This window comes from Thamnophis sirtalis, unplaced genomic scaffold, assembly GCF_051295495.1.
Source record: "Thamnophis sirtalis isolate CommonGarterSnake01/CBP01778 unplaced genomic scaffold, rThaSir2_p1.2 scaffold_3, whole genome shotgun sequence".
Lineage (NCBI taxonomy): Eukaryota > Metazoa > Chordata > Lepidosauria > Squamata > Natricidae > Thamnophis > Thamnophis sirtalis.
The window spans coordinates 128,138,233-128,714,948 of NW_028261383.1; the positions used below are offsets into that span (position 1 = coordinate 128,138,233).

The 576,716-nt window shown below is 40.7% G+C and overlaps 5 protein-coding genes across 19 annotated transcripts; 3 read left to right on the forward strand and 2 right to left on the reverse strand.

Annotated features, from left to right (window-relative positions):
* Positions 1–115,716: 115,716 nt before the first annotated feature.
* Positions 115,717–364,257, forward strand: CACNA1G (calcium voltage-gated channel subunit alpha1 G). 7 transcript variants are annotated; one of them, XM_087710029.1, is made up of 37 exons: positions 115,717–115,823; positions 117,741–117,874; positions 139,658–139,755; positions 145,352–145,511; positions 148,511–148,802; positions 149,490–149,582; positions 157,463–158,261; positions 170,003–170,364; positions 220,618–220,769; positions 223,668–223,853; positions 225,356–225,470; positions 226,479–226,634; positions 237,783–237,851; positions 242,733–242,826; positions 244,488–244,672; positions 244,849–245,289; positions 257,251–257,351; positions 260,967–261,090; positions 269,099–269,167; positions 270,925–271,109; positions 283,475–283,601; positions 290,317–290,442; positions 291,592–291,681; positions 291,860–292,073; positions 297,304–297,354; positions 305,692–305,843; positions 313,429–313,538; positions 315,930–316,063; positions 323,092–323,162; positions 325,119–325,197; positions 325,298–325,419; positions 326,491–326,835; positions 330,446–330,586; positions 338,551–338,685; positions 341,905–342,097; positions 355,877–356,046; positions 362,622–364,257. In XM_087710029.1, exons 1-37 carry the CDS (start codon positions 115,725–115,727, stop codon positions 363,480–363,482), a joined length of 7,035 nt encoding a protein of 2,344 aa, XP_087566155.1. In that variant the 5' UTR covers positions 115,717–115,724; the 3' UTR covers positions 363,483–364,257. The 7 variants fall into 7 exon arrangements, with proteins under 7 accessions (XP_087566155.1, XP_087566149.1, XP_087566150.1 ...); XM_087710023.1 differs by lacking the exon at positions 297,304–297,354; XM_087710024.1 differs by lacking the exon at positions 297,304–297,354 and having other exon boundaries at positions 291,860–292,052.
* Positions 364,258–410,083: 45,826 nt separating this feature from the next.
* Positions 410,084–491,960, forward strand: ABCC3 (ATP binding cassette subfamily C member 3). Its single transcript, XM_087710030.1, has 31 exons — positions 410,084–410,543; positions 427,319–427,495; positions 431,437–431,562; positions 433,273–433,410; positions 436,272–436,397; positions 438,538–438,599; positions 440,371–440,502; positions 445,856–446,074; positions 447,272–447,449; positions 453,595–453,756; positions 455,041–455,133; positions 456,841–457,044; positions 458,540–458,686; positions 460,529–460,616; positions 462,745–462,811; positions 466,726–466,852; positions 466,950–467,126; positions 470,283–470,450; positions 473,120–473,303; positions 475,265–475,370; positions 475,480–475,624; positions 476,897–477,104; positions 478,555–478,865; positions 479,957–480,156; positions 480,253–480,379; positions 483,108–483,209; positions 486,615–486,761; positions 487,406–487,564; positions 488,523–488,689; positions 490,341–490,535; positions 491,559–491,960. The coding sequence occupies exons 1-31, from the start codon at positions 410,514–410,516 to the stop codon at positions 491,665–491,667; spliced, it is 4,581 nt and encodes a 1,526-aa protein (XP_087566156.1). The 5' UTR covers positions 410,084–410,513; the 3' UTR covers positions 491,668–491,960.
* A 9,691-nt stretch (positions 491,961–501,651) lies between these two features.
* On the reverse strand, positions 501,652–519,654 carry LOC106541336 (ankyrin repeat domain-containing protein 40). Of its 2 annotated transcripts, XR_001312956.2 has the most exons (6): positions 519,236–519,654; positions 513,440–513,588; positions 510,891–511,361; positions 507,054–507,235; positions 503,996–504,133; positions 503,556–503,691 (listed from the first exon to the last, which is right to left on the reverse strand). XR_001312956.2 is itself a non-coding variant. In XM_014056737.2 (5 exons), exons 1-5 carry the CDS (start codon positions 519,367–519,369, stop codon positions 503,545–503,547), a joined length of 1,083 nt encoding a protein of 360 aa, XP_013912212.2. In that variant the 5' UTR covers positions 519,370–519,654; the 3' UTR covers positions 501,652–503,544. The 2 variants fall into 2 exon arrangements, 1 of the variants encoding a protein (XP_013912212.2); XM_014056737.2 differs by lacking the exon at positions 503,996–504,133 and having other exon boundaries at positions 501,652–503,691.
* A 2,889-nt stretch (positions 519,655–522,543) lies between these two features.
* On the forward strand, positions 522,544–540,751 carry LUC7L3 (LUC7 like 3 pre-mRNA splicing factor). 8 transcript variants are annotated; one of them, XM_087710032.1, is made up of 12 exons: positions 522,544–522,776; positions 526,555–526,621; positions 527,702–527,741; positions 527,915–528,080; positions 528,499–528,576; positions 528,664–528,768; positions 530,502–530,663; positions 532,966–533,243; positions 533,438–533,598; positions 538,488–538,628; positions 538,734–538,839; positions 540,262–540,751. In XM_087710032.1, the coding sequence occupies exons 1-12, from the start codon at positions 522,678–522,680 to the stop codon at positions 540,272–540,274; spliced, it is 1,416 nt and encodes a 471-aa protein (XP_087566158.1). In that variant the 5' UTR covers positions 522,544–522,677; the 3' UTR covers positions 540,275–540,751. The 8 variants fall into 8 exon arrangements, with proteins under 8 accessions (XP_087566158.1, XP_013912214.1, XP_013912215.1 ...); XM_014056739.2 differs by having other exon boundaries at positions 538,734–540,751; XM_014056740.2 differs by having other exon boundaries at positions 528,502–528,576; positions 538,734–540,751.
* Positions 540,752–544,803: 4,052 nt separating this feature from the next.
* Positions 544,804–553,417, reverse strand: LOC106541338 (ankyrin repeat domain-containing protein 40). The gene is made up of 5 exons (XM_087710033.1): positions 553,270–553,417; positions 551,223–551,371; positions 549,321–549,839; positions 547,879–548,060; positions 544,804–545,106 (listed from the first exon to the last, which is right to left on the reverse strand). The coding sequence occupies exons 1-5, from the start codon at positions 553,386–553,388 to the stop codon at positions 544,960–544,962; spliced, it is 1,116 nt and encodes a 371-aa protein (XP_087566159.1). The 5' UTR covers positions 553,389–553,417; the 3' UTR covers positions 544,804–544,959.
* Between the last annotated feature and the right edge of the window lie 23,299 nt (positions 553,418–576,716).

The window sequence follows — 576,716 nt, forward strand, 5'->3', positions numbered from 1 at the left end:
TGTGTTAATGTAGGGAAATGAGGGCTCTCTACTCCTAATTATCCTCTGCCCTCTGCTCCCCATCATTAGTTTTCAGTATTTGCTTTGCTGACTTTTCCCTTTAAGAGGAAAGTGCTTGTTTATAATAGGCTGATGTTTTTTATAACCATGAGAGTGGATCTCTGAGACATCCACATGTCTCCAGAGACTCAGAGGTCACATCAGTGCAAAAGGAAATCTCTGACGAGCAGGTTTTATTGAAAATAAATATTATTGCCAGCAATATGTGGTCCCATCAGAAAGAGGGGCTTTTTGACTTCACATACTGGATACATCCTGGGTGTTCTTTAAAATAATCCCCTCTTTAATGAGAGTATGATAGCTCTCCCAGTCTACAGCTTTTCAGATGTGTTGGACTTCACCAGCTGCAACAACAATCCCTATAGATAGGTAGTCTCAATTTAAGATGGCAATTGAGACTAGAATCTCTGTCTCTGTGTGATGTGGTAGTAAAGCGAGGGTGTGCAATGGATTGAGGAAGGTTGGGTTAGGTAATTCATCAGTCATCTTACGTGGAAGTTACATGGTTTTGTATGTAGAGAATTCATATTGTTTCCAATCTTCTCATTTTCTGCTTTGTTGGTTTCCCACTTTGTCAACCATTTTTCTTTTCTTAAAAGGCAATTCGGCACCAGCATGTCCATTGTGGACAGGCAGAGAATACTGGGATAATTTAGCTTATCATGCCTTTAATTATACATTATCTTCTAGTCTGTGTTTCCCAATGTGGTGCCATCTAGATGTTCAGGGACTAAGGTTCTGATGGCCAGCCGACTGGAAATTCTGGTATGTGTAGTCAAAATCCATCAGAATTAGAAGAAAAATAGAATATTATTTCATTATAATTTTATATTACATATAATAAGTCCTCAACTTATGACCACAATTGAGCCCAAAACTTTCATTGCTAAGTGAGATATTTGTTAAGTGAGTTTTTCTCCATTTTACTACCTTTCTTGCCATATTTGTTAAGTGAATCACTCCAGTTGTTCAGTTAGTAACACAGTTGTTAAGTAAACCTGGCTTCCATATTGACTTTGCTTGTCAAAAGATTGCAAAAGTGATCACATGACCCCAGCCTCCCCAGGACATAATTTATTATCTTATTTTAGTGCTTTGTGGCTTCCCTTCCTGACACAACTTCTAGATCTTCATATGTAGGCCCCAATGCTTTAGGAATTGTAAAATCAGATGGCTGAATTGACAAGATAGGTTTATGTTAATCACATGCAGACATGGAACTGTCCTGTGAAATGCAGTTTCAGGCAGGAGGGGGAATATGGGACTGAAGGGAGAATTTTGCCTAAAAAAAAGATGGGAAATGCAAAAGAGACAGGAAAGGTAGAGAGTCATCTTGAGAAGACCCTCTGCCTTTCCTCTCTCTTGATACCATGACTTGAGTAGATACCTTGAGTTAACTGCTGCCTGTTACTGCAGTACAAAAAGGAGTTTCGTGCTCACTGTTCACAGCTACATCCTTCCACCAGACTCCAGGGAGCTCTTTCTGTCATCACTCTTTGCCAACAATGGTGGCCAAAACAGCACTCCATAAATGGCTGTCAGTTCTGAAAGGAACATTGAATTTGGAGGTGAAATGGAAAACTTATGAAGAATAGTCACCTGAAAGGTTGCATCTAAAAATAAAAACCAAATTCCTTGAATCAAAGTCTGACCTACTGCAAAGATAGCTAAATAATGCTTCAGATTCAATTACAGGTACATTTGAGGAAACCAAAGTTCCATCAAATCAGAGTGGAAAATTCCCATTTGCAGGCTTGATTCCAACTTCCTATATTTTTCTTTTTTGATGACACATATAATTTGTGCCATGAGGTAGCTGTACTAAATAGGTTTCTCAGCTAGCATTCCTTCTTCATTTGCTTTGTCTTCCTTATTAAAGCCGACCAAATTTATAATTATTTTGGGGGCAGAGTTCCTAGTGGAATTGGTGGAATCAAATGCTTGATTGACTTTTAAGCCTCCTCCTGCCGGCCAGATTCATTTGAAGCCTTTACATAAGCTTCTTCAACATATTTCATTCCTTGCTTTTCCCTTTCTTGCAATTGTTGGGCTGAGTGAATCATTAATAAAACAACAATTCATGTGGATGATTTATTGACTTGACAAATGATACCTCTTTCTTTCCTACAAAAATGTCTGCAAACAGCTAACATGTTCCTCACATTTGCATAAATTATAAACCAGATAATTTTATTCCTGAGTACTTTTGGGGGCCCATTGATTATTTTTAAATAGTTTGGCTGCAAGCATTTGAATCTCTTCAGTGAGAATCCTGAGCTGGTCAAGCATGTTGGCATTTTCTTCATGCAATTTCTTCTAATCCAGAAGCAGTATGCCTTCAGGATGCACTGAAGATAGATAAATCTTTTTATAGTTAAATTTTTAAGAGAGCGTATTTTTTTCCAGTAAGATGAGAATATGATATCTGCCAGAAGCAAACTGCTGATATTCCAAGTAAGCATAGAAAAATGATAACAGGCATTTTAATTATCCTGATTTTTTTTCCGACACAAACTCAACTAAACCTGTTTTTTTCCCCCAGTTGTTTTTGTCATGATGAAAAATTTTAATGAAGGAAGGACTGTATTGCTATTTTGACTTCATTCTGACCATTACAATAGTAAGTGATGCTGTTGTGTGATGTTAGAGTTGTAATCAAACATGCACCTTAGATGTCAGGAAAACTCATTTTATAAATCCACAACCATAATAAATAGAATTCCACATGAGGAACAAATAACAAAGGAGTTCAAGTTGGGTGGGGTTTTCCTTAAAAAAAATGTCCTAAAGGCATTGTTACAAGCAGTCGTTATGAGGAAAGAAATGGGAGACAGCAAAATTAAGGTGACCAGACATCCCGATTTTTGCGGGACAGACGATTTTGCACAATTTGTCCCGCGTCCCGGGCCATTCTTAAAATGTCCCGATTTTTGTGACGGGACCCGGAAGTAAGCCTGCCCCGCCCCCAGCCCTGTATACCCATCCCGGCCAGCCGGTATTTTGTCCCTTCTGTCTCCCCGTTGCTCTGAAAAGCAACTCTGGGAAGGTCCTTTGCTAGCAGGCAGGTTCTAGGACGCCTGCCGCCACCAAAGGACCTTCCCGGAGTTGCTTTTCTGAGCAACGGGGAGACAGAAGGGACGCAATCTCCTTTCATTCTCCCTCTGCCTCATTCACTCGTTCGGGCAGCAGAGAACGAAAGAAAATGGCATAGCCGAGGACAAAGGAGCCTGCAGCCTCCTTCATTCAAACATTCAGGCAGTGGGGATGGGGGGGGGCTTTCTCGCACACCTTCTTTCTCTGAAGCCACGCCGGATTCAACAAACCGGGCAGCGCGTGTCCTTGGGATTGTGCAGCAGCCAAAGATCGCCTGGTTAAAAAAGAGGAAGAGGAGGCTCTGCTAGTCCGGAGCCCATCCACGGGGGCAGGGATCCACACACACACACACACACACAGAGGGATGGAGGGAGGGAGAAGAGACAGAGAGAGAGACAGAGAGAGACAGACACACACACAGAGAGAATGACAGAGAGAGAGACAGAGGGAGGGAAGGAGATAGAGGCAAAGAGCCACACAGAGAGTGAGAGACAAACTGATACAGAGAGAGAGGGGGGGATTTAAGAAACTTCGGAGTGAATCCAGGAAGAGGGAAGAGATGGAGGACTGGCTTTTCGCTCCGATTTCTGAGCCCCCAGCTGTTAATGATGGAGGAGGAGGAGGACGAAGGAAGGGTTTGCATTTTGTCAGACTGAAAGCTCATTCTGTGGCATTTTTAAAAAGTCCTGTTTTTTTTTTAACCACAAAAGGAAAAATCTGCGAAAAATCACGGGGAGCCCCTGGGATTGTTCCTCGCAAAGCATCATGGTCACAGAGAATGCAAATGAAGGTGCTTATCTCCCCGCCCAGCTCCGTGTCCTTCTATTCAAATCGGAGTCACGCTGAGTCCCATTCAGAGGGTGGAGGGACACTGTGCTTTTTTTTTGTTTTTTGTTTTTACCTATGTTCTCACAACCATGCAAAGGTGGTTTTTGTGCTACAAGGGTCTTTCTTTCTTTCTTTCCCTGTCTGCGGTTCGGATTGCAGTTGCTTCGGATTAAAGTACCGTTTCTCATTCCTTGCAAAACTGGGGAAAGGGCAGGGCTGTCTCCCCCCTTTCCTTGCAGCACCCTCGGCTGCAAAATGTTCCCCTGATTTTGTTTATAAGTTCACAGCAATGCGATCCAACAAATAGGAAAGTTTTAATAAGATTTTCTGACTTTATTAGGTCTCTGTTGCCCCCACTCAATCCCTCCCAAGGAGAGAGTGGGAAGGAGAGGAAGGAAGGAGGGAGGGGGGAAGGAAAAGAAGAAGGGAGGGGGGAGAAGATGGAAGGAGAAAAGATGGAAGGAAGGAGAAAGAATAGGAGGAAGGAGAAGGAGGAAAATGGAAGAAGAAAGGAAGAAAAAGAAGAAGGGAGGGAGAAAAGAGGGAAGGAGGTAGAAAGAAAAGGGAAGAGAGGGAAAGAGCAGAAAGACAAAGAGGATGATAGGCAAGAGGAAGGAGGAAGGGCGGGAGAGGGGAAAGAAGAAAAGATGGAACTAGAAAGGAAAGAAGGGAGGAAGGGAGGAAAGGGGAAGACAGGGAAAGAGCAGAAAGACAGAGAAGGTGAAGGTAGATAGGCAGAAGGAAGGAAGAAGGAAGAAATAGGAAGGAGGGAAGGTGAAAGGATGGAAGGAGGAAGGAACAGAAGCGAAGAGGAAGAGAGAGATGGAAAGAGCAGAAAGACAGAGAAGGTAGATAGGCAAATGAAAGGAAGCTGAAAGAATGGAAGGAGGAAGGAAGAGAAAAGGAGGAAGGGAGTGAGTGAGGAAAGAAGAGAGGATGGAAGGAGAAAGGAAGGGGGGAAAGAGCAGAAGACGGATAAGGTGAAGGTAGATAAGCAAGAGGAATGAAGGAAGAAGTGAGGCGTCTCGAGGAGGGGGAAAACATTTAGTGACCAAAGTTACAATGGCATTGAAAAAAGTGACTGATGACCATTTTTCACACTTAGCGACCATTGCAACCATTTTTCACACTTAGCGACTGTTGCAGCATCCTCATGGTCACATGATCAAAATTTTGATGTTTGGCAACAGATTCGTATTTATGCTGGTTTCAGTGTCCTGGGATGACCTTTTGACAAAATATAAAAATTTTAATCAACCCCCCTCCCCCCCCCCGTCAATGGTGTCCCTCTTTACCAATCTGAAAATCTGGTCACCTTAAGCAAAATAGATCAATAAAAATGTAAAGTCTCCTTGAAATAGAGCTTGATTTATTTAACTACAAGGACCTGATCATATTGTTTTCTTGGCAGCAATACAGATATGTTTTTTCCCCTGCCTTCTTCCAGAAGATTTCATAGACCTCTGCAAATATGAGATTCCCTGGTAGTTTCCTGTTGAAATATCAACCAGTTTCTTTTCTGCTTAGCTTTTTGATATTAGCTAGCTGATCTTTTAGACATAAAGGTAGCTATGTGGTGTTGTTGTTTTTGTAAAGGTCTGGAACTTCTTTCTTCCATGTCCTATGGTTGTCTTTAAAAAAAATAAGATTTTTTTTTTGAAGGGACCAATAATATAGAAAGCAAAGCAAATTATAAGCAGAGAATGAGTCAGGGAAGCTGGAGCATTGAATGAACTTACATTGCCGAAGGATGCTGTGCATAACAAAAAGGCCCCATTTGAGTATATCTCAAGGAAAGGCATGGGAGCAATAGTACTTAGACTTATATACCACTTCACAGTGCTTTTACAGTCCTCTCTAAGTGGTTTACAGAGTCATCATATTCCCCCCAATTATCTGGGTCCTCATAGTTGATAGTCCAACTATTCAGTGAAAATTAAGATGACCATATTTTCAGATTGGTAAAGAGGGACACCTTTGACCGGGGCAGGGGGAGGAATTAATTTTATACGGAGCAACAAAAATGTTCATACAATGCAAAAATAGTATTGTAATATTTTTTTATTTCAACATAACTACAATTTACAAATATAAATTGTAACTGTTGCCAAACATCAAAATTTTGATCACATGACCATGAGGATGCTGCAACGGTCGCTAAATGTGAAAATGGTCACTGTGTGAAAAATGGTCATCAGTCACTTTTTTCAATGCCATTGTAACTTTGGTCACTAAGCCCATTATACCACCTTTCTTGCCACAGTTCTTAAGTGAATAACTGCAGCTGATATTTTGTATTTTGGATAGAATCTTTTTTTAAATAGTCTAAGACAATTTAAAAAAAGAATCCACACAGAATAAATTGAAGTAAAACATTTCAAAGTATTGTGCATAGAATTTATTTTGGATAGAATCTTTTTTTAAATAGTCTAAGACAATTTAAAAAAAGAATCCACACAGAATAAAAATATTTTTTAAAATCCTATGCACAATAAATAAAATATTATTTTAAAATATATTAAAAAAAAAAAAAAAAAAACCAGCTCACTTACCAGCAGGCACAAGTGAGCATTCCAAGTCAATCCAGAATGATGTAGATGTTAATACAAAGAACTGAGCAACTTAAAATGGTGAAATTAGTCAGGGAAATATTTTTCAAAGAAACTTTGCCATCATTTTTTCTGACCTCCAACCTCCGTGCCCCTCCCCTCCGGAAAATCCAGGAAGTAACACTCGCGGCTTCTCTAGCCAAGCATTTCCTGGAGGTCTATGGTACTTGGTCATTTTTTCTTATAAAATGAGGTAAAAGGGGCGGGGGGGGTCCGTTTTCTTGCTTTTATGTTTTAATATCTTCAATGAAAGTACTGAGACAGAGAGAGAGGTTAGTTAGACAGAGTGTCTTTTGTCTTGCCCCGGTTAGGATTTCTTAAGCAAATCCACTGGGCTTTCAACATGAAGCCAGAAACTCAGGACTTTTTAAAAACACAGCGGGACACGGGACAAATTGTTATAAAGCATGACTGTCCCGCTGAAATCGGGATGTCTGGTCACCTTAGTGAAAATGGAAAAAAGCTGACAGTGGCCAGGAAATGCTTCTTTTAGAAGATGACTTTATTCCAAACTTCTTTTAGAAGACAAATTAACAAGCCTACTGTGGGCAGTCGGTTATTACAGAAATGTTCATGTACATTCAAAATACAGACATTGCCAAAGGTCAGACTTGTATTTTAAAAAAAAAAACCACAGTTTAATTATACAAGACTATAATTGTTCATTAGATCTTGTTTCAAATCTGATAATTCAAAAATTGTAGTAGTACTACTACTACTAGTAGTAGTAATACTACTACTACTACTACTACTACTACTAGTAGTAGTAGTAGTAGTAGTAGTAGTAGTAGTAATGAATAATATATATTTTTTTAAAAATGGGAATGTAATGTATTGGTTGGATTCTTTATTTTTTAAAAAAGTGATAGAAATGTAAAGGCCAGCTATACTGGAACATATTTCGTAGAAGAGTGGAATGGATTTTAGAAAGTTATAATTTAGAATGCCTATTCAATTTCACCATTTCCTTCAAAATACACTGAACTCACATTGTATATGTTAATGGTGGCAAGGGTTTCACTGGAAAAGAACTCCTTTGGAAAAATGCCTAATTAAATTGTGGGAGTATGTGTTCAGGTCCGGAATAACTTCCTATATAAAAATACATCTCATGTAGTGTTTAATTCTAATTGGAAGCCATTCTTAGATGGTAACACTATTTACAGACTGTGACACATTTATAAATTGGGTTTCCATATCTACAGAATTATATCTCAATCTAATCATACTGATCTATCGTACTTTTTACAGCTTTGCCAGTGGTTTGTACTGTGTTAAATCAGTAAGTTCAGTTTAAAGTCCAATAGGGCTAATTATCTGTACCTTTTTTTAACATGTTCTGTATTTCCATACTTATACCTTTTTCACTTATATTCTTCAAACTGTTAAGTAAAATAAAGGACTGGAGAAATATAAAAATAGTGGTGTTTCCTATCAAGAAACTAATGGCTAGAATCTTGGAGACCAAGCACCAACAAGAAGGCCCAAATTCCACGTGTGTTGACTTGATCTGTGTCTCCAGCTCCTCTCTATCGGATTGTGTATGTGTGTGTGTGTGTGTGTGTGTGTTCTTGACCTTGGGCGGGCAGAAAAAGCACAATATTTCCTAAGCCCATTGCTATCTGATTTAAAATTCATTGCGATTTCTTTCTCCAGAAAAGAGTAGAGGCAGGAACTTCCGGACCCTCCCCACTCTCTCAGCCTTCCGAAAGTCTGTTAAGACCTGGCTGTTCCGGAAGGCCTGGGGCTGCTGATCTTGATTGACCTTCAGCCCCACTAAGATTGAGTGCATGTTGTGTCCTGTTTTAATTTGTTCTGTCTTATATTTTAAATTTTTAATATCTTCTTTTTTAAACTGTCTTTTATGTAAGCTGCCCGGAGTCCTCCGGGATTGGGCGGCATACAAATCTATTAAAATTGACAAACTGAATTCACCAGAAACCCAAGAAAACCTAACACCATTTGGAGTGCTCCAGACTTTGGAGTCTGGAGTGCTCCAGATTGGAGCGCTCCAGACTTGTGTCTACTGTGACACATTTGGATAGCTCTGTGAATCATACAGAAAATGTTTCATAAAACCTGACTACATTCTGGAAAATGAAAAATCTGAAAAATGATTTTGAGTTGACCCTGGTTTACCAAAATATTTTGGTTGTTCTGGATTTTCCTTGAAACAAAAGCTGGAGGGGTTATACTGGGGCACCAGGGCAATGCTGCTATGTATTGCCCCACCTCTCCCTTCAGCAGTTCTCAGTGCATGACTCTAGCCTGTCCACCCCCAATTTCCCCAAAGCCTTCCCTTCCCTCCATCACCTTCACAACTACTTCTGCCTTAGACCTAGTTTATCTCCTCACTGGAGCTACGTCTACCCAGAACCTGCATTTTTCAGTCATTATCAGAAATAAAACTGCACCTTTTCATCCCATATATATATGGACCAAAACATCAGAAAAGTAACATGTTTTAATTAATGCACAACCACTCAGAACCATCGGGTTATATATGGAATAGTTTGCACATCTCTAATATTGGGTCGGCACTTTAACATTAAGTGGAAATGACAGAAGTAGCTCTGGAAAAAAAATTACCCCTTTAATTGCATTCCTAGTAGAAAGCCAGTATTTCAAGCCAAATGGTGTGTGGTTGGCCTCTACATGGTCTCCATCTTGGCTTCCTTTAGATAAACATCGGATGGATGACCCTTGGCCTTCTAAACCTGTGTGCAGTCGGTTTTCAAAGACTAGTGCAAACCCCAAAATGTGGTACCATCTATGCCTGTCTATTTCATAGTCACTTGATTTAGGAGATGATTTTATCTTCAACTCACTGTAATGGTAGCAGATGTAGCTCTTCTGCAATGCAGGGTTCACATGGCCCTTGGTGAGGCGATGCACATCCTTAAGCTCCAAAGACCTTGGCCAGCAGAATGTGAAAAGTTGAAGACAGACTTTATGAAGCTCACAAGCTTAGTTCTCCCCTGATGGAAGCTGATTTTTGTCCCTATTTTATCCTTCTGCAAAGAACATGATGCTAGCAATCCAGGTAGCCAGATGTCAGTTGAATCTGCACATGCAAGACAGTTTGGAGTTTCGATTTTGGCTGGTAGGATCCCAGGAGGCTTCGTTGGCTTTCTTTTCCCTTGCCCCCTTCTTTCATCTTCAGCACAACAGACGCTGATTCTTCCACAGATGCCAGCAGCACTCAGCAGAAAACAAGTCCTAGCGGACTTGAGGCAGACATGATCTATCACTCTGGCTCTCTTAAACATTATTCCGAAGTAAAATGCTGTAATGTTGCACACATTCCACCACAACTTCATTATGGTGGCTTAGACCTACTTTTCTATATCCACCTGTAGAAAATAATTCTGTACGACTTGGTATATGGGACATGGAAAGGACCAGGACACCTTCACATGAATTGAAACGTAAGACATAGTTTGAGGAGCTGCTGTGGAATTCAGAAGACCCAAGAAAAGAAAAGACATTAGTAAATACCAAATTTGGCCTGTGGTTTTCCTTTTAGAGTCATCTTCTCCATAAAAACCAGCAGCATCTGTCTCTGAGAAAGCAGAAACCTTATGGATATCCCAGTAGATTGAATAGATGTTGATCTGTCTCTTAGCTCAAGGAAATTCCATGTATCCTTGTCAGCGAGCACAACATCATACATGATCAACTTGACAATTCCAAATAGTTTTAGCCATTTGTGTCACTCTGATGAAATTGTAAGGAATGGAGCACCTCCAGCAAGAACAACGATAAATAGACTGCTGGGACTGCATCTCACACTAATAAATAAATAATCTTCAAAAACAAGTCATTTACCATTTGGACCTATATGAGAATTCATAGAAATCTTGTTCTCTCTTTCACACTCTCTTGCAATTCTTTTTCCCCCCAGGAAAAAGCAGCGTCTGTACTTGATATTTAAGGACACATGTCACCCTGTGAACCAACAGGAGGAGTGCAATCTGTCTTCCCAACCTCACCTCCAGTTTCCAAACACTTTGCAAAGCAAGAATACCTCGTTGCTGAAGCAGCAAATAGAATATTGCACTTCCAATTTACCCAGTTATTTTCCAACAGAAAAAAGTAGGGTCTGCTCCTTGGGATGGAACAGCACATTTCTGAAATAGAAAAGGTGTTTGGTTTTGAATTTTGGGCATATTAACCCTACTCACAACACTGCGATCTTTCAAGTTGGCTGTGTTTGAACAAAACAAAACTCTGAATGACTTGAGTGCTTCTCATTGAGATGGAACAATCACCTCGTGTGTTTCAAGTGTCCTGTTATAAGAACAATAGGGACTTGAAATAAATCACTTCATATTTGTGTAGGCATGACAGTCCATGTTGAAAAATTGCTCAAAGGAAAATGTAAAAAAATGAATGAAAATTTTGTCTAAATATTAATATTACAAAAACAAGGATATGAATACAAAGCATCTTTTAGCAAAAGAACAGCCACACTAGCCCAGCAAGATGCTACATCAGTAACCAAATGAATTTACTTCAACATAACCCATGTATAACAACAGCAAAAAAAATATATGCACTTTTCTCTGGCTGTAGGTTTACTTCACTGCACACTGTTTACATTATGGATCAAGGCTGCTTGCAGTAGTTCTCAGAAACCTGCCATAGAAAAAATTGGAAATACTGTGCTTTTTGCAGACTACCCCTGAAGGACGGTTCTTAAGCAGTAACACAGACTCCTTTTCTCAGTTTACAAAACAGCTCATTTAGGGGAGCAAAAGACTGGCAAAGTACACCAGTAAAGTCTTCTAAATTTTACACTTTATATTAGCAGGTAGATGTGAAATATTTTGTGTGTGTCTATAAAATTGCCTATAGCATATATACTGGTAAATGCAAGTTTCTGCCCACGTTATCCAGAGGTGGTATACACTTACCTTCCATACCGGTTCGCAAATGTGAGCGCACGCGCCACCTCTGCACATGCACAGATCTTTCCGCGCATGCGCTTTTGGCGAAAAAAGGACCTAAATAGGATGCCATAGAGCAGGGCATGGATCGGCGGAGCCACCCACGATTTTGGGTGATCCGGTTCGAACCGGTAGAATACTACCTCTGATGTTATCCTAGAGGTGCCATTTTCCTTGATCAATTTTCCTTGATCCTGATAGCATTGCCTTGGTTTGTTGGTTGTTAAGTGGTGACCTTCCTTCCCTCCTTCCCTTAGTTCCTTAGTTTGGACTTTGGGTTGATGATAACTGAAGTATATTTTCTAGATAGAACAACCTTGAAATCTGGCTTTGCTTTCAAAGATAGGATGTCTTGGAGTTTTTTAATCTGATCTTTCTTTTTTAACTGGAAAAAATGCTTTTTGCTGCCTGTATTTCCAGTATAATTTGGAAAGCTAAAGTGCAATTACACACTCTAAGTAAAGAATAGAGAATATTCCACATGAATTGTCAGTGGTTCTCAAAGTGATAGGAAACTCAGTGGGATAGAATAAGCGTGCTTACGTTTATGTTTGCTGAGTCTTGATTTCCATAATTTCTATGCTTGAGACAGTGGATGGATCTTCAGATAGAACACAATTCATTGCAATAAATTACCTTATTTTACAGACTTGTAATTTCATCAAGTCATTAATACAATTAATAATATTTTTTGTTATTAAACAAGTCTTAGAAATCCCCCCCCCCCAATCCTTTCCTGGAGTCTGGTTTCTGGCCATATATAACATGTGAGTAACAGGGATCCATTTGGTTAGTGGGCGGGGGGGGGGATTTCTAGGAATTGTTCCAGGAGAATCGTAAAAGGTAAGATACCTGGATAAGATACAGGATTTTATTTTATTTGTTGGTTTATTTGATTTGATTTGCATTACCCGACTCACAACAGTTCAAAATAATCCAATAAAAAACAAGTTAAAAAACAATATCCCAACATCCTGTATAAAACCTCTGAAAACTGATTTTAAACAAAATAACCATGGTTAGCAGCCAAAGTCCATTTTGTGTCAGACTGTAGAAAGCCAACATAAAAGTTGCCCACTATTATTTGTGTTTATTATTATTTTTTCTGTCCAATCTTTCTAGGGGGTGAGGGAGTTCTTAAATTCAGAATAATTTTCCTTTTGGATAAATTTGTAAAACTAAGATTGCAGAACTAAGGTTGCAGAACTAAGATTGCAGAATAGTGAGTTAAGAGATATAGCTTTGGTTCTGGGGTTAGGCGATAAAGGAAATTAGTTTTCGTGTGATGCCTTGTACGCTCTCTGCAATAAACTATGATCAAACCAACCATGGCATAGCATGTCAGACAAACACAGCCACTGAAACAGATCTATTCATGGTGAAACGTCTTTTTAAGGAAGAGACATTGTAAGAGGGGAAAATGGTATAAAAATCTCAGGCTCACTATTTTAGCCTGCCATTATATTGGCTTCACTTTGGATTGATCCAGAATTTAATAGCGTGTGAGGCACACATCTGAGTATTATATCTTCCTGTTTCTTATTCTTCTGCTCTTACCTTCTCTCTCTTTCTTTTTAGTTATCCCCATTCCTCGCCCTGTAAAACATGAACAGATGTGGGATGGTCAAATCTATACCATCTGCAGATGGATGAAAAAACAGAAGGGTTTGTTAATCTGCTTCCAGGGGAAAAAAAAACACAAACCAGTCCAGCTGCCTACTTCTGTACTTCACTTCGCTTTATCAAAATTAGAATCTCATAAGGTTTAATAGGGTAACCATTTATACAGTAAAAAAAAGTAAAAAATGCATTGTCCTATAAAAGTTGCAGACCTGCATGGAGCTTCCATATGCTAATTTATACAAATATGAAAATTACCATTAATATAATTGGGAAAAGGCTTATTATAGTAAGAGATCTGGGCGGATATTTTGCAGGCTTCCAGCTGCTACTTTTGAATGTTCGCTGTATGGAATTTTGGATACTTGAACCTTAAAAAACCTGGGGATGTCTTGCAAGAGAGGCTTGCCTTCTAAAACCCTTAGATGTGTGATGGTGAACCTATGCCACACGTGTGAAAGGTGGCACAAAGAACCCTCTCTGCTGGCATGCGTGTCGTCGCCCCAGGTCAGATCTCCGTGGTGTTTCTTTCATGAGCTGCTGTTTCCCTGCAAAAGACAAAACAGAAACTCCCGAAAAAAATCGTACTCTTACTGCGCTGCTAGTGTTGGGATGCCCCACCTCCCGTTGGCCAGCCGGTCTTTGGGTCTCTGCTACACATGCACACATGTCTGTGCATGCGTGCACATTTGCACATTTGCGTGCACCTTTCAGTTTGGACACGCTCACACACAGTTTGGGCACTTGGTGGCTAAAAGGTTTGCCATCACTGCCTTAGATAGAGGATTTCCTATACAGGGCACACAGTCATTTTACTAGTAGAGTGACCAGCCACATGCCCATCGGTTGTTTTTGGGTGCAATCAGTGACTGTATTCTTAATCAAAACTAAAGAGCTTTAAATAGTACGAAATGTGGCTGTATCCAAAATTCACATCCTTGTGATCTGCATGTGGCATGGTATGATTCACTTACTTTTTTCTTCCAGAAATTGACTTTTGTCCTTTATAATCATTCTCCATTATTTGTCCTTTTTTGGCCCTCTTCAAAAGGAGAGAGATTTCTTTATCTTCTCTTTTTTTAAAAATGTATTTGATTTGATAAAATTAAGAGCAACCAAATAATTGTGTTGACTTTAGGAAACTCTTGTCATTTTAATTGCTTCCTATACACTACTCTGATTTACCTACTGTGTCAGCCTGCAGTTTCCCCCTTACCGTAACCCTTCCTGACACAGTAATTACTAGAGGCTTTGTAATGGGCTTGTAATGCTTAACTCTTTCAAAAGGAATCAGAATCCAGATTGCACTCCCTGTAATTAATTAAGGTGAAATGGCCTGTAACAAACAGGTTCCTAGACACTCTGAGACTGGTAAGAGTTTGACAGGCAGCCCCACAAAGACTCTATAAACCAGAACATAGCAGAAATAGCTACTCCCCCCCACATAGCAATGTTTTTGTTTTTGTTGTTGTTAGTTGCGAAGTCGTGTCTGACCCATTGTGCCCTGCTGGACAACATTCCTCCAGGCCTTTCTGTCCTTTACCATCCTCTGGAGTCCATTTAAGCTCGCACCTACTGCTTTGGTGACTCCATCCAGCCACCTCATTCTCTGTCGTCCCCTTCTTCTTTTGCCCTCAATCTTTCCCAGCATTAGGCTCTTCTCCAGTGAGTCCTTCCTTCTCATTAGGTGGCAAAGTACTTGAGTCTCATCTTCAGGATCTGGCCTTCTAAAGAGCAGTCAGGGTTGATATCCTCTAGGACTGAGCGGTTTGATTGCCTTGCAGTCCAGGGGACTTGCAGGAGTCTTCTCCATCCCAGGATGTTTTACACTAGGCATATTGCTGGGTTTACTGCCATACCAATACTGTAAAGGGAAACTAACAATCTGCAGCCTAAATGGTCGTGCAGAGAATTTCTCTATTTTGACAATCTGGATATTTTCCAAGGACATAGGTGGGCTTTAGGAAGATGAGAAGGAACACCCTAGCACAATAGTTTCAGGCTTGACATTCTGTTGGTTGGTATCCCCAAAGTTTTAGAGCTACTGTTTGACTTAAAAGTTGTCTGCTTATCTTTGTATTTCTATAAAATGAAACGAGGAACTAATTTTTAAGATCTGAGTTTGGAAGTTATGTTAGTATTAGAAATTCTATCCATCTGTCAGTCTATTTATTTGATATATTTGTATGGTCACCTGTTGTGGCTCAGCAGGAGCCTTTGGAGCTGCTATCAGACTCTGACAGCGAGGGGCCCTGTGAGTCAGGCCTGGAGGAGGCGGAGGGCTGTGGACACGGTTCTGACTCCGAGCAGGGCTCAGAGAGACTAGTTGGTCCCCAGGTAATGACTGAGCCTTGGATCAGTGAGAGAGGCTGACACAGAAACCTTCTGTGAGTTGTTTTGGGATGCACGCAGGAGAAGGGCTGACCGACGTAAGGAACAATTGAAGACTCACAGGAGATGATAACGAGCAGCTGTTGCTTGTTAGGATCTCCTCCTGTGGATAAAAGACTGATGGTGCCACGCCCTGGTTGCAGAAGTCAACGTTCCGTTTCTGTTCTAGTCAAAGTTCTCCGTTCGTGTGCAATCATCGAGAAAAGCACTTGGATAAGTGACTTGATTTATATACTCCTGTTTTGTAGCAGTTTATGAGTTAGGACTTTTGCCAGAGCATTTATCTGTGTTTATTTTGGGGCTCGCAGCCAGCAAGAGCCGGGACTGATAAAAACATTCCTTTGAATGTTCTGTTTGGCTTTTGTTTTTGAATGGACAAGGTGGGGGTCAGAACAGTCACCTATCTTCAAGTATAACTGGGGGTGGTGGTTCACAACAACATTAAAAGTGCAGAACCATAAAAACATAAAATCATAAAACGTCTATGTGTGTGTGTATGAAATAACAATGTTCTCAATTTATAAGTGTCATTTGAAGTTGGACAGTGTCTAAGTCTTATAAATAAATAAAAAGAAGACATAGACTTTTAAGGTTCTGAAAAACGTGGGAACAGAATGCCAGCAATTCTTCTCATTGATACCTATGCCTTTTTAAAAACTCATTGAAATCAGTGGTTTAGTGAATATGAGAAAGTGAGAAAAACCTACCAATGAGGATATTTCCACATGAGTTCTTTCATATGGGGCATTTCCATATTGGACCAGTTCATAATCAGTTCCGTTCAATGCCCCTCTTGGAGTAGATTAGGATCTGAGGTGTTTGATTGCTAGCAAAACTATTGTGGCTCGGCAGGAGCCTTTGGAGCTGCTATCAGACTCTGACAGTGAGGGACCCTATGAGTCAGGCCTGGAGGAGGCGGAGGGCCCTGGACACGGTTCTGACTCCGAGCAGGGCTCAGAGAGACTAGTTGGTCCCCAGGTAATGACTGAGCCTTGGATCAGTGAGAGAGGCTGACACAGAAACCTCCTGTGAGTTGTTTCGGGATGCACGCAGAAGGGCTGACCAAGGTAAGGAACAATTGAAGACTCACAGGAGATGATAATGAGCAGCTGTGGCTCGTTAGGATCTCCTCCTGCGGATAAAAGACTGATGGTGCCACGCCCTGGTTGCAGAAGTCAACATTCTGTTCCGTTTCTGTTCTAGTCAAGCTCTCCATTTGTGTGCAACCATCGAGAAAAAGCACTTGGATAAGTGACTTGATTTATATAATCCTGTTTTGTAGTAGTTTATGAGCGAGGACTTTTGCCGGAGCATTTATCTGTGTTTATTTTGGGCTCGCAGCCAGCAAGAGCCAGGACTGATGAAAACGTTCCTTTGCATGTTCTGTTTGGCTTTACTTTTTTGAACGGACAAGGTGGGGGTCAGAACAGTTTGACTTCTGCCCAGACAAACCTCCATTTATATAATTATGGAGCAGCTTCACGCTGAGAATGCCTGGCTGGCTCACCAAATTGCAGTATTGGCTGATCAAATTTCTCAACTGCAGAGATCTGCAAACCCCCCCCCCCACCTCCCAGCCAAGGAGGAAGTGCCCAGTGGCTATGCCAGATAGGTTTGATGGAAATCAAGCCATGTTTGCAGCATTTCTGGGATAATGCCAGCTGTTCCTGAGTTTGAGAGCAGAGGACTTTCCCACTGACCAGACGAAGATGGGATTTATTATTAGTTTGGTCTCAGGCACAGCTGCTGAGTTGCCGTTGTTAACTCAGCCTAGCCCTTTATTGGATGACTTCCAGGGTTTTTGTCAGTATTTTAGGCATATGTTTGAGGATCCCATTAAGGGGGAAACAGCAACCAGACGTCTTAAGTCACTGCAGCAGGGTAGTGGCTCATTACAAGACTATGTGAGTGAATTCTGGCTGCATAGCCAGGATTCAGCGTGGAACGAACCAGCTCTCATGGACACTTTTCAAGACGGGTTGTCCGATGCCTTACAAGATGAACTGGCGAGGGTGGACAGGCCACCAACGTTCGACGTGTTGGTCCACTTGTGCCCCCGGATAGACGCCCGGCTGCAGAGGCGGAGGCCTCGCCGTGCATTCCAGGAGACCACTAGCGTGCCGGTTCATCAAGTGACTGCAGTTGAATGGGAGGAGCCCATGGAGTTGGGTGCTGTCAGACCCCGAGTGTCACGCACAGAGATGGACAGACGACGTGCTGAGGGGTTGTGTTTTTACTGTGGGGATCCTGGACACCTGGCAGGGAGTTGCCCCAAGAAGAGTAGGAGGGTTGCACGGCCTGCGGCTGTCCCACAGCAACGAACTATCATGTTGGACAACCGGCACATTTGTGCGCTCTGGTACCCCGCTCGCACAAGGTAATGTGCATCCGTGGTGTGTGGAATCAAAGGGCGGATGCCCTGCCTAGGAAATCGAAGAACTCTGACCCTGCGGACTCGCTTCCACCCCAGACTGTTCTACCCGTAGCATCCTGCACTGCAGTTTATCATCCCGTGAGCATACGTCTCTGATACGCAATGCGCAGCGGGGTGACGAATGGGTGGAGCTTCCCTGTGGACTTTGGAGGGGGATCTTTTGAAGTATTGGGACCAGCTCTATGTTCCCGCAGGGCCCATTCGTCGACGGGTACTCTCTCAGTTTCATGACGCTTCCGCAGCGAGACATTGGGGGGGGGGGGTTTCCGGACATTGCGCCTGGTATCCCATACATTTTGGTGTCCCCGCTTAAAAAATGATGTGCGGAAGTGCGTGGTGTCGTGTGTCCAGTGTCAAAGGGCCAGGTCTGTGAGGAGGGCTTCTCCAAGATTACAGCCCTTGCCAACCCCGGTCCCCACAGCACAGGACTTCGTTTCTGGGATCCCGGTGGCCCACCAGTGTCTTGGACCAAGTCCCGTGGAGGCCGCCATCAACCCTTCCAGGCCGCATCCCGAGAGTCAGACCTGGGGGATGGGCCTTGCGGTGAGGGATAGTGTTGGGGCCCGGCAGGAGTTGATAGAGCTGTCGCCAGACTCCGACAGCAAGGGGGCTGATGAGTCGGCCTTGGAGGAGGTGGAGGACCCTGGACAGGGTGTTGACGCCGAGCAAGGCAAGGAGAGACTGGGTGGCCACCAGGTGGCGGGAGAGCATTGGATCAAAGAGAATGTTCCTGAAAGTATTTGGGAGTTATATCAGGAGGCAAACAGGCTGAGGTCTATTCAGCAGAAAGGACAAAGGAGGAAACACAGGAGATGATTGCGAGCCTATCATATGGACAACCCATCCTGACCACATACGGCCCGTCAGATCTGGAGGAAGGGCCCTCCGGTGAGGGATAATGTTGTGGCTCGGCAGGAGCCTTTGGAGCTGCTATCAGACTCTGACAGCGAGGGGCCATATGAGTCAGGCCTGGAGGAGGCGGAGGGCCGTGGACAAGATTCTGACTCCGAGCAGGGCTCAGAGAGACTAGTTGGTCCCCAGGTAATGACTGAGCCTTGGATCAGTGAGAGAGGCTGACACAGAAACCTCCTGTGAGTTGTTTCGGGATGCATGCAGGAGAAGGGCTGACCGACATAAGGAACAATTGAAGATTCACAGGAGATGATAACGAGCAGCTGTGGCTCGTTAGGATCTCCTCCTGCGGATAAAAGATTGATGGTGCCACGCCCTGGTTGCAGAAGTCAACTTTGCGTTCCATTTCTGTTCTAGTCAAGCTCTCCGTTTGTGTGCAACCATCTCGCAACCAGCAAGAGCCGGGACGAATAAAAACATTCCTTTGTTTGGCTTTAGTTTTTTGAACGGACAAGGTGGGGGTCAGAACACAAAACTGTGATGTGTGTGAAATCAAAGCAAAGCTTATATTTTGCTTGATGTAGTAGAAAACGTTTAATCATATTTTGAGTAAGGTTTCTTTCAAGGTGTTATGTCCCCTTCTCAATGCACAGAAAAAGGTTCAAGATTTTTCCTGACATATGGCTTTATTTAGGATTCTTGACTTAGCCTTGAAATAGAATAATGCTTACCCACTGATGCAAATCATTATTAGACTTGGCACTAAGTGACTCAGAAAAAAAACTTTAATGCAAAAGAAGACGAGAGTAATGTGGCCTTTCTCACCAATACTCTAGGGTTTTGTATATCTTTCTATAGTTGTTGTCAATTATTTGAACTGGATCATCAAGGCTGAAAAGTGAAGCAAAATGGCAGCCTTGATCAAGATCGAAAGACTTGGGGGTGACTTTGAGGAATAGGAGGTTATTGGAGTTGGAAGGACATGATCTGAGATTTCTGTGGCACGACTGCCCATGGTAAAACAAGGTTAATATGGATTTCTAAAATCACATTGTTAGATGTGCCACATTGAAGGTTTGGAATAGGTATAGAACAAGATTGATTCCCCAATTCCTCCTTGATTGTCACCCTAAGAAACCTTTTTTTTTAAAGAAAGGAAATAAGAGTTACACAAACTTGGAGACCTACTGACTTTTTCTGAACGAGAACCTAAACTAAAAGCAAGAGAAGAATAGGAAATGGAGGTTCGTACAAGGGGTGGGTTGCTGCCAGTTTTACTATGGGTTCGCCAACCCACCCGTGCACCAGACGTGCATTGTTCAATGTAAATTGTTCTTTGCACATGCACAGAACAATTTACAGTGAACTGCGCACATGCAATCACTAAAAACCAAAATGGTGGCGGCCCAGCGGTAGCGAGGGAACCGGTTTGGGGCGTGGCAAGCCTGGGTCGCTGGTTCTGTGACCCAGGCCTGAATTCCACTACCGGTTCGGCCAAACTGGGAGCAATCCACTCCTGGTTCATACTTGTCAAGGGTTTGCTTATACTCAATTGTTACAAAGATTTAAAATGGACAAGAAGAATTTTGATTTTACCAAGGGCAAAGCTGATTTTGAATTGAATCTATAATGATGAGCATGCTACCAGTAAGATGTATAAACTATTTTTGAAAATAAATATAGATCATGAATATGTTAAATACTGTATAACTAAACAGGTAAAATAGATACAATATAGTGCTTGATCCATGGAAGAATACCTGAAGGATTGAAACTTACATTGAATTATAACTTGAAAGGGAAATTTTATATGATGACGCATCATTGGTATTTAAGACGTGATAAATTGTCACAAGAGTGTATCAAATATATGTGGGAAATCTAATCAGTCTGAAAGTACTTTTTATTAACTTTGGTGTATATGTGAGAAATCTAAGAAATATTGGGATCAGATCAGAGGTGATATTCAGCAAGTTCTGACCAGTTCTGGAGAACTGGTAGCGGAAATTTTGAATAGGTAAGAGAACCAGTAAATACAACCTCAGACTGGCCCCACCCCCATCTATTCTCTGCCTCCCAAGTCCCAGCTGATTGGGAGGGAATGGGGATTTTACAGTAACCTTCCCCTGGAGTGGGGAGGGAATGGGGATTTTATAGTATATCCTTCCCCTGCCACACCCACAAAGCCACATCCACAAAGCCATGTCTACAGAACCGGTAGTAAAAAAAATTGAATCCCACTGGATCAGATATGTACTTTAATTAAGATAATTTTTGGAATAAATGAACAAGTGGAACTAGAGGTTTTTAAAAAGTTTGATGGATTTATGACATTTATAGAGAGAGAGATGGAAGGGCTTATCGATTCCCACAATGAAAGAATGGATGGTATTGACTATTTTGATTAAAGAAAACTTTATCCAGCTTTGCTTCTATCTGGAAAACGCTTTTGTTTTGCTTGAAACAAAAAGAAATGAAATTTTTAATTTTGGGATTTGATCATTAGAACCTGTTTATGATGTATACAAACACTATTGTTAAAGGTTGCTATATTTTTTATTTGTATCTGTACTGAAGAAAGTTGGAAGTTATTCCTTTTCCTCTTCTTTTTTCCTTTTTTGTACTCCTAACCTTGCTATTTTCCCAACTCTACTTTTTCTATTTCTTTATTTTTTTGTTTTCTTATATTATTTTTTTTTGCAGAGATTAATAGTTTTTTTTAATCAAAAGGCTTGTGACTGAGACTTGTGGGATGACAACCTTCCTAGTGATATGATTGCTAGTCTATATTGATAGGCATTGCATGAAGGAATTTCAACAATTCCCACTTTTGAAGAGAAACAGTGCATACACTTTCTTAGAAGCTTTATAATATATCTATTTCTATTCTATAAGGAAGAGCTAGGATGCAGAAAATTTTACATGTCCAATGCTTTAATTTAATTTAGATAATTTCTTTATCTAACTTTTAAAAAACAGTGTGCAAATCAAACTTGAGATTTTCGTAACCTGCGAAGCACCAAGTTATTATCTTTTGTTGTTGTTACAAATTCGCAGCTACTCCATTCTTTCCGATAGGGAACTGCATTTCCCAAGATGCCTCAGGTCCTCAAAGCGCTGAACGCGGTTTTGCAATTGACTCCAGCGAGGCCCGGTAGCCACCGGTGGAGGTGGCTGTCAGGGTGCTGACGGCGGAGCGGACGCGCCCAGTTTGTTATTGCTTCCAGGGATCGAGACGGACGAGGGAAGCGGCGGTGGCGGACATCGGACGTCGGCAGCGACTGTAACGACCGCTCGGGCGAGGTGCGGAGGAAGAACGGAAGGTCCCTCCCGCCCACGACGACGGCTCCAGCCATGGACGAGCAGGCTGGCCCCGGCATCTTCTTCAACAACAACAACAACGCGCTGCTCTTGCTGCCACCTCTGGGTGGGAAGCAACCACGCCTTGCGGACTCACCCACCACAGCACAGGCGCCGCCAGCGGCGGTGTGCTGCGGTGGGAAGTGAGTCCGCGAGGCGTGGTTGCTTCCCACCTGGAGGTGGCGGCAAGAGCAGCGCGTTGTTGTTGGGGCCAGCCTGCTCGTCCATGGCTGGAGCCGTTGTTGCGGGCGGGAGGGAACTTCCATTCTTCCTCCACACCTCACCCGAGCGGTCGTTACAGTTGCTGCCGACGTCCGCCACTGCCGCTTCCCTCGTCCGTCTCGATCCCTGGAAGCAGTAACAAACTGGGCGCGTCCGCTCCGCCATCAGCGCCCTGACAGCCACCTCGGGCTCTGGAAGAGGTGGAGGTAAAGAAGGCGGCGGTGGCGGTGGGGGGACCCACAGCTCACTTCCCACCATAGCACAGGCGCTGCCAGCAGGCTTGCTTTGCTGAACACGGGGGCGACTGACACTAGTTTGAGCGGCCGCGGCCGGCACAAACTACCGTCAGTCGCTCCATGCTCATCAAAACAAGTCTGGGGAGGTCCTTTGCTAAAAGGGCCACAGTTCCCCATTCCTGTTCTAAAAAAGCATCAAGGAGCGAGACCACATGGAGGTACTGCTCAGCACACGCTCAGCCCTGCTAGCTAGTCCCAGTGAGTAACATTAGGCAATGGGGCAGAATAGCCCGATTTTAACTTGCTTCTTTGACAACTCTTCTGTCCCAAAGAACAGGAGAAAAGAGTCTGGAATTTAGCCCGTCCACCTTCCTTCTGCATTACAGACATACGAATCCGCAGGAAAGCGATAATAACGCACTGAGCATTAATCTCGTGGAGCCTCCAGAGAACACCAGGGCTACGGAAGGAGGCAAAAGATGCTTCGAAGCAAATCGCCTTTCTCCTCTCGGCACTCACCATTGCTGCGCTCAATATTAATCAATAAGCCAGGCTGAAGGCACTTGTAAATGTTGGAATCCATACTAAACTGCCAGAGAAATCTCAAGACGCCTGCAAACTAGCCCGCTACTGCACAAGAGCACTCAACCAACTGCCGCCGTTTTGAATGGGGCGCGCCGAAAAGGCTGCCGGGAAACAACGTCCATCCAGAGACTTCAACGTTTGCAGAACTACATCTCCCAGCATGCAGTGGGAGCTCCTCACGTTGTCCACTTTAAAATTACATTTCCGAGAGGCTTGGGAGCAGAAGATGGTAAAATCGATTCAAATCTGATGCAGACAGTTCAGAAAATGGTAGTCCTTCTCAGGGCGGCCCGCCCAACTCCGCAAAGGGGGAGAAGGAGAGGAGGGCCGCCTCCTCCCCCCAGCCGCCCTACTGTGGAGGGACAAAGGCTAGTGGAGGAGGCGGGGTGGGGGGGAAAGCCAGCCCGCGGCGGCTACTGCTAGCCCGCAGCCTCCCTAGGCGAGAGGTCCGTCTCCACGTCCACATGTGGAATTTGCTTTGCCTGGGCAGAGCTGGTGGCTATGCACTGGGCCGGGCGGCAGAACCAGGAGGGGGTGGCAGGGGTTGCCGGCATCGCAGCGCGAGCTGCCGAGTCACTTGGCGCACCCGTTGCGACTGGCAGGGACGGCGATGAAAGCTCGGGCTCCGCTCCTCCGTCTGGGGCTGCGGCTAACGGGGGCGGCCAAGCACTTTCCTCAAAAACGGCACTTCCCACGACCTCCCGTCCCTCCCCGCAACTCCCCAGATTTTGGAAGCTGGGTGTGTGTGGAAGGCAGGGTTGCGGGGGGAGGAAGGAAAATGCAGAGACTGGCAGCGGAGAAACAACATTGCTGTAGCAAACAGAGCTGGCGACTGGGTTTTCGCTAGAGTAATGCCAATGTTTCTCCGCTGCCGGTGTCTGCATTTTCCTTCCTCCCCCCACACCCCCGCCTTCCACACACACCCAGCTTCCAAAATCTGGGGAGTTGCGGGGAGGGATGATCTTCTTCCCCTCTCTCAGGTTGCCCAGTCCCCCCCCCTGAGTTCCTCTCATGAGTAGCTCGCAAGGGAAGATCTTCCCTTCCCTTGCTAAAGGCCGCCGCTGCCCACCCGAAGCGGCGAAGCCTCCTGATTCCCACTGGCACCGCTGGAGTTACTCACCAGGGCAGTGCAGCAAAAGCAAACGGCGAAGGCGAAATGAAATGGAGACTCGTGAGAGTTGCGACTCGCGTGGCGTGCTTAAGCGGACTCCAGCCAATCAGTGAGCTGGCTGGGATGGAAAATTTTAAGCACGCCGCGTGCGTGCTTAAAGTTTTCCATCCCAGCCAGCTCACTGATTGGCTGGAGTCCAGGCCAATCAGTGAGAGGCAGGCTGGGCTGGCTTAGATTTTTAGTGTAGATAGAATAGATGGGGGAACGGAACGAGCGAGCTAGCGGCAGCTGATGATGGGCGGGGGAGCCAGCGAGCGCCAAAATAAAGCGGGGTTTTTTGAGAACGGCCCGGGATGCGGGAAAAATTATGAAAAGGTGTGCCTGTCCCGCCAGATGCGGGATGTCTGGTCACCCTATCTTTAGGTCATTATTCTGTCTCATCTTTTTTATCATCAGGTCAAATAGAATCATGAGGAAATAAACCATGATGTGGATGTTGGGATGGCCCCCACATTCTGTAGCCAAGAATGAGACACTTTAGTCAGGTTGTAGTCCTGTATTTCAATCTGCAATGTTGTATTTTCAGCCTTTTGGGGTAGACGAGACTGGGAAACAAAAATTATGGATGCTAATTTTACTTTGATGATAGGATTACAATAACAGCATCATTCAAGCCTGAATGAGCCCCCCTCCATTTTTTTCTTCCAAGGAGCAATCTGAAGTTTCAGATGTTTTCTCAGATTACATTTCTGCTTTGAACTCAGATTTCTTTTACCATGACCATTGTCTTGGTCCTTCTCCTGTTTCTCATGATTATTCCTTCTGCTCTTTAGACTATTCCTGAGACTGGAGCCATTGTGAAATCTGCATTCATTCTCAGTCTGTTGAGGGTGTTTGCCCTAGGAATGCATTTGGCATTTTTCTGCTGAGAGAGGGAACTCCATTCTTCTGTTTAGATCATTGTTTTTACTGTCTGTTCTGTTTCCAGAGTCAAAATGGGATTCCCATAATGTGTTACTCTTGCGCCAAACTGGCTACCCCCATCATCTTTTCCTAACCCTCCCTCCCCCCCAAAAAAAAGAACTGGAGAGAAACTCCATCTGGAATTGATTGATAAATTGTGTTTAGTGCTCAGATTCTTCCAGTTGCATCCAGTGGGAGGAGGAGGAAAGAAGTCACAGCAGAAAAGAGAGATTTCTCAATACTTGTGCTGTTTTTGTGTGCTGGACTCTGAAGTTACGAATTTATGCCAGAGAAATGCTGTTTTCTCCACCCAGACACCTTGCATGTGAATCTATGCCTATCAATTGTTTCCCCTGTCTCTGGAGAAAAGCCATTGTAAGGAAGAATGATGTAATAAATCAAGAAACCAAAAATAATAAAGACATCTTTTACTGGAAATGATTAGGGGAAGAGGAAGGAAACACGGGCTAGGAATGCACATTAGGCGTAAGAGTCATGTTTAATAGCACGAACAAGTAAGAATACTTTTTATATGATGACACAAATGTTTAGACTTTTCCAGTATCATTCTATACTACAAGGATAGAAATTTTGATGTCATCTAACCATTTTGCAACTTCAACTTCCATTTAGCTCTCAATATGCAGAGAATTTGTTAAAAAAAATGGTGATAAAAACATCTGGAGGCACCAAATTGCCTCTCTCTACTTTGCCACGATTGAGTGCTCACAATTATTTCCTGGGACTTCCTTTCATTCCTAATAAATCTCAGTTTTAGGGACTTACATATTTGGGCGTATTGGAAGATGCTGTATCATAGAAGCTAAGCAAGCAGGTATTTGTTCAGACCCACAAATCAGAGACCAGAATGAGAATTGAAAAAAAAATAGGAAAAAGATTTGGAGTAAATGATGGCTTACCCTGAACACTTAGACTGCTGAGTGTTCTTAGGTGAATGTTGATTTCTCACACAAAATGCAAATGAATAAGAGGACATACAGAGAGAATGCTAATCCTTATGGCAGATCGTGGAGGGCTTGCTAGTTATAGTGCCGTGATGGCGAACCTATGGTACGTGTGCCAGAAGTGGCATGCAGAGCCACCTCTCTGGGCACACAAGTTGTTGCCCATTGCTCTTCTGGATTCCGGCATGCTGGCCAGCTGGTATTCACACACACGGGAGTGCTGGAAACCGGAAGAGCAGCCGTCAAGTGCACATGTGTGCACCGGGAAGATGATCTTCCAGTTTCCGGCATGAACATGTGCACTGGCCAGCTGGCCTTCACACATGCATGCATGCCAGAACCGGAAGACAAGGTGGCTAGCATGCATGCATGTGCCGGAAACCAGAAGATCATCTTCCCGGCATGCGCATGTGCACTGGGCAACTGCTTTTGTTGCCCATACCTGTGTGCGCTCCTGTTTCGGCATGCAGTGCCGAAAAGGCTCACCAACACTGTTATAGTGGAAGGAAGTATAATTTTGAGGGACAAGATTCAAGTCATCTGTGGTGGGAATAAAGCCTGAGAAAAGCTGCTTTAGTGCGATTTGCTTGCCTCCGTTTCATAAAGTGTATAGCAAATGCACCAGTGTGAAATAGTATTTCCCAGCTCAAATCTAGAAAGAAGCATCATTTGCTACAGTAATGAACTGGAATGGATAAGATTTCTTAGGGACAGAAACCAGGAAGTTGTACTTGGGGAGAAACATTACAGATGATGATGATGCACTGATAATGTTACCTAGTTTGGGTAATGAAATGTCTGCAAGAAAAAAACCAAGTTCAGGGAGCGCCAAGGACCCCTCAAAACATTACAGAAATATTCCACTGCAATGTGACTGATGAAAGAATATGACTTTTATGGAACCCTTTTAAGATTGCCTTCTGGCCCTACCATTCTAACAAAAGTGCAGTAGTTCTATGGGCTTCCCTGAGTGCTTTGGGGCTGGGCTGCTTTTTCTCTGCAATCTATGTGTTTCCTTTGATTGTCAGCATATGTTTCTGAAGTGCTCTGAGATCTTTGGGCACAGCGCTACCCAAGTGTTAATTATTATGATTTAGTATGGTGTCTGGCTGCATGTTGGATAGACGGCAGAGCTCTTGCAATTCTGAAAGGGATTAAGCAATGAGGGGATTAAGCAATGGGCACACGTATCTGAAGGAAAGTGTCTTCTTCCATATGTTATTGCCATTCTTTTTTCTTGTTGCTTAGATTATGTCTTTTTACATCATTTTCATATTGATCTTATTACCGCAAATGTAGAGTCTCTTCACCAATATGTATAAATGTACCTTATCTAGCCAATATAACGGCCTGGGATCCAGTCCTGCTGCTTTAGTCTTCATCACTCAACGCATATTATTTCTGATTATTGGCAGGGTAGTGGAGTTGAGGTATTGCTCAGGGATAACTATTTTTGCACTAGCAAGGAAGTTATTTTATTTATTGATTTATTTAAAACGTTTGCATTGCTGTCTGTCTTAGAACCAAACTCTGGTTGATTTATAACCAATAAAAATAATATACACAACCATAAAAGACAAAAAAAACCTTTAAAAACAACAACAAAAACAATAAAACCTGCTGCCACAACCACACTTCTTTGTTGCAAAAGAAACCTTTTGAAAAGGATAACTTGATATCTACATAAGAGCACTGGAGAGAGAGAAAAAGATGGAAGCAGGAGGAGGGAAGAGAAAGTGGGAAGAGAGAGGAGGAGGTGGAGGAGAAGTAGGGGAGGGGGAGGAGGAAGAGGAAGAAGAAGAGAAAGAGGAGGATTGTGGATGTCATAATATGCAAGCACTTGATTGCACCAAACACCATGTGGGACTTATTACATCCTAAAATTTCACTGGAACGTACATTTTCCTTCCAACCTTCCAGTGCACTCTATGTACACACACACACACACACACACACACACACACACACACAAAAACACATTCTACCTGGGGAAAATCGCCTTCAGAAGAAAAAGAAATCCGACACTTGAGGTAAAGAATAACAGTAAGTGTAATTGAAGTATATGAACACTTACTGAGATTTGAAACAAATGATTCTTTAGCATCATGGTTTATGTTATTTCATCCTCTGAACAATGAGCAGTTATTGCAAACTGTGTTGCCCAGACTCAAAAGCATCCTGAAACTAAAGATCTGGAGAGACCAGGGAAGAGGAAAGGTGAAGGGAGAATGCTGAGTTGGCACATTTTGATGGCCCTGTTGTCCATTGTTACTAAAGTGAGGAAATCCTACAGTGAGTGGTAAACAATGCAATTTAGCTGGATTGAGTTTAAATTGCTGAGGGGTTGCTGTATGTCAACTCTTCCGAGAGAAATGGCATAGTAGCTTCCTAGTGGGGTGGATAGGAAATCAGCCCAGAACAAGGAACACAGATCTGAGAACTATGTCTGGGGAAATTACAGAGGAATTTATTGTAGAATGCTGAGTTACGAAGGAGAAAGTGGGAAAGTATTTTTAATGGTAAGCAAGGTTTGCTCTGCTGATTATACCCTTCTGACTAAGGTGACCAGATTTTCAAATTGGTAAAGAGGGACACCATTGACCGGGAGGGGGGGGGGGCTTGATTAAAAATTTTATATTTTGTCAAAAGGTCACAAAAGGCGATTACATGACCCCAGGACACTGAAACCAGCATAAATACGAATCTGTTGCCAAACACCAAAATTTTGATCACGTGACCATTAGGATGGTCGGTCGCCATTAGGATGCAACGGTCACTAAGTGTGAAAATGGTCGCTAAGTGTGAAAAATTGTCATCAGTCACTTTTTTCCATTGTAACTTTGGTCACTAAACCCATTATACCACCTTTCTTGCCACAGTTCTTAAGTGAATAACTGCAGCTGATAAGTTAGTAACATAAGTGAATCTGGTTTCCCCATTTGACTTTGTCAAAAGGTCACAAAAGGCGATTACATGACCCCAGGACACTGAAACCAGCATAAATACGAATCTGTTGCCAAACACCAAAATTTTGATCACGTGACCATTAGGATGGTCGGTCGCCATTAGGATGCAACGGTCACTAAGTGTGAAAATGGTCGCTAAGTGTGAAAAATTGTCATCAGTCACTTTTTTCCATTGTAACTTTGGTCACTAAACCCATTATACCACCTTTCTTGCCACAGTTCTTAAGTGAATAACTGCAGCTGATAAGTTAGTAACATAAGTGAATCTGGTTTCCCCATTTGACTTTGTCAAAAGGTTACAAAAGGCGATTACATGACCCCACGACATTGAAACCATCATAAATACGAATCTGTTGCCAAACATCAAAATTTTGATCACGTGACCATGAGGATGCTGCAACGGTCGCTAAGTGTGAAAAATGGTCATCAGTCACTTTTTTCAATGCCATTGTAACTTTGGTCACTAAACCCGTTATACCACCTTTCTTGCCACAGTTCTTGCCACAGTGGTGGCGGCAGGGGACTCCATCCACCCTCCCGGATGTTATCACATCCCATTTTTGTCACTCTGCGCATGTGCGGAAGGTCCTGCACATGCGTAGAGGTAGCATGTGGGCTCACATTTGCGATCTGGTAGCAAAGGTAGGTTGATTTCACCCCTGAGTCACTGGTCTATATTGTTCACCTATTGTTCTATAACGAAGTCTCATATTGAAGAACTTATGTTTAATTTCCCTCTAGGTAATTATTATATATTCATGATTCATGAAACAACTGCCTTTCTCTAAAAGGTCTTCTAGTTCATGTGACTACAAAATTCTTTAAAAACAAGAAAAGAGGCTGAATGTGTTTTTTTCTACCTCACACAAGTTCCTCACCTTTATTTTCTGAATTTAGGTACTTTCCATCTACTAAGTTTTCCTACATTTTGAGAATCTTTAAGCTATTCGAGTTCTTCAGATGTAAATAAGGAAATTTATCAAAACCTCCTTTCAAAATTCTACAGACTTAAAACTGTAAAAAAAAAAATCATACAGAATGTAATTTTTTGCTTTTTACAAGAAGAATTATTTCATTGAGTGGTTGCATCCCTCCCCTGGTTTCCCCTCTTAGGCATTATGGAAAGAGTCCAATAGACCTCTACTAAAGATGTATGCCTTCTGAATGCAGGACTTTTCAATAAACATTTTAGAATTAATAGAGAACAGTAATTAATCCTTCTCAGGGGCTCTGGTGGTAAGCAAAAGTTTTATGTATTATGGTTCATCAATGTGGTTTCTTTGCTTTGGCTTTGGTGTGATGAAAGAAACAATTGCTTACAATCTGCAATTGATAAAGAGTCTCAATCAAATCACACAAAGCCGAAAACAATCTACATTGTATAGATCAAATTTTGAGGCAAGGCTTACTGCTTTCTAATGGAAAATGCTAGCAGCCTCCCAGGCCCATAAAATTATTTCCTGGAGAGCACAATTTTGATGGGGAGAGGGCAGATGGACATAGTGAAGGCACCTTCTGAATGCTAACATTCATTTAATAAAACCAAAGTATTAAAAGCTGACAAACTGAAAAGGAAGAGTGATCACTTAAATGGACCAGAAGCGCTTTACAGTGCAACATAATTGAAGTCTGGAGGATTGTTCCCTCTGTGCTTCTTTAAAATAGTATATGTTAGAATAGAATAACAGAGTTGAAAGGCACCTTGGAGATCTTCTAGTCCAACCCCCTGCTTAGGAAGGAAACCCTACACCATTTCAGACAAATGGTTATCCAACATCTTTTTAAAAACTTCCAGTGTTGGAACATTCACAACTTCTCTCCTTGATTAGTTTCCACCCATTGCTTCTTGTTCAACCCTCACGTGCCTTGGAGAATAGTTTGACTCCCTCTTCTTTGTGGCAACCCCTGAGATATTGGAACACTGCTATCATGTCTCTCCTAGTCCTTCTTTTCATTAAACTAGACATACCTAGTTCCAGAAACAGTTCCTCATATGTTTTGGCCTCCAGTCCCCTAATCATCTTTGTTTCTCTTCTGACTTGTGACTATTTTTCTCCTTTATGACCACTGCACCATCCTCATGACCACATGGTCAAAATTTGCTTGGCACCTGGCATGTGTTCATGATAGTTGCAGTATCCAGGATTATGCGATCACCATTTGTCACTTTCCCAGCTGGTTTCCAACAAGCAAAGTGACCGGGAAAAGCCAAACTTGCTTAATGACTGCATGGCTCACTTAACAATTGCAGTGACTCACTTAACAACTGTGGAAAGAAAGATCATGAAATGAGGAACCGTCTTGCTTCACAATGGAAATTTTAGGGTCAATTGTGGTTGTAAATCGAGGTCTAGCTGTACAGTATATGGAAATGATCCCAGTCCCTTAAAATTGAAGTGTGCTTGCCTTGCATTCTAAACAACAAAATATCCAACCATTTTTTTCTTAAATATTTTAAGCAAATGTTGTACAAAATCTCCCAATGCAATAAGCTTAACACTGTATCCTGAAGTGTTGGAATATAAAAACTGTCTCGTTCGCATAGTATGTGAAAATAGCAATGAATTTAAATGTATGAATTTAAAACTAAGTTTGGAGCTATTGTTTATTAGCCAATGTTGCACTCTATTTTATACAAAATGCTTCCGTATCAGAAAACACCCATGTTCTTCTATTCCAGACACCTGTAATGACCCCAAAGGACAGCTATTTGTCTATGACCTTCTATAACAAATTCATGGCTTTATACAGAGATACAATAATATCAACACCCAAGTCTGCTTACTGGGTAGTTTCAGATAACTGCTATTTGAGGAGAAGTTTTAGAAGTTACTTGCAATCTTGTGGCGAGTTTGCTGTTTAATCTGCTAGTTTTGCAAAAGGAGAAACTACACAGCCGTTAAAATAATTCCTGTTGCTCAATGCAGCTGTGCTGAGCTGCTTTCCTGGCACGATTTGGAAGATATTTGGTCACAGTAGATCAAATATGGATAAGAGAGCCAGTTTGCCTAGTAGTGATTCAGGCACCAGGCAAGAAATCAGGAGTTTCTGGTCTCATTTTAGGCATGAAAACCTGCTTGGATGAAATGAGGCCAGTCACTCTTTTTTTTTTCCTTCTTTCCTTCCTTCCTCCTTTCCTTCCTTCCTTCCTTCCTTCCTTCCTTCCTTCCTTCCTTCCTTCCTTCCTCCTTTCCTTCCTTTTTTTCCTTCCTTCCTTCCTTCCTTCCCTCTTTCTTTCCTTTCCTTCCTTCTTTCCTTCCCTCTTTCTTTCCTTTCCTTCCTTCTTTCCTTCCTTCCCTAACTTTCTCCCCCCTCCCTTTCTCTGTTGTGGGGAGTCGGAAGGAGCATTAGATCTGCTCACCGCCTTAAAAGTGGGATTTTTTTTAAATGGCTTTTTTTTAAAGTGATTTCAGCCGGGATGCCTTTAGTACTCACCCCATCCATCCTCCCATCCTCCTTCCAAAAAGTTGATTTAAAAAGCCAGAGATCCGCGCCCGCTTCTCCAGCGTTCCTGATTCAGGGGCAGAGTCAAGGCTTCGCGTTAAAGCCAAAAAGGACCTCCACAAAGATGCTCCGGGAAGGCAGGGCAGGGATGGGACACTGGAGAGCAGCTTTCACCTACAGCCTTGGTGGGAGGAGGGTGTTTGCAACCCTGCCCTGCTTGGCAGCCCTCGTTGCTTGAAATGGGGTGCTCTGTTTGAGGGGGGATGCAGGAGGTCCAAATAAGAGGCGGGCTCAGCCTTCGCTGGGATGGAGCAAGCAGAAGGAAAGGCAAGAGTGGTGGGGGGGGGGGATTTCGCTGGCAGTTGCAAAGCAGCCTTCCCCGATTGCCTTCCCCCAATGCCCCCCAACCCTTTCAAAAGCCACCCCCATCGCCACCCTCTCCCAACCGGATCCCCGCCTGCCTCACCTCGGCTCACCCGGCGCCCATCGCTCTCCCTGCAGAAAAACATCACGCGTCGGCGCACGCACGCGCAGGAGGGGAGGGAGCGGAGAGAGAAAAACCACTGCCCTCTAAAGGCCACATTGGGAACGACACCTCAGAAAAATAAAAACTTTTTTTTTAACGGCATTCTTTTTAAAATTGATGATTCAGCGTCATTTCTTTCTTTTGGAAAATCAGGACTTTTTGAACACGCCGTGGGATATGGGACAAATTATTAAAAATCGTGACTGTCCCGCCAAAATCAGGATGTCTGGTCACCTTACTTCTGACAGAATACAATTGTATCATTAGTAAGAAACAGCCTTTTCCTTCTAAGCAAAATCTGCTGTATGGAATGATATGCTCTGCTGAAACTAGTGATAGGTGGGGATGAATCTGTTGGAATGGGGGTGAAGAGATCAAGGCCCAGATCCATATGCAGCCAGAGAAATTCACTGAGTGACTCTAGTCACTCTCTCTCATTGAAATCTGGCTAACAGCAGAGGTGGCATTCAGCAGGTTCTGACCAGTTCTGGAGATCCAGTAGCGAACATTTTGAATACTTCGGAGAACCGGTAAATACCACCTCTGACTGGCTCCGCCCCATCTATTCTCTGTCTCCCGAGTCCCAGCTGATCAGGAGGAAATGGAGATTTTACAGTATCCTTTACCTGCCCGTTCACCAAGCCATACCCACCAAGCCACAGAATTGGTGGCTCACAGGGTTATGCTGCTATGAGGGTTATAAGGAAATCCCCATAGAAGCCACCTTGAATTCCTAATAAACAGAATAAAAAATTATCATAGCTTTCTATTGTAATGGGCTGAAGTGGAATTATTTCATGCCTAGCAATGAGACCATTAAAAGAAATCCTGTAGAAAATTCGACTTTATTAATTTGGTACAGGTATGAGAGATAAATCTCAGCCTTTCCCCTCCTTTCAGTGCCTGATTGTTACAACATGAACATCGCCATGAGCGCGTTTCTGAAGAAGTAGTCTGAATCCTGTGAATTAAGAACTTGTCAAACATTATTTGGCTCATGAGTAGAACATATTTAATAGATCAAAATAGTTTTTTTCTCTGTAGAAAGTAGACTAGCAGGTCAACTTCATGCAGAATAAAAACAGCATGTGTCTTAACTTTATATTAAGGACAGGAAATTGGAATCAGGTTAATGAGGTTCACTCTTGCATTATGTCTGCTTCCAATGTTTTCCCCCTTGAATCAAACAGGGTGGAAGAACACCTTGCTACCCTGACTTACAGATGGAGAAACTTTCTTTAGTTGTGCAGGGCAAGGGGAGGTATAGGAGAAGGACTGGCAGAGCTGGTGGAGTCAAGAGAGGAATCAGCCTGAAATTGTTGTGTTCCCACAAGCAGTTTAAGTAATCCTTCTTGAATTTCATTAACTCCTACCTGGCACCAATTTAGTGCTGATCATTAGTTGACTAATGATCTATTTATAGGCATAAATCAGCTTAACTGGAACCTAACATGGTCCTGCTTCTTCACGCCTGATAGGACAAGTGCTACCGGCCCTCTGCTTTTCCCTAATGAAGCAATGTCAGCCACTTCTAGCTTTTCCCTGTGGAAGATGTGAATTCCAACTGCCTGAAAGGGATTTCACTTGAAAAACCAGTAAGAGGAGCTCTGAAAATCTTGGTCATTGCTGTGACAAAGCCATGAGAGATGCTCCAGAGATATAAAATAGAATTTACGTCAAATCCTGCAGAGTGGAGATTATCCATCTGTGTTACACATGGATGAAGTCTCACATACTGTTTAGATCCACCCACTTCTTAAACAACATATACACAGTTTTAATTACGGTGAGATTCTCTGCTTTTGTTTGTGCTTCCAACAGCTGCTTGTTTGATAAAAATGACTATAGCACACATTTCTAGAAACCTATATTTCATGCAGGCAATTCAGTTTTTCTGGCTGGTTTGAACCAGTGGTATTTTGATTACAATAGCCTTCCTTCTCTCTCTCCCTTCTCGATTAACATCTACTAAGTATTTTATACAAATCCAAAGTTAACAGCAAAAATGTTTTGTTTGTTTGTTTTATATTGCTGCCTACTCGCCCATGGCCATGGGACAGAAGTCCTATTCAGGTAGGGGGGGGAACCACAAATACAGGTTTTTGGTTCCTATATATTACTGTAATCATCTTAATATTAAGTTTAATATTTTTAAAAGCATTGTTTCTGAGACTTCTTATGCATTTGGGGACTGTGTAAAGAATGCTCAGAATAATGAATGGCATTGACCTGGAAACATGCTTAAAAGCTCTGCATTAGTGCCAGGTCAATCTATCATAAAGCTATCCATGATTTGTTCATGGTTGAGAGGCCAAAACTGACATGTATTACTAAGGTTTGGAGTTGATTTCATCTAGTTCTGCTTCCTGGTGGACCAAGAATGGAGAATGTTTTCATTATCTTGCTAGGGAAACCTTGTGTTCTATTGTTGAATGGCAAAGGTAGAATAGGAATGTTGCTGGTGAATCGTTTTATCAAATTCCCTGGAGATTTTATTAAAATGGATTAGGTATGCTTACTCTCAGAGATGGTGTTGGAGGAGAATATGAGGCTGCTAGTCATGATGGATTTCCACATTTGTATTGAGATTTCCCTACACTGCACTAAGTACTTTGTGGTCACTATAACAAATAGAAAATGGTAACTTTGTAACCTTTTGAGCCACGGTGGCACAGTGGTTAGAGTGCAGTACTGCAGGTTCCTGAGCACTTGAGGACTTCTCAGTTAATATAACCGGTGATTCTTTTGAAACCTTCTCCAATTACAGAATAACACAATGGAAAGGACCATCAACATAATTGATTCTTGGGGTGATGAAGTGAACCAGTTACAGCATGGATGGCACAAGTCTAACAATGAGCAGGATAAATTAGAAATGAGATTATGATTGTATGTATCCTGTGCGATGTTGGGGAAGGGGAAAAAATCATTTGGCCTTTTTCATTTCATCTTTAAAGTACCATCTGGCAGAATTGTTTGGATAGTGAAGGCATTAGACAACGGCCTTAGTAGTGTTGTGATCCTGAACTCTCAGTTTGCCTGCTTTGAGGAAATGTGGAAGACGTCCAGCGCACTGATGGGGCATTTGTTTAGATCTATTTCAGTTGCTGAGGTTTGAGGATGTAAAAAGGATGCTTGATTCTGTTGGATCTACTACACGTTGTTTTCATCCTGACTATTCTTGGTTATTAGCATACTGTAGAACATCCGAGGGAATGGGTCCAGAGTGTATTATGATGATGATGGTTGTTCACACAGTCTGCCAGGCCTATTATATAACCAACAATGTGCAGTCACAGCTGCCAGTTCTTTAGCTGGTATTGGCCTTCATATGCACTGAGCTCTTCCCAAGACCTAGGATGTCATAATGGATCTGCATAGCATATGTGAAGATCCAAACAGTGGTGCTTTTGTAACTGACAGATGGACATTTTGTCAATGCACAGACTTTTTAGAATACAGAATAACAGAGTTGGAAGGGATCTTATAGGTCATCTAGTCCAATCCCTTGCTCAAGCAGGAGACCCTATACCATTCCTGACAAGTGGCTGTCCAGTCTCTTCTTGAAAGCCTCCAGTGAAGGAGCACCTACAACCTCTGAAGGCAAGCTGTTCCATTGGTTGATTGTTCTCCCTGTCAGAAAATTTCTCCTTTCTTGTTGTTTCTAAGTTTTTGAGATTTTTTTTTAGCATAGCACCCAGTATGCTGATAACTACTGGGACCACCAAGGCCAGTTTATGCCATAATCTTTCAATTTTGATTTTCAGATCTTAATACTTTGTGATATTCTTCAGTTCTTTGACTTATTTTATAATAACTGCTGATTGTTACAGCAATTATCCATTCATTCCTCTTTTCAATCACGGTTACATCTGGTTTGCTATAAGCCAAAACTTTAGCAATTTGTAATTAGAAATCCAAAATTTTTTTAACTTGCTCATTTTCAATTACTTTTTCTAAATATATATTTCCACCAATTTTGAGAATATTGGCACCTGATAATTTTTATAGATGTTCTAGTAAATCATTTTGGTAACTATATTATATTGTTGTTTATAACCAGTTTGTGCATTTTTCTTGCACAAATTGAGTATTTGATTTTCTGTTTGATGATTTTTCAGTTCTGGCTATTATTGCATTCATTCGAACAGCTTGCTCTTGCACAGCCAAACTCAAGCCTTCAGTTTCTTTTTTTAATGCTTCAGTTGCAAAGAATGGGCAGGTTTTATCTTTGTCTTTCCTTTATTTTTATTAATTATTATGATTATCAATTATCAATCACTGATCAATTATTATTAGTATATTTCATTTTAAAGGCTGCCCAATTTCAGAAGATTTAGTGGTTTATATTAAAAATGCCTCATTTATTTATTTAACAATTTGGGTTTTTTTAAAAAATTGTGTGAGCTGTGTAGTATCACATATGTGAGATAGGCAGCTATATAAATGGAATGAATGAATGAGATCTCCCATCTCTCAAAAATGATTTTGGTCAGTGTACAAAGGTTAAAAACAATGAGAGTGAGTATAAACCAAGTATTCAAGGCCATAAACACAAATCATAAAGAATAAAATTAATGCATATTAACCTGGGAGAAAAACCAGGTCATTTGACCAAATGTGGTCTTTGTACCACACTTTGTACCTTTTTGAAGGAAATGATAATTCTACCCCTCATAAAAAGGGAATCTCTCATGATGGAGGTTCTTGAGAATTAGCATCCTTTCTGGCATGGATCCAAAAATTCTGTATTCACTGATTTAGAGACTACATGTTGAAGTTAATCCGTAATAAGAATTAGAACTCTCAAATCTGAAGCAGTACCTCTCTCAGGATATACTTTAACAGAGACTGATCTACAAGGAGACCCATGCTGGGACTGGAAGAAGTTTGTTATTTGGAGATGCAAAGGACTCTTTCTTTTTAGTATTATTTAGTATCAATTTAGTATTAGTATTATAGGTTAGTATTGGAAGTTATGATTATTTAAATATTTATCTTACTTGTGCTTTATTGTTTGACCTGTTTTTTATTGCAACCTGCCATATTAGTTGATAGTGGTTAGATGACAAATATTTTGGGTAAATAACAGTGCCAAGTTTGGGGGAGTCTATGCAGATTCTTAGGGGCACTGCCACAGTTGTGTATTCTCTCTTACCATCTCCTTATGGGTTCAATTTGCAGGGCACAATAAATTGGGGGGATATTGTTTGCTTTTGAATCCTTTTGTAAGAAGAGCAGCAGATAGAGGCTTCTGACATTGGCTGAAGCTTCCTGCCCCAGTTTGTTTTTGTAGAAGGCTTGATGATATAACTTGATGCTAGCTGTTTTCAAACAACAAATGAGAGTTAAATCCAGCATGATAAATGGATGACTTGCATAAGCTTGGGGATTTACACACATATTTCATATCCCTGCTTATGAGGAAAAGGAAGCGCCCTATGATAATGGGACAGGTGCTGATTGTAGTTGCAGTCTGACTTAGGAGGAATCTGGAAGTATGAAAAGCAAATTATTTCTCTCTTTTTTTCAGCTTCAGAAGCAGGTCCCCCACTTCATTCCAGAAAATAAGCTATCTTTTTCCTCTGATTCTGCAAAGGAGAAATGTTCTGGAATGACTCTTTATGTAAAGTGGTAATAAATAAAGGATATAAACCATAACTGGCAACTCTAAAAAAAAATCTCTAGGGAGAAATGAATGATGAAAAAGGAGGTCAGCGGGCAAGGGGAACACCTTTTGATTTTCCTCTCTGTCTGTTATCACAGAGTTACGCACAAAACCACTCATGCTTCCTAGGGACAAACAGTGACTGGGAAATTCATGAATATGCAGTTTCTCTGCTAAGCTTCTGCCCTTTGCTCCCCATCTGGCAAGCGTCTTTCTCAAAGTGTAACATAAAATCCTTTTCGAATAAGCCCCTCATTTGCCATGTTGTCTACTCCTCCTGCTGCTCTTCCTCCTCCTTCTCCTCCCATATTTAATATCAAGGGCATGATTTGAGTTTCCACAAAAAGAAACTTCACTTTCATTTATTTCTGTGTTTCTAACACCATACTTCTATCCTATGTCTGTATCAGCCGTCCACTTGCATTGCATTAACTCTAAGAAAGTGGTTGTGTGGGGATCAATAAGGGGTAGAAGAATGAAGCCTGGGGAGATGGGAGAAAGAAGGTAAGCAGAAAGGAGGCAAGGTGGAGGAGCAAAGTCTTCTAAGATTGCCATTGGCTTTCTCCTTCCTATTGAGCTATGATAGCTTAGTGGTTAGAATGCAGTATTGCAGGCTACTTCTGCTGATTGCTGACTGACTGCAGTTCGATTCTCACCAGCTAAAGCTAAAACAACTTCCATTCTGAGGTCAGTAAAATGAGGACCTAGAATTGTTGGGGGGAATATGATGATTCTGTAAATGCTTAGAGAGGGATGTAAAGCACTGTGAAGGGGTATATAAGTCTAAGTGTTATTGCTATAGCTATTTCAGTTCTTTGAAAACACACAGAGACACACACAGACACACACACACACACACACATCACCTACCAGTACTTCCATGCTCTAAATGCACAAAGCAATTTTGACTACCTTTAGGCATGCAATATTCTCTCCAGGAAGAAAATATTTTGTGGAAGCAGGGGAGAAAATCTTAGTGAGCATAGAAGGCCCATGTTTGAATGTTGTCACTACAAAAAAGCCATGGACTTGTTGCAATCCCTTTTTTGACTTGGCAAATGAAGGAACTGTTCCTGAAATTGGAGCTGGCTTCAGTTTCCTTTGCTAGAAACTGAAATGTTCTATTTTGGTGATGTCAATCCCTTGTCATGGAGTTGTGAATGAAGAAAACAGGCGAAATTCATGCTATATTGCACTTAACTAATAAAGTCTATTCAGGCATGCTAGTTAGGATGGGTGTGCAAAAACACACACATTTCTGCAGGAAGAAGGAGCCTGGTAGGCACAGTGGAGACAATGAACCTCCCATGTCATGTATAATATTCGTGATCAAATGCCATTAAGGCTGCATGTTATAGGCTGCGCATATGAAGGCTTCTATCCCTACAGAAGTTTACACTACATGAGAAGGTTGGAAGGGACATGATAGGAAAGGCTATTTCAAAGATGGAGCTCCATGGTGTCTCCCAGTCCTTGGCTTGCTAGTTTAAATTCACAGTCAGCATAATGTCTGCATACGGTTTAATAAGTGGGAAAGGTGCCTTTACATTGAGCTGATGTCTACATGATACATATCCATGTAACTTTATTGGCAACAATATGCAATTGACTTGGCATACTTTTCTTGTGGGATTTTATTTTTTTAAAAACTACTAAGTCTGGTCTATAGCTTTGACATTTCACATCCAAGGACTAATCAGATCCAGGCTGCTTAGCTTTTTCAACTGTGTGACTAGAAGTACAGTAACATCATTTCTATGCATCAAATTATAATATTATTTTGCCTTTTGTGGTAAAACTCCGATCAATTGTCTCCTGTTTATTAAACTAAATAGATGAGGGAGCGAATTCTCTAACATATATTTTACAAAATGTTGTGTTTTTCTGCTTTCAGATAGTATCAAACATTGACTGCTGATTTGTTTGTCAGATGCCACTGAATCTGTTGATTCCTGCTACAAAATCTTTAAATTTCAGGTGGTATTAGTTGATCATTTTTGCATATCTTTCTCATTGTTACGGGATGTTAAGTATCAAATGTTACTGAGGATTTTAAAGCAAATATTTTAGGTAAAATAAATTCCAGTGATAAATTGCTACTTTCCCCCACGGTTCCCTTACTCCACATCTCCTTTAGGTGTTCAAAATAATTGTTATCCAACTAAAGAGCTAGATTTACAAGTGTTCCTGAGAAGTCACATGAAACGAGATATTTTGCCTGGTATGGAGTAGCAGTGATCTGAATATTGGATTGCAACAGGGAAGGACAGATTCAAATTCTATTTTAGATCTGAAACTCTCTTTGAAACCTTGGGCCAATTACTGAGTATATGAATGTTCTCTAACACTGAGCCTTCCAGAAGAACACAACTGAAACAAGCTAGAGGTTATTTTATTTAATTGAGTGTTAAGAGCAGAAATTGCAGACAGAAGATAACATAGGTATTCAACATATACATTTCATTTAAATTTGATTTAAAAAGGAAGAATCTCAGTCAGTGGTGGGTTTCCATTTTTTTTACTACTGATTTGCTCGTGCGCTCTCTCTTGCATGCACAACACTTCTGCACATGTGCAGAAGCATCCAAGCAGGTAGGTGGAGCCTCCTGCCACCACTACTAGCGGTTCGCCCGATCCGGGCCAAACCGGGAGCACCCCACCTATGATCTCAGCCCTCATGAATTCCATGGCAGTGAGATGGTTTGGTGATAAAACATAACGTTAAAAATCAAACAGATTGTAATAAATGGAATTCATTTGCATGTATGCAACTTTCAGTTCTTCTTGCTATGTGACCAGCCCATTTTCATTTGAAGTTCTTTTACTCCCTTGATGATATCATACACTTGCATTTGTTCTCTAAATCCATGTGCAAGTCTTTCTATCTTGTCTTGTAATGCCAAGCATGTATCTTTCCATGGCTCTTTGCACCACTCGTAGCTTTTGTATCAATTGTGGGGACCATGGCAGTCATAGAATGGATCCCAATTGATAAAAGGCATCTTTTAAAGACCTAAAACAAGATGGATCGATGACATCAACAAGTATTGTAGGTCCAATTGGCAAAAGGAAGCTCAAGACTGCATTGATTGGAAACATGCGGAATAGGCCTTCATCCTGCAATGAATAGACAACAGCTAAAATGATGATGATAATGATGGTGATGATGATGATGTATGTGACTTTAACATTGACCATGATGGCCAAGGAAAACAAATTAAGTTGGCTACAGTATTATAAGTGGACCCTTCTTTCTATTGAGTTTATATTTATCCTGTACAAATATAAGCTATAAAACCATAGTCAGTAGTTTTAAAGCAAAGGTCAGTTTTTTAAAAAATTGACTTTTAGTCATTAATGGAGAGCAATAATTTTTGGTAACAAAGTGTGTGCAAGCAGTGTATGCTTAAGATGTGCGTGGAAAAGCTGCAACAGTAGACTTTGATTGATTTGCTGACCATGCTAAAATGATATAATTACTACTATTAGAACATCCAAGGGTATAATCCTGCAAGATGCTGTACACCAGAGAAATAATCTGGAACCTGAGCACAGCAGATATTGCAGAAGCAGAATTTGCTGACTCCAGAGCTGGCTGATGGATATCTCGGGCATCACACCCTGGAACACTGATGCTAGTAAGTCAATATTTGCCCACAGGATGAACAAATGGCTGTACCTATGTCCATGTTTATGACATTATATCAAAAACCTTTCAACGTCTGCTGCTGTGCTCTCCATTCAGACAGAGATAATTTATATCTTGCTTATTAGGGGATGTTTTATCTTTTTTTCCCTGTTTGGTTATGAATGTGGCACATTTGTGGTCTGGAAAAATTGACCTTCTTACTCTTACATATTTATTCTTACATCTTATACTTATTTCTTATTTACTTCCCATCCTTTGCTGGGAAATATGTATTGCCAAATTCAGCTTCCAGCTGAGATAAAATGCAGCCATGCCTCTTGCCCAAAGCCTCATTTTGATGGGAAAAATGCCCTGCTTGCTCTCTCACTGTCATGTTTGATTATAATATTCTGAGACACCATCTTTATATGTTGGACCAAAAATGGAAAAGCTTGGTTGGCTTCAACCTTCATAAGCCTTCTGTTAGAATTACGTTTCCAAAACTATTGTGCTCTGGTCACAGTCTGAACACATTCTTTTTCTTCAGATATTTTTTTCTTCAGAGCTTATTTCAGTGCCAATGAAATATTTTACAAAATCAAGCTTTTGAGACTTCCAGGTGGATAGTAAGTCAGAATGGCTGAGTATAGGATCTCAGATGGAAAGCAATTGAAAATAATCCAAGTCTTCATTTTGTAAGTCTTAAAATGGATCGTGGGAGGTATCGGGGAGAAATCATTGAATGTAGTCCATTTAATGCTGAAGATGTTAGTGTTGTCTTTGTACTTTAAAAAAAAAGGCGGGGGAGAACCATTCTTGTTGACCCAGTGGCATTTGAAGCTACTTCACACCTTAACATGGTCTAATCTAATTAAAGGTGCATACATCTGGCACTGATACTTAAGATAGTTAAATATAGTAGTCTCCGGAGCTTTTTCTGGTGGCCTTGTTTTGTCATCTCCCCTCACCTGTAACACTGCTGATTTTACATAAGATGAAAAGAACAGAAAAAGAGCCAGGAGTCCTACTGATTTGGGCGGGTCCAGCATTCTGAATTGCACAGTGGCATCCAGGAAGCTCATAATACTTGTATGTTGACTTCTCAGAAATCACAGTGTAAGGCTTTGTGTGAGTCGAGAGATAATAAACACCCATTGGTATTCCTATAGCCCAGTAGTGGGATTCAGCCAGTTCACACCTATTCGGGAGAACTGGTTGTTAACTTTCTAAGCAGTTCAGAGAACCAGTTGTTGGAAGAAATCTCCTTTTGGTTTTTTTCCCATTTTACAGGGCTAATCCTGTAAGGGAGGTAGGAAGGAAACATTCTGTTGTTTCTAGCCTCATCTTTATTGCCTTTCTTACAGAAACTGCCTTTTCAGTTAACCCTTGTTATATTGTCACAGCTAAGTCGACGCGCCCATCGACCTGAGTGACGTTGGGTTGGCCACGCCCACCTGGTCACATGACCACCGAGCCCCGTGTACCCAGCTGGTCATCAGGGCAGAGAACCGGTTGTTAAATTATTTGAATCCCACCACTGCTATAGCCTGATCCTTCATAAACCTCTTCTGTTTTTAAAACCATCCAGATGGATTGCCATTATCACGTCTACTGGCAGTGAAGTCTACAGTAAGCTATCCATTGAGTGAAAAGCTAACCTTGTGTGAGATGGAGAACTCTCTCAAAATTATTACCTGTGCTAGGCATGATTTTTATGAAACTCTTTTCTTTTTTAATCAGGCAGGCTCTTAAAAACAGTAGATGATGAGAAGATGAGCTGGAAGGTCTCCTCCATTCATTTATTCTATGCCAAACCTCCCTTCTTGTCTGCCTGCCTGCCCAAGGTCAGACACATCAGATTCACATTCAAATACAGCATAAAAGAGGAGATGCTCAAATTAACACCAAGGCCATTATTACTTTAGTGGTAACGACAGTGCTATTAATGTAAGACTTAAAACACTCAATTCCTAATGGAGTTTCTAATAATAGGGCCTTGCTTGCATCTGCCTTGTGAGAATTTCTTACCATTTGGAGCATCACTTGAAAGATCTCACTGAAGATTTAATTTGGCAGGCAGAGGAGATAGGAGGTTGAGTTTCAGAAGATCATTAGAACATATCTACTAACCAAGGGGGTCTTCTGCTTAAGCAAACAGTGTTATGCTGTCAGTAGGGATATCCTACTGCTAATGTTGCACTGTGGCCTATTTTACTCAGTACATTTCTCTATTTGCAGGCATTCTGAGTTCACTAGTGTATTTCATTGCTCATTCAGTTATAATATTCCACCCTATGGTGAAATGGATTTTATGTTTATTTGAGTTACTGTAACTATTTTTGAACTTTAATAAAATAAAAATAAAAAAGAGCTTGGCAGATGCAAAATAGAGGTCCTTCTAAGGACTTTTGTCTCTATTTATTCATTGTATGAGAAGTTCTTTAGCCGTAGTAGAATTCTAAGCAGCAAAACAAAGGAAGGCGCTTTAGGCGGCATACTCATTGTACATGTGTGCCCAGGCGCAAGGCTGCAGATATAAAAAATAAAATTGTCCCTGGAAAACTATACCTCCTTCATGGCCCTTTGTTTTGGCTGTTTACCAAAATACAGTCACAAGCAGACATACTGTATATTAAGCTTAAAAAGATTAAAAATGAAGGTTGCACAAAAGCAAACATGATTGTAACAGTGAAATGCATACTACCATTTCAGATATAATTGCTGTATACCTGCCTCCTTCATTAGATTAATAGCATGTGTGATGCCTGTACAATGCACATACCATAAACTTGGTGGCTGAATATATAATTTGACAGAAAGAAATTTTTAAGGGACCAGGCTGGAAGGAATGTGGATAGTGAGAAATGAGTGGGGTAATGTGAGTGTGTATGAAAAGACTCCTCAAATACATAAGAACCAGTGGTGAGTTCCTACCAGTTCGGACCGGTTCGGCCGAACCAGTAGTGTTTTGGCGGCCTGGGTCGCTGGAACCAGCAATGACCCAGGCCTGCCACACACCCCTAACTGGTTCTCCCGGTGGCGCCATAGGCACCGCCGTCTGGTTTTTCATTTCTGCACATGCACAGAACAATTATTATTGCATTGCGCATGTGCACACAGTGTGCCCAGGAGCAAGCCAGCAGTACTGCCTGTCGGAACCCATCCCTGATAAAACCTCTTGAAATGTATAGGCATAATAAAATTTACGCTTTTCGAAATTTGGTAATGCGAAGCTCAAAACAAATTGTACCAAATGCATAAAGTACCTAAAATATATACAAAATTATATCTACTAAAGAAATGTGTACAACTACGTGCACAGCAGTGTCTCTCTTTTTTCCCCTCCTAGCGAGGTTATAAACAGCATGGCCAAAGAGAATCTGTAGAGGCAAAGTGAGAATTGGAATTGGGATGTTAAAAGCAGAACTCCCTGCTTCTGCCTTCTCTCATTTGCTTGCCTTGACGCCTCCAGACTTTTTGGCCCTGCTGTCTTGGCTGTCTGGAAGTTCAAAAGAAGCTTCTCTCTCTAGCTGGGTCATGGGTTCAGTGGTGAACGCTTAGAGAGGTGCATATTTTAGGAAAACAGTGCAGGGTTCAGAAGCGAGTGCTCAGGAAGAGAGCACATTCCACATGACACATCATCTCGGTGGAGATCATGTGAGAGAAAGACCGGAGAAAATCAATTAGTTCCTAGGAAAGAACCCTTGAGCTGGTCAATAAACTGCAATCCAGCTCACTCCTCCTTATTTATAACTGCAGAGAAGGAAGCATCCTGGCGATCTCATTCCCTCTCAGCTGCTGTGTTCTCACTAATGTATCTGCTGGCAAAGTCCATGCTCCTGAAGGCACAAGCAATGCAGTTCAAGCAGTTCTTTTTGGCCAAAAGGAAGTGGGTCAGTTCAGGGTGGGGGGGAAGGATTGGGATGTTCTGCAGGGTGGTAAAGTAACCTCCAGTTTAAACAAAGAGAAGAAGGCTGAAGGAATTGTGGTGCTGGAGAAGGTGGCAGCTGTAGCAGATGTGGTATTCAGCAGGTTCTGACCAGTTCTGAAGAACCAGTAGTGGAAATTTTGAGTAGTTTGGAGAACCGGTAAATACCATCTCTCACTGGCGTCACCCCCTTCTATTCTCTGCCTCCCAAGTCCCTGCTGATTGGGGGGGGGGGGATTGGAGATTTTACAGTATCCTTCCCCTGGAGTGGGGAGGGAATGGAGATTTTATGGTATCCTTCCCCTGCCATGCCCACCAAGCCACGCCCACCATGACATGCCCACCAAGCCACACCCACAGAACCGGTAATAAAAAAAAGATTGAATTCCACCACTGAGCTGTAGGTTCTGGAAGAATAAGTTTGCAGGAAGGAAGCAGAAGAAAACCCAAGACTCTTGAAGGCCTAGAAACAATGCACAATACCAGTTTTGTGCTGGCTCAGACTTAAAAGGCAGCATTGTCTAGTTTCAGAGGCACCTATTTGGTGAAGGTTGGTTCTTATCTTTTTATTGAAACTAGGCATATCTTGGGTGCTGCTGCTGGAAAATATCTCAGATTGCCTGTTTCCACGTAATGAACAATGGCAAACTAAAGTTTAAGATATGTGTCACTCATCAGATAAGATTGGTCCCCAGTGCAAAGCTGGGTTGAATGAAAATATATTTATTCCAGAGTTGCTGCAGTTTGAAATAGAAGTGAGGCTATGTTATGCATCTGCCAGCAATCTAATTTTAGACTAAGCTGCTGCACACACCTGGAAATAACACTGTCTGTTCTATGCCCCTTCCCCTGCATTTTTGCCTGGTGATGCCATAGCTGTAGCCACTCTGAATTTTACAAATTTCTATGTTTAAAATCACATTAGTCAGGGTTCTTATGCTTGTGTCAGGAGAGAAGTAATATAAATGTAATAGATAAAAAGAGAAGCAGAAACTGAAGTGAAGCCCTATTCTAAGTAATGGGCAATTTGTGTTCACAGTCATACCCAAAATGCAGTGGATGGCAAGGCCAGTTCTGCATTTTGGGAGTGCCATTTCTCAGCTTGTACTGTGAAAACCAAAGCAGCAACTCTTTAGTCTGTTTTAAAGATGACTGTCAACAGATTCTACAAGACTTTATTGCATTTAGTCTGTAGGCTACTACAATAGAACACTAACCCTGCATAATAATGGCAGGAAGTAATTTATTCTACAAGCATCCATGTTCCACGAGGATACGTAACAAGAATAAGTGTATGACAGCACTTGAAAATTCCATGTCACCTTGCATTTCTCTATACAAGGCTTTTGTCTTTGGCTCTGCATTTTATTTCATGTGAGTCTGAATTCCTTTCTGCCTGTGTTCTCTCTACTTGTCTGAAATAATCCAGAAATACACTTGTTTCCCAAATATTCACTGTTTAGAAAACAACCTAGCTTCCAACCATAGCAGTACAGTTTATAACTTTAAGGCCTTGGGCTGCATTATTTTAAGAAAGGGAACTTTTGTAGAATTGGTATGGGTTACCGATTCCAAAATGTGAAAAACCAGATCTTCTACCGTTGAGGATAGACACTTTCTGTTAGGAAGTTTCTGAACTGCCCCCACCCCCCAAAAAAGTGCTGTTCTGAGGACGTTGTTTTTAAAATCCTGAAATGTGTTCTTGGGAATGTAGATGGATCCTTGTTTAGAAACTGCCGTTCACAGTTACCAAAATACAACTTTGCAAGCCATCCTCCCCTTTGCCACCTTCTCGTTTCTGTAAAATAAAGTGAAGTGGAAGTAAGAGCATAAACACAGCCATGGTTTCACTTAGCAACCATTTCACTTAATAAACAGAGTTGCTGATCACTAAATGAGAATTACCTTAAGAACTCAGCTACGTATCCTGCAGATCCCTACAGCAACTGTTTTTAGGGGACAGAAATGGACAATGTCACTGTTTCTTAATCCCCCATGCACTCTCAAAGTATTAGGATGTATTTTTCCTGTTCCACATACAAAATGGCATTTTCCCTGTAAGGGGCTTGCCTGCTTTCGATGGTGCATTTCAGTTTGTTGCTGGCCAATCCCAGCAGTTCATTGGTGACTTTGCAGAGGCAACAATATCTCTTAGCACAGTCTCTAATACCTTTTAGAGCTGCCTTTACACAGCAAATGTTGTAACCCACTGTACTATTACAGGATTAAGGATGAAGGTAGCATTAAATGGCATTAGAAAGCAGCACTGTAGGGCCATAAAATATATTTATGCATGTGGTGCCTGCATGTAAGTGCATTTAGATGCTTTGACTACTGTACATAAATTCAGTTTAATTACACAGAGATGCATACGGGTACGGAGACACACACACGCACGCACACACACATACACACACATGAAAGTATATATGTCTAATAAAATCTACTCACAGGAAAGAAGATGATTGGCTGCTGTTTTCCTGGAACAGAGAGAAGGGAGGCTACAAAGGAAAATGAATTGTCCAATGGGAGGTTGTGGCAGCCTGCAATCTGTACTACATATTTTACAAAGTGTTGCCATACTGTATTGGACCTGCAGGGGTGTCTCAAACTGGCTTGAGCATAGGACAGGACCAATTTAAACATTAATTATGGATAAGCTCTTTTGCTGATCATGTTTTGCTGATTTTCAAGAGGCAACCTCTTCTTTAAAGCTGGCATCTGTATAAACAGACAAAGAAAAGCATCACTGGGGATATGCTTTTAAATAAAAGTTCTATGGTTTTTTTTTTTAAAAAAATCCCCCATGCAATGTGTTGGGATTTTTCTAAATGGAAAAAATACATTTCACTCTCCTTCATTCTCTACTTCAACTGAAGGTCATCTCTCACAAACATTTCAGCCGGTGGCAGTTGCAGCCTACATTTTTTTTTCTAAAGTAGTAGAGTAGACTGGGCTGGTCATGTGGCTGCATCAGTAAAATATTTAGAAAATCAATCAATCTTCAGTGGAGAGTTCTCCTTTCCTTAACCCATCTAATACAACTAAGCAGATCATCCCATTAGTTACCTTCTTCATACAATGGCTTCCATGTTAATAGAGGCAGGACAAATCTGTTCAGACTTTGGTGAATTTGACCCAAATCAGTAGGTTATACCAGTATGTATCCAGTTGAAGATGAGGCAGAGTCAGAGATGTGAAACATGTGACTTTGGATGAGTCTAATGACATAATCCAAATAGAAAGTACAACCAGATGGAATAATTCTACTTTATTGTAAGGTTACGTTTAACAGACGCCCTGCAAGCCTGAAAGTACAGCATTACCCCCATCAACTTTGCTAGGGATGGTTCCTTCTGTGATATTTGCCATGTTCACATACAATACAATACAATACAACAGCAGAGTTGGAAGGGACCTTGGAGGTCTTCTAGTCTAACCCCCTGCCTAGGCAGGAAACCCTATACCATTTCAGACAAATGGCTATCCAACATCTTCTTAAAGACTTCTAGTGTTGGGGCATTCACAACTTCTGGAGACAAGCTGTTCCACTGATTAATTGTTCTCACTGCCAGAAAATTTCTCCTCCGTTCTAAGTTGCTTCTCTCCTTGAAAACATACCTTTTGAGAGCTTAGCTGCTTCTTGTCTGAACACTCCCCTGGCTATGGCTCCCCCCTCCCCCTGTCATTTCACATATTATTACTGTATTAGAGACAAGCTATGCTTCCTTATGCCTTGACTCAATCACCTTGACCGCACCCTGGCTGTTTTATTCTGATAGTACCTTCACAATTAAGCTCTTGCGGGTCAACAGATTATTATGGATTATTTTACATGTATTGTGGCTCCCCCACCCCCCACCCCACAATGAGAAGAATCTAGATGTTCCTGCTGTATTGCTGAGCTGAACTGCCTACCTTGGTGGCCACCAGCTGACTTGATTTAGCTTCACCCTCACCAGTTCAGCTGGTGGCCACCAAGGTAGGCAATTCAGCTCAGCAATACAGCAGGAACAAGGAGCGACAGAGCCATAAAGTACCTTAATGGGGGCTTCTGTGCAGCAGCTTTGAAAAATATGACAGGACTATCACAAATATTAGCATGGCTAGATTTTACAGTCTCTAATCCTTCCTCTCATCTGCAGCACTGCACATGTGACTGAAAGTATTTCGGGACTGGAGGATTCATTACAATCCAATCTCAGGGCTTTTGAGGGAATTTCAGAACAGTTGCTAATGAAGGGATGGCAATCCATAGGCCTCATTTCAGAGCAGTAATGAGATTATAGAAAGAAAACAAGCACATATCAGGCTTAAGGCAGATGATGTCTTTATTTCCAGGTTCTTTGTGTGTCCATGCATGTGTTTTACGTTGCTCGTTAGAATTAAAACAACCGTGTTTTATTAGAAGAAAATTGATGAGATCATACTGGATTAAAAAGAGGGAGTAGTATCTAATTATGAAGGACTATCCTACCCAGTTTCCCCTTGGCAGCAACTGGCCATTTTTTAAAAGCAAACAAGATAAGAAATGCAGATACCATGAATTGAATTTGTTGATGGGAATTGGCTAGCAATTTAATTTCTCTTATTGTGGAGTGGAGATGGGGGGATTTCTGTTCCTCTTGAATCTGTAGTAATCCAGGCAGCAGAAAATTATTGATTGGGTAACTGTTTTTGCCATCTTCTTTGTGTCAATTGTGAAGTGAGTGCTGACTGGTTTATAGTATTTCTGGGAAGTTCTCAGTATCTTAAGGTCTGCAGAAATGAGAACAATGATAGGCCAGATTCAGATTTTTTAAAAAACTTTAACTTTAATAAGATTTGTATGCCGCCCACTCCCTTGGGACTCTGGGCGGCTCACAACAAAAGTAAAAACATATAAAAATTTTAAAATACAGTTGTTAAAATTAATATATCATCCATTCAATCAAGTGGGGCTGGATAGTAATCAACAGCCCCAGGCCTGCCGGAACAGCCAGGTCTTGGTTGCTTTACGGAAGGCCGGGAGAGTGGTGAGGGTCCGGATCTCTGCGGGTAGCTCGTTCCACAAGGCCGGTGCAGCTACAGAGAAGGCCCTCCCTCGGGAAGCTGCCAGCCGGCATTGTCCGGTCAACGGCACCCGGGGGAGGCCCAACCTGTGCGATCTTATTGGTCGTTGGGAGGTGAATGGCAGGAGGCGGTCTCTCAGGTAGCCAGGTCCAATACCATGTAGGGCTTTAAGAGTAACAACTAGCACCTTGAAGCGGGTCCGGAGACCAATGGGGAGCCAGTGCAGCTCGCGGAGGATAGGTGTAACATGGGTGTATCTAGGTACACCCATTATGGCTTGTGCAGCTGCATTCTGGACCAGCTGCAGTCTTTGGACACTCTTCAGGGGCAGCCCCATGTAGAGTGCGTTACAGTAATCCAGTCTTGAGGTGACGAGGGCGTGAGTGACCATTCAAAGTACCTCCCGGTCCAGATAGGGCCGCAACTGGTGCACCAGGTGAACCTGGGCAAAGGCCCTCCTGGTCACAGCTGACAAATGGTGTTCTAACGTCAGCTGTGGATCCAGGAGGACACCCAAATTGTGGGCCCTCTCCGAGGGGTGTATAACTTCACCCCCCAGGCTAAGAGGTGGAATGTCTGGACCATCCTTGGGAGGCAACATCAATAGCCACTCGGTCTTGTCTGGATTGAGCGCAAGCTTGTTTACCCCCATCCAGACCCTGACAGCCTCCAGGCACTGGCACATCACTTCAACTGCTTCTCTGAGTTGGCACGGGGTGGACAGATACAATTGAGTATCATCCGCATATTGATGATATTTAATCCCGTGCCGGTGTATGATCTCACCCAGTGGCTTCATGTAGATGTTAAATAGGAGGTATTTAATAAAGAGTTGGTAGTACAGTTTTTTTAGAATTTGTTCAGCTGCTTTCTCCTGTCACTTTACTTGGTCTTGTGATAGACCATCCTGTATGATTGGCTCCCCTTATTTGACTCTGTCCTACATAGATCTGCTTGCAGAAATCTGGGGCAATTTCAAACTAAACTTCATTTGCTTGTTTCTATGCTTTGGAAAAACTAGGTAAAGTTACTACCATGTGTTACACTTTAATCCCTGCCACTCCTTGTTCTCCCTCCATTTTAAGAATGTACATTTGTAATGAATTTCTACTTTTTGTACCAGGGGTTTAAGAGCCAGCCCTTCACAATCGGCAAAGTGCACTCAACTCTGACAGACAAATGGCCTTTGACAAGATTGATGTAATGAAACCATTTTGCTCTGTTTACCTTTCATTTTGTGTTTATCCTGCCATCATTATATATTTTACCTCCATAAGGCACTTTTAAAATGGTTAAAATTCTGTAGTCTAGCTGCTAGGATAAGAGACAGAAGTGCTCAGCTTCACTTTTACCTTCACAATCGGCTGGCTGTTGTGAATTTCTACTACGACTTCTTCTTGCTTCCTTTTCCTGTTAATTCTTAACAGTTTGGGCTCGGGTTTTTTGCCTTCACTTTTTTGTGTGCAATTTAAAAAGCATGTGGTTAAAACCATGAGTAAATGTTATTTTTTTTTCCTGAAAGCAGTAATGTAACCTTGCCTTAATGAAGTACCTTTTGCAGTTCTTGGCATGGATATACCTAGCATCAAATCCTTTTTCAACGGTGGGCACTAAATTTTTGAACCATTTGCTCTCAGAACTGAAGCCAGCCCTCTCATTGGGGCAGTCCAGGAAGAGGTTCAAAGCATATCACTTTACAAAGGACTATAATATTTTGTTTATAGAGCAGGATTTTGTTATTGAGATAAATTATATTCTTTAAAGTCATTTGGGATTGGGTGACATATACATTGGTTAGAAACAATAAATTCTTTTCTTGAGGAATGTAGAACAGCAGTACCTCTAAAAGGACTTGAGTTTAGAAAATATTTTGGAACATTTTTATCAGAGTGTGATCAAGGACTGTCTCATTTTTAATACATGATTGGATTACTCTTGACTTTTGGGGGCAATGAAAGCGTACATCCTGAATTTGGCAATTTCAATAGATTTAAAAAATATATTTATTTCACTTTTTGTTGACAACTGTTTATTTGATAACAAATAAATCCATCCTGAATTTTAATTGATCTTTTCCTTATAAAAGTCATCTCAGAAACAATAATTGTTTTTTTCTTTTAAGTTGGCCATTAAAGTCATATAGTTTGCTTCTTTTCAACAAATGGCAACATACAAAACTTTAAAAACTCAGTTAATTATGGCCAAATTTGTTGTTAGTAATGTTGGAATTTTTTAAAGAATAGATCATTTGGGGAGCTCTAATTATCTAGGTTTGTTTCATTGCATTAAAATGATGATTGGCTCACTCAGAAAAAGTGCAAATCAAATACAGGTTGATCTACAAGACCTGACTGCAAAGATCTTAGATGGGAGAAAAAAACAACATTTTCTATGTCTCTGTCTAGCAGTTGCATGGATTTTCTGAGGGCAAATCTTGTAGACACTCAAGAAGACAATTTTGAAAAAAAGGTTGGGTCTTCTAAATTGGAAGAAGGGTTAGATTTGGGGAGAACAGAACTCAAAGTGACATAAAACCACAAGCAGCCCTCTCTTTTCAAATACTTTGGCCACCTAATGAGAAGGAAGGACTCACCGGAGAAGAGCATAATGCTGGGAAAGATTGAGGGCAAAAGAAGAAGGTGACAACAGAGAATGTGGTGGCTGGGTGGAATCACCGAAGTAGTGTGAGCTTAAATGGACTCCAGAGGATGGTAGAGGACAGGAAGGCCTTGGGGAACGTTGTCCCTGGTGTTGCGATGGGTCGGAGATGACGTCGCAACTAAGCCCTCTCTCTTGTGTATCAGTGTCTTTAATTTGGCAGATTTCCTTCTGAACTTTTTGCATGATAATCTGGTCTTGAAAACTTTGTAGAACAATTCCAAGTCTTGGTACTGGATGCTTTTTCCTTTAGCTGAAATAAAACTGATTTCTTACTCTCTTTTCCTCCTCCTTATATTTCTTTTACTTTTCAAATCCAGAGATAAAGGCACTTTAATAAAGGCACTTTATCTGGAGATAAAGGCACTTTGACAGTTAATTGCTCCCTTTTGTGTAGCTTGGCATCAAGTTGGAAATGGAGATATGGTGAATTCTAGTTTCCCCTTAGCCAGCCAGGTGACCTCGAGCCAGTCACTCTTTCTGAGCCATAGGAAGCAGGCAATGGCAAAACACTTCTGAAATCTTGTCAAGAAAAGTGCAGAAATCTTCCAGACTTTGCCAGGAGTCAATCTTGAGTCAAAAGTACGTGCGTGCGCACACACACACACACACACACACACACACACACACACTCCTAATAGGTTCTTTCAGCCTATAATAGAGAGAGGGGCTAAATGTGTCTCAGCCTACGAAAGCAAGTAATTTAAATTTTACACAAAATCCATTTTGTGGATTCATCCAACCTATATATGTGGATCCATTCATTGTGTACATCCACTTTGTGGATCGGTATATACATAGCCTATGTAAACTGGGCATAGTGCTATAGTTCCTATAAGCAAAGATTTCATGCCAACAAGTCACTCAAGAAGTACTGACAATTATTGAAAAGGAACTGGCAATCCATAGAGTGGATGGATCCGGGCATTGGGAAAGGCTGTCCCAAAGTGGTCAGCTTGGTGTGAAGGTGAAAAGTTTGCCTGAGGAGAGGCAAGCTTGAACAGAATCAGGGAGTAAAGTTGCTATTATTACTATTACTACAATTATTACTTTTTGCCTTTGCATTTTCAAAGCTGATAGTCAGTCAATTAAAGTATACAATAAGCTGCCTTTCCCCAACCTGTTTTCCTCAAGTTGTATTGGATTTTACCTCCCATCTAACCCTTTGGCTAAGTTGATAAGTAATAATGGGATAAGATGTCCAACACATTGGTTTGGGAAGACTACTATACATGACTGCAGTGCCCTCTAACAGGCAAATACGTGAGAAGTTAACATAAGATTGTATTTAACAGATAAGCATCCACATAGGGTTAACCTCCTTTTTTTATATAGCAAGATGATCTGCAAAATAAAATATGCTCTGGAAAAGTCTTGCTATGGCCTTATATTGCTGTCAACTTGTTGGATTTTTTTTCAATTATGATGAGGTGGTGCATAGCAAGGCTTTTCTCTTGAGGAATGATGATGCCTGAGGCTTCTGATCACTGCTTATTGCTCAAAATCTCTGCAAAGATCTTTTTTTGCCCTCTGCAACTGAAGTGGGTAAAATCATTACCATCTCAACACACGGACTAAGTTTTTTGTTCCCTAACAGACAGTATGCCTAGGTGGACAAAGACACAGCACGAAGATTGCAATCACTGAAAGAAACAGAGGCAATTATTGTGGTTTTTGGAAAAGATGCCAAGGTTATGAGAATGGATGCTGAACTGGTTATATGATTATCTATTTCCTCAGTTCACATTATGGTATAGTTATTCACCTAAGTGAGCATGATTAGGCTTGCTCAGCTGCATTAAGTACATTGGGTATGAGGTGCTGTGCTCCTCAAATTAGGCTGCTAAGAAAGACCAAGTTACTTCAGGAAAACTTCACCGTACCTTCTGGTAAGGGTGACACAGTATAATGGGACACATAAATAAGTAAATTCATTTTCAGTATTAATAGGATGGCTGATCTCCACTGCTATTCCCTTTTTTTTTTCAATTGACGTCAATGGACATGCTTTTTTAAAATACCTATTTCAGGATCTGGGTTGCGCCTCCAGCTGCCGATGTGGGGCTTCCTCCCACTGCTTTCAAGGATGATTTGTTGTCTGCCTGCCGCTGTTTCCTTCTTCTGTTAGTTTATGTCAAGTTTGGATATTAATTAAAGAGATTGTTTGTGTTTAATAGACTAATATGTGAACCCACAGACAGCCCTTCTTTGGGAGGAGAAATTTGTTAATGTGATTAAACCCGAATCTGGTTTGTTGTCAGTCTCTATTAAAATTGAGTGTAAGAGTATGTGTTGTCATTTTTGTCAGGGATAGTAGTGCCAACATGGCAGGACTTTGGGGCTATCCTCCTTCAATAGAATAAGTAGAAGAGCTCTTAATCAGTACAGTCTCTTCAAGAAGTAATGGCCAACATTGCCATCTAAAGAGGAGGTTGCATAAGGCAGTTTTAGATCATTTAACTTCAGGATTGGCTAAGGGAGCTGCTGGGTGTGAAGGATAACATATGCACCTGCAGAGATAATCCCGAAGTGCTTTTTCAAAAGGCAACTTTCTTGTTTTGTTCTTTGAAGATGTTTTGTTTCTTATCCAAGAAGTTTCTTCAGCTCTGATTGAATCTGATGTGATTCTTCAGAGCTGAAGAAGCTTCTTGGATGAGAAGTGAAACGTCTTCAAAGAAAAAGCCCAAAAAGTCCAGTTCCCTCTTGAAAAAGCAGCTTTGGGACAACCAGGACCTGGCTGACTGAGAATCTCCATAGATATCTGCAGAAGATAACATTGCTAACTTGGGTTGCTGATTTGGGACTAGTAGAATCGTCAAGGATTTTCTGGGATCCCCAGGAACTAAAACCATTCTCAACTTCATGCTGCTTCACTCCTGTGTTCATGACTAAAATCAAGAGAAATTCAGACAAAAATTTCCAAAGTAATCCAGATGCATCTGATATGCTTAAGCTTTTACATTCTAGACTCAAGCACCTGCTTCATTGTGGCTTAGCTTGTTGTGAAAATTGTAAATTGAAAGACTCCTAGTTCCTGGAAAGTAAAGTTGGGGAAGGGGGAGAGAGAGATACGTTCTTTTAACTTGTTTCTGTAAAAATGAAGGTGGTGCTAATACTTAAGGTATGGATTTCTTCTTTGGATTATCTCAAAGGGCTGGCATCAATCTTGCAAGTCTAAAAATACTGTATCTCTCCCCTCCCTTACTTTTATCCTTCCCAACATTGGGGGATGGGGTTCCTTTCTGAGAAACTAACCCTGCCCCCATTTCTTATGTGCACTGAGATGTCTGTTATCTGATCGCTGTCCCGGCTGTGGCTCATTCTAACCAGTTCTGGAGAACCAGTAGTGGAAATTTTGAGTAGTTGGGAGAACCGGCAAATACCACCTCTGACTGGCCCTGCCCACATCTACTCTTTGCCTCCTGAGTCCCAGCTGATCGGCATCTCAGCCGATCGGTTGGGTCTTCTTCTGTTGCCCTGCATAGGAGAATGGAGCTGGAAAAGAGGTTAGTGGGGTGGGGAGGAAATGGGGATTTTACAGTATCCTTGCCCTGAAGTGGGGTGGAAATGGAGTTTTATAGTATCCTTCCACTGCCACACCCATCAAGCCAAGACAAGCCACGCCCACCAAGCCACGGTAGTAAAATCATTTGAATCCAACCACTGCCTTACAGCCTCCCTCCATATCTGCTTGTGAAATAACTAAAACGACACCTGCATTTCCTCTTTCTGGGTTGATCATGAGACCTATGAACTGTTGAATGGATTTCAAGACCCACCGGTTGAGTCTTAGGAAGCCGGCATGCCTGATTCCAGTGGGATTTATTCTGCAAGTAAGCCTGCTCAGGGATGCAGCCCCGGCACTTGTGACCTTGATTTAAAGACTTTAGTTTGGAAGCAGCACCTACCTCTTCGGTGCCATGGTGCCATCTGGGGCCCAGAAAAGAGCAGAGCAGGTGTGAAATGACTATCTCTGTAATCTTGCAAGAATACCTGGAGAATAAGAGATAGACCTTCCTGCTTATGAAGCTGCCTTTGTTCTGATCCTACTTTGCTGATGTTGGCAGGGTGTGCGTGTGTTAAGGAGATGGGAACATTCTCTGCCAGTGGCACAATGCGCAAATCCCTGGAAAATTCTTCATGTATTTATGAGCATAAGATGAGACACTTACTCATTTCTACTCTCTTTTTTCTCCCTCTTCTTCTCTCTCTCCACCCCTGGAAGACGTGACACATGCAGGCTAATCCCCATCAACATCTGCATAAACAGTGACAATGAAAAATAATGCAAATGTGTCCAGCAGGGCCTTATATAACGACAGTTATTTAGCTACGAGCAAATAGGGGAGAGAATATGGAAGTTTCCCCTTCGGTTATATAACAGCAGCAAAGCAGGGCTGCTTAAGCAGACAGCCACACAAAGAAGAATAACATGGAACTAATGAGAGGTTTCTGAGGGGGCTTCTGACACTGGCAGTTTTGAACGAACAGCTTCCTCGACTTCCTGCGATTTATAGGATTAATTTTGTTCTTGCAGCAGCTGATGCCCCTTTTTGCTGCTGCAGACTTTTTAAACATTCATACTCCACTGACAAAAAAGAGAGAGATTTTTCCCCAAAGATGGGAGGCATCAGGGGAGAAGGTGAGTGGGGTGGGGAGACATGCAGAGAAGATGCTTTCAATTCAAGAAAGTGGCAAATCCAAAATGCGGGCATCAGATTAAAGCGTGTTTAGGTAGGTATAGATTGAGGCAGAAAAAGACGGAAATTCAAAGTCTCAATTGGTGATCAGGATTAAACCACTTTGAATCCGATGTCTTCGGAGGAAGAATATTTTAAACAGGCAGTCCTCAATTTACAATTATTTGTTTAGCAACTATTCAGATTAACAGATTAACAGAGTTGGAAGGGACTTTATAGGTCATCTAGTCCACCACCACCACCACCACCCCCGCTCAAGCAGGAGACTCTAAACCATGGCAACTTCTGTTCCATTGGTTGATTGTTCTCACTCTCAGAAAATTTCTCCTTATTTCTAGGTTGAATCTCTCCTTGGTCAGTTTCCATCCATTCCTTCTCTGGCCTTCGGGTGCTTTGGAAAATAGCTTGATTCAAAGATTCAAAAATTCAAAGTTACAATGACAATGAAAAAAGTAACTTCTTAAAAAAGAAAAAATAACCTCGCACTTATGAATATCACAGAATCCCTTTGGTCATGTAATCAAAATTTAGGAGGTTGGCCAACCGGCAAGTAGGTAGGTAGTCCTCCACTTATGACCACAATTGAATCCAAAATTTCTGTTGCTAAAGGAAAATTTGTTAAGTGAGTTTGCCCCATTTTATGACTTCTCTTGTCACAGTTGTAAAGCAAATCAATGCAGTTGTTAAATTAGTCACACGGTTGTTAAGTGAATCTGGCTTCCCCCTTGACTTTGTTGGTCAGAAAGTCGCAAAAGGGGATCACTGTGACTGTCCTAAATATGAGTCAATTACCAAGCTTTTGAATTTTGATCACGTGACCATGGGGATGCTGCAGTGGTCATAAGTGTGAAAGCCGGCCATAAGTCACTTTTTTCAGTGCCGTTGTAACTTTGAATGGTCACTAAATGAACTGTTGTAAGTCAAGGACTACCTGTATTTATGACAGTTGCAGCATACAAGAGTCATTGCCATTTACCCCATTCCCAGCCAGTTTTTGACAAGCAAAATCAATAGGGGAAGCCAGGTTTGCTTAACGACTGTATGATTCATTTAACAATGACAGTGATTTACTTAACAGTGGCAAAAAAAAAAAATCAGGCATGACTCACTAACAACGGCCTTGCTTATCAGTGGAAATTCTGGTTGCGGTTGTAAATCAAGGACTACCTCTGGGTGTCAAAGAGAACATGGTACTTTTCGTAGAGTCTTTCTGTAGGTTTCACTTACTCAAGCCAAAAGGTGAGTATCTTAAGATTCTTTGGAAGAAGCAGAGCCAGTCCAGAACATTTTGTTATTTTAGTCAAAAGAACATTGTCCTACTACCCCCCGCCACCTGCTTCCATCTATGAAACTGAGTTGGGCAGGCAGCTGAGTCTTCCTTAAGCCTGATGTTGGATGCATTGAAGGATTCTCTGGCACCTTCCAGATTTTCTCACCCTCCCCCAGGTTGCATGGATCAGAGATAAGGAAGTCTGTCCACAGAGCCATAGTGGTGTTATGTTCATCTCAAGTCTTGCTTGCGTGTATATGACCCTGCTTGAAAGTAGATATCTCAAGATGTACTCAGTTATTGCATACCGACTGCGTTTGTGAGTCTATTTCTGGTCACCCTTAGAAACATTGTTTTTTCTGATATATTTTTTGTACCGTTTCCCCCTGCCGAGAACCCACCACTCAAATATCTCTTAAGTGTCAAAGTGCTACTTTATGGATAAAAGTCAGATAGGAACAGTGTGTATAGTACATCAAAGTATCTTTTTCATTGCTGCTCAAGCTGCGGCACACCTGGACATTCATCAAATGACAAACCCGACGAGGTTGATATAGAAAGTTCTTTTAACAAATGAGTCCATGAAAGTAAGGAGAGGCCGATGTCCTTGGGACAGAGGGGAAAAATCCAGCATCTCGGACCAGTTTTTCATTTGTCCTCTCTTCCAAGTCACTTCACCAAAAGGCAGCCTAGCCCTGACAAGTGGTTTCAGAGTTTTTCTCCCAGAGGGGATGCATGATATCTTGTTAAACCGATCAGCCTCCTCCTGATGTTGACAAGGAACCAATGGGGTAAGTCAGCAAGGAGCACTCCAGGGACGCAACTTGCTTTGACCAAGCAGCCTAGAGATTTTTTTCCCCGCTTTTGCTCAAGCACTCCCCTAACTTGAGCCCTGAAGTTCTTCAACTTTCTCAGAGTTCCCTTCAAGGGAATCGCTCTCCTTTGATGGATCCAGTTGATCTCTCATGGTCCAAGTCGGAATACCTGGGATATTATTCATTGTAATGCAGCGACGATACAGTGGAGAAAAAGTAGGGTATGGAAGAACGGGGACAGTACGCTTCATTTTCATTGAGTAGCAGAAGGTATTTTTCACACCTTGTTGACTAGCTCTGCTTTCCAGCCTGCAATAAGGAGCACATTGGCATAAATGATTGGAACTGTGCTAAGACTGAATGCCATGCTGTCTCCAGGGGGGACTTTGTCTAGCTTGCTGGTGTCTGAAATGTTAATTTTAACATCTTTTTCCTAGCCAACATTGTCTTTTCCTTCACAATGGGAAATCTTACTTGGTTAATGAAGGGGTTTTGCGGTGTACGGTGTCCACATTTCTCAAGTACAGATGCAGTTCTACAACCAACAGACAACCTTCCTCCTTTTCTTCTTCCTCCCCAGTTTGCTAGCTCCTTTCCAACTGTTCTCTTAGCCTTTGGCTTTTCACAGCATAGAATTCCCTTCTGCTGCAACAGATCCAGGTAGTTCCTGTATGTGCTGCTGGCAGCTCAGAATACGTGGCTGACAGCATATGGCTTCATCTTATTCCCATATCATTCATTCATTTTCAGTATGTCAGTAAGGGGGAACAGCTCAGGGGCAGATGAACGCTTGCTGTACCAAAGGTCTCAGAATTGATCTCTAGCGTCTCCAGATAAAAGGATCTGGTATGTCTAGTTTAATGAAAAGAAGGACTAGAGGGTACATGATAGCCCTGTTCCTATATTTGAGAAGAGGGGGTCAAACTATTTTACAAAGCACCCAAAGGCAGGACGAGAAAAAGTGGTTGAAAACTAACCAAGAACAAAAGCAATCTAGAATTAAGGAGAAATTTCCTAATGGTTAGTGCAATTAACCAATGGAAACATCTTCAGAAATTGGGGTGCTCCATCACTGGAAGCTTTCAAGAAGAGATTGGACAATCATTGGTCTGAAATAATATAGGATCTCCTGCTTGAGCAGGGGTGTTGGACTAGAAGACCTCCAATGTACCTTTCAACTATGTTGTTGTTGTTGTTGTTGTTATAGAATTGTATCACAGCGGCCAGTTGTTTCACCGGATTTGGTATTGATTACTAGTCGGGCCCCACCCAGAGGCCTAGGACGTCGTAATGTATTTTCGTAATATGCGTGCAGATCCAAGCAGTGCGGCTTTTTGCATTTGACTGATGGTGATTTTGTCAATTTTTAACCGTTTTAAATGTAATTCCAGTGCTTTTGGAATAGCACCCAGTGTGCCAATTACCACTGGAATTACCACTGCTGGTTTGTGCCATAATCGTTGAATTTCGATTTTTAAGTCCTGATATTTTGTGATTTTTTCGCGTTCCTTCTCATCAACCCTGCTATCTCCTGGTATTGCGATGTCTATGATTGTAACCTTATTTTTCTCAACCAGTGTGATGTCTGGTGTATTATGCACCAGTATTTTGTCTGTTTGTATGCGAAAATCCCACAAGATCTTGACCATCTGATTTTCGGTGACTTTTTCAGGCTTATGTTCCCACCAGTTTGTTGCTGTTTTAATATTATAATTTTTGCACAAATTCCAATGGATCATTTGTGCTACTGAATTGTGCCGCAATTTATAATCAGTCTGTGCGATTTTTTTACAGCAGCTGAGTATGTGATCAATAGTTTCATCAGCTTCTTTGCAAAGTCTGCATTTGGCATCATCAGAGGATTTTTCGATTTTGGCCTTAATGGCATTTGTGCGGATAGCTTGTTCTTGCGCAGCCAGGATTAGTGACTCTGTTTCTTTCTTTAATGTACCTGTTGTTAACCATAACCAAGTTTGTTCACTGTCCACTTTATCTTTTATTTTTTCCAGAAATTGGAATTATTATTATTGTTGTTGTTGTTGTTGTTGTTGTTGTTGTTGTTGTTAATCTTTGATGAGTTTCACAGCATTTGGAGCTGATTGGTAGCTCAACAGCTTGAGTCCTAACCAAGGACCTAGGAACTGTTAAGGTAATGCCGGAGGATATACCTTATTTTTCGGAGTATAAAATGCACTGGAGTATAAGATGCACCAAGATTTTGAAGAGGCAATTTAAAAAAAAAAGTTTTTGCACTCTGCGGACCTCCTAAAAACGGCCCTTTTTGTGAAAATTGGCCTGTTTATTTTTTTAAAGGGCATGCATAGCCTTTAGGAGGCTTGTAGAGTGCTCCTGGGAGCAGGGTCTAAAAATGAGCAAAAAAGGAGCATTCCTAGCTTTTAAAAGGCTTATAGAGTGCTCCTGGGGGCTGGGGAAGGGCAAAATTGAGCAAAAACGGCCCATTTTTTGCTCATTTCTACCCTCTCCAGCCCCCAGGAGCTCCCTGAAAGCCTCCTAAAGGCTATGCATGGCCATTTTGGTGAAGGGGGCATGGTTTCGGGAGGCAAAAATTGCTGTATTCAGTGTATAAGACGCTCCCAGATTTTCAACTTCTTTTTTGAGGGAAAAAGGTGTGTCTAATACTCCGAAAAATACAGTAAGCTGTTCCAAGTAGGGTGGTTTTTTGTAGAATCAGAATGCTCAAGTCAGATACATTTAGAATTTCCAAATAGCGAGGTAGCCCTTTAAGTATTATTCCAAGGGCATTATTATTATATACTTTATTCATTAAACATGAAACTCAGCCAACTGAACGTTCAAAAATGCATTACAAATACCAGTGACTGGTGTTAATGGTTGATACGGTTTGCTGCCAGCGTCCTAGGTATCAATCAAGTACCTTCTTAAAATATAAGATGTTCCGAGTAGCGCAGTTTTTTGCAGTTCCGCTGGTGTTATTGCAGGAAGCTGCAATTTGTTGATGTATCTTGTAAAATTCTTGCACATGGTGCCAAGTGCCCCAACGACAATGGGTATCACTGTTGCATGCTTCATCCATAGCCGTGTAGTTTCAATGGCCAGGTCATGATATTTCATTATTTTTTCTAGTTCTTTTTCTTTGACTGGCATCTCCAGGAACAGCGATATCAATAAACTGTACACTTCAGCCCTCTACCACCATGATATTTGGCGTGTTGTGCTCCAAATGATGATCCGTTTGTATTCAAAAGTCCCACAAGATCTTCACCTTCTCATTTTCGATAACCTTTTCCACTTTATGTTTCCATGACTTTCTGGATATAGGTAAATCATATTTTTTTACATAATGACCAGTGGATTAATTTAGCAACTCAGTCATGTCTAGTTTTGTAATCAGTTTGTGCAATTTTGCTGCATTCACATATTAAATGTGAAATAGTTTCGACTTTGTTATTGTAAAGTTGGCAGTTTGGGTTGTCAGTGGATTTTTGTATCTTCGCTTTCATGGCATTAGTTTGTAGTGCTTGTTCTAGCTGTTAACCATTCTTCGCTTGTTACATGTTGAAGCATTTGATCGAATTGAATGGCCATGTGATGATGGAGGCTGGTCAGGTGTTTTAGCCAGTATCCATGCAGTTCATTCAGGCCAGGTGCACTCCAGTTCTTGACCTTCTTTGCTTGTTTTGTCACCATGTCAGTTTTTATTACAATATTTTCCATCTTGTTTTGTGTTGTTTGTTGTTGAATATCTTTGATCCAGAAGGCAGTGTTGTTGTGTTCCATTGGGTTTTCCCACAGTTCTTTCCAAAAGTTCAAAGTTTTTTTCTTTACATGGGTGAATATTAGTTTGGATTCGATTTTCATCAAGGGACCGGTAGAAGAGGTGTTGGTTTCTCCTGAACTGGACATTTTCACAATATTGTTTTATTTGTCCTTCGTATCTTTCAATTTTCCTTGCTGTTGCTATTGCACGTTGTTTTAGTTCTTCCATAATTTCCGTTATTGTTTTTTCTTCCAGGTTGTATTTTTTGTGTAAATTGTTTTTCAGCTTTTTGTTCTTTAGTTTTCCTTCTTTCAAAAAAATTCAGATTGCTGATATCCCCTTGTAGTTTTTTAATTTTATTTTTAAGTCGAATTTTCCACTTTGTTGTTCCAGTGGGTTTCTTTTGTGGCAGTAGACCTTTTTTCTTTCTGACTCTATTAAATACTTCTCTAGTACGTCATAGAATGAACCTGGAATTGTGCCCGGCATTATCATGTCTCTGAAGGATGAGGATGGGGGAAGGTGGGGAGGAAAGGTAGAAACTAATTCAAACTTGCGAGGGGCGGGGTGCTCTGGGCTTTGGGGGTGGGGTTCTGAACCTGCACCGAAGGACTAGATCATAACCATTCCATCTGGTACTGAGATTTGTAATCCTTTCCCAGCATGAATACAGAGCACTTTCATATCATACGCGACTCTAAACTTTTTATGTACTCAGGTGAAGCAGCCAATAAGATCTGCCTAGGCATGCCAAAGTATATCCGGTATTAATATTTGCTTCGAAAGTTGTGAATGAACAGAATTACTGAAAAAGGCGGCTCCCCATTGAGCAGTTTGCATTTCTCTAATGCTTTTTTTTTTTTTAATCCTTTTGTGTCTACCTAAATTGCTGTTGTTCGGCACCATTTCCTTTCTTCTCTCTTGGCTCACACAGCACTTGGCCTCATCTGCTCATGTAATCCAACTGGCTGCAGACAATGCACAAGGGTCCATGATATTACTGCATTATGACAGTATTCCCCCAGCCGAATCAGTGCTCACAGTCTGTAGGAATCAACAGCCAGATGAATTTGGTTTCCCTGGTGTTTGTTTCAGGTAGCTTAGAGTCATGTCAGTGCAAATGTGGTTCACTGTATATACTGTATGTTCTCCTCCCTTATAGGAGCTGTCTCCCAGCTAAATCCCTCTAGATGCGCGCTCCTATATTTTTTGCAAATCCCCAATTACCAAGGAGGGCAGCTATTTGAGGAAGCTGCCAAATATAGTATGTTCAAGGCAGGTTTTGTTCAGAATTAACAAAATAACATAAAAGCAGTGGAATTCAAATAATCTAACAACCAGTTCTCTGCCCTAATGACCAGCTGGGTAGGTGTTGCTTGGCAATAATGTGACCGCGTGGGCTCAGCTAACTCAACGTCACTCATGTCAATGGGTGATTCGCCTTTGCTGTTACAATGTAACAAGGTTAACTGGAGAGGCACTTTCTGTAATCAGGGCAATAAAGATGAGGCTAGAAAGAACACCAGAATGTTTCCTCCCTGCCTTCCTTACAGGATTAGCCCTGTGAAGTGGGGAAAAACTGCATTAAAGTATAAAAATCAACAGCCCAACCCAAATTCATGGCAGCCTATAGAAAATAACCTATTTCTATCTTTATAGAAATATTCAAGAATCTGAGAAATCAAAATCAAAATGTGACTAAAATGAAAATATGTGAAGTGGACTAGAAGACAAACTAGATCATACATGTGCTCCAGTGAGCATTTTTGGAGTGCATGAAGTAGAGGTCAATAGTTCAGAATGCTTAAAATAGTCTATGGCATTCTTGAATCTCTCTGCTGCAGACACTCACTGTGATATGCTGGCCCGGAAGCATCTTTTTCTTTTATTTGGTTCACAGGACTACTGAGTTACATGGTAGTTATGTAAAAATAATTGCATCATATTCTATGTGACATCAATAAATATTCCAAAGAGTGATTTTGGAATTCCTTGACACAAGAGGAAACTGTTACAAGTTATACCTGGCCATCAAGAGTCCATTGTTCCAGAAACCTCAAATATAGGTTGTTGTTAGTTGCGAAGTCGTGTCTGACCCATTGCGACCCCATGGATCACATTCCTCCAGGCCTTCCTATCTTCTACCGTCCTCTGGAGTCCATTTAAGCTCACACCTACTGCTTTGGTGACTCCATCCATCCACCTCATTCTCTGTCGTCCTCTTCTTCTTTTTCCCTCAATCTTTCCCAGCATTAGGCTCTTCTCCAGTGAGTCCTTCCTTCTCATTAGGTGGCCAAAGTATTTGAGTTTCATCTTTAGGATCTGGTGTTCAAAAGAGCAGTCATGGTTGATCTCCTCTAGGACTAACCGGTTTGATCATCTGGCAGTCCAAGGGACTCGGAGTCTTCTCCACCACCGTAGTTCAAAGGCCTAAATTCTTTGGTGCTTAGCCTTCCTTATGGTCCAACTTTCAAACTCAGGTAGTCCTCGACTTAAAACAATTCATTTAGTGGCCATTTAAAGTTAGAACAGCACAGAAAAACGTGACTTATGACCGTTTTTTTCACACTGACAACCGTTGTAGCTTCCCCATGATCATGTGATCAAAATTCAGATATTTGGCAACTGACTCACATTTATGCAGTGTCCTGGGGTCATGTGACCATGTTTTGCGACAAGCAAAGTCAATGGGAAAAACCAAATTCCCTTAGCAACCGGGTTACTAATTTAACAACTGCAGTGATTTGCTTAACAACTGTGTCAAGAAAGGTTGTAAAATGGGGCAAAATTCACTTTTCAAATATTTCACTTAGCACAAAAATTTGGGGCTCAATTGTGGTCGTAAGTGAAGAACTGTCTGTACTATATGTTTGGCTTTATTTAATAAAGAAGGATTGTTGGCTTCAATAACTCCCCAAATGCTGCAAGTTTAAAACCAATTGGGCAATAAATTAAAATGGCACAATTTCTTTTCAAAGTTCAATGGCTATGATTTCCCCCCCAAATGTCAATTATAATTTCTTAAGTATTCTCAGTGGTTTTGCATATCTTTTGTGTATGTGTGATTATTCAGCTTCTAGCATTTGGTTAGACATGTCAAATGTCACTTCCCTTTTAAATATTGTGGTTTATTGGGGGACCATGATGCTGATAAGAATATGCTACAATTGGCCTAGGAAAGAACACTTGGTTCATCAAATGGCACCCTCCATTTTTATTTCTGACCCCCCCCCCCCTTTTAAAGTCTATGCATTATTGACTGGATCTTTCAGTATTATCCCAGGGCTGTATGTGCAGATTTATGCAGTTATTGGCATGTTATATGTTCAAAGAGAGCAATTGTGAACATTTTGAAAATGATCCTCCAAGGGAGAGGATCAAAGAGAAACATAGGAGCATTGAAGAACGTTTGAAATAACACAATCTCGGTTACATGAGAAGCTGCAAGAGGCAGCATTGCCTTTCCAACCTATCCCATCCCCTGTGTTAAGCAGGACTTAGAAGGGGAAGAAGATACCTCTCTTCCAAGCCTGGTCTTGGGGTTGATGTTCCTACTTGCTTCATTCCAAGGCTTTAAAAAGAAATGCAATTAATGTCATGCAGACATCTGCAATAAGCAAGAAAGGATGAAACTTAACAGACTTAACAGATGAACAGAGTTGGAAGGGACCTTGGAGGTCATCTAATCCAACTTCCACACAAGCAGGAAACCCTACATCATTTCTGAAGGATGGTAGCCCAGTCTCTTTTTGAAAGCTTCCAGTGATGGAAGTTCCCACAACTTCTGAAGGCAACTTCTGTTCCATTGGTTGACTGTTCTCTCTTTCAGAAAATTTCTCCTTATTTCCAGGTTGAATCTCTCCTTGATCAGTTTCCATCCATTATTCCTTGTCTGATTCCCTGAGAGCTGGCACTTCCATCTCCAATAGACTTTCCTTATCTTTCTCCTTCCCATTGGCTTGGGCAGGCTTTGAGAAAAGATTTGGGTTTGTTTGATGCTACCTTCTCACATCACCAGGATTCTTCCAGGCAGATGTTGCTTTTGATCTCTGCCTATACATTATAATATATAATTTGCTCAGAGGCAAAGTCACACTTCTCACTTTTTCTGTTCTGCTCCTTGGAAATGTGTTGGTTTGTTCACGTTATCAACTTTTCCTGGAGGACTTAATTTGGGCTTCTTGCTATCATATGACAGATTGTCACCTCTGTTCCCAATTAGCACCAATTTTGGGGCCATTTTTCCACCAGGCAAAAACCATGTGGACAAGAAATCATCTTCACACAATCTGCTGCCTCATGTTAATGAGTTCCAAGCTCTGGGGAGGTTTTTTTTTTTTAAAATTGCACCCACAAAAATGATTGAAGCAGGTGAGAACAGCCCTACATAACAGGAAGAGGGATAGCATCGCTCCCAGAAAAAAATATCATTGCTCTCAGATCCAATTGCTCATGCTGCCAGAAATTACAAGGCAGTTTTGATTATCTGCTGGCATCCTCGGGGATATTGCCAGTGTACAAAAGAATTGAACCAGCAACCTCCGTGTGTGTTCATTTTGGAGTAAGAAAATAAGACAGTTGGATTTATTTACAAATGATTTTATTTAAATTGAAAATGGTAATTGGCCATGAGCAAGTTCCCTCATTTGCATGTATGTGCTCCCGCACCTTCAAATATCTTGTTGGAAAGCCAGTGTAAATACTTAGCAAGAGTAAAGAAAGTGGAATTTATGAGGAAACTCCACTTGAAATCTCTGTTCACTGTAAAACTTACAAAAAGGACACGAGCCAGTGACTGGCTTCATTCTTTCCACACTTAAGCCAGGAATCTTGGCCTATTCACTGTGCATGAACTGTATGCTAGTGTGCATTGGCTCACTCCTGTTTTGTTTCTGCTGCTTGCACAAGCCAATAAAAAAAGACCAAATGTGATCATTTTAAAATTGTATCTGCATCCAGGATTCCGTTCTGTTTCCCTCATGGGAACTAGGATTTACCAGACTCCAAAAACAATGAAAATGCTCTTTTGAAGCTGGCTGAACTGCTCTTTCAATAGAGCAATGTATAATCTCATGTTTGCACCTCCTGCTATGCTATTTAGGTGTTGGTTTGTTCACCTGCTCACACAAGCGTAGCAGCAAAACAGAAGGTAAGAAAGTCTGCTTGCACTAGCACATAGCACAGGCAGCAAGCTTTAATAAGCTAGGATTCATGGCTTAAATTATGAGGAAAACTTAGTTGTTGGTTTTCAATCTAAGATTCTCATAGGTTTATTTTAATGTGGAATGGCGCTTGTCTAATGCTGTGCTGAGAATGTCTTCTGCATTTTTCTCATTTATCCTTCTTCAGCTCAGTGAAAAAATTAATGACTTATTTTCCTTCGGAAGGTGAAAGTTGGCACAAAATTACCATCTTAGCTGAAATCAGTCAGTGTCCCATTTCTCTTTCCACAGTCCTGTCTCTTAGCTGTCTGTAACCTCCCAAGAGTCTCATACTCCAAGGTGTGGTGGTGATGGTGGAAATCATCAAGTAATTTTGGATTTCACTGGGCTTTTTCAGAGTGGGAAGCACAAGATAAATCGGAGCCACTGATAGGCGGATAACAGAAAATAATAATATTCTCTGCTCAAAAAAAATTGTGAACTAGACTGAAGATGAATTAGAAAAACAAAAGGACCTTCCATATGGAAAGACATCTGGGGCAAATTGGTGGATGATTTCAGCACAGGCTTTCCCTGGATATGAAGGTATGAGATATGGCCAGTCCTTATTTAGGAACTGCCTCATTTAGCAACTGCAAGTACAATGATGACGACAAAGTAACCTTAGACCAATTCTTACATTTACAACCTTGGCGAAAGTTTGTACAGCAAAGGAAGCTGAAATAAGAGTGGAAGCCCAGTTGCAGCTTTCCTTAACAACTGCCTCTGGTTGTTAAGTAAATTGTGGTTTCTAAACAAGGACTAGGTGGAGAGATCGGTAGTTGTGAACACGGCAGTTAAATGGAGCATTCTGTTACAGGGGATAAATCTCTCTCTCTATATAAATGGCTGTGTTTGTGCATGTGCATGTTCCAGCATAACTCTGGAACGCCTTGAGCAATTTCAAACTTGGTACACAGATGACTTACTCTCTGGAAAAAAATACTGTGAGGGTAAGACACTCCCAAACCCCTCGGGGTGTGTGCTCTGTTAAGATACAGCCTATTGTGCCTTAAAATGGCTTCTACTGTACAGTGCAGTGGAGTTGCCATGTTAATGGCTTCACAGTACTTCACAAGGGGGCTTTCTCTAGTAAGAGGGAAAATCCAACATTAGAAATTACGTTTGGTCTGGATATTTCCCGCCTATAAATAAATACCCGGACTATGCCAGGTTATCAGCTAGTAAATATTATAAATAACATTGGCTGGGTGGGGACTTGCTGCAACAACTTGGTTTTCTCCAAGCTGTTGTTTCTTTTGAGTTGCAGTGCCAGGAATGGTCTCTTCTGCCCTTTTCCTATTTACCTTTTTTGTTGTTTGTTTGTCTTATGGGATTGGGAGGAAGTCAGCACAACTGGAATTTAAGACCGGTGAGACTCCACAATTGATTGGCTACCTTTCAGCTGCATTAGGTGTCAAATTTCACCTAATCCAGGGTTAAATAGGATACATGATATTGAAGCATAGGATATAAGCATACATGTTCCAAGTGGTGGTGGGGAATGGGGAAGGGGATAGCATGGAGTAGGAAGGGGGGACAGCTCATAGATTGTTACTTCCATGATTATGAATCTCTTTGCAGGAAAATTATGCAAAATGTGTGCAAAATATCAGGCTTTATAAATTGTAATATAGTTTCTGGACTGTTGCATTTGCTTGAAGGTTAATACTGACTACAGGCAATTCTAGATTCAGCACCACAACTGAGACTGGAATTTCAGTCACAAGTGAAAGCGGTTGTAAGTTGTGACTGGACACTTTTTTGAGTATTTTTATGGAGGTCGTTAAGTGAATCCATTCTCCCAAATAGGCTTTTTTTTTTTTGCCAGAAACTGGCACCAATGATTGCAAATTGCAGCAACATGACAGTGGGACACTGCAACTGGACATAAATATGCTAATTGCCAAACACCTGAAATGCAGTCACGTGACTGAGGAGGATGGTGCAAACTTTTATGATGACCAGAAGTGTTTACATGCCATAAAGGCTGTTGTTATTTCAAATGATCATTAAAAGACTGGTCATAATTTCTAAATGACTAGTAATCTAGTATTTAGGATTAAAAAAAATAACAAGAATTCTGCAATGTTTCTATAGCCTCTCTCCTAAAAGGGACCACAGGCAATAAAAATGTCACCAATATGATCAAGATGACAAGTTAAAGGCAGGCTTCTCTGTATTTAATATTAAGTCCATGTCTGAACAGAAGTAGATAACCAGAAGACTGCTCCTCCTCCTCCTCCTCCATCTATAGGAGCTTTGGAAAACAACCAATGATGTATATCTCCAAACATGTACAGTGCCCAATTATAACTTTTTGGTAACAACAGGAATTTCTGGATTTCCCCCCCCCCCCCCCACACACACATACAAAGCTATGGTAGTTTTCAATTTGTGTATGTATGTATGTATGTATGTATGTATGTATGTGTGTGTGTATATATATATATATATATATATGTATGTATGTATGTATGTATGTATGTATGTATGTATATATATATATATATATATATATATATATATATAAAAATAAATGGCTGTGTGTGTGTGTGTTTGTGTGTGTGTGTGTGTGTGTGTGTGTGTTTGTGTGTGTATGTTCCAGCATAACTCTGGAACGCCTGGAGCAATTTCAACCAAACTTGGTACACAGATGACTTACTCTCTGGAAAAAAAATTTGTGGGAGTAAGACAGCCCTACACGCCTTTGGGGGTGGTGGTCTTCTGTTAAGATACAGCCTCTTGGGCCTTCAAATGGCTTGTACAGTACTGCTGTAAAATGGCTTCTACTGTGCAGCACAATGGAGTTGCCATGGTAATGGCTCCATAGTACTCCACAAGGGGGCTCCCTCTGGTAAGGGGGAAAATCCAACATTAGAAAGTACGTTCGGTCCTGACATTTTCAACACAGTGGTATCATTTTTCTTTACGCTTCTGGGTGCACAGGGAAAACATTTTTAACTAATTTTATTGTTGCCAAAATCAGGGCTCAGGGAGAAGTTGTTCTTGCCAATGCCTCTTCAGGAATTGTGGTGATGTTAATGGAGGGAGGGAGGACAGCCCATTCCACCCTTACATTGCCACTTATAATTCATTCCTTTTCCTGTCTAATACAGGATTGGGATAAATAAATACCCGGGCAATGCTGGGTTATCAGCTAGTGTTTTATAAAAGAAAACACATTTTCTCTCTCATGTGTGCACACAACATTTTACTATGGATGTAATACATCTGGAGGGTGTCATGTGAGGAAAGGCTCCATGAAGCTCTTAGAAGTCAGAAATTCTTGTTCTGCTTTAGCAGTTTTGTTCAAACTTCATGAAGAGATTTATCTTCTGCTCCAAGTTGTGTAGAATTCATCCAAATGCTCAGACCCTGCTCATGTGCAGACAATTTCTAACAATTATTAATGTCAACCATCTGAACAAGATCTTTTCTCCCATTGCTTTATTGTGCCTTGTAATGGTGCATGGACCAAAATGTCATGGGGAGATATATACAGAAAAACTGAAGAATTACCCGTCTCTGTGGCTCGGTTTCAGACAGTGGGCAAGTGGATATGTGAAGAATTTTCAAACTAAACATCACAGACTAGGATGGCTGGAATGTAAGCTTCCTGCCTCCTGATATGAATGTTTTATAAATGCAACCTGGTCCTCTGAGTGTTAACTGTTCCCAAATATTGCAAACAGAAATGCCACATTTGTCTTCAACTTTAACAAAAGGCAGCAGTGTGACTGCATCCCTGATGCCTTCCAAGTCTGGCTTTCTGATGTCTGTTAAAATCAATGGAGGATTGGACAGGATGTGAAATCTTCCTGATAAGTTGAAATGTGTTTTTTTTTTTTTTGCACAGTGACAAAGTAAAAACAGGCACTCTGTGACTGTGGAAATGTCAAAAAGAGAAGGCGGCCTGGGGTGGGTGGGTGTTGAAGTTCTCTAAGAGCAATGCTTTTGGAAGCTGATGGATTGTGGCAGATCGGCACCGCAAACAGTGTATCCTCTTAGCATTTTCCACTGATTCCAATTCCTTAGAATTCTGAAACGTCTCCTCTTTTATGCAGAACAGTCCTGAACAGGAATATTGTTCTGCAAAAGAAAGTCTAGAAAAGAGCAATCCACATCACACACACAGACACACACAGAGAGAGATATAGATATAGATATGCAGCTTTCCTATCTCACAAGCTAAGATCCAGTAATAGTCATAAACTGGGTCTCCTATAAAGGGGAACATACCAAGGATGAGCTTCAAAATTTTTAGCAGGGGGTCTCTGCCCGGTTGCTGGGTGGACGTGGCCATGCTGGATGTGGCTTAGTTGGCCTCCTGCACCATGGCGTGTGTGAGTGTTTGCCCTCCCCGGGCTCTAGAGGCTTTCCTTGAACCTCCAGGAGGGTGAAAACAGCCTCCCCAGGCTCTGGAGCAATGTTCCCTCTAATTTTTTTTCAGTGTGAGCAGAAAAGTATAGTGTTTGAGCGGCATATTTTCATGCCTGAGCACCTGAATTTTTTTCACAGATGTCACCTAAGACAACAACAAAATCAGTATTATTTGAAACTCAAAGTTATGTTTATTCAAGGTACCCGCTTAATTAAAAGTGTTATATAATATCAGTATCACTTAACAACGCTCCTGCTTAGCAACCAAAATGTTGGCTCAGAAAGTCTGGCATTGAAGCATGCAAGTCTTAAAGCTGTCAAGTTACAAGACCCTTGCACCCCTAACCCTTTAGGAAAAAAAAACCCCAGGGGTCTTCAAACATGACAGCTTTAAGACTTGTGGACTTCAACTCCCAGAATTCCTCCCTGAGGGGAATTATATATTTGGACTGTTTCATAGTTACATTAGAGAACTACATTGTTAGAACTTAGCACAAAAGATACTTTTTATCTGAAAATCCAAATAGAGTAAACCTGCTATTATCCCAGAGCACTAATGTCATTTGTCCCAATCTGTTTTACGAGTCTGTATTAAAATAGATAGAAATATTTTCACTAAATTTTATAGATCTATATTTCAGGAACCTATCAGAAGTTAGGGCAAGATAAGAGTGGAAGAATGAATTTTGTTGCAGGTCATGGGGATTTTTTCAGCATCTTAAAAGTGGAGCGCATGTGCATTGAACTAGCAATACCCATTTAATAACAAAAGGAAATGGCTGAAGTAAATTTGGTAAAGTTGCAAGTGAGCTGTAAAAAGCTTGTGGTTTTTAAAATCATAGAATCAGAAGGGATACTGGAGGTCTTCTAGTCCAGTGTTTTTTAACCACTGTGCCGTGGCACACTAGTGTGCCGTGACATAGTGTAAGGTGTGCCGTGGGAAAATTACTTTATATATAGTCAATATAGGCACAGAGTTAATTTTTTTAAACATTTTCTAATGGTGGTGTGCCTCGTGATTTTTTTCATGAAAAAAGTGTGCCTTTGCACAAAAAAGGTTGAAAAACACTGTTCTAGTCCAACCCCTTGTCCAAGGCAGGAGTCTTTATATCATCTGAGACAAATGGCCGTCCAGTCTTTTGAAAACCTGTAGCAAATGAATTAAGATTCCATTGATTTTAATTGTTCTTACTGTCAGAATTCTCCTTATTTCCAGCTTGAGTCTCCTTCTGACAAGTTTCCATTGCTTCTTGTCCTGTCTTCAGGTGCTATTGCTGCCGCCTCCTCCTCCTCCAACAGCACCAACACATTTGCTGCCCAGCGCTGCGGCTGAGGTGAAGCCGCCAAAGCTCCCGCTGGCGCCCCCGCAGCATTGGGCGGAAATCCGGCAGTTCTGTTGGAGGAGGAGGAGGCGGCAGCAGATATAGGAGAATGATTTCTTACTGTTGCTTGATAAACAGTTGGAATCTGAAATTTTTCCTGAAGAAGGGCGCCCCGCCTCTCCTCGCCCGCCCCCTCGCACAGCGCCCCGTCCGCTGGGCTGCACCGGAACACAGGTGCCGGACCCCCCCCCCACGCCCGCTCGCCCCTCTGCGGACCAGGTTCAAGTTAGAAGTGCAGCGGAGGGAGGGGGAGCAGGTCAAAAGCCGCCGCACAGAGGGGGCGGCGGTGGAAAGGTAGCCAACCAGCCTGCCACCACCGGCCACCGCCAGCCCCGCCGCTCTTCCCGCCCCCTTCCCAGCCCCACAGTCCAGCGATCGCAGCAGAAGCAGCCCCGGGTCTCCGCTGCCGCTCCCCGCATTTTCTGGACGGGGTCTCGCAGGAAGGAATCCCCTCTCCAAGGGATCCCCCGAACATGGACTTGAAGAGCCGTGCTCTTCAAAACAAGTCTGGGGAGGTCCTTTGCAGGCGGCCAGTTGTAGCCGCCTGCAAAGGACTTCCCCACGTTTGCTTTACAGAAATCTCTGCGCCGCAGATAGAAACTGTTGTGTGGGGTTTTCTTGCCACGTGCACGGCTGCGCAGCCGTGCACCTTAGAGGGAACAGTGCTCTGGAGGCCCTCTGGAGGCCAGATACAGGCCCGTTTCCAGCCTTCCCAAACTTCCGGTAGGCCCATTTTTCACCCTCCCTGAGCCTCTGCGCGTGCCCTGCACTGGTCTGCATCCAAAACGGGCCACGTGAGGACTCCTGGGAGGGGCGGGGCGGGATGGGCAGGGCCAGCCAGGAGTGGAATTTGGGGGTTCTCTGAACTGCACAGAATCTTAGCTAGAGGTTCTCTCGAACCCCTGCGAACTCCCAGCAGCTGACCCCTGGACCATACCCAATCATAATCATAATACCCAATCATAATGCTGTTAGCTTGCCCAAAACTGGGAATCTGCCCTAGATAATGTAAATGAAGGGGGGGGGGAAGAAAAATTATATTCATGCCTTTCTTATAACCTTTTAATTAGCATTTCATTGGTTATACTCTAATTGGATTCTATCAGGGTGATCAGTGTGAGACTAACTTTGAAAACTATCTTGTCTGTTTATTGGCACAGCATCACATGATGTCAGTGTTGAGAGAAGTGTACTGGATGCCAGCTGCATTCTGGGTACAGCTTTGGGTGTGTCTGAGAAGCTGCATCTCCTGTTCCTTTAAGATAGCTAAGAGAGAGACTATTCAGACAATCCTTCTGTTTTCAGAGGCTGTTTATTAGGCATGTGAGGAATGTGTCATGTGCCACTCTCGGTGCATAAAATGCACCACCCAGAGAGTTCTACTGGGCCCAGTTCTCTGTCCCAATTTAGCCAGAACTTTAGATGATAATGATACTTACATTACTATAAATATATATAATGCTATGTTGCATAATTACTTGGGTTTTTTTTTTGCTATCAACTGCATTTTGTGTTCAGCATGAAGGAAAAAATGGGATATAAATTAGGTAAATAAAAAAAAGATGATGGGACACTACATGGACATCTAATGTAATGATTTATCTGTGTGTGTGTGTGTGTGTGTGTGTGTGTGTGTGTGTGTGTGTGTGTGTGTGTGTCATTTTTTAAAGTCATTTTTCAACTCCTGGTGACTAGACCCTGCAAGTTTTTTGGGTAAGGATTTTCAGAAGTGGTTGGCCATTGCCTTCCTCCTGTAAGTGGGACTATATTAACTCACAATCTCCTGATGACTGAAATGGTATAATGTTTCCTGCTTGAGCAGGGGGTTGGAGTAGAAGACCTCCAAAGCTCCATTCCATCTCTGTTATTCTATGATTCTGATTCCTAAACTAGTACACCAAGCGGATTTGATAGAATAATAATCATTTCTCTGTCAATCATAGATCAACAGATTATTCTTCTGTTGGTAGCACTGCATGGCCACTGCTTGTGATCATGATGTTTTTCTTTTATAGTCCCATAAGCTTAAAGCATTCTTACCTTGCCTTTGTTTTAGAATTTTAGGTATGGTAGAGTTAGCATTTTATATTTTATAGTCTGACTATGACCAGATTCTTTCAATAACCTATTGGTTTATGGTCTAATCTATGAGTAGATTCTTTCTATAACCTATTGGTTTTTCCACATAGAATATTGACTACAAATTATATACAGATAAGCATAACTTGATTCAACTTACTCTGAATGTCAGAGAAAGAAATGACACCAGCCACATTCATTTAAGTGGTGGAAAGGCCAGTAGAATGGGACAGAACTGTGCCAGGCATAGTAATTTACCTGTTTTCACATGGGTGTTAGGAAAATATCATTCTGTGTAGAGACAATAAGCCCATTGTTTGTGATTAGTCATGATGATATATTGTTTCATGCTCCTGGCAGTGTATGACACTTAAATCACAGCACTTAAGGACAAAAATTATATATTTCCATTTCTATCGGCAGAAAACCCAATTACAGTTAATATTGAAGAAAATAGAGTTGAAGAAGAATCCTTGGCATTTGTCATCAATGAATCTACTCTTGGGGGTTTGGGGGAGTTTTAGTTCAATAATATTTGGATGACTACAGATTTGTCAGTTCTTGTTGTATTTGTCATGAATGAGATCCGTTTTTCTTAAAAGCTCAGGGGCTAGTCTTGATCATCATGCTTTTTAGCTATGATAATATTGTGTTAAATGTGGAACAACCTACCAGCCTGATCTCCATGTCAGATTTGAAATGAGCTTCAGATCAGATTTGGAGACTGAATCAGCCTTTGTTAGATATTCCCCCCCACTGACAGAGGTTTCCACCAAGGTCCTCTGTTCCGGCGGGAACAGAGGTTTAACCCCATTGGTCAAGAGGTCTGACAGATCCCTTTAAAAGGGGATGCTGCCTGACCATTCTTCAGCCGGATGTTTACCTGACTTGGAATAAAGAGCTGTTGTTACTGGAGCCTTTGTGTGCCTTCCTTTACCTGATCCAACAGTCTTGATCATTCTTCTGGAAGGGAGTGAGGAGAATATTATCTTATTAGACATGTTTAATTTCTTTGCAGTTTTGGATACCATTGACCATAATAATCATTGGATTACCTTCAGAGCTATATGGAACATTGTGTGGTAGTGATTCTGCTTGCATATGCAATGCTAGTGGGAATAAATAGCATTTGACTAATACTTGTCAGTTTTCTGACAATTTTGTCACAGAGTACCAAGGAACAATTTTGTTCCATACTTTTTGCATTTCTATAAGGATCTGGTGAAAAAATCATTAGGAAGTTTGAAGAATAGCTTCATAAGTAAAGGGTTGACACAATGCCCTGGGTTCTTCGTTACATTGCAATCTGTAAAGCTGTGCAGGTCTGGGGCTAATGTTTGGATGCAAGGAGTGGTTGGACGGGACTCAAGTAAGCTATGTTTGAATTCTACTAGGAAAAAAAAGTGAGTGGATGAATAGTTCCCCAGCACTGGGAAATCAGAATAGTTTACTTGTTCTGAAGGGGATTGCAGTCCCTTAGAAGGAACAGATAGGCAGCCTTACAGTTTTCATAGAACTGTAATTGTTCTATTCATGGACCAATTAACAGGGGCGACCAGGGATGTGTTTTATTGCCTTTAGTTCGTATGATACCTTCAACCATTCCTGCACATGGATAGAGACCTAGGCACAAGTAACTTCATGTTTTCATTGGATGTAACACACTCTGCAGAGGGCTACCAGTATGTATGTATTCAAAATGTGTAGCTAATTGTTGTGTCAAAATCCTAAATAACTGAGGGGCTAGGATATCTGAGAGAAACCCTCCTCATATCTGCCAAATCTATAGAGATTGTTAAAAGTGGTCCAATTGTGCTATATCCTCTGGTCATGGATTTGGCATCCTTTAGAAAATGGAGCTTTTCACTGTGGCATCCACTCAATTGATTATTCCTATGCAGATAAAACACTACTGTATATCTTTATAACCAATGATCAGCAAATTTTCAAAAATATGGGCATCAATAAAGCAATGATTGATTATGTTTACATGATCTGTTGCTTTATTTTTGCTGTGGCTATGCAATATTTCGCTACCATGTAGGTGAGGGATCCATCCTTGCAGTATGCTTTACTTTTTTCCCTTGGAAATTTGGATAGTTTTATGTTTCTGCCATATGTTGACTTAGAAATGAAGTAGGGCAGAGGCCCAATCATCATATCTGAGATCAGACCTTGGGGGTTGCATAGACACCTATCAATATAAAAATTCTTAAGGTCCTTTTTCCATAAGATGTAGAATCAAAGGCAAATTTGAAATTTATAGACCCGTTAATAACTTGAGCAGTATACAAATGTGATCTACAGTTGAATGCCTCACTCTAAATCCTACTTGTTCATCTCCAATTCTAAGCTCCATCTAAATTTGGAGATTTTGCTTACTGCACTCAAAAGGCTGATAAATATATAATTAGCTAGCCTTTTCTTGTAATGTTTTGTTTGGGACCACCATTGCTACCTCTAATCAGAGGTTCCTACAGGAATGGTAGAGAGAATGTGGGACAAATGACAAAAACCATCAATGCTGATATTCTTCTCTACTTCTCATGGCTGTATGTTTATATGTTTTACTTTTTTTATTGGTTTGGACACGTATTGCATTTAAAAATGCACAAAATGGTGTTTAATGTTGTATGCCACATGGCGATTCATGCCATTAAAAGTCAAAGTATCAATATTTTAAACAAACTGTTACAAGAGAGATCAATTGGTTTCTCTGATATTTTCACAAGGATAAAGTGCTTCACGCCTGGTCATGGTTTTTGTTTCAAGATCCTTGAACTGGGTACATAAAATTGGAAAATATTCACATGGAGATCTTACCTTTGCTGTGAAAAGTGTTCTTCCCACTCCTGTTTTAAACTCTGTAGAAAATCATTGATTTTGATCTATTTCAAAGTTTTCCAGTAATAATAGTAGTCATCATCAGAAACATCTATCTGTATTTCACTGCAAAGGTCCACCTTAATTTAAAACTCCAGAGGCAGATTGGATAAATATACATATTAGAAATAGCAATAGCACTTAGACTTATATACCACTTCAGAGTGCTTTTACAGCCCTCTCTAAGAGGTTTACAGAGTCAACATATTGTCTCCAACAATCTGGATCTCTATTTTGCCCACCTCAAAAGAATGGAAGGCTGAGGTCAACCTTGAGCCAGGTGAGATTCAAATGGCCAAATTACAGGGAGCCGGCAGTCAACAGAAGTAGCCTGCGGTAACCACTGTGCCACTGTGGCTTTGTCCTTGCTTTGAAACAACTATGCTGATAGTTTGTGTGACATGCATAACCCTTGTACATGCATAACCCATGTATCTCAAAGTACAGCACATGAGAGCTTTTTGTTGTAACTGGGTATTTTGCTTTTTAAAAAAATCCAGTTGGTCTCTTCAGCTGTGCACCATTAAATCTGATCTTGCAGCTAATAGCTGCTTTAGAAGTAAAGGCAGGACAGTAGGATCCTGTTTGCTTAGCTGGTTTGAATAAGTGACTTTTCCTGAACGCTCTTAAGAGTGTTTTCCCTGGCCTGTATCCTGAGTAGGTTAAAGGAATTCCCTTTTAGCTTTGCCCTAGTCTGGAGGCTGCAAGGATTCTGGTGGAAATGGGTGAAATAAATAGCTGTAAGTGCAGACACTTCGTGGGCTTTCTTTCTCCTTATCACGGTTTTGTCCTCATTGCTTAGTTATTGTGTCCTATTGATTTCCTGACACCCGCTTGTTATAGATATTAAGGAAGCACTGAATTAATCAGTGGTTGCTATTGACTCAGTAGAGCTGTAACGTTTCTTGTGCTCCTGTCTTAGAGCCAGCTCCTGTTCCCTGCCCTGAATTAATCTTTCATAGGTTCGCTTCATGGATTTTTAATAGCTATGAGATTTTTGCCAAATCACGTGCCAGCTTCAGGCTATGGGCTTGGATTCCCCTCCTCCCTTGCCTGGTTGTTCTTTTAAATTTGAACAGGATGGCAGGGGAATCCTTGGGTCTCTGAACCGCTGGCCAAGCAGAGCAGGTCAGATCTTCAGGGATGGAGATAGGGATGGAGATAGGACTTGGAATATTAGAAAATTTGAAAGTGCAATGCTGAACAAAATGATCTGACACACACTTTGCACTCACTAAGATTGCTGCCTGCAGATTAGTTAGACAGACATCATAGTTTTTTTAAAAAAAAAGATATGAAGTTTTTATATTTACATTACCAGTTGGTTTCTCTCTGGGAAAAAAAGGCAGAATCCCAGCAAAGGCTGGATTTGTCAGATTTTCTGGAGTTCAACAGGCATTTGTTTACTCATCCAATTGCTAATTGTCATGGTTTAAAAGTGAATTAGGCAGGCAAAATCAAAGCCAGGATCCCAAAGTACAATTGTTGGATATAAGGTTGCCTAAGTTCAAGTCTACTTTAATCTGTACTTGATTCCTCATGAACGTTGATCAAGGCTTTCTATTTGTTTTGTTTTAAATAAGAATGCAGGAATCACTTGAAATTTTCCTTATTCCACCATGGTAGTTTTTTTTTTAAAAAAAATCTTCCCCTAAGATTTGTACATCATAAATGTTATTGTAATCACTTAAAATGGATCCAGGAAAATGTTTTGTCTTGCATCCGTCCAGGAAAGCTCAGCAGCACTTCAAAGGAGGACTGGTGGTGTAATTACCTTGTCAGATGTTTTTTTCAAAGGACTACCAGTTCAGAAGATTGCAATTCTGACTTTTAGATTCTGATGTAATGACTATCATTCATACTATCATAGCCTCAAGTATATCCTGTTTAATACATTCTATTTCCTTGAAGTTTCAGACGATGTAGATCGTGGCTGATAGCCTCCTGGCATTTTGTAATGTAATGTTGATTTTTATTATCAGATGGTTAGATGCCCTGAGCCATGCACAAATAAGGAGGCAGGGAAACATAGAAAGAAATGATAGGCATTTGACTTCGTGAATATTTCTTCCATGTTGCCATTTCTCTTTGCCTGTAGTAATTTTGTGGCTGACTTGCTTCTCTTCCCTTTGAGCGGAACTTGGAATTTCAAGCACATCCATGCAATGTGCAACATACTGGTTGGTGGTGGTAGACAAAATTTGACCTATGTCTGGGGTTCGGTTGAACTATGGGCAGGGACTTCTTGGGGAGTCTTAACGGGCAAAACCTAAGCCATGGAGGAAGTCATATCAAGCAGAAGGCATCTTTTATTTAGTGGCTTTAGGATCCCCCTGACACACACCCAGAGGTGGGTTCCTACTGGTTTGTACTGGTTCAGCCGAATCGGTAGTGGTTTGGCGGCCTGGATCACTGGAACTACGCCCCAGAACCAGTTCTCCTATGAAGCCACCATCTTGATTTTTGGTTCTGTGCATGTGCAGAACAATTGTACATTTTTGCACGCACTGAACAGGCAGTAATGCCAGGAGCAGCCCACCCCTGTGATTCAGCCAGTTCGCACCACTTCGGGAGAACTGGTTGTTAACTTTCTGAGCAGTTTGGTGAACTGGTTGTTGGAAGAAATCATTAGGGCAGAGAACCAGTTGTTAAATTATTTGAATCCCAGCACTTCACACACCCATTTGCCTTTGCCCTCCAAGCATTAATGGAACAATGTGTAATTGATAAAAGGAGAATAGCTGTAGTTCAGGGTTGAAATGATGTCTCCTAGTTTGGATAATGAAACATCTTCAAGAACATCAAGGGCCATTCATTTCAACCCTGGGCTGCAACTATTCTCCAACCAATCAAGCTCAGAGAACACCAAGGACCCTCCAGAACACTGTGTAAAAATAAGCTTTATGTGCTTATTTTCCTGAATGAGAAATTCATGCATAGGAATTAAGGCACTGGCACAATTGCTGTATTGCTTCCTAGTTAATGTCTGATCCACTCTACAATGATGAATGAGTGCTGTCTATGGGACATGTGATGTCATCTTTTTTTAAAAAAATGCAAGCCAAAAAGAATGTTTAAAATGGATTTGGGGAGTGTTCCCCACTCCATTCTCTTTGCATTTATGGCTGATATAAGATATTGTCTTTCTGCTCTACCTTCTACTTTCGTCTTCTGTGAAATATAAGATGCTGCGTTCCTTGGGGGAATTCCCTCGCTGAAATCCCGAAGTCCTTTGGAAGTAAGAACATTTTTCAAAGCCAAAACTGGGGAACAAACTTTAATGTATCCTATCTTGAAATCTGTTGGAGCACTCTTTGATCTATCCCTGTGATGGAAAACCTATGGCATGCGTGCCAGAGGTGGCAAATAGAGCCATCTCTGTGGGCATGCGCACCGTTGCCAGCTGCTCTTCTGGTTTCCAGCACGCACATGCGCACTGGCCAGCTGGTCTTTGCGGTTGCTGGAAAACAGCCTGAAAACCACCCTAAAACCGGCCAAAAAAGAGGCCGCTTCTGGCCTGGAAGACAGCCTGAAAACGGCTTGAAAAATGGCCAAAAAACAGGCATGTGCATGACGGCCAGCTAGTCCTTGGGTTTCCGGTGCTCCGGCACATGCACATTCATGCGTATGCACACACGTTCCGGTTTGGCCACTCGGTGACAAAAATGTTTGCCATCACTGGTCTACCCTCTGCCAAGCATCAATCTGGTCTCAGGACTTTTCTAAAAACTGCCGAGGGAGAAACCAATGGATTGCATCACCCTCACAGCTGCTTGGTGTTGTGTATAATCATGAAATCTGTCTTGTAAACGTCCATGTTCTGCAAAGTGTTATTTAAGTTTACCCCACACTTTGTAGATAGCACTGGAGCTCTGTCCACCCCCCTGAGCTTTATTGTTTCTTTAATAATTCACATGGTGAAATAATGAAGAAAATGCAGGAGGTGACTAAAAATAAGACCGAGAAAGGAAAGCAAACCAGCCAGTGATGTGAAATATCCCAACAATATATTGCCCTGGAATGTTATAAAGGTTTTATGACTGGCTGTTTTGGATAGTTTGCGTAAGACTCTTTGCTTCTTTTGTAGACATTCATTGTACAGGAGAAGTTTATAAGGTGGCCCTCATAAATGAGAAGCCGCAAATATGTCCTAATAGCCCCGGTTCTTTATAAATATGAGCTTTATTGGGGAGAGATGAATGTACTTAAACAGTATGAATGTGAAGGGCAGTATTGCCAGGTCTCATAAACTTTTGTTGGATGGCAGATCTTAGCCAAATGTTTCCAGTATTGCCCTCTTCAGAATTTTGAAGCATTAATTTTAGAGACACAATATATGTATAATTTATTTGGAATTTTTTTATTTGTTTAAACCAGGTTTAATTGCCATTGTAAGAATCAGAGGATTCTTGTTGTTGCTAGCATTTTCCCACCTTTCATCACAATGTTTCTGTGGGTTCTGGTGCTTTTGGCTGAACACTAAGCTGATTTTAGGCTGCAGGACACCCTTATTGCCCGTTGTCTTAGATTGCCAAAACATTACATTTAGGCATTGCATTTTAGATAATATAAGATGGTGAGCAGCAAGGGAGGGTTGTCGATACCCAGAAGTATTACCAGTTGCAAGATTGGAATGGTTGAGGTGGGTCTATGTCTTACTTGGTATATGATAAATTGGTTAGTTATTAGTTTGTTGTTGTTGTTAATTGCAAAATTGTGTCCAACCCATCATGACCCCGTGGACAATGTTCCTCCAGGCCTTCCTGTCCTCTACCATCCTCTGGAGTCCATTCAAGCTCACGCCAACTGCTTTGGTGACTCCACCCAGCCACCTCATTCTCTGTCATCCTCTTCATCTTTTGCCTTCAATCTTCCCCAGCATTAGGCTCTTCTCCAGTGAGTTTTTCTTTCTCATTAGATGCCCAAAGTTTTTAAGTTTCATCTTCAGGATCTGGCCTTCTATAGAGCAGTCAGGGTTGATCTCCTCTAGGACTGAACGGTTTGATCGCCTTGTAGTCTAAGGGACTCTCAGGAGTCTTCTCCAGCACCATAGTTCAAAGGCCTCAATTCTTTGGCACTCAGCCTTTCTTATGGTCCAACTTTCACAGCCACTGATAAAACCATAACCCTGACTATATGCACTTTTGTTGGCAGGGTGATGTTATTAGTTGCCTTTTCCCACAATTTCTGATTGTATAGCTACTTCTTGAAGATTCTTGTGCAAACGTAAAACCAAATAATATCAAGATTTCACAGATGATTTTCCAAAGGGCTACTGGACTTTCTTTTCTTGAAACTTCATATTTTCAAGGGGAAAAAACCCCAAGAAAGTCAGTTGCTTTTTGTAAAAGCACCTTTGGAACAACCATGATCTGGATGATTGAGAATTTTCTTAGACCAAAAGAATTCAACATTCTGAAATACAAATGATTTCCCACAGTACAGAAGATTCTTGACAGTGTACTGCTATAAAATGATTACCTATTTCCATGCTAAGCTGCTGTAGATAAATTGCTTCCAGATAGAAGTAGAAACTGCGGAGGCTAATTTAAATCTGTCTCTGAACAGTAGCTGTTTGGGTGTAGAGTTACCTGTCCAAGACCCAACAGAAATTACCTTCAGACAGCATAGAATTTTGTTTATTGACTGGAGAGCAAGAATTGTTATTAATCATCTATGGTGAATTCTGGATTGATTGATCCATCCATCAATCAATCCATCCATCCAATGTATTTGCCATCAAATCTTCTAAATTCATGAAGAGCTTCAACATACAAAAAGATAAGAAGAAATGTCTACAATATAATATTTAAAGCACACTACTCAGCTATAGCAATGGTGACCATGCCTAATAATAGAAAGCAAAGGGTACCCAAATAATGATGACCACAGTCATTTCCCAAAGGTTTTGAGAAAAATGTAGTCTTTCAAAACTTCTAGAAAAAGGTATCTGGGAAGGGTCTGGGAAGTTCATTTCAGCTGTCCCAGAATAGAGTGGCCATGATGGAAAAGCAGGACTTTCTGGGATATCACAAACAGATTCTCCTGGGAAGACCTCTTGGTATGGATTATGTCTCTTGCTGGAATAGGCAGTCCTGTAGGTTCTGAGGCATCAAGCAACATAGAGTTTTATTACCCAACACTAGCACTTTGAATTGTATCCAGAAGCCTATTGATAACCAGTCAGTACCTTCAAGATAAGTATAATATTTCATAGTGATTAATGCACTCCAGCAAGTTTGGACCAACAGGAGTTCCAAAGGGTCTTCAAAGGTAAACCCATGTTAGAGTACATTGTAGAAGTGTAATGAAGTTGTGATAAGGGCATGAATCATTCAATCTCTGCTCCTGGCCATCTAGATTAGTATCCCAATATCACCAAAGCTGCAGCACTCCTGATTTATATTTAAGTATGTTACTAGTTTGCAAAAGCTAGCAAGCTACATTTCTCCACTCCCACAATTTTTTAAAAGAGCTTTAAATGGAGGAACATTTTATGTAAACTTGATCTACTTCACAGTTTAAGATCATAGATGTTTTCATAGAAATAGGTTACTCAATTTATTTTTCATCAGTTACTTAAGCAATTCCTCTATAAATGTAGAGCGTATAGAAAAATACATGCATCCTGTTTTACTGTACACGAATGCATTTGGAAGCTACTGCTAGACATACATAAGATCCATTACATATACATTTAAGAATCTGTAATGAAATGTTAAGAGTTCTAAAACAAGTCTAAGGTACATGTGATCTGGCCCACTTTGTGAATTAGATCTGGTCTAGGTTCCAGAGACACATGATGTTTCTCCTGGTCGTTGTTTTGATCTTATTTGTTGCAGCTTTTTGTAACATGAAGGTAGGGAAGAGTAAAAGGAGAAGGCGACTAATATGAAATGGTTTTAGTTTTGGTATCAGTAGTTCAACACTTTTTCCAAATTTCACCCCAAGAAAGCACCCAATGGTTTAAACCCAACTTTTATTCTGTTGAAAAAATAAATAAAATAAAACCTTCTGTTAGAGGAGTTCCAATGTAAAAATTCTTAGTGGTAAAAATGGAAAGTTCAGAAGGGGAAAGTTCATTTTCCCCCTACTGTGGCTCCTGCTTACCTGTCTCATTGATCTGGGATAACTTCCGCCTTCTGCCAATTACCTCCCTTCGTCCCATCAGATCGCATAGAGTAGGCCTCCTTCGAATTCCATCCGCCAGTCAGTGCCGACTGGCGACTACGTGGAGGAGAGCCTTCTCGGTTGCAGCTCCGACGCTTTGGAACGATCTCCCCGTGGAGATTCGCACCCTCACCACCGTCCAGACCTTCCGCACAGCCCTCAAGATCTGGCTATCCCGTCAGGCCTGGGGATAAGATCCTAATCTCGCCCCGCCTGAATGTCGAATGAATGTTGTGTTTTATTGGTTATTTTCCTTTATTCACATTTCTTTTGTGTCCTGTCTTACACTCCCCTCCTATGAAATGTAAGCCGCCCTGAGTCCCCTTAGGGAAAAGGGCGGCCTATAAATGTCAATAAAATGACTAAAAAAAATATATGACTAAACTCACAACTCTAAACATATGAAGAATGTAAGGCTAGTTTAATGAAAAGAAAGACTATGGGTGACATGATAGCAGTGTCCCAATATCTAAGGGTATTAGACAAAGAAGATGGGGGGGGTGTCAACATATTCTCCAAAGCACCTGAGGGCAGGGCAAGAAGCAATGGATGGAAACTAATCAAGAAGAGAAGAAACCTAGAAATAAGGATAAATTTCCTGACAGTAAAGAACAATTAATCAGTGGAACAACTTGCCTTCAGAAGTTGTAAATGCTCCAACACTGGAGGTTTTTAAGAAAAGATTGGACAACCATTTATTTGTCTGAATGGTTTAGGATTTCCTGCCTGAACAGGGGGTTGGACTAAAAGATTTTCAAGGTCCCTTCCAACTCTGTTCTGTTATTCTGTTGAAGTAAAAACAACCCATCAGAGCAGATTCAGAAAGTGGACACTATACAGAGAATTTGGGAGAAAGGGGATTGGTAAGATTGTTTTCTTCTTCCAGCACAGTTTTTCTGTTGGATGAAAAGATTCCCACAGAGTGACATTGTCACTGGAAATTTATCTTAAACACATTCTGTTGATTTGATTCCTCATAATGCATTCAGGGCTGATTTTCAACTGTCAAATTCTGTGGGGTTTGGATATTCCTGTAACCTTTTAATTTTTTTCCAAAAAGAGCAGGGGGAAAAATCCTTTTCTGTAACTTACTGGCAAGGCCTTCCTTGTGGAATCTTGAGTTGTTGACAATTTTATATTGTCAAGGGAAGTGTTTCTCTGTTAAGCTGCATTAAATGAGTTTTGTGGAGCTGTCAGCATAGGAAGGATGAATTATCATCCCCTTTTATGCAATTGAGTTCAAGGTCCCCATGGTGTTTTGGACTCTGGCAGCTACTGGGAACGATATGTGACGTTTCCATCAGCCGATCCATTGTGGAGGAAAGTGCTGAAAACCTTGACACAACCCATGTGCCTCATATGCACATATCTCTTTGTGGCAGATGCTATGGGAAAGAATAAAGGATTGGTTTTGGCTGTGAGAAACCAGCAGGCGAATGACAGTGGTTGGCCAAGCAGGCAACAGGAAGATCCAGGGCCATCTGTTCCACTTAACATTTCATTCAAACAGTCCGATCAGAGGAACCAAAAGAGCGAACTGAAGTAAAGATGTTCAAAGAGCAGGAAAGATGGGCTCAGATAACTCTTGTTCGGTGCACATCATTGTCTATATTCCAAGGCACTATAAAAGGTATTGAAAAGCTGCAGACAGGACCAAAAGACATCATCTACATTATGTAGAATAAACCAAGGAATTTCCCCCAGCTTCCTGGATTACAGGGGAGCATATCAAAACCTATTTTTTTTTAAATGTATATTACATGGATGGTTTTTAACTAAAAGCCATTAAAACCAACACCGCACATAATTGCAAACCCCGAGGGAGATGCATTGGTTGGAAAGGCACTTGGACATAAGACATAAGAAAGATGTGTCAGAAATAAAGGGCAAGCCAGCATATCATGCAGAAATTTGTACTCTTTCACTGGATTATTAGAAAAGAAAGAAAAATGCATTATATAAAAAAATATAGCCCGGCATCCTTCAGCTACATTTGGTCTTGAATTGCTGTGGTTCTCAGCCACTCGGGGATTTGAAAATGTGCTTGACTTCTTGGGGGAAATTCACTGTGGACATTCACCAGCATCTCCCTGGCACAGCAGTAGCTGCAGTTTCAGATTCCTCAAAAGGCACCAGCATTTTTGCCCCAAAGATGAGCTACCCTGGGTGCAGCAGAAGAGTGCAGCTGCCAACAGGTTCCCAATTACACCATGTTTCATCCTGGCTTCAAAGTTGCTCAGCAGGAGGGTGATATGGTGGAGGTCTAAATTGGCCAAATTCCAGACTTGGAGTATTGTCTTAATATTGAGCATCAGGGAAATCAGAGATCCAGGCAGTTCAAATGGTTATAAAAAATTATTGTAAGCTTAACCTCTGTACAAGAATCTGAGCTACTAACGCCCTAAGCAAATTGGCGGTACTTAAGAGTCCCAGGAATTCAAGATGGGCTGGACTTAGATCTCTTGTGGCCATTGATTGCTCATATAATGCCAAAAACCAAGGTGGATTTACCATATCGGTAGAATGCAAAAATATCTTGTACCCCAAGCTCTCTTCAACGATTGATCTATTGGCCAACAGACTTTAGAAAGGAGACCATGCGGGCTGTGCCACTCCTGTTTCAGTTGCATTCGGTAATGTTCTTTGTTTATTCATTGTTCCTAAGATATTAATTGCATTCTCTGTTCAAATATTGCTAAGTGCTAAGCTAAGCAAGTCGGAGATGATTCACTCCAATGCTTCAAAAGGTATTTGTTCCCATGTTGCCATTTTGAAGTTTTGAATTGTTTTTTTTTTTCCCCCGAATTGGTGTTTGCTGGTGTGCTTTGGAAGAAAAGATTGTTTACAAAGTGTTCTCTTTTGGATGAATTATGTAAAACTTGATAGGCCTGCAGCTGTGCTGGAGGGAATTAAGGGGGATCTGCACAGTGAGGGAGAACATTTTATTTGCTTACAGAACTTAATATATTTTGCTTGATAAAAGAGCTATCATTTTATCCAGAAATGCTTCATTCATTGTAAGTATCCTATGCCTCTAATTGTTCAAGGAGACTTTCTGACTCTCCCCCCCCCCCCGTTTCATCTAATTTAAATATGGATTGTGTGACTCTCAATGTACACAAGAATCCTGTTGTTCTTGTGTACAATATTGTGCATGTTTCTCAACAATTGGTGTTCCCTTGAGTTGAATGGGACTTATTCCCGACGTAAGTATCCAAAGATTAAAGAGTCTGTTCTTTATACCAAAGAGTCATACCTCTTTTATGCCTCTATTTGCACTGTGTATGGGGAGGAATAAAATCAATTTAATTTTATGAGCAAAGCTTTGTAAGTATACAGCTGGGAAACAGCAAGAGAGAGATGGAGAGAGGAATGCGCAGGGCATCCCTTTGGCCCATAGATATCTCAATAAAAGGATTTATTGCAAACTAAAGACGTCTCTAGATATGCAGCATTGCTTTCACAGAATATCTCAGACAGGTGCTTTAGGATTTGTTTTCTCAACCTGTAACTTGGAAATTGAATTTTTGATACATGGTCTATTTTTGTAGGATGGCTATGTTTGGACATTGAAAAGTGTATGTATATATATAGTTTCTACCAGCATTTGTGGACTATCTATATCTATATTTATATTTATATTTATATCTATATCTATATCTATATCTATATCTATATCTATATCTATATCTATATCTATATCTATATCTATATCTATATCTATATCTATATCTATATCTATATCTATATCTATATCTATATCTATATCTATATCTATATCTATATCTATATCTATATCTAATCTATATCTATATCTATATCTATATCTATATCTATATCTATATCTATCTATATCTATACCTACCTACCTACCTACCTACCTACCTACCTACCTACCTACCTACCTACCTACCTACCTACCTATCTATCTATCTATCTATCTATCTATCTATCTATCTATCTATCTGTTGAGTCCACAAATGCTGGTAGAAGCTACAAACGTGTACAGATTACCTCTGCAGGGATTAGATTGAGGGCTTCTGTATTCCCTATTTAGATATCATGGCAAACCAAATTTTGCAAAATGTGAGTCTAAAGTAGTAGTAGGAAATGAATCTATTCTTGACTTGGAGGAAGACCATTGAATACCAGCTCCCTGGTTTTCGTGTTGATTCTTTTGGGGAATTGTTTTAGATGGGGAAAGGACCCTAGTTTAGTTTAACATGACCTTTCATTATTCTGACATTTACACCCCAGCTTGAAGAAGGAGGAAGGAACAGTAGTGGATTCCTACTGGTTCGGATCGGTTTGCCCGAGCCAGTAGTGGTTTGGCGGCCTGGGTCGCTGGAACCTGAGTGACCCAGGCCTGCCATGCCCCTGAACTGGTTCTCTAGGCAGTGCCTATCTTGTTTTTTGGTTCTGCACATGCACAGAACAATTCTTATTGTACTGCGCATGCTTGCAAAGTGCCCATGTGTGAACCAGCAGTAGTGGCTGCCGGAACCCACCCCTGGGAAGGAATCATACATGAACCTGTTTGGAGTCCCATCCAAGTTCATTTCATGTGATATTATTTTATATAGAACAAATCTGGATGTAATACTAAAATAATGGAACAAGATGTTATACTAAAGTATGGAACAGGATAATTTTTATGGGCAAGACTTCTTTGTCATACAGTAATTCCTACTGGAATGGGATGAAAGAGCACTGTCCTTAATCATTGTTTTGTTGACTGAAATGCAATGCTAGTGAAAAATAGTGTTGTGGCTCTCAGCTCAGGTCAGCTCTTTCAGTCAGAGTAATTGTAATAACATAGTACAGTACCATTATACGCAAACAACTCCCCTGTGCTTTATACAGAAAACAATATTTAATGAGGAAGAGAGGAAGGAAGGAAGGTAGATAATCTTGGAACCTTATGGCATCCCAAGAAAGTCTCCTTACATGCCTAACATTGTGATAGGATGGAATGGGACAATGTGCCACAGCCAACTCGCTGCAGCCAACTTGCCACGGCCAGTTCGCCATGGCCATCTTGCGGTAGGACAATTTAACAATTCAATTTAATTATTCAAAATAAACAAAACAATATTTTAATTTTTGTCATTCATATTTCATTCTGTCTCTCCTTTCGCATCGTTTCTTTAACGATTTTATTCCACCATTTCTTTGATATTAGTGTAACTCTTGTCTCACAGCGAATTGTCCGGTGGTGAATTGGCCATGGCGAGTTGGCCATGGAGAATTTCCATAGGCCCATGATAGGAATCCCACAGTCCTTTTGATTAAACTGTGCGTCAGGAATCATTTTGGGCTGTAGATTCCCATATTCAAGAACCCAAAAGGAAAATTGGGCTATTTCCTTTTTTTTTCTCCTCTCTCGAATATAAATTTTTATTTTATACACATAAACACATCAACAGAAACAGACGCATAACTTAAAACAACATAGGAACAATAAGTTCCATCATATATCATACAGCAGTTTCGTATTGGTTTCTTTGCAGTTAGTGTTTTCCCTTCTATACATTTCTATCTTGCATTCATAATCTCCTTATTCGTTATCCATCTTTATGTACAATTCTATATTTATTTATACTTAGCTATTTATAACCAAATATTATTTACCTATATTGTGCTTTATATTTTTACTGTCATTTATTCTCTTACATACAATTCTAGGTATACATTCACATAATTATTCTTTTTCTTTGGCATTCTTATACTATTGTTATTCCATTTAAAAGGTTATAAGGTATAGTTTGGATTGCTTTGTTTACCATCCCTAGCACCTGCTGTATCACCACCTTATTTTCTCTTTCTTTTCTTTTCTCCCTCCCTTCCTTCTCTACTTCCTTCCTTCCTCCTCTACTTCCCCTTCTTCCTTTCCTTACCTCTCCCCTACTCCTACCCTCTTTCTTCTCCTTCCTACCCTCTCTCCTTCTCTTTCTCTCCCGCCCACCTCTCCTTACCTCTTTCTTCTTCCCTTACCTCTCCTCCACTCTTCCTCTTCCTTTCCTACTATCTCTCCTCTTTCTCTCCATTCCACCTTCCACTCCTTTCCCTTCCTTCGTCCCTCCTTTCTCTACTTCCTTCCGCCTCTCCTTTCCTTCCTTCTTCGCTCCCTTTTTCTATTGTTATAGGTGTCTTTTTCAAATCCCAGTTTATGTTTTCTTGGGGATGATATTTCCACAGACCCATATAGTTTCATATCATTTCCTTTTTTCTCTTTCGTTCTACAATCTATATGCCAGCTATCGTCCTGAATTGATTTCACCAATCTTGACCCTCTTGTTTTACTTATAACTATTATTTTTGAGTGTTGTTATATTCATTCATTGCTTTTTGTTTCTTTCCTCCATCCATCTATACCATTTATCCCATATCTGGTAGAATTCTGATTCTTCCTTTCCCTGTATTTCTTTCATTAATTTATCCATTTCGGCACAGTCCATAATCTTTCTTATTATTTCATCTTCATTTGGGGTTAGTTTGTTTTTCCACTTCTGGGCAAAAGCGATCCTTGCTGCTGCAAGTATATGTAGTATTAGATATTGTATTGCTTTTTTGAATTTCACCGACATAATTCCTAATAGAAAAACTTCAGGTTTCCAATCTATTTTAACCCTTGTTATTGCCTGCAGCCAATTTTTGATCCTTTTCCAGAATTTTTTTGCCTCTTCACAGGTCCACCATAAATGATAATATGTTCCATGTATTGAATCACATTTCCAGCATTTTGGAGAGGTATTTGTTGAGATTTTAGCCAAACTTGATGGTGCCAGGTGCCATCTGTAAAGCAATTTGGAATGGTTTTCCTTATATGGAATTGATAGTGTCATTTTTAAATTTATTCCCCAAAATTTTTCCCATTTGTCTAATTCAATATTATAGCCAAAGTTCTGTGCCCATTTTATCATTTGTTCTTTCACAATTTCCTCTTCCATTTGATACTTCAGGAGGAATCTGTATATTCTCCCTATCATCTTTCTGTCAGGACTTTGAATAATTTTATCCAATTCGTGTGGTTCTGTTTCAATGCCATATATTTTAGTATCTTTATTGTATTTAGTTTTAATTTGGAGGTGAGTTAGCCAATCAACTTTCATATTCTGATCTGCCAATTCTTCAATTGTTTTTAATTTTCCCTGTCTGTCAATTAAATCTCTGTATTTTAGGATTTTGTTCCAATCTGTAAAATTTGGGTGTGTCGTCCTTTCTGTTGGTGATAGCCAATTTGGGATTTTCACATAGTGGATTTTTTTGATTTTGAACCACTGTTGCAGTAAGGCTCTTCTTATTAAATAATTTTGAAAGTATTTGTGTGTTTTATTTTTGTCATCCCATAGGAAAGTATGTCAGCCTGCCTGCAGGTCATGGACTTCTAAGATCAGAATTCTTTTGTTCTTTAGCTCTATCCAGTCCTTCACCATTGTTATTGTTACTGCTGATGCCCAATTTGGTAATGCTAAGCCTCCCCTCTCCTTGCATTGACTTTAGTTTAATCCTCAGTTTACGTCCCTGCCAAATGAATCTAGTGGCTATTTTCTTTAATTCTTGAAAGAATTTTTTACCTGGATTAATAGGAGCGGCTTGCAACAGGAAAAGGATTCTTAGTAAGATATTCATTTTAATTGTTGCTATACGTCCCATAAGTGATAACTGAATATTCTTCCAATTTTCTAAATCTTTCTTTATTTGTATCACTAATTTATTATAATTATCCTCTTTAATTGTGGAACATTTTGCTGACAACCAGATCCCCAAATATTTTACTTTCTTAGTTAACTGCAATCCGGTTGCTACTTCCAATTCCTCTTGCTTTTTTGTCATGTTCTTAGTTATCATTTTTGTTTTGTCTTTATTGATCTTTAGTCCTGCCACTTCGCCATATTCTACCAATTTTTGAATTAATTTCAGGCTGGATTCTATTGGGTCCTCTAAAGCAAATACTAAGTCATCGGCATAGGCTTGGACCTTATATTCTTCATTTTTGAGTCCTAAACCTTTTATTTCCTGGTCTTTCCAAATTTCATTTAATAAAGTTTCCAAAGTCAATATAAATAGCAGAGGAGAGAGGGGGCATCCCTGTCTCCTCTGCTTTTTTTATTTCAATCTTTTCTGTTAGATCTCCATTCATCAGGACTTTGGCTGTCTGGGTGTTATAAAATCCTTCTATCATTTTTATAAATTTTTCTCCGAATTTCATCTCATCCAATAGTATTGTTATAAATTTCCAAATTATGTTATCGAATGCTTTTTGTGCATCAAGGAAAACCAGTACCATTTGCTTTTCTGGATGCGCCTCGTAATACTCTATTATGTCTAGAATAACTCTCGTATTATTTTTCATGTGTCTGTGGGGTAAAAAACCATTTTGGTCTGGATGTATTCGTTCATTTAACACCTGTTTAATTCTTCCTGCCATAATTGCTGCAAATATTTTGTAATCGGAGTTTAATAATGAAATTGGTCTGTAATTTTGAATTTCTTGTAGATTGGTTTCCTCTTTTGGGATTAGGGATATTATTGCTTCAGTCCATGATTCAGGTATCTTGGCTTTTCCTAAAACCTCATTAAACATTTCCACTCCTAGCTCTTTCAATATTATTTTGTTATATTTGTATAGTTCCACCGGAATTCCATCTGGTCCTGGGGTTTTATTATTTTTCTGGTTTTTCAGGGTTAATTCCACTTCAGCTAACGTTATTGGTCTGTTTATCACCTCCCTTTGTTCTTTTGAGATTGATGTTATCTTTTCTATATTTAAGTATTGTTTTATTTTGATTTCCTCCATACCTTCTTGTGCGAATAGTTTTGTGAAGTATTTATGAATGATATGCTTCTTTTCTTCCGCTTTGAAGTGAGTTCTTCCCTCATCATAAACTGGGTAAGGAAGATGGGGCTTCCAAAAGACTTGGCTTGAATAGGTGCTTAGAAGCCTTTAAGAGTTTCCTTCTCTCACACCAGGACTAGCCTTGAAAACTCTGCTGTCACTGGTATCAAGAGGCTGTATTTCTGAAATGGATGGCATGAAGGGAAGCTTAAGCACTGCCGTTCTATTCATGGTTCTAGTTTTACATGGTACTGTAGGAAGTTAGCACCCACCCCTCTCCTAGAAAAATGAAATATTTTAGGAAATATTACAAGGACAGAATATTCCCACTAAAAGGGAGGAAGAAACTCAGCCCCCCCCCCTTTCTCAATGGGCCATTAAGGCCTGAGCCAGTCTATTTTACATAACAAACATCTACCTCCTTCAGGCAGAGCCATAATAGGAATCCCAAAGTCCTTTCATTACATCATCACCCAGCAACAGCTCAACCAAGCTTGGGCCTCAAAAGACAGACAGCCTACAAAGTTAGCTAAGACCCCCGCCCCCTGGGAGTCTGACTACCAATCAGAATAAATTTCTTACACAGGAACAGGAAGTGCCAAGGTGGGGGCCAAGAGAGAGTATAAAACTCAGGGTCTCTCAGCATCTCTTCCCTTTTTCTTCAAGATCTTCAAGGCATGTGATCCCTTTTCCCCCGGGACCTCAAACCATATGATCCTGTCCACCATTAATAACCATCTTTCCAAGCAGTCTCCATGTTTCCAGCATCTTTCTCCCCATTTGGAACTAAACCCAGAAGGACATTTCTTCCAACAGTACCATTCCTGAACTTCCGGGATATAGTGGCCTTGCAATTGAAGGCTGTTAGAATTCCAGCCTGACATTTCTGCTTCCCTGTTGCTTGTGCATTGTGTGTTCTCTTGCCCCCAGAATGGTTTCAATGTCCTTTTCAGGTTGCAACCACCAATGAAAAGGTCAGGGATATTTTAAAAATAATTTCTAATGGAAACTAAGAAGCTTGAATAATTTTTTTTTAAAAACCCAGATGTTCATCTAAGCATGAAAAGGGATTGAACTCAGTCTGGGGAGAATGCTCCAATAGACAAATACTGCCGTCAGTGGCGCTCCATGTTTGGCCACCTATATCAGTAAGAAGCCTCGGGAAGGGTATTTGAAGTAGAACTTATTAAATTGAGAAGCTCTTCTGAGACAAGTCAATGTTCCCAAAGACTTAAGCAATTTATACATTTGCATTTTGTATTTTGATGGATATGTAAAATCTTTAAAAGACTTCTTTAAAAATATACTGTGTAGAGAACTCTTAATTGGTACTCTACATAAGAATACAAGATATTGCGATCAAAATTAATGGGGAGAGAGGGAAATTTTTTTCCAGTCAGTTACCCCAGTGTTTATCTGACAGTTACTTACAGTCCCCAAGAAACTTCTGCAGCCATGAGGAAACAATGAGAAAAATAATTAGTAGTATTGTTTTCTTCACTTTGCATAATGTTTGTAATTGTTCCACTAGGCAAATCTATTTGTCTAGAATAAAAGAATCAAGGATTCAGTAAATACTTGTTACTTTGAAAGCTGCGATGGGTGATTATATAATGATTATATGATGGGTGATTATATGATGCATGCAAATTTGGATAGTTCAATAGAGGCCTACTTGAAGTAAGAAAATAACTCTTCTCCATCATGTAAAATTTGGTTAATTTTGTTTAGTAGCAGAAGAAAGAAGAAAATGGATTGGACTAAGAATGTTAAGAAAGTTTTATGTTTGTAGCAGTTCAATGGACAAATTCTCTTTCATGATTTGATGCTATATTGTGCTATTTTTTGGATTAAATAGTGTAGGACTCTTCCACCTTAATACATAAACTAAAGTATTGCCCTGTTTTTTTATACCCTATGCTACATCTTGATTTATTATTATTTTTTACAATGTATAAGTATTCCTATCATGGGTTACTTTGATCTATTCTGCTTGTATTTTACTAATACCATATAGACCTTCAGCTTTGGGCTAGACTGATAGGACATGAAACATTTTCATTCTTTCATTCTCATTTTTAAGACCCAGGAAGCTTTGCTCATCAATTTTTTCAATAATAGGTAATCTTTGTTCAGTTGTTACTGTGGACCCTCAGAGATTGCTGAAATGTGGTGGCGCAGTGATTAGAATACAGTACTGCAGGCTATTTCTGCTGACTGCTGCCAGCAGTTCGACAGTTCGATTCTCACCAGCTCAAGGTTGACTCAGTCTTCCATCCTACCAAACTGGGTAAAACGAGGACCCAGATTGTTGGGGAAAATATGCTGATTCTGTAAACCCCTTAAAGAGGGCTGTAAAGCACTGTGAAGCGGTATGCAAGTCTAAGTGCTGTTGCTATTCACATGATTTATTTAACCATGAATAAACTATAACTGTCTTGTATGCTGAGACAAAACCAAGCATATTACATGTGATCCCAGTCATTGCTTATATCAGGGTTTCTTAAACATTTTTTTTCTTTTGAGACCTCTTTCCACTTTTAAAAATTAGGGAGCATCCCAAAATAATTTATCTATCCCCCCCTCTCATCAATTAAATATAACATATATATATATATATAGAGAGAGATAGATAGATAGATAGATAGATGATAGATAGATAGATAGATAGATAGATAGATAGATAGATAGATAGATAGATAGATAGATAGATAGATGCATTTGCTGTTGCTAGTGCTTCTCACAATTGTTTGATGGGATTTTAGTTCCATTATTTTTCAACCTAGGCTGGCAAATAGTTTTGATATTACGGCCCCTTGAGAGAGACTTGGGGGACAGCATGGATCCTAAGACCACATTTTAAGAAACCTTGGTCTAGATAAGGGGTGTCAAACTGGTGGCACATTGGCCAGATGCGTCATGCACAGGCCATGCCCACCTCCGCAAATGGGGAAATGTTGCAAAAATCATGTGACAGCAATGTGACGCAGCAAGTTTGACACCCGTGATCTAGATTGTTTGTCGGCTGGCTTATTTATGAGACTTATAGGTCTGCCTTATCTCTGGGTGGTTTATATCAACAATGATAAAAACATAAAAGAAACATTAATGTTATCTACTGCTGGAGGAAAATTGAAATTGGATCAAGGAAGGAATGGCTATTTTCCCCACTTACAAAGAAGACCTCAGTTTGTCAATGTGCTGGACATTGCAAGGCCTGAACACTCAGATGTGTTATTGGTACTGCTCACCTAGTTGGTCAGCCTTAGACCTCTTAAACTTGCTGGAACTTCTGCTTTTATTCCTTCCATATGTCTTATTTTGTGTTTACTGCTGAAGCTGTGGCAGCAGCTGAAAAATTCAATAAGACTGGTCGTTGTGCCCTTGCTAATTGAAGTATACTCCTTTGTCAGCTGCTCAGCTCAAATAATGTCAAGTGAAAAGTAGTATCCATCAGCATTTTGTGTACCTCCAAAATCCCATTAGTAGTAGAAAGAACTCAAAGTTTCATTTGGCAGGGGGGGAAAAGAATAGAGTGGAAGAATAAAAAGCAAGGGGGAGGGAGAGACTTCCATCATTTGTTCATTAACATATCACATTAAGCACTATCCATCTTGGAATTACTCCTTTCCCACAAAAAAGTTTTTTTTTCCTTAAAAAGAGGAGATATGCTGATTTGGGGATGGGGCGGTGGCAGGTATTTCTCAGTATAATTTAGTGGGAAAATCAGCCAGGGCAATTATTTTCTTTCTTTCTCTCCAGTCCCTTTTGCTGGGCCTAGGACAGGCTATATAGAATTTTAAATAGCAGCAGCAACAATAAAAATTATGTGGTTGTGTTGATACAGAGCAGACAAATTGCTATCGAAATAAGAGTGGTAGGTAGATGGAGTGATGATAAATACTTTCCTTATATTTTCTTATAGCTGTATTATAAGATTTATACACTGAGAACAGAATTGACTGAAGGATTTCTAAAGGGTCTTATGCGCCAGTGTGGTGTAATGGGCAATACTGGTTTTGAATGAGTTGTCCTTACTGTCTGATTTTAGACCTAATCCAGAGAGTTCTGAAATTAGTTTTTTTTAATTTGCCTGAAAAAAGACACCTCAGTAGTCCACTGTAAGGAAATCAAGAAATTGAATGGACACTATCTTTTTAGAGCTTTTAGGCTCTCTATGTGTTGATGTTCCAAATTCTAAGAACATTGGCCAGGCTGAGGTGAATTTGGGGTACTGATGTGGCAACACAGTCAAAGCTACTGGATTGGGATACGCTATGTTAAACCATGAAAAATTGTCTATGCTGATCATACATTTAGGTACATAGAGTAGTGAGTTTATGATACACGTCATTCTACTGAAAAAATATTGATTGGACTTCATTGTTATGATTGACAAAGAGAGACTGAATAATACTTGGGGTGGGTGTGCATGCATGCTTATGCCTGGCTCTGTGTATGTATATATACACAAACACATGCATGTATACAAAAACACCAACACACATACCTTCAAGTCAGTTTTTCACTCCTGGCAACTGCCTGGACAGTCCTTACAATTTTCTTGACAAGGACCTGTTGATATGTTCTTGCCTTCTTCCTAAGGTTGAGAGAGAGCGCAACTGGCCCAAAGTCACTCAGCTGACTTAGTGCCTGAGGAGGCATTAGAATACACAATTTCCCAGTTTTTAGTCAGATGCCTTAACCACTACACCAACTGGCTCTCAAATATATGAGAGAGAGGGAGGGAGGGAGGGAGGGAGGGAGAGGGAGGGAGGGAGGGAGGTATGGATATATAACTATATATATGTTGTCTGAGGTTTTCGCGGGTGTTAGTATGTAGGTCTTTGGTTATTCGGGTTTTCTCCCGTGTAAAATTGGAAGTGTCTTGGCGACGTTTCGACGAAGTCTCATTCGCCATCTTCAGGCTTGTTTGCTCGGCTTCGTGCTTCCAGGAGCAATGTGAGATCTCGGCTGTTTTTTCCTTTTAACTGACAGTGGGGTTTGAGCTGATTGGGTGGGAGCTTGGCTGTGTTCTGATTGGGTGGAGGTGTGTTCTGATTGGTTGGGGGTTTGTGCTTCATGTAAGGATTGGAGGGGTTTAAAGTGGCTAATGGTGCAGTTGTGGTCGGGCTTCTGGTCCTTAGTCGTGCCTCATCATCAGTGTGGGTTTTACTCTGCTTTCGGTGTGGATGTGTGGTGGTGACATCCTGTGTGGTTCTTGTGAGTGTTTGTCTGGTGTCATTCCTCATGTTAGGAACTCGTTTGTCAATAAGGGTGGATTTCCAAATGGCTGGTAGGCGGGAGGTATCGTCTCGTTTGTTCATGCTGTGTGGGCGTTTTTCCATCTCGATGGCTTCTCTGATTATTCTGTTGTTAAAATGTTCAGCTTTGGATTCCAGGGGGGCGTGGCCTGTTGCCGAGGAGGGCTCCACCGAGCTCCTCAGAGATCTGGTCTGTATATCTAAATAAGATCATAGATAGCACCCCTTTTTGGCTAAGAAAGGGGCAGGGAGGATAGCCCCGTAGGTTAGGATCTAATCGTAAGCCACAGCCTTTTTTCTTTTATGGCTGTGGAAAGAGATTAGATCCGGCCGAAGCGGAGCTTTTATCTCCAGCCATTTCTTCTCAGCTGCCTTTTTTTTTTGGCAGCCCCAGACAGGCTACCCCCCCCCCCCAAGACAAGACAAAGTTTTTTCAAGCTAGAATTGATACGGGCGGGTCCCACCCCTGTGAGATTTATGTTTTTATTACTATCGTAAATACCAGCACCATTCGTCTTAGAGACTTCTTTGTCTAAATAGACCTCAAAATGGCGATTTCTCTCCGTGGATGATTGATGTACTTAGCCGGTGTTATCTCCCTGCAGACTGCTCCTTAACAAAATAAATTTTTCTTTTTTGGAAATAGAGGGGAGCGAAGCTCTGCTTACTTGCTTATTTATTATGCCACCCAAGTCAAGGAAGCGTCTTGCTACAAAAGAATTTAAAGAAACACAGCCTTTGTCTCCTGTGCCTTCTGCTGGGGAACTTCTAACACAGGAATATCTCCTTAAAATGCTTAACGCTTTTAAGACAGAAATCAGGGAATTTGTATTGGAATTATATGATGATTTAAAATCTAAAGTTAATCAAATGAAGGCGAATACGTTTGCAGCTGTGTCTGCCCTGTCAGATTATTCTGCTGAAATAGAGAACAAATTGGAAAGTCTGGAGAAGGCTAATTTAAATTTGACTACCAATATTGAAATTTTACAACAGAAAATTAGAGACAATGAGAAACAGCTTATGGTGATAAATTTTAATAGGAAGGCATCTGCGATAAGGGTCAGGGGATTCCGTGAAAAGGAGCAAGAGAATTTGAAACAGACCTTTGCTGAAGCCTTCAGCCATGCGCTGGGAAGCCCGGGACTTAACTTTGATTGGCAGATTCGGAAAATCTATCGCCAGAACTCATTGATAGCGGAACAGCGACAGCTCCCGAGGGACATAATTATACATTTCTCTACAAAAGAATCTAGAAATGCGATCGTGCAAAAATTTCATAATAACAGGCTCCGAGTTGAAGGCCAAGACCTGATTGTCTTCAAAGATATACCTTTCCAGATGTTGAGAGAAAGAAGGGACTACACTTTTTTAACCAAAGAGCTTAGGAGTCAACAGATTCGATACAGATGGGAGGCCCCTGCCAGTATCACAGTTACATTTGAGAATCAAAGATTTCATCTTAACTCTGTTTCGGAGGCTCAAGATTTCTATTGTAGGATTCTGAAGGCGGGACTTCCTGACGCGTTTGGAAGAGTGGAGAGACAAGCGGAAGGAGAAGCCGAGCGGTTGGCCATGTGGTTGCAAGATGGAGGGGGTAGCCCCTCCTCCCTCGGAGAAGTAGAAAAACGGAGATCGAGAATTTAGACATTTCAAAATGCTTGAGGACTGAATGGGGGCTTGAGACCTCTCCCCGGTAGAAAAAGCGGACTAATTTTTATCAGGAGGGAAAGCTGGGTGAAACTACTTTGAGCTAGATTTTAAATTAACGTTAGCATAAATTTGATAGTGGTAAACATCAGATAAGCAAGGGATGAGGGTAAAATTGACGTTGTTTAAAGCTTATCAGAACAGAAAGCCGGTTGGGATCATCTTAAGATAAGTGTAAAAAGAATGCAGAATGACTTAGGGTGTTTAAATTTTGTTAGAAGGGACTACTTTAAAATAGAAGGATAACTGATTCTTGCTGAAAGTATTATTTTATAAATTGCTCTGAATTACATTTTAAACAAATGCTAGTATAAATTTGATAGTGGTAAATATCAGACAAGTAAGGGATGAGGGTAAAATGCATGTGGAATGAACTACGTTATTTGTGGTAAACATCAGACAAGCAAGGGATGAGGGTAAAACTTATGTTGTTTAAAGCTTATTAGAACAGAAAGTCGGTTGGGATTATTTTAAGATAATGTGTAAAAAGAATGCTGAATGATTTATGTTGTTTAAACTTTGTTAGAAGGGACTATTTTAAAATAGAAGGTTAACTGACTTTTGCTGAAAGTATTATTCGAATATGTGGAATGACCCATGCTATTTAACTTTTACTTGAAGGGAAAAATATCAGACAAGTAAGGGAAAAGGGTAAAATGCATGTGGAATGAATTACGTTATTTAAATCCTATTTGAAGAGGAAGTTGGTTGGAATTATCTTAAGATAGAAATTGATTTCTGTGTAAAGTAATATTTGATTTACGCTGCTTTAAAGAAAGATGATTCATGCTGTGTAAATTTTACTAGAAGGGAAAGTTTGATTACTTGTCTGTAAAGTTATATTTGAATATATGGTATGAACCACGCTGCTTAAATTTTATCGGAAGGGATCATGAGGTTAAGGAAGAGGAACGGGAGAACCTACAGAAGGTTGGGGTAAATAGCAAAGAAGTAAGAGACGAGAATAAAATATAGATAGAAGGATTTATACTATTTAAACATAGATAAAGATGGGGGGCTGAGATCAACACAAAGAGTGGTTTCCTTTTTTTTTTCCTTTTCTTTTTTCTTTTTCCCCCCCTTTTTTTTTTCTTTCTCTGTTTTTTCTCTGTTTTTTTTTTCTTTTGATATATTACTTTTATTTTTTAATCCATATGTACACAAGATATTTTAGACAGAAGGTAGCGCCAGGTGTGGGCCCTGGGAAGTCGGGAGGATTAGGGATGGGGATTTGTGGGGGGTGGGGTGGGGGGGTGTTAACATAGCCTTAAAAAGAACAAGAATGTATTTATATACGGTGGTTTTTTTTTGTTTTTGTTTTTTTTTTTGTTTTTTTTATTTCTTTTTTTTTTCCTTGGTTCATTTTACCTTTATCAGATCAAACAACACTCGAATAAAGGCATACACCAAGGAGGGAAGTAGAGGGAAGGAAGAGGGAGGAGTAAGGAAGGAGTAGGGGGAATGTAAGGAGTAAGGGGAATGTAAGGAGGGTGTCTGGGGAGTAAGGGGAGAAGGAAGGTTTGAGGGGAAAGGGAAGTAGGAGGGGAGTGTTAGAGGGAGAAAGGAAAGTTGGAGGGGGTAGATGGGGTGTATGGAGGATGGAAGGGTTAGGTGGGGTTGTGAATGATGAGTTGTGTTTCCTTTTTATCTGTTCGTTTTATTCCCTTTTTCTTTTTTTTTCTCTTTTCTTATAGTGAATACCCTGTATATAAATGATTGCAAATGGAATGTGAAAATTGAATAAAATATATTAAAAAAAAAAAATGTTCAGCTTTGGCAATAGTTCTGGTCTTTTTAAAGTCAATTTTATGTCCTGTAGCTTTAAGGTGTTGGACCAGGGAAGAAGTTAGTTCCTCTTTTCTGATTGCGTTCTTGTGTTCTTCAATGTGTGCTCTTATTCTTCTGTTGGTTTGTCCGATGTATGTGGTGGGGCAAGTGGTGCAGGTGGGATTTCATATCCACCATCCTAAGAAACCCCAGAGACAAAATTGAGTTAGAAAATCAAGGAGTATATGAAATCCCATGCATCCCATTACTCAAATCTCAAGTCTTTCTTCTATGCAGATATTCTCCCCACTTCTACATTTCTTGTCTGACAGCCTCCCCAGTCACTGAATACTGAGTCATCACAACAGACTTGCCTTAGTAGTGTAAGGCTAACTGCTAGTTATATTTATGAAACAGTAATAACCCTCAAGGCATTTAAATTGAAAAAAACATCTCAGATAAAAGAACTCTACGTTCAGGTTTTTATAGAGCTAAGATGGCAAATTATGGCATTGCTTGTGAGACAGTTTAATTGTTCATCTGAGCTTACTCTCTGCTCCTCACGGAGACATTTCAATGAAGGACAATGTGAAATAGGTAATACCTCTCCGTGGGAAGGAAGGTCTACATACTGCTGGGTAGGGTGTTTTTTTTTAATTGCTTGGCTGGAAGCATTTGTTGCTATTCTTTCCTTCAACTTTACTCTCGCCCTCTTTTATGTAATTTTAAAGACATCTCTGCTTCTTACAGCCTATTATTATTTATCATTAATGGAAAGAATATGCAAGAAGAAAGAGAGAAATGTGCATTTGCTTGGGAATCTTGTAATTGAAAATGGATTATACACAGAGAAAAAGGGGGCTGTCTTTGCCACTATGCAATTAGGGAGAAGAAAGAGACTGAGGAATCTCTAACAATTTCTTGAACTCCAAGAGAGATCCCCCCCTCCTTCCCTTCCACAGCTTTGCCCACCTTCCTTTCCACCTGCTTGTCCATCACAAATGTTCCATACAAACCAGTCATGATGAACTCCTGTATTCTAAACTCCTGTTTCAAACTTCAGGCAGCCTTGTTGTACAGCTGTCATATATGTTAAAACACTGAGAATTTTTCCTGGCTCCAGCTGGTTCCTTAGGAACTGGGCCAGGGGCCTCATCAGCATGTAAATATATGCAGATTTGTTTTTGACACTCACACATACACAACTACTCTTTATAGTGGAAGAAGACTAGCAAGCTATAATATGGTACTAGGAAGGATTAGAAAGTGAGAAAGCTTTCCCCTTTTTCCCATTGTCATGTAGTTTCCTATTAGCTGCAGGAAAATATCTTTTGGCTTTTGATCAGCCATCAAATCAACACATCAACAAGGAAAAATGGCTAGAGGTCCTGGTAGGTTTGAGGAGTTGGTAGGAGGCTGACTTCTCTCCTTCGAGTAATTCCTCTGCACATCACTCATTTGTTGTTAAAAACATCAGGGACTGCTGCTCCTGATTGCTCCCCGTGCTGCTTAGTTGACTGATGGAGAAAGTGAATTAAGATCTGGTACATGACAGCTGAAGTCAAAGATCAACTGAGCCATGTAGTTTGCCTCTAAAGAACAGAGAGAATAAGATTTTAGGTTACAGGCTGTTCCACTGCAAGCCAGATTTTCTGAATATGAGAACAAGTGTCTCCCACATGGGATGCTGAATGATCAAATCTTCCACCATTTTCCTGTTTATTCAAGCAGCCATAGAGAGACCTCAGCTTGGCACTGCAGAAATAAGGGGTCCTTGGTGCTCTCGGAACGTGGTTGTTTCCTTGCAGACATTTCATTACCCCATGGATGACTTGGGAATGGGTAATGACTACCCAGTGCTAGTCAACCCCCCCCCCCCAAAAAAAACAACCCCAAGCTCAGAAATCAGCAAGGATACTTCATTTCAACCCTGAGCTACAAATATTCTTCTTTATTGATTCTAGGAATATCTAACCATTTCTCTTTATACTGTTGTCATTTCAAAAATCAGCACCATAAAGCTGCTACAAAAGACAACATACCACCTTCATACAAAAACCTTTGTAGAATTCATTTCTGGAATATTTTGCCTAAACCACACATTCAACCCTGGGAGATGAAGAAAATCCACACTGATGCCACTCAGACTGCATTATGCAAATGATGCCTACAATATAGCAGAGGCCCTAGAGGGAAAAGTGCAGTCATGATCATGAAGGCGCAACACAAATATTGCCCTTCATGGAAGGGTCCCTTTTTGTGATCCTTAGGCTGACAGCTGAGATTCCTATTAGCAGTAGCTCACAGGTTCATTGCTGACCATCATCAGGGAAAATGATCTCCTTTTATTCATCTCTAGAAAATCAAGCTGAAAGCAGTTGTATTGCACAATGCTACCCCGGGCTTCTTTAGCTGTAGCTAAAGACCGTTCTTCAAATGCTTGCATCTGAATAATAATCCACAGTAAATATAAATTGACCAGGTTAACCAAGAGAAAAAATGATGTGGTAGCCACTAAACAGCAAATCCCCAATGAACATTATTATTGCTGCTTATGTTGTAGCCCACACACAAGTTATATGCTAAGCCAAAAAATTAAGTTTGTGCAAGTGTTCATCTGTACATGGACCAAAAGTTCTCATCAATTTTTTACAAAGAAACTTTTGCTCAGCTTCCAATTACTCCCTGAACTACAGAGTTCTGCTATAAGAAATTGGGAATTCATAGACGCCTCTCATGGTGGAACTCTTTGCATGTTTATAAGTGCTTAGAACTGGAAGCTGTGAGGTTGATAGATTATGAAGGTTTTGTGTCTAAAGAATTAGTTGGTTTTTATATATAGACTGCTGTTAAATCATGAGCTGATGCTGATATTTAATGCTTTCATTTTAGTTCAAAGAAATATTTACACATTTTGAGAACATGAATTCTGGCTCCTAGCTTAGATTACAGCTTTCCTGGAAATTCATCTCACATAAAGCAATAGAGGACAGACAGAATGAGCAACAGAGAAAAAGTGATATAATTGCCTTGAAAAGTGTAGTTCCTTTCATTTTGTGTAGTTTGTGTGGTCTCCGTCTTTTGGAGTCATTGGCTTTCAGACCTTTGCCATCAATGAGATGCAAAGACTTTAACAAAATAAAGTCTCATAACATAACCAGTCGGGCAATCCAGCTTGGTGACAGAAGGAATATATCAAAAAAAGCAAGTGAACATGTTAAATGTGTAGCACACATTGAAAAGGATGGAATCAAGACTGTACAAACTTAACTCTGTCTTTCTGCAAAATATAAATCAACATTTATTCCTGTTTGATGAGGATCTTTTTAACAGGTTGAAAACAGGAAGAAATAATTCTACAAAGCAAGAATGGGGACATTTTATAGCCTCAGCTCACAGCTATATCTCTTGGGTTCCAGAGTCTAACATGAAAAAGCCTTCAGTTTGGAGAGTGTTTGCTTTCAGTGTAGCCAACAGAAGTGACAGGCCTAATGCCTCTGGTGTCTTGAGGGACACTTTTGTGGTATGGTGTGACAGAGCCTTGGCCTAGCCTCCTCATCCCCATACAGACTTGCTGTATGCATGACTGGCATCAAGCCTGATGACATCACATGGCAACCTTGAACAACTGCCAAGACCTACTCACCAAGTTTGTTTTTGACAATGTCCAGGATTTCAGTTTCTTCTTCAGCTGGAAGAAAGGAGTGGCCTGCAAAGAGGAGTTCCCAGCATGGTTGGCGTAACACTTCCAATATGAGAACCCCCAAAGCTCAAACCTAGCAGAAACTGCCCAGGCACCCAAACATGATACAGCTAGATCAGAATCTTTCTTACAGACTAGAATGAAGCTATTTGAAGAAGCTATCTGGTTCTCTGTTAACATGGAGCAAACACTCCTTCTTTCTCCTGACTTTCCCCATGATTGAATTGCAATTTGGCCCAATACATTCAGCCTTGGAGCTAGGCAACACAATTGTGTACAGAACCATAGTTTCCAATCTGAGTAGAAGAAATGTTTGAAAATTAATGTTTTGCCCAATGTAATCTCCCCCAATCCAGAAACTGCACTTTGTAGTATCTTGCTGAAAGCCACCCAAAACTTCCTTGGCAAGTATATGTGCAATTTTTTTTCTAGTCCATTAGTATTGGCTGTCCCTACATAATGGTGTTTATGTGCAGCAATAGTCCATAGTTGGAAAGATAAATGAGACTTAAGTATTTGCCTCTGATTGGATTGCTCATAAAATTATCAGAGGTAGTTACAACTAGGTTACTTCCAAATATAGTCCCAATATAAACTATGTTGCAAGACAGTTAATGGCCATTTCTTTGCTATCATCCAAGGTTGTCCTGAGTCTTATGTCCTGGATTATATTCTTGTGGCACTGTTTCTGGTTCAAATCATGGGAACTGGACAGTGGGAATCAAATGAAAATGCTATATACACTTGGAAAAAAATTACGCGTGGGAAAAATATCAACAAACACAGATGTTGGTTAATGCATCAGCCTGTGTTCCATCTGATCAGTATCTCTGTGATCATGTGATTTTGCAAGCTTAGAGACAACATAATATTTAGGTCAGAATTTGAAGGTTGACGTTCTAGTTGCTAATGGGCTCTTTTAGCTCAAGGTTCTTTCAATTTTGGCAATTTCTGTGGCTGAGCTTGCCTATGTAAAGAATAGCATGCTTTATTCCTCTTTCATTATGGAGTGCTTGTTCCTCCATGTTCCTTAGTGGTGGGACTCATAACACACCAAAAGTTAAAGCACTGGCCTCTCACTGACTCCTCATTACCTCAAGCTCTTAAATAATTTCAGAATTCCATTCAACCACTTCTGGTGAAATTGTTCAAAACAAGAGAGGCAGGATGGATTGTAAAAATTCCATCTGTTGTAACATTGATAGGGGTTTGTACTAACAGGCTAGTTTCCAAATTTTCAAATCACAGAACATAGTTTTTATATGAAAACCAGTAGAAATGTAATAGCCCTTGGTATAAACTTGATGATATAACTTCTTTTATAAATAAACTTACAAAGTGTTACGAAGTACAGAAAACTATCAAAAATTATACTAGACCCGTTTTAAAAGGAAGTTCTCCAGCTGGACAGACATGGGGATGTAAGCTCTGAAGAGCCTCACGTGAACCCTGCCTGACAAGCCACTCTGGGGATCCTTTTTTGGATCAGAACCCCCCCTGGAGTGGGGGCAAAGAAGAGGCAGCATCTCATCAGACCCAGGGGGAGGCAATATGTCCCTCGCAGGTCAGAGATTTGCCCTCTAAATCGGAATAGAAGCAGTAGCATGGCAACATGGCTGCACAAGAAGCTGACTTCCAGCCAAAACAACTGAACAGGAGTGTGAGGGTTAGATGAAAGATTCGTAAGAAAATTCATTTAACCCACAGTCATAAATCAAAACTTGGAAAAGGCAAAGAAGAGTACAAATAATATTAATATACAGATCTGGATTTTGGCAAAATGAAAAAAAAGAAAGGAAAATGGAGGGTTGAAACACTAGCCCCCCAAAAAAGCCATTTGTTTGAAACAATTCGGACAGAAAGGGAGAAAGCAGAGAAGTGACAAACCCACTCAAACACAAACTCTAAATTTGGTTTTGGATTTGAAATAGAAACCAAACATTCCAAGGGAATTACTTCGTCTGAACTAATTTATCTTAAGCAATTCCAATTAATAAGAGGTGGAATGCAACAACGGAGAAAGATCAAGAAAAAAGCACTATTTTCTCACTGACAACTGATAACTTAATCTTGCCTGCACTGAAAGTTTTAATTAACCAACTGCCATAAATCAGAACTTGGAAAAGTAGGAGGCGAAAGAAACGTACCCGGGTTTGGCTGTATGCAAGTGTGTTCCAATTGATATATTTTGAGCAACTATGGCCAACGAGAGGTGGAGAGTGGCAAGGGGAAAAATAATAACAGGGTCAAGAGCTGGGAAAATATGAAGTTTTATTCTCTTTTTTTCTGCAAAAGAGCAAGATGGCTCCAGCTTCTCTTCCGTTTTCATATCAGTTGAATTAGCTAAATTTAAAGTGGACCAGAACTTTGAAATAAGATCTGTATAACTAACTGCAATTTTGGAACTGGACATTAAGGAAGAACAAAAGACCAAGATGGCTCCCATCGTTCTTCTCCACTGCAGTTGAATTAGCTAAATTTAAGGTGGACAAGAACCTTGAAATAAGAAATGTATAATTAACTATAACTTCGAAACTAGACATTATGGAAAGATGGGAATTTGAAGAACTATGTGGAAATTATAAAAAATATGCATAAATTATTAAAATCAAACCTAAACAGAATTCTGAATTCAAAGAAGCAGGTATTTAAAGAAGAAGAGAAGGAAGAAATGGTGTGGGGGGAGATAATGAAGAGGTAGAAACAGTTGGAAATAAAAAGCAGACAAAAAACTCTATTGGGTTTGGCAGTGGTATAGGGAAAATTGAAAAGGAGGGATGTGTCCCAACAAAAGGAAATAAAAAGCAGACAAAAGATGTTTCGGAGGTTGACAGTGGCACAAGGAAAATTGAAGAAGAAGGTTACGCCCCAACAAAGGAAAATATAAAAGATTTCTTTGATGGTGGTTTGAGGAAAATTGAAGAGGGTGCACAAGTCAAAACAAAGAAAAGAGAGAAGGCAGGAATAGAGAAGTGGGACAAAAGACTTATTAGGAAAAAAATCAGATAACTAGAAATTGTTATATGGGAAAATACAAAGCTGAGATAAAGGGTTTACTCCTAAATATGACAATAAAATTAAATTTCTAACTGATTGATTATAATAATGCAGATAAATAAATAAATGTTAAATATATGGAATATGGACAATATGAAATTGATATGGGGAGATTGTAAAGCAGAGGTTTGTGATTCACTTTTATACATGATAATTAAACTGAGTTGCTAATTGATTGAATATGGCAATAGAAGGACAATTAAACATGGGTTAAAATATACGAAACATGGACATATATAGGACTTCTAATATGATGAATAAAGTGAGATGTGTACCGCTTGTTATTCTAGATAGTAGATTAAGGGAATTGTAATGATCATTGAACAGTAAGGATTGCCATTTTAGACAATTAAGGGTAATCTAAACCAAAATATGGAAAAATGGTGAGGGAACATGAAATATACGTACAATGGGAAACTATTGAGATTTAAAGACAGAATCACAAGGTTGGAGATGTAAGGATGCATAATTATATAATTATAATGATGAAAATAGCTGGGAATTGTAACCAGGTCTACCTCTCGGCCAAAATGAGGTGGGGTGGTGGTGGTTTAAAAGCACAATGACTATATAGGTATACTTTTTTCCTCTCTTTTTTAAAAAAGGAGGAAAATATATGTTAAAATTAAATATGTATTTTGAAAAGGAATTATAAATACCATCAAAATAAAATGAAGCTCACTCAGAAGCTGAAATACATCAAGTAAATGAGATGAAGAGTGTGAAGTAGAGGGGAGAGGTAAGGGAAGAAGAGAGGGATAGGAGAGAGGGCAGGGAGGGGAAGAGGAAAAGAGAAAGAAAGAGTGGAAAGGGGAGAGAGGAGAAGGGGAGAGGAAGGTGAAGTAGAGAAGAGAAGGGTGACAGAGGGAAGAAAGGGGGTAGGGAGGCAGAGGAGAGAGGGAGAAGAAAGTGATGGATAAGGTATAAATATGGTGTACAGAGAGCAGAAGAACCAATAGTTGTTTTGGGGAGTTGGTGGCAAGACGAAATGATGTTAACATTTAATAATACAATACGATGTTGACTATGTAATAGTATACATTTGGTTTTATGTTATGAAAATGGAAAAATAAAAAACTTTATATATATATATATATATATATATATATATATATATATATATATATATATATATATATATATATATATATATAGACATACATACATACACACACACACATACACACACACACACATATACATATACATACACATACACATATACACACATATATATAAATATACATACATTTAAAGTCACAACCCCTGGTATGCCCAAATATGGGAGGAAGGTTACTACTTCCATTCTCTGTCCATCGGCTCGTCACAAGAGACCATCCAGACAGAAACCCAATATTTTTACTGTTGTCTTTGTTACATTTGTGTTGTATTTGTGCTGATAAATAAATATATCTATACTAGTCTCCCTTTATTTATTTATCAGCACAAATACTAGTAATATATATATTACTAGATCCTAGTTATGTTGAAGCCATTATTATCTATATTACAAAAGAGAGAAGCAGAAATCGCCATTAGCAGAAGCAGCAGTCCATCGTTATGACATATGTGCAAATGCTTTGGTTATGGGCTTGCATCCCCATATTTGATTCATGCATGTAAGTTACATCTGTATGATGACATCCATATGCATTTTGTTGTTCTCCCACCTGCCCACTGAGTGAAGCTTCTTTGGTACAAATGTAGTTGAAATTTACATTGGGTTAAATGAAAGATGATGTCTCCAATAATATAAGTAACCAACAGATTCAGTATTAACGCACTAGAAGCCTTGGCATGTTCTTTTCATTTTTTTTAATTCTCTCATTCAATATTATCTGATACTTGGAGAACTGCCTTGTCAAGTCCCTGGAGTTTTCTTGGCAAGATTTGTCAGAAGTGGTTTGCCATTGCCTCCTTCTTGGAATTGAGAAAAAGTATCGGGCGCAAAGTCATCCAACTGGCCAAAGTGGAACTAGAATTCACAATCTCCTGGTATTTAGCCTGATGCCTTAACCACTGCACAAAACTTGTTCTTGACACGTTCTTTACCATCTGTTATTATACTTCAGGAAGTTGCTCTGAGAATACATTCATGTTATTGTTCATGCAATCAAAGCACTAGGATGAATACTAATCAGCATGGTGTGCCATGATTCAGTTTTTGGCTATTGAAAGTCTGCTTCCAACTGAAAAGTGCCACTCAATGCAGGATGTTTATGGTGATGACTATGTTGATATTAATATTGTGGATCACTGGACCACAAAAATGTCATGATGATAAACCAGGAAGAGCTGATTTTCTATGATCAAGGACAAAATAGGTGACCTATGATATCAACTAATGAGTTTCCTATGAGATAGGTTGATGAACTAATTGAGAACAATCAACTGATTACTCAAAGTGGAATTGCTGTCAAGCTTTGCTTTTCACAAGAATGTGTGGGGTCACTTTATTGATCACATTAATGATCTTCATTATTATTGTTCAATATCAGAAGATCTGTGCAAGAAGAGTTCCTTGAATGCTGAGGGTAGAGAGAAATAGAAAAGTTTTATATTTCAAATAAAACTTTTAAGAGTTGACATTTTGCAGTAATGGTTGTCACACTACAGAAATGAAGGTGAGAAATTTCTTCCACAGATCACAATAGGCAGTGAAACAGGCTCATCATTGTTAAGCATAAATGAAATGTCAGTCTATGAATATTATCTTGAAACCTTGGGGGTGGGGATTAAAATTCAGATCTCTGCAGGAAAATTCTTGATTTCGGAGTTGCAAAAGTTGTTAGTCAAATGGATTTTCTTGAACCTGGCACTACTATCAACTCAGAGCACTACTTTGAAACATCCAAAAGTTTTAAACAATATTTAAGCAGAAACATCACATTGCTTGTCTTCATATGTCATGAGCTACCCAAGAAACTAACCTGAGGTTGATTGTCACCTTTTAACTTCATCTATCATATAGTCCCAACTTGGTGCTTCCACCTTTTCCCAAAATTGAAGAAATACATTTGTGTTTGACTCAAGAAAAAATGGAAAGGATTGTCTTGACATAGTTGAAGAGATAAAGCATGGGGTTCTTTTATGGTGGCATTATTTAGCCTGCCAATTGTCAATTTATTGCAGGAGAGCAGTAAATGATGGCAATATATGGAGAAGTAAATACAAGTAACAAAGGAACTCATTTCAAAGATTAATTTCCTAATTCATGTATTTAAAAATTCCAAATGTAAAGTTATAGAGGTGGAGGCATTATTTTTCATTTAACCCTTATATCTTCCCCAGGATTTGCTGGCCAAAGATAGGAAGCAGGCAAAATGTGTGTTTTACAAAACTGCAGTACGAACTGGGGTGCCTATGGATGTGACTGGTTGGTAGGAGCAAGATACGTGATTATCTTTTATGGAGAAGGTAAATTACAAAGAAGTAGGACTGTTACTGTTAAAGGAAGACACTGGCACTCAAATTCACATATGTTTTGGCTACTCTTTTCTATAGTGCCTTAACTAAAATAGGTATAAAAATGCCTCCATGTCTTAGAATATGTGTTTAATTTTCTAAACTTAGTCTTTTCCTTGACTGACCCCTTTTGCACCTGGTTTGAAAGAATGAGTATGCTGGTAATTCTCCTGAACTGTGTCACTTTGGGCATGTTCCACCCTTGTGAAGACATGGGCTGCGACTCTCCACGCTGCAAGATCCTCCAGGTAAAATTTGTTTTATCTTTATGCCAGTTTGTCAAAATGTAATACAAGAGAGATGCCTTAGCGTAGTGGAAAAAGACGCTCATGTTTTGACTGCATCAGGCTTCAGGTTCAATCTCTAACATCTCAAGCTTTCTTTTTCGTGTGTTTAAAAGACCAACTAGGACTCTATAAGGGTCTGCCTTTGAAAAGTATCTGGAAGCTTCAGTTGGTCCAGAAGACAGTGGCCCACATAGTTTTGTGCAGGCCTAAATGTTCAAGGGACGCAGTGGCTCAATGGCTAAGATGCTGAGCTTGTCGATCACAAAGGTTGGCAGTTTGAATTCCTACCACCGCTTAACTGAGTGAGCTCCCATTACTTGTCCCAGCTTCTGCCAACCTAGCAGTTTGAAAGCATGTAAAAATGCAAGTAGAAAAATAGGACTCCCCCCTCCCTTTGATGGGAAAGTAATAGAGTTCCGAGTGCCTTCAGCATTTAGTCGTTTAGTCACATGACCACAGAGATGTCTTTGGACAGTGCTGGCTCTTCGGCTTTGAAACAGAGATCAGCACTGCCCCCTAGAGTCAGGAATGACTAGCACATATGTGCGAGGGGAACCTTTACCTTTACCTAAATGTGCATATGTGTCATCTCTCCTCCTGGATTTACATTGGCTGCCAATTTGTTTCTGGGTCCAATTCAAGGTGCTGTTTGTCACCTTCAAAGCCCTACATGGCTTGGGACCAGGTTTTTTAAAGGACTGCCTTTCCTGGTCCACATCTACCTGACCCACCAGAGGAGGGAGACAGGAAATGCTACAGGTTCCTTCTCCTAATGATCTAACTAGCACGATGAAGAAGTAAGGCCTTCTCCATGGTGACTCCCTCCCTATGGAACCTCATCCCTGAGGAGATAAAATTGGCCCACACTTTCACACTCTTTTTCAAGGTCCTGAGGGTTTGCTGCAAAGAACCCAGAGTTGGATGGAGCCCATCAAATGGCTTATTTGAGTGGACTGATTGTTGTCATCAGGGGTGGGGATGGGGATTATTGCTTTTTATTGTTTTTTATTAAGCTACCCGGAATCACTGAAAGTGAGTTGGTAGGTCATATAAATGTTCACAAATAAAGAAATAAGGAACATGATATGCAAGTCTGAGTGAGAATAGCTCTCATGGCAAATGTTTTCACCTGATTTAAGACCTTGTATCCTGTATCCTACATTCCATGGATATAGGGAAATTCTGTTAGATGCAATTCTCTCTCTGGTCTCTTTGCCATATGGGTAAAGAATCAAGATGGATTTCTTACCTATCATTCTTGAGCTATCCATATGCATAGTTTTCATGACATATATCCAAGGAAAGCAGTAAATGCTAAATTTACTGCAGAAACTAGCAGGAATTCAAATACATGAGCCAAACATTTATTTGGGATAGGGAATTCACCTCAAATCCAAACATTATTCAGCGTGGGAGATCCACTGAGAACTGAAATTTGGATCTAAAGAGGAAGCAAAACCACCGATTCCCACTGTTAAAATGTAGGGGAGTTGTTTTTGACACAAAGTGGGGCAAACAATCTGTCGCATGAGGGTAATTCATAGTCTAGTTTGTTCAGATCTTGGCTTCCTACCTAAATAAATCTGGTTGTGGTTGGAGACTCATAGCCAACTTGAATAGGCTTTCTTTACTCATTTTGGCACTAGAGATGAGGAAACATCCAGCTCATATAGCTGTGCACTTTCGTCCCACATCTGGGGATGAAATAATTTCCTTGCCCATCATTCTTTTAAACTTAGAAATGTGGGAAGAGTTGTCTTCAGGAGAATATAAGATTGGGATAGAGGATGGCTTTAGAACAGATCAGGTCAGATTTCTTGAAAAATGAACTGCCACCAGCTCAGATTTTTGTCACAGATCCTGCTTTTTATCTTCCAGAGCTTTGATGATTTTATCTTTGCCTTCTTTGCGGTGGAAATGATAATCAAGATGATTGCCTTGGGGATTTTTGGGAAGAAGTGCTACCTGGGAGACACGTGGAATCGTCTGGATTTTTTTATAGTTTTAGCTGGGTAAGTCAGAAATTAATTCTAAAACAAAAAGCAATTTTCTGCTGACAACAACTGAGAAATAGATTATCGTGTTCATATTTCTTAGTTATTACATGTAGCTAAACGGAACAAATGTAGAAAGTTTTAGCATAATATTGTGCCTAGCGCAAATTGTATAGAGTTTCAGTTGCTTAGCTCTACTTTTTAATGTTTCTACCTTTATTCTGGCAACCTTTCTCTCCCAAGGCCCCTCCAGATGTGTTGGGAACTGCAATTCCCAGAGTGCAACCAATGGCAGCCTTGGCTGAAAATTCTCAGCACTGCAATCCTCATGCACGCCAATTATGCCATACATACAAAGAGCAAAAAAATGCAACAGAGGCCTATTATTTATTTTGCCTCATTCAGAATTACATGATAGATTTCAGCGAACATTTCCCCCGCATTTGGAGTACTTTCTTTCAGCTACTGAAAGACATTAAAGACACTATAAATAATCTCATTGGAGATTTATGGAGTGTTTCATAAATCCCAGCCAAGAGTTTCTGTGTTCTGTTATTTCTGGTGTGCAAAGTTGGAATTTTCAGGGTCTCCTGCACAAGTGGCCTCAGAGTCATTCTCCTCTCCTTTTAATGTAAAAAGCTCAGGAGTTGCTGAAAGGACATGGGGAGGTGGAAGATGGAAGATGAGGGCATTGTTGGGGAAATTAGGAAAGCTCTAATTTTGCATCAGATAGTTTCCTTCTATGCTCTACTCATATCCTTCTCCAGAAGTATTTTTTAACCTGCAAAGATTATTAATGAAAAGATAGTGTTTTTATGTACGGCACATGTTCTGTTCCTCCTGTAATGACCCACATATCTATGATAAAATAAAAATATTAAAAACATCCTTGGAAAACTGCAGAGGCGGATGTATTAGGAAACAGAGAGAGTCAGAAGAACTGGGTGTCCAGTTTAGCCCCACTTATTTAAAAGTAAAAGGATCAGGCATGAGTCCATGTTTGCTAGCTCAGGGGCAGACTTTGTGTGCCATATTTGGAGCTGCCTTCCAAAGTGGATGGACCAGACCAGTGGTGGGATCCTGCTGGTGGTGATTGTGCACTTCGCACACTGCATGCATGCATAGTTTTAAGGAAATTTAACTTCCATGTTACTGCTAAGGAGTAACACAACCGGGGTGCCACTCTGCCGTGCGTATTAGCTGAGAAGATATAGGTTAGTAAAGCTCAGGGTTGGGCAGGCGGGCCCACCTGATCATTGGAGCGAACCACTTCGCTCCCAGCTGATTGTTGAAGCTACCGATTCACACCCAACCAGTCTGAACCGGATAGAATCCCACCCCTGGACCAGACCATTCTGACAAGGAATGAAGGGGAGGCTTTAAGCAGCATTTAAGTAGTGTTACCCCTCAAAATGTCCAAACCCTCCAAATGGTGGTGGTGGGGAGAGACTAGAGTTTTGGCCTCACTACTCAGAATGGGGAACAGAGAAGGAGTCCTGGTGGATCTTTTTTTTTTTTTTGTATGCCTGGCACTGGGGATGGGCAGTCTTCCTAGGACAGGATTTTTTAAAATTCTAATCTAATTCAAGGCTCCCCACCCCTGTTCCAGCAACTAGTCTGCCCAAACAAGCGATTCCCCATTGGTGGCATGTGAAACCACATCCCCTTTGGTCCACAGAAAAAACTCTCTCCCTGAAGCCCAAAAGGTTGGGGGGCCACTGATCTAATCAGTTGCAATACATCATTACTGTTCCTTTTAGTTATGGTAGAGGATTTTCCAATGATTTGTGCTCCATGATGTTTACTTGTGAAAGGACATTATTTGATGACTGAGGACTTGATTTACCAACATAAAGCTCCAGATGTCTTTCCAAGTAGCAATGGAAGGGAGATTCCCCCAATCTTGCTGCCGGTCAAAGGATGCTATATGTTACAGGATACAATTATGCTGTAAAGGACAGACCAGAGATCTGTATAATGTTTCTAATGGCCTAGAGCAAGGATCGGCAACCTTAAACACTCAAAGAGTCACAAAGGTCCTAATCAGAAGCTCCCCCATTCAGTTCTGAAGCCGACTGGATGTCTGGTTCCCCCACCATAGAGTCTCCTCCTAAACCGGCGTCCTTTTTCCTCTACCTGTCCTAACCGAAAGCCCTATCAATTGTGGAGCTGACCAGTGACAAAGAGCCACAGCAGAGGGATGAAAGAGCCACATGCGGCTCCAGGGCGCCCTAGCCTAGAGTTAACCTTGAATTTTCTGCAGGAGATCACATGGAGCCAACCTCATTAAAATACAGAACGATGCCAGTGAAAGATAATATTTGTAACTCAGGGTTAAAATGGGGCAGAGGTCCTTGGTGCTGTCTGAGCTTGGTTGTTTTCTTGCAGAAGTTTCCTTACTGTACTGTGCAGTTCTGGTGATGTTACTTAGTTTGGGTAATGAAATATCTGCAAGAAAATAACCAAGCTCAGACCCTTCACAGAGGAATCCGTTTTTATATACAGAGACTACCTTGTGCATTCTTTAAATCTCTAGGACTTTGTATGTAGGGAGCATCACCCCTGGGCAGCCATTCTCTATTAGCCCATTCTAGAAGATGAAGTGAATAAGGATTGTAGGCAAAGATGTGACAGCAGCAACAGACGTCCCCAACACCTCTGTCCCCACTGTGCCTCTATCAGCCAGCAAATGGGCAGTACGAATGGGTGTTCCTTACCATCTTCCATGGGCCTCCTCGCTTCCCATGGCACTCGCAGTGTTAACTTTTGCAGACAGCAGCAACAGAGGAAGGCCACTGTGAAGGCTGACAGCCACAAACCCCACTTTCCTTTGTTCCCTGCCAGCCTGTGTGCTGCTTTCCATACTGTAAGGGTTCTGCAACTTTGGGTGGACATAACTGGCATCCTCTTCAAGCATTTGCTCCGGCTCCAGAAATATGGGTAGTCTCAGTTTCATGCCGATTGTCCAAATGGATGAGGTTTCAGCGAGTTTGTTTAAAGCATGAAGGCTGCATTCCAAAAAGGGGATATTTCAGTCAAAATGTCCGTGATTGCCCTTTTGTTTTGAGGGAACGCGACCAAGTTTTTGCCTTTCATGAAGTGGGGTTTTTTTTTCCCTTCCAGAGGCACCTGGTTTAAATTAAAGGTTCTTTCTAGCACCCGAGAATCTCCTGGCTGAGGTTTCCAATCCACATGAAAAGTTCCTGGCCTTCAGCCAAAGAGGGTTAAATTTCCTTGACACATAAAGGGCTCGGAGGCTCTCTCTCTCCCTCTTTTTCTCTCTCTCTTTCTCTCTCTCTCTCCACCTTCCTAATGACGAAGAATGCCTCGACTCTCTTAAACTTCTGCCCCTACTCCCACACACACCCTTTTGTGTATAATTAACTGGAATTTCCTGAAATGGACTAAAGGGTTTGAGAAAGAAACCGCAATGGCCACATTTTTCGGGTTAGGAAGTCAGCAGCAAAAGCTCATCATACTGGTAGAAGCAATTTTTTAGAGGGGTGATAGCAGGGGTGGGCTCAGGAGAACCTCTAGCTAAGATTCTGTGCAGTTTGGAGAACCCCCAAATCTCACTCCTGGCTGGTTCCACCCACTCCTCCCTGGACTGCCAGGAGTCCCTACACAGCCCATTTTGGATGCAGGTAAGTGCAGGAGGCTCAGGGAGGGCAAAAAACAAACCTACCGGAAGTTCAGGAAGGCCAGAAACGGACTTGTTTCCAGCCCCCAGAGGGCCTCGGAAGCCTGGGGAGGCCGTTTTCATCCTCCCGGAGTCTCAAGGAAAGCCTCTGGAGCCCAGGGAGGGCAAAAATGCCCCCCACCATAGTGCAGGAGGCTGACTAGGCCACGGCCACCATGGCCATGGCCAACGAGCAACTAGGCAGAGAACCTCTTGCTAAAACTTTTGAAGCCCACTTCTGGATCATAGGTTCTTGTAAGATCCTCCTCCTCCTCCTCCTCCTCCTCCTCCTCCTCCTCCTCCTCCTCCTCCTCCTCCTCCTCCTCCTCCCGTTGTTGTTGTTGTTCTCTTCCTCCTCCTTCTCCTCCTTCTTCTGTAGCAGCAGCAGCAATTAACCTTTCTTTAATTTAAGCTATAGAGTTCATAGCAGTGCACACATGTGTAGGAGGCACAACATCATGGTTGCAAGGATTCCTGAGGTGGTGTTCCCAATCCCCTCAACCCCAGTTGTGTTTCATGTGGCAGGGGAAAAAAAAGAAATGCCTGGGGGTGCAGTAATCATATTAGCTGCAAATTGTTTTAATTGAAAGAAAATGTCGGTTTCGTATAAATTAAATGTTTTGTCACTTTTAAAAATGCCCAGCTTGTCTTCAAACAGATCAGCTCTGACCCCAGAGTTGCACATCTTTCCTTTAGGAAGGAAGATTCAGTCAAATGAGACTTGCTTACAGCCACATAGAGTCATGTGTGGGTCTGGGTGCGAAGAAGTCTCTGCTCAAACTTATAATCCATTGTAGTGTATAAGGTCTAGTAGTTGCTTAGCCAGCTTCATTATTCCAGCTCTTCAACATCTGGAAGCTTTCTCTAACTTGATGCTGTCCAGAAGTATTGAAGCTATAGCCAGCCTGGCAGAAATACAGCTGGGATTCTGGGACTTGCTGTCTCCATAACCTGGAGGCTACCAGGTTGGAGAAGACTGGGGTATGATATAAAAATCTGCATTGGCTGCCAATTTGAGGAAGCCCTTGGCAGGCAATTCAATCTCTAATATTTTTACTAGCTACAACAAACTTTTGACAGGATTTGCTAAGAACGGGACTACATCAAGGTCAAGGAATAATCATACTTTAACTTTGAGGTTATATAAATAATTATAGTCATGCAGGTTTCATCAGTGGAGTATCAGAGAAGGTGATCCAGCAGTGATGCTGGTAGCAGTGGTGAATTCTGAGACCTGTTTGAGGGTGCCTCTTTGGGATCTGAAGCCTGCTTCTCAGAGTTTTGCTATATGACTCAGTTAAACAAACAAAGTTTCAGATTTAGGTAAATGTGGATTTTGAACCCAGGACAGTCTTCTTAGCTGCCCAAGGGCTGTTAGTGACTGCAGATAGTCGGATCTTACTTTCTCTAATTCTCTACTCTTCCTAAGGACTCTGGATATTGCCATAAATCACAGAATGGCCAAGTCTAAGTTTAAGGCCTGTGATTCTTCTTGCATTAGTGTGTAATTCACATTTTATTAAATCCTTACAGGAACATAATGTGAATTTGACACCATAATAATTGACTTCCCATACAGCCAGAGGTGGTGTTCAGCAGGTTCTGACCAATTCTGGAGAACCTGTAGTGGACATTTTGAGTAGTTCAGAGAACCAGTAAATATCACCTCTCACTGGCCTGCCCCCATCTATTCTCTGCCTCCCCAGTCCCAGCTGATCGGGAGGAAATGGGGAAATGGGGATTTTGCAGTATCCTTTCCTTGCCACACCCACCAAGTCACGCCCACCCACCCCACGCCCACAGAACCAGTAGTAATTTTTTTTAATCCCACTCCTGCATACAGCTGATTGTCAAAGTAGAAGTATAAGAATAAACCCGTCCCTAAATACATCTTACATTTGTTTATGTATGAGTTTGTGAAGAGGGAATTTATTAGTACTTTTGAAAAATATGATCCTAATGTGATGAACTGTCAGTCCTAAATTACAGAGTTGACTGCTCTGCAAAGTGAAATTCAAGTCTTCAGATGGACACCAGATCAAGGACAGCCATATTCTTGTCTCCTCCCTGTTTTTCAAGAGAGGGAGTTACTCCAACTAACTCCATCTGTCTCATTCTAGAGCAATGTTTTTCACAGTTGCTAACTTTAAGATGTGTGGATTTCAAAAGCCTAGAATCTCCAGCCAGCTGGCTGAGGAATTCTGGGAGTTGAAGTCCAAACATCATAAAATCATCCAGGTTGAGAAACACTAGCATAGATAATGATTTCTCACTCTCCCTCCCTCCTCCCTTCCCACCCTCCCTCTTCATCTCGAAAAAAAAATCACATCTTCATCTACACTGTTTCCCTGAAAATAAGACCTCCCTGGATAATAAGCCCAATTGGGCTTTTGAGCACATGCACTAAAATAAACCCTCCCCCAAAATATTGCAACACAGCAGCAGCCATGAGGTGAGCACGCTCGCCGCCTCTTTTACCTCAAAAGTAATAAGACCTCCCCGAAAATAAGGCCAAGCACTTATTTCAGGGGTCAAAAGAAAATAATACCCTGTCTTATTTTCGGAGAAATACAGTTGTATTAGCTCTTTGAGATAGTCAGACAAGAAGCAAAACTATGAGTACTAACTGTATTATATGGTTAGATTAACAGAATCTTGAAAGACTACAAGTATTTCTCATGTTACTCTCCAGAAAACTAGGGGGGGGTCATTCTGAAACACTTCCCAAACCCCCTTTCCTTTGGTGAGCTCAGTTACCTTTGACACAATGATTGTCTACCCTGTATCTCTTCCTCCTGTCTCCCAAGGTCATTATCACATACCATTACAGTTGGCTAAGAGATGCCCAGAATATCCAGCAACAAATGAAAGTGCATTTTAACATCTCTTTTAAATTGTTTGTTTAGCACGGCAAACATTGATCAGAATTTGGGAAAGAATCTACTTCTGCTGAGCCCAAATTCAATTAAATGGTAATCATTCAGAGACGATTCTGTATTTCAGCTATTGGACACAAATCAAATATGTGCCAGAGAACTATCAATTCAGTCTCACATTATCCCCAAAGGCTCGGTTATTACATCATGGCAACTATGAGAATCCAGTTGAACAATCCTGCATTACCCATGGGGAACTCTGGGGAACGTAGAGCATCATTTTGTGCCTCCTGATTCCTTTCTGCTATCTAGGCTGCCTTGCCCCTTTTCTCACCAGCACATTCTAAGAGTCGCGTGCAAAGAAGACAGCATGTAATTCTGAACATGTGTGAAGCTTGCTGAATTGAAACCTAGCCGAGGCTTCCCTCCTAGGCTTTTGCTTGGCCAATTTAGCACAGTCTAATAACATCTGCAGCGCTTTGTTCATGCCAGGCTTTGGGGGCCTATTCAGATGTGTTGAAACTCCCTTCCGAACATGCCTTTCAGAGACCAGTCTGGAGAAGATCTTCCATGAGCTGATCCTTGGTTTACACAGCAGAGAGAATTTAACTTGCAGTAGGAAAGTATATGCCACTTACTAGCCATAAGTTGAAAATTTCAATGAGTAGCCAGTTGGTTGGGATACAGCAGGGATCAGCAACCTTAAACACTCAAAGAACTACAAAAGCCCTAACCAAAAGCCCCCTGTTTAATTCTGGAGCTGACCAGAAGTCCGGTTCCCTCACAATAGAGTCTCCTCCTAGCACGGCATCCTTTTTCATCCTCCTGTCCTAACCAAAAGCCCTAACCCTATCAATTGTGGAGCCAACTGGCGACAGGGAGCCACAGCAGTGGGCTGAAAGAGCCACATGCAGCTCCTGAGCCATGGGTTGCTGACCCCTGAGACAAAGAGTATGGTGCTCTCTAGATACACGAGCAGTATTGGAAAACAAAGTCAGGAGGGAATTTAGAGCAAGGGAAAAAGTAATGAAGCTTTCAAAGTTGGCTTAAGTGGCTTTCTCCAGAAGTTAGAGACTTTTTTTTCTTTGCTTCCTTCTGCTTCATATTGATTCTGTTTGGAACTATTTCTCTTTTCTGCATATATACGTTTGAAGGACTATTTATTAATTTATTTATTTATTAATTAGACTTATATACCACTTCATAGGGCTTTCAGCCCTCTCTAAGCGGTTTACAGATTTTTAGCAAATTGAGTCAGCAAATTGCCCCCACAGTCTGGGTCCTCATTTCACCTACCTCGGAAGGATGGAAGGCTGAGTCAACCTTGAGCCGGTGAGATTTGAACCGCTGAACTGCAGATAACAGTCAGCTGAAGTGGCCTGCAGTACTGCACCCTAACCACTGCGCCACCTCGGCTCCTAGAAGCAATTAGAAGCATTTCTCCCTGCTCCATTATTAAAACAAAGACACGTTAAGGATAATTAGTCTGGAGTTCACACTCATTCATTCTACTTTTGTTTTGTGCAAAATAAAACTATCTAAGCAGAGTTGTATCATAGATAGGCAATGTATTTTTTCAATACAGTGGCAGACCTGTTTATTTATTATAAGAGCCAAGGTGGCGCAGTGCAGTACTGCAGACTACTTCAGTTGACTGCTAACTGCAGTTTGGCAGTTCAAATCTCACCGGCTCAAGATTGACTCAGCCTCCCATCCTTCCGAGTTCAGTAAAATGAGGACCCAAATTGTTGGGGGCAATATGCTGACTGTAAACTGCTTAGAGAGGGCTGTAAAAGCACTATGAAGCTGTATATAAGTCTAGGTGCTATTGCTATTTATTTTTATTTGTCCAATTTCTATGGCCACCCATCTCAGACAAAGCCATTCTGGGTGGCGTACAATAAAACCAGAAAGTAAAGCACTCTGCAGAACCAATTAAAACAACAAATATAATACAGCAAAAATAAAATGCAGACCTTTCCCTTAGTGCCATTTAGCTCCTTCCCCTACCTAACTTTAATTTAAAAGGGGAAAAAATAAACTCTTAGGAATGTGAGCTTGGAGATGGTAGAGAAGATTCTGTATTGCCAGAAGCTTTTTCAGGGTGGTCCATGTGATTTTTGTGATGGGCTATGCCTCACCGTGGCAATCATTTTAAGACCCAGTAGACATCTTCAACATTCCAAATATTTATTCATTTATCCCCATTTTCCTCTAGGAACTCAAGACAATGAGGATACCACTACTCCTTTCAGTATTTCCCCCATATAACAAGGGGGAAAATTATAAAACATTAATGAGGTAAATTGGCCTAAGAGAATGTGAGTGGCCCAGTGGTGGGATTCAACACTTTTTTACTCCTGGTTTTGTGAGCGTGGCTTGGTGGGCATGGCAGGGGAAGGATACTGTAAAATCTCGATTCCCTCCCCACTCCAGGGGAAGGATACTGCAAAATCCCCTTTCCCTCCCAATCAGCTGGGACTTGGGAAGCAGAGAATAGATGGGGGCGAACTACTCAAAATTTCCACTAGCGGTTCTCCAGAATTGGTCAGAACCTGTTGAATTCCATCTCTGGAGTGGCCCAAAGTCAATCTGTAAGCTTCCGTAACTGAAAATAGGCTAAATTTAGTTCTCCCTGCTGCTAATCCAGCACCTGAACTATCCTGCTGGCTGAAATTCTAAAATGGTTGCTTGCCTCAGGCAAGATATTATGGAAGGCTGGGCTGTTTGAAATTATATATATGATGAAATATTGATGGAGTATTTAACAGATTTGCTCTCGCAACGTGTTGCATGGTGGATCATAATGGTCATGTCTTTTGAAGCATGTGTTTGCCTGCAGAGAATATATTTCTACTATCCTGATGTGCTTTAGATGGTGCTTTGAAAGGGCCAGGCCAAATCTTTGAGAGACAGGGCTACTTCAACACTGGAGAAGGAGGAACATGCTGGGAGAAGCAGAGCCTCTTTAGATTGTTCGAAAAATTTAAAGTGAATTATCTTGATGGAACGGTATAATATTGCCCTAAGCAATGTTATGCTACTTACATAACAATAAGTAATGATTCTTCATGCCTTTGAGCACACGGGCAGTCTCTCTCTTTTAAAAGTCCCACTACTTTGGAATTTAACCAGAAAATTCAGGATAAAAGCCACGTCATCATTTGTTCTGAACCATTTCTCTCTCACTGATGGTCTGCCCTATTCCCCTTGGGACCCAATCTAAAGCAACCCAGCTAGCAAAGATTAACATTTTCAATATGGAATTAAATATCTTTTTCCCCTCTCCTGCTCCCCAAGCTCATCGACTTTCATTGAACTTTCATTGCTGAGGAATATATGTCCCTTTTTTTCCTTCATTACTTTATATAGCTTTCCTTTCTACAGGGAAAGCTGAAAGTTGTTGGAAAAAATAACTTTTGTCTGTTCCTACCTACCTACCTACCTACCTACCTACCTACCTACCTACCTACCTATCTATCTATCTATCTATCTATCTATCTATCATCTATCAATCTTTATCTATCATTATCTGTCTGTCTCTATCCATCTGTCTGTCTATCTATCTATCTATCTATCTATCTATCTATCTATCTATCATCCACCCACCCACCTACCCACCCACCCACCCACCCACCCACCCACCTACCTACTTACTTACTTACCTATCTATCATCTCTATCATTTTGAAACAAGAATATTTAATGCAGTAGTAAATTGTTTTAACATTGGCCTCTAGTACGGCTGGTGTAGGATTAGGGCAGTCCTTTTTAACTATTATGATGTTCTGTTTATCCTTATAAAGGACTTCTGGTTCTTTCAACACAAATCTCCTGGACAAGGCCTTACCTTTACATTTTGCCCTGCTAAATTTTGAGGAAGCCCATGATTCACTGTGATTATATGATCCATGCCTTAACACTGTTCCCCAAGTATTTTTCTACATTTGTTCTCCCACTTAACAGTTGAACTTATTGGAGTTGAAAAGGAACATTAGCATGTTAACACATATTTCTAAAACTGCAGCTCTGCCTAGAACAGGGCTGGACATAGAAATGAGGTGTTTCAATGACTCATGTAATTATTGGTCATTATTTCAATGGTCATTCTTGAAAATTAATATTGAAAGGGTCATTGAAGGTTAACCAGGGATTTGGCAGCATACTTTGTCACCCAAAGGATAATGTAATTGAAGCATTTCAACACATAAGAAGCTGAGATATGTAGGACAAATATGCTTGTCACAGAATGCAAGAATTAAGGAAAGAAAGCTTCATCTTAATTTTGATAAGAGTTGTGATACATTCTGATGAAATGGCTGTCTGCAATGTTAAACATTGCTTCTGCAAGCAATACTGATTTTATGCCTTCTCATGAAAAAAGACCCACTCACAGATACACATAGTTGTAGAAGAAAGGATACGTTCTGGGTAAGTTATTGAATGAAGGCACAAAGCAGTAGTTCCTTTCCAACTACATTCTGGGTAGCAGCTTACTGGAGATCACATTGAAAATCATGCAAATTGAACAAGATACTTTAACAATAATTTGCCCACTATTATCTGGGCAAAGCAATCTTCAGTATATCCTAGAGGAGTCATATGAGGTAATTATCACCCAGTAATCTGAGTGTTTATGTTATACCTTGTTACACATGCACGCGCTCACACACAAATATGCAGAGGAGTTATTTGGCAGACATATTAATGAAGAAAGTGTGTCCAAAAGAAATAGATTTGAAGAACAGCTGGTTCTGTTGCATCAAAAAGAAATCCAACGATAGTTTGCATAAATGAATAAAACTGTCAGTCATGTTGTGATTGCTATGACCATTTCAAACCTCTCTGAACCCAGGATGAAGAAGGTTCTCAGCAAACCATTCATAACATTAGTTGCAATCTCTAGTTCTGTACCAATTTACTCTTTAAAAAAAAGTAAGGCAAACTTTTAAAAGTAAACATGGGTGATCTGTAGCTCTAGAACCTCGTGGGCAATCTGTGGCCCTAGAACCTAGAACCTCCCCCAACATTTTATTCAGTTTTGTTACATTTTGTTAGCATGATGATAGCTGAAAATCTGCAGTCAAGGCATCCTAAAAAGGGCCAATTTCTTTCCTTCCTTTTGATGAAGATGTATGCTGAATCCCAATTATGACCTAAACTTATTGATCAGGTGTAGCCTTTCAAAATAAGAGCAACGTGGTACAAATGTGTGCACTTTCCATGAGCTTTGGACTTATTCATTTTTGTGACAAATCACATGTATTTATTTGAAGTCTTTTTATACCATTTCTCATTGGAAAGAATGTCATAGTGTTTCACAAGTCCAAAAAAAAAACAATTAAAAGCAGTCCTTTAAAAAGGTGGATATTAAAGGGAGTTAATGTCTGGGCAAGTCCAGTGTAAACAGAAGACTTTGGAGAGCCTTTGGACCCTGGAGAGGAAATGAGATGGGCAGGACAGCTTTGACCTCTTTGAGACAAAAAGATGGAGCAGGACATTTCGCAAAGAACATTGGTGCTTGGGAGGCTAATATGATTGGAATAATCTTAATTTGTGTAGTGCTCTGTAGAACAATATTTAAATGAATCATTGTGGCAGAGGTATTCCTGCCTGCAGTTAACATACCAGTCAAAGCTGATAATCGTATCAACCCTATAAGGCAGATCATACTAAGAGCAGACATTATGTAGATCTAAAACTATTTTTCTTAGAATAATAATAAGGTCTTGCAAGTGCCAATGTATTTCCCCTTCCCCCTCTTTTATTGCCAGGTGAATTGGAAGTGGGAGGCCAATCTGTCTGAGTGATTTTTATAAAACACATTCATGATCTGTGTTCATTGACTTTGCTTGTTGGGAGCATGCAAGAAGTTGCAGTCCCAGTCACATGAGGTCCTTGCTTAATGACCTGTGATCCTCACTTAATATTGGCCACAGAGACCACTGAGATTGCCATCACTAAGTTATGCAGTTAATTGATGTCATGCTTTAAGACCACATTGCTTGGTGGTCATAATTGCTGTCATAACCCAAGTACTTTTTGTACTGATGAAAGTTCTTTTTAAATTCCATAATAAACAGACCCAACAGCTTAACACTGCATTGTAGACCAGATGGTACATTGAGTTGTGCAAGATTGTCAGGGAACTAACCGAATGCTATTCTTTAGACTCTATCTTACCAAAAATAATGAAATCACGTAATAGGGCCTCCAATAACAAATCCAGTTCAAAGGAAGCCACAGTCAACAGTATTAAAAATTGCTGAGAGATCAAGTAAGAGTACCAGACTCACATTCTTTCTAGCCTCATTAAGGTAATCCATCATGGTGACCAAGGCTCACCCAGTAACTAGACTGGAATGTACGGTACGAGCATATTTAGCTAATTTCTTTCTTACTGTTGGATCGGGGGTGGTGGTGGTTGTTTGTTTTTAATTATTTTATTTTTGTTGCTTTGCTAATTGAGATGGTCAATACATTGATTAAATATATTTAGAAATAATGGCTATAAGTTTCAGCTCCCTACTGGTACATTGTATTTTAAAATAAAGAAAAAATCCTAATTGTAAGAGTCTATGGAGATTCTCAGTGATCCAGGTCATAGTTGTCCCCAAGGTGCTTTTTCAAGAGGCAACTGGGCTTTCTGGTTTTTCTTTGGAGACCTTTCATTTTTTATCCAAGAAGAGCTGAAGAAGCGAAACGTCTTCAGAGAAAAACGAGAAAGTCCAGTTGCCTCTTGAAAAAGCACCTTTGGGGACCTAATTATAAGATTTGTACAGCAACGGAACAGTCTTTCCCTTGGCACTGTAAGTTCTCTAACTTGGGAGTTTTTTTAAAGAAAGGACTGGACAACCACCTCTTGAGAATGGTTAAATGGGTTTTCCTGGACATTATTGAAGATTTAATAAGATTATTTTTGTAGTCCCTTCCAACTCCTCAACTGTCTGATTCTATGATGACAGTCTCCAAGAACATCTGTAGTTAAGCAACCATCACTATCTCATTTGCCATGCCCCAAAAGCAATAGCAATATTTCTGACCTTCTCCCTGCACCTCCTTGTCCATGTTATCTGTTTCATCTCTTCCTTTTCCTCTCTTTGCTCATCACTCACTCTTTTCAGTGATTGGTGATCTAGTAACGTGGAGATTTAAATGTATTAGCCAAAATAGCAATAGCAATAGCAGTTAGACTTATATACCGCTTCATAGGGCTTTCAGCCCTCTCTAAGCAGTTTACAGAGTCAGCATATTGCCCCCAACAACAATCCGGGTTCTCATTTTACCCACCTCGGAAAGATGGAAGGATGAGTCAACCCTGAGCCAGTGAGATTTGAACAGCCGAACTGCTGAACTGCAGTCAGCTGAAGTAGCCTGCAGTGCTGCATTTAACCACTGCGCCACCTCGGCTCGATTGAAAATAAGGCATTATGGAATGCTGGAATCAGGTAATAAAGTTTTTGGTGCACCATGCTTCATGTGTCTTGTGGCTGGTTAATTGTATGTACGAATATTTATGATCAATGCATACCACTTATCAAGAGTGCAATGGGAGTTGCACCAACTTTGCATGCAAATTGCATAAGTGCATTCATTTTTCCAATATGGAACTCTGTTCTTCAGTACAAGTCAGTGAGTTTGAGGCAGCCAACTGTTTGATGAGGTGTGCAACAACTTGAGAAAAAAAAGTGAGCAAACAAGCATACTGGAAAGCTGTATATATTTCCTGTATGTATAACAATTGTAACTCAGTTTCTCAGACGAGTGTGGGCCCAAATGTAACTGATGCATTACTAATCTGTTCGTGTTATCCATACTGATTCTTAATATGGAGCTATTAATTGTGACAGGTGATTTTGTGGTGTCTGTTCATTTAGCTGTGAATCATCAATTCAGCAGTCCACATGACTCCCGACCTTAGTGCTAGTTAACATTAGAAGCTTCAGTAAAAGACTGGTTAATACTGGATGCTTCAGGAAAAGGAGCAATTGTGCAGAGATTGATGTCCTTTGTTTTCTGCTTTTCAATCCTATCCTGTGCTTCTAATGTCTAACGGTGTGTGCCTGAATAACAGTAGAGTCACGGTTGCATTTTATCTCATACCTGCTGTTCACTAGAACAGTGAGGTGAAGCAGTAGGAGATTATGGAATTTCATTTGTCTTTGGAGATGTATATAATTAGTTTTAAAATATGGTGTTCAAATGATTTTATCCTTTTAAGTTGTGTAGAGGATTGTTCAATGTAACATTGATTCCTAATATATATAAAGCAGAGGTGGAATTCCTACCGGTTTGGACCGGTTCGGCCGAATAGGTAGTAACTTGGCTGCCCACGGCCCCAAACCAGTTCTATTGTCAGTGGCACCATCTTGATTTTTGGTTCTGCGCATCGCAGAAAATTTCCATTGCATAAATGTAATTCCACCCTCACTTTTCTAACATTTTGATGTAAATGCGCACGTACACCCAAAAAAAATTTGCACTGAACCGGCAATGATGCTGGTAGCAACCCACCTTTGATATAAAGATTGTTTATAGAAGAGAAAATCTGAAACACATATTAATTCTAGAAGGGTACATCATAGCCTAGCATAACTAAGTGTTCTCCTGGATTCAGAATTGAGCTGCAAAACAGCCTTGTATGAGCCCCCGAGCAGCCTCTGCCAGTCAGTATAGAGCTAGATAGGTGGGATATAAAACACATGCTGATAGGCTACCTGTGCTTGGAGCTAAAGTCTGGTCTTGTTGTATTCGGGTCTTTTCCCATGTAAGATTGAGATTGTTTTGGCAACATTTTGGTGAGGTCCCACTCGCCATCTTCAGGCTGGTGTTTTTGGCTTGTGCGAGTAAAGTGTGGTCAGAGCTGCCGTCTCTCTATAAATCCGACCACGAAGCCAAAAACACCAGCCTGAAGATGGCGAGTGGGACCTCGCCGAAACATTGCCAAAACAATCTCAATCTTACATAGGAAAAGACCCACATACATACATACATACATACATACATACATACATACATACATACATTTGTTTTTGTAGATTTTGACGGGTGTAGGTATGCTGGTCTTGTTGTATTCAGGTCTTTTCCCATGTAAGATTGAGATTGTCTTGGCAATGTTTCAACGAGGTCTCACTCGCCATCTTCAGGAAGATGCCCCAACCTCTATGGCTTCCCCAAGATAGATACACAGAGAAGGAACACCACTCAGACCCATAGTCAGCTCCATAGGCTCACCTCTACAGAATCTTGCCAAATTCCTCACCAAACAACTCCAACCCTATGCAGAATCCATTACCTCACACATACAAAACTCACTCCACTTCATAGAAACAATAAAGAAACAAAATCTATAACCCAGCGACTTACTCGTGAGTTTCGATGTCATATCTCTCTTCACCCAAGTGCCTATAAAAGAAGCCTTGACAGCTATCCAGAACAAACACAACCCCCCTAAACACATCCTGGACCTGACCAACCACTTCCTAACCAACACATACTTTATCCATAATGGACAAAGATACAAACAGATAGAAGGAGCACCCATGGGATCACCCCTCTCACCCATCATCACAAACTACAGATCAACTCTGTAGCCAAGACCCTCATCTCCAGAACCAAACGCCTAGCCGACAAAGACTACCTGAAAACTGAATTACACACTCTCACAAACGTATTAATCTCCAACAGATTCCAAATAAAAACAATTACCAACCTAATCCAAAGGGAGACTCCCCCCAAGAACTGAGACACAGAACAGGACAACAGCATCGCCCTCCTCCTTTACATCAAAGGTACTACAGATAAAATCAGCGAAACTCTCCACAAACACAATATCAAGACAGCCTTAAACACTGACCAAAAAATAGCCAACATCTTAAGAAACCCCAAAGACAAGATCCAGCTAGGAAACCAAGGAGTCTATGAAATATCATGCAAAATCTGCCCTGCCAAATACATTGGACAAACTAATAGGAGAATAAATGCACGCATCACAGAACACAAGAACGCAGTCAGAAAAAAAGAAAAAACTTCCTCCCTTTTCCAGCACCTTAAAGCTACAGGACATGAAATTAATTTTGAAGGAACCAGGTCAATCTCCAAAACTGAACACTTCAACAAGAGAATAATTATGGAAGCTATCGAAATAGAAGAACACACCCACAACATGAATAAAGGTGACGATACCTCCCGCCTACCAGACATCTGGAAACCAGCCCTAGTAAACAAACGAACCCCACCCACCACCCAGGCGGTTACAATACGAAACAACAATAGACACACAGCCAGCACCAATCAGCACCAATCTACCAATCATGATACAACCACACAACCAATCATTCCACTTACTGAAACAAAGCCAGCACTCCACACACTCCCACCAAGATTTATAGAAAGACGGCAGCTCTGATCACACTTTAAGCCCAAAACCCAGCCTGAAGATGGCGAGTGAGACTTCGCTGAAACATTGCCAAGACAATCTCAATCTTGCACGGGAAAAGACCTGAATGCAACAAGACCAGCATATATATGTGTGCGTGTGTGTGTGTACACACATACATACATACACACACACACACACAGATATATCTATATCTATATCTATATCTATATCTATATCTATATCTATATCTATATCTATATCTATATCTATATCTATATCTATATCTATATCTATATCTATCTATCTATCTATCTATCTATCTATCTATCTATCTATCTATCTATCTATCTATCTATCTATCTATCTATCTATCTATCTATCTATATATATATATATATATATATATATATATATATATATATATATATATATATCTTCCTAAGCTTAGAAAAGAGATTGCCGAGAGCCTGCTGCTTGAAGGAAAGTATCTCATTTCTACTTCATACATAAAGCTCCAGCCTTATGTTCATGATGATTTAAACTGGTCTTTTCCAAGCATCCCCTGCACCGCCATCAAAATAGAAAAAGAGGTCCATGGGCCGGCATCTAAACCCCTTTGAAGGAATAAATCAGGGCTAGGCTTATATTCCAAACCAATTTCTTCCCATTTGATCGCTTACATTCTACCAGAACATACATAATACTTCAGCTCAGGGAGCCATCTTGTGGCTAATTCATACAAAACAAGTCCATGTATACCCCGTAATAACCTCTCCCGCTTTCATCTGTCTAGAGTGACTTCACTGTCTTGGGCAGCAGGGTGAGGACGGGCTGGGGGGGGGGGGGGAAACAACACGATGGTCACGGGAATTCCAGCTGGTGGAGGTGCTCAGTATTAGTTCTTTAAGCTTTGTTACCTTGATGCATCTTCTCATTCTGAAAAATGCATGTATATACTGTTAATAATTGAAAAACAATGTTAAATATAACAGTATAAATAAGTATTGGAATAATCAAGAATGGGGATTGCAAGTAGAGTTTTTAAAAAGTCCCCCGATGCCACTGTTATTTCCAATTCTTTTGCTCTCCTTATAGAGATGTGAGATCTTTTTTGGGCAGGGGGAACATCTTTGCCCATTGCTAGAGGGGCAACCATAGAAAGATTTGGGGGTTTCAGGAGTACAGAATAATGGCAAACTTTTCATCTGTGTAGGTATCAAGCCCTTTTCTGGATTCTCATCTTTCTAAATTCTCCTTACAGCAGTTTTTATTCACATGGCCTAAGTAGCTTCCAATCAGCACAAAGTGAACCGTTCTAATTTGTGTTTGTGTGCAAATTTTTAGTGATGCTTTAAGAGTTTTCTTGGCAAGATTTCGGAAGTAGTTGCCATTGGCTCTTTCCTACGATTGAGAGAGAGAGAGAATGACCCAAGGTCACCCAGTTGGCTTTGTGCCTAAGCGGGGAATAGAACTCAACACTTTCCGGGTTTCTAGCTAGATGCCTTAATCACTACACTGAGCTGGCTCTTCCAAAATCTCGCCGGGGCGGGGGGACCTGCAGGAATTAGTCCAGGCAGCCCCTAGGAGTCAAGGCTAACTCAAAGACACATCCCAATTTAAATCCATCTAGCCATTCCACTGCACTTGATGAAATAAGCTGTACTCACAAGAACATATGCCTTGTAATAAAATTTGGTATTTAGAAAAGATGTTACTAAACTCCTGGCGTTTTGGGGCTGCCATAGAGTAACATGGTTTTCCTCCTATAATGGTATAATGTTTGGCATGCCATGAGTTTTCTTTTATCCTTCCAAATTATGTTGCTGTTCCTCATCAAGCACTGGTATGTGCTTGTTGATATAACACATAGTTCTTTATTTTATTGATTAGCCCTTGGGCCATATCAAAGTGCAGAATTCCAGAAATGGGACCCTGACTATGAATGGTGGCTGTCCTGTGACTCTCTGATGATCTCCTTTCAACCTCCCACTTGCAAGGTCATTTATGGAGATTCTCAGTCTTCCAGGTTATGGTTGCCTCAAAGGTGCTTTTTTTCAAGAGGAACTGGACTTTTCCGGTTTTTCTTTGAAGATGTTTTGCTTCTCATCCAAGAGCTGAAGAAGCTTCTTGGATGAGAAACAAAATGTCTTCAAATAAGTTGCCTCTTGAAGAAAGCACCTATGGGACTTCTGCAAAGTCCTTGTCATGGCAAAAATTCTCCATTTCCTGGAGCTTGACTGAGGTTACAGAACTGTTACAGAAAAGTATAGGATTATTTCAAGACATGCCTTCAGCACTACCTATACACTGACAGGCAGCAGCTCTTCAGGAGCCCTTCTTAGCTCTATGTGGGGAAACTGGAGATTAAACATGGAACTTTTGCAGATACTTTTGCACTAGGTTATGGTAGCTTTAATCTAGTGTCTCTGTCCTAGTTGTATTTGTAGCTGTGCTCTTTAATAGTGCATACATTATTGGTTGAATTTTTAAAGCAGGATTTGGGAACTGTCTATATTAGAAAAATACAGCTTCAGCATTTCAGATATTAGAAGGCTGCAGTTTTCATCAACCTGTTAGCTGCCTCTGTTAGCTGGAAGTGTTAGGAGACCATCAAAGCATCTCAAGGCAGTCCCTGATGGTGAGATCCATTTCTCATTGCAATGATTCAGAACTACTATTACATTTAATTGTACAGCTCTATCTTTAAATAACTCTTAAAATGTGCTTCCCAAATAGCAGGAACTGTGCTTGAGCAAAGGAGACATGGTAAATTACATGGAGTTTTTGAATACATTCCATGATGTAACAGGGAGATTATGTTATGAAGGCAGATAAAGTTGTACTTTGTGGCATCTTCCAGAATCATGGCATGAAAGTGTTTAGCTGTTCACCATAAATTATTTTTTCATTTACATAGCAGTAAGAAAAATTATACACCATCATATCTAAAGGACTGTGATTTCAGAAACCATTTTCCTTACTGGAGCACCAGGAAAAAATACTAGCAATTGCATCTGTACAGCTTTCCCAATTAAAATGTAATCTGATCATAGTTTATCCTTCTTATTATAGAATCTTGAATGTTTGTTGATAATGTAGACAGGCAGGTGGGTGGCTGCTGAATTCAAAGAGGAGAAAGGAAGGAATAGTTTCCCTAAGTATCTTCTTTCTTTGAATCTGGATACTCTTCGCAGTGATGCAGAAGTTCTTGGTTCTTAGCTTTCCAAGAGAGTTGAAAAAGAGTAATGGAACCTGGAAAGTGATCGGAGTTCTAGATTGGTACTGTGAAGATCCAGGTGTAAGTCTACACTTAGTCATGGAATTCATGTCTTTGGATTAGTAACTTCGTTTTGGATAAAATTGGGAAAGACCTCCCTGTGGGTTGCCTGGAACTCTCAGAGCAATTACAAAATATAAATGAGGTTGTTGCTATTTTATTCTGTATTATCAGCCTACTTGAAGCTTTATAGCTTTAGTACATCCTTTTTAGACAGACAGTGGTCCCTATCATGGGAGTGAGCGGGTGGGAGGAAAGAATGGAGGCAAATGAAGGGCTGTAGATTGAACTATTAGATACACGCTTTGAGGGACTATGAGGATGGATTTGAGGAAGGTTTAGGGCAACTCACTGCAACGAATTCGCTATAGCCAACTTGCCACAGCCAAATCCCAGTGGGACAACTCATTATGGTCAACTTGCCACAGGACAATTGAAAGCTGTATTAATAATTTCATTCAGTTACTTTTATTATTGGTGACCATGTTTTCATTGAAATTATTGTAAGTGTTGTATTTCTGAATTGACTTTATTTGTTTTATTATTAGCCATGGTTCTGCTGAAATTAATTTAACTTTTTTATTTGTTGACTTGTCCTGTGACAAGTTGTCCCACGGTGAGTTGGCTGAAGCGAGTTGGCTATGGAGAGTTAGCCATGGTGAGTTGGCCATGGGAAGTTGTCCCATTCTATTTGAGGAAAGGAAGAGAAAGAGTATCTCCTACACATCCAGGTGGAGTGTCTTCTTGCACCAGAAACAAAATGAAAAGTGTGTTGAGTTGAGCAGAGGTTTTTGTTTTGTGGAAAGAAAGGAAGTCACAAAGAAAGAAGTAATAAGCACAAACAAAATCTAAAAGTTGGAAAACTGTGAATCACTTTGTAAAGAAGACAGAACACCAGATGGAGAAGGGAATGAGAAGCCAGGAAAAGGATCTGAAGCAAAGAAATAAACTAAATGGGTTGGACAGTGGAATTTTGAATAGAAGTGCAGATGAATGCAAACCGAGTAATGAAAGAATGTTCCTAAATTATTGCTTTAAGAGGAATCTGCAGGCTGACAGCAAATAGCACTTATGTAAACATGATTCCATGGGATAATTCATATTTCTACGAATACTCTGCTTCAAGATAGGCCATAAAAGGAGACTTCGTTTTATAGATCCTATACCTTGTATCACTTTTGGATAGTTCCCATATGCTGGAAACAAAATTCAAATTTGAAAGCTTTAGTGAGTTTATATTGTTTTCATGTTATGTGGACACATTTCTCCCTTCTGACAAGTACAATAAACTTTGGGGAACTTCACTTATCGCCTAGAAAATAACCAAAATAAAGATGAGGAAACACTTTACAAAATAGCTTTGATTCACAAACTTAAATGTGCAAATGACTCATAATTGAATTCCTCTAGGACTATTCCTTGATGGGGAGAGATCCAATAGTGAGTTGTTGTTGTTTTTAAAAAAATTACCATATATGTATATTCGGTTTGGATGCTTCATCTGGTTTTTTTTCCTGCAGAATTCTGAAATGTTTCCTCTATTTATGAGATATACATATAATATATTTGCATATATACTTCTTTTGCAGCATGCTGGAATACTCTTTGGACTTGCAGAATGTCAGTTTCTCAGCTGTTCGGACAGTCAGGGTACTCCGGCCTTTGAGAGCCATTAACAGAGTTCCTAGTAAGTTGAATCTCTTTTCTCCATTCTCCCCCTCCCTTTGGTAATAGTTCATCATTTCTGATAATGAGGAATCAAAAGAATAAATTGGAGATATTACATATTTTCTGAAATTGCATTGAACATGCTCCCTTCTGTCCCTTCAGCACATCAATTATCGGGCTGTTTTCCATTCATTATGAATGAATAATCCAGTTTGTTCCCTTTTGATGAATTGTCCTTCCATTTCAACCATCCCCTCAGAAAATGAGGGATTTATTTATTTATCAGATTTATACACCGCCCAACTCACTACCTAAAGGACTCTGAGTGGTTATTATGTGATTATGATCAAACACAGAATGAACAGTTCGTACTTTGTTTCCAAAAGTGTTTGCCTTTTTTGTGTTTTGCTTCTCTTTCTGAAGTGTTGTTTTTTGTTAACGTCACACGTGAATCAATTATTCAGCTTGTTTCATTTTTACCATTCATTCCCTTAATTTGGAGACATTAGTGGTTTGTGATGGAAAAGGATGGGTGAGTTATTAGACACAATATTGGCATGAGGACATGTATGGATATAGTTATGGAAGGATGCTTTCTTCCACTAGCATTAAATAACTTGCAGAGGATGATAAACAACAAATCCTCTTCCTTAAGTTGCCAGATGTGCCTTAATTTAAGGCAATATGTCTTTCCAGCATCACAGATTGTTGGTCATTAGATTCTATCCATTTCAGAACCAGTTGTTTTTCTGCAGCACCTGTTTTCTAATTCCTATCTTCAGCTATGCACTGTGTCTTTATACCTCATGCCCACATTGCTTTTGGTATGATCCTTTTCATCTTCAACTTTCTGGGAAGAATGATTTCTCCAGAAATAATGAAACACTTTCCATTTAATCCTATCAAAACAGTATGAAAAATAATGGATACAGTTATTTGTTTTAAAGAATTGGTTCATCAGGAGGAAAAAGAAGAGATTTGCGACTCTTGGCCTTTTTCATTTGGGCTGTAGGTTCAGTGTTCATCTTCAGACCACTTACTAGAATTTGTTCTTTTTCCTCAGTGATGGAAGAGTTTTCTCCCAAACTGGATTAGAGGACTTCCAAGGTCCTTCCCAACTCTGTCATTCTGTTATTCCTAGATTTGAATGGCTATTTTATTTAAGTATGGTAGACACAGAGAGAGAGAGACAAGTTTAAATTAGGAAAGATAGTTTTTCAAGGTCAGATATCCATTTGATAATAAATCATGACAGTAAAGCCAGAAGTATGGGATGGTAGTGGTCTTACTAGGACTGGAGAGACACAGGTGACAGGAGCTCACTGGATGATCATACAGATCATTACCTCAAACTATCTCACAAAGTTGTTAGTTTGGGGAGAAATTGGAGATCTTCCTGAATTGTGGAGAGAAGACAAGAACATCAATATAAACCACAAAGAAATCTGAGTTTATTGTACATCTATAATGCCTATGCCTATAAGGGAGCTCCAGAGGCTTTTGTTTTAATATTTGCATTTTGACAGTTAATACCTTGGACTCCTTTGTATCTCTGAAAGTCAAATGTTGATTGCAGCACCTTGATTGCAAACTATTGGTCAGATGTTTTAGGAAAGTAGTTTTTACTTTCTATTTCAGGGATTCTTAAACCACCACCCATCACTAACTGTGTCTCCCAGTGGGATCTTGAGCAACTTGGATCATACATTTTTTTAAAAACTGATCACAGTGGAAACACTGTCAGAACCTGCTCCTAGTTTGAATGGGCAAACTTGAAGTGAACTCACCTACATAAAGCAGGGAGTAACGCCTGGAGTGATTTTAAAGGATGCCTAACTTGTGGGTCTAGTTGTCTGTCAAAATCACTGCCAAGCACAATATAACAGTGGGTGATAAATGGTCTCTTACCAGCTTGTGGCTACCAAGGTGGCTTGTTACAGTGCTTGCAACTGTATTTGTGTACTTGTGTAGTCCTTCAAATCTCTGCAGAAATGTATATCTTAGTGATGTTCATTTATTATAAATCTCTAGACTTTCAAAATGGAAATGTTATGAAAAATGAAAAAGTTAAGCATGATCAATCTGATAAAAGTCATGTTAAGCCCAAAAAAAGGATGATGGGTGCTACATAACTTCTACTACGCTGTGCGTTTTTTTCTTTCACAACCTTAACCCTAACAAAATCATTACTTCTGAAGGCATACAATAATGTATTTATTGTGCATACAATAATGTATTTATTGTTGTAGTGGAGAACACCTGTTCTTTTTCATATACCTTATGGGTTTCCCCCCTAAACAAACGCAAGAGGTTGTTTGAATAGTTATGTCAAGGCAATCATATTAGTTGAAAGTCCAAAGCATCTGAAATCTGATGCATCTAATTCAGTAGAGTGCCTAAATAAAAGTCAAAATTCCATCCTGCCCCTGCATTTAATAGCATAAGTAGATGCAAAGCTCTGTAGCACAGAAGAAGACCCATCTGGTTGAATGTGTCTGTTACCTTGACAACACGAGAAATTCTGACCTGGATCCATCTGTCAGAACCTGGTAGTTCCTAGGCTATATTTGTTTTTCTAATCTTGTTAAATTAAACTTAATCTACCAGGATGTTCCCTGTTATTGTTGCTTCCACTTTTATCGTTTTATGATACAAGCACCTCCGTTGAAACATCCCCCCCCCCATCAAGCAGAATAGATACATGGCTGGATGTATCTGCCTCAATCTAACTGGGGATATAATTTGCTTCATACATTCGCAAATCCCAGGTAATTTATCTTTGATCCTACACAGCAGAGCTGAGACTGCCCGGGAAGCAAAATGTACAGACTTTAAGGAAGGTCATCAAGTGATGTGCTTGAGAGGCTGCTCTGTTACCCAGAGAAAAACGAGAAAAATCTTATAAATTTTTGAATATTTGCAATTGGAGTAGAGTCAGTATAGGTTGGGAAATGTTAACTATTGAGAAACAAAAACATAAAGAGGTTTTATAAATACACGGGTGGGGGAGCATGGAACTTTTAGGATTTCTTCTTTGCCGGGTGCCTGTAATTCTTACTTACTTATGAGCAATAAGAATACAAAGACTGATAGGCAGTGAGATAGAATCTTTCGCCTCTAAAAGCTTTGCCTGTAAATGGAGCAAAATATTAACAAGAAGTCAAGCAAGTAACAGGGAATGGTAGCTGAGTTAAAAGAATGGACAGAATGCAGAAGGAAAGCCCAGAAGACCCTATTCACATTTAACATGTTTCTGTACACAGACATTGTAGTTTCCTTACTGGATTAAAATATAATATTTGATGTAAATGTGTGCGCCCACCCACCCACAATATATACAACCATAAATAAAAATGTATACATAAATACACATAATTGTGAAGAGTTCAGTCTAATAACATATACCATAGTATTTTGATGCTGTCCTGAAGATGACTGAGGTAGAGTTCAATATTCCATGTCATTGTTATGTAGCTTGAAATCTGACTTTTGGTATGAACTCTGTATAGCCTGCAAAGGCATGAGTGAACTCTGCTGGAGAGCAGGCTGCAGAAGTATCCCTGATGGGCTGAATACAAAGATTAACAGATGCATGCTTTCCCTAGAAAAGCAAATTCTGAAGAGTAATTTGGGGATGGAGGCACTTTTGTTAAATGTATGAAGTGAGGTAGGGATCTTTTCCATTTGTGTTTTATCAACAGAAACCCTTGGAAACTTAACAGCAATGTCGATCCCTTTACAAACCACAAAGTGTTCCCTGAATAACTCTTATGATTAAATGTCATTGATTGTATGATTAATTGGTAATTCCACAAAGTGCTAATGAAGAGAAAAATGGGATCTATAAAAAAAGCTTAGAAGAAAATGCCAGATTAGAATGAAATAGATTATTGAGAATCTATTTACAATCATAAATGAGAGCAAGGCATTTAGACATAAGCATGAGTACAACAACTTTTGTAGGCCTCTAAATTCCTTTTGGAACTAAACAGCAAACTGTAGTCTAATGGGAGAGAGGACATAAAAGAACATTAGGCTTCAATTTTTTAAGAGCAGGGATGAGTATGTCATCTGTTGAGTGTCCAGGATGATCAATGAGCTTTTGGTTACAGATGGGGTCGAATGCCATAAATTCTTATTTTAATAGGAACTTGCCAGGTTTGTATCTCCTGAATGAATATTTGGATCTGAATGCAGTTATCCTTTAATATCTACATTTCTCAGAGCTTTGCATTCATATGAAATGCATATATTAAATGTGCGCAAAAATATGAAGAGTGGGGTTTTAAAGTACATGAAAAAGCATTACATTCAGGAAACCTGCTTACTAAAAATACATTATTAGACATCACATACAAAATGTATAGTTTATGGACAGATCTTCTTTAAAAAGCTGGACATAGATGGAGAAGATAGGATTGATTTATAGCAATAGCAATATCACTTAGATTTGTATATCACTTCATAGTGCTTTTACAACCCTCTCTAAGCAGTTTACAGAGTCAGCATATTACCCCCAACAATCTGTGTGTCCTCATTTTATCGACCTCGGAAGGATGGAAGGCTGAGTCAACCTTGAGCCAGTGAGGTTTGAACTCCAGAACTGCAGCTGGCAGTCAGCTGAAGTAGCCTGCAGTACTGCACTCTAATCACTGTGCCACCTCGGCTCTATTTATAAGAGGAAAAAATTAAAACTGAAGGAAATTAAATTGATTATCTACTCCTAAGTGAAAAATGAATAAGAGGGTAACAATATGTTTTCGATAAGCAAACAGAAAGTCAAAGAACAAATATTATAAAACAAATTTAGCATTACAGCTAGTTAAAGATTTGTGTCAAAGCTCAATATGTTTTAAAGTTAAAGTCAATGGAGTTCTCCGCCAATAAATGTACAGCACTGCAGTCATGCTCCATAAATTTAAGTATGACATTTTATTGGTGGCTTGTTTCTGATACCTTTATTTTATACTGTAGCTGTTAATCAAGTGTGAGAAGGTGTATTTCTTTAAAAAAGAAACAGCAATAAAGTATTTTCACATATAAAAAAGGATACTTCTATCAGGATTCATCCACACTGAGGTGTAACTCTGGATTTCTTTGGATCTGTGAGGGTACTCATGGTGAGCTCCTATGCTTCAGAATTGTCCATCATGCTGACTGTACATTTTCTTTTTTTTAAGAGGTAAAGAAAGTGGGTTACTTTCCTACATATTCTAGGGTGGTATCTTTCCATATGTCTTTGATGATTGCTATGTGTTGCTGAGCCCACAGGACCACACCAACTGTGAACCTTTGACTCTTACCATACCTGGTTAGATTAGCATTGATTAATTGAAATATGTTGTTAGGAAGAAATCTAGCGAGATCACATTGCAAAACAGCCTTTCCATGTTGACGTCTTAAAATTATGTGACAATCCCACCCCACCCCGAATTCCCAGCCTGTTCTGGGAACTGCTGCCCTGACACATTTAAAAGAGTCCAAATTGGGGGGGAAACTTCCTGTAGCATGTATGGTTCTTAACTCTAATATCCTTCTTCTCTTAGTTAGAACAAGGATGTGCTAACTCAGTAGAACTTCTCATCCTAAAATGGGGCTTTTATTTGCTTTCTTAGGTATGCGCATCCTGGTCACCCTGCTTTTGGACACACTTCCTATGTTGGGGAATGTCCTCCTTCTCTGTTTCTTTGTCTTCTTCATCTTTGGTATTGTTGGAGTCCAGCTTTGGGCAGGGCTGCTTAGGAACCGCTGCTTTCTACCTGAAAACTTCAGTCTGTAAGTATGAATGAGGTAGGCTTGCCCAGGTTCTTTGTAAGTGCTGAGGGGTTTCAATACATCAAAATAGTAGTTCCCATATGCACCGCAATATTCATACATAGCGTTTGAGTATCTCTGCTTGGTGTTGTAACAGAAGTGGAAATTTTCTAGCAAAGTCATAAGAAACAACACAAGTATCTAAAATCCTCAGTAACATAACATTTTTTTCAGAATGTGTCCCATTGCCATGGCTGATAGCTGCCCAACAGCGATGATAGAAATGTCTTCTTTCGCTCAAAATATTATAGGACATGGAATAAATTTTATGAATGGATAGAGACAAGAGGTAGAAACGAGAGGGAAGTTGGTGAATGTCAATAACTGTTAGTATGGAAAATAAAGATACTATAGAATTATGGATATAATACAGAAACATTGTAAATAGGCTAATGTAAGTAGAAATTTAGTTAAAACTCATTTTATTTTTTCCCCATTGGTTGTATTATTATAATTACTGTAAATATATTAATATTATAGTTATTAGCTTGTTAAGTATGTTAAGATTTGTTATTGATTTTTCTGTGGCTTTGCTTTATTTGTAATTGTTACCCTAACGTGACACTGTCTTCTCAATAAAGAAAAGGAAATAAAAAGAAATGGAAAAAAGAAAAGAAATGTCCTCTTTCAAGTATGTCCGTCGGCAGTCACAATACTCCAAGAAGGGAGACTCAGCTACTAAATTGCAACTCTTCAGCAACCAAAGCTCTGACGGCCATTACAAATGAAGAGGGAATTTCCAACCTCCGACCAAATGGAAGAGGGAGAGCTGGAGAACAGCAATTGATGAGATTTGGCTCAGGAAAGAATTTGATTCAATTCAGTCAGAGATAACAGGAATGAGGCAGGAAGAAGAATCCAGTCTTATCAAGATTCAGTTCCTCATCTCTGCTAATGGGGTGAAAATAATTCCAGAGAAGTATGGAAGAAGTCATTATTAATAATGCTGGCACCATATAATAAAACCAAGCTTTGAAGGAATACAGACCTCTCTCCTGATGTGATATATTTTCAATGTAGCTAAAACTGTGTATATACAACAAAATGTTTAATACATGTATAGCTATAAATGCAAAATGTGTTTTTGTAGTATTTTTGGAGAATTCTTCATTCTGATTCAGAAAGATATGTTGTGTTGAATTTGGTGCTATTTATGTGTAACCACTAATTGTGCAGTAGGGCTGTTATTGTGCTCATGATTCTTAAGGCTGAATGTGAATTACTTAACATATAGAGTATCTTGTTAATATCTGAACAGTCTAAGCAAGTTTCAGCATAGAAACACTAATTCGAACCTTGTGAAAATTCTTCAGGTGCCCTTTAATTCTTGGGTTATCAATACAGCTGAAACTTATGAGAAACCTTTCATAATTTTTTTTAAAAGTTAAGAGATTTTTTTTTTTGGAAGTTGGATGTTTTTTCTTCCTTTGAGTTTGTTTGCTGGGAATAGAGAACAGTTAAGTTTCAGTAACATAAAATCCCTCTAAATAAATTGGCAACACACCAAAATCATGTTCTGATCAAGTCGACACCCCCTCCCCCCCCCCAATGCAGCTACTGTTCTGAGTGAAAGATCAGGAGTCTGGCAGCACCTTTTCTAATAAATTTTATCAAAAGACGCAAACATTTGCCAGCTGCTGCTCAGATGCGACTAAACAGTGACTAAACAGATGTAAGATTTCAGTTGGGATGAACCAAAGGGAAGGGAGGGGAAGAAAGTTGATTATGCAATTACAGAGGAGTCAAATTACTAGTACGTAATCAATTAACCATTGTGAACATCCATTGTATTTGGTGAGATCTTTTGAGATTGTCTAAAACCTTTTCCTGTGTGTGAGTTCAGAAGTCTCCATTTTAGAAAATCAAGTCTTGATTTTCTAAAATTGACACTTTGAGGTCTTCAGTAGAATGTCCCAATGGATATTATCTGATTGATAATACTTTGTTCTTGTTTCAGTCCTGACATTCATTATTGGTTTGGATAAATATCCTTTGGTTTTTCTTAATTATCTGTTTGGGGCCACAATAAACTAACACAGCTTTCCTTGTATGTGGTCTGAGTGAAGGGTGAAAGGCTGAATGGAGGGTGAGGGATGGATAAGTTTCAAAAGGTATTCAAACCAACAATTCAAGAATGAACCTGCCCAAATCTCTCCTAAATTTTGCTTTAAAAGCTTTTCTATGAACCTGAGTGCATTAGGAAAGTGAAACATGCCTCCCCCACTAAGAAAATTATGTATGAAAGTATCTTCAAGATGAATTAATTTATTATGGAATAAACTTTGGTGGATCATAGCTTGCTTTATATTGGCCATATAGCCCAAGCAGTTTGGTGAATTGCAAGTTGTCCACCAAGCCAGTTTATTTAGAGCTAAGACTCTTTTCCACTTTTTTTCCTTACTGATTAACTTAGTAATTATGCAAATAGCAAGATGGGTGTTTATTAGATTCTGCCCCCCTTTGAAGTGTTTTATGTTTTTCATAATCTATAAAGAAATAACAGCAGATATATGGGACTGAAGCTGTACATGCATCCTATCTAGTATCACATCTTACCTCAGATAACAACCAGCACAAATTATTTGAGTGATGTGATGTGATCTGACATCATTTTTAGCTTCAAAACATCAGTAGTTTAGAGACATTTTTAAAAAATGAATTGCCATTCCTGGCAATCAGAGTGCTCCCACCTACAATTAATTTCTCTGATTGCTTGCTCTGAACTCAATTATCCTATTGGCCCCTGTAACATCTCTGAGCCAGTAGTTCCTTGTATTGCTCTATTGACTGCATGAATATCACTTTTGCTCTGTTCATTTTCATACTGTTGCTTTGTAAGAATAACAGTGTGATTATTTCCCACTTTCTTTTTGCACTGTGAAAAGAACATTCCATCTTTACTTCATCCCCAACTAGTGTGATTTTGGTTCTGTAACCATCCGTGTGTCTCTTTCTTCCAGGCCTTACACACTGGAGCTGGAATCCTACTATCAGACAGAGAATGAAGATGAAAGCCCTTTTATCTGCTCCCAGCCTCGAGAAAATGGGATGCGGGATTGTCGCAGTGTTCCCATACGGAGGGAGGAAGGCCTGGTGTGTACCCTGAACTATTATTCCTACAACGACACCAGCAACACCTCTTGTGTCAACTGGAACCAATATTACACAAATTGTTCTGCCGGGGAGCACAACCCTTTCAAAGGAGCTATCAATTTTGATAACATTGGATATGCATGGATTGCAATATTTCAGGTGAATCAAAAGGACTTAAACCACGATCTTGTGCTGCTGCAGCAACTGGGAAAATGAAGTTTGTGTTTATTTTTGTTCAGAAGTGCATTTATTTTTCAAATTTGAACCAAGTAATTAAATAGCTGAGAATCTACAAGTCCTGCTTTTACTGTAATAAATATAGGTTCTATGGGTACCAAATATGCATGTGGTTTTTTATTTGTTTGTTATTATTCTTTATTAAATTATGTCAATTTATATATTGTGTTATTTTTAATGCAAAGATTGAATAGGGTAATTGGGAGCCCTAGAATCAGTCAGTGCATCCCTTGGTCTTGTTTAAGGTGGTCTTTTACAAGTTACCTGTTTAGACCCCTGGTACGAATTTTCTGACCCTTCCCCATAACTAGTAGTTTGGGAAAGACCTAAAAGAAGTCAGGAAAAAAATGTGAAAGAATATGAAAGAAAGGGATGATAGTTATCACATCCACCTGGCCCACCCTACTACTTGATTTAGCCTTGTCTACCAAGTAGCATCAACCAATTACTCTGAGAGAATGTGACCCTCAATATGGACAAACTGTCTTGTAGGTGACTTAAAAATTTCATAGCTATTTTGTTAGATGTCTACCGTTCCTTGCTCTTCACAGCCCTGCAATCATCAAGATGAGCTAACCAATGACTTCCTTTTCTTTTGCCTTATCACAGGTCATCACCCTGGAGGGCTGGGTAGATATCATGTACTTCGTCATGGATGCTCATTCCTTCTACAACTTCATCTATTTCATTCTCCTGATCATTGTGAGTTTTGTCTCCAGTTGTGTCAATCAGAAGCATTAAACCTAGATTTCCACTGAGGAAAAGTCATACTGGGGTGCATGGAAGGACTGATGATAGGATTTATTATTAGAGCCTCCCAAAACAGGGTAACCAGATAAAAAAGAAAACCAGATCTCATGTGCTTCTTGCATTTGCAAGGTGACATTGAAATCACTTAGAAAAAAAATCTAGTCAGTGATACTGGTTTCCTCACTGTTTACTACTCATGCTTTCTGCTCCACATTTTTATTTTAGTAAGCAAAGGTTGAAAAAAGAGAACTAACCTTAAAAGTTAGCATAGAGGATGCTTGAATTTGATCTATGGTGACAAAGACAAATGCAAATAATTTGATCTTATATTGGCTTTTATTTTAAAGAAACCTGCTGACCATGATATTTTTGTTCTTGTTTTGGTAGCCTCAAATAACCTCTACACTTTCCTTATAATATACATAACAGATTTAATAACAGCTGCTTAGATTTTGTCTCTTTCTGCCTTACCCCAATATTTGTCAAGATTATACAAAGCTTATATGTCAGGGAAAAAATGGAGAACAAAGTTATGACAAATAGCATTCAGACAGGCAAGATATAGGAGTAAACCTCAGATACATTCATATTAACCTACATGGGTAATTATTTAGGATCTGTTTAGAATTGTGTTTTTTTTAATCCGACAATAATCAGTATCATTCTTACTCTGGGCCATTGCAGTTGCAGACAAGATTGTTAGATCATCTGTGATTCTCTAAGACATGGACATAGATTAGAATCTATAGCTGAAGCTGTGGGGCCACAGGTGATCTCTTTCAGCATTTGGAAATCACCAACAATTGTTACTGAGGGTAAAATTATTACATGCATGATTGCATATAAATTGAATGAAATCACATTTAATCCTGCCCCACCAATTTGAAGTAATACCTCAGCAAAGATGCAGATGCTGTGTAAATAATGGTGGGTAAAAATACAAACTGTAAATAAAACAGAAAAAATAATAATTTCTAGAATACTGGCTTGAGGACTTTGAGATAATTATTTACAGAGCATTAAAGAACATTGCAACAATTTGTACACTTTAATGAGGAAGAATAAATGTGAAACAGGTGTCAGGAATGTAGACACTGTTTTGGGCCATTAAGGCCACTTTTCAGAAAGCAGAGTTCAGATAAATCCTCCTAGGGAAGGACTAGATGTACAGGACTAGAGGTAATACTAGATTAAACTTGGAAACCACAAGTTTAACTCTTTCATGCCTATGTTAAATTTAGAGTGAGTGTAATGAGCCACAAGAGCAGAGGTGGGTTGTTCCCAGTTCAGCCCAGATTGGGTAAACCAGTAGTAGCAGCAGTGGGAGGCTCTGCCCACCCACCCGGATGCTTTTACATAGAAGTGGCATGCAAGTGTGCATAAGCAAACCAGTAGTAAAATATATGGAAACCCACCACTGCACAAGAGTAAGCAGAATCTGTAACATGTAGCATAAGCAAACCAAAATCCTAAAGCCTAAAAAATCCTAAATTTTTCAGGGTCTGGATCATATTTATCTATTATTTATAAGAAGTATATTCCCCAGGAACCTTCAATTCTATTCGACAAATAAGACATGCAAGCAAATAAAAAGTAGAAGCAAATAAGATTAAACCCATATTTCAGAAAGCTCAAAAATAAAGAAGACTCTGGCCAGAGACCAAAAGACGGTAATGCTTTTGTATCAGATGAAACATGATGTAGAGCAAGGATGTCAAACTCACATCGTCATGGTGGCATCATGTGATGTATTGGGACTTCCCTCCCCCCTTCGCTAAACCGGGTGTGGGTGTGGCCAGTGCGTGATGCATCCGGCCAAGGGTTTGGCAGCCCTGATGAAGAGAGTACCATAACTATAGCTCTTCCACTGAGACAAGATTTTGTTTTGTGTATTGTTTTATTTTGCTTTTGTGACCATCTTCTAATTCTCATCTGGCAAAAGCTCCATTGGAGGCCTTCAGCTGAAGCTCTTAAAGTATAAGGTTATACATAGGAGATAAATGTTACTTCATGCTTCTAGGTGTTAAATCATGAATGCTATAAGGCCAAAGGCAGTACCTGGAATCTAAGCATAGAAATGGACTGAAGGGCGGGAGCAGTTGGTCTAAGACAGATAATCATAATGTCCTGGTTGAGTAAAAAATGTAGAACTTAGATTCTGCACTGACTGTAGTTTTAATAGCTTCAATACACTTTAAAGATTTAGTGCATTACAGTCATTTTACTAGGGTTTACTAGTGTATGAATAAAAGAAGCTGGTCTTATATATGATAGAGTACCCAACTTCGCAGCTGGCAGGTCTTTGATAGCCGATTGAATTAAAAGTGATTTCCCCCCCCCCCAAATACAAATCTTCCAAAGTTCTCTTTAACAAACTTGATTAAGATGAAAGCAAGAGTGTTCCAAACATTTCAGAAAACTGAACTCTTGAGTTAGGAACCAACACATAGTATTTATGTCTGCATGAAGGTGGAAATATTCTGAATCTTTTTCTCACAGCCTCATAATATACCCAAGAAGAGGTGAGTCTTCCCCTCTGATAAAGAGGAAATCTGCAGTTGTGAATGAGATACACAATGGTTACTTGAACCCTTTTCAACCCCCAAACTAATTTTTATACCAATACTGCCTGACTATGCAGTCCTAGGAAAAGACTGTATGTCAATGATGGCTAACCTTTTTGCCATTGCATGCCAAAAGCAGGGGGAGCGTGGGGTTGAGCGCATATGTGCCCATACCCATAATTCTATGTGCTCTCCCCTTGTGCATGTGTATGTGACACACACACCCCGCTCTCACCCCTCTTTTGGCACGCAGTGGCCCTGTTTTTCATCCTCCCCAGGCTCCAGACCCTTTCTAGGAGCCTGGGGAGGGCGAAAAAGGCCTCCCGCCCTGGAGGGCGAAAACGCTCCGTTTGCCAACTGTTGGACCAGAAAGTGTGTTTTTCGCTGTCCCCAGGCTCCATACCCTTTCTAGGAGCCTGGGGAGGACCAAAACAGCTCTTCCTACCCTCTTGGAGGCTTACCGTAGGCCGAAAACAGCCTGTTTCCCAACTTCTCATGGGCCCAGAAGTCCTGAAAATCAGCTGCCCAGCGCGTGCATGCATGCTGGAGCTGAGCTCGCATGCTTACTGCTATGGCTCCATGTGCCACCTGTGACATGCATCATGGCTCTAGACTCTTGTTCCTTTTTTGCCACCTAAAGATTTTTGCTTGCCAGTAAGTTTCACACAGGTGTGGGATTTTACCAGTTCGGACTGGTTCAAGTGAACCGGTAGCTCCGACTATCAGCTGGGCCTGCCCACCCACCCCTGCACTATACTCACCTATATTCCCTTTTCTGAAGCACAACTGATAGGATTGCTGTGCCTCAGCTATATTCCTCTCCCACAGTAATGTGGAAGGTGATTTCTCTGTAAACTGTGTACATGGGAGAACCGGTTGTTAAACCGGTAGGATCCTGCCCCTGGTTTCACATACCACTCTGTTATGTCCATGAGGGGTCCTTGGTGCTCTATGATCTTGGTTGTTTTCTTGCAGGTGTTTCATTACCCAAACTAAGTAATATCATCAGTTTTAACCCTGGGCTACAAATGTTCTGCTTTATTAATTATGCCCATTTGCATTGCCTCCGTTTACAAATACTCATGCTATAATCACACCAAGGATATTACACCAATAGATTACATCTACCGTGGGAAACGGTGGGTTTTTTGGGGGGAACATTAGATTTTTACAAAAAGTGCTGGGCAAAAAGAACAAGAGCTTCCATGGATGGGGAACCTCCTAGTTAAGTAGACTAGGTAGGGCGGCATCCATACAAGCCCAAGAAGTAATAAATAGCAAAATTAGCATCGTTATGTAAGCTGTGTCCCTTTTTAAAATACATGCATTGTGATTATTCCCCCCCCCCATCCTGACAAAACTGGTGGATTCTGTAGATGCTTCTGAAAAGCCTCCAAAAAGGAGAATGATGCCTTCCCCCCCACCCCCCCACGCACCGGGGTGGAACACCTCTGAGGTTATCCAGAAAGAAGGCCACAGAATGGTAGATGGCTCAGCAATTTCTGCCTTCTGAGATGGCCTGAGTAAATACTCAATTTGTAGAATTGAGGTAGCCCAGAGAAAAGAACCAGTTGTAGGCTGCTTTTTGAGATCTTCAGACTGAATAGCCATCAGGGGCTACATACAATGCAGCCTAATGAAGAGAGCCTGTTTTGGAGTAAAATTCAGACTCTTCAACTGCAGGCAGCTGTTGCCTGTTGAGTGCCAGCTAACAAAGGAAACGATTTCTCCTGAAAACAGCCAGAGACTCCATAAGGGAAGTATCTGCCTTGAAAACACTTCAAGTGAATACGTTTAGGAGAGGGGGGGGAACCCTACTTAATTGTGATAAGTACAAATACAGACTACCAAGACATCTTTTGAAGTCAAAACAATCTTTATTGAGCTGCACTATCATTGGTGGAATGAGAAAGGGGTGGGGAGGGAGCGGGCTGAGATGATGCCTGAATATCTTGATATGAAAGGAAGGAAGAGAAGAAGGGCAGGGAATATCATTGGGTGCCTCTCCCATAAACAATGATGGCTGTCATCTTGGAGTGAGTTTGCAGGAGGTTTTCTCAAGCTGGTTAAAGTCAGTCACTTCTATATGGTGATTTTTTTTTAGGCATGGATGTGCTCCCCACGTGACTCCTGAGCTTGAGAAGTTTATGATACATTTGGAATGTATAAAGCGGAGAAGATTGAGGCATCATTGCAGCAGTTATTAAAAGTCCAGGGGGAAGATGGCTAATTACTGAGTCTCCTCCACTTGCTGTGTCCCCTTCTTGTCACTGCCAGTTCATCTGTAAATTCCATGTGGGAGGTCATTAGGAAAGAAATTGAAAATGACATTAATCCCCGTATTGTTATTGCCCAGCCGCAGTTGGATTACTCTGCCTAGTTCTGTTCCCTGTGTCTCAGAAAGAAGCAGAGAGAGTTAGAGGACTTGCAGATAAGGGCAATCAAAATTATCAAGGGGATGCAGCTAATTCTTTTATGTGGGAGGGTTTTACATCAAGTAGGAGGGGCAGGGTAAGCATATTAAAAAGGCAAATAGATAGAGGCATGTATGAAATATGGCAAGGGTAAATTAGCAGCCAGGTAATTTTTTTTGCGCCCTCAAAATAAAAGAACTGATGGTCATTCAGTTAAATTAAATGGCGAAAGATTTAGGACCATGATGGTGAACCTATGGCATGCAGAGCCATATTTGCTGGCATGCCAGCCGTCAGCTCTGGGCAGCTGATTTTTTGCCTTTCTAGAAGGCCGGGGGGAGGCCATTCCCCCTCCCCCAGGCTTCAGGGAAGCCTACGGAGGCTGGGGAGGGCAAAAAATGGCCTCAATGGGCCAACCGGAAGTTTGCAAATTATCAATTTCTAGCTTCCAGAGAGCCTCCAGGAGAGGCCGTTTTTGCCCTCCCCAGACTTTAGGAAAGCCTCCGGAGCCTGGAGAGGTATTGTGCGTGCATGCGTGGAGGGGTGGGGGTGTCACGCATGCATGCACAGGTGGGCGGGAAGGATTTAATTGGTGTGGGTATGCATGGGTGTGCGATACCGCACATGCGCACAATTTTGGCACACTGTAAAAAAAAGGTTCACCATCACTGATTTAGGAGAACATCATCATGTACCACATGGTTAAACTATGGAACTTGCTCTTAGAGTAAGGAATGTTGTGGTATTGTGTCTCTCAATACTACTTGTTGGAAACAGCCGAGAAAGTGCTGCATGCTCAGGAATCGGCAGTTTGACATCCTTCAGGACACCTGGATTCCAGCTCTCTTTACCAGGAGTAACAATCTGTGGGAATGATAGCCGCAAATATCTGTAGATCACCAAACTGTCTACTAATGAAATAGTCCAGTGGTCCCCTACCTTTCTGACTTGTAGAGTGATGGCAGCAGCGGCAGTGGAGAGGGGATGGTTTTGTGGGAGCACCTCCACTTGTGCAATCGGCATGCATAAATGGATCTTTGCACACAGGCACGAGTGCCCACGGTTTGTGCAAGGGAAGACTTGTGAGCACGCTCGCCTGCTGCTTGAGTGGTGTGGTTCCAAATGGGCTGAGGGTTGGCGGACCCCAGAAATGGCCTAATCCAGCAAGTCCCTTACTACATTCTTGAAGTTTAGGAGAAAATGAGTCTAGCTTGATGTGGCAAAATGAAGGAATTTCACCCAGCGCCATAGAACTATATAGATGTAAACCAGTGCAATTATTTCTGATCAAAGGCTTCTCTGCTGTTATAACAGTAAAATGTCTGTAATATGATATATTTAAGGAGCAAAGTGCTTTTGCCATATGCCTTTTATGGCTTTTTGTTTTCTATCATATAGCCTAAGCGTTTAAAATTCTATAAAAACCCAAGGAATTTTATCATACCCAGCACATTTGTCCTTCTCCTGCTATAACCATCTCTTCTTCGTGCAATATTTTATTCTTTTTAAATTTCCTTAAATTGTAAAGGTAATTTGTCATGTGGCTCAGAGGAACTGCTGCTTAAGAAATATGAACCAAAACAATGTTTGCTTGGAGGCATGCAAAACTATTCACTTCTCCAGGCAGTTTTTGAAAATATAACTTATAGACATCAAAATTGCCGTTTGTTTTATATCGGTTGGGGGTTCTGGAAGCAGAATATACATAATCTGTCTTTATGTTTGCTGCAGTCTCTGGGAGCTTTTTTCAAGCCTAATTGTAGGATCAGTTTAGAGGGGGTGATTCATAGCCTCATCGATACTCCTATAAAGTGTTTCATTTCCCCTCTTCCAGTGTGTAAACCTGTGTGAAAATAGACAATATCGGTCAGGTATCTCCATGCACTTCCAAACATTTGCCAAGAAAACTTCAGGGACTGGTCCAGACCTGAAGCCTCTCCCAGGTCCTTGAGAAGAACTCAATAAGTGGACAGAAAGGCCAAATCTAGTCTTAACATCTGACCGACAGGGCAACCATTCATAATAATATGAAAGCATGTATGGGTATAGAGATTTAGCATTGTGCACAGGGGTGAAATCCAGCAGGTTCTGACTGGTTTTGGAGAACCAACAGCGGAAATTTTGAGTAGTTCGGAGAACCAGCAAATGCCACCTCTGGCTGGCCCCAGAGTGGGGTGGGAATGGGGATTTTTCAGTATCCTTCCCCTGCCACGTCCATCAAGCCACATCATGCTCTCCAAACCATGCCCACAGAATCGGTAGTAAAAAAAATTGAATTTCACCACTGTTTGTGCATCATTAGAAAGAGTGTGCAACACACACATACCCTGCTGCCAGATTTCCCCGGGAAATGCAGCATCTACGATGGAAAAAAGGCTGCTATTCCTTTTTTAATAGATTTACTTATTTATTTCCATTCCATAAAGTAGATTCTGGTGAACTCAGTGTGGCTACCTGGTCATGATGCAAACTTGCATTCATTCTACTAGCCCTCTTGAATTCAAGAGGCGTTCTCAAATAAATGAGTAGAATTGCACCATTCGTTTGGAGTTTCTCCACATTTTTATCTCCAAAGAGTGATATCAGATGATCTCCCACACTCATCCTAACCAGATCCAGGGCAGCTTCAGTGTTTGTTGCATGATAAACCTTCAAACCTTTGTTCCTTGGATGAAATATTAAGGTGTTAGTGCAAGGTTCTTTCCCCTCCTTGAGTTTTAAAATAATAAGATGTTGGTTTGGAGTCCACAGTTGTTTTGAAAAAAAATATGTTTTTTTCCCTCCATCTCTACATACACTCTCAGTTGGGCTTCTCCACATAAATAGGGCTAATCACAAACTATTTCTCTTTTAGGTGGGCTCTTTCTTCATGATAAATCTCTGCCTCGTGGTCATAGCAACCCAGTTCTCAGAGACCAAGCAGCGAGAGAGCCAGCTAATGAAGGAGCAGCGAATCCGCTACCTCTCCAACGCAAGCACGTTGGCTAGCTTTTCGGAGCCAGGAAGCTGTTACGATGAACTTCTCAAATACCTTGTCTATGTCCTTCGGAAGGCCGGCAAGCAAGTGGTAGAAACTTGTTGGACCACAGGGGTAAAGATGGGCTTTCTCTCCAGCCCACGCAGTAAGAACAGCACAGAGAGACAACTGTGCAAACATCATCCGCAGAAAAGGTCATCAGTACATCACCTCATTCACCATCACCATCACCACCATCACCACTATCACCTAGGCAATGGAAGCCTACGGGCCCCACGAGCCAGTCCAGAAATTAGTGATGTGGAAACCAGCTCCATTCACAACGGTGCCAATCGGTTGATGCTTCCTTCAGTAGTCAATCCTTCTCACATGGCACCGGGCAACACGGAATCTGTTCACAGTATCTACCATGCAGACTGCCATTTTGAGCCAATTCATTGCCAATCATCTCTCTCTCAGACTGGTCTCAGTTTGCCGGGACCTGAGGTGCTCCCCAGGACCATGGTTGGCAGCAAGGTTTACCCAACAGTACACCCAAGTAGCTCCCACGAGCTCCTCAAAGATAAAGGTTTTCCAGAGTCCGCATTGAACCCCGGGACTAGCACGCTGATGAATCTTAACATCCCTCCAGGGCCTTATAGTCCGATGCAGAAGATATTGGAAACACAGAGCACTGGTAAGTAGTAAGCTTGGCTGTTGACCATTCAGTCAAGCTTGAATGACAGGCAGAGTAGTAATCTTTGTGTTCCTCTTTTGTCCATTTTGTCCTTAGCATTTCCACCAAGCTACATCTCAGGGACAACAAGTGTGTTTTGTTTGTGGAGCCCCAGAAAAAGGTTGCAAAAATTCCTGCCTGCCATTTTGGAAATCTATTGACAATCAGTGTTCACAGCATGGAATCTGATGGGCAGCATTTTGAAACAAGAGTCTAATCTAGTGACTGAATTCACATTTCACATTACTGTACCCTGTGGTATTTTACTCAGGTTTATAAGAGCCACTGTAATATTTGAAACCAGTGAGAAATCAACGCAGAAAGCATTTAAAATATATACTTCCGGCTTGCCCAAGCCATGAAGAACCGTCTTCTGAGAATGTAGGTTCTCTGAGGATTTGTCTAAAAGCTGAAAGTGTGTGTGCATGTGTGTGTGCACGTGTGCATGTGTGTGTGAAAGAGAGAGAGAGAGAGAGAGAGAGAGAGAGAGAGAGAGAGAGAGAGAAGCTTGTATAACATAAATATACAAGGTGTTATTGTTGGATAGCAATATGTTTCTGTTTGCCACCTTTTTTCCTTCTTACATACATATCATTTCCAAACAATTGGTAAGCATGCCAGTGATAGATCTTTTTGGAGGCTGTGGGCTTCTTTCTGTGCAGGGTTGACTTGGGGGTCACACTAATTCAGTCCTGTGGAATAATATCAGGGAGCAAACAGGCACAGGTCCAGCTAGCATCTTCTGTAATTCATACGAAGCTCCCGTCTGGAAATGGGGAGTTTCTGTCATCATCCAAACTACTGCGAATATTTATTCAGAAGCGTGAATGATCCCCTGTAACAGCACCGTTAATCTAATGTAAGGATGGCCTCTGGAGCGTCCACTTTTCACTTTCCATGATTTCTCTGTGTTTGCAGGGGTTTTTTTGGGGGGGGGATCTCTCTAAGCATGAGAGACTTTCTGGGAATGAGGCAAGGCCAGCTCGCCAAAAATCTAACAGTTTGTCTCCAAGAGAAGGTCAGGCTAAGTGATCCAATGTTTCCTGCAGACTTGAAAGTGAGATAGGAGTTAAAGCTAGATTCAGAGTGGGTTTTGAGGACAAACTCCTCAACTCACTGTAGCCAACTTCATTAGGGACTCTTCTTGCATTGGAAAGCCCATTGTCAGCTGGAATTGATTTCAGAATGGTGAGTTGGAAGAGAAGTTGAAATACCAGCAAGCAGCAGGCATGCATGGGCTATGGTGGTGTCTCTGCAGCTCCTAATACAGATAGTCCTCGATGTATGACCTTAATTGAACCCAACATTAAGTGAAACATTTGTTAAGTGAGCTTTGCCCCATTTTGCAACCTTTCTTGTCACAGTTAAGTGAATCACCCCAGTTGTTAAATTAGTAATGAAGTTGTTAAGTGAATCCGACTTCCCCATTGCATTTGCTTGTCAGAAGGTCATAAAAGGTGATCACATGGCCACGGGATAGTGCAACCATCATAAATATGAACTGGTTGCCAAGCACCTGAATTTTCATTGCATGACCATGGGGATGTTGTGACTGTCGCAAATCTGAAAAACGGTCATAACTCACTTTTTTCAGTGCTGTTCCAACTTTGAACTGTCATTAAATGTCAGTTCAGTGTATGTCATAAGTCGAGGACTTATGTGCCGTATTACATGTGCCATAGACTTGATTGCTTTCTGTTTCACCTTAATGGACAAATGGGTAATGAAGCAGCTGCAAATGCTTGCTTATGGACAGCATTGACTGGTGAGTTCTAAGGGGTGTGTGTATGCACATGTGTTTGGCTCAGCCTTGGATTTGTAAATCTGAATAGATTTCCACAATTCAAGGTAGGGAACTAAGCAACCATCAAGCACTTTCCCCCCTGAAAAAAAGTTGTTGCTGATCTTCTATCTTCTATATATATAAAAGTATATATGTATGTTCCAGCATAACTCTGGAGCCTCAAGATATTTCAACCAAACTTGGTACACAAAATACTGGGGTGGTGGTGGTAAGACACCCCTGGTGTGTGTGTGTGTGTGTTCCAGCATAACTCTGGAATGCCTGGGCTGTTAAGGGGACCGAGTACGTCATCCTACAGCAGCAATTGTTTGTGATGTCATGGGAGGGGGAAGATCCAATGGGGAAGCGCTTAATGGATTTGGGGCAAAGTGCCTGGATTGTAAGAGAGAGCACATGAGAGGGGGAAGGGAGAGGGCAGGGATGATGGGCATGGGAGTAAAGGGAAGAAAGGCCACTCCCAATAGCTCCCTGTCAGACAAATGCTTTGACGTCTATAAATACCTGGGCAGGTATTCAGCTAATATTAAATTTTTAAAAAGAAAACTGTCATTGAGTAACCTCTGGAAGAATTGTTATTTTCTTTAGCCTGGGATGAAAGAGATAGAGTTAAATAGTTATTGGTGGTTATTTCCCCAAATAAATGTTTTGGGTGTGCCCCCCCATCTACTAATTTGTTATGGAAAAGGTAACCTTTAATTGGTATAGCACAAAACACAAAACACTGTGTTGTTTGAAAGTCTTTTACATTTTCTAACCAGGAATATTGATTCTGATCTTGCTCAATGGAAAACTCTTTTGCGTAGCTATATCCCACTGACGCTTCTGCTTGAATAAAAGATGGTGTAAATTAAGCAGTGTATTCTTTTAGGCTTTAATATTTTGCGGAGATATTGCAGCTTACATGCCAGTTCTCTAACAGATGCAAATGTTTCCCAAGAAATGGCTTGAATGAGGTAACTGAAAACCCATGTTTTGTAATATTCACAGTCCCTTAGAAATGTACAGTTTGAACATGGATGATTCACAATTAACACTGTTTCAGCAGTTTTTTCTGATAGTTTTCCAGGGGTGTTCTTGAACATTTCCTGTTATTCCTCTGTAACTTTGCATTTTCCCAGGTAGAATCCAAGGGTGTTTGCTCAAAAAATGGTGCAATCAAAGCTCTCTACCTATTTGTTATTGTCTTATGTTATTGAGGCCACCATCTTGACTTTTTTTTTTTTACACACTCTGTATTTACTCCTGTCACAATAGATGAGAAAGATTCCTACGTCATGCCTTTCCTTTCCCAGACAAGAATCTACTTGACCCACATTTCTTAGAGACAGAGGTGGATTGCTACCGGTTTGGGCGAACTGGTAGTGGAAACTGGGACTGAGTTCAAACCAGTAGAGAGAAAGCAAAGAAGGATCCCATTCAGACATTTGCCAGATCAATTCAATAAATTTGAGTAACCTTAATTGGTTAACTTTTTACTTAGTAAAATCGGAGACCTCAGATTTCGAAATAATGCCTCATTTTCTGAAGGACTTGTACCCTTCGATACTCCTTTCATGCAACTGGGCAGCGCTTTCTGGGAATAGTGTTGCAGAACAAAAAGTATGTTAATGTTTTAAAACAGTCAGCTTTTATAAATCTAATCATGATTCTTGATCTCTTTTGCCTAGCCTTCAGAAACCTTTTGAGTCGGGTTAGGCAGATATTTCTTTTTTTATTATTATTCAAAGATTACATTTATGTAGTTCAAAACAGCCTCTCACTTTCATTTTCAGTGCAGACCTTACAAGCATAAAATATCAGCACTCTTATTTATTGAAGGGTATTTATAAATTTTTGATCTGGCATTTTCACAGCTAAAACTGTTCCAAAGTGTGAAAAACTTTTAGAATAACATTAAAAAAAACACCTTACAAACGTAAAAGCAGCAAAAGAATAATACCAAAGGTAAAATCTACTGAGGTGGAAAGCTCCAAAAGGCAGGATTGCCACTTTCAAAAAAATAAAGAACTGAAAATCAGGGAGGGTAGAATCGCCTTCATGCGGTTCCTGAAAGAATACGGTGGAGATGGCTGATGCTTTCTGGAATTTCAGAGTTTAAATTATGAGCCCATGAACATTATTACAGCCATTGTTGTGCTTGATAACATCATCTCTACCACCAGTACCATGAGTTCCATCACCATCCCCACGATGGTGAAATTCAAAAAATTTCTCTACTTGTTCTGTGGGCGCAGCTTGGTGGGTTTGGCTTGGTGGTCATGTAATTGGGTGGGCATGGTGTGGTGGTCATGTGACTGGGTGGGCATGGATTGATCATGTGAACTTGGTGGGTGGGAGTGGCCAAGTCGACATCACAATGTAAAAGCAGCTGGACTTCACACAAAATGGCACCTGCAACAAGCAGGAACCTCACAATCAGGCACAGCTGATTTTTAAACATTTTTTTACTACCAGTTCGGGCGAATAGGTGGAAAAAATTGCTTTTAAAAAGTTATGACCATCGTGCGGCACAGCTGATTGTCGGAACTTTTTTTAAAAACTTTTTAAAGCATTTTTTTACTACCAGTTCAGGCAAACCGACCCGAACCGGTAGCATTTCACCCCTACATCCTGATCTTCATCACCGCTACCAATGTGCTGCTGCTGTTTCTGCAAAAAAGGGGGCTCAGGGTTACAAGCTAAAGGCCACCCATCCCAGCACTCTATGCAGACAGGGTCCTAGGTTTCAAATGTAGCTCTTGCCAAAATAAAGTATCCATAGTACAAAGTGGTGATGAATAAATCTGATTGGGATGGGAGTAAACAAGCTGGCACTCAATCCCGACAAGACCGAGTGGCTGTTGATGTTGCCCCCACAAGAACGGACCAGATATTCCATCTCTTAGCCTGGGGGGCGAAACCCTTCGCCCCTCAGAGAGGGTCCGCAACTTGGGTGTCCTCCTGAATCCTCAGCTGACATTAGAATACCATCTGTCGGCTGTGACCAAGGGGGCTTTTGCCCAGGCTCGCCTGGTGCACCAGTTGCGGCCCTACCTGGACCAGGAGGCACTTCAAATGGTCACTCATGCTCTCGTCACCTCTAGGCTTGATTACTGTAATGCGCTTTACTTGGGGCTGCCCCTGAAGAGTGTTCGGAGACTACAATTGGTCCAGAATGCAGCCGCGCGAGCGATATCGGGTGTACCTGGGTACACCCATGTTACACCTATCCTCCGCGAGCTGCACTGGCTTCCCATCAGTCTCCGAATGCGCTTCAAGGTGCTGGTCGTTACCTTTAAAGCTCTACATGGCTTAGGACCTGGATACCTACGGGACCGCCTCTTGCCACATACCTCCCAACGACCTATAAGATCCCACAGATTGGGCCTCCTTCGGATACGTCGACCGGGCAAAGCCGGTTGGCGACTACTTGGGGGAGGTCTTTCTCTGTAGCTGCTCTGGCCCTGTGGAATGATCTCCCTGCAGAGATCCAGACCCTTCCCACTCTCTCGGCTTTCCATAAGGCCACTAAAACCTGGCTGTTCCGGCAGGCCTGGGGCTGTTGACCCCAAAATATGGTCCAGCCGCACTTGGAATGGAGTACATGGTGTGTTTTTAAGTCTATCTTTTCTTTTTTTATATGCCTTTTGATTTATTTGTATTGTGAGCCGCCCAGAGTCCTACGGGATTGGGCGGCATACAAGTGTTATTAAACTTTGAAACTTTGAAACTTTGATTTGATCTCACTTGGTTTCTCATGTTGAAACTCTTCCATTCATTTTATCCTGTTTTAATATCTTTTCCCCTGACTTCAAAAAATACCCATGAACATTCATGTTTTCAAGAACATTTCTTCCATATGATTTTGTTTTATACTAATTTAATTTAAATGTTAATAGTTAGATTGATATCCAGGCTTTTCTCTCAAGTTGTCTACATAGCATTGCCCCCACTCTGCTTTCCCCAGAAGAGCAACTTTATGGAATGCTTAAAAAAATAATTGCCCCACAGTTGCCCAAAGAAATTGCAGGGCTTGATCTGGTCTGACACCTTAATCATTATATCACACCAGATCTTGCATTTGGCTCTATTTTTTTTCTGTACTCTCTTTTTTATATGTACAGGTAGTCTTTGACTTATGACAACAACTGAGCTCAAAATTTCTATTGATAAGTGAGACACTTGTTAAGTTAGTTTTGCCCCATTTTATGACCTTTTTTTGACACAGTTGTTCAGCAAATCACTGCACTTGTTAAATTAGTAGCAGTAGCAATAGCCCTTAGACTTATATATCGCTTCACAATGCTGTATAGCCTTCTTTAAGCAGTTTGCAGAGTCAACATATTGCCCCCAACAATCTGGGTGTCAACTCATAAAGTTGCCATGGTGAGGAAAGGGGGGGGGAGAACATCCCACGGATACCTTTGGCTAGAGTCGGATCTCAGATTACTACAGCAGGCTTGTGAAGGATGCACCTCATTGGAGAATGTGATTTATGATACAGACCGAGGGGAGGGGAGGAACAGGGGTAAACTTCAGTTATAATTCAAATGAGGCTTAGATTTGATTGCAATAGGGTATTGCCAAAATGGTGCTAGTAATAAATGTCAGGTGCTTCTTCGTTTAATAATCAAGAAGGAAACCACTCAACTCCATGCTTTAGAATTAAGTGTACTTTTACTAATTACAAACGATAAGTAGCAAAGCAAAGCTGAGTCTGAGTAAAAAGGCGCGAAAGCAATAGATATCATGTATAATTCAATCCCCTCCTCTTGGCACCCCATTTCATAGTCCAATAATAATTCACCCAACCGTCAGGTGGGAGATGTCTTCAAAAAGCATCATCAGGTTGGAATGCTGGACAGTTGGCCTTGGCGGGAAACTCCCTTCTTCCACATGTGCAGATAGATGGTCAGGACAGCTCCTAATAACGATCCTCCAGTACATAATGATTCCCCTCCCAAATACCATGCCCCCCTCCCTGTTTCAATGGCAGCCGAAAAGCAGCAGCGAATCAGAGGCTGACATCCGGCCCTCCTCCAGAAAAGAACAGTCACACCTGCAGAAACGAAAGAACACAGACAAACAAACGAACAACATGACGTAGAAGAGAGAAAGGGGAAGGGGGAAATTAGCAGTCCACATAGAAATCAGGGTTTGTCAGGGTAAGTAGAGTAGAACTTGCGGTGCAGATGAGGAGCTCGAACATGGGACTTGTCAACCCATTCAGTGTGTGATGGGGGAAAATGTTTCCAAGCTACAAGATACTGAATACGGTTCCTCTGTTTATGAGAGTCCAAAATTTCCAGGACTTCAAATTGCTGCTTATTAAAAGTGGGGCGGGCGGAGGCAGAAGAGGAGTCCTCAACAGAGAAGTATGTTACAGTTTCAGGAGATTAACATGAAAAACAGGATAAATCCAGTTGAGATGCTTTGGCAATTGGAGACCGACGGAAACAGGGTTGATGATCTTGACAATTGGAAATGGGCCAACATATTTTGGGCCCAATTTCTTTGACTTTTGAGTTGTTTGAAGAAACTTAGTGGATAAATAAACCCGATCACCAACCTTATAGTCATGACGTTTAGACCTCTTCCTATCTGCCTGTTTCCAGCTTCCAGCGCCCGGTGCGTCAAAGGCCACATCTCCCGAAGTCGATCACTCCACTCAGAGAGTGAGGACACTTGTGGTTTCTCACAAGGAGTCTCCGGGATGGGCACAAAATCTTGCCCATAAACAACACGGAAAGGGGCAAAGCCCGTGCTACTGTGCACGGAATTGTTGTATGCCACTTCAGCATGAGGCAACAATTCCACCCAATCATCCTGCTGGTAGTTGATGAAACAATGAAGATATTGCTCCAGCACAGAATTAATCCTCTTGCAGGCCCCATTAGTCTGAGGATGGTGGGAGGAGCTTAAGCCCTGGGCGGAGCCAATCAGTTTCAGGAATTCTTTCCAAAATAGCGAGGTGAACTGGACATCCCTATCTGAAATGATGCGGTCCGGCACCCCATGCAAACGATAGATATGCGAGATGAACATCTTAGCCAGAGATTTGGCGGATGGGATCTTGGAGCAAGGAATGAAATGAGCTTGCTTGGAGAATAAGTCAGTAACAACCCAGATTACTGTATTTCCTTGACTCTCCGGAAGTTCAACGATGAAATCCATAGAGATCTCTTTCCACGGGACTTCTGGGTGGGCTACCGCCTGGAGCAACCCTTGGGGTTTTCCCAGAGGGTGTTTTGCAGAAGCACAAATGGGACAACTAGCCACATAAGACTCAATGTCTTTTTTCAATGAAGGCCACCAAAATTGTCTCTTAACGAGATCCAAGGTTTTCATGAACCCAAAGTGTCTGGCCATGCGAGAGTCATGAGCCCGTTGGAGGACAGTGGTTCTAATGGATGTAGGGACATATAATTTTGCACCAATCCAAGCCAATCCATCTTTCATGGTGCATTCATTCATATGTTGCTGAAATCATTCATCCTTTGTAAGGGCCCCCTTTAGTTCAGAGATAAAGTCTTGTGTGTCCTCTAACTTAGAGGTTGTCTGACTCCTGGTGACAACAGGAGCAGCCAGACTCCTTGTGGGAATGACAGGTTGGACAACACTGAGCTTTGAACTGTTGTACTGCAGGAGCCTAGACAAAGCATCAGCCATAAAATTCTTCCCTCCCAGAATGTATTTCAAAGTAAAATTGAACCTATTGAAATGTTGTGCCCAGCGCATCTGTTTGGGAGACAGTTTCCTGGGGGTTTTCAACACCTCCAAGTTTTTGTGGTCAGTCCACACCTCAAAAGGGTGTTTAGCGCCCTCTAGAAAATGATGCCAGGTTGTCAAAGCCCAACGAACAGCAAAAGCTTCTTTTTCCCAAATAGCCCAGTGTCTCTCAGTGTCAGTCAGCTTGCGAGAGGTGTAAGCGCAGGGTTGTAATTTTCTTTGTGCATTTGCTTGAAGCAGTACTGCCCCCACTGCCACATCACTGGCATCAGCCTGGACCACAAAAGGTGCATCCATGTCTGGGTGTTTCAGGACCGGTTCCTCTGCAAACAGGCATTTCAACTTCTCGAAAGCAGCCTGACACTCCATAGTCCAGTTCAAATGCATATAAATTTATTAAATTAAAAATTACTAAATTACTTATAATGCAACGTGAGCAACGTGAGCAACCAGAGTCTAAAAGAGCCAGAATTTTCTCTTTTGTGTCAGAAGCTCAACTGGGATAAGCATGGGCCCCGAGCGGGAACTTACCCAGCGGTCTGCGTCCTCATAGTCACTGTCGTCAGATGAACTGGGACTTCTGCTCCCTCCTTCCTCCGGCTCGAAGCGTCAAGAAATCTCCTCCCCCCTCAAAACAGGTTCTCTTTTCTTGCTAGGAGGCTTCTCGGGCTTTTTCTCCAGGAGGGAGGAGCAGTGTGGGTCATCTTGACTCGGCAATTCATAGCACGGTGCCCCTCCTTCCCACAGCGGAAGCAGACGGAAGGCTTGGGCTTGCCTGTGAATCCTCCCCTTCCCCCTTTTTGCACCTTTGGGAGGGGAGATTTGGTGGGGGGAGGGGAATCCTCAGCTTCTCCCTCTTCCTTGTAACGGAGTCTAGCCAAATCAACCTCAACATCTGCAGCAGCCTCGTACCAAGGTTCTAAGCGGCGGGGAAGTCTCCTGTTTACATATTACTGGTAAACGTCTTTGTTCAAACCATCCGTGAAATGATCTAATAAGGCCTCTTCAGACTATCCTCTCATATAAGCTGACAATTCTTGGAATTCCTGTACATATTCAGGCACAGTCTTTTTCCCCTGTCTGAGCGTCGTAAATTTAATTCTAGCCCGGCGCTCGGTGAGAGGGTCATCAAAGCGTCTTCTCATGGCTGCCATAAAACCATCAAAATTCCTCAGGAGAGGGGAGTCACTATTATGTAATCCGACCATCCATTCAGCTGCTTTCTTCTCTAGAGCCATTAACACTATTCTTACTTTAGCTTCATCAGAATCCAGGTCAGGCCCATATATTTGCATATAATTCCAAACCTGAATTATAAACAACCCCAATCCACTGGGTTCTCCATCATATTTTACGCTTAAGGGTGGGACCTTAGCCATCTGACGTTGCCTGCCCCCCCACCCCCCGCTCTCGGAATGTCTCTAGCTGCAGGGGGAGAGGCCAGTGCTAGGTCTTCTTGTGCACATTCCCCTTCACACACACCCCAGTCTCCCTTAAGCTATGCAGCGGGTATCTTCTCTCTAGTTCTTCCGCCGGTCCTCTTTCCACACCATGCTCTTGAGCCCGGCGTTCGTCCCATGCCTCTTCAAGGAGTTTCATGGCTTGGGACATCTTGTAGTCTTCCTCCTTAGATCCACACCAGTCAGCAGCTGGTTTCCTGGGCCTCCTCCTCGTGACTCCAGTTAGTGGTTCATCAGGTTCCTCTTTCTGTCCCACTCCCCAAGTCCACCTGGGTTGAACAGTAGGTTCCTCCACTTTCAGTTCGGCCAGCATTTCCGGTAATGATGGAGCTGCTGTTGCTCCCAAATCTTCCTCCTGGTCACTGCCGTGTAAAGACATTTTTTTTCTTCTTTGAGGGCACCCCCATTGGAAGGTGTTCGCTCTGGGTTGGGTGCGAGGTGAGACTCAGCTTATTGTCGGGTGCTCCTTTGTTTAATAATCAAGAAAGAAACCATTCAACTCCATGTTTTAGAATTAAGTGTACTTTTACTAATTACAAACGATGAGTAGCAAAGCAAAGCTGAGTCTGAGTAAAAAGGCGTGAAAGCAATAGATATCATGTATAATTCAATCCCCTCCTCTTGGCACCCCATTTCATAGTCCAATAATAATTCACCCAACCGTCAGGTGGGAGATGTCTTCAAAAAGCATCATCAGGCTGGAATACTGGACAGTTGCCCTTGGCGGGAAACTCCCTTCTTCCACATGCGCAGATAGAGGGTCAGGACAGCTCCTAATAACAATCCTCCAGTACATAATGATTCCCCTCCCAAATACCATGCCCCCGCTCCCCGTTTCAATGGCAGCTGAAAAGCAGCAGCGAAGCAGAGGCTGACAGATTGGTTTTCTTTTGAAACTTGGCTCAAGGCCCATGAATCAATAAGAACATCTTTTGGAAAGCTGACACTGGGTCCTCATTTTACCCACCTCGGAAGGATGGAAGGATGAGTCAACAACTGTTAAATGAATGTGGCTTCCCCGTTGACTTTGCTTGACAAACGTTCGCAAAAGGGGAATCACATAACACCCATCATAAATATAAGTCAGTTGCCAAGCATCTGAATTCTGATCAGATAACCATGGGGATGCTGCAGCGGTCGTAAGTGTGAAAAACAGTCACAAGTCACTTTTTTCAGTACTATTGTAACTTTGAACAATTACTAAAGAAACTGTTGCAAGTCAAACACTACCTGTACTGTTTTGGTCTCAAAAATATAGCACATATTCTGAAGAAAAGTAAACGTTGATGGTTAATTACATTGAGCCCATGTAGAGTCACCTTCCCATATCTGATAGTCTTTGGATTAGGCCATTGTTTCTCAGCCACAGCAACTTTGGATGTGGGGACTCCTATTCTCATGCTGGCTAAGGAATTCTGGGGGTTAGGGTGCCCACAGTTGCTGAAATTGCAAAGCCTCATATTAGGATTCAGCTACCATAAATTATCAAGAGAAAAATGTGAACCAAAGTAATATTTCCCCATTCTTATCACATGTAGTAAGTCAAGGACTGCCTGTACTGGTTGAAGTCAGCAGTAAAAGGAAAGGACCTAAAATTCTTAGGATTTTCTACAACCCCCCCACCAAAGGGCATATCTGGGTTTGGCACTATCACATTGTTCAGCTGCTCCAAAATGGGACCTCTAAGAAGCCTGATAAATGAATATTTATTGATTGATTTCTCATTTTAGATCCCTGTCAAAGTTCCTGCAAGATTTCCAACAAAGGGGGCAAACCTGATAATATTTGCAGCCCAGAAAGTTGTCCCTATTGCACAAAAACTTTGGCTAACAATCCAGAGCAGAAGGATCATGAGGCAGGAGACTCCGATAGCGATGTGGTATATGAATTCACCCAGGATGCTCACTACAGTGACCAGCGAGACCCTAAGCACCAGAAAGCTCGGGGAAGAAAAACACGAAAATTTCTAGCCTTCTGGAAGGTGGTTTGCGAGACGTTTCGGAAGATTGTGGATAGCAAATACTTTGGCCGTGGCATCATGATTGCTATCTTGATCAATACTCTCAGCATGGGCATTGAATATCACGAGCAGGTAAGCAGAACCTTATCTCTATTTTAGTCCTTTCGGATCGATTTTCCCTACAGCCAAAGAGCCCAAGAGTCGGACTTGTTAAACTCCATCTTGCTTCTGCTCTTAGCCCCTGGAGTGAAAATCCATGCCTTTCAGCATCGATTAATGTTGACCCTTTGCTTTGTGCTTTGCACTGTATAGCTAGGTTAATTCTGCTTGTTATTAGATGAAACTGCAACGCATTTTAAAGGCAGCAACAGTGGCAGTTGCTCTGTGAAACACTTCTTAGTGTTTTTTGACGGATTGGGTGAGCCGCATCTTGAGCAGGAAACTTATTCATTGGTTTGAAAATGAGTAAAGTACAAAAGCTTGACACTTCATAGTTAACAAGGGGGGTTAGTTGATTGTTGGTAAATTGGCTAGAAGTTGGCAGATTGGTTGGAGTTTGGAGGTTGGCTGGCTCTATTGGATCATGACAACAATGTTGAACAGCAGAAACTTGGGGCGGAGGGGGAGAACCCAGTGGAACAGGGAACTACCCAGCCCTCCTGTTATTCTCAGCTACAATAGATGTCTTTTCCCACTGCCAAATGTTGTCAGGATGGCTTTAGGGGTGTGGGAAAGGGGTGGGAGGCATTCTTAATCCACCCCAGGCAGCAAAAAGAGATTGCTTTAATGGCTAATATCTTAAAATAACACAGTTGTAATCAATTGGTGGTTGAAGGCATCAGCCTTTGAGGTGAGAATGAGAATTGCTAATGGCTACACCTTTCTGTACTTTGCAGTAATGGTGAGAGTTCCATGAACTGATCAGTGCTGCAGAAATTATGTGAAATAATGTGGTGTTTGTTTCTGATAACTACTTTACACATAAGTATTTATGTTAAATCATTTGGTAGTTCTTAATAGCTATTTTATAAATCAAATAAGATGAAATCGGTAGCTGTAGGCAAACTGTACAATGAAATAATTGCCGTACATGCATGCTTTTTGCCAAAGCTAATATCATCCTTTTCTCACAATTGGGATCTTGTTGTCACCTTTTACATAGAAATGCTGGCTGCTCAGACTAGCCCTATTACGGATGTAGGATCTGTACCTAGAGTATGTTTTTAAAAGAGTGAATGGGATTAAAAGAACATCACAGCAGGTCCCCGTGTTTAGCTGCCCTTGACAGAACACTTAGATCTGGCTAGGACTGGATGGGAGAACACCAGAAAATCCCAGGACTGTAATATGGATTGAAAAATTGGGAGGGGAGATCTTAGAAGAAGGCTCTGGTCAGTTAATTCTCGATAAGATGAGATAACTTGGCATCACGTTTCAATTCTCGGGACCTATATCATTTCACCTCCTGATGATGAGTCAGTTAAATCAAATCTGACCTTCCCTTCTCTTCCCTTCCCTCCCCCGCCTCTCCTCCCTCCCCTCCCCTTCAAATGTCAAATGTATTGTTTAGATTAGAACCTGCCAATAATTATATTATATTTTGAGAGGCTAATGCAAAAGTGCATGTTCCTATTGGTCCCAGTATAGAAAATATACCAAGGTCTATAAGATGGCTAGAGGTATCACCAAAATGGTAGCCTCTTCCTATAGAACTCCTCTGAGTATGCATTCCATCTGCTCAAACAAGTCAGACACAAGTTATAAAGAGGTTTCAATCATAGAACTGATTAAGGAACAACATGTTAATCAGAATGGCCATCTGTCCCCATACCATGATACGTGCTGATGTCCTCGCTTGACATGCTAAGAAGCATCTTCTGATCTAGGGCTGCCAAGTACTGTACCCTGTTCACTGTTCACAGGAACAACTTGATGAGTCCCCAGATTCCTATGATTTTGTGAGGGAAGAACCTAAAGCAGATTTCAGTGAAAAGTAAGCAATCAGCATTATACTTAATGCTGAGGTTCAGACAATTCTAACTTGTAAAGGAATAAGACTGATTGGGTTAGATATTGGTTGCAAATATGGTCATTTGCCTTTAGAAAGTAAGGCGTACATTTAAACTAAACCTAACCTAAGCAAGCAAGACTGTCAGTTTAATGTAGAGATTAAGACATCAGGCTAGAAATTGGGAGACTGTGAATTCTAATCCTGCCTTAGACAAAATCCAGCTGGGTGACTTTGAGCCAGTTATTCTCTCTCAGCCCTAGGAAGAAGCAGGCAATGGCAACTCACTTCTGAAATCTTGCAGAGGAAACTGTAGGGACTTATCCAGACAGTCACGGTCAGTCCACCCCAACTCAAAAGCTCCCTCCACCAAAGCAAACAAAAATGTATGTAGATATGTTTTGAAGGTATCTGATTGGAAGATCAATCTGGAGGTGGGTCTAACTCTGTGATGGCGAACCTATGGCACGCATGCCGGAAGTGGCACACAGAGCCATCTCTTCGGGCATGCCAGCCATTGTTCATTGCTTTTCTGGGTTCCAGCGCACATATGCGTGTTGGCCAGCTGGTCTTCGCGCACATGGGAGCACAGGAAACCAGAAGAGCAGCTCCCTGACCAGTGGTGGGTTTCAAAAATTGTTCAAACCTACTCTGTGGGTGTGGCCTCCTTTGTGGGAGTGGCTTGCCACCCATGTGACCGGATGGGAGTGGCTTGCCGTCCATGTGACTGGATATGAAGATGCCGACGACACTTGTCAGAACCACCTTAAATTACCTCATACACAGCACTGGCGTGCATAAGAATATGACGTAAACTTGTTTTTTAAAAGGCATCTTTGGTTTGCGTTAAAACAACTTCAACACACGCAATGTTCTGATTGCACCACATTTTACGGTTCTACCGAATAGGTGCGAACTGGTAGGAACCCACCTCTGTCCCTGACGCATATGCATGTGCCAGGAAGCTAAGCTTCCGATTTCCAGCGTGTGCATTCATGCCTGCCAGCTGCTCTTCACATATACATGCATGTCAGAAACTGGAAGACCAGGTGACCAGCGCGAATGCACACACCAGAAACCAGAAGCTCAGCTTCCCAGTGTGCGCGTAGTGGAACTGCTCTTCTGGTTTCCGGCATTCTCACGCACATGCACACTCCCGTTTCGGCACTTGGTGCCGAAAAGGTTCTCCAACAGTGGTCTAACTTTTTTGGAGTTAATCATTTTTTTCCACTCAAAATCTCTCTTCTATCTATCTTCTGTGGGAAATAGAAGAGCTGTTTGAGGAAGGGGAGATTAAATAGGAAAAAGGCTAGTTGTGAAAAGATTATGCATTTTGCCACATGCTCTTCATAGCCAATCTTCCACTCAAATTCACATTTTGTTGGTACTGTGTTCTCTCCATTAAAATATGACTATTGGAGCTTCTGCTTTTTAAATCACTCCCTGCTGTATAATTTTCAGATAATTTTCCAGCTGTAAATCTCTGAGCACCTCTCTTGGAACAAGAAACACTGAAAATGTCTAGACTATTTTGCACTGAACATAAAGTATATTTCTGGCTGCCTTCTCCAACCTGGTGCCCATCAGATATATTGGATGACACCACCTAGCACAAAGTAGAGCAGTTTAGGAAAGGCTGATGTATGGGATCATTGTTGCTGCTTCTACCTTGGCTTTCTTTCTTTTTGCTGTTGAACACAAATCCTTTTCTTTTTCTTTTTAATTCAGCCCTTGGCAGCAGAATAGCAGCTGCAAATTCAATTTTGCAGCTGTTAATGCAGGTGACAATGTCATCCCAGTGTATTAATATAACAGCGGCTATACATTATGGGATCAAGTCCATTTGTATGCTTGATGTGTCTCTTCAAGCCAATGCGCTTCTGGAATCTAAACTCAAGACTGACCAGTTTTTGTTGTTTGTTATGACCTTAAATAGAATGATGCTATTCAACTGATCCCAGTAGGATCTGTGGCATGTTGTTTGACCTCCATTATGTTTCTCTTACTCAAAATATGCCTCCCAAAGAAGAATGAACCTGGTGTTTTTGAAATTCAATACAGTTCTAAGAAAAACACTAAGCAGTTCCCCTTTTTTTGAGAAATGATGGTACTTGAATTAAAGTTCACTTTTGACACCTTTGACCATTTGAGGTGTCAATGTCATTTCTGCATACAGCATGCTAGATTTAAGATGTGCAGTTCCTTTGACTGCCCTTCCAATTATCCATCCTTCCTTGTTAAAAAGCCTTTATAGGGAAGGATATAACAAGGAGAGAATATAGCAACCAATCTCTTTTTCTTAGACTGATCAGAAAATGTATGTACACATCAGTGGTAGGATTCAAAAAGTTTTACTACCACTTCTGTGGGCATGGCTTGGTGGGCATGGCGTGGCTTGGTGAGTGTGGCAGGGGAAGGTTACTGCAAAATCCCCATTTCCTTCCAATCAGCTGGGTCTTGGGAGGCAGAGAATAGATGGGAGGCGGGGCCAGTCAGAGATGATATTTACTAGTTCTCTGAACTACTCAAAATTTCTGCTACTGGTTCTCCAGAACTGGTCGGAACCTGCTGAATACCACCTCTGCTCCACATCCATAGGCTTATCAATATATACTTGGTTTCCTTGGGTCAAGAGTAGGCAGTGGGTTAGTCACTATGAATAATATTTGTAAACTTCATTTGCTCTGTGGTTTGTTTCTTCATGGATTCATGAAGTTTTTGCCACGTTACCCCACCCACAACTAGAAGAGTTTCTTCAGAGTAGGCTCTGAAGTGCAGCTGTTGTCCAGGAGGTACCTGCAGAGTTGTGAGGGAAGCCATGCAGAGCCACATGCAGCTACAGGCTCTGCCGACATCAGAGAGAGGAGGGGAGGGGCTGCGGCTGCAGCCCCAGCAGTGTTAGCAGTGGTGGTGGCGGCATTGACAGTGTGTAAGCATGGCCGAGCAGGTGTGGCACTGGTGACCGACAGCCTCCCCCCTGAATGGCAGCCCGAGGGCTAACAGTTTTGATTTTGAAGTAATATTTTAAGTATGCTTACTTCATGGGAAGAGTTTTTATTTTAGAAGATATTTCATTTACAAAGAGATATTTCCAGTTTGCTCATACAATATACAGTACTTTAGATGTGTTTTAAAGTATATTTTAGGATGAAAAGCACCAAAATATTCTGGAACTTTTAAAAGCTGGTAGATAATTCAATTTGGATCTGCCAGGTAACCAGATCAGCACTAGATAAAGATTTCAGATTGTAGCTCATCTTCTCATTTCTCAAACCAGTTTTCTTTTTGTCAACCAGTCCCACAGACGAGGCTAATTATTTTAAAATGTGAGATTATTACTTATGAGTCCTAGGATTCTATTAGGGAACAGGCAGGGATGCGTAAAAAGTCTAAAACTATTCACAGTCATAGTGAATAATATATGAATGGCAATACAAGGTGAGTGAGGTAGTCCAGGAGATGTTTTGGAAATATTCCAAGTCAAGGGAAATCTAGTGATTTTTGTACCTCAGACCGAATGTAATTGTGACAATAAAAATAGAACAATAAATTGAATGATAGACAAGTTTCCTGGCATTTTACAGTACCCCAAAATCATATTGAGATATCTCTATTGTTCTGGCTAATGGCTGGCCCAATCCTGATATTAATCTTTGTACCCTGAACATCTTGATAGCCAGACTAATTTTTTTTCCAACTTTCCTTCCTGAGAACAAAAAGGAGAATGTTGTACATTTATAAGAGACTCGTTATATCCTCATGACAACCAACCCATTAAATACTTTGGGAAATTTTGCCCATTATTTCTGAATATGTGTCACTAATGAGTCATTCTCATGAACATCATTGTTATAAAAAAATAAAATAAAATGAGGCAATCTCAGCACATTCGTTTTTTAGGAAGATCAGCTATTTCTTCAAAAGAAGAAGCTGTCATAATTATTTAAGGCATCGTATGAGCCCCTTAGCTTGCTTTCCATAATAATGAGCAATTGGAATTTTTGTTATTAATAGAACTCACTGGACTATTCTCCCTATTAATTCAGGTGTGATGCCTTTTGTAAAATAAAAAAAAATGGTGAGTTAATTTGCTGAGCAATTTCAAGAAACCTGTTAGCAGAAGAGATATAAATGCTAAAAACCAAGTATATTGAACCATCATGCCCAGGTCTTCTCTGTGAAGAGTAATGGGGTTCTCCCTTTCACACATCATCTCATAAAGAAAATCAGTCTCAATGCTCTCCCAATACTATCACTTTAGCCTGCAAAATGTTAAACTTCCCTGCTTCCCTCAGAGACAAAGGATCGTGGCTCCACCAATTATTTTGAGTAGAGGGCTTCTTAATGTGCTGAAAATCAATTGATCTGAAGACACAATTATCTCAACTACAGCTAAAATTGGCCTCTAAGAGCAGATGAAACATGAGAGAAGAGGAAGGGTTCCCATGTAGTAATGGAAAGAAATTGTAAAAGTGGCAAATAAACCAAGCTCTTCCAAATACATTTCAGCTAAACAAGCAAAGAAATAATTAGGGCTGTGATGCAGTGGCCTGCTGTGGGGTTCCTGTATAGATGGCCAAGGGGAATAAAAAGAACAGTGATCTGAATTTAGGAGGGGAGTTGGAAAATACAAACGTAGGATCTGAAGAAGGCCGTGGTGTGAGGTGTATCATTGGTTTAATTAAAAAACAAAGTAAATAAAGTCTGATTCATTGATAGCAATAGTAATAGAGACAGAAATAAAGATATTCATTCTGTAGCAACCTGAGCACTAGAAATGATTTTTAAAAATTTCTAGATATATCTTGAAGAAAGTGACTGTTTGCTACAGTTAGAAGCAAGTGCTGGAAGTTAAACCTCCGACGACTCTCGAAAAGAATGCAAATGACCAGCTATCTGCAAGGAATATAAATCCTTCCGTTCCCCACCATGCAGTCAGAGCTGAAGAAGCTTCTTGGATGAGAAGTCAAATGTCTTCAAAGAAGAACAAGGAAGTCCAGTTACCTCCTGAAAAAGCACCTTTGGGACAACCATGACCTGGATGATGACTGAGAATCTCAAAGACATATAGAAGTGAAGGTGGATTCACATTTTCTCATAAAGGAGCATTAGTACCACGCTGTTAATTATATCCAATCCACGCTGGTCCCAGACATGAAGTAGCCATAAATGAACAAGAGAGAACAACATTTGAAAGTGGCAGAAGCCTTCTGTAAGTGGATTGGCCTTTTCTGGTGGAAGCATTGTAAGACAGTTATTGAAAATCTAAAAGACAAAGAAATTCAGTAGGAGAATTAAAGGGGGTGGGGGAGACTATATAGAATGAATCAACTTCCCAAATGGTAGCTAATATGTATACTGTTTCTAAAGTTACAGGTGTAATCTTTCCAGCCCCTTTTTAAACTCATTTATGAATTTCAAAATTTAATCCTTGATGCATTGAAATGTAAAGGTCCTGAGCAAGGGACCATATGGAATTACAATGAAGTTGTGACTAAGTATAGTTAAAATCTAATAACCTTCCAGCAGACAGAAAATGCCAACACCTGTAGCCATAGCTTGTAAAGAAATTATGCTTACAAAATAAATTAGACACAAGAACATTAACAAGAGGATTCAAAAGAACATTTTATAGAGAAGAGCAGAATGTCCTTGTGGATAAAGTACTTCAAAGATGGGAAAGTTGATTATAATATCAGGATTTTTAGACTGTAGCAGGCCAGATACGAGAATTTACTGGGTCCTTTGATCTAATCACTTCCTCTGATTGGTTGCTTTATTTGGAGCTCACATTTAGCTGGAGACGGAAAGGTACTTTGTACCTAAGATGTAATGGGATAATTTATAAGGGAAAGCAGGAAATCGGGGGGGAAAAATCAGAAGTCCCAAAGTTTTATTCTTTCACTTGTTAAGCAAATGACAATGGCTCTGCCCTTTTTTTTTAAAAAAAATAGCTTTTTAAAATCACTGACTCTTTAGAAGGAATGGAAATTACATGGATATGGAGAGTTAACTCTTTCCAATTCACTTTAGAGGCTCATCTGGTTACTGTATTGCTATCCATGGTAGATGCATATTTCAAATAGAAATAACTACAATTCAATTATTGAAAGACATATTGGCTTGGGTTTCTGTGCTAAGTGCAATGGTGGTAGTATAAATATGGAATAAGGCAGTGCTGGGATCCATTTTTTTTTACTACTGGTTCTGAGGGTGTGGCTTGGTGGGCGTGGCAGGAGAAGGATCCTGCAAAATCCCCATTCCCTTCCGATCAGCTGGGACTCAGGAGGCAGAGAATAGATGGGGGTGGGGTCACTCAGAGGTGGTATTTACCGGTTCTCCGAACTATTCAAAATCTCCGCTACTGGTTCTCTAGAATTGGTCAGAACCTGCTGAATACCACCTCTGGAATAAAAAGAGATTACTACCTGATACAGCCTACCTCATGGAACTTAAATAGAGAATAGCTTAATGCACTTTAATGGATGTTGGAAGTTCAGAATGTTTTCCTTATATCTCTTGAGGATTATCTTGTCATTTTGTCTTCTATTAAAGCCTTGTTTGAGTTCAAGGAAGATGATAGAGTATAGACCAGACAATGTGCCTTTATTGATCCTGCGAGCCAACTCGGGCTACATTGAGGCAAACAAATTGTCTGATTTTCAGGTAAGAACCAGTGGAGTCAGCAGAGTGGTAGCTAAAAGCAAACGTGATAGCCAAATACCAGAAGTAGCTGGTATTTAATGGAAGTCAAGAAGTCAGTATATCTGTATAGATAAAGGTAAATGTTCCCCTCGCACATATGTGCTAGCTGTTCCCGACTCTAGGGGGCGGTGCTCATCTCTGTTACAAAGCTCAAGAGTCAGCGCTGTCCGAAGATGTCTCCGTAGTCATATGGCCAGCATGACTAAACACCAAAGGTACACAGAACGGTTCCTTCCCACCAAAGGTGGTTCCTATTTTTCTACTTGCATTTTTATATGCTTTCAAACTGCTAGGTTGTTAGAAGCTGGGACAGTGAAATGTCTACAAGAAAACAAACAAGCTCAGAGAACACCAAGGACCCACACATATGAACACTCTTCCTCCAATGATAATTGTAGTCCCTACTTTGTGCAATTCCACAAGTAAGCCAAGACTGAATTGTTTCAAGGAGTCTTTGGTCCTTTAGTAGTCCTGAATGGGAACATTCCTCCTCTATAATGCTGGGGTTTTAGGATTATGCTTTTTTTTGTGTGTGTGTATGGTTGTGCATCACCTAAAGTCCTCTGGTTGCTGTGGCACAGTGTATAAATTGTGAATAAATGAATAAGTTAACAAACCTGTATCAGGAGACCCAATTTTTAGTATGAAATTTTGTATGGATTTGAGAAAATTGGTTTTAATATAGGCCAATGTTCTTCTGCAAATCAATAAGTTAACAAACCTGGTATCGTTATTGCATCTTTCCTGTCTTCCAAAGCTGATGGTGGAGTTCATGTGAATTAGGTCAAATAGATAGATGAAGCTGATACAAGAGAGAGGGAACATAGAAACCTCACAACATTTAATTTGTTTGTTGTGTAAATAGAGATTATTCTTATTAAAGAGATCCTATTGGAGCCTAACAGAATTAAATCAGTGTTAATGTAGTAGCTATGGTAATGATTGCCCATGATGTTGGCTGACTTTCAAAACCCCACTTCCCATTTTGTTTTGGAAAATTAGTTTATGAATACCAATCTAATGAGGGCATGTCAGCAGCACGTTGCAAAAGCGGTTCATCCAGATTAATGACATTTGAAACTTAAGAGACATAAAGCATGCTTGTAACAGTGAAAGATCAGAGGGGATATCTGTATGGATGACACCAGATTAAGTGAGAGGACTTTTCCATTAAGGAAAACTTGGAATTCATCCTTTGGAAAGGAGAATACATATTCGTAACAAAGAATCTGTGATATCAGTAGATGTGATATTAATGGAATAAAGCCACCGCTATCAAAGATCCTGGAAAATGGTAATGAAAAATGTATATGTTATGTTACGGTGACATGTTTATCCAAAATATATTTTCTAACTTAGCCTTATCAAGCTTTAGTTGAAATGACTATCTTCACATTTAGTGGATGCAGAGGTGGGTACCTACTGGTTCAGACCAGTTTGGCCAAATAGGTAGTAACTTGGCAGGCCATGCCCGCAAACTAGATCTATCAGCGGCACCATAGGCACTACCATCTTGGTTTTTTTTACTACTGCGCATGCGTGCATAGCGCGTCCCTGAGTGAACCAGCAGTAACAGAAGCCAGAACTCACCCCTGGATGGATGTATATCTATAAAAACATACAAAGTGTTTGTACAGAATGATATGCCACAATTCTTGTTACAAATGTGTTAAGATGTATTGTCCTCTTTTCTGTTGTTTTCCTCCCACAGTAGGGAAGGCAATCTCTGGCATTTTGGACTATAATTTCCATCTGCCCCAAGGATCAGATATTATAAAAATTATAATTCGAATCATCTGATTGCTTCCTCCTAAAAGACCAACGAAGAACCATTTATGTAGCATAACTCCTGAAGCAAGCATTCCATCTTGACGGCTGTTTCACAAGTCATGGCTTCTTCTTGGCTTATGATCCTTGCTTGTAGTTTGTAATTTCTTTTGGCTCAGAGCCTTATATTTCCAGTTCCAATCGCCTGCAAAATAAAATATTGGACATATACCTGCTTTTCCAAATCCTCACTCTCATATTTCAGACATTGCATAAAATTAGTCTCCCTTGGCCTCATAACTACTTGTGTTGTTACTTCTCATAGATGAATTGGCAGTTTGAGAGGCTGGTGGTCTGATTCTCTCTTGCAAGCAATTTGTCCTGTCTTCTCTTCCCCGCTGTCTGTCATTTCACATTTTCTATTTTGTTCAACAGTTCCCTGTTGGTCTTTTCTAGATAGAAAAAGCACCACAAAACAGATCTTTAAAAGTCCATAATAACTGCACTTCATAGTTATCTTGATGACTGTAGACATTTCTTGCACTGAAATCAGTCAGCATTTAGAGTAGCTTTATATACATAAGAAGTTCTGTTTTACCAGAATTCACCCAGGAAGGGAAAAGGAAATTGGAAAGGGGGGGGGAAGAATCCTATTTCATCTCAGATATATTTACAACTAATGAGGAGATACGTCTAATATAGTTTAGATTAACTAGATCCAGATGGCATTAAAGATCAAATGACCAAATGGACATGTACCTTTTTGTTCAGCTTAAGTGATTTCCAGATCTAGGAAGAGGAAAAAGGAGTGGTGGGTGAGAGCTGGTGGTGCAGTTTTGTTATTTTACTGGGATATTATTTTCCCTGACATTGTGAGGAAGGCTCTTAAATCCCTGTTGCTGCTTTCAAGAGCTGCTGTGATGGAGAGTGGCACAGCCCTGGAGAGAGAGAACATGTCATCTGCCTTTTAGCAATGGAGATGCCTACAGTACTTGTGCATATTTATCAACTTATTGTGGCCACCCTTAAAAGCAAAACATCACAGGAACTGGACTGATTTTTACTCTCTTTCTGCAGCTTGAGAAGCACACAGATAAGCAGCTACCTGAGCTGATATGCTTAACCCGGGAAGACAATTAGATGCCATGGGCATAAATGAAACTTGAAACAAGATTGAAACATGACCCTGTAAAATACAACAGACTCATTCAAAAGAGAGGAGTGTGAAACTGTACCCCAAAAAAGGATGTGCCTGCACAAAAATTCATGAATTGGAAGATCTTTTGAGGGTGTTTGGCTAAGAATAAAGGAGAATGAAACAAAAATAACTGATAGGCGTTACTATAAACCACCAGGACAGGCAGAAGAGATAGATGAGGCTCATCAGTTTCAGAGGACCAAACTGTCAAAGAGACACACAATTGTAACATCAGAAGATTTTAGTATACTCTGATGGAAATGGAACTCACCCCACCTTCTCTTGCTGACAACTTCATTAGTCTGAACATAGAAGAAGCATTAGGATTGAGTGATGGGATGGGGGTTGTCCACTGTCCCAGACTTAATCCTTTCCAAGAGGGAATGCCTGGTTGAAGAAGCAAAAGTGACTGGAACCACAGGATGAAGTGACTGAGTTGTCCTTTCTGATGTCAAAGGGTAGAGTAGAGAAGAAGATCACATTTCTATATTGGTTTTTGGGAAGAAGTGGTAGTGGTGGTGGTGGGGTTGGATGAACTCAGATGGAAGGTAGAGCAGTTCTAATGGCTTAAAATCATGAAGGGAAAAACAAAAACTCTGGGAAGGATAGGAAATCCTTAAAAAAAAAAAGATTCTGAAGGCATGGAAACACTCATTGACATGGGGCAAAAAGTCAAGATGGAGAGGAAGACTGCAACATCAAAGCCCCTACCCCTTTATACACTGAGGATGTTGCATGCATATATAAAGAGGTGGGACTTTGTGTAATCCCGCCTGCCACCTTGACCTCTTGCCTCTGCTTCTCTGCTCTGCCACCAGACACCCCTATATAGGCACAACTGCAAACAATTCCTACTCAAAGTGAGAAGCATCTGAAGAGATCAATGTGGAAATGGACAGAAATTGCTTAGATATTGAAAAGAAAAGTAAGTGTGCCTATAAGCGATCAAATTAGGTGTGTATAACCAAAGAAGGGTACCAAACAATTGCCAGGATTTTTCAGGATTGCACCAGAAAGCTTAAAGCTCATGCTAAACCTGAGGCTTTCAAGAAATGCCCAAAAGAACAACCAAAGTCTTTTTAAAGAAACATCAGAAGCCAAAGCACAGCAGCTATAATTCTCTTGCAAAGGAAAAGGGGTGAATTGGTAATGACTGACGGGCAAAAAGACAGAAGCTCCTAAATCATATTTCTTTTGCAACCAGTGGTGGAAGGACTGAACAAGGAGAGAGTAAAAGAGCACATAGGTCGTTTAAATGAATTTATCTCCAGGACCAAATAAATTACACCCTAGACTATTGAAGGAGCCACCAGAGGTGATTGCGGAACCCAATAAGAACTTCTGGGGAAGCGGTGTGGTCTCAGAAGACTACAGGAGAGCAAATGTTGTCCCTGTCTTCAAAACGGAAAAGAGGATCTAGATGCTGTCTAGACTGGAAAAAGTCCTCAAGATTATTAAGTTGAATGGGGCAGCACTTCCCTATTCAAGATATTGAATTATGGAGTGACTTAGGGGGTGTTGAATTAGGAGGTGTTCTTAGACTCATAGCTCTTGCTTCAAAAGCAGGCAATTATGTACCAGGATAATCTTTGTACCAATTGTATCTGTTTCTAGATACTAGATCAGTCACTCATGCTTCTGAAACTTTACATATAACTTACTCAATGCACTCTATACAGAGCTGCCCTTTGGATTCCACATTGTAGATGCAACTGGTCTAGAATGCAGTGGTAACAGCAGTTATGGGCATGCCATAGTATGGCCATACAACATTTCTTTTTCATGATCTGTATTTGTGATCCAAATGTCAGGTGCAATAAATCTTTTATTTTATTGCATGCTAAAACTCTCTACATGAATCTGAACTATTAAAAGTCAAAGCAAATTGGCAGTAGAATTCAAAGTGGGCTGAACTTAGGTTTCTTGACCCTTCCCTTGGACTCAGCCTGGTCATCTCCAACAAATACTGGTGCTGGTTCTTACCCGTAAAGTCTTTTGTGCCTGGTTATCTGAGGGACCATCTGTCTTCCATTGTTTTTGCCCATTCTGTACAATCAACCAGAGTTGGCAGGCTTTTAGACCAGCGCAGAGACTCCTATGTAAAAGTGTGGTTTTACTTGCTAAATGTTATGATGAACAGTTAAAGAACTGGGTATGTTTAGCCTTCTGAAGAAAGATTGGTATGAGAACAGCCTCCAGGTATGCTAAAGGTTATCTTCTAAAGGAGGGAGAGGGTTGGTTCTTTGTGGCCCCAGAAGGCAGGACCAGGACCAGTGAGCTGGAAACTACAAGAAAGGTGGTATTAAGAATATTTTTTTTATAGTTAGAGCTCTCAAACAATGGATTAAGTTGCCTCATGTTCCCCTTCATTAGATAGCTTGAGGCTGGATATTCCACTCTCTGAAATGTTCTAGCAGATCTAGCATTGTTTGTTTGATATGTATCTCCAACCCTGGCAAATTAAGTGATGCCATGGACGTATTAACCCAGTGTCCAGAAGGTATGAGGGTCTGAATGGGGAACAACAGCTGAATTCTGGCAAGACTGAGTGGGTCTGGATTTTGGGGCCCACTGATTCCAGGACTAATCCATCCTTGGGGCTGGATGAAGTTATGCTGCCAAAGGAGACCCAGTGTGAAATCTGGAGATCCTCCTAAATTGCACAGTTGGCACTCATGGCTAAGAGGGCCTTCGCCCAGCTTCATCTTGTACACCTGTTCCTGGATCACTTTTGCACCTGTTCCTGGATCAGTAGGCCATGTTTGCAGTCATTTATGTCCTAATCACCTTCACACTGGACTATTGTAATGTGCTCTACATGGGACTGCCCTTGAAGAGTATCTGGATATTTCAGTTGTACAGAATGCAGTGCCTTGGGCAATGATGTGTGTTCCTGGAATGGTGCATGTTATACTTCTGCTCTGCGAGCTGCACTGGTTGACAGCTGATGTTCAAAATGGATGGGATGGAGGCATACAAGAAACCTGTGATAGGGACATTTACCTGTCTTGGCTATGGCTTTTTTTAAAAAAAAAGATGGTAAAAAAGTTAGCCAATTTTGCAAAGGAGAAAAATAGGCATATTTTAAAAATAAGCTGAAATGGCAGATGTACGAAGCACAGTCTTTATCGACACTAGCTGTTGTTAACACAACTCACTGGAAGTGAGTGACATGAGTGTAAGATTCTCTTTCCCTTTCCCATCTGCTCAAGAAGAAACTTGATGGCTCAGTTTAAATGTGGTTGCCTCCTTCGGGGACTTTAAGAGGAGATATCTAGAGCCTAGCTTGGAAATATTTTATTTCACAAAGAGCAGATTATTGTCAAAATACATCCTGTCATTTTTAGAGATTGTATTCTTAAAAAATGAAAGAAATCAGAGGGATCAGTACCAGAGAAAGAAAGAAAATGAAAGAAAAGGCTCTGCTGGAAAACATACCAAATGAATGAATAATTATGATTTTTTTTTTGAATGGTATCTATATACAACTAAAACTCTCATGTCTGTAACCTTTAACTTGGCAAAACGATGCATTATAGGGCAACAATTTTTGAGCCAAGGTACTTCAGATGGACTAATTTACAAAATGTGCCCGAAATCCAGGACCACCCATGGGATTAAAATTTGACAAATGGAGGTTCCTTCAGTGCTGCCACCCTGCCATGCCACCACCAGTCAGAAACTGGAGAGACCGTCTCCTTCTTCAACCACTGGAGGTGTCAGCTTCTGCCTTGCTACTGCTTCAGCTGTCATGAAACGGGGAGGGAAGGTTTGGTATTTGGGAGGGGTTATTTGATGTGCTGGAGGAATGTTCTAGTATTTACTGGATGGTTGGACTACGCATGCGTGGGTGCTTCCCGCCTGGACCAACGGCCCCGACATTCCATCTTCGTGATGCCTTTTGAAGTTATCTCACACCTGACACTTGAAGGACTTATGATTGGCCTGAGGCTATGATCCCAAGGGGTGGGGAATGGACTATTCTATATATCAATTGCTTTCGCGCCTAATTAAACAGACTTCGCTTCGCAACTGCTCGCTAACCATTTGTAATTAGTAAAAGTACTTTTGATTTCCAACACATGGAATCTCTTGGTCTTTCTTTCCTAATTATATAATGGAGGGATGCTGACAAGAAGCGAAGTCTCTCTAAAACCCTTTCCAGGAGACCCACGTCTACCGTGAAGGGAGGAAATGTCTTCACCGGTCAGAGAAGAAGAGGAGGCCGCTTGTGATGTGGATCCCAGCGAGGCCGGCCCTCCCGAACTTTCGCTTCACGAGGCCGGACCTCCCGACCTCTCGCTTCATGAAGATTTGTTTCAACTGCAGATATCAAGCCAGCCTGACCCCCCCCCCCCACGATGGTCCACTTCGGTAGGACAAAGAGAGGAAGGGGCAAGCTGAGATGCAGGGGTTACCCAAAGGCAACCCCGACAAAGACCGCTGGAGACGGGAGCCGTAAGAAAACCCCAGAGGAGAGATTTGCCTGATTATGGGGAACAAAGGTACTTTGGGGAAAGAGGTGGGGAAGATGAGGAAGATTGGAGGGGCTGGGAGCGAGAGTACCCACACGCTGCTTCACCCCCCCCCTCGGCCTGCTTCACCCCCTGCGGCTGGAGGTTTTGCCGGACCGGGGGCCCCACCTCCCCGAAGGCACAGAATGGCCAAAATCCCTCCCCTGCCTGTGAGATACAATGGAGATTCTGCCAGCCTGGCCTCTTTTATTATGCAAGTTTTCAATTACATGGAGATTTATGGCCGTGATTTTGAGACGGACACTATGAGAGTGAGGATGATTCTCCTATCCTTGGACGGTGAAGCGGCTACCTGGTCAACTGCATTGCATATGTCTGCTTCCCCCCTCCTGAGGAATTTCAATCGGTTTATGGAGGCTTTCAGACGGCGCTTTGATGACCCCTTGACTGAGAAGCGAAGCAAATTGAAATTTATAACCCTCGAGCAGGACGATAGGCCTGTAGCCCAATATATCCAGGACTTTCAGCGCCTGTCCAAATACATGAGAGGGTGGGGCGAGGACGCCCTTTTGGACAAATTTGCTTTGGGCTTAGATGAAGACATTTATCAGCAGTGTGTCAACCGAAATCTGCCCAGACGTTTGACCACTTGGTTTGAACACGCAGCTGACGCTGAACTCGACTTAAACAGGCTTCGTTGTGCCAAAGAGGAAAGAAAGAAAAATAAGGAGAAAGCTGCAAAAAGCACCCCCCCTCCAGGCCGCAAAGCCCAGTTCAGAGGGAGGGGTGAGGGGAGAGGGCCCCCCTCAGTGAACTCCAGACCCGTAACATGCTTCCGTTGCGGGAAATTAGGGCATCGCGCCCCCGAGTGCTGTGCTAAATTGCCTATCACCGCCCAACCCCCACCCAAGCAAGAGGAGAAGTCTGGCAGAGCCTCCGACAAAAGGAAGAAAGAAGCTGCCTTCGCTGTGTACTCCAGGCCCCCCCTTTTCGGCCAGGCTTTGGAGGGAGACGCAGACGCAGACGCCCACTCCTCCTCTTCTGAGGACTCCGATGACGAAACATCGCCTCACTGGGTGAGTTCAAACAAAGGGCCCCTGCTAATCCCCATAGAGTTAAAGGTTCCCCGTGAGGGGCAACCAGCAACCTTTCACGCCTTGCTCGATTCGGGTTGCTCCCGATCCATGATCAACCCGGCTATGGTGGAAAAATTGGGTCTCAAATTACGTACTTTGAAAACCCCCATTGTGTTTTGCCAGATAGATGGATCCATTGCGGGGGGGGGCGCCATTTTTTTACGGAGCCCTTGGAGATGAAGATGGGTTCCCACACTGAACTAATTTCTTTTGTCGTTGCGCCTGGCTTGGACAGGCCACTGATTTTAGGCCTCCCTTGGCTCCGGAAGTGGAACCCTCACATAAATTGGCGAACAGGCCGCTTGCGCATTCGCACAAAGGAGCCTCCGGAGGGGGAGGGCACTCCTGGCCAAACTATGACTCACACTCCTGAAGTGGCCGCTAGAGGGCAGGAGAGGATTGATGGAGAGGAAAAAATTCCTAAAGAGTATTGGGACCTTAAGGAGGTTTTCAGCGAAAAATCTTCCGACAAACTGCCACCCCACAGGCCTACTGACTGCTCCATTGACATCTTACCCGGGGTTAAGCTACCAAAACCCCAAATTTATTCCATGTCACCCAGGGAGATGGAGGAAATGCGGACTTTCATTGATAAAAATTTGGAACGTGGATTCATTGAACCTGCTCGCCCCAAAGTGGCTGCCCCTGTGCTTTTCCGTGAAAAGAAAGATGGCTCTCTGAGATTATGTGTGAATTTTAAAAGCTTGAACGCGATATCAGCTCAGAATGTCTACCCACTTCCGTTGATGAAGGACATGTTGGCCCAGCTGGGGAAGGGCCGCATTTTTACTAAACTGGACCTCAGGGAGGCTTATTATAGGGTCCGCATAAAGGAGGGAGACGAATGGAAGACTGCTTTCAACTGCCCTCTTGGTTGCTTCCAGTTCCGGGTCATGCCTTTTGGCCTGCAGGGGGCCCCTGCAGTCTTCATGCAATTAATCAATGAGATCTTGCATGACCATCTCTACAAAGGAGTTATCGTATATTTGGACGATATCCTTATCTATACTCGCACTTATGACCAACACGTCACTCTTGTGCGCACTGTTTTGAAAAAACTCCGTGCCGCTGATCTTTATGCCAAATTGTCTAAGTGTGAATTTCACCAAACTAAAATTGACTACCTTGGATATCGCATCTCTCCTGCCGGCATTGAGATGGACCCTGAGAAGGTGAGGGCAGTCACTGAATGGGACGCGCCCAAAACTCGTAAACAGTTACAAAATTTTTTGGGTTTTGCTAATTTCTACCGTCAGTTCATTCCTTCTTTTGCTAAAATTGCGCTTCCTATAACTAATTTGCTCAAATCCAAGGGGGAGCCGAAACCTAAGCCTAACAAGCCTCTGGACTGGACCATGGAATGCCAGGCAGCTTTCTAAAAGCTTAAACGTCTGTTTGCCGCTGAGCCGGTGCTAAAGCATCCTGACCTGGACAGGCCTTTCGTCGTCCAGGCTGACGCCAGCGACGTCGCCATTGAGGCCATCTTGCTGCAAGCCAACGACCAAGGTAACCTACAGCCTTGCGCGTACACCTCCCGGAAGCTCACAGACACAGAGAGACGTTGGGCAGTTTGGGAGAAAGAGGCTTTCGCGGTCCGTTGGGCCCTGACCACGTGGCGCCATTTCCTGGAGGGCGCTAAGCACCCGTTTGAGGTGTGGACTGACCACAAGAATTTGGAAGCTTTGAGAACGCCTCGCCGTCTCTCCCCCAAACAAATGCGGTGGGCCCAATATTTCAACCGTTTCAATTTCACACTTAAATATATCCCGGGTGGGAAGAATTTCATGGCAGATGCCTTGTCCAGACTGCCTCAATATAATTGCTCTAAACTGAGCATCGTCCAACCGCTCCTAGCGGCTCCAGTGGTCACGCACCAACAGGCCCGCGGCAAAGAGGATGTGCCTCAAGATCTTCTTTCTGACCTCAAGCTAGCGCTTCCTCATGACGACTGGTTCCTGAACCATCGGGACGAGTGCACTATGAGGGATGATCTGCCGTGGATCGGCGCCAAATTGTACATCCCCGCCTCCCTACGCCTGGTGGTCCTTCGTTGCACGCATGACTCCAGATTGGCGGGTCATTTTGGATTCGTGAAAACTTTGCATCTAGTGAAGAGGCAATTCTGGTGGCCCTCTTTAAAGAAGGACATTGAACTTTATGTGGCCAGTTGCCCAGTTTGTGCGACCGCTAAACGGCCACCAGGGAAACCACAAGGGCTGCTCCAGTCTGTCGCTCGCCCGGTTGCCCCTTGGAAGGAGATTTCTATGGATTTTATTGTTGAGCTCCCCGAAAGCCAGGGGCACACTGTCATATGGGTTGTCACGGACTTGTTTTCCAAGCAAGTTCATTTCGTGCCTTGCCACAAAATTCCTTCCGCTAAGGCGCTGGCTAAACTCTTCATTTCCCACATTTACCGCTTGCATGGAGTGCCCGATCGCATCATCTCCGATCGTGGTGTCCAATTCACATCTGTTTTCTGGAAAGAATTTCTCAAACGTATTGGCTCCGCCCAGGGCCTTAGCTCCGCCTACCATCCTCAGACTAATGGCGGCTGTGAACGGACTAATTCTGTTCTTGAACAATATTTACGTTGTTTCATCAATTATCAACAGGATGATTGGGTAGACTTGTTACCACATGCTGAGGTGGCCTACAACAACTCTGTCCATTCCAGCACGGGTTTCACCCCTTTCCGGGTCGTTTATGGTCAAGATTTTGTTCCTATCCCTGAATTGCCTCAGGACCAGCCGCAAGTTCCGTCAGTCGCGGACTGGAGTGAGCGTCTCAGTCGTGTTTGGCCATTGACCCTCTCCACTTTGGACGCTGTGCATCGGGCCCATAAGAAACAGGCGGATAAGAAACGCTCTCAGCCGTATGAATACCGGACTGGTGATTTGGTTTATTTGTCGACAAAGTTCCTGCACACAACGCAGAGGTCAAAGAAGTTGGGGCCCAAATATGTGAAGCCGTTCCCCATAGTGAAGGTCATCAATCCTGTCTCTGTTCGTTTGCAATTGCCCAAACACCTCAACCGGGTCCACCCGGTGTTCCACATTAACCTCATAAAACCTGTTCGTGTTTCCCACTTGCGTCCCCCTGATGACCCTCCGCCTGCTCCTTTGCTCGTCGATGGGGAACATCACTTTGAAGTTCATGAAATTCTTGATTCCCGCAAGCGCCGTAATCGCATTCAATACCTGGTGGCTTGGAAGCATTTTCCTCCCTCCCACTCGGAATGGGTTGATAAATCCCATGTTCGTGCTCCCAGACTGCTTCGGAAGTTTTATGCGGCATACCCTGACAAGCCTTAACTTTTTCTCACCCCTCCCTTCTTCTTTTTCTGTTTTGTTGTTTGTCTGTTCGTTTTTTTTTTTTTCTAGGCCTGACAGCCTTTTTCCGGGGGACGGCCGGATGTCAGCTTCTGCCTTGCTACTGCTTCAGCTGTCATGAAACGGGGAGGGAGGATTTGGTATTTGGGAGGGGTTATTCGATGTGCTGGAGGAATGTTCTAGTATTTACTGGATGGTTGGACTACACATGCATGGGTGCTTCCCGCCTGGACCAACGGCCCCGACATTCCATCTTCGTGATACCTTTTGAAGTTATCTCACACCTGACACTTGAAGGACTTATGATTGGCCTGAGGCTATGATCCCAAGGGGTGGGGAATGGACTATTCTATATATCAATTGCTTTCGCGCCTAATTAAACAGACTTCGCTTCACAACTGCTCGCTAACCATTTGTAATTAGTAAAAGTACTTTTGATTTCCAACACATGGAATCTCTTGGTCTTTCTTTCCTAATTATATAATGGAGGGATGCTGACAGGAGGTCAATTAGACTGATCCCATCCTAGCCCTTCAGATGCTGGGTTCCATCAGCAGCTGCCAGTCAGCCATGGTCAAAGTTGTAGAAAGTTCGAAGCCATTCCCACTCACACTGCTTTTTTATCATTGGTGATTATGTTCTTGTGTTTAGGTAAGGAAACATATCTGAAACGACGGTCCAACGGGTCATGGGTTGTCTAGTCTTTAACTGGTTCTGTTAAAAGGAAAAAAAAACGGAATCAGTAGATTGTCTATGAACTGTAATTATTTAGAGAAATCCTTTAACTCGCTCCAGGTTGATGCCTTTAATTCTTCTAGAGTTGAGATTTCAACTCCCAGAGTTCTCAGCCAAGACATCTTGAGGATACCAGATTAGGGAAGACAGCATGAGCTGTATTAGTAGAAATCCATTATCCCACAGAGAGGGAATTTGGAGAGAGTATGGGAACTGTGGATTTGGTTTCTATTTATAACATGGCAAGACTCATTTTATAGTCTCTACATTGTTCTATATATTGAAGAAAAGACAAGGTTTTCTACAAATGCATGGCCATTTGCCTGTACCTTTTCATAGGAAAGTGAAGAACTCAGTAGAGCTCTCAAATTTTCTGAAGTATAGCAGGAATGACAATACACACAAGTTTCCTGATCATCTGAAGAGAAGGCATATTTAGTAGTTGCTTGGTGGGAGAAAAATAGCTACAGCAAAGGGGTGTGGAATGGCAAATCAAGCAGAATGAAAAAAATAGATGATAGTATTGATAATCATCATTAGGCCTATAGGACCAACACCAGAACTTTACAGAAAACCCTGTATCCATGCGCAGAACATGAAAAAATTACTAAAAAACATGTTGGCAGCAGCAACCGGGGAATCGGTTTGGGGGTATGGCCAGCCTGGGTCACTGCCAGTTCTGTGACCAAGGGCAAAATACCACTACTGGTTCGCCCGAACTGATGCGAACCGGTAGCAACCCTCCTCTGCTTCTAACAGATGTCCAAATATGTACAGTCCAAATAATATGTTTTTTTATTTTGTATGTGTTACACAACAAGAAATAAAACAGAAGTAAAGAATCAATAGCTTCTTGTTTATCCCAGTCAGAGTTGGAAAAAATAATGAAGAAAATAGTTAAAGTTCAGATGTAATACCCTGTTATAAACTGAAACTTGCATAGTGGTGAGTGGTAACTCCTTCTTCCCTCACTCCCAGAGGTGAGATGACTACTCTCTCAGCATGAAACAGCTCCAACAAGCTATAGCCAGGTCTGATAGCTGGAGATGCAGGATTGCTTCCATCCAACGTGATGGCTAGATATGACTTTTTATAGCACAATCTGGATGGGATGATTAAATTAATACAAGCAACCCAACATTAACTGGCATGGCTCTAAGAAGTGACTAAGCAATAGTCTGTCCATCTAGATCCTTCAATGAAAGGAGTGTAGATGAGAACAGCTATAGTGTTACTGCACCCTGGTGCAGCTTTGCAATCAGGTGGGACCATCAACCATGACTAGCATAGTCAGAAGAAGCCAAATGAACAGCTGCAAACACTGAAATTTATTCTTTTTAAACTTACAGCTGTAGTTGATATCTTCATAATAACTTGCCTTTCACATTGCTATAGGCGAAATATTTCTCCCAATCAGTCCATAACAACAGGTATTCCAGGGGTGTCAAACTCACAATGACACATTGTCGTCACATGACATATCACAACTTTTCCCCCTTCCCTAAACCGGGGGTGGGCATAGCCAGGGTGTGACCCATCTGGCCCGTTGGCCGTGAGTTTGACACCCCTGATGTACTCCATCTCCAAGGGCAAATTCATCTAACATCCTGCCCTAACACTGAGGAAACATCCAGATGTTCCAAGTCTTTTTGAAAATTAACATGGTTGGACATTGAATCTTGTGGTATTGGTGGAGGGGGGAGATCATTCCACTGGGCAGCTGCCACAATCAAAAAGGCATGTGTCCTAGGTCCCATTAGATGTCCTTGTTTCAGGAAAGAGAATTGGAGCACGCCCATTCTGTTGGACCATGTTGGATGAGTGCAAACAACTGGGGACAGGGTGTCCCACAAATAGCCTAGTCTTATGCCACAAAAGGCTATATAGGTTATAATCAGCACCTTAAATTACATCTGGAAGCTCATTGGGAACCAGGGCTGCTCATGAAAGTGAAGTGATAGAGGAGCATACTGAGGGGATCCTACATAGCTACCTGTACTGCTACATTTGCAGCATAAGAGTGGTGCAGTGGTGCAGTGGTTAAGATGTAGTACTGCAGGATACTTGGCAGATCAAATCTCACCAGGCTCAGCCTTCTATCCTTCCGAGGTTGGTAAAATGAGGACCCAGATTGTTGGGGGGCAATATGCTGACTGTGTTAACTACTTAGAGAGGGCTGTAAAGCACGGTGAAGTGATATATAAGTCTACATGCTATTGCTAAGTGTAATGCTATCCAGGTGATCTTGAATTTGAATTTTGAATTTTATTAGTATTTATAGGCCGCCCTTTTCCCTGAGGGGACTCAGGGCGGCTTACATAAAATATCTTCCAGGACAACCCCATGTAGAGTGCATGGCAATAGTTCAACTGAGAGGTGATTAAGATATTAGTGACTACAAGAAGGGCCTTCCAATACAGATATGAACACAATTTTCCTAATTACTTGCATAGAGATTATTCTTTATACTATTTATGTTGTTTGTATTTTTGTCATGGATTGCACCAGTGAGGCTAAAACCAATTTTGTTGTATATATGATGTACAAAGACAATAAAAGCTGTACTATACTAATTGGTACTCTAGATGGAGTTGGCCAATTAGAGTATCTTTCCAGTCCTCTTTTTGCAGCCTTGATCTTATAAAGCTGAGCTGGAATTTTTGTAAGGTCTAAAATTTCTGGTTCTAACTGTATTAAAAGATAACTTCTTAATTTATTCCGCTAAAACAAAACAAAGCATGGCAAAATAAAAATAAAACAAAACAGCAACAGCAAATTTCTTGAAGGTCAGGAAGCACTGTTCTCTGCGTGGGAAGAAAATGCTTGAATTATTTCTGTGCTGGGTGTTGTTGTTTTTTAATGTGGGCTTGAATTATGTCTCTAGAAGAATGGGTTTTTACCTTGGCTCACTGTTTAAAAATCAAATCGGGAGTCTCCAGTGTTGTTCTGGACTTGACTCACATACTCCACCAATTCTTCTTGGTGCTCTTACTTAATATTTGCGGGGCCACCTGTCTTCTTTGCTCATCCCACCAGATCCAGCAGAGTGAGGATGCTCCAGAGTTCTTCCATGAAATAATGATGACTACCAGGCTCTCTACAAAGCATGTCTTCTCTGTTGTTGAACCGCCCCTCCCTCCCAGCAAAGATTCAGATGGCCCCAACCTTATTGGCATTCTCTAAGGCAGGGCTGTCAAATTCCCAGCCGGATGTGTCAGATGCTGGCCACGCCCATACCCGGTTTAGCGAAGGGGAAAAAAGTCCCAATAGGTTTCACACCCCTGCTCTAAGGCCTTGAAAAAATGATTTTTGTTTTGGGCATTGGGCAAGAGTATTGGATAAGCTCACCCTGCTTATCCTTTGAATTGGGATATGTTGTGGCTTGGCCTCAGTTGTGCCACTTAGTATATTTGGTTATTGGATTTTCTGTTTTTAGGTAAGTCACCTGCAGTCATTATTTGTGAGGTGGGTGAGTATACAAATAATTTATATTTTTTGTTTCAATTGTTTTACTCTATCTATCCAGAACATTTTCATGGAGTGGCCATGATTTTAGTGGCAGAGAAAGACAAGACTGTTTTTTCTTTTCTTTATTGGTACTGTTAACTTTTTGGAATTCATTTTTAAATTAAATCTTTAATTGATGAGCCAGTAAAAGCTGTTGGTGACTGCTGAGAAATACCTAATGTCACCATTTTGCCTTCCCCATTCCCTCTTTCTATATTTTCCCTGGAATCCTTATTTGCCATGGAAATAGTTTCATATCCAGTTGGGCTTTTTCACTTAAAAAAAATAATTATAACTAGAAAGTTTTGAATGCCAAGAGGGCATTATCATTTGGGTCTCTGGGGCCTTTCAGTCTCATCTCTTTTGGATCATGTTGGGTGTAGTTTTGTTAATGTTAAAGGGATATGAAGCTAAAATATTTGGGATTTTTTCCACTCTTTGTAGAAGCATATTTGTTAAAAAGGAAGATCTGGAGCTGTGTGATGATGACAGTTTAGGCTGCCTGATTCCAGACATTCTCATCTATGTGCTGTGTCAAAGAGAAATATTAAATAGTGAGGGAGTTTATAAATCCTCAGATTTACATTTACTGTGTGACAATTCACTTCTCAAAAGCACTTGGATATTTTTTTTAAAAAAAAAATGCTACCCCAGGTAACATCAGAACGTCAAGAAGGAGATTTTGGTCACCACATTACAAAAAAAAAATGTTGAGACTTTGGAAAGTTTATAAAGTTTATACATCTTTATAAATGTACAAAGTTATCATACTGATGTTTTGCTGTCTTTGTAATAGTATCTGCTTCTGTGTATGTAGAAATAGCAATAGCACTTAGACTTATATACTGCTTTGTAGTGCTTTACAGCCTCTCTAAGGAATTTACAGAGTCAGCAGATATTGCCCCCAACAATCTGAGTCCTTATTTTACCCACTTTGGAAGGATGGAAGGTTGAGTCAACCTTGAGCCAGTCAGTCCTGGCAGTGAGCTGAATTAATCTGCAATACAGCATTCTAACCACTACACCACCAAGGCTCATGATGCATATAATGGGGTATATTGGTTTAAATCAATTCTATATTCTCTAAAATGCTATTGGAGTGAAGAGGCTGTCCCTTTATTATTGTGCAGCCTTTTAAATTTATCTGCCAGATACCTGTGGGGATTTCAGGGAAGGTCTCAGAGATTCCTGCATGCTCAAATAATGAAGGTGCATGAATTAGGTTCTCCTACTCTCCAAAGGGGAAAAAACCCAGTTGTTTCAACTGAGGTGCATTATAGTAGAAGACTGGAATGTAAGTGTTGGTTTGTGTTTATTGTAGAAAACAGCATTCCACCGAGTGTAATGCAATGCAGACAGACATCTGCAATAGAAGGCAAAATCAGATGCTTATTCTCTCTCTACGCCCCCGCTGTCCAGCTTGCACATGAGTTTCTCTGTATAGCTGCCCATTTCTAATTTTCTTTGGAAAGAAAACAAATAGGATAGAATTGGACATAAAGCATGAAATAATAGCTCACATTAACAGCATGGCTGTATCTTCTCTGCATTTGAAATAGAGCCAAGTGGATTACTGCAGCACCTCGACCATGCGCACGTAACAGAATATGAGTGGGAAGAGTCACACTCACTCTCTCTCTTTCTGGTGAGGAATAAATATCTTCTGGCAATCTCAGTTCTCTCTTTTGAAAAGTTCCTTCGTTTGAGTGACTATGCTGACAAAAAAGCCCGACAATCAAATGCAGCAGTTCTTAAAGACATCTGTGTTTTAATCTGTGCCATGAGCCAGAAGCAATGTCTTTATAGATGATCTATGCCATTAGTTTCAATTGAGTGTAATTTAGAAGCCTAGGAGTGGTGGACTTAATTTTATGTTTAATTTAGTCATCTACCGTGTGGCTGCTAAAAGGAGGTTCTTGAAATGGGGTAATGGGTGAGATCACACTGTTGACTGAGATCAGGAAATAAGCGGCACTATTGATCTAATATTATTTCAGGTGACTTCATTGTTCTGTATTAAACCCATGGTAGATTGAAGAGGAATGAATTAAACGAAATAAACTGGATATGGATATTGGGGAAGAGAAAGAATGCTAATTCATTCAGAGTGCCAGTCATAATGAAAAGTCTGTTGAACTAATAAAAATTACAGTACACCCAAAACATTTTTTTAAATGGCCTTGATTCTGTGAGGCTTGGCCAATGTTATGAGTTTCATGTGGTTCGCTGTGTGTTTCAACCAGCAGTTCACCTGCTGTGTGTAAACAGAAGACATCTGAAAATTACTGCAGTGACAATAAGACATTGTGCTCAGATAATTCAGAGTAGTAAGAGTTCTTGGGGGAAGATCAGCTCCAAACTAGAGATCTCTAGATCTCTAGACTGGAATACTGCAATGGGCTCTACATGGGGTTGCCCTTGAAGTGCATCCGGCGACTACAGCTAGTCCAAAATGCAGCCGCGCGAGTGATAGTGGGCGCACCGCGGTTCGCCCATGTTACATCTGTCCTCCGCGAGCTGCACTGGCTACCTGTTGGTCTCCGGGTGCGCTTCAGGATATTGATGACCACCTTTAAAGCACTCCATGGTAGTGGATCTGGGTACTTGAGAGACCGCCTTCTGCCGATTACCTCCCTAAATCGACCAATCAGATCGCACAGACTGGGCCTCCTCCGAATTCCATCTGCCAGTCACTGCCGACTGGCGACCACACGGAGGAGGGCCTTTTCTGTTGCTGCCCCGACCCTGTGGAACGAGCTCCCCATGGAGATCCGTACCCTCACCACTATCCAGACCTTCCGCGCAGCCCTCAAGATCTGGCTCTCCCAGCAGGCCTGGGGATAGGCTTCCAATTACCCGCCCGAGTGTTTGATTGCTGAATGAAAGTTGTGTTTTATTATTTTTTCTTTTGTTCACATATTGTTTTGTTTTGACCTTGCACCCCCCCTCCCCTGTGGTTGTAAGCCGCCCTGAGTCCCCTCAGGGAAAAGGGCGGCATATAAATCCCAATAAACCTTCAAACCTTCAAACCTTCAAACAAGTCAAACAATTTAGAGGTGAATGGATGCCAACAACTTAGCCCTGGTGATGGGAGTGAAAAGATTGACATTTTTGTTCTCTCATTCACAGCTCTATCGGCTTCATAAGTTGTTGCGTTCATACCCTAATGAGTTTTCATTTATGTAATATCAGTGTGTCAGCTGTCCCAACTTGGTCAGCTAGAAAAGAAAGACTCTCGACTCCGTCATTAGCATTACTAAAGCCAAGTGGTTACAGTGTAGCAAAGCCAAATCTGATTTTTCACACTCAAAGCATAATTAACTTTTCCCTTCTCCCCACCTTTTCCCTGGATATCTCCCCTTGTCCAATTACATTCAAACAAATTGTTTTGGTAACAGTCCCTGGCTTGGCGGGCTGGAGAGTTTTGCATTCCATGGTATGACTTTGGACCAACAAGTGGCACTCATGGGAGGGCATGATGAGCAGTTCTGATTCCCCTTATCCAAGCACCCTCTGCCTCCCCTTAGCTCCCCCCCCCCCCCGCTGCGAATGGCAGACTGGCATCTACTGAAGCACGGCTGGAGCTGCAGGTGACGGACTTGACACAGTGATGAGAAGAGATACCATAGGGCAGCCTTCACTCACCCCCCTCCCCGAATACATTAATTGGATTTAAATAAGATACCAATACTAAAAAAAACACCACAAGAAACTTGTTAATCACCACTGCCATCCCCCACTTGAACCGTTAGACAGAATTATACACTTTCGTTTTATGCAGGTTTTACTTACAGCTCTGAAATTGCTCTTCGGTTTCAGTGCCTTAAAGATTGAAACATAGCTTTAATTCTGTTCTACACATTGTTTATGCTCATGGCAGGAGACAGAACAGAGACAGGACAGAGGCTTTATGTGTTCAGAACTGAGATGGGCAACCATTATTTTTTGTCCTAGACAGGTGGCTATAACTGAGATCAGAAATTTGTCAGGGACTTCTGCAATCAGGCTATTATCATCCTTTTGACAATATTGGTAGTTTAAGTGCTTCCCTTATGGCTGAAGATTTAGCCTAGTTTTTGGACTCTGCATATTCATAACATTTTGCTAATGAAATGTTCTGGAAAATGTATGCAAGCTTTTGCTTGATGCTATTAAATGCCTAAAGCAGGATATGCAATTGTAAATAATAAATAAATGCAGCTAGATTCATTTTTGGCACTTAAATTTGAATTACCTGCCAGTGCAGCAGGAACTAGAATCTAATGAATTTTAAGTCAAAGCAAGGCCATATGAGGGACTAAATTTTGACCAAACTGCTTTCAACCCCAAAGGAGACTTCTATAGACGGCTCATTTTCTCACAGGTCATTTTCACAGTAAAAGCAAAAGAGGGTAATAATGAATGACCCAAAGGCTCTTTGGAAATTAGCCTTTCTCTTTTTTGGATTTAAGATGAGCAAGAAAAAAATAAATAAAGGGTTTCTAATTCTTACTTCTCTTTTAACATGATTAAAACCTCTAGCTTGTTTCTGGGTTTGAGTCCGGCAAGCGTCACTGATGTTTCTCATTTTGAATCTTCAGGCAATATTTATGTATGAATTTGAAAATGCCATTCTGTAAATTATAAGGTCCCATTTGTTCACAGAGGGCCCTGGGATCTTCTTTATTCATAAAAAGAGGTGGGTGAATGATACATCCCACTCCCCCATAACTTTTCAGGTTATTTGGTCTAAAGTCCCATAACTCTTCAAGGCAACTTCTCAGAAAGCTGCAAGGTGAAGAGAGAGTTTTTGCTAAGGAATGAATTTTTGATGGCGGTGGGGGGAGGGGAGAACATGGACAATTAAATCAAATTAGATTAAAAATTAGACTATATATTGGTTTGAACTGCTGTTGATATTAATGTTTGATTTTACAATATTTTTTCCTATTGAAGATTGCTCTGAGTAATTGGGAAACTATAGTAGTCTAAAGCCTAGGATATTCAGAAGACCTTCATATTATTCTATGGGGGGGCATGGGAAGAAAAACTATTTACATGCTTGTGATCATTTGATCTTGAAAAGCATCATTTCCTGGCAGAATTAGTGGCTGAAAATAACTTGTTTTGTGGAGGAGACAACTAAGAAGATCTTTCTATACTCAGACATCTAAGTGAAGTATAGATCGCATCTGTGATAAAATGATGCAATATAAATAGCTCCAACTAACTATGATTACTATCAGGTTATTGCATTCTATTTCCCTCTCCCACTCTCCACTTTTTTCTTTCCTGAAGAAGATTTGTGTGTTTTTTTTTAATTTGGTGATCACTGAGTATGTCAGGGTTCCAAACAGCATCCAAAATTAAATCACAGCCCAAGGCAAAGGATTCCTCAAAGTTCCAGTTTATTAAGAGAGCCATGTTGGCACTTCTGGGAAACCCGAATCTGAAAGCTTCATGGTTTTCCCCACCCAGTTGAAAGTTCAAGATCTTGCCCCCATACCCACAAGTCCATCACATTGTCCAGTCTTCCACTGCCATGCTGGCAGTTCCACCTATCCAGTTCCGGTCAGGTACAGAGGTGCAAAGACAAAGGATGACCTTGGCTTTCTAGAAATAATTTTGTTATGGCTACATAGCATCTAACTCCATACAATCCCCCTTCCCATTTTCCCACAATAGAAAATGCATAGTAGAATAACAGAAAGTGTGGCAGGCCAAAGATCCAAAAGAAAAGATGGATGCAGGCCTGACAGAGCAGGTGATTCAGCAATATCCTAAGATATCTAAAAGTATCAAGAGAATATACTACCCCCATTCAGGTTCCAACACAGATCATTCAAGACAATGATCAATGCTGTCTCAGTCCCAAATCCAGACCTGAACCGTCACTGAAAAGAGTACGGATAATTCAAAGGTCGTGCAAGTTGGTCTGACACCAGTGTCTCAACAACCATCCCACCAAATGAAGGTTGGAAACCTGACAATAATTATCTAAAATCACAAGTTCCTGGGATGCTCTTTTAGGAAGACAGTGCACCATAGCCTCTTTCAAGACATTGTTAAACGCTTGTCCCACAAAGAGGCAGTAACAATCTCCCAAAATTCCATGACATCAAAATCACACAAGACAAGAAAATGATTCTTTCATAGCATAGAACATTTTCTGTGTTCTTGTTTATGCAAATATCTCAAGTCTGAATAAGCTATTTATAGAGACTCTTATTAAGTCGAGAATTGAGACTGATACTGATAGGAAAATGCATTGTTCTTTACTATATGGATAGAACATACTTCACAAATATAATTATTGTAGTATTTTCATTTCTATGCTCGGTTGAAATGGAAATTTCTCCAAGCTGCCTCCCTTCCCTTCCCTTCTCCCTCACAGTATCTCATGGTATTGCATTGCCAATGCCTTGATTTCATTTTAAATAAATATATCAGCTTTTCTTGATTAAAAAAAACCCTAATGTTTTTGAAACTTTTTTTGGTTACATTCCTTTTTGGTTTCACTTCAACCCCTCACTTCCTTATAAAAAGTGGTATAAAATATTTTCAAGATAGAAGCTCCACATCTGAATTAAGTCAGCTCAGTGATAAAAGCTCTATTTGGGCCGTGCTGAGCCGTGCTGTATTTATTTATTTGACCACTTCAATCACGAAAACAATTCTAGGCAGCATGCAACAATGCAATAAAAGCAGATTAAAAATGAAATCTGGCAAAAAAGAAGAAGAAACGAATATTAACAAATACGTTGAGGAAAACTCAGCAACAGATTAGCGTAAGGCATGAATGGATAAAGTAGGGCTTAAGGTTTTTAGCAAAACAAACTAGAAATACTGGGCTGACCACAAAGCGACATAGAAAAATAAAGATAATGACGTTCTCAAATGCAGCTTGTTTCCTGGTGTTTTGGGGGACATGGTACCAGTGACAATAAAAGCAGAACCTGAATGAATAAGAGTTTATTGTTGAATATGTGTTTGCATGTGAAATGCTCTGAAGTTATCTTAGTGACTGAAACTGTTTGATAGCAGAGGAGGTCAGAGAACCTTTCTTAAAATAGGGAAGATGAACCAGCAGCAAAAACAATCTGCGGTGGGGCTCATTTTGTTTCCAAGGTCCTGCTGGGCTAATATTTTTCCCCAGATGCAACTGCTGCTTGGTGGGCACAAGTTAATCAGTTCAACATGAGATCTAATGTGTTCACTTGGAAAGTCTGCCCCTGCTTTATTATTTGTGTTGGTAGTGCGAGCATGTCACAAGCCATCTATACAACTGCAGTTGAGGGAGAAATAGAGAGTCACCGCCAATCATTGCAAGCCATTGGGCTTTCGTTTTGTTCTTTTCAAAAAGTGTGTTGTGTTGACTACCCAGCACCGTTAAACAGTTCCGTGGGTCGCTCTGTGCCAGCAGGTCACTGTGCAGTGGATTTCAGTAAGTTTCTAAGTTTTGGATTCCTCTCCATGTGGCCATTTCTGTGGCCATTTCATAATTTAAAAAAGCTACCATCAGTGTTCTTTACATTAGGGAAAACTGTAATATAGAGATGGAAATAACATTAGGCATCTTGATGAGTATGTTCTGTTCTTCCCCTGGCAAAAGAAAATAAAAGAGGAAATTAGAAAGGAAGTGAAAACTTGCCAGCTATCATTCCACTGGCTGGTAGGATTAAAAAAGAAGGTAGATGGATGATTCATTGATTCATCCTGGCTCATGGTTCCTACTCTGCTGGTACACAGCGGAAGCTAGTTGGCTGGGAGAGGGGATCATCCAGCACTGACGTGCAAATGTGGCCTTTGGGAATGCATAGTAGTTACATTATTGTTCTTGTGATATATATTTTTCTTAACTCGTCAGATTGTATTTGTCAACTTCTGAGCATCCCAGTTGGAGAATGTAGGCAACCAGAGAAAGTCCAGAGAAAGGTAATCTCTATGAAAATGAGTTTGGAAACCTAATGGTATGAGTAATGATGGAGTATTTTAAGATGGAAGTGGAGAAAATTATTTTCAAACATCTAAAGAACTATTATGCTGTGTTGTTTCTGAGGGCAGAACTGGAGCTGATGGGTAGAAATTGCATTTCAGCTGATCCCTAGGAAGCCTCCACTAAGAATATGAGGTTTTCAAAAGCAGAACTGGTGGACAGAAGAAATAATGGTTTGTTTTTGAATGGGAAAAAAGTAAAGGCGTCCCCATGGATTTTACTCTGCTAGTCATTACTGATTATAGAAGGTAGTATTCATCTCCATTTCAAGGCCTTTGAGCCAACGCTGTCTGAAGACATTTCCACAGCCATGTGGCCAGCATGACGTCACAGAGTGATGTTACTTTCCCACCAAAGTGGTACCTATTTATCTACTTGCATTTCCATGCTTTTTTTCACTGAAATTATTTAAGAAATAATTACATTGGGAAGCAGGTTAGAATATTGGGACCACTTCCAAGGACTTTTCTAACACGTTAATTCCTTTAGTAGCTGATAGTGTCTAATCTGGAGCCAGAAATCCCTAGATTGCTCAGAGGGGTACAATTATTTAAAATAATTATTAAGTAAGGAGGGTGGGATAAGGAGGATTGGGTGACAGTGGATTTCTAGACACCAAGGGTAATTTCTGTTTGAATAATTAAAAAATGGTCTGATTTCCAGTAATACTAGGGCTCTGTAACTGTAAAACTGTAAAGTTTTAGAGGACTAGAAGAAAATGAATTTGTCACAGGTTGCCAAAAGAATAGCAGTTAACATGGCTTCACTGCTCAAATTTAATTTCCTTGAATTTGAAACTGTCCCAATTAACAAGTTTTGGATTTGACAAAGCGGAAACGATAGTAGACATTTCCAGATGATTACATCTTAAAGATTCAGATTAAAATTGCTATTTTCTAGTGACCTGTCAGATACATAGGCCACTATGCAGATATTCATATTCTTTTTTTCAGAATTATTGAACTGCTCAGCAGGAAGTCTGTTGGTTGGCATGTGTTTCCCAATTTTTGCTGGATATTCCGTTCATTAAGTGTTTAAAATCTCAGATGTGACGTTTTTATTCCTGAGTTTCACCTATTTTTCTTTCCATATTAAAGTAAAGGAATTATTAGCTTTTATCAACATTTCAGCATTTCCTGATGTAAGAGCTGTCAGTCAGTGGGAAAAAGTGCCTTCTGAAGGGCTATGTTCTCTTTCCCTGGAGTTCTTCACAAGAAGCTTAGTAATCAACTGTACTCCTAAATGCTTTTAGGGGATCATGCACTAAGCATATTGTTGGACTGGATGATCTCTGAGGTGCCTTCCAACTCTTTAATTCTTATACTCTGGGAATTGTTACTCAATTCAAATACAAGTTGGGTTTTCATTACCTTTTTGCATTTTAGATTTCTATCAGTGCAAGTTTCTAGAAATATAATCCTACCATGCTTGTCCAGTGCAGATTAGTAGACAGATGTTTTCAACTTCCCAGTCTGAGCTGAGAGTCACTAGACCAAGGTCACTCAATTGGCTTCTGTGCCTAACCCTAGGTCTACCTACCTCTAGTCTAATACCTACACAGGTGTATGTATATGCGTATGGAGGGGTGGCCTTCAAAATTTGCAGCAATGGGTTCGCTGCTCCGTTGTTGGTTGGGTGTGGCCATGGTGGGCGTGACCTAGTGGGCCTCATGCACCACAATGGGAGGGGGGTTTAACACTCCCCAGGCTCCAGAGGCTTTTCTCCAGCCTACGGGAGGATGAAAACTGCTTCCCACTGGCCCCGGAGACTCTCCGGAGGCTGGAAACGACCTGTTTCTGGACTTCCGGAACTTCTGGTATGCCCATTTTCTGCTCTCCCCAAGCTTGGGAGCCTTTCCTCGAGCCTCCAGAAGGGTGAAAACTGCTTCCCCTGGGCTCAGAGGCCTGAAATAGGCCAATTTCCAGACTTCCGGAACCTTTGGTAGGCCTGTTTCCTTCCCCCCCCCCCCACAAGCCTCCACACAAGCCCTGCACTTACCTTGCATCCTAAAAGGGCCGTGTGGAGATTCCTGCAAGGGGAGGGGTGGGGCGGAGTGGGCGTGACCAGCTATGGGTGGCATTTTGGGGTTCGCCAAACTGGGCGGAATCCTAGCTGAAGGATCGCCCGAACCCGTGCCTCCTTGTGTGTATGTGTGTATGTTTGTGTATATGTATATATAAAATATACTGATAACTATGTAGGCAGTCCTCAACTTAAGCTCAATTTTCTGTTGCTATGCAAGTCAGTTAAGTGAATTTTGCCCCATTTAGGACTCTTTTGGCCACAGTTCTTAAGCAAATCACTGCAGTTGTTAAGTGAATTATATAGATGTTAAGCAAATCTGACTTTCCTCCATTGACTTCACTTGTACGTAGCTGTTTTTGCTTGTTAATCATAATTTTGTGTGTGTGTGTGTGTGTGTGTGTGTGTTTTGTATATTTTCTTTGTTTCTATTATCTTTTGATCTTGTTAACCCTTAACTCAAGGTCAACATATGATACATTTCATATGATTATCACAAAATCTAAAACAAAAAACAAAAGAAATTGACTTGGCACAAGAGTTCATTTTGAAAGTGAGTTATTACCAGATATTAATAGAATAACAGAGTTGGAAGAGACCTTGGAGGTCTTCTAGTCCAACCCCTTGCTTTGGCAGGGAACCCTACACCATTTCAGACAAATGGTTATCCAATCCAGTGCTGGAGCATTTACAACTTCTGGAGGCAAGTTGCTCCACTGATTAATTGTTCTAACTGTCAAGAAATTTCCCCTTAGAAAGTTCTAAGTTGCTTCTCTCCTTGATTAGTTTCAACCCATTGCTTCTTGTCCTTCCTCGTGTGCTTTGGAGAATAGTTGACCCCTCTTCTTTGTGGCAGCCCCTGAGATAATGGAACACTGCTTTTAAATTGAATTATAGAGGATTTTCTCCCTGAAGTTGAGTAAGATTGACTCAATCTGCTTTTCCCACTGAACCTTCTCATGTCTACCACATTAATAGCTTTCTGGAGATGCTTGCTCTTTCTTTGTGATCAGTTCCACCAAAATTTGCGTGAAAAAGTGAATGTTTCAGAGGATGGACAGGTTTCCCTTAGTGATTGTTTGTTTACATTACTAGACTATCTCTATAATGTGTGTAGCTGTCTGTAGTTTGGGCTCCATATTTTTCAGATTCCAATCTTGGATTTCAGGCTGAGCTGGAGTGGCACCTTGAATGGTTACTAGGAGCTGGAGAAGTCCATATTCCTGTAGGCTGTTAGCCAAGATTTTGAAGAAGGGAAGAGCTCAGGAATCTGTACTTATTTATCTTATCTGTGTCTCCTTGTTGTTTCATCCTAGGCTTTGGATGTTCCTATCTCAATAAATGGTGGCCTTGCCTCGGGCGTATGTTTCTGTTTTAAAAAGAAGTCGTTTTTAGCAAGTCATCATGTTATCAGGGTTCTGTTTTACTGAGCACATTTGGTGTTTAATTTGCAATAGGAAGGACTCTATAGCTTATTAATACATTTAACACTTTTATAAAAGAGTAACATTATTTATTTGTTTCAAATCTGATCCAGTAGGGTTATCAAAATATATAATCAGACCCGTAGGAAAAGAGCGCCAAAATTCACTCATTAATTGCTCCTGCCTTGGTACAAAGGCTGGCATGTTTTCTCTCAATTGAACTTTAGTAAATTTGGAAATCAAGACAAATTTAGAACCTTAATTCCATCCCAGTGTCTGCTCTTTTGCCTCACCATGGTCAACTGCAGTTTGGGGGAGAGATTGACTGGGGAACTATTATGCAATAAGGGCAAATAAACATTCCCTGCAGTGATTAAGGTCATCCATCTGAATCTTTGCATGACATAGTGTTTTAGTCTCAGTGTCAGATCTCTGATCCCTCTTCTCGGACATGGTATGCATCCATCTTAGTTATTTATTTGAAGTACCACTTGAACACACCTGAGTGTTTTCCACAGTGTTACGAGCAAACCTTTTAGCAGACTGCCGTTGCATTTACTGCAGGCAAATGAGTGGGCTAGAATTACATAAGCTCATTTTCTCAGAGAAACAAATCATTATTTCTTCATTTAAAAAAAACAGAACCCCAAAATTCCACAAGGGGAAATGTGTATGAATAGGAAGAACCCAACACCAAATAATACTGGGCAAAATATAATAAAACCCGATATGCAGATATGGCCTATGGCTACAGCAAAGGTGGACTAACATTTCCATATTATGAACCAGTTCAAGACAAAGAAATCATTGGGGGCAAAACATAAAATCCATTTCCTTTCATTTAAATGTAAATAAACTGAATATGTAGGTACTGTAAGGTTCTTGGGTATTTAATTATTTCCCCATTAATTTATCCCATTAAAAGCTACAGATTAACTGCCACTGTAGAAAATCTTTGGGACTAAGCTTTGTACACGAACATGTGTCTATGCTTTGGGAGTAACAGGTGGAGCAAAAGTCTCAGAAGAAACCCTCCCAAACTTCTTAAGCTGTAAAGGGAATGGCTTGAGATAAAGTAGCAACTGCTCTGTTTCCTGTCTAATTATCTGGGAAGGCTAGCAGATATCTCTATTTTGTGTATAGCCTGTGTCATAAATGAATTAATCTCCAAAATGCATATGATTTCAGCATGAAAATGACTTGACATGATGGTGGGCATTGAAAAGCAGAACAAAAGTGTAGTATAACATTTTACTAGGTTGTGTGTGTGCATTTGTAGATGGTCAAATAGGTATTTTAAAGACTATATCTAATATATTTAACCTACTTTAAACAAACATAGATTAATAAATATCTGTAATACAGATACAGTCACCGAGAACAAGGCGTTTCCACCAACCTAAAGTTTTTTTTCACTTTTTCTTCTAAGCACCTTGAGCTGTCTTCTTTTTCTTCAGCAATCTGTTTGACTTTAAGCACACATTTTCAATTCATGATCACAAAATGAAAATTGAAATGTAAAGATTGTGACAATAAACCAATCATGGCGATCCCAAAGATAATTAGTACTTTGGGAGCTATAACAAAAAATCTTGGATGGCATTTTGAAAATCTGCACATTGACAAAATTCCCAGCTGTCAATTGTAAAAGGCCACATAGCTTGGATCTGCATATATATTATGATGATATGACATCCTAGATTCCTGGGAATCTATGTGTATGAAGGCCAACACCAACTAATATCCACATGGTTGTGAACTAATTATTATTATACAATTGTATCACAGCGGCCAGTTGTTTCGCCGGATTTGGCATTGGTTACTAGTCGGGCCCCACCCAGGGGCCTAGGACGTCGTAACGTATTTTCGTAATATGCGTGCAGATCCAAGCAGTGCGGCTTTTTGCATTTGACTGATGGTGATTTTGTCAATTTTTAACTGTTTTAAATGTAATTACAGTGCTTTTGGAATAGCACCCAGTGTGCCAATTACCACTGGAATTACCACTGCTGGTTTGTGCCATAGTCGTTGAATTTCGATTTTTAAGTCCTGGTATCTTGCGATTTTTTCATGTTCCTTCTCGGCGACCCTGCTATCACCTGGTATTGCAATGTCTATGATTGTGACCTTATTTTTCTCAACCAGTGTGATGTCTGGTGTATTATGCGCCAGTATTTTGTCGGTTTGTATACGGAAATCCCACAAGATCTTGACCATCTGATTTTCTGTGACTTTTTCAGGCTGATGTTCCCACCAGTTTGTTGCTGTTTTAATATTATAATTTTTGCACAAATTCCAATGGATCATTTGTGCTACTGAATTGTGCCGCAATTTATAATCAGTCTGCGCGATTTTTTTACAGCAGCTGAGTATGTGATCAACAGTTTCGTCAGCTTCTTTGCAAAGTCTGCATTTGGTATCATCAGAGGATTTTTCGATTTTGGCCTTAATGGCATTTGTGCGGATAGCTTGTTCTTGCGCAGCCAGGATTAGTGACTCTGTTTCTTTCTTTAATGTACCTGTTTTTAACCATAACCAAGTTTGTTCACTGTCCACTATATCTTTTATTTTTTCCAGAAATTGACCATGCAGTGCTTTGTTCTGCCAACTCTCCATTCTTGATTTTATCACATCTTTTCTGTATTCTTGTTTTGTCTGTTGGGCCTTCAGTAGATTTTTGTTCTTTACTTCGATTAATAGATGTTCTTGACTTTCTTTTATTATTATTATTATTATTATTATTATTATTATTATTATTAATAATAATAATAATAATAATAATAATATCAATATTTAATAATTATTATTAATTAATTAATTATAATTAATTATTATTAATAATATTATAATTATAATTAATAATAATAATAATAATTATTATTATTATTATTATTATTATTATTATTATTATTATTATTATTATTAGCGGATAGCTTGTTCTTGCGCAGCCAGGATTAGTGACTCTGGAAACAGAGTCACTAATCCTGGCTGCGCAAGAACAAGCTATCCGCACAAATGCCATTAAGGCCAAAATCGAAAAATCCTCTGATGATGCCAAATGCAGACTTTGCAAAGAAGCTGATGAAACTGTTGATCACATACTCAGCTGCTGTAAAAAAATCGCGCAGACTGATTATAAATTGCGGCACAATTCAGTAGCACAAATGATCCATTGGAATTTGTGCAAAAATTATAATATTAAAACAGCAACAAACTGGTGGGAACATCAGCTTGAAAAAGTCACCGAAAATCAGATGGTCAAGATCTTGTGGGATTTCCGTATACAAACCGACAAAATACTGGCGCATAATACACCAGACATCACACTGGTTGAGAAAAATAAGGTCACAATCATAGACATCGCAATACCAGGTGATAGCAGGGTCGCCGAGAAGGAACATGAAAAAATCGCAAAATACCAGGACTTAAAAATCGAAATTCAACGACTATGGCACAAACCAGCAGTGGTAATTCCAGTGGTAATTGGCACACTGGGTGCTATTCCAAAAGCATTGGAATTACATTTAAAACAGTTAAAAATTGACAAAATCACCATCAGTCAAATGCAAAAAGCCGCACAGCTTGGATCTGCACGTATATTACGAAAATACGTTACGACGTCCTAGGCCCCTGGGTGGGGCCCGACTAGTAACCAGTGCCAAATCCGGCGAAACAACTGGCCGCTGTGATACAATTGTATAATAATAATAGCAAGTATTAGAAATAACAACTGAGATGGTCAAAAATCGAGTAAAAAAGGTAAAGAATTGGACATCACCTGGAAAGGACCAATTACATGGTTTCTGGCTCAAATATCTGACCAGTTTACATGCAATATTGGCCAGGCAACTGAATGAAATTTTACAAAAGGGCCAAATTGATGAATGGTTGACAACTGGAAAAACATACTTGATTCAGAAAGATGCAACTAAAGGAACAACACCTGAAAACTACAGACCAATAACATGCTTGCCAACAACCTTCAAATTACTCACAGGCATTATTGCAGATAACATGATGGATTATTTGGAAACAAACAACATCTTGCCAGTAGAGCAAAAAGGCAACAAAAGAAGGAGCAGGGGCACAAAAGATCAGCTCCTAATTGATAAAATGATATTAGAAAATTGTAAGAACAGAAAAACGAACTTGAATATGGTCTGGATTGATTACAAAAAGGCATTTGACTCACTGCCACATAGTTGGGTCATAAAATGCTTAGAAACAACTGGCATTAGCAAAAATATTACATCCTTTACTGAAAAGGCGATGAAACAATGGAGAACTGAGTTGGCAGTAGGGAATGAGATCTATGGAATGGTTAATATCAAGTGAGGAATTTTCCAGGGTGATTCACTTTCACCTCTTCTCTTCATCATCGCAATGATCCCACTATCAGTAATCTTAAAAAAAATGAAATTAGGCTACCAAACTGCCAAAGAAGCTGAAAAAATTTCGCATTTACTATATATGGATGATTTGAAACTCTATGGAAAGTCAGAAATAGAAATCCAATCATTTACAAATACAGTCCAAGTATTCAGCACCGATATTTCAATGCAGTTTGGCATGGAAAAATGTGCCACTGTATCCATAAAAAGAGGCAAAATCACTGCATGTGAGGGAATTGAAATGCCCAATGGCCAACTAATTAAATGCAACAAAAATGAAGCCTACAAATACTTAGGCATTCTGCAGTTGGATAATATCAAGCATGGAGAAGTAAAAACTATTGTCAGGCGAGAGTTTACCAACAGAGTTAGGAAAATTTTGAAATCTAAATTGAATGGTGGAAATACAATCAAGGCCATAAATACCTGGGCAATACCAGTTATAAGATACACAGCTGGTATAGTTAACTGGACACAAGCTGATTTGGACATTTTGGACCGAAAAACCAGGAAACGAATGACAATGCACTATAGTTTACAGCCACGTGGTGATACTGATAGACTGTACCTGCCCCGAAAATCAGGTGGCAGAGGATTATTACAAGTGAAGCAAACAGTTGAAGAAGAAAAACATGCACTGGCTGATTATTTAAAAGAAAGTCAAGAACATCTATTAATTGAAGTAAATAACAAAAAACTACTGAAGGCCCAACAGACGAAACAAGAATACAGAAAATATGTGATAAAATCAAGAATGGAGAGTTGGCAGAACAAAGCACTGCATGGCCAATTTCTGGAAAAAATAAAAGATAAAGTGGACAGTGAACAAACTTGGTTATGGTTAACAACAGGTACATTAAAGAAAGAAACAGAGTCACTAATCCTGGCTGTGCAAGAACAAGCTATCCGCACAAATGTCATTAAGGCCAAAATCGAAAAATCCTCTGATGATACCAAATGCAGACTTTGCAAAGAAGCTGATGAAACTGTTGATCACATACTCAGCTGCTGTAAAAAAATCGTGCAGACTGATTATAAATTGCGGCCCAATTCAGTAGCACAAATGATCCATTGGAATTTGTGCAAAAATTATAATATTAAAACAGCAACAAACTGGTGGGAACATCAGCCTGAAAAAGTCACCGAAAATCAGATGGTCAAGATCTTGTGGGACAAACGGACAAAATACTGGCGCATAATACACCAGACATCACACTGGTTGAGAAAAATAAGGTCACAATCATAGACATCGCAATACCAGGTGATAGCAGGGTCGCTGAGAAGGAACATGAAAAAATCGCAAAATACCAGGACTTAAAAATCGAAATTCAACGACTATGGCACAAATCAGCAGTGGTAATTCAAGTGGTAATTGGCACACTGGGTGCTAGTCCAAAAGCACTGGAATTACATTTAAAACAGTTAAAAATTGACAAAATCACCATCAGTTAAATGCAAAAAGCCGCACTGCTTGGATCTGCACACATATTACAAAAATATGTTACGACGTCCTAGGCCCTTGGTGGGGCCCGACTAGTAACCAATGCCAAATCCGGTGAAACAACTGGCCGCTGTGATACAATTGTATAATAATAATAATAATAATGTAGACTACATTGAAATAAGTTTATTAGCTAACTTGTGGGGCAAGAGAAAGAGAGGTGAGATTTTCTGATAATGTTGGCTTAAAATGACAGCCCACAGGCCGAATACGGACCGCACAGGCCACGCCCACCCTGGCTCCGCAAGGGGAAAAACATTGTGATATGTCACAATAAGGCCTGCGATCTGAGTGGGTTTGACACCCTTGGCTTATATCATAATCAAACTGAGGCCAAAATAGAAAAGTGAATGCTTGGAGTACCATTTTTTCAATAGGAAAGGTATAAATGTAATAAATAGAAGTTGTTGAATTATGATCCTTCATAAATCATAAATGTTCAAAGTTTTATCACTGAAAAAAGTGGCTTATAGCCTGTCCTCACACTTACGATCATTGCATTGAGGCATAGTAACATGATCGCCATTTTTAACCTTCCCACAAGCAAAGTCAATGGAGAAGCCACCAGGAAAGGTTGAAAATCCTGGTTATATGACATCTCACTTAATGACTGCACCACTTAAAAATGACTTTTCCAGTTTCAATTGTGGTCATATATCAAGGCCTACCGGTACATGGAATGTTCTCCAGCCATCAGCATGACAGTATTCATAGGGAGGACTGGTTGGTATTAGCTGACTGACAAACACATTTTCTGTCTCACTATTTCCTCAGAAGTCAAATGTTACTCATCTATATAGAAACTATCCCTAGAGAAATAGGTATATAGAGGATTGCAGTCTTTGTTAAGAAACCTGATGTGAAAGCTGTTGAATCTAAGTACTAATAGAAAACTGTCAGTTTCCAGGATGCTGCGAGTGTTTGTAGGCTGTACAATTTATTTCATTAGTGCCAAAGTGGAGGTTGAACATAAGAGATCTGCAATATGAAATGAGACAGAGCCTAAAGGGAGAGGGAGAGAAAGCAAGGCAAGTAGCCATATTATGGAATGAAAATAATGCTAGACCAAATTTTACCTGGCAGTTGTTTCAGGAAAAAAAAGCCACAGTGGCATAATTAGAAGCTCTAAATAGACACGCTCATATTTTTTAAAGTATATTCTGTTTTATTGTTAAATATAATTTTTTCCACGTATCCTCCTCAGAGCATTCTTGATTCATTTCAATAGTTAATTTACATGCATTTTATGAATAGTATAAAACTTAGGCTAAATTCCAGGTGGGAAAGCATATTAATAAAGGTGTATAGCTGTTGGATAGAAGAAAATGTATGTTAAATTTCTCTTGGTCCAGGTAGGCCAAATAAAGTCTGGCTCCCAACAAATCTTGTTGACAGGTTAGATAAAAAATGCTGCTGTTCTTCTCTAGTTTTGATAATGCATACAGACAACCATGGGATTGCAAAACACACTTTTCCTTAAATATGTTCTTATGTAAAGAAGTAAGATGAATGTGGAGCATAGAATTAGATGCAGACCATTGGCAAAATTATTTTTGTCCAAACAGAAAGGAAGCTGTCATATAAAGTTTATTGGATGAAGCTTTGTAGCTCGATTAATTGAGGTCAGAATTTAGGTTTTAAACTTGAAATTACCATACATGACTTCTGAGTGAAAGAGGGCCCTTTCTGCCTTTCACCCTTTTCTGGACACCAATAGCTAGAAATAACATCTAATTTTACTTTCAAATTTACGTTGAAAAAAATATCTTGGTTTCTCAAGCCTAAACTACTATACCATAAATAAAGATGATTTGCCAGTAGACTTTGGGAGGGGAGTAAGTTTTTCTATAAGATTCTTACATACCAAAATAGCTAAAGGAAGAAGAAAAGTCAGAGAATTTCCTTGCATCTGGTTATTTTAATTTCTCAGAAGACGTAAGTAAATCTACAGTATTTCCTTGCAAAAGTGTTAGATTGGGACAGTTGAATTGACCCAACCTGGTAACTCCCAATAAGGTAACCCACATGTTGAATTTTGCTGGTTATAAATCATACTTCTCTCTTTGCTGAAATGAAAAGATTATTATTACCTGGGGATTTTAAATATGTGTGGGTATGCACTTTGAAGTTTTTTCCATTATCCTTTATGGGGTAGAAGAAAAAGGACAAAACAGTAGGATAGCAAATACATTGGCCTAGTTTAGCCTCATTGAATATACTTTTGGATGCAAGTTAGCATAATTTAGTACTTAGAATTACGTAATTACGCAGCTATTCTCTGGTTGCTATAAAGTATTGTTTCATCTAGATGAAGGCAAAGCAAGCACTGCAGTTGTATGTGGCCCTTTAGTTAATTTTGTTGTGCTGTTTCTTCTGAATATTGCGTTCTGAGACATGGTTTCAAAGCACAAGTTGCAGTAAAATAGGGCAATGAGGAGCACGGTGAAGCAGCAGCAACAGCATTATCACAGCAATTGTTGCTATAGTTTATCTCATATCTTTTATAACATTGTACTATTAAATAGAATCACATAATGGAGAAAGAACAGCAGTGATGGAATATTTGGGCATTTAAGAATCAGGGTTTCCAACAAAGTAAGAGTGCAGACATTCCTTTTTTCTTTTGTAAATTACTTTATTTTTTTTATTATTATTCTTTAAAAGCAAGCTAGCCTGCTACATAAATGCATTTCTATGAACCTAATGTCAAAGCTTTCTTTCCCATAATGCTTTTGAGTCCTGGGTACTGTGGCATAAATATTATGGAGGACAGAAAGGTGCAAGAAATGACCAAAGGTGACAGTCAGATAGTCAAAAACCTTTTACCTTTATCTTTCGTTTTGTGTGGTGATGTCATGATATTCTGCCTTTATGCAGATAGTCCTTGACACAACCATAATTGAGCTAATAATTAAGGCCTAAAGTCATGCCAGTCATTAAGCAGGTCATTATGTGACTGTGCCCAATTTTATGACTTTTTTGTGGCCATCATTAAGTGAACACAGCAGTCATAAAGTGAACACCACGTTGATAAGTCAAAAGTTGCAGTTGTTAAATGAATCCCTTATCCTTAATGGGAATTTTTTTGCTGGAAACTGGAAATAAATGCCAGTTTTCTGCAGAAAAAAAAACCTTCATAAATTGTAGTCACCGCAGGAATACTGCAAAGGACCCTAAATGCAGGGCAGTTGTTGAGCACACAAAATGCAACCACATGACTGCAGCCATCAGAACATCAAACCTGGGACTTATGTAGCCCTTGGGCAAGTTTATTGTGACTTCAAATGGTCACTAAGTGACCACTTATAAGTCGAGGACCACCTTTAAACTTGCAGGTGATGCTGTGGCCCAAGTACAAAAGGGCACAGTTCATATTTCATCAGTTTGGCATATTATGGTTAGAAGCAGGTGCTCATGGTCAGAGACGTTGTTAGAAAAACAGCTTAGAGTTTTCTTTAACAGCTAGAAATTAGGCCCACCTGTCTGGAAAAGAATAAGGCAAGCCAAGGTAGTGATAGAGAGAAAAATTGCTTCTTACTATATCAATATTTTATATATATATATACCCAGAATGACTCAGCAAGAACCAGTTTGGTGTAGTAGTTAAGGCATCAGGATAGAAACCAGAAGACTGTGAATTCTAGTCCTGCCTTAGGCACAAAGCTAGTTGGGTGACTTTGGGCCAGTCCCTTTTTCTCAGCCCTAGGAGAGAGATAATGGCAAGCAACTTTTGAAAAATGTTGTCCAGAGAACTGCAGGGACTTGTCCAGATAGTCTTTGAGAACTGGATATGACTGAACAGAATAACACAATATACTTTCCATAACGTGCCCATTGACCCCAGCCATTCGGTTGTTCTGCCTCAGAATACAGTTACTTATTGCAGTGAAGAGTTTCCTAGTGAAGCAAAATAAAAATAATATTTAGCACCACCGTTATTCAGATATTATGTCATTCTTAGCATCAATGTAATCACACAACCAAAGAACATGTAAGCTGACTACATGAATGAAGTTTGACTGGTGCAAAAGTGATTTTAGTCCAAGATTAAAACAACAATAAGACATATACCAGCCTGAGTGGCATGCAGCTTCGAATGCATAATAAATTAGTGGGATACTAAATTAAAAGGAAGATTTGCATTTCTATTGTATGAGCTTTCTGTATTTGCTTCAGAAATAAGATGGTCTCCAGGATGAAAATAGTTACAAGCCAACTCCCTTGGTGCCAGCAAGATTGTAAATAAGATATTTTCTCTTTCAAAGTGCATGTTTTAATAAGGCAATTTGAAATGTTGCTACTGTACAGTTCGCCCGCTATATGAATGTGCAAGAAAAAATAAATATTATGTACTAATAAGGGCTACCTTCCTTCTTACCTCTAAGCCCTAGAGGAGACCATAATCACAGAGAATTGGGCAGAGAGATGCTTAGAGTCTGTTTCCAAATTGCACTGTCTGCAGTTTTGTAGAAAAGCTATGCAAATAACCAGGCCTGTCTTGGCCCTTTTGTTCAGGTTTCTTTCCTAAGCAGCCTTCTGTGTAAAAAAAACAACAACATTCATATAGCTCTCTCCCATATATGCATTTCTACCTAAGATAAAGAGTAAGAATGGTTTGCCAGGAGGCTGAGAAGCCCATGAAGGCATTTGGAGTTGAGAAAAACACGGGAGACAGCCAGGATTGTGGTTCTCAAAAGTGGCCCTCAAAAGGGTTTTAGGGAATTGCCTATCACACACATGATGTTTCCTTTCCAATCTCCCAAGTCCAGGACTGGAACTGGTATTCTGGATGCGAACGAATGAAAAAAAAAAATAGTTGGGCAGCAGAGAACCATGCTTCTCCGGCTCACAAATCACATCCAGCACCACTCACCGTCCCTTGCTGGAATATTTGATGGGGCTCAGAATTTGAGAAAAACTGTTTAAGGCTCTACATCCAACTGCAAACAAGTAGTCAGATTCCAGTATATTGAGATAACTGCTATCTTGATCTTAACTGGAAAAAGGAAAATAAAATAGTAACACTTTTCTCCATGTTGGTATTATATAACTCTGCATATCTTTTGCCCAGACATTTATTAAAGAGCCAAGAAATCCATGTTTTGAGCTGTAGCCTTTTGCCTTGCTCTAGTTCAGTTTTTAAAATGCAAAATAAAACAAGAGTAATTTAGGTTCAATATAGAATTAAAATGAACTCTCTTTTTTTTTCTTTTTTGAGAAATGGGAAATAATCCTGCACTCAGTCTTGTGGTTTAAACTCAACTGATTTGGGTAGCATTTAAGCAACCTGACTTAAAGGCCAGAAAAGGATTGTAGCCCTGACCTGGACTTTTAATGGCTAAGTGCTATTTGTCTCTGCTTTCTGTTCCTGGCATAGGAAGTGGTTGCTCACTGATGTGGCAAGTGCATTTCCAGGAGCAGCAAGAGCTGAAATAGCATTACTAGCTCAGCTCTTCAAGGCATGGCAGCTCTGTAGGGTTACAGCGATCTTGAAGGTTGTCTGCTCTTATACTTCACTTGATGACTAGATTTTCAATATCAAATCATTCCCAAGAGGAAGAATGGAGGTACTTGAAAATGATCCTCCAGAACATAGATAACGTCAGAATATAGATGTAGAAGTGGGGGAGGAGGGCTGCTACAGGTTCGCCCAGGTTCGGGAGAACCCATAGCTAATGTTATGGCTGGTTCGGAGAACCTCTAAATCCCACCCGTGGCTGGCTCCGCCTCACCCCGCCCCTCCAAGGAGTCTCTACGTGGCCCATTTTGGATGTGAGGTAAATGCAGGGCTTCAGGAGCCCAGGGGAGGAAGTTTTTGCCCTCCCAGAGGCTCAAGAAAAGCCTCTGGAGACTGGGGAAGGTGAAACACCACCCCCAGCTATGGTGCAGGAGGCTGACTAGGCCAGGCCACCATGGCCATGCCCAGTGGTGGGATTCAAATAATTTAACAACCGGTTCTCTGCCATAATGACCAGCTGGGTAGGCATAGCTCGGTGGTCATGTGACAATGTGGCCATGGCCAACTCATGTCGATGGGCGCTTCGCCTTAGCTGTTACAATGTAATAAGGGTTAACTTGAGAGGCAGTTTCTGTAAGCAGGGCAATAAAGATGAGGCTAGAAACAACACCAGAATTTTTCCTTCCTGCCTTCCTTACAGGATTAGCCCTGTAAAGTGGGGAAAATATAAAATAAGATTTCTTCCAACAACCGGTTCTCTGAACTACTTCGAAAGTTATGAACTTGTTCTCCCGAATAGGTGCGAACCAGCTGAATCTGATCACTGGCCATGCCCACCCAGTAACTGGGCAGAGAACCCCTTGCTGAAATTTTTGAAACCCACCCCTGTGTAGAAGGAGTCCCACAGTCAGAGTAACCCAGGTTAAAGTGATGCCAGCCCACACAGTAAGGCAACCAAACCCTAGTTAAATGAGCTAAGAGACATAAAGTACTTCAACAAGATCCCAACTGTGTGTGAAGGTGTATCTTTTTCTGATTTTATGTTCCCTTTGCTCCCGTGAATTTTAGGAAGACTTTGTCTCAAAAGCCTCTGGCAAATGCCAACTTAATTCATCATCAGTTACATTCCAGAGATATCCAGAAAGTAGACTGGCTGTCCAGTTTTTTGTGGTGGAGTGTTGCACTGAAGGCAAACAGGTGAAAAGGCACAGTTTATAGATATACTTGAAAACCAACCAAAAGATTTAGATGTGCATAAAAGGTGCTTTAAAGTCGGACTTGGCTGTCTAATACTCCCATTCTCCAAAGCTCTCGGGGGTTGCAGAAATCTAGAGTGCTGAAATGCCATCAATCAAGTTGACCCAGTTCAGCATTATAAATTATGTTCAAATAAATTCAGTTAGACTCAAACACATAATAACATATTTTTCTTTTTTAAAAGTGTGTTGGTAAAAACCTAAATGCAACTGTGAAGCTGCAGATCTGAACCATTTAAACTATAAAATGTCAATTGAACCCAAGTGGGACTGGATAGTTTGGGGTCTGTTAGTGTTTCATATTCTCTCTGTGGAGTTTGGCCTGGGGACCTCAGACCTCAGTACGTTATCAATCAGTAAATTGAGGGCTAGGTTCTTTTGCCTTTTCACACTGAACACTTTTGCCTTTTAACACTGAAGTGTCAATGTGATATTTCTAAAATCCAAAACATCATCTGCATGTTTATAATACTTGTTTTACCTGAACACCTTTCCCTAGAGGTAAGGTAAACAGAGAAACCAAGATGGGCATATAAACTATGTAGATGCACCCCTTTTATCAGAGCAAGTGATAAAACATTGAACAGAATTAGATGTTGTATAGCATAACCCTGCAGTTTGCTTTGCTGCAAAAAAGGAAAGGTGTTTTGGTTGCTCTTGCTGTAGCAGCCATTTTGTGGAACCATTTTGTTCACGAGGTTCCATAAAAATGGACCTCTCTGGGAATGTTTTTTTTTTCCTATGCTGCTTGGGAAAACCACCTTTGATTCATACAAGGGCTGCAGGTCTACGGAGATTCTCAGTCATCCAGGTCATGGTTGTCCCAAAGATGCCTTTTCAGGAGGTAACTGGACTTTCTTGTTTTCTTTGAAGACATTTCGCTTCTCATCCAAGAAGCTTCTTCAGCTCTGACTGGATGGTGGGGAACTGTCTGCAAGGAGTATAAATCCCCACCATCCAGTAAGAAAGACCAGTTGCCTCCTGAAAAAGCACTTTTGGGAAAAGAGCTGTAGGGCTGATAGTTCTGCAGTTTCTCGGTTGTTATTCCTCAGTTGTATGAAGCACAAGAACACCATTGTCTTAGCATAGGGCACTGCATCTTCCAAGCCTTTGTGTGTGCCTTCCCTCTCCTCAGCTAGCACTGATTTTCAGGTAACAGGCTGGTGTAACAGTTTGCCATGATGAGAAATGGCATTGCTTGACTACTGCTGATTTGTCATTAAATTGTTAAGGTGATGGGAAGAAAGAGGATATGATCTAGTAAGCAAATCATATCAACTGTGTCTTGAGTTTTAGGATTAGTTCTGACAATGGTAAAGAAGCTCCCAGCACTGCGAAAACAGGCAACGGATGGCCCAAGAGATTCTTTTTCCGTTCTGTCTGGTTGTCTGATATATTTATGAATGTTACAACTTACATGACTAGACATTTCTTGGTATTTCACAGCACACAGTTTATTAATCTTGACAATTTTATTTATCCTTGATTTTTTTTCCAGCCAGAAGAACTCACCAATGCTCTGGAAATCAGCAATATTGTGTTTACTAGCCTCTTTGCCCTAGAGATGCTTCTGAAGCTTCTTGTGTATGGCCCTTTTGGTTACATCAAAAATCCTTACAATATCTTTGATGGAATCATTGTAGTGATCAGGTAATTAAAACCAAGTTTTCTTAATTACCATAAGTAGTTGCAATCTATAACATTTAATCCATTTATTTATGCTAAGACCACCTTATTTTAAACTGATTTCTTCCAACTGGATTGTGCAATAAAACTGTGGGATTTTTAAAAAATGGGTTGAAATAATATCTGTGTGTTTTTTCCTCATGTGTTGTATATGGTATGTTCTCTGGAACTGCTGACAATTCTAAGAGTTATAATTCATTTGAAGGATGTCTAGTCAAAATAAATTATTTTATGACAATACCTATGGTTATATTTACCTGAAAACACACTAATTGGCTTCTTGTTTTGAGGAGGAGTTATAATGTTTAGTACAAGGGTGCCCAACATCGGTCCACAACATGCCAGAAACTGATCCACGCAAACAAGTGAAGTCCCATCTGCAGGATGTAGGCAGCACATAAAACCACACCCCCTCTGGTCTGTGGAACAAACCCTCTCCACGGAGCCAATCCCTGAAGCCCAAAAGGTTGGGGGCCACTGCTTTAGTACAGAGGGGCTATTCAGTATAATCCACCCACCACTATTGTTTTCTTTTCAGATAACACTCACTATAAATAATAGGCCTGGAGACAGTACTTGTTTACTTTATATATACAATACAATACAAAAGCAGAGTTGGATGGGACCTTGGAGGTCTTCTAGTCCAACCCCCTGCCTAGGCAGGGAACCCTATAACATTCCAGACAAATGGCTATCCAACATGTTCTTAAAGACTTAAAGATATCTAGCTGGCCCCTTGCACATCTCTTTACAAAAGAATGAAAGATAAGATTTGTACCTGCCAGTGTAAGAGAAATCATTCGGCATTGAACAATGATTAGAACGAACTGAAGTAGAAAAAAATATGGTTCTCCGAAATGAAGACTACAATAGCAATAAGCACTTAGACTTATATACCGCTTCACAGTGCTTTACAGCTCTCTCTAAGCGGTTTACAGAGTCAGCCTATTGACCCCAACAATCTGGGTCCTCATTTTACCCACCTCAGAAGGTTGAGTCAACCTTGAGCCGCTCAAAATCGAACTCCTGGAGTGAGCAGTGAGTTAGACTCCAGTACTGTATTCTAACCCCTGTGCTACCACGACTGTTTGCATATCTGCTCAAAGTGTTGCCCAAATGCTAGCTATTGCTGATGGATACTACAAGACAGCAGACCCCAACCTTTTTGATATCAGGAATTGAGTTTCAATTTTTTCACAGACTTGAGGGTGAGGAAGGAGGAACGCTCAAACTAGATCCTGCACATGCACAGTTTCACTTACCCACTGCTACTTCCAGCTGTGTGGGCTGATTCCTAACAGGCCAAGGACCAGTGCCAGGCCACGGACCAGGGATTGGGGACCCCTATTATAAGACTATTGCCTTCTTACAATTCTTTATTTTAAAAGGACATTTGGTTCTCCAAGCACTGCTTCAATAAAGGACTGTACTGTACTCTGTAAATCAAGACATATGGATACCTCATTAACATGAATTCCCTGAAGAAAATGCAGGGCAAATTATATGTAGTTTCTATTTGCAGAATTCCAATCGAAGAAATCCATTAATAATGTTCCCCATGCAACATTTATCCTCAGAGCACCTCTGTATCTGCTTTTCTACTTCGGTGCATTTTTAGGGCACATAACAAAATCTGTTTGAGTGCATGCAGGAATTTAAAAAATAACAACAACTATGAATACCTTTCCCTGGTTGTTGTTGTTTTCAGAAATCCTAAAACCATTCAAAACATTGAAATGTATGCAATTCTTCACTGGGAGTGTTTTTATGGAAACTTCCTTTGGAAGTTCCTCAGCAATCATAAAGATTCAGATCTTTTTCTCAAAGATTTCCAACTCTTCATCTGAATATTCTCAGTTAAAGAAATATGAGCAGAAAAAGCTTTGTCAGTGAATGAATGGCCATATATAACAGGGCTATCAAGCTCGTGGCTCATGGACCAGATGCGTCAGTGGCTGGCCACGCCCACACCCAGTTTAGCAAGGGGGGGAGTCCTGATACATCATGTGACACCATCGTGATATACAACATCTTGCTGGGCTCTGTTTCCTTTCGGAAGCTAATTTATTTTTTAAAAAAATTCTTTATGATTGAAACCAATGTAAGAAAATTAATGAATATCATCCAACTAATTATTGATTTGGGAGATAAGCAGAAAACCAGTCTGATTTCTGAGTTGGAGGATCTACAGCCCTCCCACAATACTGCCAGCTTTATTCTTTTGTGTCTTTCTTCAATGTCAGAGTTTCAATGTAATAAAGAATTGCCTTCAGACGCTGAGAAAGAATTGCTAGGCTAGATTTCTCCCTCCAAGGAGATATTTAAATTCAGAGATAAAATTCTGAATCTGATGAATCCTACGGTCACTAGGACAAACCTCCAAAGACAACAGACGTGTGATAATAATACAGGTAATCCTTGACTTATGGTCACAATTGAGCCCAACATTTCTGTTCTTAAGTGAGATAGTTGTTAAGTGAGTTTTGCCCCATTTTATGACCTTTCTTGCCACAGTTGTTAAATGAATCACTGCAGTTGATAAGTTGGTAAACATGGCTGTTAAGTGAATCTGGCTTCCCCATTGATTTTACTTGTCAGTCATTTGGAAAAGGGGATCATATGACCATGGGACACAGCAAGGGCCATAAGTATGAACCAGTTGCCGAGTGTCTGAATTTTGATCACAGAATCATGGGGCAAAGATCGTAAGTGTGAAAAACGGTCATAAGTACCTTTTTTCAATGTTGTAACTTTGAATGGTCACTAAATGAACTGTTGTAAGTCAAGGACTACCTGTAATTAGCTCTCGAAAGCTAATTTATTACATTAGTATTAAATATATATTCTCTGTTTTCCCCCTAGTGTGTGGGAGATTGTTGGACAGCAAGGTGGAGGCTTATCTGTTTTAAGAACCTTCCGTCTTATGCGAGTTCTAAAACTGGTCCGGTTTATGCCTGCTCTTCAACGCCAATTAGTGGTCCTCATGAAAACAATGGATAATGTGGCCACCTTCTGTATGTTACTGATGCTCTTCATCTTTATCTTCAGGTGAGTTAATAATAATAATAATAATAAAAACCTCCTACCTGAGCATTGGGACTGTTATCAGAGGCTCTGCTCTGAGTGCTTTTCACATGCTGCATTTTAGCAGGTGAGAATAGATGTTTTTAACAATGTTCTCCAATTCTTTAAAATAGTCCACCAATTTCTCTTTTATTTGGATGCCAGACAGAGATATTTATAAACAAATAAAATTAAAAGTATTCAGCCTTTTAATTTTCCTGTACTTCTTAGATTATTTTGTTGAACTTCTTAGTGACTTTCTTTTACAGTATTTTAATTTATTATTGTTTCATTATATTTTGTTTTGGATTTATTAGGTTTCTTGCTTATTTCTGAAAACCTTTTCCTATAGGGCAACTAGTACATTTTAAATATGAGTAGATTAAATAATCATTTGTGATTCTAGGTTTGTTATATTGCAACTTCTGTGTAGCAACTGCCCCAAAAGCCAACACAGTCTAGGCTGCATAAACAGAGGGATAGAATCAAGATCACGTGAAGTGTTAATACCACTTTATAATGCCTTGGTAAGGTCACACTTGGAATACTGCATTCAGTTTTGGTCGCCACGGTGTAGAAAAGATGTGGAGACTCTAGAAAGAGTGCAGAGAAGAGCAACAAAGATGATTAGGGGACTGGAGACTAAAACATATGAAGAACGGTTGCAGGAACTGGGTATGTCTAGTTTAATGAAAAGAAGGACTAGGGGATACATGATAGCAGTGTTCCAATATCTCAGGGGTTGCCACAAAGAAGAGGGAATCAAACTATTCTCCAAGGCACCTGAGGGTAGAACAAGGAGCAATGGGTGGAAACTAATCAAGGAGAGAAGCAACTTAGAACTGGAGAAATTTCCTGACAGTTAGAACAATTAATCAGTGGAACAGCTTGCCTCCAGAAGTTGTGAATGCCCCAACACTGGAAGTCTTTAAGAAGATGTTGGATAGCCATTTGTCTGAAACGGTATAGGGTTTCCTGCCTTAGGCAGGGGGTTGGACTAGAAGATCTCCAAGGTCCCTTCCAACTCTGCTATTGTATTATATTGTATTGTTTTAACATGAAATTATCCGGATTTAAAAGGGGAAGTAATTTCTGCTGCAGCTCTGTAAATGTAAATCTGTAGCTATTCTTTTTTCATCTCTGTAGCTCTATTAGAAGTCATCAGAATTTGAAAAGAGATAAACACTTTTAGAAGCATACAGATCCTGAAGATTCTGATTCTTTTGGATGCCTTTGTAGTGTAGAAAATTTAAAACCCACTGGTTTGGCTTTATTCCCATATCCTGTGTGTTTCCGTATTTTTTATAAGCCATAATACAAGTTGCATAAATTGGCCATATCAAAGTTATTTTCTAACTTATTAAAACTGACCTTCATTTTCTTAAATGAGAGGGAACAGAATAATAAGGAAAGTGCTCCAAATATTCCTTAGTTTCAGAGTCGAATTCTTTAATCTCTCTTTTAACCTATTTTTCCTTGTTATTCAGTATCCTTGGGATGCATCTCTTTGGGTGTAAGTTTGCCTCAGAGAGAGATGGAGACACTCTCCCTGACAGGAAGAATTTTGATTCCTTGCTCTGGGCCATTGTTACTGTTTTCCAGGTAATACATCAGTTATGGTCCATAATTCTTTATTTTTCAATGCCTTTCATTGTAAATTGTTTTACAGCTGACGTTTTTGAAAACAATATAGTGAACATCAGTTGCTTCTTTATAGACCGTGTTATATATCAATAACACGGGTGTAGTGAAAAGTGAATAACAGATTCTAGTAATTAAGATATTAAATAATACATAAAGCCCTAGTATAAATTGATCTTCTCATTATGTTGCTGCAACCAAATACATTCCCTCTGTAGAAATAAGGGTGTACGTTGATTTTATGTGTTTGTTTTATATAGTGCCTATGTTCTTAAATTAAGAATGCTATTTAAAGAAAAGGGTATTTAGCAGCACAAGTTAAAGTATCTGTTAATTCTAACCCAGGCTATTGAACTTCCTTAAACAAAATTCTCTGAATTGTAAAAGACTGAGATCTGATTATCCATTTTGAACAAATTGCTATAGTCAGGAAAGTTGGGGGTGGGGGGAAGCTGATTATTTAAATAAAATATGGAAACATACACACACACACACACACACACACAGTTAGAAAGACACAGAGAAACACTTATTCCAGGCGTTTTCAAGTTGTTTCTTTTCTTTACTGTTTCTGGTGATGCTAGCTAGGCTTGAAAAACAGAGGCAGCCACCAGTTAGAAGAATGTTAGGGAGAATCAGCCACATCTGGCCAGAAGCAGTGAGTATTATGCATTACTCAGTCAGCCGTGAAGTTTCTTTAGCCACTAAAAAATTCATTACAGTCCACAAGGATAAGGCCATCTCTGCCACAGTTCCAATACTGGTCACACTGGTGAGACACCTCAAAAGGCAAAGAAGGCATAACAAGTTCTAAGTGCATACTATAATATTACCATTTTCAAAAATCACATGTATGCTTGATGCTTAGCATTGAGAAATGCAACAGTTTTACCTGGATCATAGGTTGGCAGAAAGCTGAATGCATTTTTAAGATTGTCTTATATCAAATGATTCCTGTTTTCATTCCAGATTCTGACCCAGGAAGACTGGAATAAAGTCCTCTACAATGGCATGGCTTCTACCTCTTCCTGGGCCGCTCTCTACTTCATAGCCCTCATGACATTTGGAAATTACGTTCTCTTTAATTTGTTGGTTGCTATCTTGGTGGAAGGCTTTCAGACGGAGGTAAAGCCTTGAAGGACGTCTTTGACTTATCTTTGATAACGAGAGTGTGGAGGGTTCAGAACCCCTATTTGTAAAAGGATTAGAATTTCCAAAAGAAGCAATTGCTTCAGTTAAAAAAAGACAGAGCCTTTGGTTGGTATCAAAGACCCAGCTTCAAGTGTTGTGAAAGAGCACATGATCACGCAAACACATTGCCTTTGAACCAAGCTTTGTTGCATTTAAGAGCCAAATTCAAAACTGCCTGATAAATATGCATGAGATGAGGGAGCCCATTGTCCCATTTGCTGCTATGTCTTTGTAGACATTTTCCTGCCTCCATAAAAGCAATGCATTGGCGTCTTTTATTTGTTCTATTTTTGCCTGCCCCTTTTGGATTGAAGCTACATCTTTCATTAACTAGAGTCCACCTTTGCCATCATTGCCAGGCAGTGGAGGGGGGGGGAGGAGGACATTTGAACTAAGCTTGGGATGGTTTCCACTTTTCAAGGCAGCCTAGAAATATTTTAGATAAATAAGGTCAATAAACTTGGCCTCTGTAATTTTACTGGCAAGCTAGTATGTTTGCATCTCGCAAAGGCTAGTTGCAATCAACCACTGGAATGGTTTGCCTTCAGAAGCTGTGGGTGAAGAGACTTGACAGTCAGTCTGAAATGATATGAGATCTCCTGCTCAAGCAGGATGGTTGGACCAGATGACCTTCAAGTCCCTTCCAACTCTGTTCTGTTCTTTCTCCATACTTTGGGAGGCAGCAGATAAGTCAGCCTTCAAGCAATAAAATCTCAAAACACTGTTGCAGGTCTTAAAGTGGCAGTATTTAACACAACCCCCAGGCATAAGTAGCACTGCTGGGATTATTCAGTAGCACCTAAACAAGGGCTTCTAAATCAAAGTGATTGGAAACCAGAAGAACAGCCGCCCTGTGCTCATGCGTGCATCAGAAAGATTATCTTCCGGTTTCCAATGCATGCACACCAACCAGCTGGTCTACGTGTGTGCATGCACACCAGAAACCAGAAGACCTGGTGGGTGGTGCACATTCGCATGCCACAAACCAGAAGATCATCTTCACGGTGCGCGCATGTGCATTGGGCAGCTGTTCTTCAAGTTTCCATTGCTCTTGCATGTGTGAAGATCAACTGGCCGGTGCGCTGGAACCCAGAAGAGCAACAGCCGATGGCTCGCGTGCCTGGAGAGATGGCTCTGCATGCCACTTCCAGCACGCGTGCCATAGGTTCGCCATCACGGGTATAGGAAGATGATTTATGGAAGCTTCCTAGGACAAAGTAACCATGAGTTCTCTGTTTGCTTAATCCTACCTTATTTGCTGTATTTTGTTTAAGTTCCTTGTACTTGGCTCTCTGCTTGGGCCTCCAGGTCCTAGCTATTTTTTTCCTCTGAGATAATATCAGAAGGAAGGGATACTGTGCCAACCCCACTGAGCAGTCAGAGGTTTGTGGAGTCCTTGGTGCTGTCTGAGCTTGGTTGATTGCTTGTTGACATGTCATTAACTGGCTAGTGCTAGAAGAGAGTAGGTTTTGCTCTCTGTTTATATACAGTAGCCTGCCCTGTCTGTTGGTTGGAGGTAGTTTTTTTCCTTGGTAGTTCTTTGAATAGGTTGCTGTTTACTGCTTGATTGCTTGTCTGAGTTGGTAATTCCTTGATTAGGGTATTGTTTACTGCTTGATTGTCTGGTGCGGCTCCTGGTGTTAATTCCTGCTTTATCTGGATATTGATAGCCGCTGAAGAGGTATTCTGGTTTAATATTTCTTTTTTAGCTTTTTTTGTTATCTCTTTTGAATGGTTTGTAAATGTTATTTATCTCTATGAGCCTGTTGATGACTGATTGGTCTGAGTGCCAAGCTTCCAGAAATTCCTTAGTATTTGGGATTTAATTTAGCCTAAGGTGCTGACAGTTCAATCCTTAAGTTGAAGTCTGAGGACTAAAACATATGAAGAACGGTTGCAGGAACTGGGTATGTCTAGTTTAATGAAAATAATGACTAGGGGAGACATGATACCAGTGTTCCAATATCTCAGGGGTTGCCACAAAGAAGAGGGGGTCAAACTATACAGCTATGTGACAAGCTAAAATGTCCCCTAAAAAAATTTAGGATCTGTTGTTATTTTGATTAGTGTTGCATGTCAATCTTTGAAAAAGGATTGAAATCAAATTTGGCGGCTGGGTTTGTCAGATCTTCAAGATAGACCAGAAATGGCATGATAGGGATTCAAAAAAAAAACAAAAAAAACGGCTATAACGTAGCATAAGAGAATCTTGAAATCCTGTCAGGATTTCTATGTACCATCAAAGAAAATCAAGGTGGGGTGACTTCTTCTTCATGTCACCCTTTTTCTCCTGGCTGAGTGATCTTTTCTGAAACTTCGCCCACCAGCTCCTTCATTTTTTAATGATTTGTTCATTCCTTCTCAATCCCAAGGCCAGACGTACATTCCTTCACAGGGCCATATATTCCATATACTATGCACTACAAAAAAAATAGTACTAATGGTCTTCCCAAGGAGGAAAAATTATTTTGTCTACCATAGTAATCTTTTAAAAGATTTTATTTTCCAAATCCCTTCCTACCCACTTCTCCTCTACAATCTCATTTCAATGCTGGTGACAGTTTTATCTTTGTGCCCTCAAGTGTATTTTCTTGACTCTGAAAACACTTTTGTTAATTTTAGTATAAGAATGTACTGGACCTTTCTGTTGCTAAGCAGCAGACATATATACAAAATACTGGACCCATTCTTAATATGCATGTGCACATGTCTACAATATACAGCTCTTTAAAACTTGGCCCTAGCTGATGCTTCACATTATGTGTGCAGAGGGCACATTGCTAGCAGCATTTCAGTGGGGCTTTATTTTCATTGGACCTTCTGAATGTTATCCTTTTATATTGCATAAAGTAGGCTATGCAAGGGAAGGGCTCAGTTTGACAAAGACTATATAATACAAAAATGACAGTGAGCTGTTAGATTTGTGCCCTGGAGACTTTATCTAAGAAAGAAACATAGGATATCAGCGAAAGAACCTTCTATCAGCGATAAAGCTTTTCTCCTGGGTGACTACATGATAACATTATCTGTGGAACATTTTTTTTTATTCGCAATCCTTTCATGTTCCCTACAGATTCTGTGCTTGTCTTTGAGAATTCTTAGTTTATCTCCTGTTCCTCTTTTGTGTTGCTTTTTTTTCTTGTAGCACAAAGCAACTAGCAAGGAATGATGGCAGGTGTCAGAACCCCCAATCTGATATTTTCCATATTATGTTGGACTTCAGCTCCTGTATCTCCAGCCAGCACCATGCTGGCTATGCATTTCTGAGCACTACAGCCAAACATCTGTCTGGGCAGCACTAAATTGGGGAAAGCCAGCTAAAACAACAGGATATCAAAGACGGGAGCAGGAAAATAATTTGCTTGACCTTCACTCAACACTCACAGACAGACATACGGACAGACAGACAGACAGACAGACAGACGAAAGACCCTGGTCATATCTTGGGCTTCAGTGTAGTCCTGACATTTTACTTTTTCTAACACACAAACACATTTCCACACACCAGTTAAAAAAGACATAAAATGGATTTCACAGTTCAGACAATCATATTTTAGATTGACTTCCACTTCTTCATTCCTCCCTTTCTGCAAATTAGCAGCCAACTAAAAATCTTCCATTAACAACAGATTCCCATTTTGTCATTAATGGTAAGGTAGCAGAGTAAGAAAGAAGTATAGCAGGAAAGTAGTAGGGTATATCAGCAGTATTACTATGTCTTTTGGTTGTTGTTGTTGCTCTAAAGTTGTTATTTGTAGATTCCTAGTATGGATATTAATATTGATTGAAAAGTTCCTACTTTGCTTGTGGGCCTATTGAATGGGATGATCAAAAGGGCTATTTGAAAGATGCTTTTATTTCACCATGTAACCTGAGATACATTGGTCCAAATTATTCTAATAGGTCTTCTTTTTTGCTGCTTAAGTGCAAAGTTTAGCTGACTGCTCTTTTTCAATAGTTTTCATCCACAAGGCATGTTAGGCTTTCTAGGCGCATTAGACTTGCTTTGAACCTAGAGCTCATCTTTTTCACCCTCAAATTTTTTAAAAAAATATTGGTCCTCTTGAACTGAATGAAAAGGTAAGCGATAAATTAATTGAATACATAAATAAATAAATAATGGGCAGCAGTGCACTAGAATTGAATTGCTGTATTCATAGTCAGCCATCTCTGAAAAGAGATAATTGTCTGTTTAACAAAGTAAAAAATGATCGAAACTGTCCATTTGTACAGCAAAATATGGCTGACTTAACAAGTATGGTGTCACTTTGATGTTCCAAAATGCTTTTTGTCTTCATCTAAGAAATGCAGACTTGAAGTACAGCCAGAATAATTAATCCAACTCCTTAAATCAAAGAGGGGACCGACTTTCTCAGTTTCCAGAAAGAGAAAATGTTTTTATTATGATTAAATATATAGCGTTTTTTATATTTGTCTTCTCCTAGGAACTGAAACTCACTTTCTTTCTTTCCACAATCAGATTCTGATTAGAAATTCTACTGTATCTCTAATTGTAACCTCACATATCTCAAGGGCATCAAGTTGGAAAAGGCTGTTATAGCATTTATTTTAAAAGTAATTGTCAGATGGATGACTATTAAATAACTGCAAATGTAGTTCATTTGTTAAAACTCCTAAAGCATGACATGCTGTATAAAAATGGAGTTCTACCAATTATTCTGCCAAATATAATTGGAGTATGCTTAAAGTAAAACCCATGTATCATCTTTAATCCATAAGAGTTTGTCTTAATATAGGAGCTATGGTGCAGTGGTTAGAATGCAGTATTGCAGGCTAACTCTGCCTACTGCCAGAAGTTCGATCCTATGGAGCTGAAGATTAATTCATCCTTCCATCCTTCTGAGGTCGATAAAATGAGGACCCAGATTGTTGGGGGCAATTTTCTGACTCTGTAAACTATTTAGAGAATGCTGTAAAGCACTGTGGAGTGGTATATAAGTCTAAGTGCTATTGCTACTGTATTAATATAAATTGTCTTTTATAATTTTGAATTATTACTATAATGTTTTCACTTAAAAATCCTTAAAGATTAATGTCCCTTGTTAATAACAAAGCATGGGGCGTCTTCATTTGAATGATCAGTAAGCAGGTACTTTGCTCTGTCTACAACTCTGCAACTTTACCCAAGGGTAGTATTGGGACAGAAGCTAAGCAAAACTGCTATAATACAATAGCAGAGTTGGAAGGGACCTTGGAGGTCTTCTAATCCAACCCCCTGCCTAAGGCAGGAAACCCTATACCATTTCAGACAAATGGCTATCCAACATCTTCTTAAAGACTTCCAGTGCTGGGGCATTCACAACTTCTGGAGGCAAGCTGTTCCACTGATTAATTGTTCTAACAGGAAATTTCTCCAGTTCTAAGTTGCTTCTCTCCTTGATTAGTTTCCACCCATTGCTTCTTGTTCTACCCTCAGGTGCCTTGGAGAATAGTTTGACTCCCTCTTCTTTCTGGCAGCCCCTGAGATATTGGAAGACTGCTATCATGTCTCCCCTAGTCCTTCTTTTCATTAAACTAGACATACCCAGTTCCTGCAACCGTTCTTCATATGTTTTAGTCTCCAGTCCCCTAATTATCTTTGTTGCTCTTCTCTGCACTCTTTCTAGAGTCTCCACATCTTTTCTACATCGTGGAGATGAAAACTGAATGCAGTATTCCAAGTGTGGCCTTACCAAGGCATTATAAAGCGGTATTAACACTTCACGTGATCTTGATTCTATCCCTCTGTTTATGTAGCCTAGAACTGTGTTGGCTTTTTTGGCAGCTGCTGCACACTGCTGGCTCATATTTAAATAGTTGTCCACTAGGACTCTAAGATCCCTGTCACAGTTACTACTATTGAGCAAGGTACCACCTATACTGTACCTGTGCATTTCGTTTTTCTTGCCTAAAAGTAGAACCTTACTGTTTTCACCATTGAATTTCATTTTATTAGATAGTGCCCAATGTTCAAGTTTATCAAGATCCTTCTGCATCTTAAGCCTGTCTTCTGGAGTGTTGGCTATTCCTGCCATCTTGGTGTCATCTGCAAATTTGATGAGTTCCCCATTTATTCCCTCATCCAAATCATTGATGAAGATGTTGAAAAGTACTGGGCCTAAAACAGAGCCTTGGGGTACTCCACTGCATACTTCCCTCCATGTAGATGCAGTTCTTCATGGCTTAGGACCAGCGTATCTGCGAGACTGCCTACTGCCACACACCTCCCAACGGCCGATAAGATCCCACAGGGTGGGCCTCCTTCGGATACTGTCAGCCGGACAGTGTCGGCTGGTGGGCCCCCGGAGGAGAGCCTTCTCTGTGGCTGCTCCAACCCTATGGAATCAGCTACCCCCAGAGGTCCGCACCTTACCCACTCTCATGGCCTTCAGGAAAGCCGTTAAAACCTGGCTGTTCCGGCAGGCCTGGGACTGTTGACCTTAGTGTTAAGGTCCAGCCCCAATTAGAACGTATGTGTGTTGTGAATTTTAAATTATTGTTTTATTTTGCTTTTCTTTTTTCTTTTTTCGTTGTAAGCCTCCCGGAGTCCTCCGGGATTGGGCAGCCTATAAATTTAATAAATGAAATGAGTTCCATTGAGGACTACACATTGAGTGTGGTTGGTCAGCCAGTTACGAATCCATATGGTAATGATGCTGTCCAACCCACATTCTTCTACTTTATCTAGTAGTAGGTTATGGTCTACCTTATCAAATGCCTTACTGAAGTCCAAGTAAATTATATCGACGGCATTCCTCTGGTCCACTAATTTTGTCACTTTGACAAAGAATGCAATAAGATTAGTCTGGCATGATCTGTTTTTGACAAACCCATGTTGGCTTTTGGCTATTACTTTGTTTACTTCTAGGTGTTCGCTAATTCATTGCTTGATTATCTTTTCCAGAATCTTTCCTGGTATTGAGGTCAGGCTGATAGATCTATAGTTTCCTGGATCTATTTTTTTCCTTTTTTGAAGATGGGAACCACATCAGCTCTTTTCCAGTCCTCTGGCAGTTCCCGAGTGCTCCAGGATATCTGAAAGATATAGTTCAATGGTTTTGAGATCTCGTTTGTCAGTTTCTTCAGAACTCTGGGGTTTAATCCATCCGGTCCTGGTGATTTGAACTCATCTAGGGTAGACAGGTGCTGACTTACCATTTTCTTCCCTATTTCAATTTGTGTTCCTAATCTGATTTTTGTGGTGCTGTTTTTGATAGGTTGGACTGTTTTATCCCTTTGTGTAAAGACAGATGCAAAAATAGCAATAGCAATAGCAGTTAGACTTACATACCGCTTCATAGGACTTTCAGCCTTCTCTAAGCGGTTTACAGAGTCAGCATATCGCCCCCATAGTCTGGGTCCTCATTTCACCCACCTCGGAAGGATGGAAGGCTGAGTCAACCTTGAGCCGGTGAGATTAGAACCGCTGAACTGCAGATAACAGTCAGCTGAAGTGGCCTGCAGTACTGCACCCTAACCACTGCGCCACCTCGGCTCTTAAAGGGAGAAAAATGAGTTAAATAGTTCTGCTTTCTCCCTGTTGCTTGTCACTTTCTTGCCACTTTCTCCCAGCAATGGACCAATTGTTTTCCTTAACCTTTTTCTTGTTTTTAACATGTTGGAAGAAGCTTTTTTTTGTTATTTTTACTTTTGTGGCAAGCCTTTCTTGATTGTGCGCCTTAGGTTTCTTTACTTCATCTTTTCAAGCTCGGGCTATTTGCTGATATTCTGCCTTAGTTATGTCCCCCTCTTTCCACTTTTTATACCTAACTTTTTTTCTCTTTCAATTTGTAAGAGAGTTCTTTATGCAGCCATGCTGGTTTCTTTGGGGAGCTGTTATTTTTCTTCTTCATTGGTATTGTGCTAGACTGAGCTTTTGTAATCTCATTTTTCAAAATTTCCCAAGCTTCTTGAGTTGTTTTCCCCTTGAGGATTCTCATCCATGGAATTCTTCCCAAGCTTTCTCTAAGTTTATTGAAATTAGCTCTCTTAAAATCCAAGACTCTAGTTTGACTTTGTTCTACTACTTGTGTTTGCATAATGTTGAATTCCAATATTGCATGGTCACTTTCCCCCAGGATTCCCATGGCTTCAACACCTTCTATCATTTCCTCTCTGTTAGTGAGAATTAAGTCTAATATGGCCAATCCCCTTGTTCCCTTCTCTACTTTTTGGGAAACAAAGTTGTCTGCTAGGTTCGTTAGGAACCTGTTGGATCTTCCACTTGGTACATAATTTGTTTCCCAGTTGATGTCAGGGTAGTTAAAATCTCCCATTACTATTGTGGTGTGCTTCCTACATACCTTAGTTAGCTGACTAGCAAAAGGTTCATCTACTTCCTCTACTTGGGTGTCCTGTAGAATAGACCTATGGCAATGTCATTCCTCCCCCTCCCCCAACCTTTAATATTGACCCAAATGCATTCAAGATAGTTCTCATCATTGTTGTGCTCTATTTCTGTAGAGATGTAGTTATTTCTGATATATAGTGCAACTCCACCTCCTCTTGTATTTGGTCTATTTCCTTCAGGATTGGGCGGCATATAAATTTTATAAATAAATAAATAAATAAATAATTTAAATCCTTCTAGCTGTATGTTCCATTTGTGGGTTTCATCCCACCAAGTTTCTGTAATGGCAACAATATTATATCTGCCCGCATTTACTTGAATTTCTAATTCACCCTGTTTATTCCTCATACTCTGTGCATTGGTGTATAGATATTTGAGTCCATTTTGATTGACCCTGTGTTTACTGTCTACATAACCTGTGTTATGCCTGACTGCCCCTATTTTCTTGCGACTTGTATGATTCATGCACATGGTATGGCACTCACTATTAAATACTTGGTTTTGCTTGACAGCAGGAGTGATAATCTTACCCGCACAAACATCTATGCTCTTGGTTTGTACTTAAGTGTAAAACCAGAAAAAAATCCCAGGGTTGCAGCCAAGGTTTAGACATGTTAAAAAGTCCCGAAAGATAGTAAGGGCAACCACTCCTGTACTTTTGCCAACCCTCCCATCCCCAAATTTATGTCTGGGTAGTTATTAGGTTCTAAGTTTGTCTTAAGGGATCTTTAAGCTGCATAGGGAAGGAGAAACTAAGGTACATGATTGGACATATTTTAACCAATTCTAAGCTATGGAGAAATGTTATTCAAACACTACAACTTTGTAAAGATCCTCTTGTCCCTTTTTGCCATATCCCTTTGGTTGTTGCAGAGAGAAACAACAGGTTTCAAACAGATAGATTTCAAGATTTACTGTTTTAACATACAAGCCATCAGGGACGTGGAGTCACTATAGGCAAGGGAGGCGGGGCCTCACCAGTCTCCTGAGGGAAAGGAAAGGATTTTAAATAATTTTTTTAAAATAATTAAAGCCAGGGTAGTTGCTACCAGATTTCAAGTCACAGTGGCTTGGTGTCTGCTCTCAGTATTAACTAGGAGGAGGCCAGAGAACTTGGGGCCTCCTTTGCATAAGGAATTTTTTGCCTTTTAAAAGTTAAGAAAGAGTTAAAAAGCAAAAACTTTCATATGCAAAGGAGGCACTGATTCTCCCGCCTCCTGATCAGGGAGCAGCGAATCATGCCTTATGAGCACGCTTACGTTGAGCACGCTTACGTTGGGCGGACAAGAGGAGAGTTGAGAGAGTTTCCACAGCTGAAAAAGGTATGTGGATCGGACGGAGGGAGGGGGGGATTCAAATTTATTGTAATTAAATATGTAATTTTTTTATTGTGGAGTGTATGTGTGTGTGTGTGTGTGTGTTTCTTTCTTCACAGCGGTCCAGTGGGGTCGGAGGAGGCGGGGGGGCCAAGGCGGCGGAGCGCGGAGATGGCAGGGACGTTCTTGCCGCTGTGTCCCAACAGGCTAGGCGTCTCGCGTTTATGTCCGCCATAAACGCAAGACGCCTGGCGTGTTGGACACAGTGGTGGCTGGGGGAGGAATGGGCTGGGTGGGTGGGGAGGACGAGCGGGGAGGACGAGGAGGAGAGGAGGAGGAGAAGAGCGGTGAGTCCAGGCAGGGAGCAGGTCGGGCGGGGGGTGGGTGGGCTGGCTGGCTGCAGGCCGGGACAGCAGGATTGTTCGTTGGAGGAGGCGGGCCAGGAACTGGGGAAGCTGGCGGATCGCTCAGAAGCCACGTCGCGCCCTTTCCATGGAGGCTCCAGTCCGAGCGATCCGCTGGCTTCTCCAGTTCCTGGCCCAGTGCCTCCTTGCAGAAGCAGCTGCCGCGCGGCAAAGCAGCCCAAGGTGGCAGGAACACCCCGCCGGGCGAAGGAGGGGTGGTGGCGGTGGCAGCGGCTGCTTTAAGCGCTGCTTTGTCTCACAGCCGGGGCTGCTCCGGGCTGCCGACCGCTGGCACGCGGTCATGCGAGAGCCTCTGCGCGGTGCTGGGAGGCCACGGAGAAGCTTCGCTCCGCTTCTCGCTCAGCCTTCCCCCAGAGGCGATCTAGGACTTCCAGCGGCAGAGCCTGGAGAAGCAGCGGCTGCAGGCCGGGGCAGCGGGCGGGTGGCGGCGACGGGGCACTTTGCATCGCGGAAGCCGCCAAGCGCCTTTGCTGCAGACCCGGGTGCTTGGCGGCTCCCGCGATGCAAATTCCCCCCCCCCCCCCCGCTGAGGCCGACCGCTGCCCCGCTGAGCTGCTTCACCAAAGTCTGGGAAGGAACTCCGCTGGAGCTGGCGAGTCTTTGAAGAGATGCCCAGCTGAGCCTCACCAGGCATAAACCTCACCGCACGTCACTGCAAGCCATAAATATGAACAGGGCTCTTACTTTAAAGATCTGGATTATGTGTCTATAAATGTCTTCTCAAGAGCTTGAATCAATGGTATTCAGAGTTGACTTTGGCTGCATCAGATAAATCAAGGGTAGTGTAACCTGTTCAGTTGCTTCTCCGTGGTACAAAATTTACTGCAATGGGTACCTTCCCCTTCTCTGTTGTTCCTTTTTTTCCAATATACTTATTACCCTTTTATCCACTCTCTCAATTTTGATGTTAAGATTTATAAAATTTGAAAAATCCACCTTCCTTCCTGCCTTCCTTCCATCCCCTCACCTTCCTTCCTCATTTTTACTTCAGGAAATCACCAAACGGGAAGCAGCGAGTAGGCAGTTAAGCTGTATTCAGCTGCCTGTCGACTCGTCAGTGGTACGTAAAATCTGGCATGAACACCACAAGCTTTGTCTGATAGTTTTCTCTTCCCTCAATCTCTCTCTAACTCTGCCTGTCTCTCTGTCTCTGTGTTGTGAGCAGTCACATCATTGCCACTGTTCTCATTATGATAGATGTTTGGTTATGAATTTGTTCTCATTGTCAAGTTGACCTTGATTTTAAGTCTCTTCCTTCTTTGAGGGAATTAAGAGGGTATCTCTCCAGTGAGCAAAAACCTCTTTTAGACTCCTACTTCTTAATAGAGTTCTTTTCATAAACTGTAGGCCCCCTACCAGCATTTCTAAAAGAGGAAGCTCTTGAACTTCCTACCAGCTTAGAAGCTAGCAATGTGCCCTTCAGCTCTCACATGGATATAAATTCTTGCCGCTTGCTGTAACTTTGGTTTTGATTGAGCCAAGATAATTGATCATTGCCATCTACCTATTAATATACACTGCTTTTTAATGAATATAAGTTTATGTTTCCAACTTTTGGAGACAGAGCATTATTGTTTCAGCTGTCTCAGTTGTATTACCAACAACAAAGGAGTATGAATGTAGGCCCAGCGTTCATTCAGGTCAGTAAGAAACTTGCCCCATACGCCCAACATGAATTCTAAGAAAATATGAAACATATAGATGCACGCCATAATCTTCCTTATAGACATGCCTTACAAATTGTCACTTAACCCTTTAACTCTCTTTTTTTTAAAAGAGGGAGAAAAAGGGAGAGAGACAGAGACACTAGGAAAACGTATCAAAGACAGACGGGACCTAAAATCAAGCATGCTTTGTGGATGTTCATATGTGAGAAGACTGTCCTGAAAAAAGCCATTCTAGAATTGAGGCAGCTACTGACAGCATATATAATATATAACTAGAGACCTTGGAGAGTTTATTTTTAATTGACTGGAGGTTAGAAAAAAGAGTACATAGGAGAAATCAGGGGGGAAAAGGAATATAAATCCTTCTTAAAGGATTTCCAAAATGTTGGTAGAATATTGTTACAGTCTTTTAAAAATGAATGAAAAAAGACACCATTGTATGCATCAGATATTGACATTACGCAAATCTACTCCCCTGCCTTAGATCTATGAAATCAAGCACATCACAAATTCTGTTATCCTTGCCATTGCCTTGTCATGTTATAAACCTGTCCTTCCCTATTTTCCTCAGTTTCTTCGGGCATTGGAAGTGGGGGCTTCTGTTTAGATCCTTTTTTTTTTTTTGACTGCTCAGATTTCTCCAACCTGGTGCTTTCCAGAGATATTGAAACTACACCATCCTCTAGCCAGCATGATGTACACTTCTGGAGAGCACCAGAGTCAGGACAGCTGTTATAGCCATAGGTTGCCTTCCCTACACACTGGTCAATTCCTGGCACGTTTCATGCTTATCATGAACAAACCATACTTTTTGCTCATCTAATTTTCATTCAGAAAGGCAAAGTAGGAGAGAGAAAAAAACAGGTAATTTTTCAGAAATCTAGGTGGGTAAGGCTCGCCTGTGGTTAATTAGTGTGATTAACATTTTCAAGTTGCTGTTGGGTACTATGGCAAGATGATGTTAAAAATGGGTTTGGTGCTAAAGGGAGGGAGGATAAAATACACTGGCACTTGTATTAAGTATCACATCAGACAAACTGTCACCTAATAACTAAAAAAAACCTGTTTGTAACACAGACTAAAAAAATGAAGGAAAAAAAGCATACTGAATTCCATTTTTGCCAATTACAGTGTTATCGAAAGGCTTTTAATGCAGACTCCCTTCTTATTTTAAAGGATGATTTTACCGACAAGTATCGTTAATGCTTTTTGAATTTTTTAACGAGCATTATCTTCAAATATTTGTGAAGATATTTTGCGATATGGACCCAGCATCATTATACATGATTTGTAATATAATATACAAATATTTAATTTGCATGTTTAATAAAACTGTAAAGACACAGGTCTGCATAGACATTTTTCTCACATTCACATGCTCCTCTTTAAGGCAGATTTGAATTGCAGGAAAAGTTTGTTGACAGGATACAATGTTCCAGTGGACATTCTAAATTCTCCAGGCTTAAAGCTAATCCATTACCCATTAGATTTTGAAGCATATGAACAGAGATAATGTTTTGGAAATATTTTTATTTACTTTATTTTTGTTTTATTATGAAATTTATTTACTGCCCATCTTGTGTCAAATGATTTTGGGTGGCTTACAGCATAAATATTTAATTAAGATTGCAATTTAGCTCAAGTTAATCATTTATCATTCAGAAAATGAGCTCAAATGCACTGTCTCAATAAAGAGAAATGGGCAGCTATGTCACAACCACATTATGAATTCTGAGGATCATTCTCAAGGGACCATTTCCATTATGACTTTTAAGCAACACAAAATAAATAAAGACCATCCCTTACATTGGACTCAATTATTTTGGTATAAGGGATCGGTTAATCATGAAAGACTGAATGCTACTCTTAAATTAATTATGCATTAGGGTAACCAGTAAGACAAAATTACTTTATCTTTTTTTACACTGTACTTCTTATACTACTTTATGAAGAAATATGGGTGAGACCTAACAAAATTACTAATGAATCAATCCATGAGTTGCAGATGTGAATGGATTACTGCTTTTAGCCTTATTTCAGCATTAAAAGAAGCAGATGACTTCTAATATGTTTATTGGGAAAATATCTGAAGGAAGCGACATCAACTTAACTCTGGATCAGAATAGAAATCTAGTCACAAGTTCATTTTAACTGAATGTTCTGTATTCTTCAGAAGCATATTTTAAATTCCCCCCCACCTACCATGATTCAAAATTTGCTTAAAATAATTTTACTTTAACCCTGAAAAACAGGATTCTGTCCTGTTGGAAGGAGCCCAAGGATGTGGATGCTGGCTTCATTGCCTTGATCCTGACCTCTAAGTGTTAGTGGGAAAGATTTGAGTGAACATTGGTGGAATCATGTTTGAATGAATACAATTCACTGGATGTCAAATGCAAAGAAGAACCCTGTCAAGTAAGGGATTTTCTTTCAAACCTCCATGATCAGCGGCCAAACCCAAATGGACCATCATGCAGAACTCATGCTCTTTCACTATTTTATGTTTTTCAAGGGCTGAATAGGAATAGAAAGGTGCAGGGGTTCCTATTCATGAATTCCCTGTGCTTAGATGCAAGATACATCTTTTAAAAGTCCACAGCTTGATTGGAGAGAAATGCCTTGCAGATATGCTTATCTATGTAGATACACAAACACACATTTAACTGGAAAAAATAAAGGTCAGTACATTGATGATGTGACCTGGATGCTAATTAGGCAAAATTTTCAGTTACTTTCAAAAGTCTGCGATTGAACATTATCCTCCCAACCAAACCCATTCCACTTTTCAAGTTTTTCTCAAGCATCAAGTGCCATCATGGAGAGCTAAAGCTTTTTAATATAGCAGCATGGGTCTTATTATATTTTGCTGGGTTAATTGCCTTTCTTTCCTGATTTCATAAGGTTTTGTGTGCGTGTGTTTGTATGTGTGTTATCACCAATTTATTCCTTCTGTTGACTGTCTTTATGAAGCTATCTTGGGTCAGAATTCCCCAAAAAACAGCCTTCAGTCCTTCTGGGCTGTTTTATGTCTGGTTCATATAATAGGTTATTACATTATATTAAGCCACAATTGCTTAATTGTAGTTTCCTTAATAAATCAAAGTTAACTGAGTTCAAATATAATAATTAATCATTAACCATGGCTTATAAGATAAAGTGCTTATACACAAAATTCATTAAACCAAAAACAAATAACAAGTGGCTTAGAGCAGTGTCTTAATATATCACTATTATCATTTGATTGCCCCAGAGATGGGTTCCAAAATGGTAATAATGCTTGATTTAAAAATGAGGTGAAGAAAGGAAATGAAGGAGACAAAGACAATTACCAAATCAACATTTAAAAAATTCTGGGATAACCCTCTAATAGAAAAAAAATCTTATGAATTGCATTACCATTTGATAAAAGAACCTTGACAGTACAGTAAATGCCCATTATTTACAGACTGTTGATTCTGATTTCACTGTCAGAAGCCAAAAATTATTTTTGAGGGACAGCCCTTCAATTCATCCTAATGATTGGATGAATTAAATCAAGGATAGGCCCAGCTGCAGAATACCCATTCCCCTGAATCATATGGCTAAAATACCAGTAGAACGCCACTTCAGATTTCATCCTTCTCAACCAGATCTCTGATTAATCAATTTCAAGAGGTAAATGTGAGGGTTCCTTTCAACTATTCAAATGAATGGTTCTGTATTTTATAGGAATAAATCTGAAAAGTATATACAGTATATTTTGATTCAAGGCTGCATTCAATTGACTAAAATTTCTGCCTTCTCCACCACCTTCATTTAGTCAGTATAAAAACCAAGACATACTTTCAGTTGTCTGGTTAAAACTATTGTGATTGGGCTAAATTATTGATTAGAACAGAACGAGTGATAAATGCTTGGGAATTAAGATGTGTTAGAGTTCCTTTGAAGACCTTGGGGAAAGGGAGGGTGGGAATGTTAGAAGCCTGGGACTTAACTATGCTTCTAGGCTGAGTGTCTAGCAGAATGAGATTAAACCAGTTGTACTTGCTTCTCTCAAGTCTTTAACTGCCCTTTCCAAAAGTGTATTGTGTAGTGAAACTGGACTACAGATGTGGAATTAAATATTTGCATGCCTCATGTTGTGGAAGGTGGTGTCCTACTGTGGCAACAGTTCAGTGGAACAGTGATTCTTGTGTTTGGGGTGGGGGAGAAAGAGTCCTCATATTCAGATGGGGAATGGCCAGGTAACTTATCCTATTTTTCCTGCTGGACTAAAACACTTCGTTTTTCTCTAGGGGGATGCTACTAAGTCCGATTCTGAGGGGGAACTTTTCCCCCATAGTTTGGAAGAAGAGTGTGGACTTAAGAAAAAATTTTCAAATCCAGCTTGTAAGTAACAATATGATTGCTGCTGTTTTTCCTGCAAATAAATGTTTTCTATTTGTTACATGAAACTTCATGTATATTTATTTCCTTGCTTGTGAAGTATAAAAAAAAGCAGAGAAAGAAGAATTTTCTCATAACTGAGTCCATCCATCATGCTGCTAGTTGTCCTCTTCTTCTCTTTCCTTCCACCTTTCCCATCATTAGAGCCTTTTCCAGAGAGTTCAGTCTTTATATAATGTCTCAAAGGTGCTTTTTTTTTCTTTAAAAGGCAACTGGGCTGTTGGAGAAGAAAATGTTTCGCTTCTCACAAGAAGCTTCATCAGTTCTTGTGGGGGTGGGATGATGAAGCTTTTTGAATGAGAAGCAAAATGTTTTCTTCTTGTTCCTCAAGGAAAAAACAGTTGAGTTGCCTTTTGAATAAAAAAGAAAGCATCTTTGAGGCAACTATGACTGGATGACTGAGAATCTCCATAGACATCTTTATATAATGTGTCTGAATTAGTTTCCTTAGGAATATCTAGATCGGGGTGTCAAACTGGCGGCCTGAAGACCAGATGTGTCATGTGCAAGCCACACTCACCCCAGCTCCACAAAGGGGAAAAACATCAAGAAACGTCACATGACAGCAACTTGATGCCATGAGTTTGATACCCATGAACTAGATGGACTGCAAAAACCTGGATTCATCATTATATGGCAGCAAAGGGGTTGAGATGCGTCTGTATTTGTTACTATCTAGGGGCAAAATGTACCAGATTTTTGGTAGTGCACATACAATAGCTATTGTACCCTGAAAATAAGACCTCCCCGGATAATAAGCCCAATCAGGCTTTTGTGTCTATGCCCTAAAATAAGCCATCCCCTGAAAATAAGCTCTGCCTGAGAATATTGCAACACAGCAGCAGCCATGAGGTGACCACACTTGCTGCCTCCTGTACCTCAAAAATAATAACACCTCCCCAAGGCCAAGTGCTTATTTCAGGGGTCAAAAGAAAATAAGACCCTGTCTTATTTTCGGGTAAACATGGCATTAACAATGTGTGTGTGTATATGTGTTTATAGCTCAAGTCAATATGATGTAAGAAATGTCTTCAGAAAGATTCTCTTTACTGAAAGAACTCGACAACAATGAGAGAGGACCATGGAATAATGTCGATAATTTTAAATATCATCATACAGTATAAAGCTCATATTTGGGACAAAAATCTATGATAGAGTGAAGAGAAAATATTGCTCTGAGTGTATCTTAAGAACGAGAAATCTATGGCCGTCATAGGTTAAAACCCATTAAATCCTGACTTCTGTGATAGAAAAAAAAAGTGGTTGTAGTTCAGGAACAACAAGAAGACCATTTCTAGCACACCTCTGCTAGATGTGATTGCTGTCCATCTTGCATACTACAGAGAGGAAGCTGGCCTTGATAGTATCTTAAAGTAAGAGTAGGAAAACAGAGGAGTGCTATCAGTAATTCATGAGCATTCATTCATGGTAAAAGGACCAGAATACCTGGAAAATGAAGATTTGAGAGTCTTGTATTAGAAGAGTGAGAGACATAAGAAAGAGGAATGATCAAGACACATGTGAAAGTTGTCTTGATCTTATGAACTCATATGTCTCTGACTATACAGGGCATGATACGAATGTTTCGTTTCTTATTTTTTCAGTGATGGCTCTTTGTGACCGCCCAGAGCTAAAGAAGAGCTTGACTCCCCCACTTATCATTCACACAGCTGCTACACCCATGTCCATGCCAAAAAGTGCCATCCATGGAGAAGTGGCTCAGGACTATGGTTCCCGAAGAGCTAGTGGCATCTCCATGGATCCTAATACATTTGATCTCAAATCCCCGGTATGTCGCTCATCTTCTCCCTTGTATCCTTTACTTCTTGCCATTTTGCTCCCAGTTTGCCAGCATATTTTAAAATTAATTTATTCCAACATTGATCTCTTTTTGTCATTGTTAATTGAGTTGTTGCTTCTAGCATTCTGTTGATATCCCTTGTATTCTCACTTGCATCACTTCAGGTCAGTGCCCGGAGTTCTCCACATAGCCCATGGAGTGCAGGAAGTAGCTGGAACAGCCGCAGGTCGAGCTGGAACAGCATTGGGCGGGCACCTAGCTTGAAACGCCGTACAAACCACAGCAGTGAACATAAATCGCTTTTGTCAGGGGATGGGAAGCAGAGTTCAGAAGAAGGGGACAGCTCGGATGAAGAGCAGTCCAGCAAGACTGGGAGCATCAACGGCTCTATACCTCACCGCATGGAGTCACTAGAAACCAAAGGCTCCTTTGACTTCCAAGATACCCTGCAGGTGCCTTCTCTTTACCGGACCAGCAGCATCCATAGTAGCCACAGCTCTGCAGCAGACTACAATGGCAAAGCCACCTCAAGAGTCTTGATTCAGCAGCTTCATTTGGATGATCCACTCCCGGAATGTGATGACATGGATGATGAAGGCAATTTAGTAAGTGAGAGCCAGCTTACTTGGCACCTTTTTGCTTGTGTTATGATTGCTTGTGATAGAAGAAAGTGAAATGTTTTCCTCGATCCTTGTTAATTTGCAGAAGCATAACATATCATGCCAATATATTCTTATCTATTGGGCACTGACATATTTATTCATGAATAAATAACTGAAGCCTGTAGGCTAGAGAAATCACATGGGTCATAACTTTAATATGCCCATAAGAGATTGTGTCATGTCATCATATCACATATCACAGTACATCACAGTATATAATAATATATCATATTGGCAGAGCTAACACAAATACTTAAACTTAAGCAGCCATTTGGCCAGAAATATCTAGAAGTTCTATATCAGGGGCATCAAACTCAAGGCTTGCAGACTGGATCTGGCCCTCGGGGTGCTTAGATCTGGCCTGTGGGGCTGCCCTGGAAACAGCAAAGAACCAGCCCACGGTGCCTCCATCAGCAAAAACGGAGTCCATTTTTGCTGGCAGAGAACTCAGGCCACCACAGGTACCCCTGGCACCAGTGACATCGAGCTGGCCACACACCCTGGCCATACCCTCCCAGCCCTTCGGAGGTCAAACACAACCCTGATGCTGCCCTCAATGAAATCGAGTTTGACACCCTGTTCTATTTGATTCCAACTTCCTATACTTTTTTCTTTACTCTAGCTCTCCACTTGTTATCACATAATCTTCATATGTCATCTTCTTGAATCAATATCTCCCATGAACTCCAGAACTTTGTCTTTGAGATAGTCTACTATATAATCACACAAACACAAAAATCCAATTTGGACCTAAATGAATGAGATGCTGGTAATGGCTCTGTTTCCAGTCTCTCCCCCTCAGTTTTCCCATATGCTAGATATTCTGGATTTCAATCACCACAATCTCCAGCCAGCATGGCTAAAATATTGTGGACTGTTAATTCAACTCACATGCAAGATGCCAACTTGGGGAAAAACTGTTGTAGGGGAGAAGAAGATGAGATGGAATAACATTTGGATGCTGACTTTGGGGAACTACCTATCATAGACATGATGTTATGATAGCTAGTTCCCCAAAGCCAGTATCCAAATGTTATGGATAAAGAGGAAAGTTATAAATCTTCTGTATCATATCAATCATCTGGGTAGATTTCATGCCACCTTCAGCAATTCTTATGCTAAGGAGCATGATTGTCATGGAAGGAGACCTGTGCTCAAGAGGATCTGTGATATATTCAGTTCCAAGCACTGCTGATTTGGAGTGAGGATATTTTAGTATGCACCATCTTATAAATGTTTGTGAGGATTCTTCTGAGATATATTTGGCAACTGAGCAAGTAAACAAATATGCGCTATGGCTTGCAAGAAAGAGGGTGATCACCTGGTTATCTGAGATTCTTACATACAGATATGTACATATCTTTTTCCGTTTCCGTTTCCCTTTTCTGCTTTCATTGGAAAGTAAGGAAAGTAAGGAGAAAAGCATATTGACCAATGCATTGCTGGACACAACCATTCCAGCCATGAGATTGAAAGAGAAGGTAACCTTGGTCAGGATATAATTTTTATAATTAGAGCTGGTTACAGTTTACCAACCTGGTTACAGTTTGGCCTGAGCAAAGGATAAAATGATCCTACTCCAGAAAAAGCAACCTATATTAGTTGTTAAATCTTATTTCATCACAGGAGAAAAACAACTAAAGGTTAAGGGCAGTTTAGGGCTACAGATTGGAGCTGAGCTAGCTGTAACACTCTACTTAGCAGTACAGCTGTGCAACAGAAATCTTTTCTGTTTGGGGATTAGAGAGAATGCTCAGCCTTTTCCTCCAAACTTCTTTTTCGCGTCAAAACAAGAAGGAGGAGAGCAAACTCAAGCGCCATTAGCCCAAGAATCTGTGGTTTGTTTGCTAAATGATGTGAGAGGCACCAGCATTAAGTTGATTGCCTTCAGCAAGATATTCTTCACGCACACACAGAAAGAGGTAGAGGTGATATTAGCCTTTTTCCCCCCTTCAAAGGGCTATATAATCTCCTTAATTTCAAGCGGTGATTTCTTCTACCATTAACTGTTATTAGGATTCCTAAGTAAGGGCAAAAATTGCCTCTTTGTCTCATGGGGCCACAGGAATCTTTGTATTAACGTCAATATAAAAAGGCAGTAGTCTCATTAATGATGGGTTTGGTTTTTTTTCCTGAGCCAGTAAGAAGCCATTTAAGAAATGCTAGTTAACATCAGTAGGCAGGGTATTAAAAACAAGAGAAAAAGTCACTGGCAATTTGAAACTGATAAGGCTACATTAGCTCTACGTGACAGCAAAACTCTGCCATTGGTAGTGGGACCCATTAAATCCCAATGTTGCTCAAGACAACAGAAAAACCATCAGAGATGGTTATAAGGAAGCAAATAGCAAGACAGAAACCTAAAGCTTAAATGTGACCAAGGACAACTAGAGAGATTGTACATAACACCCATTAGGAAGGAGCATGGTCCTTGGGCACTCGGAAGATGTGGAATGTAACTATTGAAATAACCGTTCTATAGAAACTGGAATGGCGAGCAAGGACTGCATGACAGCATTCTGCTAGATAATGATACTAAATTAATTAGCCTCAAAAACAATTAAGGCTTGATGAAATTGAATCCAATCTGTCAAACTCCAATTCTGCAACATCACATTTAAAAACAACAGTGAAATGAGAAGGAAGACCAGCTTTAATTAGAGAAAATGAATGGGCTGGAAGACTGTGCAGCCAATGCAATCCCAAGTTGCATTAACAGAGGGATACAATCAAGATCAAGTGAGGTACTAATACCACTCTATAAAGCCCTAGTAAGACCACACCTTGAATACTGCATTTGTGGTCACCACACTATAAAAAAAAGATGTTGAGACTCTAGAAAAAAAGATGTTCTTGAGACTGAGGACCAAAGTAGACACACCATTAATTATGCACTTTCATAATAAATAGCAAAAGCAGTATATACTAATGTTTTTGTTAAGTAAATATAGACCAAGTGGACTTTCTAGGAAGGACTCCATTGGTAACTGAAGTACAATAAAAAGCACCCTCCAAAGACTGTTCAGGCTTCCTGTCATTTCCTGTTTATATTGCAAAGTTAACAACTGCAATTGTGTCAAATCTAGTATGGCCCTGAAATATTCAGTAGCTGATTTTTCAGTCTTGTCAATTTTTAAAATGAAGATATTTTAAAAATATCACCAAAGAGGCATCACTTGGTGGAGCAACTCTAAAGGACTTGGAAGAGATATTCAAATGCTACAATGTGTTTATAGTACACCCACAAATATCAGTGTTGTGCAAGCTACAAGGCTGATATTTGCTCCACCAAGTGCTAGCCTATAACACATTTGCCACATACCTCCCAAAGACCAATAAGATCTCACAGGTTGGACCTTCTCCGGGTGCCGTCGACCGGACAATGCCCGCTGGCGGCTCCCCGGGGGAGAGCCTTCTCTGTAGCTGCTCCGGCCCTGTGGAATGATCTACCCGTAGAGATCCGGACCCTTCCCACTCTCTCGGCCTTCCAAAAAGCCACGAAAACCTGGCTGTTCTGGCAGGCCTGGGGCTGTTGATCAAGGTACAGCCCCACTTAAACGGAATGTTTGGTGTGTTTTTTTTTAAATTGTATCTCTTCTTTATTTTAACTTTTACTTTTTTTTTGTTTCTGTAAGCCACCCAGAGTCCTACGGGATTGGGCGGCATATAAATTTATTAAATTGCCAATTGCTAAAAAAATTATTGACTAATTACTGGTAGTTCATTCTAAAAGGCTGAATCTATTCACCACTTCAGTATCTTGACTATCTATTCTATGGGTGGAGACTCTACTTGTTGTCATTTGTTTGTTTTTAAATTTAGCCCCATTTTTCACTGTACTCCTTGAATTTTATTATTAGGGCTTATAGATTATTTGCATTTTCAGCTATCAGTGTGGTATCATTAGCATAGAGAGGGCTATAGATTTTTCTTCTAAATATTTTATAACTACACTAATTTCTTTCAGTCCAGTTTCCCTTAATACACATTTGGCATAATAGGTTGAATAAATAAGTGGAGAGTTTATGGCCTTGTCTCACTTCTTTGCCAACCTGGAGCCAGACTGTTTCACCATGTTGCACCTATACTGTATCTCCCCAACCAGGAAAGGTGGTTGGTTGGTGGGACTGATGGATTGATTGATTGAATATTCTTGCTCAAAAATCATCATAATGTTGCACATTCGAGTGAAAAAAAATGGAAGAACAAGAAATTAGTAATAAAATGGTTGAAAAAAATGGAACAACAAAACACTAAACTTAAAAGGCCAGATTTTTTTAAAAAAATATATTGATACCTCTTTTGGAAACAATGAGTGCGAGGTGGAGAGCAATTGGAATTTTAAATATACCACAGTGTGAGTGCAATATAGGGAAAATGAATGGCCCTTACTTACAATTTAATAGCAACATATAGCATTATAAGACAGTCCCTTAATTTATACTACTATAAACCATTAAAACTATTAAGATTTTAAAAAATGAGCAAGAAGGGCCCATTTTTTGCAAAACAGGGGATGCATAGGCTTTGGGAGGCTTGTAGAGTGCTCCTGGGGGCTGGGGGGCAAAACCAGGCAAAAACAGCCCATTCTCCATTTGTTTTTTGCCCTCCTCGCCCCTGGGAACACTTTGCAGGCCTCCCAGACCCTCTGCACGTCTATTTTTGTGAAAAATGGGATGTGCATGGGCGGGTTTTCATGAGGCCAAAAATGCTGCATTCGTGTATAAGACACACCCAGATTTTCTCCCTTTTGGGGGGGAAAAGTCATACTCCAAAAAATACAGTAATTTTTCTTCTGCTAATTAATCTGATAGAATAAAATAAAATAGTTTGAAAGAAAAAAACTATTAAGATTAAAATCATTATCTTGAGCAGAGCCCAGAAAACAGTTCAGATCTTTCAATATTGATATAATATGATCTCCAAATAACACACTCAAGTACAATATTTTGTACATCTAACCATCTGCTGTTCAGAGTGAGCCCTTTTAAGTTCATGATAATCATATAGATATGATCAAACTAGGATTTAAAGAAAAATCAGATCAACTCAGTTAAAATTAAGCTAGTACACTAAGTACGGCTGTTCAACTACACCCCTTTCTGTTTCGCTCTCCCAGAAAATCAACATCAGTAAAATGTCAAGGACACTCTCAAAGTGTGAACCTGATCTTTTAGGATTGCCAATTTCTGGAACAGCTTCACTCCCAAATTTTTATGCCTGCCTGTCGTCTGATCAGAAGCACTTCTGCTTTATTTAGTACATTTCTAGAATGGAATGGAATGGAATGGAAACTCTGAAGGCTTTTTAAAAAAATCCCTGTCAATAACAGGTGGCCCTCAGGCTACCTCCTTACATTAGGCAACTGTTTGTACTTTGAATTGGTCCCCCAAGTTCCAGTATTGCAGCATTCCCACAGACATGCATTTGCAAGCTAGGCACTCAGCACCTAGATCAAAATTATGACATTATGCAGTTACATCCCAAAGGTGCTTTTTCAAGAGGCAATCGAACGTTCTGTTTTTTTCTCTGAAGATGTTTCGCTTCTCATCCAGGATGCTTCTTCAGCTCTGACTGGATGGTGGGGAAGTCAGAGCTGAAGAAGCTTCTTGGATGAGAAGTTGACATTTTAAAAAATGAAGCAGGTGCACCATTAGCCAAATGTTGCTTTTGGGGGTAGACATGTTTAATCTTGGCATGGCTTGCATTCCTAAATTTCAGTTTATCTTTGCAATGTTTACTATCCAAAATGCATTTATTGCTGTATTTTCTTCTCCTACATCTTTATTCATGCTGACCAGGTGTGTCTTCTGAAGTAGATGTGGTTTGAATAAAGTAATTGAGCCATCACTTTGAACATAATGTGAACTCTAGAAGCAATCAAGCTGATTGTAAGCAAGCTAGCACTTCTAGTCTTCCCAAGGAGAGAAACTCAAATTACATTGCGGCACTCTTGTTCCACTTGATGTTTCTCAAATATACTGGATGCCAGTGCCTATAATCCTCAACCAACACTGAATATGATAAACAGCAAGTGATGGAACATGTAGTCCAATACATCCAAATAACTCCAGGTTGGGAGAACTGAGTCGGAAGACCTTTTTTAAAAAAACCATGCAAAATACTGAATCTGCGCATGTACAATATGTTGCTCAGAAGAATCCAAACATAGGTAAACATTTGACGAAATATGTTTCCATTATCTCTTATAGACAAAACAAATGAAGATTGATAGATAGAAAATGGGATTCTTCTCCCTTTGCCTTTGTTAATATCATTTAGCCTTTTAATGGCTTGCTAAAGGGGGAGGGGAGGGGGGTTAAATAAACCCAAAGTATCATTGACATGAAAATTGGAACACACACACGTGCGCATGCACACATACACAAACACACAGATGCACACACGCACACACACAAATGCTTGGAATAAAAGGTCTTTTTGAAACTGAAAACCCAACTGCAAAATAATCAATACCGAATTTCAGTTATTTGTTGATGTCCCCGGGGAAGCTTTCTGGCTTAGACTTCATGTGCCCCCAACAGCTTTAAATAATCCTTCCTAATTAAGTTGGTTTGATGAGCATTGTGGAATCAGGTGCTCCATAGTAGATGCAAACCTTTGAGCAGGGTAAAAGTTGAACAGCACTCTATGGCAACCATGGGTTTAATAACTGAACAAAATACGGCATATTTTTTGTTATGGAGCAATGAATCAAAGGGCAAGGATGTACTGTATTTTTGCAATAGTGGCGAATATCTGTAGCTCAGGTGGGTGGGTGAGGGTAGTTTGTTTGTTCTCCAAATTTGTGGGTTGGTTTCCGAATGTTTCATTATCAGGCTAGATAACATCTTCAACAGAATCTAGGGGATGTCTGTGTCGGTGTTCTTCTGCTTATAAAGGCTTCGTGTGGTCAGTAAGTCAGTAGGTAAGAGTAAAAAGTGTTCTTATACCAGAAAACAGTTCATCCCCAAGCATTTTCATCATAATGCTCATTTTTGTTTGTTTGTTTGTTTATATCCTGCCTTTATTATTTTTATAAACAACTCAAGGCAGTAAACCTATTCAATACTTCTACTTCTGCCCATTTTCTGCACAACAGCAATGTTCTGAGGTGAGTAGGGCTGATAAAGAGTGACTGGCCCAAGCCAGCAAGCTAGTTTTCATGTCTATAGCTAGAACTCACTATTTCCTGGTTTCTAGGGCAGCATTTTAACCACTAGAACAAACTGACTTATTGCTCTGTCTAGTACCCGGGGCTAATAAGATATTAAACTGAGCTCATACTTGTTCAGTTCTATAAAACTCATAGATCTTGGATTTATTGCCAAGTATCCAAAAGAAAGACAGTTTTCCTTATTTTTAAGAAATGCTGAGATTCATTGGGGATGGGGGAGGAGGGTGTTTTGCTTCTGGTCCTGGTATTTGAGAACAGCATGGTCTATTCCCACCTGATGGCTTTGAAGGGTATTTGCAAATTCCTGTTATAAAGATAAAGGTTCCCCTCGCACATATGTGCTAGTCATTCCTGACTCTAGGGGGCAGTACTCATCTCCATTTCAAAGCTGAAGAGCCAGCGCTGTCCGAAGACGTCTCCGTGGTCATGTGGCTGCCATGACTAAATGCCGAAGGCGCACAGAACGCTGTTACCTTCTCACCAAAGTGGTTCCTATTTTTCTACTTGCATTTTTACATGCTTTCGAACTGCTAGGTTGGCCGAAACTGGGACAAGTAAAAGGAGCTCACTCCATTGCATGGTGCTAGGGTCGCCGTAGTGCCGACCTTTCTGATCGACAAGATCAACATCTTAGCCACTGAGCCACCGCATCCACTTTTCCTGTTCCTGTTATAGAAGTCTCTAAATAGTAAAGACTTTGTAAGGAAAAAGAAAGGAACAGGAATTGATTGATGTGGTGAAGTACCACATAAGTAACAGTATTGTTATAACCAACTATCACTGGGATGTAGATAACATTGATTTATTATAGTCTAGCTGCCTTCTCCAATCAGACGCCTTGCGGCCATTACACTTCTGAATTTTGTTTAAATTTGCCATCACTGAAAGGCACTGGGTGGAGAACAACCAATTGTTAAGGGTCAACATCAGAACATCTACACCAATTGCATTAGATGGAACCAATCAACAAATGATTTCTATTAATTTAGCCTATATATATCCAAACCTAACAGTTGCCCCAGAGCCTTCTGATATTGTCTGGAGATGGTTCAAGTATTGATAGAGAATATATCCTTTAACCTGACATTTAAAGCAGTGTCCTTCTTTTAAAATAATTGGAGAACAGTATACATTTTTGCACTGGGATTTGTCCAACTATAAGAGAGATTTTTTTTTAATGAAGTCCCTCTAGCATTGATGACCCTAGAGTAAAATACATGAACTTTAATACTGGGATTGTTTACCTTCCGTGTTTATATATCTTATTGCATCCACCTGCCAGGGAAATCTTATGCACATGTCTTGGTCATACAAGTCATTGACTTTGGCTGTTATCAACCATGACACTTTATGCTATTGTTGTTCTAGTCATCTGTTTGCAATAGGATCCTCTCTCGGAAGGGAAAGGTCTGTCTGTGCATGATGGGTTTATATTTTGTTGCCTCCCAGTAGTGCAAGTGCCCAACTGGACTATGGAGAAAGGACTGAACCCAAATCACCATGCATTAAATAATTGGAATCATCATGCTTAGAATGACCAGATTTCGTGTGAAATTCCATGAAGAGCCCAAGGCTTCCTTTTTTTAATACACAATCTGTATAATTGAGCAGTTGCTATTCATTTGTTAGAAATTGCAGTTGTGGGTGCAGCAACAATAAGGACCAAAGATTTATTGCACAGGATTTCTCTTCCAATTTGCCTAATTATCTAACACGAACTACTGCTATCTTAATGCCTGGAACAGGGAGCACCCTGCTTTCCCACCATGCAGCTTGGTAGAGATAACATATGATCATGCCATAGGTCTAACTTTAATTGGCAAACTGTTCATAAATTCCCAATAACTAGGAATATATTTAATTTGAAATGTAATCATTTGTTTCAAACAATGCATGCTCACTGAGCTCTGAATAATAAGCAACAAGAGAGCTGTCAGGTTTTTCAGAGCTGAAACGAACAATCGTTTCCTAGCTTGTAGCTAATATTTTAATGCTTGGAATTTTATAATTTTAAGTTTACATTTGCCACCTTGGGAACTTCTTTGATTTGTTTTGTCTCACTTGGCATAATTTGCTTTCCAGCAGACTGTGATTTTTACATCATAGTGATTTGACCCATATAATAGCATGAGCAAATTCAAGCTTTGTTGATTTTTTTTTTCCCTCATGCTTTTGGGCAATGTCTATCTCTGAGAATATTCCTTTGTAAAACTCCACGTTGGAGTTATAACCAGATGACATATTTCGATTCAGCTACATTTGGCTTCTAAAATTCTGCCAGAGGTATTGAATTAGTCACATGCCTGAGCCTATACCTGAAAGCTGGACTTCATAATATAAAGAGATTTTTGAGGTAAAAGAGAATTGAAGTATGTTGCAATTCAGGATATTTTTTGACATTGTTTAATTTCTGCCTACACACACAAACACAGGTTCCCTTTTCACTGTAGGATTGGTGTTGGAAATTGTATCCACCATATAATTCTTTCTGTGACAATGCAGGGAGCAGCAGAAACCCTACACTGACCTCATCCAGCCATCTGTACCCCTGGAGACAATCTGGCTTTTTTTTCTTGGTACAAAGCCATACCAAAATGTGTGGCATGGAAACTTAGCTTGCGTTTGTTTGCTTCCTGACAGGGTAAGCCTGTTTTTAGAGCATTGATGCCCTCTTAAAGAGGAATAGGCTCCCTTACCTCTGCAATACTGTGGATTGACACATTATAGGACAGTGATGGTGATCCTTTTTTGCCCTGGGTGCCAAAAGCGCATGTGCTCGTGTGCCCACCCCCATAATTTAATGCCCCCCTGCGCTTTCCCCCTGCGCATGTGCACATGACCGCCCCCCCCCCCCCGCTGCCCCACTCATGCACGTATGGCTTTCTTGGAGCCTGAGGAGGGCAAAAACGGCCTCTCCCAGAGGCCCTCCGGAGGCTGGAAACGGCCTATTTTCTTACTTCCAGTGGGCCCAGTAGGTCCGTTTTTTGCCCTCCCCAGGCTCCAGAGGCTTTCTAGGTGCCTGGGGAGGGCAAAAAACAGCCCAACACACAAACCGTAAGTCCATTCCCAAACTTCAAGTTTGCGCATTGAGTGGTTTTTCGGCTTCAGAAAAGCTTCCGGAGGGTGAAAAACCACCCAACATGCAAACTGGAAGTTCGGGAATTGTTTTTTGGCCTTGATTTTTAGCCATTTTTCAACCTCCAGAGGCAGCCAAAAATCAAGGCCAAAAATCAGCTGGGCAGCACGTGCATGCACAATGGAGCTGACAGGACAATGCATTGCGTGCCCTCAGAAATGGCTCCACATGCCACCGATGTCATGTGTGCTGTAGGTTCGCCATCACGTTTCTAGGTCTTTCCAGGAAGCAAATATGTCAAGGTTCCAAGTTACAGACCCAATGCAAACATAACTCCGAGGCCAAGGTGCTCCTCAAAGTCCCATCTCCAATTGGTTTCATTCCACACCTTCTCAGCACATGGTGGAAATGTCCTTGATTTCCAGGAGAAAAAAAATTGTTTTGGCTAGAAGTCCCCAGCTATCTTCTCTATTCCCCTCTCCCATTCCCATAGCTCCAACCTGCCTTGCTATGGCAGCAGTTCTGAAGACACTCCAAAATGGCTTCAGGGTTGACAATGACGGGAGCGGCTTCATTTTATCTGATGGGGAAATTGTTACAGTCATAGCTGGCCACCTGCCATTGCCACACAATTCTGTCATTTTGTCTGTAGCTGAGATCTGTAAGAAGTTGAGCCTGTGCATTTTACATATATTTTCTTCCTTCCCTGTATGGAGTTGAAAGGGATACGCATTATTTGTTTCCATTCCACAACATTCTGTTCTCATAACAACACTGCAGGTAATCCTCGACTTACAACCACAATTGGGTACAAAATTTCTGTGGTTAAGTGAGACATTTGTTAACTGAATTTTCCCCCATTTTATGATCTTTCTTGCCACAATTGTTGAGTAAATCAGTGCAGTTAAGTTAGTGACGTGGTTGTTAGGTGAATCTGGCTTCCCCGTTGACTTTGCTTGTGAAAAGGTCACAAAAGGTGATTGCATGATCTCTGGACAGTGCAACCATCATAAATATGAGTCAGTTGTGAAGCGTCTGAATTTTGATTATGTGACCAAAAGGTATTGAGGATGCTTCAATGATTGTAAGTGTGAAAAAGTATCATGAATCAGTTTTTTCAGTGCCATTGTAAATTTTGAACCATCACTAAATGAACTGTTGTAAGTCGAGGACTACCTGTGTAAAGGATTGAAAGGTAGCTTTGTTTGTTTTAGTTCATGGTTTACAACCAAGATGTCCCTGTCAGAGATGATCTTCAGCTTGAAGACCAGCAAAATATAGTCAGAACCAGGGACAGAAGAACAAAAATAAGAGTTGTGGTGGTGCAGTGGTTAGAGTGCAATATTGCAGGCTAAGTCGCTGCTCACTCCAGGAGTTCGATTCTCACCAGCTCAAAGTTGATTCTGCCTTCCATCCTTCCAAGGTGGATAAAATGAGGACCCAGATTGTTGGGGGCAATAGGCTGACTCTGTAAATTACTTAGAGTGGGATGTAAAGCACTGTGAAGTGGTATATATCATAATCCTATTGCTGTTGCTAATTAAAGAACGATATGAACTCTTTACTGGTCTGCTGTCTGGTTTTCAGATCCTGGTTTTCAATGTACAATAACTGATTTCCCAATGATGTTCTCTCTCTCTTTCTCTTTAAGAGTAAAAAGGATCGCATGAAGGCTTGGATAAGGGCACGCCTCCCTTCCTGGTGCAAGGAGAGAGATTCCTGGTCTATCTACATCTTTCCTCCTCAATCTAAGTAAGGCAACCCATATTTGATTGCTGGAAGTATTTTAGAACATGAAGGGTTTAATGTTTGCTGAGGGTAGCAATCACAATATTCTGCAGAATTCTCAGAGGCCAAAATGTTGAAAGAGGCCTTCTTATCTAAAAGATTGGCACCAGTATTCACAGGTGCTGGCTGCATCTAATATTTCTGAGAGGGCAGTTAATATATGTTGTAATCTGCAAATCATAACGGAGAAGGGTTTAGGGGGAAAACTATAACCCAGTGATAAGGCATGTGATTGACATGCCAAAAGTCCTAGGATCTAGGATATTTCCAATTTAAGGAAGTATCTAGTATGAAGGAATGAGCCTGAATATCTGCTGCCAATTTAGAGAAGCACAAAGTTTCCAGACAATTATGTCATACTATAAAACAGTGCATCACAGTAGTAGCAACAATAACTATTAAATTATTTCTAGCTTTGCTCAGCTGCTTATCTGTTTTCACCTCAACTTCCATCCATGACCCCTAAAATCCTTGCTTAGTATGCCAACACTACCTTCATCTTATAAAGCCTTCCCACCAACAATAGCAATATATTATATGAAGGTGATGTAATATTGCTACACAAAGTCAAGCTTTTCTATTACACATTGGAAGGAAACAGAAACTTTCTGGATCCTGGGGGACTTGTCTACTGCTAAAACTTTTCAATTTCAAATAGTAGATACCATTCTTCTAGAACCAGTTATTTGCTCCAGATAATATTGGGGAAAGGAATGGAGCACAGAATCAATCCCAAGCATCTCTAGCTACTGCTGGAAATTACTATCTGAAACCACACAGAGCAGCAGGCAGTCAGCACAAAGTATGCATAATCAAACATAGAGACTTGACTCAAATTTCAATGAGAAAACTCTGCACATCCTAGAGTCTAGACCAAGCTAAATTCAAAACTACTACGGAATTCCTGGAACCTTGGCATTCTGACACCTTAGCCATAGTGCTCAGCAAAAACCTAAAAAAGAAACAAAAAAGGCCATCTCCTTCAGCAGCCAATATTCAGATAAGCAGGAATTAACAACAGACAAAAAAGCAAAGAATCCCAATCAAGGAACTACCGAGAAGAAAACCACACTCCCATCAAACTGTTGTACTGTATTGCAAGATACTTGTATATAAACAGGGAGCGAGCCCCACTCTTAGTGGCACTGATGATGTTTCCTAGTCAGGTAATGAAATGTCTGCAAGCAAACAACCAAGCTAAGAAAGCACCAAATATTCCATAGTTCAGTCCTGAGCTACATATGTTCTGTTATAACCAAATTTAATATAAGACCGTTTTTTAAACTTTTCCTGGAGAACAAATACTTTGTTGAAAATTTCTGCTAGAATCTCACTTTACATTAAATGCACACACGTTCACTCACTCTCTGTCTCTGTCACACATATATATAGCCATAAAAATTAGCACCAAATGGATCCCCAAAATAGCTTCATCGTAAGCTAATGTCAGAATAAATTGGGCATAATATTTTGAACAGAGTAGCTTCAGCAATTTTGTGTCCCTGGATCACTGTAAAGTATTTTTATGTCCTTTGAACTGTATGAGTATGGGAGGGGGACCTTTTCCTGCATCACATGAGGCTTCCATAAATGTGCCTCAAAGTAATTACAAATTTAACAAATGTTTGAAATGCTAATTTGCCTTATTGCTTCATAAAATGTCATACTTAAAAGAAATGTAAAGTCCAGCTAAATGAATAATCCATCATTCCCTCTCCAAGGTTAAAGCAGGTGGATGCAAATTAGAATAAACTACTATATACTGAGAGAGAGAGAGAGAGAATAGGGTTATTTTTTAGTTATAATTTCCTTCCCTCAAGTTGCTGTTTGCTTTGACTGAGAAATTGTTTCTATGACCTTTACCCTTTTTCTGGTTCTTTTGGCCCAGCTTATGCCAAGCTGGTGTCTTCCAGATGTATTGGGAGTACAGCTCTCAGAATTCCAAGTTAGTATGAGTGTCAGCACATCTGGAAGACACCAGCTTGAGCAGGGCTGGTTTAACTTTAGAGGCTACTAGGAAAAAAGGAACTTACATCAAAGCTTTAATTTGGCCTTTTCCAACCTATTTCCTTCCCAATATGTTGGGACTCTATTCTCAGAATTCTCATCAAATATTGCTAACAATTTCAAGAGTGGTTTATTCTCAGAACAAGGAAGAATGTTTCTCCTCTAAGGTTCAACTGCCTTCCCTATAGCTTTTTATATAAGTGTGATTAATCTTCCGTAGTTCTGAGGGTTAAAGGAAAGACTGGGCAAGATCTTTTTGGGGAACCTTTATATCCAGTTTTGAGTTTCCCATCTTCTAGTTCCCTCTTATTTCCCATCCTAACCAGTCTTTTCTACTCCCAGTATATTCTTTACAGAAAGTCTTTGATTTACCACAATTGAGGCCAACACTGTCATTGCTAAGCAAAACAGTTGTTAAGTGACTTGTGCCCCATTTTACCATCATTTTTGCCACAGTTATTAAGTGAATCACTGAAAATTAATCGCTGTTAAACAAATCATGTGATTGTTAAACGAATGTGTCTTCCCTCATTGACTTTGCTTGTTGAAGGACAACGGGGAAGATTACAGATGGTGATCACAGGACATTGCAGCCATCATAAATACATGCCAGTTGCCAAGTATCTGAATTCTAATCACGTGACTTTTGGATACTGCTATAGTTGTAAGTGTGAAACCAGTCATAAGGCACTTTTTTCAGTGCCATTATAATGTCAAACTGTCCCTAAATGAATGGTTGTAAGTCAAGGACTACCTGTATTGTTTCTTCTCCCTTTCCCACTTTTGACCAAAGTATTTTTTCTTCCTTCCTTATTTCCTTCTTTGAATATCTACAAAGAAAAACAAAACTATGGTTATGGCCAACACCTTTTCATAATTTTTTGAAGGTCAGGATAGTGATAAACCTGGGGAATACTTGAGACTGAGGAACTCAGAATCTTTGCCAGTGGTTGAATCTAATGACACTCTTCCTACCCATACCTTTCATTGCCAGGTGGCAAGCATGAACCACTGGTTGTGAAGAACCAGAGCGAGCACCAACTTGTAATATCTCTTTTATAAAAAGAACCATGTTGCCATCGGGGGCAGGTAAATAGTCCCAACAGATCCAAGGCAGAACCGCAGAAGAAACTAATTATCCACCCCCAGTGGAGTCCAACTACAAGGAAGCTAGGCTAGAAAGATGAATCATGCAGGAAATACTGGGCACCCTGCTCTCCGTATGCCTATTTTAGTTCACAAAAGTCATTCATTCATTCATTCATCCATTCATTCATTCCGCATGACATGTGAGCAGTATCTCACAATTTGGGAAAGACAGGTACTGTATGTCAAGACAAATTTTGATGATGGTTTTCTTTAGATGATTTGCATGCAGGAGGTAGAGGACAAGGACAAGGACAGATGAGAATTGTCCCTGTCAAGAAAGGCCTGTTTCCAAAAATTAATTGCAATTGTGAAGCTTTTTTACAACAGGAAAGAAAAGGTAGTCCAGTATCCATAGAAAAGGAAGAGGATTGTTTCTCTGCTTTGCACAGATTTCCAGTGACTTCTCTTCCTCTTTCCCTTTAGATTCCGTGTCATATGCAATAAAATCATTTCCCACAAGATGTTTGATCACATTGTCTTGGTTATCATTTTCCTGAACTGTATCACCATTGCAATGGAGCGTCCCAAAATTGAGCCCCACAGTGCTGTGAGTAAACTGTATCACTTTCCAAGTAACGTAGACACTTTATTGTGCTGAGTTTATGTGGGGCTTTTACCAATATTTGTTCTTTCTGTTGGTTTCTTTTATCAGCAGAAGGTGGAACTCAGAGGGCATGAGAGGGAATAAATAGAGTGAAATTAAATTACCCTGATGTGTACTAAGAGATAGTCCAGACAAAAGATTAGAGCAGATGTGTGTGGCAGCTGTCTCAGCATACCTTTTCTGTTTGATTATTGTCAAGGCTTGATCGTCCTGCCTCCCCAATCCCACTGAACTGAACATTTCTTATAGATCTTAGAAACATGTGATGTCTAGGCCTGCGCTTTTAAAATGATATATAATAAGAAGGATTAGTGAAAAGCCACTAAAAGGTGTAGTTTGGTTAAGGTAAAAGGTAAAAGTTCCCCTCGCACTTATGTGCTAGTCGTTCCCGACTCTAGGGGGCGGTGCTCATCTCGGTTTCAAAGCTGAAGAGCCAGCGCTGTCCGAAGACATCTCCGTGGTCATGTGGCCAGCATGCCACTATGCTGAAGGCGCACGGAACGCTGTTACCTTCCCACCAAAGGTGGTTCCTATTTTTCTACTTGCATTTTTACATGCTTTCAAACTTCTAGGTTGGCAGAAAATGGTACAAGCAATGGGAGCTCACTCCGTTACGCAGCACTAGGGATTCGAACCACTGAACAGCTGACCTTTCTGATTGACAAGCTCAGCATCTTAGCCACTGAGCTGCTTCTCAAACTTTTTTTTCTTCATTACCAAAAAAAGCTTACCAGAGGTCCGTTTTACTCAGAAAGTCCTTTTGTAAGTCTTCAACTTATGACAATAATTGAGTTTAAAATTTCCATTGCTAAGCAAGACAGTTCAGTGGGTTTTGCCCCATTTTACAACTTTTCTTGCCGCTGTTGTTAAGTGAACCACTGTAGTTACCAGTAATTTAGTAACATGGTTGGTGAAATGAATCTGGCTTCCTCGTTGACTTTGCTTGTCAGAAGGTTACTATTAAGTACGAGGCGTGAGGTAAAGTGTAACAGGTTTATTCAACAGTTAACAGTACAACAGAAACTTCAGAATGCAGACAGCGCTTGCCCGCCTGATAGCTCTTTATATATGAGAGCTGTCAGGCGGCTGGCCAATAAGAGGCCAGTGATTTTCCCGCCAGCCGGCAGGCGCGCCAGGGCCAATCAGGAGCCTGTGGCTCCGACCCCGCCTGTCGGCTGTGTCGAGAAGACGCAACAGTTACAAAAAGTGATGATCACATGATCCCAGGACATTTTGCAACCATCATAAATACATGCCAGTTGCAATGATCACTGACCACAGGGATGCTGCAATGGTTATGAGTGTGAAACATGGTCATAAGTCACTTTTTTCAGTGCTGATGTACCTTTGAACGGCACTAAACAAATGGCAAGGACTACCTGTATTTAAATGTTCTTGTTGTGTTTGAGTAATGGGTTTGTGTGCGGTTATCCAAAGAAAAGCTACTTTTATCCAGTTTGGGGTAATTTACTCAGGTTTAGAAAGCACTGGGCTAAGGCATCAGGTTAGAAACCAGGAGACTGTGATTTCTGGTCCTACCTTAGGCACAAAGGCAGTTAGGTGACCTTCTGCCAGCCATTCTCTCTAAGCCCTAGGAAGCAGGAAACAGTAAACTACTTCTGAAAAAACCTTGCCAAGAAAACTGCAGAATCTTGTCCAGACAGTCACTAGGAATCAAAAACATACCCATTTATAGAGAAAAGCATACTCTACATTGCTTTTTCAAACCAAAATGCAACATGCAACTGTTGTCTTGGAAACTGCATAGCAATAGCAATAGCGCTTAGACTTATATACTGCTTTATAGTGTTTTACAGCCCTTCTCTAAGTAGTTTACAGAGTCAGACTATTGCCCCCAACAATCTGGGTCCTCATTTTACCCACCTCAGAAGGAATGGAAGGTTGAGTCAACCTTGAACCTGGTGTGTTTTAAATTGCCAAATTGCAGGCAGCCGGCCATCAGCAGAAGTAGCCTGCAGTACTGCACTGTAACCACTGTGCCACCGCAGCTCATAGAATAGATAGGATGCATAATGCCATAGAACTGATAAAGAAATGAATGTAAATACCCTTATATTCTTCAGGAGACGAGAAGGTTAGAGATTTAAACCTGATTCAAATCTGGCCCTCCCTCCCCCTGCAAATACAGAGCTTTGAGCAAGTATTATGGGGTCACGAAAGCAAGCACGCAGGCAGTGCTGGTACTCTATCCAAGCAACATCAGCATCTTGACTTGCTAAGTAGGCTCTCCAGTTAAATCCAAGGGATAGTGTTCAATTCCTACTAAAAACTGGCTTCAGTCCCCATCCTGGTGGAATTTGTTGATCTGCTACTGAGCCCTAGCAACTTAGTTGTGCATCTGTCCATTATGGATGCACAGTTAGCCTCCATGGGAGTTTTAAGTGTAGTTGTAGTTGTAGTTGTAGTTGTAGTTGAGTTTATAAACACAATGTATAATTAAGATCGAGCAACATTCATTCAACATTCGGGTGGGGGCGGATTATACTCTTTACCCCCAGGCCTGGCGGGAAAGCCAGATCTTGAGGGCTGTGCGGAAGGTCTGAAGGGTGGTGAGGGTACGAATCTCCACGGGGAGATCGTTCCAAAGGGTCGGAGCTGCTACTGAAAAGGCTCTCCTCCGCGTAGTTGCCAGCCGGCACTGGCTGGCAGATGGAACTCGGAGGAGGCCTAATCTGTGAGATCTTATGGGTCAAGAGGAGGTGATTGGCAGGAGGCGGTCTCCCAAGTACGCAGATCCACTACCATGAAGGGCTTTGTAGGTAGTTAGAAGCACCTTGAAGCGCACACGGAGATCAACAGGTAGCCAGTGCAGCTCGCGGAGGATAGGTGTTATGTGGGTGAACCGAGGTGCACCCACAATCACTCGCGCGGCCACATTCTGGACTAGCTGAAGCCGCCGGATGCTCTTCAAGGGCAGCCCCATGTAGAGCACGTTGCAGTATTCCAGCCTAGAGGTTACGAGGGCGCGAGTGACTGTTGTGAGAGCCTCCCGATTCAGGTAGGGTCGCAACTGGCGCACCAGGCGAACCTGGGCAAATGCCCCCCTGGTCACAGCCGACAGGTGGTAATCAAAGGTCAGCTGTGGGTCCAGGAGGACTCCCAAGTTGCGAACCCTGTCTGAGGGGTGTAAAATTTGGCCCCCCAGCCTGAGCGATGGAACACTAACCAAATTTTTGGGAGGGAAACACAACAGCCACTCGGTCTTTTCTGGGTTGAGTACAAGCTTGTTAGCCCTCATCCAGTCCCTGACGGCCTCAAGACCCTGGTTCATCACGTCCACCGCTTCATTGAGTTGGCACGGGGCGGACAGATACAGCTGCGTATCGTCCGCATATTGATGGTATCTTATCCTGTGCCTCCGAATGATCTCGCCCAGCGGTTTCATGTAGATGTTAAATAGTACGGGGGACAGGACCGACCCCTGCAGCACCCCATATGTTAGGGGCCTCAAGTGGAAATTCTATTGCGAGTACTGCTTTTAGTCCCTGCTGTTAGACTAGGGGTGTTGGCTACAAATGAAGCTCAGGGCTCATCTGTTTGTAATTGTCTGGTTTGGGGGTAGGGGGGTATATGGGGAGGGTGGCAATGTTCCTTTTCCCAGCAGTGGAAGGAAGGAAAAAGGAAAGGTTTTCACCGTTCTTAATGTTGCCAAACTTCCTATATTCTACTTTGCTATATCCAAGAACAACATCTATAGGTTGAAGACATCAAGATTTCCTCTTTTTTGGCAGACAGAGGGGAGAAGCATCCTTTTTCTCGAGCAGAAATAGCTTACTTGATCTAATAATGCTGTCTGTCATAATTTTCTTCAATAAATATTCAAAACCTTTTCTTCCTTTCTTTTTTGATCTCATGCTGGTTTTGGTTCTTTGTCTGCACTTGCATTCCAATGTGACAAACGAGGAGAAAGAGAGAATGATCCATTTTCCCATTATTTTTCGTCACTTGTTAGAATGGAATAGAATAGAATGGAATAACAAAGTTGGAAGGGACCTTGAAGGTCTTCTAGTCCAACCCCCTGCTTAGGCAGGAAACCCTACACCACTTCAGACAAATGATTATCCAACATCTTCTTTAAAACGCCCAGTGTCGGAGCATTCACAACTTCTGGAGGCAAGTTGTTCCATTGATTAATTGTTCTGTTAGGAAATTTCTCCTTAGTTCTAGGTTGCTTCTCTCCTTGATTAGTTTGCACCCATTGCTTCTTGCTCTGCCTTTAGGTGCTTTGGAGAACAGCTTGACTCTCTCTTCTTTGTGGCAGCCCCTGAGATATTGGAACACTGCTATCATGTCACCCCTAGTCCTTTTTTTCCATTAAATTAAATATACCTTGTTCCTGCAACCATTCTTCATATGTTTTGACCTCCAGTCCCCTAAACTTGTCTCTATCTCAATACTGATACCAACAAAGATATTCATTTTAGTTCTCTATCGGATTTGTTTTGGTAGATTTACATAATTTCTTTTCCAAGCCAGATCTTCCCTAGCTGTCAAGGGTCAACCAGATAACACTCATTAACCTGCTATTCTGTGATTTCATATTAATTGATTATCACCTGGAAATGCATGATTACTTCAACATATGTCCGAAGTTTGATGGGGTTTGCTTTCCTGAAAGTTTTGTTTAGGGGTACCCATTTAATAATATGCAAAACTCCCATAAAGAGAAAATGTCTTCATTTCAGACAGCATAAAACATTTGGCTGCTTATGAATAAAGAAAAACTGATGTTAAATGCATATTTGGCTAGTTGAATAAGCAATTATTGTGGCACTCTGGGGTCCTTTGAAATCTGCAAGTGAAACATTTCAGTAAAGCATTTCGGTGTCAGCTACTCAAATGCTTTCTATGTTGAAAAGCAGCCACTAAAATATTTGCTTTTTAAGCTTCGGTTGTATAACTAGTAACAAGAATATGGAAGTTTCACTGGGATTGGTACTTTTCTGTGAGGACTCAAACCATGAAGAAATAGATTTTAGAGATATTAATTATTATTAACATTTACTATGAAGGTACAACCCTAAGCAATGTTTAGTTAATCAGATTTTAGTGGTATTTAAATTTCTAACTAGTGCTATTAAGATAATGAAGCAATTTTATTTAAATTTATGTAGGGTCATATTTTAAATAACTTTAACTTTAACTTTTAATAAATTTATATGCCGCCCAATCTCGTAGGACTCCGGGTGGCTTACAGAAACAAGATTAAAATAAGGAGTTAAAAATAGGAAAAGAGAAACAATTTAAAAACGACGCACCATACACTCAATCTGAGTGGTGCTGGACCTCATTCATGAGGTCAACAGCCCCAGGCCTGCTGGAATAGCCAGGTTTTAGTGGCTTTTCGGAAGGCCGAGAGAGTGGGAAGGGTCCGGATCTCTATGGGTATATCGTTCCACAGGGTACGATTTTAAATATTTAAAATTATGTCAAGTTATTCAGGGCTATGATTAATAAAGTTTTATAATCTTGGATATTTTAAAATAATACTGCGATTTTGTTATGGTCTATAGTTTAAATAAATTGACTGAGCAAAACCGTGCCACATCCTCATGCTCATTCTACTCTAAAAGTAGCCCTTGATACCAATACCTCAAACTGTTTTTTTCCAACTGGGAGCAGTGTATTAAAGTGGAATTACTTGCAGTCAGTAACTAGAAGCAGATGCAGGCTTTTCATTTCAGTGAAATGGGAACAATAACAAGAGAGATGTTATTATGGAAATAAAATGTTATGCTCGCTTGCTTAAGAGCAAGGCTTCTTGCAATGAATGGGACTTGTTTTTTTTGAATAAAGATGTATGCATTCAGAATCTTGAATCCTTTACTGTTGCCTCGTACTGTTGTCTATCCTACTATAGACAATTCATTGCAGAAAGAATGGTGTTTCATTGATTCCTGAAAACATACCTTCCTACCTTAGCAACTGAATTTTCCAATTCTAACAGAATAACAGAGTTGGAAGGGACCTTGGAGGTCTTCTAATCCAACCCCCAGTTTCCAGGCAAATGACTGGATCACATAACTGGAGAATTCTGGGAGTTGAAATCCACATATCTTAAGTTACCAAGTTTGAGAAATATTGATCTAAAGGATCATTTTTTGAAGCAACACTATTAGGAAGCATTGCTTTAACTACTTTTGTTTATTTTTGTTGTTAGAGCCATTTCAATTTACCCATAATAGTGTGGTGCAGAGGCTTATAAAATAGCTAATAATTTTGGCTAAGATAGTCAATCTTGTGCCATCCAGACATCATGGACTACAGTATCCATAGGTCCAACAGGAATTATCAATTATCTTTGGGATGAACTGTGACTGTTTTTTATTGTGGTGTTCTTGCCTCTCCGTTTAAGTAAAATGGGAAGACTAACAAGAGAGACTTTATTATGAAAATAAATTTGGTAGATGTATTATAGTACATCTTGCATGTTTATAGTGATGTATAACATAAAAGTTATACTAACTGGAGGCTTACCACCTGTACAATCAAGCTGTTTCTGGTGCCATAAATAGCTTTTAGCACCGTCTTCCTCCTGAAATACTAAAAACTTGAGTGGAGCTAATCACCCACTAATACTGAGGCAACTAAGAGGGAATATAAAACTTAGTTCAAGGTGACAGGCAGTTATAGAAAAAGAATGAGGTTTTGTTCACTTAAGGTAGGTTACTGGAATAAATAAGGATTTGACTGCCTGTTCAGAACTGGCTAACTGGATTTATAATTGTTTTGAAACCCACATTGCATCTGCTTATATTTTTGCTTCAGTTGTATAATTCCCTTGCAGTTTGTAAATTAATGTAGCACTATTGTTCTTTTATTTACTGATGAAAGGAGCAACATTGGCAAGAATTCTCACTACAGTTCTATTTCTGAACCACCCACTGCTTTTAAATAAAGGTAGAAAATACATTTTACTTTAGCTGAAAGAACGGTACTGGTGCATCTTAATTAATGTGAATCTGGAAATCATTATGATCCTTCTTGGCCCACACAGTATGCACAAGAGACAGCACGGCTCACAACAGCTACAGCAAAATAGCTGTTATACAGGTAGTCCTTGACTTAACAATCTTTTGTTTTATAACCATTCAAACTTATGTACTGAAAAGAGTGAGTTATGACTGGTCCTCACACTTATGACCATTGCAGAACCCCCAAAGTTAGGTGATAAAATTCAGGTGCTTTGCAACTGGCTTGTATTTAGAATGGTTGCAGTATCGAGGAGTCAAATGACCACTATTTACAATCTTCCTTCATTGACAAGCAAAGTCAATGAAAGAAGCCAGATGGACTTAATGACCTCATGATTCATGTAAAATATTGCTGTGATATGCTTAACTGTAGAAAAAAGATTGCAAAATCAGTTGTAACTCACTTAACAATTGCATCACTTAGCATCAGAAGTTGTGGTCCTGATTGTGGCCATAAGTTGAGGGCTACCTGTATTGAGGACACAGAATTGTGTGTAGACAAAAATACTGGACATTCATTTTCACAGGGGAAGAACCTGTAGTTCATTGACAGAGCAAGTGCTTTGGCCTAGACAAAAAAGAGGGTAAAGCCTAGATATATAGAACATATAAGGCTTAAGTTTTCAAGAGTTGCTTCTGCTCACCCTGTAAGATTAAGAAAGTACGATATTGTGTTTATGCCTTCCCCTTTCTCGCATGTCCCTCTATTTATGCTGAATTTTTGGGACAACTAGAATGACATCACAAGTCATGACAGGAGCAAGGCAGAATATTATAAAAATAAGATCTCCATCTCAGCCCAATATTTGGCAGCTGTCCAGGGTGCTAAGAGACATAAAGGATTAGAAAAGGAAAAGTCTGATCTTGCATTTATTTGGGTGTTGTTTCTTGAAAAGTAAGTAAAAGACTTTTAAATCCCATCTCTCTCCTCTCTCCCTCCCTCTCTCTTTCAACAGGAACGGATTTTCCTCACTCTCTCCAACTATATTTTCACAGCAGTGTTCTTGGCTGAAATGACCATCAAGGTAAATAATCCAGCATAATTCATCTTCTGATCATCAACAATCATCACATTATGTAACTTCACCATCACTGAAGTTATTCCATCTACCCACATTGTATATCAGCATGGACATGAATTTTCCCAGATCCATGTAAAGTTCTGTGTGTGCTCGAAACTCATAAATATCCATGAGTCGTCATCATCTTTTAACAACCTCATAATCCCTTGTGGGGTGGAGTCTGGGCAACTGAATGGAGATAGCAAAGTGTTTACTGGCTGGCTGCCCTTCCTGTTGCCAAGACAGAGTTTTGTTCAGCAGATATATTCTCACTGTGCTCAGAGAGAGAAATATTTGCCCCTACCTAGGATCGAACCCACAGCCTCCTGATTATGAGGTGAGAGTTTCACCTCTAGGCCACCACACCACTCCATACTGACCATAAGCATCCATAAGTGCTAGACCCATATTCCTATGGTTAGGTGCTAGACTCATATTTTTACTGGCAAACTGCAGTTTGTTTTAAAATAAGGTTAATGACTTCTGTGATTTTAATGTTTGCATTGATTGTATATTATTCTGCATATGAGGGAATGCGAATAGATATTCCAATGAGAAAATGCTTTTTCGTTCATCCAAAGTGTATAGATTCCTTATTCTTTCCACAATTTAAGCACATGCCTAAAATTAAACTGCTGTTTAAAGGTGTCGGACATTATGGAAAGAAAATCAAAACATATACTCTTCTATAAAGTGCCTCATCGTAGTATCATCATTTCTACATCTACACCACTTTGATACCAACAGGGTAAATGATGTTATATGATGTTAGATTTATATAAGGAAATTACTTGCCCAGAGAATTTGAATTATATTATTATCATTTCATTCGAAAATGAAGAGCATAAAATGTTATTCTAAATTAGACACGTGTTGAGGAAAGGAGTTGTAAGAAGCAAGTCTATGGCATTCATAATAGACTACCACCATCCATAGCATATACTTGTAAAAACTGAATTCAGATTCTCCACAACATTTTAGTACGGTGCATGCATTTTATGTAGATTATGCTTATTTCAGGGCTTGTTTTCAGTGTCTCGGTTTTTATGTACTATGTTCTTTTTGAGAAACTTCCCATTTAAATTTAGCTTGCTTAAGATAAGACCAGAGGGTTACATTCTCTAAAGTGCTTTGTTCATATTTTTTTAATTCCTTGAGAATTTTTTTTAAAAAAACCCTAATTCTTCTTTCAACAGACTCTAAGGAGAACAAAAAAATCAGCAAACAGCAAAAGTGTGTGTGTGTGTGTTTGCCTGTATGTATATATAAACACATATACATACGTGCATATACAAAAACAAATGACAAGTATTTAATGTTTAAGATTTGCGCGTGTTTGTGACCTCTGTATTCTGAAGTTTCACATCTAGGATAATATATGGTCATTACATCCTTCGTGCTCCCCTCTGTAGTTACTGACAAAAATAATCATGTGTGCCATTCTTTTATGAAATTGCCACACCTCATGGTAGATATGGCAGTTAGGTTTTGAATTGCATTAAAAATACCTCAGTGTAAAAGGGACAATCTGGAATGTTTCTTGCAGAGTTATTTTTATGAACCTTACACCATAACACTTTGTAGAACCTGCTTAGTTATGTTTCTATAACTGGAAAGTCAATGCATTTGCAATCACGTATGTGTAAATCATGCATTATAAACACACCAATGGCGTGGTGACTAAATTAGTCATATTCTGTTGCAATTTGCAATCTTGGCAGGTGGTGGCTCTGGGCTTGTGCTTCGGAGAGAAGGCCTACTTGCAAAGCAGTTGGAATGTGCTGGATGGGGTATTGGTCCTCATCTCTATGGCTGACATCCTGGTTTCAATGGTTTCTGATAGTGGAACAAAAATCCTTGGAATGCTAAGAGTTTTAAGGCTTTTGCGGACTCTCAGGCCATTAAGGTAAGAAATACAATCTACTGGCATAAATTAGGAAAGAGGAAAATTATTATTGTCTTCTTTTAATGACCCCCATAATCTTTTGTGGGGTTGAGTCTGGACAACTGACTGGACCTGAATATTTACTGCCCAGATGCAGAGGGTTTCTCCCAGTTTGGACTGGTTCAGCCGAGTAGGTAGTAACTTGGCCTGCCAGACCCCCCAACTGGTTCTATCGGCGGCGCCATAGGCGGCGCCATCTTGTTTTTTGTACTTTTTTTGCACATTTATTTAGTACTGCACATGTGCGCAAAGCGCATCCCTGAGCAAACCAGCAATAGCAGCAGCCGGAACCCACCCTTGGCCCTTCCTGTTGCCAACACAGAGCTTTGTTCAGCAGATATATTCTCATTGTACCCAGAGAGAGAAATATCTGCCTCTACCTAGGATTGAACTCACAACCTCCTGATTGTGAGGTGAGAGCTCCACCTCTAGGCCACTGCACCACTCAAACTAATGAACTTTACAATGGATGCAAAACATAAAGCAAGGACATTTTAAACCATGTTCCCCCACCCCCCAAACAAATATTAGAGAACATGCCTGAAGGGCTATTCAGTAATTGTTAATCCTCAATATATATTATCTTAATGTCTTTTATATTCTCTCATACTTTATGTGTCTATGGTCCCTATAAGCCTAATTCATCAAAAAAGATATCTGCTGGCCTGTGAGAAAGAAAAATGAGTGATCTGAGAGTGCCTAGTTTTTATCCACGGAATCCCCTGCAACTGAAAAATAGCACGGCTGAAAGGTTGGCAGTTCTCATGTTACGTTGCCAAAAGCAATCTGGTTATACCAGTTAACAAAGCTTCAGAAGATATATAAGAAGAACAAGGGTCCTACAGTACATATTTTAATAGAATAACCAAGTTGGACGGGACCTTGGAGGCCTTCTAGTCCAACCCCCTGCTCAAGCAGGAGATGCTATACCACTCCAGAAAAGTGGTTATTCAATCTGTTCTTAAAAGCCTCCAGTGATGAAGCACCCACAACTTTTGAAGGCAAGTGTCTATGGAGATACTCAGTCATGCAGGTCATGGTGGTCCCAAAGGTGCTTTTTCAAGAGACAATTGGACTTTCTGGTTTTTTCTTTGAAGACGTTTTGCTTCTCATCCAAAGAGGGAGCTAAAGAAGCTTATTAGATGAGAAGCGAAACACCTTCAAAGAAAAACCAGAAAGTCCAGTTGCCTATTGAAAAAACACCTTTGGGATTTTGGAAAGCAAGCTGTTCCACTGGAGCCGAGGTGGCGCAGTGGTTAGAATGCAGTACACTGACTTCTAGCTGCAGTTCAGCAGTTCAAATCTCACCAGGTTCAAGGTTGACTCAGCCTTCCATCCTTCCGAGGTGGGTAAAATGAGGACCCAGATTGTTGGGGGCAATAGGCTGACTCTGACTCTGTAAACTGCTTAGAGAAGGCTGTAAAAGCACTATGAGGTGGTATATACGTCTAAATACTATTGCTATTGCTAATATCTGTTTCACTGTCAGGAAATTTCTCCTTCCTTCTGGGTTGCCTCGTTCCTTGATTAGTTTCCTTTAAAGGCTAAGGCAGGATTGACCTGAGGCCCAGTTCATATAGGCAGCAATCCAGGTGGAAGTTAAATATATGAGCTCTATAGTTTTCTGCAATAAACCATTTGCAGTAGTAATTTTCCACATAGTTCCAGCTGAGTTTTGAAATGGCAGCCAGGTGTTGGTGTCCAAGATCAAGGATTCACTGATTGAATAGCTGCTAGCTGGAGATTGAGGAGCATCTATCCACAGCTATACACTGCCCATGTCTGTTGCTTCATATAAAAATTGTGCCTAGACTGGGAAAAAGTTACATTCGAGAGAAACTCTGATTGGAACAAAGTGTCCTCTACAGAACAACTTATCCCCAGATAGCCAATCTTCCTCCACTTTTACTGGACTTCCAAAGGGCTGTAAAGACTTGAAATTTTAACAAGGCAATAAGAGATGCAGAGATTAGCTTACCCCATGAGTGGCCTTTTAGGGTTAGTTCTTAATACATGGGACCATTTTAACTCATTCTATTGGTAGTCTCTCAGCTGCTCAGAACCTGTGGGAAATTAGTGACATAGAAGCCTAAAGAGGGGAAAAACGAAATACAGCATAAGCTGTCATTGTAGAACAGTGTTAATGTGTTACTGCAAATGCTTTTTTTTTTTTTTTTAGAATTTTCTTGCAGAGGGGTTTAAAGCAGCTGCCATCAAAAAGAGTGTAACAGCAATCCACATCATTAAAATCATAAAATATGCAATGCAATTATTACTATGAACAGCATAAGGGGGAAAGGTTTAAAAGAGAATCTCTATTTGCCATCAGTTACACAAATGGCCGGAAAAACATGTCTCTCTTTCTATATATAAATATGAATTGTATCAGTCCTAATGTGGGCTATTTAATTACTGGAATTGTATATATTAGTTTATGCAAGTTTATTGTTAAATAAACTTGCACAATTTAACTATATAACTCATAATGACCATAAACATAAATCTAGTTCTGATTTTATAAGAGGTACGGTTTTATGGAACTGTATTTTAATCTCCTTCTGTCATGTTTTCCTTTCTTCTTGCACATAGTTTTTAAGAAAGACTCAACAATTAAAGTAGCAGCAAGGTCCAAAGCTTGCTATAAGGTTAAGAGGACAGATAACTGAAATGAACACAGACAAATTCATGATTGCAATTTGTTGTTCATTTCTTTCAGAAAAAAATATTGATTGCAAACTGAAAGATGCACAGGGGAGGAGGAGAATTATTTTTCCCCTTTCTCCGAGAGCACTTATTCCAGAGCAGCAAGTCTAGAGGGGACATTAACTATTAGTGGCCATAGCATCTTGGAAAGCACTATGTTTCTATAGGCTCCCTGTATGGCAATATTTCCTGCAAAACCATGCTTTTAGCAGCAGTTATAATGCTACCTTCACACACATAACTCACCCATGCCAAGAAATGCCCTCTCTGTTGCTGTCAGTCTTGCCAGGTAGTCCATCTAGGAAGCATGACTAGATGGACTAATTAGGTGGCGCAGTGGTTAAATGCAGCACTGCAGGCTACTTCAGCTGACTGCAGTTCTGCAGTTTGGCTGTTCAAATCTCACTGGCTCAGGGTTGACTCAGCCTTCCATCCTTCCGAGGTGGGTAAAATGAGGACCCGGATTGTTGTTGGGGGCAATATGCTGACTCTGTAAACCGCTTAGAGAGGGCTAAAAGCCCTATGAAGCGGTATATAAGTCTAACTGCTATTGCTATTGCTATATTCTGTTTCGTTATATAGGGTTACATTAACAAAATCTTGCAAGTGTTAGTTCATCATTAGTTCATCACAGCCTGACACTTCACAAGCAAGTCCATCAATAGACACATTGACCTACAACCAGCCTATGAACCCCTCAGAATCCAACCAAGCAGAGACAGCACCGACCTTCAATCCAGCCACACAACACCGCCCCCCTGCCCACCAGCAGCTCACCTCCCAATAACCCTGACCTGATGTAACCTTATCACAAGACCCATCACAAGATTCACTGATGATTCACACCTGATCCATCACAAGACCCTCATTTGACACACCCACACCTGAAGCCCTTATAAACAGAAGAACACTCACATCCCGTAATGAAATGTTCGGAAACCAAACCACAAGCTTGGAGAATGAACTTTCACCCTCATCCTATACCCAAGCTACAGATACTGGCCACTATTGCAAAATACAGCTCTCCCGCCATCACCTTTACTGTCCAAGAAGCTAAGGAGAGTCATGTTTATGCTTCTTTTATTGGCTCAGTTGCCTCTTATCCAACTGTTTCCCTGACGATGTTCATGTTTCCCAAGATCATTCCCATAAACCATTATAGTTGTCATTCTACAAGACTGTCTAGTTTTCCCTGCCATTGGTTGTCTTTCATTGTCCCAGAAGATTTGCTTTTTCTTCCTAGCCTTTTCCCACAAGTTCAGGCTCTGGGTTTTATTTCCACATCCATTGAGTGTTGATCCATTGATTGCAAAGGAATTGACTGACTGGCTTGTTGCACATCCAAGCCTGAAGTTGTTGGCTAAAACAGTGACTGGCCCAGTCACCCAGCTGGCTTTCATGCCTAAGGCAGAATTAGAACTCACAATGTCTTGATTTCTAAACTGTCTTAAACACTAGACCAAACTGGCTCTCCCATTGTTCCAGAAGAATGCCATGGATATTTTCCTGCCCAAGTCAGTGTAAGATTATAGGTAAAATCAGATACAAAGTACAGGTTTTGCACCAGTCTTCCAGTTCTGTCTCTTCAATCCCGAAGTATAAAATGGCGTATTCTTAACTTGTTTTAACTAATCTTTATGCCATATTACCCAAATAAATCCCTTTCTCTAGGGATGTATAATAACAGAAAAGGAGACAAAGGAGAAAAAAATCTTGTATATTTAGGTATAAAGGTAAAGGTTCCCCCTCACACATAGGTGCTAGTCATTCCCAACTCTAGGGGGCAGTGCTCATTTCCGTTTCAAAGCTGAAGAGCCAGCACTGTCTGAAGACGTCTCTGTGGTCATGTGGCAGGCATGACTAAATGTTGAAGGAGCATGGAACACTTACTTTCCCACCTAAGGTAGTCCTTATTTTTCTATTTGCATTTTTACATGCTTTCGAACAGCTAGGTTGGCAGAAGCTGGGACAAGTAATGGGAGCTCACTCCGTTATGCAGCACTAGGGATTTAAACCACCAAACTGCCGACCTTTCTGATCAACAAGCTCAGTGTCTCAGCCACTATAGGTTCCATAAAAATGAAATGGGTTTTCAGCCAAGGTTTTCATCCATGATATTATTCCTTCTTTAATTGATAAAACCTTTATGGTTGAGTAGAGCAGGTTTATGTGAAATATAGGAACAGTACTCTCACTTCTGCTTTTCCTCTTATCCAGAGAAAAAAGGTTTGAGGCTAAATCATTTATCTAGACTGCCCTTATGAAACTGACAATTTTATTCTGGAGGCATACAGGTTGATGAGGGATTTAGTTATTAAGGCTTATGGTATATGACACCACTCTGAAAAGCCCTTTAAGAAGAAGGGGAGGGAAGGATAACAACTATTTATCAAAAACTCTTTGGTATATAGTAGTATTTGTAGGTCCCTTGTATGTATGAATTCATCACAATCAAAGCATTTCTACCTAAAGCATCCAAACCTCAGTGTCTGAGATCATCTGCAAGACGAATTTATGTAGAATAATTTTGGTAAGTTGCGTGCCCTGATGTTGGCTTCCAATATGTATGAATTATTCAGCTTTCATAACAGGAGGATACAAGAATCATTTTGTAGCTCTTTTCTTTCATATTCTTACCGCACTCCTCTTCCCTCTCTTTCTGGCAAATGGAAATGGCTCCCATGGATAAGATATGGTAATTTGCTTGTCTGAGTTACCATTAAGATACTGAAAATATGATTTCTTCGTTGTTGATGGTCCTACACAAACATGATCCAGCAGTGCACTACATCTGAGAAAAACTGCATCGATTAATGATGCCTGGAGCCCACAAATAAAATCATGCTGCCCTCTTTCAGTGATTCAGAATTAGTTGTTTTCTGCAAAAAGGCCTTACGTTTTTATGTCCTAGAAACATAAGAACTGCATTATCATTGAAGCCAGTGAAGTGGTATAGAGGTTTTAAGGCCAAACTGTACGTACTTTGCACGAAACAAATCTAAATGTGGGTTTCAGTGTTCAGAATAAATGATGCTAGTTGCATAATGCATCTTGTAACCATTTGCAGATGATTATTTTTCATGATACAGTTTGCTTCAAGGAATCTATTATCCTCCCTCTTTCTCCACTCTCCCCCAGAAACCATAGAAAGTCAGGTTTCTGGAGGAAGAGTGCAGGAGACAGGGAACAAAGGTCATGAGAAAGGGACCAAGAATTCATAATGAAGACCACTGGAAAGCCTATCTAGCTTATACAAAGCCTTCATCAAAACCTGCCTGCTTATTTCCAAACTTTATTTCTCCAACCCATGGCTTTTCCCCCCCTCTCCTTTTGGTAGGAGACAGTTTAAACAAAAGCTTGTCTTTTTTTAGCCCAAAGGGCGCCACTTCATACATGCACCCTGTGATGTGGTGGCCACAGAGGATGCAAACCAGATGGGCATTGCTCCACATGGTATGCTGTCTGTGTGAAGTCTTGGCCTTTTGATCCAAGCCAGCTTTAACCACACCATTAAAACCCTTGCTTTCATAGAAAGTTGTGCAAGCATCATTAATAGTGGCCAGAGTCATGTGGTTGCGACTTTTACTCAAGACTTCCTAAGGCAGGTGACGTGACAACAACCACATATCTTACCTTCAACTTGAATTAAGACACATTAAATGTGTGCATTGCATAGCTGATGAAAATAAACATGATCCATCTGCTTCCATATTTTTTTTTAAAGAAGAGACTCCAATATCCTATTATTAACATGAAGTGATCCTCTACTATAATTGCTCAGGAAAAGTAACTGAGATGAGAAAGTGCTATATTTCTATTATTATAGCTGGGGACTATGCTGGATTTTTTTTCCACTTAAAGACAACAGAAGAGTGATAGTATTGAAAATATAATTAGTTTATTTCTATCACTTAGGAACAGCTTTCAAAAGCTGCTTTTAACAGTTTGGTAAAATATTGCAGGCTGGGTTTAGCATGGTTAATTTAAGCAGAACTACTCAGGTGCTTGAAGATTATTTTTTTACCAGTCTTGACCAAAGCAGTTCCTCTTTAATAAACAGTTGGCATCCCAGACCATCTGGAAATCGCCAGACCAGGAATGGCTGCATTATACATTTATTAAGTCCAATAAACCTAAAACCTGTTATATCCACAAAAAGGGGTGAACTGCCCCTCGTGTCCCACCAAGATTTCCCCTAATAAAGGAAGGCTGGTAAGGATGAGGGAGTTTCCCTGAGAAAATACAACTGCTGCAGCCACTGGAACACTTAACACTCAAGACAAAGAGAAAAGGCCCACTCTTCAGACAGGGAGGGGGTTTAAAGGGAAGGAAATTCAGGATGAAGGGAGAAAGTCTCTGAGTTGAATTAAGGATGACAGTCTTTTTAAATACTTAAACCTGGAGGGATGGGGCGGGGACAACTATTTTGATCTGTATAATCCTGCAGCTTTGTAGTTAACTACAACTGACCAAAGGGACTGTGGAAGAAAGGATGCTACCAGAACACTGCCAGTCCCAATCCTCAACAAAGGATCAAACACGAAGTAACAAACGTGCTTCAGGAGGGAGCAATTGTGTAATTCAAGCAAAGTCTTTCAGGAGCTTTTACTTATTTTCAAAGTGAAAAGTGTTCCTAATATACTTATTAAGAATGCCAGTCTGGGAGAAACAAATGTAGACAGTATTGAGCAACCAATGTTTTAACTCATTATTAAAATAATTTCATATGTTTGTAATTTCAAGGAATGTTTAGAGGCTACTTCCGTATTATTAGCTGCCTTTTCCTCCTCCTCCTCCTCCTCCTCCTCCTCCTCCTCCTCCTCCTCCTCCTCCTCCTCCTCCTCCTCCTCTTCTACTTCTTCTTTCCCTTCCACGTCATATTTTTTGGGTCTATGCTGAGAAGCAAGTTACTGCAATTGTCATAAATATGAGTCCATTACCAAGCAACTGGATTTTGGTCATGTGACCAAAATGTGGGAAATGGTCATAAGTCACTTTTTTCAGTACCTTTTGTAACGTTAGACTTTCACTAAAAGAACTGTTGTCAGTCGGGGACTAACTGTAATTGTTAAGTCTGTTTGTTTTTTCTAATCTGGTGCCCTCCATACAGATCAAAACTTCATTTCTCATAATATCAAGTGCTTGAGAGTTATAGTTCTAACATAGGAATATGACAGGTAGTAGAAGGCTGGTTCAGGGAGGAGGGGACACTATCACAGAGCAAATCACTATTAATGTCCATTGTCCATATGCTTCTTCTTGATTTTAGGAAGCCTTAGTGCAGTAATCCCAGCTGCTTGGTTTTCTTATACACCTCTACCTTCTCTATTGACTGCAATATTGACACTATCCAACTGTAAGACTATAATCCACAGTTACGACATATCCTCGCCTATTCATTAGGTTGCTCCATGATTAAAGTTCCTGAAAAAAATATAGCAGAGTCGAGTTAGTAAAAGGAGAGTTTAGAAAGGTATAACTCACATCAAAGGTTAAGATCAAATCAACTAAAAGGGAGTTGGGAGTTGAGAATGGATTTGAGAAATTTTATTCATTTTTGGAGATTGATCTGTAAAACGTATAAGATTAGAATTCATCTATATTCGTCCCCATGGAGAATGCAAAATATGACTTTTGGTAGTCCTATAGAGAGATGGAAGGTAGAATCTGATTTTCTGTGATATGATCTCTGCTGTTTCTGAGGAGAAGGCTTCATCTTTGCCTGGAAAACGACCCAGGTTCAGGAAATGCCTAAGGAAATGAATGGTCTAGTGGTTAAGGCACCAGGCTAGAAAACTGGAGACATTGAGTTCAAGTCCCACCTTAGCCACATAAGCCAGCTTTGGGCCAGTCACTCTATCTCAGCCCAATATCCCTCATAGGGTTGTTGTTGTGAGGGAAAAAATGAGGAGGAAGGAGTGATGGATATTGTTAAGTTTGGGCAAAGAGTGGAATCGAAGCCAATGGAAACAACAAACTCTTTATTCTGTAACTGTAGAGTCACATTCTAGCAAAAGACATAGGCTGTCGGCTGGCAGTGCTCTTTATAGAGAGCTGTCAGCCGTTAGTCAATAGGTTTAAAGCATTTTCCCGCGCCTACGCACAGATCGGAGTGAAACCTTCCTGCAGCGCCTGCACATACATATTAGATATATTCACCACTTTGAATTATTTATAAAAATAATAAAACTATGATGTACTGTAAATAAATAAATATTTTGAAAGGAGGTGATATAGCAACCACCCCATATTTAAATCATTTTAAGTTATCAGTCTGGAACATGGACTTTCTGTTTTTCCATATGGCTACAAAGACAACTTCAAAATGTTTTGGCTCTCATTTACATTAAACACAGCTTTTTCATGTCCATCAACTATACTTAGTCTGTTAGCTCGAGTAATAGAACAAACTTCAAATAAAAAGAAAGGAAGTGAAATGTTCCAAACTTTTCTTCACATTTGTATGGAAGGAAAAGAGGAAAGCATTCAAGCTTGAAGCTTGTTTCAATTTATTCAAGTCACGCTAAACTGTATGTTGAAACTTCTCAAGAATTGAGTAAGATGGGCCAATGATGTGATTAAGTATTCAGGTAGCTTCATACAACACTCTTGTACTCACAGGAGCTGAATGACCTTTCTGAAGCTAAGTATGTTTGATCTATTCTGAAGCTAAGTATGTGTGACCCAACCAGAGTTACTTTAGGGATATGGAATTTATTATTGCACATATGGAAGCATATTCATAATAGTGATTTGTAGAATCATTGTTAAAATATGCAGTTGGGTATATTGATGCATAAAGAAGGAAGGACGAAATATCCTGTTGCGTATTTAATAATTATGAGTATTTTGTAAGTAATTTTGCTTGGAAAAAAATGACCGGATCTGTTGCCCAAATATGTTCCTACAAATCTGTTTGACTGAGAAATCTTAAAATAGTAATTCCAAAGGACATTTAGCCAATGTTAAAGGCTAATACAGCAGGTAATGGATCAGCCAAAATAAAATCAGAATTAACAAATGGCACTGAAAATATAAATCTAATTTGAGTAATGCTGCTATGTATTTAGGTGAAATAATGTCACACCACAACTATGTGAGAATTAAAGCATTTGAGGTCAATTAAATTTAGAAAGTCCTTCTAGTGAGATCAGCCAAAGTCTGTTTTCCTGAGAATGCAAATAATTACGAGAAAAGGATGACAAACAGTACTATATTAATTTCAGCTTTTAATGAGAAATGAAATGTAGAAAAAATACACATTATTAGAATAATGTGTAACACATTTGGAAAAGATGCAAAATAAGAAATGGAAAGAGATTTCTCTTAATGGCAGTTCAGAAATTGCAAATAATTGTAATAGTATCGCTAGTAATAGTATCACTAGTGATTGTTAGATTATAATAATTGATTCCGACTTTTGCTAGAAACAAACCTTTGGACACAGGAAAGAAGAGACTTTGTTAGGTAAGCTCCCTGTTAGGAGAACGAGTGCGTGCAGAGAAACGTAGTGAGAGTGGTTTGGCAGAACGCATAAACCAACATACGGAGACACTGAATTGTAAAAACAGATAGTACTTTACTTCTGTGGAAATAGAGCTATTCAAGAGTCCAATTCATACACAGTTAAGTCAGTCAGTTATCAACGTTCTCAGTTAAGGGGTGATCCAACAAACACAGTCCAGTATCATATAATCAGTTCAGCACACAAAGTCGCTAACAGTAGCAAAACTCACAGTAATTCATGACACATCTACAACCAGTATCCGAGCTCGGCATCTAACAAAACAGCTAACAGTCATTCTGGCTCCATCTTATGGCCGCTTGAGGTAACAGCAACAAATCACATTTACAGCAGTACTTAAAGAAACAGTACTACTATCATGGCTTATATGTTGCTAACCCAACTGTTAGACTATATTCCTAACATTCTTGACTGTTGAATTTTGCTCTGTAATATGAATATGAAGCTAAACTCTGCATTGTCCATGTTGACAAACAGATTACTGTTTAACTTGGCAATGAGGGAACTAGTAAAACTAAGGTTGTGAAGGTTTCATTTGTTCATTCAGTTTTATTCATTATAAGAGAAGAGATGTGATAGTCCAAGTTATAGGAAACTGAGCTGAAGTATAGACTGTCAGCACTTCAAAGTCGTTCAGATTGGAACCAACTATGGAGATTCTCAGTCATCCAGGTTATGGTTGTCCCAAAGGTGCTTTTTCAAGATGCAACTGGACTTTCTGGTTTTTCTTTGAAGACGTTTCACTTCTCATCCAAGAAGTGAAACATCTTCAAAGAAAAAACAGAAAGTCCAGTTGTCTCTTGAAAAATCACCTCTGGGACAACCAGACTGGAAGCCCAAACCATGAGTAACAGAATCTTAAAAGTCTGAAAGTATTTCCCTCACCTTCCCTAACTTTACTTCCTAGTGAATTAGGGTGGGTCCCTTCTCAGTAACTTTTTCCAGCCCTTTCCTTTCTTTGGACTCAGATTTCTCTTACCACATCATTGTCTAGGGCCGTGGCTCTTCCTTCTGTCTCCCAAGGTTATTCTCACATCCCATTACAGAGACACATCAAAAATAAAATAAATCTAAGGAGGTTCTCCACTGTGTGAAATATATTAGGCTACTGCCTGCAATTTTTGTCCTTTGATATAGAATTTTCCTCATATTTTTGACATTTTTGTTGGCAGTAAGGGGAACTTACTGCCTTAAGGGGAAAGAATATAAGTTGCATGTGCTACTCTTAACAATCACTAGATTCTATTGTTTTAAAATGCCTGTGGGCAAAATGTCTTTTTTTAGGTCAGCATCTGGCAAAATCTGTAAATTCAACTGTTCAGAAATGTCTACAGCTGCAAAGTATTATATTACCCTGCAATCCAGTTACTTTGGGTGTTTTGCCACTGTCCTATCTGCTCTTCAAAGTGGAGCTAAGGAATCAGTGGTTGGTCAGTGTCACCCTGTGGGTTTTCATAGCTGAAGATGGGTTTCTCTAGTCCAGGATCTCAACTGCTACATTACATGTGCTGCTTTTCCTAAAAATTGACCCAAGGCTACAACCCAAGAAGTCAGGTGTTCTACAATACTCATTCCATTTATGATAGCAAATACTTTTATGTAAGTGTTTTTCAAATTTGACCACCTTAAGATGTATGGACTTCAGTTCCTAGAATCCTCAGCCAGCAAGTCACTTTTTAGAACAGACTCCTACAGAAATTTTTGTAATTCAATAAAATAAAGTTTTTGTGGCATAGAGGAAAAGTAAAAAAAAACAAAAAACAACCATACAGACATTAAGAAGAAATACAGCCTTTCTATTTCTATCTAAACTATTGTAAAGTGATAATGCATCACTTTTAGCCTGCTGTAGTCGTTATCATTGTTGGAAAAATGTATTGCCTAATATACAGAGAGTTTTCCTCTCTTGGGTCTGATGACGTCTATTGAACAGAATAGGTGTCAGTCAATGGAACTCTCTCACTGGCACATTAGCAGTTCCATATTTCCTCTTCTATGTATTGATTAGTCCTTTGTAAACTATTTGAAGGCTGTCTTCCAAGTGGTTTGTTAGTCTCGTGTCCTAGGATTCTTTTAATAAGCCACTTTTGCCTTTCAGGGTCATCAGTCGAGCACAAGGGTTGAAGTTGGTTGTGGAAACCCTGATGTCCTCCCTGAAGCCCATTGGAAACATTGTTGTGATTTGCTGTGCTTTTTTCATCATTTTTGGCATCTTGGGAGTCCAGGTAGGTTCTGGGTACAGTTCCCTGAGAACTTAACTTTACTCATTCAGTACAGAGGGTTTGACAATTTCATAAACATCAATATTTTCTAATATTGATGTCTCTTATGAGAGGTGTTTACAAGTGCTGACGCATCTAAGAAAGAAGGAAAGAAGTCCATACTTCAGTGTTCTAGAGCTGCTTCATACAAAATGCTTTTAGAGATCAGTATATAACACTGGATCACAACAGAGGGCATATAATGCAGGGAAAGCAGAATGGCACTTGTGACATTCATATATGAAGTCTGTAGAGCTCCTAAATTAAACCATGATGGGCAACATTTCAAAAGATCACCAACTCTTAGGAAGTTTCTATGTCCTCCCATGAAATCTTGAAATATTTCAGGAAAGCGTGTGCAAGATTTCAGCATGCTCATGAGTTTAAATTCTACATGTTGAGATTATCAAAATCTTAAAAAATATTACAAAATTATAAGATTTTGGCACTGTGCATGCCTTTGGTGAGAGTGACTTATGTTACTCTGCATGATCGTGCAATGGTTCTCATGGATGCCAATTTCTTCCCTTCTTCATCAGTTTCTTTTCTTTATTTATATACATACATGCATACATGCATACATACATACATACATACATACATACATACATACATACATACACATCAGTGCACAGTTGTAGAGGGCATGGGAATCCTCATTGGTGTCAGATAGATTTGACATACGAGATTAACAAGAAAGATATTGTGCAGGGATTTCATTTTTTTCTATCTACTTTTTTGAAAGTTAAGTTCAGAGCTCTCCTCCTTTTAGATAAACACATGATCTCGATAGAAAAATATCCATAGCAGTATTAAATATAATAATATGATTGAGCATTCTTTGTAAACCAATCAAAACTTGAAATGAAAAAAACTGAAATTTACGCTCATTCCACATTTTTTATAATGCCAGTGGTTTGTTTTTTAATTGATTGCAAGATGCATAGTAACTTAATAATGTGCCCATCTGTTCTCATCATACATTATTTATGGACAAATGTGCTGATACATAATTTGTTATATCTGTTTTATCCTTGCAACTAAACCAGAGCTCATGTTTGGCATTTGTAAGCCTTATATTTATCCATATTTAGTGCCATTTCTTCCTTCCCAAGTCCTGCTATGCTGCCTCAGTGGGGATGGAAGCCCCTGGGAGGGATGAGTAAAGACTGCAGAAAATATATACCAAGGGTGCTTGTTTGTTTTTCACCTTTATTATTTTTATAAATAATGCTCAAAGGTGGCAAACATATCCAATAAACCTTCCTCCTCCTATTTTCCACACAACTACTACCCTATGAGGTGAATAGGGCTCAGAGACAGTGACTGACTTAAGTTCACCCAGCTGGCTTTCATGTCATGTACTCCCCCTCAGCGTCATTCAAAATATCAAGGTCACACCAGCTGACCAGTTAAAGCTTGGCTATGTAGGGAAGCAGCAATATGGTAACCAAAGATGGTATTCAGCCGGTTCTCTGCAGTTCAGGCGAACTGTTAGCGGTGGCTGCAGGAGGCTCCACCCACCCGCCCCGATCTAATGCTTGAGCACTAGATCAGAAGTGCAGAAGACTGTGCACATGCTCAGATGTGGTGTGTGTGAGCGAAACGAGCGCACACGCTCACATTTGCGAACCGGTAGGGAAGGTAAGTGAGTCCCAATGCTGATGGGAACATGTTGAATGATCACTTTAACAACAATGGCAAAGGCATTATTTCAAGCAGGGAAAGGTAAAGCAGTCCTATATTTTACCAAGAAAACAACCTAGATAGGTCATATAATATGATTGATAATATAGTGCCAGATGGTATACCCATCAGGTCAGATGATACGCAACATGTTACTTAGAAAGACTTGAGGATCCTTTGAAGTAACAATGGTATTTATGACACAGCCAGATTATAAAGCCTTCTGGATATTTAATTGCAGATGTAATGCAAAAATAATAATAAGCTACAAAAAGGGAATTACAGTGGAAACATAGAATGAAAGGAGCATGAACATGGAATAACTCAGCATAGTAAAAGACAAAAAGTTCTGCATATTGACATTTTAGGCATTAGCAGATTGAAGTGTGCTGCCATTGAACATTTCAATCACGAGATCAAACTAATGACAACATACAACAACCAACCTTAAAATTGATAATAACATGGACATTTGATTGGTGTCAAACTGGTGTCAACTTTTAGTGATCCCATAGATTTTCTACAGGATAATTGGTGCTAAGCCTGGTCCTTCAAGCCTTCTGGTAATATACTATGAAAGCAAAAATTGGACTTTGAAAATGCAAGATAAAAAAATACTAATGTTTTTGAACTCTGATGTTGGAAAGACTTTGGCGAAAAACAAATGGTTGAACAAGTTAATCTAGTGCTGTCAAACAAGGGTCAAGTTATCATATTTTGGACACATTGTGTAAAGACTCAAATCCCTTGAGAATTTCACAAAGGTGGAAGAATGATCATCAGCAAGAAGGGGGAACTCTATTGTAGTGGCAAGGGCTGTACCATTAGGAAACCAGAAAGGTCACATGGGGACAGATCATTCTGGAGAAAGTCTTCTGATATCTTGAAGAGTTGGCACAATCTTGATAGAATGTAATCAGTCAATCAATCAATCAATCAATCAATCAATCAATCCCAGTTCTCAAACACAAGAATTGTCTATTGGATATTCTATTTAGGGGTGGGTTCCTGCTAGTTCTAACCTCTTCTATAGAAGAGGTTCCACAAATCTACAGTGCCGTTTGGAACCAGTTCCAGCTCCCTCCACCCCCGCCCGTTCGCACATCATCAAGATGAAGACTGAGAAGAGGAATTCTGGGAGTTCAAGCCCACAAGTCTTAAACCTGTCAAGTTTGAACACCCCTGGGGTTTTTTTTCTAAAGGGTTAGGGGTGCAAGGGTCTTGTAATTTGACAGCTTTAAGACTTGCGTGCTTCAAATGCCAGAGTTTCTGAGCCAACATTTTGGTTGCTAAGCAAGAGCGTTGTTAAGTGAGTTTCACCACATTTTACAAGTTGGCCACAAGCCACTCCCACAAAGCAGGCCACACCTACAGAAGAGGTTCTAAAAAAAATTGAAACCCACCACTGATTCTATTCCTTGCTTGGAACTCTTTCCAAATATGTTGATTCCTGGGTTCTGTCTTATCTTCCATTGCTGTAGATTAAACAACAACAAATTATTGTCATAAGACACTATGGTAAGAATCTGATTAGTTTGTTTTATTTTGAAGAAGTTTGCTGTTGTTTGGTAGGGTTGTTTGGTAGAATTAGTGCCCAACTATGATTAAGCTAGGAGAACTCACTCACTGTTGATGCTTTCTATGCTGCTACCACCCAGTTAGTTCTCCTAGATAGGAAATAAATAAATAAAATACCATCTTATGTGAGATCTGTCACTGAGTGTGCTGATCCCTATTATTTGGACTGCTCACAGGTATGACATTTATTCTAGAGTTCAGATAAAGAGGTGATATTTTAAAAGCTGGTGAAAATAGTGCCTTGCCACAGGGAAACAAGGCATGACCATGCTAGGACCTGCTGTCACTCGATAAAAAAGTGAAGGCATCTCAGCTTAGGCTAATACACGCCATAATAGCTGTCATGCTCTGCCACTTCATGTTTGCCATTGAATATGTGACAAAATTAATCCCCTAGGATTTTTATAGTTTTCTCCTGGTTGATAATCACATCTGACATTGTTGATATCAAGACTTTAAGGGTAGTTTGGCTTGATTCAACACAAAGTAATGCCAGTGCTTTCTCTGCTTTCTGTATAAAGAATTTCAGATAAGGTCTCTGCTCAAATAGGAGAAGAGCACTTTTCAAAACTCTTCCCTTCGGTGTGTCACTTTTTCAGATGTGCACTCTTGTCTCTTATTTAACCCAGCAGCCGGTACATCATGCTTATTTAAGTAGGATTAAACTCCAGTTAAAAAAAGTAAGCCATTCTCTTTATACATGGCTGTTGTTCAGCCAACTTGCCATGCTTAGCTTCTGTCCTGGTAGCAGTCAAAACAACAGCTATGCTAATCATAACTTCATCAGTAATATGGTTGAGGTTTTAATCTCTCCTTTTGGAAGTGGCGCATCAGTTCTTCCCCTTGCTAAAATTTTGGGAGAAAAAGAATCTTAAGTTCCATTTATCTGAACAGGTTTTGATAGCTGAACTCATAAATTTAATTTCTACTTTGATCTCCTTGCGGTTCTTAGTGAATTAATGTCTATATTTTTAAAGGACATACATTGTGGCTGTCTTAAGGGTTTAATTAAGTGCTTTGTAAATACACCATAAATCTAAGGAGAAGCAAAATGTAAATATTTTCACTTAAAAAAAGTAAATTCCAAGATTTTTCCAACAATAGTTGAAATGAAGTCCCACTAAAAAATGGGGGGGGGGTTGACCTTGAATATATAATTTATCTGTTATATTCATTTATTATCGTTTCTATGCCTCTCGGTTCCCATTAATTCTGAGCAGTTTATATTAGTAACAAGATTAAAACCATTATAATCTAGCAAAAATGTTTGCTAACTGTGCCATCTAAGGTTGGTAGGTAAATCTCCACCATCCCTAATGATTTCCTGAAGAGCCTTGCCTTTGCATCTTTTTGGAAGTCCAACAGGGTGGGAATGGTCCAAACCCAAATGACTTTTTCTAGCAGTTTCATTGTTGTTGTTAGTTGCAAAGTCATGTCCGACCCATCGCAACCCCATGGACAATGTTCCTGCAGGCCTTGCTGTCCTCTACCATCCCCTGGAGTCCATTTAAGCTAACTCCGACTGCTTCGGTGACTCCATCCATCCACCTCATTCTCTATCATCCCCTCCTTCTTTGCCCTCAATCATTCCCAGCATTAGGCTCTTCTCCAGTGAGTCCTTCCTTCTCATTTCGTGGCCAAAGTACTTGAGTTTCCTCTTCAGGATCTGGCCTTCTAAAGAGCAGTCAGGGTTGATCTCCTCTAGCACTGACCGGTTTAATTGCCTTGCAGTCCAAGGGAGTCGCAGGAATCTTCTTCAGCACCATAGTTCAAAGGCAGTTTCATATTTCCTGCTAAACAGTAGGAGAGGGTTGAGCTCGCTGAACCCACACTGGAGTAGCTGAGAGTTCAACCTGTCCCCCCACCGTCACTAACTAAAATAAAACACTTAGGGGGAAAGGGGAGACTACTTCAACACAGTGTCTCCCACTCCTAGTGGTCTTAGTTGTTCCAGAAGGATAGCATATTTGAAGGAAATGAAAGCTACCCAGAGATTCAGAAAAGGTCTGGCCAAACACTCCATCCCAGTCCTGGTGAAGATCATCCAACAGGGCGAACATTCTGATTTCCATCCCAGAGTCAGGCATGAATCCTGATTAACAAAGGTCTAAATAATCTATAGCTTTATGCTGACCACCTTCCAAAACCTTCCCTAGAGTGTGCACTGTCCAAAAAAATATAAAGTTAGAGCCAGAATAATTGTATAAAATAGTTGGGTCAGGACATAGATTCTTAAGAAGGAGGCACACCATTGTTTCTTTCAAGCTGAGAGATAAATGCTTCTCCCTCAAGAATGTATATACCAGCATCTATAAACCTAGTCTCTTATTACTTCCCTGGTGGCCTTCACAGCTAGACTAATAAGTCAATTGACATATAGTTTCTACCATTCTTACAGACCAAAGGAGAGATAATAAGCTTTTTAGTCGCTACTGATCAGGAAAGCTATGTTTTAGCACCAGTTTTTAAGACAATACTAATTGGTAAGAGGCAAGGACAGGAGACTGCTAGTGCCCTCATGTCCTGCTTGGCAGTTCCCAGGGTATAATCATTAAAAAGGGAAGGGGTACCCAAGTCTTTAACAACCCACTGCCTCCAGCCAACTATGGCTTGTCTTTATGCTTATTTGTGTTGAAGTATCCATTAAGGCTAAACTGAACATTTCGCCTGGAACATAAATTAGCATAAAGAGTAATTCCAAGGCAAGATATGGGATAAATACTTGTAATAAGTAAGATGGAAGTATATGTATCCTAGCATTGTGTCGCACTCAGATGGTTCTTTAACAGAATGCCAAAGCTCTATTGGCAAAGGGATAATATTCTTGAAAAACTTTACAGAACAACAAACTTTGCATTAATAATTGGAGTCTTCAAATAATGGCTGATTTTCAAATATATTTGTCATACTTCAATCTGAAAACCTAACCCTACAAGAGCATTGTACAAATTGTTTTGTATAGTCTTGCAGACTGTACAAGAGCATTTTTAAGGGGATTCCAAGCTGAGAAAGGCTCAGCCATGACCTCTTTACTGAAAAAAAATGCTTTGTTCATTCATTGTTAAGTATTTTAATGCTATCTTTTAGTGAAATAGGATGGGCTCACACTAAATCATTACTATATTTTTGAAAACCAGCAAAATATAAAATGTATAATGCCATAATTATACAGCAAAACTTGCATAAATCAAGAATAGCAGCAGCTTAAAACCAGCAATGCTACAGTACTCCTTTCATAAAATTGGATGGCTAAAAGCTTTGGGGCTAATGCCAAAAGCTCAAGTGAGATGCAGATGGGCCTCTCTGTAGGAAGAGCTTAAAAATCAGACATTTGCAAATGGTACACTGTGGAAGCCTACAGAAAAAGATCTCCCCATATTATTTCAGTGACTGAGTATTCTCTCCTTTTTCACAGCTGTTCAAGGGGAAGTTTTTTGTCTGCCAAGGGGAAGACACAAGGAACATTACCAACAAGTCAGACTGTGCAGAAGCCAACTATAAATGGATCCGGCACAAGTATAATTTTGATAATCTTGGCCAGGTACTGATGGAACAGTAATCTGCTGCAATGCTCCCTTATTTGCCTAGATTCAAAGCAGATGTGAAATAGCCTTGTATATATTGCAGCCACCATAGCAAATCATCTACAGCACTTCCTAGTCATATTGTCTATATTTAAAAATCCTCACTTGGTATACATTCCTTTCACAATTAAGACCAGCCCACACTCTTTCTTTGGACATTTAATGACTGTACAATAGTGTAATCAAACTGATATCTCAGATCCATCTTGAGTATTGCAATGCGCTCTACATGGGGCTGCTCTTGAAAAGCATCCAGAAGCACCAATTAGTTCAAAGTGCATTGACCCACATGGTTTTTTGCAGGCTCAGGTGTGCACGTGTGTCACCTCTCCTGTGGGAGCTACATTGGCTGCCGATTTGCTTCTGGGTGCAATTCAAGAAGTTGGTTGTCACTTTTAAAGCCCTTTGTGGCTTGGGACCCAGTTATCTAAGCTAAGGGACCATCTCTTCCTGGTTATATCCACCCAACCCACTAGAGTGGGGAGGCAAGGTATGTTGCAGGTCCCATCTCCTAAGGAGGTACAACTGGCAGGACCCAGAAGAAGGGCGTTCTCTCTGGTAGCTCCCTCCCTTCAAAATAATATCCCTGCAGAGATTAGATTGTTCCACTCACCCACCCATCTGACATATCTTCATAAGGCCCTGAAGGCCTGGTTTTGCCAATGGTCTGGAGAACTCAACATGGAATGGAGCCCATCAAGTGGCTTGTTTGGTAGTGTATTGTCACCAGGGGGATGGGGAGTTTTTTATTCTTTTATATTGGGTTTTTTATCCAGAGTCACCGAGAATGACTGGGTGGCCATAGAAATCTTCTACATAAATAAATTTACTATTACCCCAAGAAATCATATTTCAGCAGTATGATAAGGGTTAAGTAAAAATGGGTGAAGGTTAGAGGTAAGGTTGTTCCTGTTTGTTGGAATAACCCTTCTTGTGAGTACTTGATACCTTTTTTCCTGGTAAGTAACATTGGCTTATTATTATCAACTAAGTTGAAAAAGGAAAAAAGTATAAATTCAAACATGAGTCAGGAGGCTGGTAGAATGTGATATATATTATATTGTCGTTCCTCAGCTAAAATGCTTTGTTTCCTTTTGTTTTTCTAGGCTTTAATGTCTTTATTTGTTCTGGCATCTAAAGATGGGTGGGTGGACATCATGTACGATGGATTGGATGCTGTAGGAGTAGACCAACAGGTAGGTGTTTTGGTACAACATTGTCAGAAGCCCAAGAAATAGGTGTGTTTGTTTTGGAGATTACTCTTTCAAAAAATATTTATGTGAAATACACATATTTGGAGTTCCTAAATTTTTCATGGACGGTGTTAAATTCTAATCCTGATAGAATGTAATGGTTTCTCCCTTTATTTTATAGCCTATCATGAACTATAACCCTTGGATGCTTCTCTACTTTATCTCCTTCCTGCTGATTGTTGCCTTCTTTGTGCTCAACATGTTTGTGGGGGTCGTGGTGGAAAATTTCCATAAATGTCGTCAGCATCAGGAAGAAGAAGAAGCCAAGAGACGGGAAGAGAAGAGGCTCAAACGCCTGGAAAAAAAGAGAAGGAGTAAGGAGAAACAGATGGCTGGTCGGTAGTCTTTCCTCATCTTTCTGAGTCCTGCTTGACCTTTGACAGTCTTCCATATTCCCTGCCTAGCATTTGAAAGCTAGATTCCCCTCACAAGCATGTCCAGCTACAAAATTTGCATGAAGAAATATAGCTCTGGTACAGGCTAAGCAAAAACCATAGAAATACATCACCAGCTGCATGATTTGCAATTATGTTAACATGCTGGGCAGTTTAAAATGCACTACAGTAATTTAAATATAATGTTTCCATTGCATAAGGCATAGCTTTATCCAAATAGTGTTGAATGCAAAGACCAACAGTTCCAGAATGGGCCAATTATCTTAAGTGCATTCTGCACTGTTGCTGATAATTAGTTTCACTATTTGGTTTATTACAGCTTTGTAATGTAAACATGAAATCACTTTTGCTATTTTTTTTTGGCTAATGTGGACTGACAAAATATAGAATTTTCAAGGATGTAATAATAAAGCCATTTTGTATTAGAATTGCTTGGAAATATAATGCATTTACTTGAGAAATACAGATTCTTTTTCTTTTAAAAAATGTCAAAATAAGAAATTAACCAAATGAAATTAACCAATCTGGAGTAAATCTCCTGAAACCCAAACTTGGTAAACTATTTACTGTAGAATAAAGCTTAGAACTTTTGATGACCGCATTAGACTTGCGTGAAATCTGAGAAACTTCACATGTCTTTCTTACTTCAGTTTTTATTTAATTGGAAAAGCAGGAGGTAATGATCAGGTCAGAGGTCACAGGTCAGAGGAACTCTCCTTCATTTTGCATGTTTTCTATTGACGTCTATTGTCATGTTACCATTCCATGTGTCCATTCATGGTGTTTCGTGTTACAGTCATCTTAATATGTTCTGAAACTTTTTTTCTCATTTTACTTTTATTATATCCTTTTTAGAAAAGCATCAATATATCTCTGGAAATTTCTCTTTGGTTTTAATACAGTTGTTTAACCTCCTGTTTCTGCTTTGCTTTGCTTTCTATCTGCTTGTTTCATAACAATTAATTAATAAGGCCATAAACAAATTAATCGCATCTAATCCTTCTTTATCATATGATAAAGCCATTTCTAAACCTTGAATTTTAACTCTCTTTATTCAAGTATAAGGATTCCAGACTGAACGTTCAAAGCTAAGTCATACCAGCACTCTGGTTCCTTATGTTGAGTTTTATGAAACTTTATGTCTTAAAAGAAGAGAGATCTGTTATACACTATGATGTTATGAGGTGCTCCAGATATCTTTTCACAACTGACAGGACATAAGTATGTTGACCTATGTATCAAGAAATATATATACCTAACAGTTATCAATTTCTTTAATATTAAAGCCATACATTGACTTCCTCTACTAAAATCCTTGGGATTTGGGTTTAGAATGCATGTATTATGCAAAAGTGAAAAAGCTAGTTGCAGACTGTCTTAATCATGTCAGTAAAAAAACAACAACACCACAAGTAGGTTTCTACTTTCATAATCTCTGCACATTGTAAATTCTATTTACACTATAAATCTTTGGAATTTTTTATTATTATTATGTTTTGCATAAAGAAAACATAGACTTCTTCCTCATGTTATCCAACTCTACCAGCAATCACTTTATTTTCCCAAATGTAAGGTTTTGCTATTTTTTTAAATGGGCCATTTTAAGAATTGTTGAATGTTTGGGGGGTGGGGAATCCTGTGGGGAATGAAAGTTCTGAATACATTTGAAATATTCCACAGAATTGTTCCTCTGGCAGGATTTGGCATAAAAAAGGCTGTATCTAGCATGCCATTTTTGTTCTGCATTGTTAAAGACCTACTTTTTCTTCCACCCTTATAATCTGCCTTTAGTTTCTCAGTGAATCTTTATTTAAAATTTGATATATTGCCCCACTGTACAATGTATCTTACCTTAGCTTCCCTTACCTCAGTGCAATCTTGGCAACTTAAAAATGTGCGGACTACAATTCCCAGAATTCCCCAGCCAGCATTTGTCTGCTTTAGCTCTAGTAGCCTTCTTGAGTTGAAGTCAACACATCTTCAAGTTGTCCTGGTTGAGAAACACTGCCTTGCCTTACCTGTCTTGTTTTTTTCTGCCAGAAAAGCCATTTTCCTGTTAATTGCTTATTATGTAACCTTCCTCTAAATTGCTTTGCCTGCCTAAGCTCAGGCCTCCAACCGTGTTCCTCAGAAGTCAGAAATATACAAAATGTAATGTTTCCAGTCATCTGACGTTGCATGAGTGGTACAAGTTTCAGGAATTACATGGAAGTATCTAAGGACAAAAATGCAAGCAGTGTAGCTAAATCATAATAATTATCTCTAGGGTATTTGCCCACATTGAAAAATGCAACTAGAGCTAAAGCAGACAAATGAATTACAGATTTAAGAATGATTACTCCATTATTGAGAGAATTATTTACAGTTCTTATTTTTATAATACTATAATAATATCTGCAGTCTCATATTATCAGTAATATTTAACAGTAATTCTACTTATAGACTTAATAATACAGGACATAAATGATCTAACTACGTATTATTGTAAATATACTCTTGATAAGTTAAATTGGAAGAATAAAGCTATATTTAAAGGTAATAAATATAATGGTGGGTTCATATATAATGCTTAGTTATAACATGGTTTGTTACCTTTTGCCTCAACATGATTTGCTAGCCCACTTATTATGTGTGATATGCTGTATGCAAACTAGATCATTAGAAGTTAAGAAATCATAGTTTTTACAAAATTTTGGTTTACTGTTCACATAGTATTATATGTGAAGAGAATCAATATTACGTAGTCCAATTTAATCAGTCAAGGGATTTAGTATAAACTGTAACAAAACTACAGTCCCCATTTGTATATCTAACAATTTTGATTCTCACTAATGAGTCTCATTACAAAAAGCTATAACAAATGTGGTGAACATATAATTGCTTTCCCCCCAATACAACCTTATTGAAAGCTTTTTGAATAATATGGCTTTTCATTATCCATTAATTTTTTTTAAAAAAATTAATTTCACATCGAGGAATAATTCATTTTAAGAAAAACACTTTCATAATCTAATGGCACTTTGCAAAATAAACAGAATGGTAATATACCTTACATTTTAACATCATACAAAAATCAGTGAGGCACAACATTTTCTACTTTCTTAATAAAATCATAGGTTCCTTTTATGAATAGCAAAATAGACCCTGTCCAAATCATGGCTTACTCTAAGGATGACCGCCATTTAATAGTCGAGGGTCACATAACCTTTTACAGGGGCCAAAGGTTCCAAATTTGCAAAGCTCACATTACACACATATGTGTCACATGGGGATATTTCAGTTTACATTGGCTGTGACATACCTATTATCAGGGGTGGGCTGCTGGGGGTTTGCAGGGGTTTGGGAGAACCTCTAGTTAAGATTCTGTGCAGTTCAGAGAACCCCCAAATTCCACTCCTGGCTGGCCCCACCCACCCCTCCCCTCCCAGGAGTGCCCACATGGCCTGTTTTGGGTGCAGGTAAGTACAGGGCATGCATGGAGGCTCAGGGAGGGTGAAAAATGGGCTTATCAGAAGTTCAGGAAATGAGCCTGTTCCCAGAGGGTCTCCAGAGCCTAGGGAGGACATTTTCCCCCTACCAGAGGCTTGAGGAAAGCTTCCGGAGCCCGGGGTGGGCAAAAATGACACACACACACACCGCCGTGGTGCAGGAGGCCAACTAGGCCACACCCACCATGCATGCCAACCCAGCAACCGGGCAGAGAACCTCTTGCTAAAAATTTTGAAGTTCACCCCTGCCTATTATACTTCATAGCTTACTCATCTTTTTCATATGCTGCTCACCTCTATATGGGAAGTTTTCAGCAGTCTTGGTTGGAGAAGGCTCTGAGGGATGCCAGAAGAAAACTTGGCCACACATGATTTACCCTAATGTAATGTCTTTTGGGAATGTAGCCAGTAACTCTGTAGGGAACTTCCATATGATCACTACCAAATAAAATGCTGCTCCTATTTATGTAAACCTCTTCTTCTCTGATTTACAGATTCCTAAAAAATTATATTAGGTTGTGAAAGTTTTTTTCCCCTAACAGTAGTTGCTAACCATTATCTCACAGCGGAGAAAATTATTTTTGTCCTATGCCACGTATTATTAATTCCAAGGCTCATAATGCAGAAATCATACAAAGATAAAGGTATTCTGTGTTTTCACGGCTTGTATTACTGGAATGAGAGCACCTCATATGAACACCCAATTAAAAAGATATACCATCCCCAAGTATCACTCAGAGTAGACAAATTATCATGTTTGTTTATGTTCATAATCCTATTTTTCCATCCATAACTTTATCTGGTCTCTTTTCTGAATTTGTTTGCAATGAATGGTACATAAAATTTGCATATGTAAAAGTTTCACATGCATTTTTGTACATATCTTAATGTACAAAATATTTGGAAATAATGATCTTTAATATAATGGTTTTAGGTGCACACCTTTTCCTAATATATGATTTTTTGCACAGATCTCTCTTGCTTTCTCTCTCTCTTGATTTGTAAAGTACTTCACTATTTGGAAAAATTATGTATTCTGATGTATAATTTTCCAGTAATTTGGATGTAGATTCAGGACTGGATAAAAATTTGCATTCTCCCAACTGATAGAAAGAGAGAATATCTGCTTCAGAAAATAAAAGAAAAATCTTCAAGTTGCATTACTCTAAATAATTTCTAAAGCCCTATTTTTATCCTTAATATCTAACAGAATTAATATGATTAATTCATACACACCGACAAAAGCAATCTTGAAGATTTTAATCTGAGTAGCAAGGAATCAGCAGTGATGAGGTTGCAGTGATGTGGGGGCAGGAATGGAGAAAGAGAAGGTTGCATCCTGACTATCTAGTATAGATCTCCTGAGGTGGGCATCTTCCAGAAGAGTTGGCACAGACTGAATGAGGCACCATATAAAGGATAGTCCATAATATGTTTAGTTTATAAGCTCTGGTGGGTCATTGAACCAAAAAAATCTCTTGCTGTTTCCTTGGGGTAGAAATGTGTTCCAGCATTTGCACAATGCTTCCTTCTAAACTCTGTTAGATATCTCATCTCATAGGAAGTGCCTTAGCCATTGGGGTCTTGGTTTGCTTTGCCATAATAGTGGTGAACGCTGAAAGTGGGATGAAGGGTTTGCCTCCTGTCCTCTCAGGTGATCTAATGACCTTTCGTTCTTCTAGATCTAATGCTGGATGATGTAATAATGGACAGCTCAGCCAGTGCAGTGCCAGGTACTGGGATGTCCTTGCCGTCTTTGTCTCACGTGACTTTTCATGCTGTGTGACTTAACGGCTGGCCATGGGTTCTTTGAGCCATCTCGCTAGACTGTGTGTAGTGTAAGGTCTTTCTTTGCTCACTCTCTACTCTGCATGCTTTGTTTTGGTGTAAACATCTGCAGGCTTCACCTATCACTGACACAATTAATTCGGGATATTTATATGTTGTCTTGGTTTTCAGATAATTTTATTTCTCATTGTAAACATCATGCTCTTTTGCTGCTTTCAGAATCCATTTTTGGATGATGCCTGGGTCATCTACTTTAGAGCTATTCTATATGCGCCACTCAGCCTTGTAATGTTCTACCTTTAAACAGCTTTGGCCCTTTATACAAAAATTATGGATCTGACAGGCTCTGCCTCTCCTAAATAATTATTTATAGCTTGCAGTATCTATGATTTTCCTCCAGGTTCTCTGCATGTTCCTTTTTTTTTCCTGTTGGACTTTGGAGAGAAGCAGAGAAAGAAAAAGAAACACAGTTCTCATCTCCCCCTCTTGCCAAAATTTAAGGAAATTTAAATGATTCCTTCTCCTAAAGAATCTAGAAGATAATCCCATTGTTCATAAGAAAGGTGGTCACCAGGCTAACACTGGAAACCCCTTTTTTGCATTTCTGAACCCACTGTTCTTCCACATTAGAAGAAGGCAGTTTATATTTGCTTAAATTCTTCTAGCAAAGCAATAGAATAAATCCAGCATGGAAGGGGTTAATGTTATCACACTACTTCTAATTATATCAGACCTAATTGCCTTTTTCCTATAGATATCTTGGGTATAGCACTAGCACTAGACTTATATACCACTTCATAGCCCTCTCTAAGGGAGTTTAGAGCCAGTTTATTGCCCCCAACAATCTGGGTCATCATTTTACCCACCTCGGAAGGATGAAAAGCTGAGTCAACCTTGAGCCTGGTGAGATTCGATCTGCCAAACTGCTGGCAGGCGGTGATCAGCAGAAGTAGCCTGCAGTACTGCACCCTAACCATTGCACCACTGCGGCTTTTATATATATACCTCGTATACCTTATATTCAAATTAGCTTAGGGTAAATTTGATTTACCTTGCAACCATCAACCCTCTCCAATATCTCTGAGGCTGCAAGGATCGTATCTGTACATGAAATATGTGTAAGGCATGGGAAAAAGCGGAAGCTGGATGGTATTACCAAAGCCACATGTTTCATAGTTATAATAAAAATCTACACAGTCTTATTTCATAATGTGACATCTTATATAGAGAAAGGATCCATAGACTGTTTGCTGACTAATTTCTCAGTTCCAATCCATGTACTGAAATAAAAATGGGTGGTCAGACTACAGTCTGGATGTGTAAACAGGGATGCTAACTGGAGTGGCCATACTTATTATGGGGTAAATTTCTTCCATCTGGCAATGGAGGGAGGGAGCAACAGGAGCCCTACCCTGCTTTCTAGCCCCAACTGTCTTCTACCCAACACATTTGGAGAAGGAATTCAGACAAGGAGAATGTAAAATGATCCCATTGGATATCAATGGAAGGAGGGTGACAGTGGAGTGGTTGCAATCACCACACTTTAGAAAGTAAGTTCTGTTAAATCTTCCTGGGCACCAACTCCTAAAGCCAAAGCCCATCTCTTAATCATGACAAAACAGCTTGCTCTGTAATATAGTTTGAAATTTAGAAGAGAAAGAATGCCTCTATTTTTTGAATCTTGTAATTTTTTTAATTTAAGATGTTTTTCCCCCACTCCATATAAATTTACTAACTATTTCTTGCAATTTTTGTTTTTTAAAAAATTCTCAAATCAGAATTTGGTGCTGATGGAAAGATACAATTTCCCTCCCCCTAAAAATAAAGCCAATCCCCAAATTTCTCAGGAGGATTTTACAAGTGCAGAAACCAGCAACCACATGCTCTGCTGTGGAGTTGACCTTAACAGCTGCTTTGGTTACATTAAAAGTTGTGGCAGAAATAGATATTAATGCAGTTGAGTATCAAGGAAGAAAATTGGGAAGTAGTCAGTGGCACTATTGAAATTTACTAGCTTGAGCATTCTCCTGCCTTGAGCAGAACATAGGAAAGAATTTATCTTCCTGATCCATTTTTGACGCCTTATCTTAGAAGCCAGTTGACATAGTGAGTGTTAGTCTTATGAAGTAATCTGGACAAAGAAGGACAGCCCTGAGTACTAATTTATTATTTTGATGTACGTATTACAGCCTCCCACTCCAAAAGAATTTGGGTGGCTTACAACATCTAATAAGCAATTTAAAACAATTAAAACAATAACAAATAAACAAACAACAGCAAAGCAAATAACAGCTCAGACACACATAACAATAAAATAAATATGGCAAGGCCTTCTTTATCCTAGCTGAACATCTTCTCGGCTCTAAATGAGAAGAAAACATGCTCAGGATTTACACTTTTGGAAAGACAAGATTTATGACATGAATTTGACAAATGAGCTGAGCAGCCTAGAACCAATTAGCAGGGAACCTTTTTCAAGTTGGTCAATTACTTGATGGTGCTGGCAGCTAAATGGGCACAGTGCCACTTCAAGGAGAATGTCCTATATCACTGTACCTGACGTGCCAAGTTCATCTGAAATGCAGCTCTCAGAGAACACCTAGGATTGTGTTTTTTTAAAAAAACAATGAAAAGAATAATCAAGAAGAAGTTTATCCATATATTTTGACTTAATTAAAATTGACCCAACTTGTTTTAATGAATCTTAAATCTTCATAACGTTACCATTTCCTATATTTCATTCCAGTGTATTTGTGTACCTATATTCTCTGTATGGACTGGGAGGCTAATCTTGGGTCTCCTTTTGGACAGATATTGGGAGAACATTTCATAGATGTGCAGTTTCAGTGTGGTTAAATAATCATTGTTATGTTTAGGTATATATTTCATTATGTTTTGAATGTGTTGGGTTCAAACAGGGCCATTCTTCATGGCAGGCTCAGAAATAATCTCATAATTCTTGGCTTTTGTATGTATTGTTTTCAAAGCGGTACTTGGTGTTTTCTTTGCTAGTATTAGTGTTATCATACGTAATCTGCAGTGTTTATTACTGTGAACAGACAGCATCTAAACGTGTGTGTGTGTGTGCAAGGGAACAAGGAATGCTACATCCCCTCGTGCAAGCTTTCCATACTCAAATGAGTAATTTGTATGTGAAAATGCAGGTTGGCTATTTTTGCTTTTGCATTTTACAAGTTGTACCATGTGGGAAAGTATGTCTTATATTTGCATAATCTCTGTGTTGATTGCTGGTTGGAGTGGATATTTCATTTTTTGGAAGATGCTGCCTCTTATAACTAAAAATCTCAATGGGAATAATTTAACCATTTTCCACTTTGCTTTTTTTTTAATGTCATTTACTAAAACGACTAATAAATCTACTTGTTTAAATGTCAACATTCCTTCCATGCACCTCACCTTCCACTTAATATTCCCTGGACAGTTTGTAAATCCAGCTGCTTAGTGATATTGCTTCCCTGTGACCTCTCCTCTGTTCTATGAAAGCTTGAGGGAGCATTCAACTCCCTGCCTGTGAAACATTAAGCAACCAGCCACTTCAGGTGCCATTCAAAATGATACATAAATGCCAATGCTATTAGACAGCTGGTTACAGCTGCCAGACCAGATCTCTTCACAGCATCATTCTAGAAAATTTGTGGGGAAGAAAAGAGGGAAGAGTAAATTTTCCTGGCTTCAGGCTATATAATGAATAAAAGAATACTTTCCCACTGGTGCTATGTGTGAGTTGGATGGCCATATAAATTTGTTTAATTCATAAATATTCCAGTCACAAGGAGGCTACGGTAGTAGTAGCACGGACATATATCATTGATAATACAATCACATTTTAAAAATTCTCTCCAGTGTGAACATTAAATAAAAATAATGAACATTGGGGTGGGGTGGGAATTGACATATAGTTGTCCACATGAATTGAATGGATAAATTACCTGCTAGGAAGATGAATAGATATCTGAAAACCAACTGCAGGTAAATGATTACAGGGCAGATACTTTGCTATTTATAGAAAAATCAACTTTGTTCTGATTCTACTTTTTGAGGGAATCAGGATGGGTTTAAATCAATGCATGTCCACTCCCTTTCCTCTGGACCATAATATAGCAGCTTGATTTAAAACCTGTTTTGATCATGTGCCAATATCTGGTGTTTACTGTGGGCTTTTTGGCGGATATCTCCTAGTTGATGCATGTTCTTACTCAATCATTTTATCTTCCTCCCTCCCTTTTCTCTTCTTTACCCACACACATATAAACACACACGTATCCCACTGGTTTCTCAGTGACAGGATGCTATCTCAATTTTTCTAGAATCTTCCAGACTAATTGCAGCATCCTGTCATCCCTAATCCCAATGTATTGTAGCAGTATTTGTGATATTGTATTATTTGGTGTGATTCATCATTTGAACAGGTGTCTGTATTTCCCAAGATATATATGTACTGGTATAAACAATGCTGTTTCAAAAGGGGGGGGGCATGGATTTAAGGTATCTAAATGGTGTCTAAGTACCAATATTTACAAATAACATAAATCTGGCTTCTTTATATCTCCTAAAAAGAACTAATATTGGTATTTGGAAGTAAGGTTCCCTGCCCACCTAAAATCAGAAGCTGTTAATTTAAAACTCACAAGAAGCATAGTGTTACTATGTGTGGTTCTTTGCAAGGTAAAAGGTATAATTTCTACTAATATGCATGATTGGAATGCGAAATATGACAAAGCTAATGGTTAGCAAGATTTAGAAGCAGGGATGACTAAATCCCATATTAATAACATTATTGGCAGATGCAGAAGCCTTAATAAGCTACAGCATTACAAATTTATCAAAATAATTTTAATTGTACCTTTCAAAAAAGAGATAATAGTAAATGCCCTTGAATCACAGGGTAGGATATTAGTTACAAATGCACGGTGAAGACAGACTAAACAAAGTGCTGGAGGAAAAGGGGGCTGTTGGAATATGCAGGAGGGTTTTTTTATCATTTAAAAGTACATTTTCCTCCAAATCTGGAGAATTGATACCCCAATCTTCCTTGGGTATCAAAGGAAAAGCCCAAAGCTGGCAGGATCAGTCTCAATTGCCAGTGCCTAAGCTATCATTGATATACGTCCATCTACATTGTTCAGAACTGTTTTGCAAGTGTTTCTAAACATTTTCCTTTTTTTTAAATGCAAAAAGAGTGAATGGAAAAACAGATTAAAAGAGACGTGTCATTTTGGGGTGAAAAAGAGAAATAAAAGAATACTCAGCAAACTTGTCACCTCAGGAGACATATGAGAGAGACAAGGCTGATAGTGATCTGGAATTCAGCATTTAATATTATATACATACATACATACATACATACATACATACATACATACATACATACATGTATGTATTTAATGTCACAACCCCTGGTATGCCCAAATATGGGAGGAAGCTCACTGCTTCCATTCTCTGTCTATCAGCTTGTCACAAGAGACCATCCAGACAGAAACCCAATATTTTTACTGTTGCCTTTGTTACATTTGTGTTGTATTTGTGCTGATAAATAAATAAAGGGAGACTAGTATAGATCTATTTCAAGCTATTTAGATCTCATCAACTAGCCATACCCTTACTGGGATACAGTAAAATACAGCACAGGTTCTAATCCCAATAAGGGTATGGCTAGCTGATGAGAGCTAAATAGCTTGAAATAAATCTATACTAGTCTCCCTTTATTTATTTATCAGCACAAATATAATGTGTGTGTGTGTGTGTGTGTATGTGTGTGTTGTGTAACCTGTGAAGCTGAATTCACACTGCAGGTGAATAACCGCCCCGTGCTTTTATTTAAATACAATGTCTGTCTTGACCCACAGCATAAGGAATGGGAAATGAGCAACCCTGCTTATAAGATTATGCTACCACATGCTTTGTTGCTATGCAGGTAACATTTGCAATCTCAGTATAAAATCCCTGCTATATATTAACAGCCTCTTTTGTTATTGTTTGGAATTAATCTGCCAGTCATTGCTGAACCCTTGGATGCCAGTGCAATTATTCATAAATAAATTGTCCCAAAGAAAAGACAGAAATTGTGACATTTTTCCCTGCCTGACTGTGAATTATGGATAAGCATTGAACAATAAGAGATCAGCAAATTAGAATAGGGCTTCTCTTTGAAATTATAACTTGGTTCATAGCCAGGGCCCCAGTTCATAACTTAATTTTATTCAGACATTTTAGTTAATTTCCTCTTCAGAGTTTTGCATAATGCCATTGAGATATCTCTGTTTTTATGGATATTTATGCAGAATGTTACAGTTCTTATAAAAGTTGTGATTTAGCCAGCTACCAACCTGTCTAGATTTTTGTTGTTCTTTTTAGAAATGTATTGAACATTCAAATTTATCTTAAGATGTCTCAATTTCCTTATTATAACATGGCACTCAGGATCAGACAGCATATTGACTAGCAGCAAGTTGTCTCTGCTGTGTCTTATTTTGGAAAACTGGTGCAAATATTTAGGGCCCCTTGAAGAAAACTCACAGAGTACAGTACAACACTTTTCTTCTTGTCGTCAGTTCCAAAAAAGTAGAGTCTTGAGAAGATATTTTTTTCTCTTCAGCAAGTAAGAGATATGCAGTGTCATCCCCGCCTGCAAAAATAACCCTATGCTCAACCCCTTACGTATCTAAACAATCATTTTACTCAGGGGAAAATATTTGTGCTATCATTCCTGACATAATGTGATGATTCCTGACAACTTCACAAATATCACGCACATCTTTCCTATCAAATAAGGAGGAAAGATAACACAAATCATTTATTTATGTGGAGGGGTGGAGCTGTGATTTATATGTGGAGCTGTGATTTACTTGAGGTTTGCAGGCAGAAACAAAACCATGCCTCTACCATGCAAAAGGACCACTGAGTCCCATCAGTCCCTGAGATGGAATCAGAACATCAACATTTCAGTACCTAGGAGAAAGCTAGATGACCTCTACATACAAAACTGCTAACTCCTAAATTTAGCTTTTCTTTATCGTCAAAAAGAGCCATACTTCCCCCACCCTGCAAATGAATTTTAATATTTGCTCAGTGTTGCTAAATACCATACCATTTAATTCCCTTGGCTCAGTCACGTTCATAACCAGTTGATCGTTTAATCGCAGGAATAATGTTATCTCTGACATCTTCAAAGCAGTCCTTTTCATTTAATGTTGCATTATAATGCCTCTTTGAAAATTGCCCCGAATTATAGACTTGACATTTCCTCATTAGAGATTAGATGTATAATGAGTTTATCTGCTGGAACATTCAGGGTCTAAAGAGAAAGTGTCATTCCTGATGCAGCCAAACACCAAGAGATTAACCGGAACGGCTGCATTTTAGCAATCACACTTAAATGGAAGATCATTTAATTCTGAGCATCCATACACTCTTTTTTTTCATAAACTCTTTTCCTGAAATCGTGAACAAGGTGTTTCCACTTTTTTTCCTCTACTCCTTAAACATGTACTTTGAAATGCTCTGTGAGGTGTTTTTCCCCCAGATATTTTACAAATGTGTATCTCCTTATCCCTTTTAAGTTTCAGTATTTTACTGCAAAATGCTACCCCACACAGTATCCTTTTATCTGTTCACTGGCTATACTGTAAAGCACAAGTTTGACATACACAAGGTTCCATGTTATCTGGACATTGTAGAACAGAAAACGAATGTCACAGATATGCAAGCATTCCGTCACAGCATTTCTACCCCAAATATGTCATGAATGAACTCTACATGCACGATTACCGTCCTCTACTATTGTCAAGAGGCTTTGTCTCCAAATTGCCCCAAACTCTGATCCCAAGAGTTTTCCTAAGATTTTTACGGTTTTCAATATTGCATGCTAGTATATGTCAAGCTGCTGTCATTATGTATAATAGATAGGTCACAGGCTTCCAAGTCTGGTAGTTCTTTTTTCTTCTACAGCAATTAAAAAGAAAATGTAATCTTTTTCTAAAATTATTTTGAAACCCAAAATGAATCTATTCTACACTCACCTTATAGCTAGTCACAGAAGCCTGGCTGTTGTGCATGTGTTATTGGAATTGCTCAGACAGGTATATGAATGTACTGCCTTGCTGTGCATTAATTACAGTAGTTTGTAACACATTTGCCCTAGCCCACTCCTGTGCAGGGGGGCGGGGGGGACCTACCTGAATGAATCTGAAAGCCAGTGCTGAACCTGGTCTTGAGAAAAAGAGATTGTTTTCTGAACTGCTTTACTTTTTTTTCCTTTTCAGAAGCACAGTGTAAACCGTACTACTCTGATTATTCTCGCTTCCGACTTCTGATTCACCAAATGTGCACCACCCATTACCTGGATTTATTCATCACAGGTGTGATTGGCCTCAATGTCATCACCATGGCTATGGAGCATTACCACCAGCCCAAGGTAGGATAGAAGAGTATTGATCAATGGTGGATATTAGCATCATTACAAGAAGGAATTAAAATTGCATCTCTGTTAATTAAAATTGGCAGTGAATTCACTACCACACTAAGTTGATGGAGAGATCTTTACTTTCTTCCCTTGGATGGCAGTGGGGAATCAGACCCTCAGTTCTTTAGTTCTTATTTAAGTACATACTGTCCATGGAATTTTAGTCAAATATAATTGACTCCCTCCCTCCCCCCCATCTCTCTCTCTCTCTCTCTCTCTCTCTCTCTCTCTCTCTCTCTCTCTCTCTCACACACACACACACACACACACACACACACACACACACACACACAAACACACACACACACTGTCAGGCCTGGAAGCCATCTTTTGCATTGGGCCTTCCAGTCTGCCACATTAAGTACTGTGGGAAAATGAGAAGGGGGATTATATGGAGTATGGGAGTATGGGAGATACAGTATATAGTCATAATAAAATTCCTTTCTCAGAGAGACAAGGAGATCTAGCCCTACACCTGGAGAGGTATGAGTGGGAGACATCTCCAGTTGGGACAGGGCCTGATTGGGCCATGTGAGGGGCATGTGGGTGCTGGGGCAGGGGCTTGGACTTTCACTTGGGTGGGGAAAACCTGAAAGCAATCAGATTCTGGTTTTCCCAGATGTGGCAATATGACATCTCTAATAAAATGGAACTTTGAGGAACTTCAAGCCTCAGAGTCTTCTTCTGTTTGGGGTGTTACTTGGAACACACACACACACACCTTACCTTTTAAATATATTTTGGTATTTTTCCCAAGAGTTGCTTCATACAATATTTGCAGATGACATCAATTCATAGCCAAATCCATGAAGATCAAATAAACTGCATTCCTATGGAGTCAGGGAAACATCTATGGAGCATGGTTTCTCTGGGTTGGGGACATTCAATATCAGTGACGTGCGGTGAGGTTTATGGCTGGTAAGGCAAAAAGAAAGAAAGCGGCTTTTGGCCGCTGTCAAGAAAGAGGCTTTTGGCCACTCCCGGTGGTATGTCCGCCATACACACACACACACACACACACACACACACACACACACACCAAAGAATCCCAGACAGACAAACAAGCAGCTTCCCCACCGTGGGCTTTGTTCTTAACTGACAGCGGGCAAAGGGAATAGAGAGGCTGCCTTTTGCGGGGAGAGCAGGAGCTCTCCAACCATGGAAAGGTGCCCCGGGGCTGGGATCCAAGGTGCGCTTAACTAGGCAAGGAACTTGTGCGGACCCGCTGGGGCGTGGGAACTGAGGAAAAGAATAGAGGGGGGGGGGGCATGGTTCTCTCGCCTCCTCCTGCAGAGGGCACTTTTTTTAGAGGCTTTTTAAAACAGTTAAGCACTAAGCAGAGTCATCCACTGTGACTCTGGCAGCAACTACCTCAGCCTTTTTCCTTTTAATTTTTCTTTTCATGATGACAGTGGTGAGGCCCTGCCTCCCCTGACTGCATGTCACTGTTCAATATGTTTCATATATTGCAAACTAAATGAAAGAATGAGTTGCAGTAGCTGCAAGAGTTGCTTTCCATGAAAGGGCTTTCATTATGTATAAAATAATCCTGAAAGTTGAACATTCTGTGTAATTTCTTTGAGTCCCAAAGCTTTTCGGTACTAACAGCCTTCTTTCCATTAACAGCTCAGGCAGGTTTTCAGGTATCTAAATAATCTTATTTTTTTTAAAAAAATGAGTGAATAAATATGCTGAAAAATTAAATGAAGATTAAAAACTCAGGTAATAAGCCTTCTTGGGTTTACATCTCAAATCTCCTTGATAGATAAATCTCAGTGGGAAATTCTATAGGTCTCCTTATGTAAGCTTATGGGAGTTGGAAAGTGCTGTTTAGGTCACTGCATACACTTCCTTTTTTGGAACAGGAATCCAGATCGTCCAACCAGATGGCTATCACAGCTCCAGTGACCAGGGTGGAGGCCAGGTCCTGTATAACTGGCTCCTTTGCTGAATCACAAAATTTATTCCTTTGATTTTAATTGCTGCTAAGATAGAAGCAGTCAAGATACTGAACATTGGTTGTGCCAAACGTAGTGCTTGAGACAAATGTTTCCCAAGGAAGCAGTACATTTGGTTATTTTGTACCTATTCAGGATGCTGTTTCCTCTCAAGGCACTCATCAAGTAAAGCCAGTTTTCTGCTTCTTAATTACATGGTGTCTAGTAGCTTTAGCACTTACATGTCTGAATGCTGTGTCATTATGGAGACCTACATACAGAAGGGTGCGTCCAATTCTTTTGAAGTTTTTGTTGATAGTGAAATTTAAGGCAAAATATGTGTTAATCTACTTAGTTCTGTGGGGGTTTAGGGCTCTCTAAGCTTATTTTTCTTCTTAGAGATTATCAGACCAGGTAACATGTTAATGAAATGCCTGCAAGAAAAAAAAAACCAAGGACAGACAACATCAAGAAGCAGGCAAACTCTGAAATACATAAAGTATATTTTCACTATTGCAAAATCTATTTTTGTCTGATGATGACTAACACTGGCAAATTTTTATCCTCTTGCATTTAATTTATGGCTGTCTATATGTGAAAAGCATTTCCAATTTTAGAATATAGAAAATGGCCACAACAAGCCTCAACCTCTTCTCTTCTCAATTCAGGCTATCGGAATTAGTCTGATAATGAATCCTTCACCAGAAAACTGGAAGAAGCCAGTTTTTCAGAGATTTTGACCTTTCCATCATACACAACTCGGTTCAAAATCCACTATAAATGTAATGCATCTGATCACACAAATACACCATTGGGATTAAATGGAATAAGATGTGTTAAAAACAACCACACTTGAAACACTCATGATACCACTTGACACTTTTGCACCAACACATTTCATTCACCCAGTTTCACATCAGACCCTCAGATCTTAGGTCACAAGAATCTTTACCATATTTGTTAGCAACGCCAGGCAGCAACCCATCCACCCCTTCCAACTAGCTGAGAAATTACCAAAAGTGGCTTGCCCTCTGCCTTTGCATTGCCACACTTGTGCTTTTGGGATGAAACAAAAACAAAAAACACCATAATATATCTGACAGCCCAACCCCAAAACTTAATATGAGGACAGCTTGCCAACTAGTGGGATGAAAAAATGGGGAAAGGGGGAGGTTGGGAGGTTGGAAGGAGGTTGGGGAAACCAATCCTCTACCCTAAGGGGCTCAGCCTGTCAAATGTCAAAATTGTTCTGCCATTTTAAAATTTTGGAAATCCAGCCAGAACTTAGTTTAAGTTTGGCTTTGAAGCAGAAATGCAAATAAGATATCACAGGAACCCTGGAACCATGTGTGTGAGTGTGGTGGGTATAGGTGTGGATTTGTGTACACCCTACCTACCTACACACACACACACACACACACACATGCAATAGTACAAACTGCAGATCTCCTATTCTTGGAGGCAGAAATGGAGACTACCATAAGAAAGGACAGAGCCAATAGAGTGTAGAAGCTAAAATGCTAGAGTCTGATTGTACTGTGAGGGGCAGGGTGGCGCAGTGGTTAAATGCAGCACTGCAGGCTACTGCTAGATCAGCAGTTCAGCGGTTCAAATCTCACCGGCTCAGGGTTGACTCAGCCTTCCATCCTTCCGAGGTGGGTAAAATGAGGACCCAGATTGTTGGGGGCAATATGCTGACTCTCTGTAAACCGCTTAGAGAGGCCTGAAAGGCCTATGAAGCGGTATATAAGTCTACTGCTATTGCTATTGCTATTGTGCTAAGAGAATAAGCCATTTTGACCTAAGGGTTTTTGGTGGTGGTGGGAATTAATAATATCCAAGACTGTTTCTGGAATATGGTTGGACTAGTATAAGAAAAGTATAAATGTTGGTTTTGCTGTCATGGTTAACCTTCAGAATCCTGAAATCTTTAACCTCACTTAACTCCATGATTGCACATAATAACAGTCCAACCTGTTCTTGTAGTCTCAACAATTGACTTTGCAGCAGGACAGAAAACTAAGGCGCTCTCTTCCTTCCTACTGTGATGATTCAGCTTTTTGGCTGAGCAGCTACTCCCTGCTCCATTAGCAGAAGCACTCTTCCATTTAAAATTGTACAGTCAAATTATAAGAACAACTGCTTCCAAATCACTTACATATGACAGTTAGATGGAAATGGCTGCCAATTTGTGTACTGGAGTTATTTTTATTTTCTATCACTTTGAGGAGGAACAAATGCCATAGGTAAACAAAGGTGAAGTAGAGATGGAAACTCAACAGTATTTAAAAGTCTAATATGATGAGAAAATATTGAAATGTGTAACAATGGTGGGTTTCAAATTTTTTTATAACCTATTCTGTGGGTGTGGCCTATTTTGTGGGCATGGCTTGGCAGTCATGTGACCCGGCCAGTATGGACTTGACATCACTCATGCACACTCAGTCACATGACACCCCCCCCAAGCCATGTGGCAAAAAAAGTTGGGACTCCTCTGAAGGAGGGGGGGAAGAGAGGGGAAAACCTTCCAAAAATAGACAACTGGAGGATTAAGGGAGATCGGAGAAGACAGGACAGAGGGGAATCCAGTAGAAAGCTATCATATGCTGGGGAAACAACTTTGGTAGATCGGAGGAGGCAGGAGAGAGGGGAATCCAGTAGAAAGGTCTGGGGAAAGAACTTTGGGAGATTAGAGGCAGCAAGACAGAGGGGAATCCAGGAAAAAGCTATCACGTGCTGGGAAAAGAACTTTGGGAGATCGGAGGATGTAGGACAGAGAGGAATCCAGGAGAAAACCCCTGAGCTTGTAGCTGCTGTCTGGTAGATTGTGCCGCTAGACCTCTCCATGCTTCTCCGTTCACCACCTCCACTCCCAGGTATGGGACTTGACACCGAATTGGGCTAGGATAGTGTGGACGGGCGGGGGGAGCGAGCGATGGAGCTGCTTCTGGACGGGTGGGGGTGAGCAAGCGAGCAACAGGGCCGGGGCAGGCATTCCGGAAGTTACTTCCAGGTCCACCGGTCAAACCTCCTCTCACCGGATCGGTAAATTTCACCATCCGGTTCTCCCAAGCCGGTGCAAAAACCCACCACTGATGTGCGATCTTGGCTGGTTTATCTTGTATAAGCAGCTGGTTGCTTGTACTATAATCCACACTTATATTTCATGCTAAAGTAGATTGTTAATTGTGTCTTATCAATGACCAGCTTTGTACGATTATAAAACACAGAAGGATGCCGCCATCATTATGTTTTTTTACACAAATGTTTAGCTCATTCTGTTACCAATGTTGGCATCTAGATATAATAGTAGTCTCATACCAATACAATGAACCATGTAAGTTTGATGTTAATTGAACTGCATATACAGGGAGGGAGGGAAGGAAGGAAAAGAAAGGAAGGGAAGGGAAGATAAAGAAAGAAAGAAAGAAAGAAAGAAAGAAAGAAAGAAAGAAAGAAAGAAAGAAAGAAAGAAAGGTTTTCAACTTTCTTTACAGCAGTTGTAAGAATAAGTTTATTCCTTGTTCTATGGTTACATCATGACTCATTTTAAATAACCTTATTTTCTGATCATCAAAAATATATGTTCATTTTCTTCTATTTCATGTAAAAAAAATCTAGGGTTTCCAGTTAGCAATATATATTGACAATGAATTTTCTCTGATCAAAAATCTTCCACCATTCCAAATATCCTCTCTTTAAAATAAACACCATGACTGCAACAAAGATTAAAAACTGGAATTGGGACTCTTGCCTCTATTTCCATGATGCTTTGTTTTTCTATATTTTATCTACAGGTTATCCTGATGGTTTAATGCTATGAAAGGCTTCCATTGTGCTGCAGCTCAATGATTTCTTACAGTCTTTCAGCCATATCATGCTAAGATACCTTTGAGCTACAGCATGGCAAGCAGCCCTTATGGCATGGCTTGCTGCCCCATAAAACAGGGTGTAGAATGGTCAAAAGAGCAGAGATAGGAGGTAGATAGGTATGCGGGGAAGTTGAATTGGAGGCAGTCCCTTATGCTATCAAGGCTTGGGACTAGAATAGTGTCATGCCTAGAGTGGCTGGGTCCTCAGCTAATGATCAATAGAAGTCAGTTAACGAGAGCAACAAGGTGTGCCAAGAATGTCATTGCTCAGTTATGTTGTCACATGATATTGCACTTTATAGTCACATCACTTAGCGACATAAATTCCGGCCCTAATTATGGTCATAAATCAATGACTTCCTGTACAGATTTTTTCCCTCTAATGACTGCATGATATTTTATTCCCATAATAACCTACCTTATCTCTCTAAATTTGGAGTCAGGATTAAATATTCATGAAATTCATTCATTCAACAAGTAGGATTTTATCTCCCAAAAGTCTCTCCTCACCAATACATTCTTGGTAGCAATATTTTATAAAAAGCAGCACTGATATATTAGTAATAGATTCTGTCTTTTGGAGAACTAAGGCAAAGGGAATTGTTATTTGCCCAGCCTAAATTGTTTCTTTACTTGCTTATACTTGGATCTATATGCCAGTCTAATCCACAAAAACAGACCATATGACACACTCCAGTAAGGCGATTAATAAGAGTACATCAAAATGACAAAAGAAAGGGCAAACCAACAACTGACAATTGCAATACACTTTGCCCCAAAGGGATAAACGTACATGGACAAATCTTGTCGTAGTGGGCTTCTCTCTGCCCAACAGTTCCTCACTGCAAACTAACACTTGGCTAACAAAGAAGGAACTGATCTAAATTGGGGGAAGAGGAAAGGATGCCATTTGGACTCTTTTCTTATCCTTTATTTAAGAATATGTCACCTGCAGAGATCCCAGAGAGCAGCCTGCTCAGGAGCATTCCCACGTCTTTAGAGTGCACACAGGTGAGGATAAGTGGGGATGCTGCCAAGAAGGCTGTTCTCTGGGATCCCTAAATAAAGGATGGGAAGGGAGTCCATTCTTCCAGTTCTTTTGCATGGGCAAAACCCAATGGATGTAGGAAGTCTTGATGATATTTAGGTCCCGAGCTTGTTGTTGTTGTCAACTTCCTCATGGCACATGGAGCCGTGTCGCCTGGCACAAGGGGCATTGCCCATTCCTCTTTCGGGTTTCTGGCCTGCATGTGCGCATGACGATCAGATAGCCTTCATGCATGCAGCAGTGCCAGAAACTGGAAGAGCTGGTCTTTCATTTTCCTGCATGAGAGTGCATGCCGGCCAGAAACCTGGAAGACTAGTTGGCCACCGTGCATGAATGCACCAGAAACCGGAAGTTCATTTTCAGGCACGTGCATGCACCCTGGGCAGCTCCTCTTCCCGGTTGCAACCCAGACAAGCGAGCACGGCACCAAGTTCTGAAAAGGTTCACCATCACTGCCATAAAGCATCGAGGGTTAGACTTTTGCCCTTATCATCTCTCTACCTGGAATGACAGCAGCATTTCAAAAGCTCACCCTATCCAGGAGTTCCAATATGCTTACACTGACAGGCTTCTCTTCATTTAGCAGTTCCTATAAAGGCAGAGGATAGAATGGATTCAGCTGAAGATGAAATTTGCCAATACCATATGCAGTAAACTACCATTTGTCTCTCCTCTTTCAGATCCTTGAGGAAGCTCTGAAGATCTGCAATTACATTTTCACAATCATCTTTGTCATGGAATCGGTTTTCAAGCTTGTTGCGTTTGGGTTTCGTCGGTTCTTTCAAGATAGGTAATAATGATTCAGAATAACATTGCAAGGTGTTGTGTGTGTGTGTGTGTGTGTTTGTTTGTTTGCTTTTCCCCTTCAAAAAGTGCCATTCCTAATGTTTCCAGTTGCAACTCTTTCTGTTGTCTAACTATGTGGATGAAGATTGGTTATTGGGTGATTTTTAATGCTAATATGCTAATTAACAGAAAAAAATAGTTAAATATATAAATAATATCTTCTCTTGTGACTATTAAAAAAAAGAGAAAACCTTTTGGAAAAATAGGAACACCCAATAGTAATTTTCTGCCTTTTTCATTGTACCTCAAAATCTTTCTAAAGTGAATCCTCATTGTATTAGAATCAGTCTTGGTTTCTATATTAGAAAGTTCAATTTTACCTATCTATTTACCGTGTTTGGCAAATGGATTTATTTTCCTATTTTTTAATTAAGTCATTAGCAGTTAAAGGCCTAATCACTTAATAAAAATAGGAAAGTAAATGGACAAAACTCAGAAAGATACCAGGTTTATTTCCTATTGAAACTATTGAAACTAGCTTAGTTAGCTGTGATATATAGAAGTATTTCCAGCTCCTTATATGGATATTTCATTTCTGCCCATTAAATTTAAATTATACAGAAGTACCTGAGAACATGGGTGCCCATTTTTCTCAATTTCTGCTTCCCTCTATGAAGAAGTAAGTGTTTTGCTAAACTCTTTATGGTAAAATCATACAATGCAGTAGTTGTCCCTAAACTCATGTCTTACTGTTGGATTTTGTTCCATCACATCTTCACATCTCATTTGCAGCAGTTGTAACTCTCTTACTACAGGTAGTCCTCAACCTTAAAAATGTTGGTCTAACAAAAGTTTGAAGTTACGACGTTGAAAAAGTGACAACTGATCCTTGCATTTATGACCATCCCAGTGTCCCCCTGGTCCCTGATCAAAATTTGGCCACTTGGCAACTGGCATGTATTTACAATGGTTACAGCATCTAGGAGTCATGTGATCACCATTTGTAGCCTTCCCAGGAGCTTCGAACAATCAAAGTCATTGGGAAAAGCCAGATTTCCTTAACAATGGCATGAATCACTTAATGACTACATTGATTTGCTTAAGGACCCCAGCAAAAAAGTCATAAAATCAAGTGCAACTCACTTAATGACCATATTGAAGTTTTAATACCAATTGTGGTCATAAGTCAAGGACTACCTATAATGTGAACCAATCCTCTTCCCGTCACACTGATAATTTGGGTTGTCACTGTAGCCCTCATAAGCACCAGAAAAAAATGCTGGCTCCTCCCTTGTTGCTTCCTATAGCTTGTACCTTTATTCTTTTATGTTTTTAAAATGAGAAGTTCTTATGCTGCAATGCAAAATACCAGCCTCAGACACAATGTTTAGTTCCAAAAATGCATTTATCCTTGAGGCGCTCTTTTTAAAGAAATGAAAGGAGACTACAGCTTGGCATGCCTACCTATTTAGTAAAATGCCAAAGGCAAACTGAGGTGACAGCTACAATATGGGGAGATTAGAGGGGACAGTGAAGAGAAAACTCAGGAAAGATGGTCATGTTTGCCATGGTGGCCATTTTGTGCTCCTAACCTGAATTGTTAGAATCCTAACAATTCTAAATGTGCCCATGTGTGCCAAATGGGATCTAATTTGCTCATGAGCATGCAGAACAATCAGCTGTTAGTGCCACTGTCATATCTCCCCATTTGTTCAGCAGTCCCAAATAATGCATTCACTTATACAGCAGTAGCAGCAAAACAGAGACTTTCTCTGTACTAGTTATTTGTCATTATTTTAGTGAGCTGATTAAATTGTGAAGAACTCTCTCAGACACAGTCACACATATATAGACACAAAATGTGAGTATATTGAATAAACCTGGACCATATAGAATTAATATGATACTTCTCCATCAAAAGCATCATGTTCTTCATTTGTACCTGAACCCCCTTCTTTGCCATATAAGCTTGAAGATCTTCCTTACATACCCCCCTCCCCCAATAGCAATTAAACAAAGGGCAAATCTTTTTAAAAAGAGATTTTGGACAAACTAAATTTAGTTGAATAAAATGTTTAGAGAAATGTAATTTAAGTAAAACATTTAAAAGAAATTAAGTTGACATTATCTTTTTATCCTTTCTGTTGTTCTGCAGATTAATTCATTTTTTGATTTCTCCATTCCAGGTACCAGTGTATTCAGACTTGACTAAATTGTATCCTAATAATACATATTTTGTTTAATTTGTTTCTTCTCAAAAACTGGTAAAGGTGGAGTGTCAGTTCATGAATGCATAAATGCCTGAAATGATTGGAATTCTTCGTCATATAACCCCCTCCTTCTGCTAACAAATAATTTAGCATTTTTTTCCATTTGATTTTTGTCTCACCTTCAGATGGAATCAATTGGACCTAGCAATTGTCCTCTTGTCCATCATGGGGATCACGCTGGAAGAGATTGAGGTGAATGCATCACTGCCCATCAACCCTACCATTATTCGCATTATGAGAGTCCTCAGGATTGCTCGAGGTCAGTCCCCCCCATTGTTTCTGGGGCTCTGCACCCATAAATCTTTTGGCCAAATAGGAACTGATCATTTCTGGCATACTAGAGTCTTCTACATAGCATGTATACAGCTTAAGCATCCATTACAAAGCTAATGCTAACCTTGGTCTGTTATTTTGCCTTATTAGTTGGGCTAATAGCTAAGAGCCGTGGTGATGAGGTGGTTAGAGTGCAGTACTGCAGGCTAATTCTGCTGACTGATGACTGCCGGCAGTTTGGCAGTTCAAGTTTCACCAAATGCAGTGTTACTGCTATTGCTAATAACTCCATTATAGCCAACCAATTGTCTAGTAATAAATACTTATTTTGCATGGAAAAAGTGTCAGTTTGGTCTCTTGCATCCCTGGAACTAATTATGGGCTAGATGAATCAGTGATTTTTCTCAACAGAAGGAGCTTCCTCCATTTCTGTGTTCTCAAGGTGTCACCCAAAGTTCTCCCTTTCCTAAGGTGACCAGACGTCCCGCTTTTGGCGGGACACACCCGCCTTCCAACGCATTTTCCCGCGTCCCGCCCGCCTTTTTAAAAGGCACGCTTTTTTTGGCGCTCGCAGCTCCCGCCCATCAGCTGCTGGGCTGGCTCATCTTTCTGTTCTATGCTACCTACAAATTTAAGCCAGCCCAGCCTGCCGCTCATTGATTTAATTGGCCTGGACTCCAGCCAATCAGTGAGCTGGCTAGGATGGAAAACTTTAAGCACGCACGAGGGTGCTTAAAATTTTCCATCCCAGCCAGCTCACTGATTGGCTGGAGTCCGCTTAAGCACGCCGCGCAAGTTGTGACTCTCACGAGTCTCCATTTCATTTCGCCTCCGCTGTTTGTTTTTGCTGCACTGCCCTGGTGAGTAACTCCGGTGCCGGTGGGAATCGGGAGGCTTTGCCGCTTCGGGTGGGCGGCGGTGGCCTTTAGCAAGGGAAGGGAAGGCCTTCCCTTGCGAGCTACTCATGAGAGGAACTGGGGGGGGGGGAACCGGGCAACCTGAGAGAGGGGAAGAAGATCGTCCCTCCCCGCAACTCCCCAGATTTTGGAAGCCGGGTGTGTGTGGAAGGCGGGGTTTTTGAGGAAAGCGCTTGGCCATCCCTGTTAGCCGCAGCCCCAGACGGAGGAGTGAAGCCCGAGCTTTCATTGCCGTTCCCGCCAGTCGCAGCGGGGAAGCCGGCATCGGTGACTCCGAGGTGCGCTAACTGAAATGCGGTCTTCCTTTAGTCTCTGCTTGCAGTCTCTGGGATGATCGTTGGCGGGTGGGGGAAGCGAGGGCGCAGCTGAGCCGGGGAGGCAGAGATGAGAAGTGAGGGCTAAAAATGCAAAGCGCGCCGAAGAGAGCAAGCGAAGGATCCCCAAAGCGAAGGACGGGCGGGTAGCGCTTGACCAGCATGTGAGAAGGCAGGCTGGAAGTGGCCGCGGAAGGGAAAAGAGGCGGCCACGTGTATCGGTTCTCCTTGTGGAGGTTCGTAGCAAGGGTCCGCTGGCAGGTAGGTTTGGGCGGGGCGAAGGCCTCAGTCAAGGGAGTGAAAATGGGTGGGGAGGAAATGGAGCCGAGCCCGGGGAAAGCAGGGAGACTAGCCGCGAGGAAGACCGTTGCACCGGGAGGCCTCCGCCCTGGGGATCCCCTGCTCCACCCATTCAGATTAGCCCCAAACCCAAAGGAGCCTGGGCGCAGGGGTGCAGGCCAGGGATGACGGGGTTTGGGCGCTCGGAAAAGGAAGGGGTGATCTCCCCCTCCATTCGTCTGTCCCGCTGCAGAGCTCCTCCCAGGGGAGGGGGAGGCAGCGAGTGCGCTGATCCCCGTTTGCAAGGGAAGCGCCGCTGCCCACCCAAAGCCTCCCAATTCCCACCGCCGGAGTTACTCACTTACGTGAAGCTGCCCGCCCTTCCCTTTTTCTTTAAACGAGCTTCAGTTTCCAAGGGGGGAAAAAAGCTTTATGTGCCACCATTATTGAGTTCCTCATCAATTGAGATCCGCCCACGATCAACTGAGGCACCTTCAAAGCAAAGGCATCACATTGCCACCACCCATGTTCACGAGGCGCCAGGCATCGCAGGGCACAGAGGAACTCAGCAGACAGACGGGAGACCGGGGGGTGGGGGAGGAAGAGATCCCGTCCAGGGTAGGCTCTCCGCTTTTCCCTCTTTTTACCCTGGATGGGATCTCTTCCTTCCCCCCTCCCCCGGTCTCCGTCTCTCTGCTGGGTTCCTCTACGCCCCCCAACTGGCAACGATCAATTCCAGACCCTCTAACTGGTAAATAGACCTGAGGCCATAAGTTGAATTGGGGTCCGTGCAGGGAGGAGAAGAGAGATTCCTCCCAGCACGAACTCCACTGACTAAAGAGTTTCACATGGAGGGAGGAATCTCCTGTCCCCCCAGCTCCCTTTCGCCCGCAGCAGAGATCAGGCGGGCCAGAGGAAGCACTTTATTCAGTGGATGCATGCAGGGAGGAGGGGATATATTCGTTCCTGCGCATAGTCCACTGATTAAGGTACTTGCTTTTGCTCGTCCGAGCTCTGATGCCGGCAAAAGAAAAGTCCTTTCCTTCACCTGAATCCCGCCCGAGCTCTGATGCAGGCACCGTGGGGTCCGTGCAGGGAGGAGAAGAGAGATTCCTCCCAGCACACACTCCACTGACTAAAGCGCTTTCACGTGGAGAAAGAATAAACTGACAGTTGGTTGGAGGGAAGGTGGGGGTGGGGGTGGAGGCTGAGTGTCCAAGGAAGCCAACCCAGACAGGCATCGCAGGGCGCAGAGGAATCCAGCAGACAGACGGGAAATGGGGGGGGGAGAGGGAGGAAAAGATCCCATCCAGGGTAGGCTCTCCGCTTTTCCCTCTTTTCACCCTGGACGGGATCTCTTCCTTCCCCCCTCCTCAAGTCTCCCCTCTGTCTGCTGGCTTCCTCTACGCCCCCCCAACTGGCAACGATCAATTCCAGACCCTCTAACTGGTAAATAGACCTGAGGCCATAAGTGGAATTGGCGTCCGTGCAGGGAGGAGAAGAAAGATTCCTCCCAGCACACACTCCACTGACTAAAGGGCTTTCACGTGGAGAAAGAATAAACTGACAGTTGGTCGGAGGGAAGGTGGGGATGGGGGTGGAGGCTGAGTGTCCAAGGAAGCCAACCCAGACAGGCATCGCAGGGCGCAGAGGAATCCAGCAGACAGACGGGAGACGGGGGGGGGGGGGGAGAGGGAGGAAAAGATCCCATCCAGGGTAGGCTCTCCGCTTTTCCCTCTTTTCACCCTGGACGGGATCTCTTCCTTCCCCCCTCCCCAAGTCTCCCCTCTGTCTGCTGGCTTCCTCTACGCCCCCCAACTGGCAACGATCAATTCCAGACCCTCTAACTGGTAAATAGACCTGAGGCCATAAGTGGAATTGGGGTCCGTGCAGGGAGGAGAAGAGAGATTCCTCCCAGCACGAACTCCACTGACTAAAGAGTTTCACATGGAGGGAGGAATCTCCTGTCCCCCCCAGCTCCCTTTCGCCCGCAGCAGAGATCAGGCGGGCCAGAGGAAGCACTTTATTCAGTGGATGCATGCAGGGAGGAGGGGATATATTCGTTCCTGCGCATAGTCCACTGATTAAGGTACTTGCTTTTGCTCGCCCGAGCTCTGATGCCGGCAAAAGAAAAGTCCTTTCCTTCACCTGAATCCCGCCCGAGCTCTGATGCAGGCACCGTGGGGTCCGTGCAGGGAGGAGAAGAGAGATTCCTCCCAGCACACACTCCACTGACTAAAGCGCTTTCACGTGGAGAAAGAATAAACTGACAGTTGGTCGGAGGGAAGGTGGGGATGGGGGTGGAGGCTGAGTGTCCAAGGAAGCCAACCCAGACAGGCATCGCAGGGCGCAGAGGAATCCAGCAGACAGACGGGAGACGGGGGGGGGGAGGGGAGAGGGAGGAAAAGATCCCATCCAGGGTAGGCTCTCCGCTTTTCCCTCTTTTCACCCTGGACGGGATCTCTTCCTTCCCCCCTCCCCAAGTCTCCCCTCTGTCTGCTGGCTTCCTCTGTGCCCTGCAATGCCCGGCGCCTCGTGAACATGGGTAGCGGCGATGTGATGCCTTTGCATCCGTATTGAGGTTGGCATGTTTCCGGTGGTGCTCTGGGAGGAGGGGGAATGATGGAGGGGAGGACGGTGGCGCGGCGGCCCGTGCCTAGAGCGGAGCCAAAAGAGGTCCGTGACGGTGGCTCGGAGCAGAACGGGAAGAAAAGGCGCTGCAGGCCTGGGGAGTGGGGGAGCGGGAGGAGCGCTGGTGGTTTGTTTTTGGGGTGGGGGGCGTGACGGGGAAGGGGGTGACTGCGCGGAGAGGCTCAGAGGCAGACCGCGCAAGCTTCCTTTCCCAGCGCACGCCCCTCTCAGCACCGTCCCCATCGACTGCCAGGCGTATCCGCCTCTGAGCCTCTCCGTTTTGTTCCGAGAACGGGCTGCTTGGTGAGAGGAAAGGGAGCTCCCTGGGAAGCGAGAGCAGCGAAGAGGTGATGCAGTTGCAGAATTCCCCGACACTCGCTTTTTAAAAAAACCCAGCCTACCTCGTAGGGTTGTTGTTACGGGGCTAGACTAGGAAAGGCAGCCTCTCTCCCGTTTTCGAGAAAAAGTAAGGATGTCCATCTGGTAGAACAACCACCTGTGCAATTTGGTGGCGATCCGCGAACGTTCAAGCCATGTAATGCGTGGGAAGGCATAGAATAAAGTTAGCATACTTGAAGTGAAATAGGCTTTGGTTATGTTTAGGTTGCATTAGCTAAAATGTGCCAATACCGTCCTTGTTGGTAAGAATTGTTGTCATGTTAGAAGAATGACTAAGGCTGACAGCCTAATCTACTCTGTATTAAATAAATAAATGGATGGAAGGAAATGAAAGAATACAGAAAAGGTTGGTGAGGCATTTAGTGGCCTATGGATGAGAATGGTGGCTGTTTAGTAAGAAAATCTGTTTGGAATGTGCATATATATTCATATGTGGCCATAGCAAAATAATAAATAGAAATAAAAAAGCATGAGTGATTTTTACTGTTTTTGATGAAAGTGAGAGGATTAGAGAAGGCTTGGTGCAGCAAGGATCCCACTATCTTACCATTTTATTTTTCTTTATGTACACTGAGAGCATATTCACCAAAGACAAATTCCTTGTGTGTCCAATCACACTTGGCTAATAAACTATTCTATTCTATTTTACTCTACTCTATTCATTTCTATTTCAATTCTAACAAGGAGTTTAGCTTCTCTCTCTTGAAAATGTAAGCTGGCATAAGGCATTATAATGCAAGTCTCAAACAGTTCATTTAGTGACCAAAGTTACAATGGCATTGAAAAAAGTGTCTGATCACCATTTTCACACTTAGTGACCATTTTCACACTTAGCGACCGTTGCAGCATCCTCATGGTCACGTGATAAAAATTTTGATGTTTGCAACAGATTCGTATTTATGATGGTTTCAGTGTCCTGGGGTCATGTTTGACAAAATATAAAATTTTTAATCAAGCCCCCCCCCCCCCCCCGGTCAATGGTGTCCCTCTACCAATCTGAAAATCTGGTCACCTTAGTTTATGTGTCTCAAAGTGGCTGCTATTCTATGGGCAGGCCAGGTTGGTGCAAGGCAGCTTTGCCAGATTTTGTGTGTTTTACCCTCATTGAATTTTATATCGTATAAAGAATGGAAGGAGGAAGGAAGAGAAAAAAGGAGGAAGGGAGTGAGTGAGGAAAGAAGAGGATGGAAGGAGGGAGGAAGGAAGGAAGAGAGGGAAAGAGCAGAAGACAGATAAGGTGAAGGTAGATAAGCAAGAGGAATGAAGGAAGAAGTGAGGAGTCTCGAGGAGGGGGAAAACATTTAGTGACCAAAGTTACAATGGCATTGAAAAAAGTGACTGATGACCATTTTTCACACTTAGCGACCGTTGCGACCATTTTTCACACTTAGCGACCGTTGCAGCATCCTCATGGTCACGTGATCCAAATTTTGTTTGGCAACAGATTCGTATTTATTCTGGTTTCAGTGTCCTGGGGTGACCTTTTGACAAAAAAAAATTTTTTAATCAAGCCCCCCCCCCCCCCCGTCAAGGGTGTCCCTCTTTTCCAATCTGAAAATCTGGTCACCTTACCCTTTCCCCCATTTTATGCACATAGTTAAACTGAGACAACCTGACCAACCCAAGATCACTGACCTATTCATGGCTGAGCAGGGATTTGTATCAGGGTCTTTCCAATCCTAGACTTAGCATATCTCCTCAGGTCTCTGTTGCAGCTGTGAACACATGATTGGGTGTCAGACATTATAAATAATAATGGATTTAAAAAGTAGTCCCAATTACTCTGATTAATTTCTGCCACTGTACTTCAGTGGTATTATTTATTAATTATACATGGTGTTGTTTGCTCTAGGCAACAAAGTATTAAAGGAGTTTATTATGGAACAAGTGGAAGATCACAAGCTCACTATTGCTGTGTCCTAGATTTGGAATCAAAGAGTACAAACAACTTTGATTTCTTCCTCAGCCTTGGTGCCATTTAAATCTGTGAGCAAGTACTTGGCCTCTTAGCTCTTCAGATCAAAGATGAATTTTCAGAAACTGTAGATTAGATCAATGTCTGACCTTTGAAAACTGGTTCGGTTTGCTCAGTAGCTGTCAGGGGGGGAAACCCCCCTTTGCATCCCTGTTATAATGTTGACATCACCTCAATTAATAAGTGAAAGAATTGGAACTTCATTCTTGGGACCTCTGTGCAGGACATAGTTTTTATACATTTTAGGCGCCATGTTCCGATGACAGGATATGTTGCTGAAAGCTTTCTCGGTGCTAAGTTTAGAAATCAAAGTCCAATACACTCAAAAGTTTTCTAGGCTGAAGAAGACTCCATAAAACATTGTCTTGCACATTAGCTTTTAGTGGAGGATGTTAGGACATGATTCTTTGGGCAATTATTGTGAATATTTAAATTTAAATTTCCTTTCCATGCATCATTATTTTGGCAATGACATCACAAACCTTTTATTTTTCTGTAGTGTTAAAATTGCTGAAGATGGCTGTAGGGATGAGAGCTCTTCTGGATACAGTCATGCAAGCACTGCCTCAGGTAACCGTTCGGTCTTATCATCCAGACTTCAGTTAAGTTCCCTTCACTGTCTAATTATCTTAGGAATTTAGATAATTCTGTACAAGTTTCCTATATTTGGGTCTTCTTGAAGGCTAGAACTTTGTTGTGGATTGGCTGAAATCAACTGCTTTCCCCCTGAATTCTTCAGCTAGTATTCTTTTTCTCGTATGTTTTTCAGTATAGTTTGCCTCCCGCTGAGTTTTGTTATCCATTTGCTAATCATCACAGATTTGGCCTTTTCAAGAAAATTGCATCAGATTTAATATTTATTTGTGAAGGAGGAGTAGCAGAACCTGGGGGTGGAGTTAAAGAGGGATCAGTTTAGAATACCTACGTAGTTAAATCTGCTTGCAGCTACATAGGGATTCTGGCCTGATCCCTCTTTTAACTCTGTCTCCACCCTCAGGTCCTGCCATTCCTTCTCCTAAAATTTGTGCCCATACATACATACCACAAAGTAAACCAGTAACTTAATGCAGTGAGAAAAAAAGAAGAGCGAGGGATTTAGGATTGTGCCAATTCAAAAACCTGTTTAAAATAATAAAAAGTAAGAAGCAACTTGCATTAATGAAATAGAGGGGATATGTTGGAGGAGGAAAATTCCATTATGTTTCTCCATCCATGAGCAAGAGCATAGTGTGTAAGTTAGTGCCAATTCAAAAGAGAACGTTCCTTTCCCATGAAAAGATTCCAATCTCTAAAGCTAATTAGTTCAATTCTCATGACAACACTTGCTGTATTTGAGTATAATTCACACAAATTTAATGGTGTGAAATGAAACCTGTTTTGAAATTTAAAAACTTGAATAGAAATGAAAGTCTAAAAATGTAAGCACTCAGCTACTTTTTCTTTTCCTGATTTTTTTCTGATCTTCAGAGCAAAGATCAATTCCAAAGCTGAGAAATGCTCATTTTCCAGACCCTAAACAAGTCAGATATATTAATTCTCATAATTCCCAGACAGTGTGGCCATGTGGTGCAATGGTGGGATTCAATTTTTTTTACTACTGGTTCTGTGGGTATGGCTTGGTGGGCATGGCTTGGTGGGCTTCGTAGGGGAAAGATACTGCAAAATCCCCATTCCCACTTCACTCTAGGGGAAGGTTACTGCAAAATCCCCATTCCCTCCTGATCAGCTGGGACTCAGGAGGCAGAGAATAGATTGGGGGGGGGGGTCAGCGGTGGTATTCAGTGGTTCTCTGAACTACTCAATATTTCCGCTACCTGTTCTCCAGAACTAGTTCAGAACCTGCTGAATGCCACCTCTGGGGTGGTGTCATAGTCCAATGCATCTGAAAAGCACCAGGTGTAGAAGACAAGATTTCTTGTCAGTGCTATATAATTGGCCAGGGAGTAATCTGATATTGTGCTTATGCACCATGCATTATGCACAACATTCCAAAGCTACAACTCTTGATGGAGCAGAAACATATGCTTTTTCAAGCATTTTTCTTTTTCTTTTTTAACTGGAGCAAGTTATAGTCAGTGGACTAGTCGCTTGACATTTTAAACTGGTTTATTTATTCAGCTGGGCATTTGGGGATCAAGAAAAGCTTTCAGAATCATTTTTCTCAATGCAAGTCCTTCTCTCATGACCAACATCATCTAAATTTAAAGTATGTGTATTTATTCACACACATAAGAAATCATAGTATTACACTAGTGACGAGATGAGATTTAGTAAAGCTAAAGAAGGAAAGGAGATATATTCAGTTGCAGGAACTTAATAATGTTCAAATATTGATGAATTACAGTTCCCGCCATCCCTCACTGTGGGCCATATTTACTGACAAAACTAATTCAGCAGGATCTGGAAAATGGCATGTCCCCACCTTTGGGAGACTAATATAGCATGTACATTTCTCATTGTGAGAGTTCCTTGGTGATGTATAACTTCAATGAGTATTTTTCCCCTTCGTTTCTTATCTCTTTGCAGGTGGGGAATCTAGGTCTCCTCTTCATGTTGTTGTTTTTCATATTTGCAGCTCTTGGAGTGGAGCTGTTTGGGGATCTTGGTAAGTTCTCTGCACCCCCTAAACTATAGAATTGTTTGTGGTAACAAAAAAAACCCCTTTATAACTAAATTCTCTTTATATTTTTTTATTGCACATATAGAATGTGATGACACTCATCCTTGCGAGGGTTTAGGGAGGCATGCAACATTTCGCAACTTTGGAATGGCTTTCCTCACACTCTTCCGTGTATCCACAGGAGACAATTGGAATGGGATAATGAAGGTAAAATTGCCATCAGGAAAAAAAAATGAGTACAAAAACACAATATACATTTTCAGTCTCTTGAAAAGACTGACACAATTACTGTTTTGAATATTTTCATTCTCTGAATTTTAAGTTAGATACTACGGCATATACAAGTGAATAACAAATTATATATACCGGTACTTATCCAAATTATTTCTTCTAATTTTTGCAACAATAGGTATCATTCCTCCCCCACCCCCAAACCCCAATTCTTAATTAAGCTTTCCCTTTTTCTGCATTATTCATGGAATAGACCTTAGCCAATCAGGGATCATATTGTGATTGTGACATTATCAAGATCATGGAGAGGCAACCCACAGAACCATATAGCCCTCACTGGCATTTGCAGCTTTCAGAATCCTTTTCTAATTTGCAACTGGGGTTTGGCATCATGGCTTGTTTGTTTTGAAACTTTGTAAAGTTCCTAATGTTAAAAGACTCTTGGCTATACACAGTGTCATTTTGTACCAACCTACTATTTTAGTTCAGTTAAAGTAAGACCACCAAAAAGTTGTCCAGAACTTTCCAGCTGAATATGAGTAAAGCCAGAGTAATTAGTTTCTGAGTTAGGTAAATGTTTTCAAACAATGCCAATGACCAAATTCAGCACATTGTTGATGTTATTGGCATTTCCCAGGCTTTAATCACCCCTACCAATGCTCTGGTGGGTTAGGTCTAGTCAGTTGGAATCACGAAATCTTTCTGTCTTGGCCAAAGCAAGAAAGCAGCCATTGCAAATACACTGCATTATCTATGTATGTCAGAATGTTATGCAGTCCTGAATGTATTGTGCCTGTGTGGGGGAAGTTAGCCTTTTCAAAGATTTCATCGAGCGTATGAAAAATAAGACATTCTAGAAGAGCAGAAGGATCTTTCAATGGTCAAGTTCCTAAAATTCTATAGAAACTGATCAGCATGGAGGACACTCATTCCCCATCTTCCACATGGAGTCTGGCCATATAGACTTGAAGTTAGAATTTGAGTGGCATAAACTGCCAATTCCTGAAGTTCTCAGCCACAACCATTTCCACTTCACTTCCCTCCCAGGACACATTGCGGGACTGCGATGAGGAATCCACCTGTTACAACACCGTCATCTCGCCTATCTACTTCGTCTCTTTTGTGCTGACAGCCCAGTTTGTCCTGGTGAATGTGGTGATTGCTGTCCTGATGAAGCACCTGGAGGAGAGTAACAAGGAAGCTAAAGAAGAAGCAGAACTGGAGCTGGAGTTGGAAATGGAAATGAAGACAATTACACCGGGTGTGCAGCCACCTTCTGACTCTTTCATGTGGACAAGTGGTAACACAGGAGAATGGCCTGAGAGTCCTGGAGGATACGCCAACCCCATGCAAATCAAAGTGAATTCTCAGCTGTCCGTGGTTCATCCTATGGTGAGAAACTCAGGTGGTGGGTGAAGTGAGGAGTGGGCTTCACTTGTCTCCAGCAACATACTATATACACTCAAATCTAAATTTGAGTGGTTCCAGTGATTTATCAGGAAGTTGTATTCCTTTTTCTCCGCAAAATTCCAGAGTGTCTAGAAAAAGCAGGCCAAATATATTAGATGTTCATGCAAAGTTATTAATCGGTTGCAAAGGGTGTTCTGCAACCCCTTAACCACTCATTTATAACAGAGGCTCTGAGATCCCAGACACAGCTTTCATTACTGGCAATGCTGGAGAAAGAGGCCAGTAAGTTTTTTTCTCAAAGGTGCCTTTGCAATTCAAAGGCTGCTCAATGGAATCATGCAGCTATGTAGTAGGTGAGAGATCAGGCACCTGTATAGAAGGGTGCCTGCTGACTGTTGCATCTGTACATCTGGTATGCATTTTCATTGTTCAAGTAGGTGTCTGAGTTTTACCATTACAGAGTAATATTCAGTTTCATTGTTTAAAACTTCCAGCCACACTTCACATGAGTGTAGCACCAACAGTCACCAACAAGTCCATGTCAGTAGAGTGGGGGAATCTCCTATTTCATATATGGAGATTGCCTTTCCTCCTCATTAATCGATCATAATCTCATTACCTGCAGAAATATTGCTTCTTGCAAACTGCTGTAATATTTTCGTTCATTATTCAAATGGATTGTTAACTCTGTCTGACCAAAACTAGGTTAGAATTTCTTAAAACTCTTTAAAATTCTTTTCCCTGATAAAAGCCTATCATAGAAGGAAAGGTGTCTCTTGATTTAGAAGAAAAAATACTTTTGCAAATAATATTTGTCCGTATTATTATGCTGATTATATCTTTAAACTCTTGAGTGTCATTTCAATGGCTAATGAAAATACTCTTTCTCCTTGCCAGGGTCCCTTTAATTAAAATCTCTGCATTCCAAGAAATGGTTGATGAAAGAGGAATACAGTTCCTATATTATTATAACCCTGCAGAGTCATGTGATCAGCATGCTTCCTTGCTTGCATGTTCCATAAACTATATGCATTGTTGTATTAGGTTATAGCTGTGGGAACTCATGGCATCATACACATTGGCTGTTTCCTGCATAGAAAGTAATACTTATGTTAAGTTATTACTCCTCTTGTTACTGCAGAAGCTTTACACTGTATATTAATCTCAACATCTGAGACATTTCTGAAACTAGGAGCCTGGCAAATGGAAATTAAGAATCATATTTTTTTCAATGATTCTTTGGCTTTCAGAATCCTGTGCACAATACAAGCACAATATTTTAAGGTTTCAGTTATTAGAAAATAAATCTCTCTGGATTTAAAGCAAGCATGCATAGGATGACAACTCTTAATTATAAACTCTTAATTATTTCAGTAACCTCAAATTAAATCCTTATCATGGAAAGTCACAGGGAACTCAGCGATGCTGTGTATATAATTTAAACCAGAGCATTTGGATTTCAAATGGATTAGACTTTTTGACTTTTGACAGTTCACTAGATGGTGACATAAAGCTCTGCCATTTGAGAGACTTTGAGTTCTGATTGTAGCATGTGCTTTGTGGACAGAACTACTTTGAAACCATTCAAAAGGCAGCCATTGTTCTTTAGCCATCTTAATTATGAGATGCATGAAGGCTGAGTATATCCACTTCTACAAAACAATTGTAAAACATTACTGGACATAACAGTCCTTTTCAGAGCTTCCACAGATAGCTAAACTGAAGTTCCCATGAGCCCTGTCTGTACTACAGGTAGTCCTCAACTTACAACAGTTCATTTAGTGACTGTTCAAAGTTACAACAGCACTGAAAAAGTGACTTGTAACCATTTCTTAGACATGACAGTTGCAACTTCCGCATGGTCACATGATTTTCATTTGGACGCTTGACAACTGATTCACATTTACGACAGTTGCAGAGTCCCAGAGTCATATAATCCCCTTTTGCGACCTTCTGACAAGTCAAGTCAATGGGAAAACCAGATTCACTTAACAATTGTGTTATTATTTAAGAACTGCAATGATTCACTTAACAAATGTGGCAAGAAAAGTTGTAAAATGGGACAAAACTCACTTAACCAATTTTTCACTTAACAAAATAAATTTTGGATTCAATTGTGGCCGTAAGTTGAGAACTACCTGTATTATGTGACTATAGTAAATAAGACTCTTCTCAATATTTCCAAGTATATCACAATACTTCCAAGTAGTTTTTCTCTCTCTTTAAAAAAATGAACCAATGAAATGTACTTCTGATAACTAATACTAATATTCCCCATTTATATTTCCTCTTTCTAAAATTCCCTCCCACCTCTTCTGGACTAGAGCCATATAAACTCCCCAATCCCTTGTTTTTCTCAGCATCATCACACACTTGTTACACAAAGGTGATTCATTTGGCTGCATTTTGAGCAGGAAGTCCTGTTGCCAATGACTTTTTAGGTCTTTTATTTGAAAAATTCCTCCCATGGCCGCAGTTCCTAGTCTAACGTTGAACTTCAAATGCTTTGGAATTATTGTACCAGATGAGGTGAAAAGGAAAGCCTATACAGAGTTCTTGTAAACCACCCTTCACTTGGAACTAAAATAACAGATTGCCACCAAACTAGAAAACATCTGTAATTTAGATTTTGAAACCAACTTGATGTCTCTTTTTGCATTCTGCATTACTCAAATGTCAGCCAGATTCAGGTAAGTTTTCCCCATATCTACATCTGGGAATGGGATTAAAAGCAGGATTTCACCGGGCCGTATAGGAGATTTATTTGCCAGTATTTCAAGATAATTATTCCTGGCTCAAGAATATAGGCAAGGACATAAGCAAGAATAGCCCACTGTTGCAACAACTGAATATAGAGTACTTATTTTCCAAGAGGAAGCATTTACATGCCTGCACCAGCAGATAGTGGTTGTGGAAAACCAGTGTTTGTTCAATCTCTTCCTGTTTTCAAAAGTTTGCCTTACATTCATTCTTCAGAGACTAAGTCAAGGGTCTGATTTTTAGAGATTGAGAGCACTTAGGTCACAGATATGGCAAGCCACCAGCACCTCTGAAAACCATGTTACTCTCAAGTGGTTACAGTGATGCTATTGCGTGATGCCAACGCTTCGTGCTGGCTTCCATTCTCACCTCCATTTGAAATCGTGCATATTTGTTGTTTATTTCTGCTGCACTTGTCCCTTGTCATGTTGGTATGATAGCCCTGCAAAACAGCCATACTTCTGCCAATCGGTAAATAGGTGCCAGTCGCTGCTCTGGATGAATGTAATGTGTCCCACTGGCCTTACTGTGTGTTTAGTTTCAGTCTTGTGTGTAGCAATGTCTTAGAAAAGTTCTGACTATGGTATTATTGCACTGTTGTTTTTCCCTTCTCTGTCCCTGTCTTTTCTTCCTGGCCATTTCAACAACTACTGTTCTGTCTGAAAACATTTTTTTCTGTCTCTCTTTTCTTCCTCCTTCTGTCTCTTCCATGGTCTCTTTTGCTTTCTCTCTTTCTCGATTCTCCCCCAACCCTCCTTTTCTCTCCCCTCCCTCCATTCCTCTCTCTTTGGCCTGGCCTATTCTTCTGCATGCTATTTGGCACTCCTCCCAGGAAAGACACTTGTTTGATACCATATCACTGCTGATCCAGGAATCTCTGGAAGGAGAGTTGAAGCTGATGGACAACCTGTCAGGCTCTGTATGCCATCATTATGCCCTTCCAACTACTGACACTTACAACCCTGAGAAACAGGTTAATATTATCAATTTCCAAAAGGGTTTCTTATTTGATATCAAATAGAGTTAGCTAAGAATGCCATCCGGTATGCATGCACCTGTAAGTTTCTCCCATTCAATTCAGCATTGCTTATTTCCTAGTAAACCTTCTAAGGATTGTGCTGTCAAATCAAAGCTGTGGGCAAATGGATTTCTTCTTGTTGAAAATAGGCATTATTTTCAACCCGGTCTTATTAGCGTTCAGTCATAAGCCTTGCTGAATTCAGGAGGATTTAATTCCATTACTATGGAAGTGTAACCATAACTAAACGCAAGCAAAGGATTTAGTAAATGAAAAAAACCATGCCAAAGTTTTCTTTCTGCATGTCTTGGATCCTTTATTCGATTTGCAATGTGAAAAAATACGAAGTGCCATGCGTGGCTTTTTCTCTCTTTTTGCAGTGGGCAAAACAATTTCTGCATAACAGTCCAGAAGGGGAAGATGGTATCATCTTACCGGTACTTTGGAGGGTGGATTCTTCAGTTTAATTGTAGTTATTATTATTTTTTAAATGCATGTACACATAGGACCAGTGTTTGACCATTTGTTTCTATCTTTAGAAAATGATCATCAGACAAAGCTATGGAATTTAAACTTAAGAGGCAGATTCTTCTTCCTCCCCTCCTCCTAAACAAAATTGGAAAGGAATTCCACATATACCTCTGAAACGTTTTCTTGGTTCCCCTTTAAATTTTCCCTCCTAGAGTAGAACCTCTGGTCACGAATGCTTCTGACCACGACCAAATCAAGTTCCGACCAAAAAAATCAACCTTTTTTTTTCACAGCCGATTTCCCCTTCTGCACCATTTTTTTTTGTAAGCGCCAAATATCCAAAATTAGGTTCGGGTGTATTTTCATGAACATGGCAATTTAAAGGGGGAAAATCAGCACTACCATACAGTGTCTGGAGGTTAAAATCCAATGAAAAGCAATTTCCTATAAAATAAACTAGTCTGGAATTGACCTGACAGCTTCTCTATAACTGTAGGGATAATGTGTTGATTTTTCAATTCATCTGTATGAAACCTAAGCTGAAAGTTGTAGGCTGTGTTCCATGTCAACAAATGAAGAACTGGCCTGCTTGTAACTGGAGATCCAGATAAGTGAGGATGGCCAAGAAAATGTATTAGAGATTCTTGGCACTTTGTTCAGTACATTCACTGGGACAAAGGGGCTGATGTAACTTAACATTTCAAATATTAAATTAATATTTAATTTTGGTATCAAAAGGAAGCTTCTTTTCTTTCTCCTTTCAAATCCAATTCTGACTGAGCTAAAATAATCTAATAACAGTAAAGCAATAACATCCTGTTAAAATACAGTGGAGCAAATACATACAAAATACATAGAGACTGAAACTTTACAAAATTGCTGTAAGCTTGGTTTCTTCATTCAACAAGCTTTGGGGAAGCCTTTGTAGCAATATACTAGAATCTGATAAGGTTCAATGTGCTTGTCTGAAGTGCTCCACCTGTAATCTTTTCCCACTGTTTTTCCCACTAACCCAGTTTCTTGATTACAGATTTTGAAACTGCAACATTTGCAGACAATTCTTTGCAAACCCAATTGTCATGATAAACATATTCTTTTTTTAAAAAAACATTCTTATTTCATATGCATTTATATCTGTTATGTTATGTAAGACCACCAACAAATTTTCTCAGAGGAGCGGGGACAGGCATATGATACTTAAATTTCCTTTCTGGTAGCCCTTAGAACCATGGGTGGGTTGCTGCTGGCATTATTGCCGGATTGCTTCATGTGTACCTTGCATGCGCACCTGCCGGGCATTGTTTGCACATGCACAGTTGCCTGTAAATTGTTCTGCACATCTGCAGAACATTATAAAATGCCTAAACAATATGCCAGCAATGGCATGGGCAACTAGGGAACTGGTTCGGGGGGCATGGCCAGCCTGCTGTCCCTACCGGTTCTGCGACCCAGTCCCAATTTCCACTACCGGTTCACCCGAACCAGTGCAAACTGGTAGCAACCCACCTCTGCTTAGAACTCTCCTTGATCATAAATGTTGAAAACAAATAGCACAAATTCTAATGATTTCCAATCGTTTTTGAGATTTTTTTCAAAAAAGATCATCAAAACTCTGAAATAGAATGATCACATTTAAATGCCAGCCCTCTCCTATAATTTCTCCCTACCTTCCATGTGTGAGCCACCAGCTGAAAACATGTATTTATTTTATTCATATCATTATTCCTAAAGAGATTTAGTTTGCTTAATGAAACATCAATCTGCCAGTAAGATTTCCTAGTAGTTCTGATTAAGGATACCTTAGTATATTAATTATAGTTTGATTGATCATTGAATTAAATTTGCAGATGGATAAGGATAAAACTCCTGAAGCAAGTCTTAGATTTTCCCTTAAATGATGCATACAGATATCCTAAAAGATATAATCACAGAAGAGTACTTGTTTCCTAGTGAGAAAAAAACTTTTCTTTATCAACTCCCAATTACTGAAATCAACTAATTTAAATGATTAAATTAAACATGAGTTAAGATTTCTTTTCTTCTCATTCAATCATGTCCAATTCTCAAAGACTGCTTAGACAAATCCCTGCAGTTTTCTTGGCAATATTTTTCAAAAGTGATTCCTTCAGCTTCCTTCCAAGAGCTGAGAAAAAATAACTAGCCCAAGATCACCTAGCTTGTTTGTTCCTAAGGCAACAGTACAACTTACAGTCTCCAGGTTTCTAGCCTGGTGCCTTAATCCTACGCCAAACTGGCTCTCTAAAGTTCTTACTAGAAGCCTTTTCAAAGTTTGTCAGGTCACTAAATAGCAGAAAATTTATCAGGAGGAAAACAATCGGACCCACATGTCAAAGTGCCTATTTCACAGAAATCCTCCCAAACTGGTAGTTTGCACCTGGGGCAGACTAGATAAGGTTCAATGGCATTCAAGGTAAAACTTGTCCTCTTATGTCTGGGAAAAGATTCCAGGCTAAATCCTCATTTGACTCCTCCTCCTGGTTTGGCCACTCCCTCTCCAACAAAATTATAACATTTTTTCATTCTGATGATAAGGCAAAGTTATTGTGATGCAGCAATTTATATGATCCCAGCTCCATTTATCTGTGCTAGTAGATTGACATTCACTGTTGAGCAGGGGTGTCAAATTCAAGGTTTGTGGGCCAGATATGGCCCATGGGGTGCTTAGATCTGGCCTGTGGGCCATCCTGGAAACAGCAAAGGGCCGTCCTGTGGTGCCTCTGCCAGCAAAAACATCGCTCGGGAGGGCCACACGTGCCCCACCAGCTCTGTTTTCACTGGCAGAGCGCTGCAGAAGGCCATCCTGGCTGAAAACAGGACCCGGAGGGCCTCATGTGCTCCCCCACCCCTGAGCTCCATTTTTGCTGGCAGAGGGTCACACCCACCCCATCCTGGCTACGCCCATCTGGCCCTCCAAGGTCAAACACAACCCCGATGCGGCCCTCAATGAAATTGAGTTTGACACCCCTGCTGTAGAGAAAAGATATAATAGTTCAAGGGAAATTTTCTCTGAAATATACTCATGAAATCAATTTTCATTTTTATCAGCTGAAGTAATGTAATAATATCAGTCTGGAAGCTTCATTTCCAAGAATAATTTAAGATGTCAGCCACCCAAACAGACCAGAGAGGAAAGATAACAAGATGAGCTAACTCTATTTTATTGTAAGGCTACAATAACAGAACCTTGCAAGTCCAAATGTACAGCTCTTCCACCATTACTTTTTACTGCCTGATAAATTAGGCAAATCCTTTCTTCCTTTTCTGCCCTTTATTCAGCTGCAGCCCCCACCCCTCTTTTTGTGATTGTTCTTTAGGCAGCATCTCCTTCCCTCATCTCCCAAGGTCATTCTCATATACCTTTATATCTAGCTACTTTCCATGGGCCAGAAGGGAGTTGAGAGGAAAATTTCAAGATAGCTTCTCTACTGTCCATTTCCAAAACGTTTGTCCTGTGACAGTGAAGAATTATTATTTTAATTTTTATTGATGATAGCATGATAATCTGTCTTCTTCAAATTGATGTATTTAGTTCTCAATATCAGGACCATTTACTACCAAATCAGAATTTGTGGGAAATCCTTCATAAATTTTATAATTTTGAGTTAACAATTCTATTCTTAGACTCCAAATCCTCCTTACAGCAATTATTATTGAGTGAAATTCAGCAACTTTCTTACATATTTCAGGCAAATGGGAAATTAACAGGAAACAAAGATTTTCTTCCATTCGGTCAATCCAATCAGCCAGTTTACATCTGTATTAATATAGAGAACCAAAATTGATACCTGGAACAGTACAAGACATGCAGAATTCATACTATGGATTTTTTTTTCAAATAGGGATACAGACAGTCTTAGAGAAGGATATTATTGTACCTGCAGTCCAGAATTGTGGATGACATGGCATAAAGTATAGCTTGTAAAAAAACTATTGTGTACTAAACAGACAAAATATTAGTAAAGCAACTAACTAGCTTAAACAATCTCCTGCACAGACGGTGCTTATAATAGTACAGTGCTAAAATTCTATGCCTCTGTAGATTAGTTTCAAGTGCACAAGCTTATTTTTGATGTCATTCTGCTCTATCTTTGTTGAATTAAAAAAATGAAGTGAAAAGCCACAGTAATTTAAATCTATAACTCTATTTTTCCAAGGGGAAATGAACTTGCCCATAAAAATTAAGGGTGCATAAGAGTCTTCTATGCAATTTACTTTTAGCCAATATTTTAGCTGACAAGTTCTCATACATGCCTCTTTATCAGAAACCTATGGTAATTGCAATCTGGGAAAGCATTGGAATGCAGCAATGGACCGGAAACATCACTGTTGTAAATTTAGCCTGGACTATTTCTAATGCTGTGTGTGCACCATAAAGCATCAGGCTTAGTACCTTTGCCTTAAAGGCTTTTACTGCTTCAGGGACAAAATTATTGCCTTTGCTGCTGGCAAATTGAGTTGGAAGGGTTTTTCTTTCTGTTTCTTTGCACATATACATTTGGTTCTTCCTCATTAAAGAGGGTTTGGAAGATAACTTCTACATGTTTAAAATCATTCGCTCTATGGTGAGATTGTTTATCTTCCAATTATGTATTTATCTGCTACATGTCTTGTTAAAGATTACCAAGAATATTTTGTTTTGGTGTAATAGTTATTTAAATTTTCTTTGTTATAGTACATTGTTAATTGCAAATTCTACCTTAGGTCCAACTGGGATAAGGATAAAATCACTGCATTACTCATTTTTATTTAACTTGAGTAAGAGAATTAATATAAAGATTAAGTAATGCGAGCAAGTATATTGCTTTGCTTGCTTGCTTCTTGAAATCTAAGATTGGATATACAATTTGGAGAGGTGCATCTGACTTTCATATAGGTATTTTCTTATAGTGTAATAATCTACAGTAGAAGAAACTAACTTAGCTTATAGTTTCTGGCCTAATATTGAATCAAATGGTGCTTCAAATCAAGCACCTTGAAACTTAAATATATGCCTCAGTGGTGGATTGCAAATATTTTTACTACCAATTTGAGTGCACTCCCACATGCGCGTGCAACGCTTCTGCGCATGTGCAGAAGTGTCCAGGCAGGAGGGCGGGGCCTCCCACTGCCGCTACTAACAATTTGGCTGAACCGGGCCAAACCAGGAGCAACCCACCACTGATATGCCTCAATTTTTTGATAAAACAAATTAATTGTTTACTTGAAACAATCTATCTTGAAACATTAATTTTTTCAAACAATTATTGGGAGGCATTTTGTTTACAGAAATGGGAGTAAAAGTTAAGAGATACAAGATATAGAGAGAGCCAGTTTGGTTTAGTGGTTAAGGCTAGAAACTGGGAGACTGTGAGTTCTAGCCCTGCCTTAGCCATGTAAGTCAGCTGGCTGACCTTGGCCCACTCACTCTCAGACCAATTCAACTCAAAGGTTCTTGTTGTGGGGAAAATAGAAGGAGGAAGGAGTATCAGATGTATTCACTACCTTGAATTGTTTATAAAAAATAATAAAAGTGAGAAATAAATAAACAAGTAAATTTAAGACATAGGTTTATTGGATATGCATGAAATAATTGAAGAATAGTCACTTAGATCTTTAAGGTAGACCAGGGCAGGAAACATAAACTAGAGCTCTTTATTGATATAGGATATACAATAGTAACAATCTTGAATGCCTGACAGCATTTCCCTTCCTTCCCTCTTATGCTGAAGGGAATCAAGGCAGAATCACTTCAAGTTTCTTTCTAACCCTTTCTTCATTTCCTAGGGTAGTTCATGTTTCGCTGACTTCTACATTCCTTCTCCAAGGTCATTTCTGTGGTTTTCTATGTGTCCTGCCTTTAACCATGCTGTTGGTGTGATTGAAGGAGTATGTAATCTATCTCCCCTTGACCTTGAGATTTGGAATGGAGAGTTCATCTTTATTTTTGTTTGTTTCTTTCTTTCTTGAAATTGCTCCTGGCCAAAAAAAGGGCTTGAAAAAAACATTACTCTTCATAGAAAACATGGTGCTTGGTATATGAATTCCAGTTTTGAATATTAATTTCACCTACCCCTTGTATATAAAATTAAAGAATCAGTGAAATCATAATTGCTAACTCATTTTAGATCTCCTGTCTGATGTCCAGCTTTTGTGACATAAATTTTTTTAAAAGATTACATTGAACACTTGACACTTAAATGCAGAGGCTAGATCCAGTGTGTTGTGGTAAGAGTTCTTCTGCAATGATCCTGCTGAACCTGGGAGAGTAACGCTTTTAGAAGGCAAGGATTGGCAACCCTTTCAGATTTCAGAGACTCAATCTTGTGTGATTCCAGGTGCTTCTTCTCCACCAAAGCACAAGCCAAAATCTCATGAGATTGTTAATTTGAAGAGTTGTGCAACTTTTAAATTCAAGTTGCTTCAACATTGCTTCAAAATCATTTTAACTGGAGTTGGTTGTACAATTTGGGGAACAGCAGTTATGTTGGCACCCAAAAGCTCTGTGTTGCCAAGCCTTGTGACAAAGCCCAGGGTTCCTTCTGTTCCAAAAATGGGGGATCATCGCCTTTTTAGGTGCAATCAGATTTACCATATTTTGCGGAGTATAAGATGCACCGGAGTGTAAGAAGCACCAAGATTTTAAAGAGGCAATTTAAAAAAAAAACGTTTTTACACTCTGCAGACCTCCCAAAAATAGCCTGTCAAGGGGCACGCATAGCCTTTAGGAGGCTTATAGGGGGCTGGGGGGGGGGCAAAAATGAGCAAAAAAAATGGCCTGTCTTTTGCTCATCTCTGCCCTCCCAAGCCCCCAGGAGCAGTCTGCAAGGCTACTATGGCTATTTTTGCAAAGGGAGCAGGAGGCCAAAAATGCTCTATTCAGTGTATAAGATGCACCCAGATTTTCACCGTCTTTTTCGAAGGAAAAAGGTGCGTCTTATACTCCGAAAATACGGTAATTGTATAGTTCATTGTTCCTCAGTTTGATACATTCTTTAAAGCAAAAAACAAACAAACCCTGAAAACATCTGAGAAAGTGACTTCCAGAAAGACAGTTTTGCCCTGGTGTTTTGAAATCTGGAGCTAGAGAATTATATTTTTGAAAATAATGTATCATTTAAATGTAATTGGGATGGTTTTTAAACGTTCTGGAGATGCTGGCCCTTTGATCCCTCAACGACAGTATCCTCAGTGCAGTTTGTGGCTTCCATTTTGCTTATTTGTAAGCCTGGTTAAAAGAATTAGAAAAAAAAGGAAGAGGGGGGGGGAATTCAGTCACTTTTCCTGAGGATCCTAGCTACAGAATAATGAGCATGACATAAATGCACTTAATAGCACGGGAAGCACCTCCATGTTTATAGGATAATGATTGTGGTAATCACTTTCTTTTTTCTCAAAGACATGTATATGTGTCCTGGTTTCTTATGTTTGATCATCTCTCCCTTGTTTAGATCCCTCTAGCTGAGATGGAGGCTTTGTCTCTGACGTCAGATATTCTCTCTGAAAATTCCTGGTCCTTAGCTCTGACGGATGACTCTTTACCTGATGATAATAACACACTCTTACTTAATGCCCTGGAGAGCAATGTACATACACTGGTCACTGTATTTTATGATGTTTACAGGGTTCTAAATACTGTTGTCAAGAGGGTAATAACAGCTATGGCATTTTCAGATGAGCAATTCTTAACCTTTTATTAGCATAAAGAAATCTGTTCCATTGGGATTACCCTCAATACTACCTCTGAGGTTGTATTTCTACTCTTTTATTATGGGTATCAGCCACTAAGAAAATCAGATTCTCTTGAAAAGTATATCAAGCCACATCAAAGTGATTGCATTGCTTACAGATATGTGGAAAATGTCATGATATAATGATCCCACTTTTAAATCCAAACTGTGCTACAAACAGGTGTCTAGGAAGTTTTGCAGGCAACGCCTTTTACAGTTTTCTCAACTTGTACTCTTTAAGTTTTTAATCAAGGATGGCTTTTTAAAACATTGTGAGACATGTTTACCAGTATTTTGAGCCCTGCTTTAACCATCTCCTCCTGAAACATTAGATATTATTAGCTGCTTAATAGCTTAATAGCAATCAAATGCTTTATTTCTGCTGTATAATAGGCATAACTCCTTCCCAACATTAAGTGGATCCATTCTTATTTTACTCTTGTTCACATATCTACCTTTAAGCTGTGTGTTGTGTTGATGAATTCTCTTATCATTTTAGTAGATTGCCATAACAGTTATTACTTAAGTGGGACGCATATCTTTTAAACCGTGACAATATTTCCCATCATGCTTCATGGCATCATTTGCAAAAGACTTAGAAGGCTTCGGTGAGAGTTTTTGAATGGTGAATTTCCATTCAAAATGGGATGCTAAATGAAGGGGAGCATTTTACTGTCTATCAAGATCAATCATAAAGTAGGATTATGGCTCTGGCAAACTCTAAACTCCCATAGATTACTTGCATCAAATTAGAAGTCAATCCAGTCACTTGGCAAAAATATTAAACTCTCTTACTTCATGCAAGCTGTAGAAGCTTGTAAACGAGTGTAAATATTATTTAAGAATGCATACCTTCAATATTAATAATTCAAATTGCTTTAATTTGAATTACTTTTATGTTATTACATAAAAATATTTCAACACTCTCATACAATTGAGAAACTTACATTTTTAAATTTTGGCCCTTTAATTTTTAAAATATTTTGGAAGAGTTCAGTATATTAAAAAAAATCATCTTTTTTTTGTTTTAATGCCAGTTTCAGATATATCACATATATAAAATCAGTTTTATTTCTTCATAGGGAACTATGGGTATAATTGCACCAACTGTTTTTCACAGTATATTAAATTAGCAAATGTTATGCGTGGTTTATAATATTTAGACTTAATCTGACTCCTTATCCCCTTATCTCAGTATGATTTATTCATAAAAAAGTGAGATATTCATAAAACTGCTACTAATTAAGATTGGAATTTAAACACAACAATGGAAAACATTCTCTATTGCTTTTCATCTAAGCTATCAGGTCATTCTTACTCCAACAAGACCTAAGAACTTGTTGCATTTATTATTAACGGCGTATTTATATTGACTAATTTATTAATCTCCATGGAAACTTTCACTTTTGTTGTTTCAAATTGTACAGTATCCAATTATTTTACAGTTCTATAATTTGGCAAAGTTAAATATCTAAGAACACATGGTGCATTCATTTTTTTTAAAAAAATCAATGTTCTACACGATTGGGTTGGATCTAGACTAAATCACATCATGTCTTATTGAAATTAAAGGGTCCTAAGTTAGTAATGAGTACTACATCTATTCTTAAGTATCTTAAAGGTTTTTCAGAAAGAAGAACATTTTAGATGCCAAACCGAATGACATCCTGCAACTAGTCCTTCTATCCTTCTTAACAGATTTTAACAGATTTCTATTTCTGCTAAGAGAAATGAAACCATGGGGAAAGTAGGAATGGTTCTGAAGGCAGAGTGATGGAAACCTTATTTGGAAGTAACCTGTGTCTACTTAGGCTGACAGTATTGTTAGAAGAGCAAATGTATGCAGAAAGCAAAGATAATAAAAGTGTTTTTAAAAATACTATATGTAGACAACAGATGGAGCAGCTGATATAGATATATTCAAACCATAATGAATGGCAATTTTATCTTGTCAAATGAAATTCCACAAATTGAGCATATATTCATTGAAGCTGTCTGGGCATAGCTAGTATTTGCCATGAAATAAAATATATCACTGCAGTAGGGAGGGAAAGATAATTGATATAGCGATTCAACTGATTTTAATTGAATTAAGATATCATCTAATTTAAGAAATAAAAAAGACTTGATAGTCGTGTACCATGCATTTAACTCTTTTTATCTGAATCATTAGCTATAGATGAATCTAATATCTAAATCCTTAATTGAAACCAGAGTTAAATTCGGTCTATGTATTAGAGAAATTAAAAACTATTGGTTAAATCTACTGCATAATATGCACGCTATTTATGTTTTGTTTCACTATGAATTAGATTAGAAAATCATTATAAGATTTTCTAACAGATTGTTTTTCAGCTATTATGAAAACTAGAACAAGACCAGAGACTTTGGTAACAGTACATTTTTATTATTTAGATTTTTTTATTTTAAAATGTATTTTCCTTATTGTTGAAGATACATTATCAATGTTCTTTTGTAATTCGGCTTGTATATGCAGGCATTTTTTAAAGCAATACAAAATCAAGGTCACAAACAGAATACGCATTCTATAATAGTATATTGTCACTGTACATCATGTATATAACGAAATTGTCTATAGACAAACATAGCTCCCTTTTTGTTAAGAAAATTAACTAGAATTATGAACGGATTCCTGCAAAAGCTTCCTTTGAGCAGGAAGAGATTGAAAAGATTTGTATTACCGATTTAAAGGACTAAAGTTTTGCAAAGCATGCAATTGTTAACCAAGCCTTGAGGCATGATGCTTGTTCAATTAATCCTGAAATAGTCATGGTTTATTGTTGCAATGTTGTTTCTCTGTTCCCCTGTATTGTATATTTTGTTCTTAATGTGGTTCATTCTGTGTGTGGTGCTTTAGTAATAATGTAGGATTATTGCTTCCCGGTCAACTCATTTGTGCAATTTCATTTGGTTATACTAGAAGCTGTACAGCCTAATAAATTGCATGCTCACCACATTTTGTGTCTGTTGCAGTGGTTGTCGCCACAGTTCCAATAAACACATGCTTTTTTCCCACTTCTGTGACATTCTCTTTCTCTCTTTTTCTTTTTTTAGACCGATCTTCCTTCCATTAATGACCCCCTGATTCTCTCATCAAACCAGGATCTGCTGAGAGTAGGGAAGACTTCTGTGGGTCGCACCCACTCTCTGCCGAATGACAGCTATATGTTTCAGGCGCCAGATGCTGGCCCATATGATGCTGGCCCCTTGGGAGAAAAAAACTCATCTCATCAAAAATCTCAATCAGGTACGAAGCATTCGCCTCAAAAAAATTTTTATTATTTTTTAAACATGCAAATGTGGTTTTCCGGCTAAAGCTTTATGGAAGTGTTAGTTTGTGTGCTTTTGTTAGCCTTGGATATAATTTGCAAGCTGCATGGAAGAGTCTAATGCTGATCAGAAATGAACAACTAAACTTCGGGGGGGGGAGGAATCCTACCAGTTTAACAACCGGTTCGCTGAGTGTGCACTTTGAAAATTCACCTTCCGCATTACTGCTAGCAAGGAAAACAGCTGAGGCGCAGCAATCCACTCTGCCACGCCGATCAGCTGGGCTTTGGAAAAGGAAACAGGTGAGTATAGCGCAGGGGCGCGGAGGGGCACTTCAAATTCAGAGTGAACCTGTTTGCTCCCAGTTGATAGTCAGAGCTAGAACCAGTTTGAACCGATAGAATCCCACCCCTAGCTAAGCTCCCTTTGCCGAATTGAATGGTCCTTGTACATAAATCCCCACAAATCCTGATTGCCTTGAAAAGGAAATGGATCAGTGGTGGGATTCTGCCGGTTCGCACTGGATCGGGAGAACCGGATGGTGAAATGTACTGATCCGATGAGAGGAGGTTCGACCTGTGGACCTGGAAGTAACTTCCGGAACGCCTGCCGTGGCCCTGTCGCTCCTTGCTCACCCCCGCCCGTATGGAAGCCACTCCATCGCTCGCTCCCCCCACCCATCCGCACTATCCTAGCCCAATTCGGTGTCAAGTCGCATACCTGGGAGTGGAGGTGGTGAACGGAGAAGCATGGAGAGGTCCAGCGGCACAATCCACCAGACAGCAGCGGCAAGCTTAGGAGTTTTCTCCTGGATTCCTCTCTGTCTTGTTTCCTCCGATCTCCCAAAGTTCTTTCCCCAGAGTGTGATAACTTTTTCCTGGATTCCCCCCTGTCATGCCTCCTCCATTCTCCCAAAGTTCTTTCCCCAGCATGTTATAGCTTTCTACTGGATTCCCCTCTGTTCTTTCCCAGAGTGTGGTAGCTTTGTCCTGGATTCCCCTCTGTCTTGCCTCCTCCAATCTCCCAAAGTTCTTTCACTAGCATGTGATAGCTTTCTACTGGATTAATCTCTGTCCTGCCTTCTCCGATCTCCCTAATTTCGGTCCTTAATCCTCCAGTTGTCTATTTTTGGGAGGTTTTCCCCTCTCTTCCCCCCCCCTTCATAGGAGTCCCAAAAAAAATTGCCACATGGCTTGGGGGGGGGGTCATGTGAGTGAGTGTGCATGAGTGATGTCAAGTTGGTCATACCTGCCCGGTCACATGACTGCCAAGCCACACTCACAAAATAGGCCACACCCACAGAATAGGTTCTAAAAAAATTGAAACCCACCACTGAAATGGATGATGAGGATAAGAAGCAAGCTGGGCTGGCAGGAATGCTTAATTTCTTGCTACAACTTCTTCTACAAAGTTCTATTTGAAATAGCATGGCAACTATTTAGACCAGGGAAGAATGAAAAACCTCATGTTGTTTTACCACTCCAAATTAGCCCAGCTGAAACAGCTTTTTCCATGAATCATACACCCTTGTAACGCAGAGAAGCCCTTATTTTTAAAAATAACCTGATCTTTTTTTGGGATGGTTCCTTGCTCACAATCTCTGATTGTTAAGCTTGTCCTTCGCAGCCGTAAGTACATTCATCAAGTCATTTCGTGTCATCACTTGTTTTCTCCATTGTGAAATATCTTAGGTATAGACTCTTTTTAAGACGTGAAAATTGGAACTCAAACTTGCTAGATTAATTAACAGCGGATGACCCCCGCCCCCTAAAACACCTAAGGCTCCCATGTGACCTTGCCACCCCTTCTTCCTCACACAATGAAAGCTGTGAATGTCGCTGTGACACTGCTGCAAATTCTGCCTAACCCAGCACAGAGCGGTGGAATAGATGGAGAAGAAAAATATACAAGGACAATCAGACTGCATCTCAAACAATAGTACAGGAGTGTTGCAGGACTGTTACTGTGTGTGGCAGCCCATCGTTAGCCACTCTACATTGTTTCAGACTGAGTACTGCTCTCCCTTAGCAGTAATGTGAAGTGAGATAGGACAACATCTGTACAGTATTTGTTTTTCTAAAGTGTTGAAATTGCACAATCACCTCTCTGCTCTCTGCAATGAAAAGCAATCTTATTAAAGTCCCAGGAAGAAGAACCAAGACTTCCTTAACAAGAATCCTAGGGGGGTTGGCCTGAGACTAGTTTCTCTCCTCAACCGTTTCTCAGAAAGCCCGTTCCAGGATCAAGGAGAATTTATTGTCAAGTGCCATCACCCAGCACTTGAGAATACTGTACAGAATGGTACAATATGTGAAGAGGTTAGTGGAAGGATATTAAAATTTGCATATTAATGAGAACACTTGCTGTTTAGCAGCAGGAATAAAAATGCTGAAACTATAGCTATTAAGCAAAGCACGTGTACCTTGACACTTTAAGCTTAGCATATAATAAGATAAAATCACATGCAGTATTCAACATAGCTTAACTTAAGAGTTCATAAAATGATCCACGTGTAAAATATCAAAATCAAGGAATCAAGCTTGATTTCAGCGCAGCACAACAAAAACAAAATCTAAACACAACAACACCGCTAGAGGCTTATGCAATATCAGCCTAGTTCATAATTCAATAGAAAAGTGAAGTTCTAAAGATGAACTAACATGTAGACATAGCATTTTTTTTTAAAAAAAATACTAAGAGTATCCATAATTTATATTTGCATATAAATATAAATGATATTTATAAACCAACCATGAATCACAGTTCCCTAGGCAGTGTATAAATTTCTTGGCAATACAGGATAAAATAAAAAAGTAGCAATGTATTTCATATAATAATAAAAACCATAATAAACACAGCAGCTAAAGTCCCAGTAGAACCTACATCAAAACAATATTCTGTTTTCCCATAATACCTGGGACATGATATGCCAAACTCTAAAATAGTCTCCTCAAATTCCTGGAAAAATTAAAATGTCCAAGGATTAATGTGAACTCTCAGCAAAAATCATATGGCTTTTAATTGCTTCCAAAACAAAATACAGGTAGTCCTCAACTTACAACATTTCATTTAGTGAACATTCAAGTTACAACGGCACTAAAAAAACTGACTTATGACCATTTTTCATATATATGACCATTGCAGCATCCCGATGGTTATGTGATTTACATTCGAAGGCTTGACAATCAATGTTCCCTCTAATTTTTTTTCAGGGTGAGCGGAAAAGTATAGTGTTTGAGCGGCACAGTTTCATGCCTGAGCACCTAAGAGAGCAACAGTTTGAACTTCTGTCTCGTCTGCTGGACATTTGCGCAACATTCCAAGCGCCAAGCACCAATTGTGAGCGAGGTTTCAGCCTGATGAATGCCAGGCATGAAAATGTGCTACTCAAACACTATACTTTTCCGCTCACCCTGAAAAAAAAAAGACTTCTGCTCAGCTTTTAGATCATTAGACTGGCTAGAGAGAGACATGGCACCAACAGGTCCTGGGTCCTGGCATTTTGCAGGCAACCTGTCCTCTCACATTCCTTTGGAATGCAACCCATCACATGTGAATTAGATTTTGCCAATTATCCTATTAAAAGATAATCCTATTATTCTAAAATATGACTAACTCGATATTAAAAATGTAAATATTTAATGCTGATAAATAATAGCAGTAATTGTTATTTAGTATGATTAAAATCAGTATTGATATATCAATATATCTATCAAAATTGACAATAAACACTAAAATAACAATACAAATATATAATGTGGAATATAAATGTAATAAATATAATATATAAATGCAACATAAATGTAATAAAATAATTTATCATGAAACTCTCCCCCTTTAAAGTAATAAGATCAATTAAATAGTCTAGCAAGTTTGGACAATATGCTATATGTTATGTTACTTAAGAATATATATGCCTCAGAATCAGATACAACATCCACATCATTTCCAACTGAGTCAATAAAATGATATGCCATGCCAAAACTATTTTAAATAAAGATATGAAATTAATCAAGTATTGCATTTATTTTTCAAAATGAATGTAGAATTTTTTTATTATTTAAGTTTTGTACCCTATCTTTTCTAACTAACGTTAACTTTAAAAACATGTTACATCAGACTACAATACAAGTAATTAAATGAAGACTAAAATAAGTGTTTTGGCATATTGAGCTTTTTATATTTCTTTCTAATATTGCTTCCTTAGTTGAGAACTTCCTCCTCAGCTTACTTACGCATTAACTGTTTGTTGCTTTTATGGCTTATTCATTCACTGCTCCATCTTCAGTTTTTTTCACAGGGGGCAGGGCTTCCTTCCTTCCTTCCACTCCTTTGGCCACCAATTTTGATCCAATTCTCTCTCTCTCTCTCTCTCTCTCTCTCTCACACACACACACACACACACACACACACGTGTTCTTTGGGGGGGGTTGAATTACTCCGCCTCACTGCGCAAAGTCAGCTCAGCATGTGTTCGGCCCCTGCTTACGCCGAATCAAATCTGCAGCCGGCGGGCAAAGCAGTGGCGGTGGTGCCTCCCCCTCCGCTCGGAGCACCTCAGCTGGGCTCTGGGTTATCCCTGCCATCGCTTCCACCTCCGCCGCTTTCCTACTAGCTCCCGCGGCCTCAAAAGCACGGCAGAGGAGGAAGGGGGAGGGATAACGCGGGGGCCAGCTCAGGTGCTCCGCATGGAGAGAGAGGCACCACTGCCACGGGCAGCTCATCAAAACAAGTCTGGGGAGGTCCTTTGCAGGCGGCCAGTTCTAGCCGCCTGCAAAGGACTTCCCCATGTTTGCTTTGGTAGAAAGCTCTGCGCGGCAGTTAGAAATCTCTGCGCGGGGGTTTCTAGCCACGTGCGCGGCCGCGCAGGCGCGCACCTTAGAGGGAACAGTGTTGACAATTTGTTCATAGTTCTGATAGTTGCAGTGTCCTAACATCATGTGATCCCCTTTTGCGACCTTCGACAAGCAAAGTCAATGAGGAAGCCAGATTCACTTAACAATCGTGTTACTAATTTAGCAACTGTAGTGATTCATTTAACAAATGTGGCAAGAAACTTCGTAAAATGGGGCAAAACTCACTTAACAAATTTCTCACTTGGCAACATAAATTCTAGAGTCAATTGTGGTCATAAGTTGAGGACTACCTGTTGATCTTTTTCATTCAGCATTCACAAAAAAATAGTTGCCACCCTAGAAATTCAGTGGAAGATGGGTTTCTTTCAGAAGAAAGTGCTTTAAGTGCCTCTCAGTATTTTAAAAGCAAGTAAATGCTTACCTATTCTGTGTTTATTTGTTTTCAGAAGCAGCCCATTTTGTTTATGTCACTAAAGATTTGTAAAGATGGTGGAATGCAAGAACAAGTAGCCATAAAAACTTAAATAATTTCCTTCCCATCCCCTCCATTGCCAGATTATATGTGAAAGGAGACCTTGTTAAGCAAACTACATGTAGTTTGCTTAACCTCAAAATAATAACGGCAAATTAATCTCAAAATGATAGTGGCAAGTTTGGAAGACCCATCCCCAGGAGACCCCTCCCTGATTCTCAGTCTATCCATCTCCTCATAGCAATAAATGTTTTCTACTATTATTTGGCTCATTTTTTCCAAGCAGAAGGTGCACTTCTAAACAAAGCGCTAATTCTATGTTTGATTTAATCTGTAAAACCACGTTTATTCCTTAAGAATGTCTGTGGGAACTTCTTAGTCTAGAGTCTACCATCTCTGTTGTGCATCCTTCTCAGCTCAAACTCCAGAAAGCCAACTTCAGAGTTGAGAAGGTCTCTGGAAAGGAATAGAAATGGTGCCAGCGAAGCTCTGCATGTTCTCCGTGGAAGCTCTGCATGTTCTTAAGATGCCTCAGTAGCTGGGTATCATCACACATGCTTCCCGTGGCAGAGAAAAGTGTTTCAGGGGACCAAGCAGTGCTATGGGTTCATTAGATACGGAGCCAAAATACTTGAGTAAGACTGTGTGTGTGTGTGTGTGTGTGTGTGTGTGTGTGTGTGTGTGTGTGTGTGTGTGTGTACGTACAGGCATGTGGGCGCACACACCTTCAGACTGCTTGGACTCCTGGTAAGCAATGTTCCCTCTAATTTTTTTTCAGTGTGAGCAGAAAAGTATAGTCTTTGAGTGGCACATTTTCATGTCTGAGCACCTGAATTTTTTTCACAGATGTTTCACAGAGCCATTGATTTATAGGATCTGAATTGGAATGGAGAAAAATGGTTTTGTGCATGAGTGTGTGTTTATGTGTGTGTGTTTGTGTTTGAGTGAGCGAGGGATCCGGTAAGGGAACTGTGCCTATTTAGAAAAGAAGGTAAATTATTGCAAACATGATCAGTCGAAGATACGTATGGGGACAGGTTGGGCAGTAGAGAGAAAGTGATAAAAGAGTAGGAGAGAGGAAGAGAGGAAGAAAAAAGAGGGAAGAGAGACAGAGAAGGAGAGAGAAAGTGACAGAAAAGTGGGAAAGGAGAGAGAGAGAGAGACAAAGAGAAAGGATGAGACAGAAAGAGACAAAGAGGAGAGAGAAGGAGAGAAAAAGTGACAGAAGAATGGAAAAGAGAGAAAGAGAAGAGAGACAAAGAGAAAGAGGATGAGAGAGACAGAGAGAGAGAAGAGAGGAAGAGGAAAGAGGAAGAAAGAACATCTCATTTCAACCCTGAGGTGCAAATATTCTCTTTGATTGGTAATGTTATTTGTCCATTTACTATCCAATACTCTCATTCCTCCTTAAGTTCATCAAGAATTTTCCTCTTTTTATTGAATTTATCACAATACCTTGAGAACAACTTTTTCAGCATAGCTTTTCAGCTATTTAAAATATATAGAAATTTAGGTCACGTTTTCAGAACATTAGTCTACTATTTATAAGTCACTAAGTCAAAGAAACAGAATTCAGAAAGTTGGCTTCCCTTTTTGTAATTGCCTATTGCCTGCTTAACCTTTTACCTACATTTTTGATAACTGATATTCACTTGTTGACCCAAGAAGCCCATCGTAGAAAGAAACCTTCCATATGAACTTTGTTTGGTTTCCATGGAATGAAGTTTGATCTTTTTCTCAACCATACAGTAGCATATTCTTTCTAAGGAGGATATAATCAAGATAGTCCATAATTGCCTATCAATCTAACAGTATAGCAATTGACAATCTCTCTATATTTCAACTCTAACTCTTTCAGTCTTAAAGGTTTGGTGAGGAGAAATCCAAAAATTCTTTTAAAGAGGAAAAAAAATGCTTGCACAATTGCATCCATGGAGACATGTATATATTATGCACAACACACAGAGAAACAAACTTAAGAAAGTGCTAAGTCTGCCCACGAGAGAGAGAGAGAGAGGGAGGGAGGGAGGGAGGGAGAGAGAGAGAGAGAGAGAGAGAGAGAGAGAGAGAGAGAGAGAGAGAGAGAGAGAGAGAGAGAGAATCCCTCCTTCCTTCAGCCCAACACTCTTGCTGGCATCCTGGCCAGACGAGAGGGACTGCAGAGGGTCTCCTTGAGTCTAGGGCAGAGAGTCATTCGATGGGAAAGTTGCCTCTTGAAAGGAATGACTCGGATTGGCTTCCGCTTTCGATCTGCCCCCCCAAAGACCGAACGGAGAAGCAAAGAGGCAGGAGAGACAAAGCAGGAGAGATGAACCTTGAGACTGGCACAAGGTCATCCACATGGTTTAAGACCAAACTAGGCCTCACAGTCTCCTAGTTTATAGCCTGGTGCCTTAACTACCACACCAGGCTGACTCCCTAAGACAAGTCTATATGAAAAGAATGGTGAGGACGGATGCACTTGTTGTGTACATGCCTGCACAACCTTGACAAAAGAAGGAGCATTCAATTTTGGGAATCCACGCCTGCAGTAGCACGCAAATAATACAGTTCAGATGTGATTGGCCACTGAGAACAGGCAGGAAAAAAAATGGGATGAGATTGTTCACCTGGAATCAAATCTATATAGCAGTGATGGTTGACCTTTTTGTCGCCGCATGCCAAAACACATAATGCAATGCACGTGCAACACACACACACACCGTGCATCCCACCCCTGTGCGTGTGCATGCAACCCCTACACATGCACCCCCTGCACATGCGTGAGTGTCTCCTGCTTGTGCCCCCCCCTGCACATGCATGGTAGAGATCCAAAAACCAGCTGGCCGGCGGGAGACACGTGTGCTTGCGTGATGGAGCTGAGCTGGGGTGACGGCTCACAAGCCCGCAGAGAGGGCTCTGTTGTGTGCCACCTGTAGCATGCGTGCCATAGGTTCGCCATCACAGCTATATAGTGTAAAATGGGGAGCGGGGATCCATGACTGTAGGCTTCTAACTAGACTGTAGTCTTTGTTTATGAATATTTTTCTCCAGACTTCTTTCCTCTCTGTTTATGAAGGCCAAAATGAAAGCAGATATATGTATTTCATAACCCAGAAATGAATTAGGAGCTCTTGGAGATCTTCCCCAAGTAGGAAATCAAAGTATATGAATCAGAAATCAGGCTATTTCATGATTACAAATGATAATGTATTGTTCATTTTAACTGTTTGTAGTACCTTTACACATCTGCTAGATGCAAAAACTTTTTCTTTAGTTCCATTCAAACTATGGATCTGCAATTTGCAGAACATTCACAAGAAATGAAAAAAGAAACTGACTGAAAATTATGCGGGAAAGGATTACACTTGTTTGTCATGTGTTAGCCTAATGCAGTATTATGTATTAGGCTAGCAAATAAAGAGACGAGAGACCCAGAACCCTCACCCTAATATCACATGGGCATCTAACCTAATTTCACAGATGTTCTGCCAGAGATGAAGCCTGACTTCTGACCAAAACAGAGCAACCTCTGGTTTGACACTTAGCATCTATGAAAAAATTGACTTTCAGAACTGAATGCAGTGACCTCTGTTTATTAATATGTAATTCTCTAAAGTGCTGTGCGGTTACCTAAGGCCATATATCACCAATACATTAATAAGATTAACATGAGATTTCAAGCTGGAAAAGAACGCTGTGTTTAAGTAAACCTGGCCTTTGCAAAAGTTATTTGTTTTAATAATCCTGCATAATAGGGCAGATATTCTGGGAAACAGTCCAGGACAAATGAGGTTCTTTCTGTGGGAGATGGTCCAGATAAAATGAATTATTTTTTCTAATTGCTTTTTTTCACAAAAAGATCATTGTTGTAGGGAAAAGTTTTATAATGTTCTATGCGCTGCAAGTGTTTCAACCCTAGATCTGAAAATAAGAAGTTAGCCGGCGAATGTAGTAGAAGCATCCACAGGAAACCTGTATTCACCCTGCGGGTCCACTTTTACTCTGTCAATCAGAAACTGAGCCAGAGAATATGAGATTGCCCCACATCATATATTGTGTAGTGGGCATTAATAGGCAAGAAGCAAACCAGCATAGATACAACAGCATTTAATTACTCAAACTGGAACTGAGGAACAGCAGGCAGTTGCCTGTAATTTGTACTCTGGGCTCATAGGGTCTTAACCAATCATACTACATGAAAAAAAAAAAAAACAACGCCCAAATATGAATGTACAAAGTTTCCCTCCAAAACAGTTGCAGTTAACAGTTAGGATCATCTAAAGGTTAGTTTCACTTTAGCAGGGCTTAAGACAACTGGGTTCGTTTTCTGGGTTTGAACTCTGTCCGATTATGGATAGCATTATAGACTCAAATATATTAAAATATATTTTAATCAAGATATAGTCAGCACCACTGTTCCCTCTAAGGTGCGCGGCTGCGTGGCCACGCACGTGGCAAGAAAACACAGCGCAGCCGTTTCTAACTGCGTGCAGTGATTTCTGTCACAGGCTCCAGAAGCTGAGGGGAATATCTGCTGCCGCCTCCTCCTGTTCCAACAGCACTGCCGGATTTTCCGCCAACACTGCAGCTGAGGTGAAGCCGCCAAAGCTTCCGTCAGCACCCCCGCCCATGGCAGTGGTGCCTCTCCCTCCAAGCAGAGCACCTGAGCTGGCGCCCGCGTTATCCCTCCCCCTTCCTCCTCCGCCATGCTTTTGGGAGCTAGTAGGAAGGTGGCGGAGGGGGCGGGAGCAGGAAAAAAGCCCTCATGGGGTCTCAAAAGCACGGTAGAGGATGAGGCGGCGACAGGGGTAACCCAGAGCCCAGCTGAGATGCTCCAAGAAGAGGGGGAGGCACCGCCGCCGCTGCCATGGGCGGAAGCGCCTGCGGGAGCTTTGGAGGCTTCTCCTCGGCTGCAGCGCTGGGCAGCAAATATATTGGTGCTGTTGGAGGAGAAGGAGGCGGCAGCAGCTATTCTAGTGGCGGCCACTGTTCCCTCTAAGGTGCGCGGCTGCGCGGCCACGCACGTGGTAAGAAAACCCCACGCAGCAGTTTCTAACTGCCGCGCAGTGATTTCTGCCAAAGCAAACGTGGGGAAGTCCTTTGCAGGCAGCTAGAACTGGCCGCCCTCAAAGGACCTCCGCAGACTTGTTTTGATGAGCACGGAGTGACTGACGGTAGTTTGTGCTGGCCACGGCCACTCAAACTAGCGTCAGTCGCCCCTGTGTTCAGCAAAGCAAGCCCGGGGAGGTCCTTTGTGGGTGGCCAATCCTAGCCACTTGTGCCCGGCACTGCGGCTGAAGTAACCCCCCCCCCCCAAAGCCCCTGCTGCCACCAGACTATCTGCTGTCTCTTCCTCCTCCTCCTCCTCTAACAGCACTGGATTTGCCGCCCGACGCCGCGGCTGAGATGAAGCCGCCAAAGCTCCCGTCAGCAGCACCCCTCCACGCGGAGCACCTGAGCTGGCACGCATGTTATCCCTCCCCCTTCCTCCTCTGCCGTGCTTTTGAGGAGCCATGAGGCCACAGGAGTTAGTAGAAAGGCAACGGAGGGGGCGGGAGCAGGAAAAAAGGCCTCCTGGCTTCTGAAAAGCACAGCGGAGGTGGAGGCGGCGGCAGGGGTAACCCAGAGCCCAGCTGAGGTGCTCCGAGCAGAGGGGGAGGCACCGCCACCGCTGCCATGGGTGGGGGTGCCTGCAGGAGCTTTGGAGGCTTCACTTCGGCTGCAGCGCCGGGCAGTAAATGTGGTGGTCCTCTTGGAGGAGGAGGGGGAAGCGGCAGCAGTTATTCTGGTGGGGGCATCGTCGGCATCTTCAGCGGCAGCCCTGCCCCCTGTGAAAAAACCCAAAGATGGAGCAGATCCACGCAGATGACGTCGCCGCAACATGACTGGAGGAGGAATTCTGGGAGTTGAAGTCCACAAGTCTTAAGCTGTCAGGTTTGAAGATCCCTGTGTTTTTTTTTCCCTAAAGGGTTATGGGTGCAAGGATCTTGTAACTTGACAGCTTTAAGACTTGCATGCTTCACTGCCAGAGTTTCTGAGCCAACATGACCGGAGGAGGAATTCTGGGAGTTGAAGTCCACAAGTCTTAAAGCTGTCAGGTTTGAAGATCCCTGAGGTTTTTTTTTTCTAAAGGGTTAGGGGTGCGAGGGTGTTGTAACAACAGCTTTAAGATTTGCGTGCTTCAAAAGCCAGACTTTCTGAGCCAACATTTTGGTTGCTAAGCAGGACCGCTGTTAAGTGATACTGATATTATATAACACTTTTAATTAAGCGGGTACCTTGAATAAACATAACTTTGAGTTTCAAATAATACTGATTTCATTGTTGTCTTAGGTAACATCTGTTAAAAACATTCAGGTGCTCAGGCATGAAAATATGCCGCTCAAACACTATACTTTTCTGCTCACACTGAAAAAAAATTAGAGGGAACATTGGTGGTGGCGGGGGCTCGTTGGCATCTTCAGCGGCAGCCCTGCCCCCTGTGAAAAAACCTGAAGATGGAGCAGATCCATGCAGATGACGTTGCTGCAACATGACTGGAGGAGGAATTCTGGGAATTGAAGTCCACAAGGCTTAAAGCTGTCAGGTTTGAAGACCCCTGGGGTTTTTTTTTCCTAAAGGATTAGGGGTGCAAGGGTCTTGTAACTTGACAGATTTAAGACTTGCACACTTCAATGCCAGAGTTCCTGAGCCAACATGACTGGAGGAGGAATTCTGGGAGTTGAAGTCCACAAGGCTTAAAGCTGTCAGGTTTGAAGACCCCTGGGGGTTTTTTTTCCCTAAAGGGTTAGGGGTGCAAGGGTCTTGTAACTTGACAGCTTTAAGACTTGCATGCTTCAATGCCAGAGTTTCTGAGCCAACATTTTGGTTGCTAAGCAGGACCGTTGTTAAGTGATACTGATATTATCTAACACTTTTAATTAAGCGGGTACCTTGAATAAACATAACTTTGAGTTTCAAATAATACTGATTTCGTTGTTGTCTTAGATGACATCTGTGAAAAAAATTCAGGTGCTCAGGCATGAAAATATGCCACTCAAACACTATACTTTTCTGCTCACACTGAAAAAAAATTAGAGGGAACATTGGTCAGCACAATTATTTGTTTTCCCTTTGTGAGAATGTGTTAGCAGAAACAGAGCTTAGAATGTTGTGACAGTTCCTTCCTAATGCCCCATCACTGTTGATTAAATGGTGATCTTTTTTCCCCTCTTACCAAAACCAAGATTCTAAGAGAGAGAGTGTGTATTACTGGATTATAGGCTTGAATTCCCAGAGTAAAATTACTTCTTTTCATATGTATTCAACAAACTAAACTAAACCCTAATCTGAATAGGTCTTCCCATCTCTTCCCAAGAAATGCATAGGAAGTACAGGTAGTCCTTTACTTACGACCAAAACTGATCCCAAAAGTTCTGCTGCTAAATGGGACAGATGTTAAGTGTATTTTGCCACATTTTATGACCTTTCTTGCACCGTTGTTAAGTGAATTACTGCAGTTGTTCAGTTAGTAACATAACTGAAGTAGCATTAATTGAATATGGCTCAGCCATTGACTTTGCTTGTCAGAAGGTCGCCAAAAGTGATCCCATGATCCCAGGACATTGCAACCATCATAAATGTAAACCAGTTGTCAAGCATTCAAATTTTGATCATGTGACTATGGGGATGCTGCAAAGATCATGTCACTTTTTTCAGTGCCGTTGTAACTTTGAACAGTCACTAAATGAACTGTTATAAGTCAAAGACCACCTGTTTATGTCAGGAATCAATAAAAGCACATCACATACGGGAAGTAGCTGCAGAGATGAGATCCCTAGTCAATTGTGGTTGTGTTCTCTTTGGACCGTAGCTGCTGCTTATTCCAGAATTTCCAGATTTTCTAGAGTCTGAAGCCTGCCTACCAGAGGTGGCATTCAGCCTGTTTGGACCAGTTCACCTGAACTGGTAGTGGAAATCACGGGTGGGGCGGGGCAGGCCCTGGTGGGCCCACCCACCTGTCCTGGTTCTATGCCGTCCTATTTAGGCACATTTTGAAGCTGCATGCATGCGTGCAAGCCATACACGCAATCAAAGTGCATGCACAGAAGGCCGTGCGCATGCGAGGACAGGCATGCACATTTGCAAACCGGTAGGGAAAGTAAGTGAAAAGCACCCCTGCTTTCTACATAGTTCCTTACTGCTGATACAACCATCCGCCATTGCTCTTGTCTTGAATTAGCTATTTCAGTAAGTCCCCAGGTAGAGACTTACTGATTAGGTCTCTTCATGTATGGCATATTATGTCACATGTATGGCTTCATGACTTACTGATTACCGTAAGTCTCTTCACTACTTTAGAGGATTTGCTACTTTAGAGGGATTCTGAATGTGGTTTAATTAGAAATGAAAATAAGGAACAGAACCTGTTAGATGCAAATTCTCAAGTTTCCTATCCTTTCCTCAGGGTCAACAACATCAGTGCAGTCTCAGCCTGCAAGCACTGATGCTGCTTTACACATTGCAAGGAACCGATTCCACCGTCTCAAGCCACAATACAATCTCAACTGGGAAAGCAAGCCCAACGTTGCTCCACCTGCGCGTTCTCCATGTGCAGAACGCTTACTTCGCAGACAGGTAAGCTGGGCTAACAAGCCTCTCACTTGTTTTCACACAACATGCAAACTTGTGGGCCGCAGGTTTTATCTGATGTAATTGCAAAATGATATAAGAAGCAGGAAAAAAATAGAAATGTTGAACTAATGGGTCCAGGCTTCACGCTCTCTGATGAGTAGGACATATATCTAGCTCAGGGGTGTCAAACTTGATTTTATTGAGGGCCACATTAAGGTTGTGTTTGACCTCAGGAGGCCAGGGTGGGCATGGCCAGCTTGACATCACTCATGTCGGGGGGTGCTCTGCCAGCGAAAACAGGCTCCCAAGCTCCATTTTCAGCTGCAATGGCCTCCTGTAACCCTCTACGTGCAAAAACAGAGCTCGGAAGGGCTACACGTGACCCTCGCAAGCTCCATTTTTGTTGACAGAGGCACCGTGGGCCAGTCCTTCACTGTTTCCAGGGCAGCCCTGCAAGCCAGATCTAACCACTGGGGACAAATCCGGCCCCCAGGCCTTGAGTTTGACACCCCTAATCCAGCAGGTCCATAATGGTAGTTGCATTGGCCAATGTGGGCTGTGCAAGTCACACGTATGGCTTCATGAAGAAAGCATTGCTTTATCCTGATCTAGTCCTTGTTCTTGAGTCTTGCTGGCAGACTACAGCCAAATTTACTCAAATGCTGCTTCAGTCTGCTGACTATATAGTTCCCTCTCTTGATATCCCCAGCTATGTAGTTGAGCCCCCTATAGGTCACCCACCTGCATAACTGCATCAATTTATCACAATATTATGTTTAAGATATGTATTTCTTCCATGTGTATTCGCTATTCTTTAACATTAAATGATTTTTTAAACCCTTATTGGCCCAAACATTTTATTTCTTTGGCGTTTCAGCTTGTGGAACTCTCTTGAACATTTTACAATTTTTATCTAAGTTTTTTTTTTTTAATTTACCCAAAAGTTGAAACTTATATCTTTTGCATTTAGGATTGAAAATTGTAATCTTAAATGCAAAAGATCACTCTTCATTTCCTCCAAACAGCATATTATACAAATTTAAGACTACTTTTGTTATCAGTTTATTTAAAACCATTATTTCCTTTTCGGTGCTAACTAAATAAAATGCAACTTTTTTCCAAGGCAAACTATTTACATTTAAAGTGACAAACTAAATTCCTAAAGTCTATTAGACCAATGCTGAGCTAGTCCAGGGTATATTAACAAACAATTAAATTGATTTCATGGCTCTAGCTTTTGAATGTGCTTCTTGTTGTTAAAGAGCTAACAGTCCAAACTTTTTTAATCAGTGCCCCAAAGATGAGAAGTCTTGTTAGCTGCTTACTTGGCCATTATACTTAGCAGCCAAGGACTTAATGTTACTAAGTATCAAATCTTTGTTAAGTATAAGGCTAATTTTCACAAAGTATTTCAAGGCAGAACTGACCAAGAGTTGATGCTGCAAAACAGCTCTTTTACTTCTGAATTTTGGTGAAGCAAGCTTGAGAACCCTGACCCCCCCCCCCCCCAAAAAAAATGACTATGAGATGGCTGCAGGCAGTCCAGGATTGGCATATCTCTAATATAGGGAGAACCAGGTTTAGGTTCATACCCTATCAACAGGAGCCTCCCTCTGTCATTTTGGCCAGTTCATTTTTTTCTATGCACCATTGTTTTAAACCAGGGGAGGGCAGTCTTGCCCTCAGCATTGTGGAAGCATCTGATTGAGACCTGAGGGAGAAAGTTAATTTTATTTATTCCTGTCACTCATAAATAATATTTACTATGAATTCATTTCATGTCTGCTGGAGTTTTTTTTCCTATTCTAACTGATTTTTCCCCAAAGTTTTAAATACAGACCCTGACAGGTTGCATACATTTAAATGCAATTCTCAAGATAGAAAAATTGATTGCAAACAATAAAGGCATATTCGTGCCAAAGACAAACATCCACCAATACTTTCACTTAAATATACATGTAGTCAAGCAACAGACCTTTAAAATTGTGGTGCATCTTTTCCTGAAATGAGTCTTCTCAATATGAATCTTGACTATTTAAATTTAATTACTGATTTTAGTATTTCCAAGTTATTTGGCTAGCCGTTTTTTGTAAATATCTTATTGTTTCACTTACTTCAAAGTATTCCAGCTAGGATAAGCATTGGTGATACAATAAATTATATTTAATTTTTTTACTCTGTATAGTATTTATTGCTGACTTTTCTTCTCCTTCTTCTTTCTCTTCTTTCCTTCTCACTTCTTTGTTTCATATTATTTCTTTGTTGACCTGAGTTTTATTTACTTTCTCTTTGGCTCATTCAATGTTGATGGACTGATAGATTGCCTGTCACTACTTGCTTCTTTGAGTTCTTGTAAGCTTCTTCTTGTGTCATCTAACTTCCTTCTCTTCTGTGGATCTTTTTTATTGCTTTTGATCTATCCAAAGATCTTTGAATTGTGTATGTAAGGTTTAGTTTCAATATCAACTGTTTCAATGAACTGTCTGATTTTGCATTGTTAAATGATCTGCTCTCAACAATATTCTCCAGCAACGAAATGTATTGTTTTTCATTTAATCTTTCTAATGATTCAGTGATCACAGCCATATGTTTCAATTGAAGACCATAGTTTTGATAATGTTCTGAGTGTGATGTCTCCGCACTTTAATATTTTTGCCTAAAACTTTTGTAATGCATATAAAAGGTCTTTTTCTCTTCACAAAAAAATATGAATTTTTGAGACTAGAAAACTACAATCTGTACCTTCCTCATTTTTTCTCTATGCATGTTTGCATTGGTTGTAATGTGTGTTGACATAATCGTATTTTTTAAAATGTTGAATGGCAGACCAGGTTTTACACTCTCTTATTCCACCTTCAACAAGAGATTCCTTTATATCTTCCTCATTTGTTTTTTCTACCATCAATTTTAATTCCAATTCATATGTCTTCTAGTCCACTATATATGCATGTATATGTGGGCATGTACATACCCTCATAAACACAAACACACACACACACACACACACACACACACACACACACACACACACACACACACACATATATATATATATATATATATATATATATATATATATATATATATATATATAATTGAAAGTTTTAAGAAATAAAGTAGAAAAGAAAAAGATATAAAGAAAGGTATAAAGAAGTGCCTTCCAATTTTCTTCACACCAGTTAATTATGTTTTAATTTGTCTTTGTAAAGTTTCATCATGACTCTCTTCTTTCTAAAATCTGTCCCACTGTTTCTCAACTTTAAGATTTATAGACTTCAATTCCCAGAATTCCTCAGCCAAAATTCTGGGAACTGAAGTTCATAAATCTCACAGTTGTCAATTGAATTGAAGTTCATAAATCTCACAGTTGTCAAGATTGAAACTCACTCACATAAGGAATAAGTTTATTTATAGGCCGCCCTTTTCCCTGAGGGGACTCAGGGCAGCTAACAACTTATATGGGGAGGGGATACATACAGTAACATATAACATAACACGTAATTAAAAGAATAAACAACATTCATTCAGCATTCGGGTGGGGGCGAATCAAATCTTTACCCCCAGGCCTGATGGGATAGCCAGTTCTTGAGGGCTGCGCGGAAGGTCTGAAGGGTGGTGAGGGTACGAATCTCCACGGGGAGATCGTTCCAAAGGGTCGGAGCTACTACTGAAAAGGCTCTCCTCCGCGTAGTGGCCAGCCGGCACTGGCTGGCAGATGGCACTCGGAGGAGGCCTAATCTGTGAGATCTAATGGGTCTCGAGGAGGTAATTGGCAGGAGGCGGTCTCCCAAGTACCCAGATCCACTACCATGAAGGGCTTTATAGGTGGTAAGAAGCACCTTGAAGCGCACACGGAGATCAACAGGTAGCCAGCGCAGCTCGTGGAGGATAGGTGTTATGTGGGCGAACCGAGGTGCACCCACAATCACTCGCGCGGCCGCATTCTGGACTAGCTGAAGCCGCCGGATGCTCTTCAAGGGCAGCCCCATGTAGAGCACGTTGCAGTACTCCAGCCTAGAGGTCACGAGGGCGCGAGTGACTGTTGTGAGAGCCTCCCGATTCAGGTAGGGTCGCAACTGGCACACCAGGCGAACCTGGGCAAATGCCCCCCTGGTCACAGCCGACAGGTGGTAATCAAAGGTCAGCTGTGGATCCAGGAGGACTCCCAAGTTGCGAACCCTGTCTGAGGGGTGTAAAATTTGGCCCCCCAGCCTGAGCGATGGAACACTAACCAAATTATTGGGAGGGAAACACAACAGCCACTCGGTCTTTTCCGGGTTGAGTACAAGCTTGTTAGCCCTCATCCAGTCCCTGACGGCCTCAAGACCCTGGTTCATCACGTCCACCGCTTCATTGAGTTGGCACGGGGCGGACAGATAAAGCTGCGTATCGTCCGCATATTGATGGTAGCTTTGTTGACAAGTTCTGTCATCTTCACTAATATCTCCACTATAGATATTGGCAAGTGTTTTCATCTTCCTGCATACAATAATTGGCTGCAGTTATCATATATGAAAATGGTGTTCCACAACTTTTTTTCTAGCTGTTTATCCATCGGTGTCAGGAGGAAATGTTCTGATTTCAATTGAATGTTCGTTTTTTAAATCCTCTGACTCACAAACATTTTAGGTTTTTATACACATCTGCCCAGAGTTACCCTGCGATAAGATGGGTGGCCAATAAATTTATTAAATAAATAAAGTATGATAAATTTCTTTCCCAATTCTGAACCAGGCATATATTCTATATCGCACCATGACTGTTGTTTGCATACCAATTCTTCATTGGGCAGGTGAGGTAGCGTAGTTTATCTATTGTTTAAGGGCCATCCACAATTTATTGGAGTGTATATATAGACTAAAAACTCTGTGTATAATACAGGCATCAAACATAGATGCCCCTTGCCTTTTCTCTTGCCTTCTGGACATCAGCAGTGTGTTTTCCCTCTGAATCCTGTTTGTACATCAGGCAATCAATCAGACATAATAGAACTGGAAGGCACCCTGGAGGTATTCTAGTCCAGCCCCCTGCTCAAGCAAGAGACCCTAAACCATTTCAGACAAATGATTGTCCAGTCCCTTCTTAAAAGCTTCCAGTGATGAAACACCCACCACTTCTAACGTTCTGACACAGTTCTCTTTTTATAGTTCCAGAATCTCCTACCATTCAACTTCCCATTCTTTTCTTGGGGCTGCCCTGGCAATTAGTGATGAATTCCTTGGTGAGAGTCAATCTGTTGATTTTGAAGAACAGAAAAGCCTTGCACAGGGAGTTGTTCCCTGCCAGTGCACTGCAAAAGTGTTTTTCTTCTTCTAATGAATACTGAGTCAGCCCAATGCGAGTATTCACACCTACTGCATCCTTCATCACTACTGAAAATGCTAGGCACTGACCCAATTGCAGACATGCTGATTCCAAGTCCTTGTGAAGTCCTAGCTCCAAAATTGACAAGTGGCAGATTGGCCAGGTTTAGCACTATGGGAATTAGACAGCCATCTCCCCTCTACAAGCAGTGGGAATCCCACCACCTCAGTATCTTTCTTCAAGTCTAAAGACTCCCTTGTATTTCTTTTGCTTTTCTGGGGGAAGACAGGTTACTTCTAAATATAATTTGCAGTGGTAGAATACTGACAAATCTTCTGTGAATATCCTAAAATTCACCTTTGTAGTAAATCTAATACATGTTCTTTTCTCACCTTAACAGCAGTCTCCATGGACACACAAAAGTGCCATTTCAACAAATAAAAATATTGTGCAGCATTTTTAGTTTCATAACCCTGTAGCAATGTGCTTTTATTTAATTGAACGCATAATCAAGCCAAAAATTGTTCTTTCCCTGTTAAGCAACACAGCGATGTAAAAGCTTTAATTAAAAAGTTTTTTTTTAAAAAGAAATAAATGTAATAACAACCCCCTACCCTCATGAATGTATTTCTATCTTCTTCCATGAACTGGGCCATGTTTGTAAAAAAACTTCCCTAGGCTTGATTTTGTGCCTTGAAAAAAACAAGAATGATAGGGCATGCTCTATTGTGCTAGGCACAATATTGAATATATACTACACTGAGCACTGATTAACGTGTTTTATTCAGCATCAATGCTACTTAAGTTCATGGATGCCTAAAAGAGGCATTTCTAAGAGTAAAACTCCTGCTTAGCTTCTGTTCATAATCAGTTGTCCCTCAAGGTCGCCTGCAGGCACCTCTTGGCTGTGAGCCAAATGTGCCATATAGACTATTCTGAAGGCAGTTCTATCACAGTTCTTGTGAGCATAAGGGAAAGGGAATTTAGACTGAGCGCATCTAAAATATAGCAAGAGTTTCCAACTAATCCCAAAGCAGAATGTCATGAATTGGAGAGTGTACAACATGTGCAAAATAGATAATGTGACTGCAGGGCATCATGAGAGCAGCTGGTAAACCTTGAAACTGGAGCTTGCTGGAGTTTTCAGTCCATTACACACAAAGCTAAAATTCAGTTGTCATTGTTAATATGCCGTTTACATCTTGCACCTTGCCTGTACTAATGCGCCTTCTATGTGTTTCTTCCCATCTGATTCTTTGATGCCTCCTGCACAGATGGCCATACGGAATGATTCTTCGGATACTCATAGTTCAGAAAGCAGAGAGAACCTCCATGCCGAGGTGAGTGAGCTCTCTGATTCCAATTTGTCAGCCCCGTCCACCGAGGACCTTTCTATCACTTTGACATCCTCGGAAGCAAGAGAGTCTGCCAGCTGGGCCCGATCCAGTGTTCACACTCAGCAACATTCCCGCAATCAATATAACATCTCCAAGCATGTTCCAGATTTGTGTGCCTGTACAGACTCTCTTCAGGAACTACCTGGGGATCCGCTGGACCAAGAAGTATCAGAAATAAACAGCTGTTTTACTTCAGGAACTTGTTCAGCCATGAGTGCCTCATCAGTGGTCCAGCCTGAGACCCCTAAGAGAAATGTAGGCAACAGTGGCAATGTTCCTTTGAAGGACCTGAAGAAATGCTACAGTGTGGATACACAAGGTCTTCTTAAAAAACCGTCATCGTGGTTAGACGATCAAAGGAGACATTCCATAGAAATTTGTTCCATGGAAAACAGCCCCCAACATCATTCCACCTCTAGTTCTTCTGGCTTCATCAGTCAGGTCTTCAGTGAAATGGAGGGCTTGCAAGGGACACGGCCAAAGAAAAAAATGAGCCCCCCATGTATATCCATAGACCCTCCTGAGGAACAGAGGTTGCTACTAAGGAGGTCTTGCACCGCGTCCCCTTCCAGTGCAGATGTTTGCTTGAGAAGACGTGCACCATCTTGGGACTCCAAGGACTCAGTGGATGGAGGGGACTCAACCCTCCCAGACAGTCTGTCAATAACTCCAACTCCAAAGAAAGACTTGCTGACACTCCCTAGTTTTTCCTTTGATCAACCAGATGTCGACCCTTGAAGTGGTTTCTTTTCTGTTACTGGTGCCAAACATTTTCCCCACTTTCCCTCATGTAATAAATTAAACCTCTCTATTCTAAAACGGCACTGATTTTTTTAAAAATCCAAAGTTTAAAAAAGAGCTAGCTGGTAGAAGAATGGTTAAGCTATATCATGCTTACTTAAGCATAAGTTCTGCTTGGGTAAAAGCAATACATTGTTCAGAGTCTATATGTATAGTCTATTTTATTAAATTAATTGAACCTAGTATTGCAGTATGTAGTACATTTTGTGGCTTAAAAACCTGGTTTATTTTCTCTTGTTTTATGTATCTCAGAATATTCCTGAAACTATGTTGATATTTTTTTTAAAAAAATGAATATTTTGACCTTTAAAATTACATATTTAACCCTCCCTCTTTTTTCTTTATTCTTTCTTTTATTTTCTTTTGCAAAGCACAAGATGTAGCCATTAGTGCATTACAGAGAACATGGGCCCCATATTAGACCATAAATAAGAATTGTTGCAATTATAATGCATTTCATGGACTGAACCATCCACTATTTTCTGCAGAGATTAGCCATATCTATTTCCAAATTGGATTTTATTACAGTGCAAAGCAAAAGGAAATACAGAAATTAAACAATGAACAGAGTATAAATAGACAGATTTGCAAAAAATGCCCATTACATTGATAATTCAACTGCTTTCCGGCAATATGCATTCATATATGTTGTCATGACTTTCCATAACAATCTCCAAAATCTTATGGAGCCAGAATACTTAGGATGAGAAACATTCTCATCCTAAGGTAGGTTGGAAGAGAAGGGGGGAAACTGATACTCCAGCTATTTCCTTACCCCTAAAATCTTATTTCACTCTCTCTTTCGGTGGAAGAAGCTAACCTGAGAGTCAAGGGCAGTTGCTTACAAATCCATCTCAATTGGAACATTTCACGCCCATTTATCCAAGTAGAATGGACACTTCCTTACTTATGAGCAACTTCAGTCCTTAACTATCATTTTTGTTTAGCTTTATGAAGTGCAACCATTGCTCTATGGAAAAGGCTATGCTTCCCTGAAACTCAGTCTCCGTAGTGGCAGATATTCAGTGTCTAACAACAGGAATACGTCCTTTGACTTGGGACATGTAGTATGAATGTCTACCTTCTGTTTATTCCAATGGCACCCGCTGCTATGAAAGGGAGAGAAGGTCAGAGACGTACAACTGAAATGAGTGAATCGTATGGATGGAAATCAGATTTGCCACAGGTACAGCAGGCAAAGTTTCCTACTATTTATTCACAGCCCTACAGATATGAGATACGCTAAACATGTCAGGCTACTGTGACAGGCACAACATGGACCAGTGAAGGGGTGTGTGTATCCTGATCAGTGTGTAGTTCAACTGCTCTAGTTCCCACTAGACAGACCGAGAACACTGTTGTCATTCAGTGTGTCCTCGTAAAGGAGTCCTCTAAGGTGAATGCTGAGGATTTTTCAAAATAGCCTCACATTCTGCAGTAGGAGAATTGTGTGAAGGAACTTTAAGTTACATTAACTTCTAATCAATCAAATGTAGAGGCAGCCCAGAGTGACTTCATTAATTTGCAATTTAATGATCAGACATCCAGAATGATTACTTCTTCTCCTCTTCCTCCTCATCACCATCTTCATCATCAAAGAAATTGTAGAAATTAAATGAGGCCTCCCCCCCCCCATACAGGGGGCATCATGTACCCAAACAAGACTGGCAGTTACAAAATTAAATGCATTGTTGTTGTTTTTTCACTTAAATAGATACTGATTTGCAATATTGCAATCCCCTCACACGCATTCTTTTTCTACTAGCCTTGCTTAAGAGAGAGAGACCCCAATTGTATTTTGATATTCAAATAATTATCAAAGAAAAGTCCTAGAAAGGTTCAGTTCTTTCTTCTCCCCACTTAAGTCAAGATGTTTTATTTAGCAGATTATAGTCCTGTAGACTAGAGCGCCTCTAGTCTACCACTTATAAACTCACATGCCATTTCTTCCATGCAAGTTAATTCCAGTTGTCATTAACCTCACTCGGCTTTAACCATTCATGCCAAGTCCTAGGCATCTTTTCTCCATTTTAGTGGAGTGCCAGGATTCAATTTTCAGTGCCAGAGCTTAACCTTGGAACAGAAGAACAAATAGATTAAAAATGCCCCAAGCATATCCTTTTTTTTTTTTGTTCTAAAAAAGCAGCAGAAATTCCCCATTGTGGTAAGGCTTTTTAAGTCAAAAGCCTTTTTTTCCTAGAATGCTATGATCCACAGAATTATTTTCCAAGAAATTAAGCATTGGGGATAACCATCTGACTTCCACAGATGCCACCATGGAAACAGCAGATCTTGCCCAATAATAGTGTGGTGTTTTGCATTAGGTGCTTTTACAGCATTTATTATTATTATTATTTCTGCCCTAATACAAAAGATGATCTCAAAATACTGCTCTTCTATTTATACAAGTAGTCCTTGATGTACGATCAATTGTTTAATGATCATTCAAAATTATGACAGTGCTGAAAAAGTGACTTACTATATTGTTCCTCACACTTATGATCACTGCAATGTCCCCACAAAATTTGGACATTTAGCAACCGGCATGCATTTGTGGCAGTTGCAATATCCCAGGAGGGTTACGTGATCCTGCCATTTGAAATCTCCTCAGGGGCCTTCCAACAAGCAAAATCAAGGGGAGGAGCTGGAGTTGCTTAATGTCCAGAGCAAAAAGTTTGTAAAATCTGGTGCAACTCACTTAATGATTGCCTCGCCTAGCATTGGGAATTCTGCTCCCAAATTGGTCAAAAGTAGAAGACCATCTGTATACCTTTTATCAGATAATTTGAGACAGACTCATTCCTTCAAACCTTCTCAAAATCTTCTCAACTGAGTTGCAAGCATACTTGGGCTTCATCTGTTAAAAATTAACTCTTTCACTAGAAAGAAACTCTTACTAGAAGATCTAGTTAGAACACTCTGAATATCTTACAGTCTCCAGCTCTCTCTTGTACACAAGTAACTTGACAAATATAAGATGCAGTAGAAAGTTAGTTTTTGCACATACCTCTGATTTCTTGTGTTCAAGAAAAAGCATGACTCTTCAGATAAATCAGTATTGTGCATATCCAAGGATCCTCAGATTTATGCTGGCATAATTTGGGGAGCCTTTTCAGAGTCCAAATGTGAATTTGTCAGTATTGATGTGATCAAATGGCTCTTTTCTATGGATCACATTGTCCCTTTATTCATTCTTAAAAATAATAATAAGATAAAATGACCTTGCTTTTCAAGCTACATGACTATTTTTGCTAAAATAATTGATTTCAGCTTAATCTCTCTGTTAAATGTATTTACCATTGCAGTCTTAATAAATGCTTTAAACCCAGAATATCTTTAATATATATTCTAGGTAATGTGCTCATATAGACCATATTTTGTTAAATATAGGAACTAAACCAAACATAAATATTGATTGAAAATAATATTATAATCATATTTTAAAACCCAGTTTGAATATGAGGATATAATTTTAAACACTGAAACCTGTATCTTTATGATTATAAAATCAACTCACATTGGACACTCCTAAAAACACACTCCAAATGATTTTTGACAACTGGTAATGGTTTAAATAAACAATGGGCATTGTTTATCAGAGTCTTCAAAATGCTCCATACCATTAGACTCTTACTTTAGTGCCACCCTGCTTGTGGAAAATTAGAAACATTCAATTTATAACACTGTCATTATTCCAGTCCATTGAGTAGGAAATGAAATCTAACCAGGTCACCAACTCAAATTAGACTACTCTTCTTGAATCATTTTAATATATAGGCAATTAGTGTGATTCTTACAAATTAGTTCGTTGTGATCTTCTCATGTAAAATGTAGGAAAAAGCACAATATGATGATCTAAATGATTTCAGTCCTTTATTTTTGGCTTAATTACTTGGTTTCTCTACATCGAAGCCAGCTGCCGATAATCAACCTTATGTATAGTGAAGGAATTGTATCCCTTGTTTTGTCACTCTCTCTCATGTAATCATGCTCCTCTGAACATTTTCCCATTCGTCCATCATGTTTATCCCCAAGCTCTGTACACCTACAGCATCCAGTATGGCTTTCCCAAAATAGAACTCAGATCAATTTGACGTGTGAAGACAATAAAGTTAATGAGACAGAGCAATGCAGAAGCATCAGAATTAGGCAATATGACCCTGCGGGACAACTCACCACAGCTGACTTGCCGTGGACAACTCTCTATGGTCAACTCACCAAGGACAACTCACCGCAAGACAATTCAATACAAAATACAAATGTACAAAAGTTAAATTGATTTTTGAGAGAAGTGTGACCAATGATAACAAAATAAATTCAATGCAGAAATACCAAAGTTACAATAGTTTCAATGAAAACATGGTCACCAGTAATAAAAGTAACTGAATGAAACAATTAGTATAACATTCAATTGTCCCACAACGAGTTTGGCCATGGTGAATTGGCTGGGGTGAGTTGTCCTAGACCCCTCTTCTAGACCTTTTACATAGTCACAAATATCTGAATCAGCTCATCTGCTAACAGCCTAATTTGCTAAGGCAACCAAAGGCCTGCAGTATCTACAGTGGTTAAAATGTGTACTAGTTGTCTAGTAATATGAAATCAATTGTGTCCTACACCTTCAATACCTAATCTCTGAGTAAGGTGTAAAGTGCAATATATTAGGAAGAAACTAGAATGAAAAATGTAGCCTGCTTTGAAATGAGAGGAACTATCACCACTCAAATTAAAAAAGGGTTTAAATTAATAGATTTTCAGTGCTTGGGAAACATTGTGCTTGGGAAGAATGTTAATAAAACTAAGGAGTTGCTTCATGGAATTATATTCAATAAAGACCAATCAATACATAACTTACTGTAAGCTAATGCATTCAGGAAAATAAAGCATGCATACTTTGTGATACAAATATTTTCTACTTGCCCTTTTGAAAAAATCGAATTGAAGTACTACTGTATGTGCAATAATCTTCATGGGATTTTAAATAACTTTGGGTTGGGCCTTTTTTAAATAACATTAGACTTTTTTATAAAAAGCAAAACACAATGGTTCTGAAGAGATGTACATCAATTCTGTAGAATGGTTCTGTTCATAATTTTTGTATTTATTTTTTTTAGAAATCACTAGAGCAGTGTCTATTCCTGCCAAGCGTCTTAGTACTAGAAGTGAACTGAGGTCTTGCCTTTTAATGAAGACTTAGGAGAAAGATTGGTTCTATGTTAAGGTTTTGATTTGGTTTTTTCCCTGCTTTCCCAAAGGTCAATTAAAATTTATTGCCCAGTTCTAAACACATTTTGAGGAGGTGGGGAAGATGGGTAGTTGCTCACAGATGCAATCCTTACTGACCCTGCTCTTGGTCAGTTGTCTCTCTCTTTATGGAAGAGATTTTCCCAAAGGAAAGTGGCTGAGGCCAGACTGGGGGAGAAAAAAAAATTGGCCAGTACCTCCAGTTGGAAGAGTCTTACACCCATGGCACGAATGGAATTCTGAAATTAATATAGCTGTGTATTAGTCTGTCTTTGATCATGATAAGCCGTACTATAAACTTCAGTTTGTCAATGTAGTTTAAAAAGTAAGCTACAAACTTAACATACACTTTCTATGATTCCAGTGAGATGTCTGTTCTATGTTGTATAGCTTAAAATAGTTGATCCCAGCTGCATTGTATAGCTTTATGCACATATTTAGTACATATATGCTAAATTAAGAACGAGGACGACATTTAAGAAAAGGGCTCTACAGATGAGACTGGTTTAAGGTCTGAACTCTGCTAATATTAATACATTAGTATATTGGAAAGCTTGATTACAGGACAAAGCAGCACCTGAATGAGTAATCTTGAAAGAAATATTATAGCTTTTATTATTGTTATGGAAAGAAATATTTTGTTACGCTAACAGTTTTGGTCATAGGCTAATTTATGAATGTTTAAGACACTGATTTTTGGATTTAAATGTCCATTTTTAATCAAATAAAAATCTTAAATAAATCAACAGCCCTACTGAGATATAATGTATGCTACAAATAAGTAGGCTAATTCAATGTTGTAATCATTATAGAAGAGGGGGGGAAACCTTGTGTGATTTGATCATCATTTATAGGAATATGATATATATTTTGTTCATTAAGACTTTGGTGCATCTGAGTGTGTTTAGAACTGGATTTTTCTCTAGCTCTCTCCAATGCTGCAGCTCTACATTATTTTTTAAAATGTATTAATCAAAAAAATTATTTCTGTTCCTAATCCCCCATGGCAAGTTCTATCCAGTTTGTTTCAAAGCACACCAGCACTTTAATACTATGGACTTAGTGTCTGCTGGTAAGAAGAGACAATTCTGTTTTTGCCAGGTTATAGTAATTTATGAGGGTAAAGGTTTGCTACCACCTCAAAAGGGGGGGGGAGACGATGTAAATTCTATATTTGCAAACATTGCACATAGTATTTCTATACCTTTTAGAGAGATTACAGGTTATTTAAACTGCAGATAATTTGGAAGAAGAAAAACAATAAATACTTTTTTGGCTTCTGTAGAATGTACTCAACTGAAAAAGAAAATAAGTTTTACGGGCTAACAATGCGCCCCTTCTTTCCTTCTGTGCCCCCTGACTATAGTAACCCATGTAGAATCTTTCACAAAAATTACTAGAGTAGCCACAGTACCAATGTCCATAAACAATCTAGTAACTATTTTAGAACTTTGTATTTAATAATCAACTTATTGTTATATCATATCAGGTACAGAGACTGAAAACTGGGTATATGGTCAGGGAAACAAAAGGTGAAATGAATGGGGAGTATTGGATTAAAATATCTTTTTTTTTAAATGAGTGTAAAACTTTACAAATGACAAAGACAAATGTGTACTATTAAAAGATTTTGAAAGTAAAAGATATGCAGTTTTGTTATTTTATTCCTAACATCTCTATCCGTTTAACTATATATCTAACAGAACAGATATCCTGAACATCAGTTTATTTATTAAAGGTTTCCTTAATGCATTTGGGAATATAATTCCACAAAAGTTTCAGCCTCCAGGGCTATTAGCTATAGTTGGTGTAAATTCCAAGAGGGATCCTTCCTAAATATTTGGCTTGATTTATATCAATCTACAAATTGTAAATAATGTATGGGAACATAGACATTCACTTCACAAAACTTCAACTCAGAAAGATTTGCATATAACTCAAAAGAAATTATCATGACATGTAGGAATGTATAAATGCATAAACTGCTCTAGACAGACAAAACAATTTAATTCCTCTCATCCCCAGTAAGAAATTATACTAGGATATTAAGCAGAGACAAAGCCATCAATTCCCCATACTTGACTGTCCAATATAGTTTGATGTCTAGTAGTGAAAATGGCTCCACTGGGGATTTTTGGATTACCCATGCTTGCTTCTACCTTTCCTTGTTGTCTTAAGACACTGACAGGGAAACCCATTTGCTTCCAGATATTGTTGAACAGCCACACCCAGCATCCTTTAGTAGGTTGGTTTGGGCTGCTGGGAGTTGCAAACTAGCAAAATATGGAGAGCCACCCGTTTCTCAGACTTGAGCTGAGTAGAGTAACTGAATCCCTGGAGAGAAGTTGGTAGTAATGATTGTCTGTAACCATGGGTTCAAATCAAGATGATTAGGGGACTGGAGGCTAAAACATATAAAGAACGGTTGCAAGAACTGGGTATGTCTAGTTAATTAATCAGTGAAACAACTTGCCTCCAGACATTGTGAATGCTCCAACATTGGATGTTTTTTAAGAAGAGGTTGGATAACCATTTGTCTGAAGTGGTATAGGGTTGCCTGCCTAAGAAGGGTGTTGGACTAGAAGACCTTCAAGGTCCCTTCCAACTCGTATTTTAGTCTAGTCTAGTCTAGTCTAGTCTAAAGCTGAATCCTCAAAACTGATATCTGTTCAGAATAGGTATTCTGTAATTTTACTATTCTGTAGAAGTGATTATGATTTAATAGCAATAGCAATAGCACTTACTTATATACCATTTCACAGTGCTTTTACTGCCCTCTCTAAGTGGTTTACAGAGTCAGCAGGTATTGCCCCAACTATCTGGCTCCTCATTTTACCCACCTCGGAAGGATGGGAGGCTGAGTCAACCTTGAGCCTGGTGAGATTCGATCTGCCAAATTGCAGGCAGCCGGCTGTCAGCAGAAGTAGCCTGCAGTACTGCATTCTAACCACTGTGCCACCAAGGTATTATTGCTTAAGTACTGTTTGCTCTTATTTTTGTACTGGGTGGTGTGGGAGATCACTGTTATTGTATTTATCCAAATGAAAAAAAAAAATTTCCAAACATTTTTTTGTTAAAATAGAAAATTTCCACAACACCATTTTCCAATTCCACTCTGAAAGGAAACCTGTAATTGATTTCATTCCTGCTGTCCTCAAAACTCAGAGAAGACCCAGAAAATGCTGAGTCAATAGACCTCGTCTCTCCCGCCAGCTAACTGGAGCGTGCAAAGAAAAGCCTCCCTCAAGACCTGAACAACTGCTAGTGGTGGAGTTTTTTAAAAAATCCTTTCGCTTCACTCTACACAAGAATGAAATAAATTGTTAGGCCCTCTATTGTTCGTATTTTTCAGCGCATGGTATTCTGGTCTATTTTTCAGTGCTCTGCAAAACAATCTGAGAGACTTCTATGAAGTGGGGATATTTGATGGGAGGTCAGTTAAACATATAAAGTAATGCATTGAAATAATCTAATGACACCATGCCAGCCTGGCTACTATTCCTCAATTGTACTTACAACCTCCTGTGAGTTAAGAAGATGAAAAAAATACCCCGCTGGCAATTCAATAGCCAGGCGCTTCTCATCGTAGCTACAATTGTGGTTGCATGTTGAGATGGTAGCTCAGTTGGAACTGGAGAAGATGATTTATAAAAACATAGAAAGAGAAGTTCTAGAAACAATATACTTAGGGATGGGACAAGGGAAAGCAACGGCTGGCTTAGCAAGGAACCAGGAAGAGGAATGAGCTATGGGAAATTGCCCAACAAGTTCTGCAGACCCACAGCAATCCAAAGGAAAATAACAGCTTTGCTGTGGTTTCAACCAAACAAGATCAAAGTCAAAAACCAGATGAAAATGTGTAATTTGGCACTGTTAGTGCCAAACAATGTGAAAGATTCTTGGGTTGACAGTATGATAGTGGCAAACAAAGAAAGGGGGGTTATCTTTTGTTTTGTGGGTGGGGGCGTATCTGAAATGAATGGAAAATTTGCTTTGGAGCAAAGAAAATGTTCCCCACAGCCAAAGTAAAAGAATGGACAGTGTAGTATAACTGCCTTGTGCTACTCTCCAGGGTAGAATGGATGAATCTTTACCCATTCCTTAATTTGATAGAAATTGTACACCACCTCAGTCCGAACAACTCCATAGTTGTTACTATGAGGTACATAGAATTCTTTATTGGCCAAGTGTGATTGGACACACAAGGAATTTGTCTTTGGTGCATAAGCTCTCAGTGTACATAAGGAGAATAAAATACATTCATCATTCTTTCCCCTGCTCACCAAGCCACGACCATAGAACCGGTAGTAAAAAAAATTGAATTTCACCAACTGGAAGAAATAGATATTAGGAAGGAAGAGAAGAATAATAGTAATACAGTCTTAGTAAATTATTGACAGTGATGTGGGAATTAGTTGTTAAGCAGAGTGATGGAATTCAGGAAAAACTGTCCTTGTGTCTAGTTGTCCTGGTATGCAGTGCTCTATAGCGTCATTTTGAGGTCAGAAGTTGAAACAACTTATGTCCAGCAACAAATGAATATCATCATACATAAAAAATATTCAATATCCTTATAAGAGAAAAACAATCACAAACAATAACCCCAAAAAATGTATACCAGTAACATCCTAGGGTTCCCAAGTCTCTGAAATAAAACTATTTCGAGGTTGTCCTGAATTAGGCATGAAGCTAATTGTGCCTCCAGCGGGAATGTTTTCCATAAAGTAGGAGAGAGCACTAAGAAGGCCCATTTCCTGGTCTCTGTCCCCATGACCTCTTGACTGGAGAGAGGTCCTTCTTTGATGCTGGTGGATGGAGTTTGGCTTGGCAAGAGGCTCCTTAATATCCTGGTCATATCTGCTAAACACTTCCATCTGATGGGACATCTATCGGAGAATGCCATAACAAGCCTGATTCCCACCCACCAGCATCTACAATGCAAACAAAGAAGGGTTTAAGGTCTCTTCTCTCCTGCCAAGACAGCTCCATCTGACAGGACCAGGTGGTGAGCCTTTTCTGCTGTAGTGCCCTATCCTCTAGAGCAGTGGCTCCCAAACTTTTTTTGGCCATGCCCCACCTAAGCATCTTTAAAATCCCGATACCCCCCCCCATGACATATATTTCTTACTTTACTCAAAAAGTGTACTCACAAAAGAAGCCTTAAAGGCCATTAACTTGGTTTTAAACAATTCAAATTGTCCCCATCAAAAATCAAATTGCCCCCCTGTAGGGCCTGGGCCCCACATTGGGAATCACTGGTCTAGAACATACTCCCCACCCCTGAGATGAGGTGAGGCCCAGGTCTACTAACTTTAACATCTCTTAAAACATGATTTTTGCAGCAGGCTTGAGGACCTCATGGAAATAGGAAAGGCATGAGATGGTTATATTGTGAGTAGGATTTTGGTCTGTGTCATTTGAGCTATTTTTCCTCTGCATTCTGACCAGCTTCCAGAGTATATACATCATTTCCAGGCTTACAGTACAGATCCATTGAAAATGAATGGCATACAAGCACATTAAATACTTTTGGTTTCTTGGGTCCTTGACCCAGTTTTGAGATCTGTTAGATCAGTGGTTCCCAACCTTTTGGGCACCAGGGACTGGTTCCGTGGAGAGAGGTTTTTCCGTGGACCGGAAAGAGCATGGTTTCATGTGCTGCCTGCATCCTGTGGATGGGGTTTCACTTATTTGCGCAGACTGGTTTCTGGCATGCCATGGCTCAATGCTGGTTTATGGATAGGGGGTTGGGGACCCCTGTGTTAGATTACTTACATTTATTCATTTATTCATTTATTCATTTAGCACAACTCCAGCAATTGTTCTACAATTACTAAGAAAGAGCGCCACAATAATGTTGCCTGTAATACCTAATGTGCTTCCACATAATGAAAATACTTTATGCAATCTTAATTCAAATAAATACAGTTCAGCAAAAGTTTTGTAAAGTCTGTTCGTTTATTATTTACTGTTCTGCATTGCTAAGGCAATTTCTGAGAAACGGTAGTTCCTGTTTCACAATGTTTTTGCAAATTCATATAATTTTAATCTATACTCTTTTTTTACAATAAGACCAATTACATTATAATGAATGAAGGCGAGTGTAGAGGTCCCAGGATAATGCTGCAGGATCCAACTTGGGTCGGTCATCAGGACCAAAAGTTTTGTCTTCCAAGCTTTCAGATTCGTGTGGGAGCCCATCTTACTATATGTATTACACTATAATACATAATAATAGTATAATTTGCATTATAGATATTCGACTATTGCCTTAATGGAATGATTCTACTGAAAAGTGCTCCCAACTTTCTTCCCAACAGAGGTGGGTTGCTCCCGGTTTGGCCCAGATTGGGCAAACCGGTAGTAGTTGCTCCGCCCACCCGCCCAGGCAGAAGCATCGCACGAGAGAGAGAGAGTACGTGTGGGAGAGCATCCAAACCAGTAGTAAAAAAATTGGCAGCCCACCACTGCTTCCAAAGTGTTTTAAACCTGCAGGAGTGGTGGATTTGGGCCAATACTATACCTAGTATAGTTCTGCTCCATCCCTGACTCAAAAGGCCTGCTATTCTGAATCCAGAATGATGTGGCCAAGGCTAGCTTCAATCAGCCATTTGAAATGTCCTGGATATATTGTTTTTGATGTCAATAAGCCCAATTTATACCCATAATCAAATGAAGTAAAAGAGGGCAAGATGGTAAAGATATCATTCTTTGATGTCACCTAATCATGGACTAAGAAAGCACTGGGATATCTTGTTGAAGTCAATGGCTTAATAACTATAAATTTTCAAGGTCTGTTTTATAAAGTCGAGGTGGCGCAGTGGTTAGAGTGCAGTACTACAGGCTACTTCTGCTGACTGCTAGCTGCAGTTTGGCAGTTCAAATCTCACCAGGCTCAAGGTTGACTGAGCCTTCCATCCTTCCAAGGTGGGTAAAATGAGGAGCCAGATTATTGGGGGCAATAGGCTGACTCTGTAAACTGCTTAGAGAGGGCTGTAAAAGCACTGTGAAGTGGTATATAAGTCTAAGTGCTATTGCTAAACCCAAGGAATTCTAAAATGTCCAACAGAAGAATTTTAAAATATTGTTACCTCTCCAATATGTTCTAAAGGTTAAGTCCCATTCATTTGTATGGAATGGGCAGAGCCAAAGAAAAGGAAACATCATCATATGATTACTTGCACATCTAATTTATCTAGGTTTTGTCAAATACAGAGAGCATAATTATTGGGGGGGCCTTCTGGGCTGCTTTTGCTATTGGATCTTCCCTTTGTAGGTTAGGAGCTACAATAGATTAACAGCAGGTTGTTTTGTGCCCTGAAAGTAGCTGTCTCTCCTATTTAGAGGACCCTGTTCCTTTCTCAAAGCCTCTGTGGAAATGTCTCTTGTCACATCCCCCTGGGACAAAATTTGGCAAGCGAGCAGCAGAGGTGGGTTGCTGCCGGTTCAGCCTGGATCAGCCGAACCAGTAGTAGCAGAGGTGGGAGGCTCTGCCCCCCCACTCACCCCCCGATGCTTCTGTGCATGTGCAGAAGTATCGCGCGAGCGTGCCCGAACTGGTAGTAAAAAAACTGGCAACCCACCTCTGACTAGCAGCCTCAAGAAGGCATTTTTGTTTCACTCCTGCCTTTCTAACATTCAAATACATATAGTATATGGCTCTGGACTGGCCATACATCTCAATAAAGTCTCAAAACATTAGTCAATGAGAACAACTCTTCCTGGTTTTATGCAAAAAAAAAAAAAAAATCTCCCAGCCACAGTCATCAATCAGCAAACACACATGGATCGCACAAGGAGGACTTCGTTGTGGTCCTATCTTTGTTGTACGTCTCCTGCCTGCTTCAAACTGGGCAAGCAACTGCCTGTGAGCCTCCCAGTCTGCATGAAATCCTTGTAAATAGACAATGGCGAGCACACCAGAGGTGGGTTGCTAATTTTTTTACTATTGGTTCGCTCCCACACATGCTCACGCGTGCACACGACGCTTCTGGGCATGCGGGTGGGCAGAGCCTCCCGCTGCCCCTACTACCAGTTCGCCCAATTCCTGGCCAACCAGCAGCAACCCACCTCCGGAGCATACATTGATCAAAGGGGTGACCCCTTCATGCATAGGCTTAATGCCACAATCGTATGAAATAGACTTTCAAGAAAGGAGAAGCGTGATTCATTATTGTTTTCTGCCTCTTTACACAGCGTGTTGCCTGGGGGTTCTCTTCACCATCCCTCAGTCCTATTGGAGTGTTGGTGGTACACTTATATGGTGTGACAACACAAACTGAGCAATCCCCATGGGACCTTCTTGCCCTCCGTTCCATTAGCTGGCTGGCCACGGGCCAAAATGTTGCAATAATATATAACCGTGTCTCCTTTCCCTCTGAGAATATCCAGAGGCTTTCACTATACTGTAGAAAAAGGGGGAAAGAATTCATTTCAGGGGAAGTGATAAAACCAACTACTACCATTCTGTTGGTATGGAAAAAGTACAGTTAAGGTACATCACTTCATTCTGTGAGTTGCGAGTACAACTCCTGCATCCCTGTTCCCTTTCACTGTATCAGTGAATATGGTGTTTCTGTGCATTCCTGGCTCAGTTGTAGAAGTTTGAATGCTGACTTGTCTGCAGTCCCAAATGGATGTCATCCTATTCCTACCTCTTCCTCCAATACAGATGAACAAGTGAATGTGATTTGTACTATTTGTAGTGTTGTGTCTTTCATAAGAGTTTAACCCAGAATAAAAGGATACTACCGTGTTTCCCCAAAAATAAGATAGGGTCTTATTTTCTTTCGACACCCCTCCCTCCAAAAATAAGTGCTTGGCCTTGTTTTTGGGGAGATCTTATTATTTTTGGGGTGCAGGAGGCGGCGAGTGTGGTCACCTCATGGCTGCTGCTGTGTTACAATATTTTTGGGGAGGGCTTATAATCGGGGAAGGCTTATTTTAGTGCATGCCCTCAAAAGCCTGATTGGGCTTATTATCCCGAGAAGTCTTATTTTCAGGGAAATAGGGTACTGCCTTGTTAATTTTGCATACACCCTTCCACAGTGGCGAGATTCAGCCAGTTCAGATAAACTGCTTATTAAATTGCTGACTGGCCCCGCCTCTTTCTACCCTGCCCCCTCCAGGAGTGGCCACATGCCCTATTTTTGCTACCAGGAAGCTGCAGGGAGGGCCCCTCACTGCCTGTTTTTGTTTCCAGGGGGGTGCAGGAGGCAAGTGCTGCCTGTCACACCCCCTTGCCATGCCCACCATGGCCATGCCCACCCAGCCAGTCATTAAGGCAGAGAACCAGTTGTTAAATTATTTCAGTGTTTCTCAACCTTGGCAACTTGAAGATGTCTGGACTTCAACTCCCAGAATTCCCCAACCAGCGAATGCTGGCTGGGGAATTCTGGGAGTTGAAGTCCGGACATCTTCAAGTTGCCAAGGTTGAGAAACACTGAATTATTTGAATCCCAGCACTGCTTCCAGAGCAATCATCTGGATTTGTAGTGAGGGAATCACCAAAGAGGGGCATAGAAATTAAAAGATGGGGAAATGGATATTTCATCTTTCCATCCAGTTATTCTTTTTTCCTTGCTATGATGGGTCAGCTGGAAGGAGCATTGATTGGCTCATGACAGTCAATAGAAAAGAGGAAAGCAAGTCAGCTTCCAATGGTTTCTGAGGGACTGAAAAATGAAAATGATGGTGGTGGTGTAGAAGCATCAAAGTAAATGGATGAGAATTTTGGTAAAATAAACATATCATATTTAGGACAAATATTGCAGTTAAAGTAAAAAGTGTCTCCTCTTGCAACATCCAAACTAGAAGATACTTATTAACACATGAAAGTGATAGCCTGATGCAATGTACTAGTTCTTTCTCCATCCTCTTATCAGAATAAGGACATTTTTCTAGCATCCCTTGTAAAATCTAGAAGGGATGCTAGTCCAATTCATGGCTTCTGAAAAATGCTCTTTCCCTTGTTTCCACACCTAACTTGCTTATACAGCTGATACTCTGCCATATCCTGGGAGTGGAGAGGAGTTCAAAAAGAAAGGAGGTTATTCCCCCTTCTTTTATTCCATTCATGTAATTAATTGACAAGATCAATAATTGTTCATTTAGAGAGCAAAATATATCTTGCCCTCTTTATCTGTCGGTCCTTTTCAGATTCATCTCCAGCCCATCTCTGGTGCCATCTGCTGGCTAATCACAGCTCTTTGAGTAAGGTGGAGCTACACAAATGCAAAAAATAGGGGTTATACTATTCTAATTGCAGTCTTGTTGATGAGTGAGATGAATGTAATTACTGCTGTCACATAAGCAGAGCCTTTCAATTGGCACCTCCTTCCTGTTGCCTGAAACAGACAGCCACATAGATGCATTGTAATATATTCACTCTCAGCTTGCTGGAAAACCTATCTAGAATCCTCTCCATTTGGTATTCATTCATATCTTGTCTGTTCACTTGTTTAAAACTAGTGCCTCTTCCGTGTTCACTTTGTGCTTTGTACAGATACTGTGTTTGCAGAGGACTTCTTAACGCCCAGATAATCCAAGCCTTTCAGGTGACAGGAGCATGAGAAGCAGACCAATGTCTAGCTGCACTGGAGGGGATCGAGATCACCGAGGTTTAATAACTTAGAAGCTCTTCTGCTACTAATCCCAGACAATGTAAACTATAGGTGACAGGTGGGGTGGGAAATGTACTTTCAGAATTGCAAGATTGATCAGCCTGCCAAGGTAGTTCAGACAGGAAGCATGCCCAGATGATCTAATTCTACTTTTTTGTAAATTTACTTTAATAGAATCTTGCAAAGGAGAGGAGAGGGGATGGGGATGGGGATAGGGAGGAGAAGAGCAGAGAGGGGAGTGGAGGGGAAGAGGAGAGGAGAGAGGAGGGGAAAGAGAAGAGAGGAGAGGGGAAAGGAAAAGAAAGGAGAGGAAAGGAAAGGAAACTTCAGCATTTCACTGGTTCTGTGGGGTCCTTGGTGCTCTCTGAATTTGGTTGTTTACTTGCATAAGTTATATTACCAAATTAGATAACATCATGAATGCTAATAAGGAGTGGAGTTTGCTCCCATTTTCTATCCAAGTGGCTTGATCTATTGGTGTTGGTGGGAATGATCTTGGTGGTTCCTTGATTAGGCTCTTGTTTTCTTTTAACTTGTTTGTCTGAATTGGTGGTTCCTTGATTGGGGCATTGTTTACCTCTTGATTGTTCGTCTAGTATTAATATTGGTGTTAATCTTTGCTCAACTGGATGCTAATTGCTAGTGAAGAGGTATTTTGGTCTTTTTGTTTCCTTTTTGCCTTTTTGAATACCTCTTTTGAATGGCATATAGATATGGTTTATCTCTATGGGCCTGTTGATAGCTGCTCCAGGCTTCCAGTAATTCTCTAGGATTTTTCGACGGCTTGATTTAGGATGCTCACAATTTTCCAGTCAAAACTATGGTTAAGTCAGTCCATGTGTTGTGAAATTAAGCAGTTTACATCATGTCTTCTGACTACTAGTTGATGTTCAGGGATGCTCTCTGCTAATTTTCTGCCTGTTTCACTGGTTCACCAATGGACCTATGTATTGAAAAAAAAAGCCCAGTGGAAAAGTGAGTAGCCCAGGAAAATAAAGAAAAGGGGTGCTACTAGGATTCAAACCAGCAATGCTTTAATAACTCAAAAAAAATGCTAACCATTATGCTACTTGAATACTACTGCTAATAGTAATTGCAGAAGTAGTCAACTACTGAGATTTACAGAGCAAATCTAGGGAAATGCAATAAAGGATTTTTTTTTTCTTACTTGCACTGCAACCAGTGACGTGCGGTGAGGTTGATACCTGGTGAGGCTCAGCAGGGCAGCGGTCGGCCTCGGCGGGGGGGGGGGAATTTGCATCGTGGGAACAACCAAGCGCCCGGGTCTGCAGCAAAGGCGCTTGGTGGCTCCCGCGATGCAAAGTGCCCCACTGCCCCCCCCCGCTGTCCCGGCCTAAGTCCGCTGCTTCTCCAAGCTCCGCCGCTGGAAGTCCTGGATCGCCTCTGGGGGAAAGCTGAGTGAAAAACGGAGCGAAGCTTCTCTGCATTCCCGGCACTGCCCAGAGGCTCTTGCAGGAGCACGTATCAGCGGCCGGCGGCCTGGAGCGGCCCTGGCTGTGAGACAAGGGAGCACTTAAAGTAGCCACTGCCGCCACCACCGCCCCGCCGGGTGAAGGAGGGGCGGTGGCGGCGGCGGCAGTGGCTGCTTTAAGTGCTCCCTTGTCTCACAGCCGGGGCCGCTCCAGGCCGCCGGCCGCTGACACGTGCTCCTGCAAGAGCCTCTGGGCAGCGCAAGGAGGCTGCAGAGAAGCTTCGCTCCGCTTCTCACCCAGCCTTCCCCCAGAGGCGATCCGGGACTTCCAGCGGCGGAGCCTGGAGAAGCAGGCCGGGGCAGCGAGCGGCAGCATCGGGGATGGTGGGGCACTTTGCATCGCGGGAGCCGCCAAGCGCCCAGGTCTGCAGCAAAGAGGCAGCCTCCTCCTTCTCACCCACTCCTCTCTCCTCTGAAGCACGCCCCGCCCAACGTAAGCGTGCTCAAGAAGACACGATTGGCTGCTTCCAAATCAGGAGGCGGGAGAATTAGTGCCTCTTTTCCATCTGAACTTCTTTGCCTTTTAACTCTTTATTAACTTTTAGAAGGCGAAAAATTCCTTATGGAAAAGAGGCCCCGAGTTCTCTCGCCTCCTGCTTTGGTTAACACTAAGCAGACACCAAGCCACTGTGAGCTGGAATCTGGTAGCAACTATCTTGGTTTTAATTATTTTTTAAAATATATTTAAATTTCTTTCTTTTTCCTGAGGAGACTGGTGAGGCTCCGCCTCCCTTGCCTCTAGTGACTGCACATCCCTGACTGCAACAATGGGTGACAAGGGAGTCAAGTGAGGAGTAGCAAATGAATGTGCAGCAATTCACCTAGAAGAGCATAAAAGTGCAGCAAGCAAACCAAACTTAATAATAATCATCCTTGTAAATTTTTCAGTTGTATTTACACTTTTATATTTTATTGTACACTCAGTCCCTTTTCACAGTTCAATAAAGTGAAAAATAAACTGCACCTTGAGTTGATGTAAACCAGAAAACTCTCATTGTGGAGCAGGAAAATGTGGCTAGTAGCCATGTTGGCAATGGGCTGAGGGCAAGTAGAGACCGATGTTGCCCATACAACATTCGCCTGGCGGGAATGTTCTTGGGATTCACAACTTGGCAGTGTGGAAATGTTCCTACAGCTGGAGTTTCCTTCAAAAAGTAATCTTCTTGCTGAATAATGGCTTTGCTAGAAAGAAAGGAGGGGGAGTCAGAAGCCTCAGGCAGGATCCCTCCTAACAATTTATAGCATCTTCTAGAGTCATCCAACCATCATTGTGCTGACATATAATAATAATGAGAACAGGTTTTATATTGCTGCAGTGATAGATGGATGACATTAAGAGTTGCTGTAAGAGGCTGCTGGGGAAATGTCTTCCTTTCCAAAACAGATGACCTGATCAGAGACTCCTTGTCTGAAGAGGCCTCTTCACACGCAAATTAAAAACAATGTTAAAGAAAAGATCCCTTTCTGCAGATTTTACATTCATACATTGATACTTTTTAAAAAAAAATAATTTTAATACAAACAATCCAGTGGTGGGATTAAAAAAAAATTACTACTGATTCTATGGCATGGCTTGGTGGGCGTGGCTTGGTGGGCATGGCAGGGGAAGAATATTGTAAAATCTCCATTCCCTCCCTACTCCAGAGGAAGGTTACTGCAAAATCCCCATTCCCTCCCGATCAGCTGGGACTTGGGAACCAGAGAATAGACTGGAGTGGGACCAGTCAGAGGTGCTATTTGCCAGTTCTCCAAACTACTCAAAATTTCCGCTATCAGTTCTTCAGAATTGGTCAGAATCTGCTGAATAACCACCTCTAAAACAATCCATCTTCCATTAAACAGTGTGTCATCTGGGTACAAATATCTTGTTCATTACAAATTAGAATTTACAACCATGTTCATTATTTATCTACTCATGACTTAATATTATACATAACATAACATTTATGTGTTATATGTTATACATAACATATTTGATACTATAACAATCCTGTTCTTAATTTATTTAAATCTATTAATATATTTTCTACATTTTACTAATCTACTTTCATTTCTAACTTTCATATTTGTTCTCTAAGCATTGGTAGAATAGTTCCCATATAATATAATATTCAGTTTGTTCCTTCTCTTTAATTGCAAGTGTTAATCTATTCATTTCTGCACATTCTAATATTTTCCTAATCACATTCTCATCCATAGGAATCTCTTCACTTTTCCAGTGTTGTGTAAATACAATCCTGGCTACTGTTATTACACGGGTAATCAAATATACATTTTCTTTACTATAAGTTTCTGGTAAAAACCCCAGCAAAAATATTTTGGGTTTCAAATAATATGTTGTTGTATCATCTTCTTCAACCATGTATGTATTTTTGTCCAATATATTTTGGCTTCTACACATGTCTATCACATATGAACCAAACATTGATATTTGAGCACCTGAATCCACAGTTTCTCTTCAGCCCTTAAATGCAGCTTCCAGCAGCCATCAATGCTTCTTGACAGCACAATTTAGCTGTGTAGCAAAATGGGGAAAGCTGTGTAGTAAATAAGCATTTCCATTTGTTAATCGTAATTGGATTTACTACTTCATTCCCATTAAAGTTTTGGTCTTTCCATGAAGGCCCATTTAAAAGGAACACCGACAAAGTTTCATTGTTCACTTGATGCTTTGCTTTTTAATGCACATTAATGCATTATGACTCAGTGGCTGTTTTTAGGTTCTCGGAAAATCAACTTGACATGCTCATTACGAGCAAGCTGTAAAACAGTGAAAATCTGCCCAATTTGCCTTTTGATGTGCCACTACGTTTGGCATGCTAAACATAACAGTCTCTCCACTCTGAGGATGTTTTAAGATAATGAAGCACATTTTCTTTGAGGGTGGAAAAATAGGGAATCTCTCAAATGCAAACATAAGGTTTCCAACCCACTCCCAAGTCTTCTGGCACACTCCCTCTTGAAATGATTGAGAATTGTACTGGATTATAAATCTTTTTTTTTTCTTTACTGACAAATCTCTTTTTTTCTGCTACCTTGGCCCTTGGCAACATAACTCAATGTCTGCGGAACAAATGATTTGCTGCAAGGATAAACTAGGCCAATTAGAACCGAATGCGGTTTTCCCTACATAGAATACAGGTCCAGGAAAAGAGCTCCAGATGTGCTGTGGAGTAGTGGTGTATACTCTCCTCCTATAGTTCAAAACTGACCCTTCGGAGAGCAGGAAACATCTGCTAGTTCAACAGAGAAATGACCGAAAGAACTAGTGGATCTTAGCCTGGCCTTATAAATCATCCAGTTCTTGCAATTAAGGTTTCCTGTTTCTCAGACCAATTTTGCTTTTGGGAATCCCATTGCCCATAGTGAATAGCCTTAGTAAAGCAACTTGGTTTATTATACTTGATGTGTGTGTGTGAAAGAGAGAGGGGGGAGGGAGGGAGGGAAGGAGAGAGAGAGTAAGGCAGAGGAAGAGAAATATATTTGTGTCAAAGCAAAGCATATGTCCTTTAAGTGCTCATATCCTAATATACATTTTCTGGGCTGTTTAAAACAGCACCTGCTTCCTTCTCTTCAGTGTCTAGACAAGTGATAAAGCCAATGGGAAAAGGATTCAATTCTGCTGAAGAAGATGCTGATCGCTAGAGGGCAACACAGTAATGAACTAAAGGGAGGCTTTTTGATGGAATCTTACTTCTGCTTTCCTAGATCTACCTAAGTAGATGATGCTTCCACTCTGACTCCCTCAGCCCTTTATTTAAATGTTCTGACCATCAAATGCTCTGATATTTGAGCCCCATGGGAATCCAAATCCCTTTTGCACTTGATAAAATGTGGAAAATCCGGTCCTTTTGGATGCATACAAAGCAAATTAAATTATGTAACACAACAGTTCCAGAGCAATTTTATTGTATTATTGCCAAAGTCAATGTATACTGTAATTTGCAACCATTCAGAGGGTGTGAGTAGAATGCATTTTGTTAACTCACTCCATACATGGTATAATACAATTTTTAAAAATCCCCCTGGAGCTACAGTAGAAGAATGAAGGGTTTTAAAAGGGGGCTGTCTAATTAGTGTGTTTTCAATTGCTTTGTGCCTCCATAATGCAGAGAGTTTTTTAAAAAAGATTTTCAACATTACGCTGAGAAGCCTTAATATTATTTAAATCAGAAATGACATAGAATACATCACTATTACAATAAACAGGTAGAAAAAGTCAGTGTGTTTTAAGGTGAACATCATGGCATCTGTTTTGGACCTAGCTCTTTAAGCTATTCTCTAGAGAGAGAGAGAGAAAAGATTATCTACAGATCTGCTGTAAGGGTGGGTTCCGGCAGGTATTACTTCCGGTTTCCTCATGTGCGCGCTTGATGTTCTGCTTAAAACTCATGTTCTGCTTGATGTTCTGCTTAAAAATTGTTCTGTGCATGTGCAGAAGCGAAAAACAAGATGGTGGAGCCTACAGTGTCGCCTGGAGAACCTGTTCAGAGGCGTGGCAGGCCTGGGTCACTGCCAGTTCCAGTGACCCAGGCCACCAAACCACTACTGGTTCAGCTGAACCGGTCCAAACCAGTAGGAATCCACCACTGATCTGCTGCCCAACAAATCTAGAGGTCACTAGATTGAGGAAAGCAACCTAGAGCAAACAGATATCTTTGAAACCATCATCTGCACACACTTACTTCATTTGCATGGAAGACCTCTTGCAATTGGATCTTTTCATGTGCAGGGATCAGTGTAGTGATAAATACTGATGTCACAACTGGAGATGCTTTGTTTAGACAACAAGATTAGGAACAGAGGACCAAATCTCTAAAGGTAAGGAGGCTTCATAACACTCTGGGTCCTACAGCTTTAACAAATTATTTTCATTCCTCTGTTCTACTGCTCTCTCTATTGAACAGCTGGGTAAGTCTACATCTGTATGCATATAATGTTGTTCAAGAACGATTTGCATTTCTCAGGAATTCCATTCCATTTACTTACAAAGTTTTACATCCCACCTTTCCTCCAGAAGCCCAAAGTAAAATAAATAGAACTTCAAAATACTACAACTTTGCTATTTTGAAATTGGCCTTTCACCCTTTTTCTTCCTCTTTTTTTCCAGATTTCATAGCACCATAGAAAGAATATTTTTCTATTTATAATAAGTACAGAGATAGGTGATTCAGATATCTTGGTCAAGATGAAACTGACCACTAGCTACTCCCCCCCCCCCCAAGGAACTTTTAACAGAGATTAACCGAGTTGGAAGAGACGTTTGACGTCATCTAGTCAAAACCAGGGGTGGATTGCTGCCGGCATTACTGCCGGTTCGGTGTGTGTGCAATTTTGCTCCGCACCCGTGTGCAATTGCTCATAAATAGGTTCTGCGCATGCAGAGAACATTTAAAAATGAGGGGGGAACATGCCATGCCGACTGGGTAACTGGTTCGCAGGCATGGCAGGCCTGGGTTGCTGCCAGTTCCAGTGACTACCGATTCGGCCAAACTGGTCCAAACTGATTTTTCAGTCTTTCTTAAAAGCACTTCGTAGCGTGTATCATCTTTTCCTTTGGCAATGGTAGAAAATTTTGGAGCTCCAGGTATAGGCATTGCAGAAGGCGATGGCTGTTTATTGCAGCTTCCAATCACCTGTCAACTTCAAATATTTAATAGAGATGTTTCCTGGTAGTGTAGAAGTACCCTGAGGAGTTCAAGAGATATGTAAAACAATTCACACTCTTTCCAGCACAGTCTGATTGTTGCTCTCCAGAGACGCTAATCTGCACATTAATCTGCACTCTTTCTCTCCCCATGAATACCATTAAAAGATTAATTATAAGTAATGACTCTTTTCTTTGTTACCAAATACAAGAATATAGATATTATGATAGGAGAAGGGAATTATGGCTTCCTCTCCCCCCCCCCCCCCAAGGCGTTCAAGAGATGCATGAATTATCTGAGCTGACCTTGGTTACAATATTTGGTACTTTCTGGAAACAAAACAAAGCATGTCAGGAGAGAGACCCAACTGATTAGAGTAGGATATGTATCAAGGAGATCCAAATTCATATCCCAACATAATTTGGAGATATTGGCCTCAAAATGCTGTGGCATAGGGCCAGATTTGTTTACAATAAGGTTTGATAGTGGACAAAGCAGCAGAGCTACCAAAACCTGGCTATCTTCAATTACTCCATTGCTATGGTCAGATCATGCCCTGAGATCCAGTTGAGAATAAGAGCTACTCATAACATTTGCAGGATGGTAGGACTGATTGCTTGGAATCATTAAACCCTCAACGCTTACAGACTATGAAAGCATGACTGGAACAATGTATTTGCCTGCTATCTGGACATCTTTTGGGCCTGTAAGCTCTGAGGAAGTGGATACTATGCTGTCTCTGGATTATTCTCTATCACGTATAGATTGGATCTCTATTTATCCTGGCTGATGTGAGGAATGGCTGGAGGAATGATCACATAGAACAGGGCTGTCAAATTCACGGCCCATGGGCTGGATGCATCATGTACTGGCCACGCCCACACCTGGTTTAGCAAAGGGGGGGAAGCCATGATACGTCATGTGACAACGCCACGATGACGCGAGTTTGACATCCCTGACATAGATCCATGAAATTGTCAACATCTCCTTTTATGAGAGGCAGCACCTGGCACATCTTGCTGATCTCTTTATCCTGCGGTCTTGGATAATTACCTGTTCTGACCCCCCTCGTCCTACACCAAAGCACACCGACACAAAGATCCTGAAAGGATTTATTAACACACAGACAGGACCTTGGCAGCAAGCCAGCACAGACAAGGCGTTGGCAGCAATCCAGCACAGACTAACCTTGGCAGCAATCCAGCCTGCGAAGCTAGCCATGAAAGTTCTCCAACTTTAGTGAATATGTTGACTCCTGCAAAAGGGCGTGTGCACAATAATTCCTTTTATAGTCTTGAGAGGAGCCTAATTACCACCAGCTGAGTGCAATTATCTCCTGTAACTGCACAACTGTTCCTTACACCTATTAGCTCTTTGTCACTGGGCATCCAGGAACAACTCCCTTGGCTCCTCCCCACTGCTCCAATGCATGATGTCCGGATCACACTCCCTTGTCTCCTCCCCACTGGTCCAAGGCTCAGGCACCTCCTGGTGGCCAACCAGCCTCTCTGCAACCTGCTTGGAGTCGGAACCCTGTCCAGGGTCCTCCACATCCTCCAGAGCCGACTCATAGGGCCCCTCACTGTCGGAGTCTGGTGGCAGCTCAAACGGCTCCTGCTGGGCCACAACAATTACCAATTGGCCTCCAATCTTCACTTTTTTGTGAAAGATTGTTGAGACAGTGGCAGCAATGGTAATTGATCAATGACACGGCACCCTATGGGGAGCAAATTATCCGTAACCTTTTCAGTCTGGGTTCAGGCTTGGACATAGGACTAGGGAAGCAAAGATCAGCCTCCTGAAAGTTTGGAAGAGGGATGGGGACAATGCACTTCTCCTTGCCCTATTGGACCTCTCAGCAACTTTTGAGCCATAGTATCCCTTCTGGATTATCTGCAGACAGTGGAGTCTGAAAGCATTTGGATTGCGATGGTTCCACCCCTTCCTCTATAGATGCTTTCAGTGGAAAGAAGAAGCCAACTTGGGGGCTCCTCATTTTGGGGGGGGTGTTCTGTAGGGGTCAGTTCTTGCCCCATTCCTTTTTAACATGTGTGAAAACAGTGGAGGAAGTAATCCAACAATCAGACGCTGTATCCTCTGTATCTGATTTTACCCAACTATATGTTGCAACCCCAGTTTGTGGGGAGATCGTGTTGATGTTGAGATTGTAGCAGGATAAAAACAATAAATTACTTATTTATTGTTTTTATCCTGCCACGATCTCAATATCAACAAGATGTTTGCCCTCCTGTGTGAAGACTAGGAGATGGTTGCATGCCACTGAAGTGATTGTTATACTGCACTTCAGGAAAAAAATAGGAGAGCAATGATATTCTGCAAAAGGGGACAGTCAGTTGAGCTATCCTTATGCTATCCAAGTGATGTTCCCTAATATTCCAATCTCCCTTGTGAAATCCTGGAAAAACATCAGAAACCTTGAAAAGAACTTCAATTAGCTGTTACCCATGATGCCGAAGTTTGTTAGGTAAAGGTAAAGGTTCCCCTCGTACATATGTGCTAGTCGTCCCCAACGCTAGGGAGCGATGCTCATCTCCATTTAAAAGCTGAAGATATAGCGCTGTCCGAAGACGTCTCCGTGGCTGGCATGACTAAATGCCGAAGATGCACGGAACACTGTTACCTTCCCACCAAAGGTGGTTCCTATTTTTCTACTTGCATTTTTTACGTGCTTCCAAACTGCTAGGTTGGCAGAAGCTGGGACAAGTAACGGGAGCTCACTCTGTTATGCAGCGCTAGGGATTCAAACTGTCGAACTGCCGAACTTTCTGATTGACAAGCTCACCATCTTAGCTACTGAGCCACCATGTTTTTAAGTTTGTTACACTTATTCCAAATTTTTGTGCTGTAAAGTAGGCAGAAGCCCCAAGGTCTGTCCTCACATACACAGCACCGTCTCACTTTGATTCACAAGAAGCTTCCTCCCAGCTGTTTAGGTTAAATTTAACATAAACAACAAAATCAAGATTTCAATTCCTTTTAATAAAGGAAACAGTTGCACTTGAATTATCCTGGTCTTCTCGAAGGAGATTGAATGCCTGAATTCTGCCACTGGCTACTGAGGAAGGGACTGTTATTTCACGAAACTTCTCTTGAATAATAGTTTAATAATTTATTTCTCAGTCAGGTCATTCTTTTAGCTAACTTTCTGAGTCATGAGTCATGAGTCATGAGTCAGAAACTAAAACTAACAGGATTTTTCAAGAACTTTAAGTGGCCTTCCTTTTTGCTTGCTTGTTAAAGTTAGTGCATCTGAAAAGTTTAGTGGAAGGCTTGGTTGTAGCTTTCTCTAGTTGAACCAGTGGTGGGATTCAGCCAGTTCGCACCTATTCGAGAGAACCAGTTGTTAACTTTCTAAACAGTTCGGAGAACCGGTTGTAGGAAGAAATCTCATTTTGTTTTTCCCCACTTTACAGGGCTAATCCTGTAAGGAAGGCAGGAAGGAAACATTCTGGTGTTATTTCTAGCCTAATCTTTATTGCCCAGAAACTGCCTCTCCAGTTAACCCTTATTACATTGTAACAGCTAAGGCGAAGCGCCCATTGACGTGAGTGACATTGAGTTGGTCATGCCCACCCAGTCACATGACCACTGAGCCCCACCTACCCAGCTGGTCATTAGGGCAGAGAACTGGTTGTTAAAATTATTTGAATCCCACCACTGAGTTGAACATTTTGTAGGAACAGGAACTAGGGCAAGGGTGTCAAACTTGCATCGTCACAGCAGCCTCACGTGACGTATCAGGGCTTTTTTCTCCTTTGCTAAGTCAGGTGTGGGCATAGCCAGCGCATGATGCATCCAGCCTGCAGGCCACTAGTTTGACAACACTGAACTAGGGGTAACAGAAGACTTACTACATCTTTCCACGTAAAAGAGAGACAAAGTCCTATACAGGTAGTTCTCAAGTTACAACCAGTTAGCAACTGTTCCAAGTTACAACAGCACTTTTAAAAAAAAGTTATTTAGAACCAGTCCTTAAATGTATTGATCAATGCAATGTCCCTGCAGTCAGGTGCTTGCAATTCAGGCTCTCAATAATCGGCTTGCGTTTACAACTGTTGCAGTGTCATATGATCGCCATTTGTGGCCTTCCCAGGTTGCAAGTCGCACCCTTATGATGTCTCACTTAACAACTGTGTTGATTTGCTTAATGACCAAAGCAAAAAAAGGGCATAAAATCATGTGCGATTACATGATGCCTGGCTTAATGACTACCACGCTTAACAATGAATTTTACGGAGTCAGTTGTGGTTGTGAGCCAGGGGTGGGTTTCAACCGGTTCGCGGCGGTCCCCGCGAACTGGTTGGTCGGCGAACCCGGAATTAAGTAACTTCCGGGAACGGCGAAGGGCCCACCTGCCCGCCCGCACTCCTTACCGGTCTTTGAAGGCTTCTGCACTTCCACGCAGGCGTATGGCACATACAGTGCCTGCGCGATTCTCCACGAGTAGCTGGATGGCACATACAGTGCCTGCGCGAGTCTCCATGAGCAGCTGGAGCATCGCGCAGGCACTAAGACGCATGCGTGAACTGCGCGCGTGCACGAGGATGCCGCCGGCCCCGTTCCAACCAAACCGGTTGGAATGGGATTAGCAACCCACCCCTGTTTGAGCCAATGACTACCAAATTTTTCAGAGTATAAGACACATCTTTTTCCGCTGAAAAAGAGGGTGAAAATCTGGGTGCAACTTATACACAGAATATAGCATTTTTGGCCTCCCCAAATCCCGCCCACTTCACAAAATGGACATGCAGAAGGTTTGGGAAGCTTGCAAAGTGCTCCTGGGGGCTAGAAAGGGCAAAAACAAGCAAAAAAAAAACAGGCCATTTTTTGCTCATTTTTGCCCGCCCCCCATCAGTCTTCAGGAGCACTCTACAAGCCTCCTAAAGGCTATGCATGCCCTTTTTGGGGCAAAAAACAGGGCCGTTTTCACAAAAAATGGGCTATTTTTTGTTCATTTTTGCAGGCCACAAAAAATGAGGCGTGCAGGGCTTTGGGAAGCCTGCAGAGTTGAATTTTTTTAAATGTACCTCTTCAAAATCTTGGTGTGTCTTATACTCCGGTGTGTCTTATACTCTGAAAATTATGATACTTGGAGCAGCCTTATGATAACTTTATGTCTCTGGTTTCTCTTATTTTGTACCAGCTTGCTCTCCCACTGCACTGAGGGGAGGGGAGAAAAGGATCCAACAGGAGGAACAGTGGTGGGAGCTCCCTGATTCAACTCAAAAGGACAAGAGGAGAAAGCTTACAACGGAAATGCGGATAGGCAAATAGGCAAATAGGCAAATTCTGAAGGCTTTGAATTACAGTGGGCATTAATCCACTATTGTTTTTAAAACTTCATTGTTATCTGCAGTAAAATTCTTACATAGCTAAGTTATCTTTGGGAGACATCTACCATGTCAAGCCAAGTACTGAAGAGATTAAGAGTAACTGTGAATTACTGCTGAGCCTTATTCTGAAGTCTAGCCTCAATTGTACCAATGCAGTTTTTTTCGCCATCAAAAATTGGGGGGGGGTGTCATTTAAAAGAGGTGGTGGGTTGCAGGAGGTATGCACCAGTACGGGTGTACCGGAGTCTGCCTGGAGCACCAGGTACTGTTCCAGTACGTTGCTCCAGAGGCCTGCCTGCCCGCCCGAGCTCCTTACCTGTCCTTTAAGCCTTTGGGGCTTCCACGCATACGCATGGCTCATACGGCGCCTGCGCGATGCTCTGCTGAGCAGCTGGAGCATCACAGAGGCCTGCGGAGGCATTGCAGGCAGGTACGATGCTTGTGCGTACCACGTGCATCCATGTGGGCGACGCCAGGCCCGTTCCAACCATACTGGTTGGAACAGGATCCGGAACCCACCACTGTTTAAAAGGCAGGGTACTTTTATGGTGGAGGGGAGGACTTAGGAAATGATGATGTCCCCCCCCCACACAAACACACAGTTAACTATTAATCACATTGCTTGATTCTCCTGGTGAGTCAGTTGTGATGTGCAAATAGACCCATGGAGTTCTTCCATCAGTCTAAGCGGGTGGGCATCTGCAGGAATTTATTTTGATTTATGGAGGGGAGAACTTGCAATACAGGATGTTACGGTAATTACATATTTGAGATACATTGTTGCCACACAGCTGTCTATTTTTCTTGTATGGGTGCTTTATTGTTTAGTTTCTATACTGTGACAGAATTAGAATGTAGCAGCCTTGGGGATATATATATTAGATAGTTTTGACAACTTCTCATAAATGTGATAATTTACATTGTGATGTATTCTGAAAATGGTCTAATGCTCCCATACAGGGATACGGGAAGCTTCTTATATCAAGTTTATATTACATTTAGTTCATGTTATTAGTTTATATTTGGTGTGCTCCGCGAACTGAAAAAAAAATAAACTGAGAAAATTATCTTTGCATGTGTGAACATTGCTTGTGGGATATCACTGCAGTTTTCCATTGCACTACAGGTACTGCTTGATCTACAGCCATAATTGGGACCAAAAGTTATATTACTAAGTAAGATAGTTGTTAAATGGGCTTTGACACATTTTACGATCTTTCGTGCCACTGTTGTTAAATGTAGTTGTTAAGTTAATAACCTGGTTGTTAAGTGAATCTGGCTTCCTCATTAACTTTGTTTGTCAGAAGGTTACAAAAAAGGATTCACATGACCCTGGGACACTGCAACCATCATAAATATGAGCATCCAAATTGTGATCGTGGGGATGCTGAGCTGCAATGGTTGTAAGTGTGAAAAACAATCATAAGTTGCTTTTTCCAGTGACATTGGTCACTAAATGAATGGTTGTAAGTGGAGGAGTTCCTGTACCAGGCTGTTAATGAAATCAGTTCTGGCCAGGCAGCTGGGAAAATAGAAATCAAACCTGCCCTTCTAGGTTGGTGTAACTGAGATGCCTTTCACAGATGACGTGAAGGAAGCCTTTCAAACATGCAGAAGTGATCCGCTCTATTGGTTTACAATTGCTCGCTCATCCAATTAATCTCCTTTCTCAGAAGCAAGAACCACTACAGACCCAAGGTAGGCTACAATTGCTGTGAGTTTAATTAACCTCTTATGACCATTGCAACAAGAAAGCAATTAATCTATCCAGTGACAGTGAGACTGGCAATTCCTTATTCAAGGATTTGCTCAGGTTTTCTCTTTACAGGTGGTGCTTAAGTCCAGGGGTGGGCTTCAAAAATTTTAGCAACGGGTTCTGTACCCAGTTGCTGGGCAGTGTTGGCATGGTGGGCATGGACTAGTCAGCCTCCTCTTTCCCCCTCCCCGAGCTCTGGATGCTTTCCTCGAGTCTCCAGGAGGATGAGAATGGCCTCCCCTGGCCATTTTCACCCTCCCGGTGAAGGCCAGTGAAGGTCCATTTCTAGCATTCCGGAACTTCAGGGAAGACCATTTTTCCCCCTCCCTGAACCTCCGTGTGGGCCCTGTACTTACCTGGCATCCCAAATGGGCCACATGGAGACTCCTGGGAGGGGTGGGGTGGGAGGAGCAGGGTGGGGGCAGGGAGGCATAGGGTGAGGGGGCGGCCAGGAGTGGGATTTGCAGGTTTGCTGAACTGGGCAGATCTTAGCTAGAGGATCATCCGAACCCATGCAAACCTGCAGCAGCCCATCCACCCCTGCTTAAATTCTCATTGGAATCACCTACTTAAACCAGAGCCCTAGTGCAATTAGTGAGGGTTTTTAAAATTATTATTTACGGGTGCCCCTGATAGGAAGTAGGCTTTTGGAAAGCTCAAACACCAAAGATGCCCATTGGAATGCATTTTTATGCTTGGAACATTTTTAAGATTCTTAAGAGGTTTGGCAGTTTAATAGTTATCTGAGCCTTCCAATGTTTTCATAATACATCAGATGTCAAATGCATGCATAAAACAACCGTCACCATTTCTGCCTGAAGTTAGGTTTACTTCTTCCAGGACTTGCATTAATCAAGACCACCTCTAAAATTGCTGAGCACAAGAAGAAGGCTATTATTTCCAACTGTCAAACACCGATACAACCTTCACATAGGTTAAACAAGTCTGTTGCCAAATTGTGTGTTCAAAAACAGCTTTTTCTAAGCGGACGTTCACCAGACTGTCATTCTTATTCATTCTTGAATCTCCAGACAGCCCAGAACTTTTTCCCCAAACATTTGAGTTTTGTTCCTGCTCTTCCATTTTAGATCATGCTCATTCATAAAATGGCTCGATTATTTCCCAAACTTTCACCAGAATGTAACATGCAACTGCCACCATCAGTTGTCAGGTGATTAAACAGCAATCCTAAATAACTCAGGGTTTTGACAGTCAATCTCTTCACAGCTTTGAGGCTACTGTCAGCCTTATCAGATTGGCCAAACAGACCAAATTATCTAATTCTGCTTTAATGTAATGTGAGGGACATGGTGGCTCGGTGGCTAAGAGGCTGAGCTTGTCTATCAGAAAGGTCGGCAGTTTGGCGGTTCGAATCCCTAGTGCCGTGTAACAGAGTGAGCTCCCATTACTTGTCCCAGCTTCTGCCAACCTAGCAGTTCGAAAGCATGTAAAAATGCAAATAGAAAAATGGGAACCATCTTTGGTAGGAAGGTAACGTGACCACAGAGACGTCTTCGGACAGCACTGGATCTTTGGCTTTGAAACTGATATGAGCTCTCTGGAACGAGCTCCCTATTGAGATCCGGATCCTTACTACCCTCCTGGCCTTCCGCAAAGCCACCAAGTCCTGGCTGTTCCAGCAGGCTGGGGGGAGCTGAGAAGCATCTACCTCCATAGAAATTGTGAATGTTGGTTTTGTTTTTAATATGTTGTCTTTGTCTTGTTCCCCCCTTTCCCTTGTCTTTTGTGAGCCACCCGGAGTCCTCCGGGAGTGGGCGGCATACAAGACAAATAAATAAATAAATAAATAAATAAATAAATAAATAAATAAATAAATAAATAAATAAATAAATAAATAAATAAATAAATAAATAAATAAATAAATAAATAAATAAATAAATAAATAAGCACTGCCCCCTACAGTCAGGAACAACTAGTACATATGTGCAAGGGGAACTTTTACCTTTTTACCTTTACACTAACAGAATCTTGTAAGTCTGAAAGGACTATTCTACCCCCCACACACACACACACACTCCATCTTCTTTAGAGCCTGAAAAACTAGGGAGGGTCTCTTCTGAGCATCTTGCCCCCACCCATTAACCAGCTGCAGGCTACCCTGTCTTTTATCTGACTGTTCCCTAGACAAATTTCTTTTGTCCTGTCTCCCAAGGACTTTCCTGCGTAACATCACAGCTACAAACTGTTTGCAACATGTAGCTCAGCCCTATAGGGAAAAGCAGTACCCCTCAATGCTTGAAAAGGGGTGGCAAAAGAAATCAGGAACCAGGGTTGTTCAAATGAGTACACGTTTATTCCATGCCATCTCTAAACAAGACCCTGAACTGCTAAAGGTCAGGGAAATTGGCAACAGATAACAGTCAACAGAATTGGGGGGGGGGAGTGTAGACATAGATACCATTTGGGCATAAAAGTCTCCAAACTGATGAAGCACTTGACCCCCTTCCTTTGGGCTCAGTCTGGCCATCTCTTATATCTGCCAAGCACACAAAAAGAAATGTCCTGAGAACTCACTTTCTCTCTCTCTCTCTCTCTCTCTCTTTTTTTTTTTTTTGCACAGCAAACTTCTGCCAGCAATAAGGAGGATGTGACTCAGACTGTACAAATAGCTCTTCCTTATTGTTAGTAACATAGTTAGTAACATAGTAACAAAAGTTGTCTTACATAAACCTGTGACATCTTTTTGGCCAAAAAAAGGGAAGAAGCTTAAAAAATCTTACCTAATACTATCAACTGTCTTGGCAATCTTGGTTACACCAGAAAAAAAAAATCAACCAAAACAGACAACGAACTATTCATTTTCCCCACCATTAAAGTTTCCACTCCAACCTTTCTTTATGCTTTAATCCAGTGTGTTCAACCTTTTATAATGCCTTGGTGAGACCATATTTGGAATACTGCATCCAGTTTTGGTCACCACGATGTAAAAAAGATGTTGAGACTCTTGAGAAGAGTAACAAAGATGATTAGGGGACTGGAGGCTAAAACATATGAAGAACGGCTGCAGGAACTGGGTATGTCTAGTTTAGTGAAAAGAAGGACTAGGGGCGACATGATAGCAGTGTTCCAATATCTCAGGGGTTGCCATAAAGAAATGGAGGCAAGCTATTCTCCAAAGCAACTGAGGGCAGGACAAGAAGCAATGGGTGGAAACTAATCAAGGAGAGAAGCAACTTAGAACTAAGGAGAAATTTTCTGACAGTTAGAACAATTAATCAATGGAACAACTTGCCTCCAGAAGTTGTGAAAGCTCCAACACTGGACATTTTAAAGAAGATGTTGGATATCCATTTGTCTGAAGTGGTGTAGGATTTCCTGCCTAAACATAAGATAATTTACAGGACTTGCCTTTCACTGGCGAGCACCAATTGTACTAAAGAATCTTTGTGTTCCCCTTTTCCCAGCCTAGGAAAAAAGAAAGGAAAATATACTGTTCCCTTTCTTCTTTCTGTATAACAGCTTACAAATGATTCCCAAACTTCTGTAGTAAAAAACTTGGTTTTGGTTTTCTCATTTGCTAAATTTTCCAAGGAGGATATAAAAAGATGGCCACAACATAGAAATCCCCGTTTTTCACAGCCAACCCCTCTCCTCATTCTCTGTCTCATTTCTTCTTATTCACAGAAAAACTATGATCTCTTATTTTTATCCAGAAGAGAAGATATTCTTGTTCAAATGAGCACCTCTGTCTTCTCTCTCCCTCACTTCTACAATCACACAGAAGCTACTTCAGATTCCATTCAAACCAAACCAACAGCCAAGGACAGGTAAACTCCATTTTTCCCACTTTCCAAAATGATTTAGAAACTAAGTCAGTGATTACTAACCTTTTTGTCGCCACGTGCCAAAAATGTGCATGCACCCATAATGCAATATGTGCATTCCCCCATGTATCCCACCCTCCTGCACATTTGCATGCAATCCCCGTGTGCCCCGCCCCCATGCACTGCCATGCATATGCATGCATGACCCCCTGCACTTTCCCCACCCCCACACACGCATGTGCACGCACACTCCACAATTGCATCCCTCCCCCCCCATACACGCGCAACAGAGACCCAAAAGCCAGCTAGCCAGTGGGAGGTGCATGTGCAATGAACTTGAGCTGAGGCAATGGCTGGCATGCCCTCAGAGGGGGCTCTGCATGCCACCTGTGGCACGCGTGCCATAGGTTCGCCATCACGGAACTAAATAAAAACCTCTCTGTATACATTCTTTTCTTGAATTTTCTTCATGAACTGAACAACATCCAGTTCCTTCTTTGAAAGCTTATTTTGTGTACTTGCCTTGCTACTTTCAGTCAATTTAATGCAACTAATCATTGTTGCTTAATCTATCTATTACCAAGATTTCTACCTTAGCCTTTAAACCACTAGCTCACATCTCTGGGTTAGACTATAAATGTTAACCTAAACATTCAATAAATGATCATGTGGTTGCCTTGTACAGCCTTAAACTCTATTGATTGCTTATTAATTATACCTTTATTTTTGGCCTCCTTAATCTGTACCTTTGTTTAATTACCATTGTCAGCCCTTCAAGGTAGGCTACATCAGGAAATACACCAGAACTACTAGAACTTCATTTGATGTGTAGAGTACAAGGTTACCTTGAAAGCTGTCCTGAGTTTCCCTGTTACACTTTACAGAGTCCAGGTGAGGTTATCTTTCAACTGCAAACACCTCCTGTATATCATTGCCAACCTTATCTCTGTTTTTCTGCATATTTACAGTGTTAAGGTCCCAAAAGTACTGATTCCGTGGGGAACCTCAGTTCTTTGCATTACCATCATATCTACTCAAAGTAAAACAGGTGACACAAGTACATATTATTCAACCTACAATTTTAGCCCTTCCTTTTTTTCCTAGAGTGTATAACTATTGGGCTTTTTTTTTTTTTGCTTACGTTCCACAACTCCAGTCCAAAAGATCAGGCCAGCCTCATTCACATCTATTGCATCTCTCCCCTTCTTAGTTTCCCAGCCATGCAATATTTTTCTTTATCTCATTTCATCCATTTTCGTCTCTGGCATTCCAAACTACAAACTTTTTCCACCAGATGGACTTCTAAATATTGACCTCTGTCCCGATCTATTACTTTTATTCTCTATTAAGGCTAATTTAGTTAATTATTTTACCTTGTGTACTTTGTTTCAATTTATCATGAAGAATGGCACACAAATATTAAGCATCTAAATAAAATTCTATGTTAATGCTACCCTTTTTATTAATATATACAAATCAGCATAGAAACATTTCATACAATTTTCTCTTTAGAGTCCTTGGTGCTTTCTAAACCTGGCAGTTTGCTTGCAGACATTTCAGTATCTGATGATTTACCTGGTTGGGTAATGAAACATCTGCAAGTCAAACACGAAGCTCAGAGAGTATCAAGGTCTCCACAGTTCAACTTTGACCTACCAATATTCTCTTCTATTGGAATCTTCTCTTTCTTGGAAAGATATATGGAGCACCTGCTTTGTTCTTTAAATGGCTGTGGAGAATTCTGGAACATTTGTAGCCAAGAGTCTCATCATTTTCTTCTCAAGAAAATGTTAAATGAAAGCCACATGGTTTGACAGTGGTTTCAGCAAGACACTGTAATCAAAAGTGCAGAAGAGCAGAGAGAATGTTCAAGAAAACAATGTGCATTAAGCCCTTGATGTATATTTACACATGAAATGGCACCAGGCATCTTATGCAACAGGGGATCCCATCAGGAAGCCTGAAGCCTGCTTTCTTCTTATTAATCACTTTTTAGGATTTGGCAGGACTGTCCCAAATGTGCTTTTCCAGGAGGCAACTGGACTTTCTTGTTGTTGTTGTTGTTTTAAGATGTTTTGCTTCTCATCCAAGAAGCTTCTTCAGCTCTGACAGGATAGTGGGGAATGGAAGGATTTATATTATTAGCAGACAGCTGGTCTGCATCCTTTTAGAGGGTCATTGAAACACTTGGAGGTTTAACTGTGTCCTGGGGGGGTGTCACCTGAGTAGTGCTCCTGGTTCCTGTAGACTGCAGTCTTTCCTCTGAAACCCATTCCTACTCCCACAGCATTCAAAGAGTGTTCATCCCAAATTGTATAGCTAGAAGTCTTCAAAGAAAAAAGAAAGAAAGTTCAGTTGCCTCCTGAAAAAGCACCTTTGGGACAACCATGATCTGGATGACTGAGCATCTCTACAGACTGAGTGTTGCGTTGCTTTCCTGCTGTGTCTTGGTCTTTTTGCAACTTTCCAGGAGAACATGACCCTGATTCACTGAGGGGTTCCTGCCCAAGAGGCAAGACATATGGCCAACAGGAGGCACTCTTGAACATCCCATAAAGGTTCAGTGAGCACTGACTCCTTTACTGCATAATTTTAGCAGCCACCTGCAAAGGCAGAAGTTTAAGAGAAGAGATGCCCTCCCAACTATAGCTGCACTGAAGTCAGCTCCTGATGTTTTCTCTCACTGAAGTCACCTGGGGAAATGTGCTTCAGTCTGAACCACCTGGAAGGCTGCTGCCAGCCTGGAACACCTGGCCTCATTAACCTAGCAGGAGAAAAAAAATAAAAGATCAACCTAAGCAACTAGAAACTGCTCACCAGCACAGCTGACGCTCACAGTAGAACAGACACTCCATTCAACTTGTCTTTTATTTTATTTAATTATTAATCAAATTTACACACCCTTCTCAATGAAGGCAACTTTGGGTGGTGCACAACAATAGGCATTTTCATGACAGCTGGCATCTGGAACAGAATATGTAATCTATTTGCAATGGTGAAGCCTTTGATACAAACAAATTCTTTCCTAAATATTGAGGAGCAGAATACTGACTGGATCGGATACCTCATAGTACAAACTCTAATAACACCACACGGAGGGAGATATTTGCTCTTCATATATTTGGGACTTCTGTCTATTAGACCTGTTCATTGACAAGGGATAATGGGTACTATGGTCCATAACTTCTGGAGAGGCCCACAAACGACATAACACTGTATGAACACTTGTGAATGTTGTTCAGATTTTAACGTTCACCAGCTACAAAATCACCACACTTTTTTAGGCAATGGGTAGAAATTGCTTGGACTGCCAAAAACATTAATTAACTTTGACCTACTACCTTCGTTTTCAGCTTCCTTTTTCTACAGCAGGATTGTTCACATTTACTACATTTACAAGTAGTGCAAAGTCTGATGGCCAGACTGGCTTGGGATTTGAACTTAGAACTTTTAGAAGGCACAAAAGAGAGAAGGCTGTTTTTATGAGATCTCATACGAAAAGAAATATACATCAGCCTCTGGTATTCTTTAGGTGTGGCCTGAGGAGACCATAAAACCAAAGAGAGTCTGATTATTCTTTAAACAAACTTTTTTTTTACTCTTCTTGAAGCAAAGCATCCCAGGTAAAAATTATACTCAGATTGTTTGGCTACTTAAGCTATATCTCTATTTTTCAGGTTAATAATAAAACAGCCACACAGAGCTGTCCAAACAGTAGTTTCAGGAAACATTTACATCAAGATAACTCTGTTTCACCTTTACCTCAAAAACTTAAGTATGCAATGTGTGCCACCAGGTGTTTTCTGGGCATGAACATTCAAAGCAAGTGTTGAGAGATGGAATCACTTTTGAACTACAGCTCTCTCAGGGAATACATAGTTGGTTGTAGGGTACCCCAGTCTTAGACCCAGTACTCTTCAATATCTTCATCAATTATTTAGATGAGGGGATATATGGGGAACTCATCAAATTTGCAGATGACACTAAGCTGACAGGAATAGCCAACACTCCAGAAGATAGGCTTAAGATACAGGAGGATGTTGACAGACTTAAATATTGGGTGCTATCTAACAAAATAAAATTCAGTGGTGAAAAAAGTAAAGTTCTACATTTAGGCAAGAAAAACAAAATGCACAAGTACCGTATATGTGGTACCTGGCTCAATAGTAACAACTGTGAGAGGGATTTTGCTATCACTTAAATATGAGGCAACAGTGGGTTGCAGTTGTTAAAAAAAATCCACAATTCTAGGCGCATTAATTAATGTGCCTTGGTAAGACCGCACTTGGGTTGTTGCTGTGGGGAAATAGGAGGTGGAGGAAGAAGCATTAGATATCTTTGTCTTTTTGAGATTTTCTTTTATATTATATCATATTTTATTATTTTTATTTTATTTTTATTTTATTTTTATTATTTTATTATTTTTTTATTTTATTTTTATTTTATTATTTTATTTTTATTTTATTATTTCATTTTTATTTTATTATTTCATTTTTATTAAATTTATTTGCTATCTATCTCACCACAAGGTGACCAGAATAATAAAGACAGATAAAAATATATTTTTAAAAGTTTCTGGAGATCTGTATGTCAGAGATGCAGCATTCAGAACCGGCTTGTTATGAAATGATAGATGTGGTGGAATATAGTCAGAGATGGTATTCAGCAGGTTCTGACCAGTTCTGGAGAACATGTAGCGGACATTTTGAGTAGTTGAGTAGTAAATACCACCTCTGACTGGCCCCACCCCCATCTATTCTCTGCCTCCCGAGTCCCAGCTGATCAGTAGGAAATGGGGATTTTGCAGTATCCTTCCCCTGAAGTGGGGAGGGAATGGGGATTCTGCAGTATCCTTCCGCTGCCATGCCTACCAAGCCACACCCACATAACTGGTAGTAAAAAAGTTTGAATCCCACCATTGAATATAGTCCAGTCTCAGATGGGAGGGGCTGTTTCCCAGAGGGCAAAGACATAGTGGAGCTTGGAAAATCTGGTAGGCAGGAAGAGGAAAAGACGCAGCCGCCCTAGGAATTCACAGAGTATATCTAAGTGTTATGCAGACAGTTTGTAAGATGACAACAATTAAAAAAACTACTGAGAAGTAACTCCACGAGTAGTTCTTGGTTCTTTGAGCCTGACATTAGTTTTTAATGACTTTTTCTAAAGTAACATGTTCAGTTTTTCAGAACAGTGACTTTTTCAGAAGAGTGAAATTAATTTCTGTAAAATGCTACATTGGTTGCTAGCTTGCTAGATGCAACCTTTATGCAATTGTTTCAGAAGTATATGTACAGGTACTCTCAGATGGTATTTCTCATCCTAGTTAGTCCTGATTTACAGCAGGTGGCACCACCTGGCTAATCTTGGCCCATCCTTAAGAAAATTCAGAGTCACTGAATTCAGCATTTGAATGGGAGGCCACTAGAAAATCCAAGGGCTCTAGGCTAAACTGAGACAATTCCCAAGAGACCTGGAAGAAGACAGTGGCAACCACCTTCCATGTCCTTGACTGAATTGTGTCCATAGAGCTACTACGGTAGTAAACTCAAGGAATTTTTATTTTTAATCTAGCTCTGAAAACTAAGGCAAGGGTAAAGATCAGAGGTGATATTCAGCCAGTTCTCTCAAGTTCTGGCAAACCGGTAGTGGCAGTTGTGGGAGGCTCTGCCCACCCACCCCGACATAATGCGCAAGCACTGCACATGCACAGGTGGTGTGCATGCGCAGATATGGTGCATGAAAGCAAAGCGCGCATGTGCGATGCTCACATTTCCAAGTCAGTAGGGAAGATAAGTGAATCCTACCGCTAGTAAAGATGGCTAGAAATTTTAAATAAAAACATGATTTTTCGTGTAATTCCAGCTTGATATTTTACACTTTTGTTTTGGAATTTATCCCAGCAGGCACTTGCCTATGTTTCTTCACAATGAATTTAGGATAATTTCCATTTAGGTACAAACAACTTCATGGACAAAAATGTGTATTGAATGCCTCCAATGTTAGGTCCCTAATCTACTCATCAAATCATACAACGGGACCTATATACAAATTTCAGTGGAAGAAATAGAAGATAAATACTAGGGTAATTTGAGAAGGCAAAGTGATTGCACATATATAGTCCTATTTGCAATTTCCCTTGATATTTTTTATGTATTTATGTAATTCTGGAACTGATTTTATTGGAATTTTCCTGCTAGTATCTATAAATGAGTAAATTTTCTAAAGAAATGTCTTTAAATATCTTTAGAAATAAAGAATAGCTCTAAAGTTATAATCTTATGTAGTATCTCTGAAGATACAGTCGCGACATGTTCCAGAAACTTGTCCTGCAGCTAATGCCTCCTATTAGTTGGGTTCATATGTTTTCCTTATAGAGAAAATATTCTAGTCAGCAATCAGGCTACTTAGCTAACAGTGATTTTTAAACCTCTCTCAAGCCAGAAATATATAAAACATGATTTGATAACTTTAAAATGCATGTATTATAAATTATAAGTATGTTACACGGGGGGGGGGCATTGATTTTATCTATTATGTCACATAATTTAACATGAGCTGGGTCTAGAGTTGCCTTTCTCTAAATATAAAAGTATATAACCTTCTTGATCTCAAGCAAAAGTCCAGGAAACCAAAATTATTGCAATCTGGTACTTCTTGTACTGGAAGTCATTTTCACTCTTTTTCCCTTCCCCTGCAGCCCCCATAACAAAGTCATGTTGCACTAAACGGGGAAAAACAGGAAGAAAAGTTGACATACGTTTAAAAGCGGCTTGTCATTAATAAAATGTAAAATTAAAACAGGTATTACTATTATGACTTAAGAGATTATGAATATGGAAAATGGACTCTGGTTAGAGCTGAACCACTTTTTTAATTACATTAAATTAAATTTAGCTTCATAATCACATTAAATTTAATTTGCTTTATTTTATTTTTAATGGCGAAATTTCTAAAACCCACATCACAAGCAAAAGAAAGAATAGCAATTATGCAGTGGAGGAAAACATTCTAGATATATTATGGTGAATAAAATTAAATAATGTGACAAAAGAAAAAAAGCCAAGGGGAAGAAGATGCTATAATATCTATAGATAATTTAACAATATAAAGTTAATTCAGTTCTTATGTTTATCATTAAATCTAGAACATGTAGGAACATATTGCATCAACTTATCATTCTGACGGTAAAAAAGTAAGACTTTTCAAAAATAGATATCCACATTCTGCAGTCAATCTTTAAAATCAAAGGAATAAATTTATTTCCATTTGCATAAAATTATCCTTTGTCATGAAAATAAAACATGAAAACTGTTTTAGGATTATCTACGTACATATTTCCTCCAGTAAAATAAGGGAGCTGCTAGATATCATGTTACAGTATAGTAGCATCTTAGGTGAAAACTGCCCCATTCATTACATTTGAATTTGTTCAAAGAATGTGTATCATTGTTGGCTTTCAATATTCTCATTTGACTTTATAATAATTAGGTACTAACAGGACAATGGCTTCAACAGGAAATGGAACAGATAACTGCATAAAAAAATACACACTTTATCTTAGTTGGAAATTGCATTAGTCCAATGCTAGCTTAGAAGGTTCAACAATGTCATTCTTTTACTTCAAGTAAAAGATCTCTATTTTTCGTGTTTCCATAAGAATATCAAATGGAAAAACTCATCAACTTTGTCAGCTAAATCTCAGCTGTTCATATAAATTTGGTTGTGTTCATGTCAAGGTATCAATTGCTTACTGCACTAACTGTAGCACACTTCAATATTTTAAAATTTATAAATCATAATTTATAAACACACCAACTAAGTTCTTACTACATGCTAAATTCAAACTAGCAAATCCTATTTTATCCTAGCACATTCTGTGGACCCATCAAAATAATCCTGTCTGCAATTTTCCCTAAATTTAATGCCTATAGTTCACAAAACAATGGGACTAAGATACAACAACAGCCAAAGCCACTCAACTAAATTTTATCCTGGGATGTTATGCAACTTCCAGTATTTGGCTACTTGGTTCAATGTGTTGCAAAAACTGAAAACATACTGTGTAAACACAGCAACAAAGGACTGTGCTCTTTTACCAAGGATTAATTCAACCATTGTTTATTCAATTAACCCAATATTCTGGGTTCACAAGAAACAACGAACTATGTATGGACCATACAATGCTGTACCCAATCAGTTTTCCCAAAAAAACTGGATGGGAAAGACAAAAAAAATAATTCATTTGAACACAATTGTTTTTCTATCATTAGAATCTCTGGATCAGGGGACCTTGGACTGTTGGTTTTTAAAAAAATAACAGGTTCCAGGGCTTGAAAATATTGGGAGATCCTGTAGTTTTCAAATTGGAGGCATAGGATATTTCAAGGAGGCCAGAGATTAAAATACTTTGATGAAATGGCTGACAATTTTGAAAAACAGTCTGCCAGTTAAATAGTTTGCTCTGTAAATGAATGAAACATAATTACCAGATAATGCAACCCCTGTTGATGGCTTTTGTTACTAATGGTTTTGTTAATAATAAACTCTATTAACTCGTTTAGAGAAGAAATGCTTTTCACTCAAAAGTTTAAAACAGATCCTGAAGGCGAAACTACTTTTGAAGTAGTAGAGAGTTATTTCGGGGAGAATCTTTCAAGCACATTGTGGCTTGTGCTACTGGTGGTGCTATTTCCATGACAGGTGGATATGGAGCAGGGGTGGGTTCCTCCCGGTTCGCACCGGTTCTTGCGATCCGGTTCGTCAGTGAACCCGGAAGTAATTAACTTCCGGGTTCCTAGCTCCTAGCCCCTGTCGCTGGGTGCCTGCAGGGTTTTTCTTTTAAAAAAACGCCTCTCCGGAGAGGAAGCCCTGTCAAAGCGCACCTTTCCCACCTCGGTGGCTGCAGGGACCGCCCCGCCGCTTTATCTTCCTCCTCCTCCTCCTCCTCCCCTTCTGCCTTGAGCAGCAGCAGCGGCAGCCAAGCCGGGAAAGGGGCGCTTTGGCAGGGCTGTGGAAGCTCTGTCAAAGCGCACCTTTCCCGCCTTGGTGGCTGCAGGAACCACCCCGCCACTTTATCTTCCTCTCCTCCTCCTCCTCCCCTTCTGCCGTGAGCAGCGGCAGCGGCAGCCGAGCCGGGAAAGGGGCGCTTTGGCAGGGCTGTGGAAGCTCTGTCAAAGCGCACCTTTCCCGCCTTGGCGGCTGCAGGAACCACCCCGCTGCTTTATCTTCCTTCTCCTCCTCCTCCCCTTGTGCGTTGAGCAGCGGCAGCCGAGCCGGGAAAGGGGCGCTTTGGCAGGGCTTCCGCCGCGCCCCCAAGGACCGCTGACCTCACGCCACCGCTTCTTCTTCTTCCCCGGCCTTCCCAGTTAGCTTGCTTGAAGCTCCGAGGAGGCGGGAGGAGGGTCGCAGGAGTGGAAGTGGTGGGAGGTCTCCCTGGCCGGGAAGGGCTGAGAGGCTGCCGGCCCCTTTTGCAGGAAAGTTAACTTTTCTTGGCGAAATCCTGCCCCCCCCCCGCGTGGGTGAGTGGTCGGCTGTCCTCTTCCCGTAAGCCGCCCAGAGTTACCTGTGTGTGAGGTGGCCTATGCATTAGCGTATGTGCGCTGGAAAGAGAGTGAAAAAGAGAGGGAGAAATAATTATATTAATTAGATAGATCAGTCTTTCTCCACCTTGGAGACTTGAAAGTGTGTGGACTTCAACTCCCAGAAAGGGAGTTGGGAGAAAGGGAGAAAGGAGGAGAGAATGAAAGGAAGATGGGGGAAAGAAGAAAGAGGTAAGGAGAGGAGGATGGAAAGGAGAGAAAGAGGGGGAGAGAGGGTAGAAAGGGGAAGAGGAAGAGCAGGAGTAGGAGAAAGGTAAGGGAAGAAGGAAGGGGAAGGAGAGCAGGAAGGAAGAAAGTAGAGAAGGGAGGAAGGGAGAAAAGAAAGGGAAAATAAGGTGGTGTTATAACAGGAGGAAGGGATGGTAAACAAAGCAACCCAAACTGTATATTATAACCTATTAAATGAAATAATAAATGTATAAGAATGATAAATGTTAAAACACTTGTAACCAAACGACATGCTATATGTGATGATGGGTTTTTTTCTTTTTCTTTTGTTTTGTTTTTATTGTTGTGGGTATGTGTCGTCTATGTAACAGAAAATAAATAAAAAAATATTTTTATAAAAAGGTGGAGAAACACTGAGATAGATGATAATGAGATGAGGGAGGGAGACGGAGAAAGAGAGAGAGACCATAACTAGATAGACAGATAGGCAGGCAGATAGACGGATGGATAGAGAGAAAGAGAGAGAGAGATAGGTAGGCAAGCAGATAGATGGATGGAGAAAGAGAGGGGGAAAGAGGGAGAGGGATGCCATAACTAGATAGGCAGGCAGATAGACAGACAGACAGACGGATGGATGGATAGAGAGAGAGAGGATGTATATAATTAAGGTGACCAGACGTCCCTAGCGAGGTTGCGGGCTGGCAGTAACCGCCGCGGCCTAGCTCCCCCCCCCCCCGGTCAATGGTGTCCCTCTTTACCAATCTGAAAATCTGGTCACCTTACTTGTTTAGGTAATTCTGAGGTGGTTGATGGTTCTGTGAGTGCCTGTCCTTTACAATTTTCCACATTGCCTTGATGGTTTTTATTCCAGTGACTTTGTCTTTCCTGTTCTTAGGCTTAGGAAAAAAAAACTGGTTTCATTGGCAGTCTTTTGGGGGGGGGGTGTTTTCCTAGCACTGTCATAGTTTGTGGGTGTGGGTGGGTGTGTAATGTCCCACAGTTATCTATGCATTAATAATTATCTAGTAATATTAATAATATCTAGTAATTAGTAATATCTAGTAATAACATCGTCTTGGCCACTCCCACCAGGTCACATGGGTGGCAGGCCACTCCCATCCGGTCACATGGATGGCAAGCCACTTCCATCCGGTCACATGGGCAGCAAGCCACTCCCACAAAGGAGGCCACGCCCACAGAGTAGGTTCGAACAATTTTTGAAACCCACCCCTGATATGGAGGATTTATTTTTGAAAGTTGCTGTGTGCCATTAGTATTTTGTGTTCACCGCTTGGTTCACTAGCAACATTTGATTTTTAAAAAAATTGGCAGGATGTTTGCATGAGTCTCTAAGTGTTGTAATAAAAGTAGTCAACTGTATAAAATTGAATCCACTTCAAGATCATGCTTTGAGAGCTTTGCAAATGAGGAAGACTTTTAAACTCATTATTTTAAAAAAACTGGTGGTTATCAAAGGGGAACTGCCTTTGTTGTCTTGTTGCTTTGTGGGAGACAGTTGTAGGTCCCTGTCCCTCCCCTGTAGTAAACAAAAAGTAGATTACCTCCACTAAGAGTGTTTCTACCCATGGACTAGTGTCAAGACGTTTGTTAGATAAGTAGTTGAAGGGAAGAAAGTATAACCTTTTATCATGTAAAGAGATTATTATGGGGTCTCTTAGAAAGCGGAAGCTGTATGCAAACAGTGTTGGGAATTTGCCCAAGTTTTTTTTTTTTTTTTGGCAGCAACTATGTCTTGAATGGAAAGATGAAAACCTTGTGTATCTGGGTCATTTGAAGCAGTTAGATAATGATACAGAAGTTTGTTTCTGCGACCTGCTAAATGCAGCTATTGCAGCCTGGATCCATTTCAGGTGAATGCTGCCGATGTTCCTGCTACATTAGGGGGTGATGGGACACGACTAGTTGAATTACAGAGCGATGCAGAAACCCAAACAAGCTTTAAGAGAGACCAGCATTTTTGAGCAAACAAGAGTAATTTCCAAAAAGTTTCCATGTCTTTGGAAGCAGAGAAGACTGTTTTCCATAGCGTTTCCCACACAAAGGTGGCATTCTACAGGTTCTGACCATTCTGGAGAATTGGTAGCAGAAATTTTGAGTAGTTCGAAGAACCAGTAAATACCACCTCTGACTGGCCATGCCCCCATCTATTCTCTGCCTGCTGAGTCCCAGCTGATCGGGAGGGAATGGGGATTTTGCAGTAACCTTCCCCTGCCACACCCAGCAAGCCACACCCACAGAACCGGTAGTAAAAAAAATTGAATCCCACCTCTGTATCCCACATTATACTTGGTGGAATCAGGTGAGTTGTTAACACAAGTGTGCAACTACCTGGACATAGTGAAAACAGAGGTAGTTTTCACTTACCATTTACTGCAGTGAAACCTGACATATTTGTGTGTGTGTGTGATTTGTGGTTTTGATAATTAGAAAGTTATGGAAAGATTAGGATTAAATTAGAGAAAGCGGTTCGATTAGAACTGTATATATAACTGCCTAGAGAGATATCGGAAGTCTTTATATTCTCATGCCTTGTCTTTTTTCTTGTTTTCTTATATGCTTTTCTTTTCTATTCTTTTTTGTATTTCTGTATCCATTAACAAAATGTATATAAAATTACATTCAAAGCAAAACTGTGTATATAATTGCCAATTGCATTGATACAAATATTACAAGCAGGAAAAAAACATATATTCCATTTATAAGCCAAGCATGGGTAAATGTGGAATTTTGTTTCATTACAGTAATGGGACCCGAAGGAGCCTTAAGTAAAGCAGCGGAGGCAGCAGAGGCCTCTCTCTCGCATAGACACTCCTCCCGCTTCCTCTTGTGGCGCTCAGCCAGGCAAAGCAAAATTAGCCCGGGGGTGCCGCTGGCTGCCGCCCTTTCAAGCCAAGAGGGAAAGGCCGGGACGATGCGCGCGTCTCCGTAGAAGGTGGCCGAAAAGAGCCGGGATCGGGGGGAAAAAGGCTCCGCAGCATCTTCAGGAAGGGCCAACTCTCCCCGACCGGGAACCGCTCACACACAACCCCTCCATATCGGGAAATCGTGGCCTATGCAAAGCAGGACCTCAGCTTTTCCCGGCGGCGGCGGCAAATGCGGACACTGCCTGGGCAAAGCCTTTCCCGCCCACCTTCCTGCGTGAAGCGAACATCCGCCACCCGTGACGAAAGGAAAGCGGTGGCATCGGGGACTCCGGGCGAGTCAGCAGAGAAGTGGTCAGGAAAAAGGAGAGCCGGGGGGGGGGGGGGTTGTCGCTGAGCGGCTGGACCCGGCGCGATTATGGAGGCTTTCTGCGGCTCCAGCTTTTGGGTAAGAGGGCAAGCGCCCGTCCCGGGTATTGAGGCGGTCGGGCGCGTGGCGAAGTGCGGGTTTCCCGGGGTGGGAAGGGAGTTTCCGGAATGTCCCAACGTGGAAAACGCGGCTCCTTCGAAAGGGGAGGAATTGCAAAACAACCGGATCGCGTCTCCCAGCCCGAGCCGGGTGGCGACATTCGGCCGCGCAAATTGAGTTTAAAAAGGGAGGGAATGAGGTGTGTGGAAGGGTGTCCGGGTTTCAAACCTCCGCTAAACTCCTTCAGCCAAACTTTGGGTGAGCTGCGCGATTCGGTGGTTGGGGATGGAGAAAAGAAAAGCGTGTGGCTCGGAGGTTAGCAAGCCGCTCTGCTCCAGGTCTTGGGTGGTGTTTTTGCTGGGTGTTAAGAGTCGAGTTCTGTGGCACCTTTTTCCTAGAGTTTAAAGGATTTCGCCTGGGGTCTCTTCCCCGTTTTATCTCCAGAGCAGCAACAGGGAAAGTTCCGTGGGCCTGAGAGGGAATAACTTACCCGAAGTCCGTCCTTGAGCTTTCTTTTCCTGGTTGAAGGTTTTTATTTATACCTTTATATTACACCTTTTATTTCGCTGGTGGTAGTTTACCTCTTACACCATCCTGGTGCTCATCTCACACAATTCCTATAGTTACTGGCCGTGCTGTCTAGGGCAGATGGGAACTGAAGTTCCGAAACTCTTCTATATATTGCTACCTCTGAATAACATGCCAGCCATACAGACTTTCCGCTGGAGTAAGGCAGGCAGGACTGAGGTGCCTCTAATGTCCGGGTTGTAGAGCTGCTTAAAAATAAAGTTTAAGGTACATCTGGAGAATTCTTGTGATGCATTGATTTCAGCCTTCTTATTTTAACCCAGTGGTTCCCAATCTTTTTTTGGTCATGCCCCACCTAAGCATCTCTAAAATCCCGATGCCTCCCCTGTGGCATATAATTCTTACTTTACTCAAAAAGTGAACTCTACTCACGCAGAGGAAGCCTAAAAGGCCATTAACTTGGTTTAAACAAGGTTCAAATCCCCCCCCCCACTGTGGGGCATGGGCCCCATGTTGGGAACCACTGCTTTAACCCTACAATAATCCTGTGAAGTAGGTGTGCGTGGTCAACCCAAAATCACCAGCTAAGCTTCTGAGATGTTGGGTGTCCCTGGTCCTTCTTAAGTATCCTGCATTTCACTAGAAGGAGGCTAAACAGTGCAGCAAAATAGTCTTACTTTCAGCTACTGGTAGAATAAATGAAAAATGAGGCATTGTAGTGTGTCTTGTATTATAGAAGTGAAATGTGATGGGGAAATAATAAATTCTTATTCTTTGTTCTTTGAAAATTGAGTTTCACCACAGGTGTTGTAGTGCATACTCCATGTACTGGGAAAGATGTTAGAAGTTTAAGAAATGTATCTATCCAAAACTTGTAACACTTCTCACAGATATGTATATGCCTCTCTTCCAAATGATGTAACAAAGCACGTGCAAACCTGTTTCAGATTCCAGAAACATCAAACTGCATTTTAAGATGAATAGAAACATGACTCTTTCACCTGTTGATTGCCTTTATAAAGGCAAGTGAGGTTACTCCCTAGCACTGCAGATTAACTATAGGATACCTGACTAAACAGGTATTTTTCCTCTCACTACAATTCTATTTTATTGCGGTGCTGTGTAGAACCAATACAAGTTTGAACAAGAAACTTGGCATCTATTCACCAATGATTACAAATGACTCATCGTTATTATTGGAATTTCACTCAGTCCTACATTGGATGGATGGACGCAGGTGGTCCTTGATTTATGACTGCAATGGAGCCTACCTAAGATATAAGTCATAACAGTTGTAAAGCAGGTCACCCACATGACTGACCTGATTTTATGATCTTTTTCCAGTCATAAAGCAAACACTGCAATCTTAAAGTGAACTTATTGTTCACTATGGGCCAGTTTTTCCCCCAAAAAACTGGAAGTAAATGCTGGTTTTCAGCAAAACCATCATAAAACGCAGTCATGTAAGAATGTGAGTCTGCAAATAGCCCTAAATGTCAGCTGGGTGTCACATGAACATGGTTGTGTGTGTGTGTGTGTTTGTGTGTCGAAACTTCAGAACTGGATCTTTGGTACCCCCAGGAAGGTCCATCCAGTGGTGGGATTCAACTGGTGTAACAACTGGTTCGCTGAGCACCCACTTCACATGCTCCGCGCATGTGCAGTTTGTTTCAAAACAGCTCTAAAGCTTACCTTCTACTGCAGCCCCGGTGATTAAAGCAGCTGAGGCATGGCAATCGGCTCTGCCACACCTATCAACTGGGCTTCAAACAAAGGAAATATAGGACAGACTAGCGCAGGGGTGCGTGGGCGGGGCCAACTGATCGCCGTAACTACAGGTTCGCGTGAACCGGCTGAATCCCACCCCTGGGACCATCATAACTTTGAATGGTCACTAAGCAACTGGTTGTAAGTCAGGGACTACCTGTACATTTTACCCACCAAAGATGCACTGGTTGGTTTGTGTGTGCACTGTAACAATGTATCCTCGAGAGAACTGATTCTTGACAACAATCCATCAGTTTTCTAGCCAGTAGTTTTGGGAATGTTTGCCATCGTTGTCTTTTCAGAGCTGAAGAGGGGAGTAACTGGCCCAAAGTCACCCAGCTGGCGTTTGTAAACAAGGCAAGACTGAAACTCATGTTTAGGGAAATAATGGGGTTGACTCTTTAATAAACAGCTGCATTCTATTAACTCAACAAAGCCATTAATAACCAGAGGGTTCCAAGAAAAACTGAAATAGGTACATTTGGTGAGACTGGCCAAAAGGGTTCCTGGCTGCAGCCTTTACCTGTTGTACTAATGGGAGCCATGATATCAGTTCTATTCCCAGATTATGAGCCTACATGAGACCTGGACGTTTTATTTCCCAGCATCAGCATCATTGGGGGGGAGGGGCAGGAGGTTGGTTATGGAGCATCATTGGAGGGAGTGGGGTAGAGTGGCAGTGACCGAGGGCAGGTGGTGGGATGGTGACAGGAGGGTGGGGTGACAAACGGCAGGATGAAGGCAGAGTGAGTGGTGGCGGCAGCCTTCTGCAACAGTCCCAATTTTTCTTGTGGTCCCTTCGAAAAAATTAATTGCCCACCCCTGGCCTACACTTTTATTCTAGCAGCATAATCCCATATGAGCTAAAACATCTTGTAACTATTGAGCTTCTGAAGCCATAGCTACTCCATTCTGCATGGACTAAGCTTGGTCTTGATTTTCCTATCTATAGCCCAACACTATTGCTTTGCTTCTAATGGGTTTCCAGATGCAATTCAAGGTCTTGGGTATCCTCGTTCATGAAAAAAGAGGCTAGGATCACCTGTCTCCAAACTTTGGCAGAGTGTGTATGCATTGAGTCCCAAATAAGAGGTAGTATCATCTAAGGCAGTGGTCCCCAACCTTGGCAACTTTAAGACTTGTGGACTTCAACTCCCAGAGTTCCTCAGCCAGCTTTGCTGGCTGAGGGACTCTGGGAGTTGAAGTCCACAAGTCTTAAAGTTGCCAAGGTTGGGGACCACTGATCTAAGGAACCCAGGTGTTGTGCAATCTTCGTCTTGCTACCTGTCCTATGGAACAATGTTCCCTCTAAGAGGGAAGTAACCTCAATCCTGCCACATCATCCATGAGCAAAGGGAGTTTGGTTTTCATCCCATATATAGGCCTGACTCTTGCCTGAAATGGATCTTAGGTAATCTGTTTTCTCCTTTTTAACTATCACCACAACATCTCTACTACCACAGTCGTGTCAGGAGTGCCGAAGCACTTACGGGTTGAAAGGATTGAATGGTGACATCACTGTTGCCCAGGGGACGCCCATTTGGGGGCTCTTTTCATGTCCCCATTAAGTTGCCCACCAAAGTGGTACCCATTTATGTACTTGCAGTTGCCTGCATTTGAACTGCTGGGTCAGCAGGAGCTGGAGCACGTGGTGGGAGCTCACCCCGTCCCACAGCAGCACCAGGTCTCAAAGGTGAGCCTGCTGATTGTCAGCCCAGCATCCTAACCTAGTGAGCCACCACTTCTACTAAAAAGGAAACAGTGAAGACTGGGCACTTGTCATCTAATACAGCCAGATTTAAGGATGTCTTCTTGAGCAAGGGCCATGCTGGTGCATCTTTGGAATAAAGCTCACATGTGGCAGAGGTGGACTCACAAGGAATACTATCCATTTCCTTAAGCTCCACAGGCTCAGATACTTTTAACAGATTAATAGAGTTGGAAGGGATCATCTGGTCCAACACCCCCACACCCGCTGAAGCTGGAGCCCCCACAACATTTCTGACAAATGGCAGTCCAGTCACTCCAGTCCAGAGCCGAGGTGGTGCAGTGGGTAGAGTGCAGTACTGCAGGCCACTTCAGCTGACTGCTAGTTCAGCAGTTCAGTGGTTCAAATCTCACCGGCTCAGGGTTGACTCAGCCTTCCATCCTTCCGAGGTGGGTAAAATGAGGACCCAGATTGTTGTTGGGGGCAATATGCTGACTCTGTAAACCGCTTAGAGAGGCCTGAAAGGCCTATGAAGCGGTATATAAGTCTAACTGCTATTGCTATTGCTATTGCTGCTATTGCTCTTCTTGAAAGCTTCCAGTGATGAAGCTCCCACAGCTTCTGAAACAACTTCTGTTCCATTGGTTGATTGATCTCACTGTCAGAAAATTTCTCCTTATTTCTAGGTTGAATCTCTCCTTGATCAGTTTCCATCCTTGTCTAGCCTTTGGGTGCTTTGGAAAATAGCTTGACCCCCTCCTCTCTGTGGCAGCCCCTCAAATATTGGAACACTGCTATCATGTCTGCCCTGCTCCTTCTCTTCTCTAGACTATAGTATCACCCAATGTCACCACTGTTACCTATTCAGTGTAAGTTTCCACCTCTCAGCAAATTTGAGAGGTTTTATCTGCAACATGTCCTGCTGACTCATCACAATGCTCTGCTATAGATTCTTCCAGCGCATCATTCACAAAAAGGGGAAAGTACCACCAGATAGCAATATGTGGTAAATGCAATAAGGGCTTCAAACTTGAGTTTAAGCAGTGACTGTATCCAGTAATATTCATTTTTTTCTTCTGCCAACATGCTATAAATCACTCCATTTCATGCATCTCTTTAGCATACTAGCTTAACTTCCAAGATTTGGTGAGCTGGAAAAGCCCACTCAAGAGCAAACCTAACAACTTTCATGGGTTTCAAATAGGTGCTCAATAGATCTTTCCAACAGATCATTAGGAAAATTTCACAAATACCTTTGAAAGCCCATAACTACATTAGCTGCCTATGGTGGGCCACTTTATGGGTACATCCCTCCAGCAGAAATGAAAGTGATCTGCCTATGATGAGGGGCTGATAGAAATCTCTCCTGCTCCAACCGATTACATTGGCAGATTATCAGTCAAGAGCTCAGCACCATACATGTTTGAAGTTGTTATTGGGCTTTTAAATAAGGATGAGGATCACTTTATATGTAGCTATATACTTACCCATTATGCTGTTTCCTTTCAGGGCTACACCTTGAAGGAGTAAGCCAAAGAAATTAAAGGCTTGAAACGAGAAAAGGAAACAGCTAAAACTAGTTTACCATTCACTAAACCATATCTTTCAGTGCTTACAAACCACCCTTGTTTTTAACTTCATTCATCTGGTTCCTTTACTTGTTTTAACTTCTCACATCTTCTTCATGATTTCATCAAATCCATCCAGTCACACCCTACCCCACACGCTATTGCATCACGCTAGGATTCCTTGCTAGGTTATCTTGCAAACTGATAATCTACCAGTTAGTGGGTATATGCAGTACACTAAGGGACATTTACTAAAGTGATGCTTACTAAAATCTAATGGAAGAAGTGCTAAATTAATAAAATGTAAAATATTTGTAGGAGTGAAATATTCTGTTATTCCTTTTGATCAGATTTTTGGACTTCCAATCCCCCCATCATCCCCATCTTGATGTTGATTTATCAGTGAAAATTAATAAGCAGATATATGGCTGTGACAAATAGAAAAATGGATTGGAGATAACACCTTAATGGCTATTAAGCCTTCCTAAGTCTGAGAAATAGATATTGGGCAGGGGTGTCAAACTCACCATGACATATTGTCATGTGACGTGTTGCAACTCCCCCCTTCTCTAAAGGGGGTGGCCAGCACTTGACGCATCTGGCCCGCGGACCGCAAATTTGACACTCCTGATGTAGGGGTTTAGTTTTTGTCTTTTGCTTTGTTTTTGCTAGGCTTTTTTTTTTTTAAGGAAACAAGTTTTAGATTTCTGGCAGGATTTGATGAAATATGTAATTTAGTTGGTACTGCTGTGGAGGTTACAGCCATTCATGTTTCAGATGCATGTCTTTAATGCAATGTGTTTCACTTATGTTCAAACAAATGTACCACAACATATGTTTGGACATAATTATGAAAGATCAACAGCATGGCTCTATAAATCCTGCAAGTTTTCCCATAGGATAGTAGCACTGGTATGGCATGAGTCTTTACATTTGGCGGTAGGGGAATATTCTGCACTCACCTGTATGTATATTTCGCCATTTGTATTAAAATAATATGCATCAGAGCAGTGTTTCTCAACCTCTGCAATTTTAAAATGTGTGGGTTTCAATTCCCAGCATACTGGCTGAGGAATTCTGGGAATTGAAGTCTATGTTTCTTGAACTTGCTGTGGTTGTGAAACACTGCATTAGAAGCATGTGTAGGTGGCAGGGATCTTTGACCAAATAAAGGCAGATGCAGAAAAACTTGATTATCCAGATTTTTCAAGTAAACACTCCAAAATTAATGATCCTACAGGCTTCAACCAACCTTTATAGCTGTTTGTGGTCCTGAAACCGGTTCTATTAATTATTTCTGGATCATTTAAAACTGTGGCTTAGAGTGTGAATCTCTGCGGAAGACTTCTTTGTGCATCTCCACTGACTCAAAGTTTGTCATGACATTTTTCATATAGCCATGATGTTATATCAGGACAAGTGATAGCTGCAACCATTGCTTCATGATTAAGCATTTCTCTCACACTACATTCTCCATCCGTCCAGTTTCTCATCCTTACTCAACTATTGTAATACTGAAAGGAGGATATTACTAGTTGGTTGCAGGCAATTTTATTATACTGGTATGTTTAGATTCTGAAGACTCAAAGAAGATATGCATTTATCTTGTGATTATTTATTGTTTTGTATCAGTTCTAAGAAACTACAATACTGTGCTTGTTTATTTATATAGGCTACTTACATAGCTGAGCGCTTGGCATGAAAGTCAGCATAGCTGAAACAACAAATAAGACTACAAAATAGAACAATGTAAAATATAATGGGACTAATAATCTTGCCAGAGGCAAGATTAACACCAAAGACAATCTGGATAGGCTCAGAAGATCACCTAGCCCTCTGCCTTGGGGCAAAAATCAGAAGTCCAAAGCCCTTAGGAAAGGTAGGCAGGATTCAGGGCCAACCAGATCTTGGAAAGAATGCAGGTTCAAATACAGGGAAATGCAGCAACAGAGAAAACACTCTTTTGAGAGTACTCAAGTGATAGAACTATTTTGCTTTTGATAAAAGATGATAATGCTGGGACCAGAGCATGGTGACTCTGCCAGATCTTATCAGACATCAGAGATAATATGAAACAGGTGGTAATTTGCAGGTGGTTCTGCAAATAACCAGGCCATGAAGGACTTTAAAAGTGATATCCAGCACCTTAAGGGCCAGCTGGGAGCCCTCTGGCAAGCTTATGAAATATTAGTCTTAGATGGATGTAATTAGTGTGTATACCACTGAGTATTAATACCTTCTATCAGTACTTTCTAGACCAGTTGTAATTTCTGAATTGTCTTCAAGGGCAGCTCCATATGGAGTGCATTGCTACAATCCAGATAAGAGATAACTGGTGATTGTAAACAAGGCCTCCCAATTCAGGAATGGACTAAACACAAAAGGTGGATTCGTGCTTTGAGCTGCAGTGGCTACCTGCTCTTCAAGCAGCAGCTGTGAATCTAGGAAGGTCCCCACTTATCGCAGGTGGTCCTTGTTCAGCAACCACTTGTTCAACAACCATTTCCAGTTACAGTGCCGCTGAGTGAGGGGACTTCCAACTGTTCCTTGTAATCGTGACTGTTGTAGTGTTCCCATAGTCAGATGGTTATAGTTCTAGTGCTTGGCAATGGGTTTGCAGTTACAATGATCCCAGCATCCTGTGGTCGTTTATTTGCCATTTACACTCTTCACTGCCAACTTCAGAGAAACAATGTGTAAAAGGAAAGCTAGCAGGAGGCCACAAATGGCAATCACATGACCATGGGATGCAGTGACCAAGTGGGATTTGCTTAATGATGGCAACTGGTTATGTCGCAACTGCCATTGTATATTGGCGAAGTCATATGACACTGCACTTTACAATATTGTTGAGCAATTGAATTATTGCTCCTAGTTACTGTGGTTAAGTGAAGACTAATTATCCCAAGATTGCCAGAGACAGTGCAACTCCATTCAGCACCAGTTATTTGGAAATCTCAAAATCCACACCCAAAGTCAGTCTTGCTAGGATTGACATTGAGTTGTTTCTTCCTCATCCAGTTCTCCCTCAGCCTCCAGACACTGAGACAAAACCTGCATGATATACTTGAGCAACTAGGGACTACAATGTGCAACTAAGAAATGTAGAAAGAAACCACTTCAACCCAGCTACCAACTAGAGTGCTCCTAAGAGGGATATTGTTCTTCCCATCCAGTATCCCATCTTGTATCCAGAGAGAAAATATCCAGAATGAATTTGAGTTCTTTATGAACTCTTTAAAAAAAAAAGTCCATTTCAGTCTTTCAGAAGTGGCTCATAATTTTTACACCTCGCAGTCCCAACTTCCTCCGATACTGGAGATATAAATAATGTAAAAGCATTTCCAGCAGTCAAAGCAGGCAGCTTAAATGTCTGTGGAGATTCTCAGTCATCCAGGTCATGGTTGTCCCAAAGGTGCTCCATTCCCCACCATCCAGTCAGAGCTGAAGAACCTTCTTGAATGAGAAGCAAAACGTCTTCAAAGAAAAACCAGAAAGTCCAGTTGCCTCTTGAAAAAGCACCTTTGGGACAGGCAGCTTAAAGTTCACTTCATCACTCTCCGTACAGCACAATGTGAAGGAAACAAAATGATCACTGTCCTGGGTGATGCACTCCATAGAAGCCACCAGATTCCGACCAGTATCTGACTGATCCGGTTCTCCAGCAGCACTGGGGCATCTAGGTCACCACTAGCATTAAGCACTCAGGAGAAGGGATTGTTGCCACTTACAAACATAAAACCTCCCACTGCCACTTCTGTAGCAAAATGTCAATGAGTTGATTGGCGGCATGCCTCCTACAAGCATGTAGTAGTTGCTGTTTCTGTCCTTGAGTAGCTGATCTCCATCTCCAGTATCTTTTTCAGCCCCTGAAACAATTTTGGTGCTATCAGACATGGCCAGAGGCCACAGGACCTCTACATGCCATCCTCTGCAGAATAACTGATTGTTTTGGTCTCTACCAAAGTTCTCAAAAACCACTGAGAGATCCAACAATACTAGAAGAGTTTCTGCACCATCCCTGGGCCTTGTGTTGTTGCCTGCTATGTAATTTCTGGGATACGTAGAGGTTTGGGGGGAAAAAAAGAATGCTGAAGGCTGTTGTTGTTGTTAGCCTAACTCCAATAGATTCTGAGCAGTGCATTATCCCCTTCCCCCAAATCCTAAAATTGATAGACCTAAAACCATGTAGACAGCCCCAACTAAAGCAGTCTAAAAGCAACATGCATATAACAATAAAACAACCATTGTATTTATTAAAAAGAGTTTATGGGTGCATGAGAACTACCATACCCAGACTGAAAATCTGGATGACTATCATATTTCAGTTTCCCTGAAAATAAGACCTCCCCGAATAATAAGCCCAATCAGGCTTTTGAGTGCATGTGCTAAAATAAGCCCTCCCCAAAAAATAAGCCCTCCCCAAATATATTTGCAACACAATAGCAGCCATGAGGTGACCACGCTCGCCGTCTCCTGCACCTCAAAAATAATAAAACCTCCCCAAAAATAACACCAAGCACTTATTTGAGGGGAATGAATAAGACCCTGTCTTATTTTCAGGGAAACGCGGTAGTACAGAAAATGCTAACCCTTTGTTGTCACTTAAAAATATCTAGAATTTTGCAGCCCAGATTGTTATCTGTGAAGTCCCTGGTGCTAAGCTTGATTGTTTGCTTGTAGATGTTTTCATTGCCTGACTATGGTATATCTTCAGTGTTAGAAGGATGTGGGGTTTGCTTTCTATTTATATGCAGTAGCTTGCATTGATGGCGGTATTGTTTTCTCCTTGAGAGTTCCTTGATTAGGCTGTTGTTTATTGCTTGATTGTTATTTGAGTTGGTAGTTCCTTGATTAGAGTATTGTTTACTGCTTGATTATCTAATACTTATTAAGCTACTGTATATAAAGAGAGAGCAAACCCCACTCCCTTCTAGCACTGAAGATGTTACTAGTCAGGTAACGAAAACATCTGCAAATAAACAATCAAGCTCAGAGAATACATATAATATGAATCCATCATGGATGTGTTTACACAGCATGCTAAGTCAAAAATCGACTTATCTGTGAACCAACTAGTCCCAGGGCATTTTCAATTCTACACAAATTAGTTTAGCTTCCCCCCCACTGTGACCTCCAGGTTTTGGCATGTTTGGAGAACTACTAGCTCAAGGAAAACTGAAGGACATGGATACATACATTGTCCAGTGAATAAGATTTTCAAAATATTCTTTTGGACAAAAAGAGTTTTTGTTGAAAGCAGCAAATCCCAGTAAACCAACTTGTGTGACAAGAACATTGACAGTGTGAGTTATAAAACAAAAGAGGAATAACGTGTAAGGTGTATTAATACTGAATATGGAATATATGTAGTATTCTATATTACCACAGTGAGAGCAATCAACCCATGGAACAGAAATTGCCTTCAGAAGTTGTGGGAGCTTCGTCCATGGAGGCTTTCAAGAAGAGACTGGACTGCCATTTGTCAGAAATGGTGTAGGGTCTGTTGCTTGGGCAGGTGGTTGGACTAGATGACCTACAAGGTCTTTTCCAACTCTGTTAATCTAATCTATCTATAACAGTGATGGCAAACCTTTTTTTGGCTCCCATTCAAAAAGCAGTGGGAGCACAGGGCAGCTGTGCACCGGTGCGCCACATCCATAATGCTAAGCACACGACCCCCGTGTGCACATGCATGCATGACCCCCCTACTTTTGCCATGTTTTTTTCACCCTCCCCAGGCTCCAGAGGCTTTCTAGGAGCCTGGGGAGTGTGAAAACACCCTCCCCCCCACCAGATGCCCTCCAGAAGCCTTAGGAGGCTTCCCTGAAGCCTCCGGAGGGCAAAAAACGGACCTATGGGGAACCCGGAAGTTTGGGAATGGTGACTTCTGGTTTGTCTGTAGGGCCATTTTTTGCCCTCTGGAGTCTTTGGGAAGCCTCCTGAAGGCTCTGGAGGGTGAAAAATGGTCCTATGAGCAAACTGAAAGTCTATTATCAAACTTCTGGTTTGCCCATAAGGCCAGTTTTTCACGCTCCGGAGGGTGAAAAACGGCCTCAAAAGAAGGCCAAAGTCATCTGGCCAGCGGGTGCATGCATGCTAGGCAGCTAACAGGGCAACGCCTTGCGTGCCCTGACAAATGGTGTGCCATAGTTCGCCATCACGGATCTATAATATTCTATACACGACTAAAAGTATCATTGCCATAACCTTTGACTAGATGAAACAATGTATCATAAGACAAAAATTTTGAACCAAGGTATCTCAGTATGAGCTAATTTATAGAATGTGTCCAAAATCTGGGACCCAGAACTCCTCTATAATTGAAACATTTTATGACATAAAAATGGTTATAAAACAATTTATGACATAATGCAAAATATCATAAAACATTTCCTGTGCTGATGCCTGGATGTTGCCCTATATGCATGACGGCAAGCCTATGCCACCTGTGCCACATGAGCGCCCTCTCTATGGGCACACAAACTGTTGCCTTAGTTCAGCTCCACCACGCATGTGCATGCACCTCCCACCGGCTGGCTGGTCATCAGGTCTCTGCTGCGCACATAGGGGGCTGTGAATGGGGCATGGGGCATGCATGGGGCATGCATGAGTGGCGCATGTGTGCACGGGGGGGCGTGGGTGCATGTGTGGAGGGGTGGGAAGCATATGTGAGACCATGCAGGCATGCAAAGGAAGTGGGGCATGTGCATATGGGGGCCGTAGTGTGTGTGTGTATGAGCCACATGTACATTGCATTTTGGAGGTTCGGGCGCACTTTGGGCACTCAGTCCGGAAAAGGTTAGCCATCCCCACCCTATATGGTTCAGCATGGGCCACCTTCAAGGCAAATACATCTCTGATTGTAGCCCAGCTTTTCCAGTGAAGAAGCTCTTTCATTTTGTAGAAGCGTTGAGGCATCTGATAAGGTTGACCCAAGAGGTCATGGTTTGTCTTCTAAAGCATAAAGCTATCCTTAGATATTTACTCTGCAACTATTTTTTTCCTAATTTTTATGGAACCTTAAAGAAGCAATTCTTGGCACTGGAAACGTTGAAAATTTTGATTTCATGCACAGAGCATGCTGGAAATTTACTAGAATCCTTTAGTCAGTAAGCCTAGGTGAACAAAGTCAGTTGTGCTTTTTACTACAGAATGTCACTATGCATTGTGGTTTGTGGTTCTGCACAGAATAGCACACTGTTTGTTTTTATTTGCTGACATTCAATAATGCTGAGAAACTTGAACTTTTTTTATTTGTTTGTTTCAAAAAAGAAATTGGAGAGAGAAACCCTGTAGGATAGAAAACAGCATAGACATAAAGCCGGAAAGCCTGCCATTATTTTCATGCCTGTGAGAAGTAAAAGTTTATGAAATAAAGAAATGGAACCAATGAAAAATTACCTGAACTGTAAAATTTACCAAAAAATAAATAAATGCAATACTCAGGTTTTCATGATATAAAATCAGGGTTATATTGATGTTGGTTTTCTGTTTTGCAACACCCTGGTAGCAATTTGCTAACAAATTGAACTGCTGCTTCAAGACACTGATGTTGGAGCTGATTTTGTTCCCTTCCAATATCTTTTTGAGATTTAGTACAGTTTGTTTAACAACAGCATTTGGGGCTGAACTTAAAAAACCAAAATGGTGACTTCATCACTACCAATTCTGTGCAGTTTTTGGATACTATGTTGACAAATATTGAATATGTAGTGGCTGTTGGCAAGACAAAAGCAGTTCATCTATCTGGTTTGATCAATTATGTGCCAGATAGATTGAAGATCAAAGTTGTGTTTCGGTTGCTAGCCAATTATTCTGGTGGGACAATTGAATGAATTTTTAGGAACATTAGGAATGCAATTTTAGGAACATTAGGAATATCTGGATCACTGGGGAGAGTGAAGTGAAGAGGCTAACCTTGCCATTTCTGTTATCTTCTATCAAAGGGCCAGTTTTTTTAAAACACCTTCTATAATATTTCTTTTAAACAGTACAGCTTAAACTCAGCAAGGAAGCTCTGTGAACAACATCAACCTTTCATATTTGTCATCAACACAACTAGAAATGAATTCTGAAAATACTTCTATACCCACTGCTCATCCAAAATCTATTGAATTGCCTGGATGTGTCTTTTTATTTTAATGGAGATATGCACTGCCTCTGGAGTTCTCATTCATTATACAGTCTCATATTCCATTCTTGCTCAAATTCACAGTATCATATCGACCTAAAAATAAGATAAAATCAATTTTGGTGAGAAGAATTGCTCATTAGACAGCATAGAAATCAAGCTAAAAACCTAAGCTTGGTAATATTGAGGATGGGGACTAAAATATCCGGCTGACAGTCTTAGAATCATTTGTTCAGTTTAAATTGTCAGTTGTACTCATTTCTGTCATTGGCATAGCTACCCATAGTGGGATGTATTTTCAGTAATTAATAATGGTGAAAGGCAATATACTGTATGAGAAGTTAAAATTAATGGGAAACTTTCAGCTTCTGCCAACCTGTAATCATAATACACTATATTGCCAAAAGTATTCACTCACCCATCCAAATAATCAGAATCCGGTGACCCAATCACTTCCATGGCCACAGGTGTATAAAAACAAGTGCCTAGGCATGCAGACTGTTTTATAAACATTTGTGAAAGGATGGGTCGCTCTCAGGAGCTCAGTAAATTCCAATGTGGAACTGTGATAGGATGCCACCTGTGCAACAAATCCAGTTGTGAAATCTCCTCGCTCCTAAATATTCCACAATCAACTGTCAGCTGTATTATAAGAACGTGGAATTGTTTGGGAACGACAGCAACTCAGCCACGAAGTGGTAGGCCATGTAAACTCGTCCAACATCAGTGTGTGACCTCACAAATGCGCTTCTGGAAGAATGGTCAAAAATTCCCATAAACACACTCCTAAACCTTGTGGACAGCCTTCCCAGAAGAGTTGAAGCTGTTACAGTTGCAAAGGGTGGACCAACGTCATATTGAAACCTATGGATTAGGAATGGGATGTCACTTACAGTAAATTCATATGCGAGTAAAGGCAGCTGAGTGAATACTTTTGGCAATTTGGTGTATGTTATTCCTCTTCTGTACCAATTTCCAGAGTATATCTGGAGCTAATTGGGTTTTCTGGGGCACATCTTACCCCCTATCATTTTAAAAATAATTTTAAATTATAATACAGCTCTCTTAGACAAGACTAAATTGCAATACGTGTGAACTTTGAGAGGCAATTGCTCTGTACGATTCGTGTTCATTGGTTGTTGACACTGTCACCTTAACAAAACAGAGCAGCCTTTGTGAAATAAATTGATCTGCTGTATATAGAGAGGTGTTTTTCTTTGTCCTTTTATGATTTAGAGACAAAATGTTTTTCCAGGGCTGTTGGGAACAGAACTGCTTCAGTTGGAGAAGATCATTTCCTTCCACAAATATGGTCACTATGCACAATAAATAGGATATTTGATGTTATGACTTAACACTGACCTTTCTAGATGAAGGTACTTTGAAATATTTAAGTCTGTTGGTATATATACCAAAGTTACAGGCCATATCGAGGACACTTATTTATTTTTTTAAAAAGGTTAAGTACTGAGAAATATTTTTAAGTTCCTCTATTTTATACTTTGACCGCTAGCAGACCTGCATTCACAGCTGGTCCTATGACAGATTTATAGCTGCACGTTTCCTTTTCATTCTTGTTGATTTCCCTAGCTTTATTTTATCTCGCAATGACTTTTATGGACACAGCCAATAAAGGCTTCCTACCACTGCTATGGTTTCTTTCTGGTGCAGAAACTGGAAAGTGAGGTATTCCAAACATGAAAAACAAAGAATAAAAACTATAATATTAGACTCAGTTGCAATGAATTTCCTGTATGCTGCTAAACAAAAATACTTACAAAAATACAATACAAAAGTGAATACTTTTTGCCAACCCATCCAAAAATAACGTGAGGTATTCTGTGACATTTGCAAATGAAGGCAATGAAAATGGCTTTGAGATAGCTGACTTTCCTGTAAGCTTTATTTTGTCCTCAAAATAACTCTTTTAACATGGAACTTGCAGGCAATAGAGACTATGAGCAAAACTGACAGATCTACTCATACCTTTATTAAGGTTCTTATTAAGTTGCAGAGCCTTATCAGTTGTATGTTAGCACGTGTATTTGCATTTTGGTACTACAGTAGTGTATTCTGAAGATATGGAAAGGCAGAAAGTAGATTAGATTACAAGGTAGTCCTTGATTTGTAATCAGTTGCTTAGCAATCATTCAAAGTTACAACAGACACCCCTCCACAAATGTACTTGCAACCTCATTCTGATGGTTGCACAATCACACACACCTGCAGTTATGTGATCCCATTGTGGGAGGCTTGGCAACTGGCTCACCTTTACTGCAGTATTCTGCAATCACTTGACAACTATTTTCAATGTCTTTTTTCAGTTTCCAGCGTTTACTTCTGGTTTCTGGCAAAAGATATCCATTGGATAAAGCAGATTTGCTTAACAATTGTCAAGTTTGTTAACAACTGCCAAAAAAAGGTCTTAAAATCAGGCACAGTCATGTGGTGACCCGCTTAATGACCACTTCAGGCTCAATAATGTTCTAACTCAAGGACTACCTGTATTGTACTTTGTTTGGACAAATGTGCTTGTTCTGATAAGTTCTTGCATTATGTATAATTTTCATTAAAAGTTTGAAGAACAATAATAAAAAATACAACAAACTAAATAGAAACAGTGGAAAAAAGAAATAACATAAAAGGCTAAAAATGCAATAAGAAACAGAAATAAAAGAAAACAGAAAAGACCAAGAGCAAGATATAAAGACATAAAGAAGTAGCTTCCAATATTCTTCACAACTGTTATAAGTAAAATTAGATTTTAACCTCTCTAATGTTACATCATGACTTTCTTCTTTCTATAATCTGTAATGTCTCTTTTCTCACCATCAGAACCAAAAACCACAAATTCATTGTTTCTTTGTTTTTAGTCAAAAAGTCCACAAGGAGATTCCAATAAATATACTGAGGTCTTGCATAAGGATCAATGGGGTAGCAACAATGGTTTTGTGCCCTTTTAAAAACATATTATAGTGCATAAAATTTTGGAGCAATATTCCCCAAGTTATTTAGTAATACTTTTCTACTTGTGTTTTTCTCCCCACAGGATTCGAATCTTACACTGTACACCGAAAATCCAGACTTAACATTGTGTTTCCAGAACACTGTCTTGGCTTGGATCCCATGCTTCTATCTTGGCTGCATCTTGCCATTTTACCTCCTTTATCTAAAATACAATAACCGAGGCTACATTGTATTGTCTGTGCTGAACAGGTTCAAAACGGTAAGATCTTTGCTTCCCCGAGGCACTATATAGACAGTGGCAGATGTGGCAATCTTTTAAACAATTAACTTACAAGGAATAGATAAAGTATTGTTCCAAATGAGTTAAAATGAACAGCGTCCAATCTTATCTTATATTTTGAAGCTTATGTTTCAAGTGCGACAGCGATTGAGCAATAGATGTACTGGGAAACACTGAAATAGAGGTTAATTTTATTAAAATGGCTGCGATGTTTTTACCACTCCTGCCACTAATGAGTCAGAGAACAGCTTTCCAACTATATGTCAGCTGTTTCTGAAGAATAAAAGATCTTAGAATTCTTTTGCACCCTGCATAATGAATTGGACATGCATGACATCACATGATCGTGACTTTTATTTCCGCATTCTTCATTAACTCTGCTTGTTGGAAGCTGGTTGGGAAGCATGCAAATGGTGATTGTATGACTATGAGGAGTTGCAATACCAATAGCACTTAGATTTATATACTGCTTCACAGTGCTTTACAGCCCTCTCTAAGCAGTTTGTAGAATCAGCCCCTAACAATCTGAGTCCTCATTCTACCCACCTCGGAAGGATGGAAAGCTGAGTCAAACTTGAGCCTGGTGAGATTCGAACTGCTGAACTGCTGGCAATTGGCAGGTAGCAGAAGTAGCCTGCAATACTGCATTCTAACCACTGCGCCACCATGGCTCATAATAAATGGGTTCCAGGCAAACGGTAATCACACTAAGAGACACTGTAACAGTTGTAAATAGGATCAGGTGCAAAACTTTTATTTTAAAATTTGTTGTCATTTTCAACAATTCTTAAATGAGTAGTATATAAGATACAGGTTGTCCTCCATTAATGATGGTAATTGGGATCAGGATTTCTGCTGTCAAACAATTCAAAGCGGAGTGTAACATGACCACATCACTTAACAATGACAATCCTGTCAGTCCTGGTTGCTGCTATTAACCAAATCCCATCCAGTCATTATCTGAGGATATACCTTGATCTACACATCTCCTAACTTGGTCTCCCCCAGCCCCAAACATTGGTATGGTAAGGGACTGCCTCCTCTTCAACTCCCTCTATAAATGCTCCCTTTAGCTATCAAATATAAGTGTCTAAACATTCCTTCACAGATTAAGGAACTGAATTTAGAATTAGACTTTGGTCTTGCCTGCCCTCTTTCATTCCTCTCTTTCTGTGACATTCTTAGGAATTAAGAATCTCTCAGGTAGTTGTTTTTATTTCTAAAAGCTTATCAGGATTCATCCGGGACAATAGTCAAAAGAGAAGAGGAAGCTTAACTTCAGCTCATACGGGTATTTTTATGTGATAATTTTGTGATTTTTTTTTTTTAGTGATATTTTCTGTACTGAAATATCCAAGGTTTTTTTAATCACTTCAGTAACTTATCAAAGAAATGAACACCAAATTGATTTAAAAAACTTTACCTACTCCAACATTTTACAGCAGTAATCTAAATGTATTCACCATCTAATACAGAAGCTTGTGGTGATATTTTCATCCCATTGAAGTAAGAAACTACATTTGCATTTTTTTTAAAAAGACCTTATTGAGATAATTTCCTTTGAGTTCATGTACTTTTCTTGAAAGCAAGTACGTGAGTGGTTTGCAATCTGTATCCTTTTCCAGCCCAAATGTTTTCTCGGTTTTCTAGCCTAGCCTGTGGTTTTGTGGTTTATTCTTAGTAGTCTCCCACTAGCTCCAATTTGCTAGGTGCTACTAAGTCAGCTAGATGCTGGGCTGCTTCATATGAACCGTGGGTCAAAATTCTGATCTTGGGCCTTTGGGCTTAAATGACAACATCCAAATGCACTCCATGCTAGTGGATCAAAACCAGAGTGTTCTTCTCATTTGCAAATTAGAACCAACTTTTCCTCACAGCCCTTTTCTTTCCCATTCTCTTGTCCCCTTTGTCTAAAACACTGTTGTGGAATGATGTAAAGCTCTAATCTTTGTGCTGAACAGATTTTTAAAGTGGAGTCTAACTTAACTAAGCCTCCTCCATGCCATTTGTACAGCTTGATTGGTAGCTCATGGATTCTGAGGATGCTTTTGCAGGCTTACTTGTATATGTATGTACATATGCATGTGTGTGTGCAACAAATTTATAAGGCTGCCCAACTCGTGCATGTTGATTCCAGGTATTAAAATATCACAATGTAAAAAACACATGGATAAATAGGAGTCTCTGAACATGTTAGCCCTGATTTACCAAGTGTATTTGATTTGGGTGAGTTCACCAAGGAGGCAAGGTGAATGGCATCAAAACAGAATCCCATTGTTGAAAGATTATGGTTTGCCATAGGTAGCTATTAAACAGAGAAACAGTTTGTGTTTGTCATGAGTCTATATCTGTTTGCCTTAAGGGTTGATTTGCTGAGTGATAAAGATTCGGGATTCCCTTAGGTTAACTGCAAGCTTCTTCCTTCCTAATGATGATCACAGGAAGGTTGCTAGAAAGAAAAAGAGGAGTCTTCACCCCCAAGTACATGCTATTATATTGGTTCTCACTAGAAAATAGTGTAACCTCAACCCCTCCATCTCAATAAACCTTGCTAAGGATAATTCTGTGATAATAATGCTTGGAAAGAATCACTTCCTGTTTTTAGACAACTGCCAAAGAGCCTAATCCACCTGTGGCTTGTTCAGGACTTGTATCATGAGAGAGAGAGAGAGAGAGGGAGAGAGGGGGGGAGAGGGAGAGAGAGAGAGAGAGTGTGTCATTCTTGTACAAGAGAATTGCATAATAAAACAAAAAATCTGGTATTTGAAAGAAAATTGTGTCAAATAAACATGGTGGTTCAGGGACTGTAAATTAATTCTATTAATTTGAATCTGCAGACCTAATGAAATTGCCTAACAGCTCCCCCATGCACCCAAATTGTGATTTTTGCTTGTTATTGCTTATGATGTAATTGATAATAACGGACCAAGTTCCCCTTGCAGATTTATGCCACTGCATCTACATTTTAAAATTTAGGAGATGTGTCTATCCTTCTCTATTTTAGTATCAGAGGACTTGCATTTTGATTGTTGATAGTAACATCAGTAAGATTAATTCTTCCACCAACATGTTATTTTGCCCTCTTCTTTCACTTAAGCAGTGATTTACTTTCTATGACCATCTGCTGAGATTATTTTTCTTGCATTAGAAGGCACACATGAGGAGCAATACAGTTTCCTTAGTAAGGTATACCGACTAGATGCTGTATAGAGCCAAGGTGGCGCAGTGGTTAAATGCAGCACTGCAGGCTACTGCTAGATCAGCAGGTCAGCGGTTCAAATCTCACCGGCTCAGGGTTGACTCAGCCTTCCATCCTTCCGAGGTGGGTAAAATGAGGACCCAGATTGTTGGGGGCAATATGCTGACTCTCTGTAAACCGCTTTAGAGAGGCCTGAAAGGCCTATGAAGCGGTATATAAGTCTACTGCTATTGCTATTGCTATTGCTATCCGTACCTTCAAATGTGCAAGAATATTGCAGGAAAATTTCAATAAAATTACCAAATTACCAAACTGCTCCTTTGACACCATAACAAGTATTATTATTTTAAGACAAGGGTGTCAAACTCACATCGTCATGTCATTGTCACATGACTTATCGTGACTCCCCCCCTTTGCTAAACCAGGGTGGGCGTGGCCAGTATGTGGCACATTTGGCCCACCCCTGTTTTAAGATAAGCTACTGTAGGTAGGAGATCAACTTTATTAGAACCCTTAGCTGGAAAAAGACAAGCTAGGAATGGCAAGTGAGTATAACCCCTAGATAGCCAGCAAAGAAAGACTTGTAAAACTAAAATAAAGTATGTGTTACAGGCTACTAGTGCTGTAAATATTTGCATATTTGCTGAAATATAACTGCTTTTGATACGTTTTGTGCTTTTGGATCCTTAACTGTGATTGTCTTTTTCTCTCCTTATTACAGGCCTTTGCTTTTGTGCTTTGGGGGGTTTGCTGGTCCAATCTTTTCTATGCTTTCCATGAAATCACTCAGAACAGAACTCCATCACCTGTGTATTTTATAACGCCTTTAATTGCGGGCATCACAATGGTAAGTGCGCCTTTCTCTTTTTGCGGTTACTATTTACATGTTGAAAAGACATGTGATGATGGGAAATATTTATGCATAGCTCAATTACTGCATAGCCATGGAAAAAATACAGATAGGGCGTAGTTTTCACAGCCCATTCATTTCCTTAGTAGCAGAAGTGTTTCTGGAGCATTTAACAAAGAAGGTTTTGGGTCTGGTAACCCACTTCCATCTTCCAAACAGGAAGCTGGACTAGGAGGGGGTGGGAAAAAGCAGTGAAAGCGTTTTAAAGGGATATATATTGCAAAGTTTGATGGCACGAGCAAAGAATCTTTCTGTGGATCATTAAAGTACCTGCAACTTTTGGAAGACTGGGAAAGGTGTTTTGAAGGCTTTCCCCAGCTGTCTGCACATATATGTATACATATAGCCATTGTGTTTCATTGGCAGTTTCAGTGGAAATGTACTATGCACGCATGTGGAAAACACGAGGGAAAGCCAACAAGCTTTTGCAAGCTGCATTTGTTAGTACAGCTCTAATGCACAGAGAATAAATTCTCAATCCTTGGAACTTCTCTTCCTTTCCCCAGTTGGATTTGGGATTTGATCATCCTCTACCATAAAGTAGGGTAATGAATTACATCTTCTACTGTCCAATAAAAAGGAGAGATATTGAAGATCTGTCTTGTATGTGCATGCTTTAATTTAAAGAAGAAAAGACAAATAGATCTTGGCAAGAGTGGAAGATGTGAGATGCAAACTGCTGATTTTGAGCTGCTGATTGGTCCTCATTTGCTTTTTGTCTGCAGCTCTGAGATTCACTTAAAAAAGAAAAAAAAGATAACAGTTTCTTGGATCACTCAACATCTACAGTACTGAAATATTATTTTAGTTCTGTAGAGAAGGAAGAAATTTGGCTATATATTTAAGAGGAACTAAATTAAAAAATATTATGATTTCTGCTTTGGGCAAACCAAAATGTTGAATAACATAACTGTTCCTTCATCCTTTAATATTATCTATTCTTCTGCCTAAAACCATGTTGGAAAAGAATAGAATAGAATTCTTTATTGGCCAAGTGTGATTGGGACACACAAGGAAATTGTCTTTGGTGCAGATGCTCTCAGGGCACATAAAAAGACAAGATACATTCATCAAGAATCATAAGGTACAGCACTTAATGATAGTCATACAAATAAGCAATCAGGAAACAATATCAATGTACAGTAAATTATAAGGATACAAGCAACAAAGTTACAGTGTTGCCGTCGTAACATGGGGAAAAATCTTTCCTTAGGCTCCAGAGAATCTTTTCATTGCTTTATTCTCTAAAAATTCAAATAATGTTTTGAGAAAAAAATATTAAAAACCCAACACTAATATAATAAATATTGAGTTAAGCATAGGAATTTGATATATGAATACCAGGACAGAGAAAGAAAAGCAGTTTTCTTATTTGCACAAATGAAGATACCATTCACCATCACCAAATTGTTTTTCATAAAGGAGACAAAAACATTAGCTACCTAGTCCCAGCACAAAAATAATAACACCCAATACCATATAAAAACAGACTGTTTCAGCTAACTGCTTTTCTATTTTTTGTCAACAACATGATACGGAGGTATCCATCAGGTCACTAGGAATTAATCTTGGGAAAAAAACCTTTAGGGAATTTAATCAAATTCTCATCATTCCATTTCACTGGTTCTCCACTGCCTTTCTTTGCAGCTGGCAGCCATGTTGCTCATCCAGTATGAAAGACTCCATGGTGTCCAATCCTCAGGGATACTAATCATCTTCTGGTTCTTGTGTGTGCTGTGTGCTGTTGGTCCTTTGAGATCCAAAATCCTTGGTTCTCCAGCTCAGGTAAATTAAGTGTGCTTGTGTTGAATTATGCCATATTTCCACAGAGTTAATGCTGGAAGGAAGATGCTTGACGGTCCATTTGTGGGAGTTATGAGTGAAGGGCTACTTATAGGCTGAGTATGTGGCAGATGAATAATTTATCCAGCCACCTAGATTAGAATAGATGGTGTTTCAGACTGAGATAAAATCTATTAGCACACTAATAGATTTTAGTGGGACGTGGCGGCTCAGTGGCTAAGACGCTGAGCTTGTCGATCTGAAAGGTTGGCAGTTCAGCAGTTCGAATCCCTAGTGTTGCGTAATGGAGTGAGCTCCTGTTATTTGTCCCAGCTTCTGCCAACTTAGCAGTTTGAAAGCACGTAAAAATGCAAGTAGAAAAATAGGAACCACCTTTGGTGGGAAGGTAACAGAGTTCCGTATAGTCGTTTAGTCGTCCATTTAGTCGTGCGGCTGCATGACCACAGAGACGTCTCCTGACAGTGCTGGCTCTTCAGCTTTGAAATGGAGATCAGCACCACCCCCTAGAGTCGGGAACGACTAGCACATATGTGCAAAGGGAACCTTTACCATTACCTTAATAGTTTTTTAGCACGCATGTGTGGGGGAATCTTTACCTAATACATTTTTATGGTGATATGGGAATAACGAGATTCTTCTTCCTAGGATCATGAAGGGAAAGTCATTTTGAAGCTTAAATACCTAGAAGTCTTTGAGAACTATTAAACCACAGAGGGAGAGGTAGCTCATGGTTGGCTTTTCAAAATGTTGCACTAAAGCAGCAGTGTAGTAAGAGAAAGCTTCTGGCCAAATGCTTGGAAAAAAACAAAACTCTGGTTCCTGGGAGTTTACCTTGGAAAGGGCATTTTCATGCAGACTGGGTGCTGTGATGCAGCTGCCGACTGTATCTGATATAACAGTAACAGTGGGTATAATGTTCGAGGGTAGGACATGGGAAGTCACCTTTGTGATGGGAGCGCCTCTAGCAATATTTAATTATTCATCCTAAGTTTTCTTATTTAATATACAATCTTCTTTCACCCATCGTATATGAACTAGACGAAACTTGAAAGCAAATAAAGGTAGTTCTTGAATTACAATGGTAATTGGGACAGGAATTTTCATTGCTAACCAATGTGGTCATGAAGCGTGACATCATGCCACCATGTCACTCAGCCACAGCAATCCTGGCATTCTCTGTCGTGACCCATCAAAACCGCACTCGACTAAACCGCGCCCGATTAAACTGCGTCACTGACGTCATCAACAGGGCAACAACAGCCAGCGCGGAGAAAGAAGGGCGCTTTAAATAGCACTTTGAAAGCAAGCCGATTCAACTTAAGGTAAGGGTTAGCTTTAGGGTTAGCTTTAGGGTTAGGTTAAGGGTAAGGGTTAGGGTTAGGGTTAGGGTTAGGGTTAGGTTAAGGGTTAGGGTTAGGGTTAGGTTTAGGGTTAGGATTAGGTTTAGGGTTAGGTTAAGGGTTAGGTTTAGGGTTAGGTTTAGGGTTAGGTTTAGGGTTAGGTTTAGGATTAGGTTTAGGGGGGTTAGGTTTAGGGTTAGGGGTTAATTTTAGGTTTAGGGTTTACAGCGTGCTTCTGTCTCCGCGCTGTTGTCGCCCTGTTGATGACATCAGCTACGCGGTTTAGTCAGACGCGGTTTTGTGGTGGAACCTTCTCTGTTGCCATTGTTAAGCAAATCCTGCAGTCACTAGGTAAGGACCCATCCTGATCCAAGCCACTCCCGGCTTGCTCTCTCACAGCCCCAAGCCTGGGTAAGGCAAGGGACTGCCTCCTGTTCAACTTCCCTGCCTTCCACTCCTCTCAACTCTATCATTTTAGCTGGCTTGCACTCCTCTGCCTCTTCCACCCTTGTCACCCTGCACACGGGGGGGGGGGGGCGCTGCCATTCTGCCAGCCTTGCCACCTTGTGCTTGCTGGGGCCCTGCTGCCCCCAGCTGTCTTTAACATCTACCTCCCTCTGCTGAGGAGTTGCACCTGGCCTGGCCCTATGCAAGACAATTGCTGACTGTACTGATGCTCTGGAAGGACTCTGAAACTCTCTGAAGACTTTCCAAAGCATTACAAAAAGGGCCCGTGCACTTTGAGAGTGTTGGAAGAAATGTCCTTCCAGGTTCAGTTCCAAGTGGGGAAAAAGACACTGGAAACATGGAGGCTGCGTGGAAAGATGGTTTAATGGGGGGCAGGATCACATGACTTGAGCTCCTGAACAGAAAAGGGGCATCATATACTTTCAGATGTTGGGTGAAGAAGAAAAAAAAGTGAGATGCTGAAAGTTCCTGGTTTTATGTCCTCTCTGGCCTTTGATCTTGAGCTTGTCAGACTTCCATGGAGCCATGCAGAGGCAACTCTGTAGGCTGTGCTTTGAGACCACATTTGGTTGCCTTGCTGGCTGATATAATTTTCCCAGGTGCCTTGTGGTGAGTTTCTGTGGAAGGCTAATCCTACCTTTGTTATGTAGAGTAGATTAGTTCAGGTTTTAATGGCTCATTGACAAAGGTGGGGGCTATTAAGAGTGAGTCTGCTTCCTTTAAGAGTTGTGGACAGCTTGGCTGGCTGGCGAATTCTGGCAGCTGAAGTCCACAAATCTTAAAGCTGCCAAGTTTGGAGACCCCTGATATAAGACGTTAGCATGCCAAATCAGAATAGTCATGTTTCACCCTTCATGATGTTATTCACCATCTTAATGAAATCCACCCATTAATTGTTTTAGGGTAATATTCTATTGTTCTAGTTCATTGTAACAGTTGCCTCAAATATACAATTTCAATATGTATGGAGAAAGCAGCATTGTATTAGTTTGTTGTTTTACTTTTCCCTTTCCCACTGCCACTGTCTCTTTTTAGGACCAAACGGAAGGCAGATTTAGGAAGATCGTGTTTTATATCTACTTTGCACTGATCCTTATTGAATTTATTCTTTCGTGTTTCAAAGAAAAGCCTCCGTTCTTTTCTCCTGTGAATTTAGATCCGGTAAGTAAATTTTTAGGTTTCCCCCCCTTAGATTTTCATGAGTGCTGAATAGTTACAGAGGTTAGTTTTCAACCGGTTCGGACTGATTCAGATGAACTGGTAGCTGTCCCGGCTCTATGCCATCCTATCCAGAAGTTGTGAATGTCCCAACACTGAAAGTCTTTAAAAAGATGTTGGATAATCATTTGTCTGAAATGGTATAGGGTTTCCTGCCTAGGCAGGGGGTTGGACTAGAAGACCTCCAAGGTCCCTTCCAACTCTGCAATTATATTATATTGTATTTAGCCATGTTTTCGAAGCTGTGTACATGTGTGCAAGCTACACACGTGAGTAAAGTGCATTCGTGGAAGGTGTGCACGCTCACAAAGTGAGCAGGCACAGGTGCGGCAAACCGGTGCTAAATGTCTGTGAAACCCACCTCTGATTTTTTTATTCATGCCAGTTTTGTTTTCCTGAGATGCTCGTCAAAACCCATCTGCCGTCTCAACTTTGTGTAGGCTGCATCTTATACTAATTGGGAGAGGGTAGCCTATGATCCTGGCCTCACTTCTTGCTTTTGAAACCTTAGTTTTGCAGCTGCTTGAGCCCCCAGGCAGATTTGCTAAAACTCAGTGCCACGGTTTCCTGCTATTTTTAATTGAAAAACACAATGATAGTGCTGTGTAAACCCTAGAATGAATAAAATACCTTTTATAAAAACAAAGAACTACTACCAAATGTCCTCCAAACAGAAAAGAGGGGGGAGGAACAGCATGAGAGAGTTCCATGTATTTCACACCCACCCATTCAGTGTAAATCATTGCCTGCTAATATGATTTCATTCTCTGTTCTTGTAAACTGTAAAATGTAGTTTTTGGCTGCCAAAAGATCACACAGCCCAGTCTCAGTTTATTGCTCTGTTTCTAGCCAGTATTAGAGTGAAGTTTGCCTCTCAGTGATCATGAGAAACCCCCCCCCCCAATAAAATTCACAATATTTATTGTCCTTTGATTACCAATAACCCATTGACCATTCAGATGCAGGAAAGGAATGAGGAGTGAGGGTGGGACTAGCTGAAGACAGAAGGCAGATTGTAGAGACTGGCTATCTTCATTTTTATGAGCTTTCTGGAAGAATAGGGTTTGCATCTAATTAAAGATGGATTAATTTTGCTGCAACACTCCTTGTTTTTTAAAAAAAACCACACACCCAACCACAGGGAAAGTGGAGCAGGAGTTTGCATAGCTGATCTAGGAGTGAACATGTTTAGTTTCTGCAGAAAGGGTAATTAGCAAGGAAAATCGGTAAATAGAAGAGCATCTGTGCAGTTTGTTTACAGAAATGCTTATCCTTGTTTAATGAGATTCACTGCAAACCATGTAAAATCCCCAGGGCAGAATGTTGATTTGGAGAACAAAGAGCTAATCCATTTTGGTTCAAGAGGACTTCTACTCACCCCATGAGGAATTTCCTTTCCCTTTCTCCTTACTATATGTGCTTATGTTCCCTCCCCCCCTGAAAGTTTCCATTTCCCGGGAGCAGGTTTTGAAAACACAGGGACTCACAGAGAACAGAGAACCTAATCCATCCACAACGTCCATTATGATGGTAGTTAGACTTCATGAAATATCTTTTAGAAAGCAGCAATAGGTCAGGTGTATTTTATACCTCCTCTTTGAAAGGTGTATGGGTGTGTAGAAAATATTGGGCTAATCAAACATTATTTCCGTATTCTCCAAAAAGCTGTGCAAGAGCTAAGAGCAGAGTGTTTCCTTTTACTCTGACCCACCTGGCCTTAATACGTAAAGTCTTCTGGAAGCTGGTCAGAGAAGTTCCTTATCCTCAGATACAAGACTCTCTTGTGTTTCCTAAGACAGACATAACAGAACTAGACTTCCACACTTTGTTTGTGGGGGTTGATAGAGTAGAAGTTGTGATTTGGAACCCAACCATTGCATTCAACCACTGCTCAGGATTCAGGGGGAAGGAACTGGAAGTTGGAGGCAAATCCTTCATTTCATACATAGATTCATTTCGTACATATTTACATTCAAATTATTTTGTGTAATGGGATCTTTCACGGCAAGTTTAGCTCAAAAAATAACTGACTTTTTGTTTTTTTCTTTTGTTTTCCTCTCAAACCTTCCACAATTTGTCATAGAATCCCTGCCCAGAATTAAATTCTGGTTTTCTTTCAAGGATAACATTTTGGTGGTTCACAAGGTAAGCATAATTTTTCACATTTTATTGTGCTCCTTTGATATTACTGGGGAAGTGCCAGTTGAAAAGCTATCCTTTGTGTTCCTGGTGATCCAGCTGCATTCCTATATAGAAGTTCTGTTTGGCGTGCCATTCATTTTTATTTCATGCCCTTTCCTCCTTTTGCTAGAAGTTACATCTTGGTAGGGAAGAGGTGAGAGCCAGTTTAGTATTGTGGCCAAGGCACCAGGCTGGCAACCGGGAGAGTGTGAATTCTACTCCTGCCTTAGGCATTATTAAAATTGGCAACCTTTAAACCAATTTTTCAGTTTCAAACACAATGATGCAACCTGGATTAATCTTATAAATCCCCACAAGGCCCTGATTTATATAAAGTTACACAGAGAGAGGGGGGAGGGAGGGAGGGAGAGAGAGAGAGAGGAACATGCAAAGTAAGTGATAGACAAACAAAAACAAAGTGGCTTTGGTATGGTGGTGAAGGTATTAAGATTAAGACTAGGGAGACAGAAATTCAGGTTTACCTCAAAAATCTCCCAAACTCACTCACTCTCCCACCCTCCCTCCCTCTCCCTCTCTCCCTCCCTCCCTCTCACCTCCCAACCTATTTTCAGGAATTCCTATTATGGGGATAAAATGAAGGGGGATCCCATTCTTTTGAAGGAATGGTGAGGTGTACATCTAATTAAAAAGTGGACAACTTGTTTGAAGCACTGTATTTGAGAGATGAGACAGGAGGCTGGTTTTTTAGAGGCCTTTTTGCATATTACCACTGTGCAAAGCAAACTGTAAGACAACCCTTCTGGATCTTGAGGCCAGGAAACAGCTCTTCGAATAAGACTCAGCATGGCTGCTTCAAAGCCCTCCTGAATTTTTCACCAGTTGTCCCAGGAGAGGCCTGTTCTAGGCATGGCTAGGTTTACCTAGGAGACTTCAGGGGAGTCTTGAAACAGCCTCAATGAGCCTTTTTTGGTCAGGAAGCAGATTCAGAATGACACCTCATTGGCGAGTGAAATATTTCATGGGATGACTAGCAGAGCCCTATTGAATATTGTTGCGGCTGTGGAAAAGGAGAAATGGGTTGTTATGCTGGATAAAGCCCTGCCCTTTCTCTTTGAATATGCCAACTTCGATAGTCTTCCTGTAGTTACAACCAATCCATGTTTTATTTGGCTACATGCTTGGTTAAATACATGAACACCCTTGCAAACCATTCGTACGTTGAGAGGTAATCCTCCTCCCTCTTAAATTTACAACATAGTTGGTTTGCACTGTGAACTGACCAATGTCCTGCATACTCCTTCCCCATATACTAGAAGCAAATGATATTGGCCAAGGGCAAGAAAATAAGCAGCAGATGGATACATTATTAGGACCGTGCAAAACATTTGAAAAATGAATGTTGCAATGCTTTTACAACTTTTGAAAGCAGCCGCATCCCCTGCAAAGTTCACATATGGCCCATGGGACCTTCTCATTACAGTATTGTGTACACAGAGACAACTAGGATAACATTGGAAACAGCTCCGTGAGCCTTGCAGGAGATAAACTGCTTTGGCATTTGGAAGAGAGGGGCTTCGCTGCTTGTTAACGTGCATTGTGGAATAGTTCTTTCAGATGCTTTGCATGCTCTGTAGGTTTGCCCTTGGAGTAGTGGAGAGAGAAATTAAGATAAATGCCTGCCGTCAGTAGAGGTATTTGCCCATTTAATGTACAAAAAGGTTGTTTGTCCAGACTGACTCAGAGTTATTAATGTGCTTTTGTTTCTGTTGTCTAGCTTGGCAATACAAGGCTATAAGAAGCCTCTTGAAGACAAAGATTTATGGTCTCTGAATGATGATGATAAATCTGAAGTGATAGTCCAAAACCTCCAGAAAGAGTGGGACAAACAAAAACAGCGTGGGAAATTGTAAGTTGGCTTCGTTTTGTTCGTTTGTTCGCCATTTCTTTGCTTTGTTTTTATGAATACAATACAGAGCATTTCTGTATGGTAGCCTAAGCCCTCAGTCACTGTATGGCTTCCAACATGCTGTGGGTTGATAGCAGGATTGGGCTGTTGCTCAGTTCATACTCAGGCCAATGCAGGACCTGATAGGTCAGGGGTCCTCAAACTTTTTAAACAGGGGGTGATTCATGGTCCCTTAGACAGTTGGGGGCCTGAACCAGCTGGGTGGGCGTGGCTAGGTGGTCATGTGACTGGATGGGCGTGGTCAATTTAGCAGTCCTATTTTGCCTTTGTCCTTGCTATATTTGCCCCTCCCCTACTCAACCTACCTGGATCATATGGCTGTGAAAAATACCCTGAAAGGCTGCTTTTAAAGTGTTTTTAAAGACTTTTAAAGCACTACTTTACAAGCTGGCAGCTGCTTTTCAAGCCCTCCCCTACTCACCCACCAGCCCTGGATCAGGTGGCTGCACTGGTGAGATCACCCCTCAGTCGGCTGGCCCTCCCCCACACCATTTGGCCTTACCTTCAGCAGCAGCAATGTGATCAGAAGTTCAGCTCAACCGGTGAAATAACTAACCAGAAGTGCAGCTGGAATGAATGCTCGCTGGAAGATAAGGCCGATGGTAAGGAGCCAGATGAGGGGTAGGGCTAAATCCCACCACTTTGCTGGCCAGATATTTTGCATTTGCAGGCCATATCGGCCCGCAGGCCATAGTTTGAGGATCTATGTGATAGATCATTCCCCTGTTTTTGGTACTTCCCATCTATCTTCTCTTCTTCTTTTGCCATATCTGTCATCGGATGTTGGCGATCCTATTTTTATCAACAGCCGCATGAAAAAGTGCTGCTGAGTTTTGTCCCAACCAGTCCCTTCCCTGAAGCCTCCAAAGGGCAAAAAGCGACCATACAAGCAAACCAGAAGTCCGTTCCCAAACTTCCTGTTTGCCCATAGGCCTGGTTTTTTATGCTCCGGATGCTTCCGGCAAGTTCCTGAAGCCTCAAGCCTCCGGGGTGCTTCCGGAGGGGCGGGGAAGGCTCTTTTTGCCCTCCCCGGACGCCTATAAAGCTTCTGGAGCCTAGGGAGGGCGAAAAATGGCTTTAAAAAAGGCTGAACTCAGCTGGCCAGCGCATGCATGCACGCTGGCCAGCTGACAGGGCAACGCCTCACGTGCCGTGACAAATGGCTCTGCGTGCCACCTGTGGCACGTGTGCCATAGATTCGCCATCCTGGCATTAGGGTTTATTTTCCAGTTGGGTCTTATTTTCAGGGAAACATAGTAGTCCCTAGTGTTTGCTTTCTTTCATGGATACCCTCCACCATCCCATTTGCCTTTCTTAATTTTATATACTCCACTGATTTAACCTTTTTATTTCATTTAAAAAGAAATTAATAGCTTGTTCCATTGAAGAAACTATTAATATACTTTCTGGAGTGTTTCCTCTTTTGAATTTCCTCAGAAGTAGCAGTTTTCTGATGAGGAATACAATTTTATAGAAGAATGTCTTTGTAAACAGCAAAACCAAGGGGAAATACTGTGCACAGGCTAAGGACTTCTTGAAAGGGCAGATTGTATATCATAATAATCCACATTCTTTGTTGAGAAAATACAGACTCTGAGTGCCGAAAGTATTGTGCAGATTAATTTACTAGGCATGTTTGCTTTTCTGCATAATTTGCATCACCTTGTCTAGTTGTAGGAGATGCACAGAATTGCATACTTTTACTTCTAGAACATCTTATCCAACTGCATTGTACTTGATCAGATTTTATCTTGTATTAAAGATTCTATCTTCTACAACTCTCAGACTTCATCCTTTGTGTGGCAAATTGGAAAGGAAATAGATTTTTCTCAGCAAAATCATTGAAACCGAACAGTGATAGAATGCTTTGAGGATACTAAATGCAATTCTGTATTAAGCTAAATTAAACATGCTGGCTGAGGAATTTTGGGAGGGTCCGCGCATCTTAAAGTTACTGAGTTTGAAAAACACTGAACTAAATGAAGAAAACCTGAATTTTCAGGCTGGGTTTTTTTTTTTTTTTTTTTTTTTGTTCATTTTGCATTTATGAAGGTTTGGGAGGATTTAAGTGTCAAATTGATGTCTTAAACCAAATATTATTTCATCCCTTACATTTCTGCCAATGTAATCCCAAAAGGTGACCTTCAAGTTAATTGTGACCATAATCTCTATGATATCTGAATTATCCTCCTGCCTTGCAATCTGTGAAAGCATCTCAACTTCACATCTTGTCAAAAAAAAGTTAGAAAATGAGGGAATTATCATCTAAATTTCCACAGAGGTGGGAAATCTCTCCACAGTCACAGATCACACTTAAAAACAAACTTTTTTCAGCCTCTAGGGCAATGATGGCTAACCTTTTTATCACCGTGTGCCAAAAGCACTTGTGCACCCAAAATGCAATGTGCACACAACCCCCTACATGCCCCCTGCGCATGTGCACACCCACCCCCATGCTCCCCTGCATATGTGCGTGTGACCCCCCCCATACTCCCTCACCCCTGCACATGCATGCATGATCCCACACACGCGCCACCCCATGCATGCATGCATGACCCCCAAACATGTGCCCTGCCCCCCACGCATGCATGCGTGTCTCCCACATGCACCCCAGAGACCGAAAACCAGCTGGCTGGTGGGAGGTGCATGCGCATGCACGGTGGAGCTGAGCTGGCTCACTTGTCATAGGTTCGTCATCATGGCTATAGGGGACTAGAGAGGTTTGATGCCCTTACCAGAGGAGCAGCCTTAGCATTTTTGCTTCTTTTGATGAAGTTTCAAATGGATGGTACTAAAATCAATGTATTAAGGTTACTGAGTTCACAAAATGCCTATTTACCCTTTTTTTGGACCAAGAAAATTAAAAACCTGTTGTATAAACTGGTGATTTGAATTTCAGAAGAAGTTAAGCATTATAGCCATGGGGCTTTAATGCTTAATAAAGAAGAGGAATTATACTGCAGCTCATCTAGTTAGCTTCTGGAACTGTCTCTGCGTGAACTTTGGAAAGTTATTTCAATAGAGCCAAAACAAAAACAAAAAAAAACCCAAGGACACAATTGGTACTGAGATTGAGGCTTCTGGATTGGCTGGACATAGAATAGATACCTGGCTGTTTCCTTTTTCTTATCACTGGGATAAAAGGAACTTTTTAACTATGGTTCAGGCTCTTTTCAACCAAATTTCTTTCCCCTTTCCTTCCCTTCCTTTTTTGATATTCAACTTTTCCGACCTTCTCCGAGAGATTGGCATTTTGGGATCCAAGCCTGTGCTTTCCTTTTGCATTTCCCCATTTTATTGATGGGGAAAAAAACAACAACCAAGACTAAATTCTGTGCTTATAAAGATGAAACAAAGACTCCGAGGAATAGAAGCCACTATCTGGATGAACCTTGCAAAGAGGCTGCAAGAGAGATGACTTTTTATGTTTCCAAGAAGAAGGCCACATTTTGGCAAGCATACAGACCTTGATTAATGAAGTCTAAGAATAAAATGGCCTATCTGAGAATATTTGTAATGTAGCAAGCCTTCACAGCCAGCATTTCACCCTGATGACATAATGAGGAAGTTGCTTTGCTTTAAAAATTCCATGAGACTTCTGAAGCGGGGTGAAATTCTCCCGGTTCGGCACAGTTCGGCCGAATCGGTAGGGACAATTGTCCCTGGTTCTGTGAACTGGTAGTAAAAAAAAAAGTTTCTAAGGACTGTGCGGCCCAGTTGTGAGGCGCGCGATCGTGGGAAGCTTTTTTTCCTGCTTTTTAAAGCATTTTTTTCCTGCCAGTTCGGGTGAATAAGCAAGAAAAAAAATGCTTTAAAAAGTGGGGGGAAAAGGGCTTCCGGTGATCACACGGATCAGTTGTGAGCCATGCGATCGTTGGAAGCTCCCCCCCACATTTTTAAAGCATTTTTTCCTACCTATTCTCCCGAACCAGCTTGCACTCAATCCTGACAAGACCGAGTGGCTATTGATGCTCCCTCCCAAAAATGGTCCAGCTATTCCATCCCTTAGCCTTGGGGGGGTGAAACCATACGCTCCTCAGAGAGGGTTCGCAACTTGGGAGTCCTCCTGGATCCACGGCTGACGTTAGAACATCATTTGTCGGCTGTGACCAGGGGGACCTTTGCCCAGGTCCGCCTGGTGCACCAATTGCAACCCTACCTGGACTGGGAGGCCCTTCGGATAGTCACTCATGCCCTCGTGACCTCAAGACTGGATTACTGTAATGCACTCTACATGGGGCTGCCCTTGAAGAGTGTCCAAAGACTTCAGTTAGTCCAGAACGTAGCCGCGCGAGCGATTGTGGGTGCACCTAGGTACACCCACGTTACACCTATCCTCCGCGAGCTGCACTGGCTGCCCATTGGTCTCTGGACACGCTTCAAGGTGCTAGTCGTTACTTATAAAGCCCTGCATGGCATCGGACCTGGGTACTTGAGAGACCGCCTCCTGCCAATTACCTCCCAAAGACCGATTCGATCGCACAGACTAGGCCTTCTCCGGATCCCATCTGCCAGCCAATGTCGGCTGGCGACCCCCCCGGGGGGAAGCCTTCTCTGTTGCAGCTCCGGCCCTCTGGAATGACCTCCCCGTGGAGATCCGGACCCTTACTACTCTCCCGGCCTTCCGCAAAGCCACGAAGTCCTGGCTGCTCCAGCAGGCCGGGGGGCTGTTGAAGTACCCAGCCCCACGGTAATCTATGAATGTTGTTGTATTTTAAATTGTTGTTTGTCTTATTTATTCCCTTTCCCCTTTTTATTGTAAGCCGCCCGGAGTCATCCGGGAGTGGGCAGCATACAATACTAATAAACATACAACAACATACATACATACAAAAAATGTTTTTAAAAAGTGAAAAAAAGTTGGCTACGCCCACCCAGTCACATGACCAGCCACGCCAAGCCACACCCAGAGAACTGGTGGGCAAAAAAATTAGATTTCACCACTGTTCTGAAGGTATAAAATTTGAGCTAGTCGAGCTTATTTTATGGCATTTTTTTTTCTGTTTCACAAAACAAAAGCTCTTTGTGACCCTGCCTCTTTCAATAACATTGGAATAACATTACTAAAGTGAAACTTCTTTTGAACACAATTGGTTGCTCTCTCTTTTTTTTTTTTAAGGAGCAAACACCTTTTCATTTCTGGACAGCGTTGTGCCATAGTAATGTTCTTACTAGAGCTGCTCCAAAGCTACATTTGCAGATTCTAAGACTGCTTGTCCTGTTGTTCAAGTTTCTTATTTGTAACAGGACTCTTCTTTTCAATTGACTGAAATAATGTCTGTCTTTATTTTAGGAAACACGATGTATCTTATGCAAAGGACTCTAATCAGGAGATGAATCACATGGATGAAAGTCCAGGAGAAACAGAACTCATGTTAAATATTCCCACTAAGCAGAAAGAGCCTTCCTTTTTAAAAGCCTTACTCAGAAGTTTTGGCCCTTATTTTTTAATTGGCTCCTTCTTCAAATTAATCCAAGATCTGTTGTCTTTTGTCAATCCCCAGTTGTTAAGGTGAGCTCCATTTTCAACCTTCGTTCTCACGGGCAAGAGAATTTCCACACTCTTTTAAAGATTATGTGTTAGTACAGCCTTCTGCAGTCATTTGGGGAATCTGGGAACATGATCCCCGAGACATGGTGGGGGAGGCCAAATTGGAGAAGATTACTTGTGAATAAAAATGATAGATTGAATGGAATATGTGCAGGTTTTCCCTCTAGACCTCCTAATAACATGAGTAGGAGGTGACATAATATTCTCCTTACCCTATGTTTCTCTCCAATTCACTGTTAGACTTGCTCATATTCAAAATGCATTTTCTAAGGGGAAATCAATTCTGTTTGGAATCGCTGTTCAGATTCCCAAATGTAAGTTGTTAAGTGTAAAAATTACACATGTGCATACTTCGCTGCAATTGTGATATTGTGAAGCTGTAATTGGCTTCAGTTCTCAGCATCTGCACCCTCCATATGAATCCAAGGAAACCTTATACTTTTCTTATTTTCATATGTTGAAATGGACAAACTGTGGCCCTCCAGACAGTGCCAAATTGCAGATTTCTGCAACTCCGGCCAGCACAGCGGAGAAGTAAGGGATTTAGAAAAGTGAATATTTGGCAATTGAACAATATTTCAAAGATCATAGCTTGCCGATCTCTGCTTTATGAATGTATGTCTTTTTCACTTTAAATGTTTTAATGGAAAGCAAAAGCATTACAAAATAAAGAAAGCGTTTGAGATTATATTTTGACCATAATTGTACACATGAATAAAGTTTTGGTTCTTTCACAGAGGTAAAGTTTGTTTGTTTGGGGGTTCCAGAGGTGGGTTCCTACCGGTTCGGACCGGTTTGGCCGAACCAGTAGTGGTTTGGCAGCCTGGGTCGCTAGAACCGGCAGTGACCCAGGCCTGCCACACCCCCAAACTGGTTCTACGGGGCCACCCTCTCGATTTTCAGTATTTTGTAATTGCACAAATTTATTTGTTTTTCTTTTTTTAAAGTTTTGTGCATATGCAGACCTATTTTTGTGCAAATGTGCACACGTGCAGGGTACTCACTGAACCGGCAGTAATGTCGGGAGCAACCCACCCCTGGCGGGCTATCCTACCAGCGGGCTAAAAGAAAGTGATATTTCCCTCTGCCCCATTAATCTTTTTTTATTTTATTTTCCTCCCTGTGTTAACTGTTTATTTCAATCTTCTATTTAAACAGCATGTTAATTAGCTTTGTGAAGAATAAAAATGCTCCCTTATGGTGGGGATACCTGATTGCAGCATTGATGTTCCTCTCTGCTGTGCTACAGACAATAATCCTTCACCACCATTTCCAGTACTGCTTCATTACTGGAATGCGGCTGAGAACTGGCATCATAGGGATGGTCTATAGAAAGGTAAGAGTAAGCGTGTATCCTAACATAACAGGAGAGGTCACAGACAGTCTAGAGCCCAGAGACCTTTGGGTTGTGTTTTCTCTTAAAATAAGAATGAGTACACTAGAACTGTTGGCTGTAGATCAAATATTTATCTCTGTGTGTATATACGCTCTCGCAGGGAGTGAAGTGGTTTAATATTTAGTTGACTTTCCTGCTGCAAGTACAGTCAACAAATGACAAATGAGTGTTGGATAACTGTGCATATAAAGTTCATCCTGATAGACTTTTGCTGCTTTTTGATAAATTAATGAGTCAACCCTAGAGCTAGTTTGCCAAATTAGAGCAATTTTTGGGTTTTAAACTGTGTGTCATATTCAGCTATTTATTACTCCAGCACTGTTCTGTTTCAAAATACTCTTCCATCTACCAGCTGCTGCTTAGTACAGAAAAGCATCAAGAGCTTTAAGGAAGAGCTAATTATGTTGCAAATAATTTAAAGATCAATTGTTCACCAAATGCTGCTACATCAGAATCTATAAATGGCATGCGCCAGTAGTTGGGATTCACTTGCCTTCCGTACGGGTTCGCAAAAGTGAGCACATGCCGCATCTGCACATGCACAGCGCCTTCTGTACATGCGCAGTGCTCACGCATTACATCGGGGCAGGTGGACGGAGCCTCCCACAGCCACTGCTACCAGTTCACCCGAACCGGAGAGAATGGCTGAATACCATCTCTGGTATGCACCACTATAAAAAGGAATGGAAATAATTAGATTAGGCAAAACCAAGTGTAACTATAATAATAAAATAGTTTAGAAAATGATGCTTTGCACAAATACTGACACGGTAGGGCCCTCCCCCAAGAAGTTTATAATTTTAAATTTCTGTCCCAGCCATGAGAAAAGATGAAAAAGAGAGATGAGTACAGGAAGATGCATTCACTTTAATTACATAAATCCAGTGTTAATTTCAATGGGAAATGAAAATTGGCTTTGTAAGATTGGTCTCAAAAAAGGTTTTGAGGCAGGTTTTTTGAAGGAAACAAACTTTTCTTCAAGTTGTAGAATTTAAAAAGAGAAATATTTGCAGAGGTTTTAGCAGAGGCTTTCTAAGCAAATAAAACCAATCAAGTCATTTAACAGAGTAAAAGGCTTTTGTATAGCCAAACATGGAACATTGGAAAACTTTCCCTGCTTTGCAGGTATAGATTGAATTTGAGACCAAATAGCTATGAATGTGCCAACCTGGGCCTATAGGGCAAGGCCAAGGAAGACTTTAAAACTAAAGACAAACCATTTTGTGCAGGATTTATATTAAGACTAACTAGTAGTACCGTAGCTGACCCAGGTCAGAGTGACAAGAGGTGAATCAGGTGCAACCAAAAGGAAAAACAAATATAAGATCATTGTTATTACTGGGCAAGATGAATTCAAATTCAAATTCAAACCTTTATTGTCAGAGTACAATATGCGTACAATGAGATTGGCTGAGCCTCCCTTCGTGCACATACCCCACCCCCCCCAACACAATACAACTCACAATGAAAGACAAAAAATCCCTAGCCCAGTGAATCCTACTAACGAACACCCAGTCCTATGGCACCATGTGAACTTATTGCATGTTGAACATAAACAGCATATAATCCAGAGATTTTGCTAAGTGGGTAGAATGGAAAGGCTACGTTTGGCTTTGTGGCAAAAGACGAACAATCTGAATGGGTTAAGGCTAAAACAGAAGGAGCCAAGCAGAGGCGGAAGGCTTTGGGGAATGGATTTTTGGGGAAAATGTGAGGCTATACACTGCCTCTGCCATTTCTAATTCTGCTCTGCTCTGCTCCATGGCCTAGTTCAGTGTTTCTCATCCTTGGCAGCTTGAAGGCAGTTTTGCTGGCTGAGGAATTCTGGAAATTGGAAGTCCACACATCTTTTAAGTTGCCAGGATTGAAAACACTGGTCTAGTTATGAGCCATGGTGGTGCAGTAGTTAGAGGGCAGTACTGCAGGCTACTTCTGCTGCCTGACGGCTGCCTGCAATTTGGCAGTTCGAATCTCATTAGGCTCAAGGTTGATTCAGCCTTGAATGAGGACCCACATTGTTGGGGGCAATATGCTGACTTTGTATACCACTTAGGGAGGGCTGTGAAGCACTGTGAAGCGGTATATAAGTCTAAGTGCGATTGCTGGTGTTTGCAGTCTACTCAGAAATGCATTCCATGCTTACATGAATTTCTCCTGAGGTAGTCTATTCATTGTTACTGAAGATTCCTTAATCTATCTCTCAACTGTGGTCTCTGAACCAGTGACACCACTCCAGTCAAGGAGACAGACAGTTCCAAAACTTTGTTCTCTCTTGATTTTCTTGATGTTGACATGCACCTTGTTTATCTTTTTATCTAATAATCATGTTTTGACTGGCTGGTATTCTAAAAGCAGTTCAACCAGGTTGCTTTTCTATAACCTCCTGATAAAAGGCTTATGGTAGAGCCTCACTTCAAGTCAAATGGAAATAATGCCTTTCACAACATTCCTGAATGGGGACACAACAGAATCATGACCCATCTTCTCGCAGCAGTAATCTATCTATATAAAAATGGCTCTGTGTGTGTCTTTGTGTGTATGTTCCAGTGTAACTCTGGAATACCTCGAGCAATTTCAACCAAACTTGCTACACAGATGACTTACTCTCTGGAGCAAAAATGCTGTGTGGGTAAGATACCCCTAACACCCTTTGGTATGTGTGTTCTGTTAAGATGCAGCCTGGTGTGCCTTTAAATGGCTTCTACTGTATTGCTGTAAAATGGCTTCTACTGTACAGTGGAGTTGCCATGATAAAGGCTTCACAATATTCCACAGGGAGCTCCCTCTGGTAAGTGGGAAAATCCAACTTTAGAAATTACATTTCGTGTGGACATTTTCCCCCTATAAATAAATACCCGGACAGCACTAGGCTAACGACTAGTTATATATATAAAAAATCAATCTTTTCTAATTGACTGTCCATTAATCCCAGCAAGAAAAAAAATCTGGTTTTAGTTGAATGTTGATCTTTAAAATTCTTTGCTTCTAAACTCAGAAATTTCTGGCTTTTTTTTTTACAAGTCCACTAGGCATGATAAAAACAACCCTTGACCTTGTCCATATTTCTAGGATAAATTTGAACAATTTTACTACATTCTAAATAATTTTTCTGCAGTCATAAAGCAGCAGAACATCATTATAAAAAATCTCTTTCAGATTATAACATAATGTAAATTTCAATCTTTTACTCATATATTTTCTCACTGTTCATCAATACATTGTGTCCAAGATTGTTAGCCCATTTTATCATACAGCACACTTTCTTCCATTTCAAATTTCAATAACAGTTTAGGGGTTCACTCTTTCTACATAGTTCAACTTCAGATTCTGTCTTGTGCCACTCAGTTCCAAATGGCCTTAATTCTTTCCCTTAACTGTGCATCCAAAAACCATTTAAAACTGAATCCCTCTGAAACCAATTGCTCTCTTGATTTCATCTTATTTTTTTCAATATTCCTGCTCTAACGGTTCTTAATAAGATAACTACTTTTCTTTACCTACTGTTTCTTTCCTATAAAATACTTCTTGTGCTGACATCCATAAAGGCTTTTCCATGAACCATGTGGGTTTACATCTGTTCCATATTCTCAATATGGCACTTCCAATACTATGATTCTTAAAATTACACTGACTTTAACTTTATCATAATATAGAAAACCATGCTATCTGAATCTCAGATTGTGCTCTTTTAATTCTAAAATTCTCTTATTTCTTCAGGAAAACCCATTCTTTCATCCAGACTGAGCACACTTTTATCCATTCCTATTACCGTTCACGCACACAATACACGTCTGTCTGTCTATCTGTCTATCTCAAATTGTGTATCTAGAAAAATAAGTTTTTGGCAACTGAAAACCACTCTTGAATGATTAGTCAGCCCTCATGAATAAGTGAGCAATGCATCTTTGTAATGAGATTTAACATCAACACATATTCTAAGTTATGTTCATATATGCATAAAGTTCTTAGTAGCCTTCACAGCTGCTTCTGAAAGCTTCATAAATGACTCTCCTTTGAGTAAAACCATTTTATTATTCAGATGTTTTGCATGCTTCCCATTCAATTATTCAGATGTTTTGAATGTCCCCCATTCAATTATTCAGATGTTTTGCATGTTTTCCAAGCTATTTGTATAACTAAGATTGTATTTAGATAAGTGGGCTTATGTTTGTATATACAAATGAATGACTAACACAGGAAAGAAGCTGGTTTTTTTTTCCATGATTATTCTAGAGAATAACTGTCAGATATATCTTAAGCCATGATACTGGCTAGAGTTAATGGGCTTATGTTTATGCATTCAAATAAATAACTGATGTGGTAGAGAAACTTTACTGCAAACAACATATCTTAGGTAGTTTATAAGCCACAGATCAGTGGACATTGGATGTGTTTGGAATATCATATTATGGGGATCAATAAGTAGAGTGATAAATATTTTATTATTGCTTAATTTTTACCTATTTTATATTCACCTTTATTATTTTTATACATAATTCAAGACAGCAAACATATCTAATATTCCTTGCTTCTCCTTTCCCCAATAACAATAAAAGGTGATTGAGCTGAAAGAGAGTAACTGGCTTTCATCACTCTAAAACTCACAGTCTCCCAGTTTCTATCCTGGTACCCACTAGACCAAATGACTGCCTTATTATAAAAGTCATTACATTCCCCGCCAAAAACAAAATAATGTGTTTCAAATATTATTTTATCATATTAGATGTATATCCTTTTTTGTCAGATTCTCAAGGCAGCATGTATGTTACTGCCTGCTGCAATTTTACTGCCTAATTTCATCATGGAAAATAATTTGGACTGAGTTGAGGGGTGACCAAACCAAGTGAGCTTTAATAGCTAAAGGCAGACTGAACAAAATCTCTCTGTCCTAAAGTCTTACTTTCTCTTTCATATTTCTATATTGTATCTCGGACGTTCATGCAACAATCCTATATGGCAGACCCTGTTCTTTTGTTATTATAGCTGGGGAGATGGAGGGAATTGTTTCACCAGATGTAGGTAACTAAAAGATGGAAAATACATATAGAAGTCAGTGGGGGGGAAATCTACCCAAATCCCCTTAAGCCATGTTGCAGAAAACGCATTTCGTGGGTGGGAGTAAAAACATATAGTTGAAATATTTTCCTAAATCATTTGTATTATAGAATACTTTTTCGAAATTATACTCTTTCTGAAAGGCAGAATAGCATTTCAAAAGCATGCAAATGCGAGTAGATAAATCGGTACCATTTTGGTGGGAAGGGAGCAACATTCTATGTGTCTTAGCATATAATCATGCTGGCAATATGACCATAGAAGTGTCTTCAGACGATGCTGGCTCCTTGATTAAGAAACAAAGATGAGTAAAGTCTCCCTGCAGTTAGACACAATTCGATAGGGGAAAACTTTACCTTTTTTAATAGATAAAACAGAGATTATCAGTACCTTGTTGATCATTTAGCATGTTGGCCAATTGCTCCTAAAAGAATTTTTTTTCTGTTTTCTTTCTGATCCTTTTAATTCAAAAGTTAAGTCACCCAACTACATTCCAAAACCAGTAAGTGGAATATGGCAAAAAAGAAGAAAGAATTGGGATCAAAAAAGATAAATGGGTTTGGTTTACATTTATTTAAAATGATTATTTAATCATCTTTCCCTTTGTTACATTAAAAATTACAATATGTTGAAGAATTTTGGAATGCTCTGAGGACCACATCCAAGTTTTGGGGGACTGCTTTGGATTAACGTAGTGTAAGATTTTGCTGATGGTTGCAGAACATGCAGAATATAGCTGAAAACATACTGAATCACTGTCCCGATCCCTTGACAGGCAAATTATATGAAAGGCTATGCTATATGCTATAATAATTGATATGAGGTTCAGTCTGCTGCAGTCTGTTGGAGGGTCAACATAGAGAGAAAGCTAGATTCAAATCCCTACATGGCCATGAAGTTCACTGAATAAGCCAGGACCAATAATTATTTCTCAGGATTAAACAGTGGAGAAGAGGAGTATTTGCACCATCATGAGCCTTTTGGAAGAAGAAGAGAATGCATAATGGAATTCTTCTCCCTGTCTTCTTAGTCTTTAGTCATTACCAACTCAGCAAAGCGCTCTTCCACGGTTGGAGAAATTGTCAACCTGATGTCAGTGGATGCCCAGAGATTCATGGACCTGACTACCTTCCTCAACATGCTGTGGTCTGCACCACTTCAAATTTGCCTTGCTTTATACTTTCTCTGGCAGGTATAGAACTTTCTCTTGGATTTGTTGCCATGTAAAACTATCACGTTAAATCTGACCTTGTATTAGAGAAACTCTAGTAGAGGAAGTCATCACACAACAACTGGTTGCTTCCGGTATAATGAAAATCATGTGTTTTTGCAACTTTCTTAATAACAAAGTGGTTAACTGAGGATACAATACCCTATGGCCGTGATGGCAAACAGGTGGAATGCAGTGACCTCTTTGTGGGCACACGAGCCATCGCCCTAGTTCAGTTCCATTGCGCATGCGCACACGCTTCCTGCCAGCCAGATGGTCATCAGAGGGAGGGGGCGTGCGGGGAGCGTGCATGAATGCATTGGGGGTGGGGCGTATGCATGGGTGGGCAAATGCGCACACACAGGGCTCATGTTCGGGGGTGCATGCACAGGGGTTGCACATGCATTGCATTTTGGGGTTTGGGCACACATGCGCATTCGCACATGCACACACACTTTGGACACTTGATCCGGAAAAGGTTAGCCATCACTGCCCTATGGAGATTAGTAGCAATAGGGTTAGATTCCAAGAGCTGCAACTGGAATATGGAAGGTATGGTCGTAGTGCTGGTAAAAGAGAAATGGTTTTAGGAATGGGAGATAGGGAGAATTCTTACTCCATTCTTCCTGTTCATTAAAATATTTATACTTAGCTAGTGGTTGACATCCTATCTGTTTTGTAATACCATTATGAAAGTCCCATGCAAATAAAAGTATTCCATTGAAAAGCTACTAATGGTGACTGGAAATAATCAGGATAAAAAAAATACAAGTTCTACACAACAGCTAAAAATACACCATTGTTTTGGCACATTCTTGGCACCATTATAATCTCTGGTTTATTCACTACTGTGAAAGTTATCTCAAACAGAAAAACAGCTTTGGGCGGCACATGTTGTGCTGTCATCTCTGTACAGTACCTTGCTTACCACCAAAGGGTATATTTGTTTGTTATTATATTTTTAAAAGTGAAAACAGCAACATGTTTCCGTCTAGAGTGCCAATGAAAAGCAGCCAAGGCCCTGTTTTGAAAAAGCAAAACAAAAACACCAAGTTTTCATATTCCTATTCTACACTGTAGAGAGAAAATGAAAATCCTTTGGGAGAAGGCAAGAGTGTTTGGGACCGACAATAGCCCTTGTTGTTGAAGAGCTCCTGATGATTTAAAGCCTACAAGTTTTTCTGAAGAGTAGCAAATGATGACTTCCACCATGTTTTCAATTCAAGTGACCTGAATAATAACAGGTGTATCTTACATTCTTTTAAGACTTTAGGGCCTTCTGTGTTGGCGGGAGTTGCTGTGATGGTTCTACTCATCCCACTGAATGCTGTGATTGCTATGAAAACTAGAGCTTTCCAGGTATGTATCTGTCCATAGAGATCATTCCTAATGAAGTTCTGCCCCAAATGAATCTAATTTTTTTTTAAAAAAAGGCAGGACAATTGTTTTCATACTGATCAGAAGAGCAACGTGCCTTTATCATGGAGAGCTTGTCCATGCATCTCCTTTCATGGTTTTAGATCTAGGCTGTTCCTTGACCTTAGTCTGTTGGTGGCTCTTCACTAGTCTGATAACAAATTAAGCTGTACTTAACTATGAACTTGTTTATTTTCTGCACTGTATACAGTTGGTTTGCCTTATCTTTCTTCAGGATATTTTTTTCAATTTCCTAGTCTAGACTATAGTCCTAGGATTTCCTGGTGATTTGCATAATTTTTCAAGATCACATGAAATACAGTCTTAAAGCAATAAAATCAACATAATATTTCTATGTAAAAGCTCCATCGTCTTTTCAAGGTTTATTGGATTAAAATGGTTAGCATACACCTGAACAGGAGAAAGAATCAAGCAAGCATCTCCACTAAGGCCATTTTGTAAACTAGAACTGTTAAAGTGGTCAGAGGTAAACAATTATACCACCCAGTCCACCTATTCTGTGGACCCAATTGGATGCACAGTGATAACTAATTGGGTGCATACATTGTACACAATGTTTCAGGTCAAAAATGGAAAAGTGATCTTATAAATAAAAAAATATTTAAAAGCTAATTTTTCAATTAAATTTAATTTCAATTTTAAAAATAAATTTAAATCCTAATCTTAAATTTTTCTTACAAAGTAATTTGACCATGATAAGTAAGTTCATATTTGTGTGCAAATCTGTAAAGAGAATCCATACCTTTAGCAGTTATAGTGTGTTAAAAAGTTATCTATGCCAGGGAGGGTACAATTTGATCATATCTCAAATATTAATTTTTATAGTCTATAATATTTAATTTGTGATTTGCACTACTATCTGGTAGATACACGAAGCTATAGTGATAAACCTCATTTAAATCATTGATTGAAATTATCTTTTCTCCCCCTTGTTAATTCACATCTGAGATTTAAATTTTTTCAATTTAAGTCAGTCTATCCTGTCAAGGACTGCAAAGCACATGTTTTTGTCACCAAGATGCCCATCTAACATGTCAATTAAAAAAAAGAAATATTAAACTCCTGTAGAACAGTATAGAATTTGTACTGAAAAGACTGAATGACTTACTGTTCCTGATCTATCAAGCTGTGGTACTCTCCTATGAAAAGTAGAGATTTTACTTCCTTTTCCTCCATAGAAATGTTTATTTTTTCTGGTAACCAATACAGCTGCTTCCAATACTAGACAAAAATGCCATGCTTGCACAAAGCATGTGGTGATATTTTTAAAGTACCAGTTTCCTCTTCAAGATTCTTTTCCATCTGATTTTATAGAAACCTCTCTGTAAGAAGCACGGGAGAAAGAATAGCAATAGCAATAGCAGTTAGACTTATATACCTCTTCATAGGGCTTTCAGCCCTCTCTAAGCGGTTTACAGAGTCAGCATATTGCCCCCAACAACAATCTGGGTCCTCATTTTACCCACCTCGGAAGGATGGAAGGCTGAGTCAACCCTGAGTCGGTGAGATTTGAACAACCGAACTGCAGAACTGCAGTCAGCTGAAGTATCCTGCAGTGCTGCATTTAACCACTGTGCCACCTCGGCTCTTAAAAGGCACTGAGTAATGATATTCTTTATATTCGCTTAGGTAGAACAGATGAAGTACAAAGATGCCCGCATTAAGCTCATGAATGAAATTCTAAGTGGCATAAAAGTACTCAAGCTCTATGCTTGGGAACCATCCTTTGCAGAAAAAGTACTAGAGATTCGGAAGAATGAACTTCGGGTTTTGAAGAAATCTGCCTATTTAAATTCTATATCAACCTTTGCATGGATCAGCGCACCATTTCTGGTAGGTCTTGTATGAACAACTATTCTTGTGCTTTCCCAAATACATTCAAGGTCGGTTTTAGAAAGGGTTGCTTAGATAGATCTTGGACCACTCACCATGGACAAATTGCTGCAGAATAACTTGCCGTGGGACAATTCAACATTGTATTATTTCTTTCATTAAGTTACTTCTATTATTGGTGACCATGTTTTCATCAAAATTAGTTTAACTCTTGTATTTCTGGAATAACTTTCTTTACTTTATTATTATTGGCCACACAGTTCCATTGAAATTAATTTAACTTTTGTATTTGTTGAATTGTCCTGTGGCAAATTGTCCCATGGTGAGTTAGCTGTGGCAAGTTGACTCATCCATACTTAGATACTCTTCATGGAAGGCAGGAAGTATTTGAAGATTGGTTCCATCTTTGAAGGGACTACGAGAAGGAAATTCTGAGCTACCTAAACAAAATTGCAGTTTGACAGAAACAGAAGATGGCTGGACTTAAGTAGGTCTCTTAGCAGAGCAATCTACCATTGTAGATAATTTTTCTCATAACTGAAATATAATCATGAGGGATAAACAGAGAGAGACCATTATCTCGCTGGACTTTTTCTTCTGCCAAATTCTGACAACTATTTATCAGATAATCAAAATAAAATAGCATTGCTAATAGACCTCAGATATAATTGTTTGAAAACCCTGAAGAAATGTAGATTTGGAAGTGAAATAAATGAATTAGCAGTAGCCATAATCAGTCTACCTCTTGCAATGGCTAGCCAAATGCTTCCCCAAATCCATACAGGATATGAATGCCCAATTTTCTTCTCTTCAAGATCCTGGTCAGAAAGAAGTGCATGATTGTTTTAAGAAAACTACTTGAAAAGTTAACTAAATGCTAAAACATTTCTGAAATTCAATGTTAATTTAAGTTTATACATCAGTTTTATATTTAAACTAGCAAAAACCAATTTTCAGTTCTTAACTTTTTTTGTCTTTACTCTAACCAGCTTCCCACCAAATTTAGCCAAGAGCAGCATCATGAAAATGTAGGTGTCGGATGAGAAAGAATCTTCAGGGATTGTACCCAGCCTTTAAGAAGGCATCAGCTTGCTTAAGAGATTTAAGTAGAAACTGTAAACTGGGGTGTCTGTTGTTGCATCCATTTGATGGAATAAAAAAGTTACGCTAATATAATTCAATGCCAAGCCTCTATTTTGTGCAAGCTGATCATCCCAATTGCCTATTTTAAGTTTTACTTATCTAGTGAGGAAACTGTAACAGGGAAAACCTTCCTTGATAAATCATAACAATCATGCCCCACCTTACTTTCTCCAGCTTTTGGAGAAGTTCTCCAAGTTTCTTTGAAGTGGCCCCATCTTTCTTCCTTTATAACAGAGCAACGTAAGAGAGGGAGTTAATTTTCATTCTTACATTTCCAGTCTCAAAAAGTAAAAATTCAAAGCCAAGGGTTGTTGATTTAGTGTTTAACCAGTCTGTGCTTTCTGGTTTCCAGGTTGCCTTGACCACCTTTGCTGTCTATGTCAGTGTGGATGAAAAGAATGTTCTTGATGCCGAGAAAGCATTTGTGTCACTCTCCCTATTTAATCTCTTAAGGTTCCCACTCAACATGCTTCCTCAGGTCATTAGTAATATTGTACAGGTAAGAATGGACTTTAAAAAAAATTGCATTGAATGCACAGAGGACTATAAGACTGACTCTCTTGTCCCCTATAATTAAGACCAATGGCTGGGTTATGTAGAATGCCACTATCACAATACGGCTATAGCAATATATGTCTTGAGCACACCCAAATTTAACTCTTGTTACAGTTCTTACTTTCTACACAGCTTCTTCTAGGAATCATTTTAAAAAAAAACTCGGGCAATATGCTGACTAATTGATCACTGGACTTGGTTACTTGGAGAATATTAACTCAGTTTTACTAATAATGCAACCACTGAGTTCCTTTCTGGTTGTGCTACTTCAGAGTGCTACTTTTAACTTGGAAATGCCATCACTTTTCAGTAGCTAACTTGTTACATTAAGAACGTCTCAAAGATTTTTTTAAAAAATATTTTTTTATATTTTTAAAACAAACAAAAACAAAACAACACATACTAAAAACTTTCCTCAATTTCATCAAGCATGTCATTTGGTTACAAACTTTTGTGCATCAGTTTTTACAATTAAAAATAAGATGACTGACTCTCACTAGTATATGACAGGCAACCACCTATAACAAGTTCTTTACATTCATGGCCCCAATGTTTTAAATTTCCTCCCTAGAATATCTGACTTCCTTTTTTGGTAGGTTAGTATTGCAGTATTGTGAGAAACTTCGAAATATTTGGGGAAACTGGTGTGGACGGTTATTATTCTTGATGTTCTTTATTTGTTGGGAAATAAGAGTGGGATTATTTTGCTGATATTGAAATTTATGTATTCGATATTTGATTGTCTTTTAGCCAGCTAATATTTAATGAGAAGTTGAAAGCAAATGTTAATAAATGAATATAAAATAGGGATAAAGTATCCAATTTTACACCAACAGCCTAGTAGTAAGATAAATTTAATTCATCCCTCTGCTTTCCTTGTTTGTGCTTTATTTCCCTTTCTAATCTCAATTATGTTCACTTGTGTTGTTGCATTTGTAGCTGAAAGAGAAAAGGACTATAGGAGGGACCCAAACTCTGATGGACAAATTTGCAAGTTGTTATAAAATCAGCAAATTGTTATAAATCATACATTGAATTCCTGCCAAGGGAATCTGCCACTGTAGTGTGTCTACTTTATCTTGGATCTAGTCTGGATCATACGCAGATATATTCTGCTGAATTGAGATAAATTATGACAAACATTTGCACCAACAAATTTCACATGTTAAATTTATAATCTGCCCATCTCTCCAATTTATATATATATGTGTGTGTGTGTGTGTGTGTGTGTGTGTGTGTGTGTGTGTATGTGTATATATATATATATATATATATATATATATATATATATATATATATATATATATATATATATATATATATATATATATATATATATATGTGTATATGTGTATATGTGTATATGTGTATATGTGTATATGTGTATATGTGTATATGTGTATATGTGTATATGTGTATGTATATATATATATATATATATATATATATATATATATATATATATATATATATATATATATATATATATATATATATATATATATATATCTCCAAATGTATAGGTTGCCTTTCTCTCCAATTCCCTCCTCAATTTTGATGGTGGCTGGTCCAGAGTCCTCCAATAAATTATCCCATGAGCTTCCATGGCTGATGTTGGCCTTGAACTTGGGTCTCCCCAGGCCTAGTCTAATATCTTCAACAACCTAACAGTTTGAGACATAGACTAAGAACCACCGTGACCATGGTGCTGCTGTTTCCCCTTGGGAGGATTCTCAGAATATCCCATCTCATATTAAACCAGACAGTTTTCCCATGTATTCCCCAGACAAATGTTTCACTGCAAAGGATTCAACACTTCTTGTCACATGATGAGCTTGATCCAAACTGTGTGGAAACCAAGTCAATTACTCCAGGTAACACTCTACTTTGGTTGATATAGAAGCATGGAAGGTGAAATTGGGTTTGTTTACATAGGATGGGGGGGGGGGAGCAAGGGCTAGTTTGTAACTTCTAAATGTTACACAGAAAACCCTTAACACAAATTGACAGGTGCATTAGGATTGCAATTTCCATAATTTGCAAGCGATTCTGGCATGGGAATTTTCAGCTTTAAAAAGAGAATACTGTTCCTTGGGCAGTTTAAAAATATAATTAGATAAATTCACAGTTTAGGCCTCATGCACAGATGCTTCTCACTTTGAGATATGGTAATATATAAGAGAGATAATCTGGTTCATTTTGCTTGCCAAATGATATCTTTAAACTTTTACACATTCCTTCTGTAAACTGCAAAATTGATTTTACCATCTGAGTTATTTCTAATAGAATAAGAATAATTATTCTTCATTAATAATTATTCAGAATAAGAATAATTAAGAATAATTATTCTGCCATCTTTTCTCATAGGACATATGGATTTCTATACTAACTAATCCTATTGTTGGATAGTTTATATGTGTGGGGTTAATATGGAGCTTAACAACAGTGTTTTTTCATGTGTCTGAAATCTTAATTGATTCATCTCTATTGCAATTTGATATCACAAGCCATAATTTTGTGTAACAGGAAGGATGTCTTCTGGGCTCATTATTCCTGCTGGTAGAAGTAGATGAGATTTTTGTTTGTGTGAATGCAATCATAGTTTAAAGCTGATTTATTTCAAACAAACTGTAGTTCAGATTAATCATTTTTCCCCAGTCTTGGATGAGATGGCATTTAATAAAACCAAGGATTCTGGGAGAGAGGGTAGAAAGTGGGAGTCAACTGAGGGCTGAGGAAGTCCAAGGGCATTGGATAAACCCTGGTTTTGCTGTGACATCCAAACACAGACTGAAAGACAAGTGGTGGCTGTCCCAGGTTCTTTTCTGCCCAGGGTGTTTTTAATTTGAAGGCTTGAAAAAGGAGCCAAAATGAGAAAGAAGGTTTCAAGTGGCTCACTGGATTGCTTGTAGCTCTATGGAAAAGCCTCCAGGCCCAATTAGATGTGCAGGGAGATTCTAGGTTGCTTCCCTTTTGAGAGATCTAGCTTCCGTGGCATGTATCTGAATAAAAGAAGCAGGAGTGAATAAAGGCTTACTGTATTGCGTGCAGCTCCACAGACGAAGCCTGCATCTTTCCATCTGTTCAACTTGAAAGCTTGTCAGAGTTTCCACTGATGCCTTGCCATCCTGATGACTCTTCCCTTAGCCCTTATTTTTGAGAGGCTTTTCCATTTGTAGGAAAAGTAAAGGTGTGGGATAGGGGGCAAATATTGAGCATAGTCTCTTTAGGGAGCAGCTATAACTGGCTGATAAACAAGCCTGAGCTAGTGGATAAATATTTAAGCTAAGGTTGCTTATGTTAAAACCATTTCTCCTTATCTCATAAACAGTGTGGTTTCAGAGAGCAACTTGGAAGAGGCTACAGAAACTTCTGACATTCTATAACATTTTAGAGAATGACCCTCAACTTTCCAAAATCTGCTTTCTGTTGATCTGACCCCAGCATCATGACTTGTGATTACGTACTTAACAAGACATTGCTTAAAGAGTTGGGGAAAAATAAGAGTAAACCTTTCATGGGAGTTCCTCAAATCTCCTTAGTAAATTCATCCAATCAGTCTACTACTTCTTTGGCATTAAACATATATATATCTGTGATGGCGAACCTATGGCACATGCGCCGGAAGTGGCACGCAGAGCCATCTCCCAGGGCACGCCAGCCATTGTCCATTGCTCTTCTGGGTTCCAGCGTAAGTATGTATGCCGGCCAGCTGGTCTTCCGGTTTCCGGTGCTCCCCATGTGTGGTGCCAAAAAGGTTCGCCTTTTTCTATACTCTTTCCAGTATAATTCTGTGCATGTCTATTCTGAAATAAATCATACTGCCTTCGACCAGGATGCATGCATAGGACTCTTGCCAGAAGTTGCTCTCCAAATGTTGCAGGACTTGCAGGCTTTGGGTGAAGTTACATTTCAACCTATCTGGAAGGCTCCATATTGCGGAAAGCTGATGGATAGAATTGCAGCTTCATTTTTTTCCTTCATGTTTTGTTGTGTTTATAGGATATGCAGTTACCATAAGGCATGGAACATTCAGCTGGGCAAAGGATCTTGACCCAGCTCTGAAAGAGTAAGGAAACTTTTTTCAATTGTATTTGTTGACATTTTCTGGCATCTTGTCTCTCTGGGAGTGAGCAGCTAATGCAGTTTTTAAATGTTATTTGAAAGCCCCCCCTCCCAATTTATATTTTTACTTGGAACTGATGACTTATGTAAGTGAAAATTAGTCCTTTCCAACTTTGCAAAGTTTTTACTATTTTTCAATCTCAACTACTTCTTGAATGGTTACTGAAGAGCAAAATGCTCTTAAATGTCACTAAACAGCTTGTTATTTTCTTTACACAGCATGTGACATAATTCTCAGTGAGCTGCAGTTGGGATTTTGCAAAATGGAAATATGTTACCGGCTGCTGCTGCGCCTTCTCCCATTGCTTATTAAGAGAATGCAGACTTTACAATGTTGGCTCTACCATTTCAATAAATTATCTCGGGCCAGAATGGATTCTGCAGTTTTACATCCCTCTCATAAATGGCACAGTGGTTTTGTATATTCATCAGTTGTGTAGAACAATTCTAAATGCTCACTGTGGACAACAGTGATATTAGGAGCCAATCTGCAACTTCTTTGGTTCAGTCCCATGCCTTGATGGACGGCACTCCTTAAGTAGCAAATTGCTGTCAGTTCTTAAAGCTTTCTTGCTCAATTCATATCTAGGATCAAACTGACTCATCTTCATTGGGCAGTCAGAAGATTCAGACATGTGCATGTTTTACAAAGCTCTTATATGCTCAGAGGCCTGTTTATTAATTCTGACTCTGTAGGCATAAACAAATATACACAATTCACTAAAGAGATTTTACTTCTGACAAAAGCTACATGCATACAATATATTACAATAAAGCAGCGGCAAATAAACTAAACAAATCCAGCTCTGCTAAGCTTTTTTTCTAACATGAACAAAACTGAAAGCAAAGGCATGAGGATAAATGATTAGCAAGATGCAAAACCAGGCTGCTCATTGCTCCGTGAGATGTTTTCCTATGCAACTGAGATGAAGAACACCAGCAAACAGGGAGTGGAAAATGTAAGCCCAAGTTTAATGAGGTCTTCTCTCCTGTGTCAGGGTTTTAGGGTTCTTTTATGTTCTAGGTCTAAGTTCTTTCTTTCTATCTTTCCTTTCTGATTGATCCAAGTCCTAAGAATCTGATTTTGGGCTTTCAAATATCATTTTCCTTATCTCGGGATTTCAAATGTCCTTGATAACTGTCTTGTCCAGCAGCATAAAATTGCATCAAATATTTCTCCATCTCTAGTGTTCTGTAGCCCAGAGCAACTCTGATTTATTGCCTGTGCCTCCTTAAATAGCCTGCTTTTGCAATTAAGTAGGCCAGTGCCACAGTATATTCTTTAAAAAAACACTCGTATTCCAGTATATAGTTATCACATTATATCTATTATAATATTCTTAATCAAAATGTAATTTCTTAACAGTATTTCAATATACAGGGCATATGCACTGATGATTTGTTGATGTGAAAAAAGACTGAAAATTCTTATTAGACCTTCCAATCATAGGCCCTTCCTACTCATCCATGTTGGCACAAATTACTTCAAGGAATATTTTGAGGAAATTTTTGAATCTATATTAATCCTTAAATTTTACTCCTCTTCTAGAGGGTTATTTTTAAAACCCCTTTTAACCCTTCCAAAATAGCTTTTTATTTCCTTAGCTACTACTCTGCATTTTCTCTTCCTCTTTTAATTTTAACCATTTCTTCCTCTCCTTGACACTGTTCTTTGTAACTAGATCCTTTTCTTTTTATAGCTCTTTCATCATGTTTTTTTCCCCAAAAATCATTCTATGAGTTCCTTTCCACCCTCATTCTCAGTCTCTTTTTTCACTTCTTCATTCTATCAAGCTTTCCTTTGGGGGAGGGGAGTGCCCCATCAATGTAAATTCACTTATTTGGAAGGCATTCTGTAACTTCAGAGGTCTTCTTTTCACTCTGTTGTAAGCAGCGTCCACAACCTATATACCTTATATCCACTTATTCATTCTTTGAGGTGATTAATCTGGCTTTTAATACCTTTTCATGCAGAATTTGTACTTTTCTTCCTGCAGTCATTCTACTTTTACTCTTATTTATTTTATTCTTCTTTCTTTATTATCCATTTTTCCCCTCAAGATCCACTCTTGACTGTGTCAAAAAATGGTCTCTCCCAAAGTCACAGCCTCTTGTTACATTGATTGCCAGTAGCTTCCAGGTACAATTCAAAGTAAAAGATCATAAAGCCCTTCAGGACACAGAGCCTAGTTATTTGAGCCACGGTGGCACAGTGGTTAGAATGCAGTACTGCAGGCTACTTCTGCTGACTGCCAGCTGCCTGCAATTTGGCAGTTCAAATCTCACCAGGCTTAGGTTGACTTAGCCTTCCATCCTTCCGAGGTGGGTAAAATGAGGACCCAGATTGTTGGGGGCAAGATGCTGATTCTGTAAAACGCTTAGAGAAGGCTTTAAAGCACTATGAAGTGGTATATAAGTCTAAGTGCTAGTGCTATTGATAGGCCACCATGTCCAGTACTTTCTGCCAGTCTAGTAAGATTAGGCAGTGTGGATACATTACATTCCCTTCAATCAAATAATTCTATCGGAATCTAGGAAGTCTACCTTCTCTGTCATAATATCTGCTATCTGGAACCATTTCTCCCCAGAGTTCTATATGATTCCCACTCTAATGAAATTCCAAACATCACTGAAAACCTGGCTGTTCTCGTAAGCCTGGAAAAAGAATAGTGGTTGTCCCCTTGTCAGTTTTTCTTTGGTGTGCTGCATTTGTTTTTCTGGACATGCATGATCTTTATTGTATTGTTCTTTCCTTTTTAAAGTATCAGCCATATAGAACAAAGGTCCCCAACCCTTGGGCTGTGACTGACTACTGGGCCTTGGCCTATTTGCAACCAGGCCATGTGAACGGTGGGTCGACTTGCATGCAGCTCATGCTTGCGCAAGTTGAGCTGTTTGCGCACCATCCCACCATTCCTGTGCCTAGGTTCCCCCCCCCCCCCCCGCCTCAGCTGGGCACCAAGTCACAACGGTTACGGACCACTGATCTAGAATCATCTGGAATCAATTGTTCTTTTAGATTGAATATGTATAAACAGAGATTCTTAAATCGTATATTCAAATCATATATTTTTAAGGAAGTAACTGTTACCATTCTAATTTGTTTGAATATCTCCAAAGGGCCAATTATTTTCTTTTATTCAAGTCAAATCACCTTCATTCAGACCTATTTCTTCCTTCTCCTTTTTTAATTTCACAGATGTACAAATATATGTTTTTATCTTTTTCATTTCTTAATTCATTATCATCTGCTTCCTTTACAATTTAGGTCACAAACTTCCATATACTGTGGCTGTGAACAGTTAGCTTGCATGAAAAAATCAACCCCATTCTGTTTAGCACTGACCTTAAGAATCAATGCGGAGAGAGAAAACAGCTGGTTGCATTTGTACTTTCTGTTCCTTAATTTCTTAAGGTGGCACATGAGTGACATCAAAATATCTTTCATGCCTTCCTCTTCTGTAGTCATGAATTCTGCAGCTCGTGTTCTTCATTCTTTCTCAGATTACTGAAACATGAATGAGGTTAAGGTTGATTAAATAAAGGTTCCTGTTAGAATTTTGCACTGAACTTTCACGTAAAGGAAAAATAGGCAGGCATGCTAGGTTTTTTTCTTATGACGGACTCCAGAAAACATGTCTTGGTCTGTTTCAGCAATAGCAGTCTATTTTCACTTTCAAGCTCTGACAAATTAAGCTGTAGTCCACTCAAGCGTATGTCACAAAATATCAGTTAGCCTTTAAGAATCCTTCTTTGTTGTTTGTTGAGTTCTTTGTTGATTTTGCTCTAATGCTTACATTTTAAATCAGTTCCACTTCTGAGCAAATCTCTTGGTTTTGCCTTTGTCCTCTCCTCCAGTATAAATTGGCTAGTCCCCACTGGTTCTTTGGTGGCCGTAGTGGGCCAGGTTGGCTGCGGGAAGTCTTCCTTGGTGTCAGCTCTTCTTGGTGAAATGGAGAAACTCAGTGGAGATGTGGCAGTGAAGGTTGGTTTTCAGCAGTTTGAAAAATATTCTGACAATCTGAATATTTGAAATATCTGTGTAGCTTCTAATCAGATTTGTCTTATGTTACTGCTTTTAGGGTTCGGTTGCTTATGTACCCCAGCTACCTTGGATCCAGAATGCTACTTTGAAAGATAATATTTTGTTTGGCCACCCTCTTAACGAGCTGAAATATCAGACTGTGTTAGAGGGATGTGCCTTGAAACAAGATCTTGAGATGCTTCCTGGAGGAGATCAAACAGAAATAGGTGAGAAGGTAAGACCTTTAGCAAGACATGCAATAGTTGCCTCTCTGAGTCCTCTCCACTATCATCACAGCAAGGCTTTGGGGGTGAATACCAGAGGTGGGATGCTCCCGGTTCAGCCTGAATGGGGGGAACCAGTAGTAGTGGCAGCGGGAGGCTCCATCCACCCACCCGGATGCTTCTGTGCATGCGCAGAAGCGTTGCACACATGCATGAGTGAACCAGTAGTAAAAAAAATAGGAAACCCACCACTGGTGAATACAGTTTGACCATGCCAGGGACACTCCCAAAATGTCCATCTCATTATTCATTCTATTCATGAAATAAATAATTTGGGGGTGAGCATGGACATCAGTACTCTCTTCTCAAAATACAAATGGGTGAGACAAAAAGCAAAGCAAAGGTGGGGACTATGTTCCAGAACCTGAATCTACATTGTTGAATTCTACCAAATCTTTTGCATAATGAGATTCGGAAGCCCGTAACGTGATCCAGAAAGAAGTACAGGTCAGTTGTCAAATCTAAGTCAAATTAAGTAATTTCATCCCATAAAACGTAACAGTTACCCATTTCACAGGAGTCAAGGATAAATAAGATTAGATAGAATAAGGACAATCAACTCCTTATGTATAGTGAGAATGAAAGAAAGCTAAATATTTTCTCCTTACTTAGCAACTGCAATTCATCTCCAACAAAATGCAAACCGTGTGCGTGCGTGCATGTGTGTGTGTGTGTGTGTGTGTGTGTGTGTGTGTGTGTGTGTGAGAGAGAGAGAGAGAGAGAGAGAGAGAGAGAGAGAGAGAGAGATGATGCCATCTAATTTAGATAAAATTCCCTCATGCAGCAACACCAGCCTCACTGCAGTGTGCATTGTTATCAGGTGTAGAAATTTGGTCGTAAGTACATGAATTGATTGAAAAATGATTTTTTTTACTACTGTTTACTATTGTTTCTTATCATTTTATTTGCAAATGGTCACTTAATAAAGCAAACCACTAAATGAGGAATGGCTGTAATGAGCTTGAGCTTTTATATTTATTTATTCTGCAAATTTATATAGCTAGGGAAGAAAGCACTGTGGGGAAAAAGCAACGTGGTGGAGCATACCAGGCTATGAAAGTATGCTAAGCAGAGGACTAATTGGGATAGAAATGAGGTTTGTATATAAAGTCAGAGTTGAGGAAAAGATAGAATGAAAGAGAAGAGTAAATGGGAAGCAGTGACATTTGAATAATGTAGTGGATTTAAAGCTTTCCACTCATCATTTTGAAAAAGATTGTGGGATTTTCCAAACAATTACCTTTTATTTAAATTCAAATTACCAAAGCAGTGCGGGCATGTATGAATGGTTGATTGATTGATTCAGAGGAAGACTGATAGTATTTTCTTATTACCAGTCTAAAAGATAAGAAAGGTCCTGAAAATGGAACAGTGGTCCCAATTTCTCAGCATTTTTTAAGCTCTTTAATTTTTTGCAGAGAAAAAGAGCCCCTGAGGCTGGATTAGAGCAAGGATTTACCTAGGCCAGTATCCATTTTCCACACTATTTTTCTGATGCCTTGGAGAAGCCACAAGTAGAGCATGTATTAAGCAAGTCTCTCCTGGACCCATTAATTAAATGTTGGTCTGAGGCAGTACAGGGACCCTCATTTAGTTTATTTATTTATAGCAGATTGTTGGGAAATATATAAAATTTCAGTTGAGCAATGAAGCGTGTTATAGCTTTCCCTTCCACAGATTTGTCTAATCCTTGAAAGTCAATTCAAGTTGATTCCTTTGAAACTCATTCAACTTGATATAGGCAGTACCAGAGATCTTATATCAGAGAATTTCCATCATGCAACCTCAGTGGATTAATTTAGGGAGAAAAAGAAGGGGGGGAGAGAAATTCTAGCTTCATAACTTTCCAGCTGCTTTATGGTGTGATCTGTTTTCCTGCAATTCAGCCTTTCCTCAACCAGCTCCTGAGCACACTGGTTGCCCTTTTCTGCACTTCCGGAGGTGTCACCCCCTTAGAAAGAAGGAGTCATTTATCTTGGTCATTTCCCCATTGTCCTGCCAGCCCCAAGACCATACTGCTTTGGGGTTTTTTTGTCATGTAACCAGTGACCTCTATAACTCCCATTAGCCAACTAACAGAAAGATTATGTGCCAAGGCTGAAGCTGCATATCAATCTAGGTGTAATTAATTGATGCAATAATGGAACAGATTCCCTCAAGAAATATTGGGCTCTCTTTTTCTGGCAGGATATAAACAGAAGCTGGATAGGCATCTCACAGAGTGTTGTGGCCTGCCAGCAGAGCTGGCAGAAGATTCAGACAGTGAGGAGGTTGGGGAGGAACATGGGCCAGTCCTGGAGTCTGGGGAAGGCTCTGATGAGGGCTCATGTGTCGGAGGCAGAAAGGGGGCCAGAGCCATATGCCAGTCATCAGCTGCCTTCAGTGTCAGAAATCAGTGAGGCAGACAAACAGCTGGAGTCTATTCCCAGTGTGTGCAAGCACAGAGTTGCCAGATGAAGGGAACAGCTAAAGAACAGGGATCAGCTTGGGAGTAAGGCCATAGGGGGATGATGAATGGCCCCTCCCAGAGGAAATAAAAGAGGAGTGAAAGGGGAGTGGAGTTTGCAGGAGACAATTAGTTTGCTGAATTGGTTTGTGACTCGACACTCCTTGCCAGGTTTTGCAGATATCGGCCTGTCAGCTCTCCAAGCCAGATAAGGTCTATGACTGTAAATCCTCCCTTGAAAGACTTTGCTGAATGTGACTGAACAGAATTCACAGTATATTAATAAAAGGGGTTTTTGTTAGGACAAGAAGTTTGCTTCATGCTCTTGGGAAGCTTCAGTCAGAACACAGAGATGCTATAATAGTGGATTCCTACAATGAGCAGAAGGGCGAACTAGGACAGTGATCTAGAACCCTTCCAGACCTTCCCTTCTGTAATTCTTTGAATCAATTGGATACTATATCTGGGAGCATGCAGCCAATAGGGCACCAAATATTATTGTCTTTCCAGGTCACAGATATCTGAATTGCACCTTAGGTTTCCCCATGTTTGAGCTCTCCCTGCAGATATGGTAGGTTTTGGTAGAACTGGCACCATTCATTGTTGCATTTGAAAGGTGTGATATATTCCCCCCCTCTTTTCTCCTCTTTTCACCCCACAGGGCATCAATCTTTCAGGTGGCCAGCGGCAGCGAGTAAGCCTTGCCCGTGCTGTGTTCAGCAACACTGATGTTTATTTGTTAGATGATCCTCTTTCAGCAGTAGATTCTCATGTGGCAAAACACATCTTTGACAATGTTGTTGGACCAGAAGGAATACTTAAAGGAAAGGTGAGCCCAAAGAGATGTAAAATTGCGTATTTATTGGCACATATCCCTTTTGAAAGAGAGATTCTCACTGCTAGTCGTAAAATTTATGATTTTTTTAAAAGTCTAATAAGTCAGACTTTTTCAGTGTTTTACTTACCTGATCCAATGGACCACAATGATGCCAGTCCAGGGATAGGCTGTTCTTGGTACAGCTATAAGCTATGCAATACAATGGAATTTGCAGTCCATTACTGCTCATCCATTCCATCCTAGAAATCCAGTCCTGTTTTTCTTGAATCATTCAATCGTTTGATGTACATCATACTTTTTTTCTTGAAGTTCAAGGTGGCATAGTCCCTCCTCATATTTTACACTCAGAACAAGAACCCTTTTTAAAAAATTACATTTATTAATTTTCTATTAATCACGTTTCTTAGTGCTTAATAAACATTGTGTTGTCTGGGTATTTACTTAACAATACAGACTCCAATCCTTACTCTCCACTCATTGGCGGATTAAGGCTCACTGGTGCCCTAAGCAGTGACAAATCTTGGTGCCCTCCTCCTTTGTACATACTGTAAAAATCTTCATTGTTTTTTTTCTTTCTCAACTTTGTAGTGCCCCCTTTGGGCACGGTGCCCTAAACAGGTGCTTAGTCTGTTTAATGGTTAATACACCACTGTCGCCATTCCTTTTTTCCAAGCACTGGTAAAATAAGTTCCAGGTTTGATAATATTTCTTTCTGTTTGGTTTTCAATGTAAGTATATCCATTTCTGCACAGTCTAGTATCTTCGTAATTATCTCTTCATCATGTGATGTTCTTCATCTTTCCAATATTGTGCGAAGATCATCCTCGTTGATGTTTGAACCTGGACTAGAAGATAGTGACTGGCTCAAAGTCACCCAGTGAACCTCTATGGTTGAAGCTTGATTTGACCCTGGATTTCCTACCTCCTGACCCAAGGCTCTAATCTTTACATTACACTAGTCCTCAGCAGTGGTGGGATTCAATTTTTTTTTACTACTGGTTCTGTGGCCATGGCTTGATGGGAGTGGCAGGGGAAGGATACTGTAAAATTCCCATTCCCTCCCAATCAGCTGGGACTCGGGAGGCAGAGAATAGATGGGGGCAGGGCCAGTCAGAGGTGGTATTTACCGCCTCTGGTCCTCAGTTACTGTTAGTTGGTTGGTTGACCTTTGATATTTTTCTGGTAGATTTTTCTACTATGTTTAATCATCTTTGGGCAGGAAGCAGAAACCCACACCCTTCCCGATATTGCTGAATCACCACTCCTATCATTCCTCACCAATCATCATGTTGGCTGGGATTGCTGCAAGTTGTCATTGAGCACCATCTGGAGGGCTGCAAATTCCCTACACCTGTCTTGAAATATGATTCCCCCCCCCTTTCAATGTTATCTTCCTTGTGCCTAGACATCATCTGCTGTGTACAAGAAATCATCCAAAATACATGTGGTGTATTAATAAATACATACAAACACACATTCCTTTCTTTCACCTTTTAATATGCTGTATTATTTTATTTAAAATAATAGCATTTCATAAAACGAAAGAACATAGTCTTCCTCTGTACTGATAGTTCTCAACATACAACTGTTCAAAGTTACAATGACATGAAAAAAGAGACTTATAACCATTTTTCACAGTTAGGACCAGTGGTGGGATTCAGCCAGTTCGCACCCCTTTAGGAGAACCGGTTGTTAACTTTCTGAGCAGTTTGGTGAAGTGGTTGTTAGAAGAAATTAATAGGGCAGAGAACCAGTTGTTAAATTATTTGTATCCCACCACTGGGACCATTGCAGCATCCCTCTGCAAATTCAGGTGCTTGGCAGTTGGTTCTTATTTATGATGGTTGCTCTGTCCTGGGGTCATGTGATCAGTTTTTGGGACCTTTTGACAAGCAAAGTCAATGGGGAAGCCAGATTCACTTAAAAAGCAAGTTATTAACCATTGCAATAATTCATTTAGCAAGTGTGGCAAGAAAAGTCATAAAATGGGGCAAAACTCACTTAACAAATATCTCACTTGGCAACAAAATTTTGGGCTCATTTGTGGTCGTAAGTCAAGGACTAGCTGTATCTTCTCTCTCTGATTACCATCTGATCAGTTCTAAATGATGCTTGAAAGTCAGATTGACAAGATGCCTCTGCCATTGTTTGTTATGAGACCGGCTGGTAATATGTGCTAAGAAGAATATAACTTTAATACAGTCATAGACCAGCAATAGACATCACTTTTTACAATATTTTTTTAAAAAAATAGTACTGACATTAATAGTGGATAATAATATCCCTGTTAAGAAAATACAAGTTCTCAAACTGTTTAGGTCACTCCCTAGTTTACATGGGTGAAAAGCCAATAAGTATGTGAGTAACTAAAATGTTCCAAAAATTGTTGGAGATATCTCCAAAAAATAGGTACAAGTTGACAACTATAATTCTGTAACCAATTTTTTTCTTGTGGAAATTGCAGAAACACAGAATTTTGCCACTGCTGGTAATATGAGAGGTGTTGTTCATTTTTTAAAGTTTGCAGCAGTGTTTATTTCATAAAATGTAATCAAGCTTGTCTTAATTGTAACTATTAAAATTAAATATATCTGTATTTTAAGAATGTTTTAATTCTAGCAAGACAGCATTCCTGACCACTATACTGTTTTTATTTTCAGACTCGAATTTTGGTGACCCATGGCGTTCATTTTTTACCTCAGGTGGACTACATTGTAGTTGTTGTGGATGGTAGAATCTCTGAAATGGGATCCTATCAAGAGCTTTTGCAACAAAACGGGGCTTTTGCAGAATTCCTCCGCAATTATGCACCTGATGAAGATATAGAAGAAGATGAGCCAACAAGTGATAACACTTTTATTGTTGCTGTTTTAGTTCTTTTTAGATTGAGATGCTCAGTCTGTTAGATTATGCAGGAATCAATCAATCTCTCCCTCCCTCCCTCCCTCCCTCTCTCTTTGAAAAACATCAGAATGTGCACTGACAAAGAGAAGGTATAACAATTACCTAACATTTCAGAAATGTTTAAAGCTGCCTACATGCTTGCATATTGATTTAAACCAGGAGTCATCAAACGATGGCCCGGGGGCCGAATACGGTCCACCGAAGCCATTAATCCATCCTGTGAGGGACCACAAGGCTGCCCCACCCACATTGCCTCACCCACATTGTCCCACTGCCCCCTACCCACCTTCTGGAGGCTGAGGAGGCCAAAAACAAGATGCATGGAGGCCCCAGGAAGCCAAAAATGGGCCCATTTTGGGCAGCAGAATGATTCTGGAGGCTGAGGAGGCCCAAAAAACGATGCACAGACGCCCCAGGAAGCCAAAACAGGCTTGCTTTTGGATGGCAGAGTGGTTCTGGAGGCAAAAATGGGCCCGTTTTTGGACTCCCCAGCCTCCAAAGAGAGAGGGAAGGAGGGGGAGAGAGAGAGAGAGAGAGAGAGAGAGAGATGCACCCTCCCCCCCCCCCCCAGGCAGCCGCATCTCTTCACTAATCTGCTTTCCACCCCAGGGGCATAACAAATTAAAGTTTAATTTGTGTGTATTGTTTAATAGACTGCTAAATTGCCCATGCCCACCCAGTCACATGACCATCTAGCCATACCCAGCCAGCCAGTCTAGCCCTCCAACAGTCTGAGTGATTGTGAATTGGCCCCTTGAGGACCCCTGATCTAAACAGTTTCACCAATTTATCAATTTTTAAAACGAATAAGATAAAAATAGGAAGCTAAATGTCAATGGAGAATCTCAGTCATCCAAGTCATGATTGTCCCAAAGGTGCTTTTTCCAAAGGCAACTGGACTTTCTGGTTTTTTTTTCTTTGAAGACATTTCACTTCTCATCCAAGAAGCTTCTTCAGTTCTGAAGAATCACGTACAATTCAATCAGAGTTGAAGAAGCTTCTTGGATGAGAAGCAAAACATCTTCAAAGAAAATCCCCCCAGAAAAGTCCAGTTGCCTCTGGAAAAAGCACCTTTGGGATAAAAATAGGACATTCCAGTTTTTCCACCAGATATATTATTTTCTGTTTTTCCACCTCTTTTTCTTATTTCTTCCACCATCACTACCATCTTCAAAAGTAGGACATAGTACAATAAGATACTCCCAAGTAACTTCAGAAATAATTGTTCTGTAGTGCAGCCAAAGATCTCAATGTCTGTAGTTTCTTGCTTTCGTTTAGTATAGGCTCACTCAAATGTGGCAGAGTCAGTATCTCAAAAAATATCCCATCCAATGTACTTGGTGATGAAACTGGAAGGATGCGTTAAAAATCCCAATACACTGAAATCCTAAGTGCAAGCATACAGGTAGTCCTCAACTTACAACAGTTCATTTAGTGATCGTTTGAAGTTACGGAGGCACTGAAAAAAGTGACTTATGATTGTTTTTCATATTTACGACCATTGCAGCATCCCCATGGTCGCGTGATCAAAATTCAGACACTTGGCAACTGGCGTGTATTCCTGGGTGTTCTGGAGTCATGTGATCCCCTTTTGCGACCTTCTGATAAGCAAAGTCAATGGGAAAGCCAAATTCACTTAACAGCCGTGTTCCTGACTTAACACCTGCGGCGATTCACTTAACAATTGTGGCAAGAAAGGTTGTAAAATGAGGAAAAATTCACTTAACAACTGTCTCACTTAGCAACATAAATTTTGTACTCCATTATGGTCTTAAGGACTACCTGCAGCTGAGTTTCATTTTTGCTCCTTATTTTTTGTGACTTAGAAAGCACTGAACTCAGACTGTCTAAAAGATATTCTTTTAGAAAACCCAAATAATTAAATATTTGTCCCTCTTTAGTAATGGAGGATGAAGAGGTTCTGCTTGCTGAAGACACTCTCAGCAACCACACAGATCTGGCAGATAATGAACCAGTCACAAATGAAGTCCGCAAACAGTTCCTCAGGTAAGCCTGGAATCGCTTTTAAGTGACTAGGCTGACAGTTGAAATCAAGTGTGTGTACTTCATAGTAATGGATCTTTCTGGGTTTATTTTTTTCTGAAAAAAAAATCAGACAACTCAGTGTAATATCTTCAGATGGTGAATTATCTAGCAAAAAGTCTACCAAACGAAAGGTGTGTGACAAAAAGTCCATGGAGCCTCCTGTAAAAGGCACTTCTGAGAAACTCATCCAGGCAGAAACTGCTGAAACTGGCACAGTAAGGAACTTTTGCTTAACATTAACTTTTTTTGTGGTAGAATAACTGTCTAATTAACTATGTGGGATCTATCCCAAAAGTGCTTTTTTTTCAAGAGGCAACTGGACTTTCTAGGGTTGTTTTTTTTTTTTGAAGATGTTTCGCTTCTCATCCAAGAAGCTTCTTTGGACCTGAAGAAACTTCTTGGATGAGAAGCAAAACATCTTCAAAGAAAAACCAGAAAGTCCAGTTGCCTCTTGGGAAAAAAAAAACATCTTTGGGACAACCATGACTTAGATGACTTAAGAATTTCCATAGATGTATGTGGGATTTGAATATGAACAGAGAAAAGAATACAGCTATCGGAGAGGTTTGGCAGCTTTTTTTTCCATCAAGTTTTTATTTTATTTTATACTATTTATAGATATCAATGTGTGAATGTTGTGATGCCTGGGCATCATACATTTGAATACAAATAAACATAATATTATTACTCATAGTTATAACATTTCATTTTCATTATTTCGTATGGTTTACACATACCTTTTACTACGACATTTCTTGCCCAAACTTTTGGTGGGATTTTTTTAAAAATAAACTTTTTAAAGCCTTCTGCCACATTGTTCATGTTTTGCTGTCAAGATGATAGAAACTCCCTTACTGATTTTCTTAATTAGTGTTCAAAGAGATTCTGCAAGCTGCAAAAGTGATCCAGAGATGTTGGGGTTATAGGCCGCCTACAGCTGTTTTGTGATGAAAAAAAGAATAATTCAACTTTTGTAACAGCAGTAACAAATGGAGAATCAAGCTATGGTTTGCAGGTTCTTTAAGTGTATCCTGTAAACTGGATTTACAGCAGAGTTCATGCAGTGATATTCTGAAACAATAGGCTAGAGATTGCTTTAGTATTATATTGTACTATTGCTGAATTTAAAAAGGTGCTTTTGGCCAGTTTGAAAATAGACACGCTGCAGTGTTTGTCTTTGTCTTGATATGGAATGTAGATACAATCTAAAATCTCTTTAATGCTTTAATTTGGTAATTTCATAAATATTATAGAAGCGTACTTTATTTAGATTTGTAAACAAACGTATTTTCCTGACCAAATCTTTGATGTACTTCTATTCAGGAATTTCCTTTGTTTCAGCTTTGGGTTTTTTCCCCCTCAAAATAATCTGCATGTAAAATATTCTAATTTCCAAATTTTCAATTATTCTTGTGAGTTGCTATTATTATTATTAAAATAATTTTGCATGTACAATATGTAAATATTTATTTTCCATCAATTTACAGGTCAAATTTACTGTTTTCTGGCAATACATGAAGTCTGTTGGTCCTCTTATTTCTTTGTTGATATGCTTCCTGTATTCCTGCCAAAATGGTGCTGCAGTTGGGGCCAATGTATGGCTCAGTGCGTGGACCAACGATAAAGTGATAAATGGGACTCAAGAGAATGTGAAAATGCGAATTGGAGTCTATGCTGCCCTGGGTATCTTGCAAGGTAATTGTATTACATGTTTCTGCCCATCTATACAGGGCAATTACTCAAATTCCTAGTTAAGAGTGTTGATATAACTATTTTAAAATAGTGATCATTGTGGTTTCTAGCATTCTTTAATACTTACTCAAAAAATCCTTGCACAGAATGAACAAAATACTAAACAGTTACGTTGCTTCGGCATTGTGTTTTATTGCATTGTGTCAGCACCCCATTTTGATCTGCAGGCCTTTTGTATCCTTCCTTTACCCCAAGCAATGGTAATGTCCCCATTCAATGCTTTCAACCCGGAAGCATTTCAGTGCTCTCGACAGGCCTGTATCAGTAGTAATAGAATAAAAAGAGAGAAGATATTGTGGTCTGCAAAAAAATAGGAGACACTAATAAAGGAGAATATTTGTAGTTCAGCGTTGAAATCAGGGGTCCTCGGTGCTCTCTGAGCTTGCTTGTTTTCTTGCAGAGTTTTGATTACCCAAACTATGTAACATTATCAGCGCTGATGATGTTACCTACTTTGGGTAATGAAACGTCTTCAAGAAAACAAGCAAGCTCAAAGAGCACCAAAGACCCTGTCAGGGTTCTAAGTAACACCACCAATGAAAGAAGACTCCGAGGCCAGGAGAGATGTCATATTGGCACATCTGGGAAAACCCGAATCTGAGAGTTTTAGGTTTTCCCCACCCAGAAGAAAGTCAAAGTTCCATCCCCTGCACCCCCAAGTCCATCACATTGCCTAATTATGTCTTCATCCCAACTGGAGACTACCCCCAGTCACTCCCCTCCAGGTGCAGGGCAATTGTTCTTGATTCCCAGGGAAAAGACTGTTGTTGTGGCTAAACTTCCACTGCTCCTTGAAATCCCCCCTCCTGCTTTCCCAGGCACTAAATGTGGTAGCTCGAAAAAGTGCTTCCAAGGCTGACAGACCCCTCACAAAGGGGTCCAAATAGCATCCAAAAGTAAATCAGAATCCAAGGCAAAGTATTGCTCAAAGTTCCAATTTATTAAAAGAGCCATGTTGGCACATCTGGGAAAACCCGAATGCAAAAGCTTCCTGGTTTTCCCACCCAGTTGAAAGTTCAAAATCTTGCCCCTTCACCCACAAGTCCATCACATGGTCCAATCTCCCACTGCCATTCTGGCAGTTCCACCCATCCAGTTCTGGTCAGGTGCAGAGGTGCAGAGACAAAGGATGACCTTGGCTTTCTAGAAAGAATTTTGTTGTGACTACATAGTATGTGACTCCTTACAATCCCCGCTCCCATTTTCCCACAATAGAAAATACATAGCAGAATAATAGAAAGTGTGGCAGGTCAAAGACCCAAAAGAAAAGATGGGTGCAGGCCTGATAGAAGACAGACTAACAATGTAGTGAAGTTGCATAAAACAGAATTTCTAACTTCTGGGATACAATGTGATTGACATCTCCTTCCCATTGTTTCCTCTTTTGCAACAGGGCTGTTTGTTCTGATCTCTTCCTTTTCCCTAGCCATGGGTGGCATCAAGGCAGCCCGTATTCTGCATGCAGCACTGCTAGAAAATAAGCTCCACACTCCACAGTCTTTCTACGATACAACTCCAACAGGCCGAATCATTAACCGCTTTTCTAAGGACATCTATGTGATTGATGAAGTGATACCGCCAACCATACTGATGTTTCTTGGAACCTTCTTTAATTCTGTATCCACAATGATTGTGATCATAGCAAGCACTCCGATATTTGCTGTGGTTATAATACCTTTAGCAGTTGTGTATTATTTTGCGCAGGTAACGCTCGTCATTTTTCTTCTTTTTTTGTCACCTCATTATTTGCATGATTATTTTTGAAGTACCAGAAACCTGGGCAGGTAATGCACTCTTTCAATGTGAAAGAATTAATCTGTTAATTAATACTTAACATAATTGCATACTTTCCTGGGTGCAGTCCCTTTGAAACACAGAAGCCAGCTCTTCTGTATGAAGGAAATCTCAGTTAGGTTTACAAGACTGAATAACTTATTCACAATCATTTACTTACTTCCCTATTGCAAGTATTTTTGCTGTTGTGATCTTTCCTAAAATAATTATAGCCTGCCCTTTGTCTATAAGCTGCTCCAGCAATGGTAGAAAACGCTTACCAGTAGAAACCAAAATAATAAAAATAAAATAAAAAACATTAAATATCATCAAAGTAAAAGCAGTTGCTAGCATTTAAAAAACATTTAACAAACCAGAAACAGTTCAGAAGAAAAATGGAAGATAATTTTAATCTCTACTGGTGTAGATCACTTTAGTACTATTTTGGCATGTTTTTTTTATATATATTTATAATGCAGTGGGGATTTGACATTAACAATGGAAAAAGAATCTTATCATGATAGGTTAAGGCTTCTTTTCCTGATTGGAAGGCTTGTGTTCAAAATCACTGTTTTTAAAGTGATATTGATGCAGCTAGTATATTAGGATGGAGTGGGGTGATGGTGAAATCTATATTTGAAATCTCTTCCAGAAAATAGATTATACCCTCATAATCAAGGTCAGACTAGCTTTTCCTCAGAAGTTGTTTTTCAGTCTATAAGACATAAGACATTTTCATACTTAGAGCATCCAAGCATGTAAACATCACCTGAAGCTAAAATGGCACAGCTCAGGAACGGCTTTACTATTGATTCTGATGTCTCATAGGCTTTCCCAAGATTTAGTGAGACAATCCCAGAGAATTAGATACAGCTTCTTTTTCCAAGGCTTTTCTCCTTTGGGAACTGTATTGGTTATCTATGATGTCACAATCTTGAGATCAAATTTGTAAAATGTTTTAAGAGCTTTTGTTCTGTGTCCCCCCTCCCCGCAACATAATGCTTTTGAACCTGCAATGGCAGCGGTTCTATGTAGCTACCTCTCGTCAATTAAAGCGACTGGAATCCGTTAGCAGATCCCCCATATATTCGAATTTTTCGGAAACAGTCACAGGAGCCAGCATCATCCGAGCCTACAAAAGAGAGACGTCTTTTATTTACACCAATGACACAAAGGTGAATGACAATCAGAAAAGTTACTATCCTGGAATTGTAGCCAACAGGTAAAGTTGTTTTTAATCTCAGCCTCTTATTGGAAAAGACAAATAGTTCCAAATGAAGTGAGGATTCTGTACTAAAAATGTTTTCTCATTTACTAGGTGGCTGGGAGTTAGAGTTGAATTTGTGGGAAACTGCGTAGTATTCTTTGCAGCCCTTTTTGCCGTACTAAGTAAAAACAGTTTGAGTGCTGGCCTCGTTGGACTTTCTGTATCTTACGCACTTCAGGTGTGTATAATACATTGCTTATATTAGAACTGAAAGTGAACCCTCATTGTAATGTGATCCTTTCATTTGACATTCTGATTTTAATTGCATCTCTCTCTCTCTCTCTCTCTCTCTCTCTCTCCCTCCCTCCCTCCCTCCCTCCCTCTCCTTTTTTGTGGCAAAGTAAGAATATAAGAAGATATGGAATGAACAGCAGTGGGTTGCCTCTTATGTCTTGGGTTGTGCTGATTTAGGAAGCAGTAATGAGCAGGACGAGGGACACCGTGGCTCAGTAGCTAAGATGCTGAACTTGTTAATCTGAAAGATTGGCAGTTCGGCGGTCCGAATCCCTAGTGCCACGTAACAGAGTGAGCTCCCGTTACTTGTCCCAGCTACTGCCAACCTAGCAGTTCTAAATCATGTAAAAACACAAGTAGAAAAATAGGGATCACCTTTGGTGGGAAGTTAACAATGTTCCGTGCGCCTTCGCCGTTTAGTCATGCCAGCCACATGACCATGGAGACGTCTTCAGACAGCACTAGCTCTTCAGCTTTGAAACGGAGATGAGCACCGCCCCCTAGAGTTGGGAATAACTAGCACATATGTGCGAGAGGAACCTTTACCTTTAATGAGCAGGACAGTGAAGGGAACACGGCTGTATCATGTACATGAAAGGCATGTTAAGCACAGATTGAACATTTGGGAAAATGAAATGTTTGCTTGGTATCCAAGAGACATTAACACAGGTACCAAGTAACTGTGCATCTTGTGGAGGGAGTTCTCCATGCAGATGATAATATAGCTGAAAATGTCTCTCCTCTGCCATCTTTTGGACATGTTGTCCCATTTTGGAGATGTAGCTGCAATTGTGGTTCTTACTGTGCCATTGTTTGATAATGCCTTCTTGCCATCAGCATGCATGCCCAGCCTGGTTGTTAACCATGTTTCCTGGGCTTAGAAATCAGAGTCTTTGTCTAGCCTCAGTCCAACAGAAGAGATAATCATAAACAATAAGTAGTCTAGACTCAAATCAAGGTAGAGTTGCTTTTGGGAAGAGAAAGCCAATGGCAATATTAGAAGCAGTTGCAGAGTGAAATATTGTGAGGAGGCTGGGAACGGAGGGGAAGAAAGATCAGATATCAGTAGTCAAGAGATAATGGGTAAGTCATTTGACAGCGTATCTTATAAACAACAACTTGGTCCAGATGGAAAGAAATTGGGGGTGGGGACATTTCACAATCTTCCTAGACTCTGGGTTGTCCTTTTTTCTTTGATCTTGCCCAGCTGTGCAGGCTTCACATGCAAGTTAGTAGGAAGCGACAATGATTATTGCAGACTAAGATGACAACCAGTGGTGGTAAATAAACCAGAATGCATAGGGGGGGGGGTCCTTCTTTAACGGGGCCTTTCTAAGGCTGTGTTCTGCTTGTATTTGAGGAGAAACCATGTTAAGATATACTGCTTGCTTCCACATCTTTTCTAACAAAAGGCCTTTAGTTAACAACAGCATATTACGAAAGCTATCAGACTGCACAATCTGTCAGGGATTTAACTTCACTTTTAGTATGAAGGGAGGTGGGGAGAGAAGACATCTGTTTGGCTAAGGGCAGGGTGGATTATGTGGCCCTGAAATTGAAAAGCAAAAGATTGGGCTTCACTTTAAAATGTGCACAACATTGACAACGTGCATTTAGAAACAGCAATCTGCAGTAGTAAAATTGTTTGTGAACTTTGGGACTTACAGCATCTGGGAAGATCAAAGGATTTGAATTGGGCCATGCAGCCTTAAAAGCTATTAAAGTTGAGATTACGGCAATAGGAAGCAGATCGATTGAATCTCTATCCCAGGTAACAATAAGGTTACACATTCAGATTGGCATAGCAACTAATTCTAGTCTTACATATTTTTAAATGGAATGTAAGAAACAATACAAGCCTTAGGTAGTTTCAGTATAATTAAAGATACAGTAGTAAAGATATTGTGGTTTAGAAAAAGTTTCGGTGCCTTTTCCTTATTTAGTTTTTATTTTTATTCTGCATTTAAGCCAGAGCACCGTACAAGTTCAAAATAGACCCAAATGTAGAAAAAAAAAATACAAACTCAGATATCAGTTCTTAACCTTTAAAGTATTATAAGTACCTCACGTGGAAAGTTGAATAAAAAGCTCCTAAGGATTATTTCCTCAACTTTGCTGTCATATAACTGGAAGCTACTTGGTCTTCCAATCTGAAGTTTCAGCTTTGATCCTCTTGTGACATTGTCCTCCCTACAGATAATCTTGATACCTTGTTTCCACAAAAATAAAACCTCCCCAGATAATAAGCCCAATTGGGCTTTTGAGCGCATGCACTAAAATAAGCTCTCTCCTGAAAATAAGTCCTCCCTGAAAATATTGCAACACAGCAGCAGCTATGAGGTGACCACACTCACCTCCTCCTGCACCTCAAAAATAATAAGACCTCCACACCAAGCACTTATTTTGGGGGTCAAAACACAGTATCAGCACGGCCTTTCCAAGTAAAGAATTCTCTTTCTCTACAAAGAAGATAGATCATAAGTATTAGGAATGTTGATCACTGCATAACATCTGGATTTTCGGCCTTCTCTTTTAAAGACATGCTATGGAAAAATACTGCTTAGTTGTATTTTAGAAATATCTCTGCCAATGGTAGCTACAGTATCTGGGTTACTTTTTGTAGCCATGATTACCTTCTGTCACAAGGTAATACTTTTTTGATCATTGTGTAGGTGACAATGTCTCTGAACTGGATGGTACGAATGACATCTGATCTGGAAAGCAATATTGTGGCTGTAGAAAGAGTGAAAGAATACTCTGAAAATGAAACTGAGGTGAGTTTCTCTGGGGGGGGGGGATTTTTTTCTCAAAAAAAAAACAACCAAGCTGCAATGTAAATATATAATTCCTCTATTGACTGGGATTAATTTGGTGCTACATATTTCAGGTTCCTCAGACTGAACTCAGCATAATCTACTCAGACTTTTGACCCAAAATAGCTAGATAAGACTCTGGTTCTATACTAGAATGAAGTTCCATTAAGAGACTGTTACCCTCTATCAACATGAAGTAGAAATCTTTTTAGAACCAGGGTGGTTTAATTATACTTTTTCCACAGTTGCACAGATATCCAACCTTGCATTCTTCAACCATGAAGTGATTTTTGGTGGTTGACTTAACTCATATTTCTGCCCTGAGATACTCTAGCCCTGAATGGAACCCACACAAGATTAATGAGTTATATATCATATTTTTGCTTTCATTTCAGAAATAACACAGTATTGGAAAATACATTCACTCCTAAATTAAGGAAGAGCATTTATTTTGTAGACCCGTGATGGTGAACCTATGGCATGCATGCCACAGGTGGCATGCGGAGCCATTTGGTAGGGTATGTGAGGTGTTGCCCTGTTAACTCATGTGCGCGCTGGCCAGCTGGCTTTGGCCTTCTTTTAAGGCCGTTTTTTTACCCTCTGGAGGTTTCCGGAGCACAAAAAACCAGCCCTACAGGCAAACCAGATGTTTGGGAACCGACGTCCGGTTTGCTCCTAGGGGCTGGTTTGCTTGTTCTGGTTTGCTCGTTCCGGAGCCTTCAGGAGGCTTCCCTGAAGGCTCCAGAGGGCAAAAAATGGCCCTACGAGCAAACCAGAAGTCACTTCCTGTTTGCTTGTAGGGCTGTTCTTCACCCTCTGGAGCCTTCAGGTGACTTCCCTTAAGGCTCCGGAGGGCAAAAAACGACTCTACGAGCAAACCGGAAGTCACTTGGCAAGCCCACACACAACCCCCCTGCACTCCCCCCGCTTTTGGCACATGATCCATAAAAAGGTTAGCCATCGCTGCTATAGACTATTCCATACATAATATAGAGTGGCTTCAGCCTGCACCTTAACTATTGTTGTTTTGCTTTCATTGAGTTGCAACAATGAAAGATATAACAGTATATGGCAATATGTTTTTCTTGGTAAAAATTAGTGCTATCATTGTTATTCAATGTCATTCATTGTTACTATATTATTCAATACAGTACGTAACATGCAAGTTTGCCATCCCCATGAACCTTTTAATGTTATTGACATAATTCCTCCCAGAATTCTTTGCCATTGGCACTAACTAGGATGCTAGGAGTTCTGTTATTCCAAGGAAGATTAAAAATTGTTGTAAATACAATTGATTTTACTCACATTACCCAAAGAATGTAATGCATCTCTTCTTGGACATTAATATCACAGTGCTGGAACTGTTAACTATTTGAAGCTTCACTATTTTTAGTGAGGCATTTTCAAATGTTTAACTTTCTAGTTGATAGAAATAGAAGTTTTTGGGTGTTTATATTTGGCATCCTTGTAATCATGCTGTTATGGCACTGAGACCGTACAAAGCCATGTGTGTGGCAATCTGCTCCAAAAATAATCTAAGTAAAATGTTATATTCTATTTTGCCTGACAAAGAGACGTAACTTGAATGTTTGCATGTTTTCATGGAACAGATAATTTATGTGATCAACAGATGTGTTCAACAGATATTTACAGATAATTTATATAATGGAAGCTCTAGTGCTATGCATATCTGTAATATTTAAGAAAAATGAGAACATCTGGGTCAGCTTTACGTGCAAAGGTAAAGGTTTCTCTTGCACATATGTGCTAGTTATTCCCGACTCTAGGGGGCAGTGCTAATCTCCATTACAAAGCTGAAGAGCCAGTGCTGTCCAAAGACGTCTCCGTGGTCATGTGGCCGGCATGACTAAACGCTGAAGGCACACAAAACGCTGTTACCTTCCCAACAAAGATGGTCCCTATTTTTCTACTTGCATTTTTTACATGCTTTCGGACTTCTAAGTTGGCAGAAGCTGGGACAAATAATGGGAACTCAGTCCATTACATGGCGCTTGGGATTCGAACCGCCGAACTGCTGACCTTTCTGATCGACAAGCTCAGCATCTTAGCCACTGAGTCACCACGTTCCTTTTTACAAATCTTTTTACAAATTTCCTATCTGGTATACAAGGAATACCAGATAGGAAACACAACCAGATGAACTAATTCTATTTTGTAGTAAGGTTATATTAATAGAATCTTACAAGTCTGAAAGTACATCCCTTTCTCCACCCCATCCCCTTTACACCCCAAGAAACTAGGCAGGGTCTCTTCTGAGCCACTTGTCCTGCTCACAGCCCTGCTATGGGCTAAGATGCCTTTTATCTGGATGTTCCCTTGGCTATGTCTCATTGCCCTATCTCCCAGGGTCAATCCCACCTACCATTCCAGTAAGTGTAGACAAATATTTTATACTTATTCAAGCTACGAGTCAGTTTGATGCAGTGATTAAAGGCACTCAAGAGGAGAAAACAGGAAACTGAGTTCTAGTCCTACCTTAGGCACAAACCCAACTGAAAGACTTTGAGCCAGTCACTGTTGCTGAGCCTTAGGAAGTAGGCCGTGGCAAACCACTTCTAAAAATACTACCCCCCCCCGCCCCCCAAAAAGACCCAAATAGTTGCTAGGAATCAAGTCTGGCTTGAAGGCACAAAAACAAAAAGAGTCTGAAGCTAGAAAAATAAGATATATGGCTGCACATCACAGGAAGCGATTGTGTAGCTAATGAGATCCACCAGGCATATTCATTAGCAAAGTAGCATATATTTCAGCCTTTGTGAGTCTTATCCTTAACGAAATTATGTACAAAATGCTTTGTATTCAAGAAAGGTTTATTTGTTTACATATTGATTCATTAAATTTACAGCTGGCCTTTCCTGTTAGAGCTCATGGCATTTTACACCTTTGTTTTATCCCCACAATCAATTTGTGTGACATCAGGCAGATATACTGGCCTCCCTTACATGCATCAGAAAAGTTTACGCGCAGATGCAGAGGCTGAAATTGTTTCACATGTGTTTCTAAAATGCCAACTGTATACACAATGGCAAATTAACTTTGTACTACTTATTGTTAGAAAGCTTGGTTACTTTTATAACTGTGAGGCTACCCTTCTCCTCCTTTGTGACCGATTTTCAGATACCTCCATGAAATTTGCAAAAAAATAATTTGAAACCCAATCCAAGACCTTACCACCCTACCAACTCTTTTAGATGATTCAGTAAACAAGCCACTTGATGTTAATATTTAGCAGAAGACTAAATACAACTATACTTGTGGAGCTTTTAGTGCAATATATTTTGTCAGAATTGAAAGCATGGTTCGAGTGCTAACACGGTATCCTGTAACTCCTTCCACATTCAGGCACCCTGGATCATAGAGGATAAAAGACCTCCAGAGGAATGGCCCACCCAGGGAGAAGTGGTCTTTACAAAGTATTCTGTCAGGTATAGGAAAGGACTCGATTTGGTGCTGAAAGACCTCAGTTTGAGTGTAAAAGGTGGAGAAAAGGTATGTTTCTAACATAGCAGTGAATCAATCTTTATTTTCTGTTACCTGCATTTAAAAAGGAAGAGTTCAGTTTTGTAACTTTTGACTTAATAAGATAGTTGAGTATTTTTTTTAAAAAACGCCGTCTCAAATAAAATTAAATCAAAGTCATTACCTACTTTGTCCTCAGTATCCTTAATCGTAGAATTGATGCTTTGTTGTTGTTATTTCAATGGGGCAACCAAAGAATTGTCCATTCTTTCTTTTTTTTCTTGGAATCTTTGCTTTTATGCAATTAAATTAATTAAATTAATTAATTATGTAATTTAAATATCAACTGTACAAAGGAATTAAGTTCTTATGTAAAAGGCATTAATATTTGATATAGCTCTTATAAAGGTTATTTTGTGTGTGTGTGTGTGTGTGTGTGTGTGTGTGTATGTGTTCCCTTGACTTTATTTCCCAACTTTTCTGATATAGGATTTCTGACTATTCTTTTTTTCATGAAAAATAGCAATCATGTGATCACAGATAAAGATCTTGTAAGCATAACATAAAGAAGAAAAAGAACACTGCATATAAACCATAACCTGAACAAGTTTCATGCCATCTTTCAGTGGGACCATCATTTTAATCATTGCTGATTCTTCAAACCTGTAAACTAGGTTGGGATTGTTGGACGAACTGGAGCTGGCAAATCCTCAATGACCCTCTGCCTCTTCAGGATACTAGAAGCCACAAAGGGGGAGATTACCATTGATGGGGTGAAAATTGCAGATATTGGCCTTCATGACTTGCGATCCAAGCTGACTATAATTCCCCAAGTAAGCCTACTTTTATGCATTAAACCATTCTAATGGGGATTGTTTGTTCGTATATAATGTATTGGCTGCCGAACTCCAGTGGATTTTGGATTGCAAATATATACCCAACAATAGCAATTGCAGATTTTTGTGTTAGAATAATTGCCTTATGTCACAGGGCAGGTGTAAGTTGGGAACCAAACACCATAGTTTAAATGAGATGTAGAAATGGAATGACAATGACCTTTGCACGTAGAATCAATGTATCTTGCCCATTTATTTTGCGAAAGGATTTTTCAGGATGCCTAAAAACAAGATATTCTATTTCTATATCTTTTGGACCTAAAGTTTTCGATCTGAAAAGATTTTGGGGCATAAGAGAGTTGTATCATTTCCTATGCCAGAAAATAGTTGTTCCTGCAAGCGGAAGCTTTATTTATTATTAAAATAGCTACCCATCTTATACATATGACTCGGTGCAGCTTACAAACAATTAAAATGAATATTAAAATAGCAAAATAAACAATACAAGTGAATTGGTATATGGTACAAAACATGGCTGCATGGATAGTATCAGATATTCAGCATATGTAACACCACTACTCTGTGAGCTACAGAGAGACACCTTATCAGGGAGAGGTGCGGCATATAAATTTAATAAATAAAATGCCTGTGATTCTCCAGGTATAGTTCAATGTGTTGGTGATCACCTTTAAAGCCCATCATGATTTGATGCTGGGTCACCTATGGGACCAGCTTCCCCCATCTTCTTCTGCCTTACTATTTGATCCAGCAGGTTGGGTATATTACAGGTATGGCTGCTCACTCTCAGAGTGCAGATTATAGACCCAACCTTGTTTCAGTGTCTCTTTGAGTTAGAATTTACTTCAGAAAAATCCTAATGCATATTTCTGTATGGCTAGGTAATTCATTTTTCTTTAGAACTGTATTCTAAACCCAGTTTGATCATTTTCTTAAGGACCCTGTTCTTTTTTCTGGAACACTGCGAATGAATTTGGATCCCTTTAATAAATATTCTGAGGAAGAAATATGGAAAGCTCTTGAACTGTCCCATCTGAAGAGGTTTGTCAGCAGTCAGCCTGCTATGCTCGAATTTGAATGTTCAGAAGGAGGAGAAAATCTGAGGTAATTACTGTTCTGATTTGGAAGATTTAAGTGTAACAAGGAGGCATTTCAAGAAGAATGTTGAAATATCTCTCTTATGAGTTCCAGCAACTGCATTCCTATCCCCTTTCTCCCAGCAATTTATTGTCTATGCTCAGTTCTCATTAAAAAAAATTATGTTTGGATCCCATCAACTCCTGCCCTACTCTTTGTTGCAAACTGTGTATGTGTGTGCATGCACATGAATACTGTCTAACTATTAATACAGTATCTGGGGGCAGTTCTTACTCCTGGAAATAGTTTAAAACAGCTGTCAGCTTGAACCAAAAGTAACCTATCTAGTCAATTAGTTATTCTACTTTTTTATCCCAATCTTTTCCACTGTCTTTCCCCAATCGGATTCTCTCCCATTTTCCTTTCTTCTTTCCCCAGACATTTCATGATTTTCATTTCTCCCCCAGGCACCTCATTTTATCAGTCTTAGCATCGAGGTTGTTTCCTCTTGGGTGTCGCAACATTTCACACTATTGAATTGTTTTGTTTTGTTTAAGACAACGTTTTCCGATGTTTATAAAAAGGTCTTCAATACGGTCAAGCTGTGGAATGTGCTTTGAAAGATAGGAATCACAGAACATCTCGTTGTCCTCATGTGAAACCTACAGACAGCTCAGGAAGCCATAAATAAGGACAGAACATGACAGGTAGAAGGAAAGGAAAGAAGAAAACCAGCAGCAGGATGAATGATTCTATTGCAGCAAGTTGGGTGCACTGTTGGAAAAACCTGAAATACCCAGCTGGAAAACAGATCCTCCTGGAGAAAATCTAATGTGATTTCTAAGAGTCAGCAGCACCAAAATCATGCTGACTTCATGGGTGCACATCATCAATAAATCAATTGAGGGAAACAATATAAAATGTAACATTAGAATATACTGCAGGGTTGGGACTGTTTGTGTTAAGTCCTCCTCTTTGCCTGTGTTTCTACATTATTGGAACAGACTTCTTTCTTCTCTTGCTCTCCTTCTATGCACAAAAGAAATGTTTGTGGTCCTATGAAGCTGTTTTCGTGATAGATAATGCACTGTCTTGAGATACCCTCTTTATATTCACAATACAGGTCTTGGTGCTAATCACAACCAAAACATGGTAGAGGCAAGGTGGAGACGAAATGAAATAGCTTATCAGAATCTCACATTTGTTTGGGGGGGGGCGCATTAAGAAAAATGTTAAGAGCAGTGTTGTTTTTTATGGAACTATATTTTTCTATTTTTAAGAATGTGTTAACTAAGATCCTACATGCTAGAAGAGGAAGAACAAGAGTTACAGCAAATAAGGAATGATTTGAATAAGATTTCTTACTAAAATATTTCTGTTTGAACTGGGACTAGATGAGAGACAGAGACCGGGGCGGGGGGGGGGGGGGGAGGAGGCTGGGATTTATGAGACTGTCGCCTAAAGCAGGAAAGAGCATGCTGAATAAAAATTACACCATGCCATGCTTCCTCTTTTTTTAAGAGTTTCCATGGGATATACAGTATCAGCAGCCAGACGCCACTGCTTAACAATTGTTTCTGCCCTGAATCATTCTTTGGCACAACATTAGGTTTTCTTAATGCCACATCCTTCACATGCCCATTGATTGAAAGAAAAACTTTCACCTACTTTTTTCCAGCGTTGGCCAAAGGCAGCTTGTTTGCTTGGCAAGAGCTCTCCTTCGCAAAACAAGGATACTTATTCTGGATGAAGCCACGGCAGCAATTGACCTTGAGACAGATGATCTCATTCAGATGACAATAAGAACACAGTTTGAAGACTGTACTGTACTAACAATTGCTCATAGACTGAATACAATTATGGATTACACCAGGTAATTAAGTATGACCAATATGTAACACTAATTTGGGGGTTAGGGAGAGGGAGTTTTTTCCCCCCCAGGCTTCCTCTCCAGTTGAGGAAAGGGTGTACGTTTTATTGGACAATTGCGATAGACTGGGGATTTGGTTAGTGTCTGGTCAACTCTCATGCCATCCAGTCTCCCTGCAGATAGACATGATAACCTCCTGGACAGGCTGTCAGAGTTGAGATAGGGCAGTGATGGCTAATCTTTTTGGTGCTGAGCACACAAAGTGCATGTGCGTGCGTGCGTGCAAATCCCCAAAATGCAATGCGAGTGCCTCTTGCACATGCACCCCGTCTTGCATGCACCCCGCGCATGTGCCCTGGCCCCGCCCATTTTTGGCTTCCAGGTTGGTGCAGGCCTTCCAGTTCCAAAACGGGGCACTGGGGGCACACACACATGAATCCCCAAAATGTAATGTGAGTTCTTCCCCGCATGCACCTTGCTCCCCACACATGCATGTGTGCATCCCACGCATGCCCCCCTGCATGTGCGACAGAGACCTGAAGACCAGCTGGCCAGCAGGAGGTGCCTGTGTGGTAGAGCTGGGCTGGGGCGAGGCTGGTGTGTCCTCAGAGTGCCACCTGTGGCATGCGTGCCATAGGTTTGCCATCATGGAGATAGGAGATCAATGTGTTTAGGAGTGTTCCCAGATTCATTGTTTATAACTTAAAAGACAGTTAAATGTTTTTCACATTACCTCCAACTGTCAGTGGTTTAAAAAGTGTTACGTTGGACTGTCTGTTCTGATATATTCCTGTACTCTTCAAAAAAACAAACGTTTGTACTAAAGCGGACCCAATTATTTTGCACATTTGGTTTTTCCATTCTCATGTCATTTCTTTTGCTCATGTGGTTTAGCCCATGATGTTTCAGAGCCTTTGTAGAACTGAAAAGGATTCTGTTGGATTACACAATTAGGAGTGGAATGGTTTTATAGCCACCAGCATCTCTTCAGCAATCAATTTTTTTCTTTGCTTGTTTGCTTTGCAGAGTCCTAGTTCTGGACAGAGGAAGAATTGCAGAATTTGACTCTCCTTCAAGTCTTATTGCATCCAGAGGGATTTTTTATGGTATGGCTAAAGATGCCGGATTGGCATAACAGCAAGCTACTCTGCTCCATTGAAGGAGTGATTATTGGGCTGTGATATTTTTCACTCCAAAATAGCATCCTGAATGAACTGTGTTTTTCTCTATCAGATTTAGCGATAGAGAAGCAAAACTTCATAGGACTGAGAAACAGAAAATGTCATTTTCTATTTTAAAATATATTTTCTACGTACTGAACTATTTTTAATTGAGAAACATCTTAAGTAATTGGATACAAGTACATATGCATACCTGTACTCTATTTCATTTCTAATAAATTACATTTGATGATATAAAAATACTAAAGTCTTCCTATTAGTTCCCATTTCTAGTGGATATGTATATTAAAGGTGGCATCTGAAAAAATACTTTATTTTTTAACTCAGAAATAACTAATTGGGGCCACAATTGTTTAATCAGCTAGAATGTCTAATCAATAACCACAGCAACTCTCCTTTGGTTTCTTTATACATTTTTTTATGAAGTTAACCAGTCAAAAAGCTGTGTGTTTGATCAGTTGGTTGAGAACCATGGCATGGCAGACAATGAATTTTTTAAGGTACAAATTTTAATTCAAAATTGAACTTTTAGCTGGGATTGTTAATTTTCCACAACAAAACTAGCATACAATGATTCTAATTAAAGGTGAACCAATCTTTTAAGATGAAAAAAGAAAATCACTCATTTTATGGGCAATAACATTTTATTAACTATAAAAAGGATACAACCCAAAAGAAATAATATTAAATCTAAAACATGTAGGTAATTCTTTATTTTAAGCAGGTTATTTATGTAACAGTGCAGGAAGTCCTGATTCCCTTATATCCAATGATGTCAAGAAAGGATTACTCAATAGATAAGATATATTTGGTTAGCAAAGCTAATAAAATCATCTGTTATAAATTGCAGAAGTTACACAATATAAAAATATTTCTCAGAGTGCATAGAAAGATGTCAGCAATTGTGCATTATGATCGAGTGACTTGTACTGTATTTACTAAAACAATGATTATTCAACAACATACTAGATCTATGTTGATACCTGCTTATTAGCCTAATACATTTCCAACCCTTTACCAACACATAATAGAGCATTCTTAAGCACACCGATTCTATGCTGGGTTGTGGCCTCTCTCTTTCCATTACTTCTTCCTAAAAGATGTTGAAATGTGTAAGTTGAATCTATTATCTGAAATGACACATTTTTCTTCCCAGACTTCAAACTGCAGCCCATAATCAACTCTGATTTTAATTGGGCATTTACTTGTTTTACACTGTCAAGGATTAAGTCCTAAGCCTTTTAAATAGCAACAAAAGGGGTCCAGTAAAACTAGTTTCTTTACATCCTAATTAATATGCCCTAAGCAAATTTGATCAATGGCAGTCAGTATCCTTTCATTTATCTGTGTTTTAGTAGGTCTAAATACTTGCAATCTAGTGATAGAATATGGCTTAATCTCCCACATTTAGGCTATGTCACAAAATGGCTCTATTGCCCTCAATTATTTCACTGATGTAACACATTTTGTGTTTTAAGAGAATGGCAGGGGGCTCTAAACTCAATTGGTATTGAACATGTCAGTCTATTAGCTTCTAAATTAGGCAGATGAATATTTAAGCTGACAAAACATCTAAAGAGACATCTTTGATTATTGAATCAAGACTCAGGAACACTTAGATGAGAAGCTGTAACCTTGCAACAACACTGCTCTAGGCAAACATAAACTGAAGGATACTTCAGCTTTGCACCTTTGGTGGCTAGCACTGATTGTCATAAATCAATTGGCTTTCTCTGTGGAGCTGCAAACTCCAGTTCCTAGGAGAAACAAGGACCCTGTTAAGTGTTTAAATTACAATCTATTCCAAAGTTAAATATGGATCTCTTTCCACCAGGCTACTCTCTGAAGCTTGTAAAAATTCCAGAACTTATTATTTATTGAATTGATGTGCCACCTATTTCATCCAGAAATTACTCTGGGTGGCTTACAAACATTAAAACTAGTACATATTAAAATAATAAAACAATAAATAACAAAAAATAAATACCATTAAAAGACGGGGAGGAGAGGAATACGAAGTATGCAGGGAGAGATGAGAGTGGTCTTTCTTAATCCAATAGCCACTTCCAGAACAGTCCCCCCCCCCCCTTGGAGCCCTAGGCCAATTAAAAGGGTGGGTGCGGATCTCACCTCTGGAGGTACAATTTTCAAACGGCAAGAGCTACGGAAGAAAAAGCTCTTCTCCTGGACCCCATCAGGGGTGACCAATGTTGTTTCTGTCCCATAATTGGGGTTGAATCCTGATTGGAAGGGCTCCAGATAATCCATTTCATGTAGGAACTTCTGAAGTTGCCAAACAACTACCTTCTCTAAAAAGAGAAGATTGGAAACTGGGTGAAAATTGCCCAGGCAGGTGGGATCAAGAGATGGTATTTTTAGGAGGGCAAATCAGGACCTCTAAGATTGGCCCCAGGAATGTCCCTTCCCGCAGTGAAGAATTAATCACTGCCTGAACCCACCTGACAGTTACCATCCTGGAGGTTTTCCCCAACCAAGAGATATATGGATCTAATTGACACTGATAGGATTGAGGATCCTGTCCACTTCATCAGGTCCAACAGGACTGAAACTCTTCCCAGATAACTGCTTCCTAAGCATCGAGCGCAATGCATGGGTTCTACCTGGGAATGAATCTGAGCAACTTTGTAAGTGTTGAACAAATTCCTCTGTGTGACCCTTAAGATGAATATCTGAGCCCCCTTGTCCCAGGAGGGACTGGGTAATCTTGAACAGGGCCATTGGGCAATGCTCTGAGGACGCTGTTAAAAGTGGGGAAATGTTTCGCCACTTTTATTGCCACGAGAAAGGCCTCAATGGCAGCTGTAAGTAGTAGTCACAGTCATCCCTTGTCTTCCTTCTCTAGGCATCTTTTAAGTCTTTTCTAAACCTACAGCTCCTCCATGAAACACAGGGAGCGGGTGGGAGAGAAGGGTTAAAAGAGAGTACACAGGCACAAACAAGGTTTAACGCCTTGGCTGTCTTTTGATTGCAGAACATTACCAGAGTTTCGACAGGACTGTGCAGCAAAGCCCCTGAGATATCCACCAGATACTTCTGGAATCTATTCAGGTCCATCAGTCGCAGGGGAAGGACCGCTTGAATGGATCCCACCTCCCTGCAGAGGGAGGGTGGCATAAGAGAATCTCAGGAACACCAAGGCATGGTTGAACCATGACAAGGGGGGAAAAGACAACTTCCCCCACTAGGCCATGTTGTCATTGCTCCGACTTGGAAATCATATCTGGCATGTGGCTGCTGCCCTGAGCCAGACCTGAGATGATCTGGGATAGGCCCATGGCTACCATGGTAGTCATGAACTCCTGAGCTGCTTCTAAAACCAAAACCAAGAATAATAGATTAAAGTTCTCCAGGACCATAAAGTCTGGGGAACTCCATTGCCAGCCCCAAGATGGCCTCCTGCAGCTGAAGCAGGGAGGTTGCTATGCAACAGGGATACTGGTACAGTAGCAACACTCCCAACTGATCTTGTGAACCCAGCTTCAGGTACGGGGTCTCACAGCCAGAAATTTGGGGAGCAAGGCTCCTGAAGACCAAGGCAGATTCTCAGCTGGGGCAAAACCTCATTTAAATGGCTTAGCTGTTAAACATTTTAATAAAAAAAGCTTTACCTATATGTTTTTTTCCATTTTAATATATATCAAGCTGGCATGCCAAATATTGTTAATTACCTTTAATCTAAGCAAACCATGTCTTCCTACTTTTTCCTGTACGCTGCTTGGAGAGTCCAAGCATGGGTTAAATTCTGCCTGACTGCCCTGGACTGAATTGAAAGATCTCTAGCCATGCCTCATCTTCCTGCTCCTCAGATTTTATTCACTTCAGCCTAGCCGAAGGACATGTTTTAAGTGGTTCCAGACCATCAACAGAAATTTAACCTTAACTTGGACTTTCCAACCAAATTCTTCTTCATCCTGCAAAGAAATAAGGTCTGCCTTTCAGTTCTTGTATTTGAGTCTATTGCTGCTATTTGCTGCCGGCATTTGTCCCGGGCTCCTCTGGGCGCACGCGGTCCCTTTAAACTGCTGGGCAATGCGAGCCGGCTTGGGAGCCACCGCGATCGCCCTTTATCTTCGCGTAGTGGTCAGCGGCGAGAGGGCCCAGCCGCTTGTGCTATACTTGAGCATTTGGCACAACAGCCAATGGTGTGAGGACCCAGCCGTTCGTGCCATCGCTTTGCAGATTTGAATTTTGGCGCCCTGACCTATTAAAGGGCTTGAAGGCAGAGGACAAGAGATCAGAGAGGGCATGTCACAAGACCCATCAGGCGGTTACCTGGGCCATTAAGACGGCCACCTCAGCATCTTTCATGTCCAGGGCATCTCTCCTCTGGCTCAGACAAATATCTGCCAAGCTTCCAACAGGTGACACCAAACTGAGGCAGGAGTTCAATAAGGTCTTAGCGGCAGCAGAATACACTGTGGATGCCACCCACAACTCCGCTAAGTTCACCTCCAGGGCCCTAGCCTCAAATGTCACCACCAGGAGGCTCTTGTGGCTTCGCCACTGGAATGCTGACATGAAGTCCAAATGGAAATTGGCCTCTGCCCCCTTTAAAGGAGAGAAGCTTTTCGGGGAGGCCTTGGACCCTGTCCTAGTCGAAAACAAGGACAAAAAGAAAGTTATGCCGTCCATCACCAAGAAAACAGAGCACAAAGGCTCTGGTTATTTTACAAAGCAGCCCTTTCATTTTTTAGAACTGTCCACTAGCATCGGTCAGTACCACCGCCCGTACAGTCAGGGACCAGACCGGTCACAAGACTGTCAACACTTTCGAAACAGGGCCAGTCAGCAATCCTTCTCTAAACGACCCTTTTGTGGCAGATCAGGCTCTAGGCCTTTCCATCGCTATAAGTGACAGCCAGCTGATGGCTCCCATCGGAGGGCGCCTGCACTTATTTCAGGACCAATGGGAGCAGACCACGTCAGACCAGTGGGTACTTCAAACAATCCGCCTGGGCCTGACTCTAGAATTTATTTCCCCCCCTCCCTGCCACTTCATCCGCTGCCCAACTCTCTCCTCTCCAGCCAAACCGTCCCTAATGGAGCAAGAGATCCAGCACCTTCGGGAGATCAGGGCTATAGAACCAGTACCAGCAGGTCAAGAGGGGTCAGGTTTTTACTCGATCCCGTTCCTTGTCCCAAAGAACTCCGGAGGGTGGAGGAGGTTATTAGACCACAAAAGACTAAATTACCATCTAGCATACAAACGCTTCAAAATGCAGTCTCTCCAGTCGATCTTGAGCTGCATCAGGCCAGGGGATCGACTAACATCAATAGATCTCTGAGAAGCGTACCTTCACATCCCTGTTTGCAAGGCCCACCGCAGGTTCTGGAGATTTTATTATGCAGGAACACATTATCAATACCGGGCACTACCATTCGGCCTCTCATTGGCCCCCAGGACATTATAAAAGTTCTGGCAGCCATGGTCCAGTGAGACTTCAAGCGTACCTGGACGACATCATCATCCAGTCACTGTCGTGACAGCAAGTGGTCTGAGACCTCCGGGTGACCATGAGAGCCATGCAAGACCACCGGTTCTCCATCAACATGGACAAAAGCCATCTCACTCCCACCACCAGGTTGCTGCATCTCGGTGCCATAATAGACACTGTAAATTGCCAAGTCTTTCTGTCGCAGGTGCGGATCTCCAGCCTCAGACAACTGATCCTTCAGGTGAGAGCCTCGCAGACCGCGCCCATTGTCCTGTTGTCGAAGCTGCTGGGCAAGATGATCTCTTGCCTCTCGATAATACTGTGGGGAAGGCTGCATTCACGACAATTGCAATGGTGTCTTCTACTCCATCAAAGGGCCAAGAAGAGCAACTCCCCTTCTCCGATCCCGGTTCCCCTCAAGGTCCAACAGTCCCTGAGGGACTCTCCTGCACTGACCAAGGGCAGTCTCTTCTGTGAGCTGAATCGCCTAACCATCACCACAGATGCCAGCCTTTTCGGATGGGAGGCACATCTGGACAATCAGATCGCCCAAGGCAGGTGGTCCGACAGCGATCTCAAGCACAGCATAAATTGGTTGGAGCTAAAAGCGGTGAGACTAGCCCTTCTTCACTTTCAGATAACCATCCAAAGCTAGCACGTGATGCTGTTAATGGACAATGTGGCCACCAAGTCACATGTCAACCGCCAGGGGGGAACTCACTCCAAGTCCTTGATGGTGGAGGCAGAGCACCTGGGGAAGTGGGCGGAGAAGCATCTATCATCCCTTCGAATGGAGCACATCTCCAGGGTGAGCAATGTCCAGGCGGATCACTCAGAGTGGCACCTGCACCCGGACATCTTCCTCAAGATCACACAGAGGTTCGGCTGCCCTTCAGTCGACCTGTTCGCCACCCCGGAGAACACTCACCTCCCTCCCTTCTTCTCCAGGTACAGGTCTCCGAGAGCAGAAGGGGTCAACACCCTTCTTTGCTGCTGACCACCCAGCCTGCTCTACGCATTCCCACCATTGCCTCTCCTTCCCAGCATCATCTGCAAGATTCTCACAGAACAGGCAGAGGTAATTCTCATAGCACCATTCTGGCCCAGACAGGCCTGGTTTGCTGACCTCGTGAGCCTCTCCATCACCAAGCTGTGGAGGATTGCTCCAGGGGAGGTCTCTCTCAGCCAGGGGGCTCTATCACATCTGGAGTCCCAATGGTTGCAGTTGGCTGTCTGGCACTTGAGAGGGACCTCCTAGAGAGAGACAGACTCTCCTCCAAGGTCATCCAAACCATCCAGGCAGCACATCAACCATCGACTACCAGAATTTATGAGGCCACGTAGGCGGCCTTCGCAAGATGGTGTGTAATGGTGTGTACCTAGGCAGATAAGCCCCTCTTGCGCCTCTATACCGCAAATTTAGGATTGTTTACAAGATGGATTGGACCAGGGCTTGGCGGCAAACACGCTCCGTCACCAAGTGGCAGCGCTGTCCACTGTCCTCGCTCCCAATGACCACCTATCCCTAGCACATCATTCCAGGGTTCGCAGCTTCCTGAAGGGAGCCTCCAACTTGTGGCCCCCGGTCATTCATTGATACCCGACCTGGGAGTTGAATGTGGTACTCTGGGCTCTAGTCGAGTCTCTGTTTGAGCCCATTCGAACCTGTGACCTGAAGCAACTAACTTTCAAGACAGTATACCTGACCGCAATCACTTCTGCACGTAGGATTTCGGAGATGGCAGCCTTGTCAGTCAGAGAGGACTTGTGTGTCATCCATCCAGACAGGGTCGTTCTCCGATTAGATCCTTCGTTTCTCCCGAAGGTCAACTCTTGGTTTCATCGGAGTCAGGAAGTCATTCTTCCGGACTTTTGTCCTCACCCAAGACATCCTACGGAACGCAGATGGCACAAACTGGATGTGCGTCGAACCATTCGCAAATACATCAAGCGCACTGCGGCGTTCAGGCAATTGGAATCGCTTTTCATTTCCTTTCAACCTGCTACCATGGAGTGCAAAGTCACCTCCACCACCATCGGCCGATGGTTGCGTGCTTGCATCACCCTTACCTATCAGCTCCAGTCTAAACAAGTACCACACCGCATCACGGCCCACTCTACAAGAAGCGCCGCATCCACAACAACCTGGGCAACCCAAGCGTCCATAGAAGAGATCTGCAGAGCAGCTACGTGGGCCTCACCATCCCAATTTGTTAGAGCTTACAAATTGGACAAGTTTGTGTCAGCGGAGGCAGCGTTTGGGAGACAGGTTCTTCAGGGTATCCATGCCTCTGGAGAGACCACCGAATCACGTTCTTCCCACCCTAGCTTGGGTATGTCCCATGCTTGGACTCTCCAAGCAGCGTACAGGAAAATGGCCATTGGCTTACCTGAAGGGTCCTTTTCTGTACGCTGCGAAGAGTCCAACCCCACCCTAAGGTCACTCTCTCTCACACAGCTTCCATTTGTATTTGATTTGGACTTACTTGATGTGGATTTGTGATTTTCGTTTCCGAATTTGACTTATGCAATCTATTTGACTTGAACTAATGACTGATTCAATGGAACCACCTTTGAACAATGTTACAGGCCCACGCCTTCATTGAAAAAATCTGAGGAGCCAGAGGAGGAGGCGTGGCTAAAGATCTTTCAATTCAGTCCAGGGCAGTCAGGCAGAATTTAACCCATGCTTGGACTCTCCTCGCAGCGTACAGAAAGGGACCCTTCAGGTAAGCCAATGGTCATTCTCCTTAAAAATGTCTAGCCTACACATCCATTATTAGACCAATCCCAAAGTGAGTTTGATATTTAAAATCAAAAACTGTTTAATAGACTGATGGTTTGTCAACTTTAAGCTGCCTTCATAAAAGACCTCTCAGATTTTAAAGATAAAATTAACCGTCAAATTTTATCCATCACCGTGATTCGTGCCATTTTGAAGTGCCATTTTGAGATGGGCAATATTTGGGAAAGCTGAAAATTCTACATCCCCGACTTAAGATTTTGTCTAGCTTTTTAAGGGCTTGGGGGCACTCTTAAGAATGAAAATGGGCTTCCTTATCTTAGTTATATTTTGAAGGAAGAAAAATCTTTGTCACTGAAGTGTGATCAGTTTGCTAAGAAGGCAATGTGATCTCAGCGATGGGAAAAGTGACACTCGAGCCTATGGATTACTATCCTTTTAGGCCTGATCGTAAACAGATCACACGACCAATATGGGTCATTGAAGGTAAATGATACTGTTTCATCAATATGTTTGTCAAAAGCAGGGGTCCCCAAACTTGGCAACTTTAAGAGCTCTGCTGGCTGGGGAATTCTGAGAGTTGAAATCTACAAGTCTTAAAGTTGCCAAGTTTGAAGACATCTGCTCAAAAGCATGAGAGGAGGGGATGAAAGTGCAGAAATCAAGAACAAAATTCAACTTCTCTAAAAACTCTGCCCAGAATAGGGAAAAGTCTTAAGCTACTGTTAGACAAACTATATTTCTCCGCTAGCAAATCAAGCTGAATAATAAAGAGCCTCTTCATAATGAAGTGGCAAACATAGAATCATAGGGCTGGAAGGGACGTCAGTTTTAGTCCAACTCCCTGTTCAAGGCAGGAGACCTTATACCCGTGATGGTGAACCTATGGCACGCATGCCCGAAGTGGCATGCAGAGCCATGTCATTGGGCACGTGTGGCATCGCCTGTTCCTCTTCTGGGTTTCTGGCGTGCACACAACTATTAGCTGGCCTTTGTATGTGCAGCAGACCAGAAACTGGAAGAGCTGGTCTTCCGTTTTCATGCATGAGCATGCACATTGGCCAGCTGATTGTCATGCACGTATGCGTGCCAGTAACTGGAGGACTAGCTGGCCAGCGTGCATGCGTATGTTGGAAACCAGAAGTTTATTTTCAGGGTTATGCATGCGCCCTGGGCAGCTCCTCTTCCGGGTTGTGGGCCAACTGAGCATGCTTGTGAAACATGCAAGCATTGCGCATGCTCCCTTTTTGGCACTCGGTGCTGAAAAGGTTCGCCATCACTGCCTTATACCATCCTGGTCAAATGGCTGTCCAGTCTAATTTTGAAAGCCTCCAGTGATGGAGCACCCATATATAAATGAACTGTTTGGAAAACATTGTAGACTGTTCCTTATAGATCCAAAGGGGAAAAAGTGACACAGCACACATTTTGACACTGTAGGTTCAAAGAACTGATTCTATAAAATATATTCAATCAGTTTTACCATCAGGTTAAATTCAGGCAGAGGTAAACAAAAGCAATGACCACAGAACAGAGGGCTACACCATCCAGCTCGCCACGTAATGTAAAAAAACCTAGATTCTCAAAGTTCTTTCTGGCTCTACTTCCCCAAAATCAATGGGATGGGGGAGGGATAGACAAGATCTAAGAATCTCTACTTTCTCCCCTCCAAGGCACTCTTCCTTCCCACTCCTTTTTTAAGGTAGAATGGAGAGGATAGAAACTGGAAAACTCAGCACAAGGAGAAAACCGAATTTAATCCTGCAGAGCATACAGTGTAACTCTTCCTACTACGAAGACATGGATTGAATTAGTTTTCCAAATTCATTATTTAAAACCTGGCAAATATAATCACAACTCAGGACTTGGATTGGCAATTCTGACATTTGTTGTTTTTTTCACTGGGTATTCTAAAAAATGTTATACAGGTTACTTCTTTCAGTCTATCTTAATTCCTTATGTTCTGGATCAATCTTTTTTTTTCCAGACACCAATGGCTTAAATTTAAGTTCACAGCACTTGTGCACACACTCCTGAATCTGTAGACAAGGACCTCTGACATCTGGCAACTGAAATTAGCAACTCAATACACCTGTTAAATCCTAACTGCCCAGGTAGCTGTATAATCCATCTATATTATAGCATGTATTCGTTGGACTACAAATAAATGAATTGATATCAATCCACTAACTATACAGAATCCTAAAACTAGGTTAATAATTAATTCTTAATTGTAATACTGCCTCCCATGCTTTTTCATACTGTTCCACCCCCCCCCCCCTGGAATTTGGCATCAAAATATTATTACACAACTTGAACTAGCAGGATGATGAAAAGTTTACACATGCGTATATGAAATGCAAGCAAGACTGTCAAAAATGCATAGAAATTCCAAGATGTATTATTTATCTCGATATTAAAATATTTCTCCTATCTAAGATGCTACAAGCTTTCCTTTAAATAAGTAACAGTTTTAAAGAACCTGAGGATAAATAGGATAAAAATTAGAGGCAGAAGAACTTGTGCTAATGTCACCTTGGAACCAGGCTACCAAGTAGACATCCTGATTGTTCCTCAGGAAAATTCTCAAGGTTAAATAGACAAAAGAAAAGCAAAGAAGGAAAATCAGTACCAAACATTCTGCATTGTTTACTGCTAAGCAGTTCTTGGTTACACTCACATACACAGAGTTTTGGTTAACACTACCCTTAAAGTCTGGATTAATACAGTAAAGTATATTTTCTAGTATTTTATCTGAGCACCATTTCGAAGAAATCACAGCTGATTTAACTTACTTGGCTAGATTTTTTAACCAGTCAATGTGCTTCTTTCTGAAATACAGATTTTCCTAAGAACATTGGCAGCATCCCTTATACCACTGTTATATCAACAAGTGGAAGGAACCGCTTCCTTAATTTCTAAATTGTACAGCCTCGGTCTCTTACAGAAGCTCTTCGATGCTTTGCCCCAAGCAGGAAAAGGTAGCAAAATAGGTCTTTCTCTGGGATCACAAAATTAGCTGCTCCTCTTGCCATCAGCAATGGCAAGGCACACCTCACTTATATATTTGCAAGGTGCTGCTGCCAACAATATGTAAATATGCATTAGTGTGATTACTGTAAAAGTAATTCTCGATTTAATAGGCTATTGTCCAAAAGTCTACATCTCTCCTTGCTCCTTCCTGTAAAATTGTCTCACGTTTTCTCAAGTTGCACATTCAGATCTACTTAGACAACTAACTGCATTTGAAATATCCTGTTATCAGCATTAAATGCGTTACATATTCAGTCTTTCAATGCCTCCTTTTTACTAGTAGCAATTATTAGGACAATTAATTTATTTCCCTGAGAACTTTTATTTTGTTGTACTCCAAGAAGAAACAATTTCCTTTTAAGAAAGATCATTCATAGGTTAGGGTATTCCACCTGTCAGTTTATGAAATGCAAGTATGATATCTTCACCTTTAGCATATTAAATTAAAAACAAGTCCAACTGTTTCAGCTTGTTTTCAAAGATATATGCTCAGTCTGTTTAATTATACTTTCCACGGTACAGTAGAAGTTAATGGTATAGCCCTTAGAGCGTTCTAGGTTTAATAGTTAAATACTAGAATGAAACTTTTAATTCAATATTCAGTAAGTTAGTTTTGATGCTTTCTTGTTATAACAAGGCCTTTCGGTCAGTGCTGGTGCTGCATTTTTAAACATAAAGTCATTATCACTCATCATTAGAACAAGCTCCAGTTCTTGGAAATCTTGAAGCCTCGAGACGTCTTTGTCCTTAAAGAAATAAACAGAGGAAATTAGAAGCAATGCCTAGAGTCATCACAAGGCACACAGTACCAAAACATTTGACCCAATTTTTTCATGATCTGCTTGGCTTGAACAGACATTTTGCACCTCTTTAAACTCTTTTAATTCAGCAGTTGTTCTTAGTTAGACTTTTAATTATACTCTGTGTATAATTAAAGAGGTTTAATTTTTATTTTAATTGGAAAATTATAAATCTCTGGGAGTCTTATTGGAGCCTGGCAATCTAGAAGAGTGGTTATCAATCTTTTCTTCAACAACCCCCTTTAAATACCTTTTGTGGTCAGGGGCCAAGGCCATGGAACCCCAAGATTTAAGATTTAAATCATACATTCCTTCAGATCTTTGCGGACCCCCTGTGACAACATTGCAGCCTCCCCCAGGGCTCCATGGACCACAGGTAACCACTGATCTAGAAGAATATTAAATAATTAGAAAAAAAACATTGCTTGTTGCCATCTTCTTTCTGTCCCCTTCTCCTTTTGCAAGCCTAGATTTTTCTGAACTAGATTTTTCCAATTTTTAGGAGCTTTTGTAATAAGTTTTATGTTCTTCATAAATACATAGATTAGGTATTTAGGAATTTGCACTTAGATCCTCCTGAAATCAATATGAAAAACTTAGTTGTGATTAAATGAATTTCTAAGAAGTTTTCAGCGAAATTAATTTGGAGTCAAACAAATGGCAAATTTAGCCTATGGATTTTAATAGGAGTCGGAAAGCTAACTGAAGCAAGATTTTGGTGGAATATAACCAAAAAAGGATAGCTATGCAGATATGCACTAGTTATTGTGAATGCCTTTGGGGTTAGTTTCAGCTCTTTGATCTGTTGTTCTTACAAGTTATGAGCTTTATCTGGAAGGAGATGCTTGCAAAACCTTAAAAGAGCCCTGTAAGTATCACCATAGACAATAACTCCAGATACTGCTGAAGGACAACATTTCTTTAAAAGATGGGTGTATTGTGTACAGCTTAGTCTGTACTGGACAACACAGAACAAACATTATTATTATTCCCATGACAATATTTCTCCCATGTCTTCTAATTTTGCAGCATTTGCAAATGTCAAGTCTATTTCTCTGGGAATAATTGCTGAGAATTTTCATGCTCATAGGTTGCAGCATTTCGCATATCCACAAATCCCTTACAGAGTTCACTGAAAATAAAATAGAGCTTGAGCAGAGCAAAAGATTGTAATATTGATGCCTAACAAATCCACTCATTAAAAAAAGGAATGTTTACTGAGACTGCATCCCAATCTTTCAGCTTTTAGCTACTTTTATAGAAGAATTCCATTTCTAGACTTTATAAACTGAGGTGCTATGTATATCACAGTATTTTGGATACTGACATTTGGCATTATCACCAAACATTATGAGCTCCAAAGTGATCAGTGATCACTAAGGAAGAAATTAGGTTTATTAGTAATCCATTACATTGATATTTAATTAATCCATTTCTGTGTGGGAAATGCCTCACTATATGCAACTAATTACTGGTAAACGATCTTTGACATACTGATTTGTTTCCCATGGCAGCAACTATGTATAAAATTCAACTTTAGGTTGCTTGTAATGACAAAGTGCAGTGTTATCTATTGTGAGACTGACAAAAAGACCAATAGAGCAGTCATATACAAGTAGCTCATGACTTACAACCAGTTGTTTAATGACCATTCACAATCATACCAGCTTCCGAACAGATGGTTTTCCGTCCATAAAAGCATTCAGAATGGGTGCTTCACAGTTTACAACACTTCTAGCCATTGCAAAATGTCTCCCCTCCTTTCCATCACGTAGCCACATTTTGGGCATTCGGCAAACTATTCACATTTAGGACCAGTTGTCAAGTGGCCTGCAACCATGTGATTGTCATTTGCAATCTTCTCTGCCAGCTTCCCCAGCAAAACAATGGGGAAGCCAGCAGGGAAGAATGCGAGCAGAGGAGACAATGAATTTTAGATTAATTCCCCCAGCACACTGAAGGATTAACATGCCTCTCTGTGCAGGGAGAGGATATCTTTTCAGGCACTGGAGGAACACAGCTCAAATCTGGTGAAAATGCTAGCTAATGCCATTATTTTAGAAGATTCAGAATACTGGAGTTCATTAGCATTTTTTCTTCTGGAGGTGCAGAGATGAGAGCATTCACCAAAGTATTAGCAAATGCCAGCATTCTGAGTCTTCCGGAACAATGACATTTCACTAGCATTTTTGCCAGTTTTGAGGTCCATTTCTCCAGCAAGCCAAAATTTCCTTGCCCTCCATCCCAATGAAAACTGACCTTAAATCTGACAAAAATACTAGTGAATGTGTTTCACTCTGAAGGCTCAGAATTCTGGCATTCACTAGAAGGGAAAATGTCAGCAAACGCTACAGTTGGAAAAACTCAGAAAACTTAACATTTGCTAGCATCTGAGCAAATGCCATCATCTTCACCCTCATGAACTTCTCATGTGCCAAGGTGGCACAGTGGTTAGAATGTACTACTGCAGGCTACTTCTGCTGACTGCCAGCTGCCTGCAATTTGGCAGTTCGAATCTCACCAGGCTCACTCGGCCTTCCATTCTTCCAAGGAGGATAAAATGAGGACCCAGATTGTTGGAGGCAATAAGCTGACTCTGTAAACCGCTGGGAGAGGGCTGTAAAACACACTAAAGTGACATATAAGTCTAAATGCTATTGCTATGATCATTCTCATGTGGGCAGAGAGGGATCCCAGACCTCTCAGGTGTGATTGGAGGCCTAGGTCCTCTCCCCCTCCACCATGCCAGGGAAACCGGGGCTCTCTCCTGCGCACTGTTTAACAACTTGCATGGTCACTTAATGACCACAACTGGGAGAATCAAGATTGTGGTTGTTGAGCCAAGTGATCATGTAGCATCCTATTTAACAACCACTTCACTCAACAATCAAATTCTGGGCCCAACTGTGGTCGTAAGTGGAGGACTACTTGCACTTATATTATTGAAAATATCTTAATAAACAATTCAAAGAGATTTCCCCTCATATAAAGGAGGAATCAAAATGCTGTTACCTATTCATACATTCAGACTCACATATATATTCAATGTAGCCCTTAAATATATAACAAAAGCTGCCAAATGAGATTCACTAAGTGAAATGCAGCTCTCCAGCTAGACATTTTGGCTAGACTAGCCAAATGCTTCTAGGTTTGTGCAATCTTCTTGAGATTTCTAAAGCAAGGCATTGTTTAGTATTGTGAAATACTAAACAGACCAAAATGCATATCTGCTGGACTGGATTGAATTTGACTTTGAAAGTCATAAATTCTCCAAGCTACTCATAAATAACCTGAAATAAACAAAGTACCTTTCTTAACACTGTGTTTGGAAGCTTCCTGATTTTCTCCACATGTTCGGGGTTAACACCCAATTCACAGCAGCTCACCCTAAGCAGTTCTTTGTAGGTCAATTCTTGTCGATCCAATTCAATTTCAATGAAGTCATTCTCCTTCAGGGTACGATTTTGAATTCTGACCTTAAGTACCAGTTCTAATTAAAATACACACATAGAAAGACTGCCATTAGTAGATATGTAGCGGTTTTCTCAATCTGGATTCCATTTTAACAATTTGCCCTATTTATTCTGACAAGGGCATGCCAGGGAGATTCCCAAAACAACCTTAGACCATAGAAAGCGGGCCGTGGGACTCACTCTTGGGTTATGTTGTGGATCAGCAACATATGAAAAAAAATCAGTTTCTCTAACTGGAGTGGGGGGTGGGGGAGAAGAGGTTATATTTGTAGAACAGATAGTCCTCTACTTACAGCAGTTCGTTTAGTGACTGCTACAACGGCACTGAAAAAAGCAACTTATGACCATTTTTCACACTTACAACCGTTGCAGCATCCCCTTGGTCAGATGTGGGATTCAGGCAGTTCACACCACTTCGGGAGGTTTAAAGGTTTATTTAAAGGTTTATTTCATTTATATGCCGCCCTATTCCCGGAGGGAGAACTTTCTGAGCAGTTTGGTGAACTGGTTATTGGAAGAAATCATTAGGGCACAGAACCGGTTGTTAAATGAATTGAATCCTACCACTGCCCATGGTCATCTGATCAAAATTTGGATGCTTGGCAACTGACTCATATTTATGACGGTTGCAGTGTCCTAAGGTCATCTGAACAGATTTTGTGACTTTCTGACAAGCAAAGTCAATGGGGAAGCCAGATTCGCTTAACAAACGTGTTACTAACTTAACAACAGCAATGATTCACTTAACAACTGTGTCTGGAAAGGTCATAAAATGGAGCAAAACTCACTTATCAAATGTCTCCTTTAACAACTTAAATTGTGGGCTCAGTTGTGGCTGTTAAGTCGAGGACTACCTGTAAAACATCCATGGTGTTTAAAGCAAGCATTGATCATGATGTCAAAGTACATCTGATGCTTTCAGTTGGCCCAATTCATTGGTTGACATTTGATGGCTTATCGTGGGAGCAATGGGAGCCCACAATTCACAGAAGGAAATGTGGATCCTACAAGGATAGTGCTTGGCAAGCATTATGGTGGGGTGGGAATGGGGGTGAATCATTCCTTTGATTGTTAGTCTAACTCTGTTCTTAGTAGGAAAAAGGTTGCACTTCAGAAATGTGACTCAAATTTAAACAACGGTAATAAAGACTTGTGAGCTTTGCTCTTTGGAGAAATGGAAAATCACTGCAATGAATCACTGGCACCTTGACAGTCTTCAATTTAGAAGTTGGCCATAAATATTTTATTAAAAGCTCTGAAAATTGAGTTCCTACAGAAGATGATAGCTATCTTAACTGAACAGCATTTAATACCAACATCTTATCTATCAAATACACAATAGTCCAAGTGGTTATCTTCGATAACAAAAATCATGTCACATTTGTGCTCAGACTTCAGAATGGGCTTCCCAAAGAGGTTTCATTTAACGTTTTTCAGTACTAGTTTTTTACGAGATTGTATTGCTTGTACAACTTTTGTAAAGAAACCTAGATTTTAATATGTTTTTTAAATGTTTTAATTATTGTAAATCTTGTAGCACAATAAAAAAGCAAGCTAAAATATTTTATAGGCTAAATCCAGTTTTCCCCCTTTTGTCCCTTACTACTGTCGGGAGCAGATTTTAGATTAGATATTTAAAAGCAGTGAGCTGGATTCCTTTTTTCCTTTCTGCTATGAGATCCAATTCAGAGGTGGTATTCTGCTGGTTCACCCCGGCACCCAGACGCCGTGCGCAAGCACTCCCAGTTCAGAACCAGTAGCGAAGTTATGAGAAAACCATTACTGATCCAATTCATAAATAGATTGCTGTGCTGATTGTGACTAGGAAGGCCCAGGTTAAAATCACCCTTAGTGATGTATATTCAATGGATGACTTGGAGGTTAATCATTCCCTCTCAGTTCAAACTGCCTCCCAGAATTGCTATTATAGGGATAAATTGAAGGGAGCTCCTCACAATAGCTGCTATGACCTTTTGTAGCAGGTAAGTGAACAAATAACCTTTAAATAAACATAACCAAATTTATTTCTACTTTCTATCAGGAATGCTTCCAGCAAAAATCATTGCTGCCATTTTTTTAAAAGTACGGTTTATTTTTTTGACCAAAAACCAAGGGCATGTATTGAAATGACAAAAGCAATAAAATATAGAAAATAGCACTCCACAAATACACTCTGATTAATTTGGGAGGTCCTAACTAATTCTGATAAGTAGGTGAAGAGTGACATCGCGTGCTAAAAGAAGATTGCATTGAAGTGCTAGGCAAGGTGTCTGAAAAAAATATTTTGCAACACTAAGCAGCTGGTTTCCTGTGCACCAACCATGTATACATTTCAAAGCAACCAGGATAGCCTTGCAAAAACACTATAGAGATCCTCTTTAAGAAAATTACTTATTAATACTTACATGTGTTATGCAGCATTTCTTTTAAATGTTGTAATTGTTTGTAATTAGGGGCAGGAAGCAAACTGTTCTGACCTAGGCTTCCTGATACAGTGAAAAGCACACGCTTAGTCCCAAAAACCCTCTTTTTATTTCAAAGGCTGTGAATTATGTTCATTCACATTTGGGATAAGGCTGATAAGTGCCCACCTTTATCTTCCTTGAAACACTGCCAAAGACTTAATTGGCAATTAGCTTGGCAAGGCCACTGACAGCAAAGAATCAAAACGGAGCTTCAGAAGATAAACTGACCAGCATGGACCAAGTTGCTTCCTTGCAAAGGCTCATGTGCCTTTGCTCCTCCTTTATGTCCTATGGGAGGGGCCAATCAGTTCCAAACCTTACTTCCGAGTCGCCCCTTCTGTTTTAACTGTTCTTGCCTTCTGGAAGCTCTGCCCATGCACACACTGGGAACAGGGAGAGCCTGTTCCTCTGCCTTGCTGCTGTCCAACTCTGGAGGCTCAGGAGGCAGCACATAACTCCCAGATGGCCCTGGCCCCCTCTCTGCCTCCGACGCAGAGCCTTCATCCAAGCCTTCACCAGACTGCAGCACTGGCCCATGTTCCTCCCCAACCTCCTTGCTGTCCGACTCTGCTGCCAGCTCCACAGGCCCCCAGCGGACAACAACACCCACAGCCCTCTTATATAGAGCTGTTTATCTAACAAAAGAGACATTCTGTAAATCTAAAGTAGCCATATCATTCTGTGGACACACATTGTGGACACACAAACACACACTTGAGCTCACAGGAGAAAGATGTTCTGAGGTGGAGCCTATGATCGATTCCCATTTAATATAACCCTGAAGAAAATCTGAATGACAGATTCTGCTCACGTTGGCCTATTCAGCGGGTTCCCAATCATGCAAACAGAGCTCACTTACGTAAGTTTTTTTAAAAACTTTCTAAGCTCTTCTTTCAAGCATCATGCTGAATATATGCAAAAATCAGAATTAGAAGCTATGCGCATCACAATCTTCTTGCTTGTCGTGCACATTCAGATCAATGTATGAATATATGAATAATTTTGAAGTGAATGTTTTCTCAGCATGTCAACAAAAAAAGGAGCCAGAAATTCTACTCACAGTTACCTAAAAGATCTTCTTACCCTGACTACAACAGCAGAAAAAAAGCAGCACAAGTCCAAGATGAAAAAAGATTTTTTTCCATAGTTTGGTGAAATTGGGATAACGATGCCTGTACTTAAATTGTCTGGAAACTGTACAATTTACCTTGTATATTACTGAAGGGAATTGCTCCAGTAAAGAAGAAGGGCTGAAATGTTGGGACAGCTCCCGTGTAAGGGCCACTGGGTTGCTGGGTTTCTGGTTGTATAGATCCGGCTGGGGAACAGTGTGTCCTACTCGGAGGAACAGAGAGCTGATGAGCATGGCCATTCTGAACAACAGGCTCCAGGCATTCTATAGCGATTGCCTTTGTCACCTCTCCATCACATCCTACAGAGGCCTTTCCATGTTGCAATACTGCTGTGTCAGATGTTTGTACTGGGGGCAAAGATATCGGAATGTCCATGTTGTGTTTTTGTAACGGAGGAGAAAGTCTTCCATTCAAAGAGGAATCTGAGGTGCTGGTAGTGCTGTTACTCATGGAGTTATACACGTAAGGAAAAGGCGGATTAGATAAATAATTTGGGATAATTGGCAAGTCTTTCTTCACATCCAAAAGCTCATCATCATCTTCCACTACAGGAGGAAAAAAAAGTTTGGTTATAATATGTACATAAAAGTATATGTGGTTATTTATGTTTAGCCACAAAGGTTATGATATGATCAAATCCTTTTGAGAAAATAAGTATTAAACATACAGTAAACCTAGGTAAGGCAAAGGTTCCCATCTCACATACATGCTAGTCATTCCTGACTCTAGGGGGCAGAGGTGCTCACCTCCGTTTTAAATAGCAATAGCAATAGCAGTAGACTTATATACCGCTTCATAGGCCTTTCAGGCCTCTCTAAGCGGTTTACAGAGAGTCAGCATATTGCCCCCAACAATCTGGGTCCTCATTTTACCCACCTCGGAAGGATGGAAGGCTGAGTCAACCCTGAGCCGGTGAGATTTGAACCGCTGACCTGCTGATCTAGCAGTAGCCTGCAGTGCTGCATTTAACCACTGCGCCACCTTGGCTCTTAAAGCCGAAGAGCCAGCACTGTCCGAAGACATCTCCATGGTCATGTGGCTGACATGACTCAATGCCGAAGGCGCACACTATGTTGTTACCTTCCCACCAAAGGTGGTCCCTATTTTTCTATTTACATTTTTACATGCTTTCGAACTGCTAGGTTGGCAGAAGCTGGGACAAGTAATGGGATTCTAACTGCTGAACTGCCGACCTTTCTGATCGACAAACTCAGCCACTGAGCCCTTTTACAGCACACAAAGTATGTAATGTATTTGTAATAAAGACTTCATTTTTAGCAAATTAAAATTCAGCAGCCTGGTTCTTTTATTAAACATTTGAAAGGTTCAAATATAGGAAGTCCTTGACTTACGACCACAACTGAGCCCGAAATTTCCATTGCTAAGCAAGATAGTTAAGTGAATTTTGCCCCATTTTACAACCTTTCTTGCCACAGTTAAGGGAACTGCAGGTAACAACACCGTTATTAAGTGAATCTGGCTTCCGCCTTGACTTTGCTGATCAGAAGATCACAAAAGGTGATCACATCACCTCATCAGAAATACAGATCAGTTTCCAAATGTCCGGATTTTGATCATGTGGTAGTGGGGAGGCTACAACGGTCAGAAGTTCCTTTGTTCCGTGCCGTTGTAACTTAGAAGAATCAATAAATGAATGATTGTAAGTTGAGGACTACCTCTAGCAACATTACTAATAATTCTAATTCAAGATCATAAAATAAAAAGACCCCAAGAGACCACTTAGGGCAGGCATGTCCAAAGTCCGACCTGGGGGCCAATTGTGGCCCATTTTCAAATTTCAAGCGGCCCCCAGCCTCTTCTCCCCGCTGGCTCAGCTTGTCACTCAACCCCACCAGCCGGTGTTTTTTCCTTCACCGCACAGCAGTTCCCGCAGCTGTCCCCTGCTGCCCACCCACAGCTGGCTGAGCACCGCCTTCAAGGCTGGTGGTTATATTTCACCAGAGGATTGCAGTAGACCTGAGTCAGCACTCTCGTCGCGTGACACTTGTGACACAAGGTTTGTGTGCCCATTTCTAAAATGGCGACTGTAACTAAAAAAAGGAAAGTTGACAGCGAGGACCGCCACTTCCAAGACAAGTGGAAATTGGAGTATTTTCATAGTCGGTACCAACAGCTCCCTCCTGTCAACTTTTAGCGCCAGCTGGATAAAGAAAGGTTCCAAGAGATTCAAACATTTGCTAAGAAAATGCTGAGCTTGTTTGGTTCAACATACTTGTGCGAAAAAACATTCTCAGTTATGAACATTAACAAGAACCTTGTGAGGACGAGACTAAGTGACTTTCACCTGCGTGACATCTTGCGCATCAAAACCACTGTTTTTGAGCCAGACTTGGCATATATAATGCAGTCGAGATCTCAGTATCACCCTTCACATTAGTGCAGTTAAGTTATTTGTTTAGTCTTTCATAAAGTAATTCATTTGCATTTAATGTTAATGATTCAAAGAATGTCAGGCTGAATGATCGGCCCCACACATTTTCACCTCACCAAATCTGGCCCTCCTTGCAAAATGTTTGGACTTAGGGTTTCAATAGAGATTTAAACCACCTCCTTAGCATTCTAATTTTCTATAATATATTAGACCTGTCAAATTAAATTTTACCTCCCAGCATCTTCCTAATTTCCTTCTTGGATGTCAACTGGAGTGCTTTTTCTTCTTTAACTGTGAGAATGTCTTTATCTGCGCCAGCCTCTAGAAGGTATGCCACGACCTGGGCATGGTTTCGTTTACAGGCCCAGTGCAAGCACGTCCTGTACAAGAAAAAGATACAGACTTATTAAGAAGTTCTATTAAGGGAAAAGGGAAGGACAACCACTTTCCTTCCATTAAGCAATTGTGTCACAATTTAGATATTGTCAGCCTCTGCTTGCTGCTGCTTCAGCTGCCATTGAAACGGGAAGGGGGGGGCATGGTATTTGGGAGGGGAATCATGTTGTGCTGGAGGAAGATTCTAGATGCTGTTTGACCATCTTACTGCGCATGTGGAAGAAGGGAGTTTCCCGCCAAGGTTAACTGTCCAGCATTCCATCCTGGTAATGCCTTTTGAAGTTATCTCCCACCTGACAGTTGGGTGCATTATAATTGGACTATGGACTGGGGTGCCAAGGGGAGGGGATTGAGTTAAACATGATATTATTCGCTTTCGCACCTAATTAACCAGATTCAGCTTAGCTTTGCAACTGTTCATTTATAATTAGTAAAAGTACACTTGATTTCAATCAAATGGAGTCGAGTGGTTTCTTTCCTGATTACTAAATGAAGTCGTGGCTGACAGATATTCTTAGAGTGACACCTCCTGGACAACTCTTAGAAAACAAAAAGACAGTGCTAGAAATATCATGCTTTCAGCTTAGGTCTTCAAGTTAGCAAGAATAATATATTTTAAGTTTTCCAATATCTGAGGCACATACTCCTCATTTTCATCCCACCCCAAATGAAAATTAAAAGCACACTTCACCTCAGAAGGTTTGTTTTTATCTTGACCAATCAAAGAGTTAGTTCTGGTCACAATGTGAAACTTTACGTGTAAAGTTATATTTGGCCAATAAAATTCCCTCATTAATTGGTCAAGATGCAATTTTTTTTCAGAATAGATATTTTCCCCCGAGCAAATCAATCGTTCTCAGTTTCAACAACCTCAAATTATGTTGGATAGCAAAATGTTATACTCCTGGGGGAAATTCCCTTTCCCAATTTAAATCCTCAATATTTGAGCTAACTGCTAATGCATATTATATCAAAATGTTTTAAAGTAAAATGACTTTCTTTCAGCATTCACTTTCCTTAATCTTTTTTCTAAAAGTATTTGGATTTAGAGGTTCTTCCATGAAAACCGGTACCTTACTGGTGAACACAGATGCTACTTCAGCCAGACAATAGTTTGGAAAACAAAAGGACTAAAGTTAATTACAATTTCTGTCAGTCTAATGCAACAATCCCTCCAGCAACTTAGCTCCCTTTCAATCAGCCTCCACCAAAGATAAATAATTCTAATGACTTGACTTGACTTGAGTCTTTAGCGTCGGTACGGCATCGCCAATCCCTTCGCTGTAGAGTCGCATGCATCCCGAACCATCGCCACCCATTGTTTGCGATTTTGAGCGGCAGTTTTGCCATCTCGTATGGTAAAATGGATTCGCGAGAGGTCTTCTTCAATCAGCTTCATCCATGTTTTCCGTGGGGCGTTCTTATGCACCTTCCAGGTTTTGGGCACCGGTGCTTCAATGGTTATTTTGGGCCAGGAGTTGCTGTTCATTCTCCAAACATGCCCTGCCCATCGCATTCAGTTGCGCCTTACAAGTGTTTCGATGGTTGGTTGGTTCAGGCACAGTTTCCGTATATAGTCATTTGTTTTCCGATCATGTAGACTGAGCCCGCTTATGGTGCGTAGGCATCGCATTTGGAACACATTCTAATTCTAATGAGAGAAAACATCTGTGGCTCAGGACTGGCTGGTGGGGTTCTTGGTGCTCTCTGAGCTTAGTTGTTTGCTTGCAGACATTTTGTTACCCAACCAGGTAATATCATCAGTACTAGTGTCTCTGAGGTTTGCATCCGGTTGACACACAGTACATATAGTAGTTTGTGTTGTGGTTCTAATGCTATCTTGATTGTTTCTGATCTGCTCTTGATATATTGTAGAGTTATCCTTTTCATAGTGTTAATTGCACTATAGCAGGTTGAGTGGTCAGGCACTTTTTGATAAAAGTTGTTTGGGTATCCATTTTGTTGGAAGATTTGTTCCGGGTCTGTTTCCCTTTTTTTGTTGTTCTTCAGTGCTGCAGTGCATTTGTACTAATTTAAATAATGTTCTTACACAGCTCCTCTTGTAGGAAATTTGGCTGTTACTTTGGTAACGGAGCATTTGGTTAGTGTGGATTCGTTTTTTGTTTTTTTTGATAGCCTTGCATTTCTAATTTGCCCTTTTCCCCCCTCTGCTGATGACAATATCCAGAAAGGGCGCAGTATTATTGTTTTCTTCTTCCCTTCTGAATTTTAATCCTCTGAAGATGTTATTGTTTCATGTGTCTTCTCTGGTTGTTCTTTTATAATATGACAAAGGTGTTGTCTACATACCAAATCCATACTCTTGGTTGTAGGTGTGGGAGTGCTAGAGTTTCTGGATGCTGCATTACAGTCTCAGCTATAAGTCCCAAGAGTGGCGATTCCATGGGTGTTCGTCTGATTTGTCGGTATATTTGTCTATCAAACTGAAATTAAGTAGTGAGGTCCATGATTCTAGGTATTTAAATGTTACTGTATTTGACTAGGTCAGATGTTGTATAGTACCCTGTTGCTCCAAAATAAGACCTCCCCGGATAATAAGCCCAATTGGGCTTTTGAGCACAAAAAATAAGTCCTTCCCAAAAATATCGCCACACAGCAGAAGCCATGGGATGACCACTCTCGCCTCCTCCTGTACCTCAAAAATAATAAGACCTCCCTGAAAATAAGGCCAAGCGCTTATTTCAGGGGTCAAAAGAAAATAAGACCCTATCTTATTTTCGGGGAAACACGCTAGTGCTGCCAGGGATATTTTCCCTAATTCTGGATCTATGGGTATAAAGAGTCCTATGACATAAAAAACATAACTTCAACTTCTATTTTTAAGTCTTTGGCTTTCTGGATGCACTCTAGTGAGGAATTAATAGAGTATCTGTTCCCCACTGTAGGATGTCTAAGCTCTTTAGTAAGTTATTTAGCTATGGTGTATGTTGGGGAGTCTGGTAACAATACAACTTAGCAAAGAGGTATATCAAGCTTGTGTATTTTTGTGTGTACATAGAAGAGTGAGAGGACAGGTCCATTGCTTTTCTTCTGCTACTGTTCTATTTTTGACATGTAGCCTTTGAGGAAACTATGAGCATCCTACTTCAAGCTAAATCCAAAATAAATCAACCATATTTACACATCATTCAAAAGAAATAATAAAGCGGCTAAGAAAAAAACTGGAACACACCCTCTTCAGCAACCAACACCTATATAAGCAGAAATTAACATCAGGCAAACAAACAAGCAGAAAAGAATACTCTGATCAAAGAACTACCAAACAGAAAACCACACCCCACCAAAACTGGCAGAGCAAGCCACACTCAGTTGCACAGATGATGTTATCTAGTTGGTTGATGAAACCTCTGCAAGCATACAACCAAGTTCAGAGAGCACAAGTAATTATGTAACATCTGGATGATGTAGCTGGTGGAATGGAATCACTCAGCTGAGACACAACAGAATGATCTTCTCTAATATCACCTTGGTATCCTAAAAAATTATTATTTCTTTCTGCAGCATTTGTACCCTTCCTCTTTCTGAAAGCACATATATTCAATTCAACAAAATTAAGATAATAGTGCTAAATGTCAGTTAGGAAGTGAACTTGCTAGACAAGCAGGTATTTGAATGCAATTATATCTGATCAAAACTTAACCCTCTTTCTTGTTTACCATCACTGTATTTAAAGTTTTTTTTTTTGCTATTCAGCTAGAAAATGGTAAAATATAACCTAAGAACACTGTATATAAGAAGTTAAAAATATAAAGCTAGTGTTTCATAGCAATAAGATTTCCTTTGAGACTACCAAAAATTTATGTCAACTTTCATAAAACACTAGATCCATGATGATGAACCTATGACCCGCATGCTACAGGTAGCACACAGAGTCCTCTCTGTCGGCATGCGAGCCGTTGCCCCAGCTCAGCTCCACTGCGCATGCACACATGCTTGCGCCTCCCACTGGCCAGCTGGTTTTTGGGTCTCTGCTGCGCATGCACAGGGTGCATGCAGGAAAATGCTTGCATGTGCGGGGGTGGGGTGTGCGCACATTGCATTATAGGTTCGCGCATATGCACACATGCTTTAGGCACTCAGTGACAAAAAGGTTAGCCATCATTGCACTAAATAAAACCAAAAACGTCTAACTAATTCTCTGTTTTGTAAGGAATTTGCACTGTTATACTTATTGTTAAATTATTAACAATTTCATATCAGAACTATTGTGCAAGGATCTCATTTTAACAAACTCTAGGTAATAATGATATAAATGAAAAAGATGATTAGCAAGATGGATGAACTTGATTGCAGTGGCAGGTTAGAATATTTAAAGGGCCAAGTTGGGAACAGATCGTCATGGAAGGTTATCGATACAGTTGCTAACAGTTGATTTGAAGGCACATAATCAATTGATAAAGAATTACGTCATCTATCATAAATTTTTCACCACTTTTGATGTGATCAAAATTATCTCGGAATGTTTTGTATCATATACAAATCTCCTTTTTATTTGTTTCTTCCTTTTCCACAACTATTTGGCAATATATTACTAACACAGAATTTTGAAATCAGCTTTCCATATTATATTACAAAACTGGCACAATAAATGTAATGAATTAATTACATAAAAGACACACTGACTAAAATACACAGCAAAAATAGATAATATTATCTTCATTTTGTAGCATCAAGATATTATTAAAATCAACAGAATATCAGATTCAGCCACAAAATCTAACTATAGAAATCCTGACAGATTTATCTTTTAAAGATTTATTTTGTAAATCTAGATCTTCTGAAACATACTTCTAAAAAACTCAAAAACAATTTTAAGAGCAATAAAATAAACCTGAAAATATATTTTAAATTTTCTAAAATCATTTGTTAGATTTATTAATTTATTAGGAAAACTATGAAAATATATAAATGATTGGATCTTACATATCTCTATTATTATTATACTTTAAAATGAAACTCCATCAAACTACATGGCTATGGATGAAACATGTAACAGTGATACCCATTGTCATCAGGATACTTGGTACTATGTCTAAGAATTTTACAAAACACATCAAGAAATTGCAGTTTCCTGCAATAACACCAGCGAAACTGCAAAAAACTGTGCTACTTGGAACATCATATATTTTAAGAAGATACGTGATTGATACCTAGGACGCTGACAGAAAACGTAATAACCATCAGTACCAGTCAATGGTAGTTGTGATGCATTTTTAAATATTCAATTGACTGAGTTTCATGCTTAATGAATAAAGTATTACAACAACAACAACCACCTACTATCAACAACAATCTATTATTCTTATATGGTAATATAGGATTATAACCAAATGTAAGAAACCAACTTAAATAAAATAAATTAAAACAATACTTAAATCTAATATGCCAAGTTTATAAACCAGCAAAAGGCTTAACCGTTTTTTCAACAAGTTATTCATATTTAACATGGCAAAGCTGAGCAATAACAACATTAATTTATTTTTAACAATTGAAACGAATTGGACAAAAAAACTTCCAAAATGTTTTTTTTGAAGCAAGATTACCATAAAATAATGTTTTAAAAGACATGAACGGGAAACTTATCAGGTAATTTACTGGTCAAATACTTACCAACCGTTGATTTCATTCTGAGAGTTGACACTCACTCCAAAATCCACCAATCGCCGAACTTCCTCAATATCCCCCAAAGCAGCAGCTTCTCTCAGTCTCTCCTGTAGCTCTTTTTCCTCTATTGCAGAAGTCATGTTATGAAATTCTCTCCCCAGTCAACTTTGAGATTATCAATTGCCTGCCTGCCTATCTACTTAACTACTATAGATGATGAACCATTTTATCACGCTAGTCAATCAGAGGCCGGCCGAATACGTCAGTCCCCAAAAAGAAAGACTCGGGTTTTATTCTTTTAATTATAAACGCGTCGGCAATTCTTTTCTATCTACTGCTCATAAATCACCCTGATACTTCTGAAGGCCATTTTCCCTAATTGCATAGTTAGACTAAGTCTCGGTCGTTTCTGCTTCCGTTTTCTCTGGGGGACTCTATTAAATGAGACAACAGCGACCTGCACACTTCGTTCCCACCAGTCGTCCGATGCGTAGACCGTCGACACGCAGCAAAAAGGAAAAAGGGGGGAAAAAGGAAAGGAAATAGTTTCATTCTCCATTGGAAAAAACGAATGATTGTTTGAAAAATATCCACTTTGCCACAATCAATCCTGTATATTATTGACAAAGGAGCTTTTGCAATTATGCATTTGTGCTTTTACTGAGACAGTAAATTGCTCGGCAGCTTCCATTTGATCTTTCACGAAGTGCTTCGAGCAGTCTTAAATTGATACCGGGCAGGCTGAAATGTAAAACAGACTGAATAAAATAACAGAAAACCACCTTTTTTGAAACAGTGCGGTAATCTTAAAAGTACGTTTCTACCAACCTATATACTGTAGTGGGTCTTTTCGGGATTGTTTCCAATGCAACCAATAGAAGGAAGCTGCAGCTCACAAAAATGTATCCCTTTGTTAGTCTAAAAGAGTGCCACCGTGTTTCTTTGGACTTTTGCAAGCAGCACAATTTAGAATTCCCATCTTTATATAGATCTCTTAATGTTTGTGTTAATTGTAGATATTCCAATCTAATTTTAAATAGGTATCCAAAGTTAGCATTTTGTGCATTCAGTTTTTGGTTTTTCAGAAAAGGATCACCCAGTTTTATTGCCATTGTAAGCCCAGGGCAGAGTAGGTAATTTTACTGTGTTAAAAACCTTTTCAAGGAATTATGAGAAAAAAGTCCCAGAAGTACAGGTGACTGACATATAATGATTAATTTTAGTCTTTTGGTACAATATTTAACACAGTGTTTCCCAAACCTGGATAAATTACCCAAAATTGTGAACTTTGGGTAATTTATCACACTTTTAAGTAATTTACTCAGGTTTGGGAAACACTGTGTTAAATGTTGTACCAGAAGACTACAATTAATCATTATATGTCAGTCACTTGTACCCTTGGGACTTCTTTCCCATAATTTCTTGAAAAGGTTATTAACACACACTAAAATTACCTTTAATTTCTTTTCTTTGGATTATAACACATAATCAATTATTCAATCACAACAGAGGAATTTAAATAATGACTGTGATAAATGGTTTTGGTTAATGAAGGAAAGTTTGAGAAGCACTAATCTAGCATTTACTGTATATTGAAGATGCAGTTTTTATACTGTAGAAAGTTATCACCCAGCCCCCTCCCAGAAAAATGAAATATCCTAGGAAATATTGAAAAGGCAGAATATTTCTCTGGGATGTGAAAAGGAAGAAACATGTTTTAAAAGACAGAATAGCTCTCTGTAGCTTCCTGCCCATCCCCACTTTGTCAATGGGCCATTAAGAACGCTAAGGTAGTCCACTTCACATAATAAAGAGCTCTCCCCTTCAATTCCAGGGGATGGGCTAAGGCATGATAATATTGGCCCTTTACCCAACTCGCCACAAGGCATCTAAGAACTCAACCAAACCTGGATTCAAAACGCAGCCTAGAGAGTTGTTCTTAATGTCTGTATTCCCCCTTCCCGGTTTCGTGTGAGCCGCCCTGAGTCCCCTCAGGGAAAAGGGCGGCCTACAAATTCTAATAAAACCAAAACCAAAAACCAAACCCTGCATGGCCACATGGGAGTCTGACAACCAATCAGAATACAAGCTCAAGATCAGAGGCATAAAAGAGAGGGCATAAAACCAGGGACTTTCAGCATCTCAGTCCTTCCTTCTCTTTTTCTCCACCAACATTGAAGCATGTAAATCACCTTTTCTGTTCAGGACTCAAGTCCACCAATAAATCATCTTTCCAAGCAGCCTCCATGTCTCCAGTGTCTTTTTCCCCACTTGGAGCCGAACCCAGAAGGACATTTCTTTCATCAATACCATTCCCGAGCAATACAGGAACAGGCAAGGAAGCATTTTCTTGGCCAAGTACATGGATGGGTATTTAAATATTTGAAAAGTATTTTCCCTATTACAGAAAATTAAGTGTGCTTATTACCATGTTTACTCAAAAGTAAATTCTATAGAATTCAGTGTCACTAACATCATGGTATTAAGGACTTATAGCCTGCATCTGTAATGTACATCTCTGAGACAATTTCTAGCAGTTCCAAACCAAAAACAAAATGCAAATTTTATTTTCTTCTTAATAAGGGAAAACACAAGACAGGACTCAAAAATGGAAGGCAATGAAATCTATAACACTGTAAAGAATCATGAGCAAGTCAGGGCAAGTACACAATTCTGTAGGGTCATTAATTTTAGGACTTAAAAAAACTGAAGTTAATAGTTAATAAATATGTTCAGATTTTGACATACAATTCTTTTCAAACTTTTGCTATTTATGAGGTGGTGATGCTAATTATATGTCTTCTTATTTTGAACTCTGCTGGATTAAACCTTGGTGATTTTATGGGGCGAATTATTTCTAATGTTTTATGTGACTCAATGTAGGATTTTTCTATAACGATTTGAAGAACGCGCAATACAAAAGGACGAAAGTTACACTGTGTATTTTTCAAGAACCTGGTAAAGTTTTGAAATGGGAGATTTGATTGTTCTAAATAATCCCAAATCCACAAATATATTGTAGGCGGGTGGTAAAGAAGGGTATGACTAATCAGCATTAAAAGCTTGTTTGCAATATTTAAACTGCTTGCTGGGCAATCTGCGTTACAAGATTCCGCAGAGAACTTGTTTGGGCAAATCTGTGGTATGGCAAATAACTGCCGGTTTCTTCTTGCCCTGAAGAGGGGAAGGGAAAGTAACAGAAGACCGACCGCGCCTCTTCCATAGCGACGCGGACGGCCTTCCAGACGTCTCGCGAGGCCTTGACGACAAGCCAGCCGCCGGGGGGCGATTATGCGAGGGAAGCGCAGTGCATTGTGGGAAACACCCGGGCTCGACGGCGCCGCCATTTTGTCTCTGTCACTCTCGGAGCGGCGCGGCTGCAGCGTTTTTATAAGGCAGTGGGAGTAGTCGAGACGGTAATAATTGGGTCGGCGGCGGACAGGGCACCATGATTTCGGCAGCCCAGCTTTTGGACGAGCTTATGGGCCGGGACAGAAACCTCGCCCCAGATGAAAAGCGCAGTAACGTGCGGTGGGACCATGAAAGCGTGAGTGTTGCTGGGGTTGGGCCTCCTGTCCTCTCAGGGCCTCCTTGTTCTCAGCCGTTTTCGCGGGTTTCGGGTTTGAGGGGCAGAAAACGCGTCATAGTCCGAAGTTTGCCTGAGGGAGGGGGAGCCTAAGCTAGGAGAAACGAGGAGCCGCCGGACCCTGAGAAGTGTGGCGTGGAAGAAGGCGATATCGCGGGTGGGAGGGCGGTTAGGCCTCTCGATGGGAAAAAGAGGGTAATGGGTGGGAAAACTCGAAAGCGGGGGCTGTGCAAAACGTCGTGGCCCTGAAGATGGAGGAAAAGCCAGGCCACGAGGCCCGTCGTGCACCGTGTTTTAAATCCCTGTAGATTGAATTATTGTACTTAGTCGCCTAAGAACGTGGGTGGGGGTGGAGAAAGAGTAGGTGCGCGCGGGAAAGGGAGCGAAGGGTTTTGAAGCCTGCGAGTCAGAGTTTTCAACCCTAACCCTTTTTCTTCTATTCAGGAGGGAATGTTATTTCACAGCCGTAAATAAATCTTTTTATCCTTTTGCGTGAATGTGCGCCACATTTCTAGTTCAGAGCAGAACTAGTTTGCAGAAAGCACGAAGGTCATGAAATCGTAAAGCATTGAAGAGGGTTAAAGCGGGGGAGGAGGAAAATTATTATAACTAAGTTAAAAAAGTAAAGATGAAAAGGTAATCAAACAAGACCAGAATTTCAAAGACTCACATTAAAGAGTCTTTAGAGCATTTTCCTCGATCATTATGCCACTGTGAGGTTACCCCAGAAAATGCTCAGATGACTAAAATGTTTTGAATTTGAGATGTTCATAAGATTATAGCCTGCCATGGATCAAATATATTGGTTCCTTAAGATAATAGAAAAAACATAGCTTGTTTCACTTCAAAAATAATAACCTATGCATTTATTTCAGCATATATTGAAAAAATGAGGTTCCTTGCCTTGGAGTGATTTATAGTACTAAACATGTATTCAAAGATCAATTCTATTCATTGGGACTTATTTCCAAGCAAGTGTATGGAATCCTAACCTGCATTGTCTCAAATGAACCCAATTTGAAATATGACAGCATTTGCTTTTATTTGTTGCTCAAGAAAGTAGAAATCTTAATGGGCAATGGCTCACATAAACTCTTGTAGTAGCACTTCTCTGATTCAGAGTGCTGATTAAATTAGACTAATTAAATTAGTTAAGTTATCTAAATTGGGTAGTTTTGAAGGAAATTTACATGGTTTTAAGGCTTTTTTAGGCTTCAAACACTACTTTAGACTGGATGAATGGATGGGATTGTTTTGTCTTTTTTTTTAAATCAGTACCTGGAATTAATTCTTCTAATGCACATTAAATTAAAAAGTCACATTAGGATGTAACTGCTTTACTGTACTACCTATCTCATTATCTTTTTCATCAAGTAAAAGAGAATACTGTGGTGCCTGTTTATTTTAAATCTTAAATGCTATGCTATCTCAAGTTTATCAGTATATCAACAAATAATCAAAACCTCTCAAAAATATGGAAATATTACAAACAGCTTGTTCACAGAATTATAGAATTGGAGGGGACTTTAGGTCATCTCTGGGAATCTAGATAGGGATGAGAAAACTTCAGTTCAACTAATAATGTGGAGTAACTTTGGTTCTTCCTTGGATTCATGGCTCCTGTTCAAAGTGCTGCGGGGGGGGGGGGGCTTTACATACTATACCTTCATGTTGTGTACCAATGTCCCCTTTCCTGGATCAGGAGGCACTGTGCTCAGTCATGCTTTGGTCACCACCTGAGTTGGTTATTGTAATGCATTCCACCTGGGGCTGCCCTCAAAGAACATCCAAGAGTTTGTGTTAGTCCAGAATGAAGTAGCATAGACAATTGTATGTCTTCATTTCCCCCCCCCCCCCCCCACCTTATACCTTTGCTTCTCAAGCTGCCCTAGCTTCCAGTTTGCTTCTGGGTGCAATTTGAGGTGCTGGCTGTTATCTCTAAAGCCCTAATGGCATAGTACCAGGGTACAGTAGAACCTCGGGTCATGAACGCTTCTGACCACAAATCAGGTGCCAAGCAAAAAATTTGCTAAATGTTTCACTCTGGTGAAGAACACATCCTCGGATGGCGATCGAACACAACTGCAGCAATTTTTCCTGCCACTCAATTTTTTTTTGTACACGCATGCGCAGTCAGTCTTGCTTCCGGTCACGACCAAATCGGGTTGCGATCGAAGTCCTGGAACAGATTACGGTCATGACCAGAGGTTCTACTGTATTTGAGGGAAGTGCCTCATTTCAATCATTTGTACCTATCCCATTAGGTTGGGCAGGGGAGACATGCTCTGGTCCCATCTACTAGGGAATCCCACAGGATCTAGAATGCAATTCTTTTCCATAGTGGGCCTTGCATTCTGGAACTCCACACTGCTCAAAATTCAGCTGACCCTGACACAGCTCATCATCTTAAAATCCTTGACAATCTTGACTGCTTTCACAGGCATGGGAACTAGGAGAGTGATTGATTCCATGCTACTAGTATTCCAGAACCACTTTGTGTGTCATCTGGAAACTGTATGAGAGTTTTTTTTAAAAAAATATACAGTATTCTTATAATGTACAGGTATTTTCCCCATGAGCATTTGTTTAGCAACCATTAAAAATTCAGGTAGTTCTCACTTACTATCATAATTGAGCCTGGAATTTAGGTTGTAAGTTGTGATCATTAAGCAAAATGCCCAGGTGACTGCTCTGTTCAATGATTGCAATCTCAGCTCTCCTTATTGCAATTGTTAAGTGACTGTAAATTGTTAATCAGACAACAAAACTGACAGTGAAAGGTGAGGAGACAGCTCCCCTCCATGCGCAGAATGGAACTCCAGTGCTGTGTTGGAGTTCCCTCTGTGTACAGAAGTGAAGTCCATCCCAAAATCTAAGCGAGAGTCTCAGCCAAGCAACACTTGCTGTCAAGGAGGTTGAGTGAAACAGTTCTTCCTGAAATCTATGCAGAATTTCCTGCTTCTTTTTCATAACAGACCTTTTTCATCTAGCTTCCAGAAACAAAAGGGAGTCCTTTGAGCAGGCTACAACAGCTTGTGACTCCCTGCTGGCCTCCCCATTGACTTTTTGAAGACGCCAGCAGAGAGATTGCACATGGCAGTCACATGATTACAGGGATCTTGGCAAGCCACTGTAAGTGCATATAAATTGCCAAGTAACAATCAAAATATTTATTTTGTCATGTTTATGAAATATATATTGGAGGTGGTAACCTTTCCCAGAGCTGTATGCAACAAAATTTCATTTTAATGTATGCCAATTAGTGCACATTTAAGGCAGTGATGGGTTGTAGGCTGTATGCCCCCTGGTACAGGAGCACCGGGTACCATTCCAGTACAATGCTCCGGAGACCTCACCCACCCGCCCAAGCTCCTTACCTGTCTTTTAAAGCCTTTGGCGCTTCCGCACATGTGCATGGCACGTACAGCACCTCTGCAACGTTCCGCTGAGCCTCTGGAGCATCTTGGAGGTGTCGCTGGCAGATACGACCTGTGCACTTCCATGTGGATGGCGCTGGGCCCATTCAAAACGTACCAGTTGGAACGGGATCCGGAACCCACCACTGATTTAAAGTGACAATACAGTTATTCTAAGTATTCTAATAGTGTCTTCTTAGAAATGAGATTAGTTCTCAGTTCAAAAGGGGAGGGGTGTGGCACTGGTACATTGTTGATATTTTTATTTGAGTAAATTTAATATTGGCAAAAAAAATAATTACAATCTTGTACTTATATTTCAGGTTTGTAAATACTACCTTTGTGGATTTTGTCCAGCTGAATTATTCACAAATACTCGTTCTGATTTAGGTGAGTGTATGTTTTCCCTTTATACAGTAATTGGTTTAAAAATTAATGATAGGTATAAATTATCATATTTTAAATGTTACTTTAAAATTTATTAAAACCTAATTATGCAATGTTCTTAATTATATTCTAAGCTTAAAATGTTAAAAGTTCATTTATTTTTAACATGCATATTAGGTTTCAAAACAACAATATGTAGGTGTTTTTTTTCAGATACCATTTAGCATTAGCTTTTCAATCTATCACAGCTTTTCTCCATGTACACTATGTGCTGATAGATTGCTCTATTCTTTGAATCATGCTTTAGATCCAACAGCCATAAAATTATATCCCAGTCTTAAGATTTGATTCATCAGTATACTAATTCATAATATGAAGATTGCACTAATATACTATTGCACACAGCTGTTTTAATAATTTGGTTGATTAATTTATTTAAGAAGCTATTAACTATATAATAAATAAAATAGTTACTATAAAATATAATAAATGACAGTATAGTAGTTAGAATCAAGACATTGAAAAATACCTATTTCTGTATACACAACTATAACTTTATATCATTCTCATAATGTTGCAAGAGACTTTATTATAGATAGTCCTCAATTTGCAACAGTTCCTTTATTGACCATTCAAAGTTACAATGGCACTGAAAAAAGAGACTTGAAATCATTTTTAATCCTTACAACGGTTGCAGCATCCCCATGGTCACATAATCAAAATTCAGATACTTGGTGGCTGATTCATATTTATGAGGCTGGCAGTGTCCCGAAGTCATGTGATTGCCTTTTGTGACCTGACAAAATCAATGGGGAAATCAGATTCACTTAGTGATTCATTTAACTGTAGCAAGGAAGGTTGTAAAATGGAGCAAATTCACTTAACTGTCTTGTTTAGCAACAGAAATTTTGGACCCAATTGTGGTTATAATTGAAGACTACCTGTGTTGTTTAAACCAAAAATGTAACATTGCTTAAAGAAAATCTTGTTGAAATTGTGTTGGTTTTTGTTTTGCACAGTATTAATACTTTAATAATAATAATAATAATAATAATAATAATAATAATAATAATATTTTTTCAGGTCCATGTGAAAAGATTCATGATGAAAACCTAAGAAAACAGTAAGTTTATATATAATTTTGCTTTAAAAATTTCTAATAGGTATAGCTAAAAAGAATAATTTCAGTACAAAATACCCATTCAATATTAATTGAAATTGAATAGCTCATAGTTTCTTTATGTATCTGCCATGTATTTTGGTTAAACATACACTGTCTTTATTATTAACCTTCAGATACATTTTGGACATTGATAGGTATGAGAAGAGTTCTCGATTCATGAAAGTAGGCTATGAAAGAGAGTTCCTTCGCTATTTACAAAGCTTGCTTGCTGAAGTTGAACGTCGAATTAGAAGAGGCCATGCCCGTTTAGCATTATCTCAAACCCAGCAGTCCTCTGGTGTAAGTATAAAAATGATAAATAATTAACCATTTTGCATTTTTTAATTCACATTTTTTTACATTTAAGGTAGCATTGTTACGTTCAATACAGCACATATAGATTTGCCTGAGGCTATAGCATAATCATGAAAAATAATTTAATTTAGTTAGAAAAATTCATTTTACTTATTACATAGGTAACAGAGTAGCAGATTTACTGCTTTGCATATGACTTCCTTCTAATTGTGTTAAATTTATCAGAAACAGATTAATATGAAAGTTTCCATTAAAATACTTATGCTCATCTAGAATCATCATCCCCAGCACCTCATTTCTGAATAGATATAAATAAATCTATTTTATTTTTATTTAAAATGAGCAGTGCAATAGACATAAAGATCAATAAAGCATTAAATAATGATTACCTTTTTATATTTAGCAGGCAGCAGGACCTACTGGCAAAAATGAAGAAAAAATTCAAGTCTTGACTGATAAAATTGATGTACTTCTGCAACAGGTAGAATTATCTTAAATATATTTTTTAAATAAAAGTAATATATAGGAACCTAAATTAAAACTTAAAAGTGTTTTTGCTTTCTAATAGATTGAAGAACTAGGTTCTGAAGGAAAAGTAGAAGAGGCTCAAGGCATGATGAAACTTGTTGAACAGTTAAAAGAAGAGAGAGAACTGCTCAGATCTACAACTTCAGTAAGTAAGAGTCACAAAAACTTTTGCTTTAAGGTTAAAAACCATTATCAGATTAAATCAAATCTTAGCTATTTGGTACAGTTTTTTTCCTGTGTTTTTGTAAAATGTTTGTGTGTGTTTCATATAAATATTTTTATTCTTCAGAAGTCAGACAATTTTTATATAAGCTCCAGTTAAATAAATTGATATGTATTCTGTAGTGGATGACCATATAAAAGTAATTTAAATTCTGTGACAAGTAATAATTCATAGATAGAATAAAGAAACATAGAATCATTTTCAAGATTTAGTATTTTAAATCCCACTGAACCTACTCAGACTAATGACAAAATTACCTTCCAAAATATTCTGGAATTTTTCTCCAAATTCAAATGGCTTCTTTTTTTACTTGGTTTTCTTCTCAGGCTTAGCCAAGCTTATGTTATTTTTGTTTTTAATATGGAGAGATACAGTCCTCAATTTACAATTGAGCCCAAATTTATGTTGCTGAGCCAGACAGTTACTAAGTGAATTTACCCTGTTTTACGATGTTTCTTGCATTTGTTAAGTGAATCACTGCAGTTGTTAAGTTAGTCATGGTTGTGAAGTGAATCTGGCTTCCCTGTTGACATTTCTTATCAGAAGGTTGCTATAGGGGATCACATGAACCAGAAAACGGTCATAAACATGAATCGGTTGCTCTTTTTGTTGTTGTTCTAATTATTAAATTGTCAAATTTGGAAGAAAGCCAATGAAGTAGAATTCATGGAGATTGCAACTATAGCAGATCAGGTTTTTCACAGCACTAGTACACAAAGCCTATTTTCCCTTCAATTATTGTCTCATAATTGGGTTTTCTGTGGCATCTTTGCAGGAGCCCACTTTGCTATGGTTGAACTTGGATTATCTCAAATCATAATGGTTTTCACAAAAATTCTAGAGATCCCATCGTTTTCAGTGCTATTATTGTGTTTTCTTTCTTCCAAGTGTCTCAGTCTGCTAATTGTTCATCCTCATTATTGCTGATCTTGAATTTAGCTGGTAGAGGTCCTTACAATTTCCCTTTTTGGGGGGAGGGAGGGACATTTTAAGCGTATGGAAAGACTAATGCCTAGCCTTTGGTTACCACAATTTGAAATCCCTGCATTTTAAACTGATACGGTATATACTTATATTGTGAAGATTTATTCTTGAATGAAGAGTCAGGTACCTATTGCTATTGTGTGGCTCTTGAAATTAATGCCCTGGTGTTTATGATTTCATGAGACTAAAAATAATATATATTCTATATTGGGCTAAGAACTGCTGTTTTTTTTAAAATTTCCATGTCCTTTACCTCTATTCTTCTGGACATCGTCATCAAATGGTTTATAATATATGTTCAAAAATGTTTTGGAATTGGCTCACATAGCCTAGTAGAATTGAACATGAAGATAACTTCTTCATGTTAAAATACCTGTTGTAAGGGAGAATTATTATGGAATTAAATTTCTTGGGCTTGGGGCCAGCAAGCCACAATAATATGCTGGTCAAGTTCTTAGGGAAATTATTTGTAATAACTTCTGATTAAGATTTTTAGTGTAAAATTTTAATTTTGAATTCAAATATCAGTTCATAAATAGGACAACTGTTTTGTTGTAATTTTAGAGGAAATTGAGAATTTTGGAGCACAGAAATGAAAAAAACTGAACTCTATGCTTAACAGGATTTGAAAAGTCTTTGCATTTATTAAAGAATATATCTTTATTTTCCAGACCATTGAAAGTTTTGCAGCCCAGGAAAAGCAAATGGAAGTTTGTGAAGTCTGTGGAGCCTTTTTAATTGTAGGAGATGCACAGTCCAGAGTTGATGATCACTTGATGGGGAAACAGCATATGGGTTATGCTAAAATTAAAGCTACAGTAGAAGAATTAAAAGTATGTTGTGCTATTTTTTCATAGATATACAAAACAGAATGTGTTTATATATATGAATATATGAAACAGAATGTGTTCAGTGAAAATTATGTTTGGACTAGTCACTATTGCTAATATCTAGTATCTCCAGTATATTCAGTAATCCTCAATACCAGTTGGGACTAGAATTTTTATTATTAAGTGATGCATTTGTAAAGTGCATCACTTAGTAATGATAATCTCTGTAGGTCCAGTTGCCTTTGTTAATTGAAACCCACTGTTGTTAGGCAAGGAACTTCCTGTCAGTTTTCTACAACCTAGGTCAGTGAGGAAGCCAGTAGGAAGCTCCAAGTTCCAGTCTCACAGGCAGCTAATTAGCTTCTGCTGGTTGGAGGGGAGAGGATGGGGATCCAGGGGAGGGCCAGGGAGTGTAAGTGGATGTGGCCAGCAAATCACGAGTGCAGAGGGGTTGAGGTAGGATGCCTTGGTGTGGGAGATATAACCGAGCAACCTACAACATTCCCTGCCAGCATCCCTATTGGCTTTCTTGGGAACCCAGCGGGGAAGGTTCTAAATGATTATCATGCTTGGCAACCAGTCATAAGTGCAAATGGATTGCCAGGCACTCAGATTGCAAATCATATTGACTGCGGGGGTGCAAAGATAGCTGAGGACTTGTAATCACCATTCATTTGAAGCCTCAGTCACTGTCTGAATTGTTGTAGGTTGAGGACTATCTGTATGGGAATGCCATTAGAAAAATAGTTTTAGCATACACTATTTTGAATATTGAACCTCAGGTCCTTCTAATAGGTGAATTGGTGTTTCTATATACTGTACTATACATATAATTTTTTTTGTTATTTCTACTTTAATCAAATTCCAGAAAAGCTGAAATATCCAGTATTGGAACTGTTTTGAAATTTTGAACATAAAAATGAATTGTACCTTGCATAAGTTGTGAAAACCAGTCCATTAGAAATAACTGGGCAGATATATATTTTGGTTCTTCAGAAGTAACTGTTTACTAAAGTAACAACAAAAGTTCACACTATTCTATGAATTTGAGTCCATTTAATCCAAACTATTCCATATAAAATTACAATATTTTTTGGAGTACGAGCACTCCCCCCCCCCCCAAAAAAAAGTGGATGGAAATGTCTGGGTCTCTTGTATAGCGAATATTGCAGCAGGGGGAGGGGGTTGGTGCAGCACCAATCAGCTGTTCTAGAACAGACCACAATGGTGAATGTGCAGCGGCACAAACAGGCCATGGTGGCAAATGGGTGGCAGCAGCAAACAGGCCACAGTGGTGTGCGCAAATGGGCCACAGCAAACAGACCAGATGAATACCGGATGGATGCTGGCAGGCAGCGGCAGATTTTTTTTTTCTTGTTTTCCTCCCCAAAAACTACTTGCGTCTTATAGTCTGAAAAATACAGTATTTTTTATTTCAATACTGTACATGTGAGAGAGAGAGCATCAGTATGTGTGTGAGAGAGATTTTGGACATCTTGCATAGGTAAGTTCCACATAATAGCTTTTTCACATAAAAGGATTATGTGATTAGTTAACAGGATTCCAACATCTTATTTGGTTGACTGACTGCTATATGCAGAGTTTGTAAATAAAAAAACAATCAGGAACTAAATACTGTATTTTTCGGACTATAAGATTTTCTGAACTATAAGATACATATTAGCTTTAGAGGAGGAAAACAAGAAAAAAAATCTGCCTCTGCTTCTCCCAACATCTATTCCATATTCATCTGGTCTGTTCACCTCTGAAAGGGCAGCGGCGAAAGGGTGGTGGTGGCCATCCCCGCCACCTAGAACAGCTGATCAGCGCCACACCAACCCTCCTTCCCCCCCCCCCCCCCCCGCAATATTCACTCTAAGACACACAGACATTTCCACCCACTTTGGAGTGTGTGTGCGCTTCTTATAGTCTGAAAAATATGGTAATTCTTATTTCTTTTAAGACACTGATTATGAAATCTAATATCAATCTTAACTCTTATTATCAGAGTTGCAAATCTGATAATGGAATATTCGGGGTTTGTATTTCATATACAATCTTGCACAATGCTAGAATAATGATGGTGATTCTCTGCAAAATAGAAAGGTTTTCTTTGTTATATTTAAATTGAAAAAATTTAGCTTTGTAAGCAATATTACATCATTCTATATTTTACCATTCTTTGTATTAGTTTCATTTAAAACTAAGCTATACCTTTTCAGCTTTTTTAAAATTAAAGATAAATATTGTCAATATATTGTCAAATTTTGTTCTGGTAACATTTTGAGAAAAAATCTTTTTCAAGGAAAAATTAAGAAAAAGAACTGAAGAGCCTGAACGCGATGATCGATTAAAAAAAGAGAAATTAGAACGAGAAGAGCGAGAGAGGGAACGTGAAAGGGAAGAAAAAGAAAGAAAGCGACGACGTGAAGAAGAAGAAAAGGAAAAAGAGAGGGCTCGTGATAGAGAAAGACGAAAAAGAAGTAGATCACGAAGCAGACATTCAAGCAGAACTTCTGACAGGAGAGGTAGTCGGTCAAGGGACCATAAACGGTCAAGAAGCAAGGAGAGAAGACGAAGCAGGTAAACATCTAGGAAGTGGCTAAAAACATTGCAGTGATAGAAAATGAGGACATTACTGATGCCAAATGTTTGGTTGAAAACTGGCCTAAGAAGTAGAATCCAGTTTTCTGATAACTTTCTAAATCCTCTTGAGATGTCAAGCTTTTAAATTATTGTGATAGATATTTAAATACAATTATGTTTTTTATTATTAGAAGTCGGGATCGACGCAGAAGCAGAAGCCATGATAGGTCAGATAGAAAACACAGATCACGCAGCAGAGATAGAAGACGGTCAAAAAGCCGGGATCGTAAATCATACAAGCACAGAAGCAAAAGCAGGGAGCGAGAACAAGAAAGGAAATCCAAGGAAAAAGGTTAGTTCATCTCGATGCTATTAGAATTGGCTGCAGAACTATGCCGTCTCCAGGTGGACAGATTCTCATTTTTTTATAACTTTTTCTGAACTGTTGTAATAAACTCTTAAAACAATTTTAACCTTATTTCTAGCACTGCCATATATTGCAGATTACAAATAGATTAAAATTAAGTTACAGTGTCATATGTTGTAGCTTCTTAGCTAGCCAACAGCTAGTTTTTACATCCTCCCTCAACTTTTATATTCATCAGTATGTATATCTATTTTGTTGAATCTTGTGTTGCTATTTGTCCTCTATATAAATGTTAATAGTACTGAAATCTATTGAGGTATGGTTTTTGTTTTTTTAAAAAAACCTTTTGTATTGGCAAGGGTTTATTTATTGTTGTTCATTTTTTCACACAGATTCATTTTTTTCCAGCACCTCACTTTTTCCATCCTAGTTGATGGCATTCTAAAAAAAATTACAATAAACTAATTGAAGAATCTCTTGTTGGACCTTTATAAAAATTAACAAACATGGTAACTTTCCTTATGGTGAAGACCAACATTTCGTTCATTTCTTGAAGGCACTCTGTTTATACTTTTTCTGAACAAAAAATAACATTAACTGTTGATTTCTCAGAGCATGGTATATTTTTTAAAAAAAAACAAAGTATGACTACTTTTTTTTTAAAGCTACTTTCTTTTAAAAAGAGGTACTTTCCTTCAACAATGAGCTTGTTGATATTTCTTCCCCAAGGTAGTTCTCTCAGTCTTGAGATTAGGTGTGCTTGCAATTTGCAAGTTTTTATTTTTTCAAAATAATTTAGTAATAGCCTCCTGCTTTGCCATACCTTGATTATATATTCACTGTTAGTCCTGAGCTATTTTGTTCACTAGTCTGCCTTTGGTCATTTGCAATGCAATTCTGCAAATATCTATCTACTAGTAAGCAGACCCCATAGAATAAAATTGGGTAGACTTCCTTTAGTTGTGAGCAGTATTATTTATTGTGTAAATTGCTTTGTAATTGTTACATTAAATGTCTCTGAATGTTGGTTTTTTTCCTGTCATGTGGAATTTTCATCTTCAGGGTTTTTTCCCCCTTCCAATTGGATTAACAGAAATGTAGCAGTTACTTCACTTGATGTAATTCTGGCTTTGCATTACCTTCTGGTTCTGATACTGACTAGGCCAAAAAATTAACTGTTGTGATAATAATATTTTAACAATGGTTATATTCTGATAAAATTGTCCACTATTGGTCTCAAGAATCACTGTATTTTAAATTGGAGTTGCCTATTTCTTTGTATTAATCACCATTTTCCAAAGAAATCAATAGCAACATTCTCAAGTCTATAACAAACCAAAGTATCAGCCACATGTTTATTTGGTAGTAGAGCATTATCTGCTCTGCAGAAGACTTTTCATCTAGTACCAATACATTTTTTAAAATTTGTAACAATTGATTCCCTTACTAAAGATACTGGTGAGTTGAAGCAATAAATGAGACTTATGAGAAAGTTCTACTAGTTCTACTTACCGTAGAAATATTTTTAACTGCTTCATTCCCTGTCAAGGGTGATTTTTTTGTTCAGAATTTGCAAGCACTGTTAAGTACTTGTATTTGAACTGTTTCACACTTAATAAAGCAGTTCACAGTATTAATTGAACAAAACATTAGGTATTTAAATAAACTAATATAGGGTTAAGAAGTATTTCGATTATTTTATTTGTTACTGTAACTAATTGGCTTCCTCTTAAATATGAGTAATGTGACCAACCCTTCTGCATATATGCAACTTCTTCTTACTTCTGTACTTCCACACATACCCTTGTTTCTAGTTTACGGTTGGGGGGCCATTTCCTAACTGATTTCCTTCCATGTTTTATTGAAGCACTTGCTATGCTAAGCTGTTAAATGTATGTCCTTATTGCATACTATCTATATACATACATACATACATACATACATACATACATACATACATACATACATACATACACATCAGTATATTTTAGTAAAGATTGTGGAAAAATATATAATGAAGATAAAAGAACACAGAAATATTCCATTAGTTTTGAGTAGAAGAAATGAAACACTAAACAAAATTCTCTTTATTGGCTTGTCTCAAAATGTAACTATCATTGTTCCCCACCACCATCCCTGCAATTTGAAATCCTACTTTACTAGAAAAGCTAGTAGAAGCAGAAAAATGAAGTCACATGTAGATAAATATGCATGTTTATCTATTACTAAAACTGTGATGACTAAATTTTAACTTGGCAAAATAGTGCACCAAGATAATCTCAAAATGGGTGAACTTAGAGAAGGTGTCCAAAATCCAGGACCTATATATGACTCCCATGGAATTGAAATTTTATAAAACATTTTATGACATAAAATTATCATAAAGCATTTAGTGACATGCAAAATGTCCCAAAGCATTTCCTGCAGTCAACTTCTGATGTTTAACTGTGCTATACAGTTCAACATGGGTTACTTTCAAGACTGATACATTTGTGAATATGTCCCTGAACTTTTAAGAATTTTTCAAGTACTTTAGAAGCTCTGCCATTGTTGAAAGCATTGAAGAATCTGGTAAGGAAATAGCTCTGAAATGATGGCCCAAGGGGTCATGAGTTGTCTAGTTATGTGTATATGATTTTTTTTTTTAAGTTTGCTTGATTTGGTAATAGGATTTTCATTCCTGTCCCTCAATTTGAATATCTCCAATGAGATAATGGTACTGGTATTTCTCTTACTTCATCAGAGAGCTTTAGAACATATATGTTCTCATAAGTATAAGTTTGTTTCCAAGGAATAATGTGAAAGACACCTAGTCTTTGTAGATACTATTTGAGAAAAGTCATTCAGTCGATGATCTGGAATTCTAAACATCAACCATAGATATTTTAAAAGCACAGTTTTCTTACTCTTCAACCCTGATGTTATTAACTCTTATATTAACCAAAATATCCTTCTCTACTTGTCCAAACTCAAAGCTAAAACAGCTCCAGGAGACTTGTTCTACCCATTTTTGAACAGCTATTGAACACTATTTAATCTACATGATAGACGATAGAATTATTAAACTGGCTGGACAAGACTGCTTTTCCTCAGTGAATCTACATTTGACTGCTAATAAAGCAAAAATGGATCCATTAATACAGTCTACCCCATACAGTTATCATTACAAAACAGACAAGTTTTTTAAAGAGTTTCAATGATAACTGGATTTCTGAGCCTGTTTATCTTCAGGTTTCTATTGCCCTTAGAAAAAGTTTCATATACATTTTTCTTAAGATTTTTGAAAGTTATCTATGTAATAAAGTTGTTTTAAGGTTTTTTTAGCAACAGGAACTGAAGTCGTTTTAAGTGGGAGGGATTCCTTTGTGAAACCAGATTGTTCAGTTTTTCTAGAAGTTTCACTCAAAGAATAGTTTTTATTTATCTCCAGATCTTTATTAGTAAATATATCCATTCCAAACAACTGCATATTCCATTTGGCCATTACAAAACCTTTTTCATGCTAGTAGAAAAAGTTGATTAAACAAATTACAGTGTAGTCCAGATATGCCAAATGCATTCTTACAGAACAATTACTTTAATGGGATAATAATTCCATAATAATTTATCTATGAAAACTTTCTTGGGGGTCTGTGTACTGAGCATAGGAATGCAGTTTATAATAAGAAATAGAGCTAAATTTTATTACAATTGTTTAGCAAGGGGTACATGCTTTCTTCTGGCTTTACTAATTTTACTGATGACTTGACAACATTCCGTTGCAAGAGTGCCTCCTATAAGTCCCTGGCATTTTGATAATTGCTTGAAATTGTTTTTTTAAGGACCCTATTGAGTTCATATCTCAGTTCAAATATGTCTGCTGAGCCCTAACTTGTACTTGTTTTGCATGTGAAAATTAGGTACAAATTTGCAAATAAGATGAAAATAGCAAACCTACTTCTGCTTTGAAGGTTACTTTTTTTGCTCCCCACAGTCATGGATTATTAAAATATCAGCCTGATGGTGCAGCCACACAGACTACTTTCTCTCTTCCTGGTGCTCATAGGGAGATACTCCCCAGCTGTTGGTGAGGTGATGGGGCATAGCAAGCAAATAAAGGTAACACAGGTGGGCTGGGCTGTGGAAGATAGTGAAGAGGAAGCAGTCACTAGCAGTTGGGGGCTATACATGAACCTATGGCTACTTTTGGGAAAGCTTGTCACCAAAATTACTGATTATTAAAACAATTAGCATGCATATCTACTTGTTATTGCTCTATAAAAATAATGTTAAACTTAAAACAGTGATATGCATGGCTGATTTAAAAAGCCAGATTGAAAACTTACATCTGTATTTTCCTAAAGGACAGGAAGATTTATCCACAAAATGTTTTTGGCATTTCTAACATTTTAGAAATATGGATATTCTGTTCACAGATTATTGGTGTTGTTTCTTAGAAATAAGTCTCAGATAATACTTTGGTCTGAACTACACCTAAGTGATTAAGTGTGGTACTATTTGGTTCCTATATATTTTATGCTAACTACCTTGAAAGTTGACAGTTTCGATTAGATATGTAAGCCCATGATATGTAAGCCCATTAGATATGTAAGCCCATGACTTTGATACAAACTAACAAACAAATCACTGCTCCCTGCAGTGTAACTTAAGCAGTGCTATCTCGCCTCCTTGCTATCCTGTCCACTTTTCCTGAGTTCAGCATTTGTTCTTTCTGAAGGAATGACTCTTAACATTTGCACTACGTTTTTACAGCCAGCTGATATCTCAGCATGTACTTTTGCAACTATAGTTGATGTCTCAGCATATACTTTCACACCAAAAGAAATGTGTGTGATTACTGTGAAGTCCATGGTCAATGTCTTCTTTCATGGCAGAAAAGAGGGGATCTGATGATAAAAAAAGTAGTGTGAAGTCCAGTAGTCGAGAAAAACAGAGTGAAGACACAAGCATGGACTCCAAGGAAGGCGATGCTAAGAATGAGGTCAATGGGACCAGTGAAGACATTAAATCTGAAGGTGACACTCAGTCCAATTAAAACTGATCTGATATGACCTCAGATCAGACAGAGGTAAGTGCATTATTTCAAACTTTGATTAGGGCTTTTTGTTACTGTTTAACAGTGCAGCGTAAGTATGTACAGATGAAGATGGATCTAAGACAAGTAAGAAGAGATACTAAAGCAACCTCTGAAGGAAAACACAGTGTAGTCCTGCAAAATCTTTTGAGGTACATTGTTTTGTATCGGCTATTTTGTAGCAGATTCATATCCCCTTTAGCGTGCCTCTTGGGAACCTATTTGTAATTATAGTCACCATAGAATTTAATTATCCTATTTTTATTTTTAGGGGATTTGTTATCTTTTTTAACACTTGATCTGATTTTGTAATTAAGTCCATATTGTGTTCGTGCATCAGAAACATTTGCTTTAATACTTAATATTTGAGGCACATATTGGACTATTTTGTTTTTATATAAACTGCTAGTATTTATTTGTCAAGGATGTTTCTAGTTTTTTTGCTTTGCCTTGCATTCTAATGCAGTTTGTTCTGTAACTCGAGAGCCAGTAGCATTGGATTGATGGAAGTGTAGGGTTTATGAATAATTGCAGCTGACTACCATACCTCACACAGCGTTGGTGTTGTGAGCGGCCCATGAAAAGCCAAATTAAAAATCAAGGATTCAGTCAAACTAAGCAGGTACTCATGCCAGGTACTCCTTTCTCTACCCACATCCATGTTTGAATGCTGTTGCCTGTAATCTTTACGCTTACTGTTGTGTGTTTTATTTACAAAAAGTGAAAAGGAATCTTTGTGAATATTTCGTGAAAATCGTTAACCTGATATTAACTTGATTGGCATTTTCTTTCAACTGTGTGTAGGGATGCACTGCTGCCCAGAATTAGGTATCTTTAAAGAGCATTAAATGCAATAAATACTACCTAATAACCACCTTGTTACATTCAATGCATTTCAAGTCTTTAAGAGGTATGTGTTTATAATTTCCTACTGCGTAGGAGAATTGCCAGGCAGCCATGGCACACAGCAATATATTATTGGCTGATACCAGACTTGGGAGGCAAATGAAATAAAGGCCAATGTCAGGAACACTCAATAGGTATATATAACTGGCAAGAATATTCACATTGCTTTGTTAAATGGAATTCAAATATAAATCACCTATTCTCAATTTAGAATTTTTCAGGGTCGTTCCTTTTATAAAGAATAGACCCAAATAAAAGAAGCCCCCAAAGATTCACTTCCCTTACAACATTGCTTCAACACATCTTAAGAACTGCTAATCAGTTACAAAGCTGATCTATGCATGTTTACACAGAAGTAAATTCCATTGTGTTTTATGGGCCTTACTCCTAGATAAGCATGGATAGGTTTGTAAAGAAATACAGCCCCTCCAAGCACTGACGTTCAGTCTAACCATACTTGCACCTGAATCTCCATGGAATTAGATGAAGCTTCCCAACAGCATTGATTGGTGAATTACGCTATCATTTTATCCTTCTCTGTCACCTAGGGGCTTTAAGTTATGAGATTTTTGAAGGAAGAGAGGGCAGCAGGCAGTAGGAGTGGCAAAACAAAAGTCACCTCTGTTCACATGATCTGACTCTCTCTTCCCAACATTTTTGCATTATAGGACAACCATGTGACAAGTCTGCGAAGAATCCTGAAGACTGCTTAATATGAAGATCTGCTTTAAAATGAGGTGAAAGAAAGCTGTAGTGGCATAGAAAAAAATTAAAGTTCTGTTAGATTGTTTTTTTAATTAAAATAATTCAGGACTGTTATGACATCTCAAAATACAAAGAAGTTAATAAGCAAGCTACTGAAAATTTAAGTATTTTTATCATTTTTTCCTATAAGACTTTTAAGATGATAAAGCAACATAACCTGAACACAAGGCTTGCTCAGTGTTTAATTGCGAGTTTTCATTCTTGAACTACGAAATACAAAAGTAAATGTTTAGTATTTGTGTGATTGAGATTAAAACAAATCCCATTTTTACAGGCAAGCTATATATATATATATATAGCTTCATGATATATTCTAATGGAAATAAAGTATCTGAGTTTCTGTTACACGTTTGATTGTCATTGAGTGTTTAATATTAAATAGATTTCTTTTCACGTAAGTGTGTTCTAGTTTATTCTTCTCTATTCCCTACCCTCTGATTAGGAGATGTTAAGATTTTTCTCAGAACTATTCAAAGGAATATTTTTTTTAAAGATCTTACATAAAACCATCCCTCATGAAAAAAATTACAATTATCAGCCATTAGTTAAAAATGGAAAAGTAAAATTAATACCAATAAAGCTCAGAGTTGAAATGTGGAGTCTTTGGTGTTTCTGAGCTTGGTTATTTTCTTGCAGACATTTCATTACCCAAATTAGGCAACCTCATCAGTGCAAATTATGATGAATGAAATATCTGCAACAAAACGACCAAGCTCAAAGGGCACCAAGGACACCTCAGTATTTTATACACACTTTCCAGAGTAGTCCTTAGCCTATAAAGGTGTGGCTTCAGGGTTCTTTTTCTTAAATAAGCAGAACAACCACCAATGTAACATAAGTAGGTTTCTCTAATTAATCTTTCTTAACACCCAGGTTGGTGGAAGGCAATATTTATAATCTAGGTTCTAAGTTGTTAGAGACTTTGTGAATACATGTTAGTGCATTAAAATGGGAAATTATGCAATATATTGACCTGTGTATTGTTGATGAAAGAAAGTTCAACAATAAGAGAATGTTACATGTGGAAGCATATTTCTTAAACTATTCTAAAGACTACATGCTTATCATACACAAGAGTAACATGTTAATAATGCCTATGGATCCAGCCCATGATGTGGTTAGATCTGGCCCAGGCCAACTGGGTGCACTTCCACAACCTGGTGGTGACCATCCAGGCCGAAATGTGATCAACCTTAGATCTGTGGGGCCTCTCTGGAGCCAGCGAGCCGTAGGCGTACAGACAGGAGGCAGAGTGTGTGTATGGCACCTGGGGACTGTCTTCTCCCACAGGCTGACTGAGCACTTCCCTTTCACCCAGGAAGCCAGCCCCTGCATGCTCCTATGCGTATTCACAGGGGGTGGAGTCAAGGCAGCTGTGCAACCCCTCGCTGGCTCCAGAGCGGCCCCATGGGTTGAATCTAAGCCGGGCACAGGAACCAAGGCCATCTGCGTGCAAATGGGCACAGGCAAGTGAACAGCGCATCTGGGCCATGGACTGTGCTGGTTCCTGCCCCCAGCGTTGGTTCCGCTCCCCAGCTGACTCAGATTCCACAGCGGCCTTGCTGTTTGCAGGAACGAGGCCTTCAACTGAGCAAGGAGGCACCGCAGAGCCAGGCCCCTCACACCTGCGTCCAGCCCGCTGGAGCTTGCCACACCAAGGGAGGGATGAGACCCTGTTGTCCTGCAGAGCCCGTCACTGCTTGAGCGGAGAGGAGGAAGAAAAGAGCAGCGAGGCTTTGCCCCAGCTGGCCTGCAAGGCTCAGAGTAAGTCAGGTGGGGCTGGCTGGGAAGGCAGGAATCATGACTCTTCAGGTGGCTTCTGCCAGCAGCTTGGGTGCCCTGGCATCTGAACTGAAGAAAGCAGAGGTGCAGCAGTAGGATTGCCCTCAAAGATTGTTCAGTTTCCAAGCAGCCATTTGCACAGAGACATTCCTTTTAAATGCAGGCGGGCTCCATGGGACAACAAGGTCTCATTCCTCCCCTGGTGCAGTGAACTCCAGCAGGTTGGACATGGGTGTGAGGGGCTTGGCCCCGCGGTGCCTCCTCAGTTGAAGGCTTCGTTCCTGCACTCAAAACATTAAGGTCTGCACACATGAGCGAGTAGCACACCCAGGCCAGACATCGTCGATGCCTGCACCTGGCCAATTCCATAGCGACCTTCCCAGCTCTAGCCAGGGGTGGGTTGAAAGAGCTTCATATGTGGCAGATTTTAGTGGGCAGAGAGCATCTCTGCCACAACAGTGGGGGAAAGGAGTTGGGAGGGGCAGGAGACAGGCACTGCAAATACTTTGCACCAAGAATGAAAATTTCTAGGTCCCTGTTTCTCTGCAAAAGAGGATGGGTGCCTGGACACATGAAATTATGGCACCCAGGAGCGTCAATTCTTGGCATGAAAAGCATTTCCAAGCCACCTCTTCTTTCCCTCAAAGGCAAAGAAACAGTGGCAGAAAAGAGGCATCTTTTCAAGGTGACTTCGATGTGGCAGAAAGAGAGGAAGAAGCATGAGGTATCTTAGTGGATCGGGGAGGCCCCGAGGGCCTATTCCATCACTAGGCCCCCTGCCTTCCCCATCCTGAGATACCTCATGTGCACTTAACAAAAGGCGCATTAGATTAGCAAATGTGTACATTGGTATTCTTGAATTGTGAGCTCTTAGGAAAATATCCCCTTGTATGTTGCAGTTATTTCCAGTGAGGAAAACAGGATAAAGCAGGTGGTGGGGGGTGTTTTCCTTTGCCTTATTTCCAATCTGAATTAGACCATGGCAGGGTCCCTACAGGAGAGCACTTTTAAGGATTATGTATTAATAGAAAAGCAACTAACCTCTGTTTCTAAATGCTAAAGCTGTTGCGCATAAAAACAAGAACTGATCATCACAGCCACCATTTTGACAGTTTTGCTGTACTGTTGTCTGTGGACACCCCCACTAAATGCAAGCATAGGATAAACAGCCTGGTTTCTTAGTTCTTTTAAATGGCCACAAACTACTTGTAAGTGGCATTTGATCGTGAGCCATCGAGAAATGTTTCTCCTTTTGTATTTGAACATCCAAGAAGGGACAGGAAAGGGGGGAAGGAAAAAAAAGGAAAAGAAGGGAGGGAGTAGGGAGATTATAATGGGGGAGGGTGGGTCTGAGGGACGTTCTGCCTTAGCACTTGGCCACCAGCAACCCTGCTGCTCTTGCCATCCCCTTGTCCCCTCCTCCTGACTTCTGATGGTTTCCCATCCTGTCACTGAGGATGTATTGGTTACAAAGCTGCCTCCCTCTGACCCACACACTTTACCCTCCAACACACACACCGTGAGCAACCTGGCCAATGAGAGTGAACACAACAGCAGTAGCCTTGAGGTAAGTGCAGCCAGGCACCGCCTTGGAGGGGCTGGGCTGGGCTGTGGGATCCCAGTGCCCTAGGAACTTGAAGGCTGACTGGGCACATCCTTTGCTGCCCAGGGCTCCAGGCACCCCGCACTGCCATCCAGGGGTCCTCCATATGGCCTGAGGGACAGTGAGGCTCCTCTGGTGTACAAGGATTTGGTGCTTGCCCTAGTCTCACTTTTCTCCACTGGGGACAATTATCTCCCCACCCCATCCCTGCCCAGGCCACCACATGTGTCCACCCGACACAAGTGATGCAAACCTGGCCACGCCCCCACTCCCCCCCCCATTAACCACAACCTGATGCAGCCCTCAATGAAATCGAGTTTTGACTCCCCTGATCTACATGAAACCGCTAGAGGAGGTCATTGGTATGGACTCTTATCATTAGTATGCTAATAGTTACATATTTCTACCCCAGCCAAATAAGTGGTGCAACCACAGTGCTGACTGAGTGCCTGAAGGCTGTAAGAGTGCATGGGGAGGAATCTGCTTTGGCTCATCCCTGGCAAGTTGGGTGGTTTGTCATTTTTGGTGCCCCCTGAACCAGATGATTCCTTATCTTTGGTCACCTTGGTCACCTTCCACCTGGATTACTGCAATGTGTTCTATACCTGTCAAGACCACCCAGAAATCTCATGTGGTCCAGAATACAGCAATGTATACAGTAAAGAGGGCCCTGAGAGTCATCAACGTAATACCTATTGCACAAGCTTGGCGCCTTCGGGATACCGCTGGGGCAGTGAGTGGCAGTCTGCCCGGCTGGAGAGGGGGGGTTGACCTCTTGTGAGAGGGCTCCCAAAGAGATGGGAGGACACGGGCACTCGGGGGCAAACGGCTGTGTTGCGCTGTTGCAGCAGGGCAACCTAGCAGTCATGAGGTGACCACGCTCGCTGCCTCCTACTACTAACAGAGATACAAAAGTGGGCGGTAGGTATAAAAAGGTTGACTACCCCTGTTCTAAGGGAACAAGAACCTGCTAATGAAATAACTGTGATTATTTTAGTCAGGATTTTTTTGGTTTGCATATGGAGAAGTAGTTACGACAGATTACACATAAAACTTCTGGTGTGCTTACACGGATTAGGAATTTAGTGCTAACTCCAACAATATTAAGTAGAAACATAAAAGTACTGCATCTTAAAGTTATATAAAACTTTTAAAAAATAGCTTTAATAATAGCTTAAAATAGAATATTCACTATCTGTCCTGTAAATCCTAAGCTTCAATATATCAGGTTGGCTGCTTTGATGTTGTAGCAAGTTTTTTCTATCAGTGTTGTTACTGCAGCATTTCTGAGAGAGGATGTGATACTTCTCGCTAAAACTAGCTCCAACTCTTGAAAATTCTGAAGCCTGGCCACATCTTCATCCTTGGAGGAGAAAGGAAGTAGTATTTTTAAAATAATTAAAGCAGTTTCAAACTGTGAAATCTAATAATAAAACAGGTAATGGAGACTGCATTAAGATGATGGATTACTTTAATACTACCTTAAGAATCTCAGTAAATGAAAAATGTTCTTTTAAGCTTCAGGAACTGTTCAAGCATTCCATATTTATTATACTAATCCATATTACAGAGTAAACCCAAAGAAGTTTTACGAAGCCCCCTTCCCACCACGTCCCTGGAGCTATTTTATATTTAGTGTGAAGAGGGTTGCAGAATGCTCTTATCTGAATGTAGTTAAGCTCAATGAAATATCCCAATTACCAGCGCTATTCTTAGAGCACTGGGTCTATCTAGACTTGTCATTGCTTTGTTTACACCTTGTCAATTAATGCAAGTTCTTCGTTAGAAATGGAACATTAAAGGCTAAGAGTTATATGTGCTATCCTTTATATAAATTACTGAAGCACCTGACTTACACACTGCACTGATAAATTATGCAGTTTGCTCAGTTTTGAGTTTAGTATCTAGAAACTGGTTTATTCTGGCTCAGAGACCAAAATTGTTGTAGGTTTTGCCAAACTTTCTGTACTCAGGTAGCATCATGAAATGACTACAGTATGAAAAACTCTCTCTAAATCACCCAAATTTTTGTTAGTCTTGCAAGAAAGTCCCAAATCCTTATACCAGTTGCGTTTGAGCATTTTCACATAAAAATCTCAAAGGATTTGTTTCATAATATGTTTTATTGGGGGTGACATGCAGACAATTCATAAGTTATGACCTGCAGTGCTAGATGAACCTGGATAATTTGAATCAATGCTGCTTAAGCAAATCAGTTCAATGCAGAAACAGCCAATTACTAGTATTAAAACAAGGAATAAGGAATCCTGTTTGAGAAGTTTGTTTGCATGCAGCTCTTTACCGAGTCTGCAAATCCTTGGAAGAGAAGATAAAATCTTGCAAAAAGGTAGCTCTTTGGCTTATGATATGAGTTAAAGTTTAAGTATAAAAAGGAACCAAAAATATTTAAGTATACATACTAAATACATATATGAAGTGATCCAGCCAATTTTATTTTGTATATGCCTGTACACACAAACAAATGCAATCCTGTAAATATGAGAAGGTTGAAGATCTGTCAGATTAAGGAGGAGGTCAAACAGTGCTTCAACAGTAAAAAGGGCACTGTAAGATCAGGCAAATAATCTATACCATCCTGGTGCAAAGATCCTTTTACTTCCTGATTAGGCAGATAATAAGGGTAGGGGGAGGAACAGCCATCCATTTTTCCATGGTCCCCTTATTTTACTCTGCTGAAATGAGCCTAGCGGTTTCTCTTTGATTTTTCCATCCCTGTACTACTCTATTGGCTATAGTTACAAAGCTCTACATAGTTAAGAAAGCATTACTCTGAACACTGTCTCTGAGAGCTGAAGTGTGACTGAGGATGAAGCATGGGATAGTAGAATTAGAAGAGCATTGGCAGAATCTCAGAATCAGAAAAAAGACCGAGACCAACAGGGGGTTTGCTCATCTAAAATTCTTTACTGTATGATTCAAACTTGGCTGGTTACGCTTTTTAAATTGCACAAGCAAAATATTTTCCAACATGGATTTCAACTTACTAATTAAACCCATGTTAAAAACAATGAAACAATTGTTCAGAAATTATTGATTTTGCAAGAATCCTTAACTGAATCTTACCTCAGCTCCTACTTATCCATATCAAGTAGAAGATCTGTAAACAGTAGATGCCATACCGGCCTTCCCCCCTCTTTGGCATGAAAAAATAATGGTTGGTTGGTTGGTTGGTTTTCCTGGCCCTTGCTAATACAGATCAGCCAACTGCTTTAGATAAATGTTGATTATGCTCCCAGCAACTAACTGGTGGAACACTCTGAGGTGCTCATTTTGGTTTATAAATCTGTACTCTACATTATGCTGACTAACAGCAAGAAGCATTTGGTACAATTCTTATCAAAAACTATTGATTAATTACATGCTTCAATCCTCTATAGAAATTTTACATACAATAATAGCAGCAGGGGGGAAACCCACAGCATTCAGGGCAGTGAACTGCAACAAGTGCTTAAATCTTAAAGTCCATATAAACCAACATTTAAATGATCAGCTCTTACTTCTGTCTCAATTGAGCACCATCCAGGTTCTCCATGGTATGGAACTCTGGACTGACACTCCAGCCAGAATTGTGCTACACGAATTGCATTAATTTTAAGCTACAATTTATGCTCACTTCCTGAAAGTGAACTGTTTTTTTCTCTACTGAGAAAGGCTTTCACGCTAAAAACCAGAGGTTGAAGGAATGCCCAAAATATTTTTTTGCTGATTCACAAACATGCTCATGCACATAGAGCAAAAGATTCTGTCTCTAGCTGTTGTCTGAAGGAAGGATTTCTTGTATTGTTATCTTGGCAAGGAATATTCTTGCACGCTAGTTGTTGGCATGCATGAGAAATTCTGAACTGATCCTAAAGCCCTTTTAGACAGCAACACATTCAAATGGAGGATGTTAATTCTTTCTACACTACCTAATAATAAAAAAAATCAATTGTATGTCACAATAATAACAACTGCTAGTTCCATGTCTCTTGTGTCCTCTGAGTCCTTGAGAGAAGGGCAGCATATAAATCCAATAAACCAATCCAATCCAATTGTGTACTATTTTGGATAGTGAGCAATTTTCAACAGCCAACGTCACCAAACAAATGTGTAAAAGAAAATCTTTGTGTTTTACCTTTCTCAATAATGTATTAGGTAATTTTCTAATTTTCTCCACTTGTTCAGAATTAATTCCCAGCTCACAGCAACACACATTGAGCAGATCTTGGTAAGTCAGTTGTTTTCTGTCCAGTTCAATTTCAATGAAGTCATATTCTTTAGGATTTTGAATTCTAACTTTAAGCACCAATTCTGTATCTTTATATGGGGGGGAAACATATATATTCAGATGAAATAAATAAGCTCATTAACAAGTACAGGAACTAAAATGATACATTCTCTGTAATCCCCAATTCATTTTCTTTAAACTATGTCCTTCATTAACAGAAGAGAGAAATGGCTCCAGACAATTATGATTAGCAGAAGAGATTAACTGCAGATTAAATTAGGAAACTGGAGATACTGAGTGCAGGGCTTCTCTGAAGACGGAAATGCCAAATCACTGGTGAATTCTTGCCAAGTGGTCATATGTCCATCATTGAGGGTCAAACTTGATTTGAGACACACTTTACCTTAGCATATAATGGGAAAATGAAGATCGAAATATAATGTTGATGGTTATGGCAAATGGATAATAAGATTGCGGACAAAGGAAAAAGGGATTCACCATCTATACAGATAATCCTCAAGCTACAACCACAATTGAGCCCAAAATTTCTATTACTAAGCAAGACAGTTGTTCAGTGAGTTTTGCCCCATTTTATGACCTTTCTTGCCACCGTTGTTAAATGAATCACTAGTTAAGTTACTAACACAATTGTTAAGTGAATCTGGCTTCCCCATTGAATTTGGTTGTCAGAAGGTTGCAAAAGGTGATCACATGACCCCAGAACAATGAAACTATCATTAGATACAGGCCAGTTGCCAAGTATCTGAATTTTGATCACGTGACTGTGGGGATGCTGCAATGGCCATGAAAAACAGTCACAAAGGTGAAAAATTTCACTTTTATCAGTGCGGTTATAATTAATGTTATTTAACAGACAAACGAATGCAGAGGTAGGTTGCTGCCGGTTTGACCCATTTCAGCCGAATTGGTAGTGGCCCGGAGCAGCTGAGAGCGAACCAATATGGTGGCTCTTTTGGCCCACCCGCACTCTATACCTGTTTTTATGGAAAAAGGCTAATTGTGCATGCATGCACAGCGTGTGGCACCTGAGTGAGTCTCGACAATCAGCTGGTTGTTGCAGGGGTGGTGAATTGTGCACACTCGTGTAGTGTGAGTCAGGCGCATGCGCGAACGGAACACACACGATCAGTGAACAGGTAGTGAAGGTAAGTGCAACCCACCACTGAGTCAAAGACTACCTTGAACTCCAAAGGCGCCCTGGGCTCTTAGAACTATTGCTGCCTCTCTTAGTGCCCATCCAAACCCACCTGCTTTATCATGGGCGCTTGCCCATTGGAAGAAGATCAAACCTGCCAAACAATCTATCAAGAAGAATAAAGAAACATTACTTGAAAAGTTTTCACCACCATGCATATTGCACGGAAATGTTCCGTTGAAAAGCAGTGGCTGTAATGCTGACTCTGCCTCCATTCTGGCACCATTTTTTTGGTTAGGCATATGTTGTATAGATTGACATGAAGTCAAGTGATTTCTGTTGCGATGTGTAGATGAAGAAAATGAGGGAGGAAAGCTTTGAACTCTAGACTTTATGTCTTCAGATGCTTCTGCAACCACGGATGAAATGAGCTCCTCAACCCAAAAGTGTTTCCCAGGGAGTTCGGTTTCTTTATGCAAAGAAATGTCCATGCCATTGTTTTCTGCCTGAACTGATAAACAAAGGCTAGTATCACCAGTGGATAAAAGAGGTATGGCAGCATTATTTTCTTTGGGTGGAACAGCCATAAGAGTGGCACTATCCCCTTTTTGATTGTAAGTCCCTGGAAATGATTCATTGGTGAGACAGTTTGCCATACTCAGCAGCTTTAAGTTAGTCACTTCTTCATTATCACCACCTTCCACTTCAGGAGCTATTGGGAGAAAATAAAAAAACAACCATTTTAAACCACTATCTCCCATGCATTCCAGAATCAGCAGAACTAACTATACCTCAACTTTGAGTGACACATTTTAACTGCAAAGGAACAGCAAACAGTTTAAATGCAAGAGAAATACATGTTGTCCTCGAGTTACAGCCACAACTGAGCCCAAAATTTATGGGGCTAAGTGAAACATTTGTTAAGTGAGTTTGCCCCACTTTATGACTTATCTTGCCACAACTGTTAAACTAATAATGTGGTTAAGTGAATTCCGCTTCTCACACTGATTTTGCTTGTCAGGTCACAAAAGGGGATCAGGTGACTGGGACACTGCAACCGTCATAAATATGAGTCAGTTGCCAAGCATCTGAAGTTTGATCATGTGACCATGGAACAGCTGCAGAAGCCGCAACTGTGAAAAATGGACATAAGTCACTTGTAAGTCGAGGACTAACTGTTGTAGAGGACCTGGTGCTGCAGTGGCAAATGCTTATTTAAGAATAGGAATCTTGCACTGTTATATTTTATTTGAAAACAGAAGATAAAACAGAGAAATATGCCCAGGTATATACCATCCAAATGTCCAGCGGCACAGAATTGTACCCAAAGTGTCACATAATGCAATCCAGGAAGCATGGCTTTACTGTCACAATGCCTGGCCTATGGAACACCATCCCTCCCTGAGATTCAGAGGCCCTGTTGATTTTGCTGGTGTTCAGAAATACTTGGCTATTCCCTCTGGCATTGTGCTGAGACATTAAATGAACCAATTGTACCACTGAAGCATGTTACATTGAAAACCTCTTAACGATTATATTAATATTGTGGTTATTTTTATCTTCAGGAGAAAGGGTTGATTATTATGGCTTTAATTAATGTTTTCCACCCAGAGTCACAGAACTGAGACGGAGCCATGTACAAATCACTGAAATAAATAAATGGAAAGATGAAATCACTTTCCAAGGTAGGTTAACTTCCAAGGTAATATTTAGATTAAGAATCCAAACTTGCACAAAATGTCAAAAGCATGTTTGGAGCACAACTGGGCTTTGGTTGCATCTGTGGCATAATGGCCAAACATGCCAGGCTGGTGATGTAGCCTACAACTTTTCTATTTTACTGAAAAGAGGAACCAAGAGTGGGTGGGGGTGGGAAGAATCATAGGGATGAGATTAAACCAATATCTTAATGAAGTGTTAACAACATCAGCAAACTCTTTTAAGTTAGACATAAAGCAAGAATAAAATGAATCTTTTCCCTTTAACTTACTCCTTCATTATGAACTTCACCGATATCTCAGAATGCAAGCGTTATGCTCTAAAGACAGATCCATTGAATATTTTTAGAAAGATAAATTCAAGTTATCAAGCACACCTCCAAGAAGTTTTCTGATTTCTTTTTTTGAAGTCAGATGTACTGCCAGATCTCTGTTCTTTGTAAAAATCCCCTTATCGGCTCCATGGTCTAGCAGGTACTTAACTATATGAGTTTGGTTACGCTTGCATGCCCAATGCAAGCACGTCCTATATAAGAGAAATGTGAATAATCAAGCATTTCTATCACTGTGACAGAGCAGATATTACCAAACTACAGCTCCCAGCAATTCTGGCAATGGACAGGAATTCTGTGAACTGCATCTCTGCCTGGCTCCCTGACAGTCATCCAAGGACCATAACAGAGGCTTTCTTGCCACAAATCATCATTTTCCTATGAAGTCAATGGGGGAGCTGGCAGGAAGTCAGATGTCACGGTCACATTACATTTCAGTTTGTAAGCATGTTGTTTAGCAACCGAGTTGCTGGTGCTAATAGTGGTCGGTAAATTAAGGACTAGTAATAGTCCTCAGATTACAAGAGCAGTTTGAATCAGAATGTCTGTCACTTGGTACAATGTCATATGACACTTGGTGATGGTAATCCTACCACTATGCAAGTTCCCATGGGTTAAGTCAACAGTGGTGGGAAGAGGCATGAATCCAGGTAAGTAGGCCAGCAGACGACAGCTATTGGGCGGGTAGAAGCCACAGGTGAGTGCTATAGAATGTGGGCAGGTGCCAAAGGGACACCCTACATAGGGGCAAGTGCTTTGGAGTACAGATGGACGTGCCAGAAAGCAGCTGGAATGAGATGATTTTGACTTCCCTTCAGTTTCCTCATTGACTTTGCTTATGCCAGCAGGGAAGGTTGCAAACAGTGATCACTGCAATCATAATTTTGAGCCAGCTGTTAAGTTCCAGAATCATGGTCATGTGGAGTGTTGCGATAGTCACAACACCACAGCCCATACCTAAGCCGCTCTAATTCGGCACCATCATGACTTTGAATGGTCATTAAACAAGTAGTTGTACTATGAGGACTACCTCTATCCGTATCTCTATAATCTTGGCAATATTGAGGAAATTATTAAATAGTATCCACATTGGAGCCATAAACAAAATGGTGTTCTTCTTAAGAATGGTTGAGATGGGTGGCAAACGTATAGGTATGGTTAGGGTGAGTAACCATACAGTACAGGTAGTCCTCGACTTACAGCCACAATTGAGCCCAAAATGCGTAGCTAAGTGAGACACTTAAGTGAATTTCACTCCATTTTATGACCCTTGCTGCCACAGTTGTTAAGTGAATCACTGCAGTTATGTTAGTATCATGGTTAAGTGAATCTGACTTCCCCATTGACTCTGCTTAACAGGTCGCAAAAGGTGTCCACATGATCTCACAACATTGCAACCGTCATAAATACATGCCAGTTGCCAAGTGTTTGAATATTGATGCTGCAATGGTCCTAAGTGTGAAAAACGGTCTTAAGTGCCCTTGTAACTTCGGACGTCCCTAAATGAATAGTTTACAGTCAAGACAACCTGTAAGATATTCAATGCAAATTATCTTCCAGGTGTCCCTAAAACTAAACTTTTAAGAGTCTCGTCCGGAAACAGACACTGAGCCCAAAAATTTAGCTGATAATTTAATTGGGTTTGCTGGTTTTGGTAAAGGAGGTATGTGATTGTTCCCCATTCCACCTCCTCATTCAACCTATCGTCCCTGGCCTAATGTCCCCATTTATTTGTATCCATTTCATGTATAATCATGTTTATACTTATATCTAATGCATGTTTGACAAATAATAAATAAAAAGAGTAAAGAAAAAAAAGAAAAGTCTAAGGGTGGAAAAAAGACCTTAGTCTCGCCTATTTTTAAAGGCACGTCGGGGAAGAAAAGAGTGAGGATGCCCTTGGAGGAGGCCACACTCCATTCATTTTTAGGCAATTCGTTGGAGTTCCAGGGCGAATAAAGTGCACGTTGCTGCACCTTGGAATGAGGGGAGGTGGGAGCATTTAGCCGTCTGCCCCCCGGTTGGAGAAATGAAGGCGCCCGGCCCGGAGGCAGAGGGAGAAAGGAAGGCGGCGGGGGGGGGGGGGGCTTACCAGCCATTGATCTCATTCTGAGCATTCAACGCCACCCCGTTACGGACTAGCATCCGCACCTCCTCGAGATTGCCTAAAGCAGCAGCTTCCCGGAGCCTCTCCTCCAGGTAGCTGCTCATCTTGTCTCTTTCCCCCCTCCGACCCTTAGCGCTCCCCCCGGCAGGCCCAGGAGTGCCCCATCCGCAGGCGTCCCCTTGGAGGGAGGGGGAGGGAGGGACGGAGCGAGGGAGCGAAAAGAGAAGCTGCTGTTGCTATTGCTCCCCTCACAGCGCTCTCACTCCCTAGTTCGCCCGGCTTCGAGCCCGCCGGCTGGAGAGGCTGCACGCGCGGCCCACCGCCAATGCCCCTCACGCGGCGAGGCCAGCGGGAAGAAAGTGAGCGCGAAGGGGGGGGGGGAGCAGATCGCAGGGCAGATTCGAGAGAAGGGATTCGAAGTTCGGTCTCCAGGACAACCAGGGCGGGCCTTAAATGCTTGTAGAACCCGAGCCGAACGACTAGCGGCGGCGGTTGCTCCAGCGAAACGTTGAAGCTTCGCGCAGGGCAAATGTGTTTCTGGGTCTGGGTCTGGTTTGGACATTTCCAGTGTAAAGCATCCCTAAAAATCTGGATTGAATAGCAGAAAAGCCAACTAAAATTTTGTCCTCTAATACATAAAGTCTGTGGGGGTGGTGTTCATTTCTGTTTCAAAGCTGCAGAGCCAGCACTGTCCAAAGACGTCTCTGTGGTCATGTGGCTGGCGTGCCTAAACGTGTTACATTCCCACCAAAGTGGTTCCTATTTTTCTACTTACATTTCTATGTGCTTTCAAACTGCTAGGTTGGCAATGTGGCACTAGGGAATCGAACCCAGCACAGTTTCAAATCCCACTGTTTGAACACTACAGCTAGGGTAGAGTTGACTGACCACAGATGAGCAACTTCTTGTGCTATGCAAGGCAGTGGTTAAGTGAGTTTTGCCCCATTTGATTACCTTCCTTGGCACAAATAAGTGAATCACTGCTGTTGTTTAAGTTAGTAACACAGTTATTAAATGTATCTGGCTTCCCTATTGACATTGCTTGTCGCAAAAGTTGATCACATGACCTCAGAACATTGCAGCTGTCATAAATATATGACATTGTCCGAATTTAAACGTGACCATGAGATTATTGCAGCGGTCATAGATATGAAAAATAACATAATATTAATGTCATAAATATAATAACAATGTCATAAATAACTTTTTTCAGTGCCATTGTAACTTTGAACAATCAATAAACTTAATGCAATATCTGGTTTTCAATTTCAATTATATAGCATGTGAAGGATGTGTGTGTTTCTATTTTTATAGTTATAATGTACACTGAAGACGGCATTTAATTTCGTTGTACTGTTGAAAGAAATATCCTTCTGGGTTCGGCTCCAAGTGGGGGAAAAGACACTGGAGACATGGAGGCTGCTTGGAAAGATGGTTTATTGGTGGACAGGACCACATGGCTTGAGTCCTGAACAGAAAAGGTGATCACATGCTTCAATGTTGGGTGGAGAAGAAGAGAAGGGAAGAAGGGGCTTGCAGGGTTTTTTATAATCTGTTTCCTGTGTAAGAAATGTATTCTGATTGGTTGTCAGACTCCCATGGGTCCATGCAGGGGCAACTCTCTAGGCTGTGCTTTGAATCCAGGTTTGGTTGAGTTCTCAGATGCCATGTGGTGAGTGGGTAAAGGCTAATGATGCCTTAATCCCATCACCCTGGAGCTGAAGGGGAGAACTCTTTATTATATAAAAGGACTGGCTAGGGCATATTAATGGCTCATTGATAAATGGGGATGGGAAGGAAGCTGCAGGGAGCTACTCTGTCTTTTGTAATTTGTAATTTGTAATTTGTAAGTTTATTTATAGGCCGCCCTTTTCCCTGAGGGGACTCAGGGCGGCTTACAACTTGTGGGGAAGGGAATACAGACAGTGACATATAAAAACAGTACATAATTAAAAATAGAAACAACATTCATCATTCGGGTGGGGACGAATTACAATCTTTAACCCCAGGCCTGACGGGATAGCCAGATCTTGAGGGCTGTGCGGAAGGTCTGGAGGGTGGTGAGGGTACGAATCTCCACGGGGAGATCGTTCCAAAGGGTCGGAGCTACTACTGAAAAGGCTCTTCTCCGCGTGGTTGCCAGTCAACACTGACTGGCGGATGGAACTCGGAGGAGGCCTAATCTGTGTGATCTGATAGGTCGCGAGGAGGTAATTGGCAGGAGGCGGTCTCTCAAATACATGTTTCTCCCTTTTCACATCCAGGGAAATGTAATATTCTGCCTTTTCAATATTTCCTAGGATATTTCATTTTTCTGGGAGAGGGCTGGGTGATAACTTCCTACAGTATGATGTGCAATGACAATAAAGTAAACTAAACTAAATGAATGATTGTAAGTCAAGGGCTATCTCTACTGATTTCATGCCTTTTAAGCAGTGATCTTAATGAATCTCACTTACTTCTACTTTAAGGAATCGGTTTCTGTTGAGTTGGAAGTAAGTCTTCTTAAACCACGAGAAGGTTTAATCTGTATGGCCAGATACAGATACAGCTGTAAAGTAAAGCACAAAAGTAGGCCCAGAGCAGTAATACTTTGGAGGGAAAAAGGTTTGTTATTTCGAGGCAGTGTTCTCCAAAATTACAATTTAAAATAAAAAGTTTAACAGCAATCTCTTAGTTAAAAAGAATCCAAAAGATACATATGATTTCATTTTTATGCTTTGAATTTCATTTAAAAAAATTAAATGACTGAGCTTTAGTAAAAATCTGAAGATCAATAGTTTTAATAATTTCAAATGCTGCAATATCACTTCATTTGTTTGGAGTTTATTTTTCTTGCAGTGCAAAAACAACTTTGAGAGGCATATGCTAAGCAGTAATACACTGAAAAGTTCAAACGTTACCCCACACCATTGCCTTTAAAAAGTCTATTAAATTTTTCTTTTGTTCTGCTTTTTTTTAAAGTCATACCAAATACCACCAGACATTTATCAGTGCAAATGGTGTCTTATTCAAAAGTCTGATTGGGGATCAATTACATTTATTTCCAGGTAAATGACTAGGGTTACAAGCTAAAATACCATGGCCACAATAGAAAGATGGATTATGGAAGCTTTAAATATTTTGTCCAACGGTGGAATTTTCCAAATTAACGCTGAATGCCAAATAAAAACAGCTGCAACAGTTTCCCATTAAATTCACATTTGACATTTATACTATTTTCTACATAGTATAGAGTTCTCAGTTTAAGAAGGCCAGCATCAAAAGTGTTATTGATCTATCAGTCTAATCTTTAATTGAGAGCAGCTGAGGGAAGAAAAATACAGAGGAGGCTTAATTTATGCCTTTGTGTTCTCACTTGTGAACAATGCAGGGTATTTTTGCTCTCCAGTTACACATACCAATACACTGCCATATCCACTGAGTGCAGTTCCATTCCAGCTGCAATAACTTAGGAGTATTTTTCAAAACACTGAATCTCGGATTTTTTAAATTGGACTATGATGATAGTGGGCACAGTGGTTAAGATGTACTAGAAACTAGAGAAGAAACTATGGTTTAAAGCTGGCCTCAACCCTTGAAATTCCCTGAGTAACTGCAATGTAAACAGTGGTGGGTTCCTACTGGTTCGGCCTGGTTTGGTCGAACGGTAGTGATTCGGTGGCCTGGGTTGCTGGAACCGGCAGCGACCCAGGCCTGCCATGCCCCCAAACCAGTTCCCCAGTCTCTTCTCCGGTCCCCGGAATGTTTCTGTGCATGTTCAGAACAGTTTTCAGTAAACTGCGCATGCGCGCAAAACACCCACACTCAGCAAACTGATAGTAAACTGGCTAGGAAACCACCACTGAATGTAAACTACAGAGTTGCTATAAAAACACAACAGGAGCCAAAATGATGCTGTGGAAGAGGCATGTAGAAACTGTTTTCTGCGTCTGGCAGAATTGCAAAGCTTGGTGTCATGCCACTAGAGGTCACAGTAGAACAATGAAAAGTGTGTTTATAATATGGTAGTTTCTGCTGAAATGGTCTGTTCTGTTGGTTTATGCCTTTTTTGAGGTAAACTAGTGCTGCATACACTTTGCAAATGTAATCATTATGGGGCTATATATATTGTAAAACTGATGTCAAGATGATTAGAGCTTTAGAGAGACTCAAGCAGGCTTAGATAAGGACTGAGAGGTAGGCTGGGCTGAGTGCATATCTGGCCCCAACTCATCAAGTTGTGGCCACCACCAGTATTATTTTAATCTTTATGGCAGGGACATTGATGGCAGGTGATGCTGAGATTCTTCTTCAGAACAATCTGCTATATTTATCTTCCTTGTTCTAACATTGTGTTTAGAAAAATGCACACGCATAGATATATGCATATGTACATACAAGTAGGGTTTCTGCCTTTGGATTGTTTGGCAACTTCAGCTCCACAAACAGAAAATTAGTGAGCAATGCATTTTATATTACTTACCTCTGTTGGTAAAAGATTATTGTATAACATTTATGAATGTGAGACTGTGCAGAAGCACGTTATAAAATTATAGCAATATCCTAAAGTCTCTTTGCTTTTCCTGTTGTTTCGGAGATGCCTGAGGAATCTTTCTTGTTTTGGACATTTCTTGCAAGAAGGATTCTTATAATTCTACAGTACTACATGGGACTTTTTCTCTTCAGCAGTTTAGAAGGCACTGTGTGTGTATATTTATGTGATTTAGAAATTGCCTGGCCCCTAATGACTTTGAGCAACTTAGAGTTTATAAAGCAAGAACAACAACAACAACAACAGATTCCTACAGTAAATTACCCAAAGACAGACCTACTGTAGAGATTGAACAATCATTTATCTGATATAGTATAGGGCAGTGATGGCAAACCTTTTTGTAAAGGCGTGCCAAAATTGTGCTCACTTGCACTATTGTGTGTGTGCACGTGCCCACACCTGCAAGTCAATGCTCCCTGCCCACCTGTGCATGCACATGTGACCCCCTGCCCTGCGTATGCACATACAACTCTCTACCCCCTTGCCGGGGGGGGGGGAGTTTTTGGCCTCCCAAGGCTCTGGAGGCTTTCCTGAAGCCTGGGGAGGGCAAAAACGGCGTCCCCCGGCCCCCCAGAAGCCCTCTGGAAGCCGTAAACGGATCGTTTCCGAACTTCCAGTTGGCCCGTTGGGACCACTTTTCCATCTCTTCAGGCTCTGAAGGCCTTCCTGAAGCCGGGGGGGGGGGGCAAAAACAGCTTCCCCAGCCCTCTAGAGGCCAAAAATCAGCTGGCCAGCAGACACATGTGCGCCGGAGCTGACAGCTCGCATGCTGGTAAATATGGCTGCCATAGGTTTGCCATCATGGGTATAGAGTTTCTTGCTTGAGGAGGAGGTTGGTCTAGAACACCTCCAAGGTCCCTTCCAACTCTGTTATTCTGTTATTCTCTATAAACAAAGATCCTTCCAAAAAACGGTCTTCCCCATCAACCTATCCCAAGTCCTGGCAGAATAGCCAGGACTTTATAGCTTCCTGAATGTTAGTTAGCAGGTTGAGAGCCATTATCCACACATCTTTTTGTTCTCAATTTTTCCTTTTAGGTAAAACTGGTTGCAATTGTGCTTTTGGGACCTCATTTAGCTGGACACTTTTCTCCATCAGAATTTCAAATTGTTGGATCTGAAATACTGTGGTTTGGTTTCATCAAAATCTATTTTGAAATGCAATATACAACTCTTGGATCCCCCGTTTCCCTCTTTCCTTTACCTAATTAATTCACTGGTATGATGGGTTCCAAACACCTTTACTTATGCAACCAAGATACTGGATTAAATCCAAGATAGCAGATCTCCCTTGTTCTGTCTTCCAACTTCTGACATAAAATTGTCAGCAAGAAAAGTCAGAAAGGAGTTTGGAAGAGTTAAATTCCCAATAGATATCAAAGTAATTGAAATCTCCCATTTTCAGATTGTGTGTGTCAGTGAAATTTTAGTCATCTAATGGAGAAAGCACTTATCCATGCCTTCTGTCTATAAAGGCAATTTAAAATAAACTCCACCACCAATATCACATTTGTTTCATTGTCCTCTTATTCTTACCAGAACTCCCTTAATAACATTTTGATGTCTTCTTCATGTATAATGTAACATTTCCACCCTTTCTGTAGATTCTATTTATTTTAAATAATTTGTGACCTTCCAGGGTTATGTTCCAATCGTGTATTGCCACTCCAAATTTCAGTGACTCCTTTGCTATATAATATTTGCTCTCCTGCGTTAGGATTTCAGGTTCTGTTTGCTTTCCACACTGGTGTAGATATATCTGGGATTATGAGTGGCACCTCTTCTAGCTTCACTATTGTAATTTTATGCTGAACTCTAATACCCTCTCAATCTACAGGCTCCATCCTTTGTCTCCTGCACTTTTGGCTTCAGTCTTTGACAGTATATTTTTTTGTGGACATTCCCCCTTTTAGTGTAGTTTAATAGTCTTTTGCTAAGTCCTGCAGAACACGTCCCAGTCTATGTGAGTCTGTTGTTTTGGCAGGATGTCTTCATGTAGATAATGCAGTCCATGAGAAACCAAAATCTTCTCAGCATATTCAAAGCTAGTTGTTCATTCCCAAGAGCCTGTTTTCTGTTCTTATGCTATAATGCTCAACTGGAAGAAGGATCAATTAAAACACTTCTTATGTTCCCAGTTTCTTTATATCCTAGTGATATGTGTGTGTGTGTGTGTGTGTGTGTGTGTGTGTGTGTAATAAATCGCTCATAGTATCTTAGTAGGTCTGCATTCTATGGCCTCTGTTCCTGATAGTAGGGGATTAGATAATCAGGAGACTGTATGTTCTTTTTAACTCCATGGAGTAAAAATCAGGCAGACTGCATGGCAGCTGAGTTAATGAACTCTTTCTCTGCAGACTATTTTCCTATTAAAAGCCTCCTCGGCTGCTCTAAGTATCTCCTCAGCTTCTGCCTAAGATAGAAAAAGTGAGATATTATTATTGTTTTTCCCAAGGGGCAAAAAGCAACATCTAAAAATATTTTGCCAAAAAAAATTTAGAAAGAGGCACCCATTTTCTTTTTCTGCCATGTGAGCTGCTGCAGGTTGCAACTGTTCTGAGTGAGGAAATAAACTCAGGGAAAATATTGACCTAAAATTTTGTGTGTGAGTGTGTGTGTGTGTATGTGTATGTGTGTATGTGTTTGTTTATGTAGCATACAGCACACAATGTCAGGGAAATCTACATATGTAAGACACAATGCAGTCCTGACAGTCTAAATTGCATGTTCATTCAATTTGATGCTTGTGTCCCTGTTCCTGGTGCACTGCAGAGTGTGAAGTAGCTTTACACCAGTTAACTACCCATGCTTGGTTTGTTGGTTCTTCTGGACTCCTCCACTGGTCTTGTCTTGCCTCAACTCACCTTAGGTAGTGATTCTTGTATCCAGTGAGGTCCAGCGCCAGCTTTTTTGCACAAACAAACACAGTTAGGTTATTTTTCCCCACTGAAGTGGTACCCATTCATCTACTTGCAATATTGCATGCTTTTGAACTGCTGGGTGGGCAGAAGCTAGAGATCAAGCAACAGGAGCTCACCCAGTCTCAGGGAGCCAGGCTCAAACTAACGGAGTGCGAACCATTTCTGGTCAGCAGTTCCAGCGTCATTAAGCCTCTGTGCCACTGCCAAAAGAGTATTAATGTGGTTTTGATCCCAAATCTAAAAATGTAAAAGGTGAGAATAAAATAAATTACTGTTGGAATATGTTGATGCATAGTTGCTACTTTTCAGCCAACAATTTCATTGGAAATGAAATTATCCTCATGTCCTCTGCATAGAACAGACCTATGGTGAAGCCTCTGTACTGACAGGATTTTATCAGTATGCCAAGTATGCCAAGCAAGAGCTTAATCAAACTTAAGGTAGCAGACATAAACACCTTCTACATCAGATTCTTTAGTGCTGCAATAGTGCTGCTTTTTAAAAAAAACTCAAAACAGGATTAAATGAAGGTTATCTATATAAGGATTACCATATCTGGGCTGCAAAGATCCAAATTCCCTTTGGATCAGTGTGTCAACTTGTAAAGCAAAGGTTAATTAGGGCATCTTTCGGAAACCTGACACAGTGTTTTTCAAACTTGGCAACCTTGTGTGGGCTGGTTGGGAAATTCTGGGAGTTGAACTCCACTGTGAACTTCACAAATGAGTCCACTGAGCTAGATGACAACCAAAATAAACTCTTGCTGTCATTCAGTGATTGTCTGGATTATTGCAGTCTTCCAGCACTATAGCATTTTATCATCCAGCACTGCCCTTCCCAATAGCTGAGCTCCTCCTACAATGTGTATGTACTCATATTATTTCCCATTCAGCAAAAACTTTCCAGCAAAGTGAACTTTTGTATTTTCAAATTAATCTGATATTATTGTTTCCAGATTAATAAATATGGGAAAATAAAAATCATTTGCTTGAATACCCTCTCTCAATTGTCCCAGTGTCCATATTTGTTTTCCTAAAGGGAAATAGGGATAACTCAGAAAGAAAGACATATCTTCTATATGACCCAGTCTTGCTTCTGGTAGCTGAAGGAGATACCTGGGGATCAAAGAAAAATGTGTAGCTGTTCTATCACATAAGTCTGGGTACTCAATTTCATTGACAAAAGATCCTTCTTCCCAGAAGTCTCCAATTCTATATATCCTGTTTTTAAAAAAAAAATATTATGGATTTTATTCATTATGTCTTTGTCAGGGTTCCAAAAAACACCCCCAATGAAATAAAATTCTGAGCTTTGAGTTTCCTCAAAGTTCTACTTTATTAGAGATGTCATGTTGGCACATCTGGGAAAACCCGAATCTGAAAGCTTCCAGATTTTCCCACCCAGTTGAAAGTTTAAGATCCTGCCTCAACACCCACAAGTTCATCACATGGTCCAATCTTCCAGTGCCATGAAGACCGATTCCACCCATCCAGCCAGGTGCAGAGACAAAGGATGACCTTGATTTTCTAAGAAGAATGTTATTATGGCTACATATCACCCAACTCCATATAATCCCCCCTCCCATTTTCCCACAGTAGAATGTATGGCAGTCCTGAAGTCCAAAAAGAAAAGATGGCTTGCAGGCATGACAGCCTTGACTTTTACAATGAAAAATTCTGTCTGGGGATGTCATGGATTATATCAACAACCTACCTATTTTCCAACAAATCTAGAGACATCAAATGCATTTCTAATAAATCATTTGATTAAGCATTTTACTTATTTACTACCGAATCAGGTTTTGAGCAATAAGCATAGGGCCAAGACATGGTTCAGAAAGAAGCCTGCAATGACTGAGAACAGTTGCTTTGGCTTGGATGTCTCTGTGCTTTACTTGTAGTCCCTAGGCTTGATGACTCAATTCTCTGACCAAAAACTGCATTGCCGGAGGCCCTAAGGAAACATGGCCACAGCTGGGAGTTCTGCAGCCAGTTATTAATATAACAAGAACACAAACACAACTTCTCACAGGGGCCCTCTGGTATTTCTTACCGAGAGGCCTGTTTCCCCCTTCTGTTTTGTAGCCCTTATAATTGTTTTGGCAGCAACCTGACAAGCCATCATAAAATCTCAGTCTTTAATTAAACCTCGTTAATACAAGCTACACAAAATAGCTTTGTATCACTGAGAAATGTGTATATCTGAATACCAAACAATGATCCTTTCTCCCTGTGCACTTAAAAGTAGATTGTATGTTAATCAGGGTACATTCTTTTTCAAAATAAACATTTTCAAAGGTAAAAAAAACAAGATATCTGTTATCAAGAGGCACCTAGTAGGTTCAGAAAATTATTTTAACTATTTTGAGTATGGTGGGTTAAGTCTGTTGGAAATCTGAGTTGCCTATTTCTCTTTGTTGCCAATCTTTAAAAAGCACTTAAAATCAAGCAGCTGAAATCCAGCAGTTTGATAATTGTGACATGGGTAACTTGCAGTAATGGGAGTGTGTGTGTGTGTGTGTGTGTGTGTGTGTCTGTGTGCAGAGGGAGTAAAAAAAGTCAAGATGGTGGCCACAACCACAGTTAAACGGTTACCGTTTCTGACTGTTTTGATAATCCCTGTCAATCGGTGGTGGTATTCAAATAATTTAACAATGGGTTCTATGCCCTAAGAACCGGCTCGGTGGGCATGGCCATGGTGGGCATGGCCAGGGAATGTGACAGGCAGCACTCGGCCTCGTGAATCCCCCTGAGAGCAAAAAAGGCTGGGGGAGGGGCACAGCACCCCTCCCCTCTTTGCATCGTTTTGGACCTAGTAGGCCCCCCTGCAGCCTCCTGAGAGCCAAAACGGGTATGTAGGGACTCCTGGAAAGGGCGGAGGAGGAAGGGGCAGGGCCAACCAGCAATTTAACAACTGGTTCCCCCAAACTGACCCAAACCAGCTGAATCCCACCACTGCTGTCAATGTTCCTAAAAGATCTCAGGAATCAGTCAAAGCCCCAGGCTGCAAGATATCCACTCCATCCTAATGAGATCTTCTGAACATACCGATATTGCAAGGTTTTCACTCCCAAAGCACTCATAAGATGATCCTGATTTCCCTGCAGGAATACAAATTCCACAAATGAATGTAAGAACCAAGATAGCATGGTTCCTTGAGAATAATCAATGCCTTCACTCAATTCAATTATATACAGTATATTTACCGGGGGGGGGGATCACTCCTTGCACTTTAGTCAATGGACTAATACACAATTGAAGAAGGGGAAGTCTGTATTGTCAGAGAATATGTTACACTGCTGGACAATAAACCTCCTACAGAATTCACTTCTTTTTAAAACAATACTGTAGAACCTGGCATCTCTTAGCAGTACTGTACAATTTCAATTTCAGCTTTCTTACCTTTGTCTTTCTGGAAAAGGTTCTTCAGGCAAATCACCATTTGTACTTCATTGTTTACTAAAAAGAAACTAACAAGGAAGATATTGTCAACTGGACAGTGGTCTATCAACATGAGGCCATTGTATTTAAATATTAGAAGAGAGGTAAATTAAACATAGTTAAATATGTGGTGTGGATGGGATGACATGATTTATTGCAGCCTGCAATGGATCTCTCACACCTTTAACCGAATGAGGGCTGGGAAGAGACTTTGTAGGCTGGTTTTGCAAAAGTTCAAGTTAATCCTACTTAGCTGAAGAACAGTGATGTAGCTGGGGCCAACAGATGGAGTTATGGCTACACAGACCTAGCCATCTGGTTCAAGAACTCCAAAAATGAAGGCCACATATCGTCAAGACTAAGTTATCCATAACAGATGCAAGAAGCAGATTTGATCTCCACAAGATGCAGGACGCATGTTAAGTCTTGTGGTTGGCATGGAATTCCTAAAACAATATTTCAAATGAGGAACTAGGTAGTCCCTGTGTTTTGGTTCCTTTAATTAATTTTTAACTTTTGTGGTTACAGAGGTAAGCGAGGCAGTATGTATCTAAGTTCAGAAAATAAATTCTTCACTTTTTTCAGTCCTATTATTTTAAATCTATTTTAAGAGGGCTGACTCATATTTCATACTGGAGAGTTTAGCAAATGGAATCTGCTCAACAACTTGTCATCTATCAGGTTGAGAAGTAAAATATAAGTATACAACTTAAGAAAAAGAAAAGATTGCATAACCAAGGAAGTCTGACAAGAATGGAAGATATCTAGGTTACAGTAAGAGTATTAAGAATTAGCTTAGGTTTAAGATTTCTATTTACAGATAGAAAAAAGTAAGAGATGTGTGAGAAAAAATCAGGAAAAAAAATCAGTATCATATTTGGGATTTGGCTTTGCATAGTTGCAGAATTCAGGATCAGAAAGAATCTTGAATTTTCTTTGTTACATTACTCCCCATTGCATGGACTTCACTAGGCCACACAGAGCTCTAAGAATGTTAATTAATTACAGAATCAATCACCATTCTCAAGATTCCTAATCCTGAGCCTGGCAAGTAGTTTCCTTCTCTCAACGTATCTGCTGGGCACAGGGCTTGCCATCATGCCAAGTTCAGAAACAAGGAGTAAGACGCGAAATTTTTACCTATGCCAGGCTCGCTGGAGACTGTGCTTAAGGCAAAATGTGCAGAGCTTCCAAGCTAAGTGGAATTGCATCGCTGCATTGCCAATTGCTCTGCTCAAGAGCCCAATTAGTTAATTTTAGTTGTTTGTTCATCATATTTCTATATGGCCCATCTCACAATCATCATCCTAGATTACATACAGTAAAAAAGCCATAAAATGGACATTAAAAATCCATATATATATTTTAAAACCCTGTATTATTAAAGGACTAGAAAGAGCATATTTGAACTTAACATTTCACCAGTTCACCATTCCCACAAATGCTTGAAGCAACATCATTAAAGAAGCCTTGTATTCTTGGCTCCTTTCCCACCAAGTTCTCAAAACTTCTGAATTCTTGCTACCAACTCTGATCATTGTGCGCAGCTTTTTGTCTTTCGCCCCCTTACTACCCACTTTCAGCACACCTTGCATTACGAGGCTGAATTTGATTCAAAGCTTTTTGCAACATGGAAAAAAAAACTATTGTCTGCAACATGGGTGTGAGAGGAGCTTGTGACTAAGGCAATGGTGGGATATGAACAGTACACCCCGGTATGGGCGTACCGGTGCCTGCTGGGAGCACCAGCTACCGTTCCGGTACAGTGCTCCGGAAGGCCCACCCGCCTGCCCACTCTCCTTACCTCTATTTGAGCCGACTGGGGCATTTGCGCATGCGCGTGGGCCGTATACTCCTTCCTCCTTCTATTTTACTACAACAACAACCCTGTAAGGTGAGTTGGGCTAAGAGAGAGTGGCTGGTCTAACGTCACTCAACCAGCTCTCATATCTAAGGCAGCAGTAGAGTCGATCTCCTGGTTTCTGGCAAAAGGGAAAACTATATTGTGCTGTTACAAGCAGTCCTTGACTTACAACCATTTGTTTAGTGACCATTTGAAATTACAAGGGCACTGAAAAAAGTGAGGTATGACTTGTTTCCCACACTGACCACCATTGCAGCATCCCCAAATTCAGATGCTTGGCAATTGGCTCGTATGTCGAGGGGTCATGTGATTATCTTTGATGACCTTCTGATCAACAAAATAAATGGAGAAGGTAGACTTACTTAACAACCATGTTACCAATTTAATAACTGCAGTGATGGACTAAACAACTGTGGCAAGAAAGGTCATAACATGGAGCAAAGCTCATGTAACAACCGTCTCGCTTAGTAACAGAAATTTTGGGCTCAATTGTAGCTCAAGTCAAGAACTACTTTATTTAGGACTGAGCTTGCAGTGCTATGGACCAGCACTGCACTTACAGTCCTGTGTGGAACTAGTGCCAAATAAAATCTGTGTGGACTGGTGAGAGTGGTGGGAAGGCATCAGCTGTGATGCTCATGCAGGAAACGTTTCTGCCCTTTGTGATTGCATAACATTATGGTAAAATGGTGGTATGAACAAAGAACTCGGTGCTTCTCCGTTTTCCTTGGAAGATGAGGAAACTACAACGCCCGTCTTCACTTACGCAAGAAACTGTAACACTGTTTTACTACAGAATATGACTATACAAGTTGTGTTGATAGGAAGCCCTGTCGGCTGCATAAGTCACCCCAGAGATGAACTTCCATTGGATATCCCACATTTTGACTTCTATTTAGTGAATTTGGGAAATGCATTTGGTGAGCAGATGAGAGAGAGCAAGCCCCCTCTCTTTGTTGTAATTTCTTGCAGAGAGACCACATCAGTGGTGGGATTCAAATTTTTTTACTACAGGTTCTGTGGGTGGAATTTTGTGGGTGTGGTGTGGCTTTGTGTGTGGCTTTGTGGGTGTGGCAGGGGAAGGTTACTGCAAAATCCCCTTTCCCACCCTACCCCACTAACCTGCTTTCCAGCTCCATTCTCCTGTTCAGGGCAACAAAAGAAGATCAGCTGGGAGGCAGCAGCGGCGGGGCCAGCCTATTTACCGGTTCTCCAAGCTACTCAAAATTTTTGCTATCGGTTCTGGTTCTCCAGAACGTGTCAGAACTGGCTGAATATCATCTCTGGGCCACATCTAGGACAAAAGTCACCTCTGACCTGAAGATACTCTTGGTGTTCTTATGCCGCTACTCGCTGTTCTGCTGTGGTGCATCAGAATCAGAAAGAATAGAAACCCAAAATGCTGGCTCTTTTTAACTTAACTAGTTTAACTAATCATGCACACATAGCCATAAAATAGGCAAGAAGGTGAAGAAAGCCTTAAAAAGGTTGAAATGTGAAATATTGGCTGCTCAACCAATGCCCCAAATGAGATGTTTAAGTTCTGCCATCCCTTAGATTTAGGAGGAATGCCCGCCTCCCCTAGAGCCTGCCTTTCTCTCCACACCGTCCCATATTCCTGGTTGTTTTGGTTTGCTTCTTAGCATTTCAGGATTCTTTGACCTTCTTCCCTATTTTATAGCTATGTTCACATGATTAGTTAAATTAAAAAGAGACATCATTTTGGGTTTCCAGGAACCATGAGTTGCAAAATATGAGTCTACATTCTGGATTTTCTTTGGTAAGAAGGCCAGAGCTAGGGAAGATATTGTTTCAGGATACCATGACATCCCTTGTAGAGGGTTTCATAATATGAGACCTGAATTTGGAGCACACACCCCATCACTAAACCACAACAGACCTAGCCAACAGAACTAACTTTGCTATCTTGCAGTGTGGAACCAAACGGGGGACTTTAGGGCTGGCCATTACCGGGGAAGGAGGGCTCGCTACGTTACAGAGATCCCTCCTTCCGGCCCTATGAGTCCCACTCCAAGGCCAGATGGCACGAGTAATCAGGACCCTGGTCTCAGGCTGCTGTCGCTAAATGCCAGGTCTGTAGTTCACAAGGCTCCCCTCATCCGGGACTTAATCTTAGACGAGAGGGCAGACCTGGCATGTATTACTGAAACCTGGCTGGGCCTGGAGGGAGGAGTCCCCCTCGTAGAGATGTGCCCAGAGGGTTTTCAGGTGCTTCATCCGCCGCGATCCCAGGGAAGGGGTGGAGGTGTGGCTATTGTTATCCGAGAGTCTCTAGTACCTCGTAGGATCCCTGCTCCGGAGTTTGTCGGGTGTGAGTCCTTGCTGGTGAAGTTGGACCTCAAGGGTCAAGTGGGCTTGCTGTTAACATACCTGCCTCCCAACAGCGTTGCAGCAGCCCTCCCCTCGCTCCTCGAGTCAGTAGCTGAGCTGGCAATTGAGTTTCCCAGGCTTATGGTTCTGGGGGATTTCAATTTGCCTTCGCTTGGTGAATGCTCTGATGGAGCGCAAGAGTTCATGGCTTCCATGACAGCCATGGGCTTGACCCAAGTAATTCGGGGCCCGACTCACTTGGCGGGTCACATGCTCGACCTCGTATTCCTCTCGGAGCAGTGGAGTTGTGATCTTGGTTTGAGGGGTAGTGAGACCTTACCCCTGTCATGGTCGGACCACTACCTACTGAGGCTTGACTTTCGGAGACCAAACCCCTACTGTAGGGAGGAGGAACCGATTAGGTGGTTCCACCCCAGGCGACTTATGGACCCTTTGGGCTTTCAGACGGAGCTTGGGGTTGTTCCTGATACCCTCGCCCGCAGTCCGGCGGAGACTCTGGTTGCTGCTTGGAATTCAGCAGCGGCAGGGGCTCTTAACCGGATTGCACCTTTATGGCCAATCCAAGGCAGTGGATCCAGGAGGGCCCCTTGGTTTACTGAGGAACTCCGGGAGATGAAGCACCGAAAGAGACGCCTAGAGCAACGATGGAGATCCAGTAAGTCCGAGTCAGACCGAGCGCTTTTAACATCCAGCATCAGAGCCTATCTTCGGGCAATTAGGACGACCAAAAGAACACACATTGCCTCTCTGATTGCTTCCGCTGAGTCGCGCCCAGCCGCCCTGTTCAGGATAACCCGTTCCCTCCTAAATAGGAGGGATACGAGCGATCCTTTGCAGGGCAGAGCTGAGGATTACGTCCAATTCCTTGTGGATAAAGTGGCTCGGCTTCGGACAGACCTGGACTCCAATTGCGCAGAGCCAGCCGAGGCACCAGGGGAGAATCTGGAAGGACATCACTGGATTGACTTCCAAGCTGTTACCCCTGAGGACATGGACAAGGCCATGGGAGCTGTAAGTGCCTCCACATGTGTACTGGACCCATGCCCCTCCTGGCTGGTTGCTAACAGCAGGGAGGTGACACGGGGCTGGATCCAGGCGGTTGTTACCGCCTCTCTTCGGGAGGGGGTTCTTTCCCCCCGCTTTAAAGGCAGCGGTGGTGAGACCCCTTCTGAAGAAGCCATCTTTGGATCCAGCCGTCTTAAACAACTATCGTCCAGTCTCCAACCTCCCCTTTGTGGGGAAGGTTGTTGAGAAAGTGGTAGCCTTTCAGCTCCGGTGGTCCTTGGAGGAAACCGATTATCTAGATCCCTTCCAGTCGGGATTTAGGCCTGGCTACAGCACGGAAACCGCTTTGGTCGCGCTGATCGATGATCTCTGGAGAGCCAGGGATGGAGGTCATGCCTCCGTCCTAGTGCTCCTTGACCTCTCAGCGGCCTTCGATACCATCGACCATGGTATCCTTCTGCGACGACTGCGGGAGGTGGGGGTGGGAGGCACTGTCCTACGGTGGTTCTCTTACCTCTCAGACAGGTCGCAGTCGGTGTTGGTCGGAGGGCAGAGATCGACCCCTAGGCCCCTGAATTATGGGGTGCCGCAGGGTTCGGTCCTGTCCCCCCTCCTGTTTAATATCTACATGAAGCCGCTGGGTGAGATCATTCGACGGCACGGGATAAAATACCATCAGTATGTGGACAATACGCAGCTGTATCTATCCACCCCGTGCCAACTCAGTGAAGCGGTTGACGTGATGTGCCAGTGCCTCGAGGCTGTTAGGGACTGGATGGGGCTTAACAAGCTTGTACTCAATCCAGATAAGACCGAGTGGCTGGTTTGTTTCCCTCCTACTAATTGGCCAAGTGTTCCATCTCTCAGGCTGGGGGGTCAAACAGTACGCCCCTCAGACAGGGTTCACAATTTGGGAGTCCTCCTGGACCCACAGCTGACTTTTGAACACCACTTGTCGGCTGTGACCAGGGGGGCATTTGCCCAGGTTCGCCTGGTGAATCAGTTGCGTCCCTACCTGAACCGGGAGGCCCTCACAACAGTCACTCGCACCCTTGTGACCTCTAGACTGGACTACTGCAACGTGCTCTACATGGGGCAGCCCTTGAAGAGCATTCGGAGACTTCAGCTTGTCCAGAATGCAGCCGCGCGAGTGATCGTGGGTGTACCTCGGTTCACCCACGTAACACCTATCCTCCGCGAGCTGCACTGGCTGCCTATTTGTCTCCGGATACGCTTCAAGGCGCTAGTCGTCACTTATAAAGCCCTTCATGGTATTGGACCTGGGTACTTGAGAGACCGCCTGCTGCCAATTACCTCCACTAGACCGATTAGATCCCACAGATTAGGCCTCCTCCGAATTCCATCCACCGGCCAGTGTCGACTGGCGACTACCCGGAGGAGAGTCTTCTCTGTGGCTGCTCCGACCCTCTGGAATGAACTCCCCGTGGAGATTCGAACCCTCACCACCCTCTAGGCCTTCCGCAAAGCCCTCAAAACCTGGCTGTTCCGACAGGCCTGGGGCTAAAGAGCTGTTGCCCCCGTCTCGAATCGTATGACTGTTGTGAGTTTTAAATTATATATTGTTATTCTTGTTGTTTTTTAAATGTTTTGTCTGTATCCCCCTTCCCTGGTTCGAGTTGTGAGCCGCCCTGAGTCCCCTTTGGGGGAAAAGGGCGGCATATAAATACAATAAACTGAAACTGAAACTGAGAGGTGGTATTCAGCAAGGACGTGCAGTCACTAGAGGTAAGGGAGGCGGGGCCTCACCAGTCTCCTCAGGGAAAGGAAATAATTTTTAATAATTTTTTTAAAATACAGGGTAGTTGCTACCAGATTTCAAGTCACAGTGCATTCCTTTGTTTTAAATATCGGCGGAGGGACGAAGCGGCAGCCAGGGTTCAAACAACAACTCGGTTTATTCTAGGATGACAGCGATTCGAACAACAAAACTCGCGCCAAGGTATTTATACTAACTTTTAACCAATCACCGGCCGGGGACTGGACAGCAACCGCTGACGTCAGTCCCTCGGCCAATCAACAGTAACTTTCGGCCGGCAACACCCTCTGGGGCTTTCAGCCAATCAGAAAGCCAGAGGGTGTTGCTGGCATCATAAATATTTAATGAGTATTTAACACCCCTTCCCCCCAGTTCTGCGCATGCCCGAAACGGAGCATGCGTAGTCCTTAAGGTATGCTGGGCGGCGCCGGACCCGCCCAGATCTTCTCATTGCAGGGGCAGTCGTCGGCGGAGGAGGACCTCCTCGTGGTAGCTCCTCCCCAAAGGGAGTGGAGCTCCGAGGCACACCATTTTGGAAAGGCCCAGAAGGCGGGCTCAACTGCAAAGGTAGGCTTGGCCGTGGGGGCGCGTCGCCAGGAGTAGGAGGGACTCTCTGGGAAATGTCCCTGGGTTTGTAGTTGTATGTTTGAAGGTTCCCTAGATCGGGTTGAGAAGTAAGTTCGGCGTTCTTGTAGGTGGCGCTTGGGTAGGCAGGGCCTGGTGTGGCGAAGGCCCTTGTTTGCGGTCTCTCGGCTTGACTGGGGCATGCCGATGCCCTCAGCCGTTGCCCACTACCGGAGACGGACACAGCCCCCGTCCCAGCCCTCTCCGTCCTCTCCATTGCCTCCTCTGGTTTCCCAATTTCCGCCGCAGACGTGGCGGCCCACACAAAGGCCGATCCGATCCTCTCCCAGGTCGCCTCCTGGGTGTTGAGGGGATGGTCAACGGACACAGTGGCAGAGGGCTTTCGGCCCTTTAAAAATCGCCAGGCGGAGATTTCCCTCCACGGGGGTTGTCTCGTCTGGGGGGATCGAGTGCTGATCCCCACTGCGCTTCGGCCACTAGTTCTGGATCTGCTCCACAAGGACCACCCGGGCATAGCACGGATGAAGGCATTGGCCCGTAGCTATGTCTGGTGGCCCTTGCTGGACACAGAGATTGCGGCCTATGTAGGCCGCTGCACGACTTGTCAACTGTCCAGGCCCAATCCCCCTGCCGGGCCTGCTCGTGAGTGGGAGGCTCCGAGAGGCCCATGGTCTCGCCTCCACATCGATTTCGCTGGTCCCTTCCACGGCCAGAACTTCCTGGTTGTGGTGGATGCCTACTCCCGGTGGGTGGAGCTCGTCATCATGGGCTCTACCACAGCCGAGAGTACGGTTAGGGCTTTACGGAAATTGTTCGCAACCCATGGGTTGCCGGACGTGGTGGTCTCGGACAACGGGCCCCAGTTTACATCCACCATTTTCCAGGAATTCTTGGCCGAGCAGGGGATCCGGCATGCGCCCATAGCCCCGTACCACCCGGCCAGCAATGGCCGGGCGGAGCGGGCGGTCCGCTCAGCGAAGGAGGCGCTGGGCCGCATGGACCGGGGCGACTGGCAGGCGAGGGTGGCGGCTTACCTGCTAAGCCAACATTCCACCCCCTGCCCAGCTACCAACAAAAGCCCCGCGGAGCTCTTGATGGGCAGGCGCCTGCGGACTCCCCTGGATAGGCTTCACCCGCTCTATTCAGGGGATCAGCCGAGCAATCTGGGGGTTATCCCTTCCCGTTCCTTTAAGTTAGGGGATTCCGTATGGGCCCGGTCTTTTGCGGGGGAGCCGAGATGGGTGCCAGGTTCTATCGTTGCCCTGACCGGCCCATGTTCTTTTAGGATCCAATTGGCTGACGGATCCCAATGGAGACGCCACCTGGATCAATTAAGGAGGCGTCTCCCGTCGCAGGCTGGTGGCCACGAACCCCCGATCGACAACACCGCAGTACCGGGGCTGCCCTGTGAAGCCTTCGCCAGTCCAGGCCTCAACCTGTGCCAACCACAACATACTCAAGCCGAGAGACCGCAAACCAGAGCCTTCGCCACTCCAGGCCCCCACCTGTGCCAACCACAATACACTCAAGCCGAGAGACCGCAAACAAGGGCCTTCGCCACACCAGGCCCTGCCTACCCAAGCGCCACCTACAAGAACGCCGAACTTACTTCTCAACCCGATCTAGGGAACCTTCAAACATACAACTACAAACCCAGGGACATTTCCCAGAGAGTCCCTCCTACTCCTGGCGACGCGCCCCCACGGCCAAGCCTACCTTTGCAGTTGAGCCCGCCTTCTGGGCCTTTCCAAAATGGCGTGCCTCGGAGCTCCACTCCCTTTGGGGAGGAGCTACCACGAGGAGGTCCTCCTCCGCCGACGACTGCCCCTGCAATGAGAAGATCTGGGCGGGTCCGGCGCCGCCCAGCATACCTTAAGGACTACGCATGCTCCGTTTCGGGCATGCGCAGAACTGGGGGGAAGGGGTGTTAAATACTCATTAAATATTTATGATGCTAGCAACACCCTCTGGCTTTCTGATTGGCTGAAAGCCCCAGAGGGTGTTGCCGGCCGAAAGTTACTGTTGATTGGCCGAGGGACTGACGTCAGCGGTTGCTGTCCAGTCCCCGGCCGGTGATTGGTTAAAAGTTAGTATAAATACCTTGGCGCGAGTTTTGTTGTTCGAATCGCTGTCATCCTAGAATAAACCGAGTTGTTGTTTGAACCCTGGCTGCCGCTTCGTCCCTCCGCCGATATTTAAAACTGGCGATTTCCACTGCCTGTAGGAGGGTAATATCGTGATGGCGGAACATGCGGCTTCTTAGATGGACATCCCGCACTCCGCACACGAATTGTTCAACTAAATTTTCTTCGAGGTTTGAAAAATCGCACTGGGAGGCCACCGTGCGCAGGGCTTCTAAAAACTGACTAATTGACTCTCCCGGCTTTTGCACTCTTCTGCGGAACGCAAAACTGCGGGCAATTTTGGAAGGCGTCGGGGCATAGTGCCCCTTCAGTTTTGCCATCAAATTGTCCCAGCCTAATTTATAAGCCGGTCTGGGAGCAGCCATAGCTCTGGCTGAGGCGAACATAGAAGGTTCGCAGCAGGACAAAAAGAAGCTGCATTTCTCCTCATCGGTTTGAGCCTGGTTTTTGGTAGCAATTAGATAAGTCTCAAACCGCTCCATGAACCCTTCCCAGGATTCACCGGCGGAGCCGAAAGGAGCGAAAGGCGGCAAAGAATTCATGTTGGTTAGGAGTTATGACAGGCTGAGGAGTGAGAGGCTGAGGAGAGGAGGTCGTGACAGGAAAATTCCCTCAGCGTTCGGTGCCGGCGCGAGTAGCGGCTTGTGGCAGCTAGCTGATAGAACCTCTCTCTCTACCCTAGGCTTGCGTGGAATCGCATCCCATCCTCGTCGCCAGTTTTAAATATCGGCGGAGGGACGAAGCGGCAGCCAGGGTTCAAACAACAACTCGGTTTATTCTAGGATGACAGCGATTCGAACAACAAAACTCGCGCCAAGGTATTTATACTAACTTTTAACCAATCACCGGCCGGGGACTGGACAGCAACCGCTGACGTCAGTCCCTCGGCCAATCAACAGTAACTTTCGGCCGGCAACACCCTCTGGGGCTTTCAGCCAATCAGAAAGCCAGAGGGTGTTGCTGGCATCATAAATATTTAATGAGTATTTAACACTTTGCATAAGGAATTTTTCGCCTTTTAAAAGTTAAGAAAGAGTTAAAAAGCAAAAAATTCCATATGCAAAGGAGGCACTGATTCTCCTGCCTCCTGATCGGGGAACAGCGAATCATGCCTTATGAGCACGCTTATGTTGAGCATGCTTACATTGGGCGGACAAGAGGAGAGTTGAGAGAGTTTCCACAGCTGGAAAAGGTATGTGGATCGGACGGAGGGGGGGGGATTCAAATTTATTGTAATTAAATATGTAATTTTTTTATTGTGGAGTGTATGTATGTGTATGTGTGTGTTTCTTTCTTCACAGCAGTCCGGTGGGGTCGGAGGAGGCGGGGGGCGAGACGGTGGAGCACGGAGGCGGCAGAGACGTTCTCGCTACTGTGTCCGCCATAAACATGAGACGCCTGGCCTGTTGGACACAGTGGTGGCGGGGGGAGAAATGGGCTGGGTAGGCTGGCTGGCTGGGGAGGAGGGAGCCCTTTAAAGCCCAGCACTGAGCGGGAAGGACGAGGAGGAGGAGGAGAAGAGCGGTGAATCCAGGCAGGGAGCAGGTCGGGCAGGGGGTGGGTGGGCTGGCTGCAGGCCGGGGCAGCAGGATTGTTCGTTGGAGGAGGCGAGGGGGCAAGGCGGTGGAGCGTGATGGCATCGAGAAGCATCTCAGATGGAGCCGGGACACCCGGAAGGCAAGCTGGCACTTAAAGGCATGCCGAAGTGCCGGCTTGCCTTCCAGGTGTCCCAGCTCCATCTGAGATGCTTCTCGCCACCGTCACGCTCCACCGCCTTGCCCCCCCCACCTCCTCCGACAAACAATCCTGCTGCCCCGCCTGCACCGAGGGGGGAGGAGGAGGAGGAGGAGAAGAGCGGTGAGTCCAGGCAGGGAGCAGGTCGGGCAGGGGTTGGGTGGGCTGGCTGCAGGCCGGGGCAGCAGGATTGTTCGTTGGAGGAGGTGGGGGGGCAAGGCGGTGGAGCGCGACGACGGCGAGAAGCAACACCCCCGCCGCTGTGTCCGACAGGTGTCTCGTGTTTATGTCCGCCATAAATGCGAGATGCCTGTTGGACACAGCGGCGGGGACGTTGCTTCTCGCCGCTGCTGCAGTCTTGCCTCATCAACGGTAACCCTCACCGCATGTCACTGGTATTCAGCAGATTCTGACCAGTTCTGGAGAATCAGTATCAGAAATTTTGAGTAGTTTGGAGAATCGGTAAATACCACTTCTGACTGGCCCCACCCCCATCTATTCTTTGCCTCCCAAGTTCCAGCTGATTAGGAGGAAATGAAGATTTTACAATATCCTTCCCCTGCCACTCCCACCAAGCCACAACTACAGAACAGTTAGTAAAAAAATTTGAATTCCACCACTGAACCAAGTCAATCCTGAATGAATAAACATGGCTTCATTTATCCTGAGACCAGAAGGACAGAAATAAGTGACAATAAGTGAGCAACCGACTAGAAAATCTAATGTGTAAATGTGCCATGACTATGCTAAACAGCCATAAGCAAGCCAGTGTCCCTCAATCTTATGCCACAGCTACAATATGGGGGTGATAAAACAGACCTGCATGCTAAATCTGTTCTGCCAATTGAACAAGATACAACGCATGAAGAACAATTCCTTCCAGTCCAAGTTGCCAACATTTTAAAATATTATTTAATTTTTTAAAATGGAAAGTGAGAACGCTGCATTGGCAGAGACTAGAAGCAGAGTTAAACTAAGGGACGTTGGATTTGCTGCAGAAAAACCTGACGAAGGTACATTTGGGTGATTAAAGAGCAGTGAATTACCCCAAGGCTCTGTTTTAGGCCCAGCACTCT

Coding starts and splice junctions, on each gene's coding strand:
- LUC7L3 (XM_014056739.2), top strand. CDS start 522,678: ATGATTTCGGCAGCCCAGCTTTTGGACGAGCTTATGGGCCGGGACAGA. Junction 522,777..526,554: donor TGCGGTGGGACCATGAAAGC/GTGAGTGTTGCT, acceptor CTTATATTTCAG/GTTTGTAAATACTACCTTTG. Junction 530,664..532,965: donor CTACAGTAGAAGAATTAAAA/GTATGTTGTGCT, acceptor ATCTTTTTCAAG/GAAAAATTAAGAAAAAGAAC.
- ABCC3 (XM_087710030.1), top strand. CDS start 410,514: ATGGAGGCTTTCTGCGGCTCCAGCTTTTGG. Junction 433,411..436,271: donor TCCTTGGTTCTCCAGCTCAG/GTAAATTAAGTG, acceptor GTCTCTTTTTAG/GACCAAACGGAAGGCAGATT. Junction 440,503..445,855: donor CAAAAACAGCGTGGGAAATT/GTAAGTTGGCTT, acceptor TCTTTATTTTAG/GAAACACGATGTATCTTATG.
- LOC106541336 (XM_014056737.2), bottom strand. CDS start 519,369: ATGACTTCTGCAATAGAGGAAAAAGAGCTACAGGAGAGACTGAGAGAA. Junction 513,589..519,235: donor CAGAATGAAATCAACGGTTG/GTAAGTATTTGA, acceptor TTTCTTGTACAG/GACGTGCTTGCACTGGGCCT. Junction 511,362..513,439: donor AATTAGGAAGATGCTGGGAG/GTAAAATTTAAT, acceptor TTCCTCCTGTAG/TGGAAGATGATGATGAGCTT.
- LOC106541338 (XM_087710033.1), bottom strand. CDS start 553,388: ATGAGCAGCTACCTGGAGGAGAGGCTCCGGGAAGCTGCTGCTTTAGGC. Junction 549,840..551,222: donor AATCAGAAAACTTCTTGGAG/GTGTGCTTGATA, acceptor TTCTCCCAATAG/CTCCTGAAGTGGAAGGTGGT. Junction 548,061..549,320: donor TGGTGGTGAAAACTTTTCAA/GTAATGTTTCTT, acceptor CCCCATATAAAG/ATACAGAATTGGTGCTTAAA.
- CACNA1G (XM_087710029.1), top strand. CDS start 115,725: ATGAGTATGCTGGTAATTCTCCTGAACTGTGTCACTTTGGGCATGTTC. Junction 325,198..325,297: donor GGAGCTGTTTGGGGATCTTG/GTAAGTTCTCTG, acceptor TTGCACATATAG/AATGTGATGACACTCATCCT. Junction 356,047..362,621: donor AACGCTTACTTCGCAGACAG/GTAAGCTGGGCT, acceptor CCTCCTGCACAG/ATGGCCATACGGAATGATTC.